Source organism: Bufo bufo, chromosome 1, assembly GCF_905171765.1.
Source record: "Bufo bufo chromosome 1, aBufBuf1.1, whole genome shotgun sequence".
NCBI lineage: Eukaryota > Metazoa > Chordata > Amphibia > Anura > Bufonidae > Bufo > Bufo bufo.
Genome location: NC_053389.1, coordinates 105,110,249 through 105,683,199, shown reverse-complemented (window position 1 = coordinate 105,683,199; position 572,951 = coordinate 105,110,249). Strand labels below are relative to the sequence as shown.

Below are 572,951 nucleotides of genomic sequence, written 5' to 3'. Positions count from 1 at the left end.
AGTTTACTCTTACCTTTAGCTTTATTCTGTCAGGCTACCATTCCATCAGGATTCATTACACAATAGGTAATAATGGATCCATCATAAGGCTCACATTAAATTAGTTAATAAATGTAGGGGAACATTTATTATGACCGGCGTTTTAGACGCTGGTCTTAATAACCCCTATACCTGGCGGTGGATCCCTCGGAATTATGAAGAGGCGCCTGCCTCTACATAACTTTGGCGGATCCTCCTCCACTTCTAAATGTAAGACAGCTTCCTAGCGGTCTTACATTTAGACAATTTCCTATGCCTAAAACAGGTGAAGAAAATGGTATATGAGACGGGCTCACTTTTTTAGACCTGGCGTCATTGGGGAGAAATCGTAGATTGTGGCGCAATCTGTGCCAGAAATACGCCTAATTTCTGTTTTGATAAATGACCCCCATAGAGACCTAGAAATCTAATGCTTTGGACCATCCATTTTTGCTAGAAGAGTCGCCACACAAAAATTTGATAACAGGTCATTTCTATTATTGGCAGGCTAGTGGAACTTGTGGGTTGCTATAATATTTGACTTACTGTAGGTGTCAACTTAAGTGAAGAGCCTAATGAGTTCTTGTCCATACCCATAATTCCTTCACAAAGGTATGGACTTTTCTTAATGCTATCATGTCACCGTGAAAATGCCATGCCATGTTCTTTGTGGGTTTCCTTGGGATATTCTGGTTTCATCCCACACTCCAAATGCATACTGAAAGGGAATTTAAATTGTGAGCTATACTGGGGACAGTGAGTGATGATAATGACTGTAAAGCGCTGCGGAATATGTTGCCGCTATGTAAATAAAATAATAAATATGGTTTTGTGGGAAACTATTCAATTCAGTATAAGTTGTATTTCATTCATTTAAATCATTGCTTATTTTGGGCTTAAAGGTCCAGTGGGTGGTCCTACTCAGTGACTAAACAGCTATGTCTCTGCACAGTCATCCAGGGAAGGTTGTCAACCTCTGAATAGGACCCACCTCCTTGATGAATGTATAAAAAGGAAAAAGTGCTAAATGGGCAGGACTGTTTGGTACCAAGATATAGAGAGCCAAGTGATGGCTCACCACTAATCTTTGGGCAAGAGGCACAACACTCTTGAACGCTTTAAGATATGTGCTTGGTAAGCTGCTGCTCCCTTGCTCTTAGGTCCGTGACCAGGCCAGTTGTTAGTGGACCCAGTATTAGGGAAGGTTATACCTGAGAACCCTTCGTTTATTTTTAGAAAGGCTCCAAATATCAGAACCAAGCTGGTGCATAGTGCCATCCCCCCAGTGGGTAAAAAGCGGGGCAAGGAGGGAGGGAAGTTCACATGGTGTGGGTTCTGTACCGGGTGTAAAAATCGGAACACAAAAGGAAGAATGAGAACACTTAACTGTATCGTATCCAATAAAAACGGAGGGGAGTTTCGAATAAAAGGAAACTGTTCTTGTGAGAATGAGGGCATAATATACGTATTGGAGTGCCCTTGTGGACTCCAATACGTTGGCAGGACAGTGAGAAAGTTGAAAGTGAGGATCCAGGAACATATAGGGAGTATCAAGAGAGGATTGATGAGCCACAGTGTGTCAGCTCACTTCAAGCTCACGCATGGTAAGAACCCGCGGGGCTTGAAGTTTGCTGGTGTGGAAGTGGTTAAACCACACTGGCGAGGAGGCGACTCGCTGTTACAAATTAACCGAAAAGAAGTACAATGGATTTACCAACTAGGGACCTTGCAACCGAGCGGCCTGAACATAGAGTTCGATCTGAAGCCGTGTTTAGTGTAAAGTAGTCCCCGGCTGCCTTGAGAGCAGCAAGTCTCTATTGGTGATCGCCTTTTTTTAGCGATCTTAGTGCCATCTGTATCAGAGGACAGAGTGGGTTGGTGCCGTCTGTATCAGAGGACAGAATGGGTTGTTGTATCCGTATTGTTTAGTGGACCGGAGATGACGCTCAATCACCCTGTACGGACGCTGCTCCGGACCGCAGTGAGAGCATACAGATCCAGTCCACTCAAAGATTAATACCGCAGTATAATTACATTTCATTGCAGGTTTTTTAGAGGTGCTAGTCAGATCTAAAAAACTATATATAAAGCACTGGACTACTTATATGTATATCACACAGATATACCTGTACATAACCAGATTCGGTGAACCGACGTGATTGAGCGTCATCTCCGGTCCACTAAACAATACGGATACAACAACCCACTCTGTCCTCTGATACAGATGGCACTAAGATCGCTAAAAAAAAGCGATCACCAATAGAGACTTGCTGCTCTCAAGGCAGCCGGGGACGGGAAGATAGATCCCCATAGCAACTCACCACTCCCACAGTACATGTCACTTCCAGGTAGTGACGGAGCACAGCGAGCCCGTACTCACAGTGGGGCGGTACCTCGGTATAGGTGTCTCCGTCTGAATAGACATGTGATGAGTGACGCACCATGTGGGAGGAGCGGCGCGTTCAAAAGGAGACGCGGGAGTATCAAACATTGCCACTGCCAGAAGAAGAGAACAGACGCACAGCCACTGCATCCGGTGCTCTGTCCACCAATATCCCTGACGAGCCGAGTCTACACCCGGCGAAACGCGTTGGATAAAGGTACCATCATCAATCACTAGGGAGGTAAGAGCATAGGGCTTACAGCACAGGCCCGAGGTTCCTGAGGCTGGGGGTCGTCCTTTTCAGGACGAGTGCCCCGACTACAGCCATTGAGGTAACCACACCTAGTAGACTAGGCCAAGTAGGGTGAGTATCTAGGGAGAGTTAGGGTCCTGACTAAAAGGCTCCTCCCCAGCATCGCCGCCCTCCTCCAATACACTAGGTTTCTGGGCTTCATTTGCTATTATAGACCCATAGCGCCCCCTATCTTCTATAGTGCAGATTAAATACACCATACTGTCTCACTTATTTTATATGACCAAATAAAAGTTATATATTAACCTAAATACATTAAGGCATCCTCAGTTCCGTATTTCCAATGTACTAATGAGGCTTACATATACCATAAGGCTGTGGTAACATGATAGTGGAAAGTATAGCAGATAAGTGAAAAATTTCTTACTATGTAACCAATTCTTTTGTTGGGCATATTTGGCGTACGGCTGATATATGAAAAAAAAATTCTTAACTTTATTTTGTTTTTGTCGTGAGACTAACTCTCCTATTAAGCATATGTAAAAAGTATTGTACACTGCGTGCAGAATTATTAGGCAAATGAGTATTTTGACCACATCATCCTCTTTATGCATGTTGTCTTACTCCAAGCTGTATAGGCTCGAAAGTCTACTACCAATTAAGCATATTAGGTGATGTGCATCTCTGTAATGAGAAGGGGTGTGGTCTAATGACATCAACACCCTATATTAGGTGTGCATAATTATTAGGCAACTTCCTTTCCTTTGGCAAAATGGGTCAAAAGAAGGACTTGACAGGCTCAGAAAAGTCAAAAATAGTGAGATATCTTGCAGAGGGATGCAGCACTCTTAAAATTGCAAAGCTTCTGAAGCGTGATCATCGAACAATCAAGCGTTTCATTCAAAATAGTCAACAGGGTCGCAAGAAGCGTGTGGAAAAACCAAGGCGCAAAATAACTGCCCATGAACTGAGAAAAGTCAAGCGTGCAGCTGCCAAGATGCCACTTGCCACCAGTTTGGCCATATTTCAGAGCTGCAACATCACTGGAGTGCCCAAAAGCACAAGGTGTGCAATACTCAGAGACATGGCCAAGGTAAGAAAGGCTGAAAGACGACCACCACTGAACAAGACATACAAGCTGAAACGTCAAGACTGGGCCAAGAAATATCTCAAGACTGATTTTTCAAAGGTTTTATGGACTGATGAAATGAGAGTGAGTCTTGATGGGCCAGATGGATGGGCCCGTGGCTGGATTGGTAAAGGGCAGAGAGCTCCAGTCCGACTCAGACGCCAGCAAGGTGGAGGTGGAGTACTGGTTTGGGCTGGTATCATCAAAGATGAGCTTGTGGGGCCTTTTCGGGTTGAGGATGGAGTCAAGCTCAACTCCCAGTCCTACTGCCAGTTTCTGGAAGACACCTTCTTCAAGCAGTGGTACAGGAAGAAGTCTGCATCCTTCAAGAAAAACATGATTTTCATGCAGGACAATGCTCCATCACACGCGTCCAAGTACTCCACAGCGTGGCTGCCAAGAAAGGGTATAAAAGAAGAAAATCTAATGACATGGCCTCCTTGTTCACCTGATCTGAACCCCATTGAGAACCTGTGGTCCATCATCAAATGTGAGATTTACAAGGAGGGAAAACAGTACACCTCTCTGAACAGTGTCTGGGAGGCTGTGGTTGCTGCTGCACGCAATGTTGATGGTGAACAGATCAAAACACTGACAGAATCCATGGATGGCAGGCTTTTGAGTGTCCTTGCAAAGAAAGGTGGCTATATTGGTCACTGATTTGTTTTTGTTTTGTTTTTGAATGTCAGAAATGTATATTTATGAATGTTGAGATGTTATATTGGTTTCACTGGTAAAAATAAATAATTGAAATGGGTATATATTTGTTTTTTGTTAAGTTGCCTAATAATTATGCACAGTAATAGTCACCTGCACACACAGATATCCCCCTAAAATAGCTTAAACTAAAAACAAACTAAAAACTACTTCCAAAAATATTCAGCTTTGATATTAATGAGTTTTTTGGGTTCATTGAGAACATGGTTGTTGTTCAATAATAAAATTAATCCTCAAAAATACAACTTGCCTAATAATTCTGCACTCCCTGTATTTCATTGATGTATTTTAATATGACCTGATTGAGTTATGGCTCCCATAGTTTGGGAATGGGAAATTGGGCTATTTAAAGGGCCCTACTGTGGACATGCTCAGTTGTCGCCCCTGAGGAAGCCAGAGAGCGAAACCTGGGTCGGGCAGGAACCTTATTGATTTTATCATTGTGATATGCCTGTTATCTACCCTTGTCTGTTAGTAGAATAAAACTGTTTTTATTAACAACTAAGAGGGTACTTCACTATATGCCGGTCATTTAATCTTACAGAGGAGGCGGTCTGAGGAGGATCGAACCCTTTGAGAGAGGAGGACGAAGGCTAATACCCTGATTCATTCACTTGTGCATCGTATGACCAAATCACAAGCAGCGCTGTTTCAAACCTTTACTATATGACTTTCCAGTGTAAATTACCCACCACACTACACCGGAACCAGCAGCGCAAGTAACTGTCCATGTTTTGGGACACAGGACTGACATTTTCTATTTTATTTTATACAGTTGTTAGTGGAGACTGATAAACTGCTGTGTGAAGCGGCACTGCTGTTATCCAAGATAACCATTATGATATACTATAATAAACCTGAAGAAGGGGCCCATTCCGCCAGAAACGCATTGCCCTTATTGATAGCAGAACAATTTATAGCGATCCATTGGTGTCTTGGATAACAGCAGCGCCACTTCACATCGCAATTTATTGGTCTCCAAGCCCAGAATGAGTAGAGAACAAAATAGAAGTTATACTGAATTTCAACCTGTTTAACAATTTATTTAATGCACAAATATCGCTTCTATATTCCGCAACGCTTTACATACATTAGCATCAAGGTGTCCCCAATGGAGCTTACAATCTAAGTTCCCTATCAGTATTTCTTTGGAGTGTGGGAGGAAACCGGAGAACCCGGAGAAAACCCATGCAAACATGGGGAGAACATGCAAACAGCAAGCACATTAATTGATAGCTTAATTATAACCCTCAATGCCGTTGTTCCGTGATATTTCCCCTACCTGTGAAATTTCCCTATCCTCGCCACTTCATGTTGTGACGCGGCCGCACCGGACATGACGTTTTCAGCTTTCGAAGGAGGTGTGCCGCGCAGGCGCACAACAACGGGTAGGGAAATTTTACACCAGAGTTGGGGAGAAGGGGCCACCTAATGCGCTTGCGCCGGGAGCCTCACCAGCGGTTAGAGAGTAGGGAAAAATTAGGCTAACTACTCCGTCAGGATACACCGCGCGTGTGCACCAGTGGAAAGGGAGATCTCTTACCGACATTCATCCGATCACCGCGCCTGTGCAGTGTGGGGGTAGGGAGATCTGATGGCTATTTGTTCTGTTAAATCTCCCTACCACTCACTGCCCATGCACGGTGTCTAATCATCTGGAGCCAGCTGAGAAGCAAGGCGCAAGTGCATTAGGTGGCCCCTTCTCCCCAACTCTGGTGTGAAATTTCCCTACTCCGTCGTTGTGCGCCAGCGCGACGCGGCACACCTCCTTCTAAAGCTGGGCACGTCATGTCCGGTGCAGCCGCGTCACAACAGGAAGTGATGAGGGTAGGGAAATTTCATGGGTAGGGAAATATCACGGAACACCGTCTTCCATTAGATAAGCACCTAGACCCATTTTAAATACTGACATAGTATCTGCCAGTCCACAGTTTGACCACTGTAACTGTAAAGAATCCCATCCTGTATTGATGTTTGAATCATCTTTCCTCCACACATAATGAATGTCCCCCAGTCCTATGTACAGTCCTTGGGACAAATGGATTATGTGCCAGTATGTACAGTATGTATGAGACCGCGCGTTTTCTTCAGCACAACTTATCACAGGTATTATCACTCTCCCTTTCCCACAGTGGAATCGAGACTCACAGACGTCTTCTATCATAAAACATCCTGTGAAACATCAGAAAAGGTGCACTGATAGTGAAGCACCGTTTATACAATCACCGCTGTATCTTTGCAAGTATACTCACAAACATGAATGTAGGCACATCAGGTGAATATAGATCTGCTTTGTTTTTCTGTTCCTATCTTCGCTGTTGTCGTGGGTCTACGGATATCAGAAATTCCTCCTCATAGTGAAGTACCGTAAGTCACAGTAAATATAAATGGATTTATTATACTCACAAGAATTCTATAAAACAGGCATAAAATATATAAAACTCCTGCGTCCCCTTAGAGCCCGACCCGGGTTTCGCTCCTTTGGCTTCGTCAGTGCCAGTTCTTTGTATTGACCACATATGCATTTATACATGTAAATGAGATCACCTCTAAGGCTTTTTTTTTCCAAGTTGAACAATCTTAATTTTTTAAGTCTTTAATTTCAAGACTTTCCATCCCAGTTCATAATCTAGTCACCTGTCTACGAACCCTTTCTAGCTCTCTTATATTCTTTATAGTATGATGGAGCCAAAAACAGAATCTCCTATTTAAGATGTACTGTTATGAGGCATTTATAAAGCGGTAATATTACATTGGTATCATGGGTTTTTATCTCTTTTTATACATTCTAAAACCTTATTTGCTTTTGCAACTGCTGCCTGACATTGACTACTCTGCTTATCTATTTGTAATCAGAATACCAAAGTCCTTTTCTTGTTCTGTTGTCCCAAGTTTTATTCCGTTTAATGTGTATCCAACTATATGATTACTGTGGCCCAAGTGCATTACTCTATATTTATCAACAATTATATTCATCTGGCAAATTCGTGCCCAAGCTACCAGCTTATCTAAGTCTTTTTGTAATATTTTACAATCAAACTGGTTGCTCAGCTCTTCTTGCTCTATTACATGTTGACTTCAGTTTAGACACCATGTTCAAAGTGACAGGTTCCCTTTAAAAGTATTCCCCAAGTTGTGGTCCCCAGGATAGTCTAGCAGGATATTTTCACAGGAGATGTAAGGGGCCATAATTAGTAGTGAAGAACCAGAAGTATCAACAGAAGAACTAGTCACAACGAAAGATTAGCAAATGCATATACTGCAGAAAATACCCAGGCTACAGAAGGTTGAGGACCCTATTGCTCAGGCAACCATATGATAACCTGAGTCAAAATATATACTTAAAAGAAGTGTGAAATCATCAACAGGAGACACATACTTCTGGGTACTGACCTTATATTCTTAAAGGGGTCCTCTGAGAACCCCTTATATTCTAAAATGGGTTCTCAGAGACTGAAGAATTGATGACCGTAGGATAGGATATTAGTATCAGATCAGGGAAATTTGACTCCTTGCACCCACACTGATTTGCTGTTCGTAGAAGCTCCAGGTGCTAGAAAAAGGCAGGGGAACTACACTCTGTGGTGGCAGGAGGTGGTTAGTGCACTATTGCTCCATTTTACTTAAAGTGGTTATCCAGGAAAAGATATACCCTCTGAATAGGTTATCAGTATCAGATCTGAAGGGGTGCGATGCCCGATACGCCCGCCAATCACCTGTTAGAAGAGGCCTTGAGCGCCGCAGCCTCTTCCTGTCCATGTAATTTGGAGATATACAGGGTCCTCCAGAGTTAGAGACGTTCTTTTTAGAAACTTCTCCACCCTCTTATGCTATTATAGAAAGCATTTGAAATCTCATTCCTAAAGGGGTATTCTGGTTAGAACATGTTATCCCCTATTCACAGGAGGTCAGTAGATAGGTCCGACCACTGGGATTCCCACCGATCGGGAGAACAGCGGTCCTGTGTAGCACTGCTCCTCAGGTTTGCCAACCGTCAGAATTTCCTGGGCAGTCAGTAAAAGTTGGGGACATTATTTTGTTTTTTTTTTTGTTTTTTTTTAGGCTGGTGGTACTTGAGTAGGTGACGTTAATTGTAATTCTCAGTATTTCACAGTAAATACTGGTAATGTGTTTAGTATTAGTAGGTGATCTATAGACATGTATTATTTATTATTATTTATAATCTTTCTACGTCATTATACTGGAGTTTTCCAGTTTGCCCATAAAAAATGTTGGCTGTCTGTGATTTTTGGATAAATTGTCCATAAATCATATAGGACTGCCAGAAAGAGCTATGCACTGTACTCCTGTATCTCTGACAGTCCCATAGAGACGTGTGTCAATGACCATGCCCGGCCTGTTGCTCCATTTATCAGGGGCACAAATGCAAATAGGCTGCCTCATTACAGACAGCTATGTTTTACTCTGAAAAGCTATGGCCTGGAACAGGGAGAATAATCATCTGGGTAGCACCCTGCTGGCTTCTCACTGTTGGGCTTAATTGACAGTTCTCTACTTATTTGTGTCTGTCAATCAAGCTGAGGGGGCACAAAGGAACTTGCCACGTAAGAAAACATTAGTATTATAAATGGACTCTGGAAAGTAGGGGGGTGGACATTGTTACAGATTTTGCATTGGGGCGTCAAGTCACACCTCTGGAAAGAACCATGAAATGTTACTATATACCTATAGTGTCCTGCTTATCTGAAGATAGTCATCCATGTCACCATGGACGCCGGACTTAATAAGCCTGTCACAACCAGGCAGTTGAGAAGCTCTGACAGGAGCTTTCCAGATCCTCCTCCTTGAGTTTCTTTGTTTTGGTTAAGTTCCTCATCTCGTTAGTCTATCTCAGCTGTCATGCAGTTGGACTGATTGCTGCCCTTTAAGTTCCTCCCCAGAATGCAGTAGTGTGCGGCTTATACAACTTCCTGGAGTGTGTGTGCATGCTGTTCCTAGTTCTCAGTCCACAGTCCCCAGTCGTCTGCAAGATAAATTCTGTTTATGTATTTATGATTTTCTGTTTTCTGGATCCAGGTGACCCTGACTCCCTCCGTGTCTGTGTAGGGAGCCGGTGGTCGTGTCCCCTCACTATTGTAGGGTCATCAGGTGTAAGATTGTCGAGGTACGTGGATATGCGCCCATCCACCTTTGGGGTGGTCGCATAGGCTGAGCAATAAGGGAGAGCGGCAGGTCTCTTGCAGGGGTCTCCCTTTTGTTCCTTAGTTGTGGATCCAGTGAGTCATTGTTCATATTGTATTGTCTTGTTTCCTGTACACCATCCGTGACATTATAAGCCGCCAAAACCGTCTCAAGCATGGATCCGGTTTCACTTTTGGCTGAGCGCTTCCAGGGTCTTTCATTGGAGGTAGCTGATGTCCGTAAGACTTTTTCTCAGTTTCAAGTGACCGGTTCAGCTTGCGTTCATGGAGTTTGTTCTGAGCCTAAGATCTCGCTCCCGGATACGTTCTCCGGGGGTAGTGAGTATTTTGTGCGTTTTAGAGAGGCTTGCAAACTCCATTTTCGCCTTCTTCCCCATTCCTCTGGTGATGAAGAACGGAGGGTGGGGATCATTATATCGCTGCTCAGGGGTAACGCTCAGTCCTGGGCCTTTTCGCTGCCGGAGGGGGCACGGCCCCTCCGTTCAGTGGATGAATTATTTTTAGCCCTGGGTCAGATATATGATGATCCGGATCGTATTGCTCTGGCTGAGTCTAGACTACGTCTGTTATGCCAGGGTAAACAATCCGCAGAGATATACTGCTCAGAATTTCGGAGATGGGCAGCTGATACTGGTTGGAATGATGCTGCACTCCGAAGTCAATTTTGCCATGGTCTTTCAGAGAGATTGAAAGATGCATTTGCCTTTCATGAGAGACCTACCTCCTTGGATTCTGCTATGTCTCAGGCTGTTCGTATTGACAGGCGTCTTAGAGAGAGAGGAGAGATCTCTCCTTCCTGTCATACTCAGTCCAGGGACAGTGCAGCGGTCTCTTTCTGTGCGCAGGGGTCTCAGTCGCTGTCAGTCCCTTCTGAGCAGGAGGCCATGCAGCTGGGGTTGATTGCCTCTGACAATAGAAGATTCAGCCCGCATGGGAGGGTTTGTTTTTGTTGTGGAGGTATAAATCATTTGGCAAATGTTTGTCCCTCTAGGAGATTCAGGCAGTTTTCTGGGAGTAATAAAGAAACAAAAAGGAAAAAATCTTTTAAAAATGTTCCGTCTGTTACTATTGGCAGGGTTGAGGCGGAAATTGAAGGTTTTCCGTTTGCTTGTAGTTCCCGTTTTGTCCTGCCTGCTAGGGTGGCGCTAGAGAGCAAAAGCATTTTTTGTGAGATTTTTGTGGATAGTGGAGCAGCTGTCAATCTCATTGATAATCAATTTGCAATAACTCATGGTTTCCAGGTATGCACTTTGGGAAAGGATATTCGTGTTTTTGCTATTGATTCCGCTCCACTTTCTCAGAAATCATTAAAGGGCATAGTTCACAATATCCGTTTAATTGTGAGTGATGCTCATGTTGAGGATGTGTCATGTTTCGTCCTTAGCAGTTTGCCTACTCCTCTAGTGTTGGGGCTACCCTGGCTAACTAAACATAACCCCACCATTGATTGGCAAGCGAGGCAAATAAATGGTTGGAGTGACTTTTGCAGAGAGAATTGCCTCATGACATCTGTTTCTGAGGTTTCTACTAAGACTGTACCACCTTTCCTCTCTGAATTTTCAGATGTCTTCTCTGAGAGTGGAGTTCAGGATTTGCCCCCGCACAGGGAGTACGATTGCCCTATTAATCTCATCCCAGGCGCCAAGCTGCCTAAATCTCGTTTATACAATCTTTCCCTACATGAGAGGGTCGCTATGCTTGCTTATATCTCTGAGAGTCTGAGAAAAGGACACATACGACCCTCGAAGTCACCTGTTGCCGCTGGTTTTTTCTTTGTTAAGAAAAAAGATGGTTCTTTAAGACCTTGTCTGGATTTCAGGGAGCTGAACAGTATCACTATTCGTGACCCTTATCCGCTTCCTCTGATCCCGGACCTGTTTAACCAGGTTGTTGGGGCTAAAGTCTTTTCCAAATTAGACCTAAGAGGGGCATACAACCTGGTCAGGGTCAGAGAAGGAGACGAATGGAAGACGGCTTTCAATACCCCTGAGGGCCATTTTGAGAATTTGGTTATGCCTTTTGGTTTGATGAATGCCCCAGCCGTTTTTCAGCATTTCGTGAACAGCATTTTTTATCATTTAATGGGAAAATTTGTATTAGTGTATTTGGATGACATTTTGATTTTTTCTCCTGATTTCAAGACTCATAAGGAACATTTACGTCAGGTCTTGCTCATTCTGCGGGAGAATAAATTATACGCGAAACTGGAAAAATGTGTGTTTGCGGTTCCAGAAATTTCTGGGGTTTCTTCTCTCCGCTTCTGGTTTTCGCATGGACCCCGAGAAGGTCCGCGCTGTGCTTGAGTGGGAGCTTCCTGAGAATCAGAAGGCGCTGATGCGTTTTTTAGGCTTTGCCAATTATTACAGGAAATTTATTTTTAATTATTCCTCTGTTGTTAAACCACTCACTGATATGACCAGAAAGGGGGTAGATTTTTCTTCCTGGTCGGTAGAGGCGCGGAAGGCCTTTTCTAATATCAAGGAGAGTTTTGCTTCCGCTCCCATCCTGGTACAACCTGATATTTCGTTACCCTTCATAGTTGAGGTTGATGCTTCTGAGGTAGGGGTGGGTGCGGTCTTGTCTCAGGGTTCCTCTCCTGCCAAATGGCAACCGTGTGCCTTTTTCTCAAAGAAACTCTCCTCCGCAGAGAGAAATTATGATGTGGGAGATAGGGAATTGTTGGCCATCAAGTTGGCTTTTGAAGAATGGCGCCATTGGCTAGAGGGAGCCAGACACCCTATTACCGTGTTTACTGACCATAAAAATCTGGCCTACTTGGAGTCAGCCAAGCGTCTGAACCCGAGACAGGCCAGATGGTCTTTGTTCTTTTCAAGGTTTAATTTTGTTGTCACGTTCCGCCCTGGGGTTAAGAATGTGAAGGCAGATGCCCTGTCACGTTGTTTTCCGGGAGGTGGGAATTTTGAAGACCCGGGTCCCATTTTGGCTGAAGGTGTGGTGGTCTCTGCTCTTTTTCCTGAATTGGAGGCAGAGGTGCAGGCAGCCCAGTCAGAGGCTCCTGATCTTTGTCCTCCTGGGAGGTTGTTTGTGCCTCTCGCTTTGAGACACAAGATTTTTAAGGAACACCACGATACGGTCCTTGCTGGGCACCCGGGGGCAAGAGCCACACTGGATCTCATCGCTCGGAGATTCTGGTGGCCTGCGCTTCGTAAGTCGGTTGAGGGTTTTGTGGCAGCTTGCGAGACTTGCGCTCGTGCCAAAGTCCCTCATTCACGGCCATCAGGTCCTCTCCTTCCCTTACCCATTCCTTCCCGTCCTTGGACTTGCCTCGTTCCTCGGGGAAGACTGTGATTCTGGTGGTGGTGGACCGTTTTAGCAAAATGGTGCATTTCATCCCTTTTCCTGGTTTGCCCAATGCTAAGACGCTGGCGCAGGCATTTATTGACCACATTGTCAAATTGCATGGTATTCCTTCAGACATAGTCTCTGATAGGGGCACGCAGTTTGTTTCCAGATTCTGGAAGGCTTTCTGTTCTCGCTTGGGGGTTCGGTTGTCATTCTCTTCTGCTTTCCATCCGCAGTCGAATGGCCAGACAAAGCGCGTCAATCAGAATCTGGAGACATATCTGCGCTGTTTTGTGGCGGAGAATCAGGAGGATTGGTGTTCTTTTTTGTCCCTTGCTGAGTTTGCTTTAAATAACCGTCGTCAGGAGTCCTCTGATAAGTCACCATTTTTTGGTGCATATGGGTTTCATCCGCAGTTTGGGACTTTCTCGGGAGAGGGGTCTTCTGGTTTACCTGATGAGGACAGATTCTCCTCGTCTTTGTCATCTATTTGGCAAAAGATTCAGGATAATCTAAAGAGCATGAGTGAGAGATATAAGCGTGTGGCAGATAAGAGACGTGTGCCTGGTCCGGACCTGAATGTTGGTGATCTGGTGTGGTTGTCTACCAAGAATATCAAATTGAAGGTTCCCTCCTGGAAGTTGGGTCCTAGGTTTATTGGGCCTTACAAGATCCTGTCTGTCATCAATCCTGTTGCCTACCGTCTTGATCTTCCTCAGACTTGGAAGATCCATAATGTTTTTCATAAGTCCTTATTGAAACCTTATGTTCAACCTTTTGTACCCTCGCCTTTGCCTCCTCCTACGATTATGGTTGATGGAAATCTTGAATTTCAGGTCTCTAGGATTGTGGATTCTCGTCTTGTCCGCGGTTCCCTCCAGTACCTCGTTCATTGGGAGGGTTATGGTCCTGAGGAGAGGATGTGGGTCCCAGTGACGGACATTAAGGCCACTCGTCTCATCAGGGCTTTCCATAGGTCCCATCCTGAGAAGGTGGGCCCTGAGTGTCCGGAGTCCACTCGTAGAGGGAGGGGTACTGTCACAACCAGGCAGTTGAGAAGCTCTGACAGGAGCTTTCCAGATCCTCCTCCTTGAGTTTCTTTGTTTTGGTTAAGTTCCTCATCTCGTTAGTCTATCTCAGCTGTCATGCAGTTGGACTGATTGCTGCCCTTTAACCACCTCCGGACCGCCTAACGCAGGATCGCGTTCCGGAGGTGGCAGCGCTGCGCACAGTCACGCATATACGCGTCATCTCGCGAGACGCGAGATTTCCTGTGAACGCGCGCACACAGGCGCGCGCGCTCACAGGAACGGAAGGTAAGAGAGTTGATCTCCAGCCTGCCAGCGGCGATCGTTCGCTGGCATGCTGGAGATGTGATTTTTTTAACCCCTAACAGGTATATTAGACGCTGTTTTGATAACAGCGTCTAATATACCTGCTACCTGGTCCTCTGGTGGTCCCCTTTGTTTGGATCGACCACCAGAGGACACAGGTAGCTCAGTAAAGTAGCACCAAGCACCACTACACTACACTACACCCCCCCCCCGTCACTTATTAACCCCTTATTAGCCCCTGATCACCCCTAATCACCCCTGATCACCCCATATAGACTCCCTGATCACCCCCCTGTCATTGATTACCCCCCTGTCATTGATCAACCCCCTGTAAAGCTCCATTCAGACGTCCGCATGATTTTTACGGATCCACTGATAGATGGATCGGATCCGCAAAACGCATCCGGACGTCTGAATGAAGCCTTACATGGGCGTGATCAATGACTGTGGTGATCACCCCATATAGACTCCCTGATCACCCCCCTGTCATTGATCACCCCCCTGTCATTGATTACCCCCCTGTAAAGCTCCATTCAGATGTCCGCATGATTTTTACGGATGCACTGATACATGGATCGGATCCGCAAAACGCATCCGGTCGTCTGAATGAAGCCTTACAGGGGCATGATCAATGACTGTGGTGATCACCCCCCTGTCATTGATTACCCCCCTGTAAAGCTCCATTCAGATGTCCGCATGATTTTTACGGATGCACTGATAGATGGATCGGATCCGCAAAACGCATCCGGACGTCTGAATGAAGCCTTACAGGGGCATGATCAATGACTGTGGTGATCACCCCATATAGACTCCCTGATCACCCCCCTGTCATTGATTACCCCCCTGTAAAGCTCCATTCAGATGTCCGCATGATTTTTACGGATGCACTGATAGATGGATCGGATCCGCAAAACGCATCCGGACGTCTGAATGAAGCCTTACAGGGGCATGATCAATGACTGTGGTGATCACCCCATATAGACTCCCTGATCACCCCCCTGTAAAGCTCCATTCAGATGTCCGCATGATTTTTACGGATGCACTGATACATGGATCGGATCCGCAAAACGCATCCGGTCGTCTGAATGAAGCCTTACAGGGGCATGATCAATGACTGTGGTGATCACCCCCCTGTCATTGATTACCCCCCTGTAAAGCTCCATTCAGATGTCCGCATGATTTTTACGGATGCACTGATAGATGGATCCGATCCGCAAAACGCATCCGGACGTCTGAATGAAGCCTTACAGGGGCATGATCAATGACTGTGGTGATCACCCCCCTGTCATTGATTACCCCCCTGTAAAGCTCCATTCAGATGTCCGCATGATTTTTACGGATGCACTGATAGATGGATCCGATCCGCAAAACGCATCCGGACGTCTGAATGAAGCCTTACAGGGGCATGATCAATGACTGTGGTGATCACCCCATATAGACTCCCTGATCACCCCCCTGTCATTGATCACCCCCCTGTCATTGATTACCCCCCTGTAAAGCTCCATTCAGATGTCCGCATGATTTTTACGGATGCACTGATAGATGGATCGGATCCGCAAAACGCATCCGGACGTCTGAATGAAGCCTTACAGGGGCATGATCAATGACTGTGGTGATCACCCCATATAGACTCCCTGATCACCCCCCTGTCATTGATCACCCCCCTGTCATTGATTACCCCCCTGTAAAGCTCCATTCAGATGTCCGCATGATTTTTACGGATGCACTGATAGATGGATCGGATCCGCAAAACGCATCCGGACGTCTGAATGAAGCCTTACACGGGCGTGATCAATGACTGTGGTTATCACCCCATATAGACTCCCTGATCACCCCCCTGTCATTGATCACCCCCCTGTCATTGATCACCCCCCTGTCATTGATCACCCCCCTGTCATTGATCACCCCCCCCTGTCATTGATCACCCCTCTGTAAGGCTCCATTCAGATATTTTTTTGGCCCAAGTTAGCGGAATTTTTTTTTTTTTTTCTTACAAAGTCTCATATTCCACTAACTTGTGTCAAAAAATAAAATCTCACATGAACTCACCATACCCCTCACGGAATCCAAATGCGTAAAATTTTTTAGACATTTATATTCCAGACTTCTTCTCACGCTTTAGGGCCCCTAGAATGCCAGGGCAGTATAAATACCCCACATGTGACCCCATTTCGGAAAGAAGACACCCCCAGGTATTCCGTGAGGGGCATATTGAGTCCATGAAAGATTGAAATTTTTGTCCCAAGTTAGCGGAACGGGAGACTTTGTGAGAAAAAAATTAATAATATCAATTTCCGCTAACTTGTGCCAAAAAAAAAAAATTTCTATGAACTCGCCATGCCCCTCATTGAATACCTTGGGGTGTCTTCTTTCCAAAATGGGGTCACATGTGGGGTATTTATACTGCCCTGGCATTCTAGGGGCCCCAAAGCGTGAGAAGAAGTCTGGTATCCAAATGTCTAAAAATGCCCTCCTAAAAGGAATTTGGGCACCTTTGCGCATCTAGGCTGCAAAAAAGTGTCACACATCTGGTATCGCCGTACTCAGGAGAAGTTGGGGAATGTGTTTTGGGGTGTCATTTTACATATACCCATGCTGGGTGAGAGAAATATCTTGGTCAAATGCCAACTTTGTATAAAAAAATGGGAAAAGTTGTCTTTTGCCAAGATATTTCTCTCACCCAGCATGGGCATATGTAAAATGACACCCCAAAACACATTCCCCAACTTCTCCTGAATACGGCGATACCACATGTGTGACACTTTTTTGCAGCCTAGGTGGGCAAAGGGGCCCATATTCCAAAGAGCACCTTTAGGATTTCACAGGTCATTTACCTACTTACCACACATTAGGGCCCCTGGAAAATGCCAGGGCAGTATAACTACCCCACAAGTGACCCCATTTTGGAAAGAAGACACCCCAAGGTATTCCGTGAGGGGCATGGCGAGTTCCTAGAATTTTTTATTTTTTGTCACAAGTTAGTGGAAAATGCTTATTTTTTTTTTTTTTTTTTTTTTTCATACAAAGTCTCATATTCCACTAACTTGTGACAAAAAATAAAAACTTCCATGAACTCACTTTGCCCATCAGCGAATACCTTGGGGTCTCTTCTTTCCAAAATGGGGTCACTTGTGGGGTAGTTATACTGCCCTGGCATTCTAGGGGCCCAAATGTGTGGTAAGGAGTTTGAAATCAAATTCTGTAAAAAATGACCTGTGAAATCCGAAAGGTGCTCTTTTGAATATGGGCCCCTTTGCCCACCTCGGCTGCAAAAAAGTGTCACACATCTGGTATCTCCGTAATCGGGAGAAGTTGGGGAATGTGTTTTGGGGTGTCATTTTACATATACCCATGCTGGGTGAGAGAAATATCTTGGCAAAAGACAACTTTTCCCATTTTTTTATACAAAGTTGGCATTTGACCAAGATATTTATCTCACCCAGCATGGGTATATGTAAAAAGACACCCCAAAACACATTCCTCAACTTCTCCTGAATACGGAGATACCAGATGTGTGACACTTTTTTGCAGCCTAGGTGGGCAAAGGGGCCCACATTCCAAAGAGCACCTTTCGGATTTCACAGGTCATTTACCTACTTACCACACATTTGGGCCCCTAGAATGCCAGGGCAGTATAACTACCCCACAAGTGACCCCATTTTGGAAAGAAGAGACCCCAAGGTATTCGCTGATGGGCATAGTGAGTTCATGGAAGTTTTTATTTTTTGTCACAAGTTTGTGGAATATGAGACTTTGTATGAAAAAAAAAAAAAAAAAAAAAAATCATCATTTTCCACTAACTTGTGACAAAAAATAAAAAATTCTAGGAACTCGCCATGCCCCTCACGGAATACCTTGGGGTGTCTTCTTTCCAAAATGGGGTCACTTGTGGGGTAGTTATACTGCCCTGGTATTCTAGGGGCCCAAATGTGTGGTAAGGAGTTTGAAATCAAATTCAGGAAAAAATGAGGAGTGAAATCCGAAAGGTGCTCTTTGGAATATGGGCCCCTTTGCCCACCTAGGCTGCAAAAAAAGTGTCACACATCTGGTATCCCCGTACTCAGGAGAAGTTGAGGAATGTGTTTTGGGGTGTCTTTTTACATATACCCATGCTGGGTGAGATAAATATCTTGGTCAAATGACAACTTTGTATAAAAAAATGGGAAAAGTTGTCTTTTGCCAAGATATTTCTCTCACCCAGCATGGGTATATATAAAATGACACCCCAAAACACATTCCCCACCTTCTCCTGAGTACGGAGATACCAGATGTGTGACACTTTTTTGCAGCCTAGGTGGGCAAAGGGGCCCATATTCCAAAGAGCACCTTTCGGATTTCACTCGTCATTTTTTACAGAATTTGATTTCAAACTCCTTACCACACATTTGGGCCCCTAGAATGCCAGGGCAGTATAACTACCCCACAAATGACCCCATTTTGGAAAGAAGAGACCCCAAGGTATTCGCTGATGGGCATAGTGAGTTCATAGAACTTTTTATTTTTTGTCACAAGTTAGTGGAATATGAGACTTTGTAAGGAAAAAAAAAAAAAAAAAAAAAATCATCATTTTCCGCTAACTTGTGACAAAAAATAAAAAGTTCTATGAACTCACTATGCCCATCAGCGAATACCTTAGGGTGTGTACTTTCAGAAATGGGGTCATTTGTGGGGTGTTTGTACTGTCTGGGCATTGTAGAACCTCAGGAAACATGACAGGTGCTCAGAAAGTCAGAGCTGCTTCAAAAAGCGGAAATTCACATTTTTGTACCATAGTTTGTAAACGCTATAACTTTTACCCAAACCATTTTTTTTTTACCCAAACATTTTTTTTTTATCAAAGACATGTAGAACTATAAATTTAGAGCAAAATTTCTATATGGATGTCGTTTTTTTTTGCAAAATTTTACAACTGAAAGTGAAAAATGTCATTTTTTTGCAAAAAAATCGTTAAATTTCGATTAATAACAAAAAAAGTAAAAATGTCAGCAGCAATGAAATACCACCAAATGAAAGCTCTATTAGTGAGAAGAAAAGGAGGTAAAATTCATTTGGGTGGTAAGTTGCATGACCGAGCAATAAACGGTGAAAGTAGTGTAGGTCAGAAGTGTAAAAAGTGGCCTGGTCTTTCAGGGTGTTTAAGCACTGGGGGCTGAGGTGGTTAAGTTCCTCCCCAGAATGCAGTAGTGTGCGGCTTATACAACTTCCTGGAGTGTGTGTGCATGCTGTTCCTAGTTCTCAGTCCACAGTCCCCAGTCGTCTGCAAGATAAGTTCTGTTTATGTATTTATGATTTTCTGTTTTCTGGATCCAGGTGACCCTGACTCCCTCCGTGTCTGTGTAGGGAGCCGGTGGTCGTGTCCCCTCACTATTGTAGGGTCATCAGGTGTAAGATAGTCGAGGTACGTGGATATGCGCCCATCCACCTTTGGGGTGGTCGCATAGGCTGAGCAATAAGGGAGAGCGGCAGGTCTCTTGCAGGGGTCTCCCTTTTGTTCCTTAGTTGTGGATCCAGTGAGTCATTGTTCATATTGTATTGTCTTGTTTACTATACACAATCCGTGACAAAGCCCCTTCGCAGGCAGTGGATTGCAGAAGTTATGTAGAGGCGCCAGCCTCTACATAACTTTGGTGCAACCACTGCTGATTCTAAATATAAGACAGCTTCCTTGCTGTCTTTCATTTAGACCATTTTCTACACCCAAACCAGGCGTAGACAATCGTGAATGAAACCGGCGTGACAGCCCGTCCCCTTCCCCCCCACGTCCCCTTTTTTAGGCCTTGCATGAGCGGGGAAGAAGTTGCAGAGTCTGTCGCAACATGGCATATATCTGTTCATAAATGACCCCTATGTTTTATACTGAAATATGCCTTGTGAATTTTGTTGGTGTGTTTTCTGCTTTCATTACAGGTCCGAAGTCTGGATCAGTTGCTGCTGCTAAAATATTGTATTGCACTGTGCCCTTTAATAATGTTGGCGCTGTACAGTATATGTTGTACAATGTGTAGTGGTTATTGCCCTATGTAAAGCGTGGTGGTTCTTGACACATAACACTCTTGCTTGTGCCCTTCACAATATGGCACTGGGGCAGAATATGGCCGCAGACACCATGATTGGTGTTGAATGACGTAATAGTGTCCCATTTTAGCATGACAACGCATGGAAACAGCTACATCATGTTCATCATTTGGATAAGTAGCTAAATTCTAAAAGTGGTTGTTCTTCCCGCCTTAGGTTGGTTGGGCTGATGCTTATGTGATTATTCCACCCTCTGTTGAGCTCGGGAGGAGACCATGAGGGTGCTGGCAGCAGGTGCTATGCAGTTTGTTCTGCTAGATTCCACAGTGGTCCATATGACAATGCCATTCACACACGGTGAGTGAGGTGTGGGAGGAGGTAGGGGTGCGAGCCTAGACGACTAGCAGATCTTAGGATGATTCTGCTCTATACAGTCACACCCATCAGGAGGTCGTAGAGAGATTTAGCATAATACCGCATACAGCTACATACCTCCGCATCAGAGAAGAGTTGCAAGGAATGCATATGCACCACATGTGAACCACCACTGCTATGCTTGTGAGTTGGACTATTGTAACCCTAAAGAACTGTGCCTCTCATCTGATGTGACTTGTCGAGGAGGCCATAAGTCTGCTCCTGTGAAGGCCGTTTTGTTGACTTGCCATTCCACAGTAAAGTTAACTGTTTTACCACCCCTACTGTCTCTGAGTCAATTATATTTCACTCAATTGCGTCCATCCTGCATCAGGACATACAGGCCCATTAAATGCCTGGCCACAACTACACAGTATCGGTGCGGGTACAACTTGCACTGAGAGTACTGTGGCAGTACTGTGGAAAGCACACAGCAGAGGACTAAGGACACAATGTCAAACATTGAGAGCAACCTGTCAGGAACTGAATTTATGAGGTTGAATTGGAGGAACTGTAAGGGCCCTTACAAACGAGCGTTTCTCCCGCAGCGAATCCTCACCGCAGCACCCGGCCTGACCTCCCAGTGCTGTCGGGGGTCACATAGCATTATATTGATTTATGATGCTATGTAACCCTTACAGTTCTGGAATGTATTGGATACCACTGACAGCAGTATGCCAGTGTTATCCAATACATTCCAGAACTGTAAGGGTTACATAGCATCATAAATCAATATTAATATTGTTAAGCAAGCAAAGCAGGAAGGGGACGTGGATGTTCTTGTCCATCTAGGGACAAATGACCTGGCTTGCAATGAAGTGTCAGAGGTGAAAAAATCTTTTATCACACTTGGTAATGACGTACAGGATTTTGCATCCACCATTTCATTTTCTGAAGTTCTGCCTGTGCATAATGTTCAGAATGATAGGCAGAGGCGCATAAAGGAGTTCAACATATGGCTTGGTAAATGGTGTCAAGAGCAAGGATTTGGCTTTGTTTCTCATGATAGCTCTACTTGGAATAGAAAGGAACTGTACAAAAAATATGGTTTGCATCTTTCTCTCAAAGGAACAAATGTACTTAGTGAACAACTCCAAGAATTTGCGAAAGAGTATTTAAACTAGGAAGGGGGGGCAAAAGAGTAAAAATAAAAGAGTCCAATTGCCCCCCGAAACAATGCCAGAACAGGTCAGAAGCACAGAGGTTAAGAAATGATAAGCTCAGAGTCCTGTCTACAAATGCTCGCAGTTTAGGTGAAAAAATCAATGAACTTGGGTCAATAATGGCATCTGAGAATGTAGATTTAGTGGCTGTTACGGAGACATGGTTTAATGAAAGAAATGACTGGGACATAACCATACTAGGGTACTCTTTTTACAGAAGAGACAGAGAAGGCAAGAAAGGAGGAGGAGTTGCCCTGTATGTGAAAGATAGCATTAAATCTAACCTAATACAAGTTGGTGAGGCCAACATAGAGTCAGTTTGGGTTACGTTGCAGTTTGCTAACCATGCAGTAACTCGTGTAGGTGTGATATATAGACCACCTGGTCAAGTTAAAGAACTAGATGATCTACTAGTTGAAGAAATAGCTAAAATGACAATGAAAGGAGAAGTTATCATTATGGGAGATTTCAATCTTCCAGATATAAACTGGAAAACCAAAATAGCAAGTTCTACCAGGAGTACAGATATTCTAAGTTCCCTACTGGGGTTATCTCTACAACAAGTGGTTGAGGAGCCAAATCGGAGGGAGGCCATTTTGGATTTGGTATTCACAAATGGGGATTCGGTATATGATGTCATTGTAGGCGAAACCTTGGGATCTAGTGATCACCAGTCAGTGTGGTTTAATATAAGAACTGTGAAAGAGTCCCACCACACAAAAACAAAAGTTTTAGATTTTAGAAAAACAGTCTTTTCAAAAATGAAATTAGTCATAAATGAGTCCTTATCAGACTGGAACGGATTACATGGAGTCCAGGAGAAATGGGACTACTTAAAAGGTGCATTATTGAAGGCAACAGAAAATTGCATTAGACTTGTCAGTAAAAGCAAAAAAAGGAAGAGACCACTGTGGTACTCAGCAGAAGTGGCCCAAATCATTAAAAATAAAAAGCTAGCATTTTGTAATTATAAAAAAACCCAGAGCAATGAAGATAAGGAAATCTACAAGATTAGGCAGACAGAGGCCAAGCAAGTTATAAGAACTTCTAAAGCGCAGGCAGAAGAAAAACTAGCTCAGTCTATGAAAAAAGGGGATAAGACATTCTTTAGATATATAAATGAAAAAAGGAAATTAAAACAAGGAATAACTAAATTAAAAACAAAGGACGGAAGGTACAGTTGTGTTCAAAATTATTCAACCCCCAATGCTGTAAAGGGTTTTAGGGAATTTAGTGTACATTTGTAATTGTGTTCAGAATGAAATCTTACAAGGACTTTTTAAAGAACCAAATGCAACTAAAATGACATCAATTGTTTTTGTAATACAGTATTAAATGTTTTTTTTTGTGATTTCTTCATTGACACAATTATTCAACCCCTTAAAGACTACCACTCTTAAGAACAGAGGATCATTCAAGTGTTTTCGATCAGGTATTGAAAACACCTGTGGATGTCAAGGAGCAGCAATCAAGCATAATAAGCACCAATTAGGCAGATTTAAAAGGACTGTGATACTCAGCTCCTTCTAGACATTTACTGGTGTGTTTACAAACATGGTGAAGTCAAGAGAATGGTCCAGGAAGACAAGAGAAGAGGTGATTTCTCTTCACAGGAAGGGCAGTGGCTATAAGAAGATTGCAAAAATGTTAAACATACCAAGAGACACCATAGGAAGCATCATTCGCAAATTCAAGGCAAAGGGCACTGTTGAAACGCTACCTGGTCGTGGCAGAAAGAAGATGCTGACTTCGACTGCTGTGCGCTACCTGAACCGCAAAGTGGAGAAAAGTCCCTGTGTGACTGCTGAGGAACTGAAAAAAGATTTGTCAGATGTGGGTACTGAAGTTTCAGCTCAGACAATAAGGCGCACACTGCGTAATGAAGGCCTCCATGCCAGAACTCCCAGGCGCACCCCCTTGCTGTCTCCAAAGAATAAGAAGAGTCGACTGCAGTATGCCAAAAGTCATGTGGACAAACCACAAAAGTGTTCTGTGGACTGATGAAACAAAATTAGAACTGTTTGGGCCCATGGATCAACGCTATGTTTGGAGGAGGAAGAACAAGGCCTATGAAGAAAAGAACACCTTGCCTACTGTGAAGCATGGCGGGGGGTCAATCATGCTTTGGGGCTGTTTTGCTTCTACAGGTACAGGGAAGCTTCAGCGTGTGCAAGGTACCATAAATTCTCTTCAGTACCAGGAGATATTGGATGAAAATGTGATGCAGTCCGTCACAAACCTGAGGCTTGGGAGACGTTGGACCTTTCAACAGGACAATGATCCCAAGCATACCTCCAAGTCCACTAGAGCATGGTTGCAGATTAAAGGCTGGAACATTTTGAAGTGGCCATCGCAGTCACCAGACTTAAATCCGATTGAGAACCTCTGGTGGGACTTAAAGAAAGCAGTTGCAGCACGCAAGCCTAAGAATGTGACTGAACTGGAGGCTTTTGCCCATGAAGAATGGGCGAAGATACCAATAGATCGCTGCAAGACACTTGTGTCAAGCTATGCTTCACGTTTAAAAGCTGTTATAACTGGAAAAGGATGTTGTACTAAGTACTAAGATTGAATGTCACTTGGGGGTTAAATAAAACTGATAATGATGTGAGCACAGAAAAGACATTTGTGGTTATTTCATTATAAATGTTATGTTATTTTTGTCTGACTTACAAGTGCCTCTTTGATTTAATTGTAAACAAGATGACTGAAATGATCAAAATCAATGTCAAACTGGCCAAAACACTCAATTTCAGTGGGGGTTGAATAATTTTGAACACAACTGTATGTAGAAGAGAATAAAGGGCTAGCCGACTGCCTTAATGAATACTTCTGTTCAGTTTTTACAAAAGAAAAAGGAGAAGGACCTCCACTAGAAAGAATGACTAATAGATCATTTGATGCATGTATCTTTACAGAGGAAGATGTTCTAAGTTTGCTGTCTAAGGTGAAGACAAATAAGTCACAGGGGCCTGATGAGATACACCCAAAATTATTAAAAGAGCTTAGTGGTGAGCTGGCAAAACCGCTAACAGATTTATTTAACCAATCATTAGTAACAGGAGTCGTCCCGGAAGATTGGAAATTGGCAAATGTCGTGCCCATTCACAAGAAAGGTAGTAGGGAGGAATCGAGCAACTATAGACCAGTGAGTCTGACATCAATAGTAGGCAAATTAATGGAAACCCTATTAACCCCTTAAGGACTTAGGACGTATCGGTACGGCATGGATCCCGAGTCCTTAAGGACCCATGACGTACCGGTACGTCATAACTTGAAATCTGTATTCCGGCGCCCGAGGGGTTAATCGGAACGGGATTTCGGCTGAAATCATTCAGCCGGCATCCCGTAACAATGCAGGGGGGGGTCATTTGACCCCCCCGCATCGGCGATCGCAGAAAACCGCAGGTCAATTCAGACCTGCGGTTTGCTGCGCTTTGTGCAGTTTCTGATCCCCGCGGGCCCTGACCGCGGGGATCAGAAGCTTTAGTGTCCCTAAAATATATATTTTACACCCCCCCCTGCACCCCTGCATGATTTTTTGCCGGCGGGTGGTGCAGGGGGGGAGTTGTGGGCTGTGGGGGCGGTGCGGGAGGCGGGCGGTGCGGCAGGCGGGATCGCGATCCCCCGCCCGCCTCCCCTTGTATAATCGTTGGTCTCTAGTGGGTATACCAGGGTGCCAGCACATTGCTGGCACCCTGGTATAAACGGCTGACATCGATGATGCGATGTCAGCCGTTTAACCCTTTCCATACAGCGGTCCGTACGGACCGCTGTATGGAAAAAGTTAACAGTAAGAGGGAGCTCCCTCCCTCTCCCATCGGGGGGCTGCTGTGCCTTTGCAGCCCCCCGATGGAGAGGGAGAGAGCCCCCAGACAGCCCCCCTCAGCCCTGTGCTTACCCTTCCCCGTCTGCGAAGTTCTGACAACTACTGAGCAGACGGGGAAGGTTCCCATGGCAACAGGACGCCTCTCAGGCATCCTGCTGTCCATGGTGCTGAACAGATCTGTGCTAAAGGCAGAGATCTGTTCAGACAAAGTGTAAGTAAAATACAGTACTGTACAATATATATTGTTCTGTACTGTATTATACAGACATCAGACCCACTGGATCTTCAAGAACCAAGTGGGTCTGGGTCAAAAAAAAAGTGAAAAAAAGTGAAAAAAAAGTAAAAATCCAAAAACACATTTATCACTGATTAAAAATGAAAAAAATAAAATTCCCTACACATGTTTGGTATCGCCGCGTCCGTAACGACCTGATCTATAAAACGGTCATGTTACTTTCCCCGCACGGTGAACGCCATAAAAATAAAAAAATTAAAACTATTAGGAAATTGAAATTTTGCCCACCTTACTTCCCAAAAAAGGTAATAAAAGTGATCAAAAAAGTCGCATGTACGCCAAAATAGTACCAATCAAACCGTCATCTCATCCCGCAAAAATCATACCCTACCCAAGATAATCGCCCAAAAACTGAAAAAACTATGGCTCTTAGACTATGGAAACACTAAAACATGATTCTTTTGGTTTCAAAATAGAAATCATTGTGTAAAACTTAAATAAATAAATAAAAAGTATACATATTAGGTATTGCCGCGTCCGTATCGACCGGCTCTATAAAAATATCACATGACCTAACCCCTCAGGTGACCACCGTAAAAAAATAAAAATAAAAACGGTGTAAAAAAAGCTATTTTTTGTCATCTTACGTCACAAAAAGTGTAATAGCAAGTGATCAAAAAGTCATATGCACCCCAAAATAGTGCCACTCAAACTGTCATCTCATCCCGCAAAAAATGAGACCCTACTTAAGATAATCGCCCAAAAACTGAAAAAACTATGGCTCTTAGACTATGGAGACACTAAAACATTTTTTTTGTTTTAAAAATGAAATCATTGTGTAAAACTTACATAAATAAAAAAAATTGTATACATATTAGGTATCGCCGCATCCGTGACAACCTGCTCTATAAAATTACCACATGATCTAACCTGTCAGATGAATGTTGTAAATAACAAAAAAAAAAAACGTGCCAAAAAATCTATTTCTTGTTACCTTGCCGCACAAAAAAGTGTAATATAGAGCAACCAAAAATCATATGTACCCTAAACTAGTACCAACAAAACTGCCACCCTATCCCGTAGTTTCTAAAATGGGGTCACTTTTTTGGAGTTTCTACTCTAGGGGTGCATCAGGGGGGCTTCAAATGGGACATGGTGTCAAAAAAACCAGTCCAGCAAAATCTGCCTTCCAAAAACCGTATGGCATTCCTTTCCTTCTGCGCCCTGCCGTGTGCCCGTACAGCGGTTTACGACCACATATGGGGTGTTTCTGTAAACTACAGAATCAGGGCCATAAATAATGAGTTTTGTTTGGCTGTTAACCCTTGCTTTGTAACTGGAAAAAAAATATTAAAATGGAAAATCTGCCAAAAAAGTGAAATTTTGAAATTGTATCTCTATTTTCCATTAAATCTTGTGCAACACCTAAAGGGTTAACAAAGTTTGTAAAATCTGTTTTGAATACCTTGAGGGGTGTAGTTTCTTAGATGGGGTCACTTTTATGGAGTTTCTACTCTAGGGGTGCATCAGGGGGGCTTCAAATGGGACATGGTGTCAAAAAAACCAGTCCAGCAAAATCTGCCTTCCAAAAACCGTATGGCATTCCTTTCCTTCTGCGCCCTGCCGTGTGCCCGTACAGCGGTTTACGACCACATATGGGGTGTTTCTGTAAACTACAGAATCAGGGCCATAAATAATGAGTTTTGTTTGGCTGTTAACCCTTGCTTTGTAACTGGAAAAAAAATATTAAAATGGAAAATCTGCCAAAAAAGTGAAATTTTGAAATTGTATCTCTCTTTTCCATTAAATCTTGTGCAACACCTAAAGGGTTAACAAAGTTTGTAAAATCTGTTTTGAATACCTTGAGGGGTGTAGTTTCTTAGATGGGGTCACTTTTATGGAGTTTCTACTCTAGGGGTGCATCAGGGGGGCTTCAAATGGGACATGGTGTCAAAAAACCAGTCCAGCAAAATCTGGCTTCCAAAAACCATACGGCGCACCTTTCCCTCTACGCCCTACTGTGTGCCCGTACAGTAGTTTACGGCCACATATGGGGTGTTTCTGTAAACTACAGAATCAGGGCCATAAATAATGAGTTTTGTTTGGCTGTTAACCCTTGCTTTGTAACTGGAAAAAAAATATTAAAATGGAAAATCTGCCAAAAAAGTGAAATTTTGAAATTGTATCTCTATTTTCCATTAAATCTTGTGCAACACCTAAAGGGTTAACAAAGTTTGTAAAATCAGTTTTGAATACCTTGAGGGGTGTAGTTTCTTAGATGGGGTCACTTTTATGGAGTTTCTACTCTAGGGGTGCATCAGGGGGGCTTCAAATGGGACATGGTGTCAAAAGAACAGTCCAGCAAAATCTGGCTTCCAAAAACCATACGGTGCACCTTTCACTCTGCGCCCTGCTGTGTGCCCGTACAGTAGTTTACGGTCACATATGGGGTGTTTCTGTAAACGGCAGAGTCAGGGCAATAAAGATACAGTCTTGTTTGGCTGTTAACCCTTGCTTTGTTAGTGGAAAAAATGGGTTAAAATGGAAAATTAGGCAAAAAAAAGAAATTCGCAAATTTCATCCCCATTTGCCAATAACTCTTGTGCAACACCTAAAGTGTTAACGAAGTTTGTAAAATCAGTTTTGAATACCTTGAGGGGTGTAGTTTATAGAATGGGGTCATTTTTGGGCGGTTTCTATTATGTAAGCCTCGCAAAGTGACTTCAGACCTGTAGTGGTCCCTAAAAATTGGGTTTTTGTAAATTTCTGAAAAATTTCAAGATTTGCTTCTAAACTTCTAAGCCTTATAACATCCCCAAAAAATAAAATATCAATCTCAAAATGCTACAAACATGAAGTAGACATATGGGGGATGTAAAGTAATCACAATTTTTGGGGGTATTACTATGTATTACTGAAGTAGAGAAACTGAAAGTTTGAAATTTGCTAATTTTTCTAAATTTTTGGTAAATATGGTATTTTTTTATGTAAAAAAATTAACTTTTTTGACCCAATTTTAGCAGTGTCATGAAGTACAATATGTGACGAAAAAACAATCTCAGAACGGCCTGGATAAGTCAATGCGTTTTAAAGTTATGAGCACTTAAAGTGACACTGGTCAGATTTGCAAAAAATGGCCAAGTCCTTAAGGTGAAATAGGGCTGAGTCCTTAAGGGGTTAAAGGATAGGATTGTGGAACATCTAAAATCCCATGGATTGCAAGATGAAAAACAACATGGGTTTACTTCAGGGAGATCATGTCAAACAAATCTTATAGATTTCTTTGACTGGGTGACTAAAATAATAGACGGTGGAGGTGCAGTAGAAATCGCATATCTAGATTTTAGTAAGGCTTTTGACACTGTCCCTCATAGAAGACTTATCAATAAACTGCAGTCATTGAGCATGGACTCCCATATTGTTGAGTGGATTAGGCAGTGGCTGAGTGACAGACAGCAGAGGGTTGTAGTCAATGGAGAACATTCAAAACAAGGTCATGTTACCAGTGGGGTTCCACAGGGATCTGTACTGGGACCAATTTTGTTTAATATCTTCATAAGTGATATTGCAAAAGGCCTCGATGGTAAGGTTTGTCTTTTTGCTGATGACACAAAGATATGTAACAGGGTTGATGTTCCTGGAGGGAAACGCCAAATGGAAAAGGATTTAGGAAAACTAGAAGAATGGTTAGAACTCTGGCAACTGAAATTTAATGTGGATAAGTGCAAGATAATGCACCTGGGGCGTAAAAACCCAAGGGCAGAATATAGAATATTTGACACAGTCCTGACCTCAGTATCTGAGGAAAGGGATTTAGGAGTAATTATTTCAGAAGACTTAAAGGTGGGAAGACAATGTAATAGAGCAGCACGAAATGCCAGCAGAATGCTTGGATGTATAGGGAGAGGTATAAGCAGTAGAAAGAGTGAAGTGCTTATGCCGCTGTACAGAACACTGGTGAGACCTCGCTTGGAGTATTGTGCGCCATATCTCCAGAAGGATATAGATACTCTAGAGAGAGTTCAGAGAAGAGCTACTAAACTAGTACATGGATTGCAGGATAAAACTTACCAGGAAAGGTTAAAGGACCTTAACATGTATAGCTTGGAAGAAAGAAGAGACAGAGGGGATATGATAGAAACTTTTAAATACATAAAGGGAATCAACTCGGTAAAGGAGGAGAGCATATTTAAAAGAAGAAAAACTACCACAAGAGGACACAGTTTTAAATTAGATGGGCAAAGGTTTAAAAGTAATATAAGGAAGTATTACTTTACTGAGAGAGTAGTGGATGCATGGAATAGCCTTCCTGCAGAAGTGGTAGCTGCAAATACAGTGAAGGGGTTTAAGCATGCATGGGATAGGCATAAGGCTATCCTTCATATAAGATAGGGCCAGGGACTATTCATAGGATTCAGATATATTGGGCAGACTAGATGGGCCAAATGGTTCTTATCTGCCGACACATTCTATGTTTCTATGTTTCTAATATAATGCTATGTGACCCCCGGCAGCGCTGGGAGGTCAGGCCGGGTGCTGCGGTGAGGACTCGCTGCGGGACTAACGCTTGACTGCAAGGGGCCTAACAGGTATTTTGGCCTTGTGGCATACTGGGAGCCCTGTGGGAGATACATGGGATTGTAGCTGAACATGGGCACCTGATAGGTACTGGAGGTTCTAGAACTTTGCTTGGTACTGTTAAGCGGGTACTATGGGAAATGAGCAATAGGTTATTGCGAGCATAATATCTGTAAAACATAGTCGAACACCAGCAAGACCTTATCCTGGACATGCTGTAAACATGTAAGAGCAGCATCTTCTATGTACAGTACAGACACTAAGTTATAGCAGGACTGTTCATAGCGCAGGACAGGGTGTGTAACCACGGGGTGCCACCTGCATGGAAACAGTATGGGCACAGCAAACCCACAAGCTCTACTGCTGATACAGCAGCCTTAGCTTCCCATAGCAACCAGCCAGATTCAACTCTTCATTTTTCACAGCTCCTTTGGAAAACGAAAGTTAGAATTAGTTGCTATGGGAAACTAAGACAGTTTTCATTTACATTCATTTAGTGCAGCAAAGTCTTTTTCCCTGAGTACAGACACTTGCATAAACATTGCATAAATGTAATCACAGAGAGCTTTAGTACATGAAAGTCGATTTCGGAGCACTGATGCTTTAACGTTGCAAACATCTCAGGTGGCACCTGAGAAGGAAGTGCAGTACGCAGCCCTGCAGGGTGAGCGAATGTGAGGTCACGGTTAATAGGCAGAACGAGGGTTGCTCTTGGTACTCAGTTTTTATATACCCTGGGCAGGCGTACAGCAGTGATGGAGAGGTTGGCACATGGATCCTCTGGGGCACTCTCTGTGTATAGGGACCAGGCCAGGTGGTGTAATGACCGGCGTCACGCACAGGGAGGAAAAAGGGAAAGCCCTGCCCAAGGGAGAGGGAAAGGTGGTGACCCCTGACTCACCTTGCGGCTGGCACCTGACTGCCCTGACGTCCCTAGACGGTTCCTCAGCCGTGCGGCGATCACGTGCCTAAACCCTGGCTTTCCCTAAAATGAGCCCTAGATAGTGAACGGGCCGGTGGGATCGCTAGTCCGCACCACTGTCACTAAGAGGGAAACACCAGGGAGAGGACAGACAATACAGACAAACACATACACCCAGGTGGGCGACCACAAAGGTCCAACAGGGATCAGGAGGGTAGCGTTCTGGACCAACAACCAGAGAACGCAGCAACACAGCTCCAGAGGGTCAGAATAGATGTCCAGGCAGGAAGCTCTATATCTGGCAACCAGAGAAGTGTGAGAGGGGAATATAAGGAGGTTGGGAGTGCTGGACAAGGAACAGCTGAGGAGAAGGAGCTTCGGATCCCTGAGTGAGCCAAAAGGGTTTGCAAAGCAAACCCAGAAAGCTACTATAAGGAAACAGCCCTATCTTACATAGAGCGTGCAGCCAACCGCTGCGACTTCCTGACCCCGGGTATAACGGAGTCAGGCGTGGTTCTTGACACCCTCGTGACAGTACCCCCCTCTCAGGACCAGGTCTCTCAGGATGAGAGGCATGAAAAACCCGAACTAGCCTGTCGGCGTTTACCTCAGACGCAGGAACCCACATTCTTTCCTCGGGACCGTAACCTCTCCAATGCACCAGATATTGAAGAGAGCGGCGGACCCGACGAAAATTAACAATTTTGGATATCTGAAATTCTAGATTACCATCCACGACAACAGGAGGGGGTGGCAGCGGTGACGGTTCTAGAGGTGAAACAAATTTTTGGAGTAACGACTTATGAAAAACATTATGAATTTTAAAAGTCTGAGGTAACTCCAGGCGAAAAGCCACGGGGTTGATGATGGCTACAATTTTGTAAGGGCCAATAAACCTAGGACCCAGTTTCCAAGAGGGAACCTTCAATTTAATATTCCTAGTAGACAACCACACATAGTCATTCACTCCTAGGTCCGGACCTGGCGACCGTCTCTTAACAGCCATGCATTTGTATTTACCTCCCATATTTTTCAAGTTAGCTTGCACCTTCTGCCATACCGATAATAGAGATTACAAAAACCGTTCCTCTTCGGGAACCCCAGAAGACCCCCCCTCTTTGAAAGTACAGAATTGGGGATGAAAACCATATGCACCAAGAAATGGTGACTTGGCAGTGGATTCCTGACGACGATTATTTATGGCAAACTCAGCTAACGGTAAATATGACCACAACTCTTGGTTTTCAGACACAAAACATCTTAGATATGTCTCCAGGTTTTGGTTGGTACGCTCAGTCTGTCCATTCGACTGAGGATGGAAAGCTGAGGAAAAGGACAAGTGTACCCCCAAACGGGAACAAAAAGCTTTCCAAAATTTAGAAATAAACTGGGTACCCCGATCCGAAACAACATCAGAGGGGACCCCGTGAAGCTTCACGATTTTACTGACGAATACCTGAGAAAGAGTCTTAGCATTAGGTAGTGCGGGTAACGCAATGAAGTGTACCATTTTGCTAAACCTGTCCACTACTACCAAAATAACTGTTTTACCCGCAGACAAAGGTAAGTCAGTGATAAAATCCATTGACAGATGTGTCCATGGTCTATTGGGAATGACGAGTGGTAATAGAGACCCTGCAGGACGTGTATGTGACACTTTTGCGCGCGCACAGGTAGAACAAGAAGACACAAAATCCAATACATCCTGACGCAACCTTGGCCACCAAAAACGACGAGACAATAGCTCCAAGGTTGCTTTACTACCCGGGTGCCCAGCAAGTGGCGAATTATGATGTTCCTTTAATAATTCGAAACGTAGGTTCAACGGTACAAACAATTTCTCTGAGGGGCAAGAGACTGGGGCGTCCCCCTGGGCCTCTAACACCTTCCCCTCCAGAACAGAGTGTACCGCAGAAACAACCACTCTTCTTTGAAGAATGGGCACCGGATCACTCACATTACCCCCTCCAGGGAAACAACGAGATAGTGCATCAGCCTTGGTATTCTTTGCCCCAGGACGATAGGTAATCACAAAGTTAAACCTGGTAAAAAATAGCGACCACCTAGCCTGTCTAGGGGTGAGACGCTTAGCTGATTCGAGGTACAGAAGATTTTTGTGGTCCGTAAACACAGTGACGGGGTGGACTGCCCCCTCTAAAAAGTGACGCCACTCCTCAAACGCAAGTTTAATAGCTAACAGTTCCCTATTGCCAATATCGTAGTTCTTTTCTGCTGCAGATAGTTTTTTAGAAAAGAAAGCACAAGGACGCCATTTGCCAGGAGACGGACCCTGAGACAGTACAGCCCCCACTCCCACCTCTGATGCATCGACTTCAACAATAAAAGGCTGAGAGACATCAGGTTGGACTAGTACAGGTGCTGAGGTAAACCTCTCTTTTAGAGAGGAAAAAGCAACTTTAGCGGCGTCAGACTATTTAGAAAAATCAGTCCCTTCCTAGTCATGTCAGTAAGGGGTTTTACAATAAGTGAATAATTTTTAATGAATTTCCTATAGAAATTCGCGAAGCCCAAGAACCGTTGTAGTGCTTTGAGGTTCTCAGGAAGATCCCAATCTAAAATTGCCTGGACCTTCCTAGGATCCATACGGAAACCTGAAGCAGATAAAAAATAACCTAGGAATTGTATCTCCTGAACGGCGAAGACACATTTTTCAATTTTAGCATATAATTTATTCGTCCGTAGGACCTGCAGTACTTGTCTGACATGCACCTCATGTGTTCTCAGATCAGACGAATAAATTAAAATATCATCTAGGTATATTACCACAAACCTGCCGATTAGATGACTAAAAATGTCATTAACGAAATGTTGAAAGACGGCAGGAGCATTGGTCAGACCGAAAGGCATAACTAGATTTTCATAATGCCCCTCAGGGGTGTTAAAAGCTGTCTTCCACTCATCCCCCTCCTTGATACGAATCAGATTGTAGGCCCCCCTAAGATCAAGTTTGGAGAACCACCTAGCACCCGCAATCTGGTTAAACAGGTCAGGAATGAGAGGAAGAGGGTATGGGTCTCGGATGGTTATCCGATTTAATTCGCGAAAATCTAGGCAAGGACGCAGGCCCCCATCTTTCTTTTTAACGAAGAAAAACCCTGCAGCCACGGGTGAAGAAGAGGGTCTGATGTGTCCCTTAGCCAAGCTCTCGGAGATATAATCTTTCATGGCTTGTCTCTCTGGACCCGAAAGATTATATAACCTGGTCTTGGGTAATTTTGCGCCGGGAATAAGGTTAACAGGGCAATCATAAGGACGATGAGGTGGTAACTTCTGACAACCCTTTTCAGAAAAAACATCCTCAAAATCCGAAATAAATGTAGGTAGGGTAGTTATGGAGGCGACTAAGCAATTGCTATTTAAGCAATTTTCTCTGCACTGCTCACTCCACTCCAATATCTCCCTGGCCTGCCAATCCACCACTGGATTGTGCGTTACCAACCAGGGAAGACCCAGCACTACCGGAGTGGGAAGCCCCTCCAGAACATAACATGAAAGCATCTCGTTATGGTGGTCCCCTACCCGAAGGTGTAAGTTATGGACAATGTGGGTGAGGTTTCTCTGAGACAGAGGAGCAGAATCAATAGCGAATATGGGAATAGGTCTCTGTAGCGTACAGAGAGACAAACCCATAGTGCGGGCAAAATGGGCATCTATCAAATTTACCCCTGCTCCACTGTCTAGAAAGTAAGAAATAGTCTCCGTCTTATCACCAAAAACAATAACCGCTGGCAACACAAATTGCGATGTACGTATGGAGGAAACGTATACCTCCCGGCTGACATCCTCCACACAGCCTGGGGTTAGTAGTTTTCCGACGGTCTTTTGTCTCTGAGGAAAGAAGGACAGACATTAATGAAATGACCCCTCTCCCCACAAAAAAAACAAACCCCACGCCTACGGCGAGCCTCAGGAGGACAGACCTGACGAGTAGTTCCTCCTAGCTGCATAGGCTCGTCTAAGTCCGTACAGACTAACTGCTGCTTGGGAGGAGTTACCAATTGCTCCGGTTTTTTCAACCTGTCCCTAAGGCATCTATCTATTCGGATAGAAAGGGACATAACCGCATCAAGGGAAAAGGGGGTCTCATATAATGCAAGCGCATCCTTAACCCTTTCGGATAACCCAGAGCAGAACTGACTCCTGAGAGCCGGGTCGTTCCATTGGGTATCCGTAGCCCACCTACGGAATTCAGAGCAATACTCCTCTGCTGGCCGCTCTCCTTGTAGGAGTCTCCGTAAACTTGATTCAGCCAGTGCGACTCGGTCAGGGTCGTCATATATGAGACCCAAGGCCCCGAAAAACTCATCCACTGACCGAAGAGCCTGGGAATCAGTAGGTAAAGAGAACGCCCAGGACTGCGGGTCCCCCTGCAGCAGGGAAATAACAACCCCCACCCGCTGTTCTTCATTACCAGAGGAGTAAGGGCGCAGTTTAAAATATAATTTACAGGCCTCACGGAATGTCAAAAACTTGTCCCTTCCCCCAGAAAATCTGTCAGGGAGAGGGACCTTGGGTTCCGCAACAACCTGGTTACCAGTAGCAACCGCTGGGCTTGCGGTCTGTTGTAATTGCTGCTGTTGCTGGAGGACCGACGCCTTCAATCCTGCCACCTCAAAAGACAGGCCATGAAATTGTTTGGACAGAGCAGCAATTTGATTCATACTGGATTCTATAATTATTATTTTTTTTACCTACACAAAATAAAGGCCAGATATAATGTAATGACCGGCGTCACGCACAGGGAGGAAAAAGGGAAAGCCCTGCCCAAGGGAGAGGGAAAGGTGGTGACCCCTGACTCACCTTGCGGCTGGCACCTGACTGCCCTGACGTCCCTAGACGGGTTCCTCACCCGTGCAGCGATCACGTGCCTAAACCCTGGCTTTCCCTAAAATGAGCCCTAGATAGTGAACGGGCCGGTGGGATCGCTAGTCCGCACCACTGTCACTAAGAGGGAAACACCAGGGAGAGGACAGACAATACAGACAAACACATACACCCAGGTGGGCGACCACAATAGACCACAAAGGTCCAACAGGGATCCGGAGGGTAGCATCTGGACCAACAACCAGAGAACGCAGCAACACAGCTCCAGAGGGTCAGAATAGATGTCCAGGCAGGAAGCTCTATATCTGGCAACCAGAGAAGTGTGAGAGGGGAATATAAGGAGGTTGGGAGTGCTGGACAAGGAACAGCTGAGGAGAAGGAGCTACGGATCCCTGAGTGAGCAAAGCAAACCCAGAAAGCTACCATAAGGAAACAGCCCTATCTTACATAGAGCGTGCAGCCAACCGCTGCGACTTCCTGACCCCGGGTATAACGGAGTCAGGCGTGGTTCTTGACACCCTCGTGACAGGTGGTAGGTGAGGTGCCCTAGGTGTTGTAGGTTTAGTGTGCCTGTGGCAAGATCCCTTAAAGTTTGTGACGCCAGTGCCGGTAATGCTGGCACACCGATTTCTTGTAGTAATAATTGAGGAACACACGTTGCAGTGAACCAAAACTTCCTTTTAAAAACTTAAGCAGCAACTTTTCCAATTTCTAATATTTATCTAATTCTCAAAACTTTTGGCCACGACAGTATATATATATATATATATATATATATATATATATATAAATACACACTGCCTGTCCAAAAAAAAAGTTGCCACCTGGATTTAACTAAGCAAATAGTTATGAGCTTCCTATTGGATAATTATTGCATGGGCGATTATCTTTCAGCTGGCAACAAGTTATTTAACTGCAACTGGTGCAATGAGTTGCTTCTCATTTCTTAAACAACCATGTTCAAAGACACATCTCGTGGTCGTGGAAAAGATGTTAGTCTGTTTGAGAAGGGTCAAATCATTGGAATGCATCAAGCAGAGAAAACATCTAAGGAGATTGCAATAACTATTAAAATCGGGTTAAGAACTGTCCAACACATTATTAAAAACTGGAAGGATAGTGGGGACCCATCGTATTCGAGGAAGAAATGTGTAGGGCTATGTTTAATAGTGAAAGTAAGAGCATTTCCACACGCACAATGCGAAGGGAACTCAAGGGATTGGGACTGAACTGCTTTGTAGCCATAAGAAAACAACTAATCAGTGAGGCAAACCAGAAAAAAAGGCTTCAATTTGCTAGGGAGCATAAAGATTGGACTCTGGAGCAATGGAAGAAGGTCATGTGGTCTGATGAGTCCAGCTTTACCCTGTTCTAGAGTGATGGGTGCAGGGTAAGAAGAGAGGCAGATGAAGTGATGCACCCATCATGCCTAGTGCCTACTGTACAAGCCTGTGGGGGCAGTGCTATGATCTGGGGTTGCTGCAGTTGGTCAGGTCTAGGTTCAGCTACAGTATGTGCTCCAAGAATGAGGTCAGCTGACTACCTGAACATACTGAATGTCCAGGTTATTCCATCAATAGATTTGTTCTTCCCTGATGGCACGGGCATATTCCAAGATGACAATGCCAGGATGCATCAGGTTTAAATTGTGAAAGAGTGGTTCAGGGAGCATGAGACATCATTTTCACACATGGATTGGCCACCACAGAGTCCAGACCTTAACTCCATTGAGAATCTTTTTTATTTATTTTTGGTGGCGACTTTTTTTTTTGGACAGGCAGTGTGTATATATATATATATATATATATATATATATGTTGTAGGCAGTGTGTATATATATATATGTTGTAGGAAGGCGCAAGGGTTTGTCGTTGACCTGAAGGTATGTGTCACCGAGGTTCCTGGCCTCGGTGAAGTAAGAGCCGGTATTTTCAGGTGTCAGCGGCAGCTAATGCTGATTGACACTTTGCTATTTTAGTATGGCTGTATAGCTGTTCCGGAACGGCTCTTACTGGGAGTAGCCAAAGTAATGGGTGGGTGACTTCTCCCCATGTTCCAGGCCAGGTCTTGACTGGCCTATAAAAACCCAGTCAGCAGTGTCAGCTGTGAGTGGATTACTCCTCTCTGACAGTGGAGCTCTGTCAGTCTCTGTGTTGGGACCTGGGAGTTTGTGCCTGGATTAAGGTCTGCTACCTTGTTGGTGTGAAAGCAGGTGGATTCTGCTTTGTCCAAGGACTTCTTCTTTGCTGCATGGTGTGAACAAACACCAGAATCACAAGGTGAATGTTTTGACTTTTTGTTTATTTACTTAATGTGTTAATAAACACTGAACTGTTTAATTAAAAGACTTTGTTGTTGCCTCTATACTGCGTCCACTAACCTGCCTACCAGAGCGAATCCCCACAATATATATATATATATATATATATATATATATATAGTTCCCAAAGAATAAGGCAGCACTTCCAGATTGACGTGAAAGGGTGAAGACCCCAAACTTTAATTCCCCAGCAACGTTTCGGCCTACTCAATGAGGCATTTGTCAAGCTATACAACAGTGCAATAACATCACATGGTACAATTAGTGAAATCACATGGTATCAAAAGGTGCTCAGTCACATGACAATCTTTACAATTAATCCATTTAGTTGCAAAATTACATAAAGGGTTCAATAGATGTGTAAAAACATTACATACAATGCAAAAATTGAGTGTTTATAGATATACATATATTCTCTCCTATCCCACTACTAGGATCTAAGAGTCTATATAATTATATGGTACAAAAGTGCATGTAAATAAAGGGTTAAAAAACATATTGTGGCATAACAGGATACAGCTGTATCCTATTAATGTATTAAAATAGTAGTGCATACCATTGGTGGCTCAGTGCGGCCGCGAGTGTTTGGCGTCTCCATCTGCGCTGTGCGCATGCACCGAATCCGACAGTCGACCCCGTACTCACAGCTCATACTGCGTACCCACGCTCACATGCTCGCTTGGTACGCGGCGTAGTGACGTGGAACGCAACTTACGTATCGCGAGGAGAGGGGGGGCGGACCATGTGACTCGCCCACATCCAACCAGCACCACAGGGGACGTGCCAATCGTCATGGTAACACGGAATGTAAATACACACTCCGGATATAACATCAGTGGGAACATCTAGGTGATCGCGATTGCGAACTAACATACAGTCATCTCAGATATATCCATGAACTCAAGGGATATGTGGGGGTACGTACTGTGCTGTCAGGGACAACCACCATGGTCTCCCTGCTCAGCACCCGGACCAAACAGCTGTCCTCTGGGCCACCAGTGGACAGTCAGAGGGCCAGTATCGCTCCCCCCACAATCCCCACATTCGATCTCTCTCTTTTTTACCAGCGGCTTAAGGTGGGATTAACCCTTCCCTCCATTTTACAGTGTATCGTGGTGTCAACACAAGTGGAGTCATAGGGCTCCACCTATTTATATCGTGTTCATGCTGACTGTCACAGTAATTACTATGACCAATCCCACAGCACTTCAATCACTACAAATGTAAGCATCAGAATCACTTTTATTCATCCAAATTGACATCATGCACTGTACAGCACACTCCCAGATGCGCCCACTGATATCCACCTCTTCTTCATACGATGGGTAGAGCCATATTCGCGGACACATAGAGCCACTTCCGGCATTGCCTACTAACAGAAGACAAAGGGCCAAGAGTGTATCCAAAGGTTCTATAAAAAATAGAAAAAATTCAGATCAGTATCTTTAAGGTTAGCACTGTTGTATATTTCCCCTACCAGACTGAACAGATTAGATCCCCCATGTTCACCGAGCAGACTGCACTTCCTATCCACATATATCCCATCTACATTCAGTATTCAGGCCATAAGGCTTGAGTGTACGTAACCGGTGAATCCACACTATTTCACGCTGTTTCAACAATAGCTCCCTATTACCTCCTCTTTTGAGGGAGGGAATATGGTCGATGACCCTAAATTTGAGGTCCTTCTCCCTGTGTCCAACCTCAGCAAAGTGCTTGAACACAGGCAGATCCCTCCGTTTCTGGCGTATCAAGTACCTGTGGTAATTCAACCTGGTTTTTACATCCAAAGTGGTCTCTCCAACATAGAGAAGGCCACATGGGCACGACAATAGATATATAACAAATGAACTGTTACATGTGAGAAAGTGACAAATCTCAAACTGAGTTTTCAATGTTGGATGTATGAATTTTTCCCCTTTCAACATGTAGCTGCAAATATATATATATATATATATATATATATACAGTACAGACCAAAAGTTTGGACACACCTTCTCATTCAAAGAGTTTTCTTTATTTTCATGACTATGAAGGCATCAAAACTATGAATTAACACATGTGGAATTATATACATAACAAACAAATGTGAAACAACTGAAAATATGTCATATTCTAGGATCTTCAAAGTAGCCACCTTTTGCTTTGATTAGTACTTTGCACACTCTTGGCATTCTCTTGATGAGCTTCAAGAGGTAGTCCCCTGAAATGGTCTTCCAACAGTCTTGAAGGAGTTCCCAGAGATGCTTAGCACTTGTTGGCCCTTTTGCCTTCACTCTGTGGTCCAGCTCACCCCAAACCATCTCGATTGGGTTCAGGTCCGGTGACTGTGGAGGCCAGGTCATCTGGCGCAGCACCCCATCACTCTCCTTCATGGTCAAATAGCCCTTACTTTCAAAGTTTTCCCAATTTTTCGGCTGACTGACTGACCTTCATTTCTTAAAGTAATGATGGCCACTCGTTTTTCTTTACTTAGCTGCTTTTTTCTTGCCATAATACAAATTCTAACAGTCTATTCAGTAGGACTATCAGCTGTGTATCCACCTGACTTCTCCTCAACGCAACTGATGGTCCCAACCCCATTTATAAGGCAAGAAATCCCACTTATTAAACCTGACAGGGCACACCTGTGAAGTGAAAACCATTTCAGGGAACTACCTCTTGAAGCTCATCCAGAGAATGCCAAGAGTGTGCAAAGCAGTAATCAAAGCAAAAGGTGGCTACTTTGAAGAACCTAGAATATGCTATATTTTCAGTTGTTTCACACTTGTTTGTTATGTATATAATTCCACATGTGTTAATTCATAGTTTTGATTCCTTCAGTGTGAATCTACAATTTTCATAGTCATGAAAATAAAGAAAACTCTTAGAATAAGAAGGTGTGTCCAAACTTTTGGTCTGTACTGTATATCCAGAAAATAGCAGGGCAGCACTCCTAGCTTCAAGTAGGTCCAAACACAATCCAAATAAATGTAACGCAGCACTCTTTGGGTAAAAAGTGAAAAAATACAATATTTATTCAATATTTATTCAACACATGTTGATACCTTGGTTTGGTGGTGCTGCCCAGAAGTCTTTGTTATATATATATATATATATATATATATATATATAAATTAATTAAATTAAAAAAACGAATTCTGAATGCATAAATTTATATACTGATACTATTTCTACACTCACCTAAAGAATTATTAGGAACACCATACTAATACGGTGTTGGACCCCCTTTTGCCTTCAGAACTGCCTTAATTCTACGTGGCATTGATTCAACAAGGTGCTGATAGCATTCTTTAGAAATGTTGGCCCATATTGATAGGACCCAACTCTATTGGGTTGAGATCTGGTGACTGTGGGGGCCATTTTAGTACAGTGAACTCATTGTCATGTTCAAGAAACCAATTTGAAATTATTCGAACTTTGTGACATGATGCATTATCCTGCTGGAAGTAGCCATCAGAGGATGGATACATGTTCTCATTCTGTTTACGTCAAATTTGGACTCTACCATTTGAATGTCTCAACAGAAATCGAGACTCATCAGACCAGGCAACATTTTTCCAGTCTTCAACAGTCCAATTTTGGTGAGCTTGTGCAAATTGTAGCCTCTTTTTCCTATTTGTAGTGGAGATGAGTGGTACCCGGTGGGGTCTTCTGCTGTTGTAGCCCATCCGCCTCAAGGTTGTGCGTGTTGTGGCTTCAAAAATGCTTTGCTGCATACCTCGGTTGTAACGAGTGGTTATTTCAGTCAACGTTGCTCTTCTATCAGCTTGAATCAGTCGGCCCATTCTCCTCTGACCTCTAGCATCCACAAGGCATTTTTGCCCACAGGACTGCCACATACTGGATGTTTTTCCCTTTTCACACCATTCTTTGTAAACCCTAGAAATGGTTGTGCGTGAAAATCCCAGTAACTGTGCAGATTGTGAAATACTCAGACCGGCCCGTCTGGCACCAACAACCATGCCACGCTCAAAATTGCTTAAATCACCTTTCTTTCCCATTCTGACATTCAGTTTGGAGTTCAGGAGATTGTCTTGACCAGGACCACACCCCTAAATGCAATGAAGCAACTGCCATGTGATTGGTTGACTAGATAATTGCATTAATGAGAAATAGAACAGGTGTTCCTAATAATTCTTTAGGTGAGTGTATATTATTGTACAATCGTGGCCAAAAGTTTTGAGAATGACACAAATATTAGTTTTCACAAAGTTTGCTGCTAAACTGCTTTTAGATCTTTGTTTAAGTTGTTTCTGTGATGTAGTAAAATATAATTACACGCACTTCATACGTTTCAAAGGCTTTTATCGACAATTACATGACATTTATTCAAAGAGTCAGTATTTGCAGTGTTGGCCCTTCTTTTTCAGAACCTCTGCAATTCGACTGGGCATGCTCTTAATCAACTTCTGGGCCAATTCCTGACTGATAGCAACCCATTCTTTCATAATCACTTCTTGGAGTTTGTCAGAATTAGTGGGTTTTTGTTTGTCCACCCGCTTCTTGAGGATTGACCACAAGTTCTCAATGGGATTAAGATCTGGGGAGTTTCCAGGCCATGGACCCAAAATGTCAACGTTTTGGTCCCCGAGCCACTTAGTTATCACTTTTGCCTTATGGCACGGTGCTCCATCGTGCTGGAAAATGCATTGTTCTTCACCAAACTGTTGTTGGATTGTTGGAAGAAGTTGCTGTTGGAGGGTGTTTTGTAGGGCTGCGCATCTTCACTCGTCTCACGATTCGATGCGATTACGATTATCAAGTCCACGATTCGATTCGATTCGGCGATGCATCACGATGCATCAAGATTATTACCCAAGTCCCCTTGTTTTTCAATTTTACATCAAAAAATTAATTCAATCAGTCAGAAATTGCACAGAAATATTTATTTGTATCTGCTATTTAAACAAATCATACCAAGTTCCCTGCATATCATATAGCAAAGTCTGAATGAACAAAACAGTGCAGCAGACAACAGTATTTATTTAAATCAGTACTGTCAGTGTCTCTGTAACATTAAACTGTTGTGCTGGCCTGGCTGGTGCAGTTAGTTTATAAGTTTTACAATAGTTTTACCATATAATATATATTATATAATATTAAACAGTACCTACAAAAAAAAGGGCACTTCAGTTCCTGACTGTAAAACATCACAGTGAGTCAGTGACTGTGTTATAGGTTCACTCACTGTGATGTTTGCCAGTCAGGAACTGTCTGTCACACAGTGTGTTCAAGTTGTCTGTGTTGCAGAACTTCCTGGTTCACCGTGATTGTTTTGGCAGCAGGAGCGCACCACCACCAGCACCACCACCACCACCAGCACCACCACCAGCACCAGATGGGTAGTACGTCTAGATCAGTGCTATAAGCTCTCAGAGTTGTCACTTTACAGAAAACGTTACCTGCACTGAGCACTCAGCAAGCACTCTACCACGATACATCAACTGAAGCCAAGCCATGCCACCATTAGAGGAAGCTGGAAAATCCTTGACAGAATACATTTTCAACTGAATCTGAAAACCTTGGACAAATCTTTATGGGATCACAAACACACACCACAGAATATCAGAAAAAAAATAAACACACATCCTCCTCACTGAATCATAATGGTAAAGGGCAGGCCACAGGACGGGCAATGTGGCACAGCCACCATAGTCAGACATGATGTCAGAAGGTCGGTGTGTGTTTTTTTGGTTTGTGTGAATGTGTATTTGTGTGATCCAATAAAGATTTACTCCAGGTTTTAAGTTTCAATTTATTCTTTCAAGGATTTGCCTTCCTCTGGTGGCTTGGCGGGCGTCAGTTGTCTGGAATTAAATACAGAATTCTTTTGGTTGAAGGTTAAACCCCTAAACAGAGTCAGAAATTCACAGAGCATGACAGACACATTGGGAAAACACCAAAAAACACGTCAGTGTAAAAATACAAAATGGATCGGACGGACAGTCGCATAATAGAAAACCATTCTCCATCTCCTCTCCACTCCAGTGCTGCTAAAAGCTAGAATAATATCATATATTCTGATTAATCAGAATAATCAGGGGAGGGAAAGGGAAAAGGGGAGGGGAAGGGAAAAGGGAAGGGGAAGGGAAAAGGGAAGGGGAAGGGGGAAAAGGGGAGGGGAAGGGAAAAGGGGAGTCTGGCAGGGGAGACAGAGAAATAAAAAATTTCAGTGGCAGAGACAATGCTATAAACAAAATCTATAAAATTAAAAACACTGCTCAGCATTTGGGAACATGTAGATTTTTCTGTAAGAACACCAATTGATCTACATGGTCTGGTTTGAGGGCGCTTCTTTTTGCAGTTACCACATCTCCTGCAGTGGAGAAAACCCGCTCTGCAGACACGCTTGTACCTGGGATACACAAGTATTGCTTTGACAGCCGAGAAAGGAGGGGAAATATGACCTCATGCTCACGCCACCAGTTCAAAGGGTCCTCAGTGAGAGGCAGAGGTGGGGCTTTACAATAGTTTTCCATTTCCTCTTCAGCCTTGGCATAGGGGGTCTTTTTGGGTTCTATTGTACCTTCAGTGTCAGTGAAAGACTGTCCCAGCAAACTCACGAGCAGCGATCTGGCCTTTTTGGGAGGAGATGGTGGAGAATGGTTGTCTTCGATGGGTGAACTGTCCTCTTCTTCCAGAGTTTGTTTTCTTCTAGGCACTTGATGATCCTCTTGTGTCCTCTCACTCTCATCTGATGTAATCTGTGTTTGAACAAAAAAGAAACGGAAAAAAAACAATAAGTAAAAACACAAATGTCAATGCCTTTGATTCTGATGGGGTGATGAAAAAGCACAGGAAACGGACAGTACAGTTCCCGCACCGCATCAGATTCAGAAGCGTGGTAGTGCTACTGTCGTTTCAAGAAGAAACATGATGGAATTCTTCAAATTAATTTAATTACCTCCAAGGATGCAGCTTCCTCAGTGACTCCTTTAAATATCTCCAATCTTTCTTCATCTGTGAGGATGAAAGGCAGTCCCTTAAAGCGAGGATCCAGTGCAGAGGCTGTATGAAGGATCTTCTTCTCGGCCTCACTGCTGTACCTCTTCTGGAGATCTGTTCTAATAGAATTCTTGATCTCATGGATCATGGGTGTGTCTCCCATCGTGTCTGTCATGCTCTGGAGAAGTTGTGCATTTATAGGTGCAATGAGAGAAACTGTTGGATTGCGCTCTTCTGACATCAGCATGGTTGCATCCTTCATTGGCTTTAATGCACTCACGGCGTCCTCTGCATTTGACACATCTGTTTCGTTTAGAGTGCAGAGATCAGACTCTCCTCTTCTGACTTCTGGAGACAGCAAGGTGGCACAGACTGCAGGTTGTTGTTCCAAGAACCTCTCGACCATGTCGTATGCACTGTTCCATCTTGTTGCCACATCAGTTATCAGCTTATGATTCTTCAGGCCAAGACATTTCTGTTTCTCTTTTAGACAGTGGCTTGCTCTAGTACTGCGGTGAAAGAATGTGGATATCCGACGTACTCTGCCAAGAAGCCTAGAGAGAGTGGCCACTTTCAACGCTCGCTGGGATGCAAGATTCAGTGTATGGGCGAAGCATTTCACATGGGGGAATTTTCCAACTTGAGCTGCAACTATCATGTTTGACGCGTTGTCGGTCACAAGCACTACAGATTTATCGGACAGCTGCCATTCTTCCACAACATGAGAAAGTAGCTCTGCCAGATGAGCACCCGTGTGAGACTCATAAATGGCTCTCGTTTGCAGTACATGCGACAAAATCTGCCAGTCCTTACTAACGTAATGTGCTGTTATTGTAACATAAGACTCTGTCGTGACTGAAGTCCAGAAATCACACGTTATTGCGACTCGACTTGCTTGGCTCATTGATGCAATTATCTTAGCTTTGGTTTCGTGGTAGAGTGCAGGTATGACGTTTTCTGTAAAGTGACTTCGTGACGGGATCTTGTAACGCGGCTCTATCGTCTTCAAAAGGTAGCGAAACCCACTGTTTTCCACAACAGAGTAAGGGCGCAGGTCCTTCGCTATGAAAGCTGCCACAGCTTTTGTTATTCTCTTTACCTTTTCAGAGTTGGGCGGCAAAGTTGACTGTAACATTGCATCAATTCTTGGCTGATCTGGGTTCATTTCCTTGGTGGTGGTGGTAGGTTTTAGCATTTCTGGGTGAAAACGGCTGACGTGGTTTCTCAGATTAGTAGTATTCCCTAGATATTTAATTTTTGTGTGACAGATTTTACACACAGCGTATGACTTGTCCAATTCGTGCTTCCTACTTTTTTCATAAAAGCCAAAATGTTCCCAGATGTTTGCTTTTAAAAAGCTAGGTGCATTTTTTATCTCTCGTTCCTTTTGTTCTACTTCTGCCATTTTTATTTACTAGCAAATGCAATGCATGCCAGGCATCTATGTGAATTTGTGAGTAGGGATGACACAAGTCTTGACGTGACGATGATGTTGTCAAACTCTGTCAGTTTAAAAAAATAAAATAAAAAATTTGAGTGACTAAGCCTAAAGCCTGCCACGAGATCAACAGAAAAAGTAACACGTTTCTTTCTAGTATGTATGTAATTGTATGATATGTAAAATCCTCATTTATTATTCTACCCCCCACACACGCAGTTAGTCGCAGTCGCTGTCAAGTGTCAACTATCATTATTCATCATGTGTAAAAGAAAAAATGCGCCCTGGCCCCTCATCTCGTCTGCCGCCGGTGGTTGGTCAACTCAACTGGTGGTCATGGTCATTGGTCAATGCATTGGCATTGCAATGGTCACAGTCTCAGAGAGTCAGCGACAGCCGGTCACGTTATATCGCACTCTCTCTCCTTCTCCAATCTGGTACACTGGCATTATTTGAGATCACAAACTGGCTGCTACAACACAACAACAACATGTCCCGCCAACATCCCCCCCCCCCCCCCCAATGACATAATGCCAGTGCCACCCATTTCATTAATTCTGGTTTTATGCATCATTTGAATGTCTTGTCTTGGTGATTGATTCACAATTCACAAGTTCATACTTACCTTGTTTGTATTTGTAATATGATGCTTTTTGGTTTTGCTCATCATTACTGCCCCACACACAATGCACTTGCCTTGCAGTGCAGCTGCAGCATGTGTGGGGCTGGGGCAGTGATGAGCAAAACCATAAATCAAAAAGTATCAATAAAGTTGTGATCAAACAATCATCATTCATCACTAAGACAAGACAGTCACACTGGACAAGTGGACAAATGGTCAGGACAGAACATTCATTTCAATGGATTAGAGATAGAGATATATAGACCTAGACCAGCACCAGCAGACCTACAGTCATAAACGTAACCATAATTAATTAAATGGCAATGGTATGGTCTGGTGATTGTCACTTAAACTCATTAAACCTTTCATGACATAGTTATTTAATATAATGTGAAAGATGATGTTTATTAGTTTTCCTACCTGATTAATGATGATACGATGATAACGACGACGGTGGTGCTGGTGGTGGTGGTGGTGGTGGTGGCGGCACTGCTGGCTGCTGGTGGTGGAGCGATTCTCCTCCTGCCTGTGGTGGACTGGACTGAGCCTGAGGAGTGAGGAAAAACGGACAGGTGAGGTGACACAAGTGACAATTTTTTTTTTTAGGTACGGTAAGGTAACAGGCAGTGACCAGCTGCAGTCTCTGTGAGTGGTGTATCTGTGTGATGGTCACCTACCTGTCACAACAAGGTGGCAGAGTCTGGCTGGCACGTGGCACCTGCGGGTCTCCTCTCCTGCTGCCTGTGATGATGAAGGGACTCGGAGTGTGTGGCACTGGCAGCTGCGGCCTAGCTCCCTGTCCTGCGAGCCGGGTAACGGATGGGCTGGTCTCCCTCTCCTAAAAAGAAAGATAGCAATTGATTGATTGATTGCATCACGAAACTGGAAAGTGAAAAGGGGGGTAAAATTAAAAATTGTAAAATACCCAGTTCAAGATGTATGGGACAGAACAAAGAACAGTCAAAATGTTTTATTTTTTAAGTAACCAAACAGGCAGGCAGGCATGTTATATTGTTAAATAGTTGTGCTTTAAACCACATGACAATCCCAAGAACAGCAGTATTGCACAGTTGCAGACAGTGTTGTCTGGCATATCTTTGTAAATGATGTGATCAGTGATCACTCACTAAGACCTCTAACTTTACAGCATTGCAAAAAGCTGCCACTGACTGTAGTGTATTCAATACACATAGTGTATTTGACTTGCAGCTTTTTGCAATGCTGTAAACTAAGTTAGAGGTCTTAGTGAGTGATCACTGATCACATGCATCACAGTAATACAAAGATATGCCAGACAGTCAGACACTCAGTGTGCAATTGTGCAGAAGCAGATCATCATCTCCCCCCCAAAAATAATAAAAATCCCCCCAAAAAATGCAGAAGGGTAACTTACTAACTTACTGTGTGCTGCTGCAGTCACTGCGTGCTGCTGTTGTCTGTGTGGCACTGGCGATTGCGGCCTAGCTCGGGTCACTCTCCACTGGGTCTCCTCCTCCTCTGTCCCCCCGCAAGACAGCCTGTTTTTTTTCTTTTGTGCACAGCACAGTTAGCCGACCGAGGAGAAAGTTCTGAGCGCTCTTGGGGGTATGAGGACGGGTCCGCTGTGCTCAGTGCTGCTGCATGCTGCACGTCCGTCTCCTCTCCAGTCCTCCTCACGAGTCGACTCACGCGTGCGACACAGGGGGGGGGGGGTGTCACTGTCGTCAGCGGGAGGCGGGAGGCGGGAAAGAAGGCGCCCAAAAACTTTTTTTTCCGACTCGGCTCGGCGAACGCGACGCTGACGTCATCAACATGCATCGATTATTTAAAGCAACCGCATCGATGCAGAATCGCCGGGGGTCGAATCGCGATGCATCGCTGCATCGATTATATTCGACAGCCCTAGTGTTTTGGTACCATTCTTTATTCATGGCTGTGTTTTTGGGCAAAATTGTGAGTGAGCCCACTCCCTTGGATGAGAAGCAACCCCACACATGAATGGTCTCAGGATGCTTTACTGTTGGCATGACACAGGACTGATGGTAGCGCTCACCTTTTCTTCTCCGGACAAGCCTTTTTCCAGATGCCCCAAACAATCGGAAAGAGGCTTCATCGGCGAATATGACTTTGCCCCAGTCTTCAGCAGTCCATTCACCATACTTTCTGCAGAAGATCAATCTGTCCCTGATGTTTTTTTTGGAGAGAAGTGGCTTCTTTGCTGGCCTTCTTGACACCAGGCCATCTTCCAAAAGTCTTCGTCTTACTGTGCGTGCAGATGCGCTCACACCTGCCTGCTGCCATTCCTGAGCAAGCTCTGCACTGGTGGCACTCCGATCCCGCAGCTGAATCCTCTTTAGGAGACGATCCTGGCGCTTGCTGGACTTTCTTGGACACCCTGAAGCCTTCTTAACAAGAATTGAACCTCTTTCCTTGAAGTTCTTGATGATCCTATAAATTGTTGATTGAGGTGCAATCTTAGTAGCCACAATATCCTTGCCTGTGAAGCCATTTTTATGCAACGCAATGATGGCTGCACGCGTTTCTTTGCAGGTCACCATGGTTAACAATGGAAGAACAATGATTTCAAGCATCACTCTCCTTTTAACATGTCAAGTCTGCCATTTTAACCCAATCAGCCTGACATAATGATCTCCAGCCTTGTGCTCGTCAACATTCTCACCTGAGTTAACAAGACGATTACTGAAATGATCTCAGCAGGTCCTTTAATGACAGCAATGAAATGCAATGGAAAGTTTTTTTTGGGATTAAGTTAATTTTCATGGCAAAGAAGGACTATGCAATTCATCTGATCACTCTTCATAACATTCTGGAGTATATGCAAATTGCTATTATAAAAACTTAAGCAGCAACTTTTCCAATTTCCAATATTTATCTAATTCTCAAAACTTTTGGCCACGACTGTACTGTTTTGTCACAGCTTTATTTTGGCAGAGTTGTGAGGCCAGAACATCTCTCAGTTGGAGACTTTTGGAAGTTGGGTTATATAATCGTGCCTGCAGGCATACCATTTTCAAGAGTTATTATTGAATAAAGCTGTGGCCAGTTTAAATCCCACATGGTGTGTCCGCTTCTTTCGGTTGCGCCACAGCTTTAGTAAAATCTAGTAGGCTATATAAGTATTGGTTTTGCTATTGCCTGTCTGTGATGCACCCAATTTGGCAGTCATTGTGCACAACTTGGAAGATAGTGGAGGTCCTAGGGCAGAGACCTTCAAGCAGGTTATGTGGGCCAGCAACACAGAACAGAGCCAATTTCTTACCCAGTGGTGTGACTAGAAATGACTCGACCCCACACAAATTTTTGAATGCCCCCCCCCCAAGCAACTTATATGCAACCCTCTTCTCCCTTGCAACCTCCAATCCTGTTGTCACACGTAATGGGGAGAGGATTACACAAGAATACACACAAACACACAAAAGGAAATAGACCAGACTATAGGCCTCAAAGCTTAGGAAGAGGAATGGTGACCTCCTAGGAATCCCTAGACCTCTCCCTGACTCCTGCCAGTATGAGTAGACCCTGAAGGTGGAAATACTCATATGCTGGAACCTAAGCCCTGGAGACCCTGGAAATCCCTAAGAACGGTGGCAGGGAATGAGACTACTGGTTCCTTCCCAGATGAAGGAACCAGCGTCTCCCTGAGGCCTAGAAAACAAAACACACAAGCAAACAACAGAATGAAAAACGAAAATGCACTTATCTTAACCCCTTCACGACCCAGGGCGAGAATGCTCATCCTAAATCGCCAGCACTTAGCGCTAGAGGACGAGCATTCTCGTCCTGCGATCCTTCTCTTCCCCCACGTGCGGTGCCGCGATCAGCGGAAGAGATCCGGCTGTTACTGACAGCCGGATCCCTGCTGCATCCACCAGCATTGGTGATGATGCCGATGTCGGTGGATTACCCCTCATATGCCGTGGTCAGCACTGACCGCGGCATATGGGAGGTTTGCGGTCCCTCATCTCATCCATCGGTACCCGCACTGCTGTGGCGGGGACTCGATGGTTACCATGGCAGCCCCAAGCCATTCCAAGGCTTGGGGCCTGGCATGTACTTAGGCCTAAGAGGCCCAGCCCCCAGGCTGGGTCTCCTAGGCAACTGTTACCGTCTTACAGTGTAAGACACTAACAGTTCAATACAGCACAATACAGATGTATCGTGCTGCATTGAAACAGGGATCAGACCCTTTAATGTTGAAGTCCCAGAGTGGGACAAAAAATAAAGTGAAAAAGAAAAAGTTAATAAAATTAAAGTTTTACAAAAAAAATTAAAAGTTTCAAGTAAAAAAAAAAATAAAGCGTCCTTTTCCAAAAATAAAGTCACATTTAAAAAAAAAAAATAGGGAAATGACATATAGACATATTACTTATCGTCACGTCTGTATCGACCAGCTCTATAAACATATCACATGACCTAACCCCTCAGATGAACACCGTAAAAAATAAAAAATAAAAACTGTGCTAAATAAAATAAAATAATTGTCATCTTACATTACAAAAAGTACAACAGCAAGCGATCAAAAAGGGGTATGCCCACCAAAATAGTACCAATCAAACCATCACCTCATCCCACAAAAAATGAGCCCCTACCTGAGACAATCGCCCAAAAAAAAATAACTATGGCTCAGAATATGGAGACACTAAAACATCATTTTTTTTGTTTTAAAAAAGCTGTTATTGTGTAAAACTTACATAAATTAAAAAAAAGTATACATATTAGGTATCGCCGCGTCCGTATCGACCGGCTCTATAAAAATATCACATGACCTAACCCCTCAGATGAACACCGTAAAACAAAAAAAAAAACTGTGCCAAATAAACCATTTTTTGTCACCTTACATCACAAAAAGAGTAACAGCGAGCGATCAAAAAGTCATATGCACCCCAAAATAGTGGCAAATAAACCGTCATCTCATCCCGCAAAAAATGAGACCCTACCTAAGATAATCGCCCAAAAACTGAAAAAACTATGGCTCTCAGACTATGGAGACACTAAAACATGATTTTTTTTGTTTCAAAAATGAAATCATTGTGTAAAACTTACATTGTGTTCGAGGCCACGGTCCGTAGGATAGACGGAGGGGACCCTAACAGTGGCTGATGTGTGCCTGGAGCCACGTTACGCGGGTAGGCCTAAAAGAGGGCCAACCCTAGGTAGAGTGAAAAAGGGGACAGGAAAGAAAAAAGAAAGGGGGGGGAACAAGGGTGGGATGTACGAATGCGGCGTGCGTAGCGGAGAGGACCCAGGAGTGGGGTTTAAGAGGAGTGACCTGGCCCCGCCCACAAATACAGGCTGCATGCAGCCTTAACTACTTGTGTTCGAGGCCACGGTCCGTAGGATAGACGGAGGGGACCCTAACAGTGGCTGATGTGTGCCTGGAGCCACGTTACGCGGGTAGGCCTAAAAGAGGGCAAAAAACACTGAGTAGGGAAAAGCAATGACATTTAATATACATTACAAAACCAATGCACGGAAGACTTCCCGGGTCTCTGATTGCGGATCCGGAATATACCGGGAAAAACAGGCAGATCTCCACCTACCCATGTGACGTATGACGTGCGGAGGTGTCCTGTGTTTGGAGGCTGCAGATGCCGCTCCGATGCGGAATGAATGTCCGGTTATCATTTTGGGGTCCACCCCCAACCCTGCGACCAGGGATCTGATGTGGGATACGAATTGCCGTGTGGATAGAGGCTTCCCTTGGAACGGAAGTAACGGTGATTCAGGGTCCGGAGGCAATATGGTGTTTAGGAAGTGTCGTAGCACGAGAACCGGACACCATTCGTTCTTTGACTCAAAGAAGCGAATCTGTATAGGAGGACCGGACTGAGACGTCTTCGTGGAAGGAAGGCTTAAGACAAAGTGATCCAGGTTCCAGGATAGTTGTTCCCTCTTCAGGAAGGTCGCCCTTGGGGAAGTGACAGAGAACTCTCCAGGGCGTAGGAAGCCGTAAAAGCTCAAATACATTGCCCCCTTGATAACCAGACTAATGGAAGGGCCAAAAGGATTTCCATCTAGGATTGCAGACAGCTGCCTAAAAAGTTCACCGGAGACCGGCCGTCGGGAAGGGGTCGTATCCCTACTGCTCTTTTCCATGCCCCTGAGCGTGGCTTTGACGGCCTGAGATATAAACACAGAGCGATACTCTGGATCTTGCAACAACAAGAAATGCTGCACCCCGGCAAGGTATAAACGGATGGTGCTGGGTGCCAATTTAAGGTTGACATGACAATAGGCCATGAAGGCCATGATGTAGGGAGTGAAAGCTGTATCCCGTTGGGGATGATCCGTGGTGAATTTTGAAAAAAGCTTCCAACCGGTGTGGTAATTGCGGGCCGTGTTGATAGAAAGGGAACGGTGCATGAAGTCCTTGGCCGTAGTCAGCAGGGACCTTAATCCAACATTAGGCTGCTGAAACTGGGAATCCGTGCCCCGGTCTGGTCGGCTTCTGGACATTACTGAAAAAACGTGAGAAAATTGAACCGAGATAAAGCATCGGCCGCAGTGTTGCTAACACCTGAAATATGGGAGCATGAAAAATGGAAGTTGTTAATCATAGATAGCCAGACCAGTTTACGCAGGAGGGACATGATTTTTGCCGACTTAGCCCGACCCTTGGTGATGATATCCACTAAGTCTTGACTGTCTGAAATAAACATAACACTGGAATTGGCCCAAAGGTGACCCCAGACTGTGGCAGCTGCCACGGCGGGATAAAATTCCAGAAATGGAGAAGAACTAAGTGCCTGAGGATCAGTACTGATCTGAGGCGGCCAAGGACCCGCCAACCAGTGGGACCCGAATATTGCTGCGAACCCCCGGGAAGCTGCGGCATCAGAAAACACCCTAGCTGAAGATTGAGTCCAGGAAGGGACGAACAGGCTAACCCCGTTCCATGCTGAAAGGAAGTCGTTCCACATACGCAAGTCTGCCATGGCTGCCCTGTCTAAGTGGACAATGCTGTCGGGTTCGGGGGCTGCTGGGAGGAGTGAGAGCAGACGTGAAATGAAGGCCCTACCCTGGGGCATCACCCTTAAGGCAAAATTTAATCTACCCAGAATGGACTGTAATTCTACCTTGGTCAACTGGGAAGATGCTAGAGCCCCGGAAACGGCTTCACGGATTTGTGCCAACTTGTCCCCTGGTAACCTGGCTTCCATCCTGTCTGAATCCAGGATAATGCCCAGGAAGGTGATGGATGTGTGAGGACCAGAGGTCTTGCCCTGCGAAATGGGAATGTGTAAGGAGGAAAAAAGCTCCAGGAGGGAGTGAAGCCCTGATGGTCGACACTGTGGCTGTTCAATGAGGAGAAAGTCGTCCAAGTAGTGGATGACCGCTGGAGTACTGCCGTGTTGGGTCAGAATCCAGTGTAAAGCCTGAGCCAACTGGTCGAACAACCATGGGCTGCTTTTAGAGCCGAAGGTCAACCGATTAGCAAAATAAAACCTGTTCTCCCATTGAATGCCATAGAATAGCCATAAATGTGGAGCGATTGGAAGTAGTTTGAATGCGTCTGCGATGTCGGTTTTAGACAACCAGGCGCCCTTCCCAGCCCTGAGGATGAGAGCAATGGCCTCGTCAATGGACGCATATCTCATGGCAAACTCTGTAACTGCACCAGAGATTGTCGAATGGATGGGAACGAATCTTCCCCTTCTAATGGACCAGTTTCCGACATCAATAGCCTGTATAGTTCGGCTTTTCGTGCCGATGCTGGATGCCTGATGCCCCTTCTGTGCAATTCAGCGACAAGCTTTGGCACGGTCCATCTCCTGAGGGACTCTGGGCCGCCTTGACCAGAGACCGAGGTACCCGGAAGGGACAAAAGTGTCGTCCACGTCTGACACCTGAGACATGGTTCGGAAGACCTTACGTAGGACCTGTCTGTAGACTCGACACCCTTGCCTTACCGCCTGCGACTTGACGGATGAGACCCGACTCGCCCTGGGGACTGGAAAAGTCAGGAGCCGGCGTGAGAGAGTTATGCGGGACCGAAAATAACACCCAGATGTGGCGAAGATGGACGAACGCACCGACATGCAAGTTAGACACGAAAAACAGAGTGACGATGGATGGGTGAGGCAGGAACCCAGAAGAGGCTCCCGAGAGCCAGCGAGCACACCGCTAAGGAGAAACGTAAAACGCAGAAGGGTGTCCAAGGTACCAGGAGGAGGAGAGATGGTCACTGCAGCGAGAGAGAGAGGCCTGGATGCTTCCAGGCCGAGCGGAAAGGTTAGACCTGAATGCTACCGGTTGGGGAGGTGAGTCGTGTACCAGAATGCTACAGGCTGCGAAAACAGGGACGAGACCTGAATGCCTCAGGCAAGATGGACAGGGAAGACACCCGAACGCTTCAGGCACAGATGGACAGGGAAGACACCCGAACGCTTCAGGCACAGATGGACAGGGAAGACACCCGAACGCTTCAGGCACATATGGACAGGGAAGATACCCGAACGCTTCAGGCACAGATGGACAGGGAAGATACCCGAACGCTTCAGGCACAGATGGACAGGGAAGATACCCGAACGCTTCAGGCACAGATGGACAGGGAAGATACCCGAACGCTTCAGGCACAGATGGACAGGGAAGATACCTGAACGCTTCAGGCACAGATGGACAGGGAAGATACCTGAACGCTTCAGGCACAGATGGACAGGGAAGATACCTGAACGCTTCAGGCACAGATGGACCGGGAAGATACCTGAACGCTTCAGGCACAGATGGACAGGGAAGATACCTGAACGCTTCAGGCACAGATGGACAGGGAAGATACCTGAATGCTTCAGGCACAGATGGACAGGGAAGATACCTGAACGCTTCAGGCACAGATGGACAGGGAAGATACCTGAACGCTTCAGGCACAGATGGACAGGGAAGATACCTGAACGCTTCAGGCACGGATGGACAGGGAAGATACCTGAACGCTTCAGGCACAGATGGACAGGGAAGATACCTGAACGCTTCAGGCACGGATGGACAGGGAAGATACCTGAACGCTTCAGGCACAGATGGACAGGGAAGATACCTGAACGCTTCAGGCAGGATGGACAGAAAACGACACCTGAACGCCTCAGGTGAGGAAAACCACAGTACTAGCGAGTGAACTGCATAACAAGCGACGTGCAGCACCATACCTACCTGAAAGACCCTCAGGCCCAAGAATTTCCACTTGACTGACTGGCAGGGACCCTCCGTAGTGCCTGTAGAATTATTATTTTTTTTTTTTTTTTTACATTAATTAGCAATAGGTGTAAGAACCCGTCCTAATACCTAATCCTGAGACGTCAGGAGGACAAGAAAACGAAGCGGAGAAACCACGACTCTAAAGGAAAAAATAAAAAATAAGACACAAATGTAGAGCATAAACTAACAAGCCACCAGGGCTTGCAGGACACGGCAAAATCAAGGAGTTTTTAATATTTCTTCTTTTTTTTTTTATAAAAAGAAGTATGACCGCTGGGAACAAGCAAGCTAGGTAAGTTGCAGGGTGCCGTATGGCCCAGCACCAGCTGCGCTAACACAAGATGGTCATGCCACAGGCTAGCGCCAGAACGGACGGCAGGCAGCAAAGGAGATGGCCTTCTGGACCTGTTGGGCAGTATCTTAGTGGAAGCAGAAAAGACCGGGGATACCTGAACATTCCCTTAATACCATTTATTTTTTATTTTTATTTTTTTATTAAAACCACAGACCTGACAAACATTGCGGATGACCTACATACAGTAAGGTGAGCTGGTGCCTACCCTATGCACAGACTGCAAGTAACGTTTAACCTAGTCTGAGCATAGTTTAGCGCTTGTTTACACCATGTCACAAATGACATGCAGGAGCAGTACAGCCCTTACTCCCCAACCAGAGCGGAACAAGGAGATGTCGCGCTGGGGGGGGGGGGGGAAACACCGTGGCCTGAGCATGCGGTGCGGGCGGTGCGGTGTGGCGTGTGACGTAGGGCCCCCCTCCCCCCGAGTGGAGGAGGGCACGTGATGTCCGCCGCCGGGCTCCAGAGCGGGATCGACGAGCGTGCGCATGTCCTCTCGCGAGAAGAGGGGCACGCCGTGGAGCAGCAGCGGACTGACCAGGAAGGAAGTGTGCACAGAAGAAACAGGCACCGGAGCGGTTCGGGTGAGACGTACGAGGGGGAAACTAGGGTAGGAGCGAAGGTTGACATGGAGTGGCGTGCGCCACAACTTACCTGACCAGCGAGCGTACCGGAAGTGACGAGAACTGCCGGGGATGTACGAATGCGGCGTGCGTAGCGGAGAGGACCCAGGAGTGGGGTTTAAGAGGAGTGACCTGGCCCCGCCCACAAATACAGGCTGCATGCAGCCTTAACTACTAAATAAAAAAATTGTATACATATTAGGTATCGCCGCGTCCGTGACAACCTGGTCTATAAAAATACCACATGATCTAACCTGTCAGATGAATGTTGTAAATAACAAAAAAAATAAAAACTGTGCCAAAACAGCTATTTCTTGTTACCTTGCCTCACAAAAAGTGTAATATAGAGCAACCAAAAATCATATGTACCCTAAACTAGTACCAACAAAACTTCCACCCTATCCCGTAGTTTCTAAAATGGGGTCACTTTTTTGGAGTTTCTACTCTAGGGGTGCATCAGGGGGGCTTCAAATGGGACATGGTGTCAAAAAAACCAGTTTAGCAAACTCTGCCTTCCAAAAACCGTAATGCATTCCTTTCCTTCTGCACCCTGCCGTGTGCCCGTACAGCAGTTTACGACCACATACGGGGTGTTTCTGTAAACTACAGAATCAGGGCCATAAATATTGAGTTTTGTTTGGCTGTTAACCCTTGCTTTGTAACTGGAAAAAAAATATTGAAATGGAAAATCTGCCAAAAAAGTGACATTTTGATATTGTATCTCTATTTTCCATTAATTCTTGTGGAACACCTAAAGGGTTAACGACGTTTGTAAAATCAGTTTTGAATACCTTGAGGGGTGTAGTTTCTTAGATTGGGTCACTTTTTTTTTTTTCCAAAACATTTTATATCATTTCTGCAGACATGTATAATCACAGAATCTTTGGACATAAATGCAAAGGTAATAATGCATACATTTCAAATGTGTCTAATATCATCCTAGAGCATTGACATCACCTTTTTCAGTTCTACAATAACTATGAAAATAAGAATGAAAAAGAATAAACATCCCCCCTCCCCCTTCCCGCCCCATGCCGTCTGGATGTACCTCCTCCCTTACACTATTATTTCCTTTCCCGATTAAAGAGCAATCAGGAGAGGTAAACCAAAGATTGGGTCACTTTTATGGAGTTTCTACTCTAGGGGTGCATCAGGGGGGCTTCAAATGGGACATGGTGTCAAAAAGAAACAGTCCAGCAAAATCTGCCTTCCAAAAACCGTATGTCATTCCTTTCCTTCTGCGCCCTGCCATGTGCCCGTACAGCAGTTTACGACCACATATGGGGTGTTTCTGTAAACTACAGAATCAGGGCCATAAATTCTGAGTTTTGTTTGGCTGTTAACCCTTGCTTTGTAACTGGAAAAAAAATATTAAAATGGAAAATCTGCCAAAAAAGTGAAATTTTGAAATTGTATCTCTATTTTCCATTAATTCTTGTGGAACACCTAAAGGGTTAACAACATTTGTAAAATCAGTTTTTAATACCTTGAGGGGTGTAGTTTCTAGAATGGGGTCATTTTTGGGTGGTTTCTATTATGTAAGCTTCACAAAGTGACTTCACACCTGAACTGGTCCTTAAAAAGTTTTTTTTTTTTAATTTCTGCGAAATTTCAAGATTTACTTCTAAACTTCTAAGCCTTGTAACGTCCCCCAAAAATAAAATGTCATTCCCAAAATGATCCTAACATGAAGTAGACATATGGGTAATGTAAAGTAATAACTATTTTTGTAGGTATTAATATGTATTATAAAAGTAGAGAAATTTAAACTTGGAAATTTGCTAATTTTTCCACATTTTTGTCAAATTTGGTATTTTTTTATAAATAAAAATGAATTTATTTGACTCCATTTTACCAGTGTCATGAAGTACAATATGTGACGAAAAAACTATCTCAGAATGGCCTGGATAAGTCAAAGCGTTTTAAAGTTATCACCACATAAAGTGACACTGGTCAGATTTGCAAAAAATGGCCTGGTCCTGAAGGTGAAAATGAGCCCGGTCCTTAAGGGGTTAAAGAAGAATGGAGGGGCATGAGATCCGAAGGAACAACACACCAGCTCAACCAACACCAAGCAGGAAATATCAACCGCATAGTAAGCAGTGTGAGTCAGGACTAAATAGAGCCTAAGGGCTCTTTCACACTTGCGTTGTCCGGATCCGGCGTGTACTCCACTTGCCGGAATTACACTCCGGATCCGGAAAAACGCAAGTGAACTGAAAGCATTTGAAGACGGAACCGTCTTCAAAATGCTTTCAGTGTTACTATGGCATCCAGGACGCTATTAAAGTCCTAGTTGCCATAGTAGGAGCGGGGAGCGGTATACTTACAGTCCGTGCGGCTCCCGGGGTGCTCCAGAATGACGTCAGAGCACCCCATGCGCATGGATGACGTGATTCATGCGACACGTCATCCATGAGCGTGTGGCACCCTGACGTCACTCTGGAGCGCCCCGGGAGCCGCACGGACGGTAAGTATGTGTCATGGTCTTACCTTCTTGCTGTTCTCCTTCGTTTGACATGTGCTGGCGGCCATCTTGGTTTCTGGGTTTCTTGTAGCCTTCCACCCTGCGGCTCCTCCTTCCCACTGGGAGGAGCTGGATGCCTAGCTCATATATATAGGAGGTCTGTGGCTTCAGTTCCTTGCTTGGTCCTCCTGTGTTCACATGCTTCTAAGACTGCTGCTGCTTCTGGTTCCTGATCCTGGCTTCGTCTGACTACCCTGCTGGTTCCTGATCCTGGCTTCGTCTGACTACCCTGCTGGTTCCTGATCCTGGCTTCGTCTGACTACCCTTCTGGTTCCTGATCTCTGGCCTCTCAAAGACTCTGCTTCGGTTTCACCATTCGTTTGGACTTTTGCTTTACAGCTTTATTTTCAATAAAGCCTTCTTATTTTCACTTATCTCTTGTTGTACGTCTGGTTCATGGTTCCGTGACAGTATGCTGCTCCCCCGCTCCCCGCTACACTTTACCATGGCTGCCAGGACTTTAGCGTCCTGGCAGCCATGGTAACCATTCAGAAAAAGCTAAATGTCGGCTCCGGCAATGCGCCGAAACGACGTTTAGCTTACGGCCGGATCCGAATCAATGCCTTTCAATGGGCATTAATTCCGGATCCGGCCTTGCGGCAAGTGTTCCGGATTTTTGCCCGGAGCAAAAAGCGCAGCATGCTGCGGTATTTTCTCCGGCCAAAAAACGTTCCGTTCCGGAACTGAAGACATCCTGAACGGATTTCACTCCATTCAGAATGCATGGGGATAATCCTGATCAGGATTCTTCCGGCATAGAGCCCCGACGACGGAACTCTATGCCGGAAGAAAAGAACGCAGGTGTGAAAGAGCCCTTAGTAATGATTACAAGCTGCACCTGACAAGAGGTGTGGTCATCACAAAACAACAACACTGCAAAGTGAGAATAGAGAGAGACTGTCAGATAACCTCACGTGCCACCAGTCTCTCAGATCTTCTCACCTCTGGCATGGGAGGGACCGTGACACCTGTGGCTAGTCAAAATTGCTCTCTCAGACCAGGCTCGGCAGCCGCTCCGTCCGTTTCCTACAGTGTCTCTGTATAAAATGTCATTTTATAATACTGTTGAGGGAACACTGACAATAAAATCTTTTAGTCTTTCTCCTGGGTGGGCCTCTTCTGAGTTTGGGCCCCAAAGTAGCTGCTTCCCCTGCTTTTCCTATAGCTACACCCCTGCTCTTACCCTATGCTTTTAATTTGCTGTTTAAGGCTGGGTAGTATCCTAGATCTTCAGTGACAGGTTCTTCAGCTGCATGGTTGAACTCAGCGGTGACGGCTGCTGGTTCTGGTAGTAAGCTGGCAGTGCACTGGCGCTCTGTGGTGGTCCACTTAGCCTCCCTATCAGGCTGCGCAGGAGTGGGTTCCATGGGGGCGGTAGACAGTGAGGGCACAGACTCAGGAGGTGGAAAACCCTTGGTGGAGCTGGTGTGGTGGCACACCTGATCTACCTTCGTTCTCTGGACCTCTAAGATCTTCCAAGGCACAATATACGACGAGCATTGTTCATCTGTAACAGTGATTCACTATGTTACCGTTCCTCGCGGTGGTAGGTGGAGTTGGTTCCAGCAGGCTGATAGTCCTGGGTTAGAGGTAGCTGGGCTTCTCTGCCCAAACTACATGCTGGGTGATGAGTCTGTACTTTAAGTCTCTTTCTGCTGTCTCGTAGGGCTTTCGGTAATCTTGTGATCCCTGCTGTGAAGTGTGTGTACTCTACCTTTTCCGCAGGATACATGCTATACAAGTCCCAGGGCTGGCTAAGAGGAGCTCCTCTGCTGTCTCCTCATCCTGGAGGAACCCAAAGCTGCGGTCGATGGAAAACCAGAGGGCAGTGTCCTTCCTCTGTTCTATACATTTACATATGCCCAGACAAGGGAGGTATTAGCGGTAAATTTACCTACTGGCAGGCTCAAATAGACCAGCCACGCCTTACCTGTTATTGTGGTCAGGACCTAAACGATTGGAAGATGCCCAACCACCACCCCCCTACCTAATTGGCCTGAGGTGTGCCTTGGCCTCACTAGGTCGGTATGCCTGAAAAAGGGGGCATACCCTGAATGTGATGGTTAAATGACTGAATGAAGAATGGGAATGGGTGGGCAGGGGACGTCCGAATGCCGACGTGCTGCCTGGGAGAGCCAGACTGCTTAAGACAGGTACCGGCCCCTCCCACAAATCCAGGCTAGCCTGCGGCCAGCCTTAACACTTGTGGTCAGGACCTAAACGATTGGAAGATGCCCAACCACCACCCCCCTACCTAATTGGCCTGAGGTGTGCCTTGGCCTCACTAGGTCGGTATGCCTGAAAAAGGGGGCAAAACCCACCAGTGAGGGAAGGATTGGCCTGAGGTGCTACTCTGCCAATGTACTGAATGCTTGGACCAGCTCCGCTTGTGGCTCCGGGATATACCGTACAAAGCACCCCGAGCGCCAGCGCCCCAAGTGTTCAATGATATGCACAGGGACTCCATGCTGGACGCTGCGGATGCCGCACCGATGCGGAAAGAATGCCCCGAGAATTGAGCCGGATTCAATCCTACACTGGTCAACAGGATGCGAATATGTTTGATGAACTGGCTGGACGTCAGTGGACCAACAGGGAATGGAAGTAATGGGTCGGTGGGGCTGTGAAGACTGAGGGCCAGCAAGAGGTTGTCACTGGACACCATGCGTTTGTGGTCTGGAAGAACTTTAACTACATGGCCGGGACCTACCTGCCTTGTTCTGTTGTGAGGCAACTGCAAATGAGTTACTGCCCATCCTGACTAAATCTCCCTTGCGGAGAGCCACCGCCCCTTGTCTGGCCTGTGTCACTTCACCTGGTCTTAAAAACCCGTAAAACGCCAAGTACATCGCCGCCTTGATCACCAGGCTGGGAAGGACTCCGAATGGTGACAATGTGAGAACTTCCGACAGGCTATGAAACGTGTCCCCCTTGATAGGTCGACGGACCAACTTGACCGTGACCTGGCTTTTTTGAATGCCTCTGAGGATGGCCTTGATCGGGTGAGCTGAAAATATAGAGGGTCTGTCTGGCTCTTGAAGTGCCAAAAAAAATGCTGCACCCCAGCCAAATATAGCCTAATGGTGTTGTAGGATAAAGCCAATACCGAATGACAATAAGACACGAAAGCCACCATATACTTGACCTGACCTGTGTCACCTCTAGGATATGCCAACTTAAAGTTCGAAAAACCACCCACGCTCGGCGGTACGACCGCAACGTACTGGCCGACAAAGACTTGGTAATGAGTGAACTGGCGAACCCAATCAGAGAGTCTAATCCAAGACCAGCAGCCGCCAGTCCGGTACCGGGGTGCCCACTGAGTCTGCTTCTGGGTTCTGTAAGAAAAAGCGAGAAAATCAAAACGAGATAAAGCATCAGCTGCAACGTTGCTGACCCCGTCCAAAAACAGGGCATGAAAATGAAACCCCTGTTCCAGAGCTATCCAGGTCAATCTACGCATGAAAGACCTGATGAGTAACGATTTAGATCTGCCCTTGTTAATGATCTCTGCGGTCGCCATGTTGTCAGTGTGGAAAACCACCGTGTGACCCGACCACCTATGCCCCCAGACTATAGCAGCTGCTACGATAGGAGAGATCTCGAACAATGCCGACATCTGAGAAAACCCCGGCACCTGTAGCACGTGTGTGGGCCATGAGCCGGCGCACCAATGTGAGCCAAATATGGCCGCGAAACCTACCGAGGCAGCCGCGTCTGAAAATACGTGTGGAGAATCAGAAGTGGCCCTCGGAATAACCATGGAAATGCCGTTCCACCCACTGAGAAATCTGTCCCACATGAACAGATCTGCTCGGGCGTTCGCATTAAGATGCACTGATGCGTCCAAATCACTGGTCTGTTGTAATAAGACTAGCAATCTTGAAATGAATGATCTACCCTGAGGAATGATCCTCATGGCAAAGTATAACATGCCCAACAGAGACTGCAATTCTCTCTTGGTGCAAACCTGACACATGAGCAAGGAACGGACACCTGATTTGATTATGTCGAGTTTGTCTTGTGGCAGACTGGCTGACATGGCACGTGAATCCAGAGAGATCCCCAAGAACGTGACGACCTGCGCAGGCCCTTCTGTTTTGTGTTCGGCCACTGGAATGTTTAACTCCTTGAAGACCTGCAAGAGAACCTGCAAGTCAACAGGTGCCTGTGAGGGTTCTTCGATCAACAGAAAATCATCCAGGTAGTGAATGACATTCTGGCAACCCTGTTCCAACAAAATCCATTCCAGTGCCTGCGCTAACCTGTCAACAGACTGGGGCTGCTCTAGGAACCAACGTCAACTTGGTGGGGAATAGTACGCATCTCTCCATTTGATGCCATGCCACTGCCAGAGAGATGGGCTAATGGGCAGCAGTTTGAACGCATCAGAGACATCTGCTTTGGACAGCCAAGCCCCCATGCCTGTCTGAAGAATGACCTGGATAGCCTGGTCTACGGAAGTATACTTCAAGGAAAATTCCTCGGACGGAATCAACGAGTTGGGACTAGGAACGTGGGAAGAATGTGTAGCAGACAAATCATGAATCAAACAAATTTATTGGAATATTTTCCCTGCACCACCCCCACCGGGCTCACCCTCCAAGTGCAGAAAGGAGGGGACTGGAAAGGACAATGATGAAACCCTTGTCCAGCTCAACTGCCAAGAGTGAATCCACCAGACCAGCATGTTTAGAAGCCGACTGCAAGTTGGGGCATTCATGAGTCTGCTGGGGCAGGTTGATGAGCCCAGTGTGAAACCCCCGTGAAACCCTTCCACCAGGAATGTACGGAACGGCTGAACCGGATGAAGCTGCAGCAGCTGGTCTAGTGCCTCCACATTCACCCGGCTCAGTCACGCCGGCTTCAATGTGCAGACCGTGACCGGAGGTGCCCTAAAACATGTGGCACAGACATGCAGGAGCCTGCACTGGCTGAAGTTGCAGATGGCGTAGACCACTGCAAACAACACAACAACACCACAAAACAACAACAATAAAAAACAAAAAAAAACAACCTGTTAACCCTACGACCTGCTGCCCGTAAGCTGACAAACAAAATGACGGAATCTAAGCCCCTCCCCTTCCCCTTCCCCAGCAGCGTGAAACGATTGAACGAAAAGCCTTCGAGGCTGACAGGGAGTATGATAGTCGTTTCCACTGACGTATGAAGCGAGCCCGAGTTTGTGCGAATCTGTGACGTGGCAGATTAATTAAAAACGCATACCGCGGGCTAAAGAACCTACAGACGTGGTAGGTGATGTATGTAAGTATAGGATTTGTGGAAAACAGACCGTATGACGTATGACACTAGTCTACGAGATGAAACGGGGTGTGTATGTCGTGCGAGCGTGTAGCTGTATTGGCGGATGTACCTATGCTAGAGGTGTATGGATGAAGCTTGGTGGATAAAGTGTTTTTTTTTTTTGTTTTTTTTTATTTATTTAACAATCCACTTGTACCCTTTTTTTTTTTTTTTTTTCATTTGAACAACCCACTTTTTTTTTTTTTTTAACTTTATTTAACAATCCACTTGTACCCCTTTTTTTTTTTTTTTTTTCATCAAACTGCCTGATGTGCGAACTATGTGTCTAAGGTATGTATGTAGTGTATGTGATGAGTGTCAAACATGTGCACAAGCAGCAACTTTGTAAGTAAGCAGCGTGAAACGATTGAACGAAAAGCCTGCGAGGCTGACAGGGAGTATGATAGTTGTTTCCACTGACGTATGAAGCGAGCCCGAGTTTGTGTGAATCTGTGACGTGGCAGATTAATTAAAAACTAATACTGCGGGCTAAAGAACCTACAGACGTGGTAGGTAATGTATGTAAGTATAGGATTTGTGGAAAACAGACCGTATGACGTATGACACTAGTCTACGAGATGAAACGGGGTGTGTATGTCGTGCGAGCGTGTAGCTGTATTGGCGGATGAACCTGTGCTAGAGGTGTATGGATGAAGCTTGGTGGATAAAGTTTTTTTGTTTTTTTTTTACTTTATTTAACAATCCACTTGTACCCTTTTTTTTTTTTTTTTTCCGTCAAACTGCCTGATGTGCGAACTATGTGTCTAAGGTATGTATGTAGTGTATGTGATGAGTGTCAAACATGTGCACAAGCAGCAACTTTGTAAGTAATCAACTCAGTAATGGCACCAGGACCCAGCTGCCAGAGTTTAACCTGCTGAGCCCAGATGACTCGCAGCCCCTGTGTGAACTTAGATACAGGTTATGCTGAGACAGGCAATGAGCTCCAACTATGTGACAATGCTGCCCATTGGTGCCAAAACTTGAATTGCATGTGCCTGAACGCAGTGAGGAGAAGCGATCCTCCGGCACACTTCCCCCTCTCTACACACCCTCCTACCCTCCTCCACGTTGCCACGCTCCCCAAACAAACCAGTTATCTTGGAAAACGACCTGAACAGCTTGCAGACTGAAGGGAAAGGTACACCCGGCTTCTCTGAGATCTGACCCGTGCAGGACGCTTGCTGATGACGTCACACCCGGAAGTAGCAGACGTCCGAATGCCGACGTGCTGCCTGGGAGAGCCAGACTGCTTAAGACAGGTACCGGCCCCTCCCACAAATCCAGGCTAGCCTGCGGCCAGCCTTAACACTTACCCTAAATTCAGGAACAATTATTTGGGACAACAGCTTACAATCTAATTCCATGCTATAATAATTCCCTCACCCAACAACTGGTTAAACAGCACGTGTTAGTGTTTCTCCTGAATACACCAGCCTGGCTTGAATTAGTTGTGAAGCTTCTCAGCTCTCAGGTGTGAACAGACACTTTAAATGTGAAGTCCTTGTTAAGAGCAGTTAACAACACTTGTGGCCTGACACAAACAGCTAACCTAACTAACTAACTACAGGCCTGGTCTCAGTCTCTAGGATCCTAGGCCCCAAAACTGTATGAGATGTATGCACGAGTACATACCTTCCAACCGTCCCGGATCCAGTGGGACAGTCCCGGATTGCAGTGGCTGTCCAGTCGTCCCGGTACGGGGGAGGTATGTCCCGCTTTCTAGTAGCTGTCACTGCTTCTATAGGAAGCAGAGACAGATGCCTGGAAGGATGAAGCAGAGAGACGTAGATCGGCTCCCTGCTCCAGCATTCCTCCCCCGGGCCGGCCGGGAGCTCTGTGCATCCTGCTGAGGTGAGTATGTGGAGTTTATTTTATTTTTTTACTGCCTGTGAACAGGGCTGGACTGGGAATAAAAACCAGCCCTGGAAAAAGTTGCATACCAGCCCCACAGCATTGCGTCATTATTTACTTGTTTATAAAAGGGGAAAGCATTCATTTTAAAACACGTGTGTAAACACGAATATGAACTTTGCCCCACAATAGCTCTTTTGTAGAACCCCCATTATTCATATTATCACTATAGACCAGCTTTTCCCTACCAGGATGCCTCCAGCTGTTGCAAAACTATAGCTTTGATAGCTAGTGTACATCCATACACATGACAGATGCCCCAGCGCACTCAGCTCTGCTATATCTCTATATATGATAGCTGCCCCAGCACACCCAGCTCTGCTACATCTATACACATAACAGCTGCGCCAGCACACCCAGCTCTGCTACATCTATACACATGACAGCTGCCCCAGCACACCCAGCTCTACTACATATATACACATGACAGCTGCCCCAGCGCACTCAGCTCTGCTATATCTCTATATATGATAGCTGCCCTAGCACACCCAGCTCTGCTACATCTATACATATGACAGCTGCCCCAGGACACTCAGCTCTGCTGTATCTCTATATATCTATCTACTGTATAGTAATACTTAGAGATATATATATATAGCAGAGCTGAGTGTGCAGTGGCAGCTGTCACGTGTATAGATGTAGCATAGCTGGGTGTGCAGGAGCAGCTGTCATATATAGAGATATAGTAGAGCTGAGTGTGCTGGTGGAGCTGTCATGTGTATTAGATGTAGCAGAGCTGGGTGTGCTAGGGCAGCTATCATATATAGAGATATAGCAGAGCTGAAAGTGCTGGGGCAGCTGTCATATAGAGATATAGCAGAGCTGAGTGTGCTGGGTTAGCTGTCATATAGAGATATAGCAGTGCTGGGTGTGTTGGGGCAGCTGTCATGTGTATAGATGTACACTGGCTATAACAGCTATAACAGAGTCTACAGTAGAAGTATCATATTTTTTCAGTCACTGGCTATTCAGCTCTTATAGCTGTGTGGGTAAGTGCTTTGCCTCTGATACAGAAGGTCGTGGGTTCGAATCACAGCAGACACATCTCTCCCTCTCCTGCTACAGCACAGGCAAAGCATTTATATCGCTGTCCTGAGGACGGCAATACAGATGACTATGCCTGGGATTCGTTGGATTTTAATCTTGTAAATGAGAAGCGTGCAAGTTGTGACACAGTAGTAAGGGCGCTGTCGGCCGCCGTCCTGCATGTCGTTACAGTGTGTGGTGTTTGTGGCAGTCGCTACACCGGCCAAGGAGCCTCCTCAGCCGGCCGTGCGGCAGTCAAGGCTACCGGCCGAATTTTCCCGGTATCCCTGTAGGCCAGTCCGGCCCTGTCTGTGAAGGGGACACAGCTGGGGATATTGCTATGAGGGGGCACATAACTACTGTGAGGGAGCACATCACTGGGCATAGCTACTATGAGAGGGCACATATATGGCCATAACTAATGTGAGGAAGCACATAACTGGGCATATTACTGTGAGGGGACAAATTTGGGCATCACTAATGCGAGCGGGCATATATCCGGGCATAACTACTGTGAGAGGGCACAATCTTGGGCATATTACTGTGAGGGGCACATATCTGGACATAACTACTGTCAGGTGGCACATATCTGGGCATAATCTGTGAAGGGGGCACATTGCTGGCATAACTACTATGTGGTGGCATAAATAGGGAATAATTACTATGTGGGTGCATTTAGTGGACTGGGTAGGATTAGGTGTTTAGTTTGCCATGGCGCGTTTTGCGCACCGCACATAATGTCCCTTTCTTTTCTAAATTTGGGAGGCATGCGATTAGTCTTACTGACCCGGGTCTGCTTTGTGCAAGCTGGTGACTGTGAATGGAACAAGGGTTTCTCCAACCAGCGTGGCAGCAGTTCCCCTTCCGCTAGAAAAGATCAGCTCCCCTTGGCTGCAGCTCTGGTCCCTGGAGAATGCACTCCTGATTGGATGTCCAGGAATTCTCCTCACACAGCTCCTGGATGCATCTTCCAGGCTCACCCCAAGAGCTGGCTGCTGCTGCCTTCCTCCCCAGGCTTTGTAACTCTACCTCCAGATGAATTTAGAAATGCAGTACTTTTTAGCTATGCTTAGGAAAAGCTGCCTCTTACGGCCAAACAGCAGAATGTCAGTTCAAATAATTTAAAGGGGCATTTCGGTAAAATAACTTAATTTTTAAAAAACTGCATTAAGGCTGCAAGCTGTGACTCAAACAGAAACCAAACCTACACATATAAGCAGAGTTTCAATTTAACTTGCAAACCATTTGTTTAGCTCCTATGTTAGCCTGCAACACACTGATCTTCCCTCACAAAACTTGAAAGACTACAATCCCCACAATCCCTAGCTTTCCTGTGGTGAGTGTTGATGTTTATTGATTGGTTGCCTGATATACAGTGCAGTCACACCCCCTCAGCAGCACACTAAACTCCCTATGTTTCACGAGACATTTACCTAGAGAATTGATAGCAGCACACTGAGCATGCTCGACCTAGCAAAGAACTGCAGGTCGATGCCATGGTAATTTATGAGAAAACACAGTGGGTAGCAGAGGAAGAAAACTACTTTTATAACTACTGAACGATAAATATGTGAAATTTACATTATATTAGGCAATTATTGATGATGAATTAGTCTAAAACATAAGTTATATTTATGGTAACTGGAATACCCCTTTAACTTCATTTACACAAATACAATGTTCACAAAATGAGTGCTGTTTCCCCATTTCACAGAGGTCTGCGCATCAGCCTGTATGGGCCATGATGTCTGTGTGGGCGGTTGGTTCTCCTCTCAAACCATGATCAATTCCTCCACGAGCTCCAGGTGTTATGACTTGTCTTCCTACACCACCTCAGACCACTTTGGCTGGCGGCGTGCTTACGCCATCCTGACTTCTTTTCTACCTGCCGTCACCATCTGCACAGGGTGTGGAGTATCCCACCCCCTAATCTTGCAGACTTCCTCTTCTTAGCCCTCCGCTGGGCATATTCTGTTGCACCTTGCAGAGATAGCAACAGTTTTCTTTTCTGGGCTGAAAGAATCTTGGCTGACACTCTTGTTGGGCCAGACTCTTTGGCCTCTTTCACACGGGCGAGATTTCCGTGTGAGTTGAACGCATTGCACCCGCACTGAATGCGGACCCATTCATTTATATAGGGCTGTGCACATGAGCGGTGATTTTCACGCATCACTTGTGCGTTGCCTGAAAATCGCAGCATGCTCTATATTGTGAGCAACTGCGGATGCGGTGCGATTTTCATGCATGGTTGCTAAGGAGACGATCGGGATGGGGACCTGATCTTTATTATTTTCTTTATTATTAAGAATGCTATTATTTTCCCTTATAACCATGTTATAAGGGAAAATAATAGCATTCTTAATACAGAATGCTAAGTAAATTAGGGATGGAGGGGTTAAAAAATAATAAACAAATTTAACTCACTCCATCCACTTGGTAACGCTCATCACATGGTCCGTCACATGATCCATCAAGAAAAGGAGATCCGCTATGCGACCAAGTGGATGGGGCGAGTTAAATTTGTTTATTATTTTTAACCCCTCAATGGACATTTTACTAAGCATTCTGTATTAAGATTGCTATTATTTTTCCTTATAACCGTGTTATAAGGGAAAATAATAAAATCTACAGAACACCTAACCCAAACCCGAACTTCTGTGAAGAAGTCCCGGTTCGGGTCTGGTTACCAAACATGGCGATTTTTCTCACGTGCGTGCAAAACGCATTAAAACGCTTTGCACTTGCGCATTTTCCCGCGACGCACCTGCATCCTATCCGACCCTCACACGCGTCGCCCGTGTTAAAGAGGCCTTTCTCTTGTTCGCTGTAGCGGTACTGAGCAGCAGCTCCATGTTTGCTGTGCTGTGATGTCGGAGCACACCTTGCTTCACCTCCAGCAGGGGTACAGCTGATTTATTCTTCTCCCAGGAACTTTTCTGTAGGCACTTTGGTTCTTACTTGGTAGGCCATTGGTACCTCTGAGTGGGCAGACCATGGGCCATATTTATCATTACACTTACATCTCACTCCACTTTTACATATATCCACAGTCACTTTTGGCTAAGTCAAATTTATCAATGGTCCTTTAATACTGTGATAAAGGTGGTTTGACGGTAGCAGTTTATCCTTCAGTAGGCAGCTTTACAAAAGTTGCACGTCTTTACGAAAAAGTTGCATGTTCTATTAAAAAGTTGCATAAGATAAGCATGGTCCTCAGTGGAGTGAAATTGCGCAAATTTATGTGACTTTTTAAATTGTCGCAATAGTAAATCTGTCTAGAGATTAATTTACATAAGAAAACACGCCCACTTTCAGAAAACTGGCGAGCATAGCACAGAGCCAATAAAAGTTGAAAATGTTTGCGCAGTTTTAGCGATTGCGCTAAAATTTGCGACTTTTTCACTCCATTATTTTGACTTGCGCTAATGATAAATCTGGCCCATGCTTTTCCCTCTCCAAGTGGGGCGTTCTCTGCAGTTTTCCTCACAAGTACTGAAGGTTAAGCATGCAGGCCAGAACATGGATTAGGTCAATGACAGTAAGTGAAGTGAGTGGCGGTACCCAAAACAGCATTCTGCAGCACAGTGTGGGTGGTAAATCCACAAGAAAAACACACTTTTGGCTGTGCTAAAGGGAAACAATCATGTGCACACTGTTTAGGCAAAACTGATGGCTCTTTACTTGCACTATAAAAGGATCTTGTTCAGGCACTGAGGCAACTGTATCTGGTTCATGACACCAATTTTACATGCAGCAACTCACAGGGGAGGGCTGGCTGGCAGGAGGAGGACAGGAGTGATAGGATAGATGCAGTTGTTACTCAAGGTGGTTATCCTCACTCAGGCGTTTCCTGGGGCCGTGAAGTAAATGGACAATTGCAACCCTTCTTTCCCTCAAAGCACATCCTGGGTTTTGAGGCTCCTGCCTGATGATGGTTGAGATGCCCTTGATGTTAGGTGGGTAGCAGGGTCCAAGCCAGGAGGGCAGGTTGAGGGCTGGGGGATGCTGGAGGCAAGGACAAGGCCCAACTTCGTTATAACATAGAACAGTCTCTTTAGTGAGGATGATGGTTGATGTAGTACATATGCCCAGTGGCTATGTATAGTATATATGCAGTCTGAACTTTGTTATTTTTTGGACGGCAGACAAACCCGAATATTTTCAGGTTAGTTTCGGACGAATCCACTAAAATGGCGCTTAGCTCCATTTTAGTGCACATTTTGGCCGGAAAAACCCACCAGGGAGGTAGAAAAAGGCTTCATGACCCTGGGAGGAAGGGGGGAGTAGGACTTGCCCTGATTGGCTCCCAGGCTGACAGACAGCCCGGATTAGCCAATCAATGCTGCAGCAGGAAGGGAAGTACCCTAGCAGAACATCATTCTGTGCTGGGCTTTGAATGAGGGTGGTGTGTGATGGTGTCTGCCAGGAAAACAAACTTAGGGATTCAGGGAGAGTAAAAAAACAATCAGGGACAGTCAGAAGTCAATCAAGCTTGTATTCTACTGCCAGGGAGAGTGAAGGGAAAGGCTAGAATTACAAAGAAGAAGAAGAAGAAGAATTGTGTGTGTAGAATAGGAACAAGCGGGGAAGCTGTCAGCCACGGAGTGAGAAGACAGGAGGCACAGCGGCCACAGCTCCTATCAGAACTACAGCTGCTGCAAACCTCAAAAGCAGCTACCTGCAAGCAAATACTTAATTTTTTTTTTACCATTTTAACAGAAATCTTTTTTTGGGGGGGGGGGGAGGAGGGTGGGAGATGGAATAAGCAAAAACTGTACAATACGCGTTCTACCATCAATCTAGCACAGAATACTAGTGAGATCTCTGTGTCAGGTCATTTCATATATTTACATTTTTTTTCTTTGGTTTTAGTTTAAAAAAAACAGTATTAATGAACAGTGATTGAGAACTAAATATTAGGGCTAAATCGGTTTATTATCTCCACACACACAGATCAGTTCCAATTTTTTTGGGGGGTACTGATCACCTGTATATGCTGGTTTGATTTAAATCAATAACTCCTACCCCCCGTAGGAGTTATTGATTTTTAATCACCAGCATATACAGGTGAAACTCGAAAAATATGAATATCATGCAAAAGTCCATTAATTTCAGTAATGCAACTTAAAATTAGAATATTGTGAAAAGGTTCAATATTCTAGGCTCAAAGTGTCACACTCTAGTCAGCTAATTAATCTATACCCCCTGAGCAAAGGGTACCTGAGATTGTGACTTTGGGGTTTTCATAAACTGTAACCCATAATCATCCAAATTATAACAAATAAAGTCTTGAAATATCTCGCTTTGCATGTGATGAGTCTATCTCATATATTAGTTTCACCTTTTAAGTTGCATTACTGAAATAAATGAACTTTGCAAGATATTAAAAAAAATTCGAGTTTCACCTGTAGGTGACCAGTACACCAGTACACACTAGGGTAACAATTTACCTGTGAGTGTTAACGGGAATTTGACCATCAGGCCTCAATTGTCCGTTTCCATGAATTCCATTTCCACATGGTTGGAATTAAATTTTTTTAGGAGTTGTTTAATTTAATTAAACCAGCATATACTGTATATATGATTACTACAACATATGGATAACAACCGTGTGCATTCTGTATTTTGCGGAATGTAACAGCTGGCCCCTAATAGAACAGTATTATCCTTTTCCGTAATGTGGACAATAATAAAACATGTCCTGTTTTATTGTGGAATGGAAATACGGACATACGGAAACGGAATGCACACAAAGTAATTTCCGTTTTTTTGTGTGGATCCATTGAAATGAATGGCTCCGCACACGGTCCACAAAAAAAAAAGGAATGGAAACGGAAAGAAAATATGTTCGCGTGCATGAGCCCTTAATGTGAATTCAAGCATTAGGCCTGAATCGTCCGTTTCAGTTTATTCTATATCCACACGGTTGGAATGTACATTTTGGGGGGATTGTTCATTTCATGAAACCAGCATATATACGTGATTACTTTAACGAAACACAGGGTAGCGCACAAAATGATCTCTGAGTGATAACAAATTTAGGCCTAAATCCGTGTTTTCCTTTTTTTCTGTCTCCATACATTTCCAATCAATTTTTTGGTGGGTTGTTGATTATTTTCAATCCAGCATACAGTATATACCTGATTACTACAGCGAAACACAGGGTAGAGCACAAAATTATCCGTGAGTCATAACAAATTTATGCCTAAACCCATTTTCCTTTTTTTCTGTCTCCAAATATTTCCTTTGAATTTTTTGGGTGGGTTGTCATTGAACCAGCATATATAATGTATTTAGGCCTAAATCCGTTTTCCTTAATTTTTCCAAACATTTCTGATAACTTTTTTTTTTTTTGGGGGAGGAGGGAGTGTTGTTGTTGATTATATTCATACCAGCATATATACATGATTACACCAATACACAGGGTAGTGCATAACATTATCTGAGAAGCCCAAAAATGTCAGGGCTACGGAAGGTTTCCAAATTAAAGACCCAGAGTCAGAATGTGGGTAGTAGTAGCACCAGTTATCCGGCCAAAAGTAGTAGTAGGCTGCAGTTGTCCCTGCTGGCTTCGGAAAGGCGCAACATAATAGTTGAGGAGAAAGAGGATGAGATTGCGGATTCGATGGCTCACTCCTCTCAGTGGCAGCAGGATGACGTGGAGGTGACTTTGGAGTCCAACACCGTTCCGTGGAGCCAGGGTTCACAGTGTTCCTCCTGCTCCTCCTCTTTGCATCCCCAGAGAAGCTTTTCAGTGCAGTTGTCTCAGTCTTCACTGCTCCTTCCTAGTGGGGCGTCTTCCTCTGTCCTAAGAAGTGTCAAGAAAACCCCACTACACCCTATGGCAGATAGTCAAGAGAGTCTCCCTGTTGACAACTTGTGTGAGAGCTGACACTGTTTAGGCTGCCCTGAGGTGTAGTTTCCGGAACAGGCTTGGGACCCCATGCATACCTGTGTTTATGGTGGTGGTAATAGTGGCACGTGTAGCCACTTCTTCCCTGCTAAGACTCCTCCTTGTCCTTGGCTCCATTGTGAGACATATATAACGGAATGTTTGACCATGACAAAAACTTTTCTCCACCAGCAAGTAGCTTGTCTACAATCTGAACCCTCACCTGGCCATGTTGCTATGCAGTTGTAGTACCATTGTAGTAGTGCCTTGTACTCTCACGTGGCGGACAATGAGGGCCACTCCTTCTCATTGTGCGGCAAGCTGCACTAAATGGTGGACACCTGGAGCAGCTTTTATGGGCAGGGACAGTAAATGGCAATGTTTTTTGCAACAGTAGAGAGGCAGCACCCCAGCAACATGTTCAGGTCCTTTTGACCCCCCCCCACCATATCAAGGGGGTGACTCCCACAGCAGGCACTTATCTGCCTCCTACATGGACATGGCCCCATCCCCAAGAGAAGTAGGGAATAGCGTTGCTTGCACTCATGGGCGGACTGACTGTAGACCCTACAGGGAAATTTCCCAGTGGGCCGATGCCCAGAGGGCCACCTGAGCCCTTCTCTTGGCCAGCAGCCAGGTACATAATGATCTGATGCTCTCAGCATTAATGTAGGAGCATTAGGCACTAATGCACCTGGTCAGCGGCAGCAGGTCTCCTCAATTCAACAATATTGTCATCCTGAGGATGATGATACTGTTTTATACTGTGGAGCATGAGACAGTATTATGTGCTGCACTGTGGTATCTGGTTCTGCTGGGGTGGCATTTTGTTCTGCACCATGGTATTGCTGGCCCTGCCTTCTTCCATTGTCCCGCCTTCTGTCAATTTGGACCGCCTTCAACATGGGGCCACTTTTATTTATTTTTTCCAGGGCCTCATTAAGTTCCCAGTCCGCCCCTGCTTGCACTACCCCTCCTTTCTATCAGATGTGTCAAGTCAAGCATTGTCACTCCGTGTTGAATCTGATCGGCCTGGGTGACAATAGCCACATCCTGCTGGCTGTCACCCCACCAACTCCAACTGGGCAAGGTAGTCAGCGACAATGGGCGCAACATCCTGGTCACCCTAAACATGGAGGAAATAACACATGCTCCCTGCATGGGCTTTTAAAAAAATGCACTGGTTTGTGCAAGGTGCTGGCAATGTCCAGAAGACTGTGAGGAAGTGGTGAGGAACATTCTCTTGGACAGCATAGGATCTTATATGTGGCTCAAAACAAGTCCAAATAAGTCCTTGTGAAACGGACAAGATACTGAACACAACAAAAACAATAAAACCTGGACCTGGAGCAGTTTTCTTTGACTAAATACAGGAGCACAGTAGATTTGTTAGCAGTTAAAAAGGAGGATTATTGTGGTTATGCATATAAAACATCTTTTTAGGCTACTTTCACAATTGTGCTATTGATTCTTGGATTGAGATCCGGCAGAGGATCTCTATACCGGAATTAAATGGATCCGTTTTGATTTTGCGCATTTGGATGCATCCGTTCCATTAGGATGCAGTTGTGTGAAGTCAAAATGGTTTTGCAGCGGTTTTGTGTCCGGTCACAAAATGGAATATTGCCGGAACGGAAGACATCCTGAATGGATCTCTTTCCATTCAGAATGCATGAGGACTAAACAGAAAAGTTTTTTTTTCCGGTATTGAGATCCTCTGCTGGATCTCAATACAGGAAAACAACAACGCAAGTGTGAAACAGGCCTTAAGATGTTTTATATGCATAACCACAAGATTCTAACCCCTTAAGGACTTATGACGTACCGGTACGGCATGTTTCCCGAATCCTTAAGGACCCATGACGTACCGGTACGTCATAACTTTAAAACTAAATTGCGGCGTGGCGGGGGTTTATAGGAACAGGATGTCCGCTGAAATCATTCAGCGGGCATCCTGTCACAACGCCAGGGGGGTCCCGTGACCCGTCAATTCAGACCTGCGGTTTGCGGCTTCACCTGCGGTTTGCGGCAGCTATCGGCGGTGCCATCGGGTCCCCATGCGGCTGTAGGGGGGACCCGATGGCATGGAAGGCAGCGCGCTGCCTTCTGGTGACGAGCCTGTGAGATCCAGCCCCCTGCATCTCACAGGCCGGAAGCTGTATGAGTAATACACACTGTATTACTCATACAGCCAATGCATTCCAATACAGAAGTATTGGAATGCCTTGTAAAGGATTAGACCCCCAAAAGTTCAAGTCCCAAACTTACATAAATAAAGAAAAACTGTATTACTCATACAGCCAATGCATTCCAATACAGAAGTATTGGAATGCATTGTAAAGGATTAGACCCCCAAAAGTTCAAGTCCCAAAGTGGGACGAAAAAAAAAGTAGAAAAAATAAAGTTTTCCCCCAAAAAAATTAAAAGTTTTTTTCCCAAATAAAGTAAAAAAAATTTGTAAAAAATAGGGAAAAAAAAAAAGTATACATATTAGGTATCGCCACGTCCGTATCGACCGGCTCTATAAACATATCACATGACCTAACCTCTCAGATGAACACCGTAAAAAATAAAAACTGTGCTAAATAAACAATATTTTTGTCACCTTACATCACAAAAAGTACAACAGCAAGCTATCAAAAAGGCGTTGCCCACCAAAATAGTACCAATCTAACCGTCACCTCATCCCACAAAAAATGAGACCCTACCTGAGACAATCGCCCAAAAAATAAAAAAAACTATGGCTCAGAATATGGAGACACTAAAACAATGACTAAAATCATTTAAAAAAAAAAAAAAAAAGCTGTTATTGTGTAAAACTTATATAAATAAAAAAAAGTATACATGTTAGGTATCACCGCATCCATATCGACCGGCTCTATAAAAATATCACATGACCTAACCCCTCAGATGAACACCATAAAAAATAAAAACTGTGCTAAATAAACCATTTTTTGTCACCTTACATCACAAAAAGTGTAATAGCAAGCGATCAAAAAGTCATATGCACCCCAAAATAGTGCCAATCAAACGTCATCTCATCCCGCAAAAAATGAGACGCTAACTAAGATAATCACCCAAAAACTGAAAAAACTATGGATCTCCGAATATGGAGACACTAAAACATGATTTTTTTTTTGGTTTCAAAAATGATATTATTGTGTAAAACTTAGATAAATAAAAAAAAAGCATACATATTAGGTATCGCCGCTTCCGTATAGACCGGCTCTATAAAAATATCACATGACCTAACCCCTCAGATGAACACTGTAAAAAAATGTAAAATAAAAACTGTGCTAAATAAACCATTTTTTGTCACCTTACATCACAAAAAGTGTAATAGCAAGCGATCAAAAAGTCACACGCACCCCAAAATAGTGCCAATAAAACCGTCATCTCATCCCGCAAAAATTATACCCTACCCAAGGTAATCGCCCAAAAACTGAAAAAATTATGGCTCTCAGACTATGGAAACACTAAAATATGATTTTTTTTGTTGCAAAAAAGAAATCATTGTGTAAAACTTACATAAATAAAAAAAAAGTATACATATTAGGTTTTTGTATCTCTATTTTCCATTAATTCTTTTGGAACACCTAAAGGGTTAACAAAGTTTGTAAAATCAGTTTTGAATACCTTGAGGGGTGTAGTTTCTTAGATGGGGTCACTTTTATGGATTTTCTACTCTAGGGGTGCATCAGGGAGGCTTCAAATGGGACATGGTGTAAAAAAAAACAGTCCAGCAAAACCTGCTTTCCAAAAACCGTATGGCATTCCTTTCCTTCTGCGCCCTGCCGTGTGCCGTACAGTGGTTTACGACCACATATGGGGTGTTTCTGTAAACTACAGAATCAGGGCCATAAATATTGAGTTTGGTTTAGCTGTTAACCCTTGCTTTGTAACTGGAAAAAAATTATTAAAATGGAAAATCTGCCAAAAAAGTGAAATTTTGAAATTGTATCTCTATTTTCCATTAATTCTTGTGGAACACTTAAAGGGTTAACAAAGTTTGTAAAATCAGTTTTGAATACCTTGAGGGGTTTAGTTTATAGAATGGGGTCATTTTTGGGTGGTTTCTATTATGTAAGCCTAGCAAAGTGACTTCAGACCTGAACTGGTCCCTAAAAATGGGGTTTTTGAAAATTTCTTAAAAATTTCAAGATTTGCTTCTAAACTTCTAAGCCTTGTAACATCCCTAAAAAATAAAATATCATTCCCAAAATGATCCAAACATGAAGTAGACATATGGGGAATGTAAAGTAATAACTATTTTTGGAGGTATTACTATGTATTATAGAAGTAAAGAAATTGAAACTTGGAAATTTGCCATTTTTTTACAAATTTTTGGTAAATTTGGTATTTTTTTTATAAATAAAAATGATTTTTTTTAACTTCATTTTACCAGTGTCCTGAAGTACAATATGTGACGAAAAAACAATCTCAGAATGGCCTGGATAAGTCAAAGCATTTTAAAGTTATCAGCACTTAAAGTGACACTGGTCAGATTTGCAAAAAATGGCCAAGTTCTTAAGGTGAAATAGGGCTGAGTTCTTAAGGGGTTAATTCTGTAAGCATACTTTTAATCGTGTTAAATAAAACTGCACCGGATCCCACCCAGGGTGTGCTCTTTGTTTTCAATTCTGTGCAGTAAACTCATAGGGCCAGATTTATCATTAGCTCAAGTCAGAATAATGGGGTGAAAAAGTCGCCAAAAATTGTGCAAACGCTAAAACTGCGCACAAATTTGCGACTTTTTTCTGCTCTGCACTATGCTCGCCAGTTTTCTGAAAGTGGGTGTGTTTTCTTATGTAAATGAATCTCTAGACAGTTTTACTATTGGGACTATTTAAAAAGTCGCAAAAAAGTCGCAAAAAAATGCGCAATTTCACTCCAGTGAGGACCATGCTTATCTTATGAGACTTTTTAATAGAACATGTGACTTTTTCGTAAAAACTTGTGACTTTTTCATAAAGATGTGCGACTTTTGTAAAGCTGCTTACTGACGGATAAACTGCTACCGTCAAACCACATTTATTACATTCTTAAAGGGCCGATCATAAATCTAACTTTAGCCATATGTGAAAGTGGAGTGAGCTGTCAGAGTAATGATAAATCTGGCCCATAGACTCCACGAAGCCAAGGAACAGCCACTGAACCAGCTTAGGGCTCTTTCACACTTGCGTTCTTGTCTTCCGGCATAGAGTTCCGTCGTCGGGGCTCTATGCCGGAAGAATCCTGATCAGGATTATCCTAATGCATTCTGAATGGAGAGAAATCCGTTCAGGATGCATCAGGATGTCTTCAGTTCCGGAACGGAACGTTTTTTGGCCGGAGAAAATACCGCAGCATGCTGCGCTTTTTGCTCCGGCCAAAAATCCGGAACACTTGCCGCAAGGCCGGATCCGGAATTAATGCCCATTGAAAGGCATTGATCCGGATCCGGCCTTAAGCTATACGTCGTTTCGGCGCATTGCCGGAGCCGACATTTAGCTTTTTCAGAGTGGTTACCATGGCTGCCGGGACGCTAAAGTCCTGGCAGCCATGGTAAAGTGTAGTGGGGAGCGGGGAGCAGTGTACTTACCGTCCGTGCGGCTCCCCGGGCGCTCCAGAGTGACGTCAGGGCGCCCCAAGCGCATGGATCATGTGATCACATGGATCACGTCATCCATGCGCATGGGGCGCTCTGACGTCATTCTGGAGCGCCCCGGGAGCCGCGCGGACTGTAAGTATACCGCTCCCCCGCTCCCCGCTCCTACTATGGCAACCAGGACTTTAATAGCGTCCTGGGTGCCATAGTAACACTGAACGCATTTGGAAGACGGTTCCGTCTTCAAATGCTTTCAGTACACTTGCGTTTTTCCGGATCCGGCGTGTAATTCCGGCAAGTGGAGTACACGCCGGATCCGGACAACGCAAGTGTGAAAGAGGCCTTACAGAAGGAAAGAGGGACGCTCCTGCACCTAATAGCCGACTGCCTTGGCTGCAATGCGGCTTACTGGAAACATCTAACAGCGCCCCACTGACTGATCTGGTGAGATCTGTACTCTGCCAGAATCCTCCTTTTTAGCTGCTGACAAATCTACTGTGCTATTTAACCCCTTCAATACCGAGCCACTTTTCACCTTAAATCCCAGGTCGATTTTTGCTAATCTGACATGTGCCACTTTATGTCAGTGGTAAAATTTATAAGTAGATCAGCCGGTACTCCGTAGTTTAGTGAGCGGTGCACGTGTCCAGGGTCGGCGTCCCATACATATCCATGCAAAGAAGACCGGCATTCGCTGATATCAATGCGATAACTTTTTTTTATTATTGCCACATGGAGGAACAAGTACAGGTGACGCGTTTCGACTCTATAACCTGGTTTGACAAAGACTCTTATAGAGTCGAAACGCATCACCTGTACTTGTTCCTCCATGTGGCAATAATAAAAGAAAAGTTATCGCATTGATATCAGCGAGTGCCGGTCTTTTTTGCATGGAGTGGTAAATTTTTGTCAATATATTTCACCTTTATTTATAAAATAATCCCAAATTTTCCAAAAACTCTGAAAAATTCACATTTTCTAAATGTTAATTTCTCCACTTTTAAGACAGATAGTAATACCTCACACAATAGTTATCAATCGACATTCCCCATATGTCTGCTTTATGTTGGCATAATTTTGTAAATGTCATTTAAATTTTTTAGGACGTTAGAATTTTAGAAGCAATTTTTCAAATTTTCAACTAAATTTCCAAAACCATTTTTTTAAGCACCAATTCAGTTATAAAGTTATTTTTAGAGGCTTTACATAATGGAAACCACCCATAAATGACCCAATTTTAGAGACTACACCCCTCAAATTATTCAAAACTGATGTTATAATCTTTGTTAACCCTTGAGGTGTTCCAGAAGAATTTAAGGAAAATTAAGGTAAAATTTCAAAATTTCATTTTTTTGGTAGATTTTTTATGTTAATAATTTTTTTCTTGCAACACAGCAAAGGTTAACAGCAAAATAAACCTCAATATGCATTACTCTGATTCTGCAGTTTACAGAAATACCCCATATGTGGTGGTAAACTGCTCTATGGGCATGTGGCAGCAGTCAGAAAGAAAGGAGCGCCATATTGATTTTGGAGGCAGATTTTGCTAGAATGGTTTTTAGGCACCATTTTGTATTTTAAGAGATCCTGACGTACCCTTACAGTGGAAACCCTCAAAAAGTGACCCCATTTAGGAAACTACACCCCTCAAAAAATATATTAAGGGGTACTGAGCACTTTGACCTCCGGAATTTGGAAACACTTGGTTGTAAAAATGAAAAGTTTTGTTTCTTCCAATAAAATGTTGCTTTAGCCTCAATTTTTTTTACAAGGGGTAACAGGAGAAAAAGCACCCAAAATTTGTTACACATTTTCTCCTAAATATGGAAGGGGGGGGGGGGCACATGGCAAGATTCAGAACAGAATGAGCGCCATATGGCTTTTGCAGCGCAGATTTTGATGGATTGGTTTATGGGTACCATTGTTTTTTATATTTTGAGTGATTGTCTTATATAGGGGTTTTTGTGGGATGAGATGGAAGTTTGATTGGTACCATTTTGGGGTACATAATAATTTTTGATCGCTTGGTATTACACTTTTTGTGAGGCAACGTGACAACAAATGGCTATATTGGCACAGTTTTGAACAGAATAACATCTTGTTTTTGTGTTGCCATTTTCTGAGAGCCATTTTTTTTTTTTTTGGGCGATTGTCTTAGTTAGGGGCTCATTTTTTGCGGGATGAGATGACGGTTTGATTGGTTCCATTTTGGGCTACATATACCTGTTTGGTTGCTTGGTATTACACTTTTTGTGAGGCAAGGTGACCAGAAAATGGTTTTGGAACAGTTTTTTTTTTTTTTTTTTTTTTAACGGCATTGACTTGATGGGGCGGATCATGTGATATTTTTATAGAAACATAGAATGTGTCGGCAGATAAGAGACATTTGGCCCATCTAGTCTGCCCAATATAGGGCCGTTCAATACAGATGCAGCGATACCTAATATGTCTACTTTTCTTTTTTTTCCCTATTTTTTTCATTTATTTTACTTTATTTTGGGAAAAGGATGCTTTTTTTTACTTGAAAGTTTTAATTTTTTATTCTGTAAAACTTTTTTACTTTATTTTTTGTCCTACTCTGGGACTTCAACTTTTGCGGGTCTGATCCCCTGTACAATGCATTACAATACATCTGTATTGTAATGCATTGGCTGTAAGTGTATTACTGAGTGTAATACACTTACAGCTTGTTTCCTGTGAGATCCGGGGGGCTGGATCTCACCAGCTAAGGCCTCTTGCACAAGGCCGTTGTGGGTCTGTGTGGCGGCCGGGACAGATCGAGACCCATTCAACTTAAATGGGTCCGTGATCCGTCGCACTGCAAAAAAATTCAACAAGTTCTATTTTTTTTGCGGTGAAGAGGCACGGACAGAAACACCACGGAAGCACTCTGTAGTGCTTCTGTGGGGTTCTGATACGTGCTTCCGTTCCGAATCTCCGTGATTGCGGACCAATTCAAGTGAATGGGTCAGCATCGGTGATGCGGAGTGTGCACGGGCCAGTGCCGTGTATTGCGGACCAGCCGTATGCAGGCCACAATATGGCCACGAACACACAACGGCGGTGTGCAAGAGGCCTAACAGGGAAGGCAGCCACGATACCTAAGGAAGGCATCGGTCTGCCTTCCCAGCCATCAAGTCCCAGAAGTGCGGAGACCCAATGAACACCCGGGACCTGTCAGGATACCGTACATGCCGTGGTCAGCGCTGACCACGGCATTGCGAGGGTTAATGCACCGGAATTGGTGTTTTCACCGATGCTGGCGCATACAGCAGAGGTCCGGCTATCAGTGACTGCCGGACCCCTGCAGCTGCAGCCCGATCAGCGTGCCGTAGCTGTACGGCGCTGGGATTTCAGACCCAGTTCCCAGTGCCGTACATATACGGCGCTGGTATCCTACGGGTTAGGGTCCATTCACACGTCCGCAACTGTTTTGCGGTCTGCAAAACACGGACACTGGCCATGTGCTTTCCGCATTTTGCCGTGCGCACATGGCCAGCACTATGATAGAAATGCCTTTTCTTGTCCGTGGCTGCGGACAAGAATAGGACATGTTCTATTTTTTTGCGGGGCCACAGAACGTAAGTTCGCATCTTTTGCGGCCCCATTGAAAATGTGGTATGGATGCGGACCCATTTTGCAGACGTGTGAATGGATCCTAAATCAAAGAGAACTGCTCTAAGTCTAGGCTTTTTTGTTTTTATTGTGTTCTCCTGGACTTGCAGTGGCAGAAATGTCTGCAGCTACACTGTTTAATCCGCGATGTTCCAACTCACTGCAATTCAACACTGCACATGCTTGGGCGTCTGAACAAGCAGCGGAAAGCTGTGATCAATTTGGTTATGCACCAGACCACCTCAGCAGGGAGCATGTGTTGTTTCCAGGTCGGGCAGTGGCAGACAAAGGAGGAAGAACAGCTAACATATCTTTTAAAAGAGCTCAGCGGTGAACTAGCAAAACCGTTAACAGATTTATTTAACCAATCACTGGCAACAGGAGTCGTCCCAGAAGATTGGAAATTAGCAAATGTTGTGCCCATTCACAAAAAAGGTAGTAGGGAGGAATCGGGCAACTATAGATTTAGTATTCACAAATGGGAATTTGGTATATGATATTACTGTAGGGGAAAGCTTGGGATCTAGTGATCACCAGTCAGTGTGGTTTACTATAAGTACAGTGACTGAGTCACACCACACAAAAACAAAAGTTTTAGATTTTAGAAAAACAGACTTTTCTAAAATTACATTAGTGGTATACGAGTCCCTATCAGAATGGAACAGTTTCATTGGAGTCCAGGAGAAATGGGACTACTTAAAAGTGGCACTATTGAAGGCAACAGATAATTGCATTAGGCTTGTCAGTAAAAGCAAAAAAAGGAAGAGACCACTGTGGTACTCAGCAGAAGTGGCCAAAATCATTAAAAACAAAAAGATTGCATTTAGGAATTATAAAAAAAAACAAAATGAGGATGACAGGCAAATTTATAAGATTAGGCAGAGAGAGGCCAAACAAGCTATAGGAGCTTCTAAAGCACAGGCAGAAGAGAAATTAGCTCTGTCAGTGAAAAAAGACGATAAGGCATTCTTCAGATACATAAATGAAAAAAGGAAACTAAAACAAGGAATTACCAAATTAAAAACAAAAGAAGGAAGGTATATGGAAGAAAATAAAGAACTAGCTGACTGCCTCAATGAATACTTCTGCTCAGTTTTTACAAACGAAAATGAAGGAAAAGGACCTCAGTTAGGAAAGAAGACTAATGAATCTTTTGATGCATGTGTCTTTACAGAGGAAGAGGTTCTAAGTCAGCTGTCTAAAATTAATACAAATAAGTCACAGGGGCCTGATGGGATACACACAAAGCTATTAAAAGAGATCAGCGGTGAACTAGCAAAACCATTAACAGATTTATTTAACCAGTCACTGGCATCAGGAGTCGTCCCAGAAGATTGGAAATTAGCAAATGTTGTGCCCATTCACAAAAAATGTAGTAGGGAGGAATCGGGCAACTATAGGCCAGTAAGCCTGACATCAATAGTGGGGAAATTAATGGAAACCATACTTAAGGAGAGGATTGTGGAACATCTAAAATCCCATGGATTGAAAGATGAAAAACAGCATGGGTTTACTTCAGGGAGATCATGTCAAACTAATCTTATTGATTTTTTTGATTGGGTGACTAAAATAATAGATGGAGGAGGTGCAGTAGACATCGCTTATCTAGACTTTAGTAAGGCTTTTGATACTGTCCCACATAGAAGGCTTATCAATAAATTGCAGTCATTGGGCTTGGACTCCCATATTGTTGAATGGATTAGGCAGTGGCTGAGGGACAGGCAACAGAGGGTTGTAGACAATGAAGTATATTCAGACCATGGTCTTGTTACCAGTGGGGTACCTCAGGGATCTGTTCTGGGACCCGTATTGTTTAATATCTTTATCAGCAAAATTGCAGAAGGCCTCGATGGTAAGGTGTGTCTATTTGCGGATGACACAAAGATTTGTAACAGGGTTGATGTTCCTGGAGGGATACACCAAATGGAAAAGGATTTAGGAAAACTAGAGGAATGGTCAAAAATCTGGCAACTAAAATTTAATGTTGATAAGTGCAAGATAATGCACCTGGGGGGTAAAAACCCAAGAGCTGAATATAAAATCAGTGATACAGTCCTAACCTTAGTATCTGAGGAAAGGGATTTAGGGGTTATTATTTCAGAAGACTTAAAGGTAGGCAGACAATGTCATAGAGCAGCAGGAAATGCTAGCAGAATGCTTGGGTGTATAGGGAGAGGCATTACCAGTAGAAAGAGGGAGGTGCTCATGCCGCTCTACAGAGCACTAGTGAGACCTCATTTGGAGTATTGTGCTCAGTACTGGAGACCATATCTCCAGAAGGATATTGATACTTTGGAGAGAGTTCAGAGAAGAGGTACTAAACAGGTACATGGATTGCAGGATAAAACTTACCAGGAAAGATTAAAGGACCTTAACATGTATAGCTTGGAAGAAAGATGAGACAGAGGGGATATGATAGAAACTTTTAAATACATAAAGGGAATCAACAAGGCAAAAGAGGAGAGAATGTTTAAAAGAAGAAAAACTGCTACAAGAGGACATAGTTTTAAATTAGAGGGGCAAAGGTTTAAAAGTAATATCAGGAAGTATTACTTTACTGAGAGAGTAGTGGATGCATGGAATAGCCTTCCTGCAGAAGTGGTAGCTGCAAATACAGTGAAGGAGTTTAAGCATGCATGGGATAGGCATAAGGCCATCCTTCATATAAGATAGGGCCAGGGGCTATCCATAGTATTCAGTATATTGGGCAGACTAGATGGGCCAAATGGTTCTTATCTGCCGACACATTCTATGTTTATATGTTTCTATCTTGCTGTCCGTCTTGTAGCTATTGGGGACCCACAATGAGAAACTCCCATGGAGAAGGAGGAGGCGCTGCCACTTGAGGAGGTGGAAGAGGAGTTGGAGGAGAACGAGGATGATAATGATGACTATGACACCGGCCACGACACCCCATAGTCTCAATGGGGGAGGAAATGAAAAGAACTGGCTCCTCGATGATACATTTTCATACTGTGGCGTGGAATGGCAGTATTTTGTACTGCACTGTGGTATCTGGTTCTGCTGGGGCGGTATATTGTGTTGCACTACGGCAGGCATGGCCAACCTGCGGCTCTCCAGCTGTTGTAAAACTACAACTCCTACCATGTCCTGCTGTAGGCTAATAGCTGTAGGCAGTCTGGTCATGCTGGGAGTTGTAGTTTTACAACAGCTGGAGGTCCGCAGGTTGGCCATCCCTGCACTACGGTATTGCTGGCGCCCCCTTCTGTCAATATGGATCCACTTACAACATGGGGCCACTTTCATATTTTTTTCTAGGGCCACTTTAAGTTCCCAGTCTGCCCAGGGTTGCTAACCAGAATTTTATTTTTTTTCTGTACAACTTATCCCAAAATCGGGGACAGCCAAAAAATTTTACGGACAAATTAGAAAACCATAATGAATGATAAAGATTATATGTACCGTATTTTTCGCCCTATAAGACGCACCGGCCCATAAGACGCACCTAGGTTTTTGGGGAGGAAAATAAGAAAAAATATATTTTTAACCAAAAGGTGTGCTTTTGGTGGGTTGGGAACTAATGGTGGTCTGTGGATGGCACTATTACTGGAGATCTGTGGAAAGCACTATTATGGGGGATCTGTGAAGGACACTGTTACGGGGGATCTGGGGATGGCACTGTTATGGGGGGATCTGGGGATGACGCACTGTTATGGGGGATCTGTGGATGACGCACTGTTATGGGGGATCTGTGGATGACGCACTGTTATGGGGGGATCTGTGACGGACACTGTTATGGGGGGATCTGTGACGGACACTGTTATGGGGGGGATCTGTGATGGACACTGTTACAGGGGGATCTGTGGCTGACACTGTTACAGGGGGGGATCTGTGGCTGACACTGTTACAGGGGGGATCTGTGGCTGACACTGTTACAGGGGGGATCTGTGGCTGACGTTGTTACAGGGGGGATCTGTGGCTGACGCTGTTACAGGGGGGATCTGTGGCTGACGCTGTTACAGGGGGGATCTGTGGCTGACACTGTTACAGGGGGATCTGTGGCTGACACTGTTACAGGGGGATCTGTGGCTGACACTGTTAAGGGGGATCTGTGGATGGCACTGTTATGGGGGATCTGTGGATGGCACTGTTATGGGGGATCTGTGGGTGGCACTGTTATGGGGGATCTGTGGGTGGCACTGTTATATATGTGCCATCCACAGACCCCCCACCCCATATCAGTGCCATCCACAAACCCCCCCAGCCCATAACAGTGCTATCCACAGAACCCCAGCCCTTAACAGTGCCCTCCACAGATGTTCCTCATAAAACTGTCATCCACAGACCCCCCCCCCCCCACTGCTGCAGTATACAAATATAAAATGTCTCATTCAATTAAAAGTGGTTACACATGCCCCCTCACTCCTAATATTACCGTACATCCTAACAGCTTCTGTACAACGCAGGCAGGCAGGCCGGGCGGCGCGTCACTCACTGACGTCACTTGCCTGCGCCGCCTGCTTCATTCATAAAGTAGGTGGCACAGGCACGTGACATCAGGGAGTTACGCTGCCGCCCGGCCTGCATTCTACAGAAGCTGTTAGGATGTACGGTAATATTAAAAGTGTGTGTGGGGGGGCATGTTTAATCACTTTTAATTGAATGAGACATTTTATATTTGTATAGTGCAGCACTGGAGGGGCAGGGCCGGACTACAGTGACTGCACCGCCCCGCCACAATTGCCAGCCCCCAGCTCCTCTTCCCAGTCCCTCCCCGCTTGCTCATACATCGCAGCCTGCGATGTAAAAAATGTCAGCATTCGCCCCATAAGACGCAGGGGAATTTTTCGCCCATTTTAGGGGGGGGGGGAGTGCGTCTTATGGGGCGAAAAATACGGGGTAATCGATGTCTACAGGTCAATATACTGATGAGACCGCATTACCAGCGTTTACTGTGAGCTGTAACATGATGATAATTAAAGGGGTTATCCAATCCCTATAATGACCCCCAGAATGCCCGGGCCCCTCCTCTACAGCATACAGGGAGTGCAGAATTATTAGGCAAATGAGTATTTTGACCACATCATCCTCTTTATTAATGTTGTCTTACTCCAAGCTGTATAGGCTCGAAAGCCTACTACCAATTAAGCATATTAGGTGATGTGCATCTCTGTAATGAGAAGGGGTGTGGTCTAATGACATCAACACCCTATATTAGGTGTGCATAATTATTAGGCAACTTCCTTTCCTTTGGCAAAATGGGTCAAAAGGAGGACTTGACAGGCTCAGAAAAGTCAAAAATAGTGAGATATCTTGCAGAGGGATGCAGCACTCTTAAAATTGCAAAGCTTCTGAAGCGTGATCATCGAACAATCAAGCGTTTCATTCAAAATAGTCAACAGGGTCGCAAGAAGCGTGTGGAAAAACCAAGGCGCAAAATAACTGCCCATGAACTGAGAAAAGTCAAGCGTGCAGCTGCCAAGATGCCACTTGCCACCAGTTTGGCCATATTTCAGAGCTGCAACATCACTGGAGTGCCCAAAAGCACAAGGTGTGCAATACTCAGAGACATGGCCAAGGTAAGAAAGGCTGAAAGACGACCACCACTGAACAAGACACACAAGCTGAAACGTCAAGACTGGGCCAAGAAATATCTCAAGACTGATTTTTCTAAGGTTTTATGGACTGATGAAATGAGAGTGAGTCTTGATGGGCCAGATGGATGGGCCCGTGGCTGGATTGGTAAAGGGCAGAGAGCTCCAGTCCGACTCAGACGCCAGCAAGGTGGAGGTGGAGTACTGGTTTGGGCTGGTATCATCAAAGATGAGCTTGTGGGGCCTTTTCGGGTTGAGGATGGAGTCAAGCTCAACTCCCAGTCCTACTGCCAGTTTCTGGAAGACACCTTCTTCAAGCAGTGGTACAGGAAGAAGTCTGCATCCTTCAAGAAAAACATGATTTTCATGCAGGACAATGCTCCATCACATGCGTCCAAGTACTCCACAGCGTGGCTGGCAAGAAAGGGTATAAAAGAAGAAAATCTAATGACATGGCCTCCTTGTTCACCTGATCTGAACCCCATTGAGAACCTGTGGTCCATCATCAAATGTGAGATTTACAAGGAGGGAAAACAGTACACCTCTCTGAACAGTGTCTGGGAGGCTGTGGTTGCTACTGCACGCAATGTTGATGGTGAACAGATCAAAACACTGACAGAATCCATGGATGGCAGGCTTTTGAGTGTCCTTGCAAAGAAAGGTGGCTATATTGGTCACTGATTTGTTTTTGTTTTGTTTTTGAATGTCAGAAATGTATATTTGTGAATGTTGAGATGTTATATTGGTTTCACTGGTAAAAATAAATAATTGAAATGGGTATATATTTGTTTTTTGTTAAGTTGCCTAATAATTATGCACAGTAATAGTCACCTGCACACACAGATATCCCCCTAAAATAGCTAAAACTAAAAACAAACTAAAAACTACTTCCAAAAATATTCAGCTTTGATATTAATGAGTTTTTTGGGTTCATTGAGAACATGGTTGTTGTTCAATAATAAAATTAATCCTCAAAAATACAACTTGCCTAATAATTCTGCACTCCCTGTAATTACCTGCTCCCTGGGAACCTGCGTCCCTCCGGATCGCTGCATGGCCGCCGCTGCATCACCTATAGTGCTATGGAGGCTGGTCAACGCGGCAACCTGCTATTGGCTGCTCCCCCCATCGCCGGATAGGGAGATGCAGCGGTGGCCGTGCAGAGATTCGGAGGGGCAGGGTTGTCAGAGAGCAGGTAAGTATGCTCTAGAGGAGGGGCCAGGAATTCTGGGGGTCATCGTAGGGATTGGATACCCCTTTAACACCAAAATAATCTAGTCAAGTAGCACCAGCCTCAAAAAAATCATGGACACATCTATTTTTTTTCACGGACACCGGAAAAAAGTCACTTATTTTATGACCTGTCTAGAAATTTCTGGACGGTTGGCAGCGCTGAGTCCGTTTTTGGCAATTCCGGATGTCAAATAGCACTGCACAGAAAAATGCTGCATGCTACGCTTGTCTGTCCGCTATCGGTCTATAGGCACCGTAACTATGCACTAAGTGCACATACATACTCAGGGGCCTAGCTATAGGGGAAGCAGCTGCTTTGGGGCCCCAGCTCAGAAGGGACCCACAAAGAAGGAGGAATGAAAGATTTTATTGTCAGGGTCCCCTTGTCACGAGGGTGTCAAGAGCCACGCCTGACTCCGTTATACCCGGGGTCAGGAAGTCAGGAAGTTGTGCTGTTTCTTTATGGTAGCTTTCTGGGTTTGCCTTGCAACCCTTTTTGGCTCACTCAGGGATCTGTACCTCCTTCTCCTCAGCTGTTTCTTGTCCAGCACTCCCAACCTCCTTATATTCCCCTCTCACACTTCTCTGGTTGCCAGATATAGAGCTTCCTGCCTGGACTTCTATATTGACCCTCTGGAGCTGTGTAACTGTGTTTCCTGGTTGTTGTTCTAGAACATTACCTTCCGGATCCCTGTTGGGCCTTGGTGGTCTGCTGTTGTCGCCCACCTGGGATTATATGTTTGTCTGTATTGTCTGTCCTCTCCTTGGTGTTTTCCTCTTAGTGTCAGTGGTGAGGACTAGTGATCCCACCGCCCCGTTCACTACACAGGGCTCATCTTAGGGAAAGCCAGGGTTTAGGCACGTGATCGGCGTACGGGTGAGGAACCCGTCTAGGGACGTCAGGGCAGTCAGGTGCCAGCCTCAAGGTGAGTTAGGGGTCACCACCTTTCCCTCTCCCTTGGACAGGGCCTTCCCATTTCCCTCCCTTTGCGTGACGCCGGTCATTACACCCCTCAACAGTATTATACAATGACACTACAGGCTGCCAGGCCTGGTCTGAGAAAGCAATCTTGACTAGCCACAGGAGTGAGGGTTGCACAGGAGGAGGGGGTTGCCAAGAAGTTGCTAAGGGGGCCCTGTTCCAAAATTTGCTGTGGGGCCCAGTCATTCCTAGTTACGCCACTGTACATACTTGGTACATATCTGTTTTGTCGGACTCCGCACGAAGGCAACTGTCCAGACACAAGTGATGTATGTGCACCACACCGGAGGACACTATGGGCACTCTATGGGACACCATGGTACAGGAGGATTTACTACAGTGTGTCCATATAAGGCACATGAGCTGAGCAGCCATTACCCCTGACACACTGTAACATGCACGAGCAGCACCTCATCACTACAGTCAGTTCTGGAATGTATTCTCTGTATTTGAGGTGATTAAATCCTGACTATATGTACAATTAGATGTCCATGTTTGGCCATGACAATGAAAAAGCGCGTAGCTCCAGCTAGCAAGTGATAATATATGGTCTCAGGTGAATGAATGACCTATGAGTGTACATGTGGAATGCCGGGCGACTAAATTCCTCCGTAATTCCAGGAAGATCTCATCGTGTGTCTCAGTGACGTCATGCAACCTCTCCACATTCCAGCACTGACAGCTCCCTAGCTCACTATCTCACTCACTGACCCGCACAGACGCCCTTCCCCGGCATTCTCCCTCCTGATTGGTTGCAGGTGTAATCCGCTTTGCTCCCATTGGTTAAACCTCCTAATCCCCGGGCCAGGTAATTGACACTCTGATCTCATTGGCTATTTTCCCTGGTGGGTCCCGTGGATTGGCTAAAACGGTCCCTCTTCTGTAACGTGATTGGTCAATTCGGTCGCCGAAGCCTTTCCTATTGGCTGATGTTAATGGCACAGTTATTCCGCCATATTCCGGGAGTCCGGTGTTCCCCGGACCGGGTGTATCGCCGGGGTCCGGTAGAGTTATATCGGTGGGGAGGAAGAGACGACTTTTGGAGACGCTGGGAACTTGTTGGCATTTGTGGTGTGAGACTGTGGCAGGTGTTTGGAAAAGGTGTCGCACTTGTACGCAGCTACGGTCTCTTCCCTGTAGGGGGCGTTAGCCTCGATGGAAGAAGTTTAGTCAGAACTGGTATCCGTGACCCTGAACTCTCCGCGCTCCTCTCTCGTCATGCTCGGTGCTCGGTTCCGCGTTCCTCCGGTGGCCGGTGCTGGGGGCAGGTAAGCGGAGCCCCCGGGGTGTAGCTGCCGCCGAGCGCAGGTAACTTTATCTCGTCATTTCTTATTTATAGAGCTGCATTATCTATAGGAGCCGTCCAGCTCCAGCAGGTGACCGTTCACATTGTGCTTCATTCGTCCCCTCTAGGACGTTTTTTTTTTCTGTCATGTGTTCTTTCACTTTATTCTCCTTGGCACCCAGCTTTCCCAGATACAGATACAACAATAATAGACAGTAATACAGCCCTCAGAGTGCTACCCAGCTTTCTTGGGGCCATGAATAGCTAGCCTGCCTATAGGACCCCTTTCCTGTACCTAAGGGCGCATTCAGACAGCCACGCCGTGTTTTACAAGCCTCAAATCCCGCCTGTGTGCGTTCGGCAATCTGCGAAACGAAAGGCCTATCGTAGAAATGCCTATTTTTGTCTGCGATTACGGACAAGAATAGGGCATGCTCCGTATTTATTTTATTTTTTTCGGGGACGCAGAACGGGACAACGGATGCGGGCAACTCACGAAGTGCTGTCCGCATCTTCTGCGGCCCCATTGAAATGAATGGGTCCACACCTGTTACGCAAAATTGCAGAACAGAGGTGGACCCATTCATACGGTCATCTGAATGAGCCCTTAGTGTAGCAGACTTTTTATATTATGATTGTTGTTTTATAACTATAAGAACAGTGTAAAAACTTGACAAATTCTACATCTGGAGGAAGGAAGGTTTGTACACAAACATAGAAGAGGATTCTTTACGGTAAGAGCAGTGAGACTATGGAGTAGTGTTGAGCGAACTTGTGTTTTAGGTTCTGCGTCCAGGGTTCGGGTTATCTTAGAATCCCGTTATGGATTCTAAATTCCGTTATGGTCCGTGGTGGCATAATCCATAACCTGAGGAGGTGGTGATGGTGAGTACTAGGGACCGATATTGATTTTTTTAGGGCCGATACCGATAATTTGTGAACTTTCAGGCCGATAGCCGATAATTTATACCGATATTTTGGGAATTTTCATTTTTGAAAAAAAAAAAATCCTACACAAATCTGCTGAAAATAATTGTTTATTGTTAACGTGTATTTTTATTTTTTGTAAATTTTTCTTTTTCATTTATACTTAATAATTATTATTATTTTTTTTTTTTTACTAACTTTTAGCCCCCGTAGGGACTAGAACCCTTGTCCTATTCACCCTGATAGATCTCTATCAGGGTGAATAGGAGCTCACACTGTCCCTGCTGCTCTGTGCTTTGTGCACACAGCAGCATGGAGCTTACCATGGCACCCAGGGCTTCAATAGCGTCCTGGCTGCCATGGTAACCAATCAGAGCCCCAGGATTACACTGCTGGGGCTCCGATCGGAGGAGCAGGAGAGAGGGGATCCTGTGGCCACTGCCACCAATGATTAATACTGGGGTGGGGGGGCGCACTGCGCCACCAACGTTTTTAATACTGGGATGGGGGTAGAGGGCGCACTACGCCACCAATGATTAATACTGGGGGGGCCACACTGCGCCACCAATGAAGATAAGTCTTTCATTAATTCATATACAGGAGGCAGGAGCTGGCTGCAGAATCACATAGCCGGCTCCCGACCTCTATGAGCGGTGGCTGCGATCCGCGGCATTTAAGGGGTTAACTACCGCAGATCGCAGCTACCGCTCATAGAGGTCGGGAGCCGGCTATGTCATTCTGCAACCAGCTCCCGCCTCCTGTATTTGAATTAGGGCCCTTTCACACTTGCGTTGTCCGGATCCGGCGTGTACTCCATTTGCCGGAATTACACGCCGGATCCGGAAAAACGCAAGTGAACTGAAAGCATTTGAAGACTGATCGTCTTCAAAATGCGTTCAGTGTTACTATGGCAGCCAGGACGCTATTAAAGTCCTGGTTGCCATAGTAGTAGTGGGGAGTGGGGGAGCAGTATACTTAGTCAGTGCGGCTCCCGGGGCGCTCCAGAATGACGTCAGAGCGCCCCATGCGCATGGATGACGTGATCCATGCGACACGTCATCCATGAGCGTGGGGCGCCCTGACGTCACTCTGGAGCGCCCGGGGAGCCGCACGGACGGTAAGTATACTGCTCCCCCGCTCCCCACTACACTTTACCATGGCTGCCAGGACTTTAGCGTCTTGGCAGCCATGGTAACCATTCAGAAAAAGCTAAACGTCGGATACGGTAATGCGCCGAAACGACGTTTAGCTTAAGGCCGGATCCGGATTAATGCCTTTCAATGGGCATTAATTCCGGATCCGGCCTTGCGGCAAGTGTTCAGGATTTTTGGCCGGAGCAAAAAGCGCAGCATGCTGCGGTATTTTCTCCGGCCAAAAAACGTTCCGGTCCGGAACTGAAGACATCCTGATGCATCCTGAACGGATTTCTCTCCATTCAGAATGCATTAGGATAAAACTGATCAGGATTCTTCCGGCATAGAGCCCCGACGACGGAACTCTATGCCGGAAGAAAAGAACGCAAGTGTGAAAGAGCCCTTAATGAAAGACTTATCTTCATTGGTGGAGCGGTGGCCACAGCCCCTCCTTTTCTTTTGTCCTCTCTCCTCTAATTGGCGGCAGCAGCAGCACAGGGGGAGGGAGACACTGCTTCCTTCTCCCCTGTGCTGCTGAGGGAACACGGAGAGCGCTGAGAGCAGCGCGTTCTGTGTTCCCAATACGTTATCGGAATATCGGCAAAATAGATGCCGATACCTGTCAAAATCCTGAATATCGGCAAATAATATCGGTAAAACCAATAATCGGTCGATCCCTAGTGAGCACAATAAAAGAATTCAAGAGGGGCCTGGATGTATTTCTGGAGTGTAATAATATTACAGGCTATAGCTACTAGAGAGTGATCCAGGTAGTTATTCTGATTGGAGTCGGGAAGGAATTTTTTTCCCCCTAAAGTGAGGAAAATTGGCTTTTACTTCAGTTTTTATTTTATTTTATTTTTTCCTTCCTCTGAATCAACTTGCAGGATAACAGGTCGAACTGGATGGACAAATGTGTTTTTTTTTTCCAGCCTTTTAAACTATGTTACTATCTCTGCATCTTTCTCCACCACCGTATCACCCTGCAGTATCAGTGATACCGTAAAGGTGTACGATATGACCGTAGTGCACTCTGTTCACAATTAGCATTGCTTGTCCGCTGCCGAAACAATCATAGTTGGTAAATATTTCCACCGTCTAGGGATGAGCGAATTGACTTCGGATGAAACGTCCGAAGTCAAGTCGCATAAAACTTCGTTCTAATACTGTACGGAGCGAGCACTCTGTACAGTATTAGAATGTATTGGCTCCGATGAGCTGAAGTTATTGCTTCGCGAAGTCTCAAGGTACCACTTGGAACTGAACCAGTTGGGGAAATGTTTTTTTACAGTACAAATAAATTAAATTTCTGAAGTTATTATGCGATAACTTTGGCTCATTGGAGCCAATACATTCTAATACTGTACGGAGCTCCTGTCATGAGAGAGGATCGGGATTAGCAGATCCGAAACGCGTAGACCAGGTTGCCATGTTGGATTTTAATATATTTTTGGAATAAAGAATGTCACTTTTTGGAAGCTCTATGGTTTTTTTTCTTATATATTTTCAAGTGCGCTTTAGGCCTCTTTCACATGACTGTGTTTTTTCTTTGTTTTTTTTTTCATTTACGGCCCTTTTTTTGCATTCCGTATACGGAACCATTCATTTCAATGGTTCCGCAAAAAAAACTGAATGTACTCTGTGTGCATTCCATTTCCGTTTTTCCGTTCCGTGGAAAGATTGAACATGTCCTATTATTGCCCGCAAATCACGTTCCGTGGCTCCATTCAAGTCAATGGGTCCGCAAAAAAAACGGAACACATACGGTAATGCATCCGTATGTCTTCCGTATCCGTTCCGTTTCTGCGGAACCATCCTTTGAAAATTTTATGCCCAGCCCAATTTATTCTATGTAATTACTGTATACTGTATATGCCATATGGAAAAAAAACGGAATGGAAACGTAAACAAAAAATGGAACAACGGATCCGTAAAAAACGGATCGAAAAATACTGAAAAAGCCATACGGTCGTGTGAAAGAGGCCCTAATCCCAGCGCAGTCCGTGCATCCATTTAAAGTGGAATCAGGTGAGCGCAGCTCTGGACTTCTCTCTTTTGCTTTCCTGCTCCGTACAGTATTAAAACAGAGTTTTATGCGAATTGACTTTGGATGTTTCATCCGAAGTCGATCCGCTCATCCCTACCGCCAACGTCCCAGATTCATTCGTTCTTTTTATTCACAATGCAGTTCATGAGCAATAATTCACAGAGGAGTTTAGTGTAGACACCGGTTTGTTGATTTTGGTTAGATGTTCATTCTTTCTACTTGGGATACTTTCACACTTGCGTTGTTAATTCCAGTGTTGAGATCTGGCAGAGGATCTCAATATCGGAATGAAATGGATCCGTTTTGATTTTGCACATCAGGATACATCCGTTCCGTTAATATGCAGTTGTGTTAAATCAAAATGGAAAAAACGGATCAGTCACTAAATACATTGAAAGTCAATGGGTGACAGATCCTTTTTTTTTTTTTGGTCTTCTAAATAAACGGATCCATCAGCATTGACTTACATTGTTTTCAGTGCCAAATCTGTTTTTATGACCGGACACAAAACCGCAGCTTGCAGCGGTCACAAAACGGAATGCTGGCGGAACAGAAAACATCCTGATTAGGGATGAGCAAATCCACTTCATATGAAACACCCGAAGTCGATTTGCATAAAACTTTGTTCCAAAACTGTACAGCAGGCGTGCTCAACCTGCGGCCCTCCAGCTCTTGCAAAACTACAACTCCCACAATGCCCTGCTGTAGGCTGATAGATGTAGGCTGTTCGGGCATGCTGGGAGTTGTAGTTTTGCAACAGCTGGAGGTTGAGCATGTCTGCTGTACAGTATTAAAATGTATTGGCTTGAATGAGCCGAAGTTATTGCTTTGCGAAGTCTCACGAGACTTCGTGTAATAACCTCTTAAATTAATTTGTACTGTAAAAAAACGCTTCCCGAACTCTGGTTCGGTTCCAAGTGGTGCAATTTTTATTATTATTTTTTTTTTCCGGTATTGAGATCTGGCATACAACAACGCAACTGTGAAAGTAGTCTTAGTTTGAGACATTGGGGGAGATCTAGCAAAACTGGTGTAAAGGAAAACTGACTCAGTTGCCCATAGCGACCAATCAGATTCCACCTTTCAGTTTCCAAAGGAGCTCTGAAAAATGAAAGGTGGAATCTGAGAGAGTAGTGGATGCATGGAATAGCCTTCCTGCAGAAGTGGTAGCTGCAAATACAGTGAAGGAGATCTGTTCAAGGCTCTCGCAACAGATCAGTTTTGCCCTAATGCATTCTGAATGGAAAAGGATCCGCTCAGAATGCATCAGTTTGCCTTCGTTCAGTCATCTTTTCGCTCTGGAGGCGGACACCAATACTCTTTTGTGGAGGCGGCGCAGCGTAATCACAACGGTTCGTCCCAATCAAGTGAATGGAATGAGCAGTTGTAGTTACACTGCGCCGACGCTGCAAAGGTGCTACACCTTCAAACAGCGAGTGCCAGGAGTCAGACAACCCGCCCACGTTTTGAAATTGATCTATCCTGAGTATAGGTTGTCAGTATTGCAGCACTGCACAACGCCTCTAAGTTTCACTTGCATGCTTCCACAATTTGGAAGGTGTGGTACGGAATAGGGATCGACCGATTATCAGTTTTACCCATATTATCGGCCGATATTCAGGATTTTAAACGTTATTGGTATCGGCATCTATTTTCCTGATATACCAATAACGTATGGGGAACACAGATTGCGCTGCTGACAGCGCTCTCCGTGTTCTCTCAGCAGTACAGGGGAGAAGGAAGCAGTGTCTTCCTCCCCCCTGTGCCGCTGCTGCCAATTAGAGGAGAGAGGACAAGAGAAGGGGAGGGGCTGTGGCCACTGCGCCACCAATGAAGATGCCTCTCTCATTCATTCATTCATTCATTCATTCATTCATTCATTCATTCATTCATTCATTCATATACAGGAGGCGGGAGCTGGCTGCAGAATCGCATAGCCGGCTCCCGACCTCTATGAGCGGTAGCTGCGATCTGCGGTAGTTAACCCCTCAGGTGCAGCGAATCGCAGCTAACGCTAATGGAGGTCGGGAGCCGGCTATGTGATTCTGCAGCCAGCTCCCGCCTCCTGTATATGAATGAATAAGAGAGTTACCTTCATTGGTGGTGCAGTGCCCCCCCCCCCCCCAAACCCCAGTATTAAAAAATTTGTGGCGCAGTGCGCCCCCCCCACCACCCAAGCCCAATATTAAAGACATTGGTGGCACATTGCGCCCCATCCGCCCCAACCCCAGTATTAAAGACATTGGTGGCGCAGTGCGCCCCCCCACCCAAGCCCCCCAGTATTAATCATTGGTGGCAGTGGCCACAGGGTCCCCTCCTCCTCAGTGGAAGTTCTGATCGGAGCCCCAGCAGTGTAAGCCTGGGGCTCCGATCGGTTACCATGGCAGCCAGGATGCTATTGAGGCCCTGGCTGCCCTGGTAAGCTCCCTGCTGCTGTGTGCACAAAGCACAGGGCAGCAGGGAGAGTGTGAAGTCCTATTCACCCTGATAGAGATCTATCGGGGTGAATAAGACAAGGGTTCTAGTTCCTAAGGGGGCTAATAGTAAAAGAAAAACACACCAAAATATTAATTATAAATGAAAGAAAGATTTACAAGAAAAAAAACCTACACGTTAACAATAAACATTCATTTTCAGCAGATTTGTATAGGAAATTTTATTTATTTTCAAAAATGAAAATTCACAGAATATTGGTATAAATTATCGGCTATCGGCCTGAAAGTTCATAGATTATCGGTATCTGCCCTAAAAAATCAATACCTGTTGATTCCTAGTACGGAACCCCCATGTTTTTTGCGGTGCGGATCGCGGACCCCATTCAATGATTGGGTCCGCATACAGCAGCCACCGGGTCGGTGCCTGTGCATTGTGGTCCGCAATTTGCAGTCTGCAGCACGGGCAAGGCCGTCACACAGTCACGTGCATGAGACCTAAATATGCAAAATGTTTACACAAGTCTGAGTCTCTAAGGCCTATCTTGTGACTTTTTGAAGCCTGAATTATGTGGTGCAGGACCTGATAGATTCCCCCTCAGTCTTTCCTGTCTTTTCTACATGTCGTCAATTTATGATTCGTGTCTGGGTTTTGCTTCAAAAACTCATATACAGTTGCAAGAAAAAGTATGTGAACCCTTTGGAATGATATGGATTTCTGCACAAATTGGTCATAAAATGTGATCTTATCTTCATCTAAGGCTACTTTCACACTTGCGGCAGAGAGATCCGGCAAGCAGTTCCGTCGCCGGAACTGCCTGCCGGATCAGGCAAAATGTATGCTAACTGATGGCATTAGTAAGACTGATCAGGATCCTGATCAGTCTTAAAAATGCCTGATCAGTCGAAAAAATGCATTGAAATGCCGGATCCGTCTTTCCGGTGTCATCCGGCAAAAACGAATCCGGCATTTATTTTTTCACCTTTTTTTCAGTCTGCGCATGCGCATACCGGAAGGACGGATCCGGCATTCCGGTATTCTGAATGCCGGATCCGGCACTAATACATTCCTATGGGAAAAAATGCCTGATCCGGCATTCAGGCAAGTCTTCAGTTTTTTTAGCCGGAGATAAAACCGTAGCATGCTACGGTTTTCTCTTTTGCCTGATCAGTCAAAACGACTGAACTGAAGACATCCTGATGCAAACTGAACGGATTACTCTCCATTCAGAATGCATGGGGACATACCTGATCAGTTCTTTTCCGGTATAGAGCCCCTGTGACGGAACTCTATGCCGGAAAAGAACAACGCAAGTGTGAAAGTAGCCTAAGTCACAACAATAGACAATCACAGTCGGCTTAAACTAATAACACACACAGAATTAAATGCTACCATGTTTTTATTGAACACACCATGTAAACATTCACAGTGCAGGTGGAAAAAGTATGTGAACCCTTGGATTTAATAACTGGTTGAACCTCCTTTGGCAGCAATAACTTCAACCAAACGTTTCCTGTAGTTGCAGATCAGACGTGCACAACGGTCAGGAGTAATTCTTGACTATTCCTCTTTACAGAACAGTTTCAGTTCAGCAATATTCTTGGGATGTCTGGTGTGAATCGCTTTCTTGAGGTCATGCCACAGCATCTCAATCGGGTTGAGGTCAAGACTCTGACTGGGCCACTCCAGAAGGCGTATTTTCTTCTGTTTAAGCCATTCTGTTGAGCTTCAGCTGGTAGACAGATGGCCTTAAATTCTCCTCCAAAATGTCTTGATAAACTTGGGAATTAATTTTTCCTTCGATGATAGCAATCCGTCCAGGTCCTGACACAGCAAAGCAGCCCCAAACCACGATGCCCCCACCACCATACTTCACAGTTGGGATGAGGTTTTGATATTGGTGTGCTGTGCCTATTTTTCTACACACATAGTGTTGTGTGTTTCTTCCAAACAACTCAACTTTGGTTTCATCTGACCACAGAATATGTTGCCAGTACTGCTGTGGAACATCCAGGTGCTCTTGTGCAAACTGTAAATGTGCAGCAATGTTTTTTTTGGACAGCAGTGGCTTCCTCTGTGGTATCCTCCAATGAAATCCATTCTTGTTTAGTGTTTTACGTATCGTAGATTCGCTAACAGGGATGTTAGCATATGCCAGAGACTTTTGTAAGACTTTAGCTGACACTCTAGGATTCTTCTTCACCTTATTGAGCAGTCTGCGCTGTGCTCTTGCAGTCATCTTTACAGGACGGCCACTCCTAGGGAGAGTAGCAGCAGTGCTGAACTTTCTCCATTTATAGACAATTTGTCTTACCGTGGACTGATGAACAGCAAGGCTTTTGGAGATACTTTTATTACCCTTTCCAGTTTTATGCAAGTCAACAATTCTTGATCGTAGGTCTTCTGAGAGCTCTTTTGTGCAAGGCATCATTCACATCAGGCAATGCTTCTTGTGAAAAGCAAACCCAGAACTGGTGTGTGTTTTTTATTGGGCAGGGCAGCTGTAACCAACACCTCCAATCTCATCTCATTGATTGGACTCCAGTTGGCTGACACCTTACTCCAATTAGCTCTTGGAGATGTCATTAGTCTAGGGGTTCATACTTTTTCCACCTGCACTGTGAATGTTTACATGGTGTGTTCAATAAAAACATGGTAACATTTAATTCTTTGTGTGTTTATTAGTTTAAGCAGACTGTGATTGTCTATTGTTGTGACTTAGATGAAGATCAGATCACATTTTATGACCAATTTGTGCAGAAATCCATGTTATTCCAAAGGGTTCACATACTTTTTCTTGCAACTGTGTGTATATATCTCTATATCTCTACAGGGTGGGCCATTTATATGGATACACCTTAATAAAATGGGAATGGTTGGTGATATTAACTTCCTGTTTGTGGCACATTAGTATATGTGAGGGGGGAAACTTTTCAAGATGGGTGGTGACCATGGCGGCCATTTTGAAGTTGGCTATTTTGAATTCAACTTTAGTTTTTCAATAGGAAGAGGGTCATTTGACACATCAAACTTATTGGGAATTTCACAAGAAAAACAATGGTGTGCTTGGTTTTAATGTAACTTTATTCTTTCATGAGTTATTTAGAAGTTTCTGACCACTTACAAAATGTGTTCAATGTGCTGCCCATTGTGTTGGAATGTCAATGCAACCCTTTTCTCCCACTCTTCACACACTGATAGCAACACCGCAGGAGAAATGCTAGCACAGGCTTCCAGTATCCGTAGTTTCAGGTGCTGCACATCTCGTATCATCTGAAGGCAATCGTCTATGCTGTGAAGATACGAGATGTGCAGCACCTGAAACTACGGATACTGGAAGCCTGTGCTAGAATTTCTCCTGCAGTGTTGCGATCAGTGTGTGAAGAGTGGGAGAAGAGGGTTGCATTGACAATCCAACACAATGGGCAGCACATTGAACACATTTTATAAGTGGTCAGAAACTTGCAAATAACTCATGAAACAATAAAGTTACATTAAAACCAAGCACACCATTGTTTTTCTTGTGAAATTCCCAATAAGTTTGATGTGTCACATGACCCTCTTCCTATTGAAAAAACAAAAGTTGTATTCAAAATGGCTGACTTCAAAATGGCCGCCATGGTCACCACCTATCTTGAAAAGTTTCCCCCCTCACATATTAACTTCCTGTTTGTGGCACATTAGTATATCACCAACCATTCCCATTTTATTAAGGTGTATCCATTAATAAAATGGCCCACCCTCTATATCTCTATATCTCTATATCGTAATGTGGAAACCCAGCCTTGCAGGAATGCTCAGAACAGTTGAGGGTGTATTTTTCACTAGGAACAGGGCATATTCCCTGGGGAGGTGTACCAAGCTGTTTCCATAAGGGCTTATGACCATGACCGCATGCTGTCCAGGCCCGTGCTGCAGACCGCAAATTGCAGTCCGCAATGCATGGGCACCTACAGGTGGATCGCCCATTCACTTGCATAGGGTCCGCGATCCACATCCGACGGTCTGCACCGCAAAAAAAGTAGTGCATGCGCTACTTTTTTGCGGTGAGGAGGCACGGCCGCAAACACCACAGAAGCTCTCCGTAGTGCTTCCGTGGGGTTCCGATCCGTGCTTCCGCACCGCATCTCCGGGTTCGCCACGGTGGGGCGACGGCTGTGTGCATGAACCCTAACTCTCATGGACTTAAAGGCTAGTGTCACGCACAGCTCTTTGATGCTGTGTTTTTTTTTTTTTTGAGTCAAAGCCAGAAGTGGATGCAGCAGGAAGGACCTTTTTGTTCTCATCATTCCCTTCAAACCCACTACTGGTTTTAGGTCAAAAACTGCAACTTCAGTTTTGGTGCAGATTTGATGCTGTTTTGACATAGTTCTAACTCTTCTTTGCAGAAATTTGCAGCTAAAACCACAGACGTAATTGACATACTGCTAAGTTGGAAATCCGCACGGAAACAATCAGCAATGTGTACATGAGATTAGTGTAATCTCATACACTTTGCTGGCAGTGTGGTTTTTCTGCACTTGAATCCGTGCTGAAAAACACTTGTATTCTGCAACTTGTACAGGTGGCCTTATAGAGAGAGAGACACACACACACACACACACACACACACACACACACACACACGCGCGCACAGCCCTCACCTTGGCTCTTGCTATATGGGGCCTCTGCTGGCTACCTTGTTTTGTTGGTGGACCCTCGTTCTCCAGTTAGTTTGGGGTACAAGAGATGGAAGCGCAGCGTATCAGACTATAGAAACATAGAATGTGTCGGCAGATAAGAACCATTTGGCCTATCTAGTCTGCCCAATATACTAAATACTATGAATAGCCCCTGGCCCTATCTTATATGAAGGATGGCCTTATGCCTATCCCATGCATGCTTAAACTCCTTCACTGTATTTGCAGCTACCACTTCTGCAGGAAGGCTATTCCATGCATCCACTACTCTCTCAGTAAAGTAATACTTCCTGATATTACTTTTAAACCTTTGCCCCTCTAATTTAAAACTGTGTCCTCTCGTCTTTCTTCCAAGCTATACATGTTAAGGTCCTTTCCTGGTAAGTTTTATCCTGCAATCCATGTACCAGTTTAGTAGCTCTTCTCTGAACTCTCTCCAAAGTATCAATATCCTTCTGGAGATATGGTCTCCAGTACTGCGCACAATACTCCAAATGAGGTCTCACTAGTGCTCTGTAGAGCGGCATGAGCACCTCCCTCTTTCTACTGGTAATGCCTCTCCCTATACACCCAAGCATTCTGCTAGCATTTCCTGCTGCTCTATGACATTGTCTGCCTACCTTTTAAGTCTTCTGAAATAATGACCCCTAAATCCCTTTCCTCAGATACTGAGGTTAGGATTGTATCACTGATTTTATATTCTGCTCTTTGGTTTTTACCCCCCAGGTGCATTATCTTGCACTTATGAAAATGAAATTTTAGTTGCCAGGTTTTTGACCATTTTTCTAGTTTTCCGAAATCCTTTTCCATTTGGTGTATCCCTCCAGGAACATCAACCCTGTTACAAATCTTTGTGTCATCAACAAAAAGAAACACCTTACCATCGAGGCCTTCTGCAATTTCGCTGATAAAGATATTAAAAAATATGGGTCCCAGAACAGATCCCTGAGGTACCCCACTGGTAACAAGACCATGGTCTGAATATACTCCATTGACTACAACCCTCTGTTGTCTGTCCCTCAGCCACTGCCTAATCCATTCAACAATATGGGAGTCCAAGCACAAAGACTGCAATTTATTGATAAGCCTTCTATGTGGGACAGTATCAAAAGCCTTACTGAAGTCTAGATAAGCGATGTCTACTGCACCTCCGGCATCTATTATTTTAGTCACCCAATCAAAAAAATCAATAAGATTAGTTTGACATGATCTTCCTGAAGTAAAGCCATGCTGTTTTTCATCTTTTAATCCATGGGATTTTAGATGTTCCACAATCCTCTCCTTAAGTATGGTTTCCATTAATTTCCCCACTATTGATGTCAGGCTTACTGGCCTATAGTTGCCTGATTTCTCCCTACTACCTTTCTTGTGAATGGGCACAACATTTGCTAATTTCCAATCTTTTGGGACGACTCCTGTTACCAGTGATTGGTTAAATAAATCTGTTAATGGTTTTGCTAGTTCATCTTTTAATAGCTTTGGGTGTATCCCATTAGGCCCCTGTGACTTATTTGTATTAAATTTAGACAGCTGACTTAGAACCTCTTCCTCTGTAAAGACACATGCATCAAAAGATTCATTAGTCTTCCTTCCTAACTGAGGTCCTTTTCCTTAATTTTCCTTTGTAAAAACTGAACAGAAATATTCATTGAGGCAGTCAGCTAGTTCATTATCTTCTTCCATATACCTTCCTTCTTTTGTTTTTAATTTGGTAATACCTTGTTTTAGTTTCCTTTTTTCATTTATGTATCTGAAGAATGTCTTATCACCTTTATTCACTGACTGAGCTAATTTCTCTTCTGCCTGTGCTTTAGAAGCTCTTATAACTTGTTTGGCCTCTCTCTGCCTAATCTTATAAATTAGCCTGTCATCCTCGTTTTATTATATTTTTTTATAATTACTAAATGCTATCTTATTGTTTTAATGATTTTGGCCACTTCTGCTGAGTACCACTGTGGTCTCTTCCTTTTTTTTGCTTTTACTGACAAGCCTAATGCAATTATCTGTTGCCTTCAATAGTGCCAATTTTAAGTAGTCCCATTTCTCCTGGACTCCATTGAAACTGTTCCAATCTGATAGGGACTCTTATACCTCTAATCTAATTTTAGAAAAGTCAGTTTTTCTAAAATCTAAAACTTTTGTTTTTGTGTGGTGTGACTCAGTCACAGTACTTTATAGTAAACCACACTGACTGGTGATCACTAGATCCCAAGCTTTCCCCTACAATAATATCAGATACCAAATTCCCATTTGTGAATACTAAATCTAAAATGGCCTCCTTCCGGGTTGGCTCCTCCACTACTTGCTGTAGACATAATCCCAGTAGGGAATTTAGAATATCTGTACTCCTGGCAGAACTGGCTATTTTGGTTTTCCAGTTTACATCAGGAAGATTAAAGTCTCCCATAATGATAACTTCCCCTTTCAATGTCATTTTAGCCATTTCCTCAACTAGTAGATCATCAAATTCTTTGACTTGGGTAGGTGGTCTATATATCACACCTACACGAGTTACGTTATGATTATCAAGCTGCAACATAACCCAAACTGACTCTAAATTGGTCTCGCTAACTTGTATTAAATTAGATTTTATGCTATCTTTCACATACAGGGCCACCCCTCCCTTTTTCTTCCCTTCTCCGTCTTTCCTATATAGAGAGAACCCTGGTATTGTTATATCCCAGTCATTACTCCCATTGAACCATGTCTCAGTAACAGCCATTAAATCTATATTCTCAGATGCCATTAGGCCTCTTTCACACGAGCGTGACGGATTAGGTCCGGATGCGTTCAGGGTGCGTTCAGTGAAACTCGCACTATTTTGCAAGCAAGTTCACTCAGTTTTGTCTGCGATTGCGTTCAGTTTTTCCCGCGCGGGTGCAATGCGTTTTGATGCGTTTTTCACGCGCGTGATAAAAAACCTGAAGGTTTACAAACAATGTCTCTTAGCAACCATCACGGATGCAATGCGTTTTTCACGCAGCCCCATTCACTTCTATGGGGCCAGGGCTGCGTGAAAAACGCAGAATATAGAACATGCTGCGATTTTCACGCAACGCAGAACTGATGCGTGAAAAACCACGCTCATGTACACAGACCCATTGAAATGAATGGGTCAGGATTCAGTGCGGGTGCTGTGTTCACGTCACGCATTGTACCCGCGCGGAAAACTCGCTCGTGTGAAAGGGGCCTTAGGCCTCTTTCACACGGGCGTTGCTGAAAAATGCACGGGTGCGTTGCGGGAACACCCGCGATTTTTCCGCGCGAGTGCAATACATTGTAATGCGTTTTGCACTCGCGTGAGAAAAATCGTGCGTGTTTGGTACCCAAACCCGAACTTCTTCACAGAAGTTCGGGCTTGGGATCGGTGTTCTGTGGATTGTATTATTTTCCCTTATAACATGGTTATAAGGGAAAATAATAGCATTCTGAATACAGAATGAAAAGTAAAATAGCACTGGAGGGGTTAAAAAAAATAAAAAATAATTTAACTCACCTTAATCCACTTGATAGCGCAGCCGGCATCTGCTTCTGTGTTCTTTTCTTTAGGACCTGGCTAAAGGACCTTCGATGACGTCACTCCGGTCATCACATGGTACGTCACATGATCTTTTACCATGGTGAATCACCATGGTAAAAGATCATGTGACGTACCATGTGATGACCGGAGTGACGTCATCCCAGGTCCTTAAACTATAGTTAATGCTCTCCACAGGTCCTATACAGTAAAAGAGTCAGACGGAGATGCCGGGCATCGCGAGCAAGTGGATTAAGGTGAGTTAAATGATTTTTATTTTTTTTTAACCCCTCCAGCCCTGTTTTACTTAGCATTCTGTATTCAGAATGCTATTATTTTCCCTTATAACCATGTTATAAGGGAAAATATTAAGGTTCGGGTCTCCATCCCGATCGTCTCCTAGCAACCGTGCGTGAAAATCGCACCGCATCCGCACTTGCTTGCGGATGCTTGCGATTTTCACGCAACCCCATTCATTTCTATGGGGCCTGCGTTACGTGAAAAACGCACAAAGAGGAGCATGCTGCGATTTTCACGCAACGCAAAAGTGATGCGTGAAAAATCACCGCTCGTGTGCACAGCCCCATAGAAATGAATGGGTCGGTATTCAGTGCGGGTGCAATGCGTTCACCTCCCGCATCGCATCCGCGCGGAATACTCGCTCGTGTGAAAGGGGCCTTATAGACCTAAGTTCATTGATCTTTTTCCCTAAACTGCGAGCATTTGTAGACAAGACTCTGAGCTTGTCATTTCTTAACCTATGTGCTACTGGCATCTTCTGGCATTGTTCCGAGGGGCACTCGGACTGCTGGATTATCACTCCCTTTCCTCGTTTAAATGCTTCTTAGCAAATACTTTGAACTGTTTACTGAGGACATTCGTTCCCTTGAGAGAAAGATGCAAACCATCTTTCTTGTACAGTTCCTTTCCATTCCAACGAGAGCTAACATGAGACACAAAGCCAAACCCTTGGTTCAGACACCATTCACAAAGCCTTACAGTTAATTCTTTAATGCGCATCTTCCTGTCATGCTCAAGGTTATGCACAGGCAAAACTGCAGAGAATGAAACAGTCGATGCAACCTCCCGTATATCATTACCAAGTGTGTGAAAAGCTTCCTTCACCTTTGAAACCTCATTGCAAGCTTTGGATATGCCAAAAAAGGCTGAAATAGGAAAACTCTTATAGGGATTATCCAGTAATATATAATGATAACCTATACTCAGTCCGAGTCCTGACACCCTTGCCAATCAGCTGTTCCAGGGAGTTTCCAAGCTCACCGGTGCATTGGTGAGCACAGCCGACCCCTATGTAGACCCCTCTCCCAAGCACAGTGCTGTACATAGGCCATGTGACCGATGCACGGTGATGTTACATGGCCTAGGAAGAGGCCACGGCGCTTGCTGAGCCTCCTACCTCATCTAACAGCTGAATGGTGGGGGTCTTGAGTGTCAGACCAATCTGATATTGATGACCTTTTACCAGATAACCCCTTTAACAGAACACTATCATCACATTTTTTGTAATTGCATGTAAAAGGCCTATAAGTGGATAGAATTTTATTTATTTTTTTACAAAAAATGAGGTTGGTTTTCTGATCGATTTGTTTGGTTTGTTTGTTTTTTTTGTTTTGTTTTTTGTCACTCTATGTATTCTGCTTCCTGTTCTAGCTCTTTACCTTCCTCTTTGTTTGGACTTTTAGGCCTGATTCATAAGACCGTTCCTCAACCTGCATGTCTCCTGCATCTCCCTGACAGACTGCAGCTCCCCTGTCCTCAACTGACTGCATCATAATGATTAATGATAGTTCCTATCTGATCGTCAGTCTGTTGTACTGTACTCACATGACGTGAGTACAGTATCATACATCCTCGATCAGATAGGAACTGTCTTATGGGAATTGGAGGTACAGACGCGTGCATGTTGCAGTTGGCTCTTTATCTCCCATTCAGAAAAGCTCCACATTGACAACTAATAATATGCATCTAAGAAAAAAACATTGTGAATAATGTTATTCTTATCATTTTGCTTCTGCATGTCCTAAGTAGCCCTCTGTGTGTCTTTGGACAATGACTGTGAAAAAACCCTCTTTAGGCCTAGTTCACACTTCCGTGTTTGAGCAGTGATTGAGCCAAAACCAGGTAGGGGTCAAAAATACAGAGCAGGTGCAAGTCTTCCTATTATACCTTTATCTCTTGTGTAGGCGCTGCTCGTTTTGGCTCACAGTTAAGGCTCATTCAGACGGCCGTATGCTGTCCGCAAAAAGGGGGATACGTTTTTTTGTGGCTTAGATGCTGTCCCATTCACTTCTATGGGGCCCTTTCCTTCCATTGCACAGCTCAAAAAAAAAAAAATGAAACCTGTCCTATACTTGTCAGTGAAAATCAGGAAATGGCCATATTGAAGTCTATGGATCAGCAAAAAAACGGATCCGTATTTTTGCGGACAGCATACGGCCACCTGAACAGACGGCTGAAGTTTGAACTAGGCCTAGAGGCCCCTTAACATGGTCTGTTGTAGCAGACGATTTTTGGGAAGGGAACATTCCTTCCTGACAAGCGCTTCCTAGTCAGTGGAGGAGAACACTTCATTTGCATGCAACAATCTCTCCTCCACAGTATGGGGAGAAGTGATCACTTATGCCATCGCTCATCCCCCATACAGAATCATTGTTTGCCAGCAGCAGAGGCTTTTAAGACGCCATGAGCTGCTGCCGGTAAACGATGATTTAGGTGTCTGAACGAACGTTACCTGATAAATGAGCATTTTGCCTGGTCATCGGGAAGTTGGCGGTACTTGCACACAAGTGCAGGTAAACGCACGTAAGATCTGCACAACTTTCCGTGCGGTTTTCTGTGCGTTTCTGCACAAAAATCTGCAATTTCTAACAGCAGTTTTTGATCAGGTTTTGCTGCAGATCTCACTTTTCATTGGAAATGGGTGAAATCTGCAGCTAAAACCACAACATAATTGTCGTGTTTGTTAGCAATCATCTGCCTGCACATCGGGCAGTGTTATAGACCAGGGCATCAGGCAGCATTTTATAGACTAGGAGGAGCTGAGCAGATTGTTATATAGTTTTGTGGGAAAGTATTCAGTAAAACTTGTATTTAATTCCTGCTCATTCTGGGCTTTGAAGTCCAGGAGGCGGTCCTATCAGTGACTGACAGCCTTCCCTCTATGACTGTGTATACAGAGATAACTGTCAATCACTGATAGGACCGCCTCCTGGACTTCAGAGCTCAGAATGAGCAGGGATTTAAATGAATGAAATACAAGTTTTACTGAATCTTTTCCCATAAAACTATATATCAATCTGCTCAGCTCCTCCTGCTCTATAACATGGTGCCTGCAGATCACCCTGCATTTTCATGGTGACAGGTTCTCGTGAAATATGAGGGAAAAGATGTATACAACTACTGCCGGGGTTTGCATTTTGCGATGTTTTAACCATTTTATTTGTCTAGTGCCCTTTTATAAACAATGTCAGGTGCAAGTGTCTCTATTTGACCTCTTGGGAACTCTGCCAAATAGTTATATAGCATTAACAGTTTATCAGTTTGTTTGTAAAGGATGGGGCAGTGTCGGTTGTAAAATGTGAATGAATAAAAGGATGTATCAGACTGACAGATTTTCTAGCAGATGATCTCTAACGAGCGTTCCTATGAATACTTGTTAGCGATCATCTGGCAGTGTAATACTGCCTCCAAATGCCTGATGAATGAGCAAGCGCTTTTTTTTTTTTTTTAAAGCATGCATAAAAATCACAATGCTGCCAGGGGCGGATCGCGCTGTGTAATAGCGATCTACTGCTGGCAAACCGCTGCCCTGCATGGGGATGAGCGATGGTATATGACTATGAGTGCGGGACAATAGCCCCGTGGGCGGCCCGATGCGCACAGCATCATGGTAACATATGATGCTGTGCACTCCCGTGCGCACAATGTATGCCGCTCCGGGACATGTGGCCCACTCACTGACCGTATGTCTCGGAGGGCATATGGTCGTGTGCATGAGCCCTAATTATGTTTATATGCAGCAGCTTCATTGCACAATTTTCTGTGTCTGAAAAATCAGTACAATACATCAACGGGTCCATTCACACGTCCATATGAATGGGTCCGTATGTTTGTGTGAGTTTTTAGTGCAGGTTTCACCCTCTGAAAATAATTTTTTTTTATTATTTTTTTTTTAAACCCCTCCATCCCTATTTTACTAAGCATTCTGTATGAAGAAATGCTATTATTTTCCCTTATAACCGTGTTATAAGGGAAAATAATAAAATCTACAGAACACCTAACCCAAACCCGTACTTCAGTGAAGAGGTTCGGGTCTGGGTACCAAACATGCCGATTTTTCTCACGCACGTGCAAAACTCATTAAAACGCTTTGCACTTGCGGGGAAAAATCGTGCATGTTCCGGCAACGCCAGTGTGAAACCAGCCTAATAGAGATCTATCAGGGTGAATAGGACAAGGGTTCTAGCCCCTAAGGAGTTAGTTACAAAAAAAAAACCACAAACACCAAAATATTAACTATAAATGATAAAGAAAGATTTAGAAAAAAAAAAGCTAAACGTTAACAATAAACATGTTCATTTTCAGCAGATTTGTGTAGGAATTTTATTTTTTTTTTTCAAAAAACAAAATGCACAGAATATCGGTATAAATTATCAGCTATTGGCCTAAAAGTTCACAGGTTATCGGCTCTAAAAAAAATCTATATCGGTCGATCCCTACCCGACACCCCAGCTGATCAGCTGTGAGAAGAGAAGGCAGCACTTGAACAGACCAGAGCTGTCCCATAGAAGTGAATGGGAATGCCATACTTGTAATTACTCTGCTCGTTGCTGTGCCGAGCAGGTAAACAGCAGAGCGCTGCGTTCTATTCAAACAGCTGATCGGCCTGGGTGTCGGGTGTTGGACCCCCGCCGATCTTATATTGATGACCTATCCTGAGGATAGGTTATCAACAGTAAAAAGTGGACAACCCCTTTAAAGTGAACTATGCAACTAAATCACCACTCCACCTTTGAAAATGGCGCGGGGCTATGCAGGAGGCAAAAAGTCAATACGTTCTGCACAAATAAAAATGCACACTAATAAATGCAAGAATTTTACAATAAAAAAAACTGGCGTAACAAGTTTGCTGAATGTCACCTATAATGCGCAACCGACAGTTTGTTAACACAACCCACTGGAATTATATTGAAAGGCTTATGCTGAAAATTCAGCAAAAAAAAAATCTGCTATGGTTATTGCAGCATTTCCGCAGCAAAAAAACGCATGCATTACAGTTTTTGCCACTGAAAAGTCAGCAGATTTCACCCTCTCCCTTTCACCCTTTGCAGATGGCAAAATCGGCAGGAGACTGCGGTATAAATTGACATGATTTGGATTTCAAATCTGTAATGCTGCACCTTTTCCGCTGTGTGTTTTTTGCAAGGTGTGCATGAGAATTCAGAAATTGTCATCCCATTGGCTGGTACTGTACAACCCTGCAGATTTGCTGCGTGAAAATCCACAACCGCAAATCTGCAGTTAATCAGTGAAGCCGTAGAATTGTTCACAAGGAAATGCTGCTGTGAAGGTTTTTCCCCTCTGTTTTCTAGGGACTTTTGTCGTCGTGTTTATTTTTACAGTTTATAACCTTGCCTTGAACAAGTGATCCATATGTGTGTATGGCCGTGTGCTGCATTAATTACATCTCCTCCGTGTTAAAATACCCCAAAAAAATCCAGCAATTACCACCTTAAACTGCTGTTTCATATTTGTATTCAAAGAATTAAAACTGCTATGGATACATTAATGTTCTTCCCTTGTTCTAATGCTTCCGTCTTGGGGGATAGCCCATAGCAACCAATCAATTAGAAAAAACTAAATAAAATGTTAAATAGGCCCCAGCACCTTTGAGTCAAATAAGTGATGATTTTTATTTATTTTTTTGTCTGGGAGGCAGCTTGCAGCAGAAACCTCCCCCCAACTGAATTATCTGTAATAAAGGACTACAAATCTGGTCTGTCTTCTAATTAATGGGGGAAGTAGAAATCCTTTGACTGTCTTATAAGATAATCAGGTTTATACATTCTTTCACAGAAAAGCAATTTGGAAAATTAAAAAAGGATCCTTACTAAGAGACAATCAGTTAATGAAGATTCTTGAGCTATATGTTTGTATTAGTGGTATGCTTAGGACAACCCCTTTGCATATAGGCTATTAGGACATATGGACGCCATTGGGGCTTAACTTCTAAGAACTAATTACACATAAGGGTACTTTCACACTAGAGTTGTTAGAATCCGGCAGGCAATGGAAACGAGCAGTGTATAATGTGATGGAAATATGAATCCAGCCAGCAAAGGACACAATCACAATACATTAGTAAGTGCCTTGTATTGACGTTCTCTACATGATAAATGCCACTTGCTGAAGTGAGATAACCCCTTTAATGTTTTTTTTATTTTTTTCTGGCCATAACTTTTTCATTTTTGTCTCTGTAACCTCTTATTTCTATCACTAGTGATTTCTAGTGATACTGTTTCGGTGTACATTTAATTTATTGATTAAAGTTTGTTAACATTGATTTTCCAATTCTGAAAAAGATTCAATATCAGCTAAAATTGCAATTGCCTAGCCTTACTATGCCAGCCTGTGCTGCTAGCAGATACCGATAATTCAAGTGGAGCGTATGGCTACACATTCTAACTTCAGAGTTCCTAATATGTGCACCTTTTTATTTTATTTTTTTATGCATTTTATTATACATGTGAGACATCTGACAACTGTTTTCTGGGATTTAGATATTGACCTATCCTCGGGGTAGGTCATCAGTAAGGCTGCATTCACACGTCCGTGGTGTGTTGCGGACCCGCATAGAAATGCCTATTCTTGTCCGCAAGCTGCGGACAAGAATAGGACATGCTCTAACTTTTTGCGGAGCTGCGGACCCAAAGATCGGGTCCGCGCACCGCAAATGCGGATGCGGACAGCACACTGTGTGCTGTCTGCATACATTCCGTCCCCATAGAGAATAAATGGGTCCCATTTTGCGGACGTGTGAATGGAGCCTAACAGTTTGGTGGTGGTCTGACACCTGGTACACCCACTGATCAGCTATTTCGAGCTACTCAGTTTGGCGCACCATTGCTCCACCGTCGCCTCTTTCTTTACTGTCCCTGAGATTTAGGGGCGGTAGCAATGCCACAGGTGCACCAAACGGAGGGGTGCACTGAAAACTTTTTTTTTTCTTGCATGAAATGAATCAGTACGGTTATGTTTCCAGACACCTACCTTACGTTTACTTTGAAACTGACTTTGGAGGTGACTGACTCCCTCTAAGTGGATGGTTGTGAACCCTCTGAACTGATATTGAAGGGATGCCGGAGGGGTTTTAAGAAGAGCTGTTGTCTTGCGTGTATGTATTGGATATGTATCTATAAATATTCATTCCGGTTTCCATACATCATATCATTGTACTGAGCTTAAAAGTAAACTGAATTACCATTCGACTGCTTGTGTATTAGTGGGCAGGTTCCACAGCAGATAAATATAGCTTAAGAGAAACCCTTCCATCTTGATAAGGGTTCCTTAACCCTGTCATTGTCATCATGCGCACTGGAATGCAAATAGTGATTCATTGTTTGTTCCCTGTGTAGGAGCCCGGTCTGGTTGGATCACTTCTCTTGTGACTGTTGATCACAAGTGTTAACTTTCCGTGTGACAAGATCAGAAAGCTGGAGTTCTGGAATATAATGCCGAGCAGGATGGGGTCAAGAATGGATTTATCAAAGGACTTCATTAAAATGAAAGCACACTACAATGGGTGAGTATTTAACCGGGTGACATTATATTTATTCTCATTTGTTGATCTTTTTAAATGGACTAGTGTATGGTTAATGGCCAGAAAGAGCAGAAACGTGTCTGTGTCTGTTGTTTCTGTTATCTCTCATATCTCCCGTTTTATGAGAAGCTCCAGAAGCTGTTTGATACATATCAGTAAGGGCCCATTCACACGACGGTATGGTAGTTGTGCCCGTGTTGCGGTCTGCAAAACACGGGCATCGGCCGTGTGAAAACTGCATAGCGGATGCAGACCCATTGACTTGAATGGGTCTGCAATCCGCAAGATACAGCAAAAGATAGGACATGTTCTATCTTTTGCGGTATGGAGGCATGGATCGGAAGCCCTTTCGGGTTTGTGCCTTTGCACCACAGCAGAACATACGTGTAGGATATGTCCTATCTTGTGGATCGTTGACCCATTCAAGTACGGTAAACGGGTCCTCACCGCAGCACAGAGTTCACATGGCCGGTGCCCGTATATTTTGGACTGCTATATGGGCACAGCTCTTCTGAATGGGGCCTAAATGATACAGCCAGCCCTGTCTGTGGGCTGCCCTTTTTATAAACAACTGACTTTGGGTTTGGCGGCCGTTTTAAATGTATAATTTTTTATTTTTTTTTTATCCATAGATTTGCATGCACCTTTTTATTAATATACATATGATATGACAAATTTTACTGTAGTTAAACTTTACAGAAAAATTACTGGGACTGGGTAGTAAATGTGCCTGCCAGCCTCCTTTTAAGTCATTGTGCTACAGATCCACCTATTCCCAGTCTCTATGGCTTTCATCTTTAAGACGACCGCCAAGGTTTGGCATAGACCTTACAGGGAAATTTCCTGGTGGGCTGATACCCAGGGGGCCACCTGGGCCATCTTCATGGCCGGCTAGTGAAAGTTTTTGGGGCAGTATTTTCTGATGGACTGTGGTGTTTGGCTCTGTTGGGGTGGTATAATGTGCCACAATATGGTATTGCTGGCCCTGCCTTCCATCAATTTGGACCCAACTACAAAACGGGGCCACTTTTTAGTATTTTTTCCAGGGCTGCTTTAAATTCCCAGTTCGCCCCTGCCGCCAGCTTCTAAGACTATCATCTGCACAGTGTGAGACACTCTCCAGGCCCCTGTCAGGTTGACTAATGCTGTCTCTTCCCCTGCAGGCTATCAGGACCTCTCACACAGTGGCAGTCCATACTTGTGTGACCACTGGTGTTCTCTCTCCTTTCTTGTAGGACAGGCACTTGTTGAACAAGGTTCAGAATTCTTTTTAGCCACTTAGAGACACCACATCCACTTGGAGGTTCAAAGAAATTTAAATAAAGACTGTATTTTCTTAATCCATACATTTTGCCCCCACCTTCACTGGCTCCCAAGGTGACCACCGTCCCCTCATTTACTGTTCCTGACTGTATAATCCAGACTCCAAATAGCTACTAAATCTTTTGAAATTCTATTCAGCAGAAATAATGGAAGTCTTTCATTACATCACAAGTATATTATGTGACCTCAGCGTTGTCCTCCTGTGACCCTTTCTACATTGTGTAACGTCCATTAAGGGTAACTTTGGTTTGATAGCATAGCTGAGATATTCATAATTTTTGGCAGAACCCAGACATGGTGCAGTTCAGAATGTGCTGCTTCCACCTGAATGCTAAAGAACATATTGTGTGGCAGCGTCCCAAAACAAGAACTCCCCAGAGCAATCTGGGTGTGTATAGGTGCAGTGTAATGTGCCGTACACAAACCTGTGAATATACTGTATGGACAAACACCTACAACAGCTTTTATGACATCCCATTCTACAGCCATGGACATTCATATGAAGGTGATTTCCCCCTTTGCAGCTAAAACAGCTTTCACCCTTCTGGGAAAGCTTTGTACAAGATTTTGGAGGGGGTCTGTGGTCTGAGGATGGTCGGACACTGATGTTGGATCAGATGGACGTGCCCACAATCTCCATTCTAGTTCATTCTAAATGTGTTTGGAGTTGAGTTCTGGACTCTGTGTGGGCCAGTCATGTTCTTTCACACCAAAATCCTCCGACCATGCCTCTGTGGACCTTGCACTTCATGGAAACCCAGCAGACCCTGTTATGGCCAGTGGGGTCTGTCAGTGTTTGTCATGTGATGGATGCGGCATCACTGGTATATTCCTTAAGGCTCATGCCTATGACCGCGCCGTATTTTGCGTTCCACAAAATGGATCCACGAAATACAGATGCCACCCGTGTGCGTTCCACAATTTGCGGAACAGAACGAGTCGCCCATAATAGAAATTCCTATTCTTGTCGTCAAAATGGACAAGAATAGGACTTGTTTTATATATTTTTATTTTTTTTGGGAAGCCCAGCAGAACAGAGCAGAGCAGCGGATGTGGACAGCACACGGATTGCTGTCTGCATCTTTTGCGGCCCCGTTGAAGTGAATGGGTCCGCATCTGAGCTGCACGGATGTGGACCCAAACAACGTTCTTGTGCATGAGCCCTTATTTGGCTACGATGGAGCAGAACAGGAATAATGCAGGTGTGAACCCAGCCTAAAACACCTTTGAGATTCTGTAAATAATAATAAATCCATGTGGCCCCTTTGTACTAAACTATGCTAAGTGTCATTTTGGCATAACTGCGGAGGTATGCATCTGCAAATGCGGTGTGAATAGAGCCTAACTAAACCTATACTTTCATTTGAGTTGTGTCCATGCCCAGATGATGTACTTCAGGTTGGCATCTTGGTGACATTCCTTACTGGAGAACTAGAGGTGGTAGACGCAGGTCTCGTTTACCGTGTTTTAGACAGAACAGGTTAGATAAAGTGACGCGATCACTGCTGACCAAGAACTTAAGCATTTTGTTTCCACCCGTTCTAGTACGTATGCATTTTTACGTCTTTACCATGTGTGTCAATCAGTCTCACACAGTACATTGGAAGCTTATGCGTTCCTGAGAAGATTAGTAGTTTAGTTAGAATAACGGAAGTGATGGAGGACAGGTGGAGCTCGTCTTACCAGAATTGGTCACAAGGTAGTTATACTGATACAGAAGAGTCCGAGACTTCTCAATTCTGCCATTCGAGGAAGTGAACTGACTCTGAATTAACATTTTATTGCCTATCCATGTCAAAGTAGTGTAAGGCCTATTGCACACGACCGTATGGCTTTTTCAGTGTTTTGCGGTCCGTTTTTCACGGATCCGTTGTTCCATTTTTTGTTTCCGTTGTGTTTCCGTTTCTGTTCCGTTTTTCCGTTCCGTTTTTCCGTATGGCATATACAGTATACAGTAATTACATAGATAAAATTGGGCTGGGCATAACATTTTCAATAGATGGTTCAGCAAAGAACGGAAACGGAAGACATATGGATGCATTTCCGTATGTGTTCCCTTTTTTTTGCAGACTCATTGACTTGAATGGAGCCACGGACCGTGATTTGCGGGCAATAATAGGACATGTTCTATGTTGGAACGGAAATACGGAAACGGAATGCATACGGAGTACGTTCCGTTTTTTTGGCGGAACCATTGAAATGAATGGTTCCGTATACGGAACGCAAAAAACGGCCAGTAAACGGGGAAAAAAAACGGCCGTGTGCAGGAGGCCTAAGGCTGACCATCAGATAAACGTCAACAGTACAGAGGAGCCTGGCGGTGACTTTGGGGGGAAACGAGATGCCCAATACTTTATTTGCTAGTAGTTAAAGGGATATTCTGTGTTTTTTTTTTTTTTTTTTTTTACAAATTTTATTTGTTTATACAGTAAATTAGGATTTTTTGCGGAGCCATTCATTTCAATGGGGCTACAAAAGATGTGGCTGCACACTGTGCGCTGTCCTAAATCCGTCTGTCCGTTTTGCGGCTGCTCGAAAAAGATAGAACATATCCTATTCTTGTATGTTGATTTTAGGACCACAAAATGGATATGGTTGTGTGCATGATGCCTTACATGACATCTGTATGCTGATCCAGCACATATAACACTACCGTGGGATAACTACATAGGACTAATTGTGGAAAACATTTGTGGTTATTAAAACGGCTGCTTCACTGTATGTGTGTACATGGCTTCCTGTTTCCAGGTAATTTTGCAAAATGGCTCACTATCTCTCTAGGTGATGTTATGTTAATAAAGTTAACTGTAAACAAAGAAACAAAAACTAACGCAAAACCTACAGGGGAGACGAGGAGTACAAGATGTGTGTTTCTACACTGACAGACATGAGATGCTGCTACAGGCAGTAACACTGTATATACTGTATACATATGTGCTGCATCTCAATAAACTGCTGTTCACCTGTTAGATATCTGGATAGTTTACAGAGGTCACATGATAGGCTTGAGGGTCACATGACTGCCATCTACAGTCCTATCCTGCGCTCCTACGGATGCATTTTACAGGACTAAAATGGGCGGTACAATTTTTTTCGTTAGAAGCTATTTTGCGAATATGGTAAATATCTGCAAGCAAACTGCATGTATATTACAAAACGTTATAACTGCCTATTCTCAACATATAAAATAAAACCGAGATACCTCTTTAAAGGGAATTTGTCACTTATTATATTATATTTACATTAAAGTCCCCCCCCCAAAAAATCTAAAAATAATTACCTGGATGTATCCCCCTTTTCACCCAGGCAGCCCCTATGAGAGGCTTCTGCCTAGCGGTGTTCCGGGTGATGTCACCGGCACTAATGGGCGGGCTTTAACGCTGCCCTAGCCTGTAAAATGGCTAGGGCAGCACTAAAGCCTGCCTATTAGTTGCAGTGATGGGAACACCGCTAGGCGGAAGCCTCTGCCAAGCAGTGCAAATATCTAAACAAACAGCCCTTGTCCTGTGCGATCCAGCAGTGGGCAAGGGAGAGCATCGGAGCACTGTCCTTTTGTTCTGAGCCACTGATCAGCTGTTTAAAGAGACTCCCCTGGTGCTCTGGTTAATGCTATGGCCATTTGCTAGGCGCAGCTCCATTCAAGTGAATGGGACCGAGCAGTAACGCCAAGCACAGCCGCTATACAATAGATGACTGTGTGCATTGTGAGCTGAAAGGGGGGCCCCCCCCCCCCCCATGGCCCTGCTGCCTCCTCAAACAGCTCCACCAATTTGATATTGATGACTTATCCTGAGGAGAGGTCATCAGTATTAAACACCTGGAAAACCCCTTTAAATAGTAATAGAAAGGAACTCATGTACCTTTTGGGCACATGTGCTTCTTGGGGTACTTTCACACTAGCGTTTTTCTTTTCCGGTGTTGAGTTCCGTCACAGGAGTTTTATCCTAATGCATTCTGAATGGAGAGCAATCCATTCAGTATGCATCAGGATGCATCAGTTCAGTCCCTCTTACGTTTTTTTGGGCCGGAGAAAATACCGCAGCATGCTGTAGTTTTCTCTCCGGCCAAAAATACTGAACACTTGCCGGAATGCCGGATCCGGCATTAATTTTACATAAAGTGTATTAGTGCTGGATCCGGCATTAAGTGTTTTGGGAAAACGGATCCGGTTTTCCGGTCTGCGCATGCGCAGACCTTTTTAAAAATGCAAAAATAAAAAAAAAATACCGGATCCGTTTTTCCAGATGACACCGGAGAGACTGATTCGGTATTTCAATGCATTTGTCAGACAGATCCAGATCCGTCTGACAAATGCCATCCGTTTGCATCAGGATTACCGGATCCGGCAGGCAGTTCCGGCGCTGGAACTGCCTGCCGGAATCCTCTGCCGCAAGTGTGAAAGTACCCTAAACGTATGTCCTGCCTACTACTGCAAGCATGGATTGTCCAGAAACTGTTTGGGCTATGTTCACACGTTTTTATGCTTTTTAGTAGCTTAAAAAAGTTTTAATAACTGATGGAAATGTATGAACAATGTGACACTTTTGTTACCATGCCTCTTATCAATAGGGGGTGTTCATACATACTGTGGCCTAACACAGTACACATTGATTTGTATGGTGTCAGGGACAGTCAGTTGAATAGTAATACCTTGTTGTCAATTTATTCAAATATTACCAAAAGGAATAATAGATGGATGACACAATGCAGATTTCTAAGAAAGAACTATGGAGAATTATTTTACAGACATGTAATTTTTGTGGCAGTTTTGAGCCAAACGGCACTGGATGCACAAATAGGACAAGTATAAAGGAATTACTTGATCCTCCTCTTATGTGTTTGGCTAAAAACTGCATCAAAAACAATCGCATGAATTTACTAAAACTAGAGCTGACCGGTCCTCTTTCAGCTTCTTTCACACATAGTAGGTTTTTATGAAAAACGCCTGTTTTTATTATTATTTTTTTATTTATTTTCTTGCCCAAAAATGCTGCAGCCTGATGTTACATGAAAGGACTTTACCCAACTGGCACTGAGGGCATATAGCTAGGATATGTGATCAGTAGAGATGAGCGAATTTCAGGTTATGAAATTCGTTCACGCTTCGCTTGGTGGTAAAAGTTGAATTGCTTTATGGATTCCGTTACCACGGACCCTAACGCAATTATATGACGGAATGCATAACGGAATGCCTTTAGAGACATTCCGTTATTCATTCCGTCATAATAAAAGTCCATGGGCTGCAAAACGGATCTGTCCTGTTTACGTTATGCAGGCAAGTCCTCTCCTGTATAACGGAAACGGGACAGATCTGTTTTGCAGCCCATGGACTTGTATTACGATGGAATGAATAACGAAATGCATCTAAAGGCATTCCGTTATGCATTCCGTCATAATTGCGTTATGGTCCGTGGCAATTCACCTTTTACCAGTGAACGAATTTCAAAATATGAAATTCGCTTATCTCTAGTGATCAGTGTCAGATAGGTGCAGGTCTCGCCTCTGGGACCTCCTCCTGTCTTCTGATGAGAGAGCGAACCACACATGTGCAGTGTGCTCACCATTCACTCACTATGGTCGTTGTAAAAATAGACGAGTGAGCACGCTAGACTATTTTCGGAAGTCCCATAGCAGTGAGTAGAGTGCATTGTGCATTGGCCACCTCGCTATTCACCAAGAGAGTGCTGGAAATAGCAGAAATACCATAGTGGTGAACAGAGGGTGGCTGTCCTTGCGTAGTGTGCTCCACCTTTAACTTTTTGGAGCCAGGAGTCTTTTCCACCTCTGGAAGCTACTCCTATCTGACATTGTTTGCATATCCTATAGATATGCATCAATGTCTCAGATGGGAATATCCCTTTAGGCCGGGGTCACGCTCTACTATTAAATGGGTTCTGCACTCTGTTTAAACCAGGCATCTCAAACTCGCGGCCCTCCAGCTGTTGTAAAACTACAACTCCCACAATGCCCTGCTGTAGGCTGATACCTGTAGGCTGTCCGGGCATGCTGGGAGTTGGAGTTTTGCAACAGCTGGAGGGCCGCGAGTTTGAGATGCCTGGTTTAAACTGATGATCTATCCTCTGGATAGATCATTAGCATCTGATCGGCGGGGTCCGGCAACCCGGGATCCCCGCCGATCAGCTGTTTGAGAAGGCAGTGGTGCTCCAGCAGCGCCGTGGCCTTCTCGCGGTTTACTGCTGGCCGAGTGACGTCACGACTCGTATCAACTGGGCGGGGCTAAGCTCCATTCAAGGGAACGGAGCTTAGCGGCGCCCAGGCAAGTTGATACTAGTCGTGACATCACTGGGCCTGCGGTAAACGGTGAGAAGGCCGCGGCGCTGCTGGAGCGCCGATGCCGTCTCAAACAGCTGATCGGCGGGGGTCCCGGGTGTCGGACCCCCGCCGATCAGAATCTGCTGATCTATCCAGAGGATAGATCATCAGTTTAAACAAACTGCAGAACCCCTTTAACTGCGGATTACGTAGCGTTGTACAGTACCAGCAAAGTAGATGAGACTTTCTGACTTCTCATCCACATGCAGCATAAAACATTTGACATACTGCGGTATTGTGGATTTGGAATGGTGAGGGTGAAATCGGCTTGCTTTTCCGCAGGAAAAACCTCATGTAATATGTATAGTGCTGTTTGTGTTTTTTTTGTGTTCCCACCCCGCTGGATTTTCCATTGCATCTATCCCTGGCCTGGTCAAATGGAAAATGCATCTCCTGTAGCGGGTTTGGCAGGATTTTTTTTATTTTTTTTTAATTTTATTTTCTTTTTTTTTTTATATATTTTTTTTTTTACATTATCTAAAATACATATGCTATAACCATAATAACTATAATTACAATGTGCGAAGGAAGCCTGAATGGGTAGAATAGTATCTCATGCATTTATTAGTTGCCTTGCTCTTACTAGACGTTGTCTAGACTTTCAAAATACTTCTCAGTTCAGATTTTGCATATTAATAAGTGGGAATTGGTGGGACTTTGACAGAATTGATTACTGCCTGTGTTCATACTTGCTGGACACAACATAGACTATGCTTTTGTAGGTGAGCCACTTCACCGAGCATGTCACAAAGGCCACCTGCCCAGAGTGAAGTGAATGCACGGGTGTCCTCCGTTTCTGGTTGCGGATTTTGGTGCGGATTACACGTGGTTTTGCTGCAGATCTCCTCCTTCCATTGAAATCTGCAGCTCAAACTGCAAACAAAATTGACATGCTGTGGATTTAGAAATCCGCACTGCAGGACAATTTCAGCAAAGTGTACTTGAGGTTTGTGTAGTCTCCTACACTTCCCTTGTACTGTAATAAGCTGCGTTTGTTTCCACAAGAGAATCCGCGTGGAAAACCTGCATGTATTCCGCAAAGTGTGCAGGTGGCCTACATGTTCAGGGCTTGTTTGGATAGGGTTTGCTAATTCACATTATCTGCTTTATGAATATGTAGCATTCGTGTGTTGTCACACCCAGTGACTAGCAATGTCACACGTGTCTTGCTGGGTCACTTTATTTTCTGCATTTATCTTGCAGGGAGCAGGAACGCGTTAGTCACTTGCATCTGAATTCTTGTCTGTCATTATATATCATCACGTGCGTCCCGTTAATAGGCCTATGTTACAGTGCGCTAATGGACACCTCAACTGTTAAGGTTGTAATTTATCTTGAACGTTTTGAGTAATGCTGCAAGCGCTGACTGATTCATTACGCTCATGGCATAAACGAGAACTCCACCTAAATACTTAATTTCCTGTTACCTTTATCCTTACTCACACGTGGAGCAGTTTTAGATCTAATCAGGTATTACTCAGCCACGTGCTCCCATCGTGCTGATACAGTAGCTGGACAGGGTTTGTATTAAACTTCATGAAGTTTTAACACAAATATGAAATCTTTAAAGGGACGGTTTCATCAGAGAATTTTTAATTATTTTGTTTTTAAATCCTGTTTTGATCAGGTGGGTGCAGGAGCTGCGCCTGCCCGATCAGCGGCAGGGGTCCGGCAGTCACTGATAGCCAGACCCCTGCTGCATGCGCCGGCATCGGTGAAATCACCGATGTCGGCTCATTAACCCCTGCACAGCCGCGGTCAGCGCTGATCGCGGCACGTGCGATGTCCGTGCAGGGAGAAAGCAGACATCGGGTCCCACGCTCCCGATGGCATGGAAGGCAGCACGATGCTTTCCTTAGGCATCGTGGCTGCCTCCCGGGAGAGCCTGGCAGATCCAGCCCCCTGGATCTCAGGCAGGAAGGCTGTAAGTGTATTACAGTGTGTAACACACTTACAGCTAATGCATGACAATACAGAAGTATTGTCATGCATTGTGATAGGGATCAGACCCCCAAAAGTTGAACTCCCAGAGTGGGACAAAAAATAAAGTGGGGAAAAAAAAGAAAAAAAAAAGCCTTTTGCCAAAATAAAGAGAATTTTTTTTTTAAAAAATAAGGAAAAAAAGAAAATTGGGTATCGCTGCGTCCGCATCGACCGGCTCTATAAAACTATCACATAACCTAACCCCTCAGGTGAACACCGTCAAAAAATAAAATAAAAATAGAAACTGTGCTAAATAAACCATTATTTATATATTTTTTTTGTCGCCTTACATTACTAAAAGTGAAACACCAAGTGATCAAAAAGGCGTATACCCCCCAAAATAGTACCAATATACTCGTCACCTCATCCTGCAAAAAATGAGACAATCGCCCATGAAATAAAATAAACTATGGCTCAGAATATGGAGACACTATAAAACATTGTTTTTTGTTTTAGTTTTTGTGTGTCAAAAATGCTGTTATTGTGTAAAACTTAAGTAAATAAAAAAAAAGTATACATATTAGCTATTGCCACATCCGTAACAACCTGCTCTATAAACATCCCACATGACCTAACCCTTCAGGTGACCATCGTAAAAACTGTCAAAAAAGCTGTCGCCTTACATCACAAAAAGTGTAATAGCAAGCGATCAAAAAGTCATTTGCACCCTATAATAGAACCAATCAAACCAATCTCATCCTGAAAAAACTGAGCTCCTACACAAGAAAGTCGCCCAAAAAATAAAAAAACTACGGCTTTGTGGAGACACTAAAAAAATCTTTTTTTTTAAATGCTTTATGTAAAACTGAAACCAACAACCAAAAATAGTCATATTTGGTATTGTCGCGTCCGTGACAACCTGTTCTATAAAAATACCACATGATCTAACCTGTCAGATGAATGATGTAAATAACAAAAAAATAAAACGTTGCCAAAACAGCTATTTTCTTTTTGTTACCTTGCCTCACAAAAAGTGTAATCTAAAGCAACCAAAAATCATATGTACCCTAAACTAGTACCAATAAAACTGCCACCTTATCCCGTAGTTTCCAAAATGGGGTAACTTTTTTGGAGTTTCTACTCTAGGGGTACATCAGGGGGGCTTCAAATGGGACATGGTGTCAAAAAAAACAGTCCAGCAAATTCTGCCTTCCAAAAACCATATGGCTCACCTTTCCTTCTGCGCCCTGCCGTGTGCCCGTACAGCAGTTTACGACCACATATGGGGTGTTTCTGTAAACTACAGAATCAGGGCCATAAATATTGAGTGTTGTTTGGCTGTTAACCCTTGCTTTGTAACTGGGAAAAAATGGATTAAAATGGAAAATCTGCCATTCTGAAATTTCATCTCTATTTTCCATTTATTCTTGTGGAACACCTAAAGGGTTAACAAAGTTTGTAAAATCAGTTTTGAATACCTTGAGGGGTGTAGTTTCTAAAATGGGGTCATTTTGGGGTGGTTTCTATTATTTAAGCCTCAAAGTGACTTCAGACTCGAACTGGTCCTTTAAAAAGTGGGTTTTGGAAATTTTCTGAAAAATTTCAAGATTTGTTTCTAAACTTTTCTAAACATTCGCTGGCAGGCTGTAGATGCGATTTATTTTATTGATTTTTATTTTTTTTTACCCCAAAAAGGTATTTTGGACGCTGTTTTGTTAACAGCGTCTGATATACCTGCTACCTGGTCCTCTGGTGGTCCCTTTTGCTTGGATCGACCACCAGAGGACACAGGCAGCTCTGTAAGTAGCACCAAACACCATTACACTACACGCCCCCCCTGTCACTTATTAACCCCTGATCACACCATATTAGACTCCCTGATCAACCCCTGTCTTTGATCACCCCCCTGTAAGGCTCCATTCAGACGTCCATATGTGTTTTGCGGATCCGCAAAACACGGACATCGGCAATGTACTTTCCGCATTTTGCGGATCCGCACATTGCCAGAACTATATAGAAAATGCCTTTTCTTGTCCGCAATTGCGGACAAGAATAGGACTTGTTCTATAGGCTCTACAAAAAAACGCAGTGCTCGCCCGATCAGGCCTGATCTTGTGCGCACACTTGCGTTCAGTCCGCCCCACCGCAGTGACAGAATTTTTTTTTTCGGATCACTGCAAAAACACCGTAAAATCGCTGCGGTGCTATAAAGATCACTGTTGAGGGGCATGGCGAGTTCATAGAATTTTTTTATTTATTTTTTTGGCAAAAGTTATTGGAAATTGATTTTTTTTTTTTTTTTCTTACAACGTCTCATATTCCACTAACTTGTGAAAAAAATTAAATCTCACATGAACTCACCATACCCCTCACGGAATCCAAATGCATAATTTTTTTTTGACATTTAGAAGGCAAGTATGATGACCAATGGTGGTCCTTCCAGACAAGTCTGTAAATTAGTGCATGACCCCTTTAAGACTTTTGAGAGCAGCTACATTGGCCATAGACACAATGGACCGGAGCTGACCCCATTGACTTCTATGGGAGAGGTTTCTGGACATGCTCTGTGACCTGTGCAGAGGTCAGGAGGAAGCTGATAATATCACATATTGTGAGTCCTGTTATCTATATAGAAGTGTTACTTGTCATTGTTGTTCTGCCTGTGATGATATGGCTACTGGAATGTTACCTGCACAGAACAGGAATCTCATGACCTCTTAATAGAACTAGTGGCCAGTGTGAAAATATCAGGATTATATTAAATATATAATTAATTTTTTATTTTTTTCAAATGTTATCGACCGTGATGTGGAAAATTAAAAGTCACCAAAAATTCTAAAAAGAAGTTTAACATAGAAACACGGTGCAATTATTTGGTCCATTATTTCCATCAGTTACCAGTAGTGAAGCCTTCAGAGATGATGTATAATGGAAAGATCTGCACCTGTTGACGCGCACCTAGTTTTGGCTCTGATGGAAATAACTAGGGATGAGCGAATCGACTTCCGATGAAACATCCGAAGTCTGTTCGCATAAAATTTCATTTGAATACTGTACAGAGCGAGCGCTCCGTACAGTATTAGAATGTATTGGCTCCGATGAGCCGAAGTTATTACTTTGAAGTCTCGCGAGACTTTGGGTATTAACTTCAGAAATTTATTTCTACTGTTAAAACTTTTTCCCGAACTCTGGTTCAGTTCCAAGTTTTTTTTATATTCTGTTCTTCTGATGGATCAGGAGAAAGTAAAACTAAATGGTCATGTGAACCCGGCCGTAGTCTGTCTGTCTTTTGTTGTGTCGAAAGTTATTTTTAAATCCCAGTCGCTATACGTGCATTTGGCAGGCGTTACTCTGTATTCCTGGGGACTGCAATAGTCTCACTTAAGTCTTTGTGTAGCCTTCATTATATAACCGTTTGGGATCTGTTGCCTGTCCAGAAGCTGTATTGCCATGGACTACAGAGATTTCATTAAGTGTGAACCCTTCATGTATTTTTCTTCTTATGTTTTCTAAGGGCTGATCCTGGCCGTGTGCATGCTGCCATTTTCTTTTTCAATAGTAATGTCCTATCATTTTCTGCGAAATGGTGCTATTCTTTTGACAGGAGTCATTGGGATTCCAGTCTCTCCCTCTGTGCTCATTGCATTGTGGTTTGTCCTCACTTATACCTGGTTTTAGTGAAGGGAAATCTCAGCACTCAAAGCTTTATAGGCTTCTATTTATGCCCACTTTCCTTTATGGATACCCCTGGATCGTAGCGTTTGGCTATAGGCCAAATCTTTTTATGATATTCTTCAACAAAAGCATTATCTTTCTTTACAAAAGATATGCCTTTCTTCCGTATTCAGCACTTAGCCACCCATACACTTTGGAACAGTGAAGAGATGACATCTTGACTCTTTGAGTTTTTCAGCATAGCCCCGAACACTTGGGCCTCATTCACACGGGCGAGTTTTCCACGCGGGTGCAATGCGTGACGTGAACGCATTGCATCTGCACTGAATCCGGACCCATTAATTTCTATGGGGCTGTGCACACGAGCGGTGATTTTTCACGCATCACTTGTGCGTTGCGTGAAAATCGCAGCATGTTCTATATTCTGCGTTTTTCACGCAACGCAGGCCCCATAGAAGTGAATGGGGCTGCATGAAAATCGCAAGCAAGTGCGGATGCGGTGCGATTTTCACGCATGATTGCTAGGAGACGATCGGGATGGGGACCCGATCATTATTATTTTCCCTTATAACATGGTTATAAGGGAAAATAATAGCATTCTGAATACAGAATGCATAGTACAATAGGGCTGGAGGGGTTAAAAAAAAATGAAAATAATTTAAAGGATAACTGTCACACTTAGACACTAATTTCAATTTTCATATATGTACTTACTAATAACATGATATTCCAGAATCCGTTACTGACTGACTTACCCCATATTTAATAAGATTCAGCCCTTAGCAACCAGTCTGCATAAAACTGCAATTTCACTATTCAGTTAAGATGGCCGCCACTGCCCTCACCCTGAGGCTAATCCCGCCTGCCCTCACTAGCCAGTAACAATAGCCCCCCAAAAGTGTCAGTAACCAGAGCCCTCCCCCCTAAAGGGTTAATCTCCTACAGCACAAAGGGGTCCTCTTACCACATGTTGCTTTCATTTCTACACTGAGCAGATGGCAGATCTCCCTTCCCTGGTCTGCGCTGCTTCAACTCTACTTCTCCAGCTCTGCTGAGTGAGGGAGCGTCTGCCAAGTGCAGGGACATGGAGAAGTGCACACAGCCCAGGCACTGTTATCAGCTGCTGGGGAGGACCTGGCTTTAATCATTTACTTACAGTCCCTGGCTGTCAGTAATCTGACCTTGCACGCAGCCTGCTTCTGCGTCCTCCGTCCTTCAACACATAGACGGACCATGCCTAGCAACCCTATTTTAAGCACAGGTAAAAGTAGGCAGTACAGGGAACAAAACTGTGGAATTAAGGGGTAATTGAATACACAGTGAAAATTTTTAAATAGGGCCACCAAGGTTATATTAATCCCCACAATCCAATACTCCAAAAAAAAAAAATATACGACAGTTATACTTTAACTCGCCTTAATCCACTTGTTCGCGCAGCCGGCATCTCTTCTGTCATCTTCTTTGAGGAATAGGACCTTTTGATGACATCACTGCGCTCATCACATGGTCTGTCACATGATCTTTTACCATGGTGATGGATCATGTGACGGACCATGTGATGAGCGCAGTGACGTCATCAAAGGTCCTATTCCTCAAAGAAGAAGACAGAAGAGATGCCGGCTGCGCGAACAAGTGGATTAAGGCGAGTTAAATTATTATTATTTTTTTTTAACCCCTCCAGCCCTATTGTACTATGCATTCTGTATTCAGAATGCTATTATTTTCCCTTTTTATAACCATGTTATAAGGGGAAATAATACAATCTACACAACACTGAACCCAAACCTGAACTTCTGTGAAGAAGTTCGGGTCTGGGTACCACATTCATTTTTTTTATCACGCGTGTGCAAAACGCATTGCACCCGCGCGATAAAAACTGAACAACGGAACGCAATCGCAGTCAAAACTGACTGCAATTGCGTACCTACTCGCGCGGGTTTGCCGTAACTCATCCGGATCTTATCCGGACACGCTCGTGTGAAAGAGCCCTTAGAAGTTTGTGGCGTTCTTACTGATGTCTAAGGGGTCTCTTACTGTCGGGGTACATGAAAGGGGTTTTCTCTGGATAGGTCATCAGTATCAGAACAGTGGAGGTCTGACACCCGGGACCCTAGTGTTGGGCAATATACCGGTATCTACAATATGGCGATATCACTGTTTCCTAATTGCCGCAGTATTTTAGTGACGACATAAGGGCGGCCGCTTCCATGACAGGTAATTGAAAACTTGTAATGGAAGCTGCTGGTTAACCCTTCCACTACCAGCACTGTACATGCTCTGCCTCACTCGTGTCCTGCTCTCGCATCTACTCTCCTGCTGAGTGGGGCCTTCATCAATGCCCGAGGCCTTCCAGCTGCTGCCCTCAGCTGAAGCCTGCCTCAGTTGTCTGCCCAGACTCTTGCCTGCCCTAGTGACTGTTATGGTGGACTCATAGTGGTATGTGCTGCCCAAGTAATATATTGTGTATTATGTCATTTGTACTAGTAATATGATGTATCAATATATGCAGTGTATACTAGTGCATCACATTACTAGTACATTACATAACATGTTATATGGTGTACGGTGCACAGCTCTGTATATGGTATAGCGGTCATGCATGTATACTGAAGCTCAACTCCCATTTAAGAAGGTGAGAGCTGGGCTATAGTACACTGGTGAATGACCAGCTCCACACCTTGTATAAATTCTGGTGCCACGGCTGCTTGAAACAGCTGATTGGTGGGGGTGCAAGTTATCGTACCCCTACTGATAGGTCATCAATATCTGTAACCCAGGTAATCACTTTGAATGTGTGTAAAAAAACATATATTGTGTTGGTACTGCTGGGGCAGTATATTGTGCTGTAATGCGGTATCGGGTTCTGCTGGGGCAGTATATTGTGCTGCAGTGTAGTATTGGGTTCTGCTGGGGCAGTATATTGTGCTGTACTGTGGTATTTGGTTCTGCTGGGGCAGTATATTGTGCTGTAATGCGGTATCGGGTTCTGCTGGGGCAGTATATTGTGCTGCAGTGTAGTATTGGGTTCTGCTGGGGCAGTATATTGTGCTGTACTGTGGTATTTGGTTCTGCTGGGGCAGTATATTGTGCTGCATTGTGGTATTGGGTTCTGCTGGGGCAGTATATTGTGCTGTACTGTGGTATTGGGTTCTGCTGGGGCAGTATATTGTGCTGCATTGTGGTATTGGGTTCTGCTGGGGCAGTATATTGTGCTGTACTGTGGTATTGGGTTCTGCTGGGGCAGTATATTGTGCTGCATTGTGGTATTGGGTTCTGCTGGGGCAGTATATTGTGCTGTACTGTAGTATTGGGTTCTGCTGGGGCAGTATATTGTGTTGTACTGTGGTATTGTATTCTGCTGGGGCAGTATATTGTGCTGTACTGTAGTATTGGTGGCCCTGTCTAATTGTGTTGCCCTGCCTTCTAACAATTTAACCTCCTCTACAACATGGAGCCCTTCCCTTCGTCCAATCCTTTGTGACCCCGCCGATCAGCTGTTGAGAAGGCACCCATGTGCAGCTTTGCTTAAGCTATGTGACGTCTCTCTCCTCAGGCGCAGCTCAGCCCCATTCACAGCTGCTGTCCAATGTATGGCGCTGTGCTTGGTGAGGTGAGAGATGGTCACAGTATTACGGTGCCTTCTCTAGCAGCTGATCAGTGGGTGTTGGACCCCCATAGATTAGATATTAATGACCTATCGAGAGGATAGGTCATCAGTTCAAAAATCCTGGAGAACTCCTTAAATAAATTAAAATAAACTGACTTTCCTAGTCTGCACTACTTCAAATTCAGAAATCTTCTGTCTAGTAGACAGACTTCCGGGGAGAACTCGGGGCGATGTAAAGCACCACATAAACGCCTTCACATCACATTTGTCAATATAAAATGTCTCTCCAGTTTTTGTGGTTTAATTTGTGTTTGTCTACATTGGAATATCAGACACATTCCGGTAAGGCTACTTTCACACTAGCGTTTTTGTTTTCCGGCACAAACTCAATGCTGGAAAAGAACTGATCAGGCATATCCCCATGCATTCTGAATGGAGAGTAATCCGTTCAGGATGTCTTCAGTTCAGTCGTTTTGACTGATCAGGCAAAAGAGAAAACCGTAAGGCCTCTTTCACACTTGCGTTGTCCGGATCCGGCGTGTACTCCACTTGCCAGAATTACATTTCGGATCCGGAAAAACGCAAGTGTACTGAAAACATTTGAAGACGGAACCGTCTTCAAATGCTTTCAGTGTTACTATGGCACCCAGGACGCTATTAAAGTCCTGGTTGCCATAGTAGGAGCGGGGATCGGGGGAGCGGTATACTTACAGTCCGTGCGGCTCCCGGGGCGCTCCAGAATGACGTCAGAGCGCCCCATGCGCATGGATGACGTGATCCATGTGATCACATGATCCATGCGCTTGGGGCGCCCTGACGTCACTCTGGAGCGCCCGGGGAGCCGCACGGACGGTAAGTATACTGCTCCCCCGCTCCCCGCTACACTTTACCATGGCTGCCAGGACTTTAGCGTCCTGGCAGCCATGGTAACCACTCTGAAACTCTGAAAAAGCTAAATGTCGGCTCCGGCAATGCGCCGAAACGACGTTTAGCTTAAGGCCGGATCCGGATCAATGCCTTTCAATGGGCATTAATTCCGGATCCGGCCTTGCGGCAAGTGTTCCGGATTTTTGGCCGGAGCAAAAAGCGCAGCATGCTGCGGTATTTTCTCCGGCCAAAAAACGTTCCGTTCCGGAACTGAAGACATCCTGATGCATCCTGAACGGATTTCTCTCCATTCAGAATGCATTAGGATAATCCTGATCAGGATTTTTCCGGCATAGAGCCCCGACGACGGAACTCTATGCCGGAAGACAAGAACGCAGGTGTGAAAGAGCCCTAACATGCTATGGTTTTATCTCCGGCGAAAAAAAAACTGAAGACTTGCCTGAATGCCGGATCCGGCATTCAAAATACCGTAATGCCGGATCCGTCCTTCCGGTCTGCGCATGTGCAGACCGGTAAAAATGTGAAAAAAAATACAAGACGGATCCGCCTGTCCCCATGACAAGCGGAGAGACGGATCCGTTCTTGCAATGCATTTGTGAGACGGATCTGCATCCGGATGCGTCTCACAAATGCTTTCGGTCACATCCAGATCGGCGTATCCGGCGGGCAGTTCCGACGACAGAACGGCTTGCCGGATCACACTGCTGCAAGTGTAAAAGTAGCCTTAGGCTACTTTTTCACACTGGTGTTCGGTGCGAATCCTTCTTGTATCTGCACAGACGGATCTGCACCGATAATGCAAACGCTTGTATCCGTTAATAACGGATCAGTTTGCATTATTCATAAAAAAAAAATTTGAAGTCAAAACGGATCCGCTTTGACTTACATTGAAAGTCAATGGGGGATGGATCTGTTTTCAATTGCACCATATTGTGTCAGTGAAAAACGGATCCGTCCCCATTGACGGATCCGTCAGGACGGATCCGTTTGGCTCTGCATCGTCAGGCGGACACCAAAACGCTGCAAGCTGTGTTTTAGTGACCACCTAAAAAGCGCAACGGAGACCAAACGCAGCCAAATTGATGCATGCTGAACGGATCCTTTATCCATTCAGAATGCATTGGGGCTGAACTGATCCGTTTTGGGCCGCTTGTGAGAGCCCTGAAACGGATCTCACAAGCAGACTGAGAAACGCTAGTGTGAAAGGAGCCTAAACTTGTTTCTTTTCCTCCTCCTCTCTTTTTTTTTTTTTTTTTTAGTATCTGTCATTTTCATTAACTAGTTTAGGCCTCTTTCACACTTGCGTTGTCCGGATCCGGCGTGTACTCCACTTGCCGGAATTACACGCCGGATCCGGAAAAACGCAAGTGTACTGAAAGCATTTGAAGACGGAACCGTCTTCCAAATGCGTTCAGTGTTACTATGGCACCCAGGACGCTATTAAAGTCCTGGTTGCCATAGTAGGAGCGGGGAGCGGGGGAGCGGTATACTTACCGTCCGTGCGGCTCCCGGGGCGCTCCAGAATGACGTCAGAGCGCCCCATGCGCATGGATGACGTGATCCATGTGATCACATGATCCATGCGCTTGGGGCGCCCTGACGTCACTCTGGAGCGCCCGGGGAGCCGCACGGACGGTAAGTACACTGCTCCCCCGCTCCCCGCTACACTTTACCATGGCTGCCAGGACTTTAGCGTCCCGGCAGCCATGGTAACCATTCAGAAAAAGCTAAACGTCGGATCCGGTAATGCGCCGAAACGACGTTTAGCTTAAGGCCGGATCCGGATCAATGCCTTTCAATGGGCATTAATTCCGGATCCGGCCTTGCGGCAAGTGTTCCGGATTTTTGGCCGGAGCAAAAAGCGCAGCATGCTGCGGTATTTTCTCCGGCCAAAAAACGTTCCGTTCCGGAACTGAAGACATCCTGATGCATCCTGAACGGATTTCTCTCCATTCAGAATGCATTAGGATAATCCTGATCAGGATTCTTCCGGCATAGAGCCCCGACGACGGAACTCTATGCCGGAAGACAAGAACGCAAGTGTGAAAGAGCCCTTAAAGGTTTATCAAAATAAGATTAAACAGACTCCAAGTCCTCCTGCACATACCAGTGAACGAGTCCTTTTTTTAACATAATAAATGGGGAAAACACAGGTTTAAAATATATACTGTATGTTTCGCCCTATAAGACGCACCGGCCCATAAGATGCACCTAGGTTTTAGAGGAGGACAATAAGAAAAAAATATTTTTCATTAGACCTCAGATCAGCCCTCAGCTAAAAGCCCCAATCAGACCCCCAATGTTAAGAAGACCCCAACAAGACCTCAGATCAGACCCACAATCAGACCTCGGCTCAGAACACAATCTGAATGACCCCCAATCAGACCTCATATTAGCCCCCATTGCCTCATATTGGCCCTCTGTAGCCCCCAGCAGCCCCCTGTTGTCTCAGATCAGCCCCTATTGCCTCATGTTTAATAAAATAAATAAACCACTTGCCTCTCCTGCTCCTGGACGCGGCCTCTCCTCACTGCCCGCACTCTGTCTTCCTCCTGATGTCGGCTGTGCTGTGAACAGGCGCCAGCTGAGGACCAGGAAGTGGCGAGTACAGAGCCTTCACTGCTTCCCTGTCCTCCGTTACTAATGAGCGCTTCCATAATGGAAGTGCTCATTAGTATTCGCCCCGTAAGACGCAGGGGCATTTTTCCCCTTATGGGAATGCGTCTTATGGGGTGAAAAATACTGTGTGTGTGTGTGTGTCTATATATATATATATATATATATATATATATATATGTATGTATGTATGTATGTATGTATGTATGTATGTATGTGTATATATTCAGTGGGATGCGAAAGTTTGGGCAACCTTGTAAGGGCCCTTTCACACTTGCGTTCTTTTCTTCCGGCATAGAGTTCCGTCGTCGGGGCTCTATGCCGGAAGAATCCTGATCAGGATTATCCCCATGCATTCTGAATGGAGAGAAATCCGTTCAGGATGCATCAGGATGCCTTCAGTTCCGGAACGGAACGTTTTTTGGCCGGAGAAAATACCGCAGCATGCTGCCCTTTTTGCTCCGGCCAAAAATCCGGAACACTTGCTGCAAGGCCGGATCCGGAATTAATGCCCATTGAAAGGCATTAATCCGGATCCGGCCTTAAGCTAAACGTCGTTTCGGCGCATTGCCGGATCCGACGTTTAGCTTTTTCTGAATGGTTACCATGGCTGCCAGGACGCTAAAGTCCTGTCAGCCATGGTAAAGTCTAGTGGAGAGCGGGGGAGCAGTATACTTGCCGTCCGTGCGGCTCCCCGGGCGCTCCAGAGTGACGTCAGGGCGCCCCACGCTCATGGATGACGTGATCGCATGGACACGTCATCCATGCACATGGGGCGCTCTGACGTCATTATGGAGCGCCCCGGGAGCCGCACGGACTGTAAGTATACTGCTCCCGACTACTACTATGGCAACCAGGACTTTAATAGCGTCCTGGGTGCCATAGTAACACTGAACGCATTTTGAAGACGGATCCGTCTTCAAATGCTTTCAGTTCACTTGCGTTTATCCGGATCCGGCGTGTAATTCCGGCAAATGGAGTACACGCCGGATCCGGACAACGCAAGTGTGAAAGAGGCCTTAATCGTCATGATTTTCCTGTATAAATCGTTGGTTGTTACGATAAAAAAATGTCAGTTAAATATATCATATATGAGACACACACAGTGATATTTGAGAATTGAAATGAAGTTTATTGGATTTACAGAAAGTGTGCTATAATTGTTTAAATAAAATTAGGCAGGTGCATCAATTTGGGCACTGTTGTTATTTTATTGATTCCAAAACCTTTAGAACTAATTATTGGAACTCAAATTGGCTTGGTAAGCTCAGTGACCCCTGACCTACATACACAGGTGAATCCAATTATGAGAGAGTATTTAAGGGGGTCAATTGTAAGTTTCCCTCCTCTTTTAATTTTCTCTGAAGAATAGCAACATGGGGGTCTCAAAACAACTCTCAAATGACCTGAAGACAAAGATTGTTCACCCTCATGGTTTAGGGGAAGGATACAGAAAGCTGTCTGAGATTTCAGCTGTCTGTTTCCACAGTTAGGACCATATTGAGGAAATGGAAGACCACAGGCTCAGTTCAAGTTAAGGCTCGAAGTGGCAGACCGAGAAAAATCTCGGATAGACAGAAGCGACGAATGGTGAGAACAGTCAGAGTCAACCCACAGACCAGCACCAAAGACCTACAACATCATCTTGTGCAGATGGAGTCACTGTGCATCGTTCAACCATTCGGCGCACTTTACACAAGGATGCTGTATGCGAGAGTGAGGCAGAGGAAGCCTTTTCTCCACCCACAGCACCAAAAGTGCCGCTTGAGGTGGGCGAAAGCACATTTGGACAAGCCAGCTTCATTTTGGAATTAGGTGCTGTGGACTGATGAAACTAAAATTGAGTTATTTGGCCATAACAAGGGGCGCTATGCATGGAGGAAAAAGAACACAGCATTCCAAGAAAAACACCTGCTACCTACAGTAAAATATGGTGGTGGTTCCATCATGCTGTGTGGCCAGTGCAGGGACTGGGAATCTTGTCAAAGTTGAGGGACGCATGGATTCCACTCAGTATCAGCAGATTCTGGAGACCAATGTCCAGGAATCAGTGACAAAGCTGAAGCTGCGCCGGGGCTGGATCTTTCAACAAGACAACGACCCTAAACAGTGCTCAAAATCCACTAAGGCATTTATGCAGAGGAACAAGTACAACGTTCTGGAATGGCCATCTCAGTCCCCAGACCTGAATATAATTGAAAATCTGTGGTGTGACTTAAAGAGAGCTGTCCATGCTCGGAAGCCATCAAACCTGAATGAACTAAAGATGTTTTGCTTTGAGGAGTTCTTCAAAATTACAGATTTTGGTTACTGGACACGAAATGGCATCTATATGGTGTCTCACCTTTTTTACTTAGGTCGATTCAAATCACTTTCGGAATTTGGATTTAATTATTGTTCACCATTGGATGTATTTATGTATACACGTTTGAAACACTTATTTGAAGCCTCTAGGAATAGGGGTTGTATCTTCCCACGAGAGAATACAGGGAGTGCAGAATTATTAGGCAAGTTGTATTTTTGAGGATTAATTTTATTATTGAACAACAACCATGTTCTCAATGAACCCAAAAAACTCATTAATATCAAAGCTGAATATTTTTGGAAGTAGTTTTTAGTTTGTTTTTAGTTTTAGCTATTTTAGGGGGATATCTGTGTGTGCAGGTGACTATTACTGTGCATAATTATTAGGCAACTTAACAAAAAACAAATATATACCCATTTCAATTATTTATTTTTACCAGTGAAACCAATATAACATCTCAACATTCACAAATATACATTTCTGACATTCAAAAACAAAACAAAAACAAATCAGTGACCAATATAGCCACCTTTCTTTGCAAGGACACTCAAAAGCCTGCCATCCATGGATTCTGTCAGTGTTTTGATCTGTTCACCATCAACATTGCGTGCAGCAGCAACCACAGCCTCCCAGACACTGTTCAGAGAGGTGTACTGTTTTCCCTCCTTGTAAATCTCACATTTGATGATGGACCACAGGTTCTCAATGGGGTTCAGATCAGGTGAACAAGGAGGCCATGTCATTAGATTCTCTTCTTTTATACCCTTTCTTGCCAGCCACGCTGTGGAGTACTTGGACGCGTGTGATGGAGCATTGTCCTGCATGAAAATCATGTTTTTCTTGAAGGATGCAGACTTCTTCCTGTACCACTGCTTGAAGAAGGTGTCTTCCAGAAACTGGCAGTAGGACTGGGAGTTGAGCTTGACTCCATCCTCAACCCGAAAAGGCCCCACAAGCTCATCTTTGATGATACCAGCCCAAACCAGTACTCCACCTCCACCTTGCTGGCGTCTGAGTCGGACTGGAGCTCTCTGCCCTTTACCAATCCAGCCACGGGCCCATCCATCTGGCCCATCAAGACTCACTCTCATTTCATCAGTCCATAAAACCTTAGAAAAATCAGTCTTGAGATATTTCTTGGCCCAGTCTTGACGTTTCAGCTTGTGTGTCTTGTTCAGTGGTGGTCGTCTTTCAGCCTTTCTTACCTTGGCCATGTCTCTGAGTATTGCACACCTTGTGCTTTTGGGCACTCCAGTGATGTTGCAGCTCTGAAATATGGCCAAACTGGTGGCAAGTGGCATCTTGGCAGCTGCACGCTTGACTTTTCTCAGTTCATGGGCAGTTATTTTGCGCCTTGGTTTTTCCACACGCTTCTTGCGACCCTGTTGACTATTTTGAATGAAACGCTTGATTGTTCGATGATCACGCTTCAGAAGCTTTGCAATTTTAAGAGTGCTGCATCCCTCTGCAAGATATCTCACTATTTTTGACTTTTCTGAGCCTGTCAAGTCCTTCTTTTGACCCATTTTGCCAAAGGAAAGGAAGTTGCCTAATAATTATGCACACCTAATATAGGGTGTTGATGTCATTAGACCACACCCCTTCTCATTACAGAGATGCACATCACCTAATATGCTTAATTGGTAGTAGGCTTTCGAGCCTATACAGCTTGGTGTAAGACAACATGCATAAAGAGGATGATGTGGTCAAAATACTCATTTGCCTAATAATTCTGCACGCAGTGTATATTTCTTGATTACTGTTATGCCCAGAAGGATGAGAAGGTGAAAATATCTAGATTATACTCTAAACTCCGAATGGCACTGGTAGCTGTAACGCCTTTCAAAAGCCCAAGTAAATGGGAGCAAGAGTTGAATTGTCCCCCTTTACATTGGTCTACTATTTACAGGAACGTGAGAAGGGCGACAGTTTCCAGTGCACATAGACTAATTCAATTCAAGATCCTCCATAGGTTGTATTATACGCCCCAAATTCAAGGAAAATTTCCCCAAAATAGGGGCCGGGACTTCTGTTGCCCTAAATGTGGACATGTTAACGCGAACTATGTCCATTTGCTTTGGAGTTGCAATAAAATAAGAAAATATTGGGATGAGGTTTTCTCTGCTCTACAAAAAAAATCCTCAATGAAATATAATCCGGTGATATTGATAGTGATTTTAGGAGATTATGGTTCGGAAACAGAAGTTCCCCCCCCCAGGTTAGACTGATTTGGATGAGGGGTTTGATGGTGGCGAAAGCTATATTGGTGAAGTACTGGGGCTCGGCCTCCCAGCCCTCTTCAAGGGAGTGGGATCTATACCTTCAACAAATTAAAATTTATGAGGATATGGAAAGGAAGCGGAGAGTAGCACGCAGAGCCACGTAGGTAGATATCTCTAATGTCTATATTGTTTTATTGTATCTGAAGAATTGAGGGGAACGACAGCCAATGGCGGGGTGGGGGGAGGGATATAAGGATATGTATGATTGTTTTATTATATACACTGATTTATTTTAAATTGGTTTATGTATTAACTTTATGTACTTTCAAAATAAAAATATAAAGAATCAAAAAAAAAAGATGTTTTGTAAAGAGGAATGGTCCAAAATACCTACAACCAGAATCCAGACTCTCATTGGAACCTACAGGAAGCGTTTAGAGGCTGTAATTTCTGCAAAAGGAGGATCTACTAAATATTGATTTCATTTCTTTTTTGTGGTGCCCAAATTTATGCACCTGCCTAATTTTGTTTAAACAATTATAGCACACTTTCTGTAAATCCAATAAACTTCATTTCACTTCTCATATATCACTGTGTGTGTCTCCTATATGATATATTTAACTGACCGCTTTTATCGTAACAACCAACGATTTATACAGGAAAATCATGACTATTAACATGGTTGCCCAAACTTTCGAATACCACTCTGTGTATGTGTATGTGTATGTGTATGTATGTATATGTGTGTGAACTTGGTTGCTTCTGGGAGGGCTAATAGGTGCTGTAAGACTGCATACCTCAGTGACAAGCCATTAGCACCCTGCAATCGAGCGACTGAGGGGGGCCCCCTTTCTCCGTTTTAATGAGGAATCTAAGGGGTTAAACAGCTGGGGGTGGAGTTGTCTCCCATCCTAATCCTGCCGGTGTACCGATGGCACCCACAAAATCATTGATTAGAATGTACATAGTGCAGCATTAACAAGCAGCATCCCATTTTCAGCATGGATAGAATTCAGTACAGCTGAACAACCAGCCGTGTATCACCGAGATTGGCGCAGGACACCGTAAAGGGAATCTGATGATCTGAGGCCCTGATTACAGCGTAGCGAGCTCCGCTCTGAATCCTAATATTCATCAGCCTTGTGCCTCCCATCCTCCCCATATTGATTGGCAGTGCTCACCCTAAGAGAAGACTGGCAATCAGTGGTGGGGGTCGGGGCACTGACTGGAAGCTGGCATTTCATGACCATCCAGAACTGCAGGGCACAGACAGAAGACTGCAACCTTGGCTGCAGCAGAGAAGCAGTGATTTTATGAAAATCCCTACACGATGAAAGTGCCCCGGCGCTGTAATCTGGGTCTGTCATTAGTTTCTGCTGCCCTCAGACAGGGCACTACAGGCAGGCTTATGCTCTTAATTCAGGTCATTATTGTAATGAAGTGCATGTGCTGTTCTGTCTATTAATCAGGGTTTTTACAGTAATTATTCATTTCCTTCATGGAGTATGTACAGCCTATAATCCTCTGTCAGCCTAGACCCTATTTCATAATGGCTACCTATGGCTGGGTTTATCTGTTCATCTGACTTCACGTGTGAAAGGTGATTTTTTTTCCCAATCCCATTTACATGGTGCATGGTTCAGATTCACTATTGCTTCTGCACTTAAATTTGCATGGTGATTAATGAGGGAGAAAACGTTGTGGCATCTGTTGGAGGTTTCTTTAGACATGCAAGACGTATGACCTTACCCTAGCCTAGCAGTCGGGTACTGCAATCATTAATGTTATTGCCAAGAGCCCCAGCAAAGTGTGTACTTACAACTTAAAGGGGTTGTCCAGGACTAGAAAAAGATGGCTTCTGTATTTGAAAAATAGCATTACAACCTTCCACCTTGTGTGTGGCCTTCCAGCGTAATATCGCGGGATTTTCATATGCAGGTTGCATCCCTGTACTGGGGCTCTCCAGCTCAGTGTATGTATGCGCTCCACGCGAATATGACGTGGAGCGCTTCTTTTTCATATTTTGCATGGATAAGGGAGGATAGTTTTTATGGAGGGGGAGGAGCAAAGGGATTCACCTAATAGTGACGCATACCCAGGTCAACTAACCGGGATGGGCAGTCCTGAAGTATGGATCCACCTATGGGGCTTTAGCCCGCTCAGGGTCCTACATTTAAAAGTGAGTGTTTTCATTTGACCAAACGGAGCTGCATCGCAGGCCCCCTGGAGCCCTCCAGCCGTGCATGCTGGTCTGTGAGAGGATGACGTCTATCTGTATCAGATTAGTTAGCTTTTTTACTAATCCTTTTTTTTGCACACCGCAAAATACATACAGTGGTGTGGATGAGCCCTTAGGCTGTGTTGTAATACTCCATGTGAGAGACATACCGTCTGCAGTGATAGTAAACCTCCGGCACTCCAGCTGTGGTGAAACTACGACTCCCAGCATGCTTCATTCATTTCTTTGGAGTTCTGAGAACAGCCAAGCAAGTGTGCATCTTGGGAGTCGTAGTTTTACCACAGCTGGAGTGCCGGAGGTTAGCCATCACAGGTATATAGCATTGGAACCCATCAGTAGAAAATAAGAAAATGCCCCTCTTCCCCCATACCACGTACAAGAATGTTCCCCTGAATGCACCCAAAGCTAGATGTGACTCTGACGCAGTCATTGGATAGCGGCTGAGAGGGGCTCCTCCTAGCAAAAACTGAGTTTTGTGTATTCATGCCCTGAGATGAGCACAATCCTGCTTTCCTTATAATGGATGGAGGGGAAGGAAATCTCATCTCGGTTGATTCAGTATATGGTAGCAGGTTGTGTCAGAGCATTTCTGATGTTTGCTGTTAATATACGTGGGAGGCGGGCGAGCAGATGAATTCCAGGGATGAGTATCCTGTAGACAGTGGCGATGACATCACTAGAAGACCGGATCACACCCTGCGCTGTAAATGTCAGCGATCTGACTCTTCCTTCCAATTTGTCTCACCCATCTGTATGTTGTGTTTGTTTTCTGCAGAGATATTCTGATCACCCGCCTGGGAGCGTCGATGAATTATGATGAACTGTGCGATGAAGTGAGAGAGATGTGCAGTCTCCACCAGGGGCAGCCGATCACGTTGAAGTGGATTGATGATGAAGGTATTGGGGGCGGACATCCTATTCTCCGTGAATGGGGCACTATTCCCACAAATGACTCTTGCTTACACCAAAATTAATGCAGACCTCCTACCTCCTCCCTAAGCCTCCCACCTCATATTTCATATTGTGTAAAGATGGAAGGGGATGCAAAAAAAAAAAACCTAAGTGTGCCGCTGTATGGTGTGTCATACGGCCCTGTATAAAAGGGAGTCATCAGTTTAATGCTGCCCTTTATCTCACGGAAGTATAAACTAGTGACAGATACCACAAGCAGAACACTGGGTAAATTACTTAAAAGGGCTATACTGGGGTGGGATATTGACAACCGCCGCCCCAACCAACTTGTCTGAACCTGTAAAGGGAAGTTTATGTACCTGATTCCTGGTGCTGGCTCCCCACTCCTTCTCTTCTAGTTCTGGGCTCCCTTGCTGAAAGCATCCCGTGTGACATTGCTACAGCCAATCAATAGCCATGGCAGAGACTGGATCCCCTTTTCATGTGACCATTTGTCATGACTTAAGGGGATCCAGTCACCACCACGGCCTGTGATTGGCTGCAGGCAGCGTCAAACCTGATGTTTGGAGTGAGGGAGCCCAGCGGAGCATCACAGGCCTGGAAGAGGAGAAGGAGCGGGGAGACTGCCCCAGGAAGCAGGTAAGCAAGCTTACCTTCACAGGTCTGACCAGATGTGGGGGATTTGCCAAAACTCCCCCATTCTTGTACAACCCCTTCAAATTGTCCCAGTCATTTTGCTACATTCTTTATTTATTTACCAAATGCAGCACAAGCAGAACGCATATGCCATAGAGTCCTCATATTCATGAGCGTCCTGCTCTTTCACAGCTTTCATCCCCCGCACTGCACTGACCACTTTTTTCCTAATGCAAACAACGGCAGGGAAAGCTAGAGCCGGGAGCTCCATGAATATGAGGACTGCGTGGCATCTGCTCTGTATTGAGTGAACTCATTGGAGCCGTTCAATACAGATGTTATACTGCCCACACAGCAGCAAAAATCTTGCGACATGTCTGTTTCAGTAAGGCTTTGTTCACATCACCGTTCAGCCTTTCTGTTCTCCTGCTCCGTTTAGGAGCAGGTGAACGGAAAGGACGGAAAAGGCACATAATTGACGCCAAACTGAGTCAAACGGAGCCCTTAGGACCCCATAGACTATAATGAAGTCTGTTATGTTTCCGCTCAGAAGATGATTTTTAAGCGGAGACAAAAGTTGTGCATGCAGGACTTTTGTCTCTGCTTAAAAATCATCTTCTGAGTGGAAACATAATGGACCCCATTAGTCTGTGGGGTCCTAAGGGCTCCGTTTGACTCAGTTTGGCGTCAGTTATGTGCCTTTTCCGTTCTGCTCCTAAACGAGCAGGACAACGGAAAGGCTGAACGGTCATGTGAACGAAGCCTAAGGGTACTTTCACACTTGCATTGTGAGGATCCAGCAGGCAGTTTCGTCTCCGGAACTCCCTGCCGGATCCAGAAATCCGTATGCAAACGGATATTATTTGTGGGCGGATCCGTCTGACAAATGCATTGAAATTCCGAGTCTGTCTCTCCGGTGTCATCCGGAAAAACTGTATTTATAAAAACTGCATTTTTAAAGGTCTGCACATGCGCAGACTGGGAAACCGGATCCAGTTTTCCGGAACACTTGGTACCAGATACGGCATTAATACATTTCAATGGGAATTAATGCCGGATTAATGCTGCGGTATTTTCTCTGGCCAAATACCGTAAAGAGATTAAACTGAAGACATCGTGATGCATACTGAACGGAATGCATTCCATTCAGAATGCATTAGGATAAAACTGAAGCGTTTTTTTCCGGTATTGAGACCCTGTGACGGAACTCAATACCGGAAAAGAATAACGCTAGTGTGAAAGTACCCGAACTGCTTGCATTCCCTATGTAATAATTCTGGAGCATCTATTTTTAGGTCTGTATACTGTGCCATTCCTTTATTATTCCTGCTAGAAGTCACGAATTATCAGTTTGCAGTGAAGATCCAGATGGTGTCCCCCACGTACTGCTTCTACTTCTAGTAAAAATAATAGTGGAATGGCACAAAATAGTCATAGGAATAGATTCTCTAGAGTTATTACATGGGGAATGCAAGTATTTGCTAAAACAGACATGTCAGGGCAGTTTACAGGTCCTCTTTAAGGAAATAACCTCCCCTCAGAAAGTAATGGACTTGGTCTAGAATATCTCCATAATATGGTATTCTATGGGACATGCTTCACATATCAAGTCAAAGGCCGAACCCGGACATATCCCCATCTTCACCCCACTGGCCCCCCGAATCGCACAGGGCAAAGGCTTTTTAGGAGATCTGGTGACGTACCGGGCTCTCCAAAGGGACTGCTAGGCGGAGGCTTCTGCTCAGCAGCGAGCCTGGTTAGGTCACTGGCACTAATTAGCGGATTTTAGCTCTACCCTAGCCTGTAAAATGGCTAGGGCAGCGCTAAAGCACGCCCATCAGAAGCCTCTGCCTAGCAGTGTGCCATTGTAAACAAACAATAAAAAGCCATTGCCCTGCGCGATACATGAAATACTCTGATGCCAATATCAATGGAGTTGGAGGGGTGAAGATGGGGATATGCCAACCCCTCTACATATTCATACTTGACAACATTGCTGTTGGTAAATCAGGGACAAGTCAACCCCTCTGCTGAGAAAGCCAGATAAGGCCCCTTGCAGACGAGCGTGTGTCACGTTGTGAGTCCGTAGCGCAGCTCCCTGCCTGACCTCCCAGCACTGCCTAGGTCACATAGCATTATATTGATTTTATGATGCTATGTAACCCTTGGGCCTCTTTCAGACGGGCATCCCGGATTTGCTCCGGATGCGTCGCTTGTGCTTTGCGGGAACCCCGCACGAGTGTGCATGCAATTTCAGTCAGTTTTGACTGCGATTGCGTTGCGTTGTTCAGTTGCATTTTGCACGCGCGTGATAAAAAACTGAATGTGGTACCCAGACCCGAACCCAGACTTCACTGATGTTTGGGTTAGGTGTTCTGTAAATTTAATTATTTTCCCTTATAACATGGTTATAAGGGAAAATAATAGCATTTTGAGTCATGAACAGCGCCATCTATTGGTTTCATAGTCTTATGACAAGACTATTAGTCTTGTCATAAGACTATGAAACCAATAGATGGCCCTGTTCATGAGAAGTGTAGATCGAATTTTCCATGCAAATGGTTTTTCAGCTGAAAAACAAGGCAGATTCTGCTTATTTGCATGTCTTTTCCATATGCCCATGTTTATGCAAATTCGTTTTTCACATGACAAATCTGTATAGAAAGGTTATCGAATATTATGTTAGGACAATCGGAAAACTTTTCGTCACACTAATATTGATCTAGGTGCACAGGTCCACCCCAAGCCATCCAACAGATCTGAAGTAACTTTGAGGCTTACTGGCTCTCAGTCAGATGAGAGCTGGTTTGGAATGTCTCATAGTGCACAAGGCTGCCATTGTAAGGTATGCTGACTCAGCCTGTTATCTGTCTCATGGATAGATTGATGGCTTGCATATACCTGGCTTTTGGCATATATAGCCTTTGTGTGGTTGTCTGTTGTATGTCATAGATAATAAGAGTCCAAGACGTATCCAGCCATCCTCTTAATGCTGGTTCCAAACCATTTTGATGGGGTTTCCATCAATTTCTAACCTTTTTTTTGTGAACAGACACCCTCTCTTCTTCAGAGCATTGACTTTCATTGTATTAAATTATACTCGAGCACTCTGATGTGCCAAGCATAGCGATGCTCGAGCCAAACAGCAGTTCGGCCGAGCATGCTCGCTCAACACTATCTGTAACCATTTTTCTGTGAAAAAAACAAAAAAAGAACGGTGTCGGTCCCAGAGGTAAACTCTTTTTTGGATGTTTATGGCATATCTTACGGGTAGGAATACACCATTTATAAAATAGTAAATGTACTAGTTATTCACACTGCAAAGATGTGCATGTGTGTATGTATACAAGCTGTATTTTTCACCCTATAAGACGCACCTGGGTTTTAGAGGAGGAAAGTAAGATTTTTTTTTTTTCCATCAGACCCCCAATTAGACCTCAGATCGGACTCCCTTTGTTAATAAAACCCCTATTCAGACTCTAAGATCAGACCCCCAATATTAAGACCCCCTTTCAGACCTCAGATCAGACAAAAACAATAAATCAATTTCTCTCCAGTTCCGGATGCCGCCGCTCTGGGAATCCAGTTCCTGCTCTTGTGGCAGCACGCAGATGTCCTCGTGATGTGCGCAGTCACAGCACAGGGAGCGGCCGAGTGTGTATTGTGGGGATTTGCTCTGGTAGTTGGGAGAGGCAAATTGGTGTATAACAAAATGAGGATAAGGTGTATCACAAAACGCAGGTGGCTTTGTTTGTTCATACAAATGGAAAGTCCATAAGCAATAAGTCACCTTTTCTCCTGGGTGTTAATTCACACCCAGTTAGCTGTTCAGCCTCATCAAGTCCATAGGCGGCCTGTTCGCCTTTAGAGGGGCCTGAGTCCTCCAGCCCGGGTCAAACCTCAAATCCCAGCACAGCACACAGACTCCTGCGCTCCACTGTTAGAGGGAGGTAAATCCACACACCTGGCAGTGCTGGCTGGTTTTTATGCCTGGCAAAACCCGGCCTGGAACATGGGGGAGCTGCTGCTGGCACATAAAATACTGGCTCTTACTTCACCGAGGCCAGGAACCTCGGTGACACATACCTTCCATCCATGATGATTCCAGGTACCTTCTTACAGTGTGTATGTGTGTGTGTGTATATATATATATATATATATATATATATATATATATATATATATATATATATATATATAGTTAAGTTAACTAATGAGTTGTTTAGTCTGTATGTAGAGAATTTGGGGGAGCACAGAATCACGTTGACAGCCTTCTAATCAAGGTCATTATAGCCAGGGCATCGTATCCTCCTGTGACTGCAGAGCAGCAATCTTTCCCGTGGGTGTCCTTGATACGCAGTCTGACAGTTGCTCCATCTTGCTTGCGGCCTTTTATATTGGTCTTGATGGTGGCAGCTTCCCAGCTTTTTGTCATTCAGTTAGTTGAACCAGTGATTTGAATTACATCTCCCTCCCATGGTCTGTTTGATGAATTGGCATTTTTCATCCCTGCTCCTTTCAATGCTGTATTTCTTCTACTCCTTGTTAAATGTTCAAAGGACATTACTAGTATCTGAAAGATCCTGGTTGTTTAGTCTCCCTCCCTACTTTATTCCTTCTGGCTCTATAGTGCACAAATAACTATGACAGTTTTATTATTTTATCAGTTTTCAGGCAATTTACATTAATAATAACAATTTTTTTTTTACGTCAAGTTTTTGCAACCCTTTTCTACAGTACGCCTAGAATTAAACACTACATTTTGGGCTACAAAACCTTAAAGGCCACCTGTCAGCAGATTTGTACCTATGAAACTGGCTGACCTGCTCCATGTGCGCCTGGCAGCTGAAGGCATCTGTGTTGGTCCCATGTCCATATGTTCCCACATTGCTGAGAAAGTGAAGTTTTAATGTATGCAAATGACTCTCTAGAAGCAATGGGGGTGTTGATTGACAAAGCCAGGCGTGATGATGATTTCACGTCAAGCTTACTTTCTTGGAAAGCGTTTGGCTGCACGGTGCTGTGATCAGCATCGGGTTTCAAGTTATTATCCCCTAGAAGCTTGAATCCTAGGTGAGAATTACGCTATAACAGGGATCAGCAACCGACGGCACTACTCCCAGCATGCACACTTCACTCCCCTAAAAGTGAAAGGAGGTTGCTGATCCCTGCTCTATAACATAATGTCTGAAGGAGCATGGTGCACTTTTTTCAGGTCCCTTTCACAGAGAAAATGTATTTTTGTCCCCTTAGGAAAATGGGGTTGTACAGAGGTACAGTGTGGCCCCACAGAAGTCTATGGGCACAGTACTGTATCTGAACCAACATTAATACTGGGGGAACTTTATTTGGTTTGTAGAAGTTGGGGTTGCTGTAATTTGCATTGTATATAAGGCTCGACAAATCCCAGGCGCCAGCACAAAATTCCTGGTCGCCATGGCGACCTGGCGCCTGGAATTTGTCGAGCCTTATATACAATGCAAATTACAGCAACCCCAACTTCTACAAACCTGACTTTAAAAATTCCTCTCCAAATAAAGTTCCTCTAGTATTTGCCCCTGCTTGAAAATAGGCCTAGCACACCAGCAGCCGGGCACAGTCACTGGAGCGTTAGAGGACCTTTCAGCTGGCAAAAAATTGTGAACGAAGTGTCATGATCTGTACAGCGGCGCCCAGGGATCTCACTGCACTTACTATTATCCCTGGGCGCCGCTCCGTTCTCCTGCTATGCCCTCCGGTATGTTCGGCACTTGGTTATAGTAGGAGGAGACTGCCCTTGTTCTCCTGGGCGTCTCCTTCTCCCAGGCTGTAGCACTGGCCAATCGCAGCGCAGAGCTCACAGCCTGGGAGAAAAAAACCTGCGATTGGCCAGCGCTACAGCCTGGGAGAAGGAGACGCCCAGGAGAACAAGGGCAGTCTCCTCCTACTATAACCAAGTGACCGAACATACCGGAGGGCATAGCAGGAGAATGGAGCGGCGCCCAGGGATAATAGTAAGTGCAGTGAGATCCCTGGGCGCCGCTGTACAGATCATAACACTTTGAGGACCTTTCATTAATTGTGAACTAAGTGTTATGATCTGTACAGCGGCGCCCAGGGATCTCACTGCACTTACTATTATCCCTGGGCGCCGCTCCATTCTCCTGCTATGCCCTCCGGTATGTTCGGTCACTTGGTTATAGTAGGAGGAGACTGCCCTTGTTCTCCTGGGCGTCTCCTTCTCCCAGGCTGTAGCGCTGGCCAATCGCAGTTTTTTTTCCTCCCAGGCTGTGAGCTCTGCGCTGCGATTGGCCAGTGCTACAGCCTGGGAGAAGGAGACGCCCAGGAGAACAAGGGCAGTCTCCTCCTACTATAACCAAGTGACCGAAGATACCGGAGGGCATAGCAAGAGAATAGAGAGGCGCCCAGGGATAATAGTAAGTGCAGTGAGATCCCTGGGCGCCGCTGTACAGATCATAACACTTAGTTCACAATTAATGAAAGGTCCTCAATGTGACAGGCGGTGCAGCTGGCTGCGGAGTGACCTACGACATGTACGTAGCAGCGCTCACCTGCCCGCTAGGCGCTCTCCACCGCATGCCTCATGTCCCGAGAACGACACAGGTGACTACGGCGGGGTTTCCGTTTTCCTGTACGAAGACTCTTCCAGCGTTTCCCGGAGAGGAGCAGTCTCATCACCGTAAAGCCCCATGCACACGTCTGTAGAACACGGACCGTGTGATACCGGCCTGGATTTTTTCTGAGTGCAGGAGCGTACGGTGTCATTGGTTGCTATGACGCCGTGCGCTTCCTGCTGCTGCCGCCGCAGTACAGTAATACACTGGTATAAAGCATCCAGGCCGGTATCGCACGGTCTGTGGAACACGGACGTGTGCATGAGGCTTAACGCACTCACAGGACTCCAAGATCCCTCCGACAAACAGGACCGCAGCCCCACCCCCTCCCCATCACAGCACGGGATGTAGATCCAGCAAGAGCTGGAACCAAATCCTGGCCTGGACTCAGTGCGCGTCCACAGCGGAAGGAGCACAAGGACGGCCCCGGAGACGCTGACAACAGCAACTCCATTATCCCCCGGACAGGACAAATAATCCGGGACAGCAGAAGGGCAGCGATCCCACAGTGACGGCGGATACAGGCGGCAACGAGGGACATTTCTCTTCAAAACCAGCGCTGCTTCAGTTTTATCTAGTTACAAAATAAGTTTACAAGAGAAGAACTATGAGATGAATGAAGAGCCCGGACCAAACATCCTGGGGAAGGGATCTCTGTTCTGTCAGCTGCAGCACATGCATTATACACAGTGACGTCACAGCGCAAGGATTATACATAAAGTGACGTCACAGTACACTGATAAACACTGAAGAGATGCTGCACACAGTGACGTCACAGTACACTAATAATAAACAATGCCCATGTTGTTTGGTTCTAGACTTCTTTATATGTTAATTTAAGAGGTGTTATTTTTGTCGCTGAAAATGAGGCTTTATAAAAAAATAAAAAACGGCTCCTAACTTTTTTAGCTGGCTCCTAGATTCCAAGGAAATTTGTCAAGCCTTGGTATATATTACATTTTGCAGATTGTAGTGTCGCGGCCAATGCACAGTGATTTTCGGCTCCATCCATGGTTTTCTTTCTAGTAGCAGCTGAAAATAGCTGATTGACGTGGGTGGGTGGGTATTTGATGTCAGACCCCCACTGTTCTCATATTGATGATCTATCCTGAAGATAACCGCTTTAAGTCTAAGCCCCCTTGCAGACGCGCGTGTCCGGATGCGTTCAGTGAAAACTGCGCTATTTCGCAAACTAGTTCACTCAGTTTTGCCTGCGATCGCGTTCAGTTTTTTTTCGCACAGGCGCAATGCAATTTAACCACCTCAGCCCCTAGGGCTTAAACACCCTGAAAGACCAGGCCACTTTTTACACTTCTGATCTACACTACTTTCACCGTTTATTGCTCGGTCATGCAACTTACCACCCAAATGAATTTTACCTCCTTTTCTTCTCACTAATAGAGCTTTCATTTGGTGGTATTTCATTGCTGCTGACATTTTTACTTTTTTTGTTATTAATCGAAATTTAACGATTTTTTTTGCAAAAAAATGACATTTTTCACTTTCAGTTGTAAAATTTTGCAAAAAAAAAACGACATCCATATATAAATTTTGCTCTAAATTTATTGTTCTACATGTCTTTGATAAAAAAAAAAATGTTTGGGTAAAAAAAAAAATGGTTTGGGTAAAAGTTATAGCGTTTACAAACTATGGTACAAAAATGTGAATTTCCGCTTTTTGAAGCAGCTCTGACTTTCTGAGCACCTGTCATGTTTCATGAGGTTCTACAATGGCCAGACAGTACAAACACCCCACAAATGACCCCATTTCGGAAAGTAGACACCCTAAGGTATTCGCTGATGGGCATAGTGAGTTCATAGAACTTTTTATTTTTTGTCACAAGTTAGCGGAAAATGATGATTTTTTTTTTTTTCTTACAAAGTCTCATATTCCACTAGCTTGTGACAAAAAATAAAAAGTTCTATGAACTCACTATGCCCATCACGAAATACCTTGGGGTCTCTTCTTTCCAAAATGGGGTCACTTGTGGGGTAGTTATACTGCCCTGGCATTCTAGGGGCCCAAATGTGTGGTAAGGAGTTTGAAATCAAATTCTGTAAAAAATGACCAGTGAAATCCGAAAGGTGCTCTTTGGAATATGGGCCCCTTTGCCCACCTAGGCTGCAAAAAAGTGTCACACATCTGGTATCTCTGTATTCAGGAGAAGTTGGGGAATGTGTTTTGGGGTGTCATTTTACATATACCCATGCTGGGTGAGATAAATATCTTGGTCAAATGCCAACTTTGTATAAAAAAATTGGGAAAAGTTGTCTTTTGCCAAGATATTTCTCTCACCCAGCATGGGTATATGTAAAATGACACCCCAAAACACATTCCCCAACTTCTCCTGAATACGGAGATACCAGATGTGTGACACTTTTTTGCAGCCTAGGTGGGCAAAGGGGCCCATATTCCAAAGGGCACCTTTCGGATTTCACTGGTCATTTTTTACAGAATTTGATTTCAAACTCCTTACCACACATTTGGGGCCCTAGAATGCCAGGGCAGTATAACTACCCCACAAGTGACCCCATTTTGGAAAGAAGACACCCCAAGGTATTCCGTGAGGGGCATGGCGAGTTCCTAGAATTTTTTATTTTTTGTCACAAGTTAGTGGAAAATGATTATTTTTTTTTCATACAAAGTCTCATATTCCACTAACTTGTGACAAAAAATAAAAACTTCCATGAACTCACTATGCCCATCAGCGAATACCTTGGGGTCTCTTCTTTCCAAAATGGGGTCACTTGTGGGGTAGTTATACTGCCCTGGCATTCTAGGGGCCCAAATGTGTGGTAAGGAGTTTGAAATCAAATTCTGTAAAAAATGACCAGTGAAATCCGAAAGGTGCTCTTTGGAATATGGGCCCCTTTGCCCACCTAGGCTGCAAAAAAGTGTCACACATCTGGTATCTCCGTATTCAGGAGAAGTTGGGGAATGTGTTTTGGGGTGTCATTTTACATATACCCATGCTGGGTGAGAGAAATATCTTGGCAAAAGACAACTTTTCCCATTTTTTTTTTATACAAAGTTGGCATTTGACCAAGATATTTATCTCACCCAGCATGGGTATATGTAAAATGACACCCCAAAACACATTCCCCAACTTCTCCTGAATACGGAGATACCACATGTGTGACACTTTTTTGCAGCCTAGGTGGGCAAAGGTGCCCAAATTCCTTTTAGGAGGGCATTTTTAGACATTTGGATACCAGACTTCTTCTCACGCTTTGGGGCCCCTTCTTTTTGGAAAGAAGACACCCCAAGGCATTCAATGAGGGGCATGGCGAGTTCATAGAAAAAAAAATTTTTGGCACAAGTTAGCGGAAATTGATTTTTTTGATTTTTTTTTTTTCTCACAGTCTCCCTTTCCGCTAACTTGGGACAAAAATTTCAATCTTTCATGGACTCAATATGCCCCTCAGCAAATACCTTGGGGTGTCTTCTTTCCAAAATGGTGTTATTTGTGGGGTGTTTGTACTGCTCTGGCATTTGAGGATCTCCGCAATCATTACATGTATGCCCAGCATTAGGAGTTTCTGCTATTCTCCTTATATTGAGCATACAGGTAATGAGATTTTTTTTTTCCGTTCAGCCTCTGGGCTGAAAGAAAAAAATGAACGGCACAGATTTCTTCATTCGCATCGATCAATGTGGATGAAAAAATCACTGCCAAAAAAAGAAAAAGGAGGGGAAAGGCGTCTGCCAGGACATAGGAGCTTCGCCCAACATCCATACCCACTTAGCTCGTATGCCCTGGCAAACCAGATTTCTCCATTCACATCAATCGATGTGGATGAATAAATCATTGCCGGGATTTTTTTTTTTATATATACAAAGTGTTTGCCAAAGTATATTAACACCGCCACCTCCTCAGCTCATATGCCTCGGCAAACGTATCTTTTACTGCAGAGGAGAAATCTCGTCTTGCAGCGCCGCATACACCGACTTGCGTGTAATCTGACAGCAGCGCAATGCTTCTGTCCGAATGCACATCAGTGCTGCAGCTGGTTCATCGGTTGGTCCACCTGGAAGGTAAAAAAAACAAAACAAAAAAGAAAAAACCAGGCCGCAACGCAATAAATTTATTAACTTTTGAACAGAACATATTAAACTTTTTTTAAACTTTTTTAACTGAACATTAACTTTTTTACTTACCGGTATTATTTTTTTTGTTTTAGTTTTTTTTTACCTTTTATAGAACAAACCTCTCCTTCCCCATGGGACAATGTGCAAAGCGCAAATCGCCCAAAGATGTGGCGAAGTACGTTATGCACTTTATCCCAGGTGAAAGGAGAGGTTTGCAGCAGCTGTGAGTATAAAAGGGCCCTAATAGCCCTGTGTGCCTGTCCTGTGAGATGCAATCCCTATGCTAGGTGTACCTGTGTGTGGTACTTCCGGAAACACTCACCAAAGCATAGGGCAGGGTGGTCAGGACAGTCAGGACAGAAATAGCGGGTGTCACGCCTTATTCCACTCCTGCTACAGACACGACATCTTTTTTGGGGTGATGGTTGGGTTGAGGTACCAGGAACGACACTGGGGAAATGTCGCTCGTGTAGACGGCTAACTACACTGGTGGATGGGGCCACGGAACCTCCTGGATACAGGAGGTTCTCGATGATCTCTTCCTGGAATTTTAGGAAGGATCGTGTTCTCCCAGCCTTACTGTAGAGAACAAAACTATTATACAGCGCCAATTGAATTAAATATACAGACACCTTCTTATACCAGCCTCTGGTTCTGCGGGAAACTAAATACGGAGACAACATCTGGTCATTGAAGTCCACCCCTCCCATGAGCGCATTATAGTCGTGGACACAGAGGGGCTTTTCAATGACACGGGTTGCTCGCTCAATTTGGATTGTCGTGTCTGCGTGAATGGAGGAGAGCATGTAAACGTCACGCTTGTCTCTCCATTTCACCGCGAGCAGTTCTTCGTTACACAAGGCAGCCCTCTCCCCCCTTGCAAGACGGGTGGTAACGAGCCGTTGGGGGAAGCCCACACGACTAGTTCGCGCGGTGCCACAGGTGCAAAGCCGTTCTAGAAACAAATGCCTAAAGAGGGCCACACTTGTGTAAAAATTGTCCACATAAAGATGGTACCCCTTGCCGAATAAGGGTGACACCAAGTCCCAGACTGTCTTCCCACTGCTCCCCAGGTAGTCAGGGCAACCGACCGGCTCCAGGGTCTGATCTTTTCCCTCATAGATCCGAAATTTGTAGGTATAGCCTGTGGCCCTTTCACAGAGCTTATACAATTTGACCCCATACCGGGCACGCTTGCTTGGGATGTATTGTTTAAAGCCAAGGCGCCCGGTAAAATGTATTAGGGACTCATCTACGCAGATGTTTTGCTCGGGGGTATACAAATCTGCAAATTTCTGGTTGAAATGGTCTATGAGGGGCCGAATTTTGTGGAGCCGGTCAAAAGCTGGGTGGCCTCTGGGACGGGAGGTGGTGTTGTCGCTAAAATGCAGGAAACGGAGGATGGCCTCAAATCGTGCCCTGGACATAGCAGCAGAGAACATGGGCATGTGATGAATCGGGTTCGTGGACCAATATGACCGCAATTCATGCTTTTTAGTTAGACCCATGTTGAGGAGAAGGCCCAAAAAAATTTTAAGTTCGGAAACTTGGACTGGTTTCCACCGGAAAGGCTGGGCATAAAAGCTTCCCGGGTTGGCGGATATAAATTGTGTGGCATACCGGTTTGTCTCTGCCACGACTAAGTCCAAGAGCTCCGCAGTCAAGAACAGCTCAAAAAATCCCAGGGCCTGAACCGATTTGAGCTGTCTCAACCCGAACTCCAGACTGGGCGGTGAAAGGGGGAACTAATGGTGCGGCTGAAGTTGGTGACTGCCAATCAGGGTTTGCCAGCACCTCAGGGATTCTAGGGACTCTACGGGCCTGTCTTTGCGGTGGCTGCGATGGGGTAACTACTGCACGTGCCACCGTACCAGCTTCAACTGCCCTTCTGGTGCTCGCCATGTCACCATGTTGTACGGCAGTGCTGGTACTAGGTCCAGGGAGGGCTGCGCTGCTGGTGTATGCCTCACCACGTGATCCGGCAGCGACAGCCCCACTCTGCTGCTCTTGAAGCGGATCCTGCATAACCTGTGGTCTAGCGACACGGGGCCTGGTATGCCTGGTGCTATCAGGGATCTCCACCTCCTCGTCCGAACTTTGGGTCAGAGAGCCACTGCTTTCCACAGGTTCATATTCTGACCCGCTAGATTCGTCAGATGAGGGTTCCCACTCCTCATCCGACTGGGTCAGAATCCTGTAGGCCTCTTCAGAAGAATACCCCCTGTTTGACATTTTGGACTACTAAATTTAGGGGTATTCCCTGAGACTACCCAAGAAAAAAAGCAAGCCTGTCTTACAAAGGGGAGGCTAGCGAAGTACCGGAGGCCGCTGCGGTTGATAAAAAAATATCAAAACTGATTTTTTTTATCGCCGCAGTGCGTGTAAAGTGAATGTGCAGTGATCAAAAAAATATATATTTTTTGTCACTGCGGTGGGGCGGGCGTGGGTGAACGCACGTGTGGGCGACCGATCAGGCCTGATCGGGCAAACACTGCGTTTCGGGTGGAGGGCGAGCTAAGGTGACACTAATACTATTATAGATCTGACCGTGATCAGTTTTGATCACTTACAGATACTATAAAAGTACAAATGCTGATTAGCGATACGCTAAACAGCGAATAAGTGACTGCGGTGCGGTGGGCTGGGCGCTAACTGACGCTAAACTACCTAACCAAGGGGCCTAAACTATCCCTAAAACCTAACAGCCAATACCAGTGAAAAAAAAAAAGTGACAGTTTACACTGATCACTTTTTTTCCTTTCACTAGTGATTGACAGGGGCGATCAAAGGGGTGATCAAAGGGTTAATTGGGGTGCAGGGGGGTGATCTGGGGCTAAGGTGTAGTGTTTGGTGTGTACTCACAGTTCAGTCTGCTCCTGTGCTGGATCCAACCGACGAAAAGGACCAGCAGAGGAGCAGAGAAGCCATATAACAGATCATATTTACTAATATGATCTGTTATATGGCTTGTGATTGGATTTTTTGAAAATCGCCAGCCTGCCAGCCAATGATCGTTGCTGGCAGGCTGGTGACGAACTTGTTCTTTAAATTTTGCCGGCCCGCGATGCGCGGGCCGTCTTTGAGCGAAATCTCGCGAGATGACGCGTATATGCGTGATTGTGCGCAGCGCTGCCACCTCCGGAACCCGAATCTGCGTTAGGCGGTCCAGAGGTGGTTAATGTGTTTTGCACGCGCGTGATAAAAAACTGAATGTTTACAAACAACATCTCTTAGCAACCATCTGTGAAAAACGCATCGCATCCGCACTTGCTTGCGGATGCGATGCGATTTTTCAAGCAGCTCCATTCACTTTTATGGGGCCTGCGTTGCGTGAAAATCGCAGAATATAGAACATGCTGCGACTTTCAAGCAACACACAAGTGATGCGTGAAAACCAACGCACATGTACACAGCCCCATCACGCATTGCACCAGCGTGGAATACTTGCTCGTGTGAAAGGGGCCTAAGGCTCCTATTGCACCTGCAGATGAAGCAGGTGATTGTCTGGAAGGGAGAGTTTCTTCCCGGCAATTTCCCGCTCGTTAGCGGAGAAGACCGCTGCTAATACATGCAGCGACCTCCTCCTCAGTATTCAGACTATCAATCACTAATGCCATCTCTCTTCCCCATACTGAATCGCTCTTGGCCTCCAGCAGGTTGTGATTTGACAGCACAATGTGCTGCCGACAAATGATGATTTTTAAACCTGCAGAAAAATTCCAATTACCCGAAGAACGAGCGTTTGCTTGTACGGTACATCGGGTAATTGTTGCAGTATTACACTTTTTGTGAACGCTTGTTAGCGATGATCTTCAGGATTATCTTCAGGTGTAATGGGGCCTTAACACTTCTGTCTTGACCCAGAACCAGTGCATATGAGTAGTCCTGTTCTATAGGGAGGAAAAAGCCTTTTTATTTCTCTTTGGCAACCTCTTTAACACATCCCAATAATGGGACAATTTGTTGTCCGATACCAAGAAGTAATTGTTAGGGTGTAGAATGGCATGCATCAAAGCCCAGTAATGTAGGTTTACACTTAGGCCCCTTTCACACTGGCGAGTTTTCCACGCGGGTGCAATGCGTGAGGTGAACGCATTGCACCCGCACTGAATCCGGACCCATTCATTTCTATGGGGCTGTGCACATGAGCTGTGATTTTCACGCATCACTTGTGCGTTGCGTGAAAATCGCAGCATGCTCTATCTATATTGTGCGTTTTCCACGCAACGCAGGCCCCATAGAAGTGAATAGGGCGGCGTGAAAATCGCAAGCATCCGCAAGCAAGTGCGGATGTGGTGCGATTTTCACGCATGGTTGCTAAGATAAAAGTCTATTCACTGTATTTTCCCTTATAACATGGTTATAAGGGGAAAAAAAATAGCATTCTGAATACAGAATGCTTAGTAGAAGGTCAATTGAGGGTTAATTTTTATATTTTTTTAACTCACCTCCTCCTCTTGATCGCGTAGCAGCCGGTCTCTTACTTCTTTAATCATGAGCTGCCGGCTAAAGGACCTGTGGTGACGTCACATCACATGGTCCATCACCGTGGTGATGGACCATGTGATTGGACCATATGATGAGCTCAGTGACGTCACCACAGGTCCTTTGACAGGTCCCGAAGAAAGAACAGGAGACCAGCAGCTACGCAATCAATTGGAGGAGGTGAGTTAATGTTTTTTTGTTTTTTTAACCCTCAATTGACCTTGTACTAAGCATTCTGTATTAAGGAATGCCATTATTTTCCCTTATAACCATGTTATAAGGGAAAATAATTACATCTACACAACACCGAACCCAAACCTGAACTTCAGTAAAGAAGTTCGGGTCTGGGTACCCCCTTCAGTTTTTTATCACGCGCGTGCAAAATGCATTACACCCGCACAATAAAAACGGAACGCAATCGCAGTCAAAACTGACTGCAATTGCGTACCTACTCGCGCGGGTTTGCCGCAACATATCCGGACCTTATCCGGACACGCTCGTGTGAAAGAGGCCTTACTGTTTTGTGTAGATGCCAGCCATTCAGAAGGACCTGTGATATCACAGCTGCCAAAAGTTAACTAGCCTATAGGATTCTGCAGAGGCTGCATAAATCTGGTCTCTTCCAGCCATTCTATTATCATTTTACCTTCACTTACGGCTTAGACTACTTTCACACCAGCGATTTTAATTTCCACTATTGAGATCCCTCATAGGATCTCAATAGCGGAGGAAAACGCTTCAGTTTTGTCCCCATTCATTGTCAATGGGGACAAAACTGAACTTAAGGGAACGGGGTACACCAGAATGCATTCCGTTCCTTTTGGTTGCGTTCCAATGACGCACACAAAAGCGCAGCAAGCCGCGTTTTTGAGTGCATCCTGGGATGCGGAGCAAGACTGATCCGTCATGATGGATCCGTTTACTCGGATACAATAGAGAACGGATCCGTCTTCTATTGACTTACAGTGGTTTTAGTTCCGGATCCGTCATGGCTATTTTAGAAATAATACAACCGGATCCGTTTAGAACGGATGCAGACGGTTGTATTATCATGACGGAAGCATTTTTTGCTGATCCATGACTGATCCAGCAAAAATGCTGGTGTGAAAGTAGCTGATTTAAGTGAGAATTTTTATATTTTTACTTATTTTGAAAAACTAACTGTTCCCAAAAAAAGTGTAAAAAGGGATGAAACCCCCCACTTCTTATGTGTGGGAGCTCAGCCTTATGTGACCCCGTCTGAAACATCAAATTTAATGATCAGCTCTACATAAAAGTAAATGCATATTTTCTGTTGGTTTTGCAAGTGAAAGAAACTTGCACCTTCAGGATGTGAAATTTGGCAGAGTCTTTGGTGTTTGACTATTATCCAGCAAAGCAGGCCTAGTAACACGGGCTCCTAAGTCTTCAAAGTATTAATAGCCTGGCTTAATGCTCCGCTATCTCTAGTCCTCCATCAAATAATATCCTCCTTCCCTGAATTAAGAGCCCTGTGTGGCAGCATCAAATATTTAAATGTTTCTCTCCATAAACTTTAATAAAATGAAAACTCAAAGAGCTGAATGTAATAAGACGCACGCAGTTTCATCAGCTAAATGAATTTCTCTTTGGCCACAGAGGGTTTCAGGCTAGTGCTCTATAAAACAAGTTCTTTACTGAATATTTCACGCACAATATGAGATCCAATTAAATAATGGGGGTACTGCCTCTTCTTGCTGAACTAAAATCCATTTCTGATGGAAAACACTTTTGCTTATTTCTCTTTGTAATTAAATTTGGTCTCCGAATGTGGTAATTAGAAGCATGAACTGGATCATGCTGAATTAATGCTGAATTAATGTTTTAAACAATGAAATAACGCAGCACTCAGATATTGCATTGTAGTGACCAGTATATATGTTCCTATTACCCCCCCCCCCAAAAAAAAAGCACAACATAAAAAAACATGTAAGGGTACTTTCACACTTGCGTTTTTCTTTTCCGGCACGGAGTTCCGTCCTAGGGGCTCAATAACGGAAAAGAACTGATGAGTTTTATCCCCATGCATTCTGAATGGAGAGCAATCTGTTCAAGATGCATTAGGATGTCTTCAGTTCAGTCACTGAACAGCGTTTTGGACGGAGGAAATACCGCAGCATGCTGCGGTATTATCTCCGTCCAAAATTGCGGATCAGATGTCGGATCCTGCAATAATTTACATTAAAATGTATTAGTGCCGGCATTAAAAAGACTGCAATGCCGGATCCATCCTTCTGGTCTGCGCAGACCGGTAAAAATGTGAAAAAAAATATATAACTGATCCATTTCTCCGGATGACATCCAGAGAGATGGATCCGCATCCACATCAGTCTACAAATGCTGTCCGTTTGCATGCAGATTGCCGGATACGGCAGGCAGTTCCGGCGACGGAACTGCTTGCTGGTTCATTCTGCAGCAAGTGTGAAAGTAGCCTAAGGCCTCTTTCACACAAGTGTGACGGATTGGTTCCGTATGCGTTTAGTGAAACTCGCACCAATTTGCAAGCAAGTTCAGTCAGTTTTGTCTGCGATTGCGTTCAGTTTATTCAGCGTGGGTGCAATGCGTTTTGATACGTTTTTCACTCGCGTGTTAAGGTTTAACATCTCTTAGCAACCATAAGTGAAAAACGCATTGCATCTGCACTTGCTTGTGGATGCAGTTCGTTTTTCACTGAAGCCCCATTCACTTCTATGGGGCCAGGGCTGCGTGAAAAACGCAGAATATAGAACATGCTGCGTTTTTCGCACAATGCAGAACTGATGGTTGAAAAAAAAAGCTCATGTACACAGACCCATTTAAATGAATGGGTCAGGATTCAGTGCAGGTGCTATGCGTTCACGTCACGTAATGCACCCGTGCGGGAAAACTCGCTCGTGTGAAAGGGACCTAAAGCACACAGTTGTGAAAAAAACTGGTTGCCTTATGATGGCAACCCCTGTCTATATTGTAAATTAAGGCTCGGCACCACCCTCTGCGTCTGTGCCCGGTATGCAATACTACATATCTCCTGCAGTAGACTACACATGGGTTCTCCCAGCGATGGTAGCTAATCATTGAGTTTAAAATAGCCGGACCCACAGCACTCAGCTACTCTGCTATTTTTATCAGCCCCCTATTTTTGTCACTCCCATAGTAATCAATGGAGGGCGGCGACACATGCATGGTCCGCTCTCCTTCACTTTGCCGGCTAATGTGTGGGACTCGCCCCTGTCAGACAATGATAGCAATATGCCACCAATGCTTGAGATGACACAACCCCCTTAAATGTATGATCGCTGGTGGTCGAACCGCTGGGAATCCCCACAGCTTATGAGAACAGGGGTCCCGTATCTCCCGTTTCTATGGGACTGAATGAGAATAGAGTGCTTGTCCATCTCCATCAGTTCCATAGACCCGTTGATGAATACTTTTTCGTGGGATAACCACTTTAGAGGGAACCTGTCACCGGGATTTTGTGTATAGAGCTGAGGACATGGGTTGCTAGATGGCCGCTAGCACATCCGCAATATCCAGACCCCATAGCTCTGTGTGCTTTTATTGTGTCAAAAAAACGATTTGATACATATGCAAATTAACCTGAGATGAGTCCTGTCCCTGGCTCATCTCACATACAGAAATCATCTCAGGTTAATTTGCATATGTGTCAAATCTATACACAAAATCCCGGTGACAGGTTCCCTTTAAAGGAAATCTGTCACCAGGAATTTTACTTTCTGTTAAAACATGCACAATACCTTGTGTTACTTCATTCCGGAGAAATAGTCCTTTTAATCCAATGAGCAATCCATATGCTGGGGACATGGATGATGATAGTGGCAATGGCATGGGGCTGATGGCGCTCGCTGGGGGACATGGATGATGGCCAATGGCATGGGGCTGATGGCGCTGGCTGGGGGACATGGATGATGGTGGTGGCAATGGCATGGGGCTGATGGCGCTCGCTGGGGGACATGGATGATGGCCAATGGCATGGGGCTGATGGCGCTGGCTGGGGGACATGGATGATGATGATGGTGGTGGCAATGGCATGGGGCTGATGGCGCTGGCTGGGGTACATGGATGATGGCCAATGGCATGGGGCTGATGGCGCTGGCTGGGGGACATGGGTGATGGTGCTGGCTGGAGGACATGGATGATGGCAATGGCATGGGGCTGATGGCGCTGGCTGGGGGACATGGATGATGGCAATGGCATGGGGCTGATGGCGCTGGCTGGGGGACATGGATGATGGCAATGGCATGGGGCTGATGGCGCTGGCTGGGGGACATGGATGATGATGGCCATGTAATTTGTATACATACAGAAGATATTTTTTTTTTCCCCGCGATATATCGTTATATAGCGCATGCTTCAAATTATATAGTGATATAGATTTTAGGCCATATCGCCCAGCCTTACATGCACTCATTTTGGTTAGAGGTCCTCCTATTCCTGCACACTCGCTTCCAATTTCCCAGGATCCTAACTCCCCAGATATGTCCGCTGGAAGATGTGGTAAGACGGGCATATGATAGGCTTTTGTTTTGCTTTGTTCTTTTCTGTGTTCAGAAAATGTTGATTGTGTCTTGGAAATCCACTGCCTCGCCTAGTCTGACTCACTGGATTCAGTTGGTAATAAGTATGTTCCATTGTACAAAACTCTGTATGCTAATAGAAAGTGTTCTCAAAAGTTTCATATAGTTTGGATGTGCTGGATTGTTCTGGATGCTACTCCTGTCTAACTGCCTTCTACTATATTGTCAGTGATATATGAAGCTTTGGAAACTCGATGTATGAATGAGAGCGAGACTGGGTATTCATTGTTTATTCTTGTTTATTTCATTTATTGTCTTTTTCTTTTTCTCTTGAAACCAATAAATAATGCCTTTAAAAAATTTTTTTTAACTGCATGTCAAAGGGACTCTAGGGGGAATTTATCATTCCCCCCTACGGCTGTTTGCTTGTATTAAAAAAACCGCAAAATGCGGTTTTGCAAATTTTCAAATGCAATAAAGTTTTTTTTTTTACGCAACTGCCGTTTTTACGCCATCCTTGCCATGTTTTTGAAAAGGGGGCGGAGTGTGGGTGGGGCCATTGACACAGGCACATTTTAACATTACAAGTAGTCCCTCAAGTTACAATTGGTTACAGGAGAACCATTGTATGTTGAAACCATTGTAAGTCGAGTAATTAATTCCAAAGCCCCAAAATGTCATCCAAGATGAGAGAAAATTAAGATTTAAGAAAAAAATAATCTGATAACTAAGGGCTCGTTCACACGTATTGCGTTCCGTATACGGGCCGTTTTCTGCGTTCCACATACGGTCTGTATACGGAACCATTCATTTCCATGGGTTCGCAAAAGACCTTACATACAGCAGTCAGGAACAGCTGATTACCAGCAACTAATCCAGCTACTTTACCAGAGAAGTGGCCTTGATTGGTTGGATTTGAGTCTGAGACATTGTATGTTGAATTTAGTTTCAACGTACGATGGGTCAGAAAAGACCATTATATGTTGAAAATATTGTATCCTGAGGCCATTGTATCTTCAGGGACCACTGTATTTATGCCAGAAACTGGAGCAAATAGTGACTGAAATCTATGCCAGTCTGGCGCATGGACTGTGGGAGAAGCCATTTAATTTGACTAGGCCTGTACCTCATCGTGCCTACTCTAGTGGCGCAAGGGCAATGTGCTTGATAAATCAAGGCCTTTTTAACCGCTTAGTGACCAGCCATATGCCATTTTACGGCAGTCACTAAGGGGCCTTAGCCTGGGCTTCTGCTCTAATGGTCTGTACCAGCAAAGTGCTGATTCTGGAAGTTTAGATGCCATGGTTGCTATTGACTGTGGCATCTAACTAGAATACAGAGGGAGCGGACTCTGTCTCTGTCATTTGTGCGATGCTGATGTCTCTGCACAGTAGCCTGGGAGCAAATGAAGTCCCCAGGTCTGCCTCCAGTGTTTCCTAGAAGGCAGCGCCTCTCTGGCACAGCCTGCTGTTGACTCAGTATAGTACTAACAGTATAATTCTCTTGTACTGCATAAGTAGTACCCGAGAATTATAGAAGTGATCAAAAGATGGTCTATTAAAATCCCCTTGTGGTTAAAAAAAAAAAAGTATTAAATTAAAAACCTCCAAGTTGAAAAATATACCTTCTTCAATGGAAAAACTGCAACAATAAAATCCCCTCCACATGTTTGGCATTGCTGTGTCCGTAACCACCCGCACTACCCAAATATCATGCCATAAAAATTATGCAGTGAAAAAAAAAAGGCGAAAATTGTCTCTTCGCCATAAAAAAGGAAGCTATCAAAATGTGCTATGTACCCCAAAATTATACCATTGAAAGCTACAAATGATCCCACAAAAATCAAGCCCTCACACAGCTCCATAGAAAGAAAAGTAAAAAAAGTTATTGGTATTGGGATGCAGCGATGCAAAAACATTTTTATTTTTATTTTTTAAAGTGTTTTTATTGGGCAAAAGTAGTAAAACATAAAAAAAAACGATATATATTTAGTATTGCTGTAATTGTAGTGACCCAGAGAGTAAAATTAGCATGGTATTGATGCCGAAAAATGAACCCTGTAAAAAGACCCCCCAAAAAAAGGTTAATAAAAGTTAATCCGTTTAAAGTAAGAAGTTGTTTTATCCCAAAAAAGCACTATTAAAAAGTATATCTTGTCCCGCAAAAAAAACAAGTCCTCCCACAGCTACCACTGACTGAAAAATAATAGTTATTGCTCTTGGAATGCTATGGGGAAAATTTGAAGAAAGGTGGGGGGGGGGGAAGGCCCAAAACGGCTGGTCACAATGGGGTTAAGTTCAAATAGGTCAGTTGAGACAGTTAAATGGAGGCTAGGCGATCAGTTAAAAAGTCTTGGAAAATACCTTTAAATGAAAACCTTGGTAAAACCTGTTTATATTTTTTTGAAAATTGTTTGTTTATTTTAGCATGGTGAACCTATGTGACGGCTTTATTTCACCTGTACCTTGGGGTTTCCAGATTACACCAGTTTGTTAAATAACCCCATAAATACTTAAAAATGTGCAAAGTAAAACTGCCTTAGTTGCCCATAGCAAACAGTCAGATTCCACTTTTCAATTTCCACAGCTCCTTTGGAAGATGAAAGGTGGAATCTGGTTGCTATGGGCAACTAAGCCAGCTCTACTTTACACCAGTTTAATAAATGACCCCAATAGTTCTTACTTTTAATATTTATGTGTAAAGTATTATTTTACACCTTTATCTGAATGAAGCTATAAGTTACCTAGCTTTTCATGTTTTTAAGGAAGTACCCAAAGGAAATGAAGGCATCGGTGCAAAGATATGATTCTTAATGCAATTTTAAAATAAGTAGATATATCAGGCTGCGTAGTCTTTAATCTCAGCTCGCCCTACGGTTTGCGGCTTGTAGTTCTCTCTACTTCCCTGTCCGTAAAAAACCGAATGGTGATATTTACACATTATTCCTCATACCCAGGCATGTAGCTTTGAGCAATGTTTTGTGTGCCTTCAACTTGCTTGGAGACATTAATAGTTAATGTATGAGTTTAGCAGTTTCCTGTTGCTTTTTTTGTTTATTAATATTCCCTCCTAAATTATGAAAGCTCTGTCATCTTTTTTGCTTGTTTGACAAAAGTTCTAAAGAGCGTGGTTTTAAAAATGTACGATAGATCTCAAGTGATGTGAATATAGTTATAGGTTTGTTGTGTATTATTATTTTTTTTTTTTTTTTCTTTTAATCCAGATATTTTTGAACTCTTGGTTGCTCGTTACGATTATCCCCTGTCTAAAGGACAACGATGGTTCCTAAAACCCTTTTCTCCGTAAAGAGGGGCATATTGCGCAAGATAGACCATCAATAGAAGTTCAGCGGGTGGGTCTGACTCCTGGCATTCCCACCGATTTTAGCTGTTTGAGGAACCCGCATCACTTACCAGACCACTGAACGCTGCAGCTTACCAAACACAGCGCGGTCCATTGGTTTGGAAGATGACTTAAAGGCTACTTTCACACTAGCGTTTTTCTTTTCCGGCATAGAGTTCCGTCACAGGGGCTCTATACCGGAAAAGAACTGATCAGGCATATCCCCATGCATTCTGAATGGAGAGTAATCCGTTCAGTTTGCATCAGGATGTCTTCAGTTCAGTCGTTTTGACTGATCAGGCAAAAGAGAAAACCGTAGCATGCTACGGTTTTATCTCCGGCTAAAAAAACTGAAGACTTGCCTGAATGCCGGATCAGGCATTTTTTCCCATAGGAATGTATTAGTGCCGGATCCGGCATTCAGAATACCGGAATGCCGGATCCGTCCTTCCGGTATGCGCATGCGCAGACTGAAAAAAAGGTGAAAAAATAAATGCCGGATCCGTTTTTGCCGGATGACACCGGAAAGACGGATCCGGCATTTCAATGCATTTTTTCGACTGATCAGGCATTTTTAAGACTGATCAGGATCCTGATCGGTCTTACTAATGCCATCAGTTAGCATACATTTTGCCTGATCCGGCAGGCAGTTCCGGCGACGGAACTGCTTGCCGGATCTCTCTGCCGCAAGTGTGAAAGTAGCCTAAGCTTTCATGGAGCGCTGTGATCTCTTCGTACAGCAGATCGGTAGGGTGTCAGGATTTGGACCGATCAGATATTGATTATCTAGCCAGAGAATTGGCCATCACTTTTTATGGAGAACCACTTTAACTCCCAAGATGCCACAGTCAATAGTGACTGTAGTATCTAGGCCAGGGATCAGCTGCTGTGAAAGTACAACTGCCAGCATGCACACTTAATTGGCTGTTCAAAATAGTTCATCACCCTTACCTGCTCTACCTCGCAGTGGCTTCACCTGTACTTGCAGATCGACGTAACGCAGTGCGAAGAACTCCAACTGAGATACAAGATAATCCAGCACTGTCATACATAAAACCGGATTCTTTATTTCTGTGCGAGATACAAGAAGATAAAATGTTGACGCGTTCACACGTGCAAAAACACTAAACCAATAAGGATCTCTGAACGTCATGGATTAGTTGATTATTCCAGTTCAACTCATCGACTTCGAATGCTTCATCCGAAGTCGATTTGTATAAAACTTTGTTAGAATACTGTACAGAGTGAGCACTCCATACAGTATTAGAATGTATTAGCTCAGATGAGCCAAAGTTGTTACTTTGCGAAGTCTCCCGAGACTTCGGGTAATAATGTCGTAAATTAATTTCTACTGTAAAAAACCTTGCTACTGAACACAGGTTTGGTACTGAGATACCACCTGGAACCGAACCTGTGTTCGGTAGCAAGGTCTTTTACAGTAGAAATGAATTAAGGGCTCTTTCACACTTGCGTTGTCCGGATCCGGCGTGTACTCCACTTGCCGGAATTACACTCCGGATCCGGAAAAACGCAAGTGTACTGAAGGCATTTGAAGACGGAACCGTCTTCCAAATGCGTTCAGTGTTACTATGGCACCCAGGACGCTATTAAAGTCCTGGTTGCCATAGTAGGAGCGGGGAGCGGGGGAGCGGTATACTTACAGTCCGTGCGGCTCCCGGGGCGCTCCAGAATGATGTCCGAGCGCCCCATGCGCATGGATGACGTGATCCATGTGATCACATGATCCATGCGCTTGGGGCGCCCTGACGTCACTCTGGAGCGCCCGGGGAGCCGCACGGAAGGTAAGTACACTGCTCCCCCGCTCCCCACTACACTTTACCATGGCTGCCAGGACTTTAGCGTCCCGGCAGCCATGGTAACCATTCAGAAAAAGCTAAATGTCGGGTCCGGCAATGCGCCGAAACGACGTTTTAGCTTAAGGCCGGATTCGGATCAATGCCTTTCAATGGGCATTAATTCCGGATCCGGCCTTGCGGCAAGTGTTCCGGATTTTTGGCCAGAGCAAAAAGCGCAGCATGCTGCGGTATTTTCTCCGGCCAAAAAACGTTCCGTTCCGGAACTGAAGACATCCTGATGCATCCTGAACGGATTTCTCTCCATTCAGAATGCATTAGGATAAAACTGATCAGGATTCTTCCGGCATAGAGCCCCGACGACGGAACTCTATGCCGGAAGACAAGAACGCAGGTGTGAAAGAGCCCTTACCCGAAGTCTCGCGAGACTTCGCAAAGTAATAACTTTGGCTCATCTGAGCCAATACATTCTAATACTGTATGGAGTGCTCACTCCGTATAGTATTCTAACAAAGTTTCATGCGAATCGACTTCGGATGAAGCATCCGAAGTCTATTCGCTCATCCCTAATTCCCTACTTGTACAAAACTTGGAGTTGGATTGAAGAAATCAAGGAATGAGCTGGAAAAGAAATGCAAGCACCGTTTACATTGTAGGTTACACACGACGGAAAGTTCCAAATTCAAATGTGCAATAATAGTGTTATTCAATGATAAAACATAACATCTTGTCTTTTATTCTACCCCTTTGGACTTCTTGTTTCCAAAATAAAAATCCAATAAGTTTCTCTAGAGAATGGTTTCTTTCTATAATCGCCACCTCTTTGGGGTTTTATTGCTCTTTCTATCCCACAGAACGAGAAGCCAGAGATATCTCATTTCTGAATATCCAAAAGTGTTTGGGAATTGCTGAAGCAGTAGAGGCTTTATCATTTTTAATGTCACATGTTGAGTTTTTAACCCCTTAGGGACTTGGGATGTACCGGTACGCCACGTTTGCCGAGTCCTTAAGGACTCAGGACGTACCGGTACGTCCTAAGTTTAAAAATAGATTGCGGCGGGGGTTAATAATAACAGGATGCCCGCTGAAATCATTCAGCGGGCATCCGGTCACAATTCAGACCTGCGGTTTGCAGCTTTTACCTGCGGTTGCGGCGGGCGGTGCCATCAGGTCCCCATGCGGCTGTGGGGGGGGGGGACCCAATGGTATGGAAGGCATCGCGCTGGCATCGCCCCTTGGATCTCACAGGCCGGAAGCTGTATGAGTAAAGGCTGTTTCACACGAGCGGATGCCGTGCGTGACATCCGCTCCGTGAATGACAGCCAAGACCCGATGCGGACAGCAGAAGCACGGAGCATTAACATGACTTATAATGCTCCGTGCCTCTCTGTGATCTCTTTACTACGAAATCACGCACCCCAAAATAGTGCCAATAAAACCGTCATCTCATCCGGCAAAAATCATACCCTACCCAAGGTAATCGCCCAAAAACTGAAAAAATTATGGCTCTCAGACTATGGAAACACTAAAACATGATTTTTTTTTTTGCTTCAAAAAAGAAATCATTGTGTAAAACTTACATAAATAAAAAAATTATACATATTAGGTATCGCCGCATCCGTGACAACCTGGTCTATAAAAATATCACATGATCTAACCTGTCAGATGAATGTTGTAAATAACAAAAAAATTAAAAACGGTGCCAAAACAGCTATTTCTTGTTATCTTGCCTCACAAAAAGTGTAATATAGAGCAACCAAAAATCATATGTACCCTAAACTAGTACCAACAATACTGCCACCCTATCCCGTAGTTTCTAAAATGGGGCCATGTTTTTGGAGTTTCTACTCTAGGGGTGCATCAGGGGGGCTTCAAATGGGACATGGTGTAAAAAAAAAAAAAGTCCAGCAAAATCTGCCTTCCAAAAACCGTATGGCATTCCTTTCCTTCTGCGCCCTGCCGTGTGCCCGTACAGTAGTTTACGACCACATATGGGGTGTTTCTGTAAACTACAGAATCAGGGCCATAAATATTGAGTTTGGTTTGTAACTGGAAAAAAAATATTAAAATGGAATATCTGCCAGAAAAGTGAAATTTTGAAATTGTATCTCTATTCTCCATTAATTCTTGTGGAACACCTAAAGGGTTAACAAAGTTTGTAAAATCAGTTTTGAATACCTTGAGGGGGGTTGTTTATAGAATGGGGTCATTTTTGGGTGGTTTCTATTATGTAAGCCTCGCAAAGTGACTTCAGACCTGAACTGGTCCCTAAAAATTGGGTTTTTGAAAATTTCTGAAAAATTTCAAGATTTGCTTCTAAACTTCTAAGCCTTGTAACATCCCCAAAAAATAAAATTACATTCCCCATATGTCTATTTCATGTTTGGATCATTTTGGGAATGATAAGTAATAACAATTTTTGGAGGCATTACTATGTATTATAGTAGAGAAATTGAAACTTGGAAATTTTAAATTTTTTGGTAAATTTTTTTGACTCCATTTTACCAGTGTCATGAAGTACAATATGTGACGAGAAAACAATCTGAGATTGGCCTGGATAAGTCAAAGCGTTTTAAAGTGATCAGCAAGTGACACTGGTCAGATTTGCAAAAAATGGCCAAGTCCGTAAGGTGAAATGGGGCAGAGTCCTTAAGGGGTTAAAGATTGAGCCCGCTCCTAAGCAGCACGGGCGCCATAGCAACAGGGTGCCTTCTGTTTTATATAGCAGGCTCCCACAGCTAATGTCTGCGACCGGCGGTAATGCAGATCGCGGACATTTAACCTCCTAAATGCCATAGTCAAACCTGACCACGGCATCTGAGCATGTGTCTTACCGGAAGCGCGCGCTTCCAGTAATGCTCTGGCTCCCCCATGTGGCAATTGGAGGAGCCGTGTCTTGTGTGCAGCAGCCCCTGTCGGAGAGAATGACAGGAGGGAGGCTGCTGCACAGTGTTATCTATGGAGCCCATACCTGTAGCAGGGCTCCATAGGAAACTAGTAAAATCATTATAGACTCCAATGTTATTGTATTGGAGTCTGAGAATAGCAATCTAATGATCACTTGTTATAGTTCCCTATGGGAACTATAAAAAAAAAATAAAGTTTCAAAAAATTTAAATTCAAATCACCCCCCCCACCCCAAAATGAGAATAAAAAAATCGCCCATATTAATCCTATAAGGGAAACGGCAAAACCAAAAAAAGTGTCAAAATCGATGACTCGCCATTTTTTGGACACTTCTCCTCCCACGAAAAATTAGATAAATAGTGATCAAAAAGTTGTACTCCAGAAAGGTATCAATGAAAAGTGTAGATTGCTACGCAAAAAAAATTAGCCATCATACAGCTCCGCAAACATAACTACAAATTTATAGGGGCCAGAAAATGATGACAAAAGATTTTTTTTCAAGATTTTTTAAATTTTTTATTTATTTTTTGTATCAAAATGCAAGAAAAACTATACATATGTGGTATTGCTGGATTCGTATTGACCTGGAGAATAAAGATCACAAGTCAGTTTTACCACATAGTGAACATTGTAATAAAAAATATATAAAATAAAAACCGAAAACTGTGGAAATTCCATCCCATTTGGATTTTTTCCCCATTACATTATATGCAGTATTAAATGGTGGCATTAGAAAGTACAACTTTTCCCGCAAAAAAACAAGCCCTCACATGGCTATGTGAATGGAAAAATATAAAAGTTATGGCTCTGGGAAGGCGGGGAGTGCAAAAGGCAAAGGTGAAAAAACTTCCGGGATAAAAGGGTTAAAGTATTGGTGGTACATACTGCATATGGTGCAGCCCTTTATTGACAGGGCCAGGTGTAATCGAGTTTACACTGCATGTCCCTTTCAAAGTTCAGAGGGCGTGACAGTTACAGACAGAGCAGAGCCTCTAGGTGTAATGGTAACGCCCCCGTTGCTCCTAGAGGCTCATTTGCATATATTAAAACATCATGTTTCTCTGCAATGCGGGCACATATGAAAATGGGACCAACACAGATGTCTTCAGCTGCCAAGTGCACATGGAACAGGTCAGCAAGTGTCATAGGGACAAATCTGCTGACAGATTTTTTTAAGAAGTCTTTCAAGGAGCACAAACATTAGATAGATTTTTTTCATTTCCCCTCCCTGCTAATTTTCCACAAAGAAACAGATGCTAAAGTGTGCAGATGAATCTGTGCCGTCCTTGGATACAGTGTAGTGCTGTTTAGTAAATGATTCAATAATCCAATCTGAGGGAGTTGAAGAATAACAAGTCCATAACATGTATACTACTATTTTGGCTCAAGAACAAAGATAAAGGTGCTATAAATGCAGTCTTCCCTTTGAAGTCTTTAGAGGAGAAATTCCATCCAAATTGCCAAATCCAATGTAATCTCCTTTTTTGCCTTTTACCTTTTTGATGAATCTTATGAGTTCACGCCTAGATATTCACTGGTCAAGGTCTCACTACGTTACTGGTTAATCAGTACAGTCTTGCGCTGGTTGTATCCAATGCTAATGCATTAATAGTTTCTTGAGCGGGTCAGTCAGTAAGTATCTTTCATCACTTCTGTAAGGGCTCATGCACATGACCGTATATATTTTGCTGTCCGCAAAACACGGATCCACCAAAAATTCTGTTGACGTCCATGTGCATTCTGTATTTTGCGGAACGGAAAAGCTGGCCCCTAATAGAACAGTCCTATCCTTGTCCGTTATGCAGACCATAATAGGACATGTTAGTTTTTTTGCCGAACGGACATTCGGAAATACGGAAATGGAATGCACACTGAGAATCTTCCGGGTTTTTTTGTGGACCCATTGAAATGAATGGTTCTGCGGTCTGCGAAAAAACTGAATGGACATGGAAAGAAAATGCATTTGTGTGCATGAGCCCTAAAAGTCATGATCGAATGTGGGAAGATGAAAAAAAGTATAGTGCCTGTAAAAGGATTAATTTATAAATTTGGACACCTACAACTGCCTCTTTCCATTTAATGTTATGGTCAGTCAAGGTTTTTTTCCAGTCTTTCATTAAAATGATAGAAAAATCTAGCTGTTGTAAATCTGGGCAATGTAAATATGGAGCCGACTATCAGTGAACTGATAATTACAATTCTTGATTTTGTAACTTGAATGGATTCTGGAGTTGTAGTGAGGTCTATACCGTGGGACTGCATGGGTCTCTGTGGACTGGTTCTTAGTTGCTGAAAACAAGGTCATACGTACGACAGAGGCAACACATACTGTACCTGTTCTGTGGGGCACCTGGAGACGTGGGAACCATTCCAGGTTGATCTGTCCACCTGAGTTGTGAGAAGTGGACCTGGCTTGTGGTCTCTGGATGCTGCAAATTTTTTCAAACTAGGAGTGGGAATTGTAGTTAAGGTACCATAGCTACGTCCATGGTGACCATAGTTCAGTGCTACAGCTCTGCGGGTTATAAACACTTCTCCTGATGATAAATGGAGCGTTTCTGATGATCACGGTTTATTAGGAAAGTGATATGTGGTGTTTCATCGAAATGAGAAGCTGGTGTAGTGTGAAGTGGTTATATGTACCGCTAAGGCTACTTTCACACCTGCGTTAGGTGCGGATCCGTCTGGTATCTGCACAGACGGATCCGCACCTATAATGCAAACGCTTAGATCCGTTCAGAACGGATCCGTTTGCATTACCATGAACAAAAAAAATAAAAAAATAAAAAATATATATATTTTTTTTGTTCATGATAATGAAACGGATCCGTTTTGACTTTACATTGAAAGTCAATGGAGGACGGATCCGTTTGAAAATTGAGCCATACTGTGCCAACTTCAAACGGATCCGTCCCCATTGACTTACATTATAAGTCTGGACGGATCCGTTTGTGTCCGCCTGCTGAGCGGAGCGGAGGACAAACGGTGCCAGACTGATGCATTCTGATCGGATCCGCCTCCACTCAGAATGCATTAGGGCTGGACGGATCCGTTCGGGGCCGCTTGTGAGAGCCTTCAAACGGAACTCACAAGCGGAGCCCCGAACGCTAGTGTGAAAGTAGCCTAAGAACCATCAATAGAGCTCCTCTTTGAAATATGGGTGGGCTCCTCCGTTTAGTTCACCATCGTTCCACCGCAACGCTACCCATTGCCTCCCCCTTTTGTTTGACAGTCCCTGAGATTTCAGAACCAGTAGCAATGGTAAGGAGAAGCCAGGTCACCTGACAGAGCTACCCCGCTCATGGTGCACCGAAACTGTATTTGCATAAAAGTAATCTCTCTCAGGATTAGAAGACCAGATTTTTCATGAGAGGTATGGGTGACAGTGACATGGATGATTGGGAGACACGTTCAACTCAATAAATACATGGATGTATAGAGATTTTCACACTGGTAAAATTATATATATATATATATATATATATATATATATATATATATATATATTATAATTATTTTTTTTTTCACAATATATACACACATGACCGTATCTGTTTTTGCAGGTACCATCCGTGTGCATTTTCCCTTTCTGCAGGCTCTGCAATATATTACAAATACCTATCCTTCTCCGCATATTTTTTTGGCGGGGATGCGGAGAAGCACACGGTGTGCTGTTCACATCTTTTGAGGCCCCATTGAAATTAACAGGTCTGCATCCGATGTGCAAAAAGTGTGGATCGGATGCACGCCGGAACTACGTTCCTGTACAGGAGGCCTAACTATTTCTTTATTTATTTAAATCCCTATAATTTTTATACTTGGGAGTCCAGTAGGCGGTCCTACCAGTGATTGACGGCTATCTTTCAAAGATTGTACATATATAATGGAATATGACCGTCTCCTTATGAAATGACGTTTCCGTAGAGACTCCATGCAATAGAATGGGAGCTGTTTTATGACTCTGTTCAAAATTGTGCTGCAATATGGCCATGTGAATGAGGCCTAATACTACATAAAGCTGGCAGCTCACATTAGATGTATAAATCCGCCTTGGGGCAGCTAGACTATTCCCTTTTTCCCCTTTAGAATAACCTGTGTGCTTGGCTGATACAAGTGCAGGGTTTCCGGGCAAAGTGGTGTCGGCAGAACAAACTTTTGGCCTCCCGTTTTCTTATATGTTTAGCAGGTGAAAAGTGAGCTTGAAACGTATACTGTAATATCAGCCACTTCAGAGGTGTGGGGCATATTCCTGCACTGCTTTCCAGGACTCTTTCATTGCAATTGCAGCCAGGTGGATGGTGCGGCAGTGTAAAGCATAACTGTTCGATTTTTGCTCTGGCTAAGCAAGTACTATTTCAGCTGATTAATTCATGAAATGCTCAACAATTATAACCATTAAAATTTAACTTTTTTTTTTCCTACCAGGTGACCCCTGCACGATTTCTTCACAAATGGAGCTGGAAGAAGCTTTCCGATTATACTCCATATATAAAGAGGAGGGCCTCAGCATTCACGGTAAACAATTGCACCTTTGTTACAGCTCGCTACGTCTGTCACTTTTTGTCCAGAAAATGTGACCATGTGGAGCAGCTTTATGTTGCAGTTTCCTCTGCTGTCCTTGAAAGAGAATCTGCATTCTGGAGCGCTACCGAAAAACTGTCCTTGATGTAACTTTTTTCCTGTCCAGCTCATAGGTTTAACAAGACATGAATTCCTGATTACTCATGACTTGCGCAACACGTGCTGCACTGTGCAACGACCTTGGCATAAGATCTTGTAGCCATCCTAGATATTTACCATACTTAGGCCAACTGCACTAGACCGTATCCGTTTTGCTGTCTGCAAATCTCAGATCCGCAAATTAAGGGGTAAAAAAAAAAAAAAAAAAAAGAAAAAAGCCTGGTCTGCAAAACGGACAAAAATAGGACATGTACTGTAATTTGTGGCCCTGCTGTACAGAGGCAGGCAGCGCACAGAGAATATCCGTGTACTGACTTTTTTTGCGGACCCATAGAAATGATCAGCAAAATATGTGGATTGGACACGGACCGAAAATACGGTTTTGTGCATGAACCCGTTTTGATTTTGTACGAAATGTTTACGTATTTGCACTGCCCAGTGGTATTGCCCATTGATGTATCCTGTATAGTGCATTCATGGGCCAACTAGCATTGTGTTGGACAGATAACCCCATGCATCATGTGAGTCTCGGCATTACTATAGTTACATGGTTGTATAACGCAGGAAAAGTGACAGGGCAGTATACAGCATGTATCCATGGGCTAATAAAATGTCTTGTGATGGGGATGTTGCATGAAGATCGCCATGTTTAGTCCCTAGGATAGTCTATCAGTGTCTGACTTCTGGTAGCGCCACATCCCTTTGTTTACACGCGCACAGCGGCCACATGGACGGCTGTGCTTGCTGTTGTAGCTCTGTCCCAATCATGTAGGTCTCTTTCATGGAGTCTTTCAATATGTGACGTGGCACCATCTATTGTATCCATGGGCGTAGCTATAGCAGGTGCAGAGGTAGCAGTTGTTACCGGGCCCAGGAGCACGAGGGGGCCCAAAGACCCTTGTGCCACATAAGAAGACACCAGTATTATGGAAAGTACATGCTGGGAGGACTCTGTTATAGATTTTGCACTGGGGCCCAGAATGTTCAAGTTAGTCCTCAGGAAGGAAGGGATTAGGTCAAGAATTTGGCATGGAAGGGGTGGGGGTTATAGAATTCCAGGTTCATCTTACCTGTGAAAGAAACCGTAACCTCTGGCCATCGTGGTCTCTGTCCCACCATGTGTTAAGTTCGCCATTAGGACTTTTCAGCTTGTGATGCACAGATTCAAGGATGAAATGGCTCTTTGCATTAATGTCCAGGATGGCCACCGCTCTCTTTCCACAGCCATAAATCATGATTAAGAATGCTTCAAAGTGGTTGGATTTGTCATAGCCAAAATGACAATAAAGAAGAGACAAGTGGAATTTCATGCCTTTTTGGAGAGAGATTCTTCAAAAGTGAGACCTGATCACCACTTGGCATTGGAAACATATTTATAAGGAAAAGCGAGATCCATGGGTGCTAAAAAAAAATACTTGTGTGTTAAGATGACATTATGTGCTTTGCAGACACGTTAGTGCCTTTTGACAAGGAATACATTGGGAATGATCTTCAATTTTTATTTAGATATATATTCTAAAGCGTAGCAACAATTCATTTTCTACACAGGCGAGCCTGGAGCCTGTTTTTCTGCCACACATCCTTTATTTGCAGAGAGACGATTTATTCTTTGCTATTGGCATTGTTCAACATCTGCTGCATATGTAATTACTATTGTTCATGTTCTGCAGACAAGTCTCATCTCCTCATTTGCTCCTTTCAGTATGGCAACACAAAATATGCACAATGGAGGAGATTTATCCGTAGTGTTGTAGGATGCCTCAACTGGCGCAAAATCCTTCAATTTTCAAGAAATGCCACTAGTGCCACCGTGTTCCTAGCTCAACCATAACCGTAAAAACATCTGCTTAGTATTGTGTTGGTCCCCCTTGTGCCCCTAAAACAGCTGGATCTTTCATGCATGAACTCCACAAAAGCTCTGGAGGTGCGCTATGATATCTAACCCCAGGATGTTAGCAGCTGACCCGTTAACCCATTACCAGTTTTTTTGAGTGGAATTGGAGTTAAAAAAATACACAATTTTGTCCCTACGGCGTTCCCTATGTGGCAAAACTGACCTATGCCCTTCATTCTCTGGGTCAGTACGATCACAACAATACCACGTATATACAGTTTTTCTTGTGTTTTTAATACTGAAAAAAATAAAAACTTTAGAAAAAAATAATATTTGCCATGTTCTGACCCCAATAACTTTGTTATGCTGTTCACTGTTTGGGATAAATATTTTTATATTTTAATAGTACGGGCGTTATCAGAAATGGCGATGCCCATGATGTTTTTTTTTTTTATTGATTACCGTATATAATTTTATTTATGTTAATATATTATATATATATTATTTTTTTATTATTATTCTAGAGAAGGAGGTGATTTTAATTTTTTTATTTAACATATTTTATTTTTAAGCCTCTCTAGGAGGCTACAATATTCAGTGGTTAGATTTATTTTAGCTTATACTGTAGTTCCATAGAACTTCAGTATAAGCTGAATTTACTGTTATCCTATGTTAGCCTGCCACCTCCAGGCCTACATAGGAACCGCAGCTCTGGGTCTCTTCAGAGAGACTTAGCGTATTAAGACAAAGGATCAGCTTCCCCGCGTGCTCTTGACCACAGCATCTAAAGGGTTAAATGCCTGCGATTGGCATTATTGTCAGTTCATAAACAGTTGGAAACAGCAGATACCTGCCGGCTATGGCGCCCCCTGCATGCACGAGAGGCCCTCCCAGCGCCGAGCCTAAACGTTCTACTGTTTTCAGAACTTCATAAGGGCTATTTACATGTCGTTTTTTTTTTTTTTTTTTTTTTTTCACTTCATGAATAAAGGCAGGGAATTATATTTGTTGGGCCACAACTGGGGACCATTATGTGTGTATGAGGGCGCAACGATAAATATATCTATACACACAGCAAAAAGGGGTGCAGTTATACTTGGGGCTTAATGTATAGCGTTGGGGTTAAAAAACAAAAATAAATCATTCATTTTTAATGGTAGTTTTTCACAGCTTTGAAAAACTGATGCAAATGGCCGTTAAAAACTGACAGACAGAAAATGGATGCACAAATAGTTGAAAAATGACTGAAAAATTGTCAGCATGTGCTTTTAACTACCATTGTTTTTCGTGTGAATGTAGCCTTAGTCCTGATAGCTGTGCGGTGGGTCTCCATGGATTGAATTTTTTTCCAGCATGTCCCACAGATGCATGATCAGATTGAGATGTGGGAAATTTGAAGGCCACATCAACACCTCCTGAAACCATTCTTGAATATTTTTTGCAGTGCGGCAGGTTGCATTATCTTGCTGAAAGGCATTAGGGAATGTTACTGCCACGAAGTGGTGCATTTTGTCTGCAACAGTGTTTTGGTAGTTGGTATGAAAGTGCAGCTGTTGGAACAAACTCAGCTGCTCCACTGGTGCTCCCCTAGCCACTTGTGGGGTGTACCATCTTTAAGGGACCATTGCTGTCCCGGCTTTGTATCCTTTGGATCCACTGATCTAAGGACGGTTACTTTTACCTATTTGGATTACTTCCCCTGATGATGGATGACTTGAAACGTGACACGTCGGGAACTATCCTATAGGGCACATTAGGGATACTGCCCTATTTCAGGGTCAGGTATCCGGACGGGGTCGCCCCTTGCGGGGCAGGGCTGTACCAGCAATGTCCCTATTCCCCACTCAGGGATTCCAGTTCCCTGCGTTGTCTACACTCTGAATCAATCAACGACCATACCAAGTTACTCGCCTAGACGTGGTGTATCTCCTTTACCACGCTTGGCCTGTCCCTATCGGGGTTACGTTGGAATGGTAAGACTGTTTCATATTTCTAAGTTATATATATTATCCTTTCACTGTGGTGCTAGGTTTTAATTATCAGTAAAAGTTATATTTAAGCTCCCTTTTTTTGCTCCCCTAGGGGGAATCTGTGTTTTCTTACGTATGAAAGTAACCTTAGCATAAATGCCAGGGTTACCCAGCAGAACATTGCCCAGGGCAGCTATTCCACACACGCACAGCCATCAACATTCATGATAAAGAAACAATGATAAAGAACATGGTTCCCTTCTGGTGCTCACATGGCACTTTCACTGGTAGACCTGGGTCACTATGGGCCTCTGGATAGGTCTGTAACAATATAGCCTCATATGCAGCAGGTGTTCTGACACCTTTCTCTTATAGTAACCGTGAATTTTTTTTTTTTTTAGCAGTTTGTTCTACGGAAGCACAGATTAACTAGAATTTGCTCACAATGCACATCATAGAGCCTCTTTTGTGTATGACCCTGTTGTCGGATATGTTTTTTCCTTGTACCCTACTGCAAAGGGTTGGACGTTGACTGACTAGGTAGCTCTCCAACATGTGTCTCTAAAAAGAGAGTTTACGTCATTCCGCAGGGGAGCTAATTTGAAGAAAACCTAAGACGTACAGCTTTGGAGATGAGTCACTTCAAGAACGGACTGTTCACTAGCTGCCTAATAGGCAGAAAAGGCGCACTATAGGGTAATTCCGTACAAACAGGTGAATATTGGATTCCAAAATGAAAGCTCACCTTGAATAGTTATGCTAACCTTAGGCACAACTCAAGTGAAGGCTCATCAAGATGTAAGCTGGAATCCCAGATGGCGGTTGGTCTGCAGCCACTGATGAGGGTCTTCTGATTAGGGATGCCTGGATTCCCCAAGAAGAGGATTATCCCCATATAATGTGCAGTTTCACCTGATGAAGGGGAGCTAATCCCCGAAACGCGTTGTGTATCTACTAAATAAATATTTCAAGCTACATTGCATTGGATCTTTGGTTGGTTCCTTGCACCATGGGATAATCCTCTGCCTTGGCGATTGTTATGAAGTAATCCGTGTAATAATTTAGCAAACTTGGTCTGTTTTGTGACTCATTTAGCGATTTCTTGGCAATTACACCAGTACAATTCTTGGTTACACATCTCTTTGGATGGTTCCCAGACCTATGGTAGATCAGCTCCAGTGCTCTCTTGCTGCATTTTCAATCACATGGGAGACATTTATTTTCTCCACCTATGGCTACATGCACACGACAGTTGTGTGTTTTGCGGTCCGCAAATTGCGGATCAGCTAAACACGGATGGCGTCCGTGTGCGTTCCGCAATTTGTGAAACAGCCCGGACAGCCGTTAATATAACTGCCTATTCTTGTCCGCAAAACGGACAGGACAGGTTATATATTTTTTTTTTTTTTGCGGAATGGAGCAACGGATGCAGACAGCACAAGGAGTGCTTTCCGCATCTTTGCGGCCCCATTGAAGTGAATAGGTCCGCTTCCAAGCCGCAAAAACTGCGGCTCGGATGCGGACCAAAACAACGGCTGTGTGCATGAGGCCTACCTCTGATACAATGTCTCTAAGTCTTTGGAGGGAGACTTTTGGTGGGTCCTGTGTGACGGGACTCGTTTTGATTCCTTGCACCGCATTGTCCAGCCCCCAACATTGCGGTGTGGTATGTGCATTCCTGGATACTATGGCTTGAATCTATTAGCACCCATGTAGCTGGTAAATAGAATTGATAACATAGAATTTGTGGGATTATAATGTGGGTGAAAGACATTGGATCAATCTCCTTAAGAAGCAACTGCAAAACTGTTTTTCTCAGAGGTTAACCACAGTGGTCATTATTTTTTACTTTCGATTTTATATTGTATATATCTTTTTTTTTTTTTGTTAATGCTATCACTTGCTCCAATCCTGACACATCATTTATTTTTATTTTTTTCAGTATTTCCAAGCATACCAGAGAAGCCAGGCTTGCCTTGTCCAGGAGAAGACAGTGAGTAGTATTCAGTGAATGAAAAAATGCCTAGTATTGACTTCTGCTTGTGATAAATGAGTGTACTTGTACTGCTTACCCATTGAACTCAACTATAACCCATTATGCTGTAAGATACATAGCTCCCCGATTTGTTGCTGCATGCAGTCATGGCATCAGATTTCATCTTTAGAAGCAGCGAACACAGCTTTCTACTTCATGCAAAGGAATGACGTCTTTTTATTTTATAGATGTCATTCTTATACCGCCTCTCGACGGCCAGTATAGTGTAGTGACTGACGCTGATTTCAGAGGTCTGTCACTTACAGTGGGGAAAAGAAGTATTTGATACACTGGAGACTGCATGTTTTACCACCTACAAAGAATAGAGGTCTGTAATTTTTCCAACAAATATACTTTAAAACTGGTTGTCACTGGCGCTATACACCCTAATTTAGCAACTATACTATTTCAACTATTTCATTTAATGTTTGTGTCGTTAAAAGATATCGATAGTATCCCCTATAACAGTGCAGTACCCCGCCCCCTTAACAGTGAACTCCACAGCCCCCCAACCCTTAACACTGACCCCCCCCCACAGTGCTCCGCCTCCTTAAAATGGGATCTCCACAGCAGCCCACCCCTTCAACAGTAAGTTCCACAGCACCCCACCCCTTGACAGTGACCTCCACAGGGGTCCGCCCCCTTAACAGTGACCTCTACAGCACCCACCCCTTAACACTGTTCATAGGTTACATTCCCCTTAACTGTGATCTCCACCATTCCTGGCCCCCTTAACAGAGACCTCCACAGCGGCTGCCCCTTTAACAGTGACTGCCACAGTACCCCGCTGCCTTAACAGTGACCTCACAGTACCCCGCCGTCCCTTTAACAGTGACCTCCACAGCGGCAGGCCCTTTATTAGTGACCTGCACAATACCCTGTGTCGTTAACGGTGATTTTTCACAATAACCTGCCCCCTTAACAGTGACCTTCACAGAGCTCAGTTCTCTTGCATTGTGACCTCTACAGCACTCCGCCCCTTAGCAGTGACCTCCACAGCGGACCGCCCCCCTTAGCAGTGACCTCCACAGCGGACCGCCCCCCTTAGCAGTGACCTCCACAGCGGACTGCCCCCCTTAGCAGTGACCTCCACAGCGGACCGCCCCCCTTAGCAGTGACCTCCACAGCGGACCGCCCCCCTTAGCAGTGACCTCCACAGCGGACCGCCCCCCTTAGCAGTGACCTCCACAGCGGACCGCCCCCCTTAGCAGTGACCTCCACAGCGGACCGCCCCCCTTAGCAGTGACCTCCACAACACCCTGCCCCCTAAAGGGAACCTTTCACCTCTTAAAACCATCCCAAGCCGCCAGCAGTACTTGCATGTAGCCAGCAGTGTGTGTCACGATCCCTACTCTCGGGTCACGTCACTGGGGTGAATTATACTAGTGAGCTCATCAAGTTACCACAGAAATTCCCACTCACCTATTCTAGTTGACGGAATTATGCTAACGTACCCCCCTAAATTCTAACACCTCAATATTTTCTATCACAGTAGCTGCCACCACCTATACTATAAGGCAATAGGGGCCTATACTCAGATATTTTCTCAACCCAAATTTAACACTGTAACACAAGTTATCTATATGGGACCTAAAATCCTCTGAAACACTACTGGTAACGTTATTCCCTCCGAAAGAGCAAGTTCTATAAGACCACAAGGAAGGGACTTATCAATTTTTTAATTTAATACACAATAGTGCAGTGCAATGCAAAAAAAAAGTGTCAGATAAAAGATAAAAATATACATACAATAACAATGCAGTAAAACAGATAAAATAAAAGGGCTAAAATACAGAATATTGGCTTACTGAGATGCAGCAGTTATATTCCGGCTGTGGGGACAGCTGAAGATATGGGCAGTCACTCCAAACGATTTGGATCCCCAAAATGGCTGACAATTACCTGTTCCAAAACACCCATTTTTATCCCCCCTCAGCCGAGGGGTGGGCTGTGAGGGAACCTCCCTCCTTTCAGTCCGGCCTTCTGGGACGTCTGATATTATTCAGGTTTTTGCCTCCACCTTCCCACAAGGCTGACCGATGTGGCAGTATGAATGACGGTGATTTCTCGCCGTATGACAGGGACTTGCGAGTACAAGTACGATCCCATAATCTGAGTCTCCTCGTCCCGGTCATACAGACACCAAATATGATCGAGTTATGAATTTCAGAAGACCAGATCTTGAATACCGAGAAATGTCTCATGTTTAGTATGGCGTGTATAGACTCTCCCCGAAGCCCAGGCTGAACACAATTATTAGGCTTCTGAGGATGCGGGTGTTATGAGATCGGAGTTATGGCTTCTGATATTATTTCATTCATCTATTGAATGGGTTAGACCACCCGCTGGTCTAGCAGACATGATGTCTGGGGTTGCTCCGCAATTTTAATATTTCCCATCCAGGTTTTCATTAGCGTGCCCAAATGGCTTGTAATTAGCAGGCCAGAGTTAAATAGAGCTTCCTCTGAGAAGATGGAGTGTCTCACCAAGTTTTCAGACGGGCTGGCACCTGGAGGTACAATTTTCATTTACTTAATAGATCCACAGCCACTGCTATACAATCAGCTATTGATAATACGTTTAGGAAAATATGAAATCTATCTATCTAAATATCTATCTCTCTCCTCTGATTTCGTTAGTGTGTTTCTGATGATGCCTTTCTTCCTGAAGGCAGATGCAGCAAAAGCACTGAAAATGTTCTTTTATCCCCTGCCCGGCGCGCTTCTCCACACATGCTTGAAGTCAAGCGTGCAGCGGCCTCCGCGTTTCAAGTCACGGTAACCGCGCCCCCTTCCCAGTCCCTTCGCTGTGACTGACAGCGCTTATGCAGAGAGTTCGGCAAAGTCAGCTGAACTGCCGGCTCTCAGTCACAACGAAGGGGCAGGGAAGGGGGCGTGGTTACCGTGATCTGAAACACGGAGGCCGCTGCCCCCTTGACTTCAAGCATTTGTGGAGAAGCGCGCCGGGCAGGGGATAAAGGAACATTTTCAGTACTTTTGCTGCATCTGCCTTCAGGAAGAAAGGCATCATCAGAAACACACTGCTGGCTACACGCAGGTACTGCTGGCGGCTTGGCATGGTTTTGAGAGTTGACCAGTTCCCTTTAACTGTGACCTCCACAGCAGCCTGCCCCCTTAACTGTGACCTCCATAGCACTCCGCTCCCTTAAAGGGCTTCTGTCACCCCACTAAACTCATATTTTTTTTTTTTTGGGGTACTTATAATCCCTATACTGCGATATATCTATACATTATGCTATTAATCATTTTCGTTCAGTAGATAATGCAAAAAACATACTTTTATAATATGCAAATTACCTGTCTACCAGCAAGTAGGGCGGCTACTTGCTGGTAGCAGCCGCAAAAAACTGCCCCCTCCTCTTGTTGATTGACAGGGCCAGCAGCAATCTCCTCCTCCGGCTGGCCCTGTCTGCATTTCAAAAATCGCGCGCCTGTCTTGATTCGGTGCAGGCGCTCTGAGAGAAGGAGGTTCGCCTGTGCCGATGACGTCATCGGCGCAGGCGCACTGAGGGAGTGCTGAGGAGGTGAGCCTCCTTCTCTCAGAGCGCCTGCGCCAAATCAAGACAGGCGCGCGATTTTTGAAATGCAGACAGGGCCAGCCGGAGGAGGAGATCGCTGCTGTCCCTGTCAATCAACAAGAGGAAGGGGCGGTTTTTTGCGGCTGCTACCAACCAGTAGCCGCCCTACTTGCTGGTAGACAGGTAATTTGCATATTATAAAAGTAGGTTTTTTGCATTATCTACTGAACGAAAATGATTAATAGCATAATGTATAGATATATCGCAGTATAGGGATTATAAGTACCCCAAAAAAATAATTATAATTTAGTCGGGTGACAGAAGACCTTTAACAGTGTCATCCACAGCGCCCTGCCCCTTTAAAGCTGACCTACAGCAGTGAAGAAAAATTGCTGGGTTGTTATGGAAACCTGGTGTAAAACTGTGTGTATGTGGAGACTAAGGACATGCGAGCTTCTATTGGCTGATAAGGGTCATGTGACCGTGTGCATGGCAGTTGGGATATGAGAATATAAGAAGAAAAACCTGAAGGCTTCTATTGGCTAATGTAGGTCATGTGATGGTGTCATATTTGCATTTTTTTGGAAATATCTCAGGAACGGTACGTGCTAGAGAGCGGAGACCCGGTCTAAAACCTTCCTGGAAACCTGATGTACCTGTGTGCCAAATTTCGTGATTGTAAATGCGACTGTGCCGATTCCTTTAGCGGACATACATACACACATACTCAGTGTTGAAGCTGAAAAAAAAAAATCGCAAATTATGGTGCGCCATAGTTTGCAATTTTTTTATGCCACAATAGTAAATGCGCCTCTGCGACTTCAGAAAATTAACTATTGCTTAAAGAATTTTTGGTGGTATTAGTTTTATTTTTTTCGTGTCATTATCTATATTAAAAAAATAAATCTTAAAGGGTTTCTGTCACCTGAAAAATGGGTATTGAGCTGGCTGACATGTCAGCTGAACACTATATTAGTGCCATCTCACTACCTAAAGCCTTTATTGAGGAAAACCAAACTTTTATAATATGCTAATTTGCCTCTAGGAGCAGCCCCTCTGCTCCTGCCCCTGCTCCTAGAGGCTCTGTTTGCCCACCTCTTTTCATGCCCTCCTTCTCTTGATTGACAGGGCCAGGGCAGTGCTGCTCTCCTCCCGCCGGCCGTGTCTGCAGTGTAAATCTCGCGCCGTTCGGTGGCTGCTGGCTTCCTCACTGCGCCTGCGCCGAATACTGAACGGCGCGAGATTTACACTGCAGACACGACCGGCAGGAGGAGAGCAGCGCTGCCCTGGCCCTGTCAAGAGAAGAAGGGCGTGAAGAGGTGGGCAAATGGAGCCTCTAGGAGCAGGGGCAGGAGCAGGGGGGCTGCTCCTAGAGGCTAATTAGCATATTATAAACGTTCATTTTTCTCAATAAAGACTTTAGGCAGTGAGATGGCACTAATATAGTTATGTTCAGCTGACATTAGCACATCGCTGATGTCAGCCAGCTTAATACCCATTTTTCAGGTGACAGAAACACTTTAAAATCCTGCAGATTTCACACTGGCCACTCGTCTAATAATTGGCATCACTTCTTGATCTGTACAGATCACTTCTCAGCAGTCATCTCCTTATGATTACAGAAAGGATTACAAAGACAGTCTGCACCTTCATATATAGATAACACAGGAATCACCATTCACAATAGATATCACCACTTATCTACTTCCCCCTGACCTCTGCACAGGTCACACAGCATTCCTAGAAAACTCTCCCATAGAAGTCAGATGTGGTCCCCTCCTGTCCACTGAGTCTATGGCCCATGGGGCTGCTGGAAAACATCTCTAAATGCTGTTAATGGCACAAGCAAGAGGATTAAGATGACATCACTTAGTGTTGGGGACATTTAAAGGATGTTCCTACTGTGAGGAGCCACTTATGGGCATCATACTGTGTGGTTGGCACCAAGGGGTCAAATCAAGGGTACTTAAAGGGCATCATACTGTGAGTGGGGCACTAGGGGGGCATCACACTGTCCAAGGGGCATCATTATTGTGTTGTCCATCCTTCCTTTTTTTTCGGCTCGGACCCTCACCCTAGGTACACGGACCTTTTGAAAAATGTACTTGTGTACGCCTGGCGTAGAATAATCTGCTAGTAATTTACAGTAAGAGCAGCATGGTAGACATTTAGACATTTCTTTCATGAGCGGGCTTATCAACATGTCTGCTAATGCAGTATTGTGGGAACAAAGCATCATTAATAATGAATTTAATTTGATCCTTTTACCATAAATAACATGTTGGCTTCTTTATATAGTGATATGACAGCCTGCTGTAAGGATAGTGCGGATAAAAAGATGATTTGTCTCTGCTTTGTTGAAGCGCAGTATATGGTGTAAAGTACTAGGTAGGTTTTGTCCCCCCCCCCCCCCCCCTATTACAGTTCTTTTCCAGCAGTGCATTGGTTAACAGGTACAGCTCATTCTCAGCCTATTTCAATCTTGTATACATTATATTTTTTCTTTGTGTATCCCCAGCCTCCCAAGGCCTTTAGAAAAAAAAAAATTGCAAATAATTTTAATGCAAATGACAGCGAATAACAATGTTGTGCAAACACGGAGCTGCATCTCTGCAGAGGCGGAGGAGTAAGGCAGCAGCTTAGTCTGGGCATAGTCTGCTGCTGTTTTATGTCAAAGCGACAAATTGCCAGTATTTAGACTGGAATTATCTTGTACTTATACATTCTGAGGACAGAATATGCAACATTTTTCATGATTTGAAGTAAATTCTTGAAGGGGGGGGGGGGAATCGTAGATTTGTGTCTTAATGTGACAAAAGAGCGAAATTCTTTCAAACACGATATCTCATGGAGCTGACGTCTGGTCTATCGGTCTGCTTTCTCAAATCGCAAGCTTATGTAAGTACCCTCACATTGCCACAACATTGGTTGTCACAAGATACCTAAAGCTGCTGGTACAGAGAGTCTATACTGTGCAAATGAGCCTCTAGGAGCAATGGGGGCGTTGCTGTTACACCTAGAGGCTCTGCTCTCTCTGCAACTTCTGTGCCCTCTGCACTTTGACAGGTTAGTTCTGATGTTTTCACTGCCTGGTCCTGTCGATCAAAGTGCAGAGGGCGCGGAAGTTGCAGAGAGAGCAGAGCCTCTAGGTGTAGCGGCAACGCCCCCTTTGCTCCTAGAGGCTCATCTGCATTTATTAAAACTTCATATGAAGGTGGGACCAACACAGATGTCTTCAGCTGCCAAGCGCACATGTAACAGGTCAGCCAGTGTCATAGGGACAAATCTGCTGACAGATGTCCTTTAAGATAATTTAATAAATTACATTGTGATCATTGTACTATATCCAACTGCTTTTCCTAATTCCTAGTGTTCTATCAAAAAAAAATCTGGATCCCATCTAATAAGTGGAGGATTTTTTAATAGAATGTTTAATAAAATCTGACATTAAGTGCATTAATTCTAGTGTACTGTAGATATGAAAAGGGTTTACATGCATAATGTAAAGCCAGAAAAGTAACGTGGCGAACTATCAGCTAACTACTTTGTGACCGACTGGGCCCTGGCCACGAGGGCTTACACTCAATCAATAAAGGGAAGAAGGAAAAAGACAGAAGGTGAGGCTGCTCATGCGGTTGTTGTAGGGAGTTTTCAGGTTACTGTTGAAAGTTTGGGTGTTGTGGGAAGAGTGTGATGTTCTGGGGGTAGTGGGGTTCCACAGTATGGAGGATGCATGTGAGAAATCTTGGAGATGATGGTGTGAGGAGCAGGCAAGAGGAGGACACAGATGGAGGTCTTGAAGGATAATGTATTTTATTTATTAGGGCTAAAGGTGGGATTGCTTTTTTTTTTGGGGGGGAGGCCTCATGAACACCAGCGAGGTTCACACATGGGTGCGGTCCATGTTAGAAAGGAGGGCAGTATCCGCAGTGAAAACTGACCCATTAAAATCAAAGGGTTTGTGCACGGTGGCATTTTTATCTCCTGCAAGATCATTTTGCATGAAAAGTGCAGCATGTTCTATCTTCTGCGTTGACACAAGAAGGAACCCATGAAATGAATAGGTTTGTGTGGGAAAATGCAACGTGTTGCATTGTTCAAGTCATTGAAAAAAAAAAAACGGAATTACGCAGAAGGGCGGTCTGATTTTCCACTGATCGTTGTCAGATTTTTTAAAATTTTTTATTCATATGCATGAAAACTGACATCACTGTGGGAACAGAATTATAGAAACCAGTAACGCAAAACTGAGGGGAAAACATCCGTTTTTCACTGACAGGACTTGTGTGAGTTTTATATTGCTGTGTGCATGAACCCTTAATATTTTTTGGGATGTCCGGTCTATGAGTATATTTCCTGTTTTGCACCGTACTACGGTGTGTGCCCACTGGACGTACTGTGTGCAGTTGATGAAAATAAATGAGTTTCATTAATAATTGTGTGGTATAAAGAGGTGACTTTGGTCGGGGTGCTTATTTAACGATCCATGAATATGTGTTGTGACCTAGATCAGACGGTGCGATTTCTTCTGCACATCTACCCCAATCTTCTGGTTTCAGGAGACTTTGCTTTATACCAGAGAGGAGGACAGTACTTGTCTGAGTATTCTGCCAGCATCTTGGCACAAATGCCCTGCGCAGTCTGCCGGTGCCCACTTCAGAGCCCAGCATTTATTTAATCACAGGGTTACTCCTTCTCACTGGCCTGCTACTGAAAGGATCTCAGTGTTACAGCTCTCCTCAGTTATGTCACTTCTTCCATTTCATGTACCAATTACGCATGCTAAAAGTGTTCCTCGGAGCCAGTGTAATAATGTTTTCCTACATGGGAGTCTCCCGGGGATGTGTTGCCCTGTGTGTGTGTCAGGGCCCTGCAGACAGTGTAATACGGCTGGCACCGGAACATCCCGCCCACTGCCTATGAGCATCTCGCTCTCTGTAGTTCCTGGTGCACAGAAAAGCCTTTTGTCGCCTCAGCACTGGCTGTCCTTTACCTTCATACGGAGAGCGAGAGGGGGAGGAGATAGGTGGGGAGCTCTGGCTGCTTGTCTATGGGGTGCTTGATACAGGGACCAGCGGAGATGCTCAAACAATGCACCAGCTGTTACTTTTGGATGTATGCATCACTTTAAAGGTGATCCTTTCCTCTCTGTCTGTTGCGCCCTCCTTGTATTTTCCTCTGTGTCTTTTCTATTATTATGATATTGGGGCTGGATGTGTCTTGAAACTCCATTTAGGTTTCCTCCCTAATGAAATGCAGACGGTTAACCCACAATGTCCTAGGGTAATCTGGTTAATGCTATCCGTAGAGACCACACACAGAGCCTTATTGCAGATTTGTCAAAGCCAGCGGGTGCTGCTCTGTCTCGTTATCACTTGCTGTTGTTTCTATGCAGGTTCATTTATAACAAATGTATAATTCTGCTCCTCAAGACGCCTACAACATACCCAGTAGTGTTATTCTCCTGCGAGGTAGCAGGTTGTGCTGAACGGTAGGATGGTCTCCTTGTGTCATTCGGAACAATCCTCCGCCTGTCAGCGGCCAGACTTGTAAAGTTTGTACTTGTGTGCCTGGATGTCATGGTGTTGTGTATGTGTGCGTGTGGCATCCAGACCATGTTTTCGTCTGTGCCTCAGCTGTTCCATAGCCTCTCCTGGGATTTGAGCCACCCGTGCCTGGATACGTGAGGTTGAGCTGTATGACCAGCCTACTATTAAACGCTTGATTTTTTCCTGGTCTCGCCCTCTCGTGCCATGTCTGCCTGTTCTATCCAAGCTCTGATTCTGCCTTTTGTCCTTGATGTGCAGAGATAGTCATACAGAAGAATCGTTAATAAAGGGAGAAGGGGGGGTGTAGGGGGTCTTTTTTTTTTTTTTTAACCATTTTCATACGTCCTTCAGTATGAAAAAATCTATGTGTTGTGCATGCTGAACATTAAACCTTTTGGTATGAGTAATGTATAGATGAAGCTTGCATGCTGTCTGCTGATGCATTGCTGTGTGCGAGTGCGTGAGTGTGTGTGTGATGCGGAGCAGTCAGCAGTCCGCCTCTGTAGCTGCTGTGCCTTCAGTTCTGCTTTGCAACGTAGATTGTTACCACACATGAAAATACTGCTTGTCTTCTGCGTGCCTGTGGATGTGACTGAATTATCTCTAAGCCATGGGAAAAGATTGAGATGAGATTGACACGGAGAAGATGCCACTGAGGATTGATTTGGAAAAGGGATGCTGTCGATAAGGAATATTGAAGCAAGGAATGTATCCCAAGAAATCTGACGGTATGTTATCAAGGGCCTCTCTTGACAGGTACACTGAGATCACCGTTGCTCAGTTGTAAGGTAACGCATCGGAAGCCATTTATTTCCCATACCGATATGACATCTTGGCCATTTTTGTCTCTATATGACCTTCTGTGGTTCTTCTTTAAACAAATGCATGGTTTCTTCCTAAGCTGCCAAATCGAAGACTGCTTGGATGTTCTGCAGTGCTGCATGTAAGCAGACACTTGAATGCCTTTACATAATGACTTCATGAGTCCGCTGTTGTAATGATGCTTTAAATTAGGCTTTTGGACAGAGCGTTTCCTATCTTAAGACTTTTGGTTGGTTCATTAATCTGCAGATACTTTTTCACATAACTCATCTTGTACATTGGATATTAGGGGATCACCGTTTTAAACACAAATGGGTTTCTGAATGCAGACACACTGCTTATGTCATTTATGTGAATTATCCTTATATATGCTACTCCAATGGTCTGTGGGTATACTATTACCTGAAATCCTAATTCTGTTTTCAGTGGATTATATATATATATATATATATATATATATATATATATATATATATATATATATATATATATATATATATATATATAGGGCGTTTTTACTCTCTTCATAGCTTCCCTGTGTAGTCTGTATTAGGGTATTAGGGTACCCAGTTTTGCTGCGTTCCAGTATAGTCTCGTTGTGTCTTGTATGTCTGGTATGAATGATGGAATATCAAGTGAACCGCTCCTAAATATCTTCCTTGTGGATTGCTGAGACCCTTCTTTAAAATAAAACATCCAATAATTCTGTCCTGCTAAAGAGTCCACACTTAAGGGTGAATGAAGGAACGTCGTCATGGACCATGTAACCGGTTCAATAAATCAGAAAAGATTTTATCAAAGTATGAGCCGGATTGCAAAAACGATGAGCTTTGGAGATGGTATAACTTACATGTCCACATTAGGTAATATTATGTTTTTGGTAGGAATTGTTGCTGGCTTCATTTAGGCATCTGTTGTGGCCCCGTGTGGTCAGTACTGTATTATCTTGGCACAGATTGTCTATTTGCTTATTTTTGAGAACCTTTTTCTTTCTCGTTGTGAGCCACGTTCCTATACTGGCCATACAAACCACTGCTGGATGTAAACATCAGGCGGCTACTCACCTAGGGGGTAAACTGGATTAAGCTGTTTCTGCTTTTATGGCTTTTAGCTTTTGCTTTTTTACAGTTTTATCCTGCTCATTATTACTGTAACAGGTTAGGATTTATATTTTCTTTCTAATCATTTAAGCATTTAATTCCAAGGTCACACATACCATAACTCAAATGTGCAGTGATCTCCCTCGCTGCGTGACCTTCTTTTTCTAAAGAAGACTGGTGTGCTGTACTATTCATTCCCTTCAATGGTTTTTTAATGGCCTTCACATTTATAGCACTAAAGGTACAATGTTTGATCTCAGAGCTACAAGATGTCCTGATTTGTTCTAATTGTAGGTTCATTAGTCTTGTGAGAGTATATTTGCTTTGAGGTCGGTCCTGTTTTTAAAACATTTGTCTCGATACTTCCAGGTGGTGCAGGTCTCTTTTTATAATCTTTAAAGTGGTTGGTCCATTAAGACAACTTATCCCCCTAAAGCACAAGATAGGGAATAAGTGTCTGATCGGCAGAGGCCCTTTCTCCCCTATGTGAACGGAGCGATGGTCACGCATGCGTGCTGTTACTCCATTCAATTATATGGGGCAGCTGAGTGCTTGTACTTGGCAATCTCTGGCAGTCCCATAGAGTTGAATGGACTGGTGGACATGCATGCATGTCTGCCACTCTATTCAAACTGGGAGCACGGGCCCCACTCTTGTGATCAGCAGGAGCCATGGCGATTGGACCCCCACTGATCACACCCTTATGTCCCTATCTGGATAAGTTGGCCTCATTGGACAACCCCTTTAAACGGGTTATCCCATGACTAATGTAAAAAATTAAAATCAGACATTGTATAGCACATGACAATCTTTCTAACAAAGCTAGAACCAGCCCTGTACCTCACATGGATCCAGAGATCTCCACATTCATTGCTCTGCTAGATTTATATCAAGCTGACAGCTCAAGGGGAGTGTCTTTTCTGCTGCAGCTCAGGAGGCGTGTCTATGCTCTCCCTATCACAGCTCAGGGGGTGTGTCCATGCTCTTCCTATCACAGCTCAGGGGGTGTGTCCATGCTCTTCCTATCACAGCTCAGGGGCATGTCCATGCTCTTCCTATCACAGCTCAGGGGCATGTCCATGCTCTTCCTATCACAGCTCAGGAGGTGTGTCCATGCTCTCCCTATCACAGCTCAGGACGCAGTTGAAGGATTAAACTGAGCATGTGCGGCCTTCTCAGTGATCAGGTCAAAGAAATGAGAAACAGAACAAACATTAGGTGGCGCTATACAGATACATTTTATTGAATAAATCTGTGGTTATGATTTTTATTTACATGCTATTACAAAAGTATTCAGATCCAGGCGCTGGTTTCAAAACTGTAGAATATTTTTTGTGGGACAACCCCTTTAAGCTTATGATCTTGAAAGCTGCAGGTTTCGTGAATATATATTTTATTGTACTCTAGCCAGCGCAAGATTTCAGGGCCATCAGAACAGTGAGGGGGCCTGGCCCTGTGAATCAGTGGGGGCGAGGGAGTCGCAAGGAATGAAAAGCAGAGGTGAAATGGTGCTCCATGGGGCTAGGTCCACCCCTCTGTGCCCAGAGAACCTCATTAGCTTACAAATATAAGCATGACTTTTTGAAAAAATACCCATCGAATTGCTACAAGACAGGAATTATTGCACCCAGCATTGTAAACCCTACCAGGCAGGTTGCCTATTTTACTAGGGTTGATCATGCTGACGAATGTTATTTGGGCAGTATCTCTAGGTGCCCTACTAATCAACTTGTGGATGCAGTTTCTAATGACGAGGGATGTTCACATAGCTGAAAATACACAAATCGGACCTGTATTTGCCTTGGTGACAGAATGTGTGGATTAAATCCATTCAGTGGAGATAATTCCTGAATGTCAGTGTAGATTCCCAATGAAAACAATGGGGCACACATTTGATGCAGTATATACGCTGAAATCCGCTTGAAATTTTAAAAGGGCTTTTCATAAAATCCCAGAATCTTCTGTCTTGTGTAGGAAAGATTGTTATGCCTGTACTTGCCCATTTATCCCATCACCAATGCCGCTGTCTTCCAGCTCAGTAGGAAGACTTGGGAACAAATCTGGTCCCCATGTTATCCTTGCCAACAGTCTAGGGGAAAAATCGTCATCCATACTGCATCTAGTGATATTTTGTGCCCCCCACCCCCCCTTTTTTTTTTTTCTTCATCTAAGTCACTGAATGTAGAATGTAGTTACCACTATATACAGGGAGTATGTTAAAGGGAACCTGTCATCAACTTTTCGCTGACCTCAATGAGGGCAGCGTAAAATAGTGACAGAAATGCTGATTTCAGCGGTGTGTCACTCATGAGCTAAAAGTATGTGGTTGCTGAGAACCAGCCTCATAATCACTGCAGCCCAGGCCTTGAAAAGAGTCAAATCTACCTGAGAAGAGTCCTGGTTATTCCTAATCTCCTGCTCCCTCACCCATCTGCTGATGATTGGCAGTTATCAGAAATTGGCAGAAAACTAGGTAGAAGACGGTCAGTCATCAGCAGGTGGGCAGGAAAAGAAGGAACTTATGAATAACCGTGACTCTTTTCCAGGCCCAGTCTGCAATGATTGTGATGTTGGTTCTCGGCAACCACTTACTTTTAGATGACAGACCGCTGAAATCAACTCACCTGTCTCTACTTTATGTTGCCTTTTAGTATGGGCAGCATAAAGTTGATGACAGGTTTCCTTTAAGGTGCCACGAATACAAATGCTATCTGCTATGATATCAACAGTTTGTAAGTTATAAGTAACATAAGTAATTTGGCTCACAAGTCCATTGTCCTCCTGACCATCGGAGCCACCAATGCTGTAAAACTCAAATACGACTCCTAGGGTATGCCAGTATCTGGTTATCCTCATTAGCCTATTATAAGTGGTCTCACAGTGGTGGAGTACAGGTTATGTCCACTGGGTGGTATCGCCGGATTGTCCTCCCAGTCTGATGAGTCCCTCCTACTGCTCTCTTACGCTTGTAATACAGGTAATAGTGGCTCCATGCACAATGATATTGTACGCTAATCCCAAAGACGTTCTGTACAGAAGTCACAGCCACCGGGGTACTCCAAAGACGAGAGTAAAGTGGACCGGCTGGACACTGCCACATGTATAGATACTCGGTACGGACAGAACTCTGTAAGAAAAGTCTTCCTGGATCATTGGTGCTTGACAAATAGTGTGAATAATAACAATTGGCTAGTGCTGGTAACTGATTTAACAAGTCACTTGTATACACTGACAGGGTATTTAAAGGACATCTGTCAGCAGATTTGTCCCTATGACACTGACTGACCTATTACATGTGCGCTTGGCAGCTGAAGGCATCTGTGTTGGTCCCATGTTCATATGTGCCCGAATTGCTGGGATGTTCCAGTATAGGGGCGTTGCCGTTACACCTAGAAGCTCTGCTCTCTCTACCAGTGCCGCTTTGATATGACCAGACAGTGAAAACATCATAATGCCTGTCCCTGTCAATCAAGTGTAGAGGCAGTTGCAGACAGAGCTGAGCCCGTTGCTCCTAGAGGTACATTTGCATATATTAAAACATCTTTTTTCTCAGGAATGCGGCCACATATGAACATGGGACCAACACAGAGGTCTTCAGCTGCCAAGTGCACATGTAAGAGGTCAGCCAGCTTCATAGGTACAAAACTGCTGTCAGATGCCCTTTAAGTGTCAGACATTATATAAAAAATGCATGTTCTACTACCACACTGTTGATACATACCAAGAGTTGTAGTCCCTCAGTAAATCAGCTCTGGCATGGCATTTATGCCTGGTCTACTTTTTTTAATTTTTTATTTATGTATTTAGCTTTTTTCTTCCTTTTTGGATAAATGTCATTTCTTGTGTTACGAAATGTGAGGTATGGAGACTGAAGTGCTCCGGGTGACAGGAGATGTCCAGAGGTGCTGTCTCTTCACATTTAATCTCCCAGGTCTGCTTCGTACACTGGGTTGTCACTATCCACCATGGCTTGCTGTACTCTCTCGCTGACTGGCGTGGTATCCTGCTGGGAGATCTGGCAGCTAGAGGTCTTATCTATATTTAGATTTTGAAAATCTCCTGCGTGCTGTATTTTATCTAGTTAAATGTATTCGTTGTGGCTCCTGTGAAAGGTTTGTATGCATTCCTTGTTATGTGTACATGACACTCATTTTGTTGTTTTCTAGGCCTTTGACTGTATATTGTGTTTTTTTTTCATGCGCTTCTTATTCCCCTGCAGATATTACTGTCTTTATTAATTTGTTTATTGTTGGAATTTGATATGTGTTTGACAACGGTTATTCTAAGCTGAATGTACCTGCACTCGTCAGATCGCAGAAGATAGGCAGCTTTAGGCCGGGCAAGTACCAGCTTTGGAATCCCTGGTTCTGTTGACTAAAGTCAAAGGTTTGAAACTGTAGCTGATTTTGTGTGTTAATTTTTTTGTTGTTGCCACTTTTGATTATTTTCCATGATTTTATCCCCTGCATAGGTCATCAATATCTGTGGCGTCCTAACCCCTGGCAACCCTGCCGGTCAGCTGTTAGAAAGGGCTGCGGCCTGTGCCATCACATCCATCAGTAACATGGCCTTTGTGTAGCTCAGTCTCATTCAGAGCTGCAGTGCCAAGCACAGCCATTATACAGTGTACTGCGTGGTGCTTGGTATAGTATCGAAAGGTCACAGCTCTTCAAACTGTTCATCATTGGGGTGTCTTGTGTCAGACCCCCAGTGATCGGATATTGAGGTCCAATCTGAGGATAGGTCATCATATTAAAATCCCGGAAATTATTTCTCTGGTTTATAATAAACTCCTTTTTGCCATATTCAGTTTGCTTTTAGTTTAATTTTGTGGCGAGGTATGCTGGGTGGATTTATTGGCTTTCTGGTTATAGTGCTTCTCTGTGGCGGTTGAATTCCATATACCCTGCAGCCAAATGATGGTTTGTGGCATTGTCTGAGGCCAGTTTCACACGAGCATGTTTGGTCCGGGGAAAACGCCCTGTCTCCCATACTGAACACCACTTGTGACCCAAACTCACAGCATCACAATGATTTATGATGCTGTGAGTTCCTGCCTGACCATTGGTCTGCTGAACTGTACTCACGACATTATGTCAGCGCAGTACAGTATACCTGTGGTCAGGCAGGGACTCCGCATCGGAAGTCATTAGGATGTTGTGAGTTTAGTCCAGAGTGGCGGTGTTCAGTATTGGAAATGCACCCATTACATTTTCCGATACCTGCCAGCTGTAGTCTTGTTCGGCGAACAGCTATGTCTCCTGAAAGCTGAGATCTCCCTGCAGAGCTTGCATATGTGTTAAATGGGAAGAGGAGAGAAAACCTGTTTGATACACTTCTCAGTGAAGCTCTGCCTTCAGTTCACTTAAAGGGGATTTCTAATTTCTATATAATGATGGCCTTTTCTCAGGATAAGATCATCAGTATCAGATCGATCATCTGTTTTCAGCAGTAGAAAGAGAGAAACCAGGACCCCCCTTTAAGAAGCAGAATCTGGTAGATTAAAAGTTCATATTCACCCTGCTCCTTATGAATAAAGCTCCATGATAGGTATGTTTGTATTGTTCTCCCCAGCCCTTACTTAGTGCTGTCAGCAGTTTAACATAGTCCAAACTGCTGACAGACTCTCCTTAAGGCCCCATTCACACGACCATGGGGCTGCCGTGCCTATGTTGCAAACAGTGGGTGTGCAAAACACGGGCACCAACCGTCGTGTGGCCGTGTGCGATCTGCAAGATGCGGCGAAAGATAAGACATGTCCTATTTTTTGCTGCTTATGTGTGCCTCCATGGGCTTCTGGGCCTGGGCCTCTGCGCCACAAAAGATAGGACATGTCCTATCTTTCGTCACATCTCGTGGATCGCTGACCTATGGAAGTCAAAGGTTCCTCACCACGATGCGGAGTGCACGCGGTCAGTGCAAGTGTTTTGCAGTCCGGCTGTTTGTAGTCTGTAACCCCACGGTTGTAGGATTGGGACCTTAAATCGGAGCAGCTTTAACATCCTTTTTAATAATTTTGCAGTAGTTTGCCGTGTAGGCAGAAGAATAACAAGTCCCTGAGTGAATGCAACTACAGCAGCAGCTGCACAGGGAGCACGAGATGAGCTGCCAATAAAAACTTTGAGCGTACTTGGAGAGAACCAGGGGGAGCCCACCCATACAGGCTTCCACTTATTGTAAGGCTAGGGTATTCCTGCAGTGTGACAGATTCACATGTTCTGTACAAGATTGACTTGTATTTATTTACCCACCACCATGCCTGTTTTAGTATATTTGTCATGCAGCAGTTACCTGAAGATCTGTGCGCTGCAGCTATAGCATATTGTCTGTGTAGTCCTAGCCTAAGGTAGAACAAGTGAGCGGATGAGGCCCAGACTGTAAGCTGAATAATAAAATCCAGGAAATGGCAGGCATTTCCGGACACAAACTGATGGCATTTGTCAGACGGATCCGTATGCAGTACCGTCTGACAAATGCATTGCAATACCGGATCCGTCTCCGGTGTCATCCGGAAAAGCATGCAGATCCGTTTTGCCGGAACACTTAATGCCGGATCCGGCACTAATACACTTCAATGTAAATTAATGGCAGATCCAGCATTCCGGCAAATGTTCAGTATTTTTGGCCGGAGATGAAACTACAGCATGCTGTGGTATTTTCGTCTAAAAAAACGTAAAAGGGCGGAATGCTCTCCATTCAGAATGCATTAGGATAAAACTGATCAGTTTTTTTTCCGGTATTGAGCTCCTGTGATGGAACTGAACACCGGAAAACAAAAAATGCAGATAGTCGGCCAGGAAATGGGTTGCCAAAAATAGATAAATGGCCAACTAACAAGGTATTGAAACACCCTTTAAAAAAGTGTTGCCATAGCAATTATAAAAGATATTCGTCACTATCCAAAAATAATGCCGCATTGATGGAGCCTGAGCATAAGTTGTTTATGCATTACATATATTCACATCAGAGCATATGCACACAATAATGCAAAGCAATATGTTCATGGTGTCCTTGACTACTCCAGACCATTCAGACAAGTGGATGCTTTTGAATGTAAGGCTGCCATACTGACTTCGGTAATACTAATGCAGGCTTTCATTTGTAAGTTGAAAGCACAGGAGGAGCATCATTCAGATAAGGTGCGTCTCCAGAGATCCCGAAGGTTGTGCCACATTGTCCTTTGGGTGCAAGCTGGGGCTGATAAGCTAGTAGGGCCTAGTAGGGGAGAATAGTATGAAGGTGTCACTGCTGGATGAAGTCATGCTTGACGTTCGTTCTTTAGCATTTTGGTCTTCCAAGGCAAGACAGGATATATACAGATTTATACAGCATATGTTCAGGTATTAGGAAGCATCTGTTTTTGCAGATAACCATTTGCACTGGTAAGTTATATACTAGAATATATATATATATATATATATATATATATATCAGAGTGCCAGCAGTTCAGATGTATCCCATCTAAGCATAGAAAAGGTAAAAAGGCTGCAGCACATCCAGGTGGTGAAAAAATGTGTTGTCCTTTATTCCCCCATATAGTGACGTTTCAGTCTTCTCACTGGGGCTGTTCTCATAGGAAAACTGGTATTTCCCTCTCAGCATTTGCTGCTGGGCTGATTTACAGCTAGGTGAGGTCAAATACCGGACCGGATTTTAAGTGCCGGTCCGGGTTTTGGCAGCACCTGGCTGTCCTTAAATAGGCAGCTGGGCTCAGAAGCGAGGTCTCTGTGTTGGGATCTGGGAGCCTTGTGTCTGGATGAAGGCTTGCTACCCATTTGGCGTGAAAACAGGTTGGCGCTGCTATGCTCAAGGACTCTGAGGCAGAATTGCTGCATGGTGTGAATTACCACCGCAAGGTGACTTTTTGTTTGAATAGGACTGTTTTGTTACTTGCCTGAAGTGTAAATAAAACACTGAACTGTTTGATCCAAAGAACTTGTTGTCGATATTCTGCGTCCGCTAATCCTGTCTACCAGAGCGAAACCCCACAATATATATATTGCACATAGAGAATCTGTTATTGCTGTGTAAATGTTAACGTTTGGTCTGATCTTTGCATCCAGTTTGTGTTCTGTTTTATACACAGTAATGGTGGTTGTTTGAGCACAAGCTGCAATGATTTTTGCTTCAAGCATTGTCTTCTGTTGGATGTCTGCCTAGGTTGATTTTGTGTAAATCCTGTGGTTATCCCTCTAACTGCTGCATGCGTTGACCTCGCTGGCCGGTCCTGTATTCCTCCATAGAAGTAAATGAATGTGATGGCATTACTTTGGAGAACGTTTCTTTGCATTTGCCCTCGCAGTAAATTGAACTTTCTTTTCTTGAATTGTTTTCTCCCATTCAAAGCTTGAAGTGGGTATTAATGCTAGAACATAACTCTCTTTCTGAGATTCGGTTCGCCAGGTTTACAATCATGGACTGCAGAGCACACACTGGTCGGCCCTGTATATTATTCATCATTCTAAACGCTTGTCTTGGAGGAGACAGCTAGATGACAGACACCATAAAAAAATCTGCCCTTTTCTACCTTGGTAGCCCTTTAGTTATAGCTACAAGCTCACTGACCTAATTGTTTTAAGTGCAGTCTATGAAATGCGTCTTTAAAATTATCGTTCCTTCAATTTATGAAGAGATCTACCTATGTGGGGGCATGGTATACAGTGCATTCGGAAGGTCTTTAGACCCTGTCACTTTTTTTCCATGTTTCATGTTGCAGCCTTGAGCTACAATTAACAAAGTTTTAAAGGGGTTTTCTGAGAGATTTTTTTTATTGATGACCTATCCTCAGGCGCGCAGCTGATCTGATACCCCCGCCAATCTGATATTAATGACCTATCCTAAAAGCGTTGTATGGGCACCTTCCATTTTAAGAATACTGTTGATATTTTTGAAAATAATTTATAACTTTCATTTTAACCTTGATTTTTGTATTTTTATTATTTTTTTTATTTTTTTCCTTTATGGCATTCAGAAATTAATTGACATCAATTCAAGAGCAGATCTCTTAGCCAATTACAATGTATCCAGAAGTTACATTTCTTCTGTCTGCTTGTAACTTTTCATGTCTTTCCATATGCACAAAATTTCAGTATCTTTGTATCTAGCTAATTTTCAATATCGGATAACTGTATTTCAACAGTGACTTTGACTGCACCCAAACTACAGTGGAACATATTGTTATATTTTTGTTCACAAGTCTAAATTCCTATAGCAGACCTATCACTGATTCATTGAAATTATCGGGATTTAATATCTTGATCAGTGCCTGGACACACTCCATTTATAATCCCAGTTATTGATCTAAAACACCTATATGTTGGGCAATAAGGATTTTTATGTCTTTATTTTTTGCATTTTAGAAGTATTATTGTTTTTAGAGGGATTGTTTATAATAATTCCTTTTCCAATTGGGCTAATTATTGTACGCCATACAGTTCATGTGTCCTCTACGTGTAACCAGATAGAGAGTGCCAGTCTGCCAATTAAGTTCTTCTTGATTTTCAAAGCTGTTGACATTTTATTTTTTTTTACCAGAGGGGAATCTTCACTTTCGGGTTACAACAGCACATTAGGCTCTGTTCACATTTCACTGTTAGCCTGCATCATAGGTATACGTAGGTAGTATCTCCTGAGGTATACCTTATTTGAATCCTGTGACGAAGCCTACTGAATAAGTATACAGTGGGATACATTTCCCATAAGCACCCATTATTTATAAACAGTGTTTAATGTCCCTCTGCACAGGGAAGCAAAGTAGACTACATTTTCCCAGTGAAAATAAATAATGTGTACTTCTAATGCTTTAATGCCCAACGTATACCAAAAAGACACTGTTAGGCGTAAAACTGCTGATGTATAGCTCCAACATGTACAAAAACTAGATGTGAACAGAGACATTGAATGTTGACAGAGCACACTGATTGTGGTGGGACTAGATGACTAAACAATGTGTCCCAACACTCCCCCGAGGCAGATGTCCTTGAGAAAGAAGGACTGGACATGTTGAGTTTCAGGATCTCTGAACCTTTGTCCAGCAGAGAAAAGCTGCTGCTAAAGTTGTCTGGCAGTGTCTTATTCACTTCTCATTTAAAGGCTATGTACACCTTTTTGGAAGTAATTGTTTTATTATTATTATTATTATTATTATTATTATTATTATTATTGAATAGTATTCATTTTGAGCTGAAAATTTTTTTTTTTCAATTGTTCTTTAGTAAAAGTATGGAGCCCTTTCTTCTGTACAGAGCTGAGATGCTCTAGTAACAGCCTGTGTATTTTCTCTTTTCTGTCAGTTGGGGAGCTGACAGGCTCCTCATCACTGCTCTCTGACATCATAAGTACTAATTATAGCTCAATCATTATCTTACTGATGTGGCTTAAATAGGTGTTTATAACCTCTTAGTCGTTTAAAGATGAGGGTTATTGCACAAATTGAAAGTACCAGTCACACAGCTAGAAAAACAGTTAACCCTTTGTGACAGAACGGCTCCATATTCTTTAAAAAAAGGCCAATTGAAAATATGATTTTAGCCTAAAAATCGCCTCCGAAGGTGTACATAGCCTTTAAAGGGACACTGACAGGCCAAAACAGCATATATAGTTAGATATATCACATTACAGGTCTTATACAGTCTTTTAAAAGCATATAAGTATCCCCCCTGTCCACCTTATAAAGAGCGAAATATAAAGTTTTATAACTTGCTTCTTCGGTCAGCAATCTGCCCAAGGGGCGGCGTTTCATGTGAAAATGCGCCCAGCCAGCCTTCCCAACTGCCGTTCTTAAGCCCCGCCCAGCTCATCATTATTCACTTTGCTGGGCGGCGGCTAGAACTCTCCCCAGTCCCGATCCTGCGCAATTCAATCCTCCGGGCATCGTTCATGCCCAATCTTCTGCGCCTGCGCCCCGCCGTGCCGTTAGATCGCGCCTGCGTACACACACCAGCCTGCGTCTCTCGAAGACGCAGGCTGGTGTGTGTACGCAGGCGCGATCTAACGGCACGGCGGGGCGCAGGCGCAGAAGATTGGGCATGAACGATGCCCGGAGGATTGAATTGCGCAGGATCGGGACTGGGGAGAGTTCTAGCCGCCGCCCAGCAAAGTGAATAATGATGAGCTGGGCGGGGCTTAAGAACGGCAGTTTGGAAGGCTGGCTGGGCGCATTTTCACATGAAAGGAGCTATTAATAATGAAAAGTGGAATCTGGTTGCTATGGGCAACTAAGCCAGTTGTACTTTACACCAGTTTGATAAATAACCGCAATACTCACTCAGCCATGCGTGGGGGCGTCAGAGATAATGGTCGGCTGAACAAGAGCTTGATCAAAAGCTATTGAAGGTTTTTGGGAACCTTTAGACTTGGTGACAGTGGATGATTTGATTTATGGTAATATACTTAAAGAGGACCTTTCACCGATTCTTACCCTATGAACTAACTATACAGATAGGTAGAGCGGCACCCGGGGATCTCTCTGCACTTACTATTATCCCCGGGCGCCGCTCCGTTCTCCTGCTATGCCCTCCGGTATCTCCGTTCCCTAAGTTATGGTAGGCGGAGTCTGCCCTAGCGCTGGCCAATCGCACTGCAGAGCTCACAGCCTGGGAGAAAATAACCTCCCAGGCTGTGAGCTCTGCGCTGCGATTGGCCAGCGCTAGGGCAGACTCCGCCTACCATAACTTAGGGACTGGTATCTCCGCCTACTATAACTTAGTGAGCGGAGATACCGGAGGGCATAGCGGCAGAACGGAGCGGCGCCCGGGGATAATAGTAAGTGCAGTGAGATCCCCGGGTGCCGCTCTACCTATCTGTATAGTTAGTTCATAGGGTAAGAATCGGTGAAAGGTCCTCTTTAAAGTGGGTTCTCCAGGAATTAAAAAAATGAAAATACTTAAATATTATTTTAGAATAAATATATTCACAAATACCTTTCATTACTTAGAATGGATTGTTTTGTCTAGGCAGCAATCATTAGGAGAAAAAAAAATGGCTGCCATCCTATCAGTACACATAAAACCTGTCCTAATCACACAGGAGGACAAGTGACACTTGAGCCTCATCCTCCTCTGTTCTGCTTGTCAGGAATCATGATCCTGAATACAGGTGAATCACTGTGGGAATGGAGATGAGACATGAGAGGGGGTGAGGTGTGACTAATGAGCTGCAGCACTTGTATGCAGTCTCCCTTTCCCTGTCCTGTCTGTCCTCTCTGTACTTTGTCTCTTCGTGAGCTACATTCCTAGAGAGATTCAGCTGAAGATACATCATCTGTATTCAGGATCATAATCCCTGACGAGCAGAGAGGAGGATGAGGCAGCTCTTTACCTCAGTGTTGTGAAGTAACTTGTCCTCATGCGTGATCAGGACAGGTTTTGTGTGAACTAGTGGGACAGCGGCCATTTTATTCCCCCTGATGATTGCTCCCCAGACAAAACGAGCCATTATAAATAATGAAAGGTATTTGGGAATATATTTATAATAAATGTATGTTTTTTGTGTGAGGAAAATAGGGCATAGCGTTACAAAGCATGGAGATGCTCCTTGGTATAGGGCTCTTTACTTTTCTGAAGTACATATATTCTTCCTGTATTCGAAAACTATGCATTTAAACAAGCGGCAGGTTGCCATGGGAAAAAAATCTGTATAGTTTTCATGATACATCAAACGTCATAGTTTTTTTTTTTTTTTTTCTTTTTGCCTTCATTGGGGCTATTTTTGTCTGTTTGCCGCCTTTCGTACACTTAGTGTTGAACGAACCCAAACTGTAAAGTTCGGATCTGTACCGAACTTTACGACTTTTGGTACCCGGACCCGAACTTTGCCGGAAAAGTTCGAGTTCGGTGTTCGGGCATTTAATAAATCTTGTTGAAAGGCTGCAGGGCAGCCAATCAACAAGCTTTTAGGGCTACTTTCACACTGGCGTTTTGAATTCCGTTTGTGAGATCCGTTTCAGGGCTCTCACAAATGGTTCAAAATGGATCCGTTCAGCCCCAATGCATTCTGAATAGGATCTGTTCAGAATGCATCAGTTTGGCTCCGTTCCGCCTCCATTCCGCACTGGAGGGGGACACCGCACTGGAGGGGGACACCAAATGTAAGTCAATGGGGACGCATCCGTTTTCACTGACACAATATGGTGCAGTTAAAAAGGGATCCGTCCCCCATTGACTTTCAATGTAAGTCAGGACGGATCCGTTTTGACTTAGACTTTTTATAAAAAATAAATAATGCAAACGGATCCGTTCTGAACGGTTACAAGCGTTTGCATTAAAGGTGTGGATCCATCTGTGCAGATACCAGACGGATCCGCACCTAACGCAGGTGTGAAAGTAGCCTAATCTGTGTGCCCTTAGAAGCCATCACAGCCATGCCTACTAATGGCATGGCTGTGATTGGCCGGTGCATCATGTGACCCAGCCTCTATAGAAGCTGGATCACGTGTAGCACCGCCCATCAGCTCTCAGTAGTGAAGGGACAGAAAACAGGCAGCTGAAGTGAGGGACAGTGTTAGTGTGTTGTTTTTTTTTTTTTTTTGTTTTGTTTTGTTTCTTTTTGTGTGGGTGCAATGCAACATTGCTTTGTACCCCTGACACACAAATATAATAGTTAATCCGTCTGTTAGTTAGGTGCACGTCATATACCCATTTATTGCGTGAAGTACACCTGCACTGCATACGTGACAGGGAAAATAATTAATATAGTTAATCCGTCTGTTAGTTCAGTGGGTGCCCTCAAAGAATGAGGAGAGCATCAAATAAGGGATGTGCACCTGGTCGTGGTGCTGCTGGGGTTGGTGGAGCTCCTGTTGCAGGGAGAGGTCGTGGTCGATCTGTGCCAGCTACACACCCAAATGGAACACCTTCCTCAGGGGCACATAGGCGACAGAACGTTCAGCATTATTTTGTAGGCCCGAATACCTGTGTACGAATAGTGAGGCCAAAACAAGTAGAGGCGGTAGTAGATTGGGTGGCTGACAGCGCCTCCAGTTCCTTCATTCTCTCCCAACCCGGTCCCTTGCTCAACGTGCAGAATTGGCACCTGCAGCCCATGTGCATCTGTCTTTCACCTCATCCCCTTGCAAATCAGCCATGCAGTCTAAGCCCCAAGTCATGCAGCAGTCTCTTATGCTTTTTGAAGACTCTGCTGGCAGGGTTTCCGAGGGTCGTCCATATAGCCCTGCTCCAGAAGTGGAAGACATTGAGTTCACTGATGCCCAACCACTTATGTTTCAGGATGTGGACATGGGAGGACTACCGCAGCACATCTCTGATGATGACGAAACACAGGTGCCAACTGCTGCGGCTTTCTGCAGTGTGCAGACTGGCAAGAAGGGCAGGGGTGGAAGATGATGTGGAGGATGATGAGGTCCTAGACCCCACATGGAATCATGGTCATGCGAGTGACGTGTGCAGTTCGGAGGAAGAGGTAGTGTTCACACAGCGACAGCCGCACAGCACAAGAGGGAGCAGGGTGCAAAAGCAGAGTGTCCGTCCCCTAGCCAGTACGCCCGCTACTGCCCACCACACCCAGGGACTGAGCACACTAAAGCCAGCTCTAAGGATTTCCCTTTCGTGGCAGTTCTTCAGACAACGTGCTGACGACAAAATGCGTCTGGTTTGTACGCTGTGCAATCAGAGCCTGAAGCGAGGCATAAATGTTCTAAACCTGAGCAACACCTGCATGACCAGGCATCTAAATGCAAAGCACGAGCTGCAGTGGAGTAAACTCCTCAAAAACTCCGAAAGATCTTAGGCTTCTCCTGGTCCCTCTTCTGCTGCAGTCTCGGCCTCTTCCTCCCACTCTGGAGTGACAGTGGCACCTGCCACCCCGCAAACAGAGGATGTGGCAGCAATGCCACCACGTCCGTCACCAAGCATCTCCACAATGACCCATGGAAGCGTTCATCTGTCCATCTCCCAAACACTGGAGAGAAAGAGGAAGTACCCCCCTACCCACCCACGATCCCTGGCCCTGAATGCCAGCATTTCAAAATTCCTGGCCTTTGAAATGCTGTCATTCCGTCTAGTGGAGACGGAGACTTTAAAAAAACTTATGGCGGTGGCTGGTCCACAGTAAGTGGTTCCCAGCCGCCACTACTTTTCCAGGTGAGCCATCCCCGTCCTGCACAACCAAGTGGTGGACAAAATTGGGTTTGCACTGCGCAACGCCATCTGTGGCAAGGTCTACATAACCACCAATACATGGACCAGAAAGCACGGGCAGGGACGTTATATTTCCCTAACTGCACACTGGGTAGATGCAATAGCGGCTGGGCCTGAGGCGTATAGCAATTTGACGCATGTCCTTCCGCCACCGAGGATTGCAGGACGTTTCTCGTTGCCTCCTCCTCCGCTATCTCCTCTACCGCCTTTTCATCTGGTCAGTATAACACCTTCACCACCAACTTCAGCACAGCCCCAGGGGTCTGTTTTGAAACTCATCTGTTTGGGGGAAAAACCCCACACTGCGCAGGAGCTGTGGACGGGCATAGAACAACAGACCGATGAGTGGTTGGTGACACTGAGCCTGAAGCTTGGCCTGGTGGTGTGCGATAGTGGGCGAAGTCTCGCAGCAGCTCTGAGCCTAGCTGGTTTGACGCACATCTCTTTCCTGGTGCATGTGCTAAATTTGGTGGTGCAGAGGTTACCCCGATATGTCTGAGCTAGCTGCTGCAGAAAGTGCGGTCCGTCTGTGCACGCTTTCGGTGTTCTCACCCTGCTGCTGCTCGCCTGTCTGCGCTGCAGCGTAACTTCGGCCTTCTTGCTCATGGCCTCATGTGCGACGTGCCCACAAGGTGGAACTCCACCTTGCACCTGCTGGAGAGACAGTGCGAGCAGCAGCAGGCCATAGTGGAGTTTCAGCTGCATCACGCACGGGTGAGTGGCTCTGCGGAACAGCACCACTTCACCACCAATGAGTGGACCTCCATGCGGGACGTGTGTGCCGTGTTGCGCTGTTTCCGAGTACTCGACAAACATGACCAGTGCCGATGACGCAGTCGTCAGCGTTTCTATCCCATTCTTTGTCTCCTTGAAAAAAACGCTTCGGGCGTTGTTATTTTAATTTTCCCTATCCACATTTGTTTTCTGGGCAATTGCCCTGCTCTTACCCCTATTTTGCTTTCTTTTGTAGCCCTCTAGCCCTTTCTATTACTTTTTTAGAGCCATTTTAGTGCCCCAAAGTTCGGGTCCCTATTCACTTCAATGGGGTACGGGTTTGGGGTCAAGTTAGGGTCCCGAATGCGAAGTTCGGGTGAACCCGAACTTCCAGCTGTTCGCTCTACCCCACTTGTAAATAATGAATGTTTGAGACAATGACTCTCAGGGTTCGGCTGCATGACGATTTTGAGATGCCAAGGTAGGGCATTATAGCAGGGCAGTCATATAAATGAAAAGGGTCACAGAGTGACTTTAAATATTTTCTACGTCTTTGACATCCAAATCGTAAAAAATCTAACAGTGTTGTAGTGTTTCTGCACATGGTAGCATGTTTTGCTACCACCCCATTTATTTCTATGGCTGCCCTGCTGCACTGCGATACTTGGTCATGTTAGGCTACTTTCACACTCGCGTTTTGTGTGGATACGTCATGGATCTGCACAGACTATCTGTTCAGATAATACAACCGCATGCATCTGTTCAGAACGGATCCGTTTGTATTATCTTCAACATAGCCAAGACGGATCCGTCTTGAACACCATTGAAAGTCAATGGAGGACGAATGCGTTTTCTATTGTGCCAGATTGTGTCATAAAAAAACGTTTGGCTCAGTTTCATCAGACTGACACCAAAACGCTGCAAGCAGCGTTTTGGTGTCCGCCTCCAAAGCGGAATGGAGACTGAACAGAGCCAAACTGATGCATTCTGAGCGGATCCTTTTCCATTAAGAATGCATTAGGGCAAAACTGATCCGTTGTGGACTGCTCGTGAGAGCCCTGAACGGATCTCACAAACAGAAAGCCAAAACGCCAGTGTGAAAGTAGCCTTAGACTCAAAATCGCTGTGTAGCCGAAATCTTAGATACCGTCTCAATTGAGACTTTAAAAGCCCAGTGTCTGAGTTGGTGGCCACTGTGGTCCTTGCATTCCAGACATGAGCTTTTAGATGGTTCTTACATCTTGACTTGTATAAATCAGAATTCTGCAGATGTTTCAAAACCTTTTTTAATGCACTGTTTCCTCATATTGTCGCTGTGTCATGGCATCTTGAATGGAAAGACCACTGCTGCTAAAGTCTGGTGCAAGAAACCCCTGCTGTCTTATGAAACCTGACTATCTTTAAGTTGTCATTCAACCAAGCTGAAATTGTATGAATGTGTCTTTCCATTATATGGGACTGAATCGCTTGAGATGCTGGTACTGCTAGGAACTGTCCTAGGGGCTCGTCTTTTCTTTTGGTGTTGAAATAGTGAAAGAATTTAGCGGTAGATTACATTGGATCTATATTCAGCAAATATAAAATCTGGAATTTGTGATATTTTATTACCTGGAAACTGCCTAAAAGAGCTGCTGTTCCTGCCTGCATGTATTCGTTTTAATGCATAATGGATTGCTGTTGTGTAAGACTGAATAGCTCATTAGCACTAAGTCCTTTTCAGATGAGCGAGGTTTTCTTGCAAGTAATGTCAGAGTTTAGCATGGGCAGCGCCCGGACTGAACAGTGCTCCATTAAACTGACATGGGCAGCGCCCGGACTGAACAGTGCTCCATTAAACTGACATGAGCAGTGCCCGGACTGAACAGTGCTCCATTAAACTGACATGGGCAGCGCCCAGACTGAACAGTGCTCCATTAAACTGACATGGGCAGCGCCCAGACTGAACAGTGCTCCATTAAACTGACATGGGCAGTTTCGTTCTACCTTCTTCTGATTTTTCCTGGTAGGCTTATTCAAGTGATCTGTAGATGGCACACAGATTAAAGGGGTTTCAGACGCTTTTTAATTGATTACCTATCCTCTAGGTATGTCATCAGTTTCTGATTGGTGGAGGTCCAACACCTGAGACCCCCTGCGATCAGCTGTCTGAGAAGGCACCATTGCTCCTGTGAGCACCATTGCCTACTTGCAGCTTAACCGAGGCCTGTGAAGTCACATTTATTGGTCCCATGGTCTAGGGTACAGTCCAGTCCCATTCGAGTGAATGGGCCTGAGCTGCGATACCAAAGCATTTCCAGAGGATAGGTAATCAGTTAGTCAGAAAACCTGATTAAGTGCATTGGGGTGGGCCCAAGCCACTCTGTGCACCCTTGCTCCTCCTGCATCCTTTGCCAGCCTCTCCCTCACATTCTGGACTCGCAGGGCCAGATGAGATGACTATGCAACCTGTATCTGGAACAGCCTGCTGGAGCTCTCAAATGCTAGTATAAAAACTAGCCTTAAAGGGGTATTCCCACCTGAGACAATGGGGGCTTATCGCTAGGATGTGCGCCCATTGTCTGATAGGTGCGGGTCCCACATCCTGGACCTGCAGCAACACAGAAATCGGAGCAGGGAAGGTGGTGTCTGGAGGACCCTGGCCACCACCAAGCGCTCTCCCCATAATAGTGAATGGGAGCGCAAAGCGTTTGCGCGGCCACAGCTCCCATTCATTTCTATGGGGTCGACAGAAATAGCCGAGCCAGTGCGCCCTCCACATCTTTCGGGGCTCTGTTCTTCGTGTCGGTGCGGGTCTCAGAGGTGGGACCCGCAGCTATCAGACAATGGGGGCATATCCTAGTCATATGCCCCCATTGTCTGAGATGGGAATACCGTTTAAATATATTTTGTTTGTTTGCATTTTCTGTTTTTGTTTCTTGTGCCATAATTTTAAAATATGGAATCATTATTTTGGGAGTATTCTTGTTATATCTTGGGGCTCTTGCACATGACGTATAGTCATATGGCTTTTGAGTTGTGCAGAGCTGTAATACGACTTCTATGGGGCCATGCTGTAACTCTGTGCGATTCTGTATGGAGAAGCATTGTCATTAGGGCAGAATCTCTCCATCATATGATAGTGTCTACAGCTCTGCATCTGAGGGGTGCCTAAGGCCTCCCATTAGGTCGGCTGACGGCACAGGACAGGCAGTTATATTGCGCTTTGTTTCCTGTTTTTATTGTGACCCGATTATTTTTAGGCATGAGATGTGTCTTCAGCATATCCGCATAGTGACATTATATTGGGTATATTGAGCATGACCTCAGGGTAGTCGATAAATTGCTTAGTTTGCAGATTTATCTGATAATTGTCGAGGTTTGAATGCAGTTTGACAGGAGGTGCTTTTACATCAGATTTTTTTGTATGTAAAAAGAAAAAAGGGCCGTGCGTGACTGCTGTGTAATTTTGTATCAGGAGTGGTTCTCTTGAAAGCTTGCAGGGACAAAGTAGGACAAGATGTTTCTGGATGTCATGACAAGCATAATAGGAAGAGAAGATCTGATTACCAGGGCTCTGTTAAAGGTACATTAGGGAGACTGTCGAGTAAATGCACATTATAGATGGCCATGGATTACAAATGCCGCATTGCTTTAACATTTTTGCCTCCAGCTGGAAATACATGCAGTGAAGTATTTGCAGCCAGCACATTCAGAGGAAACCATAACGGTGTCTTGTCACAGTACAAAGAAAAGCTTGTAAATCTTCTGGTGACTTGTAGAAAGGTGTATTGTCTGCTATAATTCCATATCTCTTTTCTCCGAGGCCTGTTGAGAATAAAAGAAGCTCTCTGCTATGGACACCTCCTCCACTTTTCCTTCATACCAGTGTAAAAAAATGTCTCCCAGTGTTGTTACCCAGTTGTATCCCTTTGTCTGGGCTCGTAGGAAGCTGTACCTCCTTGGTCGCTCTGTTTGCGCATTGCCAGTAACGGTACCTGTGCGCAGTGTCTAACGGGAAGTTCATGGATAATAAAGAATCCAAAACTTGGATGAGCATTGTGACACTTCCTAGACCAGTGACGTCACATTCATCAGTCACATGGCCTAGACGCAGCCCTGTTCCATTCAAATGAATAGGCCTGAGCTGCACTATCAAGCACAGCCACTATATAGCGTATGACGCTGTGCTCACACAGCACAAACAGCAGTGCCGCTCAAACAGCTGATCGGTGGAGGGTCGGGAGTCTGTCCCCCGCTAATCAAATATTGACATCCAATCCTGAGGATAGGACGCCAATATCAAAACCATGGACAGCCAAGATGTGCTGACACTTAGGTCTGGCCCATTATAGGTTATGGATACATTCGGTATATACAGCTGAAGCATAGATTTCTTGAAGTTTTTAATTTTTAAGTGTCATCGCTACCCTGCTCAGTGCAGACTTCCAGGAGCAGCTTTTGTTATTACCTGCGAAACGTTCTCTGTACATGATATTATAATTTGTATGTATAACGCATTAGTCATATTACAGTATATCCTATTTCTGTTCAGTTTTCCCTCACAAGCTTTACTATTTGTTCTGAGATAAATGTATTTATGGTACATCATCCACTGATCATATACTTGAAATGTAACTAATGCTCTAGTAATTATTTATGATTAAGATCTGCTGTCGTTATTGCAATCTTTCACAAATAAATCTACTCAGATTTTTTTCTTTCTTTATTTTTTTCTTTTGTGCATCATATTTTTAGAGCACATGTATTAAGAAGATAGAAACCAGTTTCCCTGGTGATAGTCCGATTTCATTTGATCTTATCTTCCCATTAGATTAATCCACTGATGATCTAGCTGCTCCTGTCTTGGAATGAAATAATGTGGATTTATATTATCTGGATATGGGAAACATCTGTGCTTAAGCCAATAAGGCTGCTGTGGATATCCGTTATGTTAATCAGGTCTTATTGAATAATTGCAACCTGAGATTCCTGGGGTCCAATGTTCTGGCCTAAATAGCATACATAGTAATGTATATCTAGTAATAATGTATCGAGCAGATTATGGCTGGACCACGGGACTCCTTTAGATGTGCAGGCAGTGAATTGATCCAGCCAGCCTTTCATAAAAAGAATACTACCTTCATCTATTAGAAATTCTATGTTGCTATATGTATGGAAAAAAATCACGATAAATAATGCACTATAGATATAACATTATATATGGCCTAAGCGCTCACTCTGATATGATAAAGGCCTCATGCACACGACAGTTGTTTTTATCGGTCCGCAAAATGGGGTTCCGTGATCCGTGTCCATTTTTGTTTCCGTGTGTCTTCCTTTATTTTTGGAGGACGACCAGACAATAAAGGAATGTAAAAAAAAAAGTCTAAGACAGGTTTGCCATGCAAATGATAGGAAAAAAAACTGACGCGCGAACGCGGATGACAATCTTGTGTGCCTCCGTTTTTTAGCGGTCCTATTGACTTGAATGGGTCCGCAAACCGTTTTCCGCAAAAATAGGACAGGTTATATTTTTTTTACTGACTGGAATCACTGACGCGGATGGCAAACTGTTCATTAGCCGAGTTTTCAACGGACCCATTGAAAATCAATGGGTCCGCAGAAAATCCCGAAAAACTGGCCAATGGACACGGAATAAAACAGTCGTGTGCATGAGGCCAAAATCTGAGACTCCTAGCCAGTATATTTTAATCAAAATACATCTGTGCCCGCCTACCCGCGCTGTGATTTTATTTTTTTCTCCTTACAAATGTTGCCATGTACTTCCGCACATTTAGTTATCATATCGTGCTGGATGTTTTATATCTTTTTCTGTGATTTATGTTGCTATATGTAAGTAAGTTGTACGCAGCTGGAATATAGTTCTCATAGACTACTGTTCTCATAGACTACTGTACTCATTGTACCTCTGAGTATACGATTTTAATTTTTTCCCCCCACAAAATCAGTTGGCTGTCATTTAACATTTACATCTATTATTCCTTCCCCTGACTCAATTTGCTTCTATACAATGGAATACATAAGGGCTTACACTGAATGTCAGGGGCATAGCTACATTTGCAGTTAATGGGTCTTGAGCTGCAGTTTCTGTATGCCAGGGGTAGATGCTAATAAGTTTCTGCCTTAGCCTGGGTGTAGGACTGGTCAGTTAGTCAGCAAATAACTGATGTACTGTGCCATTTTAGGCTCACCAGTGAAGGACAGCAGAGGAGGCAGCACCAATTGGCTTGTGCAGTTCGGACAGTCTGGTCAGAGCCGCTGTGATGAGACCGGGAGGAGTCCTATCATGGCTACCAGGGATCTGCTCATGTTTTACTGCAGCCACTCGTGGTGTACAAGAAATCAGTGTGCCCTGGAAGTTGTAGGTAGGGCATGTAGATGTTGGTGAGGGGGCAGCCGCTGGCCGCTGAATGAAAGACCCTGTGAAGGACTACACTATCTATTCCCATCGCTTCGTATATAAAAAATGCAGCAGGTGTTCTACCTCTGGGCACTGGCTTAATAAACCACATTTGCCGTTCCATTGTCATTCCGCATCACGGATGCGGACCCATTCATTTCAATGGGTCCGCAAATCCTGAGATGCGGAACGGAACACTACGGAAGCACTACGGAGTGCTTTCTGGGGTTCTGTTCCGTGCCTCCGCACGGCAAATAGATAGAACATGTTCTATCTTTTTGCGAAACTGAGGGATCGCGGACCCATTCAAGTGAATGGGTCTGCGATCCCCATGCGCCTGCTCCACGGAAGGTGCCCGTGCATTGCGGACCACAATTTGCGGTCCACAGCACAGGCTTCACACGTTTGTGTGAACGAGCCCTAAGGCTTATATTTTGTATACTACATTTGACATATGTACGAGGAAGCAGTTCATGTACAAAACGTATTAGTAGATCCCCTAATTGGAATCCTATTGGCATACACTGAGCCGGTGTGCATCAGCATTCCTTTTTTTATTATTATTATTATTATTATTATTATTATAATAATAATAATAATATATATTTTTTTTTTTGTGGGTTCCTAAGAGCTATGTCTGCCCCTCTATAACTAATGTTGCATACGTCCCTGCCTTCTGCCGGAGGCATATACTGACAGATCAATGCTGACGTATACCTCCGATGGGAGGCAATAATGAGGTGTGCACAGAACTCAATGGATGTAGAAAATGACTTGTGGATAGGATTTACCGTAAATAGTTTCTACAGACCCTACACACAGAGGCGTTGCTTGCTGATGCTGAAGCAGCTCCACAAAGAAGACTTCATTGTAGGTTGTCTTACAGATTCATTTCTTACTAATGAAAACAAATACGGGGCGTACTACTGCGCTCTGTGATATCTCTGATAGAATTAGCAGGCAGATATGCAATTAAAGTGGAGCTCACTTGGTAGCCTGCAGTTTGATAATCTGTTGTGTCTAATTTTAGACTGGTGATGTGATAAGCGAGGAATCGTTTAGGGAGTTCCTCTGAAATTGATCAATATATCTAGCAGAATCCTGCTTGTGCAGATAAATGTCAGCATCGTGATTCCAGCTCCAAGAAGGAGGACTACAGTGTCTTGTGGGGCTTCGACCAGAAGGTGAAGAAGCTCCTTTATTGGCATTGGTGTTAACACTGACCCACAAAATTCAGGAGTCTGTACCAACAATTCATGTTTAGAAAATGAATCCATAAATAAATACATTCAGAAATTTATATCTAATTCATCAAAGCAGATGATTGTGTAAGCTCCCCATTATAGAGACATTCCCAGCCTGTGGAGTCATCAGCCAAACTTCTGAATGCTGTTTTTCTCCACTCCGAATCCAGCTCCGCCACACACAGCTCCTATGTAATAATTAGTAATCACAAACTTACTGCAGTAAGGGGTACTTTCACACTAGCGGTTTTCTTTTCCGGTATTGAATTCCGTCACAGGGGCTCAATACCGGATAAAAACTGATCAGTTTTATCCTAATGCATTCTGAATGGAGCGCATTCCATTCAGGATGCATCAGTTCAGTCCCGCTCACGTTTTTAGGCGGGAGAAAATACCGCAGCATGCCAAAAATCCTGAACACTTGCCGGAATGCCGGATCCGGCATTAATTTCCATTGAAATGTATTAGTGCCGGATCCGGCATTAAAATTGCCGCATTGACAGATCCGCAGACCTTTAAATGTGCAGACCTTTAAATCTGTGAAAACAATAAATACCGGATCAATTTTTTCCGGGTGACACCGGAGAGACGGATCCGGTATTTCAATGCATTTGTCAGACGGATCCGTGTCCGGATCCGTCTGACAAATGCCATCCGTTTGCATCTGGCTTGCCGGATCCAGCGACGAAACTGCCTGCCGGAATCCTCTGCCGCAAGTGTGAAAGTAACCTTAAATGGTGATATCAGACTTTTCATGTGCACTATATAAATAATAATGCAACTTAGGGCATAACATTTTTATTGGAGTACAGTTTCTGAAGAAAAAAATAATAAATTATTCTTGCTGTTCTTTCTAGCAGGCTATGGTGGTCAGAGGAGGATCGTCACTAGTGAGCATGTGCAGCACAGATTGGGCCTTTGAGCAGTAGCTGGCCATAAAAATTACCATACTTTTCACCATACCTGCTCATAAGACACACCTAGGTTTTAGAGAAAGAAAAAATAATTTTTTTTTTCATCAGACATCAGCTCAGAGCTCCAATGAGACCCCCAGTGTGAATTAGACCTCAGCTCTGACCCCCTATGTTAATAAGACCCCCATTCAGACGCTCAGATCAAACCCCAATGTTAGGACCCCTATTCAGACACTCAAATCAGACCTCCATTCAGACCTCGGATCAGACAAAAAAATTTAATCCACTTACCTCTCCTGCTCTGGATGCCACCGCGGTTCCGGGGATCTAAAGCTTTTCTGGCACTTCCTGCCACGTGCTGTGACCCAACTCCACACAGTCTGAGTTCACAGATCTCCGATGTTCTCACGCTGTGCACGAGTTACAGCACTGCGCGGAGCTGACAGTAGAAGTCCAGGAAGCGGTGATTACAGAGCCTTGGGAGTGCTGCAATTACTGCTTCCCGGTTCTCCTGTACTAATGAGCGCTTACAAAATGGATGCTCTCATTAGTATTTGCCCCATAAGATGCACTGACGCCCCCCACTTTGGTGGGAAAAAAAGTCTGTCTTATAGGGTGAAAAATATGCTTGATTGGTATCTGCCAAACCTGTCATTTTTGGTGGGTTAAGCCAACAATCTAGAGTGTATGGTGGCCTCCCAACTATTCCCCAAGAGCTGATGTTGGGAAAGATGAGGATCGGCATATTGCATTCAACTGCCTGATCCTATTGTTAGCAGTATCTGTCAGCTGCTTTCTCACCTCTCTCCATTCACTATACATATGCATGCTGGGTTGAGCCAAGCATGCATCTGTATGGGAGGAACAGGAGACATAGCTCAAGGCTGAACACTCGATCTTTTGTGGTTACTGATTTTGTGTTGCTGCTTTTGTAAATATACAAAAAGTTTAATAAAGTAATTATACAGTATAAATATATTTTATGTTTTTATTTTGAAGATGGAGTTACATTTCTACATGATTCCACTCGAATGCAGTTTGACTCTAACTCCACAGCCCTGGAAATTCCTATAGTTCAAGTTACAGTTTTTGGATGCAGATGGACCTAATGCCTTGTAAATCTATTATATAGCCACAACCACAGTTCATAGGCTGGGTCTCCCCATTTATATACTACTACTACTATCAATTTGTCAATTTAATGGGCGCTGATACCAACCAACATTAATTCCATAAAAGCAACCAGTTTATAATGGTTAAAGGGCAGCTTATACTCATCTCCCCAATACCCTGCCACTGACAGCTTCTGAGTTCCAGCTGCGCTGTACTTCCTGCTAATATGGCAGGAAATGTCTGTAAATGCTGCTCAGCCAATCACTGGATGCCTTGATGACCGCCTCAGCCAGTGATTGGCCATGTTGGGCCCGGAGCAGGAAGTGGAGCACAGCGGGGACCCCTGCACCATCAGAACAGCAGCGGCAGGTGATCAGGCAGGGGAGTATAATGGGACAGCTTTACTAGTACTGTCCCAATGTTGTATTGCATTTTCTAAATTCTGAGCCAGGTTTACACAGAATTCTGTCTCTGCACAAAATTTGTCTGTGCACAGAGATTTGGCCTGGGTTTCAGAATTGTGAACAGTACGGCTGCAGCTATCGACTATTTTTGTAATCGAATATTATATTGATTAATCCAACGATTAATCAAGTACTGTAATAACAAAAACCAATTAAAAGAAGGTTTTTCTTTATAAAAACTCATCAGCCGCCGTGCCACCAGCTTCCCTCCCACTTCACCCAGTGCCAGTACTTGCCTTTCCTGTAGGGGCGCCGCTCCACAGCTCCTCCGTCTTCTTCTCCGGGCTCTGCACTGTAGTCCTGACGTCACACAGCGTTGGGTCATAGTGCACGCTTACTTTCTCTATGACCTGACGATGTGTCAGGATACAGTACAGTGCAGAGCGGTGCAGGCCGGCGGGTGAAAACGGAGCGGTGAGTAATAGCAAGCGCTTCACTCCCGCTCCGTGGTCACATGACACAAACAAATCCTCGATGCAAAAAATTTGCATCAAGGATTTTTTTGTGTCAAATTACTCGATTCAATCAAGTAATCGTTTCAGCCCTAGTAAGGAGACGGCGAGGAAGCCAGCACAGTGATTACTAATACTAAGTGCCCCCTTGTCGATGAGGCATGCAAGTTAGAAAACACGTGGCAGAAAGATAGAACTTGCTCTATCTTTTTGCTGAATGGTAGGATCACGGACCCATTCAAGTGAATGGGTCTGCGATCCCCATGCGCCTGCCCCACGGACGGTTCCCATGCATTGCGGAACTCTATTATGGTGAATAGGACTTCACACTCTCCCTGTGCATAGTTCACACAGCAGCAGGGAGCTGACTATGGCAGCCAGGGCTTGAGAAGCGTCCTGGCTGCCATGGTAACCGATCGGAGCCCCAGGATTACACTGCTGGGGCTCCGATCAGAAGCTGCGACCCTGGGGCCACTGCCACCAATGATTTAATCGTTTGGAGGGGGGGGGGGGGGGGGGCCTGCAATTAATATAATACATAGAAGAGGGGGAGTAGAAGAGAGGGGCTGTGGCCACTGCGCCACCAATGAATATAGTTAATATGCATGAATACAAACGTATCCTGCATGTGCTGGCCATATCCCATACCTGGCCTCTAGTACTGCGCACCGTGATCCGCCGCCTCAGGACCTCTCTATCATTGGCCAAATTTATATTGTTTATATCGCATATCGTCTATATCGCCCACCCCTAGTCTACATGGCAGGTAACTGTCTGGAATATGAACCAGATGATTATACACCACTTCTATTTGTCCTACAGTGAACTTGAAGAGCCACCTTGCACCTGGGCACATTGCCATCTTAACAGATCAGTGTGATTAAGTGCAAGCACAAATTTTTGAATACTCTATCTGTTAGAGTTTAGGGAAAGGAGCTAAAAATAAGACATTGTACTAATTTAGGTAGTGATGGGAAAAATAGAAAGATGTGGCCTTTGTTTTAGTAACAGCAGCACTGCAGTGTTTGCATCTTCTATTCTGGTCACCACTGTTTAAGAGCAGCATTCTCTTTAGGCTACATGCACACGACCGTATGTGTTCTGCGGTCTGCAAATTGCGGACCCGCAAAAAAGTGATGATTTTTGTTATTTATTTTTTGCGGATCTGTTGTAACAATGCTTAAAACGGTCAAGAATAGGACATGTTCTATTTTTTTTGCGGGCCTATAGAACGGACATACTGATGCGGACAGCACACAGTATGCTGTCCGCATTTTTTACGGACCCATTGAAATCAAAAAACAAAAAAAGAAACGAATGGACACGGAAACAAACAACGTTCGTGTGCATATAGCCTTACGATGAAATTTTATATCCTGTAAAGCCTGGACGAGAGATCCTATTGCTCATTTTAACTGGAAAAATCTGTCTATTTCCTGTCAGATTGACTTGCTGTTGTGCAGGCAGAACAGGCAGGGGCTTGGCAACGCTGTTGAAAAAAAGTCTATTGTAAAAGAAAAAGTAATTTGCAGAACAGAAATTTTTGAAAAACCGTATCCTTATTTTAGAGAGGTTCATGGACAACTGTTATGGATACCTTTTTGAATACTTTTTTTATTTCTTGGCAGGTATTTTTGTTTTTTCATTTGTCTTCTTACAATATGTGTAATGCAATGCAGACTACTTGATCCTCTACTAAATCCATCAGAAAAGCCCTCTGATGGCTTTCTCTGCAGCCCCTCTCTAACCCCTCCTGAAAGTAACCTACCCTGAAATCCAGTTTGATTTATCTTCATTTTATTTGTTAAGGCCACTTTACATGGGCTAATGATCGAGGCAATTATTGAGAAGGAGTGCTCCTAGGAACTTACTCCCGATAATTGTCCTGTGTAAATGTGACACTGGTCACCTGCTCATTCATTGGGAGAAGGCATCACTGATTCTGTTACCTAAATAATTATTTATGGGCAGCAGATTATGCCATCTAAACGGGGACCTGCTGCCCAGAAACAGTGATTCTCTAGAGGAAATGCACAATGTAATGCAACTCCCACCTCCTCTGACAAGCAGGCAATTATTGGGAACAAATGGATCGATCCCGATAATTGCCTCATCTGTTAGCGAGTGTAAAGGGACCTTTAGAGTTAGGCCTCATGCACACGACCGTATGTATTTCGCGGTTCGAAAAATACGGATGACATCCGTGTGCATTCCGTATTTTGCAGAACGGAGCAGCTGGCCCCTGATAGAACAGTACTATCTTTGTCCGTAATGAAGACAATAATAGGACATGTTCTATTTTTTTTTGCGGAACAGAAATGTGGACATACGGAAACAGAATGCACACGGAGTAACTTCCGTGTTTTTTTTTGCGGACCCATTGAAATGAATGGTTCCGTATACGGTCCACAAATAAAATGGAATGGACACGGAAAGAATATACGTTCGTATGCATGAACCCTTAAGCTTAGATTAGCTTCAGGAGAGGTAAGAGAGGGGCTTCAGACCAACAGAGTTTGTCTGACAGATTTGGCCTTGAACAGGATGAAGCCATCTTCATTATATTGTATAGCATGCAAGTTCTGTAAAGTTGGCCATACGCATTAGTCTAAGGCCTCATGCACACGGATAGGATGGGGACCCATTCATTTCAATGGGTCAGCAAAAAAAATGCTGATAGTTCATCCGTTTGTGTTCCGCGTCCGTTTTCAGTGTTTCCCTTAAGCAAAAAAAATTGTGCATGTCCTACTTTTTTCACACTTGTGGACAAGGATAGGCATTTATTACAAGGGATCTGTGGAAAAAAACGGATGCTCCAAAAAAAAAGGATGCCGCATCCGTTTTTTTTGGGCGGACGCACAATTTGCGGACGCAAAAAACAACTGTCATGTGCATGAGGCCTAAAGTTCATGAAAATGGATGATTTCAAGCATAAGGATCAAAGCGTTTGTCTTGCCTTCCTAGTTCAGCGCTGGTGTGGCTCCATAGCTGTGCTGTTTTAGTACAGTTAGGGGGCGGTCACTCTGTACTTGATTGACAGCACAGGCATCTCTTGACTGATGTTATCACGCTAGCCACTTGCCTGTCCATACGCGCTCCCCGGATTTACCCATAGCTCCAAGATGCATGCCCTGAAGCGGATTTGTACTAACAACCAGAGGAAATAGGAGGTGGCCTGGGAGAGGAGCTACTGCGCATGGGTCTATGCGCGCTCGCTCCCACAATCTTAGCCACCAGATAGACCGGAATTTTTCCTTTATGTGCCCAAGCGTGGCCACCGCTACTACATGGCAGTGGTGGCCTTGACCCCTAGAGACGAGCAGGGTCTAAAAACAAGCAAAATTGTCCAAAGTAAAGACTGGAGGCATTATTGCTAATGAAACTGTTTTGGTAAGTGACTTGTATTCCATTTTTACACATCATAAATATCAAAGGTTGAGGTGAGACAAGCCCTTTAACAGTAAACAATCATTTTAGCCAACCGATGACCGAATGTTATTGTCTGAAAAGACGTCTGATTTTCAGACGAATAATCCCTCATCCGTCTCCTGGTTTCATTGAACATACATGGCCAAAATCCATCCTGCAAGTCAATTTCAGCATAGAAAACTTTTGAGGATTTTTTTTTTTTTTTTTTTTTTAAATGTCATCTACTTAGCTTGTTCTGTATTATGCTGTGGATTTTGCCACATTCAATTCCGTGGTTAATACGTAACGTGTGCATTTGGCCTTGTAGGATGAAAATTATCTTGTGTTTGGCTGAATTGTTCTGGATACATAAAACTCCAGACAATATTGCATCCCTCAATGGAAAGGCACGAACATCTCCGGAAGCGTTCCTATGTGTTCCCTTGTCTCAGCCGGGTCATGTGACTGCGTACAGACAATGCTTCCCTGTTCCTCTGCTGCCTCAAGTTTTCATTGTTGATACTGTCCTCTCTTGGCAGCCTGTAAATCACCCTCTGTAATTGTGCATCATCATTTTGGCATGGTAGTAACGTGCGGGCATCCCATGGCCAAGCTTGTTGGTATATGTAGTGTCAGTGTTATTGAATACAAAACCGCAGCATTTTGATATTTTGTCACCAAAATCGTATAATTACTATTGAACTATGTCGCTGAGGCTGCGTTCACATCTCCGGCGAAAGTTTCCGGCAGCCTGTTCCAGCAGAGAACAGCCTGCCGCGTTCGCCGGATCCCTATTAATTATATTTGGATCCGACAGTGATCCAGCCACTTTCTGGTTAAATAACAGTTATAGCCTTATAGATCTCATAAGGGTTGTCGCCCAGTTGTTCTCAGTTCATGAAAGGCAAATCGAGACATGCAGCGTTGATTGCTGTAATAGAGGTAGAGCTACACGTCACAGCTGAGATGTGGTCATGCAAGCCATGGCGGTACCCAACTCGCTATAAACTTTATTTTTTATTTTTTTCATTTTTAGGGCTCATGCACACAACCGTATGTATTTTGCGGCCCGCAAAACATGGATCCGCAAAAAATACAGATGACATCCGTGTGCGACGCGTATTTTGCACAGCTGAAACAGCTGGCCCCTAATAGAACAGTCCTATCCTTGTCCATTATGCAGACATAATATGACATGTTCTATTTTATTATTATTGTTATTTTTTTTGCGGAACGGACATGTAGACATACGAATAACACGGAGTAACTTCCATGTTGTTGTTTTTTTTTTTTTGCGGACCCATTGAAATGAATAGTTCTGTATACGGTCCGCAAAAAGAAACGGACACAGAAAGAAAATGCGTTTGTGTGCATGAGCCCTAAAAGGAGTTTTCCCATCTCAGATAGGTGCAGGTACCAGTTCTGGGACCTGCTCCTCTGTCCAGAACCATTCAGGTTCCAACTATGGGACCCGATTTTGTCTCCAGAACTGGGCCCCCAAACTGAATGAGAACGCACCACACATGTGTGGCGTGATCTTCATTCACTGCTATGGGATTTCCGAAAATAGTTGCGCACGCACTGGCTCAGCTATTTTCTGACATCCCATAGCAGTGAATGCAGAGCAGGCATCGCAATTGCGTCCACATCTCCATTGACCATTATGGGACTGCCGGAAATAGCGGAGCCTGTACTCTATTTTCAGAACTCCCTTAGCGGTGAATGGAAGTTGGCCGCACGTGCACAGCTGCTCTCCCTTCACTGTAATGGCCCCATTCTGGACATACTGTAGGTGTGGGTCTAAACTCTGGGACCTGCTCTTATCTGACGTTTGTAGCATATTCTAGTGATATACCACAAATGTTGAAATGGGAAAACCCCTTTAATGGCTCTGCGATAACCCTCGGAGTGTCTCTGGGCATGGCTTTGAATTTTATTTTCTATGGCAGATACGATATCATATTGTTGAATACTGAACGCTGATCTAGAGGTTGTCAGGACTTTGCTCAGTTTTTTTTTTATGTTTTCAGAGCCAGAGAAGAATGTTTAATATGTCTTTCCAGGAGGAGTAGCAATATCCATTTTGTCAGCATGTATTTGCCAAGTCTGAGCGTACACATTGCAGCTGCTGTTATCCGAAAACTCAGATCTTCTAGATAGTGTTCTTGTTCCAGGTGCATTCGGTTTAGGCCTCATGCCCACGACCGTTGTTTGGGTCCGCATCCGAGCCGCTGTTTTGGCGGCTCGGATGCGGACCCATTCATTTCAATGGGGCCACAAAAGATGCGGACAGCACTCCGTGTGCTGTCCGCATCTGTGGCTCCGTTCCGCGGCCCTGCTAAAAAAATAACATGTCCTATTCTTGTCCGCGCTTTGCGGACAAGAATAGGCCTTAATAATGCCGGCTTCCGTTCCGCAAATTGCGGAAGGCAACACGGGCACCTTCCGTTTTTTTGCGGATCCACGGTTTGCGGACTGCAAAAAAGGCACGGTCGTGTGCATGAGGCCTTATACGGATAGAACAATGTACTATGTGCTTCAAATTGGAAATTGGGCTATAGTTTAGGGTTGTCACGATACCAAAATTTTGATTTTATTTCGGTACCATAAAAAAGTATTGCTATACTCTACCACGCAATAAATAAATAAACCGCCAATAAGCAGTGTGTATTCCGCATTTTATTGAACATCCGGCCCATAATCAAACAGTCCGATCCTATTTTTTTGGGGGACAAGGTGACTAAAAAAATTGCGAATTGCAGCACCCGAGGGGTTAACTGCCGCGGATTGCAGCTCCCTGTCATAGAGGTCGGATGCCGCCGGCACCCGCCTCCTGTATCTGTATTAAATTATCTTCATTGGTGGTGCAGTGGCCACAGTCCCTCCCTTCCTCCGCTCCTCTCAGTGGTGGCAGCAGCAGCACAGGGGGGAGGGAGAGACTGCTTCCACAGGGGGGAGGCAGAGACTGCTTCCACAGGGGGGAGGGAGAGACTGCTTCCACAGGGGGGAGGGAGAGACTGCTTCCACAGGGGGGAGGGAGAGACTGCTTCCACAGGGGGGAGGGAGAGACTGCTTCCACAGGGGGGAGGGAGAGACTGCAGATTTCGCCCTTTTCAATGGAAGGGTGAGATCTGCGGCAAAATCACATCAAATCCGCAAATCAACACAAACTGCGATTAGACATTGGGTATCTTGGTGCAGATATGCTGCAGAAACGCACATAAATCTGCACAGACATTCATGCGGATCTTATGTGTGTTCACCTGCACCCGTGTGCAGGTGGCCTAAGGCTGTCTTCACACGCGGCGGATTTTATTACAGAAATTTACGTGACTGATCTGTTCACCTGAATGAGGCTTGCAGACATCTGTGAACTGATTTTCAATTTCTGCAACAAAATCCACAGCGTGTGAGTTAGGGATCGACCGATATTGATTTTTTAGGGCCGATACCGATAATTTGTAAAGTAATACTGGGTGTGGGGGTGGGGGGGGCGCACTGCGCCACCAATGTTTTTACTATTGGCCGGGATTGGGATGGGGGTGGGGGGCGCACTGCGCCACCAATGATTAATACTGGGGGGCTTGGGGGGGGCGCACTGCGCCACCAATGAAGATAAGTCTCTCAATCATTCATATACAGGAGGCGGGAGCTGGCTGCAGGATCACATAGCCGGCTCCCGACCTCTATGAGCGGTAGCTGCGATCCGCGGCACCTGAGGAGTTAACTACCGCGGACCGCAGCTATCGCTCATAGAGGTCGGGAGCCGGCTATGTGATTCTGCAGCCAGCTCCCGCCTCCTGTATATGAATGAATGAAAGGCTTATCTTCATTGGTGGCGCAGCGGCCACAGCCCCTCCCCTCCTCTTATCTTCTCTCCTCTCATTGGCTGCAGCAGCAGCAGCACAGGGGGAGGAGACACTGCTTCCTTCTCCCCTGTGCTGCGGAGGGAACACAGAGAGCGCTGAGAGCAGCGCGTTCTGTGTTCCCAATACGTTATCGGTATATCGGCAAAATAGATGCCGATACCGATAACGTTCAAAATCCTCAATATCGGCCGATAATATCGGCCAAACCGATAATCGGTCGATCCCTAGTGTGAGTGCACCCTAAGGCCTCTTTCAGACGGACATTGCGGGAAAAGGTGCGGGTGTGTTGCGGGAACACGCACGATTTTTCTGCGCGAGTGCAAAACATTGTAATGCGTTTTGCACTCGCGTGAGAACAATCGGCATGTTTGGTACCCAAACCAGAATTTCTTCACAGAAGTTCGGGCTTGGGATCGGTGTTGTGTAGATTGTATTATTTTCCCTTATAACATGGTAAAAGATCATGTGATGGATCATGTGATAACCGGAGTGACGTCACCACAGGTCCTGTTCCTCCACACAGCCAAGATGAAGAGAAGCCAGGCTGCGCGAGCAAGTGGATTAAGGCGAGTTAAATTATTTATATTTTTTTAACCCCTCCAGCGCTATTTTACTATGCATTCTGTATTCAGAATGCTATTATTTTCCCTTATAACCATGTTATAAGGGAAAATAATAATGATCGGGTCTCCATCCCGATCGTCTTCTAGCAACCGTGCGTGAAAATCACACCGCATCCGCACTTGCTTGCGGATGCTTGCGATTTTCACGCAACCCCATTCACTTCTATGGGGCCTGCGTTGTGTGAAAAACGCAGAATATAGAACATGCTGCGATTTTCACGCAACGCACAAGTGATGCGTGAAAATCACCGCTCATGTGAACAGCCCCATAGAAATGAATGTGTCGGTATTCAGTGCGGGTGCAATGCTTTCAACTCAGGCATCGCATCCGCGCGGAATACTCGCCCGAGTGAAAGGGGCCTAAGGCTTGTTTCACACGGGCGTTACGGATTAGGTCCGGATGCGTTCAGGGTGCGTTCAGTGAAACTCGCACTATTTTGCAAGCAAGTTCAGTCAGTTTGGTCTGCAGTTGCGTTTAGTTGTTCAGTTTTTTCCGCACGGGTGCAATGCGTTTTGATGCGTTTTTCACGCGCGTGATAAAAAAACGGAATGTTTACTAACAACATCTCTTAGCAACCATCAGTGAAAAACGCATCGCACCCGCACTTGCTCGCGGATGCAATGCGTTTTTCACGCAGTCTTATTCACTTCTATGGGGCCAGGGCTGAGTGAAAAACGCAGAATATAGAACATGCTGCGATTTTCACGCAACGCAGAACTGATGCGTGAAAAACAACGCTCATGTACACAGACCCATTGAAATGAATGGCTCAGGATTCAGTGCGGGTGCAATGCGTTCACCTCACGCATCGCATCCACGCGGAAAACTCGCTCGTGTGAAAGGGACCTAAGGCTTTTAGCCAGGTTATTCCCAAGACAACTACCTCCAATATTTACTCCATCCTCTTGATTGATTTTTGATTTTGTTTTATTTATCAGTGATTTAATTTTTGGTATTAAACATTACTAATTCTGGACTATAATGATGAACGTAGAAATAGAGGTTTGCTTTTAAGATGAAGATTGCCTTTTAGATTAATGTGAATAATGTGGCTGATGATGATAACATCTAATGATTAAAGAATGCAGGAACTCAAACCTAATGATTTTCTAGTTGTATGTAAGTGCAGAAAATAAAATATTTTAGGCAGATAGAAAGAAGAAAATGCTTTAAAATATATTCTATTAAACGGATTCTGTCGCCGAATTTTCATGTTTTAGACTGCTTATATAGCGTTCTTGCACACACAGTGAAGTTATGCAAATTAGGACGGCCTTCTGGCTGCAAGTGCCCAGGCCCCTCAGTGATCTGCATTCCCAACTCCCCCCATTATTTCCTGGCCCGCCCTGTTATTTTGCGTCATGCTCTTCAGTTCTTCTCTGCACACTTCACCAAAGGGCCCAGGCATGCGCAGTGCTCTGCCCACTATGGGCTGAGACATGTGCAGTGCTCATTCGCCGATTAGTGTTGCGGCTCACCAGCAGAGGACAGCGAACCGTGGCATTAACCAGCGCATGCGCACTGCACATGCCTCTGCCCATATTGGGCAGAGCACTGCACATGCCCGGGCCTTGCGGTGAAGTGTGCAGGTGAGCGCTAAAGAGGATGACGCAAGATCATTACAGACTCGGCCAGAGGATACAATGGGGAGGGGTTAAGTGTACAGATCACCAAGGCGCCTGGTACTTACAGCCAGAGGTCGCAATAACACCTGTACAAGCGTCATAGACCCCTGTTCAGGCCATTTTAATCCCTGGAAAAAGTCTAAGGCGTACCAATATGCCTTCGACTTTTCCCTATGATTCATCAGTGAAGGCCGCGCTGTGAGCGGCACGGGCAGCGCAGGGATGCTGCCTGTGCCTGAAGTAACCAATAACAAAGCTTCTCACAGCAAGGAGCTTTGTTATTGGTCGGTTTGAGCGGGCTGCCGACCATTCGGCACGCCGCTCTTAAGCTGGAAGGCGCGATCTAACTATTTGTGTGCACAGGGCAGCTCTCGCAGTGGGTGCTGCCCACACCCTACAGCACCCGGAGCACCATGTGCAGGAACTAGAGTAGGGCTCGCCCTCCGGTCCCAGCTGCTGCTCAGGATGAGCCCAGTAAGTTAGCTCCTCTTCTCCTGTGGTGAGAGGTGCTATGGGGAGGGGGCACCACGTATTATCTCTACAGTATGTGTATTCATCCATGGTGTATGAGCGCAGAGCTGTGGCACTGCAGCCTCCAGTGTGTGAATGCTCTGAGAAGAGGAGGTGGCATGCCCCTGGCACTGGTGTTCTGAAGTTTCCCTGTGCATGTGGAGGGCAGTGGTGTTTGTGAGAGGCAGGCAGTGGCAGGAAGGCCTGTGCCCTGCTATGGCTCGCATGCCCTTCTGCAGTACTTAGGCTGGAAGTGAAGCGCTGCTTCACTCCCATGTAACATGTCATAGGATCCACTGGTGTGGACAAGGACAGGGCCCCAGTGCTAATGGTACCCCGCCTGTAGCTCCCACAGACCTGCGTGCAGCTGTATGCCACCTAAAACCAGAGGGCTGATTCTGTCAGGGGAGCTGTCACTTTTATGACTGACCTGTCTGACTTGAGATAAAGTACAGGGAAGATCCACTGTACTGGACTATATTTGATCACTTTGCTATAATTGCCTGCCGTTATTAAGACCAGTAACGGTTCCCTGCATACCCACCTCTTAGGCCCCGTTCACATCACCACTATTTATTTCTGTTGTTCTACTCCGTTAGATGAGCAGAACAATGAAAATAACGGATGTGCTGGATCAGGCACCTAACTAAGATGAACAGACTCCATTTTACTATTTTGGAGTCTATTCAGTTTCTGTTCAGGATCCTGTCTTTTTACCAGACAAAAAAAGTCCTGCATGTAAGTTTTTTTTTGTCCGGTCTTTAACAGAATCTGCGACAGAGCCATGTACAGAGCCTCCAATGCAGATGTGAACAAGCCCTTAACATTATGTATGCCTATTAGTTATTTCTATTACTTTAAGTTTCGTACTCCTCTCATGTGTAGTTCTGATCTCTGAAGGAGAAAGTAATACAGCAGTCACAGGAATGTATACATGGTTAAGGAAACGTTGTATTGTGCTGCATGGTAGTGCTGCAATTTTATTGCGCTTAGGCCTCTTTCACACTTGCGTTGTCCGGATCCGTCGTGTACTCCATTTGCCGGAGGTGCCCGCCGGATCCGTAACAACGCAAGTGAACTGAAAGCATTTTCCCAGGACGCTATTAAAGTCCTGGTTGCCGTAGTAATAGTGGGGAGCAGTATACTTACCGTCTGTGCGGCTCCTGGGGCGCTCCAGAATGACGTCAGAACGCCCCATGCGCATGGATGACGTGATCCATGCGATCACGTCATCCATGCGCGTGGGGCGCCCTGACGTCACTCTGAAGCGCCCCGGGAGCCGCACGGACGGTAAGGATACTGCTCCCCCGCTCCCCACTACACTTTACCATGGCAAACAGGACTTTAGCGTCCTGGGAGCCATGGTAACCATTCAGAAAAAGCTAAACGTCGGATCCGGTAATGCGCCGAAACGACGTTTAGCTTAAGGCCGGATCCGGATTAATGCCTTTCAATGGGCATTAATTCCGGATCCGGCCTTGCGGCAAGTGTTCAGGATTTTTGACCGGAGCAAAAAGCGCAGCATGCTGCGGTATTTTCTCCGGTCAAAAAACGTTCTGTTCCGGAACTGAAGACATCCTGATGCATCCTGAACGGATTTCTCTCCATTCAGAATGCATGGGGATAATCCTGATCAGGATTCTTCCGGCATAGAGCCCCGACGACGGAACTCTATGCCGGAACAGAACAACGCAAGTGTGAAAGAGCCCTTAGAGTGGACATGAAAACAAGATCCTTAGAATTGTGTCGATGTCCCAATATTTAACATTTTTGGCTCTATACACCACCACAATCGATTTGAAAATAAACTAACAAGATGTGCTTTAACTGCAGACTGTCAGGTTTAATTTGAGGGTATTTACATCCAAATCAGGTGAATGGTGTAGGAATCACAACAGTTTGCATATGTGCCTCCCACTTGATAAGGGACCAAAAGTAATGGGACAGAATAATAATCATAAATCAAACTTTCACTTTTTAATACTTGGTTGCAAATTCTTTGCAGTCAATTACAGCCTGAAGTCTGGAACGCATAGACATCACCAGACTCTGGGTTTCATCCCTGGTGATGCTCTGCCAGGCCTCTACTGCAACTGTCTTCAGTTCCTGCTTGTTCTTGGGGCATTTTCCCTTCAGTTTTGTCTTCAGCAAGTGAAATGCATGCTCAATTGGATTCAGGTCAGATGATTGACTTGGCCATTGCATAACATTCCACTTCTTTCCCTTATAAAACTCTTTGGTTGCTTTTGCAGTATGCTTTGGGTCATTGTCCATCTGCACTGTGAAATGCCGTCCAATGAGTTCTGAAGCATTTGGCTGAATATGAGCAGATAATATTTCCCGAAACACTTCAGAATTCATCCTGCTGCTTTTGTCAGCAGTCACATTATCAATAAATACAAGAGAACCAGTTCCATTGGCAGCCATACATGCCCACGCCATGACACTACCACCACCATGCTTCACCTATGATGTGGTATGCTTAGGATCATGAGCAGTTCCTTTCCTTCTCTATACTCTTCTTATCCCATCTCTCTGGTACAAGTGTATCTTGGTCTCATCTGTCCATAGGATGTTGTTCCAGAACTGTGAAGGCTTTTTTTAGATGTCGTTTGGCAAACTCTAATCTGGCCTTCCTGTTTTTGAGGCTCACCAATGGTTTACATCTTGTGGTGAACCCTCTGTATTCACTTTGATGAAGTCTTCTCTTGATTGTGGACTTTGACACACATACACCTACCTCTTGGAGAGTGTTCTTGATCTGGCCAACTGTCATCCACCACAGTTGTTTTCCGTGGCCTTCCAGGACTTTTGGTGTTGCTGAGCTCATCGGTGCGTTCCTTCTTTTTAAGAATGTTCCAAACAGTTGTTTTGGCCACACCTAATGTTTTTGCTATCTTTCTGATGGGTTTGTTTTGTTTTTTCAGCCTAATGATGGCTTGCTTCACTGATAGTGACAGCTCTTTGGATCTCATCTTGAGAGTTGACAGCAACAGATTCCAAATGCAAATAGCAGACTGGAAATGACCTCTGGACCTTTTTATCTGCTCATTGTAATTGGGATAATGAGGGAATAACACACACCTGGCCATGGAACAGCTGAGAAGCCAATTGTCCCTTAACAAGTGGGAGGCACATATGCAATCTGTTGTAACTCCTGCACCGTTCACCTGATTTGGATGTAAATACGCTCAAATAAAGCTGACAGTCTGCAGTTAAAGCACATCTTGTTAGTTTCATTTCAAATCCATTGTGGTGGTTTATAGAGCCAAAAATGTTAGTATTGTGTTGATGTCCCAATATTTATGGACCTGACTGTATTACTTGTGATAGTAAATGGGGCCCATTTAAAGGGATTCTCTTGTATTTACATATTGATGAACTATCCTCAGGATAGGTCATCAATAGAAGATAAACGGGGGTCTCATCAGCTGTTTGAGGAGGCCCCAGCGCTCCAGTGAGTACTGCGGCCACTTCACATCTTACCATAGACAGTGCTGTACATTATTCACTCGACTGGGGCAGAGCTGTGCCTAGGCCATGTGACCGATGAATGTGAAGACACATGGCCTAAGAAGAAGAGACTTAAGTGTTCACGTAACGCCACGGCCTCTCCATACAGCTGATCATCAGGAGTCGGACCCCCACTGATCTGTTTTTGATGAGTTATCCTGAGGATAGGCGATCAATATGTAGATCCCGGAGAACCCCTTTTCTGGCATTTTTGTAATTGGTTTTCTTGTACATTTGGCATTTGTTCAGTATAAAATTGCATTACTGTTTGGTTATATAAAATGAAGAACGACCCAAGTCAGTGTCCTGATTTCTAGATAAACAGACCAATTATGCCAGGAGTCATATTCAAGCTTCACTTACCTAATATGCATGCTACTTTCCTTAACAGCAAATGGTACTCCCTGGCTCTTGTACATGACCAGCAAGTGAATCTTTTTTTTTCTTCTTTTTTTTTTTTTTTTTGGTAGCTCTGTATGTACCAGTTATTTCATGTTTTTTTCTGCTGTTTAACTGCTTTGGATAACATTAACCCCTTTAACAAAAGTGTAAAACATGCCCTGGCCCCTCATATAGATTATACTTACCCTGCTCCCTGGCATCCGCGCCACTCCTGATCCCCGTACAGGCACCGCTGCATTTCCTCGCCACATGGATCAAGATATCCAGCAACAGGGGAGCCGCCAATAGCAGGTCACGACGGGGACGAACCTCCTTAGCATCGTGGGTAACGCTTGGGAGGCTTGAAATCAGTGCACAGTCGGTGTGATGCATGGACAAGCCAGGTCTTCCAGAGGGAGATGATGATTGTCGTATTTATTCTCTGGCATGATTTAGTAGCATGCTGGTAAATCGCTGTAAATGGCACAAGCAATTGAATGATTGCAGGATCAAGTTGAAAAAATTAAGTCAGTTGAATAGCATTTTTAAAAATGTTAAAGATTAACAAAAATAATAAACGTTAAAAGTAGTTCTGATTTCTCATACGAAAAAAAAAGTTATGATCAATATAATTTGTATCACTGCATCCAAAAATGTCAGAAATCTTAAAATATAACATGCACTGTGAATGACATAAAAATACCAGAATTAAATATTTTGGGAAGGTGAAGTGACCAAAAAAAAAAAAAACGATTAGAAAATAATAAGTTGCATGTATCCAATAAAAACTACAATGCGCCCTGCCAAAAAACCCAAGTCCTTCAACACCTTTGTTGGTCCGAAATATAAAAAGGTTATCTATGTCAAAATATGGTGACACAAAACGTAAAAAAAAACGAATTGTTTTAAAAAGTTGTAGAGCATTACAAAAACTATATAAGGCTACTTTCACACTAGCGTTTTTGTTGGATCCAGCAGGGTTCAGCAAAAAACGCTTCCGTTACTGATGATACAACCGTCTGCATCCGTTATGAACAGATCCGGTTGTATTATCTTTAACATTGCCAAGACGGATCCGTCATGAACTCCACTGAAAGTCAATGGGGGACGGATCCGCTTTCTAATGTCCGTTTTATGCAAATCGACTTCGGATATTTCATCCGAAGTCCATTCGCTCATCCTTAATCTTTACCTTGACCTGACTGCAAACCAAAGTAAATAGGCCTTTTTTTTAATACAATCAGTTGAGTACCACTGCTCCAAATAAAATGAGTCCAAGCATTCAGTAATGCAATATTCATTTTACCCAACTGCTACATATAGGTTACTAATAGATTTGCATTCAAAGTCTCGCGTGATTTCACGTAATAACTTCATAGATTCATTTTTACTGTAAAAAAACATTTCCCGAACTCTGGTTCGGTTCCAAGTGGTACCTTGGAACCGAACCAGAGTTCGGGAAATGTTTTTTTTTACAGTAAAAATGAATCTATGAAGTTTATTACGCAAAGTCACGCGAGACTTCGCAAAGTAATAACTTCGGCTCATCTGAGTCAATACATTTTAATACTGTATGGAACGCTCGCTCCATACAGTATTGGACCGAAGTTTTATGCGAATCGACTTAGGATGTTTCATCCGAAGTCTATTTGCTCATCCCTAGTAAAGATGTCACCTTGGTAAATTTAGGGCTTAGTTTTTAATGGCATGCTTTTGTAATACACATGACTTGCTGGTTAACTTTTACTAACTCTCTGGGGGGGGGGGGGGGGGAGTTTTTACATTTAAAATTTTGCAACTGTAACTCTGAGGAATAAGTAACATAACTTTTTATTCTCTCTATTATTGTTTTTCAATGGAAATGAGATTTTTTTTATTAAAACTTTATTTCTTTATTTTACTTATTGGTCCCACAATGGGAATTTGACAGGTGATTTTCTGATTGCTTCTGTAATACACTGTACTACTTGCAGTACAGTACAACTGCACAAAAAAAAAAAAGGGTGGGTGGTCAGTCAGCACATCCCAATGCGCAGGAGCACGCTGCCATGGCTAGAAACACGAAGAAGAAAAAATGCAACAGCACTCTGCAAACCAAATACAGTACAATAATGCCATAGTAATAGAAAATATTCTGGTGCTAATGCTACGCTTATTTTTTTAAATTAGAGGTTCTTGGCAAATACATTTTGTGCAAAATTATTGCCCGACCATCTGCCAAACGTCAAGGTGATCACTATAAGACGGGAACTTAACACTAAATAATACCTGTTATGTGCCAAACTGCCACCATAAAATTTAGGGAGTGCAGGTTCCACATGCATGCTGGGTCCAATCTGCCTTTTACCATTTTTGGTGCCATAACGGCCTCCATTAAATCCAGGGAATGCAGGTACCAACATGCATGCTGAGCCCACTCTATACCTCACCTGGTGCCAAAAGACTTCCAGTGAATGCAGGGAGAACAGGGGTCAGTCAGCACATCCCAATGTGCAGGTGCACGCTGCCATGGCTAGAAACACTTGGAACCTGCACTCCCTGAATTTTATGGTGGCTGTTTGGTACATAACAGGTAGTATTTAGTGTTAGGCCCCTTTCACACGAGCGCAACGGATTGGCTCCGTATGCGCTCAGGGTGCGTTATGTGAAACTCACACCATTTTGCAAGCAAGTTCAGTAAGTTTTGTGTGCAATTGCGTTCAGTTTTTTTGTGAGTGCAATGCGTTTTGATGCATTTTTCACGCGTGTGATAAAAAAACTGAAGGTTTACAAACAACATCTCTTAGCAACCATCAGTGAAAAAACGCATCGCAACCGCACTTTCTTCTGGATGCAATGCGTTTTTCACTGAAGCCCCATTCACTTCTATGGGGCCAGGGCTGCGTGAAAAACGCAGAATATAGAACATGCTGCATTTTTCACGCAACGCAGAACTGATGCATGAAAAAAATGCTGAAAGACCCATTGAAATGAATGGGTCAGGATTCAGTGCTAGTGCTATGAGTTCACTTCACGCATTGCACCCGCGCAAAAAACTCGCTCGTGTGAAAGTGGCCTTAGGTTCCTGTCTTATAGAAATCTCCTTGACGTTTGGCAGACGGTCGGGCTCAAATAATTTTTTACAAAATGTATTTGCCAAGAATCTCTAATTTACGAAATAAGCGTAGCATCAGCACCAGAATATTTTCTGTAACTATGGCATTATTGTACTTTATTTGGTTTGCAGATGTCATCCGTAGAAACAGATCAGTTATATATTTCTTTCACATTTTTATCGGTCTGCGCATGTGCAGACCAGAAGGACGGATCCGGCATTACGGTATTTTTAATGCCATCCGGCACGAATACATTTTTAATGTAAATTAATGCCGGATCTGGCATTCCGGCAATTGATCTGGAATTTTGGACGGAGATAATAGCGCTGTGAACGGCACAGGCAGGCAGCGCAGCGATGCTTCCTGTGCATAAAATAACCAATATCAAAGCTCCTAACAGCAAGGAGCTTTGTTATTGGTTGGGTATTGGCACGCCAGAGCGATACAGGTCGGGTCAGGGAGGGGAAGCTGCCGAGAACTGGAAGGAGGAGGGTCCGGCTCCCTGGGGTGGCTGTAGTAAGGAGAGCAGGGCGCGCTGCCCAAGGACCCTGGCAAACATGACAGGGCCGCTGGAGAGCTAAGGAGCCACAGACTCATGTGACTGGTCTGTTGTGGCAGTGAAAAGCCTGGCCTGTCAGTCTTCAAGTAAGCAATCCCCCCCCCCCCAATCATGGTTCCATCCAGTCTCCCAGTTCTCTGCTCCCCCCTCCTCCTGTCACCCTGCTATTAACCCTGCTCCCCACCAATAGTGACCTTGCTCCCCCCCCCTCCTCCTGTCACCCTACTAGTAACCCTGCTCCCCCTCTTCCTGTCACCCCACTAGTGACCCTGCTCCCCCCCACTAGTGACCCTGCTCCCCCCCACTAGTGACCCTGCTCCCCCCCACTAGTGACCCTGCTCCCCCCCACTAGTGACCCTGCTCCCCCCCACTAGTGACCCTGCTCCCCCCCACTAGTGACCCTGCTCCCCCCCACTAGTGACCCTGCTCCCCCCCACTAGTGACCCTGCTCCCCCCCACTAGTGACCCTGCTCCCCCCCACTAGTGACCCTGCTCCCCCCCACTAGTGACCCTGCTCCCCCCCACTAGTGACCCTGCTCCCCCCCCCTAGTGACCCTGCTCCCCCCCACTAGTGACCCTGCTCCCCCCCACTAGTGACCCTGCTCCCCCCCACTAGTGACCCTGTTCCTCCCCACTAGTGACACTGCTCCCCCCTCCTCCTGTCACCCCGCTAGTGACCCTAATCCCCCCCCCCTCCTCTTGTCTCCCCACTGGTGACCCTAATCCCCCCCCCCTCCTCTTGTCTCCCCACTGGTGACTTTGCTCCCCCCCCCTCCTCTTGTCTCCCCACTGGTGACTTTGCTCCCCCCCCCTCCTCTTGTCTCCCCACTGGTGACCCTAATCCCCCCCCCCTCCTCTTGTCTCCCCACTGGTGACCCTGCTCACCCCCCTCTTCTTGTCTCCCCACTGGTGACCCTGCTCACCCCCCCCCTCCTCTCGTCTCCCCACTGGTGACCCTGCTTCTCCCCCCCCCCCCCCCCCCCTCCTCCTGTCACCCCACAGTGAAGAAGCTGAACAGACTCTGCCGATTATGATGGGAGCTGTTCATTTTCTGTTCAGGATCCTGTCTTTTTACCAGACAAAAAAGAGCTGCTTATGAGGCTTTTTTCCTCTGGTCTTTCAACAGAACCTGCAACAGAGGCTCCAAACGCAGCCTCCTACGCAGATGTAAGCGAGTGCATGCCTTTGTATTATGTATTTTAATTACCATAACTTCCGTACTCCTCCTCGAGTAAAATTACTCCCCAAAAATGGTCAGAGGAGTATTTTTACTCTTCTGGAAAAAAAATTGTGTGACCTCTGGCCCCAGGCCACCATGGTAAAACAGTGGCACCCCATGATCTCATTCATGCAGTCAATTCCTGACGGAAGGGAGCTCCTAACATCCTGACTCTGGCCATCATCAGGACATTGTGTGTTGGGCCCCGGCAGTAGTTCCACTCCTGATGGCAGACCTGCCATCATAGATGTATTGGAGGTAAGACAGGCTTCCAGGGCATCTAAGATGGCAGCTGGTGTCCCTGGTCTGGATTGGAAATGTGATCCACTAGTTTAGTACTCCTGATTTAGATTAGGTTACTTTATAATGTCACATGTCGTTTTAACTGCAGTTCTTTTCATTTGGTTATTTTTGCTTTTAATTTCTTGGGATTATGTATCTGAAATCTGAAACCTACGAACTACAAGTAATACACTTCAAGGCAAGAACTGTGATCCATGATGACCATAACATCAAAACGTTACGTTTTTCTGTCGTTAATGTTTTAGCACCATTGCTGAATAAACAGCGATGTAGTTCCCACTCCTGTCAGGAAATATATTGATTTTTGGTTTTGTTTGCTACCATGAGAAATCCGAGGCCAAGAACATTTTTCCCTAACCCAAACTTCCTATAAACAAAAATTATTTTTCTGAAACTAGTTTTATAGGAAAAATGCAGATATGTGAATTGTCTTGTGGACCTTCTGTTTTCTGGTGCTGCACAGTATGTTAGTTTCTTATTTATGTAGTATTCTCTCTGCTTATGTTTTTTCATGGAAATTTATGCTGCCAAATACAACTGTATATGCTATTATAGATAGTTTGTGTGCTTTTTGTTCAAATTTAGTCAGTAATGACTATTCCACGCCTCTATTAATCACAGTGGAATGCTGTGATGCAAAACCAAGGGTATATGCTGAGGGGCCAGTGAGGTCACCATCTATAGGGAAGGGGATGGATGACAATAAACAAATCAATACCATGTTTTTAATTTTATTTGTATCACTGGCAGCTCTAATTACAGATGGGGTGGTGAATCGACCCTAGATCAAACCGGTACTTATCAGGAGTCAAATGAATCTATGTACTGTAATTAATACTACTAAGGATGTAATTTCTTAATGTAGTTCATAAAGGTTGTACTACTGTACATAAATTGTGATATAGTAATAAAAAAAGTACACAATAGCCTGTCACATAAAACCAAACCTGTCTTCTCTATTCCCTGACTGTATTTTAAATGCAAATCCTATTATGCATAATGTCAATAGCTGATTTTTTTTATCACTTAGATAAAGATCTTAACTGGAAAAAAACACCTATCGTCTGTATAATATCTCATTTATATATGTCATGGCACCCCCCCCCCCCCCCCCATCCTACACACACTCTGTTCTTCCAATAAATCTAGAACACTTGACAGCAATAATTCACCTCTTGACAATTCAGTTCACCTAAAAAAAAAAAGACGTGCACGCTTAAGCTCTTTACACTGCAATTTCATACTTGATCAACTCAAGAATTCAGCTGCTGAAATTCCCCACCTTTCCTTCAAACATATCCACCAAGCATGTACCTGGTCCATAATGGCGTTAAATCCAATTTTATATTGGTTCTTCACTGTAACTTAACAGTATTCCAGTTTTATCATTTATAGCCACTTGAAAAGAAGATGGCTACATCAGGCAGTATTGTCTTGGTTAAAATTTGCTGGATTTTTCACAAATGTTTGTTTTCAGGTCATTGGGTTTTGAGATCGGTATAAAATGCAGCATACTAAAATAATTTTATCATTTAAAATCCCGCATTTCTTACAGTGGAAGGAAATTGATTGTTTTTAGTTTTTTTTATCCTTTCACTACTTCAATGGTCACTAACTTGTTACATAAATTAACAGTACAAGCTGTGATAAAAAAAACAACTTTGTGATTATATCTGATCAAGGAGAGATGTCTAGTTCTCATGGTATCAACTGTTTACCCGCTCCATCCCACTAATTGCTTTTTTGTTTTGGTCCTGGACAGATTCAAAGCATATTACAATAGGTTCCACTGAAGAATCATATTCACAATGTCAATATAAGTCTATATGGAGAGGGGAGAGGGAGGAGTGAGCAGGAGCCGAGTGAGACAGGACTCCAGGAGAGGCTCTGAAGACTGCTACAGCTAAATAGGAATTTTTTAGCTGGAAAACTTTTGAATCAGGTCTTTGCAGTGTTCCATATGCTCTTTGCTTGGCTGAATAGAGCAGTCGTACTATTTATTTAAAGGGGTATTTTACAAAAACCCTTTTAAAGGGGTTGTCTCACTTCAGCAAATGGCATTTATCATGTAGAGAAAGTTAATACAAGGCACTTACTAATGTATGTGCATTGTCTATATTGCATTCTTTGCTGGATTAATTCATTTTTACTTCACATTATACACATTATATACTGCTGGCATCCAGGGGTTGCGACCACTGCTACAGCGCAGATATGAGGTGGATGGGACGGCAGCTGCTGCGCATGCGTGCCTATGTGTGCTCCCACGGTCCCAGCTGTGCATGATGGTCGTAACCATGTGAATGAGCAGTGTATAATGTGATGGAAAAATGAATCCAGCCAGCAAAGAAAGCAATATGGACAATCACAGTACATTAGTAAGTGCCTTGTATGATCTACATGATAAATGCCATTTGCTGAAGTGAGACAACCCTTTTAAACCTTTGTTCTTCATTGTATATCAACCTGCTTGAATCTTTCCACTTGGAAGCAAAAGCCGTGTGTGGGACAATAGCAAACAGCAGTAAATAAAATCGACTCCTTCAAGTTAGAGTTCTAATTGCTAGAAAGTGGTTGGCCATAATACGCAATGAACGGCTGCAATTATGCAAGCTCTTTTATCACAACTACTGATTTGTTCCTGCCGCCTAATGAACTCTATGTGCCTCACTGCTCCTATTCCACAATCCCTTTTAACAGCGATACATCATCCATCCTAAGGATACAGCGAATTATCTAATTTCTTTGGTGTACTGCTAGCTAATTGAAGAGAGCCAATTAGAAACTGGTGGGTTTGATTCTGACAGCCATTAAACATGTCTTCTCGGACTGCGCAGTTATACACAGCAGTCGCGTCTGTTATTTTATGAGGTTCTGATTAAGGGAAATATGTTCTGATACCACAACAATGGTTGTCCAGGCTTATGGAGATGTCTCATTGAACTGCATGGATAATGTTGTGCAGTTTGCCAAGTCATCAATTAGATTTTGCTTTTGACCTCCACCATAACAAGCCCAATGCGCATTAAAAGGGTTCTCCAGGAATAAAAAATAAAAAAAAGAAAATACTTAAATATTATTTTATTATAAATATATTCACAAATACCTTTTATTACTTAGAATGGCTTGTTTTGTCTATGGAGCAATTATTAGGAGAAATAAAATGACTGCCGTCCTATCAGTACACACAAAACCTGTCCTAGTCACACAGGAGGACAAGTTACTTCACCGTAATGAGCCATAGAGCTGCCTTATCCCCCTCTCTGCTCTGTTTGTCAGGAGTCATGATCCTGAATACAGGTGAATCTCTGAGGGAATGGAGATGATAAGGAGACATGAGAGGAGGGTGAGGTTTGGCTAATGAGCAGCAGTACTTGTTTACAGTCTCCATTACCACAGCCTGTCCTGTCCGTCCTCTCTGTACTTCATGTCTCCTCATGAACTAAATTCCCCAGAGATTTAGCTGAAGTTCTTATCATCTGTATTCAGGATCATAATCCCTGACAAGTAGAGAGGAGGAGGAGGAGGCAGCTCTTTGCTTAAGTGTTGTAAAGTAACTTGTCCTCATGTGTGATCAGGACAGGTTTTGTGTGAACTAATGGAACAGTGGCCATTTTGTTTCCCCTGATGATTGTTCCCCCCCATAAAACAAGCCATTATAAATAATGAAAGGTATTTGAGAATATATTTATAATAAAGTAATATTTAAGTATTTTCATTTTCTTAATTTCCGGAGAACCCTTTTATGACTACAGTTTGCGTACACCGTGCCTTTGACTTCAAGGAACACTCCAGTTACCTTTTTACCTTGTCTAAATTGAAGAAAAACTAGGTTGCAAAGTATATAAAAAAAAGCGATCCTTGCCACTTTTCCTCCCTGCTGCTTACTGTGCTGCTCTCCTGTCCTGCTCTTAGTCGTCACTGCAGCCAGGAAAAGAATCTGTGCATGCGTCACCACTGCAGCCAATCCCTGGCCCCTTATTTGGCTGAAGCGGTGATATGCTTGCTTTTTTTTTTGGACAGGCTACTACAGCTGCTCCCTGAGTTTTTAGTTAACCTTTACAACCTCTTTATGGCTGTGTGCCTCCTGTTATTTGCTGGTGACTGCTATTAAAATTATTGATAGATGTTATGTCAGCTGTATGTCAAGTTACCTCCCTAAACAGATGTCACTTTGCACAGTGGTAAAAAAGGTGATTACAGCACTGCTGCTGTGGCCACAAAAAAAGGAGAAATAAAACGAGTGGCACAATATAATGGAGAGTGCTGCAGAAGTGTTACCTTATTATTTCAGTAAGGACTGACACTCCATATATCGGGAGCACTTCCAAATGACCAGTTATGAGATGGTCTCTTCAGCACTTGTCTTGGGAATGTGCAACAAGATTGTATGCTTTTAAAATGCCATTCTACTTAGCGAATTTTGAACCTTCTGCTCTCTCGGATTATATATATACATATATACACATACACACACACACACACACACACACACACACACACACACACACACACACACACACACACACCCTTTTCGTATGTATCCACATATTATCATGGTCTTTTTCTGAAGAGTCTTGTTGAGCTCTTAGCTGACTTTTCTGGCTTAATTACACAGAAAGGAGTTTGCTCTTCAGTGTGTGATCTGTACAAATCGTATTGTCCTAATAGCATTTTATCAGGAGGCAGCAAATATAATCAGAGCAGCGGGCTCTCTACTTAAAATTGGTCTGGCATTTCTGTGATTAAGAAATCATTGTTTTACGGTTCCTATACAACATGTGGCCCCTGTAGCTGCAGCACGGCTGAGAACTATGACAAGTACAGGTGAAGCGCATAAAAATCACAGCAATTAACATTAAAAGTGTTTTCCACAGTTTTCTGAATGATGGCCTATCCTCAGGAGCTCCAAAGAGCGCTGTGGCCTCCTTGCAGCTTACCAAGCACAGTGCCATTCATTTGATAGTGACTGTGCTTGGTAACTTGAGTGGGACTTGAACATTAACTTTAACTTGAATGGGATTGAGCAACGCTTAGGCCATGTGATCGATGAACGTGATGTCGCCGGACTAGGAAGAGGTCTATACGCTCAGAGTACCACACCCTCCTCCTACAACTAATCTACGGGGGTGCCGGGAGTCACGCCCCCACAGTTCTTACATTGATAACCTATCCGGAGGATAGGCCATTAAGATGAAAATCCTGAGAAACCCCTTTAAGCCATGTATGTTTTTTTGTTGTATTGTCTTCATGCACTGGCTGGCTCCAGAGAGCAAGTGCATGCATAGGGCTATGCAAAATGCTATGTGAAAGCCTCCTTCCTCTGTCAAGCATCTTAGATGGTGCAGTCCCTACTGGTAAGTGGACAACTCCAGTCAGAGAAGGTACAAGTGAAGTGTAATCACTTTCATTGTACTGAACTGGTATCTGACCATTATTTGGTGACTGCAGGGTCCCAGGTGTTTGACCCCCTACCAATCAGGTACTGATGTCCTATCCTATATATATATATATATATTACACCAGATTTTTCGCCTGATAAGACGCACCTTTTCCCCCAAAAAGTGGGGCGGAAATGGCAGTGCGGCTTATGGGGCGAATGCTGCAGTTTACACTGATACACCGCCGACCGCATGCTGCACAGTGCGGCTGGAGGGTGTATCAGCAGGGAGGAAGGAGGGGCTGGGGGCCGGCATCTGGTTTAGGAATGGCAGCGGGGCCCGATGCAGTCACTGTATTCTATTGCACCGGGCCCCGCTCACTGTAGTAATCCTATCTAAGTGTAGGCATTGTTTAACAATAGAATTTATCTTCATTCCAGCAGCCGTACTTACTAACTTCCGTAGCAGGCAGGAGGCCGGGCGGGTGGACTGTAGTGTAACTCACTACGTCACACGCCTGCTCCTCCCACTTTATGAATGAAGCAGACGGCGCGGGCGTGTGACATAGTGAGTTACGCTACAGCCGCCCGGCCTCCTGCGGAAGTAAATAAATACGGTAGTACAGGCTGCTGGAATGAAGATTAATTCTAGTGTTAAACAAAGCCTACACTTCGATAAGATTACTACAGTGAGCGGGGCACGGTGCAATAGAATACAGTGACTGCACTGGGCCCTACTGCCATTACAAGACTAGATGCCGGCTCCCACCCCCCGTAAAGGGTGTCATTCACACTACACAGGGACACTGTTATGGGGATCTGTGGATGCTATTTATGTGTCATCCACAGATCTCCCCCCCCCCCCCCCCCCCCATAGCAGTGTCATGCCATCCACAGATGCCCCCATAACAGTGCCATCCACAGGCCCCCATAACAGTGCCATCCACAGATCCCCATAACAGTGTCAGCCACAGACCCCCATAACAGTGCGTCATTCACAGATCCCCCATAATAGTGTCATCAACAGACCACCATTAGTTCAAAAGCACACCTTTTGGTTCAAAATATATTTTTTTCTTATTTTCCTCCTCAAAAACCTAGGTGCATCTTATGAGCCGGTGCGTCTTATAGGGCGAAAAATACGGTGTATATATATATATATATATATATATATATATATATATATATATATATATATTTATATATATTTATTTATATATATATATATATATATATATATATAATCTCCCACTCTATATAGTGTAAGGATCCTTCTGCATAAAAAGCCACAACAGAAAATCACTGCACCTAAAACTGACCACCACCTAAATCTTCCCAGGTTCTAATCCATCTTGTGAATAGTTTGACCTTGGGAATATGATCAATAGATATTTTTCAATTTTCTTCGTCTGTGGGTTTTCTGATAAGATTTAAGTGCTTATTTTTTACTGTCTGCTCTAGGTTACAGGCCAGTACGATTTCTATTTATTTCTGAAATGGGTTCAGACACATTGACTTGTAGAAGTAGCTATTTGTTTTACACAACATGGTTTCTTTATGCCATGCGCAGATGTTCTCGAAACCAAGGGAATCGCAGCTTACCGAACATCCGACCTTCTCGTTAATTGACCTTTTTTTTTTTTTTATTGCGATTTTATCAAAGCTGGCCGGCGTCTGATCAGAACATCTGTATGGCTCTTACATGCTTTATTATCAGACTGCCTGTAACATGGCGAGAGAAGAGGCAAATGACAACACGGCAGTACCTTTCTTGTTTGAACAGGAATCTGATCTGTTCGCTTTTCACCTATCGCTGATTGTTGAGACCTGATATTAATGAAATAAAGCCTGAATATGTCTCCTACAGCATGAAAGTGCAAACATAACTTGTGGATGGGTGTACGTACATCTGTATGCTGATCTTGTAGCACCTCATCTAAAGCCTGCAGCTTATCTCTTTTATACCCACGTATGTGAAGGTGCCCAGAAGCTGTCTGACCTGCTCGGGCTACAACACCATCGCGATCTGCTATTGACTGTGAAAAATGCTCATTAATCAGGTGATCCTGATGTTTGCACCTAAATAATTGTTTCTGGGCAGCAGATCATATAGTCTAAACAGCAATCTGCTGCCCAGAACCATACAGCTGTATGGGGACCTCATACTGTGGAGGTGATCGCTGCATGTAAATACAGCACTCAGGGGTGCACCTAGCCTTTCTGCTGCCTGAGGCAAACACAAACTACGCTCCTCTTCCCCATGCCAATTTCTATACCTAACCTCTTTGCCACAATGAAAGCGCTCATTGCCCATGGACAGCAGTTCACCCCCCACTGAATGAGCAGCCGACAACTTGCTGCTGCTCGGCATGTGTAAAAGCGCCTTTAGGTTTAACGGCTGCTAATACAGTTGAAAGGCATTGCATTACACTTTGGTTTCCTGGGTCAAAAGATACTAGGTTTGTCATTAAAAGGAACCTGTCGTATAGAAAATGCAGTGCAATATGATATGCAGCAGGAGGAGCTGAACAAATTGAGATATATACGTCCTATATAATGCATTACATTTCTTGCTCTTTCTAGGCCAGTAGTCCAGCAGTGGGTGGTCCTACTTGGTGATTGACTGCTATCTCTGTATGCACACTGAGTAGGACCACCAGAAGGACTGCACAGCCTAGAAGGTGGATGTGTCCCCATTCCTGACGTGTCTGTTTCAGTAAATAATTGTAAAATCTCAGTTCTTGAGCATCCTTTCTTATAACTCTGAATTGTGCCATTCCTGCATTATCCCTCCTACAAACTTATAAATAATTCGACAACTGGGTGTTATCCCTTTGTGTTCTGACTCTGGCAGCACTGATTGGACAGTGGGAGAGTGGGCAAATTATTCATAAATTTATGGTAGGCATAACTGAGGAATGGTTAGTGCAGAAATAGGTTACATGAAGAGTGGCATAGAAAACTAATGAAGCCCCTAACTAGAGCTTAACTCAGTAAATAATTAGATAACCAACAAAGCAACACTGAGAACTAATAAGCTAAAACGGTATATTTTTATTAGACATATGGTTAAAAACATAGACAAAGAGATGACAGACAAGTGCAAAATAGTGCAGTACAATCCTGGGAGAGTTAATTCAGTATAATAGAGTAATAAGGTAAGCGACCAAAAAATATATATATATAAATGCCTGTATATAAAGAGGACTCCTATACAAGAGCTACACTTGAAAAAAGTCCACAGTGCAAATAAATGCATTCAATATGAAAGTGCAAGTGCGTATATTCAGTTGTGACTAGGGGACATAAGGTATAAATCCTCAAGTGTGGCTCTTTCCAAAAGTGCAATTGTATCTATACCGCTATAAGTAACAAGCGGTAAAGTGCAAGTGCAATATAGGAGATAAAAGGTGAATAGCAAGACCATGTATGGTACAAAAAAGGCAAAGGGCCGCAACAATGATAGTGAAACATGCGGTCCAAACAAAGCAAGGTCACATACCGTTATGGAAGTAACAAGTCCGCAGGAAGACTGCACACCCCGACGCGCGTTTCGATTTGAAACCTTCCTCTGGGGGTGAGGAATGGTAGAACACTGAGATCTTGGAAAGGACACTGCAGAACAGCTATAAAATGGGGCATTCAATTATTTACTCTACAGACATTAATATATTTCTTACCCATGAATTGGAGACATTGACTCTGTCAATTACCCATAAAATGATCCTTCATATTGTGTATTGGGCCTCCCAGCTGTCTCCCTTTGGCACATATGGGTTAGTATGCCTAATCATTTCCTCTCCCGGAGAAGTGTCTTGCAGTGTGTCCATTAATGAGCATATAGACTATATAGGCAGACCATGAGCAGAGTATAGATGTACGCCATTCACCAGGAGCTCACGTGGTGCTATGCTTAGGTATGTGCTAGGGTAGTTTGTTCTCGTGCATGCAGTAAGTGATACATGAATTGCATTTTGCACAAAGCCCAGGCTGATGTGAAGGTTTGCATTGTGTGTGCTGCTGATTCAGGAGGACACTGTCTGCCGCAGACTCCTCACTGGATATAGAGGCTGCATATTAGACTATCCTGCGGTGATGACCACTTATAATCGTAGAAAAATGCTCTTATTCTCTTCACCCAATGTAAATAGTTTTTACTTAATGCTATGAAGGGGACAGCTTGCATCTTATGTTTACTGAATAGTCTAGTATCAATTATCTGTGGGATCTCCTTGTGATTCTGCACAGAGCAAACACATCTATACTCTGATACCTAAAAATGCACATCGTCCTAGCTGAGCATCCTTACTTGGCGATTTTTGGAACTCCCATAGAAGTAAATGGAGAGAGAGGTACATATGTGGCCTCCTCTCCACTCACAGCAGCTTGGAGACTGATCTCATGGAGACCTCTGTTCTTTAGACAGATACATGTCCACCTCTGGTACCACCGCCTGTCAGGGATTTATAGCATATGCTGTGGATGTGTCATAAATGTTCAGATGAGAATAACCCTTTAAGTCAAGAATATGCAGGGATCTAGAACTATAAAATACAGGTTGTTCTGTGCAGTTTTCCTCAAAGCAATATATGTCAATCTCCTTGGCTTCTCCTAATCTATACCTTATCCATAAGGAGTTGATCCTCACAAACCCTGGCAGTCATCAGGCCTGTCCTGCAGTAATGTCTCTTCAAAGCGGAGATATTTTATATTCTATGCACAGGCTATATGTAATGCTGTCAACTTATGTACTTTATATCATTAAAACTGGTCTGCACCTTAAAATGATGCCTCAACTATATATATATATAAATGGGTTTTCAAATTGATAACCTTTATCAATTATTAATTTAGAATTGCTGGGGGAAGGGTCTAACCACTGGAACCCCCAACGATCAGGAGAACAGATGTCACCATTGAATGGAGGGGTGATGTGCGAACATATCACAGAGGTGAATCTCCTGGGGCTTTCATTTTCATGATCACCGGAGGTTCCAGTGGTTGCCCCCCCCCCCCCCCCCCCCCACGGGGCCTTGATTAATCATCTGTCCTGCTTATAGGTTGATTTTATGGATTTAAATTCTATTTAGTGTCTGAGCAAATGCCTACGGTAACAAACCCTCTACTACTGTACTTACCATAAGAGTAAAATGGTTCTATATGACACCCCCTTCTCTACAGCTTTTTTGCCACAAAAGTGGAGCGTGTACCGAGGATGTTGTAATGAGGTCAGAGACAGTTTACATTATGTTGGATGACTGCTTTCATCTCATGGATCTGGATCATCTCTTCTCACCACTGCATGCAGCACCTTTTTAATATCATTACTGTTGCAATAAAAAATAAAATAAAATTGTGCTGAATTATGTTTTTCCCTGTTCAACTAATTTCCGTTGTCATGCGTATTCATGTTTTAATAGATTTTGAGATTGTCTTTGAGCTGCTGATTGTTCGTATTGATATACGAGCTGTCATAATGGATAAAAATCTGTCCTGTGATAGTCATCTGGTACTTGTGTGTATGGCATTTACAGTATATTTTACATTTTTCAATCAAAATTCATCTTTATGCTAGAAGTGTTTATCATAATCCTCAAGCTGCCCCCTCTTACCTGATATATACCCAAATGGACATGTTCACACCCAGTGGATTTGTTGCAGAAGTTTCTAAAAAAGGAAATGGGTCTCCTGCATTTTCAGTTTCTATTGGAGCACGTGTATGGATTTTTTAATATCCCCATTCAAGTGTATACGACATTTTGCAACACATGTGCCCCATGTGAATATATGAGAAAGATAAGAACACTAAGGTGCACTTTGTATGAAGTTTTATATTCTCCAGTTGATTAGCAAACTTCTAGTTTCTGGACTGTAACTAGTAACTACATAAACAAAAACTTAAAAACCTAACCAAAACATTGGGGAAGATTTATCATCTCACTTGCACCAGAAAAGTGCCTTTAAAAAGTCACAAGCTGTCTTTGTGACTTTTTGAAATAATACAATGTTGCAAGGGCCTCTTTTTAAGCCCCCCTCACCACTTTCCCAAAAGGGGTGTGATCAGGGCAGAAAAGAGGTGTGGCTAACAACTGAGACAAATTTATCTTCATTTCCACCAGTTTATTTATTTTTTGTGCAAATGAAGCCTGAGATCGCCGCTACGAGCGGCCATAGTTTTCTGTTTAGGCACACGGACTGCAAAAAGAATAGCCTATTTTAGGACTATGCTTGCGCCTTGTCATAAGTTAGGCGCATCCTCCGACAGTGCAGGGGATGTCAAAACTGGTGCAGGAAGTGCAGGCCTTGATAAATTTACCCCATAGGATGTGATTCCAGTCTTAGGATAAAGACACTCACTGTTTCCTTGTGGTGTTTTTGTGCACTTTTGTTTTTTTGAGCCTTTTTTTAATTTTAACTAGTGCAGTTTTTGCTGTAAAAAATACTAGCTCGTGATACTAGCAAAATGTCTGTAGGAAATACAGGGCAGTTTTTTCTTTTTTTCCTAGTGGGGTTTTTAATTATTGATGCAATTTTTTTTGAAGCCTTTCCCTTTTTTCTGTTACCTTCTTCATAGAGGAAAACCCCTGAACAAAAAATGGCATCCACAAATTTGTTTTGCAAAACAACCAAAACATAAAAACGCATGTGGCATGGAACAAACTGCAGGTGGTTCTATGGCATTTTTAGTTTTTTAAAGGGGTGGAAAAAATGCCAGACCAAAATAGTGTGTGGAGTCCTTAAATTGAATGCCCATTCGTGAACACTACTTGTATTTGACATTCTGTACCGATTCATTTTGTAACCTACCTTTTAGGGTACGACCCAACAGTATGGCTGGCCGCATCTTGCCAAACCGTGCCCATCCAACTCAGACAATGGCAGCACGATTTTACTACAAAGTTTCTTTGCCATTGGTTGTTCTGGCTGGGCTGGCTTGGCCGCATGTGGCCAACTGCGCTGTAAGCTTTTACCTTAGGCTACTTTCACACTGGCGTTTTGGCTTTCAGTTTGTCAGATCCGTTCAGGGCTCTCACAAGTGGTCCAAAACGGATCAGTTTTGCCCTAATGCATTCTGAATGGAAAATTCCGCTTAGAATGCATCAGTTTGGCTCCATTCCGCTTTGGAGGCGGACACCAAAACGCTGCTTGCAGCATTTTGGTGTCTGTCTGACGACACAATGTAAGTCAATGGGGACGGATCCGTTTTCTCTGACACAATAGAGAACTGATCCGTCTTCCATTGACTTTCAATGGTGTTCAAGACGGATCCGTTTTGGCTATGTTAAAGATAATACAAACTGATCCGTTCTGGACGGATGCATGCGGTTGTATTATCGGTGCGGATCAGTCTGTGCAGATCCATGACGGATCCGCACCAAACGGCAGTGTGAAAGTAGCCTAAGATGTTGGAGTTTTGTTTGATATAGAGCTCCTTTTGTGTACAAAAAAAAAGGGTTAGATTTTAAATCTTTTGGGGCTTCCTATTAAAAGGTCACTAACATTTAAAAAAAACTTTTGACAGAGACATATCAAAAGTTTAGATTGGTGGGGGTCTCAGTGCTCAGAATGGGTGGAAAGAAGCACGTGCATATTGCATTCTCTCTCTTCGCTTCAAAGGACAGAATCGATCTTAACTTTTGATTTGTCTATATGACCTATCAAAAGTTTTTTGAAAAGTGACCCTTTATGCACTGAATTTCAGAATAAACCAGAACGCAGTAAGCTCCTTAGCTCCCTCTAGTGGTTACAAGAATCCAGACTGTTACAGTATGTTTTAAATCAGTGTCTATGAGCTCATTTGGAGGTTTGTGTCAGAAAAACAGCTTCAGCCAGTCTAAAACTAAGGAAAAAATTTATCACATCATTTTGGACCTAAGATGGTGTTTACAAGGTGTAGATGAGCTTTAAAGTTATCCCATACAGTACTTCCCAAGTGGCCCTCGCAATCCCTATTTTTTTGCCAAATTCATGTGTCCCTCTTTGAATGTCCCTTTTTTGACTCGAGGGTGAGGAATATATTTGCAATATTACTTTCCGGATCAATATAGTAAATGTCAGGTTGCTGCTGGCTAATCAGTGTAGTCACCCAACAGTAAGGCCTGCCACCTCCATATCTATTTCATTGTATGTAGATTATCTGTTCAGGGGCTGGGAAATATGGATGACCGCCTATATAGCCACATGCTTATATGGTGCATTTAAGAAAATCTGCGATAGAGTACAATGCATGTGAAAGGAGTTTAACAAAACTCCAAAATGTGTGCCTATTTTAGGCAAAATTCATAGCATGCCCTATACTGTAAGTTGTGGATTTTTCCCACTGGAGAATAGATGTTCTGCATTATGGCAAAATATAATTTCCATATACTGTAAGAGGTTTTATTTGTAATGCACAATCATCCGTGGATGTTACAGACAATGTAGAGTTTCCATATCATTAAAATTCCTTGTGAGTCTTCTGTGTGTCAGAGATTCTCCAAAAAAACTTCTGCCCTTTCTTGTAATACAATTGCTAGTTCAGACAAGTATTACTTTGAACTCCCGTGACATGTAAGCTACTGTCTGCCCTCGCTGACCTCCTTCATAGCAATGTTTAGAAATTGTCCTTGTATCCTTATGAGATGTAGCTTCTCGCCCGTTCTTCTCCCTCCGGTGCACCAGAGATTGCACATCTAGATTCAGTGCAGACCAATATAATAACATGATTTTCTAACATAATTGCCAAGCTCTACAAGGTGTCTGTGCTGAATTCCAATAGAACAAAACGCCGCCACCAGTGTATTGGAGCAGTATCCAGAAAAAAAAGATGGCATGCAATTGTGTGATATAGATAGATAGATATATACACTCACCTAAAGAATTATTAGGAACACCTGTTCTATTTCTCATTAATACAATTATCTAGTCAACCAATCACATGGCAGTTGCTTCAATGCATTTAGGGGGTGGTCCTGGTCAAGACAATCTCCTGAACTCCAAACTGAATGTCAGAATGGGAAAGAAAGGTTATTTTAAGCAATTTTGAGCGTGGCATGGTTGTTGGTGCCAGACGGGCCGGTCTGAGTATTTCACAATCTGCTCAGTTACTGAGATTTTCACGCACAACCATTTCTAGGGTTTACAAAGAATGGTGTGAAAAGGGAAAAACATCCAGTATGCGGCAGTCCTATGGGCAAAAATGCCTTGTGGATGCTAGAGGTCAGAGGAGAATGGGCCGACTGATTCAAGCTGATAGAAGAGCAACGTTGACTGAAATAACCACTCGTTACAACCGAGGTATGCAGCAAAGCATTTGTGAAGCCACAACACGCACAACCTTGAGGTGGATGGGCTACAACAGCAGAAGACCCCACCGGGTACCAATCATCTCCACTACAAATAAGAAAAAGAGGCTACAATTTGCACGAGCTCACCAAAATTGGACTGTTGAAGACTGGAAAAATGTTGCCTGGTCTGATGAGTCTTGATTTCTGTTGAGACATTCAAATGGTAGAGTCCGAATTTGGCGTAAACAGAATGACAACATGTATCCATCCTCTGATGGCTACTTCCAGCAGGATAATGCACCATGTCACAAAGCTCGAATCATTTCAAATTGGTTTCTTGAACATGACAATGAGTTCACTGTACTAAGTCACCAGATCTCAATCCAATAGAGCATCTTTGGGATGTGGTGGAACGGAGCTTCGTGCCCTGGATGTGCATCCCTCAAATCTCCATCAACTGCAAGATGCTATCCTATTAATATGGGCCAACATTTCTAAAGAATGCTATCAGCACCTTGTTGAATCAATGCCACGTAGAATTAAGGCAGTTCTGAAGGCAAAAGGGGGTCCAACACCGTATTAGTATGGTGTTCCTAATAATTCTTTAGGTGAGTGTGTGTGTATATGTATGTATGTGTGTGTGTGTGTGTGTGTGTGTGTGTGTGTGTATGTATGTGTGTGTATATATATATATATATATATACACACACACACACACACACACACACACACACACACGCGCGCGCACACACATACACACACACATACACACATACACACACACACACACACAAACGGACAGCACTCCAAGTAAAAGTAGTGGTGTTTATTCACATGGGTGAATAAACACTACTACTTTTACTTGGAGTGCTGTCTGTTTTTCATCTTTATTATACGGGGTAAGCTGCTACATCCCTGGACCTAGCACCCACATTGCTTTTTCCAGTGCCGCCATTTGTCCTTCATTTATTTATATATATATATATATATATATATATATATATATATATATACACTGCTCAAAAAAATAAAGGGAACACAAAAATAACACATCCTAGATCTGAGTTAATTAAATATTCTTCTGAAATACTTTGTTCTTTACATAGTTGAATGTGCTGACAACAAAATCACACAAAAATTTAAAAATGGAAATCAAATTTTTCAACCCATGGAGGTCTGGATTTGGAGTCACACTCAAAATGAAAGTGGAAAAACACACTACAGGCTGATCCAACTTTGATGTAATGTCCTTAAAACAAGTCAAAATGAGTCTCAGTAGTTTGTGTGGCCTCCACGTGCCTGTATGACCTCCCTACAACGCCTGTGCATGCTCCTGATGAGGTGGCGGACGGTCTCCTGAGGGATCTTCTCCCAGACCTGGACTAAAGCATCTGCCAACTCCTGGACAGTCTGTGGTGCAACGTGATGTTGGTGGATAGAGCGAGACATGATGTCCCAGATGTGCTCAATTGGATTCAGGTCTGGGGAACGGGCGGGCCAGTCCATAGCATCAATGCCTTCGTCTTGCAGGAACTGCTGACACACTCCAGCCACATGAGGTCTATCATTGTCTTGCATTAGGAGGAACCCAGGGCCAACCGCACCAGCATATGGTCTCACAAGGGGTCTGAGGATCTCATCTCGGTACCTAATGGCAGTCAGGCTACCTCTGACGAGCACATGGAGGGCTGTGCAGCCCTCCAAAGAAATGCCACCCCACACCATTACTAACCCAATGCCAAACCGGTCATGCTGGAGGATGTTGCAGGCAGCAGAATGTTCTCCACGGCATCTCCAGACTCTGTCACGTCTGTCACATGTGCTCAGTGTGAACCTGCTTTCATCTGTGAAGAGCACAGGGAGCCAGTGGCGAATTTGCCAATCTTGGTGTTCTCTGGCAAATGCCAAACGTCCTGCACGGTGTTGGGCTGTAAGCTCAACCCCCACCTGTGGACGTCGGGCCCTCATATTACCCTCATGGAGTCTGTTTCTGACCGTTTGAGCAGACACATGCACATTTGTGGCCTGCTGGAGGTCATTTTGCAGAACTCTGGCAGTGCTCCTCCTGTTCCTCCTTGCACAAAGGCGGAGGTAGCGGTACTGCTGCTGGGTTGTTGCCCTCCTACGGCCTCCTCCACGTCTCCTGATGTACTGGCCTGTCTCCTGGTAGCGCCTCCATGCTCTGGACACTACGCTGACAGACACAGCAAACCTTCTTGCCACAGCTCGCATTGATGTGCCATCCTGGATAAGCTGCACTACCTGAGCCACTTGTGTGGGTTGTAGACTCCGTCTCATGCTACCGCTAGAGTGAAAGCACCGCCAGCATTCAAAAGTGACCAAAACATCAGCCAGGAAGCATAGGAACTGAGAAGTGTCTGTGGTCACCACCTGCAGAACCACTCCTTTATTGTGGGTGTCTTGCTAATTGCCTATAATTTCCACCTGTTGTCTATCCCATTTGCACAACAGCATGTGAAATTGATTGTCACTCAGTGTTGCTTCCTAAGTGGACAGTTTGATTTCACAGAAGTGTGATTGACTTGGAGTTACATTGTGTTGTTTAAGTGTTCCCTTTATTTTTTTGAGCAGTGTATATACATATGAACTTTTTCAGGTTCCCCATAAACTGCAAGGACAGATGTATTATTAGTTACTGACAATGTTCACATGATGGATACCAATGGTACCATTGTGGTGTCTGACGGACAAATCATGAACATCATTCTGTTAACCTCTCTGAAGTTGTGCATCAGATTTATGGTGGAGGTTCTTTAAAGAGGACCTTTCACCGATTCTTACCCTATGAATTAAGTATACATACATGTGGAGCGGCGCCCGGGGATCTCTCTGCACTTACTATTATCCCCGGGCGCCGCTCCGTTCTCCTGCTATGTCCTCCGGTATCTCCATTCCTTAAGTTATGGTAGGCGGAGTCTGCCCTAACGCTGGCCAATCGCATTGCAGAGCTCACAGCCTGGGAGAAAATAACCTCCCAGGCTGTGAGCTCTGCGCTGCGATTGGGACTGGTATCTTCGCCTACTATAACTTAGTGAGCCGAGATACCGGAGGGCATAGCAGGAGAACGGAGCGGCGCCCGGGGATAATAGTAAGTGCAGTGAGATCCCCGGGCGCCGCTCCACATGTCTGTATAGTTAGTTCATAGGGTAAGAATCGGTGAAAGGTCCTCTTTAAAATTAGTATTACCTTGTTAAAGTATCGGGTCTCATGAAGCATGAGAACTAAAATCTGATTGCTTGCCACAGACAACTGCTCCATTTTTTTTTATTTTGGACAATTGATAAATCTCTACCTAGTGTATTAGTAAGTAGAATAATTTGCCTTGAATTTATAGGCTGGAATGTCAGGCTTCCCAAAGCATTCCTGATCCAGCGTGCTATCGGTGCTGCGTTTTTTAATCTTTTGGTGGTAATTAGAGATGAGCGAATTTCATATTTTGAAATTAGTTCACGCTTCGTTTACTGGTAAAAGGTGAATTGCGTTATGGATTCTGTTGCCACGGACCATAACGCAATTCTATGACGGAATGCATAACGGAATGCCTTTAGAGGCATTCCGTTATTCATTCCGTCATAATAGAAGTCTATGGGCTGCAAAACGGATCCGTCCCGTTTGTTATGCAGGGGAGTCCTCTCCTGCATAACGGTAACGGGATGGATCTTTTATGCAGCCCATAGACTTCTGTTATGACGGAATGAATAACGGAATGCCTCTAAAGGCATTTCGTTATAGAATTGGGTTATGGTCCGTGGTAACAGAATCCATAATGCAATTCTGCTTTTACCAGTAAACTAATCGCAAACGAATTTCATAACCAGAAATTTGCTCATCTCTAGTGGTAATACATAGTAAAGCTGGGAAGATCAGTGAGAAACAATTGGCTCTAATGTCCGTAATAGGGCAGCATAATTCTCCAGCGCAGGAGAGTTCATTATTGGAACTGGAGGCAGCAGTCTAAAGGGAATGTGTCACCGAAATCTGTTAATTATGTAAAACCATATAGTGACACATATCCTTTTTCCAGTTCATCCCTCATGACAGCACAACATGGAGGATGTTCCCCTTTGACCTTCTCGGGACAGGAAGCAGAGAGGTTAAAAGGTCCCACCAGTGTTCTTCCTGTCCCTACGGGGATAGGGAGCAGACAGAGTCCCTGCTCAGGGATGAAGCTTGAAGAAAGATTAGGTAGGGCTGAGGCTGGGTCGGGGGGTTATGCCTCTCCTCTCAGCCTCCGGTAGTCCAATCTAGCACCTCTCTGGGAAGGGGTTCCCTAGCACCTCCTCTATACCTTAGAGGGCTGGAGCCCCTTCTGTGAAAGAGCTGGTACAGGCATGCATCGCTGTGGTATCGGGGAAGCCGATGCAGCTTCTCCTGTGGGAGCTCTGGGCTCGGCTTCGGCTCCTATGCTCCTGTGTCCCTATGCGGGCGCCGAAAGAAGATGGCGGCACACATCATCGCCTGCTGGAGGCCTTGGTATTCGGAGGCCTCGCATGGGGGTTGACTCTTCCTTAGAATGAGTCCCCCAGGAAGAGGAGTAGGAGCCTTGAATGGATCTCACAAACGGAAAGCCAAAACGCCAGTGTGAAAGTAGCCTAAGTCTAATTCCTATTTTTTGTAATGTGTTTTTATTTTCTAATTGCAGATATTTTAATTCTATTTCCTGAACATGATTTTGGTGGTGGCCATGTTGCCTGAGCTGTCCTTAACAGTATTTAGGCTACTTTCACACTAGCGTTCGGGTGTCCGCTCATGAGCTCCGTTTGAAGGGGCTCACGAGCGGCCCCGAACGCATCCGTCTGGCCCTAATGCATTCTCAGTGGAGGCGGATCCACTGAGAATGCATCCGCCTGCCAGCGCTCAGCCTCCGCTCCGCTCAGTGAGCGGACACCTGAACGCTGCTTGCAGCGTTCGGGTGTCCACCTGGCCGTGCGGAGGCGAGCGGATCCGTCCACACTTACAATGGAAGTCAATAGGGACGGATCCGCTTGGAAGATGACACCATATGGCTCTATCTTCAAGCGGATCCGCCCCCATTGACTTTCAATGTAAAGTCTGGACGGATCCGCTCAGGCTACTTTCACACTTAGAAAATTTTCTAAGTAATAATGCAGACGGATCCGTTCTGAACGGATGCAAACGTCTGCATTATCGGAGCGGATCCGTCTGATGAAACATCAGACGGATCCGCTCCGAACGGTAGTGTGAAAGTAGCCTTAGAGAGATACTGTACAGCAGCCATATGAGTTGTAGACACAATGGACAGGAGCTGACTCATTGACTCCTATGGGCATGCTCTGTGCAAAGGGCAGGAGGGAGTAGATAAGCTGTGATATCACCTATTGTGAATAGTGGATCTTGTGTTACGAATATATGTGATATCTCTCATTCTAATCCTACCTTTAATGATAAGCTGATAACTTTAGTAAAGTGATCTGTACCAACCAAGAAATGGCTCTTATTATTCTGGTTAGTGGCCAGTATTGAAACTGCACTTTTTTTTTTTTTTTTTTTTTTTTTTTTTTTTTAATATGGATATTGACCTGGAAAATATCAACACCAAAATTCTATAAAAATGTGTGTAACATATGATTTAAATAGTAGATCATTTTCTGATGACACATTCCCTTTAATGGGGATCCTCTGTCACTAGGGCTGTATTTTGTAAATGTTCACTGGTTCCTTTCGTCGTCCGTGCAATGTATTGCCATATCTTTACTTTCTGGCACCCTGCGTACTGTGCCATGGGGATACTGGTATTAACCGCAATGACACCCTGAATTGCGTTCTTTGAAATAGCTTTATGATTTCAGTGCAATCAGCGTTAATCAAATTGTACCATAAAAGAAACAGAAATGTCCTTCCAGCTATAAAGGAACAAAGCCAAATCCGAAACCCTGTTAATGTTTCTACAAGTCCTTTCCGGCAACCAGCAGAAAATAGAAGCCGGAGAATACGCCAGTACGGGATAATGGATACATTTTCGCACCCGACGGGCTGTTATGACACCATGTTGCTATGGTAACAGCAATGGTTAAATCCAGACTGGCCAGTCTATTAATAGGCGAGCGATGATATGTCTTTATTTTGAATGGCATTACTATTCATTAATAGACTTTTCTAAATAAAGTCACCTTTTATAATGAGAGGAATCCGATAAAGTCTAACCTATTCTAATCTCCGCTTCAAAGCCTTACAATTTTCTCTGGGCTTTAAATGTTGGATGTGATCATTTTTTTCCTTGACTTTTTTCATGTTTTTGTCATGTTTTTTGACTGATCCAGTCCATTGTGTAATCCTCTATAGTAGCCACCTTCCTGCCCACCTCATACAGGTTAGGGCTTATGCACACGACAGTATTTTGCGTTCAGTATACTGGCCGTTTTTTGAGTTCAGTATGCGGAACATATACTGAACCATTCATTTTAATGGTTCGGCAAAAAATACTGAAGTGTCTCCGTGTGCATTCCCTTTCAGTATTTTAGTATTTCTGTACCGTAAAAAGATAGAACATGTCCTATTCTTGTCCGCAAATCACGGTGCTTGGCTTTATTCAAGTCAATGGGTCCGCAAAAAAAAACGGAACACATACGGAAATGCATCCGTATGTCTTCCGTATCCGTTCCGCTTTTGCTGAACCATCTATTGAAAATGTTATGCCCAGCCCAATTTTTTCTATGTAATTACTGTATACTGTACATGGCATACGGAAAAGAAACAGAAACACAATGGAAACAAAAAATGGAACAACGGATCCGTGAAAAACGGACCGCAAAGCACTGAAAAAGCCATACGGTCGTGTGCATGAGCCCTTATGGTCGATGTGCTTATCTGAAAGTATATGGTGCCATCTAAAGGCAGTTGTGGAAGCCTGCATTGGAGAAAATCTTTATATTTTTCCCCTAATTTTTTTTAGCGATGCTGCTTTGTGATTTTTTTTTTCATTATACAGTCTTCCATTTCAGATCTGAGAATGTATAGCTTGTATTAAAATCACATTTGTTATCCTTTGTCCGTGCTAAATAAGCAGAACGCCATAATGCCTATTATGTCTGCAGTCGCAGTGTTCTGCCGGAGACGGAAGATAATGGGCTCTGCGCCTCTCACTGCCCATGGTCTGATAGTTTTGATGCACATTATTAATCAAAGGGTCTTTGTGGCATCTCTAATATATGGGGACAATGTAATCTTGCAGTTTTAAAGGGAACCTGTCGGCAGATATATGCTGCATGAAATACCAACAGGTCCCTCATTACAGTGCACTGTGTTTCACATCTCCTTGATGAATAGTCTATCCCTATACGTAAATAGGAAAGAGCTGACCCAGGCAGGGAGTGACCACTGGGGACCCACCCAGGAGATATGTCTCCCTGTGCGTGCTCATGCACACAAACGTATTTTCTTTCTGTGTGCGTTCCTTTTATTTTTTATTTTTTTCCCCCAGACCGAAGTTACTCCGTATACATTCCGCATAACGGACAAGGATAGGACTGTTCTATCAGGGGCCAGTTGTTCGGTTCTGCAAAATACGAAATGAACACAGACGTCATCCATATTTTTTGCGGACCGCAAAATACATATGGTCGCGTGCATGAGTCCTAAAACAGTGACCCACATTTAGGCTACTTTCACACTGGCTTTTCCGGGTCCGCTTGTGAGATCCGTTTAAGGGCTCTCGCATGTGGCCCAAAACGGATCAGTTCAGCCCCAATGCATTCTGAATGGATAAGGATCTGTTCACTATGCATCAATTTGGCTGCGTTTGGTCTCTGTTGCGTTTTTTTAGACTGTCACTAAAACGCAGCTTGCAGCGTTTTGGTGACCGTCTGACTATGCGGAGCAAAACGGATCCGTCCTGAAACGCAATGCAAGTCAATGGGGACAGATCCGTTTTTCACTGACACAATATGATGCAATTGAAAACGGATCCGTCCCCCATTGACTTTCAATGTAGGTCAAGATGTATCCGCTTTGACTTAGACTTTTTTTTGAATGAATAATGAAAACGGATCCGTTATTACAAGACAGATCCGCACCGACCGCAGGTGTGAAAGTAGCCTTATTAAGTAAGGCTGAGGTTTCATATGCCAGTCTAGCAAAAAAAAAAAAAAAAATCATTGGAGTGCCAGAATTCAGAAAATTGAAATCTTCAGCTGCTATGTGCGGGCATACGTTCTGGCTTTAGTATTGATAAATCTGTCTAGGAGTTTAAGCCACGTCCATCCCTCTCGCACACTTTTCCAATGCCAAATGTGGAATAAAAATTGAAATCTTTGCACAAATTGCGACTTGTTCAATCCCCCTCCTACTACAGTATGTGTCACAACGTATCAGAGTAAAATGTAATGCGCTGTAACGAGGAAGTCTGTCAGTACTTCATCCTGCAGGTTCCCTTTAAGGGCCACAGGAACGGGTATTTGTATAAGGACCCAGGCAGACATATGTAGCGGAACAGAAATATATATATTCTAGATATTTTGGAAAGAGGTGAAAGGTAATCTACTTTTAAAAGTTTTCATTCTTGTGATATCAAAAGGCAAGCAGGATTTTGCATTAGGCTCAATAGGCATGTGTCTAGGGCAGTCTTATAGGAAAGCTGTTCAGGGTTGGCTTATAGCTCCTGCCGGGGATAGATGGTGCAGCACTTGCATACAGGATGGGTCGCCATCAGAACATAGCTGATCCATTCAGCGCTCTACTCTCTCCAGAACACCCATAGAAATAAATGGAATAGCCACTCGAGGGGATAGGAGACATAGGTTCCCATGGCCCACTATAGAGGCAAGGGCGTAGATAATTGCAGGCTGCATGTTGAAGACCCCTGGTCTTTACAGTAGTGCGTTAGGCTGCTACTTGGTGCTAATATTTGGGGTTTGATTCCCAGTAGATACACATAAAATAAGTTTTTTTTTATTATTAAAGTTTGTGGTAGAAGAATGAGACTTTTATTTATTTTCCTGCTTTTCTTTTATTTAAACAGTTACATGTTTTTTTTTGTTACAAAAAAAAAAATCATGGCGCACAAATCATTGCAATGAATGCGTTTTTGTTAAGGGACCAAACGCAATGGGACAATTGGCTTCTCGGCTGTTCCATGGCCAGTTGTGTGTTATTCCCTCATTATCCCAATTGCAATGAGCAGATAAAAGGTCCAGAGTTCATTTCAAGTGTGCTATTTGTATTTGGAATCTCTTGCTGTCAACTCTCAAGATGAGATCCAAAGAGCTGTCACTATCAGTGAAGCAAGCCATTATTAGGCTGAAAAAACAAACCCATCAGAGAGATAGCAAAAACATTAGGCATGGCCAAAACAACTGTTTGGAACATTCTTAAAAAGAAGGAACGCACCAGTGAGCTCAGCAACAACAAGAGACCCGGAAGACCACGGAAAACAACTGTGGTGGATGACCGAAGAATTATTTCCCTGGTGAAGAAAACACCCTTCACAACAGTTGGCCAGATCAAGAACACTCTCCAGGAGGTAGGTGTATGTGTGTCAAAGTCAACAATCAAGAGAAGACTTCACCAGAGTGAATACAGAGGGTTCACCACAAGATGTAAACCATTGGTGAGCCTCAAAAACAGGAAGGCCAGATTAGAGTTTGCCAAACAACATCTAAAAAAATCTTCACAGTTCTGGAGCAACATCCTATGGACAGATGAGACCAAGATCAACTTGTACCAGAGTGATGGGAAGAGAAGAGTATGGAGAAGGAAAGGAATTGCTCATGATCCTAAGCATACCACCTCATAAGTGAAGCATGGTGGTGGTAGTGTCATGGCGTGGGCATGTATGGCTGCCAATGGAACTGGTTCTCTTGTATTTATTGATGATGTGACTGCTGACAAAAGCAGCAGGATGAATTCTGAAGTGTTTCGGGCAATATTATCTGCTCATATTCAGCCAAATGCTTCAGAACTCATTGGATGGCGCTTCACAGTGCAGATGGACAATGACCCAAAGCATACTGCAAAAGCAAAGAGTTTTTTATGGGAAAGAAGTGGAATGTTATGCAATGGCCAAGTCAATCACCTGACCTGAATCCGATTGAGCATGCATTTCACTTGATGAAGACAAAACTTAAGGGAAAATGCCCCAAGAACAAGCAGGAACTGAAGACAGTTGCAGTAGAGGCCTGGCAGAGCATCACCAGGGATGAAACCCAGCGTCTGGTGATGTCTATGAGTTCCAGACTTCAGGCTGTAATTGACTGCAAAGGATTTGCAACCAAGTACTAAAAAGTGAAAGTTTGATTTATGATTACTATTCTGTCCCATTACTTTTGGTCCCTTTACAAGTGGGAGGCACATATGCAAACTGTTGTAATTCCTACACCGTTTTCCTGATTTGGATGTAAATACCCTCAAATTAACCACTTCAGCCCCCAGTGCTTAAACACCCTGAAAGACCAGGCCACTTTTTACACTTCTGACCTACACTACTTTCACCATTTATTGCTCGGTCATGCAACTTACCACCCAAATGAATTTTACCTCCTTTTCTTCTCACTAATAGAGCTTTCATTTGGTGGTATTTCATTGCTGCTGACATTTTTACTTTTTTTGTTATTAATCAAAATTTAACGATTTTTTTGCAAAAAAATGACATTTTTCACTTTCAGTTGTAAAATTTTGCAAAAAAAAACTACATCCATATATAAATTTTGCTCTAAATTTATTGTTCTACATGTCTTTGATAAAAAAAAAAATGTTTGGGTAAAAAAAAAAATGGTTTGGGTAAAAGTTATAGCGTTTACAAACTATGGTACAAAAATGTGAATTTCCGCTTTTTGAAGCAGCTCTGACTTTCTGAGCACCTGTCATGTTTCCTGAGGTTCTACAATGCCCAGACAGTACAAACACCCCACAAATGACCCCATTTAGGAAAGTACACACCCTAAGGTATTCGCTGATGGGCATAGTGAGTTCATAGAACTTTTTATTTTTTGTCACAAGTTAGTGGAAAATGCTGATTTTTTTTATTTTTTTTTCATACAAAGTCTCATATTCCACTAACTTGTGACAAAAAATAAAAACTTCCATGAACTCACTATGCCCATCAGCGAATACCTTGGGGTCTCTTCTTTCCAAAATGGGGTCACTTGTGGGGTAGTTATACTGCCCTGGCATTCTAGGGGCCCAAATGTGTGGTAAGGAGTTTGAAATCAAATTCTGTAAAAAATGACCTGTGAAATCCGAAAGGTGCTCTTTGGAATATGGGCCCCTTTGCCCACCTAGGCTGCAAAAAAGTGTCACACATCTGGTATCTCTGTATTCAGGAGAAGTTGAGGAATGTGTTTTGGGGTGTCTTTTTACATATACCCATGCTGGGTGAGATAAATATCTTGGTCAAATGCCAACTTTGTATAAAAAAAATGGGAAAAGTTGTCTTTTGCCAAGATATTTCTCTCACCCAGCATGGGTATATGTAAAATGACACCCCAAAACACATTCCCCAACTTCTCCTGAGTACGGAGATACCAGATGTGTGACACTTTTTTGCAGCCTAGGTGGGCAAAGGGGCCCATATTCCAAAGAGCACCTTTCGGATTTCACAGGTCATTTTTTACAGAATTTGATTTCAAACTCCTTACCACACATTTGGGCCCCTAGAATGCCAGGGCAGTATAACTACCCCACAAGTGACCCCATTTTGGAAAGAAGAGACCCCAAGGTATTCGCTGATGGGCATAGTGAGTTCATGGAAGTTTTTATTTTTTGTCACAAGTTAGTGGAATATGAGACTTTGTATGAAAAAAAAAAAAAAATCAGCATTTTCCACTAACTTGTGACAAAAAATAAAACATTCTAGGAACTCGCCATGCCCCTCACGGAATACCTTGGGGTGTCTTCTTTCCAAAATGGGGTCACTTGTGGGGTAGTTATACTGCCCTGGCATTTTCCAGGGGCCCTAATGTGTGGTAAGTAGGTAAATGACCTGTGAAATCCTAAAGGTGCTCTTTGGAATATGGGCCCCTTTGCCCACCTAGGCTGCAAAAAAGTGTCACACATGTGGCATCGCCGTATTCAGGAGAAGTTGGGGAATGTGTTTTGGGGTGTCATTTTACATATACCCATGCTGGGTGAGAGAAATATCTTGGCAAAAGACAACTTTTCCCATTTTTTTATACAAAGTTGGCATTTGACCAAGATATTTCTCTCACCCAGCATGGGTATATGTAAAATGACACCCCAAAACACATTCCCCAACTTCTCCTGAGTACGGCGATACCAGATGTGTGACACTTTTTTGCAGCCTAGATGCGCAAAGGTGCCCAAATTCCTTTTAGGAGGGCATTTTTAGACATTTGGATACCAGACTTCTTCTCACGCTTTGGGGCCCCTAGAATGCCAGGGCAGTATAAATACCCCACATGTGACCCCATTTTGGAAAGAAGACACCCCAAGGTATTCAATGAGGGGCATGAGTTCATAGAAATTTTTTTTTTTTGGCACAAGTTAGCGGAAATTGATATTTTTAATTTTTTTCTCACAAAGTCTCCCGTTCCGCTAACTTGGGACAAAAATTTCAATCTTTCATGGACTCAATATGCCCCTCACGGAATACCTGGGGGTGTCTTCTTTCCGAAATGGGGTCACATGTGGGGTATTTATACTGCCCTGGCATTCTAGGGGCCCTAAAGCGTGAGAAGAAGTCTGGAATATAAATGTCTAAAAAATTTTACGCATTTGGATTCCGTGAGGGGTATGGTGAGTTCATGTGAGATTTTATTTTTTGACACAAGTTAGTGGAATATGAGACTTTGTAAGAAAAAAAAATTATAATTCCGCTAACTTGGGCCAAAAAAATGTCTGAATGGAGCCTTACAGAGGGTGATCAATGACAGGGGGGGTGATCAATGACAGGGGGGTGATCAATGACAGGGGGGTGATCAGGGAGTTTTATATAGGGTGATCACCACAGTCATTGATCATGCCCCTGTAAGGCTTCATTCAGATGTCCGGATGCGTTTTGCGGATCCGATCCATCTATCAGTGCATCCGTAAAAATCATGCGGACATCTGAATGGAGCTTTACAGGGGGGTAATCAATGACAGGGGGGTGATCAGGGAGTCTATATGGGGTGATAACCACAGTCATTGATCATGCCCCTGTAAGGCTTCATTCAGACGTCCGGATGCGTTTTGCGGATCCGATCCATCTATCAGTGCATCCGTAAAAATCATGCGGACATCTGAATGGAGCTTTACAGGGGGGTAATCAATGACAGGGGGGTGATCAGGGAGTCTATATGGGGTGATCACCACAGTCATTGATCATGCCCCTGTAAGGCTTCATTCAGACGTCCGGATGCGTTTTGCGGATCCGATCCATCTATCAGTGGATCCGTAAAAATCATGCGGACGTCTGAATGGAGCTTTACAGGGGGGTAATCAATGACAGGGGGGTGATCAGGGAGTCTATATGGGGTGATCACCACAGTCATTGATCATGCCCCTGTAAGGCTTCATTCAGACGTCCGGATGCGTTTTGCGGATCCGATCCATCTATCAGTGGATCCGTAAAAAATCATGCGGACGTCTGAATGGAGCTTTACAGGGGGTTGATCAATGACAGGGGGGTAATCAATGACAGGGGGGTGATCAGGGAGTCTATATGGGGTGATCAGGGGCTAATAAGGGGTTAATAAGTGACCGGGGGGGGGGGGGGGGGGGTGTAGTGTAGTGTAGTGGTGCTTGGTGCTACTTTACTGAGCTACCTGTGTCCTCTGGTGGTCGATCCAAACAAAGGGGACCACCAGAGGACCAGGTAGCAGGTATATTAGACGCTGTTATCAAAACAGCGTCTAATATACCTGTTAGGGGTTAAAAAAAACACATCTCCAGCCTGCCAGCGAACGATCGCCGCTGGCAGGCTGGAGATCAACTCTCTTACCTTCCGATCCTGTGAGCGCGCGCGCCTGTGTGCGCGCGTTCACAGGAAATCTCGGCCATCGCGAGATGACGCATATATGCGTGACTCTGCGCAGGGCTGCCACCTCCGGAACGCGATCCTGCGTTAGGCGGTCCGGAGGTGGTTAAAGCTGACAGTCTGCAGTTAAAGCACATCTTGTTCGTTTCATTTCAAATCCATTGTGGTGGTGTATAGAGCCAAAAATTTTAGAATAGTGTTGATGTCCCAATATTTATGGACCTGACTGTACATACTATTAAGTATCACAAGGCAGTATTTGGTATCCCGTAATCGCAATAACCCATACAAAATGTATGGTGATCAGTAAACAACGTAAATAAAAATGGCATAATTTCTCCCCACCCTCATTTGACCCATAATGAAAGTTGATAGAAAAAAAGTTATTGCTGTTAGGGTACATTCACATGACCGTATGTGTTTTGTGGTCCGCATTAAATACAGATGATGTCAATTTGCATCCGTATTGCATCCGTTTTTTTTGCTGATCCGTTGTAACAATGCCCATCCTTGTCCTCAAAACAGACAAGAATAGGACATGTTCTGTCTTTGTTGCGGGGCTACGGAACGGACATACGAATGCGAACAGCACAGTGTGCTGTCCTCATTTTTTACAGACCCATTGAAATGAATCGGTCCACATCCTATACCCACGAAAAAAAAAAGAAAACACTGAACCGATGCGGAAACAAAATACGTTTGTGTGCATGAAGCCTTATTGCTCTGAATTTTTTAAAAGGGATGGGGGTGAGGGCTCCCTCAGTTTCTATGTGGGTCCCCAGAAATCCTGGTGGCAGTCCTGCATACAGGTAACGCTCTATGCTGTGAGCACAGATGAATACCAGGCCGTCATGCAGATGTGAACTTGGCATGGTTCATATTGCACTATATAAATTTACATCTGTTTAACTATTTATGGTTTATTTCATGTGTGTTGCAATATTATTATATAGAGGGGTTGTCAGAGAAAATTTTAAACTCCTCCAAATAACAAAAAGTCATACCTACCCCTTTTCTCCCCTGCCAATTCTAGTCTGTTGTTCAGCTTCTGCATAGCTGATGTCCTCTTCCTGTCCAAACCAGATGCATCCAATCACTGGCATGTCACTGCTGAGGCTAGTGATTGGCTGCTGTGGTATGGACAGGACGTCACCGCTGCCAACAGGAATGTAAACGCTGGGAGGGGCCCTGACTTTTTTGATATTTTGGAACATTTGCTGCTGCCTCAGATTTTACTGTTCTCGGGTAACCCCTACAGTGCTTGGCATTTTGTGCTTGTACGCTCCTGCCCTGTAAATCCAGGAACTGTCTGTGGTGATAGACTGAAGAATTGAAAAACATACTTGTAACATTTGTGCTTTATAATTATTGTTAGTAATAGTCTATGTGCTGGGAGAGTGCCCATCCCCCAACCCACATCTAAGGCTTTATTAGGCCTTATGCACACGGCCGTTGTTTTGGTCCGCATGCGCACGAATTCACTTCAATGGGGCCACAAAAGATGCAGACAGCACTCCATGTCGCATCCATTGCTCCGTTCCGTGGTCCAAAAAAAAAAATATAACCTGTCCTATTCTTGACAAGAATAGGCAGTTATATTAAAGGCAAAAGGTAGCTCCCCAAAATATTGTCTTTTAGGGGATGAATACTTGTGTACATAAAATTTCTAATATTTTTTTCTTAATTTATGGTTTATCATGGTAAACAATATTTTGCACCTGCAAATCCCTCCAAAATACACTTTAGTTCCAGGTTGTAATACAACAAAACAGGGAAGACAACCACTGAGAGGAGGTGTGAATACTGAACAATGCAGTAAATTGTATTCATGTAGGTAACAAATCCTCCTCGTACACAAAGGCATGTGTTTATTGCAGTTTGTTGCCGTCATTTTCCCAAAACTGCAACAACGCTAAACCCTGGTTCACCAGAACAGCGTAATCAACAAAACCAAGAAGTATAAATTCACATAAAGGTAGAAAAGATCATCATGTACGCTAAATTTTGTTGAAACGGACAATCACCTTGTGTGGCATTCTAGAAAAGTGCCTTCTGATGATATTGCTCCTCACAATGGTGTCTTACAAAATACAGCTGCATTTTTATCAGTCTGTACACACTTTAAATGTCAAGCTCTTCCATTCTGTGACTTCATTTGGGCTTTCAAAGGCGTTGATTTACTAGATAGTGAATATTAAATATTCACATCCGTTTGTGTTGCTATGGATTTTAATATCTAATATTGCTACAAAGCTTGACTGTGCAGGCACTTAAGCGTCTGTATAATTTAATTTTCAGGTTTGCTTAGAGCGCAGGTTGTATACAAAAACAATTGATGTTCATTTATCCTTTTTTTTTTATTATTATTATTGCAAAGGGGTTTCCAGGATTTGAAAATTTTAAATAGTAGTCTTGTGTGACCCAAGAGATCATCTACAATAATCCTGAAGACTGATAAATACTGAACAGGTTTTCTTATGTTTTTACTTTGGTGAGAGACATACCTTCAATGGAGGCAGATCATGTGACTGCCGCGGGGCCCGGTGCCGAACTTTTCTCTTCACAATGTAAAAGCACTGCATTTTCAAGCATCCAGCACTAGTGGGAGGTCAGTGAAAATAGATTGGAGCTTCAAAGTTTGTCAATTGTAACTACATAAATTCCTGTGCACTGAGCTCCCTCTAGTGGTGGCTGCAGGCAGCTAGCTTTAAGAGAAGCAGATTTACCGTAGCAGTGTATTTATGCCAGTGGGCTGCGGGAATACAATGAGAAATATGGTGGTCAGAATGAGCGCCATATTTAACAAGCACCTGTTCCACCTTTTCTGACATAGAAGTTGGATAAAATAGGCCAAGGGTGACTTTATTATAATTTTTTTATGAAATCCTAAAAAATAAAACAATTCTGTAGAAATCTGCGGTGTTTCACTTTGCATTCTGCATTGCTTGTGAGTGATTGATACATGAATACTAGGAAACTGGGGCTGCATGGTTTTCATTTGGAGGCAGTGCTTCAGTTCATGCAGCCGGTAGTTTCTGCCGTAGTAAAAGCTGTTAAAATCGTGTGAACTACTGCTGTCTGATGTATAGTAACACAGAGTGGTAAAATGCAAAAGATGCCCTCTTAGTGATACAGATGGTGTATCTGCACCACCACTTAAAGGGAACCTGTCACTATCAAAATGCAAAATGCTCTGCTCCTCCTGCTCTATAACATGCAGCCTTAAGCTCAGACACCATGTTCAGCCATGGATTGGGTCTCTGTATTGTCTGTTCTTTTCTCTGACTTATTGACTTGAATGGAAGAGTCTAGAATTAGAATTGGACCAAAAGTAGTGAATGCTGCAATTTTGTTTTTAATGCACAGACCGATGGGTTGTGTGGATAATTGGCCTATTGTCTGTAATGTAAGTCTTTTTTGTGGGAATAATGATATGAATAGTAATTCATGAAATTATTATTTTTTTAAATTTCCAACTTTCTCCCCTAAAAAGTTTTTGTTTTTTAATGGTAAAAGTGAAACAATAAGAACCTGTACACATATTTGCTATTGCCGTACCGGTAATGACGCGTACTGTAAAATTATTATTTCACACATTTAAAGTTAGTCACCGCAAGAAGGAAAAATCTGAATAAAAAGCAGTCAAAAAGTCTTCTGTACCACCAAAATGGTACCTGTGAAAACCACTAGTCATCTTACAGATAAACTATATAAAATTGGTATAGCTGTAATCATACTGACCCAGAGAATAAAGTTATCATGTTGTTTATGTTGCAAAATGAACATTGAGTAATGTAAAACTTAGTGTCCCTGAGTTTCCAAAAAAAGTTTGCATAATGGCTGTGCTTCTTTGTACAATCATAACTGTGATGGAGCTGGCGTTTTTAGGGTTTCGCTAAAGGCTTTTAGCCATATCATTCCCTGTTTCAGCTGCACAACCAGATGCATTTCACTCAGAAGCAGTGGGTCTCTCCCTTCTGTTGAATCTGCCAGTACTGTATGCAGTGAACTCACATCCCTTACTTCTCACTACGTTTGTTTTCTTCTAGTGAGCTCAGAAAGCTGCCAAGGCCTGTTTTGCATTTGCATTTGACAGATCTGGCAGGCTGTTCCGACCGGGAAAAACCTACTGTATCAGTCATTGCCGGGCACTTTTCAAATTCCGTCCAGCACCATTAACTATAATGGGGACTGGCAGAGATCCGTCCGCAACCTGGCAAATATGCAAGATTTGGCTGGACGAAAACCACTGCACACAGCAGCTTTTGTCCGGCTGACTCTGTGCATATTTGCTGGGTTGTGGCCGGAACTCCACTGGTCCCCATTATAGTGAATGGGGCCTGCGGGTGTTGGGTAGCATCCGGCAGTGATGAACCAGACATCTCCTGCAGTCTGCTCCCTGCCGGAACAGCCTGCTGGAGATGGTAAGCGCTAGTGTGAAACTAGCCCAAGGAGATGAGGCTTACAGACACAGGTGTTTATCTGCTCTTCAGAAGCAGTGTATAGGCAGTGATTCTATCAGGCTCAGGATCTCAGCTAGCTCTGACACTTCCTCTCAGCCGTCTTCTGTGTCGTCTTCTTTTGTGTTAGGCTTCTTTCATTGCTGAACAGGACTTGTGGTGAGCGTCCATTACAGGTCAAGGACCTTTTGATGACGTCACTCCGGTCATCACATGATCCATCACCATGGTAAAAGATCATGTGATGACCGGAGTGACGTCATCAAAGGTCCTGTTCCTGCATTTAATGCTCACCACAGGTCCTATTCAACAAAGGAGACAGAAGGAGATGCCGGGCTACACGATCAAGTGGACTAAGGTGAGTTAAAAAAATTTTTTTAACCCCTCCAGCACTGTTTTACTATGCATTCTGTATTCAGAATGCTATTATTTTCCCTTATAACCATGTTATAAGGGAAAATAATAATGATCGGGTCTCCATCCCGATCGTCTTCTAGCAACCGTGCGTGAAAATCGCAACGCATCCGCACTTGCTTGCGGATGCTTGCGATTTTCACGCAACCCCATTCATTTCTATGGGGCCTGCATTACGTGAAAAACGCACAAAGAGGAGTATGCTGCGATTTTCACGCAACGCACAAGTGATGCGTGAAAATCACCGCTCATGTGAACAGCCCCATAGAAATGAATGGGTCAGTATTCAGTGCGGGTGCAATGCGTTCACCTCCCGCATCGCATCCGCGCGGAATACTCGCTCGTGTGAAAGGGGCCTTACAGGGGACGGATCTTGCCTGACAACAGGCAGTGGACTGCGAGTTAGGTGGAAGTGAGACCCCTAGTGGCCATCACCTTACCTTTTTTTTCAGGTGGATGCAGACAAATTTTTTAAATGAAGTGGTTTAGGAATTTGCTATTTACCCAATTCTCTATTAAATGAAGTGAAATTGTGTAAGTACAGTGACTCTTTAAAAAGACAGGTTTTTTTAGCACTCCGATTTAAAAGTTAATCCATAGTTATGTGTACTGCAAAATGGTGCAATTACAAACTAAAACTTGTCCCACAAAAAACAAGCCCCCCTACAGCTACATCGAGGAGAAAGTAAGATTTATGGCTAGTGATCAGCGAAGCGATTTTCGGATGTTAAATGCAAAGTCGCTTCGTTCATACCGTCGGATTAATACAGTACCAAGGTACCAGATGGAACAGAGGCTGAGTTCGGTTTCAAGTTTTGAAGTGGTTTTCCACTTTAAAAATCAATTGCCAAAGCTACAGTATTCAACAAAGTCAAGCGCGACTTGGCAAATAACTAACTTCGGCTCATTGGAGCCCATACATTCTAATATGGTACTCTAGTTATGGCTCTTGAAATATGACAATGAAAAAATTGGCCGAAAAAACTAGCGACGCGACTGAGACGTGTGGTCGTACCCCTACTCTGAGGCCTGCCATGGGCGTAAAAAAAATAAAAAAATACGTGTACGGCAATGGTTTTCCAAGGGTAAAATTTGGACATAGTGAATGTAATGTGGGTAATGATAATGTATTATTGATTGCCACTTGTCACCAGGCAAAATATGTGCCTGTGCAAAACGCCCCTAATGGCGTCGTTCACATCACAGTTTCTCCTTTCCATTCTCCGGCTCCGTTGAGGAGCAGGAGAACGGAAAGGACGGATTCTGCAGATAACCGAGACCTAACTGAGCGTAACAGAGCCTAAAGACCCCATAGACTATAATGGAGTCCGTTCAGTGTCCGCTCAGAACATGATTTTTGAGCGGAGACGAAAGTCCTGCATGGAAAAATATGCAACTGGGTATATATTAAAATAAAAAAAAGCTTTAAAACCACGCAGATGTGGTTTAGATTTATTTACTTTAATTATTATTATTTTTTATTATAAACCAACCCTGAACTGCTATGTGTGAGCATACCCAAGTGGTAGTGAAGAATTTGTACCAGGCCTGTTTTCTCGTGGCCACAAAAGGCTTTCTAATATGAAGTGCTATCTGTTGCATATACTGTGTGAATAGAGAGAGTGAATGATTAATAGGTTATTTTATTTACCAGTATTTATTTTTTATTTATTTTTTAGTTCTCCATCTGGCAGTAATGTAACAATATTGAGGTATCTCAGAAAAATGAGACTTTGAATCTTTTCGCTCACTTATTTTTATAATCTTTCCCAGTGCACTTCTTGTAGCCAGGCTTCTCTTAAATCTACCATTAGTGAATTTTCTAGCACCCTAATTAGGCTACATGCACACAACCGTATGTGTGTTGCGGTCCACAAATGCGAAGCCGAAAAATTTTTTGTGGACCCATTGAAATGAATGGGTCCGCATCCTATCCGCAAAAAAAAAAAAAAACGGACACGGAAATAAACAACGTTCGTATGTTTTGTAGCCTTATATATATTTTTTCCCCTATTAGTCAGGTTGGTTATTCTAATCTACTTTGCATCTGAATTGGCTTCAATGAATTTTCTGGATGCAGTTTCTGTCTTTGCCTTTCTTTGTGTCGCAGAAAAAGAATATTGCGATTTGTAAAACGTCTTGGTAGGAGCCGCAGATCAGTCTCATTTGAAAGTGCCTGGAATAAAGTGAGCCTGTGGGATCGCTGCTTCTTTAAAAGCATTGCCACTTCCAAATTCACCTGTTTATCCACTAGCAAGAAGTCTGTTAGAAAGGCCTGTTCACCAGAATAGGATCATGTGAGGATGTGATGGTGGGAGGAGGAGGGTGTGAGAAGGAAGACGCGGGCTGTACTCGGCTCTCGATCTGGAGCCTGTCATGGAAATCTTAGCTCTCGCAGTAGCAGGGATCTTCCAAGCATCAGCGCTCAGCATTGATTATTAAAAAGACGCCGAATTGTTTTCCCTGTTGCAGGCCGCTTGCAGTTTTGTGCCTGGCAGTGCTGGCTTAGTATGCTTCTCCTTTACACGTTTCTTTTCTTCCTAGAATCAATCTACCGTCGAGGGGCCAGAAGATGGAGGAAGCTCTACCGAGTGAATGGGCATCTGTTTCAAGCCAAACGCTTTAACAGAGTAAGTGATTCATCAGAAAAAATCAGCTCCTACATTCTCCGGGATGTGCTGTGCTACCGAATGTCGCTTCATTTTATACACGGGGAAGATAAAATGGATCATTGTAAATATAGTGTGTCACAGCCAAAAGCGTGGGCTTCCACAATACCTCATTTCTGTGCCGAATGTCATTTTATCATTGTCATAGGCATCTTTTGTGCCTCGTTTGCCACTACCCTGCACGCTGTACTGAGAGGTGTGCCTTGTAGAACAATCAGTGCAATCCAACATTGATCCTGCAAGTAAAGTAGATTTCATTGCTTTTCTCAAACAAGCTTTGGATGTTGGGGGTTTTATCTCTTGGTTTCACATTTCCAACATTCTGTATGTAACTGGGCCACCGATAGAATTATTGACAGTGCCATCATATCCTCCCAGCAGTAATCCTATTATATTGGCCAAGTGAGAACAGGATGCACTGGTCCTTATCTCCAGTCTAAAATGTGATTTGTCATGGGGAGTAGTAATGTGAATGTGACCTCCATGTTGGCAGAGTGGAACAGCTCTTCTATCCCTTTTTGATTGTGTTCATAGCATTGCTTGTTATCCACAAGGTAAATGGTCTCCGACCAGTGGCTGTTGAAACTACAACTCCCCGCAGCTGTCGGGGTATGCTGGTAGTTGTAGTTTCCCAGCAGCTGGGGAGCCACAGATTAATAGGTCATATCCCGAGAATGTCCTCTTTGCTAAGAAAAATGGTGGAATTATTTCATGTGTTCATTGTAATGTACCGTGTGCCCGGGCCAAGTGGAGGCAGCCATTTTTATATCTTTTATCGTGTCTAGATTTTGCACCGGTGACTACTAGTCCCATGATAATGTCACTATTAGGCCATATTATATTGTCAGCCCGTGCTGAGTGTAGGTTACAATAACTTCTTAAAGGAGCAGTCCAAGAAAATGAATGTTCTGTTAAGGAGGGGGCTGTGCTGTTGTTGAAATCACTGAGATGTGCTCTGCTCCTGTGTCAGTTTTTCCTGGAGTGTTCCTTTAAACTTACATCATCAGTTGTCACAGTCCTCCTTCTTGGGGGAACCAGGTTCCCTTCAGCCTGTATTTTTTTTTTAAATCAAGATAGTTTTTATTGAAAGAGTAAAACACGGTGCACAACATATACAGTACAGACCAAAAGTTTGGACACACCTTCTCATTCAAAGAGTTTTCTTTATTTTCATGACTATGAAGGCATCAAAACTGTGAATTAACACATGTGGAATTATATACATAACAAACAAGTGTGAAACAACTGAAAATATGTCATATTCTAGGTTCTTCAAAGTAGCCACCTTTTGCTTTGATTACTGCTTTGCACACTCTTGGCATTCTCTTAGCACTTGTTGGCCCTTTTGCCTTCACTCTGCGGTCCAGCTCACCCCAAACCATCTCGATTGGGTTCAGGTCCAGTGACTGTGGAGGCCAGGTCATCTGGCGCAGCACCCCATCACTCTCCTTCATGGTCAAATAGCCCTTACTTTCAAAGTTTTCCCAATTTTTCGGCTGACTGACTGACCTTCATTTCTTAAAGTAATGATGGCCACTCGTTTTTCTTAGCTGCTTTTTTCTTGCCATAATACAAATTCTAACAGTCTATTCAGTAGGACTATCAGCTGTGTATCCACCTGACTTCTCCTCAACGCCACTGATGGTCCCAACCCCATTTATAAGGCAAGAAATCCCACTTATTAAACCTGACAGGGCACACCTGTGAAGTGAAAACCATTTCAGGGGACTACCTCTTGAAGCTCGTCAAGAGAATGCCAAGAGTGTGCAAAGCAGTAATCAAAGCAAAAGGTGGCTACTTTGAAGAACCTAGAATATGACATATTTTCAGTTGTTTCACACTTGTTTGTTATGTATATAATTCCACATGTGTTAATTCATAGTTTTGATGCCTTCAGTGTGAATCTACAATTTTCATAGTCATGAAAATAAAGAAAACTCTTTGAATGAGAAGGTGTGTCCAAACTTTTGGTCTGTACTGTACACATATTGTATATTTCAACATACAATGGCATGTATAATAAAATAAATTTGTGCCCCTTTTTAAAAAAAATATAAATACAATGTTGTTGTGTCAGCTTATTATTTCCAAGGAGTACACATTAATCACAATGTATCCAGGGCGTACACACATTATAATAAAACCCGATCATTAAACCAAGCTCAAACATTTCAAACCTGTGAGACAACCGAGCGCTACAAAGCAGTATCTCTTCGGTGTTGCAGCACTGTCCATTGCGAAACACTAGTGCGCAGCCATAATGCCCAGCGTTCCCACTATACCAAGCCAACCAGTCGCAGTCTCCCAGTCCCAGAAATTTGGTATCTTATGCATTCCGCAGAGAGGGTCCCTGACACAAGACCCGGAGCACTTAACCATCCCTGCCAAATAGATAGAAACTTATTAGGACACTTCCTTTTTAGGTATATTCCCCTTTCATATCTTAGGATGGTGTTCATTCTATTAAGGTATTCCCGAGAGGTGGGCGGGTCATGGTTGGTCCAGTGTTTAACTATTACTATTCGGGCCTGGAACAGCATTCTCTGCATACATATAGGTAAGTTAGTATCCCCCTCGTCAACTTCTAGCAGTCCCAGAAGACAAAACCTAGGGTCTCCACAAACATCCACTTGGGTAACATCTCTGATAATCCTGGCAATATCCGTCCAGTATGTACCTAACTTAGAACAATCCCAGAACATATGTACCCTTCAGCCTGTAAATGTTATACAATGCAGCAGATGTCAATACTTGGCTGCTGGACTTGCAGGGGTAACATGATACAGCACCACACTATAAGGGTATGACCATGTGGTCAGGTTTTTGCATGCAGTTTTGGAAGCCAAAACCAGGCGTGAATTCCAAATGGAGGAAACATCATATCTATCCTTCATATTTATGCAGCACCGCACTATAAGGGTTACGACCACATGGTCCGGTTTCTGGATGCAGTTTTGGAAGCCAAAACCATGAGTTAATTAAAAAAAGCAGAGAAATCATATCTTTGCTTTTACGATCCACTCCTGATTTTGGTTTTCAAAACTGTATGCAAAAATCTGACCGTGTAGTCATACCTTAATCCAGTGATGGCTAACCTTGGCACTCCAGCTGTGGTGAAACTACGACTCCCAGCATGCTCCATTTATTTCTATAGAGTTCTGAGAGCAGCCAAGCAAGCGGGGCATCTTGGGAGTTGTAGTTTTACCACAGCTGGAGTGCCAAGGTTAGCCATCACTGCGTTAATCCCATTATTCCTGCTCATCATGGAAGCAATTCTGATAAAATATAAGAGAATTAGTACAGTATAAGTTTACGTTAAGTGACACAAATTGTCTGAGTTGCGTGTACAGTAGACGGGCAGTTGTATCATATGCACTGCTCTGGCCATGTTTTATGGCTTGATCTCCTGATGTATGCATTACCTTTAATGTACATAAGTGCACTGGCTACAAGCAAATGGTGCTGGGAAACTGTTGGCATGTATTCCTCGATTTATATCCAGTGGAGGATCACGGTTAATGCTGTTCAATTATTGACGGCGCAGTCATGCCTGTCATTTTAATGATACTTCGATTACAGAGCCTGAACAGTGTGACATGACCGGTGTGGCAAAATGGTGACTTTTTGCTTCATTTTCAGAAAGCCTACTGTGGCCAGTGCAGTGAAAGGATATGGGGCCTTGGGAGGCAAGGCTACAAGTGTATCAACTGCAAGCTACTTGTCCATAAACGCTGTCACATACTTGTCCCACTGACCTGCAGAAAGCATATGGTGAGTGTCACTTTACACTATTATATACCGCCATACACTGTACTCCTGTACAGACCTGATATATAACTCTCCTGTCTGTAATACATGAACGGGCACATTTTTGGTACATAGAATGTAATCTCCCTTAAAATTAGTCTAGACAACATGGCCACCATTGCAGTAGCAGGGGATTGTCACCCATCTATCTTAATTATGCATTGATAGAGCCTCTGACTCTAATATTGCTATACAACAGTGATCTCCAACCTGTGGCTCTCCAGCTGTTGCAAACCTGCATCTACCATCAGGGCACGATGAGAGTTGTAGTTTTGCAATCGCTTGAGAGCCACAGGTTGGGGTACATTGCTATACAGTGAAACAGATTTTGGCTCTAGGAGAGCTGTACATAGTTCTGGTAGATCTAATGGTGGTCATAATGTTCCTGACATCTGCTTCCTAAAAAAAATCGACTTTTTAGGGACTTTATAGGAGAGGATAGGTCATAGGCTAGGTTTTCAGTGGTTTAAAAAAAATAATAATAATCCATCCATCCCCAGCAACAGGAGAGTGAACTGACAGGGTGGTGTGCCCCTGATTGAAACCCTGATTTTGGGTCAAGGTAGTAGACACTAACAAGGCTCTCCTCTTGAAGTGCTGTGTGAATGTCACTGCTGGGGTACCGAGTGACAGTCTCACTGCACTCCTGAAATCTGCTCTGTATCTCCTAGTCTAACTGCAGACCAGGGTGTCTGAGAAGGAAGTTTTAGTCGTGTAATGGTCGGACTGGTAGGAATCGAGTAGAACAGGAAGGTAAGAAATACTGAGAACAAGCAGCAGGTCTAAAATGACAGGAAAGGTAAGGAATGAAAATGGGACTAATGGTGGGTTTACACGGACCAAGGAGCAGCCGCTTATCGGGAAGGAAGCGTTTCTTCCTGACAGTTGGCTGCTCGTTCAATAGGGATGAAACACTGCATTTACATACAGCGATCACCTTCACAGCATGAGAGCTAGCGATCACTATTGCGATTATTCATCCTCAGACAGCTTTATTGTTCCTGGGCAGCAGAGTGCTCTTTAGACCACACGACCTGCTGCCCAGAAATGATAATTGCTTGCAAGAGCAACTGTTTCACTCGATGAATGAGCATTTCACTTGTTCATCGGATGATCGGCTGCACCTTTTATATGTAGGAACGTTCGTCCATGATCTGCCCGACAATTGACCTGTGTAAATCCACCTTTAGCAGAGAGACGCTCTATTGTACAGCCTCTGGTGAGCAGCTTGCTGAATGGAATGTAGTATATGGAGCCGTGTATCTAGATTAAATCCTGTTCAGCGTTACAGTAGGCTTTTACATCAGATTCTGTCAAAAAGACCAGATGAAAATATCCTGCATGCAGGACTTTTTTTTGCGGTAAAAACCCCCTAAGATTCTGACCGGAAACTACAGAGACTCCATTGTAGTTTCCGTTGTTTGCATTGTTCTGCTCCTGTAACGGAGCAGAACAACGGAAACCATAAACGGTGGTGTGAAAGGGGTCTTATTTAGCTTTTTTAAAAAGGGTTGTATAGGATTTAAAAAGACGTGGCTACAGTCCTATTACCTTAATGAGCCACAACACATGAACACAAATGGCTTGTATAACTTGCGAATCAGTCACCACATTTATGCTGTCTTATGTCTGTACATGAATTCGTTTTTAAGAAATGTAACTTTTAAGCGTCCTCTGAAAAAACACTTTATGTACAGACATAAGAGGCAGAGTTGGAATCCCCATGCCAGAGAGCAGCAATAAAAGTGCTGACAGATTCCCCTTAAGTATGCATTTGATAAAGAGCCCTAAAGTTGTTAGGCCTTTGATGCAACAAGGACATCACCACTGACCTTGTTGCACCCAAGCTCCACTCATTTCTGTGGTCAGTCCCTCCCTCACTGCTTTGATTGACATTGCCAGACAATAAGAAAGCAGCCAGGAAGGGGCTGGAAACCATAATGAGTGGAACTTGGGTGTAACGAGAGCAACAGTGACGCCCTCATTGCACCAAAAGCCTAATTTGCATATTAACAAATAAATGTCATAACTGGGGAACGGAGCCTCAAATTAACAAAATACAGCATTTTAATCAGATGAACCACAGCTATGTGTCCATGCAAACCGTTTGCCAGTGCAGCATTGAATGGGAATGTCATCAGAAAATAATCTAGTCATGTTTTTGTTAAACACATTTTAAAGCATTTTTGGTAATGTTATATTTAAAGAGGACCTTTCATGGTTTTATATTAATTGAGATAAATACCTTTTACTTGCGTGGTACCCCCCGCTGATGATGCCACCCTGCCTGATTTTTTTTAATTTTTTTTATTACTGCTCGTACGCCCTGCTGTGGCCCCCCCCCCCCGTATTTTTCGCGCTCAGTATGCTTATACTGAGCATCGGTACAGGGAGGAGGGGATGCCAGGGTTTCCTTCTCCCTGGCTGTGCCGCGATCCAATCACAGCGGAGAGCGTCACAGTCAGGGAGAAAAAAAAAGCTCACCTTCTCCCTGGCTGTGACGTTCTCCGCTATGATTGGATCGCGGCACAGCCAGTGAGACGCCCATTGAGAAACCCTGGCGTCCCCTCCTCCCTGTACTGATGCTCAGTATTGGCATACTAAGCGCGAAAAATATAAGTGGGCACAGCGGGGCGTACAAGCGGTATTTTAAAAAATCAGGCAGGTTGGCAGCAGGCAGTTGGTACCCCACAAGTAAAGGTATTTATCTCAATTGATATAAAACCATGAAATGTCAATATATTTATATAGAAGATAGAAACCAATTTCACTCAATCTCCTCTTCTCATCAGATTAATCCACTGATGATCTAGCTGCACCTGTCTTGGAATTAAATAATATAGAGAGATAATATCAGAATATGGGAAACATCTGTGCTTAAAGGGAATGTGTCATCAGAAAATGACCTATTATTTAAATCACGTTTTTATGTATAAAACATAAATAACATATTTTTTACGAATTTTTGGTGGTTATTTTTAATTTCCCATGTCAATATCTAATAGAGATGAGCAAATCAAAGTTGACTAAGTGGAATTCGATCTACATTTTAAGAAAATTTCAATTTGCTCCGAATTTCCTCACGCTTCGTGGTAACTAATTTTTTCCTAAAATGGCTGCTGCACATGTTAGGACATGGAGCAAAGAACTCTGGGAATGAGGGATCACCCACAATGCCATTCATGCAGCCAATCAGCCCTGTGATGTCACAGCCCTATAAATTACCTCAGCCATCTTGGATTCAGACATTTTCCAGTGTACTTAGTGCAGGGAGAGACGTCTGCAGGCGCTAGGGACAGTGCTAGGAAAGACTTTAAGACTTTTTTTTGGCTGCATAGAAGTTCAGGGAAAGAGCATTAGAAGTGTAGGGAAAGGATAGGGAGGAATTATTCCATACTATAAAAGGAGAACAGGGTCCAATAGGGGAGTGTACAGCCTGGGTAATAGGGGCAATCCTATTACACCTTGCTGCACTGACTGGGGATCCAAATTGCCAATATACAGCTGCTTTCAGGTTTGCAATAGATGATATCTCTGTAATTCCAGCAAAACTTGCTTGTTATTGGGGTGCAAGTGCTGTGTGATACAGCCATTAACAGGGTGTATTACTAGGAAATACTTGTAAGTCTTATTAGCCGTTCAGCAGTGCAGTTATATGTTCTAAATCCTTCTTTTGGGGTGTATTAGTGGAAGAAAAGGGCTTATTGTACCGTTCAGTAGTGCAGTTAAATGTTCTAAAGCCTTTTTTGGGGTGTATTAGTGTAAAAAAAAGTCTTATTAGCTGTTCAGCGGTGCAGTTATATGTTCTGAAGCCTTTTTTGGGGTGTATTAGTAGAAAAGAAAAAGGCTTGTTAGCCATTGTGCGGTGAAGTGACAAAATTGCAGCCTTTTTTGCGGTGTATTAATTTCCATTTTATTTATTTGATCTAACAGTATGTCAGACAGATAAGTGCCAGGCCCTACACAGGGGGGGGGGCAGAGTCCTAAATGTTTCTGGCGCAGGCACAGGGCATGGCAGCAGGGGTCACTTCGAGAGGCCTGAGCTGACCAGCAACCCAACAGTGCTTGAATGGTTGACTCGGTCATCCACTTCGTCCCAAGTGACACCTCAAGCCAAGAGTCGGTAGGTTCATCAGACACAACCCTTCGTTGGCATGGCCCAGGAGCAGGCCCTGTACCCTCACCTGTCCTCAACCTGCCTCTGTTCTTTTTACTGTTCCCTCAGGCAGACAAGTATTATATGCTGTGGGATCAGCTCCACTATACAGCGAGGACGAGCTACTACAGGACAGTCAGCAGCTACTGCCCAGCCAAGATCTGGAGGAGACATCTGCCGCTTCCTCCTGTAGGCTGGCAAGTAGTGATGAGGAGAGTGGCGTGGGAGCTGGTTTTGCGAGAGGTCAGGCTCCTGGCTCAGAGACCGTTGAGGAGGAAATCAGTGACTTACAGACAGTACTCGATGATGATGTAGCCGGTCGCAATTGGGAGCCGGGTGACGAAGGGGCTTCATCATCGGGAGAAGTGGGTAGCAGCTTGCGTGTGATGCAGCGGCAGAGCCAGCAAGTCGGTAGCTTGGCCAGGAGTCAGCAGGGTGGCAGCAGTGGAAGTTCGGGAGCCAAATGTGCCCGGGTTAGACAATCTGCTTTGCAGAAGCCTACCTGCCCGGAAAGTAGTGGTGCAGGGTTTCACAGAGGCAGCGGCCAAAGCAGTCAGTGCGGAGTGTCGGGGGTAAAATCCACCTACTCTGCGGTGTTGCAGTTTTTTGTTAAGCCCCGGAGGAGGTGAACATGGCCATTTGCCGACTCTGTGGGCAGAAGGTGAAGCGTGGCCAGGATGCCAATGTTGGCACCACGGCCCTGCGTCAACATATGCAGCGTCACCATAAGGTGGCATGGGAGAACCGTAGATCCGATGTGGTGGTCCAGCCTGATGCAGCAACCGCTGCATCACCCAGTGGCACACACCCGATTTCAGGCAGTCAACGCTCTACTATCTCAGCTGAAGGGAGCTGTCTGTCCTTCCCATCATCTACTGGTCCTGATGCTCCTGGTCCTACTTCTCCTCGTCACTCATTTCGTCAGCAGTCGATCACCAAAGCGATTTCCAAGAGACAGCAATACGCGCGTGGTCATCCTATGGCGCAGAAGATAAGCGTGCTTCTGGCCAAGGTGCTGGTACTGATGGCGTGTGCCGAGCCGAGGTGGAGAGTCCCCAGCCGTCATTTCTTTGCCAAAAAGGCAGTACCAGCCCTGCACAAATATGTAGAACAGAAGGTGGGCCAGTCCTTGAGCCTGTCAGTGTCTGCCAAAATGCACGGCAGCGCCGACGTGTGGGCCCGTAAAGGACATGTTCTTTACGGGCCCACTGGGTGAATGTGGTTCCAGCCCAGTAACTTGGCCAGATGACGCTGCTTTCGCCTCCATGTTCTCATGCCGTTGGTCCTGCGACAATATCCGCCTCTGCCTCCTTATCCGTGTCCTCAGCCTGTACTGCAGGGACAATTCACAGTGCTCCTCAAGCATACCACATATGCAGGGCACGGTGGTGTCACGCTGTTCTGCACCTCGTTTGCACAGGGGAGGAACTGCTCCGTGTCCTTCTTCAAGAAATTAAATCCTGGCTTTCTCCTCGACAACTCAAAATCATGGTGACCGACATTGGGAAGAACATGGTGTCGGCGCTGGGTCAAGGAGGGCAGAGCCATGCGCCTTGCATGGTGCACGTGTTTAATCTGGTTGTCAGGCAGTTCCTGAAGTCTTCCACCCATCTGCAAGACATCCTAAAAATGGGCAGGAAATTTTTTATGCACTTCAGCCACTCGTACACCGCCAAGCACCCCCTCCTTGAGCTGCAGCAGCAGATTGGCTTACCCCAACATAGGCTGATATGCAACGTTTCCACCCATTAGAATTTCACCCTCCATATGTTGGACTGACTATACGAACAGAGAGAGGCCATAAACGATTTCTTGATGATCCAAGCGGGCAGGAGTACTCCCCTGTGTAACTTCGATGTCAGCCAGTGGCAGCTCATGTGTGACACCTGCTGTTTGCTCAGGCCTTTTGAGGATGCCACATTATGTCAGTCGCCAGGACTACGGGGATGAACAATGTCATTCCACTGCTTCATATCTAGGGGTGCACCGAAATGAAAATTCTGGTCCGAAACCGAAAATTCAGGATGCCCTTGACCGAAAACCGAAACTGCCTTTTTGCCCAAATACTTTTAAAATACTTTTTTTTTTAATGATTTTATTAATAATTCTTTTTCATGAATGAAATTCATCTGTGGGTGGCGCTGTTATGGAGAGGGGGATCTGTGGGTGGCGCTGTTATGGAGAGGGGGATCTGTGGGTGGCGCTGTTATGGAGAGGGGGATCTGTGGGTGGCGCTGTTATGGAGAGGGGGATCTGTGGGTGGCGCTGTTATGGAGAGGGGGATCTGTGGGTGGCGCTGTTATGGAGAGGGGGATCTGTGGGTGGCGCTGTTATGGAGAGGGGGATCTGTGGGTGGCGCTGTTATGGAGAGGGGGATCTGTGGGTGGCGCTGTTATGGAGAGGGGGATCTGTGGGTGGCGCTGTTATGAAGAGGGGGATCTGTGGGTGGCGCTGTTATGGAGAGGGGGATCTGTGGGTGGCGCTGTTATGGAAAGGGGATATGTGCACAGATCCCCCCTCCCCATAGCAGTGCCATAGACCGATCCCCCTACCCATAACAGCCCCGGCCCTGCTGCTCACAGCATCACTCACTGCATCTTTATTTTACCTTACAATCGTGACGCTCCAGTAACAACTCTGCAGGCAGAGCGGAGGACGGCGTAACGTCACTTACTCACATGACGCACCTTCTCCGCCCACTTTATGAATGAAGGAGGCGGAGCAGGCGCGTCACGTGAGTAAGTGACGTTACGCCGGCCTCCGCTCTGCCTGCAGAGTTGTTAGTTACTGGAGCCTCACGATTGTAAGGTAAAATAAAGATGCAGTGACAAAGTAAACCGCCCGCCCGGCGCCCGCCCGCAGATGGTGGGTGACAAATCCCACACCCCATATTTTCGGCCGATATGTAACAATATCGGCCGAAGTGGATTAGGTGCATTTTCGGCCGATATTTTCGGCTGCCGGAATTTCGGTGCACCCCTATTCATATCCTGGAACAGATGCTGGTAAATCTGGCTGGTCAGAGGCCTACTTCTCACGGCCACATGAGCCCTGTGCGGGCTGAACTGGAGGAGGAGAATATTGGGTAGTTTTTATACACAGGTGAGGAGGAGCAAGAGGGAGATGAGGAAGACGAGACAGATGACCCAGGCACACTGTGGCATTATGCAGTGGAGATGGAGGCAGGGAGTCCTTCCAAGTCACTTACGCAAATGGCCCACTGCATGCTCACTTGCTTGGGTAGTGACAGCCGAATTGTCACCATTTGGCAGAGGGATGACTTCTGACTCACCACCTTGCTGGACCCTCGCTACGGTCCAAAATTGTGGCCCTTTTACACCTGCTGAGAGGGAGGACAAACTGAACTACTATAGAAACATCCTATGTCCATCTTCTCGCAGGTCTGACTGGGGGGACCCTCTGCGCTCTTGTTCCACTGCCATGGCTGCTGTGGTGGGGTTTGGGGGTAGGAGCAGTGCCAGCTCCATCAGTAGCAGCTTGAATCTAGAATTGATGATGAGCAGCTTTCTTAATCCGCCTAGTGAAGAAACTACTCACCAGCAGCAGCAGCTAGACCTGGAGCAGAACCTGAACCAGTAGGTCGTGGCATACTTGAACAGCACCCTGCCACGCCACATTGAAGATCCGCTGGACTACTGGGTAGCCAAACTGGATTTATGGCCGCAACTGGCCAAGTTTGCCCTGGAAAAACTGTCCAGCCCGGCCAGTAGTCTGGCATCAGAGTGGGTATTTAGTGCGGTGGGGGCCATAGTTGCCTCAAGGAGAACTCTCCTATCCACCTAAAATGTGGAGAGACTGACTTTTGTCAAGATGAATCAGGTGTGGATCAGTCAGGATTTCCACCAATGCTTGATGCATCAGACTAGATCATCCATGGTGCCACACCAACACTTTGACAAAAGAGACCAGTTTCTTCTGGCTACCTGCCTGAGCTATTCTGATGCTGCCACACATCTGATACCAAGTGCTCCTTCTTACACCCAACATCGTCAGCGGGTACTGTGGTCTCCTGATGCTGCCACCTCACCACTCTGGTCTCCTCATGCTGCTGTTGACACCTCCACACTATGTCATTGTGCCACTCTGTGGCATCCTCATGCTGCTGCCAAATCATCACTTTGTGGTCTCCTCATGATGCTGCTACCTCAACACTGTCATTGTTCCACTTTGTGGTCTCCTCATGCTGCTGCCACATCACCACTCTGTGGTCTCCTCATGCTGCTGCCACATCACCACTCTGTGGTCTCCTCATGCTGCTGCCACATCACCACTCTGTGGTCTCCTCATGCTGCTGCTACTTCACCACTCTGTGGTCTCCTCATGCTGTTTTGGATCCACTCCTGTTTTTTTCTTGTTTTTTTTGTTTTGTTTTGGGGGGGGGGGGGGGGCTTTAGCAATACAGATGGATTGCTGACCGAGTGAAGGCGGATGCTCAACAGACAGGATCCGTTTTTTGTGGGTTATTGTTCTGACGGATCAGAGGAATGGCAAAATAATCAGTGACGTCAACACAAACTTACTGCTGACACCCTCTCCACTCTGTCGGGGGGCTCTACTTGTTTAAGTGTTTAATAGAACAGGTTCTGTAGACATCTGTGGAATCGGCTGCCGACAGTGTAAAAAGAGTGCGCTTCTTCTTGACGCTAACATTGACCTGTAAGGCTGAGTTCACACTTGAAATAAGTGAAGTGTGCAGTAATCCTAAGCTGTCATGTGCGTGTCATACTGACTCCCAGTATTGTTTCACTACCACAGCAGACTCCCTATGCGTGTTACTGCAAGGCACAGTATTCTACACCACTATACAGGCTCTCTGAAGCCAGAAAATAGGTGTTTTTTAACGTGAATAAATTCAGATTGAATCAAATCTTTTCGGAAAATTTGTCGAAGCCGCCGAATCGAATTTTTGAGAGATTCGCCCATCTCTAATATCTATAGTTAAACAAACACCATAAAATCCTGCAGTTTTTGCACTGGCCACTAAGAATAATAATAAGAGCCACTTCTTGGTCTGTACAGATCACTTTACTGCAGTTACCTTCTTATCTGTCATTGTAATCCTGCCTGTAATATATCACACCTGTGGATAGGACACAGGATACACCAGTCACAATAGGTGATTGCCACATCTTTACTCCCTTCTGATCTCTGCACAGGTCACAGAGCATGTTTAGAAAACTCTCCCATAGAAGTCAATGAGGTCTCCTCCTGATCATTGTGTCTATGGAAATTGTCTTAATGCTTTCTACATGCTGTTCAGAACTGCTCAGGCAAGATGGCTCCCCCCATAATTATGTTCAGAAAAAAGAGAATTTAAAAAATGTGCAATTGGAAAATAAAAACTATTCAAAAAAAAGTCGTTATCTGGTTTTAACTGGTATAAAAAAAAATTGGTGGCACGTTTCCTTTAGGCACACAGCTAATATATTCACATGAACAGCCCAAAACCAAGAAAGCTTCTTATTTATTTGCACTCCACTTACAGCTAAGATTGTGACTTTCCAGTCCAGTGTTACCATAGCAACCCATTAAAGTGACAGCTAGGACTCTGAGAAACAGGATTCCTTGTTTTTTTGTACTTGGATGACTTTGCAGCAGCCTCATTGTGAGACAAGCATCTAAAATCTGACTCTGAGAGACTGCTTGACTTCTGTGGGCAAGTTTTGCAGTTGGTCTTTTAGTTTTACGGGTGGCATGCAGTTGCAGATAAGATCTACATAGATGTAGCAGTGTTAGCTGAGGTTAAGAAAAGAGGTCCATAAGCCCCAATACCTGGCACATCCTCTGTACAGAAGGCTCCACTTTTCTAATCTCAGGCGACTCCTTTGGCTCTAAGAAGATTCTTTGAGACTAGAGACTGTTTTGTTATACCTGATTTTAAGGGTGTATTCATAGGTGGCATAAACGCTGGTTTGCCGCTGTGGATTTGGGTACATTTTACTGTAGCAATTACAGGGATAAATCCAGCGGACTTAATAAAACATCAGCTTTATTGCAGTATTCACGTTAAAGTCTGCTCCAATGATGAGCGTTTTTTTAATGTGAATACTGCAACAAAGCTGATGTTTATCCGCTGGATATTTCCCTGTAATTGTTGCCATTGTTTTGGGCTTGGACTGGCCAAGGTTCCTTGACGGGACTTACTGATTTTCTTCATTCTTGGTGCTGGATTTTCCCTGTCTTCCCTTCAAAGCATTTTACTGTAGCACAAGAGGGAGTAAAATTTTGAAAGGGTCGTCCCATTACAAATACTTAGCCCGTATACAAAGGATAGGGCATAAAAATGCCTGCTTGGCAGAGGTTCAATCACTGGGTCCCCACCAATGATGAGAACATGTTCCTCTGGTGGAATAAAGCTATAGTCACACATGCGCACTACCACTCCATTCAGCTCTATAGGACTGCTTGAATACAAGTAGTACAAGCTCTCCGCCAGCCACATAGAGTTGAATGAAGCTGTAGCTCCATTCAAACTATTAAACATGGAGCCTTCATGGTTGGCAGGGGTCGCAGCGGTTGGACCACCAACAGTCAGACACTTACCCCACAACCTGTGACTAGGGGATAACTTTTGCGACCACCCTTTTAAGAAATCTCATCCACAGCGTAAAGTAACCTCTGGTGCAGATTTTAAATCCACAGCTGTCAATTTTATGTCGTGGATACCTGCCTCTGCAATTTATAGGGTGAAATCTGCAAAAGGAAAAAAAAAATTTGCTGTGTTTCCACAGTGGAATTTCTACTTTGCAAAATCCACGATGTGTGGCCATACCCTAAGACTGAAGTTTTCTTGTGGATTTGCTTTGCATATTCCACACTGCAAAATACAATACAGGTTTATAGGATTTTCCTATACTCATCTGCATGCTGCAGTTTTTTGTTTTTTTTAGAGGCTTTATTTCCTCATGTGGATTGGACTGTCAGATCTGCAGCATACCTGTTATTTTGTAGATTTACTTGTGGATTTAATCCACTACAAATCTACAATGTGTCAGCGTACCCTAATGGCGGGTTTACACAGCCCGATTGTTGGGCAGATTATCAGGAATGAACATTCCTACAAACACTTGTTCCCAATAATCTGTCCGTCTAAGGCTACTTTCACATTAGTGTTTTTTGCTGATCTGTCATGGATCTGCAAAAACGCTTCTGTTACAATAATACAACCGCATGCATCCGTCATGAACTGATCCAGTTGTATTATGTCTCTATGCATTTTGGTGCACTCTGTTTCGTTCAGTTCAATTTTGTCCTTATTGACAATGAATCGGAACAAAACAAGTGTTTTCTTCCGCTATTGAGATCCTGTGACTGATCTCGATAGCGGAATTGAAAACGCTAATGTGAAAGTAGCCTAAATGTGCAGCCATTGGTGCAGGCAACTAAATAATGCAGCTGTAAGAGGATGAGTGATAGCAGTAGCCATCGCTCATCCTCATACTGTGGAGGTGATCTCTGCATGTAAATGCAGCAATTCCCCCCCACTGAACGAGCAGCCGACTGTAATCGGACCATGTAAACCTGCCTTAAATTTTAGTAGCTGTCATGTGTGCAAGGCATGACTCCTACACCTATATCACTGGCGAGATACATGTAGTGAACACCATCAGATTACAACAGCAATTCAGTGGACTCGCTGTTAAAGGAGGCTAACAAAATGACCATGAATCAACGCTAAACCCATTGTTGGGCTGTAGTAACATGTTTTATACACTACAATTATGAACAGTAGGACAACTAGGCATAAAGTACAAATAAGTATATATGTATTTTAGTAATACAATAATGTGCACAACTACTACCACCTTATAAATTTGTATTTTTCTTTACAAAGGAAAGACCAGGTTCAATCTAAAGTGTGTGTGTGTGTGTGTGTGTGAGCGCTCTCTCCTTCAATTCAGATGTTGCAAGGAGACAAGGATTTCAGCATCACCAATGCCTTGATCTACTGGGCAGTAGGCCCTAGCTAGAAATGTATGTCAGCAGCTTGCTTCCTCCCCCATTAAAATAAACTTTTTGGGGGCTGTTGGGGGAAGTGGCTGTTGGCCGAATGAGTGGCTTGACTTGTTATTGGAGGAGAACAGATTGAGATAGCGGAAATATAACTTTTAACTTTTATCCAATATTGAGTTTGTGGAGGCAAAAGGGCATGAAAGAAGAATGTTTCCTCTGTGTTTAACACATACTAAGCAAGTGTAAAGAACTTGATAATGACCTTGCGAGTCTACCAGCTGCACACCAAATGCCTCATTCCTTGGTAAACTTAATGTCCAAGATGCGGGCAAGGGGTGGAGAATGGATGACCTGCAAAGTCTGCCCCCTTCGTATGTCTATGTACGATGTTTTGGAGGGGTAAACTTACCCCACTTTTATATATGGGGATCTATTGCTACCAAATAATAGTTCTTAAACCGCACAGATGGAGAAGGATATGTTGACTTCGGCAGCTTCATATCTATATTAGCTGTTCCTGTATGAGAAATTGTAAGATTTATGTGCTAAATCCATTCACCTACATTGTTCAGCTTCACTCTGGGGACTCGTCTGCTATCAATACATATATATCTGCTCCTTTGTATAGGGATTACGTAGGCCTGTATTTGCTTATTTCCTGTTGGTGATGTGAACCAGTGCGGGATTCCCTCTTCATTGTCACTCTGATCATGTCCCATGGATTCTCTTCTACCTTTTCTGTAAATTGTCACCTTGAATTCTACATCAGTGTAAAGGAACCAGAATCGATCATTCTTTTATTTGCTTCATTTCTGGAGCTTTTTTTTCTCTCTGCCAATCTATGAGGATAGCTGCGTAGCTTTGTCTTTTCAAAGAGCTAGATGTGGGTTAAGAGTGCATTAATAATCGAAATGTGCACGATCAGCCATCTGAACGCCAGCTGCCTTGATGAGTCCTGTTAAGGAGCAGATATGGTGGTTAAGATGCAGCCCACGTTCTGCTCCTGTTCTTATATTTGCCAGAGCATGAACCTCTTCCGAAAGATATGAAGATGTGTTTTGAGCTGTTCATTGTCATGTCGAGGACAGCACGTTAATACAGGGTCTGCAGCCTCTGGGGAAAGTCTGCATTTTTTTTTGTCCTTGTTATTTCTCATGCTGTAACTTGTATCTTTAACAGGATTCGGTCATGCCTTTCCAGGAGCCGCGAGTAGATGATAAAAGTGATGAGGGAGATAACCCCCCAGAAGAAACAGATGGAAGTAAGTTGTGCACAGGTCTGAAGGATAACCTGTAAACCGGAGCACATCACTGGTACAGGAACTGTAATGTAATTGTAGTATCTGTGGTGGTGATGTTTTCCCCTCAACTAACCTAAAGCAATTAGAAAGCTATTAAGGAAGTCTTTGGGTGTCAGACAGAGACAGAACACATGAAGGGTGTATTACATGGCTGAGTGACTTTGTCCTTCGACTTATTCAGTACAACGTGGCATTGTCTGCACTCTGCCTCTCATGGTTCTGGGATTCGCATTCCTGGACAAAAGTAGCAGTTCATTAACACTTATTAAATGGATTTTTCGAGATAACATTGATGGCCTCAGCTTAAATAGGCTATCATTGTGTGATCAGTTCTGTACTGCATTAGAGAAAAAGGAGTGCCACAGTCTCTTCACTGCAGTAGCACATACAGTGACTTTCTTGTGTATGTGGCCTCTGGACAGGCCTTCAATGTTTCTTCTGAAAGTAAACCTTAAAGGCTATGTACACCTTTTAGGGGCTTTTTTTTATTATTGCATTGTACTCCTATTGAGCTAAAAATAATTTTTTCAATCTTAACTTAAAATGTTGAGCCCTTTTCTCAGGACAGCGTTGAGATTCGCTAGTACCAATCTCTTTATTTTTGCAGTTTCCCATGGGGCAGCTCAACTGAAGGCTCCTTATCTTTGCTTTATGACCTAAACCCTAATCATAGATTAATTCTTATCTTACTAATAAGATTGTGGCTTAAATAGGCATTAATGAACTTTTAGTAATTTAGAGATAGGGTTTATTAGCGCAAAGTGAAAGTACAATTCACACAGCTAGACAGGCTAATAGATTTTTCAGTCATTTCAGTGTCTGAGGTGCAGGCGCCATTCTGGAACCCGCACGTATATCCTTAGAATGGAACCCGCAAAGTGAAGGAAGGCACACCGTGCATGTGCGGACATTCTCCATTCATTTTTATGGGAGTGCTGAAAGTAGCTGAGCGCTGGTTCGGTTATTTCCGTCAGCACCAAAGAAGTGAATGGAGCAGTGGCCGCGCTTGCGTAATGTGCTTCCCATTCATTTCAATAGGACTGCTGAAAATATCCAAGCGCGATGCTCAGCTATTTATGGCATTACCATAGATATGAATGGAGGGCAGCTGCACATGCGTGGTGTGCCCTCCTTCACTTTGCGGGCTCCATTCTAAAGATTGGTCCTAGCGATAAGCCCCCAATGTCTGAGGTGAGACAATCCCCTTAAGTCCTCATGCACACTGCTATATTCGATTTTTGATTTGCAAAAAAAAAAAAAATGGAGAAATTCTGTTTTTCTTTCACTCCCATTATTAGAAAGGGTTATTCTCATCCGCAAATACAGACCAGAATAGGACTTTCAATGAGATTTGTGGATCTGTGAATAAAGAAAATGTTTGTGTGCATGACCCCACAGAAATGAATGGAACAGTGTGCTATCCTTTTTTTTTCATGGATATCTGATAATAAAGTTTAAAAGAAAAATAAGGTTGTGTGCATTAGGGCTCTTTCACACTTGTGTTGTTCTGTTCCGGCATAGAGTTCCGTCGTCGGGGCTCTATGCCGGAAGAATCCTGATCAGGATTATCCCCATGCATTCTGAATGGAGAGAAATCCGTTCAGGATGCATCAGGATGTCTTCAGTTCCGGACCGGAACGTTTTTTGGCCGGAGAAAATACCGCAGCATGCTGCGCTTTTTGCTCCGGTCAAAAATCCTTAACACTTGCCGCAAGGCCGTATCCGGGATTAATGCCCATTGAAAGGCATTAATCCGGATCCGGCCTTAAGCTAAACGTCGTTTCGGCGCATTACCGGATCCGACGTTTAGCTTTTTCTGAATGGTTACCATGGTTGCCAGGACGCTAAAGTCCTGGCAGCCATGGTAAAGTGTAGCGGGGAGCGGGGGAGCAGTATACTTACCGTCCGTGCGGCTCCCCGGGCGCTCCAGAGTGACGTCAGGGCGCCCCACGCACATGGATGACGTGATCGCATGGATCACGTCATCCATGCGCATGGGGCACTCTGATGTCATTCTGGAGCGCCCCGGGAGCAGCACGGACGGTAAGTATACTGCTCACCCGCTCCCCACTACTACTATGGCAACCAGGACTTTAATAGCGTCCTGGCTGCCATAGTAACACTGAACGCATTTTGAAGACGGATCAGTCTTCAAATGCTGTCAGTTCACTTGCGGTGTTACGGATCCGGCGGGCACCTCCGGCAAATGGATTACACAACGGATCCGGACAACGCAAGTGTGAAAGAGGCCTTAGACATAGTTGTACACAGAGGTGTTGCTACATTTAGGCCATGCAGATTTTGCTGCATTTCCCCAACTAATTTGCAGCAACATCTGCGCCAGATTTCACATTTTGAATTGCAAAGGGTGACAACCTCTATAAACATCCACACACAAAGAATTGACGTGGCTATGGATCTCAAAATCCACTTAAACAGATCAATTACACACAAAAAAATTCTGCACTGTGTACATGAGATTTTGAAAATCTCTTCTACACTATTACGCTGCAGATTTTCTGCACGGAAAATCCACACATAATATGCAATGTGCAGGTAGCCTTGGCCTTTTTTTTGTGGTGTAGAGTCTTGTTGACTAAGAATATACTTGTCAGCCTCTTACACTAGGGATTATTTCACAGAAAGGTAATTAATCAGTTCGTTTTTTTTAGTGAATAGTATAAAGATCAGAGGATAACTCAAGGGCTTATTCCATACATTTCTTGGTTAGACATTTATAATAGTAATTTAGTTAAAAAACAAAACATAAAATCCATAGAGAATCAATACTAATTACACAGTAGCGATTACCTATACTAATTGGAAACTGTCCATTTGTGGGATGACCAAAAGCTCATTAGAATGCAGCCTTGTAGGAGATGCTCCAGTGGTGCAGACTAGAGATGACCAAAGTTTTGAAAAATTTGATTCGGCAGCTTCGACGAAGTCCGGCAAGAAATTTGATTAGTTACGAATTAATTCATAATGAATCGCTATAAATTAGGTGTACCTAGGCCAATCTGCCTAAAAGCAGCATTTTCAAATCCAGCATAAAAAACTATTTCAGATGAAATTGGAGCAAACATATGTTAATACAATGGCATCCATCCTTTATTGAATTGTAGTTTAATTTAAACTTCTGTTTCTGTTTTAAAGAACAGGCAAGCTGATCCATTCGACAGAAGGCTGAAAACCAGCAATACGCTGGTGTGAACCCACCTTAAAGGGCTTCTGTCACCCCCCAAAAGTCATTTTTCATTTTTGGGCTAATTAAAATCCTTATAGTGCAATTATTCAATATATATTGCTCTTACCTTTTTCTGTGGCTTAGTTTCTTTAAAAATATGTTAATTACCTCGCTATCAGCAAGTAGGGCGGTTGCTTGCTGGTAGCCGCCGCATCCTCCTTTAAAAAAAACGCCCCCTCCTCCTGTTGATTGACAGGGCCAGCGAGCGCTCACCTCCTCCGGCTGGCCCTGTCTGCGTTCCAAATCTCGCGCCTGCGCCGTACCAGTCTTCAGTCGGCGCAGGCGCACTGAGAGGAGGACGCTCGTTCGGCCGCTCCTTCCTAAGTGCGCACTGAGAAAGGAGCGGCCGAGCGAGCGTCCTCCTCTTAGTGCGCCTGCGCCGACTGAAGACCGGTACGGCGCAGGCGCAAGATTTGGAACGCAGACAGGGCCAGCCAGAGGAGGAGAGCGCTCGCTGGCCCTGTCAATCAACAGGAGGAGGGGGCGTTTTTTTTAAAGGAGGATGCTGCGGCTACCAGCAAGTAACCGCCCTACTTGCTGGTAGCGAGGTAATTAACATATTATAAAAGTGCGGTTTTTAAAGAAACTAAGCCACAGAAAAAGGAAAGAGCACTATATATTGAATAATCGCACTATAAGGATTTTAATTAGCCCAAAAATGAAAAATGACTTTTGGGGGGTGACAGAAGCCCTTTAAGCCATATTCTTCCCGATTTGTGGCCCAATCTCAGTGTGCTGGCCAAGTGTCTAATAAATTTAATAAAAAGTAGTATAATGTAGTGTTCCCATGACAGAGTGGGGAAGGTGGCAGTAACAGTGACAATGGTGGCCCCATGACAGAGTGGGAGGGGAGCAGCAGCAGGGGCATACAGCACAAGACGATGGCAGATCATAGTAGAAGCAGAACCCAACAACAGCCGTGTGATAGCTAGGCCCAGTGGCATGCATAACCTTTAAAAATGTAACGTGTACATATCAGTAGGCCATGAAGCACCATTGTAGGAATAGCAGTAGAGGCAGCAGCACATGGCCAGAAGTAACTTTTTGCACAATATTCCAGTGTACCAGCATACTACTGTATGATCATTAGTGGCAGAATGATATATTCAGTTGCATCAGGCACCAGTGTCTGGAAATGCTGATTGATCCACGCCTGATTCATCTTTATGAAGGTTAGTTTCTCAACATTTTGGGAGGAAAGGCGAGTTCTCTTAGAGTGTCTGTGAAGGTTCTCATTTATCCAGGTCATAGTATATCTGTAAAGAATAAATCAAGGCAACTGGACTTACTGTAGATTTCTTGAAAACGTTTCACTCGTTCTTCCAACAAGTTTTCTCAATTCTGAGTGACTGTACAAGAATTCTCTGGGAATAAATATGTAACTGAATCAACATCTGGTAATTATACCCAGCATGGGGTCAGAGGTCATTATACCCAGCATGGGGTCAAAGGTGTTGATTCCATTATCCTAATTGGAGTCAGTAGGTGATAATGAGTTCTCTTAGAGGTAACTTCAAGTTTACATGACCAGTAGTACAGGGGAACTTGGATCGTGGGTGCAGGGAGCAGTCCAAGTATGCCACCACCTGCTGGTTTAGGTTCTGCTGCATGTCCCATTGCTGCTGGGTAGTTTCTTCAGAAGGCGGCTAAAGAAAACTGGTCATCAGAGACTGTCCCCTTGCCAATCATCTTTCTCTGCATCCCCTCCAGTATGTGAAGGAGTGGAATGACCTCATTCATCCTGTAGTTCTGCCAACTGACAAAGTGGCCGCCTCAAACTGCCTGACCAGATGGCACATGTCGCGCATGAGCTGCCACTGGCTAATATGGAAATTACATTGTGGAGTAAACCTGTCCGTCTATTGCATTAAGAAATCATTGACTGCCTTCCTCTGCTTGTACAAGCAGTCCAACATATGGAACGTGTAGTTCCAACGGGTAGAAAAGTCGCATATCAAGCGATGTTTGGGAAGAGCATTTTGCCTTTCCAGCACAAGGAGGGCGTGTTTTGCACGGTAAGAGTGGCTGAAGTGCATGCACAGTTTCCTGGATATTTTTAACAGCTCTTGCAGTCCATTGAAAGACGTGTGCCATGCAGGGTACATGGGTCAGCCCTCCCTATTGATGCACAGACAAAATGTTCTTCCCTTTGTCAGTAACCATGGTTTCGATCTCCAGTTTGCGAGGAGACAGCCAGTATTCGATTTTCCTGGTGTGGCTCCATTCAGCCAGGCTGATGAGGTGCAGAACCCCATGACAATGCCTAGCTTTGCATAGGTGATATAATGGAGGACCATTGTTAACTGTGCCTAAAGGGGAGGGTGTGGACAAGGTGGAAGATGAGGAGGCAGAGGAGGACATTGGCGCAGAAAGCCCAGCATTTCAACGCGGAGGTGGCATTGCCATCACCTGTCCAAGTTCTTGGTGTGCCTGGGCTGGAACAATATTTACCCAGTGGGCTGTGAATGACCATAGTTACAACCATAGTTACAACTCCATATGTCAGTGCTAGCGTAAAGGCCCACCTTCTGCTCAACGTATGTGTGCAGCGCTGGAACAGCTTTTTTGGAAAAGTAATGTCAGCCTGGGACTCTCTACCTTAGGTGGGCACAAGCCATCAGTTCTCTGAAATGTGTAGAGACAACTACATGTAAAGCGAGGGACTGTAGTACCAGCAATTTGGCCAGGTGCACATTCATCTTCTGCACCACTGGATGCACACATACTATTGTCTTTTTGCAATTGCCTCTGTTATTGATTGCTGTCGAAACAAGTGACGAGGAGGAGGAGAATCGGGAGCAATCAACGACGTTAAAGTCAATGGGAAGGAACGATCGCTTCCTTTTGCTGACCTTGTCAAGCCCTGAATGCTGGAGAGGGTTTTCAGGTCTCACCTGTCTCTTGCGCACGTCCCTGACCTCTCGCAACATGTGCTCCCACCCGACTGTCATCATCAGTAGTTGCATGCCTAAAGGAGTCTGCAGCAGACCTCTCCTCCAAGTCTGTGCTGGCCTGTAACTGCCGACTGTCCTCACAAAGGTTATCGTCACTGTAAAGCGGAGCAGAGCCAGCGGCTGTCATTACTTGGTTAACAAACTGAGGAGCAAAAGAAAGAGGCAGGTTCAGGACAGCTGAGGGCAACTAAGCGTGGTGTTTGTATCGGTTGTAACTTGAGATGATTTTAACTCCTTTAGGACATTTTTTGCAAATCTGACCAGTGTCACTTTAAGTGGTAACTTTAAAACAGTTTGACTTATCCAGGCCATTCTGAGATTGTTTTTTCGTCACATATTGTACTTCATGACACTGGTAAAATGAAGTTTAAAAAATTCATTATTTATAAAATATACCAAATTGACAAAAAATTTGTAAAAAATTGCAAATTTCCAAGTTTCAATTTCTCTACTTCTATAATACATACTAATACCTACAAAAATAGTTATTACTTTACATTCCCCATATGTCTACTTCATGTTTGCATAAATTTGGGAATGATATTTTATTTTTGGGGGATGTTACAAGGCTTAGAAGTTTAGAAGCAAATCTTGAAATTTTCAAAAACCCACTTTTTAGGGACCAGTTCAGGTCTGAAGTCATTTTGTGAGGCTTACATAATAGAAACCACCCCATTCTAGAAATGGTGATAAAATTTCAGAATTTAGATTTTTTTTGGCAAATTTAGATTTTTTTCCAGTAACAAAGCAAGGGTTAACAGCCAAAAAAATGCTATATTTATTGCCCCGATTCTGTAGTTTGCAGAAACACCCCATATGTGGCCGTAAACTACTGTACAGGCACACAGTAGGGCGTAGAGGGAAAGGTGCGCTGTATGGTTTTTGGAAGGCAGATTTTGCTGGACTGGTTTATTTACACCATGTCCCTTTTGAAGCCCCCCTGATGCACCCCTAGAGTAGAAACTCCATAAAAGTGACCCCATCTAAGAAACTACATCCCTCAAGGTATTCAAAACTGATTTTTACTAACTTTGTTAACCCTTTAGGTGTTCCACAAGAATTAATGGAAAATAGAGATAAAATTTAAAAATTTCACTTTTTTGGCAGATTTTCCATTTTAATAATTTTTTTCCAGTTGCAAAGCAAGGGTTAACAGCCAAACAAAACTCAATATTTATGGCTCTGATTCTGTAGTTTACAGAAACACCCCAAATGTGGTTGTACACCGCTGTACGGGCACACGGCAGGGTGCAGAAGGAAAGGAATGCCATACGGTTTTGCTAGACCGTTTTTTTTTTACACCATGTCGCATTTGAAGCCCCCCTGATGCACCCCTAGAGTAGAAACTCCAAAAAAGTGACCCGATTTTAGAAACTACGGGATAGGGTGGCAGTATTGTTGGTACTAGTTTAGGGTACATATGATTTTTGGTTGCTCTATATTACACTTTTTGTGAGGCAAGGTAACAAGAAATAGCTGTTTTGGCACAGTTTATATTTTTTGTTATTTACAACATTCATCTGACAGGTTAGATAATGTAATATTTTTATAGAGCAGGTTGTCACGGATGCGGCGATACCTAATATGTATATTTTTTTTTATTTATGTAAGTTTTACACAATGATTTCATTTTTGAAACAAAAAAAATCATGTTTTAGTGTCTCCATAGTCTGAGAGCCATAGTTTTTTCAGTTTTTGGGCAAATATCTTGGGTAGGGTATAATTTTTGCGGGATGAGATGACGGTTTGATTGCCACTATTTTGGGATGCGTATGACTTTTTGATCGCTTGCTATTACACTTTTTGTGATGTAAGGGGACAAAAAATGGCTTTTTTTTATTTTTTTTACGGTATTCACCTGAGGGGTTAGGTCATGTGATATTTTTATAGAGCAGGTTATTACGGACGCGGCGATACCTAATATGTATACTTTTTATTTTATTTACGGTATGTAAGTTTTACACAATTATTTCATTTTTGAAACAAAAAAAAAATAATCATGTTTTAGTGTCTCCATATTCTGAGAGCCATAGTTTTTTCAGTTTTCGGGTGATTATCTTAGGTAGGGTCTCATTTTTTGCGGGATGAGGTGACTGTTTGATTGGTACTATTTTGGCGTACATATGACTTTTTTGATCACTTTTATTACCTTTTTTGGGAAGTAAGGTGGGCAAAATTTCAATTTCATCATAGTTTTTTATTTTTATGGCGTTCACCGTGCAAAGGCACAGCAGCCCCCGATGGGAGAGGGAGGGAGCTCCCTCCCTCTTAACCTCTTCGATACAGCGGTCCCTACGGACCGCGGCATGGAAGGGGTTAAACGCCTGACATCTGTGCCAGCACAGATGTCAGGCATTTCAAGCAGAGTTTCAGCAATGTGCTGACACTCTGCAAACCGCTCGGCTATCCTGAGAGAGGGGGCGGGCGGGCGGATGATCGCATGCCTGCCCACCTTACCCTCCCTGCCGCACTAAAACGCACCTCCCCTCCCCCTTAAAATAAAGGTTATTTGAAGTTTCTGATCCCCGCGGGGATCAGAAACTGCCGAAACCACTGCAAACCGCAGGTCTGAATTGACCTGCGGTTTGCTGCGATTGCCGACATGGGGGGGGTCACAGGACCCCCTGGCGCATTTAGCCAAGGTGCCTGCTCAATGATTTGAGCAGGCACCGGGTTCCGATCACCGCCCGTTGGGCGGCGGTGATCAGAACTATACATGACCTACCAGTACGTCATGTGTCCTGAAGAGGTTAAAGAGCGAGTCCACCATTCCAGTACAGCTGGAGGACAGTGGCAGCTCTGGCCTGTTGCTCTGTTTGCTACCACCACCCCTTCTGCTGTTACTTGTGCCAGCTACAGAATCATTTTTGCCACTGCCCGTTCCTTTGGAGGGCCAAGGAACTATCTGTTGGCCATAGTGTATAACAACTGTATCACAACAGAACGGATTATCTACGAATTTTGGTGCACTGCACAGTTATGTACACAGCGATAAATTAGACTTGCCAGTAACAGTGGCCTCTAATACTGACGCACAGTAACTCTACAGCTAACAGAATGGAATAGCTATGAATATTGGTGCACTCCAATATACATGGCGATACATTTTAGCATAGTCTGTAGTTCAGCAGTGTCCTATGCTCCCCCTACAGTCTCCCTCTCCAGTATTGTCCTACACTCCCTGTTAAGTTTTCAGCAACACAGTCCCTAGTGCATGAGAGTCCTGTCATGTCTCTCCCTGTGCTCAGCTCACAGGAAAATCACGGCAAACGCATAGGATTAGGGTTTTATAGGGCTGTGCCTAGATGTGAAATCACAGGTGGATGGCTACCGGCGGACTGGCTGGCTGCATGGCATTATGGGTGATCTTGCGTTCCCAGACTTGTCTCCTCTACACTTACTTTCACTTTCTAACACATGTTGCCACCATTTTTAGTTTTACTAAAATTCGGACTGAATTCCACTTTGGATGCTTTGCTCAACACAAGTGCAGACTATTCCCAATGTTATGAATTCTGAATTAGGAAGGAGCCACACACAAACAACGAACAAACTAAATTGTAAACATGTCATACACCGTTGTGATGCAAAGTAAAAAAAAAGGTTGCTCACTGGTCTATGGTGGGAATTGATTAAGATCATAGTATAGGCCCGTGATGGCTCATCTCCAGCACTCCAGCTGTGGTAAAACTACAACTCCCAAGATGCACACTTGCTTGGCTGTTCTCAAAACTCCACAGAAATGAATGGAGCATGCTGGGAGTCGTAGTTTCACCATAGCTGGAGTGCCAGAAGTTAGCCATCACTGGTATAGGCTCATGCACATGAACTTATTTTGCATTTGTGTCTGATACGTATTTTTTGCTGATTGCAGACAGACCCATTCATTTTTATGGGCCTGAAAAAAAGACAGCACCTGGAAGTCATCCGTGTGCTGTTTGCATCCATATGTCTGTTATGCTAATTAAAGAACATGTCCCATTCTTTTCCACTTTGCGGATAAGAATTGTCATCTCTAGTGTTGTGAGTGAGAAAAAGGCGTTATGCACATGGGATGTATTCCTATTTTGCGGATCCATCGCTTGCAGACCGCACTAAATACAGTCATGTGCATGAGGCCTTAGGGCTCTTTCACATGAGCGGATCCTGTGCGCAGAATCCGCTGCTTGAAAGAGAGCCAAGCCCTGTCCCGGACAGCAGAGACATAGAGCATTAACATGATTGATAATGCTCCGTGCCTCTCTGTGATCTTTTTACTACAAAATCACAGTGAGATAAAGTTGTCACCGTGATTTTGTAGTAAAAAGATCAGAGAGGCACGGAGCATTATCAACCATGTTAATGCTCCGTGTCTGTGCTGTCCGGAGCGGGGCTTGGCTGTCTTTCACGCAGCGGATTCCACGCAGGTTTCCAAAATACACAGTAAAATGTGCCCAATTTATTAAGAGGCACAATGTCTCTGGTGTAAGTTATGGTAAATCTATTGGTCTACAAGAGGTCACACCCTACCCTACTAAACCCCAACCACTTTTAATATCAATTTTAAAAACTGAAATGAGTAGCACAAGAGTTGCAAATTTTGCTTGTGCTTCATGCCAGTAGTAAATGGGTTAGTAAATTCCCATATTTTTACCACATCTTGTATACTCTGTCCTGTGACCACGGCGGCTTCTTCATCCCGCTGAGTATTGTGGTCCCGAGGGTCAGTAATCCAAAACGGAGCACACGTTGAAAGGTAAGGCTAACAGTGTGTATTCCCAATAAACCATTGCCCTCACAGCAGCAGTAGATGAGTGCTCTTCTCTTCTGAAAGCAGTGCTGGGCAGTGTCCTAACACAAGAGAGCTAAACGAAATAGTCGTGGTGTAGTGTTTATGTGGACGCTGTGTATCCTAAAATGACAAAGCGTGCACCTATTTCAGCATGGCTACAGCTTGAGAGATGTGATTTTTTTTATTCAGATCAGCCTGTAACGTCATGGCTGTAGACAGTCCTCAGGGAGCCCCAGCAGCCTGGAAGGAACAGATTTATAAATGAAGTGTCTCGCAGTAACCCCGGGGACCTGTAGTCTCTATTCTATATAGTCATTTAGTCCCGTCTGAAAATGAAAATAACCCCCAGACGCTGGGCTGACACTTTTCTGTAGAAATTATATAATCTTAAAGTTCAATTCAAGATTCATTGGGAATGAAGGTGCTATGACCTTGTGCATGGAATGTGCATAATTACAGAAAATGGTTCTTTCATGATAATTTGGGGGATAATAGGTTTATCCAAAATTTGAAATGGACACACGTATTTACACCCGTTTACTCAATTATTTTTTTCCCCATGGAAAAAAATTATTCCTCTAGGATATAATTGCCTATGAGAAACAAAATCCATAGATATGTTTTTCCGAGTGACTGGTAAATTTTGCTACTGATGGAACAGTTTTCTGTCAGTTGGAAAGCATCACTTTCTTATTTTAGAGACACAGACTATCGACAGACTCCTGGATTACCTGCATTATCTGTGTGCCTATAAAGCCTTTAAAAAGGTTATCCAGGAAAAGATATTTATGACTTCTCCTCAGGATAGGTCATCAGCGTCAGATCGGCAGGGTTGTGACACCCAGGACCCACGCCAATCAGCTGCTAGAAGAGGCCTTGCGCACCGCAGCCAGTGACATCACTGTACATCGGTCACATGGCCTAGTTGCAGCTCAGCCCCATTCTAGTCAATGGGGCCGAGCTGCAATACCAAGCCATAGCACTATACAATGTATGGCGCTGTCCTTGGAAAGCTGCCGGGAGCCTGCATCGGTCAACAGAGCTCCGGTGAGCACAGCGGCTCCCTGAAACAGATGATGAGCGGGGATACCGGAATTTGGAGCCCCAGAGGATTGGTCATCATTATCATTTCCCGGATAACCCCTTTAAGGCCTGTTTCCACTGGACATTTATCACAATTTGCTTGTAATGCTGCACACTGGATTACAAGTCAATAGTGTATTACACACAAATAGGTTATGGAGGGTGACATTTATTTGGTGATTTATTGGATTAAGATGTAAAGTGGAGATGAGTTGTGATAAAAGTAACATAATTTGTAGGGAACCTCAGTACTATAACCCAGTACTGTTATAACAACACCCATCTACAATGTCCCAATCATGGGTGAGGGATTCAAAATGTCTGTTGAACACGACACCGTTCTACCTGGTGTAGTATGTGGTCTGATTGGTAAACATTTTGTACAAATGACTGAAATGCATTAGCACAAACGAAGCAATACTCGCCTATCCCCCCCACTCTTCTCTTTCTGACACTTCTCTTGTCCACTGCCGGTCTCCCATTCCTGGTCCTTCTTGACACACAAGCAATGACTGCTCAACCAATCATTATATCTGCAGTGATTCCCCGACTCGCCTCAGTGGTCGTTCCCTGTGTGTTGAGAGAGGCATGGAAGCGTTAGAAGGGGCGCGGCAGGGAATCAGTGAAAAAAGTATTGCTTTATTATTTACCTATTTTAAGTCTTTTATAAAAATTAAAAAAATCTGAAACTTCCTGGACAACCCTTTTTAATTTGTAGATGCTTATGTCTTCAGATTGCTTGCATTCTGAATGGCAGATGACACTTCCCATTGACCAGTCTGTATACATATGCAGCGTAAAATACTGCGATGGGAATTCATCATGTTGGTAATATTTGAAGTCAGTCTGTGTTGGCCAAATTTATCAAACGTTACACTTAGGTTCAAAGATGTACGAAAATTAACCAAACACTTTTGTCTAGAAATGCTTCTCCAGTTTGTTTATGCCGCCCCCTACTGGAGTGACTATGACTTTTTTTTTTTTTTTTTTTTTAAATGTCAGCGGTAAATCTAGCATGAAACTAACCACACTTAATTAAAAGGGTTTTGCAATATTTTAATACTGGTGACATCCTCTGCGTAGGTCGTAAGTTTCTGATTGGTGGCAGTCTGACAACCACGACCCCCGATGATCAGCTGTTCAAGAAAGCACTGCCGCTCCTGTGAGCTTACCAAGCACAGCGCCGCACATAGTATAGCGACTGTTCTTGGTATCGCACTCAGCCCCATTCAATTCTAAGGGGTTGAACTGCACCTAGGCCAGTGATGGCGAACCTATTACAGGCTAAGTGTCTAAAATATAACCCAAAACACATATATTTATCGCAAAGTGCCAACATGGCAATTTACCCTGAATACTACAGTCCAGTATAGTATATCTTCCATGTACTTTATCATTTCTCTATAATAGCCTGCCTACATTCAGTGCGCTGTCTGTGCTGTTCATAGCGCGCCTTGATGAATGGCAGGAAAAGTCTAAGGCATATTGGTACACCTAAGACCAGGGGTGCACAACCTTTTTTGGTCTGGGGGCCGCATTGTCACATCACTCTATTTCAAGAGGCCACCAAAAAAAAAAAAAGTTAATCAGTGCTGGTCATTGCTTTCTCATTCAGTTCTATTGATTATCGGTAGCACATTCCTGATTACACAGGGAGATGTGCTAACAATTATCGTGCATCTTTCATCCTGATGAAATATGCAAATCAGCCGACAAACGAGCAATTCCTTGTTTATCGACTGATCAGCGGCACAGTTATACCGACCAGATATTAGGAATGAGCGTGTATATGAAGACCTGTTCCCGGTAATTGTCCTGAATATCGTGCAGATGGAAACAGCGAGGTCAGCATGGAGCAGGAAAGTATGAATCTTCTGTGTCAGGGACTATGCTGCAGGAACTTGTTAAAAATCATTTTTACTGGGAAACCCCTTTAAGTGGCGACATTTCCTTTCTGCCTCCTATTCACAAAGAAGCGCTTTCCTTCACTGCAGAGGGTGGCGCTCACTGGTTCTTACCGCCTCCTGCACCCCCAGATATACTGTAGTTGCCCTGCAATAACCAGTAAGCACTTTCCCTGAGGGCTCACACACACGGCCATTGTTTTGGTCCGCATCTGATCCTCATTTTTTTGCAGCTTGGATGTGGGGCCATAAAAGATGCAGACAGCACTCCAAGTGTCTGCAAAATGCAGAACACATCTGTCTGGTATCAGTGTTTTGTGCACCGCAAAACACAGCACTTGTTGTGTGTATGGGGCCCTACTAGTGGGGAACGCACTTATTGGTTAACCCTTTAATGACCAGGCCTGAAAAGGTCTTAATGGCCAGTCAATGCACGTTGGTTCAAACACTATTTGTTGGACTACCAAAATAAATTTTGCTGCTTTTTATTACATGACACAGGGATTTTTAATATATATTTTTTTGTTTTATGAGGGGGAAACTACAATTTTTTTAAAGTCATTTTTATTCAGACTACAGCTCATTTTTTAAATATGCAAATTATTATAATTAGTTCCCTATATGTGTTGGATCATTTTATTATATAATATGTATAGTTTCACATGAATGGGGTGATAATTGTAATGGTTTTGGTTGCTGTGAGCTGCTTTTGTTATAATTTTTTTCTTTTTTTAACTTATTTTTTTAAATACTGTATATTTCTGCTACAAAAAGACCTTTTGAGGGACAGACTTTTTTTTTTATTTAATATTTATAATTTTTTTTTTTTAATCACTATTATTTTTAAAATATATTTTTGCCGAATGTCCCCCAAGAAGTCATAAAAAAAACATTGGGGGACAGTGAACAATTTTATTTTGCACTTTTTCATTTCTATTGTTTTCTTTTACTTGTATTTTATTTATTTGCAAAAATTTTCTTTTCTTTTTTTTATATATATATTTTTGCAGCACTGTATGTCCCCCCAAGAGGTCTTTAGAGACCTCTGGGTGACACTGACTTTATTATTATTATTATTATTATTATTATTATTATGTTGCGTTTTTTTCCCTTTTTATTTGTATTTTTTTTTATTGTGTTTTTTATTTTATTTATTTATTTGTTTTTTTAATTTTAAACTTTTTACATATATTTGCCACATAATTTGTCCCCAAAAGGTCCATAAAAGACCTTTGGGGAAACAGAATTTTATTAACACTATTTCCACTGTAAACTGCACAGCGTGCCACTCACCTATTTGTGGAGAAGGCAGATGCACTGATGAACCTCTTTTGCCTTCTCCTCGGCTCCCCCGCTGTCTCTGACAGCCAGGAACCGTCCTGCTACAGTGCGTGAGCAGGAGCTGTAATCCTGCAATTGTGCGGTGCTCCGGGCAGAAACCACCGGACGAAGGCACGCCGAAACGCGTGTCGGGTAACGTCATCCTGGTTTGCACGCACCTCCGGTGAGTCCTTTTGATGCAACATGATGTAGATACTATGGTTTATACATATGAGATGTTATTGTTTCTTGATATTCTGGTTGCCAGTATCCTTCATTTTATGTATAATGATTGTTCATGTAACCATGGATCATTAGATTTGCTGCAACATGTATTTATACAATTGTACACATACCATATACTCCTGTATCATGTGTGCTACCAGGATGGTGTTTTCTGCTGTTACCCTTTCCTTTTAACTTAATCATCCTTTTACATGTAAAGATTAATTTAATAAAATATTATATTTTATACGGGTACTTTGAGCTCCATTTGTTGTTTATATCAAGCTAGCAGCTCAAGGGGAGTGTCATTTATGCTGGAGCTAAGGAGGCGTGTCCATGCTCTCCCTATCACAGCTCAGGAGGCGTGTCCATGCTCTCCCTATCACAGCTGAGGAGGCAGTTGAAGGATGAAACTGAGCATGTGCGGCCATCTCAGTGAGCAGGTCAAAGAAATATGAAAAAAACAAACATCAGGTGGCAATTATACAGATTTTATCGAATAACGTGCTATGCAAAATTTTTAATTACATGCAATTACAAAAGTATTCAGATCAAGGTGCTAGTTTGAAAACTGTAGAATATTTTTTGTGGGACAACCCCTTTAACTCAGATGTTGCAAAGAAACCTAACAGAAGTTTCCAAACACATGACATCACCATATGGGCAGTCCAGAATTGTTTAAAGGCATAGTAATCTTAGTGTATGTAAACTTTTGGCGTTGCAGAAAGTAATAAAAATGCCTTAAAACATTCTCTCATTATTCTGGCATTTGGCAAATAATAATAATAATAATAATAATTATGGTAATCCTAATTGTCCAAAAACAGGAAAAGTTTATTCTGATTTCATGTCCGATATTGAGACTTCTGGTTTCAACTGTACATTAAAGCTGTTTTAACAAAAAAAAGTCAGTGTTGCCCGTAACAACCAATCAAATCACATCTTTAAATTCACTCCTTTTCTTGTATGAAAGAAACCTAATATATGATTGGCTTATATGGGCAATACTGAAGTGTTCTTAGAATAGTTTTAATGCATGAGGGCCTTGTACATGTATGATTTATTTTTTTCATATGACTGACTTTGTTTTATTTTTCTAGTTAATATTATCCCTCCACCTCGGAAAATTGAATCACGGAAAGATGTGTCTGAGGTAAGAAAGACCAAATAGGAAAACGACATTGTTTTATAAGGTATTGAACAGTTTTATTTATGGTTGAGCCTAAATTTGAGGTTTATTGAGACCAATTTATAAAGGTACATTAGTTACCAAAGATGTTGTTTGAATATGGATCTGTAGTTCTCTTGAGAACATGATGCTGTATTTATTGGACAGTTTTATAATGGCTTGCTACACCAACGGAGTTTTGCTTTTCACCCCCTTTTTTTAAACTTGGGATTAAGTGATTATCTACCCTTAACACCATTTTTATAAATTAATCCACATTTCTGTAATTAATGTAATCATATGTTTATAGGGGTTGTCGCTCCATTTTACTGATACAGAGCTATAGAAATCCCCTTCTTAACTATAGAGTAAAATAATACATTGCTGGATGCCTGCAATCACCACTAGAGGGAGCTTTATGTATACTGTTTATACATTACATTCCTGAAGCAGTATGCAGGAAGCGTCTTCTAGTGTTGGCAGAAGGCCCTTATCATTTTTACTATGTCTTTGCATGGAATTTAGAGCTCTGCATAAGAAAAATAAAGCTTTAACTACAAACCGGATTCCAAAAAAGTTGGGACACTAAACAAATTGTGAATAAAAACTGAATGCAATGATGTGGAGATGGCAAATGTCAATATTTTATTTGTAATAGAACGTAGATGACAGATCAAACGTTTAATCCGAGTAAATGTATCATTTTAAAGGAAAAATACGTTGATTAAAAATTTCACGGTGTCAACAAATCCCCAAAAAGTTGGGACAAGTAGCAATAAGAGGCTGGAAAAAGTAAATTTGAGCATAACGAAGAGCTGGAAGACCAATTAACACTAATTAGGTCAATTGGCAACATGATTGGGTATAAAAAGAGCTTCTCAGAGTGGCAGTGTCTCTCAGAAGCCAAGATGGGTAGAGGATCACCATTTCCCACAATGTTGCGCAGAAAGATAGTGGAGCAATATCAGAAAGGTGTTACCCAGCGAAAAATTGCAAAGACTTTGCATCTATCATCATCAACTGTGCATAACATCATCCGAAGATTCAGAGAATATGGAACAATCTCTGTGCGTAGGGGTCAAGGCCGTAAAACCATACTGGATGCCCGTGATCTCCCGGCCCTTAAACGACACTGCACCACAAACAGGAATGCTACTGTAAAGGAAATCACAGAATGGGCTCAGGAATACTTCCAGAAACCATTGTCAGTGAACACAATCCACCGTGCCATCCGCCGTTGCCAGCTGAAACTCTACAGTGCAAAGAAGAAGCCATTTCTAAGCAAGATCCACAAGCTCAGGCGTTTTCACTGGGCCAGGGATCATTTAAAATGGAGTGTGGCAAAATGGAAGACTGTTCTGTGGTCAGACGAATCACGATTCGAAGTTCTTTTTGGAAATCTGGGACGCCATGTCATCCGGACCAAAGAGGACAAGGACAACCCAAGTTGTTATCAACGCTCAGTTCAGAAGCCTGCATCTCTGATGGTATGGGGTTGCATGAGTGCGTGTGGCATGGGCAGCTTGCATGTCTGGAAAGGCACCATCAATGCAGAAAAATATATTCAGGTTCTAGAACAACATATGCTCCCATCCAGACGTCATCTCTTTTAGGGACCCTGCATTTTTCAACAAGATAATGCCAGACCACATTCTGCATCAATCACAACATCATGGCTGCGTAGGAGAAGGATCCGGGTACTGAAATGGCCAGTCTGCAGTCCAGATCTTTCACCTATAGAGAACATTTGGCGCATCATAAAGAGGAAGGTGCAACAAAGAAGGCCCAAGACGATGAACAGTTAGAGGCCTGTATTAGACAAGAATGGGAGAGCATTGCTATTTCTAAACTTGAGAAACTGGTCTCCTCGGTCCCCAGACGTCTGTTGAGTGTTGTAAGAAGAAGGGGAGATGCCACACAGTGGTGAAAATGGCCTTGTCCCAACTTTTTGGGGATTTGTTGACACCATGAAATTCTGATTCAACATATTTGTCCCTTAAAATGGTACATTTTCTCAGTTTAAACTATTGTTCCGTGATTTATGTTCTATTCTGAATAAAATATTAGAAGCTGGCACCTCCACATCATTGCATTCAGTTTTTATTCACGAGTTGTATAGTGTCCCAACTTTTTTGGAATCCGGTTTGTATTATAAAGATATATTTAACAATTAGCCAAAAAAATGTAGAGCCTAAACAAACAAGTGGGATTTACATACAGCAATTTAACACGAGTCTTTCACATACAATGCTAACAGTCTGAAGATCTGTCAGAGCTTTGCTGGGATCTCTCTATATTGCAGTTGCCCCTTAGTGCTCTGGCCTTTCTATATTGAAATTCGCCCTTTTAATAATGGCTTCTTCTGGTTTGTCCATACCGCCGGTGTCCATTGTATGCTGTCAGTACATATTGGTCATCTCCAGTGCATAGGTATTGTTATATTGTCTGATTGCTGCCTTGTTAACGTTTGCTTCTTAATATTTTCAGGACATTAAACCTGTCATTGATGGAATGGATGGTATTAAAATCTCACAGGGACTTAGCCTTCAGGACTTTGATCTCATCAGAGTGATTGGTAGAGGAAGCTATGCCAAAGTCCTTTTAGTACGGTTAAAAAAGAACGACCAAACGTACGCCATGAAGGTGGTGAAGAAGGAGCTGGTGCACGACGAAGAGGTTTGTTCAGACAGATAGAATATAATGTCCCTCTTTATGACCAACCAAGAGAATCGTGCTGTCAGCTCTGACACATCCTTGGCCCCTACTCAAGCTTTTCAGTATGGTCAGCAGGTTGCAGAGTCTGTGTGCCGTCTACTCAGAATATTTATGTTTCTCATTCCATGAAGGCAATGTTTACTTTGCTACCAACTTACACCCTTATCTCTGCATCCAGTTTAACAAAGTGCTTGACAGGATAAGGCCTGTTTCACATCTGCATTTGACAGGAACAGCCTGCCGGATCCCTTGCTGCCGGAATTCCGTCCAGCCCCATTAACTATAATGGGGGCCGGGAAAGATCCGGCCGCAACCCGGCAAATATGCCGAGAATCGGCCGGACGAAAAACGCTGTGTGCAGAAATATCATGCAAGCCCAACTTCTGTGAATGACAGCTGGGATGCCCGCTATTGAGGCCAGCATCGCTGCCACAATGGCTCCCTCTGTCAGCTCACTGTCCAGACTGGACATCAGATTACATGAGCAGGAGGAAGAGGGACCGCACAGCTGTGCAGCAGATCGTTCAGTAAAGTTCACCCCCTTACTACACCTTGTAGACTTCATCTGTAGGATATATCAACTTTTTATGATGAAATACTCAGGCTAAAGTTTGCCCAGTCTGTGGCAGTCTTTATGCACACATTGTCTAGTCGGTAATCATGCTGTGTATAGCATTGTTTTTGGATCCACTCATGTAAAAATATCCTCCAGCAGAGGAACAGCCTGCCAGAGCATGCTGGATGCTGCCACAACACTGGCAGGCCATGTTGACTGTAATGAGACCCGGCGGGGATCTGGCTTGTTTCTGGCATCAGTACCAAGATTCGGCCAGAGAACAGCGTTTTTTGTCTGGCCGAATCCCGACACTAATGCCAGAAACAGGCTGGATTCCCGCCAAGTCCCTTTATAGTCAATGGACATTTTAGCGCTAGTGAGAAACTAACCTAAGGGCTCATGCACACAAACTTTTTTTTTTTCTGTGTCGGTTCTGGGTTTTTTGGCGGCCCATATGCTGAACCATTCATTTCAATGGGACCGCAGAAAAATGGAAATTATTATATGTCCATTCTGTATCCGTATGTCCACGTGGCTGTTCCGCAGAAATTTAGAACATGTCCTATTATTCTCTGCATTACAGACAAGGATTTGACTGTTATATTAGGGGCCGGCTCATCCGTTCCGCAAAATGCGGAATGCACACGGCCGGTATCCGTGTTTTGCGGACCGCAAAATATCCAACAGTCGTGTGCATGAGCCCTAGGAGAGAATGTATCTATATCTAAATGTGACGGATTGACTGTATTCTGTATATTGTTACTGTCATCGCTGTTATTTTTTTACTCTAATGTCAATCCTGTTTCCAGGATATTGACTGGGTTCAAACAGAAAAGCACGTCTTTGAACAAGCTTCCAGTAACCCCTTTCTAGTTGGCCTGCACTCTTGCTTCCAGACACCAAGCCGGTAAGAGAAGATGTTGCTTTCTTTATCTTTTTTCACTGTGGAAGACTTTTTCTGAGACAGGGAAAATTGAGCCATTTGTCGCTGTTTGTAACTTTTAGTAAAGAAAGAGTTCACTTTTATTAGGGTATATTTTATTGTATATGGGATAAAGTAAAATAATAGCATGACATTGTTTGGTTCTGTAACAGGCCTATTGCAAACTGTGTCCAGAGCAATTTAAGTCTCTGTGAAAACTAAAGGCACAAGTACCTTCAGCAGGAGTCTATTTAGGAGGTGAATTTGATTCATACACAGTAAGGCATTAACTCCTAGAGGACCTTCCAATTTTCAGTTTTTACATTTAGTTTTTTCACTCCCTGCCTTCCCAGAACCATAAGGCCCCTTTCACATGAGCGAGATTTCCGCGCGGGTGCAATGCGTGAGGTGAGGTGAGGTGAGATCCGGACCCATTCATTTCTATGGGGCTGTGCACATGAGCGGTGATTTTCACGCATCATTTGTGAGTTGTGTGAAAATCGCAGCATGCTCCTCTTTGTGCGTTTTTCACGTAACGCAGGCCCCATAGAAATTAATGGGGCTGCGTGAAAATCGCAAGCAAGTGCAGATGCGGTGCGATTTTTCACGCAGGGTTGCTAGGTGATGATCGGGATGGGGGACCCGATCATTATTATTTTACCTTATAACATGGTTATAAGGGAAAATAATAGCATTCTGAATACAGAATGCATAGTACAATAGGGCTTGAGGGGTTAAAAAATTATAATATATAATTTAACTCACCTTAATCCACTTGTTCGCGCAGCCGACATCTCTTCTGTCTTCTTTTGTGAAGAATAGGACCTTTGATGACGTCACTACGTTCATCACATGGTCCGTCACATGATCCATCACCATAGTGATGGATCATGTGACGGACCATATGATGAGCGTAGTGACGTCATCAAAGGTCCTATTCCTCACAGAACAAGACAGAAGAGATGCCGGCTGCGCGAACAAGTGGATTAAGGTGAGTTAAATTATATATATATTTTTTTTTTTAACCCCTCCAGCCATATTGTACTATGCATTCTGTATTCAGAATGCTATTATTTTCCATTATAACCATGTTATAAGGGGAAATAATACAATCTACACTACAACTAACCCAAACCTGAACTTCTGTGAAGTTCGGGTCTGGGTACCACAGTCAGTTTTTTATCACGCGCGTGCAAAACACATTGCACCCGCACGATAAAAACTGAACATCGGAACGCAATCGCAGTCAAAACTGACTGCAGTTGCGTTCCTACTCGCGCGGGTTTGCCGCAATGCATCGGGACGCATCCGGAGCTAATCCGGACACGCTCGTCTGCAAGGGGCCTAACTTCTTTTATTTTTCTGTTCACATAGCCTTATGAGGGCTTGCTTTTGCGGCACAAGTTGTACTTTCTATTGACACTATTTGATATTGCATATGATGTAGTGGGTAGCTGGAAAAAGATTCCAAATGTAGTGGAATTTGGAGGAAAAAAATGAAATTCCACTGCCACAGTTTTGGGGATGCAGTAAAATAGACCTGTTACCTTCGTTCTCCAGGTCAGTACAATTACAATGATACCACACTTTTATAGATTTTCTTGCGTTTTAATACTGAAAAAATAAAATAAAAACCTTGAAGAAATTTTTTTTTTCTTTTTATCGCCATATTCTGGGCCCTATAACTTTTTTAGAGTTATGTGTATAGAGCTGTGTGAGGGCTCATTTTTTGCAATCTGTACTTTTCACTGATACCAAGCGTGTGTGACTTTTTGATCACTTTTTTATTACATGTTTTTGAGGGATGAAGTGACAAAAATAGGCAAATTTTTTTTTTTTTTTTTTACCATTACGCCATTCGCCGTATGGGATAAAAAATATTTATATTTTAATAGTACGGCCATTTTCACACTTGGCAATGCCCATGATTTTTTTTTTTATTGTTTATGTATTTTTATTTTGATTGAGGTGAAAGGGGGTGATTTGAACATTTATATTTTTTTATATAAATAATTATTTTTTACTTTTTTAAGTCAACCTGGATGACTGACTACAACTGGCAGTAATTAGATTGCCCATTGTGTTCTGTGATGGCTATATAGCAATCATGGAACACACGATTTATTTATACTATTGCAAATAACAATTGCTGCCACCTGCTGGCCTATATTGGCATATTCCGGTATTAGCTATTAGAGCCTTCTTGAGGCTTAAAACGAGTTCCTTCGATCTCAGCCGAAGAACACTGTTACGAGCATGGGAATGCGCAGCTCCCGCTTCACTACTCAGATGCCATGGTCACATTTGACCACGGCATCTAAAGGGTTAAATTTATGCGATCATTCTTAGGTGCTGATTGCATACATCTACCCCAGGTCTTTGCTGTTCAAAACAGCAGAAATCCATTGGCTATGGCGCATACATGTACGTCGGAGGTCATCAAGTAGTTAAAGAGGTTCTCAAGAGTTTTAAAATAAAAAGCTGTGGCCAATGAAAGAACAGGGAAAATATTCCCAGGTACAGAATTTAAGTGCCCACTGCATCAGGTTTTCATAGTGCGCGCAATCGCTTTTGACAGCTGCGCTCGGAGGACGGGACACTGAAGGGAGGGATTGTTTCTACTGCGCAGATGCCAAACACTTGATGTGGGGTCTATGCAGTAGAAAACAGGATGAGTGTGATAGATAGATGGATAGATAAAGTCCAAGTATTGTGAGCGGCACTGTCATATAATGATGACCGGGTGCCTGCGGCTGCAGAAGCGATCCAACATCCAATAAGTAAATCAAAAGTAGTGTTCTTTAATCATCAATCGCAACGTTTCAGTCCTCTTACTGGGACTTTTCACTGCTTGATTAGATAGGATAGATTTGATAGATTAGATAGACCAGAGGCAGTGTTTTACAGGGGCACCATCCAGGCCCAAAAATGGCACAGGAAAAAGAATATGATGAATGTTAATGAAGATAACTTGAGCATTGACAGAAATACAGTGAGTAACCAAAAAAATATTGCATTGCAGCCAACCCCTTCTACTACTTGCAGACCGCTTAACTTCAAGTATTGGAGTGGGCCTGTGTTATTAGTTCAGCTCCATTTATGACCGGCAGCTGAATTTGCAGTGCGTCAGCGCTGGGTGGTGCTTCTGAGCCCTGTGCATGCTGTACTGTACAGCAGTGTTCACATGGAAAATGGAACAGGATGGCACTGCTTCCCCTTCTGTCACTCTATTAGCACCCCGCAATGCGATTTGGATGGTGCCGATACATGACATGGCAAGAATGAAAAATGTATTTATTTTTCAATAGGATGATGGGATAAGACTGGCAGTGTTCATCTATTGGGACACACTGAAATCCAATTTGCGTGAACCTACTCCTGATGGCAGATTTTGGAGCAGGGTGAAGCTGACATCATACATAATAAAGGGAACCTGTCACTATGGACAGCATCTTATAGAGCAGGAGCAGCTGAGCATACTGATATATAATTTTGTGGGAAAAGATTCAGTACAACTTGTAGTGTATTCGCTGGTTTAGGCTTAGGAGTCCAGTGGGTGGTCCTGTGTGCGTAGTCATGCAGTGTTAGCTGTCAGTCACTGATGGGGCTTCCCACGTGACCCCTCAGCATAGAAAGAGCAGGGATTTAAATAAATTGTTTTACTTAATATTTTCCTATTAAATTGTATATCAATCTGCTCAGCACCTCCTGCTCTATAACATGCTGCCTGCAGATTGTACAGAATCTTTATAGGTTCTCTTTAAATCGTTTGTGGGTTCTGCCATTTACAGTAAGGACAGTATAGAAACTTGCTATCTAATTTCAATCCTGTGATGTTAGTATTGTAGCTTATAATGGTTTTAAATGCTTTTTTCTCCTTCTGTACTTAGGTTGTTTTTGGTCATAGAGTATGTAAATGGAGGTGACCTCATGTTTCATATGCAACGACAAAGAAAACTCCCCGAGGAACATGCCAGGTATGTCACTGCTGATATCAGGAGTATTGGGGAATGCAGTCATGGTAAATTGGGCATTTTGGGATGCAGTCAAGCTTTAGGCTGGGCTCAAATTTCATTTTTGTTGTTTGAGCAGAATAATGAAAATAATGGAGGCTCCAGATTTGGCACATAACGGACCCGAGCAGATCCCACTGACTATAATGGGGTCCGTTTGGTTTATGTTCAGGAGCTGCTTCTTTAGTGGAGAAAAAAGCCCTGCATACAGAACTTTTCTCTCCATTATTGTTGACGGAATCTGTGAGGAGGGCCAGAACGGAGTCTCTGACGCAGATGTGAACAAGCTTTTAGCCAAATAACCCAAAGTTATATTTTGGATTGTGTACAGAAAGTGGAGTACACTAGGTAGCCCCTATGAATATAGGGAAGAACATAAGGCAGATGTTACACAGGTTGACCAGAGGCACTGAACCATTGCCTAAGTGTGCTAAGATATGCTGTACATCTCTACGGCTACTTCTGCTTCTTCACCTTCTTTTAATGAAGGCTTAGGGTACTTTCACGCTTGCGTTGTTTGATTCCGGCAGGCAGTTCCGTCTCCTGAACTGCCTGCCTGATCAGGCAAACTGTATGCAAACGCATGTCATTTTTTCTTATTGATCAGGCATTTTTCAGACTAACCAGGATCCTGATCAGTCAGAAAAATGCCTGATCAGTCAGAAAAATGCATTGTAATACCAGATCAGTTTTTCCAGTGTCATCCGGCAAAACTGATACGGTATTAATTTTTTTCACATTTTTAAAGGTCTGCACATGCGCATGGATCCGTCAATGCAGCAATTTGAATGCCGGCACCAATACATTCCTATGGAAAAAATGCCGGATCTGGCATTCAGGCAAGTGTTCCGTTTTTTTGGGCCAGAGATAAAACCGCAGCATGCTGTGGTGTTATCTCCGTCCTGAAAAGTCAAAAAGACTGAAGACATCCTGATGCATCCTGAACGGATTGCTCTCCATTCAGAATGCATTAGGATAAAACTGATCAGTTCTTTTCTGGTATAGAACCCCTAGGATGGAACTCTATGCCGGAAAAGAAAAATGCTAATGTGAAAGTACCCTTACCCTGTTCAGATACTACCAGTACCACACCAGTTCCTGAGAGTTGGTGTGGTAAGTGCTACTGCTAGTACTACAACCCCAATGTACAGTACCTCGAGTGTGCAAATTAGTTTTCATACGATTTCCGAACCAGACATGCTTTAAAGGGGTTGTCCGAGCTTTTACTATTGATGACCTTTCCTCAGGATAGGTCATCAATATCAGATCGGCGAGGGTCCGACACCCCCCTGATCAGCTGTATGAGAAGATGGTGTGCGCAGTGGGCATGTGCCGTCTCCCTTCTCTCTTCCTGTCCGTCTTTGGCACAGCAGCGGTGAGCAGGAAGAGAGACGGGAGATGGCACTGCGCTGATCAGCGGGGGTGTCAGACCCCTGCCGATCTGATATTGATGACCTATCCTGAGGATAGGTCATCAATAGTAAAAGCCCAGACAACACCTTTAAGGAGCTTCCAGTTATTACCAGTTGATTTAAATTACTTGTGTTTTTGTTTCCAGGTTTTATGCTGCTGAAATCTGTATTGCCCTAAATTTCCTGCATGAACGAGGGATCATTTACAGAGATCTAAAGCTTGACAATGTTCTTCTGGATGCAGACGGTCACATCAAACTAACTGATTATGGCATGTGTAAGGTGAGCGGGACATGAATGATTTTTATCTAGAATAAGAGACAGTGTGAAACTGGGTTACCTTGGGCCCACCAAAGAAAATAATTCTGAAGGTCTTCATTCCATTTTTACAGTACTTTTGCCCGTCTACTTTAAATTACATTCTAATTTATATTGTTAGGCTGAGTTTTCACAGGTCAGCCATGATGAGGTGGCCACGACCCAGCTCGGCCACAGCAGCCAGTGGCTGCACAAATTTGTAGATTAATTGAGGTATTTCCTTCAAATTTGTGAACCCACTGATGTCTGCAGGTGGATTGGTTTTCTGCCCACCCACATCACGGCCACACTGTGGAAACCCTTCCACATCAGTAATTATTGGTTATGTGCGAGTTGGCTTAGAACTGTTCCTATCAGCAAAAAATGGACTACAAATTTAACTCCAGTAGGGTTGTCTTCTGCTGGATATAGCCCATTTTGTCAAAACTACGATCCTCAGATTATCTTCTGGTGAACGTATTATAATTTTAAATATGTTTATTCCCCATGTTGTCATGGATCCTTTGTTGAGTTAGGAACTATTTTGATTGTAGGCAGTTGTTAAAGTGGTTTTTCATCTTCTGGGAGTCTTTCAGCAGGACCCCCTCCCAGCCGCGGCCTGTGGAAGGATGCATAATTACCTACCTCCCCACCGCTGCGTCCTGACTCATTCGCTGCCCCAATGCCGCTGCAGTCCTCGGGTCCCCCTTCTGTCGGCATCCCATTCTGTTGGATGCCGCTGCAGCCAATGACTGGCCACAGCTGTGATCTTCTCTCCTTGCATGACATGACCAGTTGACATGATCCAAGGGGGCAATCATTGCCTACAGCTGCAGCCAGTCATTGGCTGCAGCTGTATCAAACGTGATGTTGACAGTGGAGGACCCAAGCACAGCGGCAGGGGAGAGGGAGCCAGGACCCAACGGTGGGGAACAGGTAAGTATGCTTCCCTCAACCGGTCTGACCATGAGGGGTTGTCTGCTGAAAGACCCCCAGAAGATGAACAACCCTTTTAATGTGTGGCAATGCTGGATTTTCCTAATTGTTGCTGGAAAGTACTCATATAAAATTGCACCTCCATTACTGCAGTATTTATGCACTAGACAGTATGTTCATTCTCAGCTTTTTCTGGTGAGGTTTTCTCTGTATGGTGATGACTGCACCAAACGCTACTGTATAACAGATACTAAATGAAGGTGACAGCTAGGGGTGCTAAGATTTATAAAAGACCTTTAGCAGCTATACGCAAATTCCCTTACACTTTGGAAATTTTGAAATAGTCAATTCATTACTTTAATCCAACTTCCGTACAAGATTAAAATAACTATTTGGGTTAAGCATATAATAAAGTGTATAAAATGTGTTACAGGAGGGCCTAGGGCCAGGAGACACAACAAGCACTTTCTGTGGAACGCCAAATTACATTGCTCCTGAAATCCTGCGAGGAGAAGAGTATGGTGAGTAATCTCCACAAGTGTGATCTGGAATTAATCTTTAACAATCCCATCTGACCTTATTAATTTCTTGCTGCATGGATAAATAAATCACTATTACTCTGTGGAGAAATTGATCAACCAAATATTCTTTAGGTCACTTTACAATGTTTTAGTCCCGTCTAATAATCCAACCTCAGCATAGGAACATAATGAAAAAATGACCTTACGGTATTTATAACTTACCTTGTAAAAGCTGTGGTGTGAAACTCGCATTAGAAATCCATACTGCATAATAGCACAGCTTCTAGGATAGAATACCGCTAACCTCCGGCGCTCCAGCTGTGGTAAAACTACAACTCCCAAGATGCACACTCGCCTGGCTGTTCTCAGAACTCCATAGAAATGAATGGAGCATGCTGGGAGTCGTAGTCTCACCACAACTGGAGGTTAGCCATCACTGGCCTAGGCCATATGACCGATGTACCCCGTGTTACTGCCCTAGGAATAGGCTGTGATCTCTTCAGACATCTGATTGGCGGGGTAGATGTAAACGACCCCCTTCCCCCATTGTATAATCAATGGCCTAACCTGAGGATAGGCCATCAATATAAATATCCCGGATAACCTCTTATTGTGTTTTCAGCTCTTGTGACTTGCCACTTGTCTTTATTTGACAGGTTTCAGTGTGGACTGGTGGGCACTTGGTGTGTTGATGTTTGAAATGATGGCTGGGAGATCTCCATTCGATATCATTACTGACAATCCAGACTTGAACACTGAAGATTATCTGTTCCAAGGTCTGTAAAGGTTAAAAATAATGTCCTTTTTAAAGTGTACTCATCATTATTTATTTATGTTTTTACATACATCAGTATTACATGCAAATATATGAAACATTCTGAACTTTTTGTGACTTGGATATAAGTGAATAGAGAACACCCCCAGCTCTCTAGTCATTCTCTGCAGCAGGATGGGTGTCCCCTGTTCTTGGTCAAAAAAGCTAACCTCAGAGATGGGACTTGCATCTCTCAGATATTTGCCATATGCTGTGGTTATGTGGCGTGATATTAAATATATATAGTGTCTGTGGTGGGGAAATACCACTTAAACAAAAAAATGTCAGCAGCGTCTAGTTCCCCTGCATAAGCTTAGAAAACCACCTCATCCTCCAAAAATGATGTCTCGAGTTGAACTTTTAATATAACACAGGGAGAAGGGGCATGCAGCTGCAGAAGTAGAGAGCTATTTCATTTGCCCAGTACTGAGCAGAATTCTATCACTACACCAGAAGGAGCCTGACCACTCAGCAGGCATTAACCCCTTCAAGACTGGGGGATTTTCCTATTTATTTATGTTTAACTGGGGGGGGGGTTAGGGTTACACATATACAGTATCGCTGTAATCAAACTGACCCGCAGAATTAAAGTAATAGTTCAGTTCGTTAAACTGAGCATAGGAAACGCTGTAAAAACAAAGCTCCTAAAACTGTGGGGGGAATTTTTATCTTATTTTTTTTTATAATTCCACCCCATTTGTAATTTTTCTCACACTACACTGCATGCAACCGTAAATGGCGCTATTAGAAAGTACAACTTGTCCCGAAAAAAATCAAGCTCTCATATGGCTATGCGAATAAAAAAATAAAAGGGGGGGGGGGGTCGCAAAAACAATTTTTCTTTGCATCGCCATATTCTGACCCCCATAACTTTTTTACTTTTATTTGTAAGAAGCTAAGTGAGGGCTATTTATTTTTTTTGCTGAGCAATCTGTATTTGTATTGATATTGATTTTTGTAGTGTGTGTGACTTCTTAATTACTTTTTATTAAAAAAAAATTGTGGAAGATGAAGCAAACAAAAAACTGTGAACCGGCATTTTTTACTTTTCTTTCCCGTTTGCCGCATGGATGTTAATTTTTTTTTGTTTATGTATTTTTATTTCTGGGTGAATTTGAATATTCATTCTTTTTAACTTTTTTTTTTTTTTTTTTTTTACTTTTTAATATTTCCCCTAGAGAACTCGAGTATTAGCATTGGAGTCTATGAGAATTACACTATGTTCCTATGAAGCCCTGCCACAGGCAGGGTCTCCATACAAACTTATGTGCTGCAGCCTCGGATCATTCAGGAGGACCGAGGCTGCTGCACACACCATCCAGCTACCTCGATCTTCGCTATGGGGAGCCAGTGCACGGCCAGGAGCGTGCGTTCTCGGTTTCTGACCTCCCTTGATGCTGTGGTCACATTTGAGCACGGCATCTGAGGGGTTAAATGTATGCGATCAACAATCACATACATTAGACCTGGGTGCCTACTGTTTATATTCACATGAGGCGATCGGGAAGGGGTTAAAGGGTTTGTGCAGGTACACTCTCCGGGTCCAAGTTGGCACTAGTTGTGGAGAGATGCCACTGCATGCTGCTTGGCTGGGTTTCTCAGACAACCATCCAACATTCGACTGTTGTGCACGGGATTCTGTTACTTGACATCAGCTGGCAGGATATGCCTGCACAACCCCTGTAAGAGAAAATATACATTTACCAAAAGCATGCAGTGAGGTATTTCTTGTACTGGGTCAGCATTTGTCAGTTTTATTTTGAAAAAAAAAAAAAAAAACAGAGGTATAATACTAACAATTAATTATTAATTTGTGTGACCAGTTATCCTAGAAAAACCTATAAGGATTCCAAGGTTCCTGTCTGTGAAAGCTTCCCATGTCTTAAAAGGATTTTTAAGTAAGGTAAGTTTAAAGGCACAGCCGATAAGTAATAGGTTCTGTCTGCTCGCCTGTCAGTTCTTTCCCCAGGATCACACATCAGATCTTGCAGCATACAAATCTTATTGTAGTATACTCCAATTTCTACTGACTGTGTTCTTTTTTCAATCTTGACTCAAACCTTGATTTCACCACAATAAGACAGTCCCATGATCCTGCTTCTCATAGACCTGAAAATCTGTATCTAATGACTCATCGACGCGTGGGATGAAGTAACACAAAGTAATGTGGTTCAGCTATTCTAAAAGTGTTGTCGGTGCCATGTTTAAAGGGAACCTGTCATGAAAATGCAAAATAATCTGCAGGCAGCATGTTATAGAACAGGAGGAGCTGAGCAGATTGTTATATCGTTTTGTGGGAAAAGATTCAGTAAAACTTGATTTCATTCATTTAAATCCCTGCTCATTCTGAGCTTTGAAGACCAGGAGGCGGTCCTATCAGTGACTGACAGCCTTCCCTCTATGACTGTGTATACAGAGATATCTGTCAATCACTGATAGGAGCGCCTCCTGGACTTCAGAGCTCAGAATGAGCAGGGATTTAAATGAATAAATTACAGGTTACACAGAATAATTTCCCACAAACTATATATCAATCTGCTCAGCTCCTCCTGCTCTATAACCTACTGCCTACAGCTCAAATACAATGTTCAATATGGCAGGTTCCCCGTAAGGCTAGGGCTACACGGCGACATATCATGCAACAGCAAGTCCTATGACAAAATGGGGTACAGCTACACGGCAACATTTGTCACCCAACTTCTTGTGGCGCTACATTTTATTTTTTTATAATGATGGTCAATGGTGTCGCAATGCGACACGTGTAGCCCTAGCTGTTGCTTGTGCACATATGCTGAATGGGAAGAAAATCTGGGTCTGCAGTCTGGGCCAGAGTCCTAGAGGTCTCCTCCCCTACACGTTAGATGATCGGCTGCATTAATCTAATGTGTATGATTAGCTTTACACTTAGTTGACATTCCTGGGCAGTGTAGTTCTGCCACATTTTCTAGGTCAAATCATGTGAAACATTTACGTGAGAAAAAAAAAGTTTGGTGATAGAGCATCAACTAGCTTGTTTCCAAAAAGTTTAAAGGGATGTAGCAGATTCAAAAACAAAATGGCTGTCCATGGCTGACATTGTAATGTGGTAGCAATACCTGATGCAGTTCACTGGCACAGCCTTTTTCTAAAAAAACATGATTTTTTTCACTTTTACAAGGTCTGTGCTGATGACCTGCTCATCAACATGCGGAGGCAGGAGGATTGCCATATCTCCCCTAATCCTTCTGTAGATTGCACTTTAGTGGATGTGTCTGAGCAGTGACAGGCACAGACCACTAACTGAACATCAGAAATGCATTGCTCTGACCTTTTCCTGGTATTTTCTGGCTTATGTCCGATGTCATATATTTCCTTTTTATTTGTAGGATCCCAAAGACAGACTTGGATGCCAGCCTCAGACAGGGTTTGCTGATATTAAGTCACATACCTTTTTCCGCAGCATAGACTGGGATATGGTAAGAGAAAACACTTCATTATTCAGTACAGTATGTGTAGGATTTAAAGGGGTTATCCATCATCTATTTTTTTTAACGGCTTCCCATAATGTAAAATAATAAATCATCCCCACTGCTGGTCTCTGCTTCCTGTTCCCTCTTGACATGCAGGAAATAAGTCTCCGAGTAAGGCGGTTCGCTGCTGCAGCCAGTTATTCACTGTGCAGTCAGTTCTTGTGTGTCGACAGGGAAAAAGAAGCCGTTAGGGAATCGGAAAAGATCTGCACCTGGTTTTGGCTCAAAATCACTGATGGAAATCACTGACCAAAGACTGACAGTGTGAAAAAGGCATAAGTCTTACAATTAAAATATTATTTGAATAACTGAACCGCCCCTTTAATAGAAAGGTGGATTTTTGGTTACCCATAACCTCAAGCAAACTATGTGGGAGAGAGAATTATTTCAAGAAAATCAAATTACCATTATTCTTTGTCGACGACTCGGTTTCATCTAAACAGATTTTTCAGTGAATGCAGGTTTCTTACACAGAGTTTAGATGCGTTCTTGGGAGGAATATTTGAAGTCTGTTTTGCTTGAGTCTTCATTGGTGTACTTTGTGCCAAATGTATCAAATGTCGCACATTGTTAGGCTACTTTCACACTTGCGTTGTTCTTTTCCGGCATAGAGTTCCGTCACAGGGGTTCTATAACGGAAAATAACTGATCAGTTTTATCCCCATGCATTCTGAATGGAGAGTAATCCGTTCAGTTTGCATCAGGATGTCTTCAGTTCAGTCGTTTTGACTGATGAGGCAAAAGAGAAAACCGCAGCATGCTACGGTTTTCTCTCCGGCGAAAAAAAATGAAGACTTGCCTAAACGCCGGATCCGGCATTTTTTCCCATAGGAATGAATTAGCGCTGGATCCGGCATTCAGAATACCGGATCCGTCCTTCTGGCCTGCGCAGATCGGTAAAAATGGGAAAAAATGTACAAGACGGATCCGTCGGTCCGCATGACAAGCGGAGAGACGGATCCGTCCTTGCAATGCATTTGTGAGACTGATCCGCACCCGGATCCGTCTCACAAATGCTTTCAGTCAGCGGCAGATTGGCGGATCCGGCGGGCAGTTCCGACGACAGAACTGCCCGCCGGATCACACTGCTGCAAGTGTGAAAGTAGCCTTAGGTTTAAAGAAACCCCACATGTATCCCTTTTTGTCTAGAAAAATGCTACTCTAGTTGTTTTTTTTTTTTTTTACAGCACCACCTTCGGCTACATGCACACGTCCGTATGTCATCCGTTTTTTTTTTTTTTTTTGCGGATCCATTGTAACAATGCCTATCCTTGTCGGCAAAACGGACAAGAATAGGACATGTTCTATTTATTTTGCAGGGCTACGGAACGGACAGACATACTGATGTCCGCATTTTTTGCGGACCCATTGAAATGAATGGGTCCGCATCCTATCTGCAAAAAAATTGGAACGGACACTGAAACAAAATACGTTCGTGTGCATGTAGCCTTCTGAAGTGTGTGTGACTTTTTTGCAGCTTTAAGTGTCAATAATAAATCTGGGGATACTAATTAACATGGGTAACCATATCCACTTTCATAATTGGAGTGAGTGTTGTAAAAATCAAAAATTTTTTGCACAAATAGGCCTCAAAAGCCCAAAAGCTTAAATAGGCTTAAATAGGCTAAATTCCCTCCTTTGTATGACATTCAAACATACTTGGGACAATTACTCATATTGCAGGAAGAGTGCTTTTTCTAGTCAATGGAAATGTGTTGTGGCAAAAAAAATGGTTCACTTAGCAGTGTGTAATGCCCTCAGTGTCCAGTAGATGGCAGCAGTGGCCTACTGATAAAAATAAATTGCTTACAGAGTTGAGGATTGATCCTGACTGACATTGACTTTCTAACTTGGAAAACAGCCTGGGCTGTTACTCTACATCCTTTCCATGAAACAGATTTATCCTAATGTTTAAAAAAAAATAATAATAACAAAAAAAAAAATCTGCACTTTTTTTTCAATACATTTTTTGATATTTTTTTTTTCCCCTGTCTAATTTAGATACTAATTAAGTGAGATATAGATTATTGTTGGCTATGTATGTATGGCTTAGTATTAGCTCACCAGAGACATCCTGCTTTGTGCTGACAGATCTGTCTGCAGAGAGGTGTCTCTGGTGAGCTAATACACACGTCATGTCCTAAATCCAGTGCTTAGATATGAGAGATGTCATTCGGATGGTGGCTTTGGGCAGCTACTGAAAATCATATGTACAAACAGAAGCACAAGTCCCCGCCACGTAGCCGGTCACAGACTACAGACCAGGGTCTAGGGAAATGTTAAAATATGAAACAAAGTTCACTTTGGCCACTGTAGAATATTGTTATAAATCTGTACCAGACCTAGCGGGAGTAAAGATGGTCACATCAATACCTTGTTTACATGCACATTTCATATTTCTTGCCAGTGGTATTTTATAACCATAGCCTATGGCTGCTGCATTTTTCAGTAAAATATGCCATCTAGTGGCCACAAGCAGACTTGCTTCAGAGCTAATAGGACAAAGCCAGAAAAATGTGTCAAAATCCACAAATTGTTCGTACCTACCTCAAGGGTTTTGAAGTGTGTCATGTGGAAATATAGATATATATTTGGTGCAAAATACTGCTACAACTTATTTTCCGCCATTCAAGGGGTTCATTGGGTGAAATAAAAAAGTTAACTTGTATAGGATTAGTAAAACATGACTTCCTGAGTGCATCATCTTTGCACAGGTATCTGAGCCTCATTCACTTTAGTGGAGCTGTGCTACAATTCCAGACATGACCTGTAGACAGCTGTGGGGCACGGTTTTGGAAGAAAGCAGCCATTTTTCCTTATCCTGGACAACTCCCCCTACGTGGATCCCTGTTAGGCCTCTTGCACACGAACGTGTGCTGGCTGTGCCCGTGCTGCGGTCCGCAATGCACAGGCACCGACCGTGGGCCAGCCGCATGTGGATCTCGACCCCATTCACTTGGCTGCATTCACTTGAATGGGGTCCGCGATTCGTCCGTTCCACAAAAAGATAGGACAAGTTATAGCTTTTTGCTGAACGGAAGCACAGAACGGAACCCTGCGAAAGCACTCCGTAGTGCTTCCGTTCCGCACCTCCGCGGACCTGTTCAAGTGAATAGGTCCACATCCGTGATACAGAATGCACACGGCCGGTGTCCCGTGTATTATGGGACACACACACAGTCGTGTGCAATAGGCCTTAGACAGAGGGGTGCTAGTGTTACCTGTCAGTCTGTTGGAGCAATGTGTTTGGCATTGTTACCTGGGAACTAGTGGGTTTTCACGGAACCCCCGATCTGCAGGTTATCTTGCAGGGCCGCTCTGCTTTTATTTTAGGCGTTGAAGTGTGTCCAGTTGATATAACAGAGGTTGGTGTTATTTTTTGCATACCTTCTCCTGAGTTTCCAGGTTATGTCCCACACTTTCACTGCTTTCCTGTTATGCAAGGGTTGCACACGGGTTATTAACCCTGTAATGCATGTTCCGTATCATCTTTCCCCCCCACCCTATCTTTCTTGTTGTATGGTCCACTGTGAATAATCTGGTTAATATTCCCTGTGCTAGAGGTCACTTCTTTCCTGGAAACTGGCATGTGCTGGGATTTCTGCAAGGAAACAGACATCTCATTACACATCTATTTGTTCTGCTGGTGCTATTTATTTGCATGAGTAAGGATGCCCCGCTAGACTGAGATCATTTCCACCGCAGGCCTGGCTGCAGTCATAGATGAAAGGCAGAAATGTTGTCTGATCACAGCTAAATAGCAACCGCCGCATATGGCAGAGACCGGTAGAGGGATTTGTCTTGGGCTCATTCTCGGCTGCTCCCCCCAGTGCTCTCTCCTGGTGTAGGGGGCTCCGGCTTTATTATTTTCCTTCATAACAGGCTTATTTAAATCTCTGGAAATGTGTAGAAAGGATAAGCCTGGGAGTGTTTTCTCTTTCTCTAAAGTTTTTTTTTTTTTTAAGTCACTGTTTTTAAGTCTATTAAAATTCTGCCTGCATTGACAATTTGCTCTGTGGTCCATGCCAGTGATGGGGAGAGGGTAAGCGCGGTCAGCGCCCAGCAGCTCGACATGTATGGGAAAAGCGCTCCCAGATTTACCTTCAAACACATTGATTGTGCTCCCCTATTAATAAAGTATTGAATGTTCTGGGTTGGCTGGCGCTTGATTTGCACATTGGGGGGCACATTGTGATTCCGGGGATCTTTTATAAGGCATTACTGGAGCACAGAGCTAGATTGTTAGGGCGCTGGGATGGCAGGAACAGGAAAGAAAAGTGTTTTTTTTCTTTTTGCTGCTGTCAGGAAAGAGGCATATCTACAGCACATAGATATTTCTCATGATACAAGGAATGTTATCATTATCCTACATGGGGGGTTTGGGCTCCACAAAAAGTCATACGTCTACTGTTTTATGTTGGCAGATGTAGAGTTTGTTTTTTCAAATTGTGCTTTTTACCAGTTTTTCTGATCCCAGTGGATCTTTGCTGCTGTATTGCTCCAGCACTTCCATATTAGTATGTTTTAGCAATAACTACAAAATATACATCGTCTGATGCCTCAAGTCACAGGACAGCTTCTGTGGCCTCAGGTTGGATGCTTGCGCAGTTTAAGCATCTCAGTGGACCGCTTACTAGGCGTGCAGTGTACAAGCTAAGAACCGGAACCCAGCCCAGTGTATGGACCACGATCAATAACTTGATGTACATTAGGAACATATGGTGTATGTAGTCATCCATCACAGGAACAAGGACGTGTATGTGTGGGCACAAGGAGAACAGGGCATCCATGGGGCATTATAGCGCTTCTAAAAATAATAATAATAATAAAAAAAAAATGTAAAGGGTTATACCAGGATTTTTTAATTGACAGACTACGTCAGGATAAGCCATCAATATCTGAGTACCACTGCTCCTATTTAAGTGCATTGGAGCAGTACTGAAATTACCAGCTCCATCCACTACAAAGTGATCAGCTATTGATGGCCTAGCCTGAGGACAGGCCACAAATATAAATAATGGGTGTTCCGAGATTTTAATACTGATGACCTATCCTTAGGATAGATTATCCGTATCTGATTACTGGGTTCTGACACCTGGAACCCCTGACAATCAGCTGTTTGAGAAGGCACCAGCGCTCACAGAAGCGCCGCAGCTTTCACTCAGCTTTTCCTAGGTCAGTGACAGCACATTCATCTGTCACGTGGCCTAGGAACAGCTCGGCCCCATAGACGAGAATGGGGCTGAACAGTGATACCAAGCACAGCCACAATAGAATGTACGGCGCTGTGCCTGGTGAGCAGAGAGAAGGCTGCGGCACTCACCGGTGCCTTCTCAAACAGCTGATCAGCGGGGGTCCCGGGTGTCGGACCCCCACCAATCAGATACTGATGACCTACCCTGAGGCTAGGTCATCAGTATTAAGATCTCAGAAAACCTTTTTAAGCATGAACGGTAACTGTTCTGACCAAATCATTGTATCAGATCCAGTCATCTAGACCAGGGGTGCACAACCTGCGGCCCGGGGGCCACATGCGGCCCTCAATACCATTCTATGCGGCCCCCAACCATCTGGTAGCAAACATGTATGTCTATGTCTTGTGGCTACTCACATGAATCTTTCATATATTGTCCCATTAGATGGGAGTACTAGAAGAGTAACTAGACATTTATTATCTATACTGTATGTTCAATATGCCATAAATATAGTATTTCACATGGTAATACACCTTTAAAGTTTATTTTCGGCCCTTGGAATTAGTTCAGGTTGACAATGTGGCCCCCAACCAGAAACGGTTGTGCACCCCTGATCTAGACCAACATATTTTTAGGGTATGCCCATCGCTTGCATGTGAGGATTGGCTGATGGATCAGTATAATAAAGGATTAATGGCACTTTATGGAGTGTCGTATCCTTCCAGGATTCTTTCCTTGAACAGGATCATCTTCATTCTAGCAATTGGTAGAAGCCCTAGGACAGTGATGGTGAACATTTTAGAAACTAATATGGTAATTTACCAATCTAGGGTAAAGTAGAACTGGTGTAGTTGCCCATAGCAACCAATCAGATTACACCTTTCATTTTCCAAAGGTGCTGTGAAAAATAAAAGGTGGAATCTGATTGGTTGCTATGGGCAACTACACCAGTTCTACTTTATACCAGTTTGATAAATGACCCCATAAGTGTCCAAACTGCAACCCAAAACCCACTTATTTATCACAGTGCCAACACGGCAATTTAACCTGAATACTGAAAAATACCGGCCAAGTGAGCTTTGGTGGCGTTGCTTAAAGGGATTCTGTCAGCTGGATTTTAGTAACAGAGCTTTTGACATCACCACATCAGTCTCCTCGATTTGTTTTAGAATATACCAGTATTACTGCCATCTGTCTTGTCAATTTGTTAAAAAATTGCTTTTATTAATATGCTAATTACCTCAGTAATGTGCCCAAGGGGCTGTCTCTCTGGTCGTTGGTATCCAGCCGCGCCCATTCTCTAGGAGCCCAGCAAATTATTCACTCCTCTCATCGCCGATGGTGCGCCGTAATCTCGCGCATGCGCCCTGGATCCACTGGTCAGCATATTAACCACCTCCGGACCGCCTAACGCAGGATTGCGTTCCGGAGGTGGCAGCGCTGCGCAGAGTCACGCATATACGCGTCATCTCGCGAGACGCGAGATTTCGCTCAAAGCCGGCCCGCGCATGCGCATCGCGGGCCGGCAAAATTAAAAGAAGTATTTCGTCACCAGCCTGCCAGCAACGATCATTGGCTGGCAGGCTGGCGATTTTCAAAAAATCCAATCCAAAGTCATATAACAGATCATATTAGTAAATATGATCTGTTATATGGGTTGTCTGCTCCTGTGCTGGTCCTTTTCGTCGGTTGGATCCAGCACAGGAGCAGACTGAACTGTGAGTACACCAACACTACACCTTAGCCCCAGATCACCCACCTGCACCCCAATTAACCCTTTGATCACCCCTTTGATCGCCCCTGTCAATCACTAGTGAAAGGAAAAAAAGTGATCAGTGTAAACTGTCACTTTTTTTTTTTCACTGGTATTGGCTGTTAGGTTTTAGGATAGTTTAGGCCCCTTGGTTAGGTAGTTAGCGTCAGTTAGCGCCCACCCCACCGCACCGCAGTCACTTTTATTCGCTGTTTAGCGTATCGCTAATCAGCATTTGTACTTTTATAGTATCTGTAAGTGATCAAAACTGATCACGGTCAGAGCTATAATAGTATTAGTGTCACCTTAGCTCGCCCTCCACCCAAAACGCAGTGTTTGCCCGATCAGGCCTGATCGGTCGCCCACACGTGCGTTCACCCACGCCCGCCCCACCGCAGTGACAAAAAATATATATTTTTGATCACTGCACATTCACTTTACACGCACTGCGGCGATAAAAAAATCAGTTTTGATATTTTTTATCAACCGCAGCGGCCTCCGGTACTTCGCTAGCCTCCCCTTTGTAAGACAGGTTTGCTTTTTTTCTTGGGTAGTCTCAGGGAATACCCCTAAATTTAGTAGTCCAAAATGTCAAACAGGGGGTATTCTTCTGAAGAGGCCTACAGGATTCTGACCCAGTCGGATGAGGAGTGGGAACCCTCATCTGACGAATCTAGCGGGTCAGAATATGAACCTGTGGAAAGCAGTGGCTCTCTGACCCAAAGTTCGGACGAGGAGGTGGAGGTCCCTGGCAGCACCAGGCGTACCCGGCCCCATGTCGCTAGACCACAGGTTACGCAGGATCCGCTTCAAGAGCAGCAGAGTGGGGCTGTCGCTGCCGGATCACGTGGTGAGGCATACACCAGCAGCGCAGCCCTTCCTGGACCTAGTACCAGCACTGCCGTACAACATGGTGAAGTAGCGAGCACCAGAAGGGCAGTTGAAGCTGGTACGGTGGCACGTGCACTAGTTACCCCGTCGCAGCCACCGCACAGACAGGCCCGTAGAGCCCCTAGAGTCCCTGAGGTGCTGGCAAATCCTGATTGGCAGTCACCAACTTCAGCCGCACCAGTAGTTTCCCCTTTCACCGCCCAGTCTGGAGTTCGGGTTGAGACGGCTCAAATCGGTTCGGCCCTGGGATTTTTTGAGCTGTTCTTGACTGCGGAGCTCTTGGACCTAGTCGTGGCAGAGACCAACCAGTATGCCACACAATTTATAACCGCAAACCCGGGAAGCTATTATGCCCAGCCTTTCCGGTGGAAACCAGTCCAAGTTTCCGAACTTAAAATTTTTTTGGGCCTTCTCCTCAACATGGGCCTGACAAAAAAGCATGAATTGCGGTCATATTGGTCAACGCACCCAATTCATCACATGCCCATGTTCTCTGCTGCTATGTCCAGGACACGATTTGAGACCATCCTCCGTTTTCTGCATTTTAGCGACAACACCACCTCCCGTCCCAGAGGCCACCCTGCTTTTGACCGGCTCCACAAAATTCGGCCCCTCATAGACCATTTCAACCTGAAATTTGCAGATTTGTATACCCCTGAGCAAAACATCTGCGTAGACGAGTCCCTAATACATTTTACCGGGCGCCTTGGCTTCAAACAATACATCTCAAGCAAGCGTGCCCGGTATGGGGTCAAATTGTATAAGCTCTGTGAAAGGGCCACAGGCTATACCCACAAATTTCGGATCTATGAGGGAAAAGATCAGACCCTGGAGCCGGTCGGTTGCCCTGACTACCTGGGGAGCAGTGGGAAGACAGTCTGGGACTTGGTGTCACCCTTATTCGGCAAGGGGTACCATCTTTATGTGGACAATTTCTACACAAGTGTGGCCCTCTTTAGGCATTTGTTTCTAGAACAGATTTGCGCCTGTGGCACCGCGCGAACTAGTCGCGTGGGCTTCCCCCAACGGCTTGTAACCACCCGTCTTGCAAGGGGGCAGAGGGCTGCCTTGTGTAACGAAGAACTGCTCGCGGTGAAATGGAGAGACAAGCGTGACGTTTACATGCTCTCCTCCATTCACGCAGACACGACAATCCAAATTGAGCAAGCAACCCGTGTCATTGAAAAGCCCCTCTGTGTCCACGACTATAATGCGCTCATGGGAGGGGTGGACTTCAATGACCAGATGTTGTCTCCGTATTTAGTTTCCCGCAGAACCAGACGCTGGTATAAGAAGGTGTCTGTATATTTGATTCAATTGGCGCTGTACAATAGTTTTGTTCTCTACAGTAAGGCTGGGAGAACAGGATCCTTCCTCAAATTCCAGGAAGAGATCATCGAGAACCTCCTTTACCCAGGAGGTTCCGTGGCCCCATCCACCAGTGTAGTTAGCCGTCTACACGAGCGACATTTCCCCAGTGTCGTTCCTGGTACCTCAACCCAACCGTCACCCCGAAAAAGATGTCGTGTCTGTAGCAGGAGTGGAATAAGGCGTGACACCCGCTATTTCTGTCCTGACTGTGCTGACCACCCTGCCCTATGCTATGGAGAGTGTTTCCGGAAGTACTACACACAGGTACACCTAGCATAGGGATCACATCTCACCAGGACAGGCACACAGGGCTATTAGGGCCCATTCACTCACAGCTGCTGCAAACCTCTCCTTTCACCTGGGATAAAGTGCATAACGTACTTCGCCACATCTTTGGGCGATTTGCGCTTTGCACATTGTCTCATGGGGAAGGAGAGGTTTGTTCTATAAAGGTAAAAAAAAAACTAAACAAAAAAAAAAATACCGGTAAGTAAAAAAGTTAAACGTTCAGTTAAAAAAGTTTTAAAAAAGTTTCTATGTTCTGTTCAACAGTTAATAAAGTTATTGCTTTGCGGCCTGGTTTTTTCTTTTTTGTTTTGTTTTTTTTTACCTTTCAGGTGGACCAACCGATCGACTAGCTGCAGCACTGATGTGCATTCGGACAGAAGCATTGCGCTGCTGTCAGATTACACGCAAGTCGGTGTATGCTGCGCTGCAAGACGAGATTTCTCCTCTGCAGTAAAAGATACGTTTGCCGAGGCATATGAGCTGAGGAGGTGGCGGTGTTCATATACTTTGGCAAACACTTTATATATATATATATATATATATATATATATATATATATCTAAAAAAAAAAATCCCGGCAATGATTTATTCATCCACATCGATTGATGTGAATGGAGAAATCTGGTTTGCCAGGGCATACGAGCTGAAGTGGGTATGGATGTTGGGCGGAGCTCCTATGTCCTGGCAGACGCCTTTCCCCTCCTTTTTCTTTTTTTGGCAGAGATTTTTTCATCCACATTGATCGATGCGAATGAAGAAATCTGTGCCGTTCATTTTTTTCTTTCAGCCCAGAGGCTGAACGGAAAAAAAAAATCTCATTACCCGTATGCTCAATATAAGGAGAATAGCAGAAACTCCTAATGCTGGGCATACATGTAATGATTGCGGAGACCCTCAAATGCCAGGGCAGTACAAACACCCCACAAATAACACCATTTTGGAAAGAAGACACCCCAAGGTATTCGCTGAGGGGCATATTGAGTCCATGAAAGATTGAAATTTTTGTCCCAAGTTAGTGGAAAGGGAGACTTTGTGAGAACAAAATCAAAAAAATCTATTTCCGCTAACTTGTGCCAAAAAATTTTTTTTTCAATGAACTCGCCATGCCCCTCATTGAATACATTGGGGTGTCTTCTTTCCAAAATGGGGTCACATGTGGGGTATTTATACTGCCCTGGCATTTTAGGAGCCCCAAAGCGTGAGAAGAAGTTTGGTATCCAAATGTCTAAAAATGCCCTCCTAAAAGGAATTTGGGCCCCTTTGCCCACCTAGGCTGCAAAAAAGTGTCACACATCTGGTATCTCCGTACTCAGGAGAAGTTGAGGAATGTGTTTTGGGGTGTCTTTTTACATATACCCATGCTGGGTGAGATAAATATCTTGGTCAAATGCCAACTTTGTATAAAAAAATGGGAAAAGTTGTCTTTTGCCAAGATATTTCTCTCACCCAGCATGGGTATATGTAAAATGACACCACAAAACACATTCCCCACCTTCTCCTGAGTACGGAGATACCAGATGTGTGACACTTTTTTGCAGCCTAGGTGGGCAAAGGGGCCCACATTCCAAAGAGCACCTTTCGGATTTCACAGGTCATTTACCTACTTACCACACATTAGGGCCCCTGGAAAATGCCAGGGCAGTATAACTACCCCACAAGTGACCCCATTTTGGAAAGAAGACACCCCAAGGTATTCCGTGAGGGGCATGGCATGTTCCTAGACTTTTTTATTTTTTGTCACAAGTTAGTGGAAAATGATGATTTTTTTTTTTTTCATACAAAGTCTCATATTCCACTAACTTGTGAAAAAAAATAAAAACTTCCATGAACTCACTATGCCCATCAGCGAATACCTTGGGGTCTCTTCTTTCCAAAATGGGGTCACTTGTGGGGTAGTTATACTGCCCTGGCATTCTAGGGGCCCAAATGTGTGGTAAGGAGTTTGAAATCAAATTCTGTAAAAAATGACCTGTGAAATCCGAAAGGTGCTCTTTGGAATATGGGCCCCTTTGCCCACCTAGGCTGCAAAAAAGTGTCACACATCTGGTATCTCCGTACTCAGGAGAAGGTGGGGAATGTGTTTTGGGGTGTCATTTTACATATACCCATGCTGGGTGAGAGAAATATCTTAGCAAAAGACAACTTTTCCCATTTTTTTATACAAAGTTGGCATTTGACCAAGATATTTATCTCACCCAGCATGGGTATATGTAAAAAGACACCCCAAAACACATTCCTCAACTTCTCCTGAATACGGAGATACCAGATGTGTGACACTTTTTTGCAGCCTAGGTGGGCAAAGGGGCCCACATTCCAAAGAGCACCTTTCGGATTTCACAGGTCATTTTTTACTGAATTTGATTTCAAACTCCTTACCACACATTTGGGCCCCTAGAATGCCAGGGCAGTATAACTACCCCACAAGTGACCCCATTTTGGAAAAAAGAGACCCCAAGGTATTCGCTGATGGGCATAGTGAGTTCATGGAAGTTTTTATTTTTTGTCACAAGTTAGTGGAATATGAGACTTTGTAAGAAAAAATAAAAATAAAAAATCATCATTTTCCGCTAACTTGTGACAAAAAATAAAAAGTTCTATGAACTCACTATGCCCATCAGGGAATACCTTAGGGTGTGTACTTTCCGAAATGGGGTCATTTGTGGGGTGTTTGTACTGTCTGGGCATTGTAGAACCTCAGGAAACATGACAGGTGCTCAGAAAGTCAGAGCTGCTTCAAAAAGCGGAAATTCACATTTTTGTACCATAGTTTGTAAACGCTATAACTTTTACCCAAACCATTTTTTTTTACCCAAACATTTTTTTTTTTATCAAAGACATGTAGAACAATAAATTTAGAGCAAAATTTATATATGGATGTAGTTTTTTTTGCAAAATTTGACAACTGAAAGTGAAAAATGTCATTTTTTTTGCAAAAAAAATCGTTAAATTTCGATTTAATAACAAAAAAAGTAAAAATGTCAGCAGCAAAGAAATACCACCAAATGAAAGCTCTATTAGTGAGAAGAAAAGGAGGTAAAATTCATTTGGGTGGTAAGTTGCATGACCGAGCAATAAATGGTGAAAGTAGTGTAGGTCAGAAGTGTAAAAAGTGGCCTGGTCTTTCAGGGTGTTTAAGCACTGGGGGCTGAAGTGGTTAATAAAAGCGATTTTTTTTTTTTTTTTTTTTTTTTTTTTTTTTTTTTTAACAAAGTAACAAGACAGATGGCAGTAATACTGGTATATTTTAAAACAAATCGAGGAGACTGATGTGGTGATGTCAAAAGCTCTATTACTAAAATCCAGCTGACAGAATCCTTTTAACACAGGCCCCAGTAAAATGAATGCCCTCATTGGCAGCCTCCTAGTATTAAAAATGTCCCATTAGTGGCCCCCAGTATTAACCCCTTCCCCACTGCCCCCTGGGTATATACATCCTATCTGCACATGCCCCATGCAGATAGCACGTATATATACGTGCAGGCAGCACTTTAATTAAAGCTCCTGCAATCTAGCAGGAGCAGGTCGGGTCGCGGCTGACAGACACAGCGGGGACCCTGAGGAGAAGACGGGAGTGGTTTATTACCGCTTCTGCCTTCTCCTGTGCCAACAGAAGATTGATGCAGGAGAGCAGGAAGCGGCAGAGCTGCTTCCTATTTTATTCCTGGCAGTCACGTGACCACCGAGGGTTTTTGGGGCAGGAGCGGAGTTGCAAGGTCTAAGGAGACCCTGATCAGCTCTGCCTATGTGGATGCCCCAGTTACAGTAAAAACTGAAGAAAAAAATAAAAGTCAGTGTCCTCCAGAGGTCTTTTAATGACCTCATGGGGGACATATTATGTGCCAAAAATAAATTTAAATATAAGTAATAAAAAATACAAATATACTTTTTTTTTTTTTTTTAAAAAGTGTCAAGTAAAAAAAAAGAATTACTAAATTTATTTTGGTAGTCAAACAAAAAAGTTATGGTCACTAAACCACCATGTGCACAAAATAAAATAAAAAAGTTGCCTGGACATTCAGGCCTTTTTTAGGCCCAGTCATGAAAGTGTTAATAATGCCCCATTAGAGGACCTGTTACCACTCCTGACATGCCTGTTTTAATAGCTTCATGTACAGTGGCGGAAATAATTATTTGACCCCTCACTGATTTTGTAAGTTTGTCCAATGACAAAGAAATGAAAAGTCTCAGAACAGTATCATTTCAATGGTAGGTTTATTGTAACAGTGGCAGATAGCACATCAAAAGGAAAATCGAAAAAAATAACTTTAAATAAAAGATAGCAACTGATTTGCATTTCATTGAGTGAAATAAGTATTTGAACCCCTACCAACCATTAAGAGTTCTGGCTCCCACAGAGTGGTTAGACACTTCTACTCAATTAGTCACCCTCATTAAGGACACCTGTCTTAACTAGTCACCTGTATAAAAGACACCTGTCCACAGAATCAATCAATCAAGCAGACTCCAAACTCTCCAACATGGGAAAGACCAAAGAGCTGTCCAAGGATGTCAGAGACAAAATTGAAGACCTGCACAAGGCTGGAATGGGCTACAAAACCATTAGCAAGAAGCTGGGAGAGAAGGTGACAACTGTTGGTGCGATTGTTCGAAAATGGAAGGAGCACAAAATGACCATCAATCGACCTCGCTCTGGGGCTCCACGCAAGATCTCACCTCGTGGGGTGTCAATGGTTCTGAGAAAGGTGAAAAAGCATCCTAGAACTACACGGGAGGAGTTAGTTAATGACCTCAAATTAGCAGGGACCACAGTCACCAAGAAAACCATTGGAAACACATTACACCGCAATGGATTAAAATCCTGCAGGGCTCGCAAGGTCCCCCTGCTCAGGAAGGCACATGTGCAGGCCCGTCTGAAGTTTGCCAATGAACACCTGAATGATTCAGAGAGTGACTGGGAGAAGGTGCTGTGGTCTGATGAGACCAAAATAGAGCTCTTTGGCATTAACTCAACTCGCTGTGTTTGGAGGAAGAAAAATGCTGCCTATGACCCCCAAAACACCGTCCCCACCGTCAAGCATGGGGGTGGAAACATTTTGCTTTGGGGGTGTTTTTCTGCTAAGGGCACAGGACAACTTATTCGCATAAACGGGAAAATGGACGGAGCCATGTATCGTGAAATCCTGAGCGACAACCTCCTTCCCTCTGCCAGGAAACTGAAAATGGGTCGTGGATGGGTGTTCCAGCACGACAATGACCCAAAACATACAGCAAAGGCAACAAAGGAGTGGCTCAAGAAGAAGCACATTAAGGTCATGGAGTGGCCTAGTCAGTCTCCGGACCTTAATCCAATCGAAAACCTATGGAGGGAGCTCAAGCTCAGAGTTGCACAGAGACAGCCTCGAAACCTTAGGGATTTAGAGATGATCTGCAAAGAGGAGTGGACCAACATTCCTCCTAAAATGTGCGCAAACTTGGTCATCAATTACAAGAAACGTTTGACCTCTGTGCTTGCAAACAAGGGTTTTTCCACCAAGTATTAAGTCTTTTTTTGTTAGAGGGTTCAAATACTTATTTCACTCAATGAAATGCAAATCAGTTGCTATCTTTTATTTAAAGTTATTTTTTCGATTTTCCTTTTGATGTGCTATCTGCCACTGTTACAATAAACCTACCATTGAAATGATACTGTTCTGAGACTTTTCATTTCTTTGTCATTGGATAAACTTACAAAATCAGTGAGGGGTCAAATAATTATTTCCGCCACTGTAGTCCCCATGTAATAGCAATTCTGGAGCATCTATTATTATGACTCTGTGTTATGCCGTTCCTTTATTATTCCTGCTAGAGGTTATAATTGAATTGCTATTAGCCTTCAGTAAGGGTACAGAGGGGTGGTAACAAGTTGGGGGTGTGTACAGACTCATTCTATCCAATCAGTGCTTCCATGTTTGTGTGTGCAGGTACCCCCCCCAACTGGTTACCACCCCTCTGTACCCTTACTGAAGGCTAATAGCAATTTAATTATAACTTCTAGCAGGAATAATAAAGGAATGGCATAACACAGAGTCATAAGAATAGATGCTCCAGAATTGTTATTACATGGGGAATGCATGAAGTAATTAAAAAAGAACTGTCAGGAGTGGTGAAAGGTCCTCTTTAATAATGTCCCCATTAGAGGCCACATTATTTTTAATGCCCCCCTTCCCCTCTCTTCTTGTGCAAAAATAAAACTCACCTCATCCATTTGATCGCTCTGCGGGGAACACTCGCTGCTCACTGGACAGGACCTGCACTCCAGCTTGATGTTTCGCAGGTCCTGCTGCTTCCAATGCTGTAAAACGTCATCCCGCTGGAGCGCAGGTCCTGTCCAGCGCATCCAGTGATCAACGAGTGTTCCCCGCAGCGCAATCAAATGGATGAGGTGAGTTTTATTTATTTATTTATCTTAACACAAGCAGAGGACAGGGCAAAGGCCGTACTACTAATGAACGCTCCACAATGGAAGGGCTCATTAGTAATAGTGCACAGGTGTCAACACTATGCACGTCCTACAGAGCAACGTGCACACAAAGAGGGCTCTGAATGCCCCTTCTGGTATGCGGGCCATAAGTTCGCGACCACTGTCCTAAGAGTTGCACACCCACAATCAGCTGGTGATACCATCTGTTAGGTTGGGGGTAAAAAAAACTAAAACTTCTATCGGCGATTAACACAGTTCTCCATGCAGATACAACATACTAGTACACTAAAAAAAAAACTCCCAAACTTTGTAGTGTTAAATTTTTTTGGATGAAGTGTCATCCAGAATAAAGGACATTTACTGTATGCACATATAGTTATTAGCACTTTTACCAGCTTACATCTAGAGTATATAATATCTCCTATTAAGATTTATGTAGATGCTGTGTGTATTCCCCCACCCCTAGTAGATTGTGTATTATGTGTCACATGCAGTAAGGGAGGAATGGGATGCAAGGAGAACATATAGTGACAATGTCCTCTATAATTTCATTATGCCAGACATCGGCATCCTGAACGGAGCATACACCCATTCACACAATACATTGGCCCTAAATGGAACCGTTTTGGCCCAAAACGCTGATGTGAAGGTAGCCTAAGCTAGAAGAAATAATGGCCAGAGAAAGTGGTGTTGCTTTGTTTAAAATGAAATTTCTCAGCCATACTTGTATGGCCTCATGGTTGTATAAGAACGTCTGGTGAAGCACTTCTCTCCACATAAAGTCCCCTTTGATCAGTCGTTATTACCAGAGTTCACGCATGTTTTCTAGGGCTCATTAGGTACTATGTAGAAAATATAAGAGGTGATTAATATTCCTTCTGTCTTCTTCATGGGTCTTTGTGATGTCCGTATCTGGTGCAGTCACTATATACATAAGCGGCTGCTTAAGTGGTTATTAAAAAGCGCATATTTCCACTAATGAGAGGACAGTATCGATATCCAGAATCTGGGGAAATCTATCCTCTTACAGGCATGTCTCACAAATATGTCATAGAAAGCCATGGGGTCTCTGGATATGTTTTATTTCAGTTTCTTAACTAAAAACAATGTACAAATGTAGGTTCACCTTTCATATAAGACACGTCTGCCATGTACTGTAGTATTCAGTTGTTAGATTCTTCTTCACTGGTGGCTGTTCTGCGTAATCAGAAGGTTTTGAATATTAATTTTGATGTTTTCCAGAGCAGTATTTCCATTCAGCTCAAACCATTTATTAGCTAAATTGGTAGGAAATGGTTGCCAGTTAAAATAGGGAATAAACAATTTCCTCAATAAAAGACCAGCGTGCATATGGCCAATAGCTTTAGTGTGACTGTGTCTAGTTATAGATAGGTATTAGAATGTGTCTCGTTTATTGCAAGTGATCATTGTGGATGGACTGTACTGACATTTTATGATGGCATGCAGCGTACCATTCTATAAATGAGTCTTATTTTTATGTTCTGCTTTGCTTATGGCAGGCATTTTACAACAGCTGGAGGGCTGCAGGTTGAGCATCCTTTGCTTATGGTATTAGTGGAAAACCTTGATCTATTAACACATTTCTGGATCTCTTGTTGCATTAAAGGGATTTTCTGGATCTCCTATATACCTTTTTATTTATATCTAATTGGTAGTCAGACACCTGGCACCCCTGGCGGCCTCCCGACAGCATACCATGCACAGCACCATGAATTGTATAGCGGCTGTGCTTGGTATTTCAGCTCAGCCCCATTAATTTGAATGGATCTGAGCTGCGCATAGGCCTTGTGACCAATTAACAAGACGTCACTGGCCTAGAATGAGGTTGCAGCACTGACTGGAGCACCGCAGCCTCCTAAAACAGCTGATCAGCGGGGGTGCCAGGAGTTGGATCCCTATCGATCAGATCTTGATGACCTTTTCTACTCTTCTCAATCTACAGCTTCGGCCTGGGCCAGCTCATAACAGTCCCATGGCTTTCAGTATCGCTTCTATGATAACATGCATAATGACAATGTCAATCTGCTATATTCTCCTCCCTTTCTACAACCTAACATGGAGAAGACAGAATTTATCTATCCCCCATCTCACCCTCTCCCCCACCCCCCTCAAAAGACCTATCTGTCACGGTCAATGGCTGCACACTCCCCAGTCAACCAAGTCTGCTGTCTTGGGGTGACCTATAATGCTGCTGTGACCTGCAAACAGCAGATCCAAGCCTTTTTCTACCTCCTGCCGCCTCCAACTCAAAAATATCTCTTGGATCTACACATTCCTCAACCCAGTGTGCAAAAATGCTTTTACATGCCCTCATCATCTCCTGCTTAGACTACTGTAACATCCTCCACTGTAGCCTGCCATCTAGCACTCTTGCACCCCTCTAATCTATCCTCCAACTCTGCTGCCCAACTAATCCCCCTCCCCCCCCCCCCCCCCCCCCCCCCCCCCCCCCCCCAAAGCTACTCCTCTGTCTCTTAGTTCTTCCAATCCCTCCACCGGCTACTTATTGCCCAAAGAATCTGGTACGAAACACTGACATACAAGGCCATTCACAACTTCCATGCATCTGTGACCTAATCTACAGTACCTTCCCACACGCAGTCTCTGATCCTCAGCCTATTATCTGCTCTTCCCACAATTGCCTCCAAGATTTCTCCCGTGCATCTCCCATACTCTGGAACTCTCTATCCCAACATATCAGACTCTCCCCTACATTGGAAACCTTCAAAATAAACCTGAAAACCCACCTCTTCAGACAAGCCTACAACCTACAGTAACTTTGCTGCTGTTATACCGCCATATGACCAGGTTTACCAACACCCACTGTATCCTTCCCCCATCACGTGTTGATTGTAAGCTTTTGCAGGCTGGGTCTTCTCACCTTCTGTACCGGTTTGTAGCTCGTTCATGCATATTGTATGTACTTGTATTACATTATGTATGTACACCGCTTGTCATATGTACAGCGCCATGGAATGAATGGCGTTTAATAATGATAGGTTATCGATGAAAACCCCTTTAAATATATTATTTCTTCATACTTTTTTTTGCACCTCAGTGATCACTTGGATTCACCTTTACTCAACCAATATAATTGTGGTGATGTTTAGACTGGCCAGTCAAATGAATGGCCAAACCGTGGGGCCCGGGCTTCATTTCTAGCTCATATAGAAGTTGGTGCAGGGGGAGAGATCTGGAGGACCCCACGTATGACGTTTATTAGGGATGTCCCGATACCATTTTTTTAAGACTGAGTACGAGTACCGATACTTTTATTTAAGTACTCGCCGATACCAATTACCGATACTAATTTTAACAATAAAATACACACACATGTATTTTCTGACCACTGACCAACCAAAAGGCCCAAAAACAGAACTAGAACATTCCAAGGAGACGTTATACTGTATGGGGGCAGCCACAAGGAGACGTTATACTGTATGGGGGCAGCCACAAGGAGACGTTATACTGTATGGGGGCAGCCACAAGGAGACGTTACACTGTATGGGGGCAGCCACAAGGAGACGTTATACTGTATGGGGGCAGCCACAAGGAGACGTTATACTGTATGGGGGGCAGCCACAAGGAGACGTTACACTGTATGGGGGCAGCCACAGGGAGACGTTATACTGTATGGGGGCAGCCACAAGGAGACGTTATACTGTATGGGGGCAGCCACAAGGAGACGTTACACTGTATGGGGGGCAGCCACAAGGAGACGTTATACTGTATGGGGGCAGCCACAAGGAGACGTTATACTGTATGGGGGCAGCCACAAGGAGACGTTATACTGTATGGGGCAGCCACAAGGAGACGTTATACTGTATGGGGGGCAGCCACAAGGAGACGTTATACTGTATGGGGGCAGCCACAAGGAGAAGTTATACTGTATGGGGGCAGCCACAAGGAGACGTTATACTGTATGGGGGGCAGCCACAAGGAGAAGTTATACTGTATGGGGGCAGCCACAAGGAGACGTTATACTGTATGGGGCAGCCACAAGGAGACGTTATACTGTATGGGGGGCAGCCACAAGGAGACGTTACACTGTATGGGGGGCAGCCACAAGGAGACGTTATACTGTATGGGGGCAGCCACAAGGAGAAGTTATACTGTATGGGGGCAGCCACAAGGAGACGTTATACTGTATGGGGCAGCCACAAGGAGACGTTATACTGTATGGGGGGCAGCCACAAGGAGACGTTATACTGTATGGGGGCAGCCACAAGGAGAAGTTATACTGTATGGGGGCAGCCACAAGGAGACGTTATACTGTATGGGGGGCAGCCACAAGGAGAAGTTATACTGTATGGGGGCAGCCACAAGGAGACGTTATACTGTATGGGGGCAGCCACAAGGAGACGCTACTGTAAGGAGTCAGGACAACAATTTTTGAAGCCCCCCCCTCCTCAGTATAATAGTCTTGTGGCCATCATACAGTAATGTATATTTCTTCTTGCCCTAATGCCTGCTTTTAGAGATCAATGTGCAGCTTGCAGGCAGGAAGGGAAGGACCAGGGCCATAGAAGACAGACACTATCACTTTTAGAGGGACTCGCTCCTGGCAAACACAGTGGAGCAGACTGTGATGTAATTATAGTTATTGCAGGGACTCAGAGAATCGTCTGAGAGTTTATTAGTTAAAACGAATCGAATGAGTCAGAGACTGTGTCACCCCAGACTTCCTGCTCTGCTACATGCACCCTGTACACACACAGCTCCACTACATGCTATGCTAATAATGCCCCCCCTTCCCCCGGACGGACTTACAGGGAGCCGCAGAGCAGGAAGCCGGGCAGGGACTCGGTGACACGGTCTGTGACTCATTAGATTCTTTTAACTAATAAACTCTCAGACGATTCTCTGAGTCCCTGCACTACGCTCCCTGTGCTGTGAGTCAGTGCTGGCTGCCTCTGATTGGTTGGAGGGCGGGGAGGGGCGGGCCTAGCTTCCACTCTAGGCTCCAATTACACTGCCTGCTGCTGCCTGTGAAGCTGTTAGCTGTGGGAGATGCAGGGGCCGCGGACGGACACATAGAAGCGGTGCACAGGTATCGGCAGTGGTATCGGGGACATTTGCACGAGTACATGTACTCGTGCAAATGCCCGGTATCGGTCCCGATACTGGTATCGGGACATCCTAACGTTTATGATACCTGTTTCCAGATTCGTGCTGCCTTGCCTTAATCACATGAAATATTGACAGGCTTCCTCTTTACTCTGAAATGCTATGATGTTTCAGAGAAAAACGTCTTAAGAGCACTGGGATAAGTGTCCCCAGGGCAACTCGCCTCCAGATGGCTTGATTGACAGGTCTGTGCCTATTTGTGTATATGGGGAAGCCAAATGGGAGCTGCCTAGCCGACACTGCTCCCCGTGCCCCCATCTTTATACAACTATGTATATTGTTTCTTGTAATGTGCCTGTTGGTATTTCATGCCTGTGGTTATAGGTTGCCTTTAAGATAACTGCCTAAAAAGTTATTATGGCTACAACTACTTTTGTAGAAAACCATGGATTTCCATGGCTTGCTTTTTCCTGCTGAAGTTAAACCTCATCATTGCCTATAAATTACCCAGTGGGGCTACAATGATTCACTATATAATTTTCAGCAAGTCAAGTTTATTTTCAACAGTTTTTGTGCCATAGGAGATCACGCTGGCTCAAGGTTTTTCCAAGATGGTAATGGCATCAGTATACTTTTATTGTCCCTCCTGTATACCACTGATTTCAGAGAATTTTCTTTACCTGGAAAATTCATGATTTCAAACAAAGAAACCTGTGGCAATCTCCATCTTCACCATAAAATGCTGTGCCTACATTGTGCACATACAAAGCCTTAAAGGGTTTTTCCAAAATTCTGATATTGATGACTTATCCTTGGGATAGGTCATAAATGTCAGATTGGTGGGGATCCGACTCCACAGCACCCCCACCGATCAGCTGTTTGAAGAGGCCGCAACCTCTTCCTAGGCCATTGAAGTGAATGGGGCTGAGCTGCAATACCAAATACAACCGTTGTGCTTGGTTAGCTGCGAGGAGGCAGTGGTGCTCACTGGAGTGACACTGCCTCCCCAAACAGCAACTAGGGATCGACCGTTTATCAGTTTAACAATATTATCGGCCGATATTCAGTATTTTGAACGTTATCGGTATCGGCATCTATTTTGCAGATATTCCGATAGCGTATGGGGAACACAGAACGCGCTGCTCTCATCGCTCTCCGTGTTCCCTCAGCAGCACAGGGGAGAAGGAAGCAGTGTCTCCCTCCCCCCTGTGCTGCCGCTGCAGCCAGTGAGAGGAAGGAGGACAAGAGAAGGGGAGGGGCTGTGGCCGCTGCGCCACCAATGAAGAGAAATCTCTCATTCATTCATATACAGGAGGCGGGAGCTGGCTGCAGAATCACATAGCCGGCTCCCGACCTCTATGAGCGGTAGATGCGATCCGCGGTAGTTAACCCCTCAGGTGCCGCTGATCGCAGCTATCGCTCATAGAGGTCGGGAGCCTGCTATGTGATTCTGCAGCCAGCTCCCACCTCCTGTATATGAATTAATGAGAGATTTCTCTTCATTGGTGGCGCAGTGCGCGCCCCCCCCCCCCCCCCCAGTATTAAGCATTGGTGGCAGTGGCCACAGGGTCCCCTCCCCCTCTCCCCTTCACCAAGAGATCTATCAGGGTGAATAGGACAAGGGTTCTAGTCCCTAAGGGGGCTAAAAGTTAGTAAAAAAAAATATTAAAAATACTCGTTAACAATAAACATATACATTTTCAGCAGATTTGTGTAGGAATTTTTTTTTTTTCAAAAATGAAAATTACCAGAATATCGGTATAAATTATCGGCTATCGGCCTGAAAGTTCACAAATTATCGGTATCTGTATCGGCCCTAAAAAAATCAATATCGGTCGATCCCTAGTAAGCAACTGTAAAGACCAGGCCAAAGAACAAACATTGTGACTTCACTCGCAAATCTAATGAAAGGATTACCTGCCTCTACTTTGCCATAGTGTCACTGTCCTTACAATTTATAATTGTTCTGCAGATTATTTGATCTGCTGTATTTTTTAAAATAAAATGTTTGCCGTAAGTAAAGGCCCCTTTACATGGGCCGGTTATTGTATGAACGCTCTGTGTAAAGGCGCCACCAATAACCAAAATGCTCGTTCATCTGGTGAAAGCATTGTTGATGCAGCAAAATCATTGTCTCTGCACAGCAGATTGTACAAAGTAAATAAAAATTATCTTCTGCTCAGAAACAATGAATCTGTATGGGGACGAGCAATTGTAGGAGCGATAACTCTCCTCATACAGACCTGATTGCTGCATGTAAATGCTGCTCTCATCGCCGCAGTCGGGTATTTATCGGGAATATTCAGCTCGTTCCCAATAATAGTCTGTGCATCGACCCATGTAATGGGGCCTTTAGTGTGTTTATGTTGCAAGCCTCAAATCATTAGTGAAATATTCATAAGGCAGATAAGTATTGAGCATTTCTTTTCCCTCCTGGAACGTTTTCCCTGCGTCATAAAACTGACCTGGTGAGTAGGAGAACCTGTAAGCTAGCAATCAGGATAGTGCCTCTGGTCCTGAAAAATGGATTTGTTTTCTCATGATAAATTCTTTTTAATATCCTTGTATGCATTAAACAGTTTCACAGTGTGATCTTTGACTTGGACAAATTTGCTATTTGAAAGTGGCAATACAGATATGTAGCTCCAGAGGGAGGAGGGGGAAGTCACAATATGTACGGACAGAGGTCAGCTCATACTCCGCTATTCATAATGAGTGCCAGATATTACTAGTATAGATTTGGATATAAGTAAAGCCCTCGCTTGGGGGAAAAGATTCTAATACTGATTGAGGATGATGGGAGTAAATTTCACACCCACATGATTGTATGTTTAACCACATGGGAATTCTTAAGATTTCAAACAATAACCAGAAGAAAATGAAATAAATTCTTTAAGGCATATTAAAATGTGAAAAATTGGTTTCTTCTGTGCGGCGACTGAACCACTGAAAGTTAGTGAATTTTACTAAAGCATTTCTAGTTCTTAGGGCTCTTTCACACCTGCGTTATTGTCTTCCGGCATAGAGTTCCGTCGTCGGGGCTCTATGCCGGAAGAATCCTGATCAGGATTATCCCCATGCATTCTGAATGGAGAGAAATCCGTTCAGGATGCATCAGGATGTTTTCAGTTCCAGACCGGAACGTTTTTTGGCCGGAGAAAATACTGCAGCATGCTGCGCTTTTTGCTCCGGTCAAAAATCCTGAACACTTGCCGCAAGGCCGGATCCGGAATTAATGCCCATTGAAAGGCATTAATCCGGATCCGGCCTTAAGCTAAACGTCGTTTTGGCGCATTACCGGATCCGACGTTTAGCTTTTTCTGAATTGTTACCATGGCTGCCAGGACGCTACAGTCCTGTTTGCCATGGTAAAGTGTAGTGGGGAGCGGGGGAGCAGTATACTTACTGTCCGTGCGGCTCCCAGGGCGCTTCAGAGTGACGTCAGGGTGCCCCACTCGCATGGATCACGTCATCCATGCGTATGGGGCGCTCTGACGTCATTCTGGAGCGCCCCGGGAGCCGCACGGACGGTAAGTATACTGCTCCCCCGCTCCCCACTACTACTATGGCAACCAGGACTTTAATAGCGTCCTGGCTGCCATAGTAACACTGAACGCATTTTGAAGACGGATCAGTCTTCAAATGCTTTCAGTTCACTTGCGGTGTTACGGATCCGGCGGCACTTCCGGCAAATGGAGTACACGACGGATCCGGACAACGTAAGTGTGAAAGAGGCCTTAGCCGCTGGAGGGAAATGTATTACTGAATGTCAGGCAGATGAATGAATGGACATTGTTGACATCCATATGCACTAATACAGAATATGGAACAGAGAGTAGTCTTGGTGATATAACCCATTTATTTCAATGGGGCTGCAAAAGAAGCGGACAGCACTCCGTAGTTCCGTTCCGCGGACCCGCAAAAAAGATAGAGCATGTCCTATTCTTGTCCACAGCCTCGGACAAGAATAGGCATTTCAATGTAAAGTCAAAACGGATCCGTTTGCATTATCATGAACAAAAAAAAATAAATTATTATTATTTTTTTTTTGTTCATGCTAATGCAAACGGATCCGTTCTGAACGGATCTAAGCATTTGCATTATAGGTGCGGATCCGTCTGTGCAGATACCAGACGGATCCGCACCTAACGCAGGTGTGAAAGTAGCCTAAGACTGGTCGAAAATATTGATGTTAGGGTACTTTCACACTTGCGTTGCCGGAACTGCCTGCCAGATCCGGAAATCCGTATGCCAATGGATAGCATTTGTTTGCGGATCCGGCTGACAAATGCATTGAAATACCGGATCCGTCTCTCCGGTGTCATCTGTAAAAAACTGATCCGGTATTTATTTTTCGCATTTTTAAGGGGAAACCGGATCAGTTTTTCCGGAACACTTGGTACCAGATCCGGCATTAATACATTTCAATGGAAATTAATGCCGGATCCGGCATTCTGGCAAGTGTTCCGGAATTTTGGCTGGAGAAAATACTGCAGCATGTTGCGGTATTTTCTCCGGCGAAATACCGTAAGAGGGACTGAACTGAAGACATCCTGATGCATACTGAACAGATTGCTCTCTATTCAGAATGCATTAGGATAAAACTGAAGCGTTTTTTTCCGTTATTGAGCCCCTGTGACGGAACTCAATACCGGAAAACTTTAACGCTAGTGTCAAAGTACCCTTAACATTTTCTTTGCATCATAATTTCTGAAACATGCCAATATAGTCTGTTGCAAAAATCTGATTAGGTGGTAATATGCTTGTGTGTACCAGGGAGATTTGCTAATGAAAATGCGCCAGAACTCCGTTTGCGTCCATGCTTTACATCACATATATGTAGGGGATTCTTCCAGAGCCAACTTGTATGATCAGGGGACTTGGCTTATAATGCTAGAAAAATATTTGCAGTGTGATTCTTGGGTTAAATAAGCTGAGTTGGAGTAAGGGCTCATGCACATGACCGTATTTTTATTTTTTTGCAAAAAAAAACTGAACACACACATACAAAAAATATGTTTGTGTGCATGAAAGCTGGGAGGCTAAAGGTGCTCCAGATTTATCATCTGACATCAGATACTGTGATAAATCTGGCACCTTCTTAGACAATCTAGTTTTAGTTTACACCATAACCATTAGGCTACCTGCACACCTTGCGGATTGCACACTGTTTTTCCAGGTGGAAAAACCGCAGCGTAATACAGTACCAGCAAAGTGTATGAGATTAGACCAATCTCGAGTACATTTTGCTTTTTTGTTCCATGCTGAAATTAAATTAGCATGTCAGTTATATGTGTGCGGATTAGATCTGCGGGCAAAACAGCATCAAATACTCAACAAAAACAAAGTAACGCATGCAAATTTGGTGCAAAAACACACAGGATTTCTGTGTGTCTGTCATCACAATTTGACAATATAAACTGCTTACATGGCGCTCTAGCACAACTACACAAGATTCCAATGGTATCTTTCTTGCATTCTTCTGACTTTCACCAGCTCAAAAAACATAGTTTTATTTATATGCAAATAAGGGCTCACAAGTGCCCAGTGGCGGGGTTCTTGTTGTAGGTGCCCAGGCTGCTCTGCCTTCTTTTCCCCTCCCCAGCCTCTTGCTGGTCCCGCCCTGTAAGGCCATTTCATCATCCTAAGTACCAGCCGAGATCCGGCACGTGTGCAGTTCAGCGCCGGCCTGGACGTGCACACTGCGATGCCCATTGTGGAGAGCGGCATCACTTCATGTTGTACGCTGGCAAACGGCGCGAAACGAGCAGACTGGAAACAAGCAGGAAGACTGGAGGCAAGCCGAGCGAGAGAGAGGTAAGTATATCCCCATCGCAGTGCGCATGCCCGGGCCGGCGGTGAACTGCGCACGCGCCGGATCTCGGCTGGTACTTGGGATGACGAAACGGCCTTACAGGGCAGGACCAGAACGAGGCTGGGGATGGGTAATATGAAAAGAAGGCAGAGCAGCCTGGGCACTAGGGATCGACAGATATAGATTTTTTAGGGCCGATACCGATAATTTGTGAACTTTCAGGCCGATAGCCGATAATTTATACTGATATTCTGGCAATTTTCATTTTTGAGAAAAAAAAAAAATTCCTACACAAATCTGCTGAAAATTAATATGTTTATTGTTAATGTGTATTTTTTTGTTTATTGTTAATGTGTATTTTTTTTTATAAATCTTTTTCATTTATACTTAATATTTTTGTGTTTTTTTTTTTTTACTAAATTTTAGCCCCCTTAGGGACTAGAACCCTTGTCCTATTCCCCCTGATAGATCTCTATCAGGGTGAATAGGAGCTCACACTGTCCCTGCTGCTCTGTGCATAGTGCACACAGCAGCATGGAGCTGAACATGGCAGCCAGGGCTTCAATAGCGTCCTGGCTGCCATGGTAACCGATCGGAGCCCCTGGCTTACACAGCTGGGGCTCCGATCGGAGGAGCAGGGGAGAGGGGATCCTGTGGCCACTGCCACCAATGAGTAATACTGGAGGGGGGGCGCACTGCGCCACCAATGTTTTTACTATTGGCCGGGATTGGGATGGGGGGCGCACTGCGCCACCAATGATTAATACTTGGGGGGGGGGGGGGGGGGGCGCACTGCGCCACCAATGAAGATAAGTCTCTCAATCATTCATATACAGGAGGCGGGAGCTGGCTGCAGAATCACATAGCCGGCTCCCGACCTCTATGAGCGGTAGCTGCGATCCGCGGCACCTGAGGAGTTAACTACCGCGGATCACAGCTACCGCTCATAGAGGTCGGGAGCCGGCTATGTGATTCTGCAGCCAGCTCCCGCCTCCTGTATATGAATGAATGAAAGGCTTATCTTCATTGGTGGCGCAGTGGCCACAGCCCCTCCCCTCCTCTTATGTTCTCTCCTCTCACTGGCGGCAGCAGCAGCAGCAGCACAGGGGGAGGAGACACTGCTTTCTTCTCCCCTGTGCTGCGGAGGGAACACAGAGAGCGCTGAGAGCAGCGCGTTCTGTGTTCCCAATACGTTATCGGTATATCGGCAAAATAGATGCCGATACCGATAACGTTCAAAATACTGATAATCGGTCGATCCCTACTGGGCACCAACAAGAACCCTGCCCCTGGGCGCTTATGAGCCCTCACTTGCATATAGATAAAACTAAGTTTTTTCAGCCGGTGAAAGTCAGAAGAACGCAACAAAGGTACCATTGGAATCTTGTGTAGTTGTGCTAGAGCGCCATGTAAGCAGTTTGTATTGTCAAATTTTGGTGACAGACTCCCTTTAATACATCTGCCTCAATGTGAGTTATGGTGTGTTTTTACTGTGCACATAGTAATTATTCTCCACCTTTCCTTCCAGCTGGAGAAAAAGCAGGTTGTTCCTCCTTTCAAGCCTCAGATCACAGATGACTATGGTTTGGAGAACTTTGACACTCAGTTTACCAGTGAACCAGTTCAGCTTACACCGGATGATGAGTATGTACAAGATGAAAAATAATGGGGTCATTTATCAAACTGGTGTAAAGTAGAATTGGCTTAGTTGCCTATAGCAACCAATCAGATCCCATCTTTCATTTTTCACAGCTCCTTTGAAAGGTAGAATTGGTTGCTATGGGCAACTAAGCCAGCTTTAAAATACCCCTGAGACTCCCAAGTTCCACAAGCGCACGGGTACACAGATATTCAAACGGCAGATAGCTGGTCCCTCTCACCCAGTCAGTGGAATGCATGTGCTTCTTGATAACTTCTTAAAGGGATTATCTGGGAATAAATACACTGCTCAAAAAAAAAAAAAAAGGGAACACAAAAATAACACATCCTAGATCTGAGTTAATTAAATATTCTTCTGAAATACTTTGTTCTTTACATAGTTGAATGTGCTGACAAAATCACACAAAAATGGAAATCAAATTTTTCAACCCATGGAGGTCTGGATTTGGAGTCACACTCAAAATTAAAGTGGAAAAACACACTACAGGCTGATCCAGCTTTGATGTAATGTCCTTAAAACAAGTCAAAATGAGGCTCAGTAGTGTGTGTGGCCTCCACGTGCCTGTATGACCTCCCTACAACGCCTGTGCATGCTCCTGATGAGGTGGCGGACGGTCTCCTGAGGGATCTCCTCCCAGACCTGGACTAAAGCATCTGCCAACTCCTGGACAGTCTGTGGTGCAACGTGACGTTGGTGGATAGAGCGAGACATGATGTCCCAGATGTGCTCAATTGGATTCAGGTCTGGGGAACGGGCGGGCCAGTCCATAGCATCAATGCCTTCGTCTTGCAGGAACTGCTGACACACTCCAGCCACATGAGGTCTAGCATAGTCTTGCATTAGGAGGAACCCAGGGCCAACCGCACCAGCATATGGTCTCACAAGGGGTCTGAGGATCTCATCTCGGTACCTAATGGCAGTCAGGCTACCTTTGGCGAGCACATGGAGGGCTGTGCGGCCCTCCAAAGAAATACCACCCCACACCATTACTGACCCAATGCCAAACCGGTCATGCTGGAGGATGTTGCAGGCAGCACAACGTTCTCCACGGCGTCTCCAGACTCTGTCACGTCTGTCACATGTGCTCAGTGTGAACCTGCTTTAATCTGTGAAGAGCACAGGGCGCCAGTGGCGAATTTGCCAATCTTGGTGTTCTCTGGCAAATTCCAAACGTCCTGCACGGTGTTGGGCTGTAAGCACAACCCCCACCTGTGGACGTCGGGCCCTCATATCACCCTCATGGAGTCTGTTTCTGACCGTTTGAGCAGACACATGCACATTTGTGGCCTGCTGGAGGTCATTTTGCAGGGCACTGGCAGTGCTCCTCCTGTTCCTCCTTGCACAAAGGCGGAGGTAGCAGTCCTGCTGCTGGGTTGTTTCCCTCCTACGGCCTCCTCCACGTCTCCTGATGTACTGGCCTGTCTCCTGGTAGCGCCTCCATGCTCTGGACACTACGCTGACAGACACAGCAAAACCTTCTTGCCACAGCTCGCATTGATGTGCCATCCTGGATAAGCTGCACTACCTGAGCCACTTGTGTGGGTTGTAGACTCCGTCACATGCTACCACTAGAGTGAAAGCACCGCCAGCATTCAAAAGTGACCAAAACATCAGCCAGGAAGCATAGGAACTGAGAAGTGGTCTGTGGTCACCACCTGCAGAACCACTCCTTTATTGGGGGTGTCTTGCTAATTGCCTATAATTTCCACCTGTTGTCTATCCCATTTGCACAACAGCATGTGAAATTGATTGTCACTCAGTGTTGCTTCCTAAGTGGACAGTTTGATTTCACAGAAGTGTGATTGACTTGGAGTTACATTGTGTTCCCTTTATTTTTTTGAGCAGTGTATTTATGATCTTTGCTCTGGTTAGGTCATCAACATCAGATTGGCGGGGGTCAGACACATGGGACCCCTGCTGATCAGCTGTTCGATCGAAGGGGCACTCAGTAAAGCACTCAGGGCATTTTAACGTGTTGTAAGGCTAGCTTCACACTAGCACTTGTACATCCGGCAGGCTATTCAGGCAGGGAACGGCCTGCAGGATCTCTCTCTATTCTGGCATATTTGCCGGATCTCTGCCAGTCCCCATTATAATGGCAGTGCCGGAATACAGAGAGATCAGTGTTCCCTGCCAGATGTACAAGTGCTCGTGTGAAACTAGCGTAATGTCTTTAAAATGCGGTTGTTCATTTTCAATTCTTGATAGAATGAAATACTTTACATTTTTTTGCATTATGTATGTATCAAATACCATTAATCTATCAAATCAATAATATATATATTTTTTTTTTACAGAGACGTAATAAAACGAATAGACCAATCGGAATTTGAAGGCTTTGAGTATATTAACCCATTGCTGCTCTCCACAGAAGAGACGGTATGAAGGACTGAGATATTTATGGACAAACCACACGATTGATCCCGAACTTGTATCCCTAACTACAGTATATGCATGCAAGGCTGGAAACTGATGCCAGGTTCTTAGTACAGATCAGCACTGCAGGATTTGCTGCTGAAAATCATCTACAGCGGAGACGCTTCTAGTGGATCTCTTCCTGCGTAGTAGCTGCTCTCTACATGAGGAGATGGCTTTCCGGCTCAGTTACACAAGGGATTTCACTTTTTGTGCCTGCCTATTTGAAGGGTCTACAGTGTATGTAAATTCCATCTGAGGGCGCCTGTATGGAAGAGCTGTTTTATTTCAGGCAATCATGTAAGCAAGCCGCTTCCATTAGTGCATTAGATGCTCTGTGCTGCACTTCGCGGGGAAAACAAAAAAAAAAGGAGAAAGTAAAGGCTTTGGCAGCATCTGGAATATAGTGACTTTCTCCTCCCATCAGCAATGTGGCACTTGTCAATCTGGGTAATAAATAAAAGTTGTTACACTGATTATATACAAGATTTATATTGCCCTGTCACCTATACGAATGAATTGCACTGGTAATATTACAAGAGTAGATTAAGACGATTTGGACTTTTTCTAAAACAAAAAATCACAGTGATTTTGCACTTAAACTAAATCTACAACCAACGTGGTGCAGTAAAGTCAATAAAAAAAAAAAAAATTGTTGGGAGGTGAAATAACAAATTTGCACATTTGAATGGCTTTCTGGAAATCCACAATGTAATGTGCCTAATTCTTAGCTTGTAGTTGTGTGACATTTTGCTATTTGAACAATTCCAATGCAGTATTCCATGCAGAGACCTGCCCAGCCGTAACATATCCCTATAGCCTTAACAGGTGGAATCGAAAAATCTCCTAATCAATTCTAATGCGTTTCCCTCATTTCTCATCCTAATCGAGCACACATTTTCTACATGTTGGCTACTTGATTAGTTCCATAGCTGCAGTTTAGAGGTAGAGGTCAAGACCCCCCTCAATCCCTTACATATCGGATGCAGCATCACACGGGAAAAGCCATGCGCCAGAGACTTGAGCCCACGACACCACAAGTTATATTTTCACCTAAGCTTCTACTGGCAAATGTGTGATTGCTGATTTACACCAATGTCTTAACTTATGAGGCAAAATAAACTGCTTCTTGATCATTTGTCTGGGGTCTCGCTTACATAAAATGTTACGGTCATCAGATCTAATTTACACGATTATTTGTGGCATAAGAACAAAATAACATTCCATACGACTGCCCCAAATATTTCAGTCATTTAAACAATATAAAAGCACACGCTGACCATTGTAAAATAAATAGAAGCATTGAGAATACATGGGAGTTGAACATCTGACACACTTATCATATACTGACTTGTGGCCACCAGTCCTCAGCACATTCCAGATTCACTATCTTCATAAAGAAGAAAAGAAATAAAAAAAATCATTGACCATTTACTAGACTTTAAAGCTACTAAGTTATTTAAAAAAGTATTTAATCACGAGACCTGTGATCGACCCTCCTCCACTCAGAACAACGTTTGATGCCTGCTGAATTTACAAATCCATTTTGCCGTTTGGTAAACCAGGGGCGAGCTCTGTAATCCCATGTATCAGACCAAATGATATACTGCATCAGGGACGGGAGCAAAGATTTGGTCCTGTGTAACGTCTCGTGCGTGGATTTGGTGAAGGATGAATTACAGGTTCTGTATATTTGCTGACCATTTAACACAGAGAAAAACACACTACTTGATTTTATACATTTAATTTAAGGCATTACAAATGTTCCTGTGTTGCCAAATAGTTTTGTTGCTCATATGCAAGTGTATGAAGAAAAATGTTTTGTTCACAATGAAGGGGAAATTTTTTTATATATATATATAAAAAAAAAAAAGGACTTGTTTTATAAATTCAAGAAAATGAAGGCTGTAATTAACTGTGGTTCTGGTGGTTGACTAATATATGAAGAATATGGCTCTGGTAATTATCTAGTCGTCTTATTTGGAATAGTAAATGAACATTACAGCTAATTTAATGATTGTAAAACAGTAAATATGTTCTTGTAGTTTTGTAAATTTCAATGACTTAAGACCTTGCTGACTAAGTTAATTGTGCAGACGATGGTATACTAATCCATTAAACAATTAAGATCATTTATATTCTTGCACATTAAAAGACTTTATTGGACAATAAAAAGACTGTGTTCCTTTATATATCTGACTGAAGTAGGCCCATCTCATTCATTTTCTATGTCTGCGCCTCTACATAACTTCAGCAAATCTACCGCCAGATTTGGGGGGTTATTAAGACTGGCGTCTAAAATGCCGGTCTTAATAAATGACCCCATTAGTTTTTATTAACTCACTGAGGACAGCATAAAATAGTGACAGAAATGCTGATTTCGGCGATGTGTCACTCATGAGCTAAAAGTATGTGGTTGCTGAGAACCAGCATCATAAGCATTGCAGCCCAGGCCTTGAAAAGAGTCAAATCTACCTGAGAAGAGTCCTGGTTATTCCTAATCTCCTGCTCTCTCACCCATCTGCTGATGATTGGCAGTTCTCTCCTAGAGAGAAAACTAGGTAGAAGACGGTCAGTCATCAGCAGGTGGGCAGAGAGAGCAGGAGATTATGAATAACCAGGACTCTTCTCAGGTGGCCGTGACTCTTTTCCAGGCCCAGTCTAAAATGATTGTGATGTTGGTTCTTGGCAACCACTTACTTTTAAATGACAGAACGCTGAAATCAACTCACCTGTCTCTACTTTATGCTGCTGTTGGTACGGGCAGCATAAAGTTGATGACAGATTCCCTTTAAAGATGTACCCTATGTCTGTGTGTTGTAGAGCTGTGTGTACTGTATATAATTATTATTATTTATTTTTTCTGTTGTCTAAACCTGGAGTGCATCTGTTTTCACATCACATTAAGTGGTCTGATACTAGTGTAATTGAGCCCTAAGGTTCTTCAGAAACTAGTTTTAGATGTCTGAAAGATCACACTTTTCTCAAACCATTTTTGTATGCCACATGCCTTATTTCTTTAATATTAGTTTTAAAGGGGTTGTGCCATGATTTATGTAAAAAATTTAAATTAGACCTCATATAGTACACGACAAACTCTAACGCAGCTAGAACCAGCCCTGTACCTCACATGGATCCAGAGATCTCCATTCATTGCTGTGCTCAATTTATTTCAGGCTGTCGGCTCAGGGGTTGTGTCCTTTCTGTTGTAGCTCTTTTCTCTATACCTGACAAAGCTTCTTTTTTTTTTTTACTCGTTTTATTAAAGGAAAACAGCACAAGTATGGTACATACAAGACATTGTGATTACCCATGCAGGGGTCAATGGTAACATGCAAGATTAGCATAGTTACATAAATACTAATGCACGCTGGAAGTCTGGAATAGAAGGACACATAATAATAGCTGGGGTTGCAGGTAGCTTGCAAGTATGTGAGGGACACCGTGTCAGTTACAGCACTGTAAGCGAGGTGATCCCGCCGTTGGTAAGGTGGGAAATCAAGGAGGGTCATCAGTTGCCGAGTACATATGTGTTGTGTGCAGAGTCAGCGGCGATGAGCACTAATCAACCCAGACCTTATGGAATTTTTGTAGACAAAATTCTCCATAGAGACTGCATGGTTTACTAGGGAGATCCACGGCCCTCTTGTGGGTTGTCTATCCCCCATCCAGCACATGGCTATGGCCTTTCTGGCAAGGAACAGCGTCTCCCCAAGGAAGACCCTGTGGTAATGCGACCAGGACTCCTCGTCCAGAACCCCCAGTATACACAACTTGGGACATAAAGGTAAAGTCACAGGGACCATGGTAGAGAGGACCTCCAACACTGAGGTCCAGAACTGGCGAATGGGCTCGCAGTCCCACATCATGTGCCAGAAGTTAGCGCCATCTGCATCGCACCTGTGACACCTAGTGTGGGCAAGTCTTCCTATCTTGTGTAGCCTGGTGGGGGTGAGGTAGCTGCGGTGTAAGATGAACTGCACCATTTTATTATTTATAGAGGGTGAAACTTTAGTCGGGACTATCAAAGCCTCCTCCCAATCTTCAGGAGTCAAAGAGGGTATTGACAGCCTCCACTTATCCTCAACCGTCAGTGGGATCGCTGTCATGCAACAATTAAGCAAGTGCGTGTACAGAATTGAAACAATGCCTCTTGGCCCCTGAGATCTCAGAAGCCCAATGGGGTAGTTAGATATGCTCCTTTCCGCACCCTGGAACTGCGCCTGTAGTGCATGCCTCAGCTGGAGATCTAAAAAATAGAGTGCGAGGTACCTGAAATTTTTCCTGAATCTGGGAGAATGAGCACAACTGATCACTCTCATATACGTCTCCCAGTGTTAGGACACCATGGCGTCTCCACTCAGATACCCCCTCCAACTGTGCCAGGTGAGGGAACATGAAAATGTCCCATATGGGGACTGCATCAGGCAAGTCTTTGTATACATTTAGCTTAGAAGCATGCCAGACCTGGTGTGCTAATTTGTGGAGTGGGAGGAGGCCGCTGTGCAGAGGGCCGGAGCCCTCCAAGACAGGCCACAGCGTGGATACACGCAAGTGGTCTTGTAGGTAGAACTCAGCATTGGGTAGTGAGGCATTCGTGATCCAATACCTCAGGAACCTTAATTGACTCGCTATAAAGTAGAGAACGAAGTCTGGGAGAGATGCTCCTCCCTGCAGCTTCAATCTCTGTAGGACCGATAGTGAGAGCTTCCTTCTGGCCTTGCCCCAAACAAATAAGGCGATTAAAGCGTGAATGCACTTGAAGAATCCCCGGGGTACCTGTGTGCAAGCGTGGGACAGTAGGTATAGGCCCTTAGGTAATGAGGGGCATAATGGCAGACTTGGCCCAGTTTATGTACAGACCAGAGTACCGACCGAAACGTTCTATGATCGCAATTGCTCTGGGAAGAGTCACCTCCGGATCCGACATAAACCAGATCAAATCATCCGCGTACAATCCTATTCTGTCCTCTCTACCACCCGCACTGACAACTACATATACCTGATCTTGTCTAAATCTAAGGGCCAGATGTTCTATTGCTATCGCAAATAATAAAGGCGACAGTGGGCATCCCTGTCTCGTGCCTCTGTGTAGGGGGAACTTGTAGGGGGAGTGACTACCGTTGAGATGAATGTTAGCCGTGGGGCTCTTGTACAATGTTTCAATCCAACAATATAGAGAAGCTGCACCAGCAAACTACTGGAGCCCAGTCTTTCATTTACCAACTGAAAACCAAATAAATCCGTAAAAAACAATCAGACTGGCTCACAGTATTTTTGCATTTATTAAAATTACTTTATTGACCTAATACAATGTTACACATATCCTAGTTGCATGTCAACATAACAGCGTATATAAATAGGTACTTTAAATGCGGAGCTCTCGCATATACCTAGATGACAGGAGTACTCCAAATATGACCTCTTATTTTGCTATATGGTGTCCGTCTGCTACGTATTGAAATAACTATCTGAACATTAGAGATATTTTATCTGTTGATTTGCCTTGTTCTAAACATGGATTATTCAGCCGCTGTTCGGCGACCGCAAATTGAACAGCGGCTGAATAATCCATGTTTAGAACAAGGCAAATCAACAGATAACTATCTGAACATTAGAGATATTTTATTTCAATACGTAGCAGACTGACACCATATAGCAAAATAAGAGGTCATATTTGGAGTACTCCTGTCATCTAGGTATATGCGAGAGCTCCGCATTTAAAGTACCTATTTATATACGCTGTTATGTTGACATGCAACTAGGATATGTGTAACATTGTATTAGGTCAATAAAGTAATTTTAATAAATACAAAAATATTGTGAGCCAGTCTGAATGTTTCAATCCATTTGATAAATTTGGGGCCAAAGCTCCTAAGCGCAGCCATCAGGAAGGGCCATTCTAGTGAGTCCAAGGCCTTGGCAGTGTCTAAAGAGGCCAGGGCCCATCTTGCCTTCTCGGATGTGCCTATCTGCGCAACAACCTGGGCTCTCCTAATGTTGTCGGAAGTGAATCTGCCAGGCATAAAGCCAGATTGATTAGTGTGAATCACTGACGTGATCACTTTGTTCAATCTATTAGCCAGAATCCTGGTCAGGATTTTATAGTCCAAGTTCAAAAGGGAAATTGGACGATAAGATCCACAGTCTAGCGGTCCTTGTCTGGTTTTAGAATCACTACTATTGTGGCGTCGTACATAGAGTCCGACAAGGATCCGCGGGAGTGCACGGCTCTGTACACGTTCAAGAGCTGTGGACCCAGGTTATCTACATATCTAGAGTAAACCTCAACCGGGATGCCATCCGGGCCGGGCGCTTTTCCTGACGGGGGATCCGTGATAGCTCGCGTTATCTCCTTCAATGTAACATCCTCCTCCATGAGATCTCTATCCAGGTCACCTAGCCGAGGAGGAGACACCTCCCGGAGGTATGCCTCCAATTCATGCCCCGAGTATGCCCCAGCAGAGCCATATAAGTCCCCATAGAAGTTGCGGAAGCTCTTCAGTATGTCTTCCACCGACTCCGCCACGTGCCCATCAGCATCCTTTATGCGGAGTACTGGGGGAGCCTAAGAGCCGGTTCAGACCTGAGCGTTTTACAGCGTGTTCCTACACGCTGTAAAACGCTCAACAAGGAGAAACCAATGCTTCCCTATCGGCATGGTTCTCACCTGGGCGTTTTACAGCGCGTACGATCGCGCTGTAAAACGCCCGACGCCCCAAGAAGTTCAGGAGCTTCTTTGGGGCATAGTATCGCACGTTCCCGTACATAGACTTCCGGGAACGAGCGACAATGGGCATTCGCTTGTCTTCCGCGGCGCGATTGTAAACGCCCGTACAATCGAGCATACAGAGCGTATGTTCAGTATGCTCTGGTGTGAACCCAGCGATAGTGTTGCTGCGTGTAATGTGTGCGAGCAGCTTCCCAGTCTGGTTTCCTGTTTCAAACGATTGTTGCTTAAGCAAGAAAAGTTTCCGTTTGCTCCTTTCCTCCAAATGCAACATATACATTCTCCCTCTGGAGAGCCACTCAATTCTACGTTCCTCGAAGGGGGACTCCTTGAATGCCTTTTCGGCCTCCCTACAGCTGGCATGCAAATCATTCTCTTTACGCTGCGAGTCCCTCTTGACATAGGAAATGGACGACTTGAGGCACCCCCTGAGATATGCCTTCATGGTTTCCCAGAGCAACAAGGCGTCTGTTGAGTCGCCCTGAACCTCCAGGAACATCTTTAGCTGATCCAGGATTCTATCGTTCAAGCCGAAAAGAGACAGCCAGAAAGGATGTATACGCATTTTGCAGCCCTTTCCGGCGGGATCAGTCATGGCTAGCACTGCTAGAACCGGTGCATGATCAGAGGGTCCATAACGTATCTGAACCAGGTCAGTATATACCATGGCATTACCAAATACGTGATCTATTCTAGACAAGGCACCGCTGGCTGGGGTAAAGCAGGAGTATTCCCTTGTGTACGGGTTCCTAGCTCTCCACATGTCTATCCAACCCATTTCCTGAGAAATTCTAGTGAGAATCGTGCTATCCCTGCCAGGCCCACCTCCGTCACCCCTAGTACTAAATCTGTCTAGGTTCTCACTCATAACCTGGTTAAAGTCCCCCATGCAGAGCAGATGAGCAGTAGGGTATTGAGCTACAAAGCCAGTTGCCGCCTGCAGGAGGGAGATAGAGGCAGGGAGAGGGTTATATATGTTGACAATCACATAAGGGACACTGTTGATATACACATGCAGAAAAATATACTGTCCCCCTGGGTCCACAAGCTCACACCTAAGGCTTTTATGGACAAGCAGGGCGACCCCCCCTGGAGTGGGAGCTGCTGTATGCGTTGATTAAGTGTTGGGCCCAGGGCTTCCTCAGCCTATTGCCTGTTTCTGGGGTCAGGTGGGTTTCCTGAAGACCTATATGTGGGTTAAAGGAGCGAATGTGGGAGAATACCGCAATCCTCTTTTTAGGATCCCCTAGGCCCCTCACATTCCATGACAATACCCTCATGGAGGCCATGGGTGCGCTAGCAGTACATCAGGGACATATACAGTCGTGGCCAAAAGTTTTGAGAATTACATAAATATTGGAAATTGGAAAAGTTGCTGCTTAAGTTTTTATAATAGCAATTTGCATATACTCCAGAATGTTATGAAGAGTGATCAGATGAATTGCATAGTCCTCCTTTGCCATGAAAATTAACTTAATCCCAAAAAAACCTTTCAACTGCATTTCATTGCTGTCATTAAAGGACCTGCTGAGATCATTTCAGTAATCGTCTTGTTAACTCAGGTGAGAATGTTGATGAGCACAAGGCTGGAGATCATTATGTCAAGCTGATTGGGTTAAAATGGCAGACTTGACATGTTAAAAGGAGGGTGATGCTTGAAATCATTGTTCTTCCATTGTTAACCATGGTGACCTGCAAAGAAACGTGTTCAGCCATCATTATGTTGCATAAAAATGGCTTCACAGGCAAGGATATTGTGGCTACTAAGATTGCACCTCAATCAACAATTTATAGGATCATCAAGAACTTCAAGGAAAGAGGTTGAATTCTTGTTAAGAAGGCTTCAGGGCGTCCAAGAAAGTCCAGCAAGCGCCAGGATCGTCTCCTAAAAAGGATTCAGCTGCGGGATCGGAGTGCCACCAGTGCAGAGCTTGCTCAAGAATGGCAGCAGGCAGGTGTGAGCGCATCTGCACTCACAGTAAGGCAAAGACTTTTGGAAGATGGCCTGGTGTCAAGAAGGGCAGCAAAGAAGCCACTTCTCTCCAAAAAAAAATCAGGGACAGATTGATCTTCTGCAGAAAGTATGGTGAATGGACTGCTGAGGACTGGGGCAAAGTCATATTCTCAGATGAAGCCTCTTTCCGATTGTTTGGGACATCTGGAAAAAGGCTTGTCCGGAGAAGAAAAGGTGAGCGCTACCATCAGTCCTGTGTCATGCCAACAGTAAAGCATCCTGAGACCATTCATGTGTGGGGTTGCTTCTCATCCAAGGGAGTGGGCTCACTCACAATTTTGCCCAAAAACACAGCCATGAATAAAGAATGGTACCAAAACACCCTCCAACAGCAACTTATTCCAACAATCCAACAACAGTTTGGTAAAGAACAATGCATTTTCCAGCACGATGGAGCACCGTGCCATAAGGCAAAAGTGATAACTAAGTGGCTCGGGGACCAAAACGTTGACATTTTGGGTCCATGGCCTGGAAACTGGCCAGATCTTAATCCCATTGAGAACTTGTGGTCAATCCTCAAGAGGCGGGTGGACAAACAAAAACCCACTAATTCTGACAAACTCCAAGAAGTGATTATGAAAGAATGGGTTGCTATCAGTCAGGAATTGGCCCAGAAGTTGATTGAGAGCATGCCCAGTCGAATTGCAGAGGTCCTGAAAAAGAAGGGCCAACACTGCAAATACTGACTCTTTGCATAAATGTCATGTAATTGTCGATAAAAGCCTTTGAAACGTATGAAGTGCGTGTAATTATATTTCACTACATCACAGAAACAACTGAAACAAAGATCTAAAAGCAGTTTAGCAGCAAACTTTGTGAAAACTAATATTTGTGTCATTCTCAAAACTTTTGGCCACGACTGTACACTCGCCCAGGTTGCACTTTCTGAGCATCCAGGGACCTGATCTCCATACGTCAATGCCTCCCTAGCAACTGTTGTGAAGTGGAGTAACCAAACTTGAGGTGAGTATACTTGAGCAATTACGAACATGTTACAAAACATTAACAGTGGAAACGTCGGAACCATAACCGACTAACATAATGGCCGGTAACTCAGGGACCTGCATAGCGTAGGTAGATGTGATAACTACGCAGGTGTTGCTCCTCCCCTCTTCAGCAAAGTTGTGTTAAGCTGCCAACACTGATAAATAACAACATGTCACATAGGCAAAGCGTCCAGCATTCTAGGAGAAGGTAGCCCCCATACACTTAATGGGTCTCTCTTGTGGGTCCAGCAAGGCTGATTGCCACTAAGTAGATGGGGCACTAGGTAAGCAGGTAGCATGTTGAGACTCGGAAAATTGGTAACTTATAAAAAAAACATCTAGCTCAAGGAGCCATCAGCCATGGCCCATTGAAAACAGGAAAGAGGAGAAAATAATACTTGCTGATGGTGATAAATTGACGCGTCAGCGTGGACCAGGGCGTCCCGATTTCCTTGAGGCCCAGTCCTCGGCTTCTCTAGGATCACTGAAGAAGACAGTTTTGTCGCTGTCCACCACCCTGAGCCGCACCGGGTACGCCATGGAATACTGGAGGTTTAAGTCGCGAAGGCGGCATTTGACCGCGACGAATGTGGCTCTTCTCTTCTGAAGGTCAGCGGAGAAGTCCGGGAACAGGGAAACATGCGCGTTGTCATGTCTGATATCTTGCTTGTTCCTGGCCTTGCTGAGGATGAGATCCCTGTCTCTCCAGTTTAGCAGTCGCGCCAGCAGGGGTCTAGGAGGAGCCCCAGGTGGAGGAAACTTGGCTGGGACACGGTGTGCCCTCTCCACAGCATATGCAGGAGAAAAAGGTGCTTCTGGAAACTGTTCCTTGAACCAGGATTCTAGGAAGGTGGCGGGATCACGGCCCTTAGCTTTTACCAGAAGGCCCAGGATCCTGACATTGTTGCGGCGGGACCTGTTTTCTAGGTCATCACATTTTTGCTGCCACTGACTCACCGAGCGCTCCAGCTCCTGCACTTTCTCCGCCATAGGTCTGGTCAGATCTTCCAGAGCAGACACGTGATCCTCTGTATGCTTGACCCGGTCTCTCAGCTGCTGCACATCGTGATGGAGCATGCTCACATCCACTCTCACCTCTTCTAACTTCCCTGTGAGTGAGGACTGGCACGAGGAGATCGCTACCAGCAGCTGTTCATATGCAGCCTTTAAGGTAAATTCAGGCTCAGCGTTGTCTCCCGCCTCCACCTGCTAAGCGGCTTGACCGCGGGTGAGAGCCGCGCGCGTTGGAGTGGTGGTCGCGGCGCCATTTTGGGCCTCTGACCGGGCAAATTCTTTAAGCCATTCGGCAGCAGCTTGTGCCTTGTTGGGACCCATGGTCGGCGTGCGGGGTCTTCTCTTGCGCCTGCACACCGTCCACTCTGTTCCAGGAGTCGGCAGCTTGTCAGGATGGAGCAGTATCGATGAGGGATAGCGAAGCTGCGCTCAAACGCGTGCTTACATGCCGGCTGCTGGCCACGCCCCCCACCTGACAAAGCTTTTAACAGAGGATATGGCTGGTGGCAATTGAAGATTTAAACTGAACGTATGTGACCACGTGAGGTGGATGAAGAAATGAGAACAAGAGCAAGCAGCATTAGTGAACGTTGGACAGGGTGCTTGCCTGGGGTTTCTAAACCCCTGGCCTGCAGTGGCTAGGACAAGTATAGCCAAATGATACAAGTGTAGATAAGCCAGATACCAAATGATACAAGTGTAGAGAAGCCAGATAGTCTACATTGGAATGTACCACAGTACTTTACAGGCTATAATTGCCTGCTGTGCATTCACTCCAGATCCCGCACATACAGAGATGACACTACATTTTTTCCGGAAGAGTAAAAATATTACTGTTACCATTTTTGAGAATTTTAGTGAAGGAGGAGTATGAAAGTTGCAGTAATTTGGATACATAGGCCTACACTTGTTCACATCTACGTTGGAGGCTCCATTCAGGGCCTCTGTTGCAGATCTGTCAAAAAGACTGGACCAAAAAAGTCTTGCATGAAGGACTTTTTTTTTTACCAGACAAATAAAAAAAAGACAAGAAACTGAATAGACTCCATCATACTCTGCATCTGTTCAGCTCTGTTCCTGTCAGGCTGGGTTCACATGATGATTTTGTCATAAATTTAATGTACACGAAAAACATATATATGTTAACGGATGCCTCAGACAGATGACATACTGTGGCATCCGTCACCATAGAGTTCCATTGTTAAAAAATATATATATACACTGCTCAAAAAAATAAAGGGAACACTTAAACAACACAATGTAACTCCAAGTCAATCACACTTCTGTGAAATCAAACTGTCCACTTAGGAAGCAACACTGAGTGACAATCAATTTCACATGCTGTTGTGCAAATGGGATAGACAACAGGTGGAAATTATAGGCAATTAGCAAGACACCCCCAATAAAGGAGTGGTTCTGCAGGTGGTGACCACAGACCACTTCTCAGTTCCTATGCTTCCTGGCTGATGTTTTGGTCACTTTTGAATGCTGGCGGTGCTTTCACTCTAGTCGTAGCATGAGACGGAGTCTACAACCCACACAAGTGGCTCAGGTAGTGCAGCTTATCCAGGATGGCACATCAATGCGAGCTGTGGCAAGAAGGTTTGCTGTGTCTGTCAGCGTAGTGTCCAGAGCATGGAGGCGCTACCAGGAGACAGGCCAGTACATCAGGAGACGTGGAGGAGGCCGTAGGAGGGAAACAACCCAGCAGCAGGACTGTTACCTCCGCCTTTGTGCAAGGAGGAACAGGAGGAGCACTGCCAGAGCCCTGCAAAATGACCTCCAGCAGGCCACAAATGTGCATGTGTCTGCTCAAACAGTCAGAAACAGACTCCATGAGGGTGATATGAGGGCCCGACGTCCACAGGTGGGGGTTGTGCTTACAGCCCAACACCGTGCAGGACGTTTGGCATTTGCCAGGGAACACCAAGATTGGCAAATTCGCCACTGGCACCCTGTGCTCTTCACAGATGAAAGCAGGTTCACACTGAGCACATGTGACAGACGTGACAGAGTCTGGAGACGCCGTGGAGAATGTTCTGCTGCCTGCAACATCCTCCAGCATGACCGGTTTGGCATTGGGTCAGTAATGGTGTGGGGTGGCATTTCTTTGGAGGGCCGCACAGCCTGACTGCCATTAGGTACCGAGATGAGATCCTCAGACCCCTTGTGAGACCATATGCTGGTGCGGTTGGCCCTGGGTTCCTCCTAATGCAAGACAATGCTAGACCTCATGTGGATGGAGTGTGTCAGCAGTTCCTGCAAGACTAAGGCATTGATGCTATGGACTGGCCCGCCCGTTCCCCAGACCTGAATCCAATTGGGCACATCTGGGACATCATGTCTCGCTCTATCCACCACAGACTGTCCAGGAGTTGGCAGATGCTTTAGTCCAGGTCTGGGAGGAGATCCCTCAGGAGACCGTCCGCCACCTCATCAGGAGCATGCACAGGCATTGTAGGGAGGTCATACAGGCACGTGGAGGCCACACACACTACTGAGCCTCATTTTGACTTGTTTTAAGGACATTACATCAAAGTTGGATCAGCCTGTAGTGTGTTTTTCCACTTTTTTATTTGTGGTAGGGGCTGAGGTGTACATTGGCGTGGAGTCGGGAGGGATGCCTATCACCCTCCATGAACTATCTGGCTGAACTGTGCCTGGAGCCAGTGCGGGGTAGGCCTGAATAAGTGGGCCACCCAAGAGAGTGAAATGAAAGAAAGAAGGGTCGGGAGGGTGGGGCATGAAGCGACCGTCCTCAGGGTGAGGACGTGAGAGAAGATATAGTCAGCAGCCCCGCCCACAAATACAGGCTGTAACCAGCCTTAATACTTGTGGTAGGGGCTGAGGTGTACATTGGCGTGGAGTCGGGAGGGATGCCTATCACCCTCCATGAACTATCTGGCTGAACTGTGCCTGGAGCCAGTGCGGGGTAGGCCTGAATAAGTGGGCAAGAAGACTACCCACGCTGTAGGAGGGAAAATAGTTAATTGAACCGAACGACACGGGAGATAACAAGGGCCTGAGAGATTCAGGCCGGAGCTGGGTTGTTAAATGACCTGAGCGATTCGGGAAGGCACTGGGTAGTTAGTAACGTGACGGTCCAGGATGACAGCAGAAGAGCAAGCTTGGGTGATCCAGTATGAGAGAGGCAACGTGGGCCTGGGCGATCCAGGATGAGAGAGGCAACGTGGGCCTGGGCGATCCAGGATGAGAGAGGCAACGTGGGCCTGGGCGATCCAGGATGAGAGAGGTAGAGCGAGCCTGGGTGATCCAGGATGAAGGAGGCAGAGCGAGCCTGGGCGATCCAGAATGACAGAGACAGAGCGAGCCTGGGCAACCTAGAATAACCAAGATGGAGCGAGCCTGGGCGATCCAGGAAGACAGGAGCAGCGCGAGCCTGGACGATCCAGGATGACAGGAGCATAGCGAGCCTGGGCGATCCAGAATGACAGAGACAGAGCGAGCCTGGGCAACCTAGAATAACCGAGACGGAGCGAGCCTGGGCGATCCAGGAAGACAGGAGCAGAGCGAGCCTGGGCGTTCCAGGATGACAGGAGCAGAGCGAGCCTGGGCGATCCAGGATGACAGGAGCAGAGCGAGCCTGGGCGATCCAGGATGACAGGAGCAGAGCGAGCCTGGGCGATCCAGGATGACAGGAGCAGAGCGAGCCTGGGCGATCCAGGATGACAGGAGCAGAGCGAGCCTGGGCGATCCAGGATGACAGGAGCAGGGCGAGCCTGGGCGAACCAGGATAACAGGAGCAGGGCGATCCAGGATGACAGGAGCAGGGCGAGCCTGGGCGAACCAGGATAACAGGAGCAGGGCGAGCCTGGGCGATCCAGGATGACAGGAGCAGGGCGAGCCTGGGCGAACCAGGATAACAGGAGCAGGGCGAGCCTGGGCGATCCAGGATGACAGGAGCAGGGCGAGCCTGGGCGAACCAGGATGATTGAGACAGAGCGAGCCTTGGCCAGCCAGGATAACCGAAACAAAGAGAGCCTGGGCGATCCAGGACGACCGAGGCAGAGTAAGCCTGGATGATCCTGGATGGCAGAGGCAGAGCGAGCCTGGGCGATCCAGGATGATAGGGACCTCAGATGACGTGAGAGTGAGTCAAGAAGCAGGGAAGACAGACAGAAGGCGTATGCATGATACCTGAAGAATTCGGGAAGCAGATGAGCAGCAACTTGGCTGATCGGGTGGACTGAATATCAGAGAGTACCGCAGCCCTGTCTAAGAAAAGATTGCCCAAAATTGCACATTAGGAAACCGGAAAATAGCACAGCAACAAAACCCCACTACTAAAACAACATTCATGGAGTTAGCTACACTGGAGGGGATAACTTGTGTTACATCTGTTAGCAGCAGTGGAAGGTGCAGTTTCTGGCCCCAGTCGAGGAGGCATAGAGCGACTGTGCAGCAATTGATTGGCACCCGTGGGTAGGGGTCCACCGAAGGCTCCAACCTAAACTCAACCTGGGCTAGCGGTAGCACAGGCGACGGGAATCAGAGCAGCAGTCCCTGACCCCGCAGCAGTGTCCGCAAGGCAGCACCCTACTGATCACACCGGTGTCTGGACTCTCCGCTGCTTTTTTTATTTTTTTTAACCTGAATGGAGACACAGGCCGGCAAGCCCCGTGCCTGTCGACCATGGCTTCTCGGCTGGAATGTACTGCAAAATAAAATAAAAATAGAAAACAAAAGATGCAATTATACCTAATTACAGTTGTAGATACCCCCAGGACCGGTGCACTGAAGAAGTACTTGTACCAATTAGATTTTATTATTATTATTATTATTTTAAACACCGCTTTAGGAGAGCTGGGACAAGAAGGAAGATGAGGGAACGGAGGACCGTGGACGGGGAGCAAGAAAGGATGACAGAGGCAGCGTGGGCCTGGGCGATCCAGGACGACAGAGGCAGAACGAGCCTGGGCGATCCAGGATGACAGAGGCAGAACGAGCCTGGACGATCCAGGATGACAGAGGCAGAACGGGCCTGGGCGATCCAGGATGACAGAGACAGCGTGTACCTGGGGGAAGCATGGAAAACAGACCAAAATGACGTGTGCGTGATACCTGAAAAATTTCAGGAAGCTGAGCAGCTACTTTGCTGAACGGGAAGACTGGATATCAGACGGTACTGCAGCCCTGTTCGTATCGGAAAAATTTATCAGCACCTAGATAAAGACAACAAGCTAATAAATTAAGTCCTGAGCCCGAAATGGTACATTAGACAACCGGAAAAACAGCATCTCCCCCAACCTGGAAAGAGAAGGACCTGTTTAAGGGACATCCCACCCCCCGCATATGCGTCAGCCAAGCGGAGATGCTGCTCGCCAGGCGACCTGAGAACTCCCTGAAGTGTACGGCAGCACCTCCACCTAAGCCCAGGCCCAGAGCATGGGATGGGTCAGAGACCCACCGGAGCAATGCTGAGGACCCAATCCATGAAAACTCTAGTAAAGCCCCTTTAAAAACAAATAATATATGTAGAGCACACTGCTCTATGGGTAAATACCCATGCAAACAATGAAACCTGCAAAGCCCTCTTGAAAAGCTTGGTAATGACTATGACACAGGGTGGACCCTTCACCTAGTAATTACTCTCTGGTTTCACCTGCACACATGAAGGCAGAATCCGTGCAGGACTTCTGATGACTGTCCACTGACATCTGACATGTCAGATACTGAAATGAGAATGTAAGAACACCTGCAATGATAATTCAACGTACTTAGGCTCCATGTTCATTTATGAAACTGTTTGGGAGATAACCTCATTAGAGGGAACGAAAGGCCACAGAGCAGTGCGGTTTTTGACATGGAGCGCAGCAAACCGAGCCCGGCCTGTGCAGCTGACACATTTAAGTTAATTTACGCCACTGCTTTGCTGTATGCATATTATAGACAGAGCTCTGCAGTAAGCATGTTATATACACTCAGCAGTGCTGTACACATATTACACACACATAGCTCTGAAGCACACACCATATACATGCACACAAACACATTATATATACACGCACTCAGTACTGCTGCATGCACAGCTGACACATTACACAGCTCCGATGCAAACACACTCTTATCTATAATAAAACTCGCATGTATGTACACTGACACCTACTGCACACTGACGCCCCTGAAGAAACGCGAGAGCGAAACCCGGGTCGGGCGTTGCTGTGCATGCGGTTTAAGACTTTGATGTGCGGGAGCGGTCAGCCCTACCTGAAGCGCCGTGGACGCCGGCCCTGCCGAGAGGCCCTAAACAGAAAAAAGAGGATCGCACGCTGCGAGGAGGCTTCCCAGGAGCTGAAGGAGAGAGGAAGCCCCGGCCGAGCCCAGCTGGGCAGGCCGGGCAGACGCTGCCCCCGGCCGATGAAGCTGGAGAGCCGTACCTTACCCGGAAGTGACGTAGGCTGGGAACCCCGGAAGTGACGAAACGGGCTGGAGGTAGAAGCATGAAGCGACCGTCCTCAGGGTGAGGACGTGAGAGAAGATATAGTCAGCAGCCCCGCCCACAAATACAGGCTGTAACCAGCCTTAATACTAGTGTGACTCCAAATCCAGACCTCCATGGGTTGAAAAATTTGATTTCCATTTTTTCATTTTTGTGTGATTTTGTTGTCAGCACATTCAACTATGTAAAGAACAAAGTATTTCAGAAGAATATTTAATTAACTCAGATCTAGGATGTGTTATTTTTGTGTTCCCTTTTTTTTTTTGAGCAGTGTATATATATGAGGCCACTGAGGAAGAGGTTGTTACCTCGAAACGCGTCTGGTGTTTTGGACTCACAACTACCCACCTAAGACCACTATAAAAAGAGCATATCCCATACTTTAATTGGAATTTTAATTGGGACACTGGGCCCTTTAAAGATACTTCACATTTGACCAGAGTAAAATAATCACCTGATCCGGCTGATGTCACGTCACAGCTGCTACTCTACGGCAAAGACTGCTAACGTTTTCTCACGTGAGACGCTGAGGTCCGTGCTCCACAGAACTAAAAATTTTTTTATTACGGTAATAACAATTGACATACCGAATAACCAGAAGGACTACGTGACACTCGTGCGCTACACAGAATCAAAGAGACACAGCCTGGAGATCAGTGAACGGAGGTAACAGGTAAGAGGCTGTGCAAGGGGGACGCCCCAGACGCCAGCCCTACTATCGATACCTGGCCTCCCAAGAGATTGATCTTAGCTGTTTTCTACATCTGTTTTTTACATTTGTTTTTCATACTCTATATTTGCAAAGCAACTCTTTTATTGTCACACAAAAATAGTGACAATTAGCCCTGGAAGAAAATATTAATCACATTCCTTTATTCACGTTTATATCACAATATATGGTTTATTATTATTAGTGTTATTATAGGATTTATATTTAAGGTACTAACAATATTGATATTATAAGGAGTAATATGCACAAATTGTCACTTAATTATAATTATTTTTAGATACATTGTTTAAGCACCAATGCACATTATACTTACATGATTGCAAATAGCTGAAGTTTGAGGTCTGTCAACTGGTGTCCAAACCATCTCAGAATACTAAGACTGTAGGGGCAATTATTTATATATATATAATTTTTTATTAATTTATTTTTAATAAAATAAAATTTTTAATATCTGTCAGATGGTGAGTGCCTATTTTTAAATTTCAAAAAATAAATAAATATATACACTGCTCAAAAAAATAAAGGGAACACTTAAACAACACAATGTAACTCCAAGTCAATCACACTTCTGTGAAATCAAACTGTCCACTTAGGAAGCAACATTGAGTGACAATCAATTTCACATGCTGTTGTGCAAATGGGATAGACAACAGGTGGAAATAATAGGCAATTAGCAAGACACCCTCAATAAAGGAGTGGTTCTGCAGGTGGTGATCACAGACCACTTCTCAGTTCCTATGCTTCCTGGCTGATGTTTTGGTCACTTTTGAATGCTGGCGGTGCTTTCACTCTAGTGGTAGCATGAGACTGAGTCTACAACCCACACAAGTGGCTCAGGTAGTGCAGCTTATCCAGGATGGCACATCAATGCGAGCTGTGGCAAGAAGGTTTGCTGTGTCTGTCAGCGTAGTGTCCAGAGCATGGAGGCGCTACCAGGAGACAGGCCAGTACATCAGGAGACGTGGAGGTGGGCAACAACCCAGCAGCAGGACCGCTACCTCCGCCTTCGTGCAAGGAGGAACAGGAGGAGCACTGCCAGAGTCCTGCAAAATGACCTCCAGCAGGCCACAAATGTGCATGTGTCTGCTCAAACGGTCAGAAACAGACTCCATGAGGGTAAAATGAGGGCCCGACGTCCACAGGTGGGGGTTGTGCTTACAGCCCAACACCGTGCAGGACGTTTGGCATTTGCCAGAGAACATCAAGATTGGCAAATTCGCCACTGGCACCCTGTGCTCTTCACAGATTAAAGCAGGTTCACACTGAGCACATGTGACAGACGTGACAGAGTCTGGAGACGCCGTGGAGAATGTTCTGCTGCCTGCAACATCCTCCAGCATGACCGGTTTGGCATTGGGTCAGTAATGGTGTGGGGTGGCATTTCTTTGGAGGGCCGCACAGCCCTCCATGTGCTCGCCAGAGGTAGCCTGACTGCCATTAGGTACCGAGATGAGATCCTCAGACCCCTTGTGAGACCATATGCTGGTGCGGTTGGCCCTGGGTTCCTCCTAATGCAAGACAATGCTAGACCTCATGTGGCTGGAGTGTGTCAGCAGTTCCTGCAAGACGAAGGCATTGATGCTATGGACTGGCCCGCCCGTTCTCCAGACCTGAATCCAATTGAGCACATCTGGGACATCATATCTCGCTCTATCCATCAACGTCACGTTGCACCACAGACTGTCCAGGAGTTGGCAGATGCTTTAGTCCAGGTCTGGGAGGAGATCCCTCAGGAGACCGTCCGCCACCTCATCAGGAGCATGCACAGGTGTTGTAGGGAGGTCATACAGGCACGTGGAGGCCACACACACTACTGAGCCTCATTTTGACTTGTTTTAAGGACATTACATCAAAGTGGAATCAGCCTGTAGTGTGTTTTTCCACTTTAATTTTGAGTGTGACTCCAAATCCAGACCTCCATGGGTTGAAAAATTAGATTTCCATTTTTTTTTTTGTGTGTGATTTTGTTGTCAGCACATTTAACTATGTAAAGAACAAAGTATTTCAGAAGAATATTTAATGAATTCAGATCTAGGATGTGTTATTTTTGTGTTCCCTTTATTTTTTTGAGCAGTGTATATATATATATATATATATATATATATATATATATACAGTACAGACCAAAAGTTTGGACACACCTTCTCATTCAAAGAGTTTTCTTTATTTTCATGACTATGAAAATTGTAGATTCACACTGAAGGCATCAAAACTATGAATTAACACATGTGGAATTATATACATAACAAACAAGTGTGAAACAACTGAAAATATGTCATATTCTAGGTTCTTCAAAGTAGCCACCTTTTGCTTTGATTACTGCTTTGCACACTCTTGGCATTCTCTTGATGAGCTTCAAGAGGTAGTCCCCTGAAATGGTTTTCACTTCACAGGTGTGGCCTGTCAGGTTTAATAAGTGGGATTTCTTGCCTTATAAATGGGGTTGGGACCATCAGTTGCGTTGAGGAGAAGTCAGGTGGATACAAAGCTGATAGTCCTACTGAATAGACTGTTAGAATTTGTATTATGGCAAGAAAAAAGCAGCTAAGTAAAGAAAAACGAGTGGCCATCATTACTTTAAGAAATGAAGGTCAGTCAATCAGCCGAAAAATTGGGAAAACTTTGAAAGTAAGGGCTTTTTGACCATGAAGGAGAGTGATGGGGTGCTGCACCAGATGACTTGGCCTCCACAGTCACCGAACCTGAACCCAATCGAGATGGTTTGGGGTGAGCTGGACCGCAGAGTGAAGGCAAAAGGGCCAACAAGTGCTAAGCATCTCTGGGAACTCCTTCAAGACTGTTGGAAGACCATTTCAGGGGACTACCTCTTGAAACTCATCAAGAGAATGCCAAGAGTGTGCAAAGCAGTAATCAAAGCAAAAGGTGGCTACTTTGAAGAACCTAGAATATGACATATTTTCAGTTGTTTCACACTTGTTTGTTATGTATATAATTCCACGTGTTAATTCATAGTTTTGATGCCTTCATAGTCATGAAAATAAATTAAACTCTTTGAATGAGAAGGTGTGTCCAAACTTTTGGTCTGTACTGTATATATTACTTTATTTGGTGGACTTTGCAGGATGGAAAAACATGGAACACTACACTTTCCTATTCTACAGAGTCATGCATCCGAAGGAACCCAGGGCCCACTGCATCTGCATATGGTCTCACAATGGGTCTGAGGATCTAATTTCAGTACCTAATGGCAGTCAGGGTACCTCTGGCTAGCACATGGAGGGTGGTGCGGCCCTCCAAAGAAATGCCTCCCCACACTATTGCTGACCCACTGCCAAACTGGTCATGCTGGAGGATGTTGCAGGCAGCAGAACATTCTCCACGGCGCCTCCAGACTCACAGGGCCCCCATGTCGAATCTTGATGTTCTTTGGCAAATGCCAATCGCCCTGCACGGTGTTGAGCTGTAAGCACAACATCGACTCGTGGACGTTGGGCCCTCATGTTTCTGACAGTTTGAGCAGACACATGGATATTAGTCATTCTGCAGGGTTCTGGCACTGCTCCTTCTGTTCCTCCTTGCAGAAAAGAAGAGGTAGTGGTCCTGCTGCTGGGTTGTTGCCCTCCTACAGCCCCCTCCACGTCTCCTCGTATCTGCTCCATGCTCTGGACATTGTGCTGACAGACACAGCTAACCACCTTGCCACAGCTCGCATTAATGTGCCATCCTGGATGAGCTGCACTACCTGATCAACTTCTGTGGGTTGTAGACACCACCTCATGCCATCTCTAGGGGTGAGAGCAATTACAAAATGAAAAAGTGACCAAAACAATAGCCAAAAAGGATGAGAACAGAGATGTGGTCTATAAGGTCACCACCTGCAGATCCACTCCTTTATAGGGGTTGTCTTGCTAATTTCTACCTGTTGTCTGTTTAATTGACCAGTGTCACTTTAAGTGGTGATAACTTTAAAACACTTTGACTTATCCAGGCCATTCTGAGATTGTTTTTTCATCACACAACACTGATTTTACAAACTTTGTTAACCCTTTAGGTGTTCCACAAGATTTAATGGAAAATAGAGATACAATTTCAAAATTTCACTTTTATGGCAGATTTTCCATATTAATAATTTTTTTCCAGTTACAAAGCAAGGGTTAACAGCTAAACAAAACTCAATATTTATGGCTCTGATTCTGTAGTTTACAGAAACACCCCATATGTGGTCGTAAACCGCTGTACGGGCACACGGCAGGGTGCAGAAGGAAAGGAATGCCATACGGTTTTGTGAGGCAGATTTCACTGGACCGTTTTTTTTGACACCATGTCCCATTTGAAGCCCTCCTGATGCACCCCTAGAGTAGAAACTCCAAAAAAGTGACCCCATTTTAGAAACGACGGGATAGGGTGGCAGTATTGCTGGTACTAGTTTAGGGTACATATGATTTTTGGTTGCTCTATATTACACTTTTTGTGAGGCAAGGTAACAAGAAATAGCTGTTTTGGCACCGTTTTTATTTTTTGTTATTTTCAACATTCATCTGACAGGTTAGATCATGTAATATTTTTATAGAGCAGGTTGTCACGGACGCGGCGATACCTAATATGTATACTATTTTTTTTATTTATGTAAGTTTTACACAATGATTTCCTTTTTGAAACAAAAAAAAATCATGTTTTAGTGTCTTCATAGTCTGAGAGCCATAGTTTTTTTAGTTTTTGGGCAAATATCTTGGGTAGGGTATGATTTCTGCGGCATGAGATGACTGATTGGCACTATTTTGGGGTGCGTATGACTTTTTTGGATCACTTTTATTACCTTTTTTGGGAAGTAAGGTGGGCAAAATTTCAATTTCATCATAGTTTATTTATTTTTTTTATGGCGTTCATCGTTCGGGTAAAGTAACATGACCGTTTTATAGATCAGGTCGTTACGGACGCGGTGATATCAAACATGTGTAGGGAATTTTATTTTTTTCATTTTAAATCAGTGATGTGTTTACTTTTGTTAACTTTTTTTTGACCCAGACCCACTTGGTTCTTGAAGATCCAGTGGGTCTGATGTCTGTATAATACAGTACAGTACACTATATAGTGTACTGTATTTTCACTTTACAAAGTGTGATTAGACTTCTGCCTTTTGCAGAAGTCTAATCAGCACCATGGACAGCCTCTGATCAGTACCATGGACAGCCGGACGCCTGTGAAGGCATCCAGTTGCCATTGTAACCATCACTCGCTGCCACAGCAGAGCAGTGGGTGATGGGGAGGGAGGGGGGCCCCCTCCCTCTCCCATCGGGGGCTAAAAAGGCACAGCAGCCCCTGATGGGAGAGGGAGGGAGCTACCTCCCTCTTAACCTTTTCCATACAGCGGTCCCTACGGACCGCGGCATGGAAGGGGTTAAACGCATGGCATCTGTGCCAGCACAGATGTCAGGCGTTTCGAGCAGAGTGTCAGCAATGTGCTGACACTCTGCAAACCGCTTGGCTATCCTGAGAGAGGGGGCGGGCGGATGATCTCATGCCTGCCCGCCCCCCCAAGCACCGCCCGCCCCGCCGCACTCCCCGGACCCCCCCCCCCAGATAACAAAGAGGGCAGCGGGGGGAGGGGGGGGTTAAACATTAAAATAAAGCTTATTTGAAGCTTCGGATCAGAAACTTCCGAAACCGCAGGTCTGAATTGACCTGCGGTTTGCTGCGATCGCCGACATGGGGGGGGGGGTCAGTCACAGGACCCCCCAGCGCCTTTAGCCAAGGTGCCTGCTCAATGATTTGAGCAGGCACCGGGTTCCGATCACCGCCCGCCGGCGGTGATCGGAACTATGCATGACGTACCTGTATGTTATGTGTCCTTAAGTACCAGGACAAAATGCTGTACCGATACGTCATGTGTCCTTAAGAGGTTAAGTGTTCCCTTTATTTTTTTGAGCAGTGTATTATTACGTGACACAACCCTTTTAAACATTACAAACGTGTCTATATTACTTACCACTCGCAGGTACAGGGGAACTAAACAGGCTCTGCCGACTGTCGGCAGACAGAGCCTGGACTCTAGAGCTAAACTGCCTCCAGGAGACTTTTCACCAGACAGAGGTCAGACGAGACTAAAATAATTCCATTTATGCTAGTCATAACCAATGTTATTCTGGAGGGATAACCTTCAAGACTAGCTTATCTACTTCTAGCCAGCTTTTCCTAGAAAGTAGAGATATCAAAGTCCAGGGAGTAAACTCAATGACCCTGGTTTTCCACCAGTCAATGCAGTTATGAGGACTGGAAAACATTCACCTGCTATGGATTTAATCTTTAGTGCAGTCTACATACAAATATTTGATATACTCTACAGGTATGGCATATCACAGTCAGCGTAATGATTATTATTTTTTTTTTTTTACAATAAATGTATTTATAGACATGCATGCAGCAGAACTATTAACCTGTAGAGGACCAGCACCGTGCGGCGCAGATGTCCGTGACTTAAGGACCAGCGCCGTACATGTACGGCGCTGTGATCGGGCGGGTGCAGGAGATGCGCCCGCCCGATCTGCGGCAGTGGTCCAGTCTCACTGATAGCCGGACCCCTGCTGCATGAGCCAGCATCGGTGAAATCACTGATGCCGGCGCATTAAACCTTGATGTGCCGCGGTCAGTGCTGACCACGGCACCTGCGATGTTCTTGCGGGTATCTGAGCTTCCATCGGGGACCCGATGGCAGGGAAGGCAGCCCGATGCCTTCCGGGAGATCCTGTCCCTGGATCTCACAGGCAAACGGGCTGTAAGTGTATTACAGTCTGTAATACACTTACAGCCAATGCATTACAATACAGAAGTATTGTGATGCATTGTAAAGGGGATCAGACCCCCGAAAGTTGAAGTCCCAGAGTGGGACAAAAAATAAAGTGTAAAAAATAAATAAATTGTTTTACCCCCCAAAAATTTAGTTTCAAGTAACCTAATTTGTAGTATGTTCGCCTTGTGGTATTATGGAACACCTTCTTTTCCTTCCCTTGCTTTCCTGGCGGCCGACAAACCCCCCCCCGTGTCAGTGTGTTTGTCATACCCAATTTGTCCTTACACATGATAAACTGATTTGGCTTATGTTAGTCTTGCTTTGTACATGATTATTTGAACTACTGTTGTTCTTCTCTTGAATAGTATGAACATGCTTGTCATCTCACTCTTTTCAATAAATTCTGATTGAACAATAAGTTTCAAGTAAAAAAAAAAAAAAAAAAAAAAAAGCATTCTTGATACCCTAAGACAATCGCAAAAAAAATAAAAAATAAATAAAAAAATATGGCTCTCAGACTATGGAGACACTAAAACCTGATTTTTTTTTTTGTTGTTCCTTAAAAATCGCTGTTATTTTGTAAAACTTTTAAGTATATAAAAAAATAAAGTATACAGTCGTGGCCAAAAGTATTGAGAATTAGATAAATATTGGAAATTGGAAAAGTTGCTGCTTAAGTTTTTATAATAGCAATTTGCATATACTCCAGAATGTTATGAAGAGTGATCAGATGAATTGCATAGTCCTTCTTTGCCATGAAAATTAACTTAATTCCAAAAAAAACTTTCCACTGCATTTCATTGCTGTCATTAAAGGACCTGCTGAGATCATTTCAGTAATTGTCTTGTTAACTCAGGTGAGAATGTTGACGAGCACAAGGCTGGAGATCATTATGTCAGGCTGATTGGGTTAAAATGGCAGACTTGACATGTTAAAAGGAGGGTGATGCTTGAAATCATTGTTCTTCCATTGTTAACCATGGTGACCTGCAAAGAAACACGTGCAGCCATCATTGCGTTGCATAAAAAGGGCTTCACAGGCAAGGATATTGTGGCTACTAAGATTGCACCTCAATCAACAATTTATAGGATCATCAAGAACTTCAAGGAAAGAGGTTCAATTCTTGTTAAGAAGGCTTCAGGGCGTCCAAGAAAGTCCAGCAAGCGCCAGGATCGTCTCCTAAAGAGGATTCAGCTGCGGGATCGGAGTGCCACCAGTGCAGAGCTTGCTCAGGAATGGCAGCAGGCAGGTGTGAGCGCATCTGCACGCACAGTGAGGCGAAGACTTTTGGAAGATGGCCTGGTGTCAAGAAGGGAAGCAAAGAAGCCACTTCTCTCCAAAAAAAACATCAGGGACAGATTGATCTTCTGCAGAAAGTATGGTGAATAGACTGCTGAGGACTGGGGCAAAGTCATATTCTCCGATGAAGCCTCTTTCCGATTGTTTGGGGCATCTGGAAAAAGGCTTGTCCGGAGAAGAAAAGGTGAGCGCTACCATCAGTCCTGTGTCATGCCAACAGTAAAGCATCCTGAGACCATTTATGTGTGGGGTTGCTTCTCATCCAAGGGAGTGGGCTCACTCACAATTTTGACAAAAAACACAGCCATGAATAAAGAATGGTACCAAAACACCCTCCAACAGCAACTTCTTCCAACAATCCAACAACAAGAATAGGACATGTTCTATCTTTTGCGGAGCTGCGGACCTGAAGATCGGGGCCGCGATCCGCAAATGCGGATGCTGACAGCACACTGTGTGCTGTCCGCATCCATTCCGTCCCCATAGAAAATGAATGGGTCCGCACCCTTTCCGCAAAATTGCAGAACGAATGCGGACCCATTTGCGGACGTGTGAATGGAGTCTTAGCAGTGCATGGGGAGAGGCAGAGTTAGTTTTTATTGCATGTAAATAAAGGGCCAGAAAAGATCCGGGGAAATGAGGAAATATATATATTTTTTTGCCTAAAACTTGCTTAGCTTAGTTATATATCGCTGACCATTAGATTTACAGTGCTATATCTTTTTTTTTCCATAACTCGGACAACCCCTTTAAGGTGAAAAAAATGGAAGGGTCCTGAAGGGGTTAAATATCTTCCTATAAACACAGACAAAATTTTTAAAAACCATCACTAAATTGCATAATGTGAACAGAACACCTTCTGAACAATGCTGCATCTCAGGCCACTGCCAGTTATAGCATTTATGTCAGAGGATAACCCAGCACATTTGCAGTCCATTACAAATCTCCACAATTAATGAAGCATGTGCGAAACATCAAACAGCTTGATTGTACCTTATTATTGCTGGTATATGTGAGTTTCAGTCTACAATGTGCGCTGGAAATTCTAAAATGAACATTTACAGTAAATCATTTATCATAGTCATTCAGCAGATTGAATTGTTAGACAGTCTGGCACCATCAACAAGGTTTTGCTTCCTTATGTGGCCGTACACATTAGTCTAAAGTTCATTGTAATGGATAATTTCAACCACAACGAACTTTGTCGGTTGAAATTTAACAAGAAACGATCATTTTAAGCGACAGATGACAGATCATAATAGTCTGAAAAGAAGTCGGCCCCGTTTAACATTTTTGTCCAATAGTTGGACAAAAAATCTTTCATTCAAAGAAAGATAGTTTGTGAAGGAAAGATCTTTCTTTAACCCCTTGCCGCAAATGAACGTAACTGTATGTCCTGGCCACATGTAACTTACTGCAATGAGGCGTACAGTTATGTCTGAACCGTTTATTGTGTCACAGCGCCGGTTAAGTGGTTCCTTGTCCTTGTGATCGCTGTGATTGGTTAGTTTGTACAAACTAGCCAATCAGAGTGTAGTTACAACAATATTGCCGGTTCCAGGCTCTGATCTGCACAGTTCATGATAGTGGAGTTCAGAGCCTGTAATCAGGTATTCTATTTGCTGCCCCCTCTCTAAACGCCATAACTATATAGAGATGGCAGCGGCTCAGGAACATACTGACTAAGGATGAGCGAATCGACTTCGGATGAAACATCCAAAGTCGATTCACATAAAACTTTGATTTAATACTGTACGGAGCGAGAGCTCCGATGTAAAAAAACATTTCCCGAACTCGGGTTTGGTTCCAAGGTACCACTTGGAACTGAACCCGAGTTCGGGAAATGTTTTTTTTTTACAGTATAAATCAATTTCTGAAGTTATTATGCGAAGTCTCTCCGGATGGTTGCCATGGCAGCTGGAGGCCTTACAAGGGCATCCAGGAGTGTCATGTAACAAAGCCTGACAGGCCGAATGTCAGTGTAAAACTGACATTACAATGCACTACAATAGATGATTACTGTACAGCCATCAGATCCACTAGATCTTCAAGAACCAAGTGAGACTTGGTAAAAAAAATAAATAAAAAAAAATAGCTTTTTCCCCATATCTACTAATTTATAATTTGTTAAAAAATAAAACTACACATAATTGGTATCATCGCATCCGGAATGACCTGATCTATAAAAGGATAATGGTACTTATCCCACATGGCGAACACCATTAAAAAAAAAAAAAAAACGGTGAAAGAATGGCTGTTTTTGTCACTTTACCTACCAAAAAATTTGTATTGTATAAATAATCAAAAAGTGATATTTACCCAAAATTATACCAATAAAACATACAGCCTGTCTAGCAAAAAACAAGTCCTCAAACAGTTAGGGCTCGTTCACACGACCATGCAGTTTTTTGCGGTCCGCAAATTGTGGATCCGCAAAGAATGGATGGCCAATTTGGGGAACGGAACAGGAGCCCTATTATAGAAATGCCTATTCAGGCTGTATGTGAGTTCAAACTGACAAAATCTTTATTGAATGCATCACATATATTTATAATGACAGTTGGAACACCTCTTTCAATTGGTAAATTGTAAAACCCCCTCTCATTGGCTATGCAAATGAGGTAAGCAGAGATTAGTTCAAGAGCTTGGCTGGGAGGCAGATGGGTGTGGCCATTGTCACAGAGAGAGTCAAACCATGACAATTACAGTTATAGTTTTTTCCAGATAGAAAACATTGTTTTCTGTACTTCCACTCCGTTTTGCAACCTAAAAGTCTCTTTCTACACTATTACTCGGATGCAAAAAAAAAGGGGGCGTATGAATTTGGTCTCCTCCCCTCTTGGTTATTTAAGAAGCGCTTTTCCTTCAGCTGTCTCTCTGTTCATTTTGTGTTCTGAGAGTTGCTTATACCTTGCTGCTAATCACTTTAGCCTGAAATGTCTTCTCCGGGCTCCAGGGAGGTGCCCTCTTCTGGAAGGAAGTCTGCCTCCAAGTGCAGGCACTTGTCATGTTGGGGCTGTGGCACCTTGCTGCCTGACGACTATCTTTATAGTAAATGTCAGAGTTGTCGCCCCTCTCCAGATCCTTAGCCCCAGTCTATGGAGATGATAACCTGGGTAAAGGAATTTGTGAGCAAATCCATAGTGGACACATTAGCCCAGAAAAGAAAAGAAATAAATAGAGTCTCTGTTCAAAAATACTAGTCCCCTCAAGCGCTGCAGATCTGAAGACAATGTGGGAAAAGTCTATAACTTGAAGAAAATATATGAAAAAAGATTGCGCTGCAAGAGAGGAATCTTCTTTGTGTATAAAAGTTCACTTGTAAAATCTTCAACTAGTGGGATCACTTGCCAACCTCATAATCCAACGTATGTATGGAAACCTGTAGGTAATGGAAAAGCGCACTATGGTGTAGCAGGTTCCAAGTATCTAACGCACCATGTGAATAGGTTATACTCACAAGATTCCTGATTTGTGAAGGCGTGTAGAAATATTGTTCGTATCAAAGTAGAACTCTGCTGGAAAAAGAGAACTATAGTGTAGTATGTCACAACACTTGATCTGCCTGCAAACAGATTATACTCACAGAGCTTCACTTGTCAGGTGCGTGTATAGGATCTTGTAGAATTTTCATAGACAGCTCAAAAACCTGGATAACAGCCAACATCTATGTCAAAAAGCTCTCAAGGAAGAAGTCGCAAGAGAAGTAGGTGCGCACCAAAGGTCAGGTAAAAAACTATTTAATACTGGCAGAAAGTACAACTATAAAACATATAAAATATCTGGAGTAATGCCCGACCCGGGTTTCGCGGTGATGCTTCGTCTGGGGCCCAGAAAAGGCCTACTCAAAGTCCTCCTAGGAGATCTTCGTCTTTTGGAGAAGACCTGATGATTAATTGATGAAGCCTATTCCTCGGCTTCAGATAGTGAAGAAGAAGGGAACACTGCCACCCAGCTATTCCCGGTGGAAAAGGTTCAGCGACTATTGAGATCCATCAGGTCAAGGGACCAGGATGTTGATCAAGGGGAAGCTTCTGTATCCACCTCTACGGGGCCTAGGGCCTTTAAAGTGGAAGAGTTGCTCAAAAGTTTGATGACAACTAAATGGAAAAATCCAGAAAAGGGATCGGTAATATCTAAAAGGTTCAAAACCTTATACCCCCTAGTTCAAAGTCAACTGAAACAATGGGGTTCTCCTCCCAAGGTGGATTCAGCCATATCCAAAGCTGTCAAGACACACTGTAGTTCCCTCTGAGGATGGTTCTAAACTCCAGGATCCACTAGATAGAAGAATTGAATGCACTTTAAGAAGAGGCTATTCTGCCGCATCCGCCTCAGTTGCAGTGGCGTCCTCGGAGGTTGCTAATTTTCTCAGGAAGAAGCTCCTGGAAATCCAGACGGATTTAAACTCTGGCGTGGCTAGAGCTGATATCAATTCCCAATTCAAGTCTGCCCTCTTAAGTGCGGATTTTTTGAGTGAGGCAGCATCTCAACAGCTGAGGTTGGCTTCCAAGTCTATGGCTCTGTCTGTGGCCAGTAGGAGGCCCCGCTGGCTCAGACCCTGGAAGGCAGACAATGCCTCTAAAATCAATCTCTGTGGCCTCCCTTATGAACCAGGGAGACTAATTGGGTCTGAACTAGATAAGATTATGGAGGAACTCTGACAAAAAAGGAATGGTGTCTCCCTCAACAATCCTCTAGGGGGAGAGGTAGGCAATTTAGGGGATCCAGATCCCAATCCTACCAGAGATCCCGCAGAGGTCAGGGCTCTCGTGGGAGAGGATATCCTCGCACCCAGGACCCGTGGGAGAGGATATCCTTGCACCCAGATCTTGTACTAGACCCGCTTATTCCCCCCGGCTTGCTCACACCTGTAGACGGACGTCTCTGCGATTTCCCAAAAAATTGGGAACACATGATTTCGGACTAGTGGGTCCTTCAAGTAATAAGAGAGGGGTACAGAATACATTTTCAGCTCCTCCTCCTTCGATATTCGTGAAGACCTTTCTCCTCTCTCCTGTAAAACAGATGTACTTGGAACAGGCTATCCTTCTTTACCTACAAAAACAGGCGCTGGAAGAAGTACCCTCTGCAGAGAAAGGATCCGGAGTGTATTCCCCAGTCTTTCTTGTTCCCAAGCCGGATGGGAGTTGGCGGATGATAATAGATCTCCGTTATCTAAAGCGTTATTTTAACTCAAAGGCGGTTCAGAATGGAGACAATTCGCTCGGTCATACAAGTTCTACAACCAGGGGACCTCATGGTCACCATAGACCTCAAAGATGCATATCTGCATGTACCCGTTCAACCAGATCACAGAAAATACCTACGGATTGCTGTCTCTCTTAGGGGCACTGTCAGACATTTTCAATTTGCTGTCCTGCCCTTTGGAATCTCTTCTGCCCCCCACACCTTCACAAAGGTTGTGGTTGCTATAGTGGCAGCCTTGAGGCTAGACGGTTTAGAAATTATTCCTTACCTAGACGACTGGCTACTAAAATCTGCATCTCTAGAGGTGTTGCAGAACCATCTTCATCAGGCTCTAACTTTTCTCCAGCATTTAGGCTGGATAATAAATTGGGAGAAATCTGAGATCGTGCTGGCAACATCAAGAATATTTGTGGGGTTCATAATAGACTCCTCTCGGATGACTCTCTCCCTCACTCCGGAGAGACGCCAGAAGGTAATCAGAGCCGTAGAGTTTCTAATGGTCCCTCGTATGATTTCCACCAGAACCTTGATGAAGATGTTGGGCCAGATGTCAGCAACTGCAGAGGCAGTCCCTTGGGCCCTAGCACACTTGCGCCCTCTTCAGTCAGAAGTGTTGGGCCTGTGGAACCGCAACCCAACTGGGTTAGACAAGAAATGCTCCCCGTCTCCTCGGGTACGCCGCTCCCTCAGGTGGTGGAGGCAGCTGAAAGATGGGAGGTCCTTGATTCCACCCCGTTGGATCATATTGACCACAGATGCATCCCATCTGGAAGAAGTGCCAGTACGGGGTACTTGGACTCCTCAGGAGAGCCAAATGTCGTCAAATTTAAGGGAATTCAGAGCAGTTCGGTTGCCGCTCCTACACTTCGCGCCTCAAATCCAGGGCAAAGCAGTGAGAGTTCGCTCGGACAATATGACGACTGTATTCTACATAAACAGACAGGGAGGATCTCAACCTCTCCTCCAGGAAGTGGGATGGATCCTGTCGTGGGCAGAAGAGAACCTTACCCACCTGACCACAGTTCACATCAGAGGATCTCTCAATGTGGTGTCGAGATATTCCGGTGCCAGGAGAGTGGTCCCTAAGCCAGGAAGTCTTCCATCAGATTACGCAACGGTGGGGAACGCCAGAGATCGATCTTATGGCGACAAGGTTCAACGCCAAGATGGACAAGTTCTGCTCCCTATGTAGGGAGGACAATCCTTGGGCGGTAGATGCTCTGTACATTCCATGGAGGTTCAGGCTGACCTACATGATACCAACAGTATTGATGAAACTCAGGCAAGACCAGACCTCAGTGATCGCCATAATACCTTTCTGGCTGAAAAGGTCTTGGTTCACCCAGCTCATGCAGATGAGCCAGGGAGAATATTGGAAGCTTCCCCTGAGGCAGGACCTAATACATCTGGCCTCAAGAGTCTCAACCTGACAGCCTGGAGGTTGATTGCCCCCTTCTAGAATCTAGAGGGTTTTCTGCGAGGGTCCTGGAGATTTTATCCCATTCCAGATCGATATCTACCAACAAAGCTTACTCCTGGATCGGAAAGAGTTTTCGGCAGTGGTGTGCCCTAAATGTGGTGTCCTCTGTGGATCCCCCTATTTCTTCCATTCTTTAGTTCCTACAGGATGGTTTAGACAAGGGTCTCAAACCTTCAACCTTAAGGGTACATACCTCAGCTTTGTCTGCAGTTATGGGCAAGCCAGGACCCTCTAATCAAAAGGTTCCTTAAAGGAGCCGAAAGACTGCAACTAGCCCTATACCTCAGTGGGATCTGCCAGTCGTGCTCAGTGGGTTATGCTCTCCCCCCTTTGAGCCTCTTCAGAGCGTGAATTTAAAGTTCTTGTCTTGGAAGACCTGTTTTTTGCGGGCCATTACTTCAGCAAAGAGAATCGGAGAATTGCAGGCCTTGGCGGCTGTGGAGCCTTATACTCTATTTTTACCGGATAGAGTCCTTCTGCGGTTTCTCCCTACCTTCGTGCCTAAGGTACCTTCTTTCCACAATTTAAACCAGGTCATTTACCTGTTTTTTATCCATCTCCAGTGTCGGAAGAAGAGCAGGTCCTTCAGACCCTAGATGTTGCCAGAAGTATGAAGATCTACCTAGAAAGAACTAAGGACTTTTGAAGATCTGAGATTTTTTTAAAATTCTTTTTGCCAGAAGAAACAAGGGTCTTAAAGCTTCTAAACCAACATTAAGCCATTAGATCAAATAGGCCATCAGAGTAGCTTTTGGCTCCCAGGGTTTGGTGCCCCCTGCCTTTGTTCACGCTCATTCTACCCGAGCGGTAGCTACCTCTGTGGCTGAGTGGAGCCTAGTGCATTTGGATCACATTTGTGCTGCTGCCTCATGGAGTTCCTACTCTACATTTGTCAGCCATTATAGGCTTGACTTAAGTAGTTCAGAACACACCGCCTTTGGCAGGTCGGTCTTGAATTCAGTTCAGCTGGAAGACCCTCCCTCATAGGTTTTCTTCTTTCTAAGTCCCCAGTTGTGCTGCTGTTTGGACGTAAGGGAATCGTTAATTTCTAACGATAATTAGTTTTCCCTTATGCCGCAGTTTTGGCGGCTCGGATGCGGACCCATTCACTTCAATGGGGCCGCAAAAGATGCGGACAGCACTCTTTGTGCTGTCCACATCCGTTGCTCCGTTCCGCCCCGCAAAAAAAATATAACCTGTCCTATTCTTGTCCGCGTATTGCGGACAAGAATAGGCAGTTATATTAAAGGCTGTCCATGCCGTTCCGCAAAATGCGGAACGCACACGGATGCAATCCGTGTTTTGCGGATCCGCGGTTTGCAGACCGCAAAAAACACACAACAGTCATGTGCATGAGGCCTTAGTCTTAACAGCAGCACACGTATTTCCATCCCTCTAGTGTTTTGTTGTGTAGTACTTTATAGTTTGCACGGGATGTGTGTTGGAGGAGGGCTTTATAGGGGCCCATCTGGTTAATTACCACTTTATTTGATTTAATTAATAAAATTTCCACCTGTCCTGATTGTCCACAGGGGCAGTAATACCCCGGTTGTGCTGCTGTTAGGACTAAGGGAAAACAAATTATCGTTAGAAATTAACGAATAGTTATGTATACCGCATAGAGAACCCCATAAAAAAAAAAACCTGACAGAATTACTATTTTTGCCCACCTCACCTCCTAAAAAATGGTATAAAGAAAACAATCAAAAAGTCATTTATACCCCAAAATAATGCAAAAAAAAAAAACCTACAGCTTGTCCCACAACAAACAAGCTCACACACAGCTCAGTCAGCAAAAGAATAAAATAGTTATGGTCCCTAAAAACTAATTTCAGTAAATTCCATGTTAGAAAATCCAGATGCCGCTCCTTCCCTTCCGAACGCTGCCATGTCACCAAACAGCAGTTTACGATCACAAATGGGGTGTTGCTGTATTCAGGAAAAATGCATAACAGATTGTAGGGGGCATTTTCTCCTGTTACCCCTTGTAAAAATAAAAAAAATTTGGGGCTAAAGCAACAGTCTGCGGTACAGACGATGAAATATGTGATCAAAATTACAATTTTGTGAACGATAACTGGCGCGTCTAAAGGGTCATTGTTGAAACGTTCACTACACCAAGAAGCAACATTATTCATTGCTCAATCGTACCGATTATTACCTCATATAAAGGTACTTTTAGACTAATAGGAGAGTAGACCTATCCCCATAATATGAAGGCCTAATTTACACATCAGTGATTGTGAGCCAAAACCAAGGGATCTTTCCCTTATACCTTATGTCAGTGGAGGCTCCAATCCTGGTTTTGGGTCACAATCACTGATGGAAATCACTGACATGTAAATTAGGCCTTAACACAAACTAACATCGATATCACTTGGTGTTGGTTTGAATATTGTAATCAGCTATAATTCACTACCGCACTGGTGTCAGCACTTTGTCCCAGCCACTATTACATGCCGGGCGGCTCCTCTCAGCTCACTCTGATTGACAGGTCTCTCCTGATTTATGCACAGGGTAAAGACCTCTCAATCCTAGTGAGACATGCAGAGCAGACTTCAGAGTTAAACACCTGATTATGAACATTGCTTCTCATAGTTAGAAGCAATATGATGATAGGTTCGCTTTCAGGAACATTTCTACCTAAAACCTGAAAACGCCCATATATTAGTCCAGAGATATTGGCATTTTATGCAGTTCTAGCAGTCATTTCGCAAAACAGTAGCCTTATTGTCAAATTAACTTCTTAAAAACAGGTTATGCTTCTCTCATCATGTTCAACAATGGTCTGTTTTACCAACATATACGTAAATACGTAAAAAAAAAAAAAAATCATTAGTGACAACTAGGGATAAGCGAATCGACTTCGGATGAAACATCCAAAGTCAATTTGCATAAAACTTTGTTCTAATACTGTACAGAGCAGGAGCTCCGGACAGTATTAGGCCTCTTGCACACAACCGTTTTTTTCTTTCGTTTACGGGCCATTTTTTGCATTCTGTATATGGAACCATTCATTTCAATGGTTCCGCAAAAAAAACTGAATGTACTTCGTATGCATTCAGTTTCCGTATTTCCATTCCGTTGAAAGATAGAACATGTCCTATTATTGCCCGCAAATCATGTTCTGTGGCTCCATTCAAGTCAACGGGTCCGCAAAAAAAACGGAACACATATGGAAATGCATCCGTATGTCTTTCGTATCCGTTCCGTTTTTGCGGAACCATCTATTGAAAATTTTATGCCCAGCCCAATTTTTTCTATGTAATTACTGTATACTGTATATGCCATACGGAAAAACGGACCAGAAATGGAAACACAACGGAAACAAAATACGGAACAACGGATCCGTGAAAAACGGACCGCAAAACACTGAAAAAGCCATACAGTCATGTGAAAGAGGCCTTAGAATGTATTGGCTCCGATGAGCCGAAGTTATTGCTCCAAGTGGTACCTTGGAACTGAACCAGAGTTCGGGAAATGTTTTTTTACAGTACAAATTGATTTATAAAGTTATTGCGCAAAGTCTCATTGGCGCCAATACATTCTAATACTGTACGGAGCTCCTAGAACGAAGTTTTATGTGAATCGACTTCGGAAGTCGATTCGCTCATCCCTAGTGACAACCAATATGACGGCACTTCCTGTCTCTATACATCTAAAGGCCCTGACATACGGGCAGACTAACACTAATGAGCGTTTGTATGAAAGCTCATTAGCGATAATCAGCTCATTTAAAATGCAGTTGATTACCCGATGAAAGAGCAAAATCGTTGGTGCGGACAACTAAATCAGCAGATCGTGTTTGCCGGCAGCAATGAATCTGTATTTGGACGAGCGACGGCATTAGTGATCACTTCTCCCCATACTGTGGAGGAGATCGCTGCATGTAAATGGAGTGTTCTCCACTGATGAGCAACCATCTGCTCCATTGAGCAGTGTAAAGACTTAAGCTACTAATAGACAAGTAAGTGTCCATTCTTGTAAATTCTTTTTAGGATAGATTCACATGGGGCGGAAAATCCGCAAAGCAGCAAAGTGGATGATATCTAGCCAAATCTCACTTACCTGCTGCAGAGATTTTTAAAGCGTTTAACCCCTTAAGGACCCTGGGATTTTCCATTTTTGCGTTTTTGCTTTTCACTCCCCGCCTTCCCATAGTCCTAACTTTTCTATTTTTCCATTCACATAGCCTTATGAGGGCTTATTTTTTGCAGGACAAGTTGTACTTTCTAATGGCTCCATTTACAGTTGCATACCATGTAGTAGGAAGCAGGAAAAAAATTCCAAATGGGTCAGAATTGGGAAAAAACGCAATTCTGATAAAGGTTTTTATTTTTTTTTTACACTGTACACTATGCAGTAAAATTAACCTGTTATCTTTATTCTCCAGGTCAGTACGGTTCCAACAATACCACACTTGTATCATTTTTCTTGCGTTTTAATACTGAAAAAAAACTTTTTCATCACCATATTCTGACCCCTATAACTTTGTTGTAGCTGTGTCAGGGCTCATTTTTTGCCAGACGATCTGTTCCTTTCAGTGATACCAATTTTAAGTGTATGCAACTTTTTGATCACCTTTTATTAAAAAATTATTGAGTAGTTGAAGTGACAAAAAAATGGCAAATTGTCCGTTTTTATTTTTTTTTCCGCTATGCCATTTGCCGTATGCCATTGATATTGTTATATTTTAATAGTATGGGCATTTTCGCACGCGGCGATGCCCATGATGTTTATTTTTTTTATTGGTTAAGTATTTTTATTTTAAGGAAAGGGGGGTGATTTGAACTTTTTTTTTTTTTTATATTTGTAAAAACTTTTTTTAGTCGCCTTGGGTGACAATAACTGGCAATCATTGGATTGCCCATAGTATTCAGTGATGGCTAAATAGCCATCATTGAAGACTTCATTTGCACTATATCAATACAAGGCTGCCATCTAGTGGCCTGTATTGATATATACATCTAATTGACTCTGAAGCCTGCTTGAGGCTTCGGTCAATTAGCGCAAGGTAACAGGTTCCCCGATCTCAGCCGGTGAACGCTGTTACCGGACCGTAAGCGCGCGACTTCCGGTTCTGGTCTGCGCACATGCCGTGGTCACATTTGACCCCGGCATCTGAAGGGTAAGATGTATGCGATCAGCCTTATAGCTGATAGTATACATGTACCGCGGGTCTCTGCTATTTAAAATAGCAGAAACCCCGCGGCTAAGGTTCCCGCAGCTACGTCATGGAGGATCCTTAAAGGGTTAATGTTTTGACTATTTGTATAAATACAATCATAGAGTGTAGTAATTTCACGTGATTACAAGTGTAAACTACGGCTGTTACCCGAAGAATCTGCTCTGCCGGAAACTGTAACTTACTAGAATTACAGGTTATAGTTACTAGATTTCTGGAAAGGGGTCGTTGATCCAGGGAGTTATTCTGATTGCCTGATTGGAGTCGGGAAGGAACGGGTTTCCCCTAAAGTGAGGAAAATTTGCTTCTTCCTCACAGCGTTTTTTTTTCCTTCCTCTGGATCAACTTGCAGGATAACAGGCTGAGCTGGATGAACTGTCTTTTTTCAGCCTTATAAACTACCGTATGTTACTTATAGGCTACATTATGTGATGCTGCGTGTTCGTCCAGTGGAAGCAGCTACATGTCCTTCTAAGACCCCTTTCACACGAGCGTGACTGATTAGGTCCGGATGCGTTCAGTGAGATGTAAGTGAGAAGCAAGTTCAGTCAGTTCTGTCTGCAATTGAGTTTTTTCCATGCGGGTGCAATGCGTTTTGATGTGTTTTTCATGTGCGTGATAAAAAAAACTGAATGTTTACAAACAACATCTCCTAGCAACCACCGGTAAAAAACACACTGCATCCGCACTTGCTTGCGGATGCAATGCCTTTTTCACTGAAGCCCCATTCACTTCTATGGGGCCAGGGCTGCGTGAAAAACACAGAATATAGAACATGCTGTGTTTTTCCCGCAACGCAGAACTGATGCGTGAAAAAATCATCTCATGTGCACAGACTCATTTAAATGAATGGGTCAGGATTCAGTGTGGGTGCTATGCGTTCACGTCACGCATTGCACCCGCGTGGAAAACTCGCTCATGTGAAAGGGGCCTAAATGATGAAATCTTCTACATCTTGAAGTCTTCTGTCTAGCCCTAGGGATTGCTGGTCCATGGATTTCAAGATTCACTTTCATGTACTGTATACATTTTTCCTTTCTGAGGATAGGCTCTTACTCACAAAGTGCTGTAACTTCTAAGCAACAAAGCAATTTATTACAGTAAAGGAATTATTAATATATGCATTGTTTCAGCCATTCTGCAATCTAATATTGGTTTTTATTGTATGATATACAAAATACAAAGCAAAAGAAGAGTCGACATTTTTGGATTGGAGCTACAAGGCGATCTTGGTGGTGACAGCCATCACTATGTAGCAGTGCACTTACTGAATTGAAAGGGGAAGTAGCACAACTTGCAAGTTTCCACCCCCGACACCGGATGTTTTCATCCACAGCAGTGGCAGTACTGGGACCAGAAACGGCGCAGAAAGCGGGGTAAGTATATTCAGTGTGAGGGGCCCCGGGCGGCACTTAATAGTCTTGGATAACCCCTTTAAAGTAGTATTCTAGACATGCATTAGGGTGGGTTCAAACACAGGCACCCCTACCTACCCCAGGAGTTGTGGTATGAAGAGGTTGAACAAACACACATTTGGAAGGGCCATACAAAAATCTACAGCAGCTATGGAAACAGCATGATACATAAAACCATACCTAATTTCACATTTACCTATGTACTATACATGTATAAAGATGTGCATCGAATACTCTCTCCATCAATTAGAATCTGGTGACGCACTTCTTCGGTTAAATCACCACGCTACATCAACAGTTGTTTCCGATAAGCACTGAGCCAGATGGCTGTCCATATCAAGCTGTGAAAACCTGTTCATGAAAAAAATACATTGTCTTGTTATAAAAAAAAAAAAATAATATAATAATTCTTCTATCATTAATGTACAGCGTGTCAGTATAATACTAAATTCTCAAGAACAGGTAAAAATAATAATAATATTTAATGTTGTACTTACTGCTTTGGAAACTGCAGTAAACATATGGGACATTTGTCCAATGAGCTTGTAGCACCTGCTGATACGCCTGCACTCTCTTTTATCTTACGTCCTCTGCTACTTCCTTCTGATATCTCTTCTTTTGATGCATCGGCTGTTATAACATGACTAGGCTGAGGCTTTTCTTCAGTTCCTGGTTCCTCTTTTGCATTGTGGACCTGTATTGTCTTGGTACTTTTCAAAGAAGTTACTGTAGCCCATAAATTAATCTTTGGTTTCTGTGAGGTCTGCTTCTCCTTGGTATGTTTTGTGGAACCCTTTTGTGATGGCTGCAGCTCCTTAGCGTTCCTTGAGGAACCTTTCTGTAATATCTCTGGTTCTTTGACATTCCTTGAAGAACCCTTTAGTAATGTCCGTGGTTTAGTGACATTTTCTGACACGCTTTTTTGTGACGTCTGAGGCAACGAAATATTCTTGGTTGAACCATTGTGTGGTGTGGGTAGGTTCTCTGTATTCCTTTTGGATTCCTCACTACAGACTGGAATCCTCACTTGCTTGATGGGCAAAACTGTAGATTTTGTTTGCGGAACGTTTTCTGGAAGTGCTTCTGATGAGGGTTTCTTAATGTGCTCAATATTCTGCTGATTGTCCTCGACCTCTGGTACACAAGGCTCTTCTGCATTATCAATAGTAAGGGCAGTAGGCAATGGAAACCATTCAAAGTTCATGTCTCCAACTTTAAACACTTCGGTGTCGATCATCTCCTCTTCCTTTCTGCTCATCTAAAGGTAATTTTTAAACATTAAGAAAAATGTAATGGGACACAAAAGATATACCACAACTTTGCCTGGCCTGCAGGCATGATTGAGAATATTATCAGTATTTCATGGTATAAAAACAAATTGTGTTATAGCATTAATATGTAATTTCTAAACTAGTGTAGTTAGAGATGAGCAAATCTAAGTTGACGAAGTGGAATTCGATCTGAATTTCAGGAAAAATTTGATTCGCCCCGGAGTCAAATTTTCTCGCTCTTCGTGGTAACGAATTGCATTTTTTTTCTAAAATGGCTGCTGAACGTGTTACAAAGTGAAAGTAAGAAGCCCGGGAATGAGGGAGCACCCACAATGCCATGCGGATAGCCAGCCCCTGTGATGTCACAGCCCTATAAAAAGCCTCCTCATGCCCGGTCTCCGCCATTTTACAGTGAATTTAGTGCAGGGAGAGACGTTGCAGGCACTAAGGACAGTGATTAGAAAAGACTTGAATTAAAAATTTAAAATAAAGTGATTGAGCAGTTCAGGAAAAGATCATTCATAGTGTATGGAAAGGATAGGGAGGCATCATCTACACCAGGCATCCTCAAACTGCGGCCCTCCAGCTGTTGCAAAACTGCAACTCCCAGCATGCCCGAACAGCCTACAGGTATCAGCCTACAGCAGGGCATTGTGGGAGTTGTAGTTTTACAACAGCTGGAGGGACGCAGTTTGAGGATGCCTGATCTACACTATAGGGAGAGCGGGGACCAATAGGGGAGTGTACAGCCTTGGTGTGGCGAAACCGACCTCGCCACTGGGTTTTGGAGAGGACTGGCTGCTGGCCTCTTGCCCCAGGATTATGGGCCATATACTAACTTTTAAACCCCTGAACCGATTCAAGTGAATTTTGGATAGGTTTGTTCCCAAGTTATACTGTTTAAATTAATGTAAGTTATATGTATGGCCAATGTAAACTCACAAAGTTGTAACAATTTATAATAAGTGTAACTTGTCAGCTTGGGAGGAATATGCGGGTGTGTTTCTATTGTGCCATTGTCCCATTGTGTGTTTAAAATGGTGATGTCTGTTCTGTTGTCCTCACATGTGTATTGGCGATCTCCCTTTGTCCTCAGAGATAATTGGATTGCTCTTCAGGTTGTCTGGACAGAGAGGAGGAAACCATGATGCATTGTGGGGATATGTTGTCCTATGTCACAGTCTTCATTCTGGTCCTCTGGGGGCGTGAACGATTGGTTGCTGTAGTTACATTGTATGTGTTGTTAATTACTGATTGGTTGTATTTCAAACCCCTGTGGGCAGTACTATGTTTGTGGTTTATGAATAAAAGAGGCTGTACGTGAAGTACAGTCAGACCACTGCTTGACCCTCAACACGGAGCCTTGTCTCGTTATTGGGGGGATTCACTGTATGCTGTTAGGTACTGATTGCCAGGACTGTAAGCTGATCCCTGTTCGTCTGCTAGCAGCTATTCGTGAGGTTCCAGTTTGGAGTGCTACTTTGTATCCAGTTCAGGGGTTTGGTGTTCTGCAGTAGCTGTGCCTGTCTCTCAGAAAGGGGCACATCGCCTAAACGGATTTTAACCCCTTGTCTGCTGAAACGGTCCGTTACACTGGGTAATAGGAGAAATTCTATTACACCTTGCTGCACTAATTGGGGTTAAAAAGGGATCTATTACTACAGATTTTAGGTTGTTTGCATTCTTCGATACATCTGTAATTCCTTGATTCTGTTATTGGGGTGAAACTACGGTCTGATCGTACAGAATTTTGCTGCGTTCACAGCGTTTTATATATAATTCAATCCGTTAATCCTTGATTGTCTAATTGGTGTGACATTGTGGCCTGCTACTACACATTTTAGGTTGCTCAAGTTCTATTATGCATAAATATATCCGTTAATCCCTAATTGGGTAATAGGGCTGAAATTGCGGCCTGCTACTACACAATTTAGGGTGCAAAAGAAAAAAAAAAAATGTTTGCAAAAAAAGATATTCTTCACTTAAAGGGGTTGTCTCACAATCAGGAAATGGCATTCATCGTAGACAAAGTTAATACAAGGCACTTACTAATGTATTGTGATTGTCCATATTGCCTCCTTTGCTGGCTGGATTCAATTTACCATCACATTATACACTGCTTGTTTCCAGGGGTAAGACCACCCTGCAATCCAGCAGTGGTGGTCATTCTTGCACACTGTAGGAAAAAGTTCTGGCCTATCTGGTGGCTGGGACTGTGGGAGTACACATAGGCCAGTGCATTTTCCTATAGTGTGCAAGCAAGGCCACCGCTGCTGGATTACAGGGTGGTTGTAACAATGGATGTGAGCATTGTAAAATGTGATGGACAAATGAATCCAGCCAGCAAAGGAGGCAATATCGACAATAACAATACATTAGTAAGTGTCTTGTATTAACTTTCTCGACATCATAAATGCCATTTGCATTTACAAGTCAGCAGATTTGTACCTATGACCTGTTACATGTGCGCTTGGCAGCTGAAGGCATCTGTGTTGGTCCCATGTTCATATTTGGCCACATTGCTGAGAAAAATTGTTTTAATATATGCAAATGAGCCTCTAGGAGCAATGGCGGCGTTGCAATTGCAGAGAGAGCTGAGCGCATTGCTACTAGATGCTCATTTGCATATATTAAAACATAATTTTTCTCAGCAATGCGGACACATATGAACATGGGACCAACACAGACGCCTTCAGCTGCCAAGTGCACATGTAACAGGTCAGACAGTGTCATAGAGACAAATCTGCTGACAGATGCCCTTTAAAGCACAATTAATGCAGATTATCTGAAATAGACTGTGCAGAATTCGTGTCTTATGAAAGCGACAGCAGAAAAATCCCTTCATTTATGTAGATGAATGTGAAGGCCTGTCTATGGTCCAAAAACACAAGACTATGTTAGAGTTCTATCTGACAGCATTATTCAACAGATGGTAACTTTCAATCCTCTAAGTATTCTGTATCCCACCCAACAGAACTGAGGCAGTGCTTTTTACATAAAAGTCCTGTAGCCATAGTAACGGTAAAAATACTTAAGAGACATCACCCGAATTACTGAAGTAAAATGAAATAAAAGGGTGCATTTCCTGACATAGGGCAACTGCAAAATTCACGTTTGTGCCAATACAGCTGGAGAGCATTAAATGCCATATAAATTGTTATTTAACTACAGCATTTTGGGAAACAGAATTTTTATTTGCACTCTACTGTAGCCAGAGCGGAAAATAATTGACACTGCCAGTTTAAGTAATGCAGGTTATTCAATCAAAAAGCTTCACAATCTGTTCAAGTAATAACTCTGCTCTGAGCATGCTTGTCATCCGCAAAGTAAAAATCTGTGTACAGACGCACTTAATACCTCACTCCAATCTAATCTGATGCCTGTGGATCCCTGTACTGCCATTAACTCATGGCCAGCGCTAGGTCTAACAAAGGTGATAATTTATATCCTGAATTTATTTTTCCACTAGAAACATCATAGACTTTTTTTAAAGATGGATGGACCACTGTTGTCTGCAGTTTCTATGTGACACACTTCTTATGTTCCCCTGTATTATCAGTGGTACTGGACCTGTTACCGCTCCTGACATGTCTCTTTTGATAGCTTCATGTATTCCCCATGTAATAACAAATCTGGAGCTTCTATTCTTACGGCTCTATGTTGTTCCATTCCTTTATTATTTCTACTAGACGTTATGGATGAATTGCTAGCAGTCTGCAGTAAGGGTACAGAGGGGAGGTAACCAGTTGGGGGGGTGTCCCTGCACAGACTCACTCTATCCAATCAGTGCTGCCTTTTTCAGACTGTGCAGGTACAACCCCCCCCCCCCCCACCCACCCAACTGATTACCACCCCTGTGTACTCTTACTGCAGACTGCTAGCAATTCTTTCATAACTTCTAGTAGAAATAATACAGGAATGGCACAACATAGAGCCGTAAGAATAGATACTCCAGAATTGTTATTACTGGTACTAGAAGAACACATAGATGTAGTTAGTGTGGCTGAGACATGATTGGATTCTTTGCATGACTGGTCTGTAAATTTTGAGGGTTTTACACTATTTAGGAAAGACCGGGTCAATATAAAAGGTGGTGGTGTGTGCCTGTATGTGAGGAGTGATCTGAAGACAAGTGTGAAAGAGGCAATTGTGGGCGAGGATGTGGAAACCTTATGGGTGGAGATTCAAAGGGATATAAACACTGAAAAAATAATACTTGGTGTAATCTATAGACCCCCTAACATCTCAGAAGAGATAGAAACGTAACTGTATAACCAAATAGAGCGGGCGGCACAGGCTGGTACAGTAGTCATAATGGGAGATTTTAACTTCCCAGACATTGACTGGGGTCATGGTTCTGCCTCAACTGCAAAGGGGAGAAAATTCCTCAACTTGCTGCAGGACCACTTTATGGACCAGTTTGTAGAAGCTCCCACTAGGGGCGATGCTTTGTTGGATCTGGTTATTTCTAATGATGCAGAGCTTGTTAGTAATGTTACTGTTCGAGAAACACTAGGTAATAGTGACCACAATATAATTATATTCCCCCTAAACTATAAGAAGCAAACTCTGTCAGGCAGAGCAAAGACACAGAATTTTAAAAAGGCTAATTTCCCTGGGCTGAGGGCAGCATTTCAGGGCATAGACTGAGAGCAGCTACTGTCACATAATAATACAGAGGATAAATGGGAGAGCTTTAAATCCACATTGAGTAATTGCACAAAAAAAATTATCCCTTTAGGTAACAAGTATAAACGGCTAAAATTAAACCCTCCATGGCTTACAGCTACTGTAAAAAAAGCAATAAAAGACAAAAAGAGGGCATTTAAAAAATACAAATCTGAGGGGTCAGCTGTAGCGTTTGAAGATTACAAAGGGCTTAATAAAATCTGCAAAAAGGAGATAAAATTAGCTAAGATACAAAATGAACAGCAGGTAGCAAAAGAAAGCAAAACAAATCCCAAGAAGTTTTTTAACTATATAAAAATGCTAAAAAACCTAGATCTGAGCAGGTAGGGCCCCTAAATAATGGTAAAGGGGGGGTAGTTACTGAAGATAAGGAAAAGGCAGAGTTCCTAAATAGTTTTTTTTAGCTCTGTATATACAAAAGAAGAGAAAGGAGCTGATATCTGTGGCGCCGGGTTTGTTAGTACATCCAGTGATATACTCAATTGGCTAACTGTAGATATGGTCCAAGAGAAGTTAAATAGGGTAAATGTGAACAAAACACCGGGTCCAGATGGATTACACCTAAGAGTTCTTAAAGAGCTCACTTCAGTCATTTTTGTTCCCCTGTTTATAATTTTTAAGGATTCTCTAGGGACTAGTACAGTGCCAAGTGATTGGTGCAAGGCAAACATGGTGCCCATATTCAAAAAAGGATCAAGGTCATCCACAGGTAATTATAGACCAGTTAGTTTAACTTCTGTTGTGGGAAAAATGTTTGAAGGACTCTTAAGGGACTATAAATAATACAAACCGGATTCCAAAAAAGTTGGGACACTATACAAATCGTGAATAAAAACTGAATGCAATGATGTGAAGGTGCCAACTTCTAATATTTTATTCAGAATAGAACATAAATCACGGAACAAAAGTTTAAACGGAGAAAATGTACCATTTTAAGGGAAAAATATGTTGAATCTGAATTTCATGGTGTGAACAAATCCCCAAAAAGTTGGGACAAGGCCATTTTCACCACTGTGTGGCATCTCCCCTTCTTCTTACAACACTCTACAGACGTCTGGGGACCGAGGAGACCAGTTTCACAAGTTTAGAAATAGGAATGCTCTCCCATTCTTGTCTAATACAGGCCTCTAACTGTTCAATCGTCTTGGGCCTTCTTTGTTGCACCTTCCTCTTTATGATGCGCCAAATGTTCTCTATAGGTGAAAGATCTGGACTGCAGACTGGCCATTTCAGTACCCGGATCCTTCTCCTACGCAGCCATGTAGTTGTGATTGATGCAGAATGTGGTCTGGCATTATCTTGTTGAAAAATGCAGGGTCTTCCCTGAAAGAGATGACGTCTGGATGGGAGCATATGTTGTTCTAGAACATGAATATATTTTTCTGCATTGATGGTGCCTTTCCAGACATGCAAGCTGCCCATGCCACACGCACTCATGCAACCCCATACCATCAGAGATGCAGGCTTCTGAACTGAGCGTTGATAACAACTTGGGTTGTCCTTGTCCTCTTTGGTCCGGATGACATGGCGTCCCAGATTTCCAAAAAGAACTTCGAATCGTGACTCGTCTGACCACAGAACATTCTTCCATTTTGCCACACTCCATTTTAAATGATCCCTGGCCCAGTGAAAACGCCTGAGCTTGTGGATCTTGCTTAGAAATGGCTTCTTCTTTGCACTGTAGAGTTTCAGCTGGCAACGGCGGATGGCACGGTGGATTGTGTTCACTGACAATGGTTTCTGGAAGTATTCCTGAGCCCATTCTGTGATTTCCTTTACAGTAGCATTCCTGTTTGTGGTGCAGTGTCGTTTAAGGGCCCGGAGATCACGGGCATCCAGTATGGTTTTACGGCCTTTACCCTTACGCACAGAGATTGTTCCAGATTCTCTGAATCTTCGGATGATGTTATGCACAGTTGATGATGATAGATGCAAAGTCTTTGCAATTTTTCGCTGGGTAGCACCTTTCTGATATTGCTCCACTATCTTTCTGCGCAACATTGTGGGAAATGGTGATCCTCTACCCATCGTGGCTTCTGAGAGACACTGCCACTCTGAGAAGCTCTTTTTATACCCAATCATGTTGCCAATTGACCTAATTAGTGTTAATTGGTCTTCCAGCTCTTCGTTATGCTCAAATTTACTTTTTCCAGCCTCTTATTGCTACTTGTCCCAACTTTTTGGGGATTTGTTGACACCGTGAAATTTTGAATCAATGTATTTTTCCTTTAAAATGATACATTTACTCGGATTAAACGTTTGATCTGTCATCTACATTCTATTACAAATAAAATATTGACATTTGCCATCTCCACATCATTGCATTCAGTTTTTATTCACAATTTGTTTATTGTCCCAACTTTTTTGGAATCCGGTTTGTATTATAAGTGATAGCCAACATGAGTTTACCAAGGACAGAAGTTGTCAGACTAACCTGATTTGTTTTTATGAGGAGGTGAGTAGTAGCCTGGACAGAGGGGCGGCTGTGGATGTAGTGTTTCTGGATTTTGCAAAGGCTTTTTATACTGTCCCTCATAGGTGTTTAATAGGTAAAGTAAGGTCTATAGGCTTGGAAAGTATAGTTTGTAATTGGATTGAAAACTGGCTGAAGGACCGTGTCCAGAGAGTTGTGGTCAATGATTCCTATTCAGAATGGTCCCAGGTTATAAGTGGTGTACCCCAAGGTTCAGTGCTGGGCCCTTTATTATTTAATTTATTTATTAATGATATTGAGGACGGGATTAATAGCACCATTTCTATTTTTGCAGATGACACTAAGCTGTGTAGGACTGTACGGTCTATGGAAGATGTCCATAAACTACAAGCTGACATGAACACAGAGTGATTGGGCATCAACTTGGCAAATGAGGTTCAATGTGGACAAATGTAAAGTTATGCATTTTAGTAGTAATAATCTCTGTGCTTCATATGTCCTAGGTGATGTAGCACTGGGAGAGTCACTTATAGAGAAGGATTTGGGTGTCCTTGTGGATGGTAGATTAAATTACAGCACACAATGTCAATCAGCTGCTTCTAAGGCCACCAGGGTATTGTCATGCAATAAACGAGGCATGGACTCGCAGGGTAGGGATGTAATACTACCACTTTACAAAGCGCTGGTGCGGCCTCATCTGGAATATGCAGTCCAGTTCTGGGCACCAGTACATAGAAAGATTAAAAGAATTGAATTTATTTAGTCTTGAGAAGAGACGTCTAAGGGGGGACATGATTAACCTATACTAATATATAAATGGGCCATACAAAAAATACGGTGAAAAACTGTTCCATGTAAAATGTGCTCAAAAGACAAGGGGGTACTGCCTCCGACTAAAGAAGAAAAAGTTCAGTCTCCAGAAGCGTCAAAGCTTCTTTACTGTAAAAACTTGGAATAGACTTCCTCAGGACGTGGTCACAGCAGTAACAGTGGACAGTTTCAAAAAGGGTTTAGATGAATTCTTAAAAGTAAAAAACATTAATGCTTATGAAAACGTGTAGAAATCTGAGTCTCACCTTCTTCTGGGATTCGTGTCCCTACCTATCCCTTGGTTGAACTTGATGGACGTTTGTCTTTTTTTCAACCGTATTAACTATGTAACATAAGGAATGCATGAAGCTATTAAAACAGGCATGTCAGGAGTGGTGACAGGTCATATTAAAGGGGTTGTCTCATCATGGACAATGGGGCATATCGCTAGGATATGCCCCCATTGTCTTATAGGTGCGGGTCCCACCGCTGGGACCCACACCTATATTGAGAACGGAGCCACGCAAGGTGGTGGCTGAAGGACTCCGGTCCGGCCACCACCAAGCCGACTCCCCAAAGAAGTGAATGGGAGCGTACCGCGCATGCACAGTGCGCCCTCCTTCACTTGCAGGGCTCAGTTCTAAATATAGCTGCAGACCTGCACCTATAAGACAATGGGGACATATCCTAGCGATATGCCCCCATTGTCCATGATGAGACAACCCCTTTAAAGTGTACTGTATGAAATAATAGAGGAAGGCAGTGGAATGTAATAAAATTAACTATTTGACATCTGGCATGGTTTAACCCTTTAAAGATATTTAGGGCAGAAGTGGAGTATGGTTCAGGTTTAGTAGCTGAGCCTTCCTCATATATGTGGCAGGTCCCAGCTGGGTTTTAATATAGCTAACACCCGCCTGCAGTGACAGGGATCAGTCCGATACTGGTCATTTAATCCCTCAGATGCAGAAGTCAATATTAGCAACTGTGGCATCTAAGCAGTTAGACAGAGGGATGGTGTTCCGTCTGTGCTCCGACGAATTCTCCCTGGTGGTGAAATAGCAAGGTGTAGATTGGTTGTTTTGTAAGCCTGAGGCCTTGTGAAGGAAGGCTCCCTGGCCTACCGCTGTAAACCGCCTGCATCAAACCTTGACAGGAAGACTGCAACTATGGTATAAACGATCAAACGAATCTCCTAGGGGGATTAAAAATATTTTAAAAAAATAAAAAAAATAATTGAAATCACTCCTTTTATAATTTTACATATGAAAACAAAAGTTATGGCTGTCAGAATTTTTTTAATGTAGTAAAGCATAAAAAAAAAAAAAAAAACACATGATATAGTAAATGAAATAATGCCATTAAAATACTTGTCCTGCGAAAAAACAAGCCGTCATACAGCTTTGTGAACGGAAATGACTTTTGGAAGGTTGGAAGGAAAAAAAGAAAAAAAAAAGTTTATGGCATCAAGGGGTTAAAAATAAATCCATATATCTCACATTTTACTTGCTTTCACTATTTTATGATATGGCTTGTCTTCAAAACAAAACTTCACATATCAACCTTACTGTCAGACCTGCCAAGAGACTGGGATCATACATGGGCAATGTCCAGGTCAGTACCTCTTAGGATCTCAATTAAAGTAAATATGAGAGGTAACCTAACTCCTGGCAGAAATATCTGACCCTGAGGCATAACCACCATTGGCCCTGTCCTCATTCTGGTTCTTGTGTTCATGCTAGGCGGCCATGCCTGAATAGAATTATTTTATGGGAAAAAAGCAGAAGATCTTACTAAAATCATGAAGTGGTTATCCAAGGTACCACAAAATAAAAATAGGATGGATACAGAGATAGCTACTTGTACTCCTAAAATGCAGAATTTAGAGTTATTTACAGCTGCTATATGTATCGTCTAAAAACTGCTTAAAACTATGGTGGTTTGAGCTGACAGGAGAGTGGACAAACATTGCAGCACCCCTGATTTATCCCCTCCAGCCATAAAAAGCCCTAAAACCTATCTTCTTCCCTACAGCTCCCTGAATCTAACAAGGGGAGAAATGTTCAGATTGCGACAGAACAAGCCTTGGGCTTAAAGGAGTTATCCAATAGTTCAAATACCTGCGATGCTAGAGAGGTTGGCCACAGTCCCCCCCGTCGCCGGTTGTTTTGATCCATGCGACGGGGAGATTCAGCGGTGGAGGGACACCGGTGCCAGCGACCAGGTAAGTATCATCTATAGGAGGGGCCCAGGCATTGTGGGGGGTATTTGTACTATTGGATAACCCCTTAAGGCCCGGAGTTTTTAGTTTTTTTTTGCATTCTCGTTTTGCGCTCCCTGCCTTCCCAGAGCCATAACTTTATAGCCATATGAAGGCTTGTTTTTTGCGGTACAAGTTGTACTTTCCAAAGCCACCATTTAATATTGCATATGATGTAGTGGGAAGCAGGTGAAATTGCAAAAAAAAAAAAAAAAAACTATTCCACCACAGTTTTACGTTTTTTTTTTTTATTTACGACGTTTGATATGTGATAAAACTGAACAGTTAACTTTATTCTACAGGTCAGTACGAATCCAGCGATACCTTATATGTATAGTTTTTCTTGCGTTTTGATAGTGATAAAAAAAGAAAAAGTCGGAAAAAAAAATCTGTTTTTGTCGCCATATTTTGACCCCTATAACTTTTTTGTAATTAAGTGTACGGAGCTGTATGGGGACTCATTTTTTGCAGGGTGATCTGAACTTTTCATTGATACCATTCTGGGGTGTGTATGACTTTTTGATCACTTTTTTAATATAATTTTTTGTAGAAAATGAAGCGACCAAAAGCGGCGCTTTTTTTCCATTTTGCTGTTTGCCGTATGGGGAATATATTTTTATACTTTTATACTATGGGCGTTTTTGCACATCGGGACACCCATGATGTGTATTTTTTTAGTTCTTTTATTTTGGGAAAAGGGGATGATTTGAATTTTTATGTTTTATTTATTTATTTATTTAAACTTTTAATTTATTTTACACTTTTTTTTTATAGTTCCCATAGGGAACTATAACATGCAATCATTAGATTGCTATTATCATAGACTCCAATGCACATGCATTGGAGTCTATGATGATTTTACTAGTTTCCTATGGAGCCCTATCACAGGCAAGGGCTCCATAGGAAATACTATGCAGCAGCCTCCTGTCATTCATAAAGACAGGGACTGCTGCACACAAGCTCCGGCTCCTCCGATCGCTACACATGGGGAGCCGGGGCACAATCAAATGTGCGCACTTTCGGTTTCAGCGTGCTCAGATGCCGTGGTCAGGATTGACCACGGCATCTGTGGGGTTAAATGTCCACGATCAGCATTACCGCCAGTTGCGGACATGAGCCGCGGGTGTCTGCTTGAAAAAGCAGGCGGCCACCCGCGGCTATGGTGCCCGCATCGGGCGCCATCTTTAAACAGCCGCCCAGTGCCGTACATGTACGCCGCTGGGCGTGAAGGGGTTAACTATATTTTTACTCTGGCACTCCCTAGAGGCCTGCTGTGTACACACTGGGCACATCAGAGACCCACCTCACATGGGTGGGGGCCCATCGATATACTACAGACCAGGGGTGTACAGTTGTGTTCAAAAAAATAGCAATCAGACATCACTAACCGGATCAATCACTTAATCACTTATTGAATGGGGCATGTTCAAAATAATAGCAGTGTGGAGTTCAATGAATAAGGTCATTCATTCTTTGAAAAACAGGTGGCAATTATTGCTCTTATTTAAGGAAGGAAGCCAGCAAATGTTGTACACGCTGGTTACAGTGCATTTCTCTCTGAAATTCTGAGGAAAATGGGTCGTTCCAGACATTGTTCAGAAGAACGGTGTGCCTTGATTAAAAAGTTGATTGGAGAGGGGAAAACATATAAAGAAGTGCAGAAATGATAGGCTTCTCAGCTAAAGTGATCGCAAATGCTTTAAAATGGCAACCAAAACCTGAAACATGTGGAAGAAAGCGAAAAACAACCTTTCAAATGGATAGAAGAATAGCCAAAATGGCAAGGCCAACAATCAGCCCCAGCAAGATCAAAGAAGGTCTAAAGTTACCTGTGAGTACTGTTACAATTAGAAGAGGCTTATGTGAAGCCAAGCTATCTGCAAGAAGACCCTGCAAAGTCCCACTGTTAATAAAAAGACATGTGCTGAAGAGGTTACAATTTGCCAAAGAGCACATTGACTGGTCTAAAGAGACATTTTGTGGACTGATGAAAGTAAGATTGTCCTTTTTGGGTCTAGTGGACGGAGAGAGTTTGTCAGACGACCCCCAAACACTGAATTCAAGCCACAGTACACTGTGAAGACAGTGAAGCATGGTGGTGCAAGAATCATGATATGGGGATGTTTCTCATACTACGGTGTTGGGCCTATTTATCGCATACCAGGGATCATGCATCAGTTTGAATACATCAGAGTACTTGAAGAGGTCATGCTGCCTTGTGCTGAAGAGGAAATGGCCTTGAAATGGGTGTTCCAACAAGACAACGACCCCAAACACACCAGTAAACGTGCAACATCTTGGTTCCAGACCAACAAGATTGACGTTATGGAGTGGCCAGCCCAATCCCCGGATCTCAATCCAATAGAAACTTGTGGGTGACATCAAAAATGCAGTTTCTGAGGCAAAACCAAGAAAAAGAGAAGAACTGTGGAATGTAGTCCAATCATCCTGGGCTGGAATACCTGTTCACAGGGGCCAGAAGTTGGTTGACTCCATGCAATACAGATGTCCAGCAGTTCTCAGAAACAGTGGTTATACAACTAAATATTAGTTAAGTGATTCAAAGGAAAGCAAAATCTTCAAACATTTTTCACTTTATATAGTGAATGTTTGAGTTTGTAAAGAAGAATACAAACACTGCTATTTTTTTGAACAGTCAGATATTCACTTTTCTTAATTTTTTTTAGAGGAACAACACAAATTTGATATACGTTTCTTCATGTTTGCATTTGGAATAGAATGTGTAGTGTTCCCAATGCATTTCTGTGTATGGGAATTAAAGCTATTAGAAGGATTTTGAGCTTTATTCACTTTTTTAAACACACTGCTATTATTTTGAACACAACTGTATATCCCATCTAGGACAGGTGGCCCTGGGGCTCCGAAATGGAGCTGAAGCGCCTCATCTAGCAGAGGTTCTGCCAGCACTCCTGCAATCACCAGACAGTGTCACCTCCAGTGATATAGAGCAGATGCTATGTCATAAATGATTACTGAAATCTACAAGCTGCCATATATTTCAATCAGTTGCCTGTCCTGTATCCTCCAGCAGTGCAGGGGATATCAAGATCAGCGTAGCACAGTCCTAGGAACACTCCCAATAATTGCCCTGTGTAAAGGTGCCGCCGATCACCTGATGAACAAGCAAATGTTGTCTTACTGGGAGAAGGCCTTATGCACACGATCACCCGTATGTTCGTTCCGCAAACAGAAATATGGGCGGACAAAGATAGGCATTTCTACAATAGTGCAGAACGGGAAAGTGCAGGGTGCACATGACTGGTTTCCGTGTTTTGCGGCTCAGAAAACACTATAGTGTGCACGAGGTATTAAAGGACTTCCTCCCCTCTCTCCTGACATCACAGTGATGCAGGGGAGGAAGCATTAGGAGGTTAGGGGAGATGCAGACAGCAGAGAAGATTGGCGGGCTTGGGCACTTTGAAAAGAAAAGCCCAGTTGGGCACTTGGAAGCTGTTTTTCATAGGAATAAAAGTGCGTGGACATGGAATAAACACCCAGATCACATAAAGGTATGGTTCTAATCCCTTTACAACGCTCTAATGGCTATTGCCGGTAATTATTTTAGTAAAATTTACGTGACAGACTCCCTTTAATCATTGTTTCTGGGCTGTGCTACGTAAACAGCGATCTGCTTCCCAGAAACAATGATTGTCTGTGGCGGGCGATCACTCGTCCCCATATAGCAGAGGTGATTGCTACAAGAAAAAATGCAGCTTTCACCTCCTGTAACGAGAAGGAAATTATAGGGAACTTTTTTGTGACCAATTTTCATGATGCAAATCCACAGCATTGTACAGTACCAGCAAAATGGATGATATTTTATAAAATGTCATCCACACGCTGCGTAATAAAAAACAGCACAAATTCGCAGCATATGTATTTTTGCTGCCGATCTTCATCACGGATTTCACCTTTTGCAATGGAGTGGGTGAAATCCACAGCCATTTCTGTGGCAAAAAAAACACACGTAACACATGCGTTTTTTTGCCACAACATGAAAATGAACCTTGAGCCTCATGCACACAGACGTTGCTCGGCCGTTCTGTGCATTGGAGACCGCAATTTGCGGTCCCCAATGCACGGACACTATCCGTGCATTGAATGGGTCCGTGATCCGTCCACACCGCAAAGAAATAGTTTGCGGTGTAGAGACACGGAGAGAAACCCCACGGAAGCGCTCCGTAGTGTTTCCGTGCCTCCGTTCTGCACAGCCCCTTCAGGATTGCGGACCCATTCAAGTGAATGGGTCTGCATCCGTGATGCGGTGAGCACGCGGCCGGTGCCCGCAACAGCCGTGTGCATGAAGCCTTAAAGATATAAAAGTGACTAGAAGTGAGTGCACAACAACAGGTTAATTAACATCTTCTATTGACTGCACCTTCAGACTGACGTCTGGGAGGCTAGGCACGGCTCCCCAGCCCACATTGCTGAGATCTAGATACACGCTGCTCAGGACCTGCTTCCATATTTGTTCAGCAGCAGTTAATTCGATTTCATCAAACCAGGAACCAGTGAAGTCTTGTCTCCTGAAAGAGATCAAATGCAGCAAACCATGAGCAGGAGCAGAAAGGGTTCACACCAAGTGCCACTTCTGCCAAATCAATTCAGCTTACACTGTAACTGCTGGAAACATGTAATGCCAGGAGGGGACAAGGAATGCTTCTGAACCGACATTAGGAAAAAAAACAACAAAGCAAAAAACATTAGTCTGGATCATTAAACCTTAGTGACTGACATTTTTCACATGTATAAAGATGCAGCTGCCTAAAGCATGCACTACTTGGGAGATACATTACAGAAATTAATTGCAGAAAGCAATACTTGCTGCTCCCTACACCCCTTACCAGGAGGTTGTACATGTCAGTGGCTCAGGTAGTTTAATTTTCTAAATTATGTCAGTCTACATGCATGAAATAAAATCATATTTAAGATATTTTTGAGGTAAGCAGTTTTACACGGTTTTGGAAATTAAGCCAGCTCTGAGTTTGCATGGGGAGGGAGAATACAAGATCATGCAGCGAGTAAAAGATTTTTTTTAATGCATTTCAATTAAATGCACTCTTAGGTCTCTTTCACACGGGCGAGAATTCTGCGCGGGTGCAAGGCGTGAGGTGAACGCATTGCACCCGCACTGAATCAGGACACATTCATTTCTATGGGGCTGTGCACATGAGCGGTGATTTTCACGCATCACTTGTGCGTTGCGTGAAAATCGCAGCAGGCTCTATATTCTGCGTTTTTCACGCAACGCAGGCCCCATAGAAGTAAATGGGGCTGCGTGAAAATCGCAAGCATCCGCAAGCAAGTGCATGGTTGCTAGGAGACGATCGGGATGGGGACCCGATCTTTATGATTTTACCTTATAACATGGTTATAAGGGCAAATAATAGCATTCTTAATACAGAACGCTAAGTAAATTAGGGATGGAGGGCTTAAAAAAAAATATATACATTTCAGTGCTCCAGACAAAAAAAGATACCTAGTAGCCATTGGCTCCTGAACTGAAAAATTTAGGAGCCAAATTAAATTTTTAGTCGCCAAATCGAAACCGAATAAAAATTTTGGTATTGTGACAACGCTACGCCGATCAGATCAGCGTAGGGTTGTTTCGATCCAAAAATTTTGATTCGCTTTTGTCACCATAAAAAAGTATTGCGATACTCAATACCGCGCAAAAAAAAAAGAAAAAACACACCAAAAAAAGCCGCGTGCATTTCGCATTTTATGAAACCTTCGGCCCATAATAGAACAGTCCTATCCTATTTTTTGGGGTGACAAGGTGACTAAAAAATGGTGAATGCTCACCGCATAGGAGATATTTTTAAATAATTTTATAGTTTGGACTTTTCGGACGCAGCGCTATGTAATATGTTTATTTATTTATTGTTTATATATTTTATATGTAAAATTGGGAAAGGGGGGATTTAAACTTAATATTTTAGGGTACTTTCACACTAGCGGTTTTCATTTCCAGCATAGAGTTCCGTCACGGGCTCTATACCAGAAAATAATTGATCAGTTTTATCCCCATGCATTCTGAATGGAGAGTAATCCGTTCAGGATGCATCAGGATGTCTTCAGTTCAGTCATTTTGACTGATTAGGCAAAAGATAAAACCGCAGCATGCTACGGTTTTATCTCCGGCGAAAAAAACTGAAGATTTGCCTGAATGCCGGATCCGGCATTTTTCCCCATAGGAATGTATTAGTGCCAGATCCGGGATTCAAAATACCGGAATGCAGGATCCGTCCTTCCTGCGCATGTGCAGACCGGTAAAAATGTGTAAAAAGATACAAGACCGATCCGTCTGTCCGCATGACAAGCGGAGAGATGGATTCGTTCTTGCAATGCATTTGTGAGATGGATCCGCATCCGGATGCGTCGCACAAATGCTTTCAGTCACATCCAGATCGGCGGATCCCGCAGGCAGTTCCGACGACGGAACTGCTTGCCGGATCACACTGCCACAAGTGTGAAAGTAGCCTTAGCCTTAGTGTGTTTTTTTTTACTTACTATTAGCCCCCTTAGGGACTGGAACCCTTGTCCTATTCACCCTTAAGCCCCTTTCACATGGGCGAGATTTCTGCGCGGGTGCAATGCTTGAAGTGAACGCATTGCACCCGCACTGAATCCGGACCCATTCACTTCTATGGGGCTGTGCACATGAGCGGTGATTTTCACGCATCACTTGTGCGTTGCGTGAAAATCGCAGCATGCTCTATGTTGTGCGTTTTTCACGCAAGGCAGGCCCCATAGAAGTTAATGGGGCTGCGTGAAAATCGCAAGCATCCGCAAGCAAGTGCGGATGCGGTGCGATTTTCACGCATGGTTGCAAGGATGAAGGTCTATTCACTGTGTTATTTTCCCCTTATAACATGGTTATAAGGGAAAATAATAGCATTCTTTAATAACATTATATACACCCCAGTATAATAAACATTGGTGGCGCAGTGCGCCCCCCCCCCCCCCCCCCCCGACACCCCAGTATAATAAACATTTGTGGCGCAGTGGGCAGTGCCAATGAGGGTTAAAAAATCTAAAAATTATTAACTCACCTCCTCCAATTGATCGCGTAGCAGCCGGTCTCCTGTTCTTTCTTCAGGACCTGTCAAAGGACCTGTGGTGACATCACTGAGCTCATCACATGATCCATCACCATTGTAATGGACCATGTGATGAGCTCAGTGACATCACCACAGGTCCTGAAGAAAGAACAGGAGACCGGCAGCTACGCGATCAATTGGAGGAGGTGAGTTTATATATATATTTTTTAACCCTCATTGGCACATCCCACTGCGCCACCAATGTTTATTATACTGGGGTGTTGGGGGGGGGGCGCACTGCACCAAAAATGTTTAATATACTGGGGTGTTGGGGGGGCGCACTGCGCCACCAATGTTTATTATACTGGGGGGGCGCACTGCGCCACCAATGAAGATGACTGACCTGTTAATACAAATACAGGAGGCGGGTGCCGGAATCAAATAGCCGACACCCGACCTCTATGACAGGGAGCTGCGATCAGCGGCAGTTAACCCCTCAGGTACCGCACCTGAAGGGTTAACTGCCCCTGATCGCAGCTCCCTGTCATAGAGGTCGGGTGCCAGCTATTTGATTCCGGCACCCGCCTCCTGTATTTGTATTAACAGGTCAGTTATCTTCTTCATTGGTGGCGCCCCCCCCCCCCCCCTTCCAGTATAATAAACATTGGTGGCGCAGTGGTCACAGCCCCTCCCCTCCTCCTCCAGTCTCTCTTCTTATTGGCGGAGGCGGCAGCACAGGGGGGAGGGAGAGACTCCTCCACTGCGCCCTGCGCTGCTGAGAACAACATCGGCGGCGGGGCAGTGAACTATCAGCTCCTGTGTCCCGCCGCTGTATTTAACGGCAGAGCTGCGGCGGGTATAGTCGCAAATTGCGACAAGACTAAAAAGTCTTGTCGCCACTTGTAAATTTTTTTGGTCGCCATCTGGAGCCCTGCATTTAACTCAACTCATCCACTTGTTCGCGCAGCCCGGCTTCTCTTCTTTCTTTTTCTTTGAGGACCTGGGAGGAAAAGGACCTTTGGTGACGTCACTGCGCTGGACCATGTGATGGATCATGTGATGGACCATGTGATGAATGCAGTGACGTCACCAAAGGTCCTTTTCCTCCCAGGTCCTCAAAGAAGAAGAAAGAAGACGAGCCAAGCAGCGCGACCAAGTGGATGAGGTGAGTTTAATTATATATTTTTTTTTTAACCCCTCCATCCCTAATTTAGTTAGCATTCTGTATTAAGATTGCTATTATTTTCCCTTATAACCATGTTATAAGGGAAAATAATAAAATCTACACAACACCTAACCCAAACCCAAACTTCCCTGAAGAAGTTCGGGTTCGGGTCTGGGTACCAAACATGCCGATTTTTCTCACGCGTGTGCAAAACGTATTAAAACGCTTTGCACTCGCGCGGAAAAATCGCGCATGTTCCCACAACGCATCCGCATCTTTTCCCGCAACGCCCGTATGAAACCAGCCTTAGTGTATATGTCCGTCCTAGTCACTTGAATAGGAAGGAGCTGTCCCATTAAAGTGAATGGGACAGGGGAGTTGTAATTACACTGCTTGCTGCTGCGACAACGAGCAGCGCTCGTACATGTGCTGCAGTCTCTTCAAACAGCTGATCGTGGGGGGTACCGGGTGAAATTGATAACCTATTCTGAGGATAGGTCATCAAAAGAGATGAGCGAATTTAATATTTTGAAATTCGTTCACACTTCGTTTGGTAGTAAAAGGTGAATTGCGTTATGGATTCCGATACCACGGATTCCGTCGTAATAGAAGTCTATGGGCTGCAAAACTGATCCGTTTTGTTTCTGTTATGCAGGGGAGTCCTCTCCTGCATGACAGACATGGGACGGATCCGTTTTGCAGCCCATAGACTTCTATTATGACGGAATGAATAACGGAATGCCTCTAAAGGCATTCCGTTATGCATTCCGTCATAGAATTGCGTTATGGTCCGTGGTAACGGAATCCATAACGCAAATCACCTTTTACCACCAAAGTGTGAACGAATTTAATAAGTGGAAATTCGCTCAAAGCCATCAATATAAAAAAAGCGCACAACCCCCTTTAAGTCAATTTTTATGAAACGGTAAAATATGTCATTTTCAACATCATAAAATATGGGTCTGAGATTTGCAAATTGCTGCACTCTGTTTTCATAAAAATGTATTTATATATTACACAGCCTCCCAAATTTTTTTGTTTTAGAAATCGGGGTTTGTAGACGGCACGCAGGTAAACATGCCCTTCAAAAAGCTGTTCAGCAGGGGTGCTGGGAGTCGGACCCCCATCTATCCTGAGGTGATCAATATTATGGAACTGGACAACCCCTTTAAGTGTTTTACAGTGTGGGAATGTACAAAAGCAGATGGCTTAGACTTCTAATCATGTAGCAGGCTATAAATTACCCTGTATTGAAACAAAAGCAAATAATAAAACAAGTAATCCAAAAGCAGCACTGTGCTGTGCTGTGTAAAAACAAACCAATCATCTGGGGGGAGGATGATGCATGTTTTAGTGTTTTTAGCTATATTTTCCATAGGCACATGCAGTTGACAGCTGTCTTCCCACATCTTGTGACCTCTTTCACACACCGCTGAACCCGCTCACCCTCTATGTACGCTTTTGACCCTTCTTGGAAATGACATATAGTCTTACATCAAGGGAGATTATGGAGCACCCAGGTTTTCACTCTCTCTCAGCATTTCAAGCACTTGGCTGTCTTCGATTCCCCGTGCTTTTAAGCCTTGCTGTCTTCACGCAAGGTGTATTACGAGACAAGAATAACAGCACAGAAATGTAATTAATTTAACGGCCTAAGTGGCTTGACTAATCAGGTTTAAATGAAAATCACCATGAGAAAGAAAAACACGCCTGTCCGTTAATTGTGTGCCAAAGGCGGTAAGGATGCCGGAGCCTTATGCAATAATTTTATTTCCTCATCTGGAATTCAGATAGAAGAACAACAGATACCAGTCTTTGAGGAACCAAATTTACATTCTGTATCCATATGCTAAAAGATTTATCAGTATCATGCCCCAAACACAGAATTATAGAGTAGCAAATAAAAATCAAGGCACTTGGGAGGCCACGTATTGTAAGCTATAAACATGCTATCCACACCACTTCTGGAGACCGTACTTCTCTGAAAACTAATGTATATGGAAATGTTAGGAGACCTGGTCACCAGTATTAAATATTCAGTTTTGGTGAAGGGTCTGTAATTGAAAATTATTATGTGCCAGTTTAAGGTTTTGATAATTACACTCACCTAAAGAATTATTAGGAACACCTGTTCTATTTCTCATTAATGCAATTATCTAGTCAACCAATCACATGGCAGTTGCTTCAATGCATTTAGGGGTGTGATCCTGGTCAAGACAATCTCCTGAACTCCAAACTGAATGTCAGAATGGGAAAGAAAGGTGATTTAAGCAATTTTGAGCGTGGCATGGTTGTTGGTGCCAGACGGGCCTGTCTGAGTATTTCACAATCTGCTCAGTTACTGGGATTTTCACGCACAACCATTTCTAGGGTTTACAAAGAATGGTGTGAAAAGGGAAAAACATCCAGTATGCGGCAGTCCTGTGGGCAAAAATGCCTTGTGGATGCTAGAGGTCAGAGGAGAATGGGCCGACTGATTCAAGCTGATAGAAGAGCAACGTTGACTGAAATAACCACTCGTTACAACCGAGGTATGCAGCAAAGCATTTGTGAAGCCACAACACGCACAACCTTGAGGCGGATGGGCTACAACAGCAGAAGACCCCACCGGGTACCACTCATCTCCACTACAAATAGGAAAAAGAGGCTACAATTTGCACGAGCTCACCAAAATTGGACTGTTGAAGACTGGAAAAATGTTGCCTGGTCTGATGAGTCTCCATTTCTGTTGAGACATTCAAATGGTAGAGTCCGAATTTGGCGTAAACAGAATGAGAACATGTATCCATCCTCTGATGGCTACTTCCAGCAGGATAATGCACCATGTCACAAAGCTCGAATCATTTCAAATTGGTTTCTTGAACATGACAATGAGTTCACTGTACTAAAATGGCCCCCACAGTCACCAGATCTCAACCCAATAGAGCATCTTTGGGATGTGGTGGAACGGGAGCTTCGTGCCCTGGATGTGCATCCCTCAAATCTCCATCAACTGCAAGATGCTATCCTATCAATATGGGCCAACATTTCTAAAGAATGCTATCAGCACCTTGTTGAATCAATGCCACGTAGAATAAAGGCAGTTCTGAAGGCAAAAGGGGGTCCAACACCGTATTAGTATGGTGTTCCTAATAATTCTTTAGGTGAGTGTATATACAGACAGGTCCATAAATATTGGGACATCTACACAATGCTAACATTTTTGGCTCTATACACCACCACAATGGATTTGAAATGAAACGAACAAGATGTGCTTTAACTGCAGACTGTCAGCTTTAATTTGAGGGTATTTACATCAAAATCAGGTGAACTGTGTAGAAATTACAACAGTTTGCATATGTGCCTCTCACTTCTAAGGGGCCAAAAGTAATGGGACAATTGGCTTCTCAGCTGTTTCATGGCCAGGTGTGTGTTATTTCCTCATTATCCCAATTACAATGAGCAGATAAATGCTCCAGAGTTCATTTCAAGTCTGCTACTTGCATTTAGAATCTGTTGCTGTCTCAACTCTCAAGATGAGATCCAAAGAGCTGTCACTATTGGTGAAGCAAGCCATCATTAGGCTGAAAAAAACAAAACAAACCCATCAGAGAGATAGCAAAAACATTTGGCGTGGCCAAAACAACTGTTTGGAACATTATTAAAAAGAAGGAATGCACCAGTGAGCTCAGCAACACCAAAAGACCCGGAAGACCACGGAAAACAACTGTGGTGGGTGACCGAAGAATTCTTTCCCTGGTGAAGAAAACACCCTTCACAACAGTTGGCCAGATCAAGAACACTCTCCAGGAGGTAGGTGTATGTGTGTCAAAGTCAACAATCAAGAGAAGACTTCACCAGAGTGAATACAGAGGGTTCACCACAAGATGTAAACCATTGGTGAGCCTCAAAAACAGGAAGGCCAGATTAGAGTTTGGCAAACAACATCTAAAAAAGCCTTCACAGTTCTGGAACAACATCCTATGGACAGATGAGACCAAGATCAACTTGTACCAGAGTGATGGGAAGAGAAGAGTATGGAGAAGGAAAGGAATTGCTCATGATCCTAAGCATACCACCTCATAAGTGAAGCATGGTGGTGGTAGTGTCATGGTGTGGGCATGTATGGAACTGGTTCTCTTGTATTTATTGATGATGTGACTGCTGACAAAATCAGCAGGAGGAATTCTGAAGTGGTTTGGGCAATATTATCTGCTCATATTCAGCCAAATGCTTCAGAACTTATTTGACGGCGCTTCACAGTGCAGATGGACAATGACCCAAAGCATACTGCAAAAGCAACCAAAGAGTTTTTTAAGGGAAAGAAGTGAAATGTTATGCACTGACCAAGTCAATCACCTGACCTGAATCCGATTGAGCATGCATTTCACTTGCTGAAGACAAAACTGAAGGGAAAATGCCCCCAAAACAAGCAGGAACTGAAGACAGTTGCAGTAGAGACCTGTCAGAGCATCACCAGGGATGAAACCCAGAGTCTGGTGATGTCTATGCGTTCTAGACTTCAGGCTGTAATTGACTGCAAAGGATTTGCAACCAAGGATTAAAACGTGAAAGTTTGATTTAGGATTATTATTCTGTCCCATTACTTTTGGTTCCTTAACAAGTGGGAGGCACATATGCAAACTGTTGTAATTCCTACACCGCTCACCTGATTTGGATGTAGATACCCTCAAATTAAAGCTGACAGTCTGCAGTTAAAGCACATCTTGTTAGTTTCATTTCAAATCCATTGTGGTGGTGTATAGAGCCAAAAATGTTAGAATTGTGTGGATGTCCCAATATTTATGGACCTGACTGTATAATTGAATACACTTTAGACTGCTAGGCTACAGCCGGACATAGCATTTGCGGCACTTCTCTATATGTTTTTACCTCGCCAATCAACTTTTTAATCAAAGTATGTTCTTCATCAGAACAATGTCTGGAACAACTCATTTTCCCCTAGTATTTCAGAAGGAAATGCACTATAACCAACATGTGCAACATTAGCCACCCTCCTACTTTTAAATAAGGGTCATAATTTACACCTGTTATGCATTATGGTTGCTTCCTGAACTGTATAAACAGCGCTCACTGAGCATTGTGTATACAGCGATCAGGAAGGTAGGGGTGGTAATAAACCATTTTACCTTTTCTACGGTGAGTCTGGCTGTCTCCGACAACTGGCTCCCAAGTTGTGCAGCTACAACCTCAGCAAGTAGTTACAGGGGTTGCCACGCAGACCTGCCGGACACATTATAGCGGTTGTCCCACGAAAAATATTCTACAATTTTCAAAACAGCACCTGGATCTGAATACCTTTGTAATTGCATGTTATTAGAAATTATTCAATAAAATGTATCAGTATGTTGCCACCTGCTGTTTGTTCTTTTCTTATTTCTTTGTCCAGCTCACTGAGAAGGCCGCACATTAGGGATCGACCAATATAGATATTTTTAGAGCAGAAACCGATAACCTGTGAACTTTCAGGCCGATAGCCGTTAACTTATACCGATATTCTGTGCATTTTCATTTAAAAAATAAATAAATTATGTTTTCTGTTTTGGCGTTCCCCACATAGGAGATTTTTTTTTAAAATATTTTAATAGTTTGGACTTTTCGGACATGGCAATATGTGATATGTTTATTTATTTATTGTTTATATATTTTATATGTAAAATTGGCAGCCAGGGCTTCAGTAGCGTCTTGGCTGCCATGGTAACCGATCGGAGCCCCAGGATTACACTGCTGGGGCTCAGATCAGAAGCTGCCACTGCCACCAATGAAGATGGGAGGGGACCCTGTGGCCACTGTCACCAATGACTTTAATATTAGGGGGGTTGGAGGGGCGCACTGCGCCACCAATGATTTTAATACCGGGGGGTAGGGGGGCGCACTGCGCCACCAATGTTTTTAATACTGGGGAGGGTGCACTGCGCCACCAATGATAATTAACGTTTAATACAGGAAGCGGGTGTGTCGGCGCAGAATCACATAGCCGACACCCTGCCTCTTAAGGGGTGCTGCGATCAGCGGCAGCAGTTAACCCCTCAGGTGCGGCACTTGAGGGGTTAACTGCCGCTGATCGCAGCTTCCTGTCGTATAGGTTGGGCACCGCCTCCTGTATTTGTATTAGACCTTAAATATCATTGGTGGCGCAGTGCGCCCGCACCTCCTCCTCCTGTCTCTCCTCATTGGCAGCGCGGCACAGTGGGAGGGAGAGAGTGACTCCTCCCCTGTGCTGCTGAGGGAATATGAGCGCGCTGACAGCAGCGTTCTGTGATAGCGCGCTGGACGCATTATCGGCAAGGTTAGGTGCTGATACCGATAACTTTAAAAATCATGAATATCGGCCGATAATATCGGTAACTCTGGGATAATCGGTCGATCCCTACCGCACATGCTCAATTTCATCCTTCAGTCGTCTCCTGAGCTGTGATAGAGAGCTGCAGCAGAATGGACACGCCCCCTTAGCTCCAGCAGAAGAGACACTCCCCTTGAGCTGTCAGCTTGATATAAATCTAGCAGAGCCATGAATATGAAGATCTCTGGATCCATGTGAGGTACAGGGCTGGTTCTAGCTTTGTTAGAGAGAGATTTTCATCTCCTATACGACGTCTGATTTTCATTTTTCTCATTACTCATGGGATAACCTCTAAGTTGTACACTGGTCCACAAGTAGTGGATGAAAAAAAAAAAAACATAAGGCTACATGCACACGACCGTATGTGTTTTGCGGTACGCAAAAAAATCTATGACATCCGCATGCCATCAGTTGTTTTTTTTTGCGGATCCATTGTAACAATGCCTAAAACGGACAAGAATAGGACATGTTCTATTTTTTTTGCAGGGCTACGGAACGGACATACTGATGTGGACAGCACACAGTGTGCTGTCCGCATTTTTTGTGGACCCATTGAAATGAATGGGTCCGTATCCTATCTGCAAAGAAAACGGAACGGACACGGAAACAAACAATGTTCGTGTGCATGTAGCCTAAGAGGAATGTCTGAAGTCAGTTTTGCCTTAGTCTGTGTTGGAGTACTTTATAACACATTTATAAAAAGTCTTGTTGTTTGATAAATTTGTCTCATTCTTATACCTAAGACTTTTGTCTAGAAAAGCTCCTCCAGTTTTTCTACAAAACGCTGTAAAAGTCCTATTTTGCGACTTTTTGAAACCAGAATTCTAGTGTGAAGGTATGATAAATCTGCCCCTTATTCTCTATCCACAAGGTAAGCAGGGGTGGTACTGCTGGGGCCCCCAGTGACCCCCAAGAATATGTATCCAATGTTTTCCCATTTCAGTGGAGAGGTAGTTGCTGTCGCTCCATTCAACGCTAAGGCCCCTTTCACATGGGAGAGAATTCCGAGCGGGTGCAATGCGTGAGGTGAACGCATTGCACCCGCACTGAATCCGGACCCATTCACTTCAATGGGGCTGTTCAGATGAGCGGTGATTTACACACATCACTTGTGCGTTGCGTTAAAATCGCAGCATGTTCTATACTCTGCGTTTTTCACGCAACACAGGCCCCATAGAAATGAATAGGGATGCGTGAAAATCGCATAGCATCCGCAAGCAAGTGCGGATGCAATGCGATTTTCACGCATGGTTGCTAGGAGATGATAGTAAATTGATAAAAGTCAATTTACTGTATTATTTTCCCTTATAACATGGTTCCGACGACGGAACTCTATGCCGGAACAGAACAACGCAAGTGTGAAAGAGCCCTTAGTTCTTCTTTCAGGACTTGCAAAAGGACTTTTGATGATGTAATAGCGCTCACCGCGCGGTGAGCGCCGTATGGTCAGCGCAGGTCCTGGTAAATGGATTTCTATCTTCATTCAGCAGGACCTGTGCTGACGTCACCATGCTCACCAAGTGGTGGGCGCGATTACTTCATCAAAGGTCCTTTTGCAGGTCCTGAAAGAAGAAGCAAGAAGACGATGCCAGCTGCGCGATCAATTGGATGAGGTGAGTTTATATATTTTTTTTTAACCCCTCAATCCACATTTTAGTAAGCATTCTGTATTAAGAATGCTATTACTTTTCTTTATAACCATGTTATAAGGGAAAATAATAAAATGAATAGAACACCTAACCCAAACCCGAACTTCAGTGAAGAAGTCCAGGTTCGGGTCTGGGTACCACATTCAGTTTTTTCTCACATGTGTGCAAAACGCATTGCACTCGAAATGTTGAGAAAACTGAACATCAGAACGCAATCGCAGTCGCAGTCAAAATTGACTGCAATGGCGTGCTTACTCGCGCAGGTTTCCCACAATGCACACGCGACGTATCCGGAGCAAATCCGGGACGCCCGTGTGAAAGAGGCCTAAGGGATAATGGAGTAGAGGGTTCAGATATCTCCAGAAGTCCCATACTGTTGTACAAAGTGCCGCCAGGCATTCACGACCAGTGCTTTGTTCTACTGAAATAGCTTGGGGCCCCTGTTCTCTTGATCAGGGCCCCCATCAGTCAGACTACTGCTGATCGGACACTTATCTCCTATCCTGTGGGACAACTCCTTTTATATTGAATAACATTGGGTATATGTTTAAGAAATAAAAAATTTCATACCTTTAACATTTTCTTTTTTGGGTTATGTATCGATCACTGTCAGGAGTGAAGATGTTTTGTGAAAAAACTAAAAGCACTAAATCCCTTGTTACAGACATTATTTTATATATAATACAGCACATTTATATAATATTGCCTAGAAAGAGCTTTATTAAAAAAAGAAAACTAAAATAAGGTCAGACAAAGAAAAACACATCTTAATGTTCCCAAAGTATATTTTTTTGTCACAACATGATGTCCAGTCATGTGAGAACAGTTCTCAAAACCGGGATCCACTTCTGACCTCCTTTTGCTTGACTTACTGCCCTTCTCCAATGACACCTATCAAGGGATTCACTGCATCCTTATAGTCATCCTGGTCTGTCACAACACAGGAATGGGTGCATGGGCCTGAAAGTTACCTTATGAAATTATGTAACATATGATTTTAACCCTTTCAACCCTTTTTTTTTCCCTTCATTTTTTACATTTTTGTTTTTCACTCCCAGGTATGCTGGCTGTGAGTCTCACTCACTTGTACATCTATACAGGAACTGGTCCTGGCGTGCGGCCGGTTCTTGTGTGTAACTTCTTAAGCTGAAGCAGTTGCAGCTAAGGCATCTGGCTGCCTGCTGTTGTATTGCCCCTTCCGGCTACTTGTGCTACTTATGCTGTGTCTGCACATCCATATTTGCACTGTAATCTTGTTGCACATATCAAGTGCTAGCTCTCAAGGGAAGAGTAAAAGAAAGTCCAGACACAGAACCTGCTTATCATTTGAACAATTGTTACCTGATGAACTAATACATATATTTGTTCTCCATGTTAACCACCTTCTCAAAATGATGCTGAGGCCGATCCGGCGTCCCAAGATGACAGTGTGCCTACTAACCCTAGCAGCTTTATTGATTGCTTTAAAGAAATATTAAATGAAACTTTTGAGGAAATTCACTCCAAAAAAGCAAAACTCTAAGAAACATTCTAATCGTAGACGTTCATCGTCTTCTGACTCTTCTTCTGTAAAGATTCTGTCTGACCGGAAAAATTCTGATGATTCTGACCCTGATATTTCTGAGGATTTTTTTCTTTTCCATAAAGACAAAGGTGCTAGACTAATTAAAGCTGTTAAAAGTGTCATGGAGACGGATGATTCCCACGTAATAAGCTAAGGTGCTACCCAGTCATCCTGGTTTAAAAGTTCTGTTCGAGCAAGGCTGGCAGACATGACTATTGTTCTAGATGTAGGGCAGTTTATTAAATAGACCCAAAGGAACATGTGGAGTGGGAATTGCAGCCTAAGGCCTCATGCACACGAATGTATTTTCTTTCCATGTCTGTTCAGTTTTTTTTGTGGACCGTATGCGGAACCATTCACTTAAATGGGTCCGCAAAAAAAAAATGGAAGTTACTCCATGTGCATTCCGTTTCCATATGTCCGTATTTCCATTCCGCAAAAAAATAGAACATGTCCTATTATTGTCCGCATTACGGACAAGGATAGTACTGTTCTATCAGGGGCCAGCTGCTCTATTCCGCAAAATACGGAATGCACACGGACGTCATCCATATTTTGCGCAGGGATCTGTTTTTTCTGGACCGCAAAATACATACGGCCTAAAGTAGACATTCCGGTGGCTAATTTGGCAACAAAAAAAAAATCTCTTTCCTGACGACTAATCATCCCTGACAGGGCTCATGCACACAGCCGTTGTTCGGCCGTGCCTGTATTGCGGCCTGCAAACAACGGGTCCGAAATATGCAGGCACCGGCCGTGTGCACTCCGCATCATCGACCCATTCACTTGAAGGTTCTATTTTTTTGAGGTGCAGACGGATCACGGACCCATTCAAGTTGAATGGGTCTGAATCCGTCGCGGCAGCCGTACGGATGGTACCCGTGCATTGGAGACCGCAAATTGCGGCCTCCAATGCACGGAACGGCCGAACAATGGCTGTGTGAATGAGCCCTTAAAAGTTCCACTTGACCATAAAGTAGACGCCATGCTGTGAAGAAGCTATCAAATTTCTGCTGCAGTATTTAAAGCTTGGCTGCGGATACAAGGAGATTTTCTTTGTGATTTTCCAGTGGATAGATTGAGGCCATCGGACCCCGGTCGAAAGATATAGCCTCCAAGCAACATTTTTGTTCTCTACCTTTCCATCCTTCTAACTCGTTTTGCAAACAACTTAAGGCTACTTTCACACCTGCGTTCGGGTGTCCGCTTGTGAGCTCCGTTTGAAGGCTCTCACAAGCGGCCCCGAACGGATCCGTCCAGTCCTAATGCATTCTGAGAGGAGGCGGATCCGCTCAGAATGCATCAGTCTGGCACCGTTTGTCCTCCGCTCCGCTCAGCAGGCGGACACCTGAACGCTGCTTGCAGAACGCAAACGGATCCGTCCAGACTTACAATGTAAGTCAATGGGGACGGATCCGTTTGAAGTTGACACAATATGGCTCAATTTTCAAACGGATCCGTCCCCCATTGACTTTCAATGTAAAGTCAAAACGGATCCGTTTGCATTATCATGAACAAAAAAAAATAATAATAATAATTTATTTATTTTTTGTTCATGGTAATGCAAACGGATCCGTTCTGAACGGATCTAAGCGTTTGCATTATAGGAGCGGATCCGTCTGTGCAGATACCAGACGGACCCGCTCTGAACGCAAGTGTGAAAGTAGCCTAAGAATGTCTAAAAAAAATATAATCTCAGTGAAGCGAAAGGCAATTCTTATCCCAGGATCCAAGAAAATTCAAGTCACAACCTTTTCATTCACAAAGACAAAGGAATGGTTGAGCCTATCGTGGATCCGGCAGACAACGTTCCAGAGGTTTCAGGACTGTAATAGGGAACCAAAGTTCTTCCTTCTCCAAGAATTTTTTTACAAAAAAAGACCTTTTCTGACAGCAGCCCTTCTCTACTGCATGTAGGCACCAGATTGGCAGAATTCGCTCACATTTGACAAAATGTCACCACCGATGCCTGGGTCTTGTCCACAGGCCAAGAAGGCTCCTCACTAGAGTTCAAAATCCTGCCTCTAAACAGCGGTCACCGTGTCTGAGTGAAAACCTTATGTTTAAGACCTAGTGTCCAAATTTCTAGCAAAACAAGTCCTAAAAGAAGTGCCAAAGGTGGAATATTTAAGTGATTTACTCTATTCTCTTTGATGTTCCCAAACGAGAAGACAAATGGCGACTATTTAAAGATCTTCAATTTCTAAAGAAGTATCCAAAGAAAATCTCTTTCAAGATGGAATCCATAAGATCGGCTACGGCTATCATTCAACAGGAGAATTTCATGGCAAACCCAATCTAGCAGATGCCTATCTGCATGTTCCCATAAAAAGAGAACACAGGAAATACTTGCGGATAGCTCTTGCTCTAAACATGCAGATGGGTCCACTATTAGTTCAGGAGTCTTCCATTCGGGATCAATTGTGAGACTTCAGGGCATCCAAATAATTTGTTATCTGGACAACTGGTTGCCGATTCGTCAGATCTCCTTCTCCAGGATTTTATCTTCTCCAGACATACAGATTATTAATAAACTGGAAAAAGTCAGTGCTCAGTCGAACTACCAAGATCCAGCTTCCAGGATATGGTCTAGATTAAGAAAGCATGTTGATCACTCTTCCTTTAGAGAACATTAAAAAAATCTGATCTGTTCATCAGCTCCCGACTTTACGACAAATGACAGTTAGAAAATCGGTGCACATTCTAAGGCTACTTTCACATCAGCGTTGTGCTGTCCGGTGTTGAGATCCGGCACAGGCTCTCAAAACCACAGAACAACGCTTCAGTTTTGTCCCAATTCATTGTTAATGGGGACAAAACTGAACAAACTGGAACGGAATGCACCATAATGCATTCCGTTTTGTCTTGTTGTGTTCCCATGCCGGAGCCAATATCACTGCAAGCAGCTTTTTTGTGTGCGGCAAGGGAAAATGAACAAGCCGGATCCGGCACCAAAAACCATGCAAGTCAATTTTGTGTCCGAAAAAAAACGGATCCCGAACCCACTGACTTAAAATGGTTTTAGTGGCAGATTTCTTAATTTTTGATATAATACACCCGGATCAATTCTGAATGGATTCCGCCTAATGTTTTATTACAACTCAAGTGTTTTGCTGTGGTTTTGAGATTCCCTGGCGGATCTCAAAACCGTATAGCAATAACGCCGATATGAAAGTAGCCTTAGTCTCATGACTTCTTCCATAGAGGCAGTACCATGGGCTACGGCTCATTTCAGGCTATTACAGATGCCCGTTAGGTCTGGACAGGTCCTTGTGTCTCCATCCTCAGGTCCGTGTGAGCTTCAAATGGTGGCTTGTCAAAACCAATCTGACTCGAGGAAGATCATTCAGACTGGTACAACCCAAGATATTGACAACGGATGCATTAGCCTCAGGCTGGGGAACCCACTTAGACCATCTTTGAACACAAGGATCATGCTAGTCCAAGGTTTGCTGCCTTTAGTCCAATAAGATGGAGATGAAACCGATAAACCTGGCACTGAAACACTTTCAACGTCTCCTGACAAGCAAGAAGTAAAAATACAGACAATCTAGTCTGTGTGTACTATCTCAACAAGCAAGGGGTACCAAATATCTGCACATTCTACAAGATCCACTGCTGCTTCTTGGGTGGAATATTTCCAGCTGTCCTTGGACCAAAATTGCAAAGCTACTTCTTGGGCTTCTTCAAACACATTTGCCAAACGCTACAGATTGGATGTGCCTTCAGCTGGCTCAGCCTTTGGCGTTTCAGTGTTATCAAATGCAGCTGGGGACAGCACCCAACCTTAAGAGCTGTATTAATTTATTTTTTGGGCTAACCAAATCACATTCAGTGCTGCATGTAGGACAAGAGGAATGGTTAAATTTTGCTTAGCTGAAAATTTCTGTTCCTTGAAGTCCAAAGGCAGCACTATTATATCTCACCCAATAAGGCTACTTTCACACCTGCGTTTAGGTCGGATCCGTCTGGTATGTGCCCAGACGGATCCGCACCTATAATGCAAACGCTTAGATCCGTTCAGAACGGATCCGTTTGCATTACCATGAACAAAAAAAAAACGGATCCGTTTTGACTTTACATTGAAAGTCAATGGGAGACGGATCCATTTGAAAATTGAGCCATACTGTGTCAACTTCAAACGGATCCGTCCCCATTGACTTACATTGTAAGTCTGGACGGATCCGTTTGCCTCCGCACGGCCAGGCGGACACCTGAACGCTGCAAGCTGCGTTCAGGGGTCCGCCTGCTGAGCGGAGCGGAGGACAAACGGAGCCAGACTGATGCATTCTCAGCGGATCCGCATCCATTCAGAATGCATTAGGGCTGGACGGATCCGTTCGGGGCCGCTTGTGAGACCCTTCAAACGGAACTCACAAGCGGAGCCCCGAACGCTAGTGTGAAAGTAGCCTAAAATGTGTTTTCTTTGTGTTTAAAACATGCCTCCTTTTGGGGGGTTTTATAGGGCTGCTATTTTGCATACTAAACTAGGTGTTTATTTCTTCTGTCCTAATTTGGCATACAGGATTTAACCCATTCAATGCTGCCTTTGGACTTTGAGGAACAGAAATTTTCAGGTTAGCAAAATTTAACCATTATGAATGACTGAGAAAAAAAGATTACAGCACGTCTCATTGTCTGACAAATTACAGGCAGCGGAGGATACATCTGCATTTTTTTAATATTGTTATTTACTACATAACATCAGGGTACGCAGACCCTAAAACGATGACACTTGCAATTGGGGTACGCAGACCCAAAAACAGTGTCAGTGTCGCATACAATTGGGGTACACAACAGCACGTCAATAGAGTACCAACAAAGGCCAATGTCAGCTCAAAAATAAAAGGAGAAAAGAAAAGCCATACATTGCATGTTCATTCTTCCCCCCAGCTAAACACACTGGTATTTATACAGCTACCCACCAAAGGACATCCTTTTTCAAGAATATCCTTGACCACGTCTTATATCAGTATTTTGTAAGAGCAGCCTACCCAGTCTCCCCCTCATCTGCTCCACCAGATGCCACTGCATGAGATGTTGTATTTCTGATTCTGTCATATATGTAACAATAAAGCCTTTCCATTTTTGAAAGAGCCTCTTTGTGTGTGTGTGTATCCTTGGATCGTAATGTAGCGCTCAACATGCAAAAGCTTTTTCAGTTGTTCCACAATAGTGTGTATTGAAGGTATCTCCGCTTGCAACTGCCTCTGCAATATACATCTTTTGGTCACCATACAAATCGAGTGGAACAGATGGGGAAGAGACATCCTCAAACCCTCCCACCTCCTCAAAGTGAAATAGAAAGATTTGAGGGGTTAATTCCACCCCCTGCCCCAACATCTCTCTGACCATTCGAGCCACACACCTCCCAAAGGTGCTTGCTCTTCAGACATGTCCAGAGCCCATGGTATAAGTCTGTATAGCCCTAGCCACATTTAGGCAATTTTCTCATACAGTCAGGTTTATCTGGGTGCAGGGGTATATTAAAACCAAATATGGCTCTATGTATGATTCTTAATTGAGTATCCCTCCAAGCTTCATTTAGAATATGGCTTCTCATCCGTAATCATCCTTTTAGCATTTTCTGATCTATGTTCCCATCTCCTAGCTGTTCAGCCCAATTTTTGAAGTCACACTGCCTTCCCCCTTGGGTCCTTTGCTTCTGCATTCTATAATAAAAATAAGAGACACCTTACCCCCTCCCAGTTCCAGAATTTTGTCTAGGGCATTCTGGTTCACTTCTTTATGTTCTACTAGATTAGATGTATTTGCCTCTTTAATCAGCTCCTCACTAGAGAGCCATCTGGGCTCCGAGTCAAGAAGCAGGTGTCTTACTAGTGTGATCCCTTTAGATTTCCACTCTACTAAAAGGCTATTGGTATGTCCATGTATGAACTCTGGATTATTCTATAACCAAAGATGTTTACATATTCTATTAAGATAACCAGTACCATCTCCTCAGTATTCTCCATGTCGCTACAGTATAGACCGTTTGATGCACGTGGGAATGCACCGTAACCTAACATGCAAGAGCGCCACTAGGGACCAAGGAGCACAGAAACCTCTTTCTAAATACAACGATGAGTAATGACTAGTCCCATTAATCCAGTCTGCTATATGTCTAGCCATGCACGCCAAGTTGTACCCTCTAATGTTTGGAAAGGCTATGCCACAATATTCTTTTGTAGCCATAAGTTTATGCAATTTGATTCTGGGACATCGTCCATGCCAAAGGAACACCGTGAATGCATTAGTTAATTTATTGACATCTGTATGCTTTAGCAATAAAGGAATGGTCTGTAGAGTAAAACAACAATTTGGACATGGACATCATTTTAAGTAGGTAGTTATGACCCATTAATGATAATGGGAGGTCATGCCACTGTTGCAGTTCCCATAGTATCTTAGCGATCAATGGAGCATAGTTTAGTCTACAAATGGACTCCAAGGTAGTCCCTATTTTTATTCCCAGATATGTAATGTAGGATTTAGCTACCAGTATTCCCTCCACATCATTGAGGTATTTAACCTGAATGAAAAACACTTTGCTTTTTGTATAATTGATTCAGAGTCCTGAAAAGGACCCAAAGGCCCTCAGTGCGTGCATCACTTTGGCCATAGCCTTAATAGGATCAGCCATAAATAATGCTATGTCGTCAGCAAATAGGGCTAACCGCAACATTTGCTTACCCACAGTCAGTCCTTCAAAGACATCTGACAAGTCCAGGTATCTGGCCAATGGTTTTATTGCCAGATCGAACAGTAATGGGGGCATAGGACAACCTTGTCTGGTACCCGTCTGTAAGGGGAAAGGGTCAGACAAGCATCCCACAGTACATATCCTAGCCTTATCCTTTAAGAAAGATTTGGAATAGACCTCTAAAATCCATAGCGTCTAAAACCAGATCTAACCATCTCCAGCCGACATTGTCAAACGCCTTTTCGGCATCCAATGTAACAATGACTGGGCTCCTCCCCAGATATGCCGGTGATCTCGGAACTGATATCGCCAGCAACACCTTGCGAATATTAGTGACTCCCGGTCTACCCTTGATTAATCCCACCTGTCTAGGGGAGATCAGCGAGGGCAGAATATCTGCCAGTCTATTAGCCAGTAATTTGGATACTATTTTCAAATCCTGATTTATTAGTGAGATTGGCCTATATGAAGATGCGTCTTCAGGATCCTTTCCCCTCCTTGAGGACTAAGGTAATGAAAGAAGTGTTCATGTGGTCAGATAGTCAGTTCCCCTCTATAATAGAGGAGAATAAAGTGGTGACTACTGGGACTACCTCAGCACTCATTGCTTTACAGAAGTCAGAGGTATATCCATCTGGGCCTGGAGCCTTTCCAGGTGGAAAGGACTTTATAGTAGCCTGAATCTCCATTGTAGTCAAAGGAGCATTCAAAGAAGCAAGCTGTTCATCGGTAATCTAAGGCAAAGACAGTGTGTTCAAGAATGCTCGTCCCTCCACCTCCAAATAAAACTTAGCCATATAGTCCCTCAGTATGCCATTTATATGTTTAGGTCTGTGCTCCTTGGTCCCATACCCCTCTTCATACTGATAATGTGCATCATTGGATGCCTACCCCTCGCAAGCGACGTTAGCAGCCTCCTCGACTTATTTCCAAACTTATGTAACTCAGCATCAAGTAGAGTCCTTCCTATACTTTCCTTCCTGTCGTCCCATATGTCAAAGTCTCTCTGAGCCGAAACTCATCTCTCTTTGGTGACCTGGGTCAGGGCTGAGAGAAAGTTCACATACGACGTTCTCAAAGCACTGCTCGCCTTCTCGAAGTTCGCCCTTGCTAGCTTCTTTATAGAAGAAACATGAGCCATTAGGTGCCCTCTCAGGGCAGCTTTTGGTGTTTCCCAAAATAGTGCGGGTTAATGGATATGTTCCATGTTACAGTCTACATAGTCCATCCACCAACCATGCAATATCTTTATAAAGTCCTCATCCTGCAACAGATAGTTTGGGAACCGCCACACCAAGTCTCCTCCCCTAGGGTGCTGATCTTCAAGGTCAAGAAGAAAGGGAGAGTGATCTGATATGACCATATCTCCAATAACTATGGCCGATACTCTCTGAAGAGCCACTGGAGACAAAAACATATAGTCTATGTGAGACCAAGTGTCGTGTGCATGCGAGTAATGCGTAAATTCCTGCCCCTGTGGATGAAGTAGTCTCCAGCTATCTCAAAGGGACAGGGTGTTTACAAAGTCTGCCAAGCTGTCATGGTTGCCCTTAGTTCTATTATATCTTCTTGCATACTTATAACCAGATTAAAGTCCCCGCCCACTATTTTGGTCGGAAGCATGTCCTGTAGTATTCTGGGGCATAAAGAATCTAAAAATCCTTTCTGGCTGGCCTTGGTTTGGAGCATAGATATTATATAAGCTTAGGTCCCCAAAAGGCCCAGAGACATGCATCCGCACGATCCTCTCTTTATCGTCTGCTTCCACTGAATGTGCAACATGAGAGAGGTGCTTTCCTATGAGTATCAGCACCCCCGCCTTGTGCCCCACCGCTGCGGAGCCATATACTAATCCAACCCACATCTTTTCCATTTTATGGTAGTCTTCCTTCGGAAGATGGTTCTCCTGTAGAAGTGCAATATCTACCTTCAATCATTTAGGCCTCTTTCACATGGGCGTTGCGGGAAAATCCGCGATTTTTCCGCGCGAGTGCAAAACATTGTAATGCGTTTTGCACTCGCGTGAGAAAAATCACGCATGTTTGGTACCCACGCATGTTTGGGTTAGGTGTTGTGTAGATGTTATTATTTTCCCTTATAACATGGTTATAAGGGAAAATAATAGCATTCTGAATACAGAATGCTTAGTAGGTGATCAATTGAGGGTTAAAAAAATAAAATAAAATTAACTCACCTTCTCCTCTTGTTCGCGTAGTTCCCGGTCTCTTCTTTACTTTTTTAATGATGAGCTGTGGGCTAAAGGACCTTTGGTGACGTCAGATCACATGCTCCAATCACATGGTCCATCACCGTGGTGATGGACCATGTGATTGGAGCATGTGATCTGACGTCACCACAGGTCCTAGCCGGTAGTTCATCATTAAAGAAGTAAAGAAGAGACCGGGAACTACGCGAACAAGAGGAGAAGGTGAGTTAATTTTTTATTTTATTTTTTACCCCTCAATTGATCACCCACTAAGCATTCTGTATTCAGAATGCTATTATTTTCCCTTATAACCATGTTAGAAGGGAAAATAATACAGTGAATAGACTGTCACCTAGCAACCATGCGTGAAAATCGCACCGCATCCGCACTTGCTTGCGATTTTCACGCAACCCCATTCACTTCTATGGGGCCTGCGTTGCGTGAAAAACGCAGAATATTGAGCATGCTGCGATTTTCACGCAGCGCACAAGTGATGCGTAAAAATCACCGCTCATGTGAACAGCCCCATAGAAATTAATGGGTCGGTATTCAGTGCGGGTGAAATGCGTCCACCTCACGCATCGCATCCGCGCGGAATACTCGCCCGTGTGAAAGGGGCCTCAAGGTGCCGCAATACTTTCATACACTTATTCAGGGAGCGCAACCCCTTAACGTTCCAAGAGATAATTATCATAGTCTATCTCTGCAGGAAGACCCATGTCCCGACCAAGCATCCTCACTAGGCAAAATTTCTTATAAGAACTGCCTATCAACAAGGCGTTGCTTCCCAGCGCAGCAACTCCCTCGCGACTCAGTACCCATGACATGCTACAGTGACATTCCAAAAAAACATATATAACCAAAACTTAAGAAACAAAAAAACTTCAACTTAGGGTAATGTCGCACTAGCATTAGAAGAATCCGGCAGGCCGGATCCGGAAATCCGTATGCAAACCTATACCATTTGTTTCTGGATCCAGATCCGTCTGACAAATGCATTACAATACCAGATCCATCTCTCCAGTGTCATCCGGAAAAACTGATCCGGTATTTATCTTTTTCACAGATTTAATGGTCTGCGCATCCGCAGACCGGATCCATTTTTCCAGAACACTTGGTACCGGATCCGGCATTAATACATTTCAATGGAAATTAATGCCGAAACCAGCAGTGTTCCGGAATTTTGGCCGGAGAAAATAACGCAGAATGCTGCAGTATTTTCTCCAGCCAAATACCGTAAAAGGGACAGAACTGAAGATATCTTCTTGCATACTGAACGGATTGCTTTCCATTCAGAATGCATTAGGACAAAACTGAAGCGTTGAGCCCCTATGACGCAACTCAATACCGGAAAACTTTACCGCTAGTGTGAAAGTAGTCAGCAAAGAGTAGCACCTTAACTCCTCACAAGATCAGGGGTTCCCACCACATTCTATAGGCCCTTAGTATGTCTTTCTTATCAGTATAGTAAGTACTTGCAACTTACTTGCCTTGGTTTTTGCAGAGGTGTTAGTAGGGGGATATCGCGGGGGCCTGACACAGTGTGCCCTCTCCACTTTCCTCCAAACCGACAGACCCAAGGCCTGGGGCAGCTCATATTCAAACACATGGCAGTGATCTTTCAGCGGCACAGATTCAGGTACTCGGACCAATCTCAAGTTGCTTTGTCAAGACCGATTTTCCAGGTCGTCAACCTGTTTATTTAAACGGTTAGCCAGCTGGAGCAGATCCTGAAGTTGGGTCGTGACTTCAGCAGAGTCTTCCTCCATGCACGCCACCCGCTGTTCCACTTGTGAGAGCATGTGCTCGTGGAGCTTCCCCTCCTCTTGTAGCTTGTTCAGCGCCATATGCACTGTTGATGATAAGCACGCAATAATGTCCGGCGCTAATCGTTTTGCCACCTCTATGGCTAGTTGTCGTACATCCACATTTCCCCCTACATTATCAAATAAGTCCACCTGCGAGTCCACCTGTCCTCCAGTGTTTCACTCTCCATGCGCTTTGGAGTGTAAGGGGGAGACGGTGTCATCTTGGAATGCTTGGGGCACGTTATGTCGGTAACTCGGCCCGAGGAGGTGGATTTCTGCCCGCTCCTAAGTAGATAGCACTCCATACACTTTCAGGAGCCGGTAAGTATTGGATTAAACTCCCGTCAATACAGGAGGATGTGGCAGAGCGGGCTACAATTTGGTGAGCGGCAATGAGCTGATGTCTCTGCGTCCTCATATACAGTCAGGTCCATATATATTGGGACATCGACACAATTCTAACATTTTTGGCTCTATACACCACCACAATGGATTTGAAATGAAACGAACAAGATGTGCTTTACCTGCAGACTGTCAGCTTTAATTTGAGGGTATTTACATCTAAATCAGGTGAACGGTGTAGGAATTACAACAGTTTCCATATGTGCCTCCCACTTGTTAAGGGACCAAAGGTAATGGGACAGAATAATAATCATAAATCAAACTTTCACTTTTTAATACTTGGTTGCAAATCCTTTGCAGTCAATTACAGTCTGCAGTCTGGAACGCATAGACATCACCAGACGCCGGGTTTCATCCCTGGTGATGCTCTGCCAGGCCTCTACTGCAACTGTCTTCAGTTCCTGCTTCTTCTTGGGGCATTTTCCCTTCAGTTTTGTCTTCAGCAAGTGAAATGCATGCTCAATCGGATTCAGGTCAGGTGATTGACTTGGCCATTGCAGAACATTCCACTTCTTTCCCTTAAAAAACTCTTTGGTTGCTTTTGCAGTATGCTTTGGGTCATTGTCCACTGTGAAGCGCCGTCCAATGAGTTCTGAAGCATTTGGCTGAATATGAGCAGATAATATTGCCCGAAACAATTCAGAATTCATCCTGCTGCTTTTGTCAGCAGTCACATCATCAATAAATACAAGAGAACCAGTTCCATTGGCAGCCATACATGCCCACGCCATGACACTACCACCACCATGTTTCACTTATTAGGTGTTATGCTTAGGATCATGAGCAGTTCCTTTCCTTCTCCATACTCTTCTCTTCCCATCACTCTGGTACAAGTTGATCTTGGTCTCATCTGTCCATAGGATGTTGTTCCAGAACTGTGAAGGATTTTTTAGATTTTGTTTGGCAAACTCTAATCTGGCCTTCCTGTTTTTGAGGCTCACCAATGGTTTACATCTTGTGGTGAACCCTCTGTATTCACTCTGGTGAAGTCTTCTCTTGATTGTTGACTTTGACACACATACACCTACCTCCTGGAGAGTGTTCTTGATCTGGCCAACTGTTGTGAAGGGTGTTTTCTTCACCAGGGAAATAATTCTTTGGTCATCCACCACAGCTGTTTGCCGTGGTCTTCCGGGTCTTTTGGTGTTGGTGAGCTCACCGGTGCATTCCTTCTTTTTAAGAATGTTCCAAACAGTTGTTTTGGCCACGCCTAATGTTTTTGCTATCTCTCTGATGGGTTTGTTTTGTTTTTTCAGCCTAATGATGGCTTGCTTCACTGATAGTGACAGCTCTTTGGATCTCATCTTGAGAGTTAACAGCAACAGATTCCAAATGCAAATAGACAAATTGAAATGAACTCTGGACCTTTTATCTGCTCATTGTAATTGGGACAATGAGGGAATAACACACACCTGGCCATGGACCAGCTGAGAAGCCAATTGTCCCATTACTTTTGGTCCCTTAACAAGTGGGAGACACATATGCAAACTGTTGTAATTCCTACACCGTTCACCTGATTTGGATGTAAATGCCCTCAAATTAAAGCTGACAGTCTGCAGTTAAAGCACATCTTGTTAGTTTCATTTTAAATCCATTGTGGTGGTGTATAGAGCCAAAAATGTTAGAATTGTGTCGATGTCCCAATATTTATGGACCTGACTGTACCAGCGTCGGAACCAGAAGCCCCAAAACTCACGATTGCATTTTGATGCTGTGCAGTGACAATTTAAATACAATGTAATAAATGGCACAGGGACAAGGCATGTTGCCATTTCAAGCTCCTTGCTCTGTGTCTGATGTGTGTATATGAAGGAACTGCTCATAATTCAATGCATCTAAAACATTAAAATGGATGAAAACAAGGCGATTGAAGTTCACAGTGATAACATTTGGTCTATAAAAGTTAGATTACTTATGTCATTTGCTCAATGTAATGAAAATAATTTCTGCAATAATAAGTAGAATGGGTGGACTACAGCACCCAGACAGATTAACAAAATTAGAGTTTAGTTTAGAAAAAAAAAATGGCTAAGGGGCGACATATGTATAAATATATCAAAGGCCAGTACAGAGATCTCTCTCACCCAGCCCTGTATCTATAAAGCCTCATTCACACGTCCGTGTTCGTGCTTAAAGGGTTTCTGTCACCAGAATTAACCATATTATACTGGCTGACTTTAGCGGAAGCGGAAAATTCCAAATGGGGGAAAATTGGGAAAAAACGCAATTCTGACAAAGGTTTTTTTTTTTTTGTTTTTGTTTTTTTGTTGTTTTTTTTTTACACCGTACACTATGCGGTAAAATTTACCAGTTATCTTCATTCTCCAGGTCTGTACGGTTACAACAATACCACACTTGTATAGTTTTTCTTGCGTTTTAATACAGAAAAAACGAGATTTTTGTATAACTTACCAGTAAAATCTCTTTCTCGCTCTTTCCTTGGGGGACACAGAAGACCTTGGGTATAGCTCATCTCCCTAGGAGGCGTGACACTAAGTGAAGACTGTTAAGCCCCTCCTCCACAGCTATACCCTCAGCCTGGAGAGAGAGACTGCCAGTTGCGTGTCCAAGTAGTGAGAAAAGGCAAAGTCCAAAAAGTGGAACCAACAAGCCAACTACCCAAAGGGTAAAACAAACTCGGAAACAGTCAGAGAAGAACAAAGAATGGGTGGGTGCTGTGTCCCCCAAGGAAAGAGCGAGAAAGAGATTTTACTGGTAAGTTATACAAAAATCTCGTTTTCTCGCCCAGTTTCCTTGGGGGACACAGAAGACCTTGGGACGTTCAAAAGCAGTCCAAAAGGGGAGGGACCACAGCACCAAGGCGAAGCACCCGAAGGCATCAAAAAACCGCCGCCTGCAGACCAGGCGGCCCAAGGCAGCATACGCCGAAGACCGAGTATGCACCCTGTAGAACTCGGTAAGGTGTGCAAGGAAGACCAGTGACCGCCTTGCACAAATGCATGGCCGAAGCCTAATGCCTCCGGCCCAGGAAAAACCGACAGCTCTGGCAAAATGAATGGTGACACCAAAAGCAGAACCCTGCCCTTGGTGCGGCAACCACAGCAAGAGCCACTCTGAGAAAGCGGAGGAAAGCCACCCTGGAGGCCGTCAACCCTTTGCGCGGACCTCCTGGAAACACAAGAGACCGAACATCGACAAGAGTCGGAGATCTCCAAGTAAAAACTGCAAGGCCCAAACAACGTCCAAATCGGTGAAGTGTCCGTTCCCGGGGGTGGGAAGGGGAGGACGACTGCCTCAATGAAATGAAGGACAAACACCACCTTCAGAAGGAAGGAAGAGACGGAATGGAGAACAGCCCTGTCCTGGGGGAAGACAGAAGGCTCGGAACCAGAAGGGCCGCCACTCAGGCACCCGTCAGACACGATGGCTACAGAAACCCAACCGTACAGGACAGAAGGAGAAGAGAGGACTTCTGTAACGGCTCCAAGGAAAAATTGGAGCGCCAAGAGCCCAGTATGTAGTTCCCAGGACGGTAACGGAGGGCAGTACAAAGGAACCCAAGAGCCGCTCCATGGAAGAAGTTCCTGACAGGCCCAGAGGGTCGGGGAACGCTGAAAGAGGAAGGACAGGAACGACACTTGATACCTCAAGCAACAGAGTCCCAGCCCCAGGTCCAGGCCGGACTGGAGAAAGACAGAACCATGGAGAGAGAAAGGCAGAGTGGGGGAACGCCCAGCTTCCCACAGAACCCCAGGTAAAGCCCTAAGTCCTACCACAGATCCTGGACGAAAACTCGGCTAGAAGCGAACACTAGCGAGCCCACTAGAGTCGCCTGGGCAAGCGGGCGAAAACCCAATGATCAGTAACACGGGCAGAACGGTCGGTAGAACTGGTCCCGTCGGCCCCGAGCAAAGTTGTCCCGTATCCACCCGGAGTGGGGGAGCAGACGGACAGGAACCGAAGGGTCCGCCCAGCCCGCCCGATGCCAGGACAAGACAGGCTAAAGCCCAAGCCGATGTAGCCACCACAGGAGGACGGACTAAATGGTAGTCCTCCCAAGTTACCGAGAAGGTAAATCCATAGCAGAAACATTGCCTAGAATGGAAAAAACGCAATCTGCACCCAGCGGGAGGACAGAACGCGGTAGACCCGTTAGATAGGCACACAGCTAGTACAGTCAGTGTGGACAAGGGGGACAGTACGAGGCCAAAAGGAACACCAGAACCATCCACATGAACAACCATGCTCTTCCCAGAGGGGAGGGCAGAGAAGGAACATCCTCTGAAGCGTGGCCGGAACAGAAGCCACATCGGAGAGATCCGTACCGAGTGGGAGCCAAACAGAACCGGCGAGAAAAAGCAGTCGAGACAGAGGCCGGGATAACACCCTCCAAAAGAAAGGAGGAGTGGGCAACCGAGAAGCCATAGGACAGCTCAAAAGCAGAACCCCGCTACACTGAGACGCCCGGTTCACCGCCTCGCAGAAGGCGAATACCCTGAAGAACTCAAGGTGGAGGTCCTCCGGACCTGGGTAAGCGAGCACCCAAGAGAAGTTGGGTGACCTTCCCAAGAAGAGCGGCCAGAACCTGGTAGGAGGAAATAGTAGTAGGCGAGGGGACCGTAGTCCCGCCAGAGCCAACATAGAATGCGAAGGGCGCTGCAGACAGCACTCTCGACCATGTGACCACTAGCGCAGGGAAACAATGCTGCGGGAAGACGAATGGGTACGTGTCTAGGAACCACGAACACTCCCCGGCGGAAGGGCCAACGAAATGAATGAGCACCGCCCAGCTCGGAGCAGTAGCGAGCAGGTAGAGGCCGTCTACTTATATATAAGGCATTCATTTATTGTTTGTTGGACAACACCTTAGGCTTACACAGGTGGACAGAATGATCTCTTTAGAGAATAGTGCAAGGCTTGCTGCAAACACCATCTCCCAAGAGAAAAAAATATGTCGCAGGAGGAAAGGAGGCATACGTACGAGTAGCCCCGTAAGCAGTGAGAAGGCCAACCCACCTACGGGACGAGAAGGTATACACGGCCCAAACAACGCACAAGAACGTCCGCTCCCTGCAAAAATATCACTCAGCGAAGGAGGCCAGCCAGAGTGCCACAGTATCTACGGAAGTGCAAAGTGCAAACTGAAAAGGAGTTATGCACAAGACTAGTATGGTATGCGATGGAACGCAAAACTGACCGCCCCAAAAGGGGGGAAATGTACCTGGCAAATTGCAGTCGGCAAGGGTGCAAAAGCCCGCCCCAAAAAAGGGGGGAATGCCCAAGGCCGTACCTACGTCAGAGAAGTAGGGCATACCATACTTCGCCCCGAAGGGCGCCATGCACATAGCCACACAGTATCCAGCAGGAATGCAGGAGGTCCACCTAGTGAAAGGGGGACATGCACAGGGCTATCCTAGCATTAAGTGAGTGTGCAACAATTCACCCAACACCGAAACTTCGTGAGAGTGTAACTACTCCCAATGAAGGGGAACATGCGCAAGTCCAATACGGCACATACAAGGACAGCCTTGAATCTCGTGAGCGTGCAAAATTCCGCCCATGGAATGATGGGTGGTCACGCACAAGGCCAGCACGGTATCCAATGGGAGCGCAAGCGTTCCACCCATGTTAGAGGGCCATGCTCAAGGCCAGCAACGTATCCGGTGAGAGTGTAGTATGCCGCCCAGAAAAGAGGGGGGGGTCATGCACATGGCCAGCATCGCATCCAGGGAGAGTGCGATCAGTCGGTGAGAATGTGTGTATGTCACCTGAAGGAGGCATGGCCATGGCCGGCAGCGAATCCAGTGAGAGTGCGTACACCGCCCACGGAAGAGGGGTCATGCATATGGCCGGCAGCGGATCCAGTGAGAGTGCAAGCACCCCGCCATGTATGGGGTTCATGCACATGGCCAACAACGTACCGGCGAGAGAACATCACCGACCGAGGGAGTGTATGTATGCCGCCACAGGGAAGGAGGCATGCCCAAGGCCGGCAGCGAATCCAATGAGAGTGCATCATACCACCTATGGAAAGTGGTCATGCACATGGCTGGCAGTGAATCCAGTGAGAGTGCCGAATGCCGTCCACAGAAGGGAGTCATGCCTATGGGCGTCAGCGAATCCAGAGAGTGCAGCGTTCCGCCTATGGAAGGGGGTCACGCACATGATCGGCAACGAATCCAGTGAGAGTGCAGCGTTCCACCAATGGAAGGGGATCGTGCACATGGCCAACACCGTATCTGGTGAGAGTGAAGTATTCCGCCTAAGAAAGGGGGTCATGCACAGATAGCAACGAATCTAGTGAGAGTGTAGCGTTCCGCCTATGGAAGGAGGTCGTGCACATGGCCAGCACCGTATCCGGTGAAACTGCAGTAGTCCGCCAATGAAAGGGGGATCATGCACAAGGCCAACCCGCAGCCAGGGAGAGTACAGTATCCCGCCCAGGAGGGGGGGTCCTGCACATGGCAAGCACCATAACTGGAGAGGGTGACGAATGCTGCCTACAGAAAGGGCCGCATGCACTTGACCAGCGCCGTATCGTGAGAGAGGGCTAGGAGGGTAAAATGACCCTGGCAGCGCCGCAGCCGGGGAGCGCGACATGCCGCCTAAGGAAGGGGGGCATGTACTGACATGAGGCTGCAGCGTCCTGCGCAGCCCACAAGTTATATATATATATATAAAAAATAAAAAATATATATTTTTTTTTTCTTCTTTCCTTATATATATAACAGCCTCACTGAGGCAGAAAGGGGAGCCACCTACAGGGGCACGGGGGGGGGGGGGGGGGGGATTGGCAGCCATACAGGCCCATCTGAAGCCGGCCTGTACCCAAAGGGTTAACAGGGATCCGGCCTGGAGGGCGGCGCTGCGATCCCCTGGGGGCGGGGGAACCTCCCGGCGGGAAGAATTCCCGCCTGGAGAAGTTCCAGCCCCCTCCAACAGAGGCCGGAATTTTGCGGCCTAGTAACTGTAGGCCGTGAAGCCGGGGCCTAAATTTCTAGCGGCGCCCGGCTGACCGGGGCCGCACAGTATTCAAGTACCGGCCGGGGAACGAAGCGGCGCATGCACATGCCGGCCGCGGGTGCCCACCCCGCGGGCCGGAAGAGCCGGGGACCCGGATAGAGCGCCGGGATCGCGGCCGCAAAGCCTGCGGTGCCCGGCCGACCGGAATGTTTCGACGGTCGGCCTGGGGCTGTTGGAGCATAGCGCTCATATTGCAGGCCGCGGGTGCCCACCACGCTGCCCGGAAGCGAGGACCCTGCGCTCGGCAGCCATTTTACCCATGGAACGGGCCCTGGCTTATAACAGCGCCCCATGTGGCCGACAGCCACAACCACCTTGCCCTTGGGCCGGTGCCCGTGAGGGCAGAGGAGGGTCAAGGGCAGCAAGGCTCTGGCCCTGAAGCAGTAGCCGGTAAGAGGGAGGGGGACCCCGAGACCGGGTGCCTGTGAGGGTGGGACGCCTGCATAACCCCTCCGTCAGGGGCAGCTAGTTGCGGACCTCTGCAGCTCCCCAGGCATTCTTCTTGTAGGGAGAAGGGTGCCAATGACCTATGGAGGCCAGGAGAGAGGGAGCAGAATGTCGCCCTGCGGCAGCCCAGGGGCCAGCCTAGGTCTAGCAGGGACAGAAGGGTCCATAGGCCCAGTATGGGGGTCAGGCACGCAGGAGACCGGGGGGGACGGGGACGTAGGGCTGGAGAAGCCTCTCTCTTACCAGAGCCGTCTTCACCCTCGGTCCGTTCCAGCAGGGTCGCCCCTTCAGCTACTGGCACCGTAGTGGCAGGACGCTGGAAGAGGGACTTGGCGTGCGGGCGACCCTTGCGCTGGCGGGATGTAGGGGAGCTGGGCTGCCCTGATCCACCTTGCCTTCTGTGGGGAAGGCAGCAGTGCGGGTGACCGGCACTGGCGCAGCTCAACCCCGGGAGAAACAGAGAGGTCTAGTGCGTCTCTGTTGTCCCTGATGATCTGGAACAAAAAGAAAAGTAAAAATCTAAAATTTAAACAAGGAGAAAAACAGCCCTGCAGAGCAGGGAGTGTCTTGCCTCCTTGGACACTAAGCAAAAACTGGCAGTCTCTCTCTCCAGGCTGAGGGTATAGCTGTGGAGGAGGGGCTTAACAGTCTTCACTTAGTGTCACGCCTCCTAGGGAGATGAGCTATACCCAAGGTCTTCTGTGTCCCCCAAGGAAACTGGGCGAGAAAAAAGAAATTATTTTATCATCATATTCTGACCCCTATAACTTTTTTGTAGTTATGTGTACGGGGCTATCTGTACTTTTCAGTGATACCAATTTGAAGTGGGGAGTTGAAGTGACAAAAAATTTCAAATTGGCTGTTTTTATTTTATTTTCAGTTATGTTATTTGCGTTACATTGCGTTACATTGTGTTGATTAATAGCTATATAGGCATCATTGAACACTTAATTTTCAAAATAAGAATACAGTGCTACCACCTCGTGGCCTGTACTGGTATATTCATGTAATAGGCTCTGAAGCCTGCTTGAGGCTTCCGTTTATTAGATCAATGTAACAGGTTCCCTGATCTCAGCCAGAGAATGCTGTTACCGGAGCAGAAGCACGCGGCTTCCACTTCCGGACTGCTCTGATGTCATGGTCAATTATAACCACGGCATCTGAAAGGGAAAATGTATGCGATCAGCAGAAACCTGGTGGCTATGGCGCCCGCTGCTCGAGTGAGGGGGCACCATGTTTAGAGGTCCTGAAGGGGTTAAAGTGGTTGTCTCATCTAAGACAATGAGGGCACATCACTAAGATATGTCCCCATTGTCTTATAGATGCGCGTCCCACCACTAGGACCTGCACCTATATCTGGAACGGAGCACCGGAAAGTGGTGGCTGGAAGACTCCAGTCCGGCCACCACCAAGCGCGCTCCCCATAGACGTGAATGACCGGCCACCGATCCTATTCACTTCTATAGGCCCGACGGAAATAGCCGAGCCAGCGCTCGACTATTTTCGGCGGCCCCATAGAAACTTTTTATACAGGGCGCCCTCTACCACTTTTGGAGCTTCGTTCTCAATATAGGTGGGGGTACCAGCATCTGTCAGACAATGGGGGAATATCCTAGCGATATGCCCCCATTGTCTGAGATGAGAATAACCCTTTAAAGACTAAAGTAAAACGCCAGTCTTTCATAAATCTTCCCTATAACTAATTCACTCCTCACTCTGCCGTTTATAAGTGGCCACAGTTTTTGTGTCAAGCTATTGCATATAGTGTCTTATATACAGCATTATCTACTAAACAGCGTTCATTTTGGTCTCTGCATAGTTAGGTCATTTATAAATGAGGAAAACCGTAAACCTTTAAATTAGAAAAATGACAAACCATGCTAGAACGACAGGCACACCACTGTAGAGACATACATACTCTGCATGTCACTATTTTAATGTTTATCCAAAAATGTCATCTGTGATATTTTTTACAACTATGTATCTCTCCAACAGTTTCTGTTTCTACCACTTACCGTATTTTTCGCCGTATAAGACACACTTTTTCCCCCCCAAAAGTGGGGGAAAAATAGCAGTGCGTCTTATACAGCGAATGCTGCTGATTTTGCCGTATTTTAAATGATACACACGCCGCGCGTCGCGGCGGGTGTATCAGCTGTGAGGGAGGAGGGGCTGGCATCTGCATTTATAATGACAGCGGGGCCCGTGGAGTGACTGTATTCTACTACACGGGCCCCGCTCACTGTATATCGTATCTGTATTCTGTAATAGTTAATTGTGTATATAATGTAATCGCATAATCAGCGCTACTTACAACTACAAGCGCTCGGTAGGTAGCAGAGAGGAGGGAGGAGGCAGGCCGGGAGGACGGGCGGGCGGCGCGTCACTCACTACGTCACGCGCCTGCGCCGCCCACTTTATGAATGAAGCAGGCGGCGTGGGCACATGACGTAGTGACTCACGCTGCCAGCGCCCGTCCTCCCGGCCTGCCTCCTCCCTCCTCTCTGCTACCTACCGAGCGCTTGTAGTTGTAAGTAGCGCTGAATATGCGATTACATTATATACACATAACTATTACAGAATACAGATACGATTATACAGTGAGCGGGGCCCGGGTAGTAGAATACAGTCACTGCACGGGTCACGCTGTCATTATAAAAGCAGATGCGACCCCCACCCCTTATATTGAGGGTCATTCACTACAGGGACACTGTTATGGAGGGGATCTGTGGATGACACATAGCATAAGATGCTATATATGTGTCATCCACAGATCCCCCCCATAACAGTGTCATACACAGATCCCCATAACAGTGCCATCCAGAGACCCCAATAAGAGCCACCCACAGATCCCCCATAAGTGTCACCCACAGATCCCCCATAAGTGTCACACACAGATCCCCCATAAGTGTCACCCACAGATCCCCCATAACAGTGCGTCACCCACAGATCCCCCATAACAGTGCGTCACCCACAGATCCCCCATAACAGTGCGTCACCCACAGACCACAATTAGTTCAAAACCCACCAAAAGCACACCTATTGGTTCAAAATATTTTTTTTCTTATTTTCCTCCTCAAAAACCTAGGTGCGTCTTATGGGCTGGTGCGTCTTATAGGGCGAAAAATACGGTATGTAAAGAAAAAAAATTGCATTATCACAGTGTCAACTCACAAGTTCAGAGCCGAGGAGGCCTGTGGTCTGACCTCCACCTCTTGTCCGCCCTGAGCTGTGCTTGCACACTTCTTCCTTTTCAGCTTGAGCTTTGCAGACCTCTCTTCAGACATGGTGAATAACCTACAAAGCAGCAGAGAGTTCAGACATGAAACATTCGATAAATGCAAACACATCTGTTATAATGTCATTGCTCAACATTCATTAGCGCTGTCTGAGGCTCGAGCTACTACATGACTCGTGCAAGCCAATGCGAAGGTCCAAAGACGCATGCTCAGCAATTTGGAAAATCTGCTTTCCAAAGTCATCGATAAAAGGGTTGAATCATCACGAAACGCGGTCATTGCATACGCCAAAAAAAATTTAAAAAAATAATATTTCATAAATCATTTGAATCAATGTTATGCCTCATTCAGCTGGTAGAGTACTAAAGTACTTACCACTTTTTTTTTTTTTTTTTGTTACTAACAGTTCTATACTGCTGTGCTTGCAAATCTGTGCTACTTTTGTTCCTTTGTGCTTTATATGCACCCTAGAGCGGTTTGTTGAGTCTCGTGTTCACTAGAATAATGGGGCACTGATAAAAAAAAAAATGGGACATTTCACGATTCTCCACTGCTCTCGAAGGGCTTAGCTGAAGGGTGCAGCGTCATACTGGCCCAACACACTTACAATAACTGATGCCAGAAGACAGGCCCGGCACTACCTAGCCGGCATGGATGTTAGTTTCCGCTGCATGGACAGCACAGACTCAACAGCTTTTTTAAAGGCCTTTCATGGACGAGATTAGAAAAACCACAGTAAGGCCTCGTTCACATTTCCATTTGTCACTGATGTGCGCTCCCCGCATTTTCTGCAGACAAAAACATGCACTACTTTGGCCCGTCATGTGGACCAAACACTCCTATTGAAGTCTATGGGTCTGTGAAAAATCACTGACAACGTGGACGGCATCCATGTTTGGTCTGTTTTTCACTGACCACTGATAAGAGATGCTCTGTAAATTAATTTTCAGCCGAGCAGTGTCCGTGGAATACGGACGACACGCGGACATCAAGCTGACACTGAAATGTGAAGGAGGCCTAAGGCCCCTTGCAGACGAGCGTGTCCGGATTAGGTCTGAATGCGTTTAGTGAAAAATGCGCAATTTCACAAGCAAAGTCATTCAGTTTTGCCTGCGATCATATTCAGTTGTTCAGTTTTTATTGCGCGGGTGCAATGCGATTTAATGCGTTTTTCATGTGCGTGATAACTGAAGGTATACAACCAACATCTCTTAGCAACCATCCGTGAAAAACGCATCACATGCGTACTTGCTTGCGAATGCAATGCCATTTTCACGCAGCTCCATTCACTTCTATGGGGCCAGCGTTGCATGAAAAGCACAGAATATAGAACATGCTGCGATTTTCACGCAACGCAGAAATGATGGGTGAAAAACAACGCTCATGTACACAGCCCCATTGAAATGAATGGGTTCGGATTCTGTGCGGGCGCCATGCATTCGCATCACGCATTGCAACCGCGCGGAAAACTCACTCGTCCGCAAGGGGCCTAAGGGTATGTCCACAAAGGTATGTGACTGTAATCACCAGCATGAACCGCAGGGCGGCCTCTCACTGAATACAGGGGGAGGTTCCAGCAAAATTCACACCAAATTCAGCTGACAGAAAAACTCAGTGTGAACCGTCTCTCAGGGTGGCTGCGCACACAGAGGATTTGTTCCTGAAATTTCTGCAACTCTGCTATATAATGACCCCATTCAGATGAATTGAAGTGATTCTCAGTCACAGAAATTTCTGCAACAAATTTGTGGAGTGTGAACTCACCCTTAACAAATCTAGCAAGTTGCACCCAAGTTTATCATCCTTCAGGGGCTGACTTGGAGCATGGCCCTGGAAATAAACCTAAAAGTGACCTCATGTTGTGGGCGGGTCCAAATGGACAAAAGGAGGGGCCAAGAGAAGTAGGCGGGGACACAAGCAGCAGGCGGGGCCAACAATACCATAGTAGAGCACAAAATACCGCCCCAGAAGAACCCAATACTACAGTGCAGCACAAAATACCTCCCTAGAAGAACTAAACACCTGAATGTAGCACAAAATACCGTTGCCCCCACTGTCTCACATTCCCGAGGATGGTGATACAGCTTAATTCAGGAGGGGACCTGAAGCCACCAGCCAGGTATGTAAGTACCTGATACTCCTAGCATTAAAGGGGTTTTCAGAGACTTTAATACTGATGACCTATCCACAGGATAGGTCCTCAGTATCTGATTAGTGGGGGGTCCAATACCCAGGACCCCCTCCGATCAGCTGTTGAAAAGTGAATGGGGCTGAGCACAATACCAAGCACAGCCGCTAATAAAACGTACGGTGCTGTGCTTGGTGAGCAAAGAGAAGTTTTAGCGGTCACAAGAGCACCGCTGCCTTCTTCTGATTGGCAGGGTCCCAGGTGTCGGACCCCCACTGATCAGATACTGATGACCTATCCTGAGGACAGGTCATCAGTATATAAGTCTCAGAAAACCCTTTTAGTTAATGCTGACAGCATCAGATCATTATGTACCTAGCTGACAGCGAGGGGGCCCTGGTGGCCCTTGGCCTACCAGGACATTTCCCTGTAGGATGAATGGCCAGTCCGCCCCATCATCCTTGCTTGAGCCAATGAGAAAAATGTGATTTCAACTGGTCGTCAATCTACTGTTATTCTAATTCACACAGTGTATTAGGAATCGACCGATATTGATTTTTTAGAGCCGATTACGATACCGATAATCTGTGATCTTTCAGGCCGATAGCCGATAACTTATACCGATAGTCTGTGCATTTTCAAATCTGCTGAACATGAACATGTTTATTGTTAACATTTAGCTTATTTATTTTTATCTTTCTTTTTCATTTATACTTAATATTTTGGTGTTTGTGTTTTTTTTTTTTTAATACTAACTAGGGATCGACCGATTATCCGTTTTACCGATATTATCGGCCGATATTCAGGATTGTGACCGTTATCGGCATCTATTTTGCCGATATTCCGATAACGTATTGGGAACACGGATCGCGCTGCTCTCAGCGCTCTCTGTATTCCCTCAGCAGCACAGGGGAGAAGGAAGCAGTGTCTCCTCCCCTGTGATGCTGCTGCCGCCAATGAGAGGAGAGAGGACAAGAGGAGGGGAGGGGCTGTGGCCCCCGCTTCACCAATGATGTTAACGCACTCATTCATTCAAATTGAACAGGAGGCGGGAGCTGGCTGCAGAATCACATAGCCGGCTCCCGACCTCTATGAGCGGTAGATGCGATCCGCGGCAGTTAACCCCTCAGGTGCCGCGGATCGCAGCTACCGCTCATAGAGGTCGGGAGCCGGCTATGTGATTCTGCAGCCAGCTCCCGCCTCCTGTTCAATTTGAATGAATAAGTTAACATCATTGGTGGCGCAGTGACCACAGCCCCTCCCCTCCTCTTCCCATCTGTCTCTTCATTGGCGGCAGCAGCAGCACAGGGGGAGGGAGACACTGCTTCCTTCTCCCCTGTGCTGCTGAGGGAACACAGAGAGCGCTGAGAGCAGCGCGATCTGTGTTCCCCATACGCTATCGGAATATCGGCAGGGTAGGGGTTAACTGCCGCGGATGGCAGCTACTTGTCATAGAGGTCGGGTGCGGCTATATGATTCTGCAGCCAGCACCCGCCTCCTGTTGAATTTGAATGAATGAGTGCGTCAACATCATTGGTGGCGCAGTGACCACAGCCCGGCCCTCCTCTTCTCCTTTCATTGGTGGCAGCGGGACAGGGGGGAGGCAGACACTGCTTCCTTCTCTCCTGTGCTGCTGAGGGAACACGGATCGCCCTGACAGCAGCGCGATCCTTGTTCCCGATTCGTTGTCGGCAAAATAGATGCCAATACCTAATGATAACTTTGGAAATCCTGAATGTCGGCCGATAATATCGGTAAAACCGATAATCAGTCGATCCCTACTGTGTATTTTGCAACAGCACAATCTGCTGCATATTCTGACACAAACTGCTGTGGTTTTTCATTCTGAATGCCAGGTCCCGGTTTAGCCCCATTAAAGGGGTTGTCCGGGTTCAGAGCTGAATCGCGCAGGTCAAAGGCTTTTTTAGGAGATACAGTGACATACCGGGCTCTCCATAGGGGCTGCTTGGTGGAGGCTTAGCCGTAAGCCCGGTGACGTCACCGGCACTGATGGGCGGACTTTTTGGCGCTGCCCTAGTCTGTAAAATGGCCAGGGCACAGCTACAGCCCGCCCATCAGAGTCGGTGACGTCACCGGGTACACTACTAGGCGGAAGCCTCCACCAAGCAGTATAAAAATATAAACAAAAAAAGCCCTTGCCTTGCGCGATGCGGCGCAGGGAGAGCATTGGAGCATAAAATACTCCAATGCTCATATCATGGGGGGGGGTCCTTTCTTGGCCCAGTCGCAGCTATCAACTGTGACCGCAAGAAGCGCAGCACAGCCTCCCAGTTATCAAAACTGGTTTAGTTGCCCATGGCAACCAATCAGATTCCACTTTTAATTTTTCAGAGCCGCTTCGGAAAATGAAAGGATCAATCTGATTGGTTGCTAAGGGTACTTTCACACTTGCGGCAGGACGGATCCGACATGCTGTTCACCCTGTCGGATCCGTCCTTCCGCTATTTCGCCCCCGTCCCCATTATAGTCAATGGGAACAGAGCGGCGGCACGGCGAAATAGTGGAAGGACGGATCCGACAGGGTGAACAGCCTGATCTACTTTACAACAGTGTGAAAGTTAGCCAGTTCTACTTTACACCCGTTTGATAAATCTCCCCTGTATTCAAGCTTGTTTTATCCTAATGGAAAACTACCTCAAAAAACACATTTATCGCCAAAGTGTCTGCAAAATGTATAAGCTCTGCAGCTTTCCTCACGTGTATCCGGCACATAAGGGGTTACATCCCCTCTCATTATAAATATACAGGCTGGCAGCGCCATGACCGCTGGGCCGAACAAGGCCTGGTCCTGTGTCATTAGCGGCATTGTTCTCCTGGGTAATTATAATTACGCCGCCACCTGATTAAGGAGTCACAGCGTGCAGCAAAGTGATTAGCGCTACATGTGACAGGCAGCCATCACGGCATACGTACGCGGGATATGGCGGCGTCTCGCCTCCTGTGTGAGGAGGGCGGGAAAATGTGCAGCGGGCGCTTTACCACAGGCTTCCTCCTGTCAGCGCTATGTACTAAGCGCAGGAGCCGGGAGACTGGCAGCATCGCCCCTTATTCAGTGACATAGTCTCTCAGGAACGTGCACCATGATACATTGCAGATTGTAGCGGCAGAGGCCGGACATGGACGCCTCCTCCTTTACTCCGTGCAGTCCAATAGGCGGAAGTACGTGGGACGCCTCAGCTAGGACTCCATTCAGGAAAGTTTTGGACCAGCAGTCCTCCCTAAAAACTCCATAGCAAGAGAATTACCAGCATATACCTCCCAGCTTTTGAAATGCTTAAAAGGGAACAATGGCAATGGGGGAGATTTATCAAAACTGGTGTAAAGGAAAAGTAGTTTAGTTGCCCAATAGCAACCAATCATATTCCCCCTTTCATTTTGCAAAGGAGCTGTGAAAAATGAAAGGTGGAATCTGATTGGTTGCTATGGGCAACTAAAGCCAGTTTTTCTTTACACCAGTTTTGATAAATCTCCCCCAGTGACCCTCAGGCAACTAAGGGGCTGTTCGCATGGTGGGACTGTTGATAAAATAATGTCACGTGGGCGTTCAAAAAGTCACAAAAGAGTGGTCATTTTTGTATATTAGGCCACGCCTCTAACTTTACCCAAAACATAATGATACACATCCAGTCCCCTTAATTCCCCTACATAGTATGGTAATTATTTCCCCTTTCTGCCAACACACAGTAGTAATGCCTACATTGTGCCCCCTTCATAGTAGTAATGCTCACATTGTGCCCCTAGTTATGCCCTGATATGTGCCCCCTTACAGTATTTTTGTCCAGATATGTGCCCCCTCACAGTAGCTATGCCTAGATGTGCCCCCTCAAAGTAATGCCCAGATATGTGCCGCCTCACAGTACTTATGCCCTGATATGTGCTCTCTCACAGTAGTTATGCTCAGATATGTGCCCCCCTCACAGTAGTTATGCTCAGATATGTGCCCCCTCACAGTACTTATGCTCAGATATGTGCCCCCTGACAGTAGTTATGCCCAGATATGTGCCCCCTCACAGTAGTTATGCCCTGATATGTGCCCCCTCACAGTAGTTATGCCCTGATATGTGCTCCTCAGTAGTTATGCCCTGATATGTTCCCCCTCTGTGCGGAACAACTACCAACAGCCCTATTGGCCGCAGGGGGGGTCGGTAGGAAGCCATGCGGGTAATCCGCTGCGTAAAAGAGAGCCAAGCCCCGTTCTGGACAGCAGAGAAACAGAGCATTAATACCTAAATAACAATAAATATAAACATCATGGTTATCACCGCGACTGAAAATGCCCGTACTATTCTAATATATAAAAAAAAATCTAATATGGTGAATGGCGTAACAGAAAAAAGGGTCAAAATTGCCAATTTGACATTTTTTCATTGCTTGTCTTACCCAAAAAAAAAAATGTGATCAAACACACTCTAAAATGGTATCAATAAAAACTATAGATTCTCCCGCAAAAAATGAGCCCCTATACCGCTCAGTAAACAATTTTTTTTTCAAAGTTTACATCTATTTTTATGAATGAAGTGCATGGGTCAGTTTTGCCGCAAATGAAACGCTGTGGGAACAAAACCTTTAAAACGGTGGAGATTTTTTTTTTCTCCAATTCCACCCCATTTGGAATTTTTTTTACCGCTTCTTTCCACTACATTGTATGCCATAATTAATAATGGCATTAGAAAGTACAACTTGTCCCACAAAAAATAAGCCCTCATACAGCTATGTCAAGGGAAATATAAAAAGTTATGGCTCAAGGAAGATAGGGAAGAAAAATAAAACCGCAAAAACGAAAAAAATAAAAAAAATGGTAGTGAAAGGGTTAAAGTGTAACCATTATGTTTTCATCCCAAAAAAATATTTAATTTGTGGGAGGAGCTGCGCGAGGAACAGAATAGGCATGCCTATGGACTGTCCTGACCCAACTGGCTGGAGTGTGCCCGACGCCAGTGACGAGGTAAGGCCTGAATAAGTGGGCCACCCAAGAGGAGTATGATGAAAGGGATGGGAGGGAGGGGCAAGAACCGGGCGCCCTTCTGCTTGTAGGAGGGGGTTTAAATAGGGTAAGTGCGCTCCTCCCACAATTACAGGCTGCAAGCAGCCTTCAATATTTGTGGGAGGAGCTGCGCGAGGAACAGAATAGGCATGCCGATGGACTGTCCTGACCCAACTGGCTGGAGTGTGCCCGACGCCAGTGACGAGGTAAGGCCTGAATAAGTGGGCAAAAAGAGAACCGGCACATTGCAGGGTATGAGATATTTATTGAAGCATTGTGTGACCTACAATGCCAAGGAACAGAAGGCTCGGCCCGTGGATTCGGAATGTACCTTGTGAAGCAGGACGACCTCCAACGACCCATCTTGCGAATGATGTGCGCCGGTACCTGGTGACTAGAAGCTGCGGACGCGGCCCCTATACGAAATGAGTGCCCGGATATTGTGCTAGGGTTGTAACCCAACCCTGCGGCCAGGGTGCGGATATTGGAGATGAACAGGGTAGAAGACAGGGGTTTACAGTTAACCGGGAGCAACGGGCCGTCTAAAGCGGGAGATTGGAGGGAGGCCAGGAGCTCCTGGAGCACCTTTATAGGACACCAACAGTTGGCCGTAGGGTAAAATTCCACCTCCGTGGGAGGACCGGTTGGACTGGTCTTGGAGGACGGAATGGACAAAATAAAGTGGTCGGAGTGCCAGGCGAGATGTCGCCTCAGCAGGGTTGTTCGGGAGATGGCGCTGCAGGTGAATTCCCCGGGTCTGAGGAACCCATAGAACCCGAGATACATGGCCGCCTTTGTAACGATGCTTGCCAATTGGCCAAAAGGAAGACCGTCCAGGGCTATGGATAACCTGCGGAAAAGCTCACCTGAAACCGGTTGCCTGCGCACCTGGACTGCCGTGCTGACTTTCTGAATGCCCCTGAGGGTGGCTTTGATGGCCTGATTTGAAAAGATGGATCTGGCAGAGGAGTCGCTGAGCATCCGGTGGTGTTGGATGCCTGCCAAATACAGCTTGATGGTATTAAACGAGAGGTGGCGGTGGGAGTGGCAATGGGCTATGAAGGCCATGATGAAAGTGACCTCGTCCACCTCCCCCTGCGGATGGGTGTCAGCAAAACGCTTAAACATGCTGAACCCGGTGTCATAGTTCCTGGCGGTGTTGGTGGCTAGCGACCGCCGGACCAATGACTGCGCGGTTGCTATCAGGGGCTCTAGTCCAGCAGGAGGGCGCTGTAAGGTGGAACTGGAACGCCGACGGGATCTGCCTCTGGGAGTTCCTGAAAAAAACATTGAGGTTAAAACGGGACAGGGCGTCAGCCGCCACGTTCTGCGCTCCCTGGATATGGACAGCGAAGACATAGAAGTTAAACTCCAAGGACAGCCAGACAAGCTTACGCAGCAGGGACATTATCCTGAGAGATTTGGCCCTCCCCTTGGAGATTACCTCCACCAGGACCTGACTGTCCGTCCTCAAGATGACTGACCTGTTTGCCCAGAGCGGACCCCACACGTGGGCAGCCGCCACAATGGGGTATAACTCCAACAGTGGCGAGGACCTCATAGCCTCAGCCTCGGACAGGAGCTCCACCGGCCAACTGCCGACCAACCAGTGCGGATAGAAGATTGCCGCGAACCCGCGGGAGGCCGCGGCGCCGGTGTAACCGTGGGGGATGCTGCATCCGGGGATGGCACGAACAAGGAAATGCCATTCCACCCGGTCAGGAAGGTTCGCCACATCTGAAGATCTGCCATGGCGGGACCGTCCAGCCGGACGGTGGAGTCCTGATCCGGAGCAGTCGGGAGGAGATTGAGAAGCCGAGAAATGAAGGACCTGCCCTGTGGCATAATTTTGAAGGCACAGGTAAGGAACCCTAACAGGGACTGGAGCTCCTGCCTGGACAAGACTCCAGAAGAGGCCGCGGAGGAAACGGCGGCCTTGATCTTGGCTAGCTTGGCCGCGGGGAGGCTGGCCTCTATGCGGACCGAATCTAGAGTAACGCCCAAGAAGGTAACCCCAGTGCCTGGACCCTCTGTCTTGGCGGATGCTACGGGGACCTCGAGACTGGCGAACAGCTGGAGCAAGCTCTCCAAGCCTGATGGGGGCCCCTGGGGTCTCTCGACGATCAGGAAGTCATCTAAGTAGTGAATGACCATGTCCATACCCCCATGATGGACAAGGATCCAGTGCAGCGCACAGGCGAAGCTGTCGAACAGCCACGGGCTGCTTTTCGACCCAAAGGTGAGGCGGTTAGCGAAATAAAACCCGTCTGCCCAATGCAACCCATAATACTGCCATAACCGAGGAAGGATGGGGAGCAGTTTAAAGGCGTCCGCAATGTCGGCCTTGGCCAACCAAGCCCCTTCCCCAGCCAGCAGGATGTACTGGATGGCCTTGTCGATGGATGCATAGGACATCGAGAATTCCCCTGACGGGATCAGGGAGTTAAGACTGGGGATCGGCGACATGTGTGGAGCTGACAAATCGTATATCAGACGCTTTTTATTGGATGCCTGCTTGGAGACTAGACCAATGGGATTGATCCTCCACTCGGCAAAGGGAATGGATTTGAACGGGCCTAGCAGGAACCCCTTGCGAACCTCGTCCTGCAACAGGGTGGCCACCGCCTCTGGGTCCTGCCTAGCCGACTGTAGGTTCCTTCCTTCCCAGGAAACTTGAGGGAGGGCAATGAAGCCCGTATTGAAACCCCTCTCGAAGCCGGTGAGAAGGAACTCCACTGACTGGCGATCGGGGTGATCTCGCAACAGGACGCCCAAGAGCTCGATGTTGATGTCGGCTAGTCATAGAGTCTTACGTTGCCTCTTCGGGCAGCTGGAGCGGGGTGAGCCCTGAAGCAGAGGGAGCACACGTGCAAGGCTCTACAACTATTGAAACCACAGCCCCAGGCGTTAAAGTTGTTGCAGACCTGACTCTGGCCTAAGAAAGTAATGGGCCTGCCCAGCTTGTCGGTGGAACCTTGGAACCGTTGCATGACAGAGGGGCCTGGCTGGGAGCCTTCCCGGGCCGGGGTGGGGAGATTGGGACACCAGTCGGCCGTGTGCTGGATGGACTGGCACGCAGCGCACGTGGGGGCCTGCAACCCGGCAAAATGGCGGCAGAACAGCTCCATGTCCAGGTTCGCCCAGTCCGTGATAAATTGGAACTGGGCGAGGGCCGCGGCCGCCTTGGCTGAAAAAGACCTGTGGTAGTCGTAGAAGTTTTTCCCGCCGTATTTCTATCATAAGTCAGTGACTTGGTACAGGTAGGAGTCCAGCTCCTCACGCCTGTGTGGCTGGACGCCGCAGATGGTATCTCGGTAGAGGCTAAATGCCAGGACAAACTCGGGGACCGATAGTTTTCGGTTCAGGCGGGCATCCTTGGCCCGAAGAACCACCGAGACCTCCCCGCAATTAATGATCTTGTTCTCAGATACGTCTTGCGACGCAATGAGAATGGACGCCAGGTTGACGTCCCTCCCCGCCAGGATGTCCCTTTTCAGGTTTTCTGGAATGTAATGCGAGGGGGCAATCTGGGGCCTGGAACGGACCGTACCTGGCGCCGAATCCTGGGACGTAGAAGGTAAGACCGGAAGGGCTGGGGAAGGCAGGGCCGGAGGAGGCCGGGACTCCCACTCCCCCATCCTAGTTTGGATATCCGCAACCGGACCCGCCAGACTGGCGATGGTGGCCTGCACTGCAGGAGGGTTAGCTGGATCGACGAGGGAGATGGCTCGTCACTTGAGCCCGATGGTGCCGTCATTAGGAGACGGTACAGCTCCGCTTTTCTCGCGGTGGCAGGATGGTGAATCCCTCTTCGTCTGAGCTCTGCCACAAGCTTTGCAACGGTCCAGCTCCGCAGGGAGGGGTTGCTGGCGCGGCCTGACACGGAGGTCCCGGGTAAGGACAGATTATCATTCGACTCCGGGGCCTGCGACATCTTCAAGCTGCATGGAGGAGGTACGAAGGTGACAGATGAGATTTCCTTCCCCCTCCCCCGGGTGACCGAACAAGAGCTACAGGGGAACGAGTTCGACCGAATAGCTGTGTCCGCTACTTACCTGGAACAAAACGGACCACGCTACCGACTTCTGTAGTGAGACGGAGACCTATGAACGGGAGCTCGTGACAACGAATACCCAATGCAGTGACAGGGTGTAACAACAGCCCCGTGGCTGGATCTTACCTGAACAGGGAGGAACGTTGGCGCAACGACAGTGGCTTGCTTGCAGCTCTGGTGGCCGAGGCCCTGCTTACGAGAAATAAGCTGTGTTTGACCGATGCCCGGCGAGGGACGCGACCTGCTAGTCCCTAATGCAGTGAAATAACACCCGAGCGATTCAGGGAGACATTGCCCTGAGCGATTCAGGGAGACATTGCCCCGAGTGATTCAGGGAGATAGCACCTGGCGATTCAGGGAGATAGCACCTGGCGATTCCGGGAGACCTTGCACCTGAGCGATTCAGGGAAACATTGCACCTGAGCGATTCAGGGAGACATTGCACCTGAGCGATTCAGGGAGACATTGCACCTGAGTGATTCAGGGAGACATTGCCCTGAGCGATTCAGGGAGACCTTACACCTGCGTGATTCAGGGACATCACCTGAGCGATACCTGGAAGAAATTGTACCTGAGTGATTCAGGGAAGAAATTGTACCTGAGTGATTCAGGGAAGACATTGCACCTGAGCGATTCAGGGAAGACATTGCACCTGAGCGATTCAGGGAAGACATTGCACCTGAGCGATTCAGGGAAGACATTGCACCTGAGCGATTCAGGGAAGACATTGCACCTGAGTGATTCAGGGAAGACATTGCACCTGAGCGATTCAGGGAAGACATTGCACCTGAGCGATTCAGGGAAGACATTGCACCTGAGCGATTCAGGGAGACATCACCTGAGCGATACCTGGAAGAAAATTGCCCTTGAGCGATTCAGGGAAGAAAATTGCACCTGGGCGATTCAGGGAAGACATTTGCACCTGGGCGATTCAGGGAAGACATTTGCACCTGGGCGATTCAGGGAAGACATTTGCACCTGGGCGATTCAGGGAAGACATTTGCACCTGGGCGATTCAGGGAAGACATTTGCACCTGGGCGATTCAGGGAAGACATTTGCACCTGGGCGATTCAGGGAAGACATTTGCACCTGGGCGATTCAGGGAAGACATTTGCACCTGGGCGATTCAGGGAAGACATTTGCACCTGGGCGATTCAGGGAAGACATTTGCACCTGGGCGATTCAGGGAAGACATTTGCACCTGGGTGATTCAGAGAAGACACTGCACCTGAGCGATTCAGGGAAGACATTGTACCTGAGCGATTCAGGGAAGACATTGTACCTGAGCGATTCAGGGAAGACAACGGTTCAGGGGTCATGACGCCTGGATACAGGGAACCTGCAACAGAGTGGCTGGGGACCCCACCCACAGAGTGGCTCGAGGAGTACATAACTTGAGTAATTCAGGGGACAATGACACCTGGTTGCCGCGGGGACGACCACCGAGCGGATCGGAACCCACGAACCTGGTGGTACCACCAATGGCGTACCCAGAGTGACTCGGGGCGCTGGACCCCCGGGAGACCTAAGTACAGCCGCACCAGCGAGGCCCAGGCAACAGACCCCTGACCTCCAGGAACGACTGCCCCCAGGCACCCAGGGTTGAAGTCAATGTGCTGTTGTGTCAGGCGCCCAGCCTTGCATAGGATCAAAGGTTCCCCTTTAAATATTTTTTTTTTTTCTCAGCAGCGCGGGGTTAACAGGGCAGCAGGCCAACAGTCGGAATCAGCCGGCAATTGAGCTGAGGAACGGAGCCTGCCGCACTGCCAGTCCCGCCGCCCGGCACCCCCGCACCGGGAACACATCAGGAAGAAGGCAGGGACGCCAGGGTACCGCCGCCAGCAGCGATAATTGACTAACCCTGGCTGAACCATGCCCCCCATGACGTAAGCGACCGGTCGGTCCGCCCCCCAGCCAGCGGCGCACGCGCCGGACCGGCACCTGGAGGAGGGGGGGGGGGAGATGCACCGCGAGGGGCACATGCTGACTTCCCCAGCCAGGGGAATGAAGGTGGAATGAACCAAGAGGGAGATGAGGGCCTACCATATTAACCCCTGACTCACAAAGAAAACAGCTGCAATCACACGTGGATTCCACATGACTGTGGGATGATAGCAGCCGCTGCGGTGGCAGAGCGGGGTGGACCCGGCAGCCGCTGCGCTGCCAGCCCCGGACCCCACCATACCCCACAATCATAAATGAAAACAGCTGAAATAACACTTAGGCATTCCTACATGGGTACCGTGTGGATCTGTGAGAAACCCATGTGTATACATAATTGTGGGATGATGGCAGCCGCGGCGGGGGAGACCGGGCAGCCGCTGTGCTGCCAGCCCCGGACCCGACGGAGCTGCCGGTCGGTTAACAGGGACACGAGGTGCCAGTGGCAAGGCGCATCTGACCGGCCGCAGAGCGGTGATACTCACGAGAGACGACGCGGCTGGCAACACGAACGGGATGCGGGGTGACGAACCGACGGAGAGACGCGACCGGAAGTGCCGTCAGGCGCTTGATGCTGCAGAAGCAAGAACCGGGCGCCCTTCTGCTTGTAGGAGGGGGTTTAAATATGGTAAGTGCGCTCCTCCCACAATTACAGGCTGCAAGCAGCCTTCAATATATGTTACTGCTGCAGCAGCATTATGCATAAAGAAATCTTTAGTTTCTTCACATATCGCTGTTTTCCTTCATTTTCTCCCTTAGTTACAGCTGTTTAAAGAGGACCTTTCACTTGTAAAAACTATGTGAACTAAGTATGCTGCCATGTAGAGTGGCACCCGGGGATCTCACTGCACTTACTATTATCCCCGGGCGCCGCTCCGTTCTCCCGTTATGCCCTCCGGTACCTTTGCTCCTTAAGTTATAGTAGGCGGGTCTTCCCTTGTCCTGTGGGCGTCTCCTTCTCCTAGGCTGTAGCGCTGGCCAATCTCAGCGCACAGCACACAGCCTGGGAGAAGAAAAACTCCCAGGCTGTGTGCTGTGCGCTGCGATTGGCCAGCGCTGCAGCCTAGTGGTGCCGCTCTACATGGCAGCATACTTAGTTCACATAGTTTTTACAAGTGAAAGGTCCTCTTTAAACATTTAGAATATGAGGACCTTCTCAAGATGACTCCTCTGCCAGTTCACACACTTACTGTAGCAAGCAGCTCCCTGCTAGCCAATCAGATTGGATTACTGAGAGACACGTTTCCTCACTCTGAAACCTAATGCAGGCATGCAGTGTGAAGGACCGCCCTTCTGTTTACATTAAGTTGGGAGACAGACAAGCCCTAGTAACGGTCTTTTAACCCCTTCACTTTTCACCTTTAAATCCCAGGCCGATTTTTGCAAATCTGACGTGTCACTTTATGTGGTGATAACTTTAAAACACTTTTACTTATCCAGGCCATTCTGAGACTGTTTTCTCGTCACATATTGTACTTCATGACAGTGGTAAAATTGAGTAAAAAAATGTCATTTTTATTTATAAAAAATACCAAATTTACCAAACATTTAGAAAAATTAGCAAATTTCCATTTCTCTACTTTTAGAATAGATAGCAATAACTCCAAAAATAGTTATTACTTTACATTCCCCATATGTCTACTTCATGTTTGGATCATTTTGTAAAGGCCATTTTATTTTTTGCGGACGAAAATTTCCAAAACCCACTTTTTAAGGACCAGTTCAGGTCTGAAGTCACTTTGTGAGGCTTACATAATAGAAACCACCCAAAAATGACCCCATTTTAGAAACTACACCCCTCGAGGAATTCAAAACTGATTTTGCAAACTTTGTTAACCCTTTAGGTGTTCCACAAGAATCAATGGAAAATGGAGAGGAAATCTCAGAATTTCAGTTTTTGGGCAGATTTTCCATTTTAATAAATTTTTTCCACTAGCAAAGCAAGGGTTAACAGCCAAACAAAACTCAATATTTTTTGCCCTGATTCTGTAGTTTGCAGAAACACCCCATATGTGGTCATAAACTACTGTATGGGCACACGGCAGGGCGCAGAAGGAAAGAAACGCCATATGGTTTTTGGAAGGCAGATTTTGCTGGACTGTTTTTTTGACAGCATGTCCCATTTTAAGACCCTCTGATGCACCCCTAGAGTAGAAACTTCAAATAAATGACCCCATTTTGGAAACTACGGGATAAGGTGGCAGCTTTCTTGGTATTATTTTAGGATACATATGATTTTTTATTTTAGGATACATATGATTTTTGCTCTATATTACACTTTTTGTGAGGCAAGGTAACAAAAATAGCTGTTTTGGCACCGTTTTTATATTTTCTTATTTACAGTGTTCATCTGACAGGTTAGATCATGTGGTATTTTTATAGAACATGTTGTTACGGATGCGAAAATACCAAATATTGTTTGTTTCAGTTTTACATAAAGCATTTTTTTTAAAATGATTTTTTAGTGTCTCCATATTCTGAAAGCCATAGTTTTAAAATTTTGGGCGACTGTCTTATATAGGGGCTAATTTTTTTCAGTATGAGATGACGGTTTGGTTGGTACTATTTTAGGGTGCATATGACTTTAACGCTTGGTATTACACTTTTTGTTATGCAAGGTGACAAAAAATTGCTTTTTGACACCATTTTTTTTATGGTGTTCATCTGAGTGGTTACGTCATGTGATATTTTTATAGAGCAGGTTGTTACGGACGCGGCAATACCTAATATGTGTACTTTTTTATTTTTTATTTCACTTTAGCACAATAATAGCAGTTTTGAAGCAAAAAAAAATCATATTTTAGAGTCTCCATTGTCTGAGAGCCATAGCTTTTTTATTTTTTGACCGATTGTCTTAGGTAGGGTCTCATTTTTTGCCAGATGAGGTGACAGTTTGATTTGTACTATTTTGGGGGGCATACGCCTTTTTGATCGCTTGGTGTTGCAATTTTTGTGATGTAAGTGTCACACAAAGGGGTGGGAAAGGGTGTACGACTAACTCCACCCCCACATCTGTCACTGCCTACTTGCACTTACTCATCCTAGGTAACAGAGCGTCCCTGACCTGAGTAAGTGAACACACAAGACAAACAAACACAAAGATGTCAAACTAGCAATGATTATATCAGGAAATAACTGCAGTACCAGGAAGGTTGCGGAAGACAAACCATACAAGCAAAGGGTCAATACCAGGAGATGCAAACACGACCAGGGAAAAGGTGAAGACGAGTCAAAATACGAACCAGGGGTCAATACCAGGAGATGCAAACACGACCAGGGAACAGGCGAAAACAAGGAACGAGCCGGGAGTCCAATACCAATACCAGGAATGTCTCAGGAAAGATACACCAAGTAATGGACCTAAATCACAGGCAACCTGTTTAAATAGTGGAGGAGAGGAGTCATGTGACCTGGCCTGCATACAGCCGAGTGCCCAGCTCGGCGCTCAGACTTATTGCCATCACCATGGGAGCGGAGGACGCCCGCCACGCTGATGAGGTGTGCGTGGCCAGGTCCTCCCCGCTCCCTGTTGCTCTGGAGACGAGGACGCTGCACGCTTCCTCGCTCCGCTCTTCCTACAGGACGCCGGCGGCACAGAGGAGAAGCGGTGCAGCCCCGACGTCCTGTAACAGTACCACCCCCCCTTCTACGAGGGTCCACCGGAACCAAAGTGGCTGGAGAAGGTTTCTCCGGAAGAGCGAAATTACATTTTTTAATCGACTTGGTAGCATGAATTCTATTCGCTGGCACCCAGGATCTCTTCTCGGGTCCATAACCCCTCCAATGAACATGATAGTGAAATGAGTTTCGAATTCTCCTTACATCAATGATTTTAGATATGATAAACTCATCTTGACTGTCCACCAGTACCCGGGAAGGGACTGCCTGTGACGAAACTATGGGCGGAATATATTTCTTAAGCAAAGATTTATGAAATACGTTGTGAATGCGAAACGAGTCTGGCAGCTTCAACCTAAACGATACAGGATTAATAATTATCAAGAATTTCATATGGTCCAACAAATCGTGGCGCAAATTTCTTAGAAGACCCTTTAATCGACACATTTTTTGTGGACAACCAAACCTTCTCCCCAACCTTAAAATCCACCCCTTTGGAACGCTTCCTATTAGTTATTAATTTTCTGAGTTTCCTGGGCCTTTACCAGGTTCGATTGAACCGGAGCCCAAACTGTGCACAGTTCTGAAATAACACAGTCAGCTTCAGGGTTAGGTGAGGAAGCAGATGAACAGGAATTAAATCGAGGATGGAAACCTTAATTACAGAAAAACTGAGATACTCCTGTAGAAGAGTTTACACGGGTATTAATGGCGAACTCTGCCAAAGGAAGGTATTTCACCCACAATTGCTGATTATCAGAGATGTAAGACCTTAAAAATTGTTCAACAACCTGATTCATACGTTTAGTCTGTCCATTAGTCTCGGGATGAAAAGCTGACAAAAAGGACAGTGATATCTTACATCTCTGACAAAAGGCTCTCCAAAATTTGTAAACAAACTGAACACCCTTGTCAGATGCAATGTTCTCAGGAACTCCATGCAATCGCACCACTTGCTCAATAAAAACAGAAGCCAGTGTCTTGGCATTAGGAAGCTTGGCTAGAGGAACAAAGTGTACCATTTTACTAAATCTATCGACCACTACCCAAACCATTGACTTACCCTCAGAGGGTGGCAAGTCAGTAATGAAATCCATAGAAATATGTGACCAGGGTTTACTAGGAATGGATAGTGGTCGTAACTCACCGGCAGGACGTGTTCTAGGAGTCTTAGACCTGGCACATACTTCACAAGCAGAGACATACAAGCTGACATCCCTCAATAGAGTGGGTCACCAATAAGACCTGGACACGAGCTCCTTGGTGGCCTCAATACCGGGATGACCACATAATACCATGTAGATTGTAAGCAGGGCCCTCTCTCCTTCTGTACCAGTTTGTAACTCATCTTGTTTATGATTAGTGCAGTTGTCTGTATAATGTATGTATACCTCTTCTCATATGTACAGCGCTATGAAATAAATGGCGCTTTAATAAATAATAATAAAACAGAATCATGACACCCAGCAGCCGGAGACGAAAAAACACAGGGACAAATAACTTATCTGATGGTGTCTGTGCCGGAGCTAGGTGTTGTGCTGCCTCAATATCAGACATAAGATCCGTCCGAAGATAATGATGCTACAATGATATTAGCAGATAAAATAGGTTCAGGACGAGTTTTAGGTGGTTAGAATGCACAAAAGCTTCAAGACAAGGCATCAGCCTTCACATTCTTACTTCCTGGCCTAAAAGTGATAGAGAAGTGAAAACGCGTGAAGAATATCGCCTACCTGGCTTGGCGAGGATTCAGACGCTTTGCTAATTAAAAAAATAATAAATTCTTATGGTCAGTAAGAATACTGATGCAATGTTTGGCCCCCTCTAAAAAATGTCTCCATTCCTCAAATGCCCACTTAATGGCTAACAATTCACAATTGCCAATATAATAATTTCTTTCAGTAGAAGAGAATTTTTGTGAAAAAATGGGCACAGGGTCTTAGGTTAGTGAAATTAAAGGATCCCTGAGAAAGAACTGCCCCCACCCAGTCTTCAGAGGCATCTACCTTCACTATAAAAGGTCTCTCCTGATCCGGTTGAACCAGGACTGGGGTGTTTGATTTTTTAAGGATTTTGAAGGCTTCAATAGCCTCCCAAGGCCAGTTAATAGGATCCGCCCCTTCTTAGTAAGATCGGTCGGGGGCTTAGCAATTACCGAATTTTTTTTTAATGAATTTACGGTAATAATTGGAGAACCCTAAAAAGAGCTGTAAGTCTTTAAGGGAGGATGGTCTCACCCAGTCCAGAATAGCTTGTACCTTACCCAGATCCATCTTAAACGAGTGTGGAGTGAGGATATAGCCTAGATACAGAATTTCTTGCACCCCGAAAATACATTTCTCTAGCTTGACAGATAATTGATTTTTTCTTAAAATATCAAGTACTTGTTTGATCTGTATAACGTGAGACTCCCGATCAGAAGAAAAAATCTAAATATCATCAAGATATGCAATCATAAATTTACCAATAAATCCTCTGAAAATATCATTTATGAAATTTTGAAACACTGCAGGAGCATTACTAAACCCAAAAGGCATGACCAAATATTCAAAATGTCCCTCAGGAGTGTTAAAAGCAGTCTTCCATTCATCCCCTTCTTTAATTCGAATTAGATTATAAGCCCCTCTAAGATCAAGTATGGAAAACCATTATGCTCCTAGAACCTGACTGAACAGACCGTGAATTAATGGGAAAAGATATTGATTTTTAACGGTCATTTTGTTCAATTCCCGATAGTCAATACAGGGTCTGAGGCCTTCATCTTTCTTTTTGACAAAAAACAACCCCACCCCCATAGTAGACACAGAGGGTCTAATGTGTCCTTTAATAAGACTTTCTTTAATATACTCTCTCAAGGAAATACACTCTGGACCAGATAAATTATATATACGACCCTTCGGAAACTTAGAACCTGTGACTAATTCAATAGCGCAGTCATATGATCTATGGGGCGGCAGACCCTTCCGGTCGGATGCAGGAAACACATCAGTATATTCCTCGATATATGGAGGTACCGTTTTTGACTCAGCAGAGACTACCGCCTGCACAATAGGTAAACAAGAACTACAGGGTGGGCCATTTATATGGATGCACCTTAATAAAATGGGAATGGTTGGTGATATTAACTTCCTGTTTGTGGCACATTAGTATATGTGAGGGGGGAAACTTTTCAAGATGGGTGGTGACCATGGCGGCCATTTTGAAGTCGGCCATTTTGAATCCAACTTTTGTTTTTTCAATAGGAAGAGGGTCATGTGACACATCAAACTTATTGGGAATTTCACAAGAAAAACAATGGTGTTCTTGGTTTTAACGTAACTTTATTCTTTCATGAGTTATTTACAAGTTTCTGACCACTTATAAAATGTGTTCAATGTGCTGCCCATTGTGTTGGATTGTCAATGCAACCCTCTTCTCCCACTCTTCACACACTGATAGCAACACCGCAGGAGAAATGCTAGCACAGGCTTCCAGTATCCGTAGTTTCAGGTGCTGCACATCTCGTATCTTCACAGCATAGACAATTGCCTTCAGATGACCCCAAAGATAAAAGTCTAAGGGGGTCAGATCGGGAGACCTTGGGGGCCATTCAACTGGCCCACGACGACCAATCCACTTTCCAGGAAACTGTTCATCTAGGAATGCTTGGACCTGACACCCATAATGTGGTGGTGCACCATCTTGCTGGAAAAACTCAGGGAACGTGCCAGCTTCAGTGCATAAAGAGGGAAACACATCATCATGTAGCAATTTCGCATATCCAGTGGCCTTGAGGTTTCCATTGATGAAGAATGGCCCCACTATCTTTGTACCCCATATACCACACCATAATTTTTTTTGTTCCAACAGTCTTGGAGGGATCTATCCAATGTGGGTTAGTGTCAGACCAATAGCGGTGGTTTTGTTTGTTAACTTCACCATTCACATAAAAGTTTACCTCATCACTGAACAAAATCTTCTGCGTAAACTGAGGGACCTGTTCCAATTTTTGTTTTGCCCATTCTGCAAATTCAGTGCGCCGATCTGGGTCATCCTCGTTGAGATGCTGCAGTAGCTGGAGTTTGTAAGGGTGCCATTTGTGAGTAGCTAATATCCGCCGAAGGGATGTTCGACTAATGCCACTCTCCAGTGACATGCAGCGAGTGCTACGCTGTGGGCTCTTGCTGAATGAAGCTAGGACAGCCACTGATGTTTCTTCATTAGAGACAGATTTCATGCATCCACATTTTGGCAAATCCAACACTGAACGAGTTTCACGAAACTTAGCAAGCAGTTTGCTAACTGTAGCATGGGAGATGGGTGGTCTCGTAGGGTGTCTTGCATTGAAATCTGCTGCAATGACCCGGTTACTGCGTTCACCAGACATCAACACAATTTCTATCCGCTCCTCACGTGTTAACCTCGGCGACCTGTCAATGGCTGTAAACAAAGAGAAACTTGTAAATAACTCATGAAAGAATAAAGTTACATTAAAACCAAGCACACCATTGTTTTTCGTGTGAAATTCCCAATAAGTTTGATGTGTCACATGACCCTCTTCCTATTCAAAAAACAAAAGTTGGATTCAAAATGGCCAACTTCAAAATGGCCGCCATGGTCACCACCCATCTTGAAAAGTTTCCCCCCTCACATATACTAATGTGCCACAAACAGGAAGTTAATATTGCCAACCATTCCCATTTTATTAATGTGTATCCATATAAATGGCCCACCCTGTACATTGAGGACCCCATTTCTCAATCTCCCCCCTGGTCCAATTAATGACAGGATTTTGCAATTGGAGCCATGGCATACCTAAAACCATTTCAACGGGCGAATTTTCCAAGATCAAAAAAGAAAACATTTCTGTATGACACACCCCTTATCTCAGGTATACAAAACTTAACCATTCCTCCCAACAAAGGGGTAGAGTCAATGGCCACAATGTAAACAGGGTTAGGAAGGGTTAAAATAGGTATCCTCACCTAAAGAGCAAACTTGATATCCATAAAGTTAGCGGCCGAGCCAGAGTCGATAAAAGCACTCCCTGAACCTCGGTTTAAACCTAAAGAAATAGTCACAGATCCCTACAATTGTTTTTTAAAAAACCCTAGGAAGTACCTTGACCCTCTGATTTGGTTGATCTTCCAGATGGGGGGACCTTAGGACACTCGAATCCAATCATCAGAGTCGCCACAGTAAAATCATGTACCGCGGCGTCTGCGTTGGTCTCTTCTGGTCATTCCCAACTGCATAGGTTCGTCAGTCGAGAACTCGGACTTAACTCCCGCAGGACCAGTCTCGGGTTTGGACATACAGTTGCAAGAAAAAGTATGTGAACCCTTTGGAATTATATGGATTTCTGCACAAATTGGTCATAAAATGTGATCTGATTCTCATCTAAGTCACAACAATAGACAATCACAGTCTGCTTAAACTAATAACACACAAAGAATTAAATGTTACCATGTTTTTATTGAACACACCATGTAAACATTCACAGTGCAGGTGGAAAAAGTATGTGAACCCTTGGATCTAATAACTGGTTGAACCTCCTTTGGCAGCAATAAGTTCAACCAAATGTTTCCTGTAGTTGCATATCAGACATGCACAAAGGTCAGGAGTAATTCTTGACCATTCCTCTTTACAGAACGGTTTCAGTTCAGCAATATTCTTGGAATGTCTAGTGTGAATCGCTTTCTTGAGGTCATGCCACAGCATCTCAATCGAGTTGATGTCAGGACTCTGCCTGGGCCACTCCAGAAGGCGTATTTTCTTCTGTTTAAGCCATTATGTTGTTGATTTACTTCTATGCTTTGGGTCGTTGTCCTGTTGCAACACCCATCTTATGTTGAGCTTCAGCTGGTGGACAGATGGCCTTAAGTTCTCCTGCAAAATGTCTTGATAAACTTGGGAATTCATTTTTCCTTCGATGATAGAAATCCGTCTAGGCCCTAATGCAGCAAAGCAGCCCCAAACCATGATGCCCCCACCACCATACTTCAAAGTTGGGATGAGGTTTTTATGTTGGTGTACTGTGCCTCTTTTTCTCTACACATAGTGTTGTGTGTTTCTTCCAAACAACTCAACTTTGGCCTCATCTGTCCACAGAATATTTTGCCAGTACTGCTGTGGAACATCCAGGTGCTCTTATGCAAACTGTAAACGTGCAGCAATAATATTTTGGGACAGCAGGTTCTGTGGTATCCTCCCATGAAATCCATTCTTGTTTAGTGTTTTACGTATAGTAGATTCGCTAACAGGGATGTTAGCATATGCCAGAGACTTTTGTAAGTCTTTAGCTGACACTCTAGGATTCTTTTTCACCTCATTGAGCAGTCTGCGCTGTGCTCTTGCAGTCATCTTTACTGGACGGCCACTCCTAGGGAGAGTAGCAGCAGTACTGAACTTTCTCCATTTATAGACAATTTGTCTTACCATGGACTGATGAACAGCAAGGCTTTTGGAGATACTTTTATAACCCTTTCCAGCTCTATGCAAGTCAACAATTCTTAATCGTAGGTCTTCTAAAAGCTCTTTTGTGCGAGGCATCATTCACACCATGCAATGCTTCTTGTGAAAAGCAAACTCAGAACTAGTGTGTGTGTTTTATAGGGCAGGGCAGCTGTAACCAACACCTCCAATCTCATCTCATTGATTGGACTCCAATTGGCTGACACCTCACTCCAATTAGCTCTTGGAGATGTCATTAGTCTAGGGGTTCACATACTTTTTCCACCTGCACTTTGAATGTTTACATGGTGTGTTCAATAAAAACATGGTAACATTTAATTCTTTGTGTGTTATTAGTTTAAGCAGAATGTGATTGTCTATTGTTGTGACTTAGATGAAGATCAGATCACATTTTATGACCAATTTGTGCAGAAATCCATATCATTCCAAAGGGTTTACATACTTTTTCTTGCAACTGTAACCTGTGGAGAAAGCAGATGCTCCCTGTGTCTCTCCCTAATGCGTCAGTCCAGTCTCACGGAAAGAGTCATGGTTTCTTCTAATGTCACAGGAGGAGGGTAACATACTAACATGTCCTTTATGGTTTCAGATAGACCAGATCTGAACTGGCTTTTGAGGGCAGGTTCATTCCAACCAGAGGGGACGCACCACTTTCTAAACTGAGTACAGTAATCCTCTACTGGTCCGTCGCCCTGCACAAGAGATTTTAGCTGACTTTCTGCTACAGTTGCTCTGTCAGGCTCATCATACAAAATCCCAAGGGCCTGAAAAAATGCATCAACAGACCTGAGACACTGAGAGCCAGGGGGTAAAGAAAACGCCCAATCCTGGGGATTGCCTTGTAATAAAGAAATAACAATGCCCACTCTCTAGGGTTCAGAACCAGAAGAATGGGGTCGGAGATGGAAATACAATTTGCAGCTCTCCTTAAAAACTAAAAAAACACTTGCGATCCCCCGAGAACCTGTCTGGAAGTTTGACATGGGGTTACGGGCAACCTCTTGCACCTGTAGCCTCTCCCCTAGTTCCTGAACAATCTGAGCCAGGTTTTGGACATGCTCCGTGAGATTCAGCAATGGATTCATAGTAAAGTAGGGAAAGTATTTGGGCCTGTAATTCTGTCACACAAAGGGGTGGGGAAGGGTGCACGACTAACTCCACCCACACCTCTGTCCCTGCCTACTTGCACTTACCCGTCCTAGGTAACGGAGCGCAACTGGACGGCGGTCCTAAATAGTGGAGGAGAGGAGTCATGTGACGTGGCCAGCGCCACATGACTCACTCTCCTGCAAACAGCTGAGCACCGAGTGCCCAGCTCGGCGCTCAGACTTATTGCCATCACCATGGGAGCGGAGGACGCTGGCCACGCTGATGAGGTGTGCGCGGCCGGGTCCTCTCCGCTCCCTGTTGCTCTGGAGACGAGGACGTCACGCTCGTACTCGCTCTGCTCTTCCTGCAGGACGCCGGTGGTACAGGGGAGAAGCGGCGCAGCCCCGGCGTCCTGTAACAGTAAGGTGACAAAAAATTGCTTTTTTTGGCACTGTTTTTATTCGATTTTTTTTTACGGTGTTCATCTGATGGTTTAGGTCATGGGGTAGTTTTATAGAGCAGGTTGTTGCGGACGTGGCGATACCTAATATGTATACTTTTTTTATTTAAGTTTTTCACAATTATATCATTTTCTAAACAAAAAAAAAAATCATGTTTTAGTGTCTCCATAGTCTGAGAGCCATATTTTTTTTATTCTTTGGGTGATTGTCTTAAGTAGGGTATAATTTTTGCGGGATGAGATGACGGTTTGATTGGCACTATTTTGGGGTGCATATGACTTATTGCTTGCTATTACACTTTTTGTGACGTAAGGTGACAAAATGGCTTTTTGACACCGTTTTATTATTATTTTTTTTACAGTGTTCATCTGAGGGGTTAAAACATGTGATATTTTTATAGAGCAGGTCGTACCTAAGACAATCGCTCAAAAAATAAAAATAAAAATGGCTCTTAGGAGATACTAAAACATTATATTTTTTGTTTCAAAAATGCTTTTATTGTGTTAAATGTAAAAAAAAATTAAAAGTAGTGATATTAAGTATCTCCACGTCCATTACGGACGTGGAGATACCTAATATCACTACTTTGAATTTTTTTTTACATTTAACACAATAAAAGCATTTTTGAAACAAAAAATATAATGTTTTAGTATCTCCTAAGAGCCATTTTTTTTATATTTTTTGAGCGATTGTCTTAGGTAGCAGCTCATTTTTTGCGGGATGAGATGACGGTTAGATTGGTACTATGTTGGGGGGCATACGCCTTTTTGATCGATTGGTGTTGCACTTTTAGTGATGTAAGGTGACAAAAAAATGTTTTTTTAGCTCAGTTTTTATTTTATTTTTTTGATGGTGTTCACCTTTTTTTTAGATGTGGTCGATACCGTTGCGGCAATACCTAATATGTTTTTCCCCTATCTTTTACAATTTTTTTAAGTTTATTTTTGGAAAAGGATTAGGGGAAAACTTTATTTTTTGTCCCACTCTGGAACTTCAACTTTTGGGGGTCTGATCCCCTTTACAATGCATTACAATACTTCTGTATTGTAATGCATTGGCTGTAAGTGTACCACTGTAACACACTTACAGCCTGCTTGCCTATGAGATCCAGGGGGCTGGAACTCCCAGGCTCTCCCGGAAGGCAGCCACGATGCCTAAGGAAGGCATCGGGCTGCTTTCCCTGCCATGGGGTCCCCGTCACAGCAGCGCAGGGACCCCATGGACACCGGCACCTGTGAGGATACCTCACGTGCTGCGGTCAGTGCTGACCACGGCTGTGCAAGGGTTAATGCGCCGGCATCAGTGATTTCACCAATGCCGGTGCATACAGCAGGGGTCCGGCTATCAGTGACAGCCGGACCTCTGCCTCTGATCAGGCAGGTGCAGCTCCTGCACCCGCTCGATCAGCGTGCCGTATCTGTACTGCGCTGGGATTTCTGTCCTGCATTTCTGCGCCGTACATGTACAGCGCTGGTATGGTAGGGTTTAGGGAGCAGTGGGAAGGGACAGAGGACATTAATGAAAGTTGTTATTATAAGGTAATTACAGATCTTTTGACAATCATTGACAGACTATTGCACACGACCGTATGGCTTTTTCAGTATTTTGCGGTCTGCAAAAAACGGATCCGCAGAAAATACGGATGACGTCCATGTGCATTCCGTTTTTTGTGGAACGGAACAGCTGGCCCCTGATAGAACAGTACTATCCTTGTCTGTTATGCGGACAATAATAGGACATGTTCTATCTTTGAACGGAAATACGGAAACGGAATGCATACGAATGGTTCCGTATACGGACTGTATGCGGAACGCAAAAAACGAAATGTGAACGGAAAAAAAATCGTTCTTGTGCAAGAAACTTAAGGTATACATGCCTAGCTCTAATAAACTAGCAAATAGAAAACAAATATGACAGTTACCCTTTAAAGGGTTATTTATTAACCACCTCCGGACCGCTGTACGCACAGACGCGTCCTGGAGGTGGTTGATTCATTCCGAGTGGACGCATATACGCGTCATCTCGCGAGACGCGAGATTTCCTGTGAACGCGCGCACACAGGCGCGCGCGCTCACAGGAACGGAAGGTAAGAGAGTTGATCTCCAGCCTGCCAGCGGCGATCGTTCGCTGGCAGGCTGGAGATGTGTTTTTTTTAACCCCTAACAGGTATATTAGACGCTGTTTTGATAACAGCGTCTAATATACCTGCTACCTGGTCCTCTGGTGGTCACATTTGTTTGGATCGACCACCAGAGGACACAGGTAGCTCAGTAAAGTCCCACCAAGCACCACTACACTACACTACACCCCCCACCCCCGTCACTTATTAACCCTTATTAGCCCCTGATCACCCCTAATCACCCCTGATCACCCCATATAGACTCCCTGATCACCCCCCTGTCATTGATTACCCCCCTGGCAAAACGCATCCGGACGTCTGAATGAAGCCTTACAGGGGCATGATCAATGACTGTGGTGATCACCCCATATAGACTCCCTGATCACCCCCCTGTAAAGCTCCATTCAGATGTCCGCATGATTTTTACGGATCCACTGATAGATGGATCGGATCCGCAAAACGCATCCGGACGTCTGAATGAAGCCTTACAGGGGCATGATCAATGACTGTGGTTATCACCCCATATAGACTCCCTGATCACCCCCCTGTCATTGATCACCCCCCTGTCATTGATCACCCCCCTGTAAAGCTCCATTCAGACGTCCGCATGATTTTTACGGATCCACTGATAGATGGATCGGATCCGCAAAACGCATCCGGACGTCTGAATGAAGCCTTACAGGGGCATGATCAATGACTGTGGTGATCACCCCATATAGACTCCCTGATCACCCCCCTGTAAAGCTCCATTCAGATGTCCGCATGATTTTTACGGATCCACTGATAGATGGATCGGATCCGCAAAACGCATCCGGACGTCTGAATGAAGCCTTACAGGGGCATGATCAATGACTGTGGTTATCACCCCATATAGACTCCCTGATCACCCCCCTGTCATTGATCACCCCCCTGTCATTGATTACCCCCCTGTAAAGCTCCATTCAGACGTCCGCATGATTTTTACGGATCCACTGATAGATGGATCGGATCCGCAAAACGCATCCGGACGTCTGAATGAAGCCTTACAGGGGCATGATCAATGACTGTGGTGATCACCCCATATAGACTCCCTGATCACCCCCCTGTCATTGATCACCCCCCCTGTCATTGATCACCCCCCCTGTCATTGATCACCCCCCCTGTCATTGATCACCCCCCCTGTCATTGATCACCCCCCCTGTCATTGATCACCCCCCTGTCATTGATCACCCCCCTGTCATTGATCACCCCCCCTGTCATTGATCACCCCCCCTGTCATTGATCACCCCCCCTGTCATTGATCACCCCCCCTGTCATTGATCACCCCCCTGTCATTGATCACCCCCCTGTCATTGATCAACCCCCCTGTCATTGATCACCCCCCTGTAAGGCTCCATTCAGACATTTTTTTGGCCCAAGTTAGCGGAATTATTATTTTTTTTTCTTACAAAGTCTCATATTCCACTAACTTGTGACAAAAAATAAAATCTCACATGAACTCACCATACCCCTCACGGAATCCAAATGCGTAAAATTTTTTAGACATTTATATTCCAGACTTCTTCTCACGCTTTAGGGCCCCTAGAATGCCAGGGCAGTATAAATACCCCACATGTGACCCCATTTCGGAAAGAAGACACCCCCAGGTATTCCGTGAGGGGCATATTGAGTCCATGAAAGATTGAAATTTTTGTCCCAAGTTAGCGGAACGGGAGACTTTGTGAGAAAAAAATAAAAAATATCAATTTCCGCTAACTTGTGCCAAAAAAAAAAAATTTCTATGAACTCGCCATGCCCCTCATTGAATACCTTGGGGTGTCTTCTTTCCAAAATGGGGTCACATGTGGGGTATTTATACTGCCCTGGCATTCTAGGGGCCCCAAAGCGTGAGAAGAAGTCTGGTATCCAAATGTCTAAAAATGCCCTCCTAAATGGAATTTGGGCCCATTTGCGCATCTAGGCTGCAAAAAAGTGTCACACATCTGGTATCTCCGTACTCAGGAGAAGGTGGGGAATGTGTTTTGGGGTGTCATTTTACATATACCCATGCTGGGTGAGATAAATATCTTGGTCAAATGCCAACTTTGTATAAAAAAATGGGAAAAGTTGTCTTTTGCCAAGATATTTCTCTCACCCAGCATGGGTATATGTAAAAAGACACCCCAAAACACATTCCCCAACTTCTCCCGAGTACGGAGATACCAGATGTGTGACACTTTTTTGCAGCCTAGGTGGGCAAAGGGGCCCATATTCCAAAGAGCACCTTTCGGATTTCACTGGTCATTTACCTACTTACCACACATTAGGGCCCCTGGAAAATGCCAGGGCAGTATAACTACCCCACAAGTGACCCCATTTTGGAAAGAAGACACCCCAAGGTATTCCGTGAGGGGCATGGCGAGTTCCTAGAATTTTTTATTTTTTGTCACAAGTTAGTGGAAAATGATGATTTTTTTTTTATTTATTTTTTTTCATACAAAGTCTCATATTCCACTAACTTGTGACAAAAAATAAAAACTTCCATGAACTCACTATGCCCATCAGCAAATACCTTGGGGTCTATTCTTTCCAAAATGGGGTCACTTGTGGGGTAGGTATAATGCCCTGGTATTTTAGGGGCCCAAATGTGTGGTAAGGAGTTTGAAATCAAATTCTGTAAAAAATGACGAGTGAAATCCGAAAGGTGCTCTTTGGAATATGGGCCCCTTTGCCCACCTAGGCTGCAAAAAAGTGTCACACATCTGGTATCTCCGTACTCAGGAGAGGGTGGGGAATGTGTTTTGGGGTGTCATTTTACATATACCCATGCTGGGTGAGATAAATATCTTGGTCAAATGCCAACTTTGTATAAAAAAATGGGAAAAGTTGTCTTTTGCCAAGATATTTCTCTCACCCAGCATGGGTATATGTAAAAAGACACCCCAAAACACATTCCCCAACTTCTCCTGAGTACGGAGATACCACATGTGTGGCACTTTTTTGCAGCCTAGGTGGGCAAAGGGGCCCATATTCCAAAGAGCACCTTTCGGATTTCACTGGTCATTTACCTACTTACCACACATTAGGGCCCCTGGAAAATGCCAGGGCAGTATAACTACCCCACAAGTGACCCCATTTTGGAAAGAAGACACCCCAAGGTATTCCGTGAGGGGCATGGCGAGTTCCTAGAATTTTTTATTTTTTGTCACAAGTTAGTGGAAAATGATGATTTTTTTTTTTTTTTTTTTTTTCATACAAAGTCTCATATTCCACTAACTTGTGACAAAAAATAAAAACTTCCATGAACTCACTATGCCCATCAGCGAATACCTTGGGGTCTCTTCTTTCCAAAATGGGGTCACTTGTGGGGTAGTTATACTGCCCTGGCATTCTAGGGGCCCAAATGTGTGGTAAGGAGTTTGAAATCAAATTCTGTAAAAAATGACGAGTGAAATCCGAAAGGTGCTCTTTGGAATATGGGCCCCTTTGCCCACCTAGGCTGCAAAAAAGTGTCACACATCTGGTATCTCCGTACTCGGGAGAAGTTGGGGAATGTGTTTTGGGGTGTCTTTTTACATATACCCATGCTGGGTGAGAGAAATATCTTGGCAAAAGACAACTTTTCCCATTTTTTTATACAAAGTTGGCATTTGACCAAGATATTTATCTCACCCAGCATGGGTATATGTAAAATGACACCCCAAAACACATTCCCCAACTTCTACTGAATACGGAGATACCAGATGTGTGACACTTTTTTGCAGCCTAGGTGGGCAAAGGGGCCCACATTCCAAAGAGCACCTTTCGGATTTCACTCGTCATTTTTTACAGAATTTGATTTCAAACTCCTTACCACACATTTGGGCCCCTAGAATGCCAGGGCAGTATAACTACCCCACAAGTGACCCCATTTTGGAAAGAAGAGACCCCAAGGTATTTCGTGATGGGCATAGTGAGTTCATGGAAGTTTTTATTTTTTGTCACAAGTTAGTGGAATATGAGACTTTGTAAGAAAAAAAAATCAAAAAAAAAAATCATCATTTTCCGCTAACTTGTGACAAAAAATAAAAAGTTCTATGAACTCACTATGCCCATCAGCGAATACCTTAGGGTGTGTACTTTCCGAAATGGGGTCATTTGTGGGGTGTTTGTACTGTCTGGGCATTGTAGAACCTCAGGAAACATGACAGGTGCTCAGAAAGTCAGAGCTGCTTCAAAAAGCGGAAATTCACATTTTTGTACCATAGTTTGTAAACGCTATAACTTTTACCCAAAGCATTTTTTTTTTACCCAAACATTTTTTTTTTATCAAAGACATGTAGAACAATAAATTTAGAGCTAAATTTATATATGGATGTCGTTTTTTTTGCAAAATTTTACAACTGAAAGTGAAAAATGTCATTTTTTTGCAAAAAAATCGTTAAATTTCGATTAATAACAAAAAAAGTAAAAATGTCAGCAGCAATGAAATACCACCAAATGAAAGCTCTATTAGTGAGAAGAAAAGGAGGTAAAATTCATTTGGGTGGTAAGTTGCATGACCGAGCAATAAACGGTGAAAGTAGTGTAGGTCAGAAGTGTAAAAAGTGGCCTGGTCTTTCAGGGTGTTTAAGCACTGGGGGCTGAGGTGGTTAAAGGGGTTGTCTCATCATGGACAATGGGGGAATATCGCTAGGATATGCCCCCATTGTCTTATAGGTGCGGGTACCACCGCTGGGACTCGCACCTATATCGAGAACGGAGCCCCGCAAGTGAAGGAGGGCGTACTGCGCATGCACAGCCCCCCTCCATTCATTTTCTATGAGGCCGGCGAAAATATCCGAGCCGAGCCCCAGCTCCTGCCACTCTTTTGACAATCCTTTGTGGGAAATGTGGTGTAAAAATGCCAATGTGACAAATATTGTCGCACAAGATCTTTATGCAACAAAAAGGGGGTTGTGTGATAATTTTACGTAAAAAAAAAAAAGGTTCAAACTGTCCATAAATTACTTCCATTGACCTTTAGTAAAACATATGTCAAAGATATATCAAACCTTTTGATCCCTGGGAATCTAATTGCTGAAACCCCCTCCGATCACTAGAGCAAGGAGAGTGAAGTGTTTACATAGTGATCTCGCTTCTCTCTGCAGGAGACAGTCTCACTTGAAGTCTATAGGACCGTCTCGAGAAGAAGGCTCAATTATCTAGCCTATTCAGCATCTAAGGGTTAATAAATATGTTTCAACTCCTCTAAAAGAAATAAGTCTGATCAAGCAACCCCAAATAGGCAATACTAGCCTATAAATATGTCCCCATAAAGTGATGATCAAGGAAATCAGAAGACAAAGTAGTTATTGTATATATCAATCTTGCATACTACTGATCGCAACAAATACCGCATACAAACGATTAAGCAGTGTTTAAACTGCAAATGATTATTGATCGCTACTTGCAGTGTCAGTAGGTTGACAGCGCCAGTGTTAAGGAAATTATCCAGCTTTTCTGAAAGTGGATATAAAATTAATAAGATGTTTTTCACTTTTCTGTGTACGTGATATAATGTGGTGACATTTGAAAAAAACAAGCGTAAGCTAAAAAACCTATAGAAGTGAACTGTGTGTGTTAAGATAAGGTTTGTACGTACTACTAATCAAATATGCATCTCTTGCTAAAAAACCTAAACTCATTAGTTAACACATTTTTGAAAAAAGTGAAACTTGTAAAATACTAACCAATCAAGAAGTATTATTTGTGTACCAATCAAAAGCCATTATTGAAATGTCTGTAAGCCAATCATGTTTTACTTTGATGGGTTACACCCTTTGAACTGTGTATAAATAAAGGGTCCAGGACACTTTGATGTTGTGTTCCTGACAAGGTTTTGAACTATATTCAGACTTCTGTCATTTTCCTCCGTCGACGTCATTCACCTGAACACGAGGCAACGATCATCACGTGGCTGACCCTTGGCCTGCCACAACACCGGCATAAACAGGAAGTGAGCAGCGAGGTTACTGGCCGGGGACACACTTCTAGATCCCCATGGCAACAATCCCGCCGCCTAGCATGCGTCACACCCAGAGGGCAGGGCTGGGCGGGCCAGGGCAGTAGAGCGCTGCCTACTGGCTCTCCTTTGCTCCCTAGGGATTGGTGTGCGCCCTATTAGGTGGGCGGTGTTCTGATCATAAAAGGTCCCATTAGCAAGCTGCCACTGCCGTAGTTTACAAAGAAACTCTGCCACTGCATAGACTCTCTGCAAGGCACAGATTGCTCCCTGATGAGCCATGGTATTATGGCGAAACGCGTCGGATGGTGCTTGTAGGCAGCTGAAGGAGAGGGACGACTAGGTCAGGCCCGAGGTTCCTGCGGCTGGGGGTCGCTCTTTTCAGGGCGAGTGCTCAGACTACAGCCAGTTAGCCTATCTCCCCATTCTATACTAGAGGATGAGGGTCAGAAACAATTAGGCCTAGCTGAGAAGTCTGTAGGGAGCACACTACGCAATACTTACCTGGAGAAGCTACCCCCACCGTAAACCATCAATATCTGAGTAGGACAATAGACCATTCAATTCCCTTCTCCTTCCAAAAGCAATACGCACAGCAGTGCGTTCAGAAGAAATTTTACTAACTTTGTCTCATTTATTTTAACGGGAATAATAAAAGTTACGTATTATTAGTTCTCATAAAGGTACACTCAGTTCACCATATATAAAAATTGTTGAGACCATTGAGTAGTCAGATCTGACAGACTATCTCACACTGTGTCATTTATATTCTATTGAAAATCGTGAGCGCAAATGGCAGTATTCCTTTCCGTAGCTCCAAATCTAGAATCCTGGGCCAATGAGGCCAGAGGCGTATTTTCTGAAAGAGAATATACTCAATCAGTTTCATCAAACAGTATCAAAAACGTGTTTAAAAATCTCACAGTAGCAAATAAAGATCTGATTATATCCTGGTGGGAAATCCAGTCACTTGAACGTTACCTGAAAGAGAAAATTGTGCCTAAAGGCTTGAGGATCAATCTAACTCCAGCAGATAGACCGGGGAACATTAGTCTAGTTAAAAAGTGGGAAGAAGAAGCAACTGCGAGCTCCCATAGATTTATGCGCCTACTCTTAGAAGAAGAAAAGCTGGCCTTTGAACATAAACAGAAAAGGGTCAACAATCTGAGAGAACAGGCTTTAAAATTTAGGGACGACACTCAGTTACAGAAAAAAGAAGAGCTCTTACAGAACTCGATCGATAGGTTTCAGTACACTGTCCGTGAGTGTAAACACCAGCAATACATGAGGGACTCGATAGAATTCAAGGAAAATAGAGCTTACCTCTTTTTACATAAAACACAACAGAAGGAGGCACAGAGTGAAATTTCCTCCTCTGAGGCAGAGGGGTCAGGCAGCGAAATAAGGGGGGGGGGAGAATCAGAGGGAGAGGGAGAGCAGGAAGAGGTCACTACAACAGGACCTGCTCAAATAGGACTGATTGTAACACAGGGTATCCAACATGTGCCACATCTACCCATATTATTAGGGTCTGGGTGAAGGGATCCCTCCAGCCAATATCATCCTTCCTGGGCGGGTCAGCTAGAGGGGCTTGGCTTAAATACATTAGTCTGAGAGATTTTTTAACTTCACTTGGCCCCAATAACACTTTATCCAGAGATCTTTCACTATTTGAGGCGCTTTGCACCCAAACATCCCCACCTACACATCTGGTGTCTCTGGTCTACGGGCTGCTCCAGGGGAGAGATGATGCCATATCTGACCTTCCCTTTGTGAAGGCTTGAGAACGTGACTTGGGGAAATCTTTTCCTACTGACATATGGGAGAAGGCATTTGAGATATCCTTTAAATCATCAATAAGCAGTAGTCTTCAGGAGAAGAATTTTAAAATTATGTCCAGATGGTACAGGACTCCGGTCCTACTGCACTCTTTTTTCCCTTCTTGTCCTAGTTCCTGTTGGCGATGTGGCCAGGGGGAGGGTAACATGTCTCATATCTGGTGGTCCTGCAACAAAATCACTCCATTTTGGGAGGCTATTAATGATCTATACGATATGGTTTGTGGCAGTTCCTCCAGATGGACTCTGGAAGGCGCTTTGCTTTCTATGTTCCCTAGCACTTTATCTACCCTGAAAAAGGGTTTTTTGAGGTTCTTTGTTCAGGCTGCACGTCTGGTTATCCCTAGATTTTGGAAATCCACGCGTGCCCCTCTCCCTGGGGACTGGCTCTCCACTTTTGAAAAAATATATAGAATGGAGGAACTTTGGGCGGAAGACATGGGCAATACTAATAAGTTCCTGAAAATCTGGACTCCTTGGATTCTATTTAAGGGTTCTCCTGATTTTATCACATGGCTGAACAGGGGGTCGTCAGTCCCCAGGGAGATTGCACATCCCATTGGATCTTAACCCACATGTATTCGGCACGCCTTAACAAATTATATTTTACATAGTCCTTTCTACCTCGACTTGTCAGTTCAGGGATCCCCCCCCCCCTGTTTCCCCCCCTGTGTCCTGTCTTGTTTGTCTAAATCTGTTATGTATCCTATGTAGGAGCTCTTGATACCTCTTTCCCACAACTGGGTCTTTAAGATGCTTTTATTCTGATGTTGGGATCATATGTTATTTCTTTGCTCATATCCATGTTCACATGGTTTTTGCATACTTTTACTGTGACCATTTACCGGTATGATGATATTCTATTTGGTCCTGATTTATGTTCGGGCTATCCTTAAATGTAATGTGTTTATTTTGGCTCTTGATAATAAAAGTATTTGAACAACATCTACCCATATTATCTGGGGGAGAAAAACAGAACTGGATCGCACATCCACAATGCTATGCTTTGATCTAACTCGCTTCTCAGCGCTATATTAAAGTGTACAGCCCCCATACTGCATGCTGTACAAGAGGCATTAGTGTACATTTTGATCAAAAGGCATAAGCCCACTCACCACGCCAATGTCGCCTCTTTGAGTGGGACCTACTCTGACAAAAAGGCGCAGCGACAATGCGGTGACAAAGCGGCACTGCGCTAGTAGGTGGCGGGACCCAGGAGTCAAACAGCACCTCTGCTGTATGACAATGCCACCCATGGCACTGAGTCCCAACCAACCAGCACAGCGCCACAAAAACAAAGGCCAAAATTCAGGAGCTCGCACACAGGAGTGGAGTATGAGATCCGTGATTTCATAAACTGTAAAACTGCTGGAGTAGTATACCTGGCCCAATGTAGCTGCCCTCTAGTCTACGTAGGAAAAACAAAGAAGGAGTTTGGACGTCGCATGAAAGACCATTATAATACATTGCCAATTAAAAGAACACCTCAGTGGCAAGACATGTAATCCAAGTGCATAGGGGTGATGCATCTTGCCTTAAATTTGTAGGCATTCAACACATTCCTCAACCAAAAAGAGGGGGTGACTGGGATAACAAGATCCTGAAGGCGGAGGCAAAATGGATATTTAAACAGAAATCGGTCACGCCTAACGGTTTGAATGAATACCTTTCATTCAAGCCATTCCTTCAATTCAATTTTTGCAGATGACACTAAACTGTGTAAAGTAATTAACACGGAAGAGGACACTATACAGGTACAGATGGATCTGGATAGATTAGAGGCTTGGGCAGATAAGTGGCAGATGAGGTTTAACACTGACATATGTAAGGTTATGCACATGGGAAGGAATAATGCAAGTCCCCCGTACATACTAAATGGTAAAACACTGGGTAACACTCACATGGAAAAGGACCTAGGAATTTTATTAAACAGCAAACTAAGCAGTAAAAACCAGTGTCAGGCAGCTGCTGCCAAGGCCAATAAGATAACTGGTTGCATCAAAAGGGGCATAGATGCCCGTGGTGAGAACATAGTCCTACCACTTTACAAATCACTGGTCAGACCACACATGGAGTACTGTGTACAGTTCTGGGCTCCTGTGAACAAGGCAGACATAGCAGAGCTGGAGAGGGTTCAGAGGAGGGCAACTAAAGTAATAACTGGAATGGGGCAACTACAGTACCCCAAAAGATTATCAACATTAGGGTTACTCACTTTAGAAAAAAGACGACTGAGGGGAGATCTAATAACTATGTATAAATATATCAGGGGTCAGTACAGAGATCTCTCCCATCATCTATTTATTCCCAGGACTGTGACTGTGACGAGGGGACATCCTCTGCGTCTGGAGGAAAGAAGGTTTGTACACAAACATAGAAAAGGATTCTTTACGGTAAGAGCAGTGAGACTATGGAACTCTCTGCCTGAGGAGGTGGTGATGGTGAGTACAATAAAGGAATTCAAGAGTGGCCTGGATGTATTCCTGGAGCGTAATAATATTACAGGCTATAGCTACTAGAGAGGGGTCGTTGATCCAGGGAGTTATTCTGATTGCCTGATTGGAGTCGGGAAGGATTTTTTTCCCCCTTAAGTGGGGAAAATTGGCTTGTACCTCACAGTTTTTTTTCCCCTTGCTCTGGATCAACTTGCAGGATAACAGGCCGAACTGGATGGACAAATGTCTTTTTTCGGCCTTATATACTATGTTACTATGTTAATAGAAGACTTGTCTCCTGGTGACAAATCCCCTGTCCAGAGGTGAAGCCTATGGTGTATACCAATTGGCTCTACCTATGATGAGTGACAGGGATCCGCCCCCGGTTCTGGTAGGAGTTAAAATCTGACTTCTGAGCGTTCATATGTGGAATATTTTGAAAATATCAGTCGCGGAATGCCCCAAATTAACACCCCCCCCCCCCCCTTCTGTTATTCTGTGGAAAACCATTGTGTGGCATTATGTGTCACTCAGACCTCATTACGCTATTAAACTGCAGGGGCTCTTACATTTTTACAATAGATTGCTGTCTATAGGCAGAATAATTGATGTGTGTAGATGAAGAAGATTTAATTATCTAGCATTTTGCGTCACTCAGACCTTACTGTGCTACTATATTGTAGGGGCTGTTACATATAAACTATATGTAATAGATATGCTATTTATAGGCATAAGAGTGGATTTGTTCACATGAAGAAGGCTCAATTATCTAGCCTATTCAGCATCTAAGAGTTAATAAATATGTTTGTTTCAACCCCTCTATAAGAAATAAGTCTGATCAAGAAACCCCAAATACTAGCCTATAAATATGTCCCCATAAAGTGATGATCAAGGAAATCAGAAGACAAAGTAGTTATTGTATATATCAAACTTGCATACTACTAATCGCAACAAATACTGCATACAAATGATTAAGCAGTGTTTAAACTGCAAATGAGTATTGATCGCTACTTGCAATGTCAGGAGGTTGACAGCGCCGGCATAAATAGGAAGTAAGCGGCGAGGTTACTGGCCGGGGACGCTCTTCTGTAACACCCCAGTGTTGTGTTACTACACGCCTCTACTCCGCTACTATCTCCTAAGAGCCTTTACATTGTCATCTGATGTAATTTATATTATGTCTTTACAAATGTGCATACAAAACCATGTTAAATATAATTGTTCCTTGTAATTTTCCAGGTTCACCAGCAGGTGGCAGCAATGCATTGGCCAGGTACAAGTCCTAGTTTAGTGTATCTAGGCTGGAATGGATTATTCCAGCTTAGCTCCCCCTCTGTGGAGGTGTGGACTGTTCCCACATCCTGCAGCATGGGTGGAGAAGGAAGTTAGAGGTAGTGTAGCCCACCCCCTGCTAGGGGTAGGGTGTGTATGTTAGAAGATCCCCTGTATAGGGAAGACAGCAAGGATCTTGTCTCGACTGAGACTTGATCATATACCCAGTCTGAGAACCCTCAGCCTCAGCTGGATGCAGAAAGCAGAAACTACAACCTCTAGAGTTGCAGAAAGAAAGCATTTCCTGAGACATCATCTGTGAGTTAAGGAGAAGCCATTCCTCCTCAGCTAGTCTGTCCCCACAAAGCAGAAGCTACAGAAAAGTGCAGAAGATTCATTCCTGCCACAGTTACAGAGCTACCAAGCTGACGACTTATCCTGCAAGCTCCCTACATTTAAAGCAGAAGCCTTCATTTCCTGCCAACCATTGCTAAAACCTGCTGGGACCAGAGACCAAAGCTGTATACTGCTTGGATACAAGTTATCTTCATTAAAGAAACGTTTGACCTTCACCTAAAGGTCTGGACATCATTTCTACTGCAAAATTCCTCTATTACTCCTACGATCACTACACTCAAATTTATTGCAAGTGAGCCAGGAGTCCAGCCGTACCCAGGTAGGAGACACCGTTGACACAATTATCACTACCATACAGAGACATTATAGGCCATTACACAACTCTGGCATTCCTAATCTGGGACGTGCGTTATAACACCTTGAAAGGGCCCTGGGGTAGTACCCTGCGCACGCTGCAATTGGCATCACAAACAAATACAGACTATTATCCTCCCGTATCCTGGCCCACTGCATAAGTGGCGTCAGCGTACCCGTTCCTGGTCGCTGCACTTCTAGATCCCCATGGCAACAATCCCGCCCCCTAGTGTGCGTCACACCCAGAGGGCAGGGCTAGGCGGGCCAGGGCATTAGAGCGCTGCCTACTGGCTCTCCTTTGCTCCCTAGGGATTGGTGTGCGCCGTATTAGGTGGGCGGTGTTCTGATCATAAAAGGAGACAGATTTCATTAGCAAGCTGCTACTGCCGTTATTTTCAAAGAAACTCTGCCACTGCATAGACGCTCTGCAAGGCACAGATCGCTCCCTGATAAGCCATTGTATTATGGCGAAACGCGTTGGATGGTGCTTGTAGGCAGCTGAAGGAGAGGGACGACTAGGTCAGGCCCGATGTACCTGCAGCTGGGGGTCGCTCTTTTCAGGGCGAGTGCTCCGACTACAGCCAGTTAGCCAATCCCCCATTCTAGAGTATGAGGGTCAGAAACAATTAGGCCTAGCTGAGAAGTAAGTAGGGAGCACACTATGCAATACTTATCTGGAGAAGCTACCCCCATCGCAAACCATCAATATCCAAGTAGGGCAATAGACCATTTAATTCCCGTCTCCTTCTAAAAGCAATACGCACAGCAGTGCGTTCAGAAGAAATTTTACTAACTTTGTCTCATTTATTTTAATGGGAATAATACAAGTTACGTATTATTAGTTCTCATAAAGGTACACTCAGTTCACCATATATAAAAAACTATGGGACCGTCTCGATCCGTCTTCTGTAGTGAAGAGAGCATGCTACGTGGGATCAGTGGCGGTCTCTGCACTCAGGCATCCACCGAGCATAATTTTTGATCTGTCTCAATGACATACCAAGTCTTGGGGGTAATTGTGTTATGCCGGTCTTTGTTTCCCCCCTGCACTGGCAGAGAAAGCGCCTAAGGCTTAAAAGCTAGTAAATGTGTCGGGTCCGAAGTGGCAAGGACAGAGCAAAAACGCCCGTGTGACAAAATATTGCTGCTTGGCATTCTAAAAAGGGTCTTGCAACTATTTTTACATCAAAATATGACGTAAAGATATGTAATTGTCTCCCAGTGACCCTTTAAAATCATCCAGCGTGTACCATGCTGACAAAAAAAAAAACTACGTGTGGTTTTCTAATGTCTGCACATTTTTTTTTCAGGTCATATCTTAAACTCCTTTAAACAAACATTCGAAAAATTGCGCTAAATGGTAGTAAAAACGCTTTTAGCAGTGGTTTTCGGCTGAAAGGTATCAGGATTGGTTTTGCCTTAAGGTTTTTTCTGGCTTATAGATATTAATGACCTGTCCTCAGGATAGATCAACAATATCAGATCGATGGTCCAACACCCAGTTCCTCTGCAATCATCCATTTTCGTCTACCGCTGGCACCAAAAACAAAACCATGAACAAAGGTAGAAGGGGTAGAAGGCTGTGTCCAGCTCTGTCCACTGTATTGAGCTGCAGTACACCAGCACAGCCACTACACCGTGGACGGGGTGTTCTGCCTTCAGCTCTGTCCTATGCTTTGTTACCGGCTCTGGTGGCTGCTGAAAATGCCTGACTGTGGGGGTGCAGTTTTCAGAACCCCACCTCTAGAGTCCCCACACTTTTGTAACATGTTATCAGCGTCTATCATCACATCCAGTCAATGCAGACCACGATGTGGACACTAAAAATCCCCTGAGGAAGCAGCATGTCTGCAGCAATACACTTGGGGTTTCCCAACATGGCACATTGACTTGTCTTTTCCCTCCATGTGAGGATACATCCAGCACTTAGCACTTTACTTCATTATGCACTGGTTATCAGGGTCAGATTTTATTTATTTAATTTGGAATGGGATATATATAGATAGGAGTATCATGTTGTTTTTTTGATTATTAGCTTATCATGTTTTGAGGGAATTCAATGTTCAATTGTATGTATGAATCGTGCACCTTATCAGGGGTGATGTTGTGTTTAGAGACATATATAGATGAATTGTCTCTTGGAAATTGTCTTTTTTAAATTTTAGATGGTTTTAATATGTCTCTGTCTGCATTAGTGCATTGTCAGTTTCCCTCACTTGTAAGGGGAAGATATCTGAAAGGTAAGCCTCATAATTGTAGGTATAAATTAGGGCTAACAACATGACAGCTGTGTTGTTCTCTTCATAGGCCTAGATGAAAATAGTCAATGTTCATAGAAAAGCGCTGCCCTGATAAGGCTCGGCTCACACTTTAGATATTTGGTCAGTTATTGTGAGCCAAAACCAGGTGTGGGTCAAAAACACAGAACAGGTACAAATCAAATCATTACACCTGATCTCTGAGTAGGTTTCACTACTAGTTTTGGGCCACTATAAGGGCTCATGCACACGACTGTATGTATTTTGTGGTCCGCAAAATGCGGATCTGAAAAAACAAAAACAAAAAAAACAGATGACATCCATGGGATGTCCGTGTTACATCCGTATTTTTTGCGGATCCATTGTAACAATGCCTGTCCTTGTCCGCAAAACGGACATGAATTGGACATGTAAATTTTTTTTGCTTTACGGACTTGCGGATATACAGAATGCGTCTCCATTTTTTGCGGCCCCATTGAAATGAATGGTTCCGCATAAGGGTTGGAAAAAAAAAATGGAACAGACAGACAAGAAATATGTTTGTGTACATGAGCCTTAACTGATGGAATTACCTGACCAAATTACTGAAGTGTGAACTCAGCCTTAAGACTCATGCACACGACCGTATGTATTTTGTGGTCTGCAAAAAAACGGATCCACAAAAAATACAGATGACGTCCGCCTGCATTCCGTATTTTGCGGAATGAAACAGCTGGCCCCTAATAGAACAGTCCTATCCTTGTCCGTAATGCGGACAATAATAGGACATGTTCTATTGTTTTGCTGAACGGACATACAGAAACGGAATGCACACGGAGTAACTTCCTTTTTTTTTTCGGACCCATGTTTTTTTCGGACCCGCCTACGGTCCACAAACAAAATGGAACGGACACGGAAAGAAAATACGTTCGTGTGCATGAGCCCTTAGTGTATTATGCGAGTCACTCACCCCTCTTCCCTCTCTGGCCTCAGTTATGGTCTGACTAAAAAGGTAAGTGAGGCCGCTTGTCGTCCTAAAAGTCCAAACAAACAACGGTTCAACACCCCACATCACCACCAATGGGCCGCAGTAGCTCCCGAGCCGGAAGTTGGCGCTTTGTCCATTGTTCAGTGGATGGAGATGATAACTGTAGTATACACCTATTGACGTGAATGAGACAGCGCTGCAGTAACCTACTCTGTCCACTATGATGCCGGAGCTACTGCAGGAAAGCTGATTGGTGGGGGTGCGGGTGTCGAACCCTCACTGATTGATATTGATTATAGCTAGGGATGAGCGAACCCGAACTGTATAGTTCGGGTTCGTACCGAGTTTTGGGGTGTCCGTGACACGGACCCGAACCCGAACATTTTCGTAAAAGTCCGGGTTCGGGTTCGGTGTTCGGCGCTTTCTTGGCGCTTTTTGAAAGGCTGCAAAGCAGCCAATCAACAAGCGTCATACTACTTGCCCCAAGAGGCCATCACAGCCATGCCTACTATTGGCATGGCTGTGATTGGCCAGTGCAGCATGTGACCCAGCCTCTATTTAAGCTGGAGTCACGTAGCGCCGCACGTCACTCTGCTATGATCAGTATAGGGAGAGGTTGCACCTGCGACGTTAGGGCGAGATTAGGCAGATTAACTCCTCCAAAAGACTTCATTCTGTGATCGATCTGCAGCTGTGGATCATTGAAGTGCTATTATTGACTTGACTTTTTTGAGGCTGCCCAGAGCGTTTTTAGATCACTTTTTTTCTGGGGTGATCGGCGGCCATTTTGTGACTTGTGGTGCGCCAGCACAAGCTATCACCAAGTGTATTTAACCATCGATAGTGTGGTTATTTTGTGCTATATCCTACATCAGCTGCAGGCTGAACCTGTGTCACCGAAGTGCATTTAACCATCAACAGTCTGGTTATTTTTTGGCCATATACTACATCAGCTGCAGGCTGAGCCTGTGTCACCGAAGTGCATTTAACCATCGACAGTCTGATTATTTTTTGGCCATATACTACATCTGGTGCAGGCTGAGCCTGTGTCACCCAAGTGCATTTAACCATCAACAGTGTGGTTATTTTTTGGCCATATATTACATCAGGGGCAAGTTGAGCCTGTCACCCAGCGCCTAAAAAATAGACCTGACATTTCTATTCAACCAAATCTGTACTGTTTTAGCTGGTCAAGTTATTTGTAGTGACCGTAAAAGCACACTTTTTTTTCTGGGTTGAAAAACCATTCCCAAATTTGCCATTCTCAAAATAACTAGTTTCTGGTATTTGAGGCCTACTTGAAATCTATCCCAAAAAGAATATCTTACATTGAAGCTAGTGATAGTGTCATTCAGAAAAACCTAAGACACACGCTAGCGTGCTGATAGAAGTCTGATTCTGTGATTAAACCTATACCTGTCACACAGCGCAAAAAAAAACAGGCCTCACATCTCTATTTAACCAAATCTGTACTGTTTTAGCTGGTCAAGTTATTTGCAGTGACCGTAAAAGCACACTTTTTTTTCTGGGTTGAAAAACCATTCCCAAATTTGCCATTCTCAAAATAACTAGTTTCTGGTATTTGAGGCCTACTTGAAATCTATCCCAAAAAGAATATCTTACATTGAAGCTAGTGATAGTGTCCTTCAGAAAAACCTAAGACACACGCTAGCGTGCAGATAGAAGTCTGATTCTGTGATTAAACCTATACCTGTCATACAGCGCAAAAATAAACAGGCCTCACATCTTTATTTAACCAAATCTGTACTGTTTTAGCTGGTCAAGTTATTTGTAGTGACCGTAAAAGCACACTTTTTTTTCTGGGTTGAAAAACCATTCCCAAATTTGCCATTCTCAAAATAACTAGTTTCTGGTATTTGAGGCCTACTTGAAATCTATCCCAAAAAGAATATCTTACATTGAAGCTAGTGATAGTGTCATTCAGAAAAACCTAAGACACACGCTAGCGTGCTGATAGAAGTCTGATTCTGTGATTAAACCTATACCTGTCACACAGCGCAAAAAAAAACAGGCCTCACATCTCTATTTAACCAAATCTGTACTGTTTTAGCTGGTCAAGTTATTTGTAATGACCGTAAAAGCACACTTTTTTTTCTGGGTTGAAAAACCATTCCCAAATTTGCCATTCTCAAAATAACTAGTTTCTGGTATTTGAGGCCTACTTGAAATCTATCCCAAAAAGAATATCTTACATTGAAGCTAGTGATAGTGTCATTCAGAAAAACCTAAGACACACGCTAGCGTGCAGATAGAAGTCTGATTCTGTGATTAAACCTATACCTGTCACACAGCGCAAAAAAAAACAGGCCTCACATCTCTATTTAACCAAATCTGTACTGTTTTAGCTGGTCAAGTTATTTGTAGTGACCGTAAAAGCACACTTTTTTTTCTGGGTTGAAAAACCATTCCCAAATTTGCCATTCTCAAAATTGTGGTGAACGGGAACAATGAGGAAAACATCTAATAAGGGACGCGGACGTGGACATGGTCGTGGTGGTGTTAGTGGACCCTCTGGTGCTGGGAGAGGACGTGGCCGTTCTGCCACAGCCACACGTCCTAGTGAACCAACTACCTCAGGTCCCAGTAGCCAGCAGAATTTACAGCGATATTTGGTGGGGCCCAATGCCGTTCTAAGGATGGTAAGGCCTGAGCAGGTGCAGGCATTAGTCAATTGGGTGGCCGACAGTGGATCCAGCACGTTCACATTATCTCCCACCCAGTCTTCTGCAGAAAGCGCACAGATGGCACATGAAAACCAAGCCCATCGGTCTGTCACATCACCCCCATGCATATCAGGGAAACTGTCTGAGCCTCAAGTTATGCAGCAGTCTCTTATGCTGTTTGAAAACTCTGCTGCCAGGGTTTCCCAAGGGCATCCACCTAGCCCTTCCCCAGGGGTGGAAGAGATAGAATGCACTAACGCACAACCACTTATTTTTCCTGATGATGAGGACATGGGAATACCACCTCAGCACGTCTCTGATGATGACGAAACACAGGTGCCAACTGCTGCGTCTTTCTGCAGTGTGCAGACTGAACAGGAGGTCAGGGATCAAGACTGGGTGGAAGACGATGCAGGGGACGATGAGGTCCTAGACCCCACATGGAATGAACGTCGTGCCACTGACTTTCACAGTTCGGAGGAAGAGGCAGTGGTGAGACCGAGCCAACAGCGTAGCAAAAGAGGGAGCAGTGGGCAAAATCAGAACACCCGCCGCCAAGAAACTCCGCCTGCTACTGACCGCCACCATCTGGGACCGAGCACCCCAAAGGCAGCTTCAAGGAGTTCCCTGGCATGGCACTTCTTCAAACAATGTGCTGACGACAAGACCCGAGTGGTTTGCACGCTGTGCCATCAGAGCCTGAAGCGAGGCATTAACGTTCTGAACCTTAGCACAACCTGCATGACCATGCACCTGCATGCAAAGCATGAACTGCAGTGGAGTAAACACCTTAAAAACAAAGAAGTCACTCAGGCTCCCCCTGCTACCTCTTCTGCTGCCGCCGCCTCGGCCTCTTCTGCTGCTGCCGCCGCCTCGGCCTCTTCCTCTGCCTCTGGAGGAACGTTGGCACCTGCCGCCCAGCAAACATGGGATGTACCACCAACACCACCACCTGCGTCACCAAGAATCTCAACCATGTCACACGGCAGCGTTCAGCTCTCCATCTCACAAACATTTGAGAGAAAGCGTAAATTCCCACCTAGCCACCCTCGATCCCTGGCCCTGAATGCCAGCATTTCTAAACTACTGGCCTATGAAATGCTGTCATTTAGGCCTCTTTCACACTTGCGTTGTTGGGATCCGGCATGCACTTCCGTTGCCGGAGGTGCCTGCCGGATCCGTAACAACGCAAGTGTACTGAAAGCATTTGAAGACGGAACCGTCTTCCAAATGCTTTCAGTGTTACTATGGCACCCAGGACGCTATTAAAGTCCTGGTTGCCATAGTAGTAGCGGGGAGCGGGGGAGCGGTATACTTACAGTCCGTGCGGCTCCCGGGGCGCTCCATAATGACGTCAGAGCGCCCCATGCGCATGGATGATGTGATCCATGTGATCACGTGACCCATGCGCTTGGGGCGCCCTGACGTCACTCTGGAGCGCCCGGGGAGCCGCACGGACGGTAAGTATGCTGCTCCCCTGCTCCCCGCTACACTTACCATGGCTGTCAGGACTTTAGCGTCCCGGTAGCCATGGTAACTATTCAGAAAAAGCTAAACGTCGGGTCCGGCAATGCGCCGAAACGACGTTTAGCTTAAGGCCGGATCCGGATCAATGCCTTTCAATGGGCATTGATCCCAGATCCGGCCTTGCGGCAAGTCTTCAGGATTTTTGGCCGGAGCAAAAAGCGCAGCATGCTGCGGTATTTTCTCCGGCCAAAAAACGTTCCGTACCGGAACTGAAGACATCCTGATGCATCCTGAACGGATTTCTCTCCATTCAGAATGCATTAGGATAATCCTGATCAGTATTCTTCCGGCATAGAGTCCCGACGACGGAACTCTATGCCGGAAGACAATAACGCAAGTGTGAAAGAGCCCTTAGGCTGGTGGACACACACAGCTTCAAACAGCTCATGTCACTTGCTGTCCCACAGTATGTTGTTCCCAGCCGCCACTACTTCTCCAAGAGAGCCGTGCCTTCCCTGCACAAACAAGTGTCCGATAAAATCAAGTGTGCACTGCGCAACGCCATCTGTGGCAAGGTCCACCTAACCACAGATACGTGGACCAGTAAGCACGGCCAGGGACGCTATATCTCCCTAACTGCACACTGGGTAAATGTAGTGGCGGCTGGGCCCCAGGCGGAGAGCTGTTTGGTGCATGTCCTTCCGCCGCCAAGGATCGCAGGGCAACATTCTTTGCCTCCTGTCTCCTCCTCCTCCTACTCAGCTTCCTCCTCCTCTTCTTCCACCTGCTCATCCAGTCAGCCACACACCTTCACCACCAACTTCAGCACAGCACGGGGTAAACGTCAGCAGGCCATTCTGAAACTCATATGTTTGGGGGACAGGCCCCACACCGCACAGGAGTTGTGGCGGGGTATAGAACAACAGACCGACGAGTGGTTGCTGCCGGTGAGCCTCAAGCCCGGCCTGGTGGTGTGCGATAATGGGCGAAATCTCGTTGCAGTCTGGGACTAGCCGGTTTGACGCACATCCCTTGCCTGGCGCATGTGCTGAATTTGGTGGTGCAGAAGTTCATTCGCAACTACCCCGACATGTCAGAGCTGCTGCATAAAGTGCGGGCCGTCTGTTCGCGCTTCCGGCGTTCACACCCTGCCGCTGCTCGCCTGTCTGCGCTACAGCGTAACTTCGGCCTTCCCGCTCACCGCCTCATATGCGACGTACCCACCAGGTGGAACTCCACCTTGCATATGCTGGACAGACTGTGCGAGCAGCAGCAGGCTATAGTGGAGTTTCAGCTGCAGCACGCACGGGTCAGTCGCACTGCGGATCAGACACACTTCACCACCAATGACTGGGCCTCCATGCGAGACCTGTGTGCCCTGTTGCGCTGTTTCGAGTACTCCACCAACATGGCCAGTGGCGATGACGCCGTTATCAGCGTTACAATACCACTTCTATGTGTCCTTGAGAAAACACTTAGGGCGATGATGGAAGAGGAGGTGCCCCAGGAGGAAGAGGAGGAAGAGGGGTCATTTTTAGCACTTTCAGGCCAGTCTCTTCAAAGTGACTCAGAGGGAGGTTTTTTGCAACACCAGAGGCCAGGTACAAATGTGGCCAGACAGGGCCCACTACTGGAGGACGAGGATGAGGAGGAGGAGGATGAGGATGAAGCATGTTCACAGCGGGGTGGCACCCAAAGCAGCTCGGGCCCATCACTGGTGCGTGGCTGGGGGGAAACACAGGATGATGACGATACGCCTCCCACAGAGGACAGCTTGTCCTTACCTCTGGGCAGCCTGGCACACATGAGCGACTACATGCTGCAGTGCCTGCGCAACGACAGCAGAGTTGCCCACATTTTAACGTGTGCGGAATACTGGGTTGCCACCCTGCTGGATCCCCGGTACAAAGACAATGTGCCCACCTTACTTCCTACACTGGAGCGTGATAGGAAGATGCGCGAGTACAAGCGCACGTTGGTAGACGCGCTACTGAGAGCATTCCCAAATGTCACAGGGGAACCAGTGGAAGCCCAAGGCGAAGGCAGAGGAGGAGCAAGAGGTCGCCAACGCAGCTGTGTCACGGCCAGCTCCTCTGAGGGCAGGGTTAGCATGGCAGAGATGTGGAAAAGTTTTGTCACCACGCCACAGCTAACTGCACCACCACCTGATACGGAACGTGTTAGCAGGAGGCAACATTTCACTAACATGGTGGAACAGTACCTGTGCACACCCCTCCACGTACTGACTGATGGTTCGGCCCCATTCAACTTCTGGGTCTCCAAATTGTCCACGTGGCCAGAGCTAGCCTTTTATGCCTTGGAGGTGCTGGCCTGCCCGGCGGCCAGTGTTTTGTCTGAACGTGTATTCAGCACGGCAGGGGGCGTCATTACAGACAAACGCAGCCGCCTGTCTACAGCAAATGTGGACAAGCTGACGTTCATAAAAATGAACCTTGTGCAGATTAGATATTAACTACCTCCCCTTAACAATATATTATTCTACTCCAGGGCACTTCCTCATTCAATACTATTTTTAATTTCATTTTACCATTATATTGCGGGGCAACCCAAAGTTGAATGAACCTCTCCTCTGCCTGGGTGCCTGGGCCTAAATGTTTGACAGTGGCCTGTTCCAGTGGTGGGTGACGTGAAGCCTGATTCTCTGCTATGACATGAATACAGATTCTGCGCTGACATAAGGCCAGATTCTCTGTTACGGGACCTCTCTCCTCTGCCTGGGTGCCTGGGCCTAAATGTGTGACAGTGGCCTGTTCCAGTGGTGAGTGACGTGAAGCCTGATTCTCTGCTATGACATGAATACAGATTCTGCGCTGACATAAGGCCAGATTCTCTGTTACGGGACCTCTCTCCTCTGCCTGGGTGCCTGGGCCTAAATGTGTGACAGTGGCCTGTTCCAGTGGTGGGTGACGTGAAGCCTGATTCTCTGCTATGACATGAATACAGATTCTGCGCTGACATAAGGCCAGATTCTCTGTTACGGGACCTCTCTCCTCTGCCTGGGTGCCTGGGCCTAAATGTGTGACAGTGGCCTGTTCCATTGGTGGGTGACGTGAAGCCTGATTCTCTGCTATGACATGAAGACAGATTCTGCGCTGACATAAGGTCAGATTCTCTGTTACGGGACCTCTCTCCTCTGCCTGGGTGCCTGGGCCTAAATGTGTGACAGTGGCCTGTTCCAGTGGTGGGTGACGTGAAGCCTGATTCTCTGCTATGACATGAAGACAGATTCTGCGCTGACATAAGGCCAGATTCTCTGTTACGGGACCGCTCTCCTCTGTCTGGGTGCCGGGGCCTAAATGTGCGACAGTGGCCTGTTCCAGTGGTGGGTGACGTGAAGCCTGATTCTCTGCTATGACATGAATACAGATTCTGCGCTGACATAAGGCCAGATTCTCTGTTACGGGACCTCTCTCCTCTGCCTGGGTGCCTGGGCCTAAATGTGTGACAGTGGCCTGTTCCAGTGGTGGGTGACGTGAAGCCTGATTCTCTGCTATGACATGAAGACAGATTCTGCGCTGACATAAGGCCAGATTCTCTGTTACGGGACCGCTCTCCTCTGTCTGGGTGCCGGGGCCTAAATGTGTGACAGTGACCTGTTCCAGTGGTGGGTGACGTGAAGCCTGATTCTCTGCTATGACATGAATACAGATTCTGCGCTGACATAAGGCCAGATTCTCTGTTACGGGACCGCTCTCCTCTGTCTGGGTGCCGGGGCCTAAATGTGTGACAGTGGCCTGTTCCAGTGGTGGGTGACGTGAAGCCTGATTCTCTGCTATGACATGAAGACAGATTCTGTGCTGACATCAGGCCAGATTCTCTGTTACGGGACCTCTCTCCTCTGCCTGGGTGCCGGGGCCTAAATGTGTGACAGTGGCCTGTTCCATTGGTGGGTGACGTGAAGCCTGATTCTCTGCTATGACATGAAGACAGATTCTGCGCTGACATAAGGCCAGATTCTCTGTTACGGGACCTCTCTCCTCTGCCTGGGTGCCTGGGCCTAAATGTGTGACAGTGGCCTGTTCCAGTGGTGGGTGACGTGAAGCCTGATTCTCTGCTATGACATGAAGACAGATTCTGCGCTGACATAAGGCCAGATTCTCTGTTACGGGACCGCTCTCCTCTGTCTGGGTGCCGGGGCCTAAATGTGCGACAGTGGCCTGTTCCAGTGGTGGGTGACGTGAAGCCTGATTCTCTGCTATGACATGAATACAGATTCTGCGCTGACATAAGGCCAGATTCTCTGTTACGGGACCTCTCTCCTCTGCCTGGGTGCCTGGGCCTAAATGTGTGACAGTGGCCTGTTCCAGTGGTGGGTGACGTGAAGCCTGATTCTCTGCTATGACATGAAGACAGATTCTGCGCTGACATAAGGCCAGATTCTCTGTTACGGGACCGCTCTCCTCTGTCTGGGTGCCGGGGCCTAAATGTGTGACAGTGACCTGTTCCAGTGGTGGGTGACGTGAAGCCTGATTCTCTGCTATGACATGAATACAGATTCTGCGCTGACATAAGGCCAGATTCTCTGTTACGGGACCGCTCTCCTCTGTCTGGGTGCCGGGGCCTAAATGTGTGACAGTGGCCTGTTCCAGTGGTGGGTGACGTGAAGCCTGATTCTGCACTGACATGAAGCCAGATTCTCTGCTATGGCATGAAGAGACTGATTCTCTGCTGACATGAAGCCAGATTCTTTGCTATGGCATGAAGAGACTGATTCTCTGCTGACGTGAAGCCAGATTGTCACGGAACCATGAACCAGACGTACAACAAGAGATAAGTGAAAATAAGAAGGCTTTATTGAAAATAAAGCTGTAAAGCAAAAGTCCAAACGGATGGTGAAACCGAGCAGAGTCTTTGCGAAGCCAGAGGTCAGGAACCAGAAGGGTAGTCAGACGAAGCCAGGATCAGGAACCAGCAGGGTAGTCAGACGAAGCCAGGATCAGGAACCAGCAGGGTAGTCAGACGAAACCAGGATCAGGAACCAGCAGGGTAGTCAGACGAAGCCAGGATCAGGAACCAGAAGCAGCAGCAGTCTTAGAAGCATGTGAACACAAGAGGACCAAGCAAGGAACTGAAGCCACAGACCTCCTATATATATGAGCTAGGCATCCAGCTCCTCCCAGGGGAAGGAGGAGCCGCAGGGTGGAAGGCTACAAGAAACCAAGATGGCCGCCAGCACATGTCAAACGAAGGAGAGCAGCAAGCAGGTAAGACCATGACAGTACCTCCCCCTCAAGGGCCCCTCCTCCGCGGAGCACAAAACGGTTTCTGAGGGAAGCGTGCGTGGAAGGCTCGGAGCAAGGCAGGAGCATGGACATCTGCGGAGGGAACCCAGGAACGCTCCTCTGGACCATAACCACGCCAATGGACCAAAAACTGCAACCGACCGCGGACCAGGCGTGAGTCCAGGATATTACTCACCTCATATTCCTCACGATTGCCCACTTGGACCGGACGAGGCTGAGGAACCGAGGAAGTGAAACGATTACACACCAGTGGCTTCAACAGGGAGACATGAAACACGTTGGAGATCCGCATGCCAGGAGGAAGCGCAAGGGCATAGGCTACCGGGTTTACCCTGCGAAGCACTCGGAAGGGACCAACAAAGCGAGGCGCCAGCTTGGGAGTGGGCACTCGAAGGTTGAGGTTGCGGGTGGACAACCATACACGGTCTCCGACCTGGTAGGAAGGAGCAGGCGCTCGTCTGCGATCAGCCTGGAGTCTCTGGCGCTGCGCAGAGACCTCAAGGGACTTCTGGATCTGTACCCAAGAAGCACGTAGGACGGAAAGGTGATCCTCCACAGCCGCAATATCCTGGGGAGAGAATACCTCCGGTAACACGGCAGGTTGGAACCCATAATTGGCCATGAAGGGAGACGTCCCAGAGGAAGAGTTCACCGCCGTGTTCCTGGCAAACTCAGCCCAAGGCAGGAGGTCAACCCAATTGTCTTGGTGATCGGAGACATAGCAACGAAGGAATTGCTCCAAGGCCTGATTGGATCGTTCTGCAGCCCCATTGGACTGAGGGTGGTAGGCCGAGGAGAAGGAGAGATGAATCCCCAACTGGGAGCAAAAGGCGCACCAGAACCTGGACACAAACTGACTCCCCCGATCCGACACAATCTCCTTAGGCAAACCGTGCAACCGGAAGACCTCCCTGGCAAAAATCGTGGCCAACTCTTGTGCAGAGGGTAACTTCTTGAGAGGAACACAGTGGCACATTTTGGAAAACCGATCCACAATCATGAGAATGACCGTATGGCCTCGGGATGCAGGGAGGTCCACAATGAAATCCATCCCCAGGTGTGACCATGGACGCTCCCCGGTGGCTATGGGTTGCAGAAGGCCCAACGGAAGGTGCCGAGGGGACTTACTCTGGGCACAAACGGAGCATGCCGCTACATATGCGGCGATGTCGGAACGTAGGGAAGGCCACCAGAACAGACGTGAAACAGCCCAGGACAGCTGATTCTTTCCAGGATGCCCCGCGGTCTTGGAGTTATGGTAGGTTCGCAACAACCGAGTGCGCAACTCCTCAGGCACAAAACATCTGCCGTTGGGTCTCCCAGAGGGAGCACCAGATTGAGCCGCCAAAATCTGCTCACCCAGGGGAGAGGTCAGGCTGGTGCGAATGGCGGCCAGGATCTGATTCGGAGGTATGACCGAAGTCGGAATCGACTCCTCCCTGGACAGCTCGGAGTACTGCCGTGATAAGGCATCCGCCCTGATGTTCTTGGAACCGGGTAGGTAGGAGACCACGTAATTAAAACGTGACAAGAACAGAGCCCATCTGGCCTGACGTGGTGTCAATCTCTTGGCCTCAGAAAGGTAGGTCAGATTCTTGTGGTCCGTCAGGATGAGAACCGGAACCACCGAACCCTCGAGCAAGTGCCTCCATTCTTTAAGGGCCTGCACGATGGCCAATAACTCCCTGTCACCAATCTGATAGTTGCACTCCGCGGAAGACAGTTTCCGGGAGTAAAACCCACAAGGAAGCAGAGGACCCTCTGGTGTTCTACGCTGAGACAGAAGGGCGCCTACTCCCGTCTCAGACGCGTCCACCTCGAGGACAAAGGGCAACCCAGGGTTGGGATGCGACAGAATCGGAGCCGACACAAAGGCGGACTTTAGGGCCTCAAAAGCTCGGATGGCCTCGAGCGGCCAGACCTGGGAATTACTGCCCTTCCTGGTCAGATCCGTGAGAGGCTTGGCCAGCATGGAAAAGTCCCTGATGAACTTCCGATAATAATTGGCGAAGCCCAAAAAGCGCTGCAGGGAACGAAGACCACTGGGCTGGGGCCACTGTAAGACAGCCGAAACCTTCTCAGGATCCATGGAGAACCCCTCAGCGGAAATGATGTAACCTAAGAAGGTTACCTGGGATCGGTGAAATTCGCATTTCTCAAGCTTACCGAACAGCTTGTTCTCTCGTAACCGTTGCAACACTCGTCTGACATCCAGAATGTGGGCCTCCATGGATTCAGAATATACCAAGATGTCATCCAAATAGACTACCACACACTGCTGCAACAGGTCACGGAAAACATCGTTGATGAATTCCTGAAAGACTGCGGGCGCATTGCACAACCCAAAGGGCATAACCAAGGATTCGTAATGACCGGTCCTGGTGTTGAACGCGGTCTTCCACTCATCGCCCGCCTTGATCCTTACCAGGTTATATGCCGCCCTCAGGTCGAGTTTGGTAAAGACCGTGGCCCCTTTAAGGCGATCGAACAGCTCGGAAATCAAGGGTATCGGGTAGGCGTTCTTGATCGTGATGCGATTGAGACCCCTGTAATCGATGCAAGGCCTCAACTCACCGCCCTTCTTTTTCACAAAGAAAAATCCAGCCCCTGCCGGGGACGAAGATTTGCGAATGTGTCCGCGTGAAAGCGCCTCCCTCACGTACTCCTCCATGGCCTCATTCTCCGCTACCGACAGTGGATAGACTTTGCCACGAGGAGGAACGGCACCAGATTGTAACTCTATGGCACAATCATATGGGCGGTGCGGAGGTAGGGCAACCGCGCGCACCTTATCGAATACATCCCGGTACTCCTCATATTCAGGAGGCAACAGAGAGTCCGAGGAAGTACACAGCAACTTGACAGACCCATGGATGCAACTAGCCCCACACTGCGGTGACCACGAGAGGATCTCGACCGATCTCCAATCGAAAGTCGGATTATGCTTCTGGAGCCAGGGGTACCCCAAGACCACCGAGTAGTGTGGAGACGAAATAACCTGGAGGCAGACCGACTCTCTGTGAACGGCACCAATGGCTATCCCCACTGGAAGGGTCTCATGAGTCACGTGTGGCGGCAGAAGGGGTCTGCCGTCTATCGCCTCAAGAGCCAGTGGAGAACCTCGAGCCTGCAGAGGAATGGAATTGGCGGCAGCGAACACACTATCAATGAACAAACCACCAGCACCAGAGTCCACCAACGCCTGGGTCGTCACCGAGCCCCCGACCCAGGAGAGGACAACAGTGATCAGTGGTTTGTCAACACGGGAAACCGGGGACGAGGAGACTCCACCCAAGATCTGCCCCCGACAGGATCTCAGGGTACGAGCATTTCCCGGACGGTTCGGACATGCCAACCGAAAATGCCCACCGAGACCACAGTACATGCATCGGCCCTCACGTCTCCGGAGTGCCCTCTCCCCCTCGGACAGGCGAGCAAACCCCAGCTGCATGGGTTCACCCCCAGACAAGTCATCCCCAGGAGGCGTGGGAGGAGAGGGAGGCACGGGTGGGACAGCAAACGTAGGCACCAATCTGTTAGAAGACCTCTGCAGGTTCTCCTTAAAGGAAGGTCTCTCCCTGAGTCTGGTGTCAATCAAAATCAGGAAAGAAATAAGAGACTCGAGCTCAACTGGTAGGTCCTTAGCTGCAACCTCATCCTTCAAGGCATCCGAGAGACCATGAGAGAAAGCAGCGACCAGAGCCTCATTATTCCAGCCCACCTCTGCTGCCAGGGTACAAAACTCAATGGCGTATTCAGCTACGGATCGTGAACCCTGTCTGATGGACATAAGGAGCTTCGCAGCAGAGGCAGCATGAGCCGGCACATCGAATACCTTCCGAAGAGAAGCAACAAAACCGGAAAACTCGGCAACCACCGGATTGTTGTTCTCCCATAAAGGGCTGGCCCAGGCCAAGGCCTTGTCCGAGAGCAGCGAGATCAAGAAGCCCACCTTTGATCTCTCAGTAGGAAAGGCATGTGGCAGCAACTCGAAATAAATGCCCACCTGGTTAAGGAAACCTCGGCACTGAGTTGGCTCTCCCCCAAAGCGCTGTGGAAGAGGGGCAGAACCGGTCATACCCCGAAACACCGCAGGCGCAACAACAGGTGTCGGGGTAGACTCTGGCGCAACAACCGGAGCGGCAGTAGGAGCGAGCCCAGGAGCGACAACCGACCCATCGGCAACGGGAGCGAAATGAGCCGTGCGTTCAAGCAGGGTTTGCAACGCCACAGCGAACCGACCCAACAGGTGATCCTGCTGATCAAGTCTGGCAACCAGCGTGGGTAGCGAGGATGGCCCTGTACCGTCAGAATTCATGGCTTGGTCCTAATGTCACGGAACCATGAACCAGACGTACAACAAGAGATAAGTGAAAATAAGAAGGCTTTATTGAAAATAAAGCTGTAAAGCAAAAGTCCAAACAGATGGTGAAACCGAGCAGAGTCTTTGCGAAGCCAGAGGTCAGGAACCAGAAGGGTAGTCAGACGAAGCCAGGATCAGGAACCAGCAGGGTAGTCAGACGAAGCCAGGATCAGGAACCAGCAGGGTAGTCAGACGAAACCAGGATCAGGAACCAGCAGGGTAGTCAGACGAAGCCAGGATCAGGAACCAGAAGCAGCAGCAGTCTTAGAAGCATGTGAACACAAGAGGACCAAGCAAGGAACTGAAGCCACAGACCTCCTATATATATGAGCTAGGCATCCAGCTCCTCCCAGGGGAAGGAGGAGCCGCAGGGTGGAAGGCTACAAGAAACCAAGATGGCCGCCAGCACATGTCAAACGAAGGAGAGCAGCAAGCAGGTAAGACCATGACACAGATTCTCTGCTATGGGACCTCTGTCCAATTGATATTGGTTCATTTTTATTTTTTTTATTTTTATTTTAATTAATTTCCCTATCCACATTTGTTTGCAGGGGATTTACCTACATGTTGCTGCCTTTTGCAGCCCTCTAGCTCTTTCCTGGGCTGTTTTACAGCCTTTTTAGTGCCCAAAAGTTCGGGTCCCCATTGACTTCAATGGGGTTCGGGTTCGGGACGAAGTTCGGATCGGGTTCGGATCCCAAACCCGAACATTTCCGGGAAGTTCGGCCGAACTTCTCGAACCCGAACATCCAGGTGTTCGCTCAACTCTAATTATAGCCCATCACTTGTAGAGGAGTGGACTAACCCTTTAAATATATCATATGCTAAAATGGAAATCTAGCCTAAATCAGTATGCTTCTCGTGTATATACCGTATATATATAAAAAAAAACTGGCAGATTAGCTTACGTTGCTGCTTTGCTGATGTTTTCTAGGGATATGAATGACTTTAGGCCATTCATTTCATTGTAGGTTTACAGGCTGTGCTATGCCTTATGTCTCGCTGTATAGTTTATAGCTCTTTGTTTTAGATGTATCTGCCTTGCAGCTAATTGTTCTTGGAAATTGTATTTCAGTCTTGGCATGCTGTATATGTCTGCTGCCATTATATTCCCTAGTGCATGGCAATGTAATTTTCATTGCTATTTTCTCACTTTGTTTTTCTATGTTCTTTGTTATGTCTTATGCATATGTTTACGGCATTGAGGTTTACATGCAGCTGACTACCTCGATATAAGACTGCTCAGCTCTTTTATCTACTACCATATAGGTTATATGTCACTGATTGACATTCTGGAAGTAGCTCTTCGTTGTCTTCTGCCACTTTTAGGCCGGTTTAGGCCCCTTTCACATGAGCGTTACGGATTCTGTCACGATGCATTCAGTGAAACTCGCGAAATTTCTCACGCAAGTTCAGTCAGGTTTGTCTGCAGTAATGTTCAGTGTTTCAGTTTTTTCCGCGCGGGTGCAATCAGTTTTGATGCGTTTTTTACGTGTTGTGGGGATTTGCTCTGGTAGTTGGGATAAGCGGGTGAAGTACAGAGGCAAAGTACAAGTTCGTAATTCAAACGTCCGTGTTTATTTACACATAAGGTCAAACAAAAAACACTCTTTGCAGGGTTGATGTTTGTTCACACTGAGTAGAAAGTTCGTGCATAACAAAAAAAACTCACTTTGTCGGCGGTTCTGCCTCCAGCAGTCCAAATGCAGGCTTTAGGTGACCTTCCCTCTCAACACACAGGTCTCAGTTTTTCAACCCAGCACAAGGCTCAGTTCCCACACCAGCGATTGCCAGAGCTCCTCTGTCAGAGAGAGGTAATCACTTCCAGCTGACACTGGCGGCTGGGTTTTTTATAGGCCAGTCAAGACCCAGCCTGGAACGTGGGGAGTAGTCACCCACCCAGCACTTTGACTACTCCCAGTAAGTGCCATCCCGGATCAGCTATACAGCCATACTAAAATAACAAAGTGTCAATCAGCATTAGCTGCCGCTGACACCTGAAAATACTGGCTCTTACTTCACCGAGACCAGGAACCTTGGTGACATATATCTTCCGTCAACGACGGACCCTTGCAACTTCCTACAGCGCGTGAAAGAAAACTGAAGCTCTCCTAGCAACCATCAGTGAAAAACGTTTTGCGTCCGGACTGCGTTTTTCACTGACGCCCCATTCACTTCTATGGGGCCAGGGCTGTGTGAAAAATGCACAATATAGAACATACTGCGATTCTCACGCAACGCAGAAATGATGCGTGAAAAACAACGCTCATGTACACAGACCCATTGAAATGAATGGGTCGTGATTCAGTGCGGGTGATATGTGTTCACTTCACACATTGCCAGTGTGTAAGGGGCCTGAGAATCGCAACATGTTCTATATTCTGCATTTTTCATGCAGCCCTACCCCCATAGAAGTGAAAAACGCAGATTCCATCTGGATTCAGTCCGGATGCAATGCGTTTTTCACTGATGGTTGTTAGATGTTGTTTGTAAATGTTCTTTTTTTTTTCACGCGTGTGAAAAAAACATCAAAACGCGTGGACAAAACTGAAACACTGAACACAGTTTCAGAGAAAACTGATTGAACTTGCTTGCAAGATGGTGCGAGTTTCACTGAACGCATCCTGAGCCAATCCGTATCGTTCGAAAGAGGCCGTAGGAATGTGACTGAAAATCCAGGGGAAAAATGTGCTGCGGTTTTATTTTGCATTTCTGCAGCAAAAAAACACATGAAAAACCACAACAAAACTGCATATATTACATGCGGTGTTTGCCACAGAAAAGTGGCAGAAATTCTCATGTGCTTTGCTGGTATTGTACAATGCTGCGGATTTGCCACATAAAAATCTGCGATGGCAAATCAGTCACATGTGAACCCGGCCTTATGCCTTAGGCTACTTTCACACCGTCTGCATCCATTCTGAACGGATCTGGTTGTATTATCTCCAAAATAGCCATGAAGTATACATCTCTAAAACCATTGTAAGTCAATGGGGGACAGATCTACCACCATTGACTTACATTGTGTGTCATGACGGATCTGTCTTGCTCTGCACCACATCGCAGACAGAAAAATACTGCTTGCAGCATTATTCTGTCAGCGAAGGGGACGAAGCCAAACGGAACGGAATGCATTCTGACTCACTCCGTTTCGTTCAGTCTTGTCTCCTTTGACAATGAATGGGGACAAAACGGAAGCATTTTCCCCCCACTATTGAGATCTTATGACGGATCTCAATAGCAGAAAGGGAAAGAGCAGATGTGAAAGTAGCCTATTTAACACAGTCAGTGGGACACATTTATCAACCTCGCCTGTTTTTGGCCATAAAATTAGCCTGGGGTATTTCATTCGGCTGTCTTTCTTTTGCCGAGTATTTATATGAAGTCCCACAGCACATCATGAATTAGACTAGGCGTATTGCTATTAGTCTGACCTCTGGTGGTGGTTTTTCAGTTAGGCAGGTTTATATTCACTTAGGCTTATTGCACACGAACGTGTGCGCCCAGGGCCGGATTAACGTAGGGGCTGATGGAGCTGCAGCTCCAGGCCCCTACCATAAAATAGGCCCATCCGCCAGCCAAAAGGCCGTCGGGAGCGGCCCGCGCTAAAAGTCTTCTGTTGTACACAGCGCAGCGTCACACAGCACACAGACAATGCAGAGACGCTCACCTCACGCTGGCAGCAGGGAGCCTGAGGGAGGGACTCGGGAGGAGTGTAATATGACCCTAGAGTGGAAGCTGCTTCTGCCAGCCCCTCCCCTCCCCGCCCACCAACCAATCAGAGCTGAGGCAAGGCAAGCACTAGCAGCTCTGAGTCGTCTGAGTAGTGCAGGGAGTCTACAGGGAGTGCAGAATTATTAGGCAAATGAGTATTTTGACCACATCATCCTCTTTATGCATGTTGTCTTACTCCAAGCTGTATAGGCTCGAAAGCCTACTACCAATTAAGCATATTAGGTGATGTGCATCTCTGTAATGAGAAGGGGTGTGGTCTAATGACATCAACACCCTATATCAGGTGTGCATAATTATTAGGCAACTTCCTTTCCTTTGTCAAAATGGGTCAAAAGAAGGACTTGACAGGCTCAGAAAAGTCAAAAATAGTGAGATATTTTGCAGAGGGATGCAGCACTCTTAAAATTGCAAAGCTTCTGAAGCGTGATCATCGAACAATCAAGCGTTTCATTCAAAATAGTCAACAGGGTCACAAGAAGCGTGTGGAAAAACCAAGGCGCAAAATAACTGCCCATGAACTGAGAAAAGTCAAGCGGGGCAGCTGCCAAGATGCCACTTGCCACCAGTTTGGCCATATTTCAGAGCTGCAACATCACTGGAGTGCCCAAAAGCACAAGGTGTGCAATACTCAGAGACATGGCCAAGGTAAGAAAGGCTGAAAGACTACCACCACTGAACAAGACACACAAGCTGAAACGTCAAGACTGGGCCAAGAAATATCTCAAGACTGATTTTTCTAAGGTTTTATGGACTGATGAAATGAGAGTCTTGATGGGCCAGATGGATGGGCCCGTGGCTGGATTGGTAAAGGGCAGAGAGCTCCAGTCAGACTCAGACGCCAGCAAGGTGGAGGTGGAGTACTGGTTTGGGCTGGTATCATCAAAGATGAGCTTGTGGGGCCTTTTCGGGTTGAGGATGGAGTCAAGCTCAACTCCCAGTCCTACTGCCAGCTTCTGGAAGAAACCTTCTTCAAGCAGTGGTACAGGAAGAAGTCTGCATCCTTCAAGAAAAACATGATTTTCATGCAGGACAATGCTCCATCACACGCGTCCAAGTACTCCACAGCGTGGCTGGCAAGAAAGGGTATAAAAGAAGAAAATCTAATGACATGGCCTCCTTGTTCACCTGATCTGAACCCCATTGAGAACCTGTGGTCCATCATCAAATGTGAGATTTACAAGGAGGGAAAACAGTACACCTCTCTGAACAGTGTCTGGGAGGCTGTGGTTGCTGCTGCACGCAATGTTGATGGTGAACAGATCAAAACACTGACAGAATCCATGGATGGCAGGCTTTTGAGTGTCCTTGCAAAGAAAGGTGGCTATATTGGTCACTGATTTGTTTTTGTTTTGTTTTTGAATGTCAGAAATGTATATTTGTGAATGTTGAGATGTTATATTGGTTTCACTGGTAAAAATAAATAATTGAAATGGGTATATATTTGTTTTTTGTTAAAAGTTGCCTAATAATTATGCACAGTAATAGTCACCTGCACACACAGATATCCCCCTAAAATAGCTAAAACTAAAAACAAACTAAAAACTACTTCCAAAAATATTCAGCTTTGATATTAATGAGTTTTTTGGGTTCATTGAGAACATGGTTGTAATAAAATTAATCCTCAAAAATACAACTTGCCTAATAATTCTGCACTCCCTGTAAGAATACAGGGAGTGCAGAATTATTAGGCAAGTTGTATTTTTGAGGATTAATTTTATTATTGAACAACAACCATGTTCTCAATGAACCCAAAAAACTCATTAATATCAAAGCTGAATATTTTTGGAAGTAGTTTTTAGTTTGTTTTTAGTTTTAGCTATTTTAGGGGGATATCTGTGTGTGCAGGTGACTATTACTGTGCATAATTATTAGGCAACTTAACAAAAAACAAATATATACCCATTTCAATTATTTATTTTTACCAGTGAAACCAATATAACATCTCAACATTCACAAATATACATTTCTGACATTCAAAAACAAAACAAAAACAAATCAGTGACCAATATAGCCACCTTTCTTTGCAAGGACACTCAAAAGCCTGCCATCCATGGATTCTGTCAGTGTTTTGATCTGTTCACCATCAACATTGCGTGCAGCAGCAACCACAGCCTCCCAGACACTGTTCAGAGAGGTGTACTGTTTTCACTCCTTGTAAATCTCACAATTGATGATGGACCACAGGTTCTCAATGGGGTTCAGATCAGGTGAACAAGGAGGCCATGTCATTAGATTTTTTTCTTTTATACCCTTTCTTGCCAGCCACGCTGTGGAGTACTTGGACGCGTGTGATGGAGCATTGTCCTGCATGAAAATCATGTTTTTCTTGAAGGATGCAGACTTCTTCCTGTACCACTGCTTGAAGAAGGTGTCTTCCAGAAACTGGCAGTAGGACTGGGAGTTGAGCTTGACTCCATCCTCAACCCGAAAAGGCCCACAAGCTCATCTTTGATGATACCAGCCCAAACCAGTACTCCACCTCCACCTTGCTGGCGTCTGAGTCGGACTGGAGCTCTCTGCCCTTTACCAATCCAGCCACGGGCCCATCCATCTGGCCCATCAAGACTCACTCTCATTTCATCAGTCCATAAAACCTTAGAAAAATCAGTCTTGAGATATTTCTTGGCCCAGTGTTGACGTTTCAGCTTGTGTGTCTTGTTCAGTGGTGGTCGTCTTTCAGCCTTTCTTACCTTGGCCATGTCTCTGAGTATTGCACACCTTGTGCTTTTGGGCACTACAGTGATGTTGCAGCTCTGAAATATGGCCAAACTGGTGGCAAGTGGCATCTTGGCAGCTGCACGCTTGACTTTTCTCAGTTCATGGGCAGTTATTTTGTGCCTTGGTTTTTCCACAAGCTTCTTGCGACCCTGTTGACTATTTTGAATGAAACGCTTGATTGTTCGATGATCACGCTTCAGAAGCTTTGCAATTTTAAGAGTGATGCATCCCTCTGCAAGATATCTCACTATTTTTGACTTTTCTGAGCCTGTCAAGTCCTTCTTTTGACCCATTTTGCCAAAGGAAAGGAAGTTGCCTAATAATTATGCACACCTAATATAGGGTGTTGATGTCATTAGACCACACCCCTTCTCATTACAGAGATGCACATCACCTAATATGCTTAATTGGTAGTAGGCTTTCGAGCCTATACAGCTTGGAGTAAGACAACATGCATAAAGAGGATGATGTGGTCAAAATACTCATTTGCCTAATAATTCTGCACGCAGTGTAGAAATGAATCGAATGAGTCACAAGTTAAAAGAATCTAAAGATCCGACTTAGTTAGAGACTCATTCGATTCTGTGAGTTAAAAGAGCCATGAGTCAGACTCTAGAACAGGTTACACTGAGGCTCTCAGCTCTCTTTTTGTTGCAGCAGTGATAAGATTAAGGGACAGGAGCAGAGAGATAAGAGAAGTGACAGATGACACAGAGTTTAGATTACAGGTTGAATTAACCCTTTAGGATCAAATTGGCTTCTCAGGAGATATATATGTTAAAGGCATCTCATTCAGTAGCTATATAACTAAGGGTGGGTTCACATCTCCTTTATGGATTCCGTTAAGTGGGGACTGTGGGGACTATTTTATTATCAGCCAGTGACTGTGTTACTGTAATACTGTTATCAATTCAGCACATAGTTTTCCCTGTGCATTCACATTTCACTTCACTTGGTTGGTTGTATAACTGTCAGTGTCAGACTGTTGTCACTGTGGGTAACAATGCACAACAGACAACAATGCACACCACAGTGACAGCTCCTGACTCCTGTCCTGAGTCCTCCTGTCCGGCGTCAGCCTCAGCTTCCCTTCACTATCACTATAATCAATCACTCTTCCTGATCCTGACTCACTCATTAGAGAGCTGAAGAGCCGACTGAGTCAGCAGCAGCAAGTGAATCGAATGGATAGCATCTGCGCATGCGCACCGGCACCTAGAGTCTTCGGTTCACTTGCGAGTCAGCTCAGCGAGTCAGCTCAGCAGTCAGTGACTCAGCAAGTGAACCGAAGATCCGATTCATGAATCGGTTCATTTGAATGAGCTGATTCAAATGAACCGATTCATCTGAAAGATCCGAACTTCCCATCACTATTGTACACAGCGCAGCGTGCAGGAGGGATAACCGCGGGCGCACTGAGGTCATATCCGGCGGGCCGCGGCATTACAGGAACAGCACTGCACTGCTCTGACGTCCTGCCGCCAGATATACGTCACAGGATGACCTCGGTGCGCCCGCGGTTATCCCTCCTGCACGCTGCGCTGTGTACAACCTGCTCAGCAGTTTCGACCAGCACACGGCCCACAGCGCTCAGCCACACCAGCTCGCGAGACAGCAGGAGCTTCTGGAGCAGGGCAGGTATCAGATAAACTCATCCAGTTGGAAGGGAGGGCAATCATAGTGCTGTTATGATTTATGGACACAGCTCTCAGCATGCTTAGCCAGCCTTCTATCTGGCTTTGCATCTTGAGAGTCACAATCCACAGGCTGTTTCTGAGCCTGTGGACTGTGACTCTCAAGAAGCACAGCCAGATAGAAGGCTGGCTAAGCATGCTGAGAGATGTGTCCATAAATCATAACAGCACTATGAAAATTACTGACTGGCTAAGCATGCTGAGAGCTCAGTCTAAATAACATAACACATAAAGAAATTACTGTTTCTAGCTGCTAGTCCACAGCAGCTAGAAACAGTAATTTCTTTAAAGGGATTCTGTCACCAGGTTTCACCCCTGTCAGCTAAACATATGCTGATTTTCAGGGCGTCTTCATGATTCCTAATGTGGGCTTATAAATGTCATCTGTGGGCTTATTTAGCTAAAAAAACAGCTATTACTAACCTGTCAGTCAAACAAATAAGGTGCCCAAGGGGATGTTAATGGATGCAAGGTGCCGGCCGCACCCGCCACCGTTCGTGCCCAGCGCCGCCTTTCCGGACTTCTGCACCGCCTCCTAATCCTCTGTGCCGCCTCTCGCTCTCCCTCCCCCTCCTTCTGCTGTAAGATCTCGCGCTTGCGCACAGGCCTCTGCCTGATGCGCCCGTGCAGACTTCTCCATTTGGATTCTTACAGCGAAGTGCGCATGCGCCGGCACTTCGCTCAACCCCTGTATGCGCGAGATCTTACAGCAGGAGGAGGGGGGAGGTAGGGAGAGCGAGAGGCGGCACAGAGGATTAGGAGGCGGCGCAGAAGTCTGGAAAGGCGGCGTTGGGCACGAACGGCGGTGGGTGCGGCCGGCACCTTGCATCCATTAACATCCTCTTGGGCACCTTATTTTTTTAAACTGACAGGTTAGTAAAAGCAGTTTTTTAGCTAAATAAGCCCACAGATTACATTTATAAGCCCACATTAGGAATCATGAAGACGCCCTGAACATCAGCATATTTTTAGCTGACAGGGGTGAAACCTGGTGACAGAATCCCTTTAATGTGTTATGTTATTTAGACACAGCTCTCAGCATGCTTAGCCAGCCTTCTATCTGACTGGCTAAGCATGCTGAGTGCTGTGTCCATAAATCATAACACAGCTCTATGAAAATTACTGTTTCTAGCTGCTGTTGTCCACAGTCCACAGCAGCTAGAAAACAGTAATCTTCATAGTCATGTTAAATGATCACTATAGTGTCAGGAAATCAAAGCGGTTTTCCTGACACTATAGTGCCCTGAGGGTGCCCCCACCATCAGGGTCCCCCTCCCGTGGTCCCCCTCCATGTTGCCAAGATAGACGCCAAATGAAGGGGTAGTTGCAGGAACAAAATACTTTAATGGTATCGATAAAATATATATGTAATTAAGACACTGAGTGCCGTTCCATAAAAAGGCCCAGCCAAATCCTCAGCCCCAGGCCCATGATGCTCTTAATCCGGCCCTGTGTGCGCCCTGTGGCCGTATTGCAGACCGCATTTGCGGATCCACAATAATACGCGGGCACCGCTCCGTGTGCATTCCGCATCACGGATGCGGACCCATTCACTTCAATAGGTCCGCAAATCCGGAGATGCGGAATGGTGCGGAACGAAAGCACGGAATGGAACCCTACGGAAGCACTACGGAGTGCTTCCGTGAGGCTTCGTCCCGTACTTACGTTCCGCAAAAAGATAGAACATGTCCTATCATTAAAGTGAATGGGTCCGCGATCTGCTGCGGCTGCCCCATGGTGGGGGTTCATGCATTGCGGGCCGCAGCACGGCCACGCGGCGCACACGTTCGTAGAAGAATGGTCAGAACTCTGGAAACTGAAATTTAATGTGGATAAGTGCAAGATAATGCACCTGGGGCGTAAAAACCCAAGGGCAGAATATAGAATATTTGACACAGTCCTGACCTCAGTATCTGAGGAAAGGGATTTAGGAGTAATTATTTCAGAAGACTTAAAGGTGGGAAGACAATGTAATAGAGCAGCACGAAATGCCAGCAGAATGCTTGGATGTATAGGGAGAGGTATAAGCAGTAGAAAGAGTGAAGTGCTTATGCCGCTGTACAGAACACTGGTGAGACCTCACTTGGAGTATTGTGCGCAGTACTGGAGGCCATATCTCCAGAAGGATATAGATACTCTAGAGAGAGTTCAGAGAAGAGCTACTAAACTAGTACATGGATTGCAGGATAAAACTTACCAGGAAAGGTTAAAGGACCTTAATATGTATAGCTTGGAAGAAAGAAGAGACAGAGGGGATATGATAGAAACTTTTAAATACATAAAGGGAATCAACTCGGTAAAGGAAGAGAGCATATTTAAAAGAAGAAAAACTACCACAAGAGGACACAGTTTTAAATTAGAGGGGCAAAGGTTTAAAAGTAATATAAGGAAGTATTACTTTACTGAGAGAGTAGTGGATGCATGGAATAGCCTTCCTGCAGAAGTGGTAGCTGCAAATACAGTGAAGGGGTTTAAGCATGCATGGGATAGGCATAAGGCCATCCTTCATATAAGATAGGGCCGGGGGCTATCCATAGTATTCAGTATATTGGGCAGACTAGATGGGCCAAATGGTTCTTATCTGCCGACACATTCTATGTTTCTATGTTTCTATGTTTCTATGTGTGCAAGAGGCCTTAGACTGGTCTGATTTACTTTCACATGAAAAAAGTTGCATCTTTGCAGAGGAAAATCGCACGTCTCCAGAAAACTGTGACTTTTAAAGCAAAGAAGTTGTACTTCACCACTCAAAACAGACAAAGAAAAGTACGCCAGTCCTGGAGTAGAAATTAGACAAATTCAGGCGAAAAAAAGGCGTACCTACATAAATAGATCAGAAAAAAGTCAGAAAACTTCTGAATTCGTTTAAAAAAATCTAAATAGGCGAACGAGGTGCAAAAGCCTCAAAAACAGGTGCAATTTCAGTAGTATATGCGACAAAAAAAAAAGACTGTCTAAAACAGCATTTAAACTAAGAACAGGCGCAAACACTATAGTAAATTTCCCCAAGTGTTTGGTCAGTGATTTCCATCAGTGATTTTGAGCCAAAACCAGGTGCGGCTCTAAACACAGAACAGGTGCAGATCTTTCCCTTATACCTTATGTCTGTGGAGGCTCCAATCCTGGTTTTGGCTCACAATTATGGATAAGCGAATCCGAGCTCGGGATCGGTTCCAAGGTACCACTTGGAACCGAAACTTAGTTTGGTAAAAGATTTTTAACAGTAGAAATTAATTTCTGAAGTTATTACCCGAAGTCTTGCGAGACTTTGCAAAGTAATAACTTCGGCTCATCTGAGCCAATACATTCTAATACTGTACAGAGTGCTCGCTCCGTACAGTATTCTAACAAAGTTTTATGCAAATCGACTTCGGATGTTTCATCTGAACTCGATTTGCTCATCCCTACTCACAATCACTGATGGAAATCACCGACCAAAACACTGATTGTGTGAATAAGGCATTAGGCCTTGTCCACATTTACGTTTTTCATTGACCCATTGATTTGATTTGTCGACACCAGTAATTTTGTACTGTGTGTCAGTGAAAAAATCTCGGAGACATGCACTCCTTTGGTTCGTGATGAAGACCAAACACGTCCATTGAAGTCTATGGGCCCCTGTTTTTCACTGAAGACTGATAGAAGATTTTCTGGAAATTAATTTTCACCTGTGGATGACAGATGACACATGGGGGTTAAATACCAACACTCGGACCACACACAGATCCTTCACAGTCATCTTAACAGATGAAACTCAGATGCTTTTTTTTTTAATGGACTTGAAAATGAAACGTGGACAAAGTCTTAGACTACTGATTCCATAAGGGGGGTGGGGTCCTTTTGATGGTTAGAATAGCACAGTCTACAGCTTTAGGGCTCATGCACATGAACCTGTGCCCGTATTGTGGCCCGGCCGTTTGTGCACCGCATCACAGATGCGAACACATTCAATTGAATGGGTCTGCAAATCCGGAAGGTGCGGTGCGGAACGGAGGCACGAAACCCCATGGAAGTGAGGAAGTGGAAGAGGAGGTGGTGGACGATGAGGTCACTCACCCAACCTGGGAAGGTGGAAAGCCGAGCGAGGACAGCAGTACAGAGGGGGAGGGATCTGCAGCACCGCAACAGGCTGGAAGAGGCAGTGTGGTGCCAAAAGGGAGAAGGCGGGCCACACCAAACAGGCCCACAACTGTTCCACAGAGCACCCCCTTGCGGAAATCTCCTTTGCCAAGGGGTATGGCACTTTTTTGAGGAAAGTGCGGTAGACAAAAGAATAGTAGTTTGCAACCTGTGCCATACGAAAATGAGCCGGGGCGTGAACACTAGCAACCTCACCACCACCAGCATGATCCGCCACATTGCATCCAAGCACCGTAATAAGTGGGACGAACGCCTGGGTCCACAATCTGTGTCTGTGGGTCACACCACTGCTTCCTCTTCCCCTATGTTACGTGCTGGCCAATCCCCTGCTGAAGGCGCAGGCCCGGATGCCTCCCGCCCCTCACCTGGACCTTCGCAAGCACCATCAGCGACCACATCCACTTCCATGTCCCAGCACAGTGTCCAAATGTCTTTACCCCAGGCCTTTGAACGCGAGCAAAAATACCCAGCCACCCACAGGCACTAAATGTGCAGCTTTCAAAATTACTGGCCCTGGAAATGTTGCCATTTAGGCTTGTGGACACAGGCCTTCCGCAGCCTGATGTCAGTGGCCGTCCCGCGTTACGCAGTCCCCAGCAGCCACTATTTTTCAAGGTGTGCCGTGCCCGCCTTACACCAACATGTGTCCCGTAACATCACACGTGTCCTGACCAACGCAGTTACTTGGAAGGTCCACTTAACCACGGACATATGGACAAGTGCATTAGGCCAGGGATGCTACATTTCCCTGACTGCACACTGAGTAAATGTTGTGGAGGCCGGGAGCGAGTCGTACCCTGGGATGGCACAGGTGCTACCGACGCCAAGTATTGCGGGCCCTACGTCGATCAGGGTTTACGCCAGTACCTATGTTGGCGGCTCGAAAAGCCCACTTCTCCTCTGCCTCCTCCACTCGCATGCAGCACCAGTCAGTCATCAGTCGGTAGCTGGGAGCAGTGTAGCACTGCAGTGGGGAAGCGGCAACAGGCCATTGCTGAGGCTGATTAGGGGACAAACAGCACACTGCCACAGAGCTGTGGCTCTCGCCACTCAACCTAGAACCAGGCATGGTTGTGTCTGATAATGGCCGTAGCTTGATGGTGGCTTTGGAGCTCGGCAAGCTCAGACACATCCCATGCCTAGCCCACGTGTTCAACTTAGTGGTTCAGCGGTTTCTCAAAACCTACCCCAATTTGCCTGAGCTACTGGTGAAGTTGTGCTGCATGTGTGCACATTTCCGCAAGTCATCAACAACTTCATCCGGTCTGTCAACGCTGCAGCAGTGCTTGAAATTGCCAGCTCGCCAGCTGTTGTGCGACGTGAGCACGCGCTGGAACTCGACGTTCCACATGTTGGCCAGGCTTTGTAAGCAGCAGAGGGCAGTAGTGGAATACCAGCTGCAACATGGTCGTCACCTTTCCAGTCAGCTTCCGCTATTCACAACCGAGGAGTGGGCATGGATGTCTGACCTCTGTGAGGTTTTAAGAAACTTTGAGGAATTAACACAGATGGTGAGCGGCGATAGCGCTATTATCAGCTTAACCATCCCACTTCTGTGTCTACTCAAGCGCTCGCTGCTCACAATTAAGGATGACGCTTTGTATGTGGAAGAGGTGGAAATGGGGGAAGACATTACACAGGGTGATAGCCAGACCATCCTCGGTTCGTCTTCTCAGCGCAAATTGGACGATGAAGAGGAGGAGGAGCAGGAGACGGCTGCCTCAGCTACAGAGGGTAGTACCCATGGAAGTTTAATTCTATCTGTTCAGCGTGGGTGGGCAGAAGAGAAGGAAGAGGATGAGGAGATTGAGAGTGATCCTCCTGATGACGACAGCAAAGTCTTGCCTGTTGGTACTCTGGCACACATGGCTGACTTCATGTTAGGCTGCCTTTCCCAAGTCCCGCACGTTATACGCATTTTAGACAACACGGATTACTGGTTGTTTACCCTTCTCGACCCCCGCTACAAAGAGAACTTCTTATCTCTCATTCCTCTGGTGGAGAGGACGAGCAAAACGGTGCAATACCAGAAGATCCTTGTTGAAAAATTGCTCCCGAAATTTCCATCTGACAACACTGGCGGCAGAGTCCGTAGTTCCTTGGCCAACCGAGGAGGGGAGACAAGGGGAACACACAGCAGTTGCAACAGAGGCAGGACAACACTCCAAAGCCTGGGACAGTTTCATGACACCCCGCCAGCACTATCACCCTGATGCGCGGCCTAGTGTCACAAGGAGGGAAACATTTTGGAAGATGGTGAAGGAGTACATAGCAGACCGTGTCAGCGTCCTCAATGATCCCTCAGTGCCTTACAACTACTGGCTGTCCAAGCTGGACACGTGGCACGAACTGGCGCTCTATGCCTTGGAGGTGCTGGCCTGCCCTGCCGCCAGCGTTTTGTCTGAGCGTATATTTAGTGCTGCTGGTGGCATTATAACAGATAAGCGTATCTGCCTGTCAACTGGAAATGCTGACAGGTTGACTCTTATAAAAATGAACAAGGCCTGGATTGACCCTGACTTCTCGACTCCACCAGAGGAAAGCTGATGAACATAAAGGCACTTTAAATGTGTTGTTTATAATGTACTGAATACACTGTATTCACTGTATTCCCATGCACCCCTTCCACCACAAACAAGGGTTGAATCTTCCTTTTCTCATCCTCCTCCTCCTCTTCCATCATATCAACACACGCTTATTCGTCGCATATAATGCCCTCGCATATAATTTTTTAAAGGGTCAGCTCACCAGCAGGCCCTCGCACCCCAGGCGTGTGAATGGAAAAGTACTTAGGAATTTTAGTTGACAGTAAATTTAACTGTAGCAACCAATGTCAGGCAGCTGCTGCCAAGGCCAATAAGATAATGGGTTGAATCAAAGGAAGCATAGATGCCTGTGATGAGAACATAGTCCTGCCACTTTACAAATCACTAGTCAGACCACACATGGAGTACTGTGTACAGTTCTGGGCTCCTGTGAACAAGGCAGACATAGCAGAGCTGGAGAGAGGGTTCAGAGGAGGGCAACAAAAGTAATAACTGGAATGGGAGGATTATATGTCCCAGAAAAATTATCAAAATTAGGGTTATTCACTTTAGAAAAAAAGACGACTGAAGGGAGATCTAATAACCATGTATAAATATATCAGGGGTCTCTTCATCTATTTATCCCCAGGACTGTGACGAGGGGACACAAGGTTTGTTCAAAAACGTAGAAGAGGATTCTTTACGGTAAGAGCAGTGAGACTATGGAACTCTCTGCCTGAGGAGGTGGTGATGGTGAGTTCACTAAAAGAGTTCAAGAGGGGCCTGGAGGGTAATAATATTACAGATTTTAGTTAATAGATATTGGTTGTTGATCCAGGGAGTTATTCTGATTGCCTGATTGGAGTCGGGAAGGAATTTTTTCCCCTAGAATGAGGAAACTTGACTTCGACCTCAGCATGGTTTTTTTTGCCTTCCTCTGGATCAAATTGCTGGATAACAGGATGAACTGGATGGACAGATGTCTTTTTTCAGCCCTATAAGCTATGTTACTAATGGCAATTAAAAGCATAGTCATCTATGCTTTTCAATACAATTAAGTTAAAGGTACACCTCCAAAATGTATGCCACAAGGGCAATCTTTTGGCATCCTGCCATTTCAATGGTGGGCATGTCATTTTTCTTTTTAAAACAAGTCAATTTTAGTTATTTTTTTAGACAAGCAAACAAAGCAGATGGCTTTGTAATACAAAGTTAAAAACCCTTTACTGATATAACAAAGCGGATAAATAATGAACAAAAAAGGCGAAAAGAACAAATCTACCAACTTACTCTCACTCACCTACAAGAACAGCACCCACCTAGCATCACAAGATTAGGTATTAGTCACATATAGGCATGTACAATGCAGCAAAAAGTACAAAAAAATTAGTTAGTACACCTCAAATCAAATCACATCCCTCTTAGGTAATCTCAGGCCTATCAGTCTCTCACCTAGATACAGAACAGCTGTCACGATGGAAGACCCGGAGTTGCAATCCCTGGACCTCATATACGGTAGATTCAAACTTTCTGTCTGCCGTTTATTATAAACACCTTTTTCTAACCAGATTACCTCATTCATGCGGGCAACAAAGTTTTATCTTTTTGAAACAATAGGTCTAATCTAATATTTGGCAATTAATTTTGAGGCCTGATAAATTAAGTGACAAATACTAATCCTCTCTGTACTATTTTTCTGCAAAATCCCCAAAATACATACCATGGGTTCAGCAGGAAGACCTATCCCACACACTATAAAAATAATGTGCAGGATCGCCCACCCAGCATGTAATTTTTAATTGTATGGGCACAAACTTGTTGATTTGCGTGTGTGGACATCTGAAGAATAGACGCAACCTATTTAATGCTCTTCTGAAGTATAAGCTTCTATGGGATAAGTAGAGAATAAAGTACTATATTTGGATGAAATCCCGCATTCCATTGAGAGGAACTGATGCAGAATATAAAAAAAATCTCATATTTGCAAAACCATGGTCTAGCCATAGAAAAACAATTCATGCAAAGTCAAATGAATTGTTTCCTCAGGGACATTTCACATTGTAGTTGTGAAGAAAATTATTTGTTTTAATGAAAAAAAAAATGTTTTGCTTGGCAATAGGCAATGATTCCTAAACCCAGCAAATTATTCAAAATCTAAATACATTACAATACAACCCTTTAGTGTTCAGATAATATAATGGTATAATAAGAAAAGAGGACTAGGCTGAGGTGGCTCCACCGTCTGACTTAGTGGTAGCGGTGCTCTTGCTATGCTTCACCCAAGCGTAAGTGTAAGTATATAAATAAAGGTAGCAGGCACTCGCTATTAACAGCTGGATACACTATATTTATTACAGTTAAAAATATCAATTTTATCAATAGTTTAAAATGTCAATAATACACAATATATATTAAAAACTAGATAGCATGAAATATAAAATAAAATAAAATAAAATAGCTTTGTGTCCTTGGTTGGATCAACTGGGTATAAATCAATTGTGGGTAGTCACTGTGTATTTATAATATCAATGTTGGTCACAGGTTTCAACACTTAGCAGCAATATTTATAGTTCCTTAGTTGCAGGGTATTCAATATGTCCCAAGATGGTCAAATGGTTTGCACCCTATTAGGCGTGCTAACCCCTGATTTGTTCCTTATGGACTGTAGGCAAATATATATAGAACAGTTATAAAACTTTTTAAGTTTAGGGTAACTCACGGTTTTCAGGGGTGCTGGATTCCCGAGGATGTGCCTGGATGCGGCGTCCCGCGTGGTCTATGGCACTGATCTTACCTCTAAGTATGGCTACCCCTTTGTGGAATGTTCCGTGTAGTTACTTCTTTCTTTCGGCGATCTTCCGTGGCAGACACTAAGTACTGTCCTGTGTTAGACCTTGTGAGTCCGCGGTCCTCGAGGTTCCCGGCGGTATATGCTTCCGGGTATGATGACCAACCTCTCCACGTGACTTCAAACTCCGATCATGTGACACGGAAGTTTCGTACTTTAAATTCGATGATAACTGCTATGATATTTCGAATTCGATGGTAACTGCTTCGAAAATAACTGCTGTGGGGATCCTGTCCTTTCGTGATCACGTTCGTAGATGATGGACCCTCCTTTACCAAACGCATTTCGGGACCTCAAGTCCCTTCATCAGTGAGTGAGGGTCTTCCTACGGATACCGGCCTTTTATAGTTAATTATGGGTTGGTATTCTAGGGTTAACCCTAAAGACCGGAGCCCGGACTATAAAGGAATGGATCATATATATATCAACTGCACTTTTCCTATATCCAACCTACTATAGTAAAATCTCGAATAAATATACACAATATATTATAAACATTCGAACATTACATTCGAATGTTAGTACCACCATAATATAATCTCAAATAGGTATCCACGATAATTACATACATTCGAACATTAGCATTGTGACTATACAACCATAAAATATACAAAAATATGATATTTAAAATATGCGAAGATCTGGTCAGTATGTGCAAAATACAAATGAGGGTCATGCGAACAAGTAGTATTGGGAGTGGGGGCCTTCCGCAGAGGGGGGAAACAAGCTATTTTTTAAGCTATTGTTTTCCCATGTCGCTATTCCTCATAGGAAGCCAAAGAGCTCCAATTCTGCATTTAAGCCTTTTGGTACTATGGAGTCAAATTCAAATATTCTCCGTGACTCCAAACGAGACATTCTGCGAACATGGTTACCTCCTCTCCAATCATTTTCTATCTTCTCTATTGCTGCATATTTAAGACCAGATGGATCCTGATTATGGGCAATTTTGAAGTGATTCGAAACTGTTTTATATACCACTTTCTTATATTCGAAATGTGTTCTGCAATGCGAATTTTAAATGTTCTTTTTGTTCGCCCCACATACTATTTTTGACATGGACACTTCAATACGTATATTACGCTGGTGGTGCCACATGTCAAAAATTCTGAAATAGGGTGGGTGTGGGAATTTGCAGTCGATACTACTTCAATGGTCTTCCTCGGGAATGATGTTGTAGTACAGTTTGAACACTTCCCACATTTAAAGAAACCTATTATGTCTGCCCATTTTTGAATGCTATTAGTTTTCTTTTCTTTTCAATTTTTTCTAATAGATGGTGCCACCTTTAGGCCCAGATTAGGAGCCTTAGAGAAAATTATCTTGGGTATTAAGGGGACAAGTGAGCCTATTATTTTGTCTTTTTGTATATGATGCCAGTGGTTCTGGATAATTTTTTGAATTTTTCTGTATTCTGTATTATACGCCAGAACCATCCTCATTTGGTTAACCTCCAGTGTTTGTTCTTTTCGCTCTGGTCTATCTTTGAAGAAGGTTTTTCTATGTAGAATTCTTACTTTATCCAATGATTGTTCTAGTAATTTTATTGGGTATTTTTTATTCACAAAGGATTGCTTTATTTTTTCTGCTTCCACCTCAAATGTCTCCTCGTCAGTGCAATTCCTCTTTATTCTATATAATTGCCCTTGTGGAATATTTGAGAGCCATTTAAATAAATGGCAACTTGCAAACAATATGTAGCCATTTTTGGCTGTGGGCTTCTGATAGGTATTGCATATTAGTTTATCCTTGTTTTTAGTTATTTGGATGTCCAAAAACTCTATTGCTCCCGAACAGACATTTGAGGTAGTAGTGGGAATCAAAATAAAAGTAGTTGTGGTCCAATATGAACTGTATCCCCTCTATTATAAATTCAATATTTTCTGTATGTAACCTCCCTTCTTGAGTCAATTGTATTTTTGTGGCCTCGATGCCCTGTTTATGGTCCATACAAGTATACAGGGATTGAACATCCAAGGTCCCTACGATCCAACTTGGATCATATTTCAGGTTCTCTATAGTTTTAATTATCTGAGTGGTGTGGTTTTTGTGTTTGTTTGTTGTCTTTGTGCATAATTGTTCCTCAGCCGATATGGCGGTGATTTTGGTGTGTATATCCCCTGTGTGTATTGTTCCCTGTGATTCCGATCCTGTGATTGGTATCGTTGTCTCAAATTGTATGAGTGGTTGTATTGTGACCTGTGTCTCCTTACTGGCGATTGTGGTGTCCGTTGACATGATCGTGCTTCGTGTTGTGATTGTGGTGTTCTTTGTCGTATTCGTGCCCCGTGATGTGGTGGGGTTACATCTAAAAAATGTTGTTCTTCTAGTATTTCAAATCTATTATTAATTGGAATCGCTGCAATCTTTTGTACATTTGTCACCTCTGTCGTTTTTTTTTATTGTTTATAGAGGACTGGTTCTTATGGCTATTTCCTTCCTTTCTCTGCTTTCTATTGGTATTATTTTTCTATTTCTTTATTTTTTTTCTCTAAGATTTCTTGTTCTACTTTATCTAAGTTTTTACACAGTATCTTTTGGAGGTTATTGTGTTCTTCATTCTTTGGAAATGTTTTCATTACTTCTTTAATTTGTTCTATCTGCAGTGTAACCTGATCTAGAATCACCTTTCTTCTTTTTATAATCAAGTGGATAAGGGCAAGAGATTGGTCATGGAGTAATGACTCCCATTTCTGGATAAATTCTATCCCATATAAATCCTGCGCTGGGGATTTGGACAATTTTAGTCCTTTTGGGACTTGTTTATGTTTTATATATTCTTCTAATGTCTTAATCTCCCACTATTGTTTAAGTTGCCTAATGAGGAGATTTTCAGCCTCTCTAAATAGATTGGACATACTGGCCACTTGATCATCACAATTGCTGTCTTCTATTGTGTTTAATGAAAACGCATCTACTTTATGACGTTTGTCATCTATGTGTTTCCAGATGTCCATTTCCGTCAGTAGGTGCGAACTACCTCTTTGGGTGACATATTATTAAGAAAAGAGGACTAGATTGAGGTGGCTCCACCGTCTGACTTAGTGGTAGCGGTGCTCTTGCTATGCTTCACCCAAGCGTAAGTGTAAGTATATAAATAAAAGTAGCAGGCACTCGCTATTAACAGCTGGATACACTATATTTATTACAGTTAAAAATATCAATTTTCTCAATAGTTTAAAATGTCAATAATACACAATATATATTAAAAACTAGATAGCATGAAATATAAAATATGACCCTCATTTGTATTTTGCACATACTGACCAGATCTTCGCATATTTTAAATATCATATTTTAGTATATTTTATGGTTGTATAGTCACAATGCTAATGTTCGAATGTATGTAATTATCGTGGATACCTATTTGAGATTATATTATGGTGGTACTAACATTCGAATGTAATGTTCGAATGTATATAATATATTATATATATTTATTCGAGATTTTACTATAGTAGGTTGGATATAGGAAAAGTGCAGGTGATACAGTCGTGGCCAAAAGTTTTGAGAATTACATAAATATTGGAAATTGGACAAGTTGCTGCTTAAGTTTTTATAATAGCAATTTGCATATACTCCAGAATGTTATGAAGAGTGATCAGATGAATTGCATAGTCCTTCTTTGCCATGAAAATTAACTTAATCCCGAAAAAACCTTTCCACTGCATTTCATTGCTGTCATTAAAGGACCTGCTGAGATCATTTCAGTAATCGTCTTGTTAACTCAGGTGAGAATGTTGACGAGCACAAGGCTGGGGATCATTATGTCAGGCTGATTGGGTTAAAATGGCAGACTTGACATGTTAAAAGGAGGGTGATGCTTGAAATCATTGTTCTTCCATTGTTAACCATGGTGACTTGCAAAGAAACTGGTGCAGCAATCATTGCGTTGCATAAAAATGGCTTCACAGGCAAGGATATTGTGGCTACTAAGATTGCACCTCAATCAACAATTTATAGGATCATCAAGAACTTCAAGGAAAGAGGTTCAATTCTTGTTAAGAAAGCTTCAGGGTCTCAAAGAAAGTCCAGCAAGTGCCAGGATCGTCTCCTAAAGAGGATTCAGCTGCGGGATTGGAGTGCCACCAGTGCAGAGCTTGCTCAGGAATGGCAGCAGGCAGGTGTGAGCGCATCTGCACGCACAGTGAGGCGAAGACTTTTGGAAGATGGCCTGGTGTCAAGAAAGGCAGCAAAGAAGCCACTTCTCTCCAAAAAAAACATCAGGGACAAATTGATGTTCTGCAGAAAGTATGGTAAATGGACTGCTGAGGACTGGGGCAAAGTCATATTCTCCGATGAAGCCTCTTTCCGATTGTTTGGGGCATCTGGAAAAAGGCTTGTCCGGAGAAGAAAAGGTGAGCGCTACCATCAGTCCTGTGTCATGCCAACAGTAAAGCATCCTGAGACCATTCATGTGTGGGGTTGCTTCTCATCCAAGGGAGTGGGCTCACTCACAATTTTGCCCAAAAGCACAGCCATGAATAAAGAATGGTACCAAAACACCCTCCAACAGCAACTTCTTCCAACAATCCAACAACAGTTTGGTGAAGAACAATGCATTTTCCAGCACGATGAAGCACCGTGCCATAAGGCAAAAGTGATAACTAAGTGGCTCGGGGACCAAAACGTTGACATTTTGGGTCCATGGCCTGGAAACTCCCCAGATCTTAATCCCATTGAGAACTTGTGGTCAATCCTCAAGAGGCGGGTGCACAAACAAAAACCCACTAATTCTGACAAACTCCAAGAAGTGATTATGAAAGAATGGGTTGCTATCAGTCAGGAATTGGCCCAGAAGTTGATTGAGAGCATGCCCAGTCGAATTGCAGAGGTCCTGAAAAAGAAGGGCCAACACTGCAAATACTGACTCTTTGCATAAATGTCATGTAATTGTCAATAAAAGCCTTTGAAACGTATGAAGTGCGTGTAATTATATTTCACTACATCACAGAAACAACTGAAACAAAGATCTAAAAGCAGTTTAGCAGCAAACTTTGTGAAAACTAATATTTTTGTCATTCTCAAAACTTTTGGCCACGACTGTATATATATGATCCATTCCTATATAGTCCGGGCTACGGTCTTTATGGTTAACCCTAGAATACCAACCCATAATTCCCTATAAAAGGCCGGTATCCGGAGGAAGACCCTCACTCACTGATGAAGGGACTTGAGGTCCCGAAACGCGTTTGGGAAAGGAGGGTCCATCCTCTACGAACGTGATCACGAAAGGACAGGATCCCCACAGCAGTTATTTTCGAAGCAGTTACCATCGAATTCGAAATATCGAAGCAGTTATCATCGAATTTAAAGTACGGAACTTTGAAGTCACGTAAAGAGGTTGGTCATCATACCCGGAAGCATATACTGCCGGGAACCTTGAGGACCGCGGACTCACAAGCACAGTACTTAGTGTCTGCCACGGAAGATCGCCGAAAGAAAGAAGTAACTACACGGAACATTCCACAAAGGGGTAGCCATACTTAGAGGTAAGATCAGTGCCATAGACCACGCGGGACGCCGCATCCAGGCACATCCTCGGGAATCCAGCACCCCTGAAAACCGTGAGTTACCCTAAACTTAAAAAGTTTTATAACTGTTCTATATATATTTGCCTACAGTCCATAAGGAACAAATCAGGGGTTAGCACGCCTAATAGGGTGCAAACCATTTGACCATCTTGGGACATATTGAATACCCTGCAACTAAGGAACTATAAAATTGCTGCTCAGTGTTGAAACCTGTGACCAACATTGATATTATAAATACACAGTGACTACCCACAATTGATTTATACCCAGTTGATCCAACCAAGGACACAAAGCTATTTTATTTTATTTTATTTTATATTTCATGCTATCTAGTTTTTAATATATATTGTGTATTATTGACATTTTAAACTATTGATAAAATTGATATTTTAACTGTAATAAATATAGTGTATCCAGCTGTTAATAGCGAGTGCCTGCTACCTTTATTTATATAATGGTATAATAGTTATAGAATCAGAGTAATCCCAATGACTATAAATCTATAGGACCGCCAGCCTTTTTTGTTTTAAACACAAAATGCGCAACATTGGCATTACATACCCTTAGGCCCCTTTCACACGGGCGAGTGAGTTAAATGCATTGCACCCGCACTGAATCCTGACCCATTCATTTCTATGGGGCTGTGCACATGAGCAGTGATTTTCACGCATCACTTGTGTGTTGCGTGGAAATCGCAGCATGCTCCTCTTTGTGCGTTTTTCACGTAACGCAGGCCCCATAGAAATGAATGGGGTTGCGTGAAAATCGCAAGCAAGTGCGGATGCGGTGCGATTTTCACGCACGGTTGCTAGGTGACAATCGGGATGGGGACCCAATCATTATTATTTCCCCTTATAACATGGTTATAAGGGAAAATAATAGCATTCTGAATACAGAATGCATAGTACAATAGGGCTGGAGGGGTAAAAAAATAAAAATTAATAATTTAACTCACCTTAATCCACTTCTGTCTTCATCTGTGAGCAATAGGACCTTTGATGATGTCACTACGCTCATCACATGATCCATCACCATAGTGATGGATCATGTGATGGACCATGTGATGAACGCAGTGACGTCATCAAAGGTCCTATTGCTCACAGATGAAGACAGAAGAGATGCGGGCTGCGCGAACAAGTGGATTAAGGGGAATTAAATTTTTATTTTATTTTTTTTTAACCCCTCCAGCCCTATTTTACTATGCATTCTGTATTCAGAATGCTATTATTTTCCCCTTATAACCATGTTATAAGGGGAAATAATGCAATCTACACAATACCTAACCCAAACCTGAACTTCTGTGAAGAAGTTCGGGTCTGGGTACCACAGTCGGTTTTTTATCACGCGCGTGCAAAACATATTGCATCGGGACGCATCCGGGCCTAATCCGGACACGCCCGTGTGAAAGAGGCCTTATAGCTTCCAGGATCAGGTAATGTTATATCTTATCTTACAGAAGATGTGTAAAGTATAAAGATCTGGTGTCTACATGGGGTGGCACACATAGTTTGCTTTGTCTTGTATACCCATGTATGACACAACAGCTGTTGTTTCTCTCAATTATAGACATATCAATTAAATCAATTAACCCATTGTTTATAGAGGACAGTCACGTTTTACCATTATTTCTGTATCCCTGACAGAAAGTAAAAATGTTAAAATTTTTTACATGCAGCCACCACTAGGTGGAGCACACTGCATATAGTCTTATATGTATAGATGAATTCATATTTTGTGAGCTCCCCCGGGAGCTGCAGCCTTAAATACACTTTTTTTGGAAGGCTGGGGGAATTCTAATTGTGTTACTATACTGCAATATAATATCATAGCAAAAAAGTTGTACTTTTTGTTGCTTTTGATGTTAGCATTTGATGTTTAAATATTAGCATTCTCCACTTTTGAAATAGAAACTCCAGTAATATATAATCATTTATATAGCCTATTTCATGTTTTATATATAGTGTTAATTCTTTGTAATACATCTGAGATTGACTGGATGTTTTCACTCTTCCAGTTGTAGGTGATCGATATTTTTGCTGCTAGACATAGATGTGCTAAGATATTTCTGAACTTGCTCGGGAAAGTGTCTAAGTCCAGATACAGCAGAGCCAAGGAAGGGGAGGGGGTTATAGATCGGCCAATTAGATCAGTCGCAATCAGCAAACTTCTCTCCAAAGTTTATCAAGTCTAGGGCAAGACCAAAGAATGTGCATTAGTGTATTTCTGTTTCCACATCCCCTCCAACATAGATTTGATGTATTGGGGAACATGTGGCATAATCTGTCTGGGGTATAGTACCATCGTAGTGTGGTCTTCATAATGGATTTATAGAGAGAGTTACATTTGAGAAGTTTGGCAGATATTCGTAAGGCTGACGCCCATTGGACAGTCAAGAAGGATTTTTTCAGTTCTGACTCCCAGGAGATAAAAGGTGAGGATTTGTCAAAAGACGCTTTGTTGCCCAGCATGACATAAATTGGTCTGAGGGGTAGATTGTTCGACCTAGGGGTCGACCACATTTCTAGTAGGGAGCGGTTTATATTGACAGGCACTCGAAGTTCTGTTTGGACTAGATGTCTGGTTCTTAAGTATTTCTAGAAATCTTTGATCTATATATTGTATTTATCTCTTATATGCTGAAATGAGTGTAAGTTGGTCGTGGTTGCTACCTGAGAAACCTTAGTAATTCCCTCAGCTATCCATGTGTTTACCTGTATATTGGAAGTGAGAAGACTCATGCAATCAAGAGGCAAAATTTCTAGGATAGAAGTGGGGCTGCGACAAGTTAGGGCGTAGAATTTTTTCCAGTGCTTCAATTCAATGCTGCGTCTACCAGGTATGGGTATTGGGAAAAGGAAAAAGATGCGAAGAGTGAAACAAACAAAAGAGACCTCAGGGATGCTTGAGGGGTAGAAGACGCTTCTATTTGCACCCATTGTTTATTGAGGTCCCCTCTCCACCATTCTTGTAATTACTGTATCTGAGTAGCTAAAAAGTAGTCAAATACATTAGGTAGACCAATACTCCTGTGCGCTTTTTGTTTATGTAGCAAGGAGGCATGTATTCTTTGCTTTTTACCTTCCCATGTGTAGGTGTTAATTAAACGAGTTGCTTTAGTAAAAAAGGATTTGGGCACCATAATCAGTAACATAGTAACATAGTACATAAGGCCGAAAAAAGACATTTGTCCATCCAGTTCGGCCTGTTATCCTGCAAGTTGATCCAGAGGAAGGCAAAAAAAAAAAACCCTGTAAGGTAGAAGCCAATTTTCTCCACTTTAGGGGAATAAAAAATTCCTTCCCGACTATAATCATGCAATCAGAATAACTCCCTGGATCAACGACCCCTCTCTAGTAGCTATAGCCTGTAATATTGTTAAGCTCCAGAAATACGTCCAGGCCCCTCTTGAATTCCTTTATTGTACTCACCATCACCACCTCCTCAGGCAGAGAGTTCCATAGTCTCACTGCTCTTACCGTAAAGAATCCTCTTCTATGTTTGTGTACAAACCTTCTTTCCTCCAGACGCAGAGGATGTCCCCTCGTCACAGTCACAGTCCTGGGGATAAATAGCTGATGGGATAGATCTCTGTACTGACCCCTGATATATTTATACATATTAATTAGATCTCCCCTCAGTCGTCTTTTTTCTAAAGTGAATAACCCTAATTTTGATAATCTTTCAGGGTACTGTAGTTGCCCCATTCCAGTTATTACTTTAGTTGCCCTCCTCTGAACCCTCTCCAGCTCTGCTATGTCTGCCTTGTTTACAGGAGCCCAGAACTGTACACAGTACTCCATGTGTGGTCTGACTAGCGATTTGTAAAGTGGTAGGACTATGTTCTTATCACGGGAATCTATGCCCCTTTTGATGCAACCCATTATCTTGTTGGCCTTGGCAGCAGCTGCCTGACACTGGTTTTTACTGCTTAGTTTGCTGTTTATTAAAATTCCTAGATCCTTTTCCATGTCATTGTTACCCAGTGTTTTACCATTTAGTATGTATGGGTGACTTGCATTTTTCCTTCCCATGTGCATAACTTTACATTTATCAGTGTTAAACCTCATCTGCCACTTATCTGCCCAAGCCTCCAATCTATCCAGATCCCTCTGTAGTAGTATACTGTCCTCATCAGTGTAAATTACTTTACACAGTTTAGTGTCATCTGCGAAAATTGATACTTTACTATGCAAGCCTTCTACAAGATCATTAATAAATATATTCAAGAGAATAGGGCCCAATACTGACCCCTGAGGTACCCCACTAGTGACAGTGACCCAATCTGAGTGTGTACCGTTAATAACCACCCTCTGTTTTCTATCACTCAGCCAGTTACTTACCCACATACAGACTTTTTCTCCCAGTCCGAGCATTCTCATTTTATATACTAACCTTTTATGCGGTACAGTGTCAAATGCTTTGGAGAAGTCCAGATACACGACATCCATTGATTCGCCGCTGTCAAGTCTAGAACTTACCTCCTCATAGAAACTGATTAAATTAGTCTGACATGACCGATCCCTCACGAAGCCATGCTGAATCTTGAAAATATATGGCAGCTTAGGTAATACCGTAATACCATCATTTTGAAAGCTGCTATTCTGCCTATCCAAGAAATCTCCTTCAGGGCCATGGATGAAAGGTCCGCTCTTAAAGTATCTAGTAATAGTATATAATTAACTTTGTATAGATATTTTGTGGTGTATGTGAGTTTTAAGCCAAGGTAATCTATTTGGTTGGTCAGCCAGTCTAGAGAGAAATTGGCTTGGAGGTGTTGTTTCTCTGTTGTTGAGATATTGATGGGTAGAATTTGGGATTTTGTTTTATTCAGCTTGTAGAAGGAGAGTTCTCCATAGGATTTTTAAAGTTTTATAGCAGTAGCTAATGATTTTTGCGGTTGGGTGAGGGTAAGGATTATGTCATCTGCGTATAATGAGATATGATGTGAGCGATTGCATATGGTCACCCCGGTTATGTCCGGGTGAGTTCTAATAGCTTCGGCCAGTGGTTCAATTGATAGTAAAAATATGATGGGGGAAAGAGGACAGCCCTGTCTTGTTTCGTTCGTTATGGGGAGTGGATCTGATAAAGTGGAGTTGACTAAGACTCTGGCAGACAGGGCAGAGTACAACGCTGTGATTGCATTGAGGCATGCTCCTTCAAAACCCATCTGCTGCAATACGGAGAAGGCAAACAACCAATTCACCTGGTCAAAAGCCTTCACCAGTACTGCAGGGGATCTTCGCTCCTAGGATAGTAACAATCCTTCTAGTGTTTTAATAAATCTGTCAGCCTTTTATAAAGCCTGTTTGATCAGGTGAGACAAGGTGCTGGACCAGCTTAGCCAAGAGGTTGGCCAGGATCTTGGCATATATTTTTACGTCTGAATTTAACAGGGAGATTGGTCTGAAGTTCTGCGGAATTTCTGGGGCTTTGCATGGTTTGGGGATGGCAACAATAGTGGCCTCTAACATTTCACTCGGGAATTTCCCCTCTTTCATAGCCTGTTGTAGGGTATGGGTCAAGTGTGAGGCCAAGGTTTCTCCGTAAGGCTACTTTCACACTGGCGTTTTGGTTTCCGTTTGTGAGATCCATCATGGGCTCTCATAAGCGGTCCAAAACGGATCAGTTTTGCCCTAATGCATTCTGAATGGAAAAGGATCTGCTTAGAATGCATCAGTTTGCCTCCGTTCCGCCTCCATTCCGCTCTGGAGGCGGACACCAAAACGCTGACGAAACTGAGCCAAACGTATCCGTTCTGATACACGATGTAAGTCAATGGGGACGGATCCGTTTTCTATGACACAATCTGGCACAATAGAAAATGGATCCGTCCTCCATTGACTTTCAATGCTGTTCAAGACGGATCCGTCTCGGCTATGTTAACCGCCTCACGTCCGCCCATAGACTATAAACGTCCTATGGGTGGACGTCTATTTCTGACAGCACGTTTTAAAACGTCCTGTCAGAAATAGCAGCTGCACGCTAATCGTGCAGCTGCTGATCGGGTTGCCCGCTGTCAGTGACAGCAGGGCAACCCTAAGACAAGGCAGGGACAGTTCCCAGGTGTCCCTGCCTTCACGATCGCTGCAGACACAGCGCTCACCGAGTGCTGTGTCTGCAGAGCAGGAAGCGCTGTGCGCTTCCTGTTCCGGCCCGGCGGTCATGTGACCGCCGTGACCGGAGTGTGCAGGAGCTGTGTGAGGTCTCTCAGAGACCTCGATCAGGCCTGCTCTGAGGCTGTACAGCGCTGGATTGCTGCTGTACAGCCTCTCTAGGGGTGCATTTGTCCTGTAACTGGGGCTACTATGTCAGCCCCAGTTACAGGAGAAATCAACTGTGAAAAAAAAAAGAAAAAGTGAAGCAAATGTCCCCCAGAGGTCTTGTATGACCTTATGGGGGACGAAAAGTGTAAAAAAAATAAAAAAAATAAAGGGTTGAAAAAATAAAATAAAATAAAGTTTCACATGTAAAAAAAAAAAAAGTTCCCAAGTTAGGAATAAAAAAAAAAAATTAAAAATAGAAAAAATAAAATAAAATAGACATATTTGGTATTGCCGCGTCCGTAAAAACCAGCTCTATAAAAATATCACATGACCTAACCCCTCGGGTGAACACCGTAAAAAAAAAAAAAAAAAACTGTCAAAACAAGCAATTTTTGTCACCTTGCATCACAAAAGGTGCAACACCAAGTGATCAAAAACGCGTATGTCCCACAAAATAGTACCAATAAAACCGTCACCTCATCCCGCAAAAAATGAGCCCCTACATAAGAAAATCTCTCAAAAAATAAAAAAAACTATAGCTCTCAGAACATGGACACATTAAAACATAATTTTTTTGTTTCAAAAATGCTATTATTGTGTAAAACTTTAATAAATGAGAAAAAGTATACATATTAGGTATCGCCACGTCCGTAACAATCTGCTCTATAAAAATGTCACTTGACTGAACCCCTCAGGTGAACGCTGTAAAAATAAATAAATAGAAACTGTGCTAAAACAACCAATTTTTTGGTCACCTTGCCCCATAAAGTGTTATAATGAATGATCAAAAAATCATATGTACCCAAAAATAGTACTAATAAAACTGGCACCTTATCCCCTAGTTTCCAAAATGGGGTCACTTCTTGGGAGTTTCTACTGTAAGGGTGCATCAGGGGGCTTCAAATGGGACATGGCATCTAAAAACCATGTGGAGTTCCTTTTCTTCTGCGCCCTGCCGTGTGCCCAGCAGTTTATGACCACATATGGGGTGTTTCTGTAAACCGCAGAATCTGGGTAATAAATATGGAGTTTTGTTTGGCTGTTAACCATCGATGTGTTAAAGAAAAAAATTGATTAAAATGGAAAATCTGCCAAAAAAGTGAAATTTTAAAATTTGATCTCCATTTTCCTTTAATTCTTGTGGAACGCCTAAAGGGTTAACAAAGTTTGTAAAATCGGTTTTGAATACCTTGAGGGGTGTAGTTTCTACAATGGGGTCATTTATGGGGGTATCCACTATGTAGGCCCCACAAAGTGACTTCAGACCTGAACTGGTCCTTATAAAGTGGGTTTTGGCAATTTTCTTATAAATTTGAAGAATTGCTTCTAAACTTCTAAGCCTTCTAACGTCCTAAAAAAATAAAATGACATTTCCAAAATGATGCCAACATAAAGTAGACATATGGGGAATGTTAAATAATAAATATTTTATGAGGTATCACTTTCTGTTTTGAAAGCAGAGAAATTGAAATTTAGAAAATTGCGAATTTTTCAAATTTTTGGGTAAATTTGGGATTTTTTCATAAATAAAGGTGAAATATTTTGACTCAAATTTATGACTATCATGAAGTACAATGTGTCACGAGAAAACAATCTCTGAATGACTTGGATAAATAAAGGCGTTCCAAAGTTATTACCACATAAAGTGAGATATGTCAGTTTTGCAAAATTTGGCCTGGTCAGGAAGGGGGCAAATGGCCCAGATGGGAAGTGGTTAAAGATAATACAAATGGATCCGTTCTGAATGGATGCAGACGGTTGTATTATCTGAACGGATCTGTCTGTGCAGATCCATGACGGATCCGCACCAAACGCGAGTGTGAAAGTAGCCTAAGTCTTATAATAAGCATTGGAGAGGCCGTCATGGCCCGGGGCTTTATGTAGGGTGTGGGGATTTGCTCTGGTAGGCAGCTAAGGGCTCTTTCACACCTGCGTTATTGTCTTCCGGCATAGAGTTCCGTCGTCGGGGCTCTATGCCGGAAGAATCCTGATCAGGATTATCCTAATGCATTCTGAATGGAGAGTAATCCGTTCAGGATGCATCAGGATGTCTTCAGTTCCGGTACGGAACGTTTGTTGGCCGGAGAAAATACCGCAGCATGCTGCGCTTTTTGCTCCGGCCAAAAATCCGGAACACTTGCTGCAAGGCCGGATCCGGAATTAATGCCCATTGGAAGGCATTGATCCGGATCCGGCCTTAAGCTAAACGTCGTTTCGGCGCATTGCCGGAGCCGACATTTAGCTTTTTCAGAGTGGTTACCATGGCTGCCGGGACGCTAAAGTCCTGACAGCCATGGTAAGTGTAGCGGGGAGCGGGGGAGCAGTGTACTTACCGTCCGTGCGGCTCCCCGGGCGCTCCAGAGTGACGTCAGGGCGCCCCAAGCGCATGGATCACGTGATCGCATGGATCACGTCATCCATGCGCATGGGGCGCTCTGACGTCATTCTGGAGCGCCCGGGGAGCCGCACGGACTGTAAGTATACTGCTCCCCCGCTCCCCGCTCCTACTATGGCAACCAGGACTTTAATAGCGTCCTGGGTGCCATAGTAACACTGAAAGCATTTGGAAGACGGTTCCGTCTTCAAATGCTTTCAGTACACTTGCGTTTTTCCGGATCCGGAGTGTAATTCCGGCAAGTGGAGTACACGCCGGATCCGGACAACGCAAGTGTGAAAGAGGCCTTAGCGCATGAAGTATAGGCAATCACAAAGTCTTTAACTTAAATAGTTCAGTGTTTATTGACACAAAAGGCAAAACAAAATAACAGTTCGCGGTGTTGGTGTATGTTCACACCATGGAAAGTCCACAGACCACAAACGTTCACCTGGTTAGCAGTTTTTCATCAGCCATCCACTGCAGGCTTTAGGGAACCTGTTTTCCAGCAATGCGGCTCTCAGCCCTTTAGCATGGCACACCTCATGCAGATCCCAAAACCACAGTGTCTCCACAGCTGCACTGTGAAGTGGAGGATAATCCACCCAGCTGAGACTGCTGGCTGGGTTTTTATATCCCAAACCAAAACCCGGCCTGGAACGTGGGGAGAAGCCACCCACCCTGCACTTTGGCTGCTCCCAGTAAGTGCCAGCACAGATCAGCTCTACAGCCATACTAAATAACAAATAGTGTCAGTCAGCACTAACTACCGCTGACACTTAAAATTACCGACTCTTACCTCACCGAGGCCAGGAATCTTGGTGACACATACCTTCCGTCAATTACGGACCCTTGCGCCTTCCTACAAGTTCGCTGTCTGTCAACGTGATGTTAACTGACATTTATGTCTGGGGGTAACCAGATAAGTCACGGTTTATGACCAGATATATCAGTTCAGCTTTGAACTCCCTTGTACAGCTAGTCGGAGTTTCGGCTTCTGGACTTGCGCTTGGAGGAAACTATTTTCCCCTCTTGGTAAATGGGTTGGAACCGGTTTTTGGTTCTGAGAGGCTTCTGGGATAGGAATGTTCCATTGTTGCAACAGAAGTCTGCCCTCTTCCAGGGAGGAAATGGATTGCAGGGCTGCTCCATGTTCAATTAGTATCTTCGTGGAGAAACCCCACCTGTAAGGCATAGCATGGTCTCGCAGAGCTAGGGTCCTTCTTTGTTGTAAGTAGGGATGAGCAAATCGATTTGCATAAAACTTTGTTTCAATACTGTACGGAGCAGGAGCTGCTCCGTACAGTATTAAAACAAAGCTTTATGCAAATCGACTTTGGATGTTTCATCTGAAGTCAATTAGCTCATCCCTAGTTTTAAGGTAGCCGCGGATAAGTCAGCGAACAACTTGATCTCCTCATAAGGAGAGGGCAAGGTGCCTTTATTCCTGCTGGCTTGAAGTATTGCCTCTTTTATTTGGAAAAAGTGGATCCTGGCTAGGACATCTCTAGAAGTAGTGAGAGGTAGATGTTTAGGGCGTGCCACCCTGTGTATTCTATCAAAAAGGAGGTCACGCTCGGACAAGGAGAGGATTAAAATTTGCATCAGTCCCTGAAGGTAGGATCGTAACTCTTGCGGCTGAACTTCCTCAGGGATTCCTCTAATTTTGACGTTATTTCGGCGTGACCTATCCTCAAGGTCCGTGAGCTTGTGCTTTATTGCCTCAATTTCATCTTTGAGGTCGTTATGAGCGTCAATAAGTTAGTTGTGTGAAGACACAAATTCTCCTAGTTTTGTTTCAGCATGTGACATTCTGCCTATCAGCTCTGAGATGGAGGTTTGTAAAGGAGATATAAGTGAGGCCATCATGTTATTTTGCAAAGATTTGCTGAGTGCCAGTAACATCTCTTTTAGGAGGGATCCAGAGGCTGGCATGTCTTAGGTAGGACAGAGATATAGGGAAAAAAGAAGAGGGGATTAGTCACAGACTCCCTGGTCTCTAGAGAGTCTGGGATATCCAGGCAGGGCGCCAAGGGGAACGGACCGTTCGGTGGTGATATGATGTATCTAGGGTCCAAAATATATTTCGGGTGAATACTTATTGATTTTTATTTTTTTAAAATAATTGTTGTTGTTCTTTTTTATATATATTTAATAATATATTTTATTTAGTATATTTTTTTGTGTTGGATGTTAAAGGCTGCCACAGGTATAATGTCCAGATAGAATTAATCTAAAGTGGACATGGTGCATGAAGGAAAAACCAAAATGAAGGCAAAAAAGGAACCTGTATAGGGCGCCAAATCCCTCAGAGGTAGTCAGCTGCTTATTTTAGAAAGGTAAAACAGGGGGTGATGGAGTGCTAAAACAAGCCGTCGTCTCATTGACTATTGATAAATCCCAGATGCTTGTGCAACCCAGCGGGGTTACTTTTTAGGATTAATAGTGATGGTAAATTAAAGATGGTATATTAAAAACAGTATATTAAAAATGCCCCAGTGGGAACAGAATGCATTCTTCAATGTCTTAGGTAGGGAAGTCCTGGAGAGTTCAGTTTCAGCCTGTTCTACATTATTAGTGGATGGGGATAGGGTCACATTTGCGTCAGTGCGCTTTCCCTTTTGCAGGAGCTGCTGGTTATGGCGGTTGTTAGAGGGGGAATTGTATTGTCTGGAGCACGGGCTCCCTCTGAGGCTCTCATGTGGAGGGGAGGTGTCCGCTCTGTTTTGCACGCTTGCCGTGCATGAAGGTGATCGGGGATAGGGTTCTGTACCTTCTCTAGGCTCTTTAGTGGTGGGAGAGCTAACTTCGCAGCTTGTTGATGAGGAGTGTTCGCCTCCGTCGCCATGTTGCCCCTGCTCTCTGTCAAAAAAGAAGCTCAGCTTTTCTTGAGCTTTTATCGAGCGCTTGCCCCTGGTCATCATCGATGTCTGGGACATGGGGGCAGAGAGAAGTGCGCCGGTTTCCAGGGCTTTATGCTGAACAGTCGCTGCTGTACTGGAGGAGCTCAGCTCTTAGGCAGCCATGTTTCACGGCAGCAAGCCACGCCCCCAAAATTCTGCTAATTTTTTTACCTACTTATGGAGCAAATGAGCAAAGAAGAACAATCCACTGATCCTAGCTCACCTGTTTTGGTTTTCCAGGTTGACGAGGGGGCATGGTTGTGACGGCTGAGGATTGGGAAAACCCTCAGCCCTTTCGATGCCAGGAGATGGTAAGGTCGCTACTTGGCCAGAACCACAGAATTAGGGAGCAGGTCACCTCCTAGAGCTTCCCTAATCTGACCCTGACTCCTAGCTGCATGAGCCGCACTTGAAGGTAGGAGGGCTCATGCTCAGGAACCTCGGATCCCTTTTGACCCTCCGCCGATCCCTGAGCTAGGAGCTGGGTAGATAGCCCGTTCCTCCTGGACGCGGAGAAACAGGAGTCTAAAGTGGCCAAGCTACAAGGGGAACAGAAACAACTTATGGCAATGGCAGGTAAATGCAACAAACACCACACTCACCTGCCACAGACAACAAAGCCTGGAACCCATGTGCAAGTGCTGCTGTCCAAAACACAAACGAACACAGCACACACCACACATCACACAGGAACCCAGGACCATAAGCTGCAATAACAATGAGACCACACACACACCTTCATAACACCATGTAATGTAATTTATGACCATAAGGGTGGCCCTCACTGACAGATGTTATTAGCCAGGAGAATGACTTCAGCTAACCATGGCTGAAGTACCCCTCAGAGTCTGGCATCCAGCAGGAGCTAAATAGCCCCAGGTGGCCACACCCACACACACACACCCAGTGTTCACAAACTAAGAAGGGAGTTAACCCTTCCTACACCAGGCAAGGGAAAAAGCCACTTAAAGGGGAAGTGTCCAAATAAACATCACACTGCAGTTGTTACCGCAGGCAACGACATGCGTGGCAACCATGTCCTGGGAGTCAGCCAGAAGACCGAGACACTGCCACCACATGTACACAATACCAAACGTTGCCACGGGCAGCCACAGTGAAGGGCAGTGTCACAGTGCACACCTACATAAACCTCGTGCACACCAGACATACAAAGTGCATACATACACACACACCCAACTAGGTGTAACCGCATGCACTTGACAGCAAGCTGCCTAGAAACAGCTCAGGCTGCTATACTGCCAAGTACCAAATCATGTTGCCAGCGGCAACCACACGTGAGGCAACATACCAGCAGCCCTCACCATGTGGTTGACAATAAAACCAAACCGCAGGCAACTGCATGCGGATCCTGAGTCACGACCATGACCACAGTCGTGACAATGGTTTAAGGTGCGACAATGTGCACCAACAATTTGGCACAAATTTCTGGAGCAAAGTAAGCCAACTATAATGGAGCTGATGTGGATCTCCTGTGTCACAGATATGACTTGGAGCTACTCCTGAGGGTGTTATCTAAGTGGGCCCTCAGGTCTTTCACTTTTAACCCCTGTACAGAAATCTGGACTCTGCTACAGGGGAACAATCAGGCCATTACATGTTGGAGTAGTCTCTGTTCAAGTGACTGCTGACCCACAGGGGTCAAGAGAAACCAGTGCATTGAGGGACCAATCAAAATCGTAGTGAGAGACAAGCTGAAGTCAGGGTAGGCAGAGTACGAGCAATGCGATAAACTGAAATCCGGGCAGACAACTCAGGGTCAGAATAGAGAGTAGGCAGGGGTCAGGTCAGACAGCAAAGGGTCTGTTCTAGAAGTCAGACAGAAGTTGGAACATGGAATAAGCAAATGAACAAACAGCATGAATAAGGGCCCAGCTATGGAGGTCCGAAACGCGTAGACGCTTCATGGAGAGTATGGATTTTATTTGCACATTTGTTATTTAATAAAGCAAACTACTTCTGGATAAGCTGGACTACATCACTGATATTTTTTCTGCCTTCACGAAGTTCACTGTTTCCAACTCCAGTCCGTGCCTTACGGAGTGCTGTCCATTCAGGCGCAGCCCAACAACATTTGGACTTTGTTTAGTTAACAAACCAGGTATTGGTACTGTTGGCAGTGTGGGCAGGTGCCAAGTCCTGCAGGAAAATGAAACCAACCTCTCCATAAAACTGGTCAGCAGAAGCATGAAGTGGTCTAAAATTTCCTGGTAGATGACTGCGCTGACATTAGACTTGATATAACATAGTGGACCAACACCAGCAGATGACATGGCTTCCCAAACCTTCACTGACTGTGGAAATTGCCCACTGGACCTCAAGCTTGGATTGTGTCCCTCTCCACTCTTCCTCCAGACTCTGGGACCTTGATTTTCAAATGAAATGCAACATTTACTTTCATCTGAAACCAGCACTTTAGACCACTGAGCAACAGTCCAGTCCTTTTTCTCGTTAGCCCAGGTAAGACGCTTCTGACAATGTCTCTGGGTCATGAGTGGCTTAAAACAAGAAATGTGACAGTTGTAGCTTATGTCCTGGATACATCTGTGTGTGGTGTCTCTTGATGCACTGACTCCAGCCGCAGTCCACTGCGTGTTAATCGCCCCAAATTCTTGAATGGCCCTTTCTTGACAATCCTTTCAAGGCTGCGGTTATCCCTGTTACTTGTGCACCTTTTTCTACCACACTTTTTCCTTCCACTCAACTTTCCATTAATATTTGCTTGGATACAGCACTCTGTGAACACCCAGCTTCTTTAGCAAAGGCCTTCTGTGGCTTACCGACCTTGTGGAGGGTGTCAATGACTGTCTTCTGGACAACTGTCAAGTCAGCAGTCTTCCCCACGATTGTGTAGCTTACTGAACCAGACTGAGGGATCATTTAAAGGCTTGGGAAACCTTTGCAGGTGTTTTGTGTTGATTAGCTGTTTAGCCTGTGACACCAAGAGTCTACAATATTGAACTTTTCACAATATAAAAATTTTCTGAGATACTGACTTTTGGGTTTTCATTAGCTGTAAGCCATAATAGTCAACATTAAAAGAAATAAACACGTGAAATACATCTCTCGTTGTGTAATTAATCTATATAATATACAAGTTTCACTTTTTGAATTGAATTACTGAAATAAATTAACTTTTCCATGATATTCTAATTTATAAGGTAGATGTCACGGTAGCTTCTGTAACAGAGGTTAGAAGATCGGAGAGACTGACTGCACGTGAGGTTAACTGACAGTCTCTTGATTTTCAGTGTTGTGGTTTGGTAATGACCACACCTCTTGTCAGGTGCAGCCCGTGGTCATTACTGCATTCCCTACTTAGTTTGGTCTTACACTTCATACCATGCGGTTGATATTGTCTGCTTGGATTTGGAAAAGTTGGTGTGTGAACCTTACCTGTGTTCCTGCTCATCCATTTTGTATAAGATAAGTTGTACTGCTCTTTGTATTTGGTTGTTCCCCTGTGCTTGTTGTTTCTAGGCCTCAGGGAGACGCTGGTTCGTTCACCTGTGAAGGAACCAGTTGTCTCATTCCCTGTCACTACCTGGGGCATTTCAGGGTTCCTAGGGTCTAGGTTCCAGCGTATGTATTTTCCCACCTTCAGGGTCTATACATACTGACAGGAGTCAGGGCCAGGTTTAGGGGCTTCCTAGGAGGTGACCTTTTCCCTCTCTCTAGCTTTGAGGCCTAGTTCTGTGTCCCTTTCCTCCCTTAAATTCGTAACAGTAGACTTATTACGATTTCAATGGAGAAGGAAATGGGGGGGGGTCTAAACACTTTAAGTGCCTCATGGGTCAAGGACAGGGCCAATTATCATGAGCAAATGTTCATACAAACACCTGTTTCCAATAACTGGCCCGTGTAAGGCCTCTTGCACACGACCGTATGTATTTTGTGGTCCGCAAAAAACGGATCCACAAAAAATACGGATGACATCCGTGTGCATTCCGTAGTTTGCGGAATTGAACAGCTGGCCCTTCATATAACAGTACTATCCTTGTCCGTAATGCGGATAATAATAGGACATGTTCTATTTTTTTGCAGAACGGAAATACGGACATACGGAAACGGAATGCACACGGAGTAACTTCCATTTATTTTGCGGACCCATTTAAGTGAATGGTTCCACATACGGTCAGCAAAAAAAAAACTGAATGGACACGGAAAGAAAATACGTTCGTGTGCAAGAGGCCTAAATGTGCCAGCGATCACCCTTCAAATGAGCAAACACTAGTGTAGTAGCTGATCACATTTTTTATGTGTCACTTAAATTAACGGTTTCACAGGGCTGTGTCGCCAACAATATGTAAACTAAATGGTGAGATAAGGTGGGGAGAATCATAATAACAATTGTCCCCCATTGGTTTTGCATTGGGCCGTGTGAAAGGCCGCTAAATGTCTGATCCAACCACTTCCTTTCTAGAGATGAACAATAGATTTCTTGATTATTACTGGCTACCACACTTTCAGATCTTGCTTTGCAATAAACGTTTAGCTCTGGTTTAGACTTAATTACTTCCTTTAGTTTATTTTCGTATCATTGAAGAATTCTTGCTCATTCTTCACAGATATGAATCACATACCAGATCTGTTTGTAAATATCAGTTTTTGAAAAACTGATGGAATGCTTGAGGGAAATGGTACTTGCATTTAAAGAGACGTGAGCCTGAATATTCCATTTCCCTTTTGCTTGTGTGGTTAAAATTTGTCTTGGAAATGGAAAAGGACCCATGTTCACTTATGACTACGTAAAATATCACATCTTGTGTGTTAGTTTTCATCACCATACTTTAAAAGGGGCCATAATTTAGCAGGAAAGGAAATGTGACCTAAAATGCGACTTTCTGCGTCAAAATTTCTGCCGTAAAAATCTGAAAGACTACTCAAAAGATTAGTCATGTGTCTGAGTGCACTTCTGCATCCGCAATCTGAGATTAGGACTTGTCTCGATGTTTTTCCTCTTTGGTTGATCCATTTCTTTTGACTGTGCAAAAAACATTCTTTTTTTGTGAAAAACAGACAGAACACGGATAACAACCATGGTATTTACTGACCTATAGACTTCTACAGCCGTGTTTGTCTGCAAAATAGAGCAAGGCAGTGCAGGTCTCTGTTCCTTTCCAGGATGTGTGAATGAACACATCGATATATGTGCTATTCATGGAAAACATGAATCACTGATGTCTCAATAAGCCCTAAAATTCATCAAACGTTCATAGGTAGACTATAGATGCGTTTTGGTCAGTATTTTGCATCACATTCTGTTGTGCAAAACCTGAAGCGGGAATACATAACCTGTGCAAATCTTTCCACCTTATAGTGGAGGAACCACTCCTGGTTGTGGACACCAAATACCGATAGAGAACACTGACCTGTGTATGAGGCCATAGGCTGGTATTAGACCAGCAGATATGTTAACGATTGTTGGGAAGGAAGCATTCCTTCCTGACAATCGCCTGCTTGTCAGTGTAGGAGACCGCTGTGTCACGAGTAGGAGGTCCCAGGAGAGACCACCGCGTCGTCAAGCAATAAACAAACGGAAATCAGGTACAGACACACAAGAGTTTATTGCACAAACAAAAACCAGGGAAGGCAGCCCAGACAAAACATGAGCTCTATGTACCGTCAGCACAGTGGGAGAAAACCCCCACTGCGCCACTGTCTAGTAATACTCCCGAGGGGCGTGACTAAGCAACTCCTGGTATTCACTAGGGCCCCAGATGGTAGGGTTAGGCTTTGCAGCAGGAAGTTGCCAGGGTCCACTCTGGAGTGTAAACTAGACAGTGACAGCAGGAACGAATGGACAACAGGTACCAGAAGGTACCGACAGCACATAGGCAAACATAACATAGACAGGCAAATACAAACAGGGCAACTAATAACACAAGCAGGAGTACATAGCAAGGAAAAAGGAGTGACAATGAGCAGAGAAGGACTTGCTCCACCAGTAGTAAACTGCATGGCCTTGTGCATGGCACTCTGCTGCAAATAAAGGTGCAGCAAGGACTTGCTGATCAAAGACATGAATACACACAAGGTAACTAAAACATAACTGGCAGAACAGATAACAGAAACACAGGAAAGAGGACATCAATGAACAATTAGGGAAACCCACAGAGCACAGACAGACACAGATCCCATGGGTCAGCAGCATGGGAGAGTGAGTACAAACAAGGAGCAAGACAAGACAACACATACCAGGAGAGCTGACACAGAACTGAGGACACCTCAGCCTTATATACAGGTTCCATGGGTGCAGCAGAGAGGCCACACCCATGGAGCAGACAGAGAGGATTAACTCCTAATAGGAACACAGGGGAGTTAACCCATACAGAACCACAAATAACACACAGAAACGAAACTTCAGCGAGGAGCGCTGAACGAGCAAGGACGGAAGGTCACAGCCAGAGATAGTGGCTGTGACACGCTGCTATTACAGTATATGCAGTGACCTCCTCCACAACATGGGGAGGAACGATCGCTTATGCCATCGCTTGGCCCCATACAAAATCATTATTTGCCGGCAGCAGAGCGTGATCAGACTGCACGATATGCCCCCAGCAAACTGTGATTTTTAAGCTTGCGTGAAAATAGTGATTGACCGATTAACGTATTTGCTCGTTCATTTATTAGGCTACTTTCACACTAGCGTTCAGAGCGGATCCGTCTGCTGTCTGCACAGACGGATCCGCTCCTATAATGCAGATGTTTGGATCCATTCAGAACGGATCCGTCTGCATTATAGCTTAGAAAAAATTCTAAGTGTGAAAGTAGCTTCAGACGGATCCGTCCAGACTTTACATTGAAAGTCAATGGGGGACGGATCCGTTTGAAGATTGAGCCATATTGTGTCATCTTCAAACGGATCCGTCCCCATTGACTTACATTGTAAGTCTGGACGGATCCGCTTGCCTCCGCACGGCCAGGCGGACACCCGAACGCTTGCTGAGCGGAGCGGAGGCTGAACGCTGCCAGACTGATGCATTCTGAGCGGATCTGCGTCCACTCAGAATGCATTAGGGCAGTACGGATGCGTTCGGGGCCGCTTGTGAGCCCCTTCAAACGGAGCTCACAAGCGGAGCCCCGAACGCTAGTGTGAAAGTAGCCTTACACAGACAGATCATCACTAATGAGCGTTCCTACAAATGCTTGTTAGTGATCACCTGCCCAAGTATCTTCAGGTCTAATACAGGCCTTACTTGCAATCTGGGCCAATGTTTTCATTACTTTTCACTTCTTTCACACAGTTCTTGATCAGTGATTTTCATCAGTGATTGTGATCCAAAAGCAGGAGCAGGTCAAAAACCCATAACAGTTGCAAATCGTCCCATTACCTTATCTCTCCATATGCTTCACACCTGGTTTTGGCTCACAATCACTGATCAAAAACTGGCCAAACACTGACTGTATAAGGTGGTCTTAAGGCTCCTACCTAAAGCTATATTACGGCTCATTTTTAAAAAAAAATAGAACCATAATAAGGATACAATAGAGGTGCATAAGCTCCATATTTTATCCACATTTGCCTCCAATTTCAGTAGCTTGCTGCATGCTCCATTGGACTATGCAAACACAATATTGACAGTTTACAATACAGTTCTGTATACAGACATGGCAGTGTATACAGTGTTTATATGAATATTTGCTCCTGATAATTGGCCCCATCCTTGGACCACGGGGCACTTAAAGGCTATGGACACCTTTGTGCACTAAAAATCAATAACCCCATATCTTACTGTAATGCAGCACATAAAAAAATTGCACTTGTTAGTTTACTGGTATCAGCTTTGCTTCACATGCACTCAGAAATGCTCTTCTATGAGTTTTGCTCACAGCTGTCATCTCCTGTGAGGCTCTGTGGGTGTTCCTGTTGATTTCACATGCACCAGCACAAGCTCTTCTGCCCCGCCCCCACATCCTGTTACACAACACAGCTATGCTGCCCCGCCCCCACATCCTGCTACGTAGCACAGCTCTGCTGCCCCGCCCCAACATCCTGTTACACAGCACAGCTAGCAGCCACTTACATACAGGCTGCTGGAACTTGCAAGTAACTTGGTAGTAAGATTTCATTCCAATCCACAACATGGTGAGTCTTAGGCCTCTTTCACACGAACGATACGGATTAGGTCCGGGTGTGTTCAGTGAAATAAATCCGCACCATTTTGCAAGCAAGTTGAGTCAGTTTTGTCTGCGATTGCGTTCAGTTTTTTCCGCGAGGTTGCAATGCGTTTTGATGCGTTTTTCACGCGCGTGTGAAAAAACTGAAGGTTTACAAACAACATCTCTTATAGTGTTGAGCGAGCATGCTCGGCCGAACTGCTGTTCGGCTCGAGCATCGCTATGCTCTGCACATCCGAGTGCTCGGCCGAATACTGCGGGTGCTCGAGTACAATTAAATACAATGAAAGTCAATGGGAGACCCGAGCATCAAACCAGGCACCCCCTGCTCTGAAGAAGAGAGGGTATCTGGTTCACATAAAAAGGTTAGAAATTGATGGAAACCCCATCAAAATGGTTTGGAAACAGCATTAAGAGGATGGCTGGATGCGTCTTGGGCTCCTATTATCTATGACATACAAATATACCAAAAGCCAGGTATATGCAAGCCATCAATCAATCAATCAATCAATCAATCCATGAAACAGATGACAGGCTTAGTCAGCATACCTTACAATGGCAGCCTTGTGCACTATGAGACATTCCAAACCAGCTCTCATCTGACTGAGAGCCAGTAAGCCTCAAAGTTACTTCAGATCTGTTGGATGGCTTGGGTGGACCTGCGCACCTAGATCAATATTATTAGGGAGACAAAAAGTTTTCTGATTGTCCTAACATAATATTCAATAACCTTTCTATACAGTTTTGTCATGTAAAAACTCATTTGCATAAACATGGGCATATGGGAAAGACATGCAAATGAACAGAATCTGCCTTGTTTTTCAGCTGAAAAACCATTTGCATGGAAAATTTGCGATCTACACTACTTATGAACAGCACCATCTATTGGTTTCATAGTCTTATGACAATAGTAATAGTCTTGTCATAAGACTTTGAAACCAATAGATGGCGCTGTTCATAAATCATGAACAGCGTCATCTATTGGTTTCATAGTCTTATGACAATAGTAATAGTCTTGTCATAAGACTATGAAACCAATAGATTGCGCTGTTCATCTTATTGGGTCGCTAGTAAGTGGGGCACACTGCTCAACAGAGTCCACACACTGTGTAGCACTCAGCCTATAATTGACTGTGCTAACACTGAGGTGTATATTGGATTGCTGCTATCATTCACACATCTTCTAGCACTTTATCTGGGTTAATATAAGCTTGCTAGGGTGTATCTGAGGACTATTGCCCTGCTTGTAATGACTCATGAACAGCGCCATCTATTGGTTTCATAGTCTTATGACAAGACTATTACTCTTGTCATAAGACTATGAAACCAATAGATGGAGCTGTTCATGAGTAGTGTAGATTGCAAATTTTCCATTCAAATGGTTTTTCAGCTGAAAAACATGGCAGCTTCTGCTCATTTGCATGTCTTTCCCATATGCCCATGTTTATGCAAATGAGTTTTTACATGACAAAACTGCAGTCACCGTTAAAGGGGCGGCCACTGTGAAAGTCACTGTTAAAGGGGTGGCCATTGTGAAAGTCACATTTAAAGGGGCTGCCACTGTGGAAGTCACTGTTAAAGGGGCGGTCACCGTTAAAGGGGCAGCCACTGTGAAAGTCACTGTTAAAGGGGCAGCCATTGTGAAAGTCACTGTTAAAGTGGTGGTCACAGTTAAAGGGGTGGCCACTGTGAAAGTCATTGTTAAAGGGGCGGTCACCGTTAAAGTGGCGGCTATTGTGAAAGTCACTGTTATTTAATATAAAATTGCAATAAATAAATACCCGAGCAACGCCGAGTCATCAGCTAGTATATATATATATATATATATATATATATATATAAAAAGAAAAAAAAGACAGCACTCTCAAACACTTTATTCATTCCTGTGGTCACAATGTTTTCAGCTCATTCAGTCTGTTTTCAACCTATGAGCTGAAACATTGCAACTAGTGTTGAGTGAACTTGTGTTTCAAGTTCGACGTACAAGGTTCAGGTTATTTCCATTATGGATTCCGCTACACGTCCGCAACTGTTTTGTAACATAGTAACATAGTAGCATAGTATATAAGGCCGAAAAAAGACATTTGTCCATCCAGTTCGGCCTGTTATCCTGTTGTCCTGTTGTGGTCCGCAAATTGCGGATCCGCCAAACACAGACACCAGCCATGTGCGTTCCGCATTTTGCGGACTGCACATGGCCGGCACTATGATAGAAATGCCTATTCTTGTCCGTGGCTGCGGACAAGAATAGGAAATGCTCTATTTTTTTGCGGGGCCGCGGAACCGAAGTGGGTCGGCACCCCTTCCGCAAAATTGCGGAACAGATGCGGACCCATTATGCAGACGTGTGAATGGACCCTTAGTTATGGTCCGTGGTAGCAGAATCCATAACAGAATTCTTACATAACCCGAATCTGAACCTTGTACACCAAACTTGAAACACAAGTTCACTCATCCCTAGTTGTGACCACAGGGGTGAATAAAGTGTTTTTCTTTTCACTCATTTTTTGTGAGAGTGCTGCCATTTTTAAAATTAATATATTGTCCTTGATTTGTTGCCGGATCTATTGGCCTGCACCTCCATGTTGATATTTGGCCTGATGAGCTGTCATTGATATATATATACAGTCCTGATCAAAAGTTTAAGACCACTTGAAAAATGGCAAAAAATTATATTTTACATTGTTGGATCTTAACAAGGTTCCAAGTAGAGCTTCAACATGCAACAAGAAGAAATGAGAGCGAGACAAAACATTTTTTGAGCATTCAATTAATTGAAAATAACGATTAAACTGAAACAGGCTGTTTTTCAGCTGATCTAAATTTTAGGACCACATGCCTTTAAAAGGCCAAATCTGTGCAAAGATGTGGATTCATTGTCATTTTCTGTCAGGTAGTCACACGTTGTGATGGCAAAGGCAAAAAAACTCTCCCTTTTTGAACGTGGTCGGGTTGTTGGACTGCATAAGCAGGGTCTCTCACAGCGCGCCATCGCTGCTGAGGTGGGACGCAGTAAGACAGTCATTTGGAATTTCTTCAATGATCCTGAGGGTTATGGAACAAAAAAGTCAAGTGGAAGACCCAAAAAAATTTCATCAGCACTGAGCCGGAGGATCCAATTGGCTGTCCGTCAAGACAATGGACGATCCTCGACCCAAATTAAGGCCCTTACTGGTGCTGACTGCAGCCCCATAACCATCAGACGGCATCTGAGACTGAAGGGCTTCAAAAACAAAAAACGTCTTCAAAGACCTTGTCTCCTTGAACGCCACAGAACTGCTCGTTTGGACTTTGCAAGAGAGCACCAAACATGGGACATTTAAAGGTGGAAGAAAGTTTTATTCTCTGATGAGAAAAAAATTAACCTTGATAGTCCTGATGGTTTCCAACGTTACTGGCATGACAAGCAGATCCCACCTGAGATGTTTTCTACGCGCCACAGTGGAGGGGGCGCCATAATGGTCTGGGGTGCTTTTTCCTTCAGTGGAACAATGGAGCTTCAGGAAGTGCAGGGTTGTCAAACGGCCGCTGGCTATTTCCAGATGTTGCAGAGAGCATTCCTCATGACTGCGGGCCCTCGTCTGTGTGGTAACGACTGGTATTTTCAACAGGACAACGCTACAGTACACAATGCCCGCAGGACAAGGGACTTCTTCCAGGAGAATAACATCACTCTTTTGGCCCATCCTGTTCCCCTGATCTAAATCCAATTGAGAACCTTTGGGGATGGATGGCAAGGGAAGTTTACAAAAATGGACAACAATTCCAGACAGTAGATGGCCTTCGTGCGGCCGTCTTCACCACTTGGAGAAATGTTCCCACTCACCTCATGTAAACGCTTGCATCAAGCATGCCGAAACGAATTTTCGAAGTGATAAACAATAACGGCGGAGCTACTCATTACTGAGTTCATGTTTGGAAGTTGGAATACTGTTTTGGGGGGTTTAGTTTTTTTTTTGAGGTGTGGTCCTAAACTTTTGATCAGCTGAAAAACAGACTGTTTCACTTTATTTGTTGTTTTCATTAAATTGAATGCTCAAAAAATGTTTTGTCTCACTCCTATTTCTTCTTGTTGCATGTCGAAGCTCTACTTGGAACTTTGTTAAGATCCAGCCATGCTAAATATGATTTTTTTTGCCATTTTTCAAGTGGTCTTAAACTTTTGATCAGGACTGTATATACACAGTGCCTTGCAATAGTATTCACCCCTCTTGACTTTTTTTGTATTTTGGTGCCTCACAACCTTGAATTAACATGGATTGTTTGAGGATTTGCATAATTTAATTTACAGAACATGCCCAAAACTTTTAAGATTATTTTTTTTATTTTTATTGTGAAGCAAACAATAAATAGGAAAAAATAACAGAAAAAGTCAATGTGCATAACTATTTACCCCCCTAAAGTCAATATTTTGTAGAGGCACGTTTTGCAGCAATCACAGATCCAAGTCGCTTTGCATAAGTCTCTATGAGCTTGCCACATCTTACAACTGGGATTTTTGCCCATTCCTCCTTGCAAAACTGCTCCAGCCCCTTCAAGTTGGATGTTTGCACTTGTGAACAGCAATCTTTAAGTCTGACCACAGATTTTCCACAGACTAGGCCATTCCAACACATTTACATGTTTTCCCTTAAAGGGAACCTGTCACCTGGAAAAGACAATTTACACTAATCACAGTACCTTAAAGTATCTCTTATAGTGTGCCCAAAGATGTATTCATATCTTCTTTCTGCGTTGTGCTGTCTCATAAAATCGACTTATAAAACAGTGTTTGGCACCTTTTTGAAGTCATGCTGAAGTCACGGGGGCAGCGGCCTCCTTGACTCAACCGTCGGATAAGCCCGCCCCTATGCCGCTCCTCCGCATATTGATGGACATTTTTCCCTGTAGCCGTGACTGCGCTCTTCTCGCGCATGCGCCGTGCGCGTCCTGCCGCAGCGCGAGTCTGGCTACGTCTCCCTCCCTCCCTGGCATCTGCATGTTCACTGCGCCTGCGCTGCAGTGCAAGCAGACAGTGATCGCGCTCACGCCGCAGGGGAGAAGCGATGGGCGCGAGCGCACTGTATAGGAACGGCGCAGGCGCAGTGAACAAGAAGATGCCAGGGAGGGAGCCGTAGCCGGGATCATGCTGTTGCAGGACACGCACGACGCATGCACGAGAAGAGCGCGGTCACGGCTACAGGGAAAAATGTCCATCATTTTGCGGAGGAGCGGCATGGGGGCGGGCTTATCCGGCGGTTGAGTCAAGGAGGCCGCTGCCCCCGTGACTTCAGCACGACTTCAGAAAGGTGCCAAACACAGTTTTATAAGTTGATTTTATGAGACAGCACATCGCAGAAGGAAGATATGAATACATCTTTGGGCACACTATGAGAGATACTTTAAAGTACTGTGATTAGTGTAAATTGTCTTTTCCAGGTGACAGGTTCCCTTTAAACCACTCAAGTGTTGCTTCAGCAGTGTGTTTGGGGTCATTGTCCTGCTGAAGGTAAACCTCCGTCCTAGCCTCAAATCACGCACAGAGTGGTGCAGGTTTTGCTCAAGAATATACCTGTATTTAGCACCATCCATCTTTCCCTCAACTCCGACCAGTTTCCCAGTCCTGGCTGCTGAAAAGCATCCCCACAGCATGATGCTGCCACCACCATGTTTCTTTGTGGGGATGGTGTTCTTTGGGTGATGTGTTGGGTTTGCGCCAGACATAGCGTTTTCTTTGGCCGAAAAGTTACATTTTAGTCTCATCAGACCAGAGCACCTTCCTCCATACATTTTGGGAGTCTCCCACATGCCTTTTTCTCAAACTCATAACGTGCCTTTTGGTTTTTATCTGAAAGTAATGGCTTTCTTCTGGCAACTCTGCCATAAAGCCAACTCTATGGAGCGTACGGCTTATTGTCGTCCTATGTACAGATACTCCAGTCTCTGCTGTGGAACTCTGCAGCTCCTCCAGGGTTACTTTAGGTCTCTGTGCTGCCTCTCTGATTAATGCCCTCCTTGCCCGATCCATGAGTTTTGGTTGGCAGCCGTCTCTTGGCAGGTTTGCTGCTGTGCCATGTTCTTTTCATTTGGTTATGATAGATTTGATAGTGCTCCTGAGGATCATCAAATATTTGGATATTTTTTTATAACCTAACCCTGACTTGTACATCTCAACAACATTGTCCCTTACTTTTTTGGAGAGTTCCTTGGTCTTCATGGCAGTGTTTGGTTAGTGATGCCTCTTGCTTAGGTGTTGCAGCCTCTGGGGCCTTTCAAAAAAGGTGTGTATATGTAATGACATATCATGTGACACTTAGATTGTACACAGGTGGACATCATTTCACTAATTATGTAACTTCTGAAGGCAATTGGTTGCACCAGAGCTTTTTATGGGCTTCCTAACAAAGGGGGTGAATACATACGCACATGCCAATTTTCTGTTTTCTATTTCTAAACAATAGTTTTATTTATATATTTTTCTCATTTCACTTCACCAACTTAGGCTATTGTGTTATGATCCATCACATAAAATTCAGATTAACAAAACATTGAACTTTTAGCCTGTAATGTAACAAAATACGGAAAAAGTCAAGGGGATGAATACTTTTGCAAGGCACTGTATATGTGTGTGTGTATATATATATATATATATATATAGACTATGTAGAATCAGGGCAGCACACCTGGTGACACGCAGATGGGTGCCAGCGGTGGAAACACCTTACCAAGGTGTATGATATAGAACAAGGAAGGACACCGCAGCACATCCGTAGGTGAAAAATAGTGGATCTTTATTCACCCTTGCGACGTTTCAGTCCACTTGCTGGGACTATTATCAAGTCAGGGCTTGATAATAGTCCCAGCAAGTGGACTGAAACGTCGCAAGGGTGAATAAAGATCCACTATTTTTCACCTACGGATGTGCTGCGGTGTCCTTCCTTGTTCTATATATATATATATATATATATGTATATATATATATATATATATATACAGTGGATATAAAAGGTCTACACACCCCTGTTAAAATGTCAAGTTTCTGTGCTGTAAAAAATGAGACAAAGATAAATCATTTCAGGACTTTTTCCACCTTTAATGTGACCTATAAACTGTACAACTCAATTGAAAATCAAACTTAAATCTTTTAGGTAGAGGGAAGAAAAAAATATAAAAATAAAATAATATGGTTGCATAAGTGTGCACACCCTTAAACTAATACTTTGTTGAAGCACCTTTTGATTTTATTACAGCACTCTTTTTGGGTATGAGTCTATCAGCATTGCACATTTTGATTTGGCAAGATTTGCCCACTCTTCTTTGCAAAAACACTCCAAATCTGTCAGATTGCGAGGGCATCTTCTGTGCACAGCCCCCTTCAGATCACCCCACAGATTTTTAATGGGATTCAGGTTTGGGCTCTGGCTGGGCCATTCCAAAACTTTAATCTTCTTCTGGTGCAGCCATTCCTTTGTTGATTTGGATGTATGCTTTGGGTCGTTGTCATGCTGAAAGATGAAGTTTCTCTTCATATTCAGCTTTCTAGCAGAAGCCTGAAGGTTTTGTGCCAATATTGACTGGTATTTGGAACTGTTCAGTCCTATGTAACAACAAAGATAACACAGTGATGGCTATCTGAGTACAGAAAATGTGGTAGTGTTACCTGAAGTCCTATGTAAAACCACAGATAACACTAGTTCTGATAATGTGATATTGTTACCTGCAGTCCTATGTAAAACCACAGATAGTACTATTCCTGATAATGTGGTAGTGTTACCTGCAGTCCTATGTAAAACTACAGATAACACTATTCCTGATAATGTGGTAGTGTTACCTTAGTGTGCCTCCCTGTGCCTCTCCCACGGACTCCATACTGGCGGAGCTGCCTCCTCTTCCATCTTCTCCTTCTTGCCCCACACAGAACGTCCTGATGCAGCTGCGTCAAGACATAGGAACACTGTATTTTCTCTGTCCAAATACCGTAAAAGTGACTGAACTGAAGACATCCTGATGCATCCTGAACGGATTGCTTTCCATTCAGAATGCATTGGGACAAAACTGATCAGTTTTTTTCCGGTATTGAGCCCTTAGGATGGAACTCAATACCGGAAAACTTTAACACTAGTGTGAAAGTACCCTAAATACATCATGATCAAATGATGCCCTGCACCCTACAGCACCGTGCACACTGACTGCCTGGAGTTTGGGCACAAGAAGCTTGAAGGGTGTTTGGAGCTGCAGATCCTTCACAGGGGAAGGAGAGCGATCCTTTTTGGGGGTGGGAAGAGAAAGTCATCCTCTACTTTGGCATCCGGTGAAGGCTGGTAAGTTTCTGGCCTTGGTTTTCTGTGGTGACACTAGACGGTCGGTTCTTAGTTGTTGACAGTAAACTCTAAAATGCATAGGAAAGATGGGATGGGGGAGAGTGACCAGGTCCAGCTGAGGAGAGCCTCTTGCACATGCATTTCTCTTGCACATACTGCTGGAGGGGGAAGTAGCACGGAATACTAGAAGTGCCCTTAACCCCTTCACTGCCGTGGGCCCTTGGTCAATGCCCGAATGGTCAGTCCGCCCCTGCTTGCTAGCATTACTGGACTGTACATTGTTGCTGACAGCGGCAGTCCAGGGGCAGAAGCTTTAATCCAAGCGTTTTGCAGCACTTGGATTAAAGACCTGCCAGAACGTTTATATACGGGGCATGTGCAGATAGCACGTATATAGCCGTATGGGGGTTAAGAACCAGGCAATTTTTTGCAAATCGGAAATGTGTCACTTTATGTGGTATTAACTTTAAAATGCTTTTACTTATACAGGCCATTCTGAGATTGTTTTCTCGTCACATATAGATATGTCCCGAACTATTCGCCGGCGAACATCGCTTGTTCGCGTTCGCCGCGTCGAGCGAACATATGCGATGTTCGGTCCGCCCCCTATACGTCATCATTGAGCAAACTTTGACCCTGTATCTCACAGTCAGCAGACACATTCCAGCCAATAAGCAGCATACCCTCCCTCCCAGACCTCCTAGCAAAAAGCAAGGACAGCATCCATCTTAGATTCATTCGGAAGCTGCATTCTTAGTGAGAGGAGGGACAGTGCAGCTGCTGCTGATTTAATAGGGAAATCGATAGCTAGGCCAGTGTATTCAGTGTCCACTCCAGTCCTGAAAGACTCATCTGATCTGCTGTAAGGACAGCGTCCTGGCAGCACCCCAAAAAGCCCTTTTTAGGGCTAGTACATCAGTCTGCTTTATTTTTTTCCCCCTCTGTAATCCAATTGCAGTTGCCTGCCAGCGTGTGTGTCAGGTCCACAGCGTATACTGTGCCCACTTGCCCAGTGCCACCACTCATATCTGGTGTCACAGTAGCTTGCATTTAAAAAAAAAAAAAACTTTTTTGACTGTAATATAATTGCAGTTGCCTGCAAGCATGTGTCTCAGGCCTACAGCTTGTACTGTGCCAACTACTACCAGTGCACAGTGCCACCACTCATATCTGGTGTCACAGTAGATTACATTAAAAAAAATAATAATTTTTGACTGTAATATAATTGCAGTTAGTTGCCTGCAAGTGTGTGTGTCAGGCCTACAGCGTGTACTGTGCCAACTACTGCCAGTGCCCAGTGCCACCACTCATATCCGGTGTCACAGTAGCTTGCATAAAAAAAACAAAAAACTTTTTTGACTGTAATATAATTGCAGTTGCCTGCAAGCGTGTGTCTCAGGCCTACAGCTTGTACTGTGCCAACTACTACCAGTTCACAGTGCCACCACTCATATCTGGTGTCACAGTAGATTACATTTAAAAAACAACAATTTTTTGACTCTGATATAATTGCAGTTAGTTGCCTGCAAGCGTGTGTGTCAGGCCTACAGCGTGTACTGTGCCAACTACTGCCAGTGCCCAGTGCCACCACTCATATCTGGTGTCACAGTAGATTACATAAAAAAATAAAATAAACTTTTTTGACTGTAATATAATTGCATTTAGTTGCCTGCAAGCATGTGTGTCAGGCCTACAGCGTGTACTGTGCCAACTACTGCCAGTGCACACCACTCATATCTGGTGTCACAGTAGATTACATAAAAAAAACTAAAATCTTTTTTGACTGTAATATAATTGCAGTTAGTTGCCTGCAAGCGTGTATGTCAGGCCTACAGCGTGTACTGTGCCAACTACTGCCAGTGCACAGTGCCACCACTCATATCTGGTGTCACAGTAGATTACATAAAAAAAAACAAAAAAAACTTGTTTGACTGTAATATAATTGCAGTTAGTTGCCCGCAAGCGTGTGTGTCAGGCCTACAGCGTGTACTGTGCCAACTACTGCCAGTGCACAGTGCCACCACTCATATCTGGTGTCACAGTAGATTACATTTAAAAAAACAACAACAATTTTTTGACTGTAATATAATTGCAGTTGCCTGCAAGCGTGTGTGTCAGGCCTACAGCGTGTACTGTGCCCACTACTGCCAGTGCCCAGTTGCACCACTCATATCTGGTGTCACAGTAGCTTGCACGCATAGTACAACTAATCGGAAAAAAAATGACAGGCAGAGGCAGGCCACCCCGCAGAGGCAGGCCACCCCGCAGGGGCCGTTGTGGTCGTGGTGCTGTGACTTCCTTTGGCCCTAGAATAATGCCCAGTGTTCAGAGGCCACGTACCCTGAACTCGAAAAGTTCTGAGGACATAGTTGACTGGCTAATACAGGACACCCAATCTTCTACAGCTTCTGCTCGGAACCTTGACGCATCATCCTCCTCCAGCTCAGCTTCGGGCACCTCTCAAGTTACCACTCGCCCGCCTGCCACCAACACTAGCACCACAGCTGCTTAACTTGATCTGTCAGAGGAGTTATTTACACATCAGTTGGAAGAAATGAGTGATGTGCAACCATTATTGCCAGAGGATGTAGATAACAGGGATATGTCTCAGTCAGGCAGCATTACACACATGGACGTACGGTGTGATGATGATGATGTTGTACCCGCTGCTGCTTCCTTTGCTGAGTTGTCAGATACAAGTGAAGCGGTTGATGATGACGATGTGTCCGTGGATGTCACGTGGGAAGAACAGGGGGAAAGTTCAGATGGGGAGACAGAGAGGAGGAGGAGACGAGTTGGAAGCAGGGGGAGGTCGTCGCAAGGAGCTAGTGGCACAGTCAGACAGCATGTATCGGCACCCAGGGTCAGCCAGACAGCACACCAATCAACGCATGCTGTTGCCACCACCAGAATGCCGTCATTGCAAAGCTCAGCAGTGTGGCATTTTTTTTTGTGTGTCTGCCTCTGATAACAGTGATGCCATTTGCAACCTGTGCCAAAAGAAACTGAGTCGTGGGAAGTCCAACACCCACCTAGGTACAACTGCTTTGCGATGGCACATGATCTCAAATCACAAACTCCTATGGGATCAACACATGATGAGTACAAGCAGCACACAAACTCAAAGCCACCATCCTCCTCCTGGTCCAGCATCTTCAGCCACGTCAACCACTGCTGTCCTCCTTGCCCCCTCTCAACCATCCGCCACTCCGCCTCTCGCCTTCAGCAGTTCCTGCTCATCTGCCCACAGTCAGGTGTCTGCCAAGGAAATGTTTGAGCGTAAGAAGCCAATGTCACAAAGTCACCCCCTTGCCCGGCGTCTGACAGCTGGCTTGTCGGAACTCTTAGCCCGCCAGCTTTTACCATACAAGCTGGTGGAGTCTGAGGCCTTCAAAAAATTTGTAGCTATTGGGACACCGCAGTGGAAGGTACCCGGCCGAATTTTTTTTTCACAAAAGGCAATCCCCAACCTGCACTCTATTGTGGAAAAGGAAGTCATGGCATGTCTGGCACACAGTGTTGGGGCAAGGGTCCATCTGACCACTGATATCTGGTCTGCAAAGCATGGTCAGGGCAGGTATATCACGTACACTGCGCATTGGGTAAACCTGCTGACGGCTGCCAAGCATGGAATGCGTGGCTCTGCATAGGAGTTGGTGACACCGCCACGACTTGCAGGCAGGCCTGCTGCCACCTCCTCTACTCCTCCTACTCCATCCTCTTTGCTAACCTCCTCGGCTGAGTCCTCTTCTGCTGCTGCGTCTTGCTCCACATCAACTGCACCCCCCCAGCTCCCCAGGGGCTATTCCACATCCCGGATACGACAGTGTCACGCCGTCTTGGGGTTGACTTGCCTGAAAGCAGAGAGTCACAATGGACCAGCACTCCTGTCCGCCCTGAACGCACAGGTGGATCAGTGGCTGACTCCGCACCAACTGGAGATCGGCCAGTGGTGTGTGACAACGGAAGCAATTTGTTGGCGGCATTGAATTTGGGCAAGTTGACACATGTGCCGTGCATGGCACATATGTTGAATCTGATCGTACAACGCTTTGTGCATAAGTACCCAGGCTTACAGGACGTCCTCAAGCAGGCCAGGAAGGTGTGTGGCCATTTCAGGCGTTCCTACACAGCCATGGCGCACTTTTCAGATATTCCGCGGCGAAACAACATGCCAGTGAGGTGCTTGATTTGTGACAGCCCGACACGTTGGAATTCAACACTCCTAATGTTCGACCGCCTGCTCCAACAAGAAAAAGCTGTCAACGAGTATTTGTATGACCGGGGTGCTAGGACAGCCTCTGCGGAGCAAGGTATTTTTTTGCCACCGAAGGCACCATCAGCGACATCATCCCATTTGTTTTCTTCCTAGAGCGTGCCCTGCGAAGAGTGCTGGATCAGGCCATAGATGAGCGTGAAGAGGAAGAGTTGTGGTCACCATCACCACCAGAAACAGCCTTATCAGCATCGCTTGCTGGACCTGCGGCAACGCTGGAAGAGGAGTCTGAGGAAGAGGAGTCAGAGGAGGAATGTGCCTTTGAGAAGGAGGAAGACCAACCACAGAAGGCATCCCAGGGTGCTCGTTGTCACCTATCTGGTACCCGTGGTGTTGTACGTGGCTGGGGGGAAGAACAGACCTTCAATGACATCAGTGAGGACGAGGAACGGGACATGAGTAGCTCGGCATCCAACCTTGTGCAAATGGGGTCTTTCATGCTGTCATGCCTGTTGAGGGACCCTCGTATAAAAAGGCTGAAGGAGAACGACCTGTACTGGGTGGCCACGCTACTAGACCCCCGGTATAAGCAGAAAGTGCCTGAAATGTTACCGAATTACCGGAAGTCGGAAAGGATGCAGCAGTTCCAAAACAAGTTAAAAAATATGCTTTACACAGCGTATAAGGGTGATGTCACAGCACAATGGGAATCTAACAGGGGAAGAGGTGAAAGTAATCCTCCTCCTACCACGACCACGCCGGCAAGGACAGGACGCTTTACAGACGTGTTCTTGATGGAGGACATGCGGAGCTTTTTAAGCCCTACGCATCGCCACAGCCCTTCGGGGTCCACCCTCAGAGAACGACTCGACTGACAGGTAGCAGACTACCTTGCCTTAACTGCAGATATCGACACTCTGAGGAGCGATGAACCCCTTGACTACTGGGTATGCAGGCTTGACCTGTGGCCTGAGCTATCCCAATTTGCGATAGAACTTCTGGCCTGCCCCGCTTCAAGTGTCCTGTCAGAAAGGACCTTCAGCGCAGCAGGAGGTATTGTCACTGAGAAGAGAAGTCGCCTAGGTCAAAAAAGTCTAGATTACCTCACCTTTATTAAGATGAATGAGGCATGTATCCCGAAGGGACTGACAGTGGGGGATGCATTTGACTAAGAAAGGCCTGATGAGATGCCTTGGGCTATAAAATGGTCCACACGCTGCTGTATTTCATCTCTGCATGCCGGATGACTTGTGTGACTTCTCCGCCACCAACTAGGGTTCAAGCCGCAATGTTTTAGTGCACTTTCTGCCTGGAAAACATCAATTTTCTGCAACAATACCTAGTTTTTCATGCATGTGTACATGCCTAATTTTTCTGGCCTCTGGTGCTGCACTGTGGCTGCAAAAACAAAACAAAACAAAAAAGGCACATAAATGTGTCAATTCCCCTTCGTGATCGTTACCTTGTTGTGGTGAAGGGGCTTGCGTATCACAATGAAGCAATCATCTCTATGAATGTGTTGGCAATGACAATGTTGGCACACCCCAGATGAGATAAGGTCGTTGCTTCATTGTGAACAGACCAAAAGCGATTGGCTGGATAATTTTGCATAGAAAAAACATTAATTTTCTTTGTGATCATCTAAGGTGATCATTAAAGCCTACTAAGCCAACAATGGGCCCACACTGGAGAATCATTGTTTTCTGGGTCACTTAACTGTCACTGAACTACCTCAGCACGACCATAGGCTTTGAAAAACCGCCATCGACTGCAATCTCCCAAACGTGCGCACGAGCACAGTCATCACTACACTAAGATTGACACATAGAGGAATAAAATTTATGTCATGAGTGTGTCAACTATTGACAACTCTTTGCGGTTGTCTAAACTCTATTCCATACACGTCCCCTGATAGGGGACGTAACAGGGATTAAACTGATAAGAATAGTACTACTAAACATACCACTCATATTGGGATTGCATAGTACATTGCACGGCGCACGCGCCGTGCCCCAAATTGGAACTAAGAGGACCAACCAAGCATCTTTTTCCATCTCCCGGTTCCTAAAATCTATTCCATACACGTCCCCTGATAGGGGACGTAACAGGGATTAAACTGATAAGAATAGTACTACTTAACATACCACTCATATCTGGTAGCACAGTAAATTGCACGGCGCACGCGCAGTACCCCAAATTGGAAGTAAGAGGACCAACCAAGCATCTTTTTCCATCTCCTGGTTCCTAAAATCTATTCCATACACGTCCCCTGATAGGGGACGTAACAGGGATTAAACTGATAGGAATAGTACTACTTAACATACCACTCATATCTGGTAGCACAGTAAATTGCACGGCGCACGCGCCGTGCCCCGAATTGGGAGTAAGAGGACCGACCAAGCATCTTTTTCCATCTCCCGGTTCCTAAAATCTATTCCATACACCGGCCCCTGATAGGGGACGTAACAGGGATTAAACTGAAAGGAATAGTACTACTTAACATACCACTCATATCTGGTAGCACAGTAAATTGCACGGTGCACCCGCAGTGCCCCAAATTGGAAGTAAGAGGACCGACCAAGCATCTTATTCCATCTCCCGGTTCCTAAAATCTATTCCATACACCGGCCCCTGATAGGGGACGTAACAGGGATTAAACTGATAGGAATAGTACTACTTAACACACCACTCATGTCTGGTGGCACAGTACATTGCATGCGCAGTGCCCCAAATTGGAAGTAAGAGGACCGACCAAGCATCTTTTTCCATCTCCCGGTTCCTAAAATCTATTCCATACACCACACCGGCCCCTGATAGGGGACAAAACAGAGATTAAACTGGTAAGAACAGATTTTTTAATAAAAAAAAAAAGAGGACAGCCTCTACAGGGCTGGGTATTTATGCCCTTTATGGATTAAAACCCGAATCTGCGTCAACTATGTAATTTTCCATGGGAGTTTTGCCATGGACCCCCCTCCAGCATGCCACAGTCCAGGTGTTAGTCCCCTTGAAACAACTTTTCCATCACTATTGTGGCCAGAAAGAGTCCCTGTGGGTTTTAAAATTTGCCTGCCTATTGAAGTCTATGGCGGCTCGCCCAGTTCGCCTGTTCGCGAACATTTGGGGAAATTCGCGTTCGCCGTTCTTGAATGGAAAATTTTATGTTCGCGACATCTCTAGTCATATATTGTACTTCATGACAGTGGTAAAATTGAGTCAAACGATTTCATTTTTATTTATCAAAAAATACCAAATTTACCCTAAATTTTGAAAAACTAGCAATTTTAAAAATTTATATTTCTCTTCTTTGAAAACAGATAGTGATACCTCTTAAAATAGTTATTACTTTACATTTCCCATATGTCTACTTCATGTTTGGATTTTTTAGTAAATTACATTTTCTTTTTTTGGGACGTTTTAAGGATCAGTTCAGGTCTGAAGTCACTTTGTGAGGCTTACATAATAGAAACCACCCATAAATGGCCCCATTTTAGAAACTACACTCCTAAGTATTTCACTTTTTTGGCTGATTTTCCATTTTAATCTATTTTTTTTCAAGTAACAGCCAAACAAAACTCAATATTTATTGCCCTGATTCTGTAGTTTACAGAAACACCCCATATGTGGTCGTAAACTGCTGTACAGGGCACACGGCAGGACGCAGAAGGAAACGAACGCCATATGGTTTTTGGAAGGCAGATTTCACTGGCATAATTTTAAGTTGCCATGTCACATTTGAAGACCTCCTGATGCACCCCTAGAGTAGAAACTCCAAAAAGTGACCCCATTTTGGAAACTACACCCCTCAAGGTATTCAAAACTGATTTTGCAAACTTTGTTAACCCTTTAGGTGTTTCACAAGAATTAATGGAAAATATAGATGAAATTTCAGAATTTCACTTTTTTGGCAGATTTTCCATTGTAATCAATTTTTTCCCGCTAACAAAGCAAGGGTTAACACCCCATTTGTGATAGTAAACTGCTGTATGGGCACAACGCATGGTGCAGAAGGAAAGGAACGCCATAAGGAATGCCATAAGTTGCCATGCCACATTTTAAGACCTCTAGAGTAGAATCTCCCAAAAAATTACCCCATTTTGGAAACTACGGGATAAGGTGGCAGTTTTTTTGGTACTATTTTAGGGTACATATGATTTTTGGTTCCTCTATATTGCCCTTGTGAGGCAAGGTAACAAATAATAGCTGTTTTGTCACCGTTTTTATTTTTTGTTATTTACAATGTCATCTGACAGGTTAAATCATGTGGTATTTTTATAGAGCAGGTTGCTACGGACTCAACAATACCAGTTTTACATAATAAAGCATTTTTGAAAAAAAAAGATTTTTTAATGTCTCCACATTCTGAAAGCCGTATTTTTTTTATTTTTGGGTGACTGTCTTGTGTAGGGGCTCATTTCTTTCTAGATGAGATGATGGCTTGATTGGTACTATTTTCGGGTGTATATGACTTTTTGATCGCTTGCTATTACACTTTTTGTGATGTAAGGTGACGAAAAATGGCTTTTTTGACACTTTTTTTTTTTTTTACGGTGTTCACCTGAGGGGTTAGGTCATGTGATATTTTTATACAGCAGGTTCTTACAGACGCGGAGATACCTAATATGTATACTCTTTTTATTTATTTCTTTAAGTTTTACACATTAACAGCATTTTTTAAACATAAAAAAAGATTTTTTAGTGTCTCCATATTCTGAGAGCCATTTTTTTTTTTTTTTTGGGGAGATTGTCCAACTAGGGTCTTATTTTTTGTGGGATGAGATGACGGTTTTATTGGGACAATTTTGGGGTGCGTATGACGTTTTGATTGCTTGGTATTACACTTTTTGTGATTTAAGGTGACAAAAAATGGCTTTTTTACACCGTTTAAATTTTTTATTTTTTTTACGGTGTTCACCTTTGGGGCTAGGTCATGTGATATTTTTATACAGCAAGTTCTTATAGACGTGGCTATACCTAATATAATACTTTCTTCTATTTATTTAAATTTTACACAATAATATAATTTTAGTGTCTCCATATTCTGAGAGCCATAGTTTTTTTTTATTTTTTGGGCGATTATCTTAGGTAGGATCTCATTTTTTGCGGGATGAGATGACAGTTTGATTGGTATGGTTTTGGGTGCTTATGACTTTTTAATTGCTTGCTATTACACTTTTTGTTAAGTAAGGTGACAAAAAATGGCTTTTTGACACAGTTTTTATTATTCAATTTTTACGGTGTTTACCTGAGAGGTTAGATCATGTGATATTTTTATACAGCAGGTTGTTACGGACATGGCAATACCTAATATGTCTACTTTTTTTATTTATTTAAGTTTTACACAATAATATCATTTTTGAAACCAAAAAAATTCATGTTTTAGTGTCTCCTACTCTGAGAGCCATAGTTTTTTGGGCGACTGTCTTAGGTAGGGGCTCATTTTTTGCGGAATGAGATGATGTTTAGACTGGTACTATTCTTGGGGGCACACGCCTTTTTGATCTCTTGGTGTTGCACTTTTAGTGATATAAGGTGACAAAATAATGTTTTTTTTTAACACAGTTTTTATTTTATTTTTTTGGATGGTGTTTACCTGAAGGGTTAGGTCACGTGATATTTTTATAGAGCCGGTCGATACGGACGTGGCGATACCTAATGTATCTACTTTTCTTATTTTACCTATTTTTTACAATTTTGTTTTTACTTTTTTGGGGGGAAAAGACCCTCTTTTTTTTTTTTTTTTTTACTTGAAACTTACATTTTTTTATTATTAAAAAAAAATATTTTTTTTCACTTTTTTTTTACTTTTTATATTTGTCCCACTGTGGGACTTCAACTTCTCGGGTTTTGATCCCTGTTTCAATTCAGTACAATACATTAGGCCACCACCTGGATTAATATTGAGTCATTGGATCATAGATATTAGGTACCCTGCAGATAAAAATAATTCATTCTAAAACTGGCACACCAAACATTAGAGTCAAGTTCTTATGTATAAGCGCTAAGCACCATAATCATTAACAGGGCATAGGCCTTATAGAAACCGTTAGAATATTTGCTTTAGGGCTCGTGCCCACGACCGTATTTATTTTGCGGTCCGCAAAAACTACAGATGACGTCCGTGTGCATTCCGTATTTTGCGGAACTGAACAGCTGGTCCCTAATAGAACAGTACTATCTTTGTCCGTAATGCGGACAATAATAGGAAATTTTTTTGCGGACCCACTAAAATGAATGGTTCCGCATATGGTCCGCAAAAAAACCGGAACGGACACGAAAAGAAAATACGTTCGTGTGCATGAGCCCTTAGTTGTAAATGTTTCCTGCAGATTCCATAGAAGAGGACTGAAATCCATTGTATCACTGGTTGCCAGATGGTGATTCCTCTAGGTTCTACTTTGTGCCCCCAAGTCTTGTACAGACCCTGCTATAAATCATTATTGTTGTATTAATGTATACTGTAGCCCTCTTAATATATGTATGTGGCCAGAATTGCCCTACAAAATACATTTTTGCCTAACATATTTCTTTTAGCAATTGCAGATTTACAAGTCATGATACCACAAGGGAATTGCGTTGTTTAGGACTGAGCCAAGCAGCTGTCAATAAGGTTTGGCCTTGAAAAGATTACCACTACACATATGGTAACCGGGTCACTAAAGGTAAATGCCTCCAGGATTAAATTCTAGAACACCATCCGTCAGATGCCATAACCCACCTCTGCCAGCAATTTATCAGCTGTTTGATCATTTCTATCTAGCGGCTTTTATGCTATTACTCCAGTATCACACAGAAAGCAAGTGTTATCCCTCACAGGGCTTTAAATATCTCACCTGCACTGAGCCGAAATGATGTCTGTACACATGCTGCATGTATTTTAACCCGATAAGAAGGGGGCCTATTTTGGTCTTCAGAATACTGCAATTTTTTTTAAACTTTTTTATTTTAACACTTCAGAAATGATCATTTTTAGATTTTTCCATCAATATAACCATATGAGGGCTTGTTTTTTTTTGGTGGGACGAGTTATATTTTTTTAATGGTGCCATTTTTATACATTTGTTTAGGATGACAGTGTAAAAAAAACACAGCAAGTGCACCATCATTTTTGAGTTTTGTTTTGATGGCATGCACCATGCGATATAAGTGACGTAACTTTATCCTGCAGATCAATACACTTATGTCAATACCAAATACATCTTTTTAATGTTTTCTTACTTTTATGCAAACATTTTTTTACCTAATTTGTTTTTGTGTCGTATTCAAGGTCGCATGACACTTTTCTTTTTAAGTTGACAGAACTATGTGAGGGCTTGTTTTTTGCAGCACGAGCTGATGTTTTCATTGGTGCCATTTTGCGTTTTATATACAACGTATTTAGAGCTTTTTATTGTGTTTTCCAATCAGTGGAATAAACAAAATAAATATAGATTTTGCCAGTTAATTTTTTTTAACTACAGTATGTTCACCATGTGGGATAAAAAATGTCATTATTTTATTGAATGGATTGTTATGGTAACCCCAATTTTGTACAGTTTTTTAATGTAAATAAAGGTATTTCATTTTTGTTTTTAGTTTTTTTAAGTCCCATGAGAGAACATGTGATCCTCTGATTGCCCATATAATACACTGCAATATTTCTGTATTGCAGTGTATTATGCCAGTTACTGTAAAAACTGACTTATTGCTTAACTGGTCGTGCCAAAGGCATCCATACATGGCGGACGTGTTAGGCCCTTGGCTGCCATAGCAACTCTTGGCTTCTCATGATCGCATCTCAGAGAAAGGGGGCAATGGGGTGAGAGAGGGATCTTCTCCCCTCATCTCTAACCACACCGAAGATTTCGACATATAGGGGGATACATGATTAGGATTAAAGTTATTTCATATCCGTCCCTTAGAGCAGGGTGCCAGCTGCATATTACATGGCAACTTCAAGTAATGGCGCAGGCCCAGCTCAAGAGCCCTCACCATTGCAGTGCTGTACTATAATCGGACTGAGCATTGACTAACTACATACAGCTAAGTAATACAGTAGTATGGCGCTGAGCAGGAAGGGGTTAAGTAAACCCAACAGCCACTGAAAATAATTTGTTGCTCTTCTTGATGATCACATATTATACGGTACACATATATATACATATATATATATATATATATATATATATATATATATATATACGGTTGGAGGCTTATGCATATGTTTTCCCTGCATTTTTACGGCTGCATTTTAAAAATCGCCATTATTATTATTATGGCTGATGATCTGTATGCACATTATGGGGGAGTAAAACTGGTTGTGCCGACTAAGGCCCCTTTCACACGAGCGAGTTTTCCGCGCGGATGCGTTGCGGGAGGTGAGCGCATTGCATCCGCACGGAATCCTGACCCATTCATTTCTATGGGGCTGTTCACATGAGCGGTGATTTTCACGCATCACTTGTGCGTTGCGTGAAAATCGCAGCATGCTCCTCTTTGTGCGTTTTTCACGTAACGCAAGCCCCATAGAAATGAATGGGGTTGAGTGAAAATCGCAAGCATCCGCAAGCAAGTGCGGAAGCGGTGCGATTTTCACGCATGGTTGCTAGGAGACGATCGGGATGGAGACCCGATCATTATTATTTTCCCTTATAACATGGTTATAAGGGAAAATAATAGCATTCTGAATACAGAATGCATAGTAAAACAGCGCTGGAGGGGTTAAAAAAAAATAAAAAAATCATTTAACTCACCTTAATCCACTTGATCGCGTAGCCCGGTATCACTTCTGTCCCCTTTACTGAATAGGACCTGTGGTGAGCATTAATTATAGGTCAAGGACCTTTGATGACGTCACTCCGGTCATCACATGGTATGTCACATGATCTTTTACCAATGACGTCACCATAGGTCCTGTTGCTGCACAGAGATCAGATGAAGCCAGAAGGAGATGCCGGGCCGCGAACAAGTGGACTAAGGTGAGTTAAATATTTTTTTTAATTTTTTTTAACCCCTCCAGCGATGTTTTACTATGCATTCTGTATTCAGAATGCTATTATTTTCCCTTATAACCATGTTATAAGGGAAAATAATACTATTTACAGAACACCGATCCCAAGCCCGAACTTCTGCCTGATCCGGAAATCCGTGTGCAAACAGATAGCATTTGTAGACTGATCCGGTGTCATCCGGAAAAATGGATCCGATATTTATTTATTTTTGCATTTTTAAAGGTCTGCGCATGTGCAGACCGGAAAAGTGAATCTGTTTTGCTGAAACACTTGGTGCCGGATCCGGCTTTCATGCATTTCAATTGAAAATAATGCTGGATCCGGCATTCCGGCAAGTGTTCCGGAATTATGGCCGGAGAAAATACTGCAGCATGCTGCGGTATTTTCTCCGGCCAAATACCGTAAGAGTGACTGAACTGAAGACATCCTGATGCATACTGAACGGATTGCTCTCCATTCAGAATGCATTAGTGTCACGGGGCGCCGGCGATGCGCTCGCTCTCTGCACTGCCGACGGCGCCCCGCCTCTGTGCAGGAGCGAGGACGCGTGCAGCGTCCTCGTCTCCTAGGAGATAGGGGGCGGGACGGACCTGGCCGAGCACGTCTCCTCAGCGTGGCTGGAGTCCTCGGTTCCCCCTGCAACCAGGATGAGCCTGAGCACTGCGCTGGGCACTCGGTTCTCAACCCGATGCAGCAGGGTGATTCATGTGACGCTGGCCACGTCACATGACCCCTGCTAGTCAGTATTTAAACAGGCAGCCTGCTGGCCACAGGTTGCCTGTTATTTAGGTTCCACCTGCGATTTTGTCTGACCTGGCGTACTTACCTTCTGCTGAATTCCTGACGATCCTCTGCCTGCTCCTGGTCTACTTTTGCTGCTCTCCTGGTATTCTGACCCCGGCTTCCTCCTGACGATCCTCTGCTGACTCCTTTGATACTTCACGACTCTTCTGGTATTTATGACCCCGGCTTCTCCTAACTATTCTCTGCTTGCTCAATTTGTACTTCGTTGCTCTCCTGGTATTGACTCGGTCCGTTCATGTTTTGTTGTTTGTCTGTCTGTCCTCCCTGCACTTATTCCAAGCTAGGGATTGACGTCCAGTTGTCCCCTCCTGTCATTAGGACTTGCGGGGCAAGTAGGCAGGGCCAGGGGTGAGGGTGGAGCGGAGTGGTCACTTCCCTCCCCCCTGTGTGTGGTGTGTACGGGACCGTTACAGAATAACAGGCCCTACCAAACCACTGTATCATTAATCCTCTAGTGACCTTGACAGATCACGTTTCTAATCTGACGCAGATGGTGTAAGAGCTAGTGGAGAAACTCCATTCCTTTGAGTTAGGACAAGGCTCTTCCACTCCTCGCGTCTCCAGTCCGCATATGGAGCCGCAGATTAAGCTTCCAGAACCCTTTTCTGGAGATCGGAGGAAGTTTCATTCTTTTAAGGAGAATTGCAAACTTTATTTCGGATTGCGCCCCTTGTACTCCGGCTCGGAGAGTCAACGTGTGGGCATTGTCATTTTCCGATTACAGGGTGATCCCCAGGAGTGGGCGTTCTCTTTATCGGTTGTTTAGCATCTGTAGAGGTTTTTTTTCAGGCACTGGGTACCCTGTATGATGAACCGGACAGGGCCCTGGTAGCCGAGAACGTTCTTAAGGCACTGGTTCAGGGCGATCAACCCGCGGAGGAGTATTGCACCCAATTTTGGAGGTGGTTTGTTCCCTCAGGTTGGAATGAACTAGCCCTTAAGAGTCAGTTCAGGTCAGGTCTGTCTGATAACCTGAAAGACCTTCTTGTGAGTTATCAGCTTCCAGAGACACTAGAGGAGATGATGACCCTAGCTGTTCGACTCGACGGACGGGTTAGAGAGAGACGACAGGAAAGACAGTTCTCTTCTCAGGTGGTGGTCCAGCCGGAGGTCTGTCCCAGGAACGGAGCTGAGGTCTCTTCCGAAGAACCCATGCAGGTCGGCATGACCTGAGGGGATCAGCGCCGCAGACGTGGAATTTGTTTTTACTGCGGAGATCCTGACCATTGGATTAACCAGTGTCCTAAGAAGATCCCCTCCATCAAATTTTCCAAAACAAGGCAACCCAAAGACCAGGTACACCCTGATATTACGAAAAGTAAGCTTTTAGTACCCATAACGATATCTCTGGGTGTAAACAAGTGGTCGGGTAAGGCCTTTATTGGCCAGCTTTATTGATTATGAGTTTGCAATAAGACTGGGTATTCCAATTTTTGTTCTACCTATGTCATGGTCTTACCTGCTTGCTGCTCTCCTTCGTTTGACATGTGCTGGCGGCCATCTTGGGTCCTGGGTTTCTTGTAGCCTTCCACCCTGCGGCTCCTCCTTCCCCTGGGAGGAGCTGGATGCCTAGCTCATATATATAGGAGGTCTGTGGCTTCAGTTCCTTGCTTGGTCCTCTTGTGTTCACATGCTTCTAAGACTGCTGCTGCTTCTGGTTCCTGATCCTGGCTTCGTCTGACTACCCTGCTGGTTCCTGATCCTGGCTTCGTCTGACTACCCTGCTGGTTCCTGATCCTGGCTTCGTCTGACTACCCTGCTGGTTCCTGATCCTGGCTTCGTCTGACTACCCTTCTGGTTCCTGACCTCTGGCTTCGCAAAGACTCTGCTCGGTTTCACCATCCGTTTGGACTTTTGCTTTACAGCTTTATTTTCAATAAAGCCTTCTATTTTCACTTATCTCTTGTTGTACGTCTGGTTCATGGTTCCGTGACATTAGGACCAAGCCATGAATTCTGACGGTACAGGGCCATCCTCGCTACCCACGCTGGTTGCCAGACTTGATCAGCAGGATCACCTGTTGGGTCGGTTCGCTGTGGCGTTGCAAACCCTGCTTGAACGCACGGCTCATTTCGCTCCCGTTGCCGATGGGTCGGTTGTCGCTCCTGGGCCAGCTCCTACTGCCGCTCCGGTTGTTGCGCCAGAGTCTACCCCGACACCTGTTGTTGCGCCTGCGGTATTTCGGGGTATGACCGGTTCTGCCCCTCTTCCACAGCGCTTTGGGGGAGAGCCAACTCAGTGCCGAGGTTTCCTTAACCAGGTGGGCATTTATTTCGAGTTGCTGCCACATGCCTTTCCTACTGAGAGATCAAAGGTGGGCTTCTTGATCTCGCTGCTCTCGGACAAGGCCTTGGCCTGGGCCAGCCCTTTATGGGAGAACAACAATCCGGTGGTTGCCGAGTTTTCCGGTTTTGTTGCTTCTCTTCGGAAGGTATTCGATGTGCCGGCTCGTGCTGCCTCTGCTGCGAAGCTCCTTATGTCCATCAGACAGGGTTCACGATCCGTAGCTGAATACGCCATTGAGTTTCGTACCCTGGCAGCAGAGGTGGGCTGGAATAATGAGGCTCTGGTCGCTGCTTTCTCTCATGGTCTCTCGGATGCCTTGAAGGATGAGGTTGCAGCTAAGGACCTACCAGTTGAGCTCGAGTCTCTTATTTCTTTCCTGATTTTGATTGACACCAGACTCAGGGAGAGACCTTCCTTTAAGGAGAACCTGCGGAGGTCTTCTAACAGATTGGTGCCTACGTTTGCTGTCCCACCCGTGCCTCCCTCTCCTCCCACGCCTCCTGGGGATGACTTGTCTGGGGGTGAACCCATGCAGCTGGGGTTTGCTCGCCTGTCCGAGGGGGAGAGGGCACTCCGGAGACGCGAGGGCCGATGCATGTACTGTGGTCTCGGTGGGCATTTTCGGTTGGCATGTCCGAACCGTCCGGGAAACGCTCGTACCCTGAGATCCTGTCGGGGGCAGATCTTGGGTGGAGTCTCCTCGTCCCCGGTTTCCCGTGTTGACAAACCACTGATCACTGTTGTCCTCTCCTGGGTCGGGGGCTCGGTGACGACCCAGGCGTTGGTGGACTCTGGTGCTGGTGGTTTGTTCATTGATAGTGTGTTCGCTGCCGCCAATTCCATTCCTCTGCAGGCTCGAGGTTCCCCACTGGCTCTTGAGGCGATAGACGGCAGACCCCTTCTGCCGCCACACGTGACTCATGAGACCCTTCCAGTGGGGATAGCCATTGGTGCCGTTCACAGAGAGTCGGTCTGCCTCCAGGTTATTTCGTCTCCACACTACTCGGTGGTCTTGGGGTACCCCTGGCTCCAGAAGCATAATCCGACTTTCGATTGGAGATCGGTCGAGATCCTCTCGTGGTCACCGCAGTGTGGGGCTAGTTGCATCCATGGGTCTGTCAAGTTGCTGTGTACTTCCTCGGACTCTCTGTTGCCTCCTGAATACGAGGAGTACCGGGATGTATTCGATAAGGTGCGCGCGGTTGCCCTACCTCCGCACCGCCCATACGATTGTGCCATAGAGTTACAATCTGGTGCCGTTCCTCCTCGTGGCAAAGTCTATCCACTGTCGGTAGCGGAGAATGAGGCCATGGAGGAGTACGTGAGGGAGGCGCTTTCACGCGGACACATTCGCAAATCTTCGTCCCCGGCAGGGGCTGGATTTTTCTTTGTGAAAAAGAAGGGCGGTGAGTTGAGGCCTTGCATCGATTACAGGGGTCTCAATCGCATCACGATCAAGAACGCTTACCCGATACCCTTGATTTCCGAGCTGTTCGATCGCCTTAAAGGGGCCACGGTCTTTACCAAACTCGACCTGAGGGCGGCATATAACCTGGTAAGGATCAAGGCGGGCGATGAGTGGAAGACCGCGTTTAACACCAGGACCGGTCATTACGAATCCTTGGTTATGCCCTTTGGGTTGTGCAATGCGCCCGCAGTCTTTCAGGAATTCATCAACGATGTTTTCCGTGACCTGTTGCAGCAGTGTGTGGTAGTCTATTTGGATGACATCTTGGTATATTCTGAATCCATGGAGGCCCACATTCTGGATGTCAGACGAGTGTTGCAACGGTTACGAGAGAACAAGCTGTTCGGTAAGCTTGAGAAATGCGAATTTCACCGATCCCAGGTAACCTTCTTAGGTTACATCATTTCCGCTGAGGGGTTCTCCATGGATCCTGAGAAGGTTTCGGCTGTCTTACAGTGGCCCCAGCCCAGTGGTCTTCGTTCCCTGCAGCGCTTTTTGGGCTTCGCCAATTATTATCGGAAGTTCATCAGGGACTTTTCCATGCTGGCCAAGCCTCTCACGGATCTGACCAGGAAGGGCAGTAATTCCCAGGTCTGGCCGCTCGAGGCCATCCGAGCTTTTGAGGCCCTAAAGTCCGCCTTTGTGTCGGCTCCGATTCTGTCGCATCCCAACCCTGGGTTGCCCTTTGTCCTCGAGGTGGACGCGTCTGAGACGGGAGTAGGCGCCCTTCTGTCTCAGCGTAGAACACCAGAGGGTCCTCTGCTTCCTTGTGGGTTTTACTCCCGGAAACTGTCTTCCGCGGAGTGCAACTATCAGATTGGTGACAGGGAGTTATTGGCCATCGTGCAGGCCCTTAAAGAATGGAGGCACTTGCTCGAGGGTTCGGTGGTTCCGGTTCTCATCCTGACGGACCACAAGAATCTGACCTACCTTTCTGAGGCCAAGAGATTGACACCACGTCAGGCCAGATGGGCTCTGTTCTTGTCACGTTTTAATTACGTGGTCTCCTACCTACCCGGTTCCAAGAACATCAGGGCGGATGCCTTATCACGGCAGTACTCCGAGTTGTCCAGGGAGGAGTCGATTCCGACTTCGGTCATACCTCTGAATCAGATCCTGGCCGCCATTCGCACCAGCCTGACCTCTCCCCT

At 44.5% G+C, this 572,951-nt stretch overlaps 3 protein-coding genes across 7 annotated transcripts; 1 reads left to right on the top strand and 2 right to left on the bottom strand.

The window, feature by feature from the left end:
- Positions 1-44,745: 44,745 nt before the first annotated feature.
- On the bottom strand, positions 44,746-45,752 carry LOC120997464 (E3 SUMO-protein ligase ZBED1-like). The gene is made up of 2 exons (XM_040427544.1): positions 45,528-45,752; positions 44,746-45,327 (listed from the first exon to the last, which is right to left on the bottom strand). Exons 1-2 carry the CDS (start codon positions 45,741-45,743, stop codon positions 44,845-44,847), a joined length of 699 nt encoding a protein of 232 aa, XP_040283478.1. The 5' UTR covers positions 45,744-45,752; the 3' UTR covers positions 44,746-44,844.
- A 47,632-nt stretch (positions 45,753-93,384) lies between these two features.
- Positions 93,385-357,438, top strand: PRKCZ (protein kinase C zeta). Of its 4 annotated transcripts, XM_040427515.1 has the most exons (19): positions 93,385-93,735; positions 116,104-116,270; positions 144,195-144,316; positions 177,176-177,265; positions 183,177-183,227; positions 275,856-275,941; positions 279,620-279,751; positions 293,097-293,178; positions 309,822-309,874; positions 312,377-312,565; positions 313,970-314,067; positions 317,973-318,059; positions 319,654-319,789; positions 321,174-321,261; positions 321,918-322,037; positions 323,899-323,978; positions 325,441-325,530; positions 353,935-354,050; positions 356,364-357,438. In XM_040427515.1, exons 2-19 carry the CDS (start codon positions 116,200-116,202, stop codon positions 356,449-356,451), a joined length of 1,779 nt encoding a protein of 592 aa, XP_040283449.1. In that variant the 5' UTR covers positions 93,385-93,735; positions 116,104-116,199; the 3' UTR covers positions 356,452-357,438. The 4 variants fall into 4 exon arrangements, with proteins under 4 accessions (XP_040283449.1, XP_040283456.1, XP_040283469.1 ...); XM_040427522.1 differs by lacking the exons at positions 93,385-93,735; positions 116,104-116,270; positions 144,195-144,316 and adding an exon at positions 164,182-164,186; XM_040427535.1 differs by lacking the exons at positions 93,385-93,735; positions 116,104-116,270; positions 144,195-144,316; positions 177,176-177,265; positions 183,177-183,227 and adding an exon at positions 191,818-191,940.
- A 38,044-nt stretch (positions 357,439-395,482) lies between these two features.
- FAAP20 (FA core complex associated protein 20) lies at positions 395,483-452,072 on the bottom strand. 2 transcript variants are annotated; one of them, XM_040427502.1, is made up of 5 exons: positions 451,854-452,072; positions 446,727-446,849; positions 411,617-411,764; positions 396,251-397,011; positions 395,483-396,104 (listed from the first exon to the last, which is right to left on the bottom strand). In XM_040427502.1, the coding sequence occupies exons 2-5, from the start codon at positions 446,837-446,839 to the stop codon at positions 396,032-396,034; spliced, it is 1,095 nt and encodes a 364-aa protein (XP_040283436.1). In that variant the 5' UTR covers positions 446,840-446,849; positions 451,854-452,072; the 3' UTR covers positions 395,483-396,031. The 2 variants fall into 2 exon arrangements, with proteins under 2 accessions (XP_040283436.1, XP_040283441.1); XM_040427507.1 differs by lacking the exons at positions 446,727-446,849; positions 451,854-452,072 and adding an exon at positions 411,852-411,894.
- Between the last annotated feature and the right edge of the window lie 120,879 nt (positions 452,073-572,951).

What these genes read in the sequence shown, in the direction of transcription:
- PRKCZ (XM_040427515.1), top strand. Translation starts at nt 116,200, where the DNA reads ATGCCGAGCAGGATGGGGTCAAGAATGGATTTATCAAAGGACTTCATT. An exon ending in TAAAAGGATTTTTAAGTAAG is followed by an intron (nt 323,979 to 325,440) that starts GTAAGTTTAAAG and finishes TTTTATTTGTAG; the next exon opens with GATCCCAAAGACAGACTTGG. An exon ending in CAGCTTACACCGGATGATGA is followed by an intron (nt 354,051 to 356,363) that starts GTATGTACAAGA and finishes TTTTTTTTACAG; the next exon opens with AGACGTAATAAAACGAATAG.
- LOC120997464 (XM_040427544.1), bottom strand. Translation starts at nt 45,743, where the DNA reads ATGACAGACACGATGGGAGACACACCCATGATCCATGAGATCAAGAAT. An exon ending in AGGAAGCTGCATCCTTGGAG is followed by an intron (nt 45,328 to 45,527) that starts GTAATTAAATTA and finishes GTTCAAACACAG; the next exon opens with ATTACATCAGATGAGAGTGA.
- FAAP20 (XM_040427502.1), bottom strand. Translation starts at nt 446,839, where the DNA reads ATGTCTGAAGAGAGGTCTGCAAAGCTCAAGCTGAAAAGGAAGAAGTGT. An exon ending in GCCTCCTCGGCTCTGAACTT is followed by an intron (nt 411,765 to 446,726) that starts GTGAGTTGACAC and finishes GATCTCTTTCAG; the next exon opens with GAGACAAGACTTCACTGGTT. An exon ending in TCCCAGACGTCAGTCTGAAG is followed by an intron (nt 397,012 to 411,616) that starts GTGCAGTCAATA and finishes AATTACCTTTAG; the next exon opens with ATGAGCAGAAAGGAAGAGGA.